At 50.7% G+C, this 435,700-nt stretch overlaps 2 protein-coding genes and 2 long non-coding RNA genes across 6 annotated transcripts; 2 read left to right on the forward strand and 2 right to left on the reverse strand.

Annotated features, from left to right (window-relative positions):
• Positions 1 to 21,133: 21,133 nt before the first annotated feature.
• On the reverse strand, positions 21,134 to 357,948 carry DSCAML1 (DS cell adhesion molecule like 1). 3 transcript variants are annotated; one of them, XM_048827440.2, is made up of 33 exons: positions 357,739 to 357,942; positions 347,741 to 348,058; positions 340,233 to 340,379; positions 181,493 to 181,639; positions 177,000 to 177,278; positions 174,269 to 174,544; positions 172,716 to 173,012; positions 168,728 to 169,000; positions 162,565 to 162,843; positions 162,097 to 162,216; positions 160,879 to 161,055; positions 140,052 to 140,251; positions 139,030 to 139,126; positions 137,620 to 137,748; positions 134,474 to 134,641; positions 133,018 to 133,088; positions 130,879 to 131,119; positions 121,959 to 122,105; positions 121,088 to 121,243; positions 65,982 to 66,121; positions 57,912 to 58,065; positions 57,364 to 57,481; positions 56,877 to 57,040; positions 55,722 to 55,820; positions 47,935 to 48,123; positions 45,986 to 46,273; positions 42,512 to 42,667; positions 40,616 to 40,646; positions 36,519 to 36,637; positions 35,515 to 35,667; positions 33,227 to 33,421; positions 23,967 to 24,278; positions 21,134 to 21,981 (listed from the first exon to the last, which is right to left on the reverse strand). In XM_048827440.2, exons 1-33 carry the CDS (start codon positions 357,779 to 357,781, stop codon positions 21,545 to 21,547), a joined length of 6,120 nt encoding a protein of 2,039 aa, XP_048683397.1. In that variant the 5' UTR covers positions 357,782 to 357,942; the 3' UTR covers positions 21,134 to 21,544. The 3 variants fall into 3 exon arrangements, with proteins under 3 accessions (XP_048683397.1, XP_048683398.1, XP_048683399.1); XM_048827441.2 differs by lacking the exons at positions 21,134 to 21,981; positions 23,967 to 24,278; positions 33,227 to 33,421; ... (4 more) ...; positions 45,986 to 46,273; positions 47,935 to 48,123 and adding an exon at positions 49,716 to 55,242 and having other exon boundaries at positions 357,739 to 357,947; XM_048827442.2 differs by lacking the exons at positions 21,134 to 21,981; positions 23,967 to 24,278; positions 33,227 to 33,421; ... (20 more) ...; positions 162,097 to 162,216; positions 162,565 to 162,843 and having other exon boundaries at positions 168,826 to 169,000; positions 172,723 to 173,012; positions 357,739 to 357,948.
• On the forward strand, positions 29,364 to 34,346 carry LOC142069778 (uncharacterized). The gene is made up of 2 exons (XR_012665733.1): positions 29,364 to 29,917; positions 33,150 to 34,346. It is a non-coding gene; the product is annotated as an uncharacterized LOC142069778 (long non-coding RNA).
• Positions 357,949 to 381,367: 23,419 nt separating the features above from the next.
• FXYD6 (FXYD domain containing ion transport regulator 6) lies at positions 381,368 to 433,175 on the reverse strand. The gene is made up of 14 exons (XM_048827162.2): positions 432,915 to 433,175; positions 431,537 to 431,631; positions 412,649 to 412,684; positions 405,975 to 406,037; positions 402,688 to 402,726; positions 402,442 to 402,516; positions 401,721 to 401,757; positions 400,692 to 400,741; positions 388,340 to 388,441; positions 385,391 to 385,429; positions 384,622 to 384,696; positions 382,509 to 382,545; positions 382,322 to 382,352; positions 381,368 to 381,580 (listed from the first exon to the last, which is right to left on the reverse strand). Exons 2-13 carry the CDS (start codon positions 431,604 to 431,606, stop codon positions 382,328 to 382,330), a joined length of 648 nt encoding a protein of 215 aa, XP_048683119.1. The 5' UTR covers positions 431,607 to 431,631; positions 432,915 to 433,175; the 3' UTR covers positions 381,368 to 381,580; positions 382,322 to 382,327.
• On the forward strand, positions 397,541 to 398,101 carry LOC142069777 (uncharacterized). Its single transcript, XR_012665732.1, has 2 exons — positions 397,541 to 397,713; positions 397,901 to 398,101. It is a non-coding gene; the product is annotated as an uncharacterized LOC142069777 (long non-coding RNA).
• Positions 433,176 to 435,700: the final 2,525 nt, after the last annotated feature.

Below are 435,700 nucleotides of genomic sequence, written 5' to 3' on the forward strand. Positions count from 1 at the left end.
GCTCTGCACTGGTGCCGTATGTGCTGGACAAGCCCCGGCAATTAGACGAGCGAAAGGACAGCAAACAATTACTCTGGCAGGAGGAGAACGAGCGCTAAGCTCATTAAGGGGTTGGGAGGTCATCTGCCCTGTTGCAGCCGGAGAAGGGGACATTTCAGTTGCTGGTGACATTGTGACAATCGGGACTCTGTCTCGGGAAATTTTTCTGTTTCCCTTAGGTGGGGGGAGCCCATTGTAGAGTCCGACCATGCTGGCCACGCTGATGACTGCGCTGTTTTTCATGGTGAGAGCGTTTGGACAGGTGAGTCCAGGCTGGGCTTTTGGGCTTGCTTGGTGTAATGAGGTTTTATTTCTAGGGAGCTTGTTATTCTGTTAATTCAGTGTGTGTGGCTATATTATGGACACTGGGAACTAGTTGGGGACTCTGGTTCTTGTTGGCTCGGAACTACCCCAGCCTCTGGCAACCAGCGGAGCCTCCTGCCAGCCACGGCTGACCCCGGAATGGTGGGGTTCGTGGCCAGGGTTTCTAAAGCAGATGGCACTGGCTGTGAAGCACAGAGCTGGTGCTGTCTGGGACACGCTGCACGCTTGGGGACGCCCGCTATTCCCTAGGCTCCATTAATCTCTCTCAATGAAACGTATGGGTGTTTTCCCCCCTTTTTCAAATTCCAGTGGTGTGGCTGGAGAGAACATGATGTACGGGAAGGTCGTAGAAAGCAGCTGCGGGATCCTCTCCAGCGCAGTGGCTTAAGGCACCAAAGCAAGTCTTCCACGGTGTTGGCTTAAAGTGGATTTGGGTGTTTATCATCCCTTGTGATGGCTCTGCCAAGCAGTGCTGTCCTTTTTCACTGGGGCACACACTGGAGCCAGTGTGAGTCCTGGGCTATGTGCTGGAGATGGCTGCTGCTGCTTCTGCAAATCTGAATAATGGGGACAGAGCTCATGGGGCTGAGGGGAAGACTGCCGATTCCCACCCTTCCCTTGTCCGGGGCTATGGCTCTGCCTCGTGTGGGGTCCCCCAGCTCAAATCTGTGTTATCTACTTTGCAGTCAAGCTTCTCAGCTGCCCTCTGGTGAGGGGAACCAGCGGAGGCTGAAAATACACTAATTTCTCTTCCCTCAGACTGTGTCAATTTCCAAGCCCGTTATGTAATTATTGGACCTACTGACTCTTTTTAAGGAAACACCGCTACTGGGGGAGGAGGAAATCTAGCTGCACTGACCCTACGTCCCTCTTCTGTAGACCCTTCTCTAGCACCAGCCATCCATGGATCTCCAAGTGCTTTTCAAATGTTAATGAATTCAGCCTTGTGATGCCCCGAGGAGGCAGGTGTTGTCCCTATGGTGGGCAAAGGGAAGGGAAGTGACTTTCCCAAGGCCATGCACGGAGCTACTGGCAGACAAGCTCCCTCTCCATGTATTGTGAGCTGTCCAGGAGCGACCCCAGAGGAGATAAAGGGGGCAGGAGCGCTCTCTGCATTTTCCCCTTTGAGAGCGTTTCCTGTGAGCAGACTACGCCTGGCAAGAAGCTCCCGCCACTTCTGCCATCCCCACCCGTGGGCCTTGCGGAACGTCCCGATGCCACATGGCAAACCTCAGCCATCCCGCTGAGCTGTGAATGTGAGCCTGTGGCACTGGGCTTGCTGTCGAGCCCCCATCTTCTCCTCGTAAGCTGCTGCCTGTGACCTCGTAACCATCTCCCCAGCAGCCGATTGTGATGTCACAAAGGGAAGATTGTGTCCGAACCAGGGCATGGGCATAAGCAGCAGGCACAAGGGTTTGCAAACGTTAAGGCCTCGCAAATAGGTTTGGGGATCTTAACCTAATCCCAAATGGGCCACAAAACTGCCCCCTGGCCCTGGGCTGGCATCTGAATAACACCTGGCATCTGCACTGCTGCGTTCCTTCATGTTACGAATTGTACTGTAAAGGTAACTGTCTTCTTGCTCGTCCTACTTCTCCAGGCCCCCTCCGCAAGTTGCTGAGCCTGCATCACTGCCGTATCTAACTAGCCAGAGAAAGGAAGGCCCAGTGGTCAAAGTGCTAGCCTGGGGCTTGGGGTCCGTTCCCTGCTCTGCCCCAGACTTCTTGTGTGAGCGTGGGAAAGTCCCTTAGTCTCCCTGGGCCTCAGTTCCCATGTGTACAGTGGGGTACTGGCCCTGCCCGCCCCCAGGCATGTGGCAAGGATGTCACAGGACCTAAGGGAGATGAAGGAGCTGCGCACACAGGAGAGCACGGTGCAAACATAAGCACTGGCTCTTGCTAGTCTCCCTGGAAGCGGGCAGCAGGTCTGTGTACAGATGAGTCTCTCTCTCTCTAACCTGCATTGCCTTTCTCCACAACCTAGCTCAGAACCAGCCTGTTCCATGAGGAGCCGCTGCCCTATCTCGTGTACCAGCCCCTGCCATGGCAGGTCCAGTATGTGACCCAGAGCCGCCGGGACAGTGGGGTACGTGTCGCTCTCCTTGTCTCCTTTTGTAGTCATCGGCGCTTTAGACTGGGAGGGGCCAACTGCCCACAGCTAGAGGCATGGCAGCGTGATGCTGCATGGCCACAAGCCAAGCAGCCCAGTACCTGAGGGTGGGCTCGTGTGCAGTGTCTCGTGAGAGGGATGTGGCCGTGTTGCCAAGTGGGTAGGGCACTGGAGTAGGTGTTGAAAGACTCCTGCTACTGACCTGCTGGGTGTCTTTGGGCCACTCACGCCCCCTCCTGTGCCTCCGTTTCCCCTCTCACCCTGTGTCTGTTTTGTCTGTGTCGATTGTCAGCTCCAGGGGGCAGGGACTGTCTCTCATGATGTCTCTGTGCAGAGCCCACCGGGATGGGCTCCTGATCTGGAATGCTGTGTCCAGTTCTGGAGCCCACCGTCTGAGAAGGATGCTGATAAACTGAAGAGGGTTCGGGAAGAGCCACAGGAAGGATTAGAAAACCTGCCTGATAGCGATAGACTCAAGGAGCTCAATCGGATTAGCTTCACAAAGAGAGGTTAAAGGGTGACCAGAGGGCAGTTTGTCCGTATCTCCATGGGGAATATATATATGATAATGGGCTCTTCAGTCTAGCAGAGGAAAGTGGAACACAATCCAAAGGCTGAAAGTTGAAGCTAGGCAGATTCAGAATGGAAATACAACGTGCATTTTTAACAGTGAGAGTAATTAACCATTGGACAATTTCCCAAGGGCAAAGGTGGATTCTCTGTCTCTGACCATTTTAAAATCACGACTGAATGCTTTACTAAAAGATCTGCTCTGGGAATTATTTGGGGGAAGTTCCCTGGCCTGTGCTAAACAGGAGGTCAGCCTAGATGGTCACAATGGGCCCTTCTGGGCTTGGAGCCTATGGGATGTTGAATCTTAGAGGACCCTCCATGCATTGCCACAACACACAATGATAGGAAGTCCAGTCATGCAGGCTAGCTGGGCCCAGTGTTGCAAATCCAGCGGTCGCTCTGTGTTTCCTCATCGGTGCTGCAGACCCAGAACAATGACTAGTTCCCTCCTGTTTGGTTAGTGAGGAAATGCCCGGCACTTCTAACCTGCTCAGACCTTTCCTGGAGCACAGCTGGGGAGTCGCCTCCATGCTCTTTTATTATCTGTAGCCAGTCGTCTGTGTGTTTCTGGGTAGCGAGCCATGAGACAGGGCGAGCCGGGGATGTTCAGCAGCCAAAGAACAGAATTGTATCTTGACAGTGCTGGCCAATGCCACTTGCAGCATCCCTGCTAGTGCAGGCGCAGGAAGGGAAATGTGGGTCTCAGGAGGCAAAGGCCAGGCTTTGAATTGTTAGTGAACGTACACCTTAACACACAGCTGTGACTCTGGAGAACCGGCCCCGGGTCACTCCCCATATCTCCTGGCTCCACTGACACAAGCAGGTGCCTGTTCCTCTTAGCCCTGCAGGGTAGTGAGCTGGAATTCCTTGCTCCGTCTCCAGCCAACTGGTTCAGCGTTCCAGCTGCAGACTCTGCATTGCTGCTGCTAACACAGTGATTAGTAGAACTTATTACTGAGTTGTGGTAGTGCCTAGGGACCCCAACCCAGGCCATGGTTCCGTTGTGCAAGGCGCTGTACAAGTAGAGAACCGAGGCGCTCTCTTCCCTAAAGAGTTTACAGTCTAAATAGACCTGGCAGACAGGGCAGTGGAAAATATAGAACATAAAGGCCAAGTGACCCAAGTGAGAGTTTGCAAACCCCATCTTAATGCTACGATTTATTTATTTTATTTTTGGGATAGGGTTTTGTTGGGAAGGGTTTAGCGAGACAGAGGCAAGGAAGGCAGAGGGGACATTTGAGGGAGGGTGTTTAAGGACCGAGAAGAAGGCAAACCTGTATGGGACAGAGAGAATCCAGCTGGCGGTCAGGTCCTAGGGGAATTTGCGGAGGTGAAACCATCTGTGAACTTTCAGACTGAACAGTGTGGGTCTGGACTCTTGGAGAGAATAAAAGTGGAACTCCACAAAAGAGCCGTTTGAGGGAGGTGTGTGAATGTATGTGATAGGGAATAATTCAGGTGAAGACGTGAACATAATTCTCTGCCTCTGCCTGGAGAAGGAAAAAATGCAAGAGCACAATAACCCAACAGTGACTCAAGCTACACAGCAAGAGGGTCCCTGCTTACAAGCTACATCCAACCCCACTTCCTTCTGAGGGGCCGTCTCCAACCAACTTTATCCAATCCCAGCTGACGAGTCTTTTGAACTTGGCGACACAACGTGGTCCAGAAAAGTAGTGACCTCACGCAGTAATTGGAGTTTTCCCAAACTCCATGCACTTTCCCTTTCCCTCCCTCAATTCCTTGTCCTTCATAGAAATGTGGGGCTGGAAGGGACCTCGAGAGGTCATGTAGTCCAGGCCCCCGCACGGTACAGCTAGACCATCCCTGACAGGTGTTTGTCCAGCCTGTTCTTAAAAACCTCCAATGATGGGGATTCCGCGTCCTGCCTTGGAAGCCTGTGCCAGAGCTTAATTAGCCTTAGAGTTAGAAAGGGTTTTCCTAATATTTAACCTAAATCTCCCTTGCTGCAGATTAAGCCCATTACTTCTACCTTCAGTGGAGATGGAGATCAACTGATCCCCGTCCTCCTTAGAACAGCCCTTACCCTGTTGGAAGACTGTTCTCAGGCCCCCCTCAGTCTTCCTTTCTCAAAACTAAACATGCCCCATTTTTTAACCTTTCTTCATAGGTCAGGTTTTCTAACCCTTTGATCACTTCTTCTGTTCTCTTCGAGACTCCAGTTTGTTCACATCCTTGTTAAAGTATGGAGCCCAGAACTGGACCCAGTACTCCAGCTGAGGCCTCACCAGCGCGGAGTAGAGTGGGACAGTTACCTCCCGTGTCTTAAATATGACGCTCCTGTTAACGCATCCTCATCGGCAAACATGCCGAGGGTACTAAGTACCGTTGTACCGGCCAGAATGACCACGGTTGATGGTGTTGCACCAGGTGTTGTGTAGTGAAGTTCCCAGGTCTGTCTCAATCCAGAAGATTCACAATCTGTGGGCTGGCCCTGCGGGATGTCGATGGAAAGCTTGAGAGCACGATGTGTGGGGGTGTTTCTGCTATCCTGGTGACATGGCTGAAGAGCTTCCAGTGCCGCTTTTGAGTAAACTGAGCAACTGAAGGAAGCCAGATCTTTGTGACTTTTTGCACAAAGTCAAACAACTTTATGCTCAGGATTTGGTGCTGCAGCACCTGTGCAGTGCCTCTAGCTGCTCCAAGTCTGCCTCTAAGAGGGTCCAGGTTTCCAGGTGGAAACTGGAACTAGGAGTGACCTTCCTGGAAGACAGTCGCCTTTCTCTCCTCCAGCCTCCACTACCTTTGGGCCTAGCACCATCCCCTCTCCCCTTACACTCTTCCTTGCCACTCCTGTGCAGAAATACTAGGGTAGGGCATGAAGTGGTTCTCAGTCCCCTGTAGCTAAAGAAGCAGATCTCCAGCTCCGCTCCATGGTCGCCCATGCCATGACTCCCCGGTGGCAGCACCGCACTCAAGGCTGCCTCTCTTCTCTCGCTGGCCAATGGACTTGGTGCTGCGTGCTCAGCCAGCGGCTGCTTTGAGCACAGATCGCTTCCATAATGGTTGTGACTGGCTAAGGTATTTAATAGTAGCTGAGCAGCTGCACCTTGGCTGAATATCCCAGACCTTGTGGAAGTCCAGGGCCCTTTCTGTAGGCCAAGGGACGGCAATAAACCATTGACCTCCATATTCCAGAGGCCTGGGAGAGTTCCCTCAGCAGCATCCTATTTGTTACTATTTTATTTGTTAGAACTAAGGATCTTCCATGCCTGAAATGTGAAAAATAACTAGTATTGGGGGACTACTTGGCCAGGTTTCCTGGACTCTAGGTTAGACAGCTGTGGAACGTCTGACTCTTGCATGTGGGATCAGGTGACCATGTTGGTAATGATACAAATGGGCATATTTTTATTTTTAATGAAAAAGCGGGGTGTGTTTGTTAATTAAATAATCTGCTCTAAACAAAGTCTGTGGGGGAGAGATTCTTTTTCTCCAAAGGGCGAAGAAGAGCATCACTAAAGGGACAGCGCCAGGTAGAAAGGTTTGGGGGGTTTTAAGTACGGCTCTTCCTTTGCATGGAAGCAGCCCCCTGCAGAACTTGCATCCTAGGCACTGCAGCATCCTGTTTTCAAAAACTTGATTTTTTTTTCTTTTTTTGTAACAGGAGCCTTTTCTGTAACTCTGCCGTCCAAGTGCTCTCACAAATATTAATTACTGGAAGCGTTACTCCATGGTGCCCGTCTACGGGGACCACTATACTATAGTCAGGGTCTCAGAGTCACTGTGAGCAATGGAGAGTTAAAAGCACATTGAAACCAGCCCTGCCTCCTTTTAGCTGCCTTGGCAGGGACCATCCTCACGGGCTCTTGTTGGGGTCAGGACTAACTCTCTCCCTATTTCCGTTTTGTTTATTTCCAGAAAGGTGAGAGCTCTCGGCACGGCAGCATCTACTCGCGGAAAGGTGAGTGCGCAGCATACCTCTGGCGTGAGGAGGAGGGATCGGGGACCCGCTGAGATGTTAACTGGAACAAGACTGGGTTTGTGGGAGGGATTCGCACCCCCGAGCAGCGCTGCTCCGACTCAGCAGAGCCGGCACACTCCATTTTTAATTAACTTTTAATCATTTCTGTGCTGATTAGAATGTACCGCCAGCCAGAGCATCTGGGAGTGTGTACAGGATCCCAGGCAGGATGGCGGCTGTATTAATTATAGCTGGCAGCATCAATAGCCAGACGCCCACCCCGTGTACCCTTTTGGAGCCTCGCTGCTCTGACCCACTGTCCAGCTGGTGCAGAGCTCTGTGCTGTGCAGCAGGTCTGTAATGTGCTTGTTTCTGCAAGCAAATCCCTCTCCTCCTGCAAACCCACCCAGCTGACTTTAGAATGGACAGAGGTGGGTGTCAGAAGGTCCCTCTTTCCCAGGGTCTCATCCTCTTCCCTCCTCGCCTGGCAGGAGCCACTTTGAAATGTCCTCAAATTCTGCTGCCTCTAATGAAGTCAAGTGCTCAGCAAATAGGATTTGTCCACATCTATTCTCAGCGCAGCTCAGGCTGTAATCGGATGAAGGCCGGCGCACTGCCACTCTCTGCAGCGGAGGCTGGAATGTGCCGCTGAGCTGTGTGCTGAGTCAAGGGGGATTGGAGGCTGCTGCTGAGGAGGACGGAGTGTCCTGTGCTGGACAGGAACTTTGGCAGGGAATCCAGTGTGGTGACTCCTCCGGTCTGGAGTCCCTGTGGGCCACTGAGCTGAATTCCAGCTTCTCATGGGCATCCTTCAGGAAAGCCACATGCAGCAGAGCAGACGATGCTTCTTGCCACGGTCGTGGGTGCCCTTTCCCTACCCCTTCCACAGCAGGATCTGGTGCTCAGCAGGTATGGGCCGTGTGGCTTTGTGCTCCTGACCAGATCATCAATGCTCCAGCGTGGAGCTGGAACAGAAGTTTTAGACGTGCTGCTGTGACTTGCAAGTGTTTTGGAGCCAGTGTCTCTTGCTGCTTTCTGGCAGGGGCCTTGACAAGCCATTGGGAACTTAGGGGCTTCATCGTTCAGCTCTTGTCTGAGCAGCTCCTGTTTTTCCAATGGCCAGCCCTTTGAAATCGAGATAGACTGTTAACATTTCCCAGTTGCTAACCCTCTAAGAAGCACTTCCAAGTGTGCCTTGTGGATGTCCGATTTTTTCCAAGGCTCTTTGGCATCTGCACAAGAAAGATGCACCGACTTAACTCAATCTGTTTAGAAACTTAGTTGGTTAAACCAGGCTAACGCCTGTCGGGTTAGCTCGTACAGATTCGACTGGGCTGCACTGACCTGAGTCTCTCCTAACTGCATTTCAGTGTCCATACAAAGGACTTGCACCCGTTTAATTAAATTTGTTTCTAAACTGGTTTTAGTTACATGGGTGCAAACGTTGTAGTTCAAATGAGGCCTAAGTAGCTAGCACCTCCCGTTGTCCCTCCTCTCCAGGCTGGTATCAGGTAGAATAGGACTCGCGTGTCTGAAAAAGGGCTACAGTGTAATGACATGGTCTGATGTAAGCACCTGAGCATTCTCACCTGTGTGAGCTGCCGGTCATCTCTGTCCCGAACGTCCAGCATAGTTACACAGATCACCAGGTCCCTGTGTGACTGCCATAAAATTAACATGTAACAATCCAGGATGCCATGCTCCATTCCATTCCATTCCAATCCTATTCCTGGCTCTCCACTGACTCCTCCTGTGGCCGTGGGTAAGTCACTTCCCCTCTGTGTGCCTCAGTTTCCTGCTCTGAAATGGAGCTGGTAATCCTGACCTACCTCCCAGGGTGTCATGCAGGGCAATTGATTCTTTGAAGGTGGAAAGTGCTATATCAGTGCTAAATGTTCTCCATAGTTCCGTATGGGGGCACTGTGACGGAAGAGGGGCAGTGTAGCCTTGTGGTCAGAGGTGCCAAGTGCAGGGATCCACACTTACCAACCAGGTGGTTTTTGCTGCATCTGTTTGTTGTTCTGTAGCCTGCAGTGATGGACAGTGAAAACCACAAAGGCCTAAGTGACTTTCACCCTAACAGGACTATTTTGGCTGCTTCCCAGCTGAGAACTGGACTTGTGGGGTTACAGCAATGCAGCGTTATCGATAGGGTCAGTATCTGCTCAGCCCCGCAGAGATCCTTTGGCTGGTGTATTTCTTTAAGAGCTGACAACAGTCCACACGGAGATGGGGCTTATTCCTGGTTTACTGCTGCATGTTCCCCGCACTTCCAACTGCCTCCATGGCCTCTGGCGTTCGATAGTGCCGAGAACAGGATTTATGGCAGATGGGGCCCGTTGTGAGCAGGCAGGCAGGAGCTGATTCCCAATGCGGGCTGTTTTATGTGTCTCTTACTTTGCAGTTTCTTTTAGGATGTGAATAAACATGGGTTCAGGTGACACAGCTGAGTTGATACAGCAGCATCTGGCACGGGGCTGTTGGAGCACCGCTAGGGGAGTGCTTAGCTGTGACACGTTGGCTTAAAAGAACGCTGCTGGGCTGCTTTGGTTCAGCTTCTGTTGAATTTCACAATACCTCCCTAATGCGACATTAAGCATCGGGCAGGGAGTGCTCCCATTTATCAGCATGAGCGGTTCTTTCCTGTACAGTGCCCTGCTTCCTTTTACTCTTCTCTGTGTGCGCCAGCAAGTGAGCATCCCGCTCTGTGATTAAACACGGGGAGGGCTTTGGGGAGCACAGCTGTCTAAATAGTGGGATTAGTGTTGGCAGAGAGCGAGGGAGGGTTCTCCCTTCTGTATCACTTGCCCGCTCCACCGCTTCTCTGACCTGGATGTTGTCCATACAGACCCGAGCTGAGTGGTTGTGTGCCATTTCTGGGGCCCTTGGGGGAACTGCACAGTGCATTTGGAACAAGTCTATGGTGTAGACGCCTGAAAAATAGGCAGAGAACGGCAAACTCATTGAACTTGTGGCCTGTGCTGAGAGCCTGGATTTTGTCCTTGGTAGCACCTGGCTATTTATTTTTAGTCAGTAATGAAAAAGGGTTTTTCCCCCCTTCTGGAGCAGGGACTTGGATGATGGCCTCTCTGTAGAATATATGGCAGACGGGCTGATTTGACCAAAGGACTCAAAGGCAGATTCTCCTCTGCTTACCCCAGTACCTGGGTGACAGCTGACAAGTCCTGCAGGCACGGCTCCAACCCCCAGCTACGATGGGTTCAAATGACCCCTCTCCATTGCTGGGCACAGCTAGCTTTGTGGCTTTCTTTCATTTCTACGTACAGGGTGCAGAAAAAACCAGGTCTCTTGCTAAAATGGGGCAAACCTCGAGGAGCTTTCTACCCCAGAGAGGGCAGGGTGCTCCCTGAGAGTTGTAGTGAGATCTTCATCCAGAGTGCGGGCTCTGTTTAGTGTGAGTAACAGGGTCTGCGCTCCTCTGTGCTCTGGAGGGATGTGAAACGTGCAGGACTGTGACTTTCTTGGGCACCTCGTCTCCTTCATGGCAACAATGGTTGCTTGGCCTCGTGTTCTGGGTTATCCCCCCCAGCCCAGGAAGTGGGGAGTACTTGGGGCGGCAACCAGTCTGGGATCTCTTGATCTCTGAGGCCCTCACCCAGGAAGTGACACAACTCGTGCAGTGTGTCAAGAGCTTCCCTGGGTTCCGCAGTCTCGGGGCGTGCAACCTTCCTGGCATAGCTGCGTTTTTCATCACGTGAAACAAACTCTCTAGGCCTGCTGAGTCCCTCGCCTTGGAAGTGCCCTGTACAACTCCATAGAGCCCAGGTGATTAATTACCAGATGCTGCATGGACTTGTGAAGCAGCTGTGTGTAATATAGCAAACAGGGCCTGCAAGGTTAGAATAGCACAGGGTACCCAGAACCTCGCCTAGTATCTCTGGGTTTAACTGCCCCTGGGAGTAACCTTCCCATCTCCTCTAGCTGCTGGAGGCGGGGGCGAGCTCTGTTGAGCGTGCTGGGTGTGTTACACCTTGGAAATCTAGTGGTTTAACATCGTTGCAGCAAAAGGATTCCCTCCCTTCCTCTGAGATGCAGGAGCAGCACAAAGCTGCTTGCAATGTAAGTGGTGATGTGGCTGTAGATGAGCAAGAGGGCTCTGAAGCCAGGCTCAGCCACTGGGGTACAAATACACCAAGCAAGACAGCGTTGCATAGCAGATGAGGGGTCTTGAATGCCAACTATTAATATGCTGCCTTGGTGGAGAGGCTGTGTGGCTCAGGGGCCTGGCAATAGGCTAGTCGCAGCCTGGCGCCTTGTTCAAATCCAGACTAGGTTGGTGGTGATTAGAAGCGATTACCTGGTGATGGCTGTTCCGTGGCCTGCATGTAAGGAGGTTTGTGGTTCTTGGTTCAGTCCAGTGAACAGTTCCTGGTGCTGCAGTAGGTGTAAGTGACCCCCTTGTGCTGGGCTCGGTGGAGATAAGAATGCCCATAGTGGGTCAGACCAGTGGTCCATCTTGCCTAGTATCCTGTCTTCTGACAGTGGCCGGTGCCAGATTCTTCAGAGGAAGCAAACAGAACTGGACAATTATCAAGTGATCGATCTCCTGTTGTGCAGTCCCAGCTTTTAATGGTGGAGATTTCGGGTTGCTCGGACAATGGGGTTTCATGCCTGGCCATCTTGGCTAATAGCTATTGATGGACTTATTCTCTATGAATGTATCTAGTTCTTTTTCTGAACCCAGTTATACCTTTGGCCTTCACAAAATCCCCTGGCAATGAGTTCCACAGGTTGACTGTGTGTTGTGTGAAGAAGTATTTCCTTCTGTTTGTTTTAAACCTGCTGCCTATTAATTTCATTGGGTGACCCCTGGTTCTTGTGTTATGTGCATAGGTAAATAACACGTCCCTCTTCACTTTCGCCCCCCAGTCATGATTTTCCAGACCTCTGTCAGTCATTTCACCCTTTCGTCAGCTCTTTTTTTTCTAAACCGAACAGTCCCAGTCTTTTTAATCTCTCTTCACACGGAAGCTGTTTCATACCCTTAGTCATTTTTGTTGCCCTTCCTTGTACTTTTCCCAATTTTAATATGTCTTTTATGAGATGGGGCGACCAGAACTGCACGCAGTATTTAAGGTGTGGGCATACCATGAATTTACAGAGTGGCATTATAATATTTTCTGTCTTATCTATCCCTTTCCTAATGCTATCTAACGTTCTGTTTGCTTTTTTGACTGCCGCTGCACACTGAGTGGATGTTTTCAGAGAACTATCCACAGTGACTCCAAGATCTTTCTTGAGTGGCAACAACTAATTTAGATCCCATCATTTTGTATGTATAGTTGGGATTATGTTTTCCATTACTTTTCAGTTATCTGCCATTTTGTTGCCCAGTGGAGTGAGATCCCTTTGTAACTCCTCAGAGTCGGCTTTGAACTTAACTGTCTTGAGTAATTTAGTATTGTCTGCAAATTTTACCACCTCGCTGTTTACCCCTTTTTCCAACTCCTTCATGAATATGTTGAACAGCACACGTCCCAGTACAAATCCTTGGGACAGCCCACTATTTGCCACTTGCCACTGTGAAAACTGATCGATCATTCCTACCCTTTGTATCCTGTCTTTGAACCAGTTACGGATCCAGGAGAGGACCTTCCCTCTTTTCCCACGACAGCTTACTTTGCTTAAGAGCCTTTGGTGTGAGACCTTGTCGGAGGCTTCCTGATGTGAAGAGAAGTGCTAAGGATTCAATGGGCCATGGAGGCCTTTGCTGTCTGATCTGTGGTTAAATAAGGGGTATGAGTCTCTCCAGGGTCATCGACCCAGCTACTCTCCCCAAGGCTAAATTCACAGTTAAAAAGAGAGAACTGGGGTTTCCTTCCAGTTGTGTTTAGTGCTGAGTTCCCTGAACGCTGGCCTCTGTGAGGAACTCCCACCGGAAGCAATTCCCATCCTTGTCGTCCATTCGGGACTCCCCAGCGCACTCTAACGAGACCACCTACGGGGTGGGGGAAGTGGGGATAGGTCTGGTTAAGAACCCTAGGTCAGCCCTGGTTGGGCAGGTTTTGTTCTGCAGAAATGTGGCAGCCTGTTTGTGTTAGCCTGGAGAGACGAGCAGCAGATTAAGGATGTCGTATGGATGGGTGGCAGATAAGAGCCCTGCATCCATTACTGTGCGGGAGCGGAGGCCTGTGAGTTGTCAGCATAAGCGGGGGCTTATGTAAGAGTGCAACAGAATTCCCAGCTCCGAGCTCTGCCCATCACTCGGGGGCAGGAGGCTGGAGCAAGTCTTGGCAATGGCCCACTAGAGCCTTTGGCCTTGAGGCTGCTCCGTTACGGTCGGTTCTGTTTGGCAGCGACTGACCATTGCCACCTGCGGTCAGTCTTGCAGGCCCCGGTGGACAAGCACCCACGTGCCAGAAGACCCCCTGGCTGATGGCACGAACTGGGTCCCGTGGTGGTGGTAAGGCAGAGGCTGGCCTGGGCCATGTACACTGAATTCCCACTCGTCCCTAGGAGTGGTCAGCGGTGATTTGCTGGCAGGGCTCTGCTGTCCCTGCCGTGTGGATCTAGAGCTCAGTCTGCAGGGCTGTTGCTGGCGCCTTTCACCAGCACGCGTTCAGACTGTTGGATTCATCGTGTTGCTTGCCTGTCTCCCCAGGTAACATGATTCCTGATTCGAGCAGCAAGAGCCAGTCCTTGTGTGACCCGACCGAGCGGGCTGCCGTCACGATCCAGACTCACTACAGGAAATACCAGCAGCACAAGCATGAGAAGAAATAGACGTGGCCGGGATCCCTGTCTTATGTGTTGGGTTGGTTTTCCTTGTGAACAAGAAGTTTTTCCGTCACTGTTGTGGTGGCTCCCTGAATCCACACTCGCCTGCTGTCTGCTCCCTTCTTCTTAGTGCTCCCTGTGTGCAGAGATTTAGAGACATGTCCGTGTTTGTCAGGGTGTCTACGTTGGCCCTCAGTTGCAAGCCTTGTGGCAAGCCCATCCCCGCATGCCATAGCCCCTGCCGGGGGTCTGGGCAGGCCGCAGGGAGAGCAAGTGTTTGACTGGGTGGGAATTGGAGTCCAGAGACTGACATGGAGCCCAGCTTTGAGACCTGCAGGCCCAAATCTCAGATTTGTGGGTGCTAACTGGGGCTCCAGCACTCTCACGCCACCTTCAGTGCTGGAGTGTCCAAGTGCCCATCGGTTGGATGTACGTTTTTGCACACGGCTCTTTTCCCATCTTTCTGGCCTCTTGCACCCAAGGAGGTGGGTGGGAGGGAGCAGAGGGGCCACATCTGGCATCTCTAAGTGTCTGGGCTTGTCTGAAATTGGCATAGGGCAGGACACCCCTCCCTCAGTGCAGTGCCGAGCTAGGTTCACTGTGGCATCTGGAATCAGAGTAGCAGCCGTGTTAGTCTGTATCCGCCAAAAGAAAAAGAGTACTAGTGGCACCTTAGATAATAGTTTCTAAGGTGCCACAAGTCCGCCTTCTTTTCCTTTTGTAGATCTGGAATGAATCCCTCCATGGTGAAGCTGAGCTCTTGGGCCAGCTCCACCGTCTGGCCATGTGACCGCGGTTGAGTGGGCAGGAGGCAGCAGTCCTATGTCCACATAGTAACTAACCCAGCGTGCCAGGGCATGTTTCTGCCTGCTCCAGAGCCCTCGTGGGAGCAGGTCTGTGTCCTGGAGCCGCAGCAGGGGCCAGTGCTGACTCTTAGAGAGCTAGGTACTTCTAGCAGGACAAAAGCTAGAGAGAGGGGCCAGGTTACTTGGGGGAAGGGGGAGCTGGCAGCAGGGGCTGTAGGGTTTGTGGTAAGCTGGGAGGGGTCGTGGGGTCACGGGAGTAGGTTGAGCAGCTGGGAGAGGCATAGAAAGGAGGTGCTTGCAAATGTGTGGATGCTGACCACCACCCCTGCAATTAACTTGATGCACGGTTGATGGATCTTCTCTGTCTCCTTTCTCCTGTCCCTTCTGATTTGTCACCCTAACCTAGTAGTCGTTCCCTCTGCTAATCGCTCCTGCCCGATGGGGCTAGTCACACCGCTGTCCTCTAGCTAGGCCACAGTTGTCCATGACATACGGCCAGGTAAGAGACCCACTGTTTGCCTGGAGGAGTTTACAGTGTCCTCGGCATTAGGCCAGAGCAGTGCACGCAATAGACTGGGGGGGATGTGGTGATGAGCTCTCACAGTTATATATGGCTAGTGGCATGTGCTTCCAGGAGGTGGGGGTGGAGTTGCTAAGTCAAGTCCCTGTCTCTCTGAGGGTTTTGTAAGAGGACTGTTTTTGAGGGGGGGGAGGGGGAATCTATGGGGAGCAGGGTAAAGGTGTCAAGCTCTGGGATGTGTATCTGCATTGGGTAACCCAGGAAGTGCAGTGAGAACGTCATTGAGGGGTCAGGATGGATTGGCTGGTTACATTAGAACAAACGTAAGGGAATTTTATACGCTGGTGCATTGCAACCCTCCAACAGCTGTACGTGGGAGAGACTTTGCCCTGGTGGGGTGGCGGGGTGCGGGGGGACCTATGAATCGTCTTGTGCACAAGAGATTGCTAGTGTTCAACTATATTGCTCTGGCCCCTTGAGAAGGGTTCTCAGCTGCCTCCTTGCTGTAGCTGACAGTGATTCTGTGCAGTACCCACAATGGACTCTGGCCCTTAAACCTCCTTGAGAGCGCCTGGTCCCGCATCTCTAGCCTGCCCCCCCCCCCCCGCCCCGTGCCCCCCGTTGCAGGCTGACCTAGCTCCCTCCCACATGGCCATGAATGCTGCTGCACCCCCAGCTGCGTGCTTGTTAATCAATGCTTGTAAAGTGCTTTAAATATGTAAAGCCCAATGTCAATGCTCAGTGAGGGGGTTACTGTCTCTGGGTTCTCTCCTCTCCCCAGTAGTTCTGCGCCCTCTTTTCCTGTATCTGCCTCTTGAACTCTGATCCCCTACGTACTCGTTCCAAGCCATGGCCTAGTGACAGCTTGTTGGCCCTCGATTATTGCACAGCTGGTTCCAGCTCTTCTGCGCAGAGGGTTGTTAAACAAGAGCCAGTGAAAGCCTCATAGTCCTTGTTGCTTGTATTGTGGAGGCACTGTGCCAGGATCAGGGCCTCTTGTACTGGGTGCGGCAGAGACACCAGGTAAAGGGGACACTGGCTTCACGTCCTTTTAAACTTTGATTTTTCACTCAATAGTTTCTTGCACCTCCCATGTTTTAGGGCAGGTGAAACAAATGGGAGTTAAAGGTTGGCCAGTTTGACTTGAATTCCTTTCGGCAACTTTCTCCTCCCCTGAAATGCTGGTTTGTAATTTCCTACAATGCTATGCCTGTTACAGCAACAACAAATGAGGCTGGACTAGGGCTGATCTATTTCCCCATCTTTCTGTAGTGGTGGAAATCGAGCCAGATTGGATAAAGCTGTGCAATAGCATGGCCTGTAGTTGCATGGGAAAGTACAGTGGAGAATTTGTGTTAGAATGTAGGATTGAGATTTGTACCAGCTACATGATAATAAAGAAGTGACAATCTAGTCTTCTGCCTTTCGTTATTTTGCCAACCCACTTGGTCAAACAGCAGAGAGTATTCTTGGCTCTTTCATTTGCGGTTCTGGGTTGAAATTTCAGACCTCAGAGGAACACGTGGTCACAGACTACAGCACTGTGCCGATGCCAGGGGTGTTTACAGGGCCCTCCCTTTAGGACTTGTGTCTCTGCCTTGTTTCAGACTGTTCAATCGTCGTAGAAATGTTTTTAAAGATTGTGAAATGTTAGTTTGCTTGTAAACATTCTTGCCTTGGTCTAATGGGGAGAACCAGAAGATGACTGGTCTCAGTGTAAAATCTAACCAGCACCCAGGCTGAAATGAATGTGATTTGAAGTATGATAATCCATTCTGATAACTGAGGGGCTTCTCAGTAAGGATCGGGCACAACCTTTTTGTCTCGCTGTAGCCCGTAGGGGCTGTGGGTGGTTCTTACAGAACTTGCTACTCGGCAAACATTGCCGTGGTGGCGGTCTACCAGGATGCGAAAACGTAACTTGTCCCGGTGGTTAGAGCATGGCACTGGTAGGCAGCAGGCCTGTAATCTGTGTCTTACCACATGCACCTGTGTTCATTTGTGCGCCCCCCCTGCCTCAGTTTCCCTACTTCTGTAAAGTGCTTTGAGATCAGTAAATAAAGCATAGACAAAGTGCTAGTCCTAAAAAGATGACTCTCAGCACAGTGAGGGGTATACGAAGAGCCTGTGGCTGCCGTCTTTCGATAACTCAGGGTGAAGACCAACCTGCTCAAACTCCTGGCGTTCGCTGATGGTGAACTTGGCTCCCTGCTGCTGCCGCTGTTAAAGGCAGAGGAGCTGGCAACTGCTGTGGGCATCTGTTTTTGGAAACCAGATATTTATCTATACCAGTTGGATGCATGGTCTGAGCACCCCTCCTATGGTACAGCAGAACTCAAACCCTTCACTGAGCAGCAAGAGAGCAAGTAGGGTGGGAAGGTGGCAGGCAGTGGGTTTGCAGGTGGAGAATGCTGCCCTGAGTGTCTCTGTAGAGCAGCAAAGTCAAACCCAACACCAGACTGGGTGGAGACGAGCGAGACATCCCTCCAGCCCCAAAACAGAAAAGGAAACAGCACCCACCACTTCTACAAAGCCGCTGCGCCATAGCCTCCTGCCTGCTCTTGGGCATGCTGCTAGAACTGTGCATTCAGTGACTGGAGAATTGCTGTTCCCATTCCCAGCAGGGTACAGAGGAGGAAATGGTATTTGCCTCCACTGCGTCAGCCCTTCTCTTTACAGACCTGGTGCTTCTGATGGTATTTCCAACTGAGGTGCTTGCTCTGGTATTTTCGTGAAGCCTGGCCTGCCCCCCCCTTGCTGGCAAGAACAGAGTTCCTGGGGGGAGCTGTGTGTTATGTTAGTACAGCCTTAGCTAGGACCCCCTTTTCTAACGAGGGATCAGCTTTCTTCTGGTCAGTGCTCTCCCTTCTTTATGGAGGGCAGCAATCCCGCACTGCCTCTGGAATCCCCTTAGTCTGACTTCTTGTGGACCGTCTCCCATTCTCCATCCACAGAATGAGCATTCCTTAGGTGGGCGTCTACCCTAGGGCTCTTTTGACCCACAGGGGCATCCCACAGACTTTTGCCCTGTGTCTGTCCCATCCTTCGTAGAGCACGCTGTGGCCTTTTCCCCAACCAGCACCTCACAGTCTGATGGTCTCTGCTCCCTGTTAGCTATTAAGTCCTCCGGCATCCACCTCCTCTCGGGCCCCCAACTGGGGGTTTGCTCCGTCTTTTCCTTTGGTTTGCCTTGTATAGGCCCCCTTTGCTCCTTCACCCCTTTCTCCAGCATTTCCCACCTGGGCTGCACGTTCTGGGTTCGTTGGTATTTGTCTAGGGTTTTTTCTCTGCCCTGGCATTTCCAATCTGGGCCTCACGTTTTTGGCTTGTGGGTCTGAGTCCTGTACTGACCCCTCTGTGTCTTACCATCCATTGAGGTTCCCTCCAGTGCGCGGCTCTTCATATCCTTAAAGGGAATGGGTTCCAATCAGTCCCCACAACCCCGGGATGGGGGGCCTCTACCTCCCGCACAACTCTATTGGGATGATGCCGCTGGAAAAGGCTTTCCTCCCCGTGTATACGCTCCATTCCTAGAGCACGTACCCGTCCCAAAACCACCGTGATGTAACCAGCCTGCTCTGCAAGAGTGGGTAACTGGCCTCTGAAGAAACAACCCGATCTCTGGTTGTCAGCCCACCCTTACCGGAACAGTTTTTACTCCCTTCTGAGAGCTTTCCATCACCCCAGTCTAGCCACAACGTTCCCCCAGACCACGTTTCATATATGAGCTGTCCCACTTGATGCCTTTTCCCCTGCGCTGCTAGCAGGTTATATCGTGTCTGACCAAGTGGCCTTCCTTTCTTCCTGTCTCACGCCTGCAGGTCATACTGCTTGTGTTGGACAAGCTGCTTTTCTTTGCAAATCTTGGAATGCTTCTTGGCCAATTTTGACGTTGCCTCCATTGTCTCTGGTTGGTGTCTCCAGACCCTCGTGGTCTCTGGAAGGCTCTGCGTAATATCACAGCATCCAGGACTGCTTCCACATCTTGCCTCAGCCAGCAGTTGGCCCAGTCAGTCCCAATCTGTGCAAATGCTCTGGGCCTTACCCCAGATGTCCACCTGGCTGCCCTATATTTTTGCCAGTATCTTTTGGCCGACACAAACCTACATGGTTCAATATAGCAGCATTTAACACCTCAGAGTTCTTGGCCTGCTCTTTGCTCAATGCCAGGTAAGCACTTGGGCTTCTCCCGACAGGTAAGGGCTAACGATATGCCCACAAACCTTTACCCCAGCTCACGCCAGCAGCAGTTCTTTTGAAAGTCAGTAGAAAGGCACTGGGATCCTCCCCGGGCCCAGCCCCCCTCCCCAGTGCAGGACTTGTCAGATTCTGTAATACCTGCTGTTGTACGTGGGTCTGTTCCTTCAGGAACTCCGGAAGTAAGTGCCTGCTGTTTCTTTGCCTGCCATCCCACTGGGGCTTGGTGCTCTGCCTGCCTTTTCTTTCCAGGTTTAGCCTCTCCTCACACAGGCTGCCTCTCAAGCTTTCCTGGCTCTGTCTGGCAGATGGATCCCGGCCAAGCCCCCACGTGTGAAGCGGCTCTCCCTTCTGCTCCTGCCAACCTGCTCCTCCTCTAGCCAAACCCAGTCCCCTGTGTGCTCGAAGCGGTTGGTGGGCGGCTCCCAAAGGGCTCTCTTTACAGCTGCTAGCAGCGCCCATCCCAAGGCAGAATTTAAAATACAGTTGCAATGTTGTACATAGGAACCAAGATCCATTGTTCTGTGTATAGAATTTAAACAAACAGTTAATCTATGTTTCAGAGCAAAACTGCCCTTGGAAAATTAGGTTCTACAGAATGTCCTTACACATTCAATAGATTTTAGTCTATGTAGAAAATGTCTCCCAATTAACTGTAGCTGGGATTTAAAAAAAAACCCAGCTCTTCTCCTGTACTGTAATGCTCTCAGGTCACCCACGCATCTTTTCTTTCTGATGAAGAACATGTTACGTTCGGCATCTCATTCACCGTGTAGCCAGCTGCGGGTCGAGAGAAAGGAAAGGGTTGCGAGAGTCCAACTCCTTACTCCGGAAGAGCAGCTGTGTCTGCGGGGAGAGCCGTGCACAGCACGGATATGGGGGCCAGAACAGCTCCGGACTTCACACGCTGCACCTCCTCCTCTAGCGTCAAATGAGAACTACAGCAGAACCTCAGAAGTGGAAGTTGTCGGTAACACTGACCAAGACGTTATGGACTTCAGCCTCTTCAGCAAGGCTTCTGACCCTTGGGAGCACCATGGCTCGGGGCTTTAGACCTGGGGGCAGCGCTGGGGCTCCAGCCCTGTGTGGGGCTCCCCACAGCTCCACTCCTGGTTTCAGCTGCGGGGGGCGGGAAGCTCTGGGGTTTGGGGCTTTGGCTATGGGGGGAGTGCTGGGGCTGAAACTGGCGCACCCCAAGTCTAGGCCCCTCCTGGGGGGCTGAAGCCCTGCCCCCCCCAGTTGAAGCCCTGAGTACCAGGGCTAAAGCCTCAAGGCAGTGAAGTATTTGCTCTGTGTGTGTCTTTGAGGTTCTCCTGGACCCAGTTTGGAGCCGTTCCTACATGGAATCCTCTTGAAGTCATAGGATGCTGCCCTGGCACATGCCCGTCCAGGACTGGGACCATAGCCAGGCTGCACAGCCTCCTACATATCTCGCAGCCTCCTTGCACCTCACTGCACTGCCACTGGTTTCTTCCTCAGTGAGTATGCCCAGCTGCCTCGGAGCCACTGGGGCACTGCCTCTGCCTGCAGACAGCCGACGTGCCTGCTCCCTGCCCTGCTGCGGGCTCACAGCTACTACCGAGAAGCAAGACAAAAGGTAGGCAAGAAAGCGTATGCCCTCGCAATTCCTAGCTGGCCTGACACTTGCCCTCTGGGGTGGGGGAGAGGCTCCTGCTGATCCGTGATGGATTGGCTTGTGTCTCTCCATTCCGTGCTTCCCTGCAGGCTTAGTGTCCTGGCTAAAGCTTTACAGCCATGGTTTTTAGGCAGACGTGCAAACTGCCACGAGCTACTGAAAAGCTAAGAGCACTAAACCCTTCTCTCAGCTGTTTGAGCTCTTCTCCCAACCCGGTCCACTCCTAGTGCAATCCTGAGGCTTGAATCAAATGGAAAACTCCAACATATAAACATAACTTTTATTGCACACGGCGCTGGGTTTTTTCATAGAAAAAGGTATTAACACATAAGCATTTGCAAATCAAAGCAACTCCTGTTGTTTTCAGAACAGTAAACAGCATGCAATGTCTTTGAGAATTTGCTTTTCAAAACCACCAATAATATCAGGGGGGAAAATTGCTGAGTCTCTTTGTGCTCCTTTCAAAACAATGTGAAATATAAGATCACATATATATATATATATATTTTAAATCTGTAACATCAAATTCTTTGTGCCCTGGCTTCTTTTTCAGTTCTGGAGAAGAAGAAAATAGTTTCATTTATACAAAAGAGTTCATTATGTACAAGAGCTTATTTTATTTCAATATAAATAATGCAGGAAACCAGCAGTTTCTTTTAAATTGGTTTTCTAGTTTCCTACACAAGAGTGTAGGATTTGGAGTACGCTCCAGCCCCTTGTTTTTGAGATCTCCCTATACCGGATGTGCTCATTTCTAGTAAAGAGTCTCTAGAGCCTCCCATCTTGGTGTGTGTGGGCATGCGTGGCTCAGCGCTGGCGGCAGGAGCGGGATCGGCGGCAGGAGCAGAAGCGGCAGGAGCAGAAGCGGAGTTTGCTGAGACAGGCATGGTGAGTGTTCTTTGAGGTAAAGTAGTTGTGGAGGAGCCTGGGTGTGGCAGGCCCAAAGGCTTGCTGCCTGGGTCTAGCGTCATATGCCTCGCTTGCGTGTGATAAGCCCTGGCTAGGTTTCGGATGGAGGCTTCCCTGGGTGGGACCACTGGACAAGGATCGTGGATGTCAGGCTTGCGGAAGAATGCTTCTGATTTCATGTACAAAGGAAGGTTGCAGTAATCGCCTGCAGGGAACAAAGACAGAGGTAAGGTGCTCGAAACGCCTAGCAGTTTCGCACAGAGTGCGGGAAGCAAGAGTCACGACTGACCCCCGCGTGTGCCTGACAACAAGCACCCGTTTGTCTTTCGCTCTTCACAGGTCTCCTCTTTCTACACAGGCACAAATGGTTTGTGGTGTGTGCTTTCACGCCAGGAACCTTGCTCTGCCTTTGCGCTTTTCTTATCAGGATCAGAGAGGAAAGATCCCTGTTCTTTATGTGCGTCACGATTTGATACTCTCCTCTCTGAGGATGATAAAGGACCCATGCTATAAAAAGAGGAAGTATCTAACGTATGGCTGCCCAGTAACGGTGAGGAGACCCTAAGGAAAAGTAGCGTTGTCAGGAGGAAAGCGAAGGTTGAGACCTGAGGGGCCTCTGCTGCTGAAATGCAACTGCAATAGTGATGGGGGAAGAAAGATGCTGGAGTTTAGTTTTGTTTGCTGGGACTGGAGTCCCGTTCCGCCCAGGGGCTTCGTGGCTGAGGTTCGAGAGGATCATTTCCTTCTCGCTTCCCCCAGCCCAGCAGCTGTCAGTGGAGGGGTGGAGAGAAGGAAACCCATGCCTCACGGGAACATCACTGCAAAGGCAGAAGAGGGGTCTAGGACAGTAGGTGACCCTTCCTGAGACGAAGTAATGTAAATGCAGGGGGCTCCTATACAGATCACAGCAGATTCAGGCCTGGTGAATGCTAACGGTGGAGTGATGGTTATAAGATTAGAGAATTCATTTCTGGGCCCGGGTTGGTATTATCTTGAGTTCAGCACCCGAAGGCATCCATAGCTCACTCACAAACAGGTAAAATGGAAAGCTGGCCACCATCTCTCAGCAACTTGGAATGGCACGAGCCCTAGAGGGAAAAGCGTTGCACAGAGCTAGCAAGGCAGCAACAGCGTCCATAGGATCCAAAGGTCAGTCCCTAAATGCACAAGATAAAGGGGAGAGTGCTGTCCTGGTGGGGGTGGGAAGCTAGTGGCTTATCTAGCCCAGCTCCCTGTGAATGCAGGGTTGAGTCCATCCACTAACAATTAATAAGACTCTGTGAGCTATCAATCGGGATAAACCTCTGGTGGTGAGATTCACCTGTGTCCCCACTCAGCCAAACCAAATCATTTACTCTTCTAGGGTCCAATTCTCCAAATATTTACGGATGGGGGAGTAATATCTGCAGAGTCCCCTTGAGCTCACAGAAGGTGGGGGATCGTGGGTGGCAGCGTTTGCAGGACTGAGCCCTTAACCTTGCCGCATCAGTGGACTGCTCCTTAGAATTTCAGGAGTGAGGACTGAAAGCAGCACCCAATGCATAACGCCACAAACAGTAAATTACCAGGGATCATCTGTGAATAATAATCCTTATAACAGACATGTAAGGCTAGTAGGGAGAAAGGAAAGTGGGCTTAGTGAGCATTGATCACAGCGTGAACCTGAAGGCTCTAAGGTAGCTGCTGGAAAGGATTATGTAGGTGTGCGCAAGCTAGAGGACAGCAACGGGGTCAGTGGCCCTTGACTCCTCTCGAGAGCAGAAGCTCTGTCTAGTTGTCATCCATGCTTCAGTTTGTCCTTAGAAGGGCCGAGAGCGTAGTGGGGTAAAACTGATACGACACGTTCTGTGGTAAGTAATCGCTTCCCTCTCCGAGCTCATGAGCCCTTAAAGCCTGGGAAATAGGGATCAAACTCTTGTGTAAAATAAGCCTTGTTTTTTGTTGTAGCTACCAAAAGAATCGTGGAACAAAAATGGAGGAGACAGTAGCAGCAAATTTAGGTGAGCGCTCACATTGCAGATGTGGCCAAACACAGCAGGGCTGCTTGAAGATGAATCCCGAGGAAGGCCGTGTGCGCGCTCTACGGGATGACAGTGCCGTACTGGGACCTCAGGGGCTGCAGTAGCCACGCTGCAGCCTCGCTCCTGCATGGGTGACGGGGGCGCTCTTAGCCAGCGAAAGGATACTTACTCTTGTTAGCTCTGTGAGGGATGGGCACCGCCACGTTCTTGCCTCTGTCGCTGTCCTGCGGCTTGGGCGGGGAGGCGGTGAACCTGCAGATGCCTGGCTCGGACGGGGTGCTCATGGAGGTCATGCTGTCTGCGTTCTCATTGGTCCCTGTGGTCATTTGGTCGGAAGAGCTATCTGAGATGAAGCACTCTGTGATCTCGAACTTGGCATGCTGCAATTGCTCCTCGAGCTTGGCGTGCTCATAGGCCCGTGCCAGCTCCTCGTAGGTGGATGAGGCGCTCTCCGTAGACACCATGCTGTTCCGCCCTTTGTCTGAAAACAAGGTAGGCAATCAGATCCGGGACGGGGAGGCACGGGTGTAGAATGCCGAGGGTACAGCTGTTTAAAATGGGCTGATTTTGACTAAATTTTCCTTTGAAACAACCATATTAAAATGAAGCAGTCTGCATTTTTTTCCAAACTTTATATTTTAATATAAAAACCCACACCACACGTTAAAATATTTGTGTAGGGTTTGTATGTATCCTTATTGGTGCATATGTTTTGTGTTAAAAACAAGTGTGTCAATTTGTGTATTGTATGTATGTTTCAAACTATGTGCTGTGTATTTATGTAACCAAACAAGAGACACGCATCTTTCTGCGTATTGTATACAGAAACAAAACGTCAAAATTCGATGTGGTGTTCTCTGTTAGCAAGCTTTTGCCTTGTGAGGGGCAAAGTCACTTAGTGGATGGGAATGTGTCCGTCAGTCACGCTGCCCACTGCTGCGTGCCCCAGCCACTAATGATACTGAGGCTGCAGAGCAGGGTGGATACAAATCTAATCTATGATTTCAAACAAACAGAATTGTTTGTTTGAGGGGAAAAACCTATCTAAAGAAAGAAAATTTTAGTTGAGTTAAGATACATTATAGCTCAAAGGTAGATAGATAGAGATCTATCTCATCATGGAATAGGGATTATAAATTCTAATTCTATAGTATGAGAATATATATTCATGTAATGTTTAAGAAAAGTGTTGTAGATCATAGATGAGGGACCCAATCTTATGGGGTTCCAGGGGCTTCCATATGGATTATTTAGGTTAATCTTTCTTATCTAATCTACCTGTGATGTTGACGACAATCTGTAACTGTGTCGATCACTGTTATATATTTGCAGCAAATATTGTCTAAAGGTTGTCGTGTAAGGGGTCTAGGTTATGCTGTGTGTATCTATCAATCAATCAGTTTTGTAGTTAAAGTTGGTTATGAATATTGGCTCTAGACTGTCTGTACTTCAACCTTATGCTCTGCTTCTGGGCGATACCCCAGACAAGTTGGTGTCAGCTCTGCCTAGCCTGCTGGATGGCCCCCTGAGGGCCATCAGCTATACAAGTGACCCATTGAGAGAAGGCAGATAGATATGCCTTGTGACTTGGCGAAGTATGCAGGGCCTTGCCCATGTGACTCCAAACTTGATTGTGCTGTAATTTCCCACAGTACGAACGAAGAGGCGTTCTTACACCTGGAAAAGACTATAAAAGGCCGATGCCTCATCTCCACCTTGTCTTCGATCCTGCTTCTTACCGCTGGAGGGACTTTGCTACAAATGGAAGCTCTACACAAAGGACGGATGACCCATCCCAGCTGTGGATAGACTCCAGAGACTTGATTTGAACTTGCAGTTTATTCTATCACAGCTACAAGCCTGAAGCAAGAACTTTGCCATTACTGTATGTAATTGATTCCATTTAACCAGTTGTAGCTCTCATCAATATCTTTTCCCTTTTCTAAATAGATCTTTAGATTCCAAAGGATCGGCAACAGCGTGGTTTGTGGGCGAGATCCGATTTGTATATTGACCTGGGTCTGGGGCTTGGTCCTTTGGGATCGAGAGAACCTCTTTTTGTTTACTGGGGTCTTAGTTTTCATAACCATCTGTCCCCATAATGAGTGGCACTGGTGGCGATACTGGGAAACTGGAGCGCCTAAGGAAATTGCTTGCGTGACCTGGGTTTTACCCCACTGGCTAACCACAAGTCTTGTCTGGTTGGTTGGTTTGGTTTGCCTTAGAGGTGGCAAAACCCCAGCCTTTGGCTCTAACTGACTTGCTTGAAGCAATTTGTTCTGAATTGGCACTCTCAGTTGGGTCCTGCCAGAACCAGCATTGGTGCACTATGCGACGGGGCTCTGTCTAGAAGATACCATCAGGGATGCTTAGTTTTGCAGTTCTCAAACTGTAGATTTGTGCCTCCAGAGATAATCTGCTTGTGCACAAAGAAATAGAGGGGAGAAAAAAATGACAGACCTCAACTCTATCATCCCTCTGCAAATTGGTGTACACAGAGTCAATCCCTAACCTCTCTCAGAAAGTTCAATTAACAGCAGATTGTTGAGGGTGGAATAGATCTGGACAAAGAGAAGGGAGGGATGGGCAGCAGAAGCAACAGTTACGCTATTCGGGCAGCATAGTCTGGAAGTGTTGAGGTCTTTCTGAGTGTAGTCTTCACTGATTTGAGATCTACTGTACCATCCTCTCGCTAGAAGGGAAAACCTGCAATGCCGGGAGACTGTAAGAGAGATTCAGTTTGGGGTTATTGTAATGAAGTTCCTCTACCTGTGGACAAGACAGGCGTGTATGTGAAATGCAAGGCCTGCTTGCCTCACTGAAACAACATCACAAGAAGAGGGCCTCATCCTCCCTGATTGAACTAGCCTCATTATCCCTAGCCTGATTCTTGCTTGAATAGTTATACCTGCCTGTGGAAAGGTCCACTACACGCATCCGACGAAGTGGGTATTGACCCACGGAAGCTCATGCTCCAATGAGTCTGTTAGTCTATAAGGTGCCACCGGACTCTTTGCCGCTCTCCTGAGAAGTGTTTCTTCTGAGGCAGAAGCTGTGTTGAAGATGATGAAAGGAACATGCAGGATCTTCAGGTTGGTCAACTTTTCTCTTTCATATTTCTTTTGTAAGGACTGCCTGTCTTCCTTCTGGACTATTCTTGAATTCTTGTGTTTGAGCAAACAATATAGTTATGCTAAAGGTGAAATTGTAAAAAGAAGATCTGTCTAGTTCAGTGGTTTGTTGCCTAAAATGATTGATAGTACCAGAAAGTAGTACTGAGTGTCAGTGAATGCAGTGACTAACACTAAGTGATAAGCTATTACCAGCAGGACAGTGGGGTGGGAGGAGGTATTGTTTCATGATCTCTGTGTGTATATAATGTCTGCTGCAGTTTCCACGGTATGCATCCGATGAAGTGAGCTGTAGCTCACGAAAGCTCATGCTCAAATAAATCGGTTAGTCTCTATGGTGCCACAAGTCCTCCTTTTCTTTTTGCGAATACAGGCTAACACGGCTGTTACTGTGAAACCTGTCACTAAATGATTATGATGATAATTAATAAAGAACTGCATTGACTTATGTTGGTGAGGAGAATCTGTTAACATCCAGGATTCTGAAGCCTATCCACCTTTGAGATCACCATCATTTCCTATTGTGTCAGAGTTGTCTGCCAATGGTAGTGGTTCAGCCAGATCATACGTGTCACATAGCCACAGTATATCCTGTGTAGCAAAAGGCAAGGATTTTCAATGGTCCAGAAGCAACCATAGATAAGTTTGTGAGAAGACTCTGCAGATCACAAAAAGAGGTAGGTAAGCGATGAAACCAATTGTCCGGGTTGGTTATGCCACAAACTCTCCTTTCTGTAGGATTGAGAACTCACACTTTGTTAACATGGTTCAGTCAGTAAGAGAGACTGGGATACGGTCTGTGGAAAAGAGCAGATGTTGCAAGCAAATTGCTGGATACTGTGTCTGAAAGAGAAAGCGATCAGTGTGCGAAAGGTCTAGAGGGTGAAATTGATTTTAGTTATAAGCTGGGGACGCATCAAGTAGAAGTAACGGAGGAGGAGAGGGACCTTGGAGTATTGGTTGACCACAGGATGACTATGAGCCGCCAATGTGATATGGCCGTGAAAAAAGCTAATGCGGTCTTGGGATGCATCAGGCGAGGTATTTCCAGTCGAGATAAGGAGGTGTTAGTACCGTTATCCAAGGCACCGGTGAGACCTCACCTGGAATACTGTGTGCAGTTCTGGTCTCCCATGTTTAAGAAGGATGAATTCAACCTGGAACAGGTACAGAGAAGGGCTACTAGGATGATCCGAGGAATGGAAAACCTGTCTTACGAGAGGAGACTCAAGGAGCTTGGCTCGTTTAGCCTAACCAAAAGAAGGCTGAGGGGAGATAGGATTGCTCTCTATAAATACATCAGAGGGATAAATACCGGAGAGGGAGAGGGAGAGGAATTATTTAAGCTCTGTACCAACGTGGACACAAGAACAAATGGATATAAACTGGTCATCGGGAAGTTTAGACTAGAAATTAGACGAAGGTTTGTAACCCTCAGAGGAATGACGTTTTGGAATAGCCTTCCAAGGGAAGCAGTGGGGGCCAAAGATCTATCTGGCTTTAAGATTAAACTCGATAAGTTTATGGAGGAGATGGTACGATGGGATAACATGGTTTTGGTAATTAACTATTCATGGTAAATATGGCCTGGGGTGGGATCTGAGTTACCCAGGAAAGAATTTTCTGTAGTATCTGGCTGGTGAATCTTGCCCACATGCTCTGGGTTTAGCCGATCGCCATATTTGGGGTCGGGAAGGAATTTTCCTCCAGGGCAGATTGGAAGAGGCCCTGGGGGTTTTTCGCCTTCCTCTGTAGCATGGGGCACGGGTCACTTGCTGGAGGATTCTCTGCTCCTTGAAGTCTTTAAACCACGATTTGAGGACTTCAGTAGCTCAGACATTGGTGAGAGGTTTTTTGCAGGAGTGGGTGGGTGAGATTCTGTGGCCTGCGTTGTGCAGGAGGTCGGACTAGATGATCATAATGGTCCCTTCTGACCTAAATATCTATGAATCTATGATGGGTGGAGCAATGGCCACAATGATCCTATTGTATTTGCTTGTGTGACAATGGAAGTGGGGAATGTCTTCCTTACAGAGGCTTTGGGAAATGCCCACAAAGCAGCATACTTCCAAGTAGCAGCAATGAAAGCGGTCTCACACTGTGCAAAACGGTCAAATGGCTAGTATGCAGCTTGGTCACAGATGCTGCTGCAACCGTATCTGCGATTGGAAGAGTCCCAAGCTAACAACATGTGGTTGTAGTGCTTGGTTGATGCACTTCCTAGCCAAAGGCTGGAGTGTTGTATTGGGAGGGAGGGAGGGTCTCCAGGTGAAGGAGGAGTGATTGATGATGTGGCCTTGGGGAAAGTGTGTATCTGTGTGTGTGGGGGGGGGGGGGGGTGCCTGCAGCTTGGCTGACAGGTGCCGTGGGCTCAGATTGATTGTTTGGGGGGTGTGAATGCTGAGCCTAGTGGTGTGGTGGGCAAGGCTGTGCGCAATAAGCCTGTTAGCACCCACCAATCCCTGCTCAGGGGGTGGGGCCAGCAGGACTCTAAGAAGCTGGCCCCTAAGCGACCAGAGGAGCGTGCGAACAGGGATGGCTAACAGGGGAGTTTCGCAAGGGAGTTTAGCTGGGGAGGTGGAGGGGGCCAGAGCCCTCCAGGCCCACTGCAGCCAAGGGATGGGGTGCTTTGCCCCAGGACACCTGCTGCAAACAGCAGGCAGGCCCACTGCCTCTGTCATCTCCCAGAAGGAAGGTGAGTGAGCAATCAATCAGTCAGCTGCTGGGCCACATCGGCCATATCACCCAACTGGAAGAGGAGGTTCAAGGGCTGAAGAACCCAGGACCAAGCCTGCACTGCCAAAGAGAACATGAAGATCCCCTGGACGGACCGACATCAGGATACACTCCAGCAGGCACAACCTTCTGAAGAGGCAGAGCAGGCTGCCTAGCAGGGACAGAACAACAGTGACGACAATTGGCAGCATGTGACTTCCAGAAGCAGACAGACCAAGAGCAAAGCATCTCTGCACCAGCACTGCACATACAGGTGAGCACCCAGTTTCATGTTCTCTCCCCAGGTCCTGATGCTGAGACAGCTGAGGGAAGGGAGCAGGAGACTCCACCAATCAGAAGGGATGGGGGTTTCACAACCACCACGCCCAAGAGGAGGCAGCAGGTGAGGATGGTCAGGGACTCCCTCCTAAGGGAGACTGAGTCATCTATCTATCTGCCATCCCATCCAGGAAAGCCAAGAACTGTGCTTTGGAGACAGTCATCTCATCTCCCACAGTCTTCTGGCCAGCAAGTTAGAGGTATGGGCTGGAGGAATGGACTAAAAGATGCAAAGAAAGCCAGCTAGATCCTCAGGCTCAACAGGGAGTGATCAATGGCTCCATGTCTAGTTGACAGAGCGCCCCAAGGGTCGGTCCAGTGGCCAGTTTTGTTCAACAAACATCTTCAGTAATGATCTAGAGGGTTGCACCCTCAGCAAGTTTGCAGGCGTGGCAGATACACTGGAGGGTGCAGATAGCATACAGAGGGACCTAGACAAATTGGAGGAGTGGGCCAAAAAGACATCTGATGACATTCAACAAGGACAAGTGCAGAGTCTGGCACTGCTACACACTAGGCAGCAGTTCTGCAGAAAAGGACCTGGGGTGACAGTGGACGAGAAGCTGGATATGAGTCAGCAGTGTGCCCTCGTTGCCGAGAAGGCCAATGGCATTTTGGGCTGTATAAGTAGGGGCATTGCCAGCAGATCGAGGGACGCGATCGTTCCCCTCTCTTCGACATTGGTGAGGCCTCATCTGGAGTCCTGTGTCCAGGTTTGGGCCCCACACTACAAGAAGGATGCGGATAAATGGGAGAGAGTCCAGCAGAGGGCAACACAAATGATTAGGGGACTGGAACGCATGACTTCTGAGGAGAGGCTGAGGGAGCTGGGATTGTTTAGTCTGCGGAAGAGAAGAAGGAGGGGGGATTTGATAGCTGCTTTCAACTACCTGAGAGGGGGTTCCAAAGAGGATGGTTCTAGACTATTCTCAGTGGTAGAAGAGGACAGACCAAGGAGTAATGGTCTCAAGTTGCAGTGGGGGAGGTTTAGGTTGGATATTAGGAAAAGCTTTTTCACTAAGAGGGTGGTGAAACACTGGAATGCGTTACCTAGGGAGGTGGTGGAATCTCCTTCCTTAGAAGTTTTTAAGGTCAGGCTTGACAAAGCCCTGGCGGGGGTGATTTAGTTAGGGATCAGGTCCTGCTTTGAGCAGGGGCTTGGACTAGATGGGGTTCCTTCCAACCCTGATAGTCTATGATTCCCTCAGCCTCTCCTCATAAGTCATGCGTTCCAGTCCCCTAGTCATTTGTGTTGCCCTCCGCTGGACTCTCTCCCATTTATCCACATCCTTCTTGAAGTGTGGGGCCCAAGACTCCAGATGAGGCCTCCCCCAAAGGGAACTGCAGTTGTTTGTTTAGTCTGCAGAAGACAAGAATGAAGGGGGATTTGATAGCTGCTTTCAACTACCCAAAAGGGGGTGGATCTAGATTGTTCTCCATGGTAGCAGACAACAGAATGAGGAGTAATGGTCTCAAGTTGCAGTGGCAGAGGTTTAAGGCTCATAGTAGGAATTACTCTTTCACTAGGAATTTAGTGGTGGAATCTCCTTCCTTCAAGGTTTTTAAGGCCTGGCTGGGATGATTTAGTTGGGGGTTGGACTAGATGCCCTCCCAACCCTGATAGTTTACGATTCTAAGTGGCAAAATACTTCAGTAACAACCCCTTAGCTTGGTTCCTCCCACTCTTTTCAGAGCAGGTGCTGCGAACTCCACCACAAGATGTGCAGTGGAAGTCACTCAGTAGTGGACTGTTTGTTTGGAGCACTGGCCTAATCACATGACAGTTTGTGAGCAAAATCCTGACTGACAAACACAGATGATGGCACCCTCCCAGCCAAAAGCAGGCATCAGAGAAATGTGGCAGACGCTGAGTGCCCTGGAGCTATTTCTGTAGCCTTGAACAAAATGCAGGGAAATTAAATAAATACGTAAATACCTGTTTTCATTTGGAAGGAACTGAGTGAGATCTTAAAAAGAGAAATATGAAATGACAGAGTTAAGTTTCAAGCATTAGAAACCCAAATGGGACAAGCACGATCTCCAGCTCCTTTTCTTGCTAATAGTTTCAGTACCACAGTCAAACCCAAACTGCTGAGGAGGAGGAGTTGGCTATGACATGGACATCCAGCAATCAATCAGCCCTCCAATAATAATAAACTTCAGAGCTAAGTGTGAACCATTCAAACAATAGGTTTGCTGCTGAGGTTTTACAGAAAGTCACGTAAGCAAACACTTGGATTCAGAGACTGTGGAAGAAAGTGATCATCTCACTTAGCAGTAGCTTCTTCTGCCAGTGTAGAAAGAATAGTTCCTTCCTTTCGACCAATCCGTTCCAAACTGAGAAATCGTTTGGGAGCCAAAAAAGCAGGTTCGTCTTTGTCAGATTATGAACAAACAGGAAAATGAAGGTGAAGACGATCAAGTTAGTTAGCTGCAGAAGCCAATATCTTAAGTAAGTTTCTCATGTTGACCTGCCTGACAGTCAATTTAAATATCTGGAGTGCGAGTTTGTTGAACTAAAGAAAGCCAGAAAATTAACTAACTATTTATTTGAGCTTACTGTCATTTAACTATATGCTTGTTTTGCTACATTATTATATGGTTGGTTGGTTGGTTGTTTGCTGTTAAATAAATAAAATATTTAAATGTCTGATGTTGCTGATGTTCTCCTCCTCATACAGCATGGAAAGAAAACCCTCCAAATATTAATGATTAACCGATTGAACGGGAGATAGATCTTTCTGAAGTCATTCAGACGTAAACTGCTTCAATTACCTTTGGTAAATGAAATAACCAATCAATCATTCGTTTTCTGAGATAGATAGATAGCTGTAAAACTCATCTGAACAGTTTTCAAAATAAATCACTTTACAGTGTGTATCTTCTAAAAATGAAAACTACATTGATCTCTGAAGAACATGAATTCAGGTTAGACCAAGAATGCACTTTTATGTAGAAATCCATGATTAAATCAAGTCTTGAAATCAAATCCACCCCACTGCAGAGTATGCGCTGCCTGGACTCTGAAGAAAATGGCAGGGGGCTTTCTGGGGATACCCTGGGCCATTTCCTGCTGGAGACATGGTAGAGGGTGGCTGAGGCAGAAGCTGCTCCCAGGAGCGAGTGAGGGGGTAGCTGAGCCTCTGGTTTTTCTCTTACTCTCCTAGGTGTACCAGCTGCCTGGCCTTTCCCTGGGGCAGTGGTGATCGCCGCCACCACCGCATTCCCCATCCTGCTGACTCACCCGTGTCCTGAGACAAACTGGCGCTGTAGCTGTCACTCTCTGTGACCGTAATTCCATGCTGGGATCCCACGGTCCTCCAGTCAGATGTAAGAGTACGTGCAGGAGTAGATGCCTGGCATTTGGTGAGAGTCCATTGGCTGGAGTACCTGTTCCGGGTGCTGTGGGCGGATTTCACGCTCTTCCGGGAAACTGGGTCTGAAGCACGAAAGTTACACAACACGGTCAGGTTTGTCCTCTGAGAAAGATGTGCTCTCACGAGGCAAACAAACACAGAGCCTTCCCGCGACCCACCGCTCTGCAGATGGGCATGTGTGTCTACAGCTAGACACGGGCAAACGCAGATGTCTGTCTGTGTATATTGCTCGGCGTCTGTCCACCGACAGACGCTTGTGCCTGTCGGCTACCAGCCCTGACCCATATGGGGTACTAAGGGGTAACTAACTCATCAGCTAGAAAAAGTTGATGGCTGGCACATATGTCGTGGTCATCACCAGCGTGGATGTTTAAACGTTCTCATTGGGCATCCAATCTGTAAAAATCAAAAAAAGAGCCATAACTGGTGGAAAATTGGCAGAAAGCTTCCAAATGCAATTGATAATGCAACCAAGTACTCAAACTAGTACTTTGGAAAACGCTTCGCTCCAGGTGATATGAGATGTGCTTTTTTGTCTTCCATTAGAGCAAGAGTCTGTACTCACCTGGATCACATGGTACAAACATCAAAATATTTGTCATTATTTGTAGAATGGACTGATTTGAGAAACTCTCTGTCTGTCTGTTTTTACAAAGTTATACAGATATTTAGAGTCCCTGCCTCCTCATTATAAAGCATACATTGTCGGGGTTATCTGCTCAGTGGGAGACAGAAGAAGAAGAAGATAATTACAGTGGTACCATGTATGCTTTAGCCTTACTTATCCCTAATCCATGTACGCTATTTACATAACGGTCATAACTCTTAGCAGAAGGTCTTGTGTGCATAACAAAATATGACCATGTACTCTTATGTAATCCCTACATGTCACTATGAGCTACTGAATGTCTAATGTAACACCCCTTTGAGCTAGATGGAGTGCCAGTAATTTGCAAATAGTTGAAACATTTTCACTCCCCCGTAGAATCTGTCTGATGTTTGCTCAAGGCGCTCGTCCCTGTCTCAGTCACATGCAGCATTTGTTGTACAGGTGCTCTCACAGCCACCCTGCACAACGGGGAGGGTGGCTTCCTGGAGCAGGTGACAGCACCAGGCTTATAAATGACAGGGTGCAGTTAGGTTACCGACACACACCACGGCTGGTATTTCACACTTGTTCTTGGATGGGAAGAAATCGCTTTTCTTTGGCGGGAAAATGAGCCATATTCACGTAGAACATATCACTGTGGCCTCCCCTGATGTGACCCACCCAAAGCTCCAACGCCCCGTAATCCAAGCAGTATTAGATTTTCGCTTTCGTTCTATGCAGCTATGCTTCCTCTATGCAGAGGAAGACGACAGCTGCCAACAGCCACCTGGGAGGGACACACGGGCTGCAGTAGCATTTTTGTTTAGAGCGCTTTGCACATTTTCGTTTAAAGTTCACAGACCGTGTGTCATGTATGCTAGTAGGCGGCCGTGGGTCCCATGCATGGGGCAAGTTTGGGGTGATGGCAAAGGGGCTCCTGAGGTACAACTCGCTTCCTCTGCTGCCATCTGACTGGTTTAAAATTAAAGTGCTCTAAAATGCAAACAAAACACAGGCCGTTTGGCTTGGGATGCCTGATGAAGACACAGAACAGAGTCTGGGGTACAATTCGAGGGTATAGAGTCTCCCTATTATTCCAACAATAAGGCAACCTACCTCAGGAACCTCAGCACCGCTTTAGCTGGAGCTTGAACTGAGAATGAGTGCTCAGTATGGGGCCCCATGCACAGATCTCTGGGGTGCAATGATGAGCCCCCAAAGCCACACAGCAACTGAGGTGCCCAAGTCCCACTTTTAGGCACCACTGCGATGCCCCAAACCTGTAGGTGCCTAAACTCACGTGGCACCTAAGTTTGTGCTCAAATAGTTCTCTAGGTGACTGTGAGCACATCGATTGCTGCCCCTCTCTCTCATGCCTGAGCCCCAGCAGGATTCTCAAAGCCTGGGCACCTAGGCATGGCCCTGGTAGGCATGCTCAGAAGTGGCCTAACTCCACTCGAGTTGGTTACACCACACAGCTTGATGGCTGGGGCACTCAGCCAGCTGACAGCCTGCATCAGTTGCCTCTCGAGGAAAGGGATCTGCCACACAGCCTCAAGTACTTACTGGTACCGGGTCGAATGTCAGACATGTCGATCAAGGGTCCAGTGTTCTGTATCAGAGCTGGATGATGCAAGGATACCCCAGTGCAGAAGCTCTGAGGATTCACAGCTTGGCTGAACTCGGTGTCTGTCACTGGTATTGTAGCTTTATCATCCCCTGCAAGGAGAAGAGTTTGGGGACTGAGCTCAGACAGCTTCACCGAAGCATCTGTTGCAAGTCACCAGCATCACCAGCCCATGCTGCCCTGACCCACTTGACAGTAGCTCCTTGCCTGACCGATCGATCTCTGGCTTCGCTGCTTGGGGGATCTCCCTCACCCTCCTCCACCCGTGTCAGGCTCAATACAAGCAAAAAAGCTGGGGCTTTACACAGCTCCTCCTGTGCGGTATGGGTGCAGCACGCAGGGCCAGGGAAGTGGCACTTCTTTCTTCCTTCCTGGGCACGAAAGTGGGGCAGGGCACAGGGGACTCTCAGCTTCCAACCCAGTTCCCCCCAGAACTGGAATGTGAGAATGATCCCAAGCAATATTGGCAACTTGGCTGAAAATGGAATAAATGCGAGGGGCAGAAAGATGGGGGCGGGAAGACCCCCCAGTCCTAAGGGAAACTACGTGCCCTGGCCAAGATGGGCTCTTGGCATGGGGAGCTGGCATTCAGAAGCCAGGGCAGGCAGATATCTACCTGAGAATAGTATTTCCCTGGCCAGAAATGTGGCAGGGGGAAGATTCTCTTCCCCTAGGGCCCTTCTGTGGGTTCCCTCAAAGTACGGTCATACCTGTCCCATGTCACAGCACTTCTGCTCATACACCAGAGATGAGGGCAGCTGCAGCGAGTGTGTCCCAGCATGCAACACTCCAACTGGGCCCAGCCAGGAGCCTGTGGGACTATCGGTAAGGTGCAGCCGTGGCCTCAGCAGGGAAGCGGAGGGGGAAGGAGGGTTTGCTCAGCGATCCTTTAAACTGCAATAAGGCAAAGTGCCATTAGATCTGAGGCAAGAGCCCCACTCACCCAGCTGCTTGATGCCCTCCTTATCCTCAATGAGCAGCTGGACACGAGGAATGTCGATATGCAGCCGGGGACCCTGGGGGGGACCTTTCACTGGTGTGTCAAAGCTCCGGTTATTCTTGCTGCAGAGAAAAGAGAAGCCAATGAATACAGCAGAGTCTCCACTTCACTGACGCCGTACCACCGACCAGGTCTATGACCCCTTTCTTCCTGCTGGGGGGGGAGGGAGAAACAAAAGGGCTGTGGGTGAAGAACAAGTCGTCACCCCATCACATCCCGATGCCCGCCACGTATTGGAAATCGCTCTGCCATGCTTTGAAAGTCAAGCAGAAAGCGACGCACCAGACCTGCTGCCGTCACGGGGAGATATTCAGCGTTACAAAGTCCCAAATTAGTGAGTAAAATGGCGTCTTTGCTGTGCTCCATTATGACAGGGATCCAATCCCTGCAGCGCTGTGTGCACGCGCTACCCCAAACGAGCAGGCAGGACCGTGAGGCGAGGCGAGCAGCCGCAGCCTGCACACAGTGCTGGGCCTTGGCGCCCGTCAGGGCACCACGTCTATCCCCTCTTCTTCAGGGCAGCCTCCCACCTGCAGGGTATGATCCCAGACTCCCAGTGAGGGATTCAAAGACCCCCGTCTGGTGCAGAGCATCACAGGGCCATTTCTCACGCAACATTCATCTGCTGTCAGAACAGGGGGGCCAGCAGTAGCTTTGAGAACAGTCACTGGCTACGCCTGCTTTCAAGCAGCATTAGAAAGGGAAGCTTGGAAGTGACACCCCCCTGAGCGCTGTGGGTCTGTCTACACTGCAAGTGGGAGGTGTGACTGCGGCATATGTAGAGACACGCCGAGGGTGCACTCTGGTGCCATGACCGTGGAAGGAAAAGGCCTAGGTAGAGACCGTCGAATCGTGGACGTCAACGAATGGCTACGCAGGTGGTGTAGGAGAGAAGGCTTTGGATTCTTTGACTATGGGACGGTGTTCCAAGAAAGAGGAGTGCTGGGCAGAGACGGGCTCCACCTAACAAAGAGAGGGAAGAGCATCTTCGCAAGCAGGCTGGCTAACCTAGTGAGGAGGGCTTTAAACTAGGTTCACCGGGGGAAGGAGACCAAAGCCCTGAGGTAAGTGGGGAAGTGAGATACCGGGAGGAAGCACAGGCAGGAGACCGTGAGAGGGGAGGGCTTCCGCCTCATACTAAGAAAGCAAGACAAACAGCAAGTTATCTCAAGTGCCTATACACAAATGCAAGAAGCCTGGGAAACAAGCAGGGAGAACTGGAAGTCCTGGCACAGTCAAGGAATTATGATGTGATTGGAACAACAGAGACTTGGTGGGATAACTCACATGACTGGAGTACTGTCATGGAAGGATATAAACTGTTCCAGAAGGACAGGCAGGGCAGAAAAGGTGGGGGTGTTGCATTGTATGTAAGGGAGCAGTAGGACTGCTCAGAGCTCCGGTATGAAACTGCAGAAAAACCTGAGAATCTCTGGATTAAGTTTAAAAGCGTGAGCAACAAGGGTGATGTCGTGGTGGGAGTCTGCTATAGACCACCGGACCAGGGGGATGAGGTGGACGAGGCTTTCTTCCGGCAACTCGCAGAAGTTACTAGATTGCGGGCCCTGGTTCTCATGGGAGACTTCAATCACCCTGTTATCTGCTGGGAGAGCAATACAGCGGTGCACAGACAATCCAGGAAGTTTTTGGGAAGTGTAGGGGACAATTTCCTGGTGCAAGTGCTGGAGGAACCAACTAGGGGCAGAGCTTTTCTTGACCTGCTGCTCACAAACCGGGAAGAATTAGTAGGGGAAGCAAAAGTGGATGGGAACCTGGGAGGCAGTGACCATGAGATGGTCGAGTTCAGGACCCTGACACAAGGAAGAAAGGAGAGCAGCCGAATACAGACCCTGGACTTCAGAAAAGCAGACTTTGACTCCCTCAGGGAACTGATGGGCAAGATCCCCTGGGAGAATAACAGGAGGGGGAAAGGAGTCCAGGAGAGCTGGCTGTACTTGGAAGAATCCTTATTGAGGTTACAGGGACAAACCATCCCGATGTGTAGAAAGAATAGTCAATATGGCAGGCGACCGGCTTGGCTTCACAGTGAAATCCTTGCTGATCTTTAACACGAAAAGGAAGCTTACAAGGAGTGAAAGATTGGACAAATGACCAGGGAAGAGTATAAAAATATTGCTCGGGAATGCAGGAGTGAAATCAGGAAGGCCAAATCACACCTGGAGGTGCAGCTAGCAAGAGATGTTAAGAGTAACAAGGAGGGTTTCTTCAGGTATGTTAGCAACAAGAAGAAAGTCAAGGGAAGCGTGGGCCCCTTACTGAATGCGGGAGGCAACCTAGTGACGGAGGATGTGGAAAAAGCTAATGTACTCAATGCTTTTTTTGCCTCTGTCTTCACGAACAAGGTCAGCTCCCAGACTGCCGCGCTGGGCAGCACAGCATGGGGAGGAGGTGACCAGCCCTCTGTGGAGAAAAGTGGTTCGGGACTATTTAGAAAAGCTGGACGAGCATAAGCCTATGGGGCCGGATGCGCTGCATCCGAGAGTGCTAAAGGAGTTGGCGGATGTGATTGCGGAGCCATTGGCCATTATCTTTGAAAACTCATGGCGATCGGGGGACGTCCCGGGCGACTGGAAAAAGGCTAACGTGTAGTGCCCATCTTTAAAAAAGGGAAGGAGGAGGGTCCTGGGAACTACAGGCCGGTCAGCCTCACCTCAGTCCCTGGAAAAATCATGGAGCAGGTCCTCAAGGAATCAATTCTGAAGCACTTAGAGGAGAGGAAAGGGATCAGGAACAGTCAGCATGGATTCACCAAGGGCAAGTCATGCCTGACTAATCTAATTGCTTTCTATGACGAGATAACTGGCTCTGTGGATGAGGGGAAAGCGGTGATGTGGTGTTCCTTGACTTTTGACACGGTCTCCCACAGTATTCTTGTCAGCAAGTTAAAGAAGTATGGGCTGGATGAATGGACTATAAGGTAGATAGAAAGTTGGGCTAGATTGTCGGGCTCGACAGGTAGCGATCAATGGCTCCATGTCTAGTTGGCAGCCGGTATCGAGCGGAGTGCCCCAAGGGTCGGTCTTGGGGCCGGTTTTGTTCAATATTTTCATAAATGATCTGGAGGATGGTGTGGACTGCACCCTCAGCAAGTTTGCAGATGACACTAAACTGGGAGGAGAGGTAGATACGCTGGAGGGTAGGGATAGGATACAGAGGGCCCTAGACAAATTAGAGGATTGGGCCAAAAGAAATCTGATGAGGTTCAACAACGACAAGTGCAGAGTCCTGCACTTGGGACGGAAGAATCCCATGCACTGCTACAGACTAGGGACCGAACGGCTAGGCAGCAGTTCTGCGGAAAAGGACCTAGGGGTTACAGTGGACGAGCAGCTGGATATGAGTCAACGGTGTGCCCTTGTTGCCGAGAAGGCCAATGGCATTTTGGGACGTATAAGTAGGGGCATTGCCAGCAGATCGAGGGACGCGATCGTTCCCCTCTATTCGACATTGGTGAGGCCTCATCTGGAGGACTGTGTCCAAGTTTGGGCCCCACACTACAAGAAGGATGTGGACAAATTGGAAAACGTCCAGCGGAGGGCAACAAAGGAGAGGCTGAGGGAACTGGGGTTGTTCAGTCTGCGGAAGAGAAGAATGAGGGGGGATTTGATAGCTGCTTTCAACTACCCGAAAGGGGGTTCCAAAGAGGATGGATCTAGACTGTTCTCCATGGTAGCGGATGACAGACCAAGGAGTAATGGTCTCAAGTTGCAGTGGGGGAGGTTTAGGTTGGATATTAGGAAAAACTTTTTCACTAGGAGGGTAGTGAAACACTGGAATGCCTTACCTAGGGAGGTGGTGGAATCTCCTTCCTTAGAAGTTTTTAAGGTCAGGCTTGACAAAGCCCTGGCGGGGGTGATTTAGTTGGGGATTGGTCCTGCTTTGAGCAGGGGGTTGGACTAGATGATCTCCCGAGGTCCCTTCCAACCCTGATATTCTATGATTCTATTCTATGATTCTGTGACCTACACCAGCAAGCGAGACAGGTTCTTACACTGGGAAACAAGGCACTGCTCACCCACCTTATTAGCATTTCTGCCAAGCTCTTTGCATCTGCAATACAAAAGAGAGAGATGTTTGTAAGAGAGACACAAAAAGGACGGAAGATAGACTCTGTTCCCCACTGCAAACTGATGCATGGGTTGGAGCGTGTCTCTGCAAGCAGGCAAGTTTCTAGAACAGCCTTCTGTGTGATGTGCTAGGTGGGAGGGTACATGACCTGCACACAGACACGGTCAACATTAACTGTAGTGTAAGGTGTGCACAATCACAGTACCCTGCCATCAAACTATATCCAATTACTATAATAGGCACAGTTATTTTTTAAGTACCCGAGCAAACTAGTTTTCTATTAAAAAAAAAAAAATCCTTCCAGTCAATGAAGCTCTTGGCCTCACCCACCCATCCAAAATTCAGCCTTGTTCAGCACATGCTTAAAGAGCAATACAATCCAACGCCCAAGAAAGCCTCCAGGATCTAAACTAAGATCTACACTGAAATGGATGAGCACAGAATTGAGAGATGCAAAAACTCATGGGGGCACTTTGTCTGCCTACTTCTCCCACACACAGCACCTTCATGGCAGAGCAGCTTACAGATTCTTCTGTCAGATACCATCTCCCCTGCCTGTGCAGGACTGTTGCCCATACTTCGTGCTTGCCGCTAGGAATCTGCGGTCTCCTATTAACTGTTGCAACGTGTTTAATCCATGTTAACTGAACCCCCCTCTCAAAGTTTTCTGTTTCATTAAGCATCTGTCTATGCTTTGGGGACTGGGTAGGGAAAGAGACAAGGAAACCTGCCCAAAGATGTGAAAGTGCAGGCTGGACTTTGTAGGGAGATAGCTCCCCCAACTCCCTCTCCTGCCCTGCCATATGCTGAGCTGCAGATGTAAGTTACAAAGACCAGTTGGGAACACAGCTGACCATGGTCAAACCCTCTAAAGCCCAAAGGTGTTTAATGGCATACACCACCTTTGACGGTTGCAGTTAAAGAACTGCAGGGACTGCCTTCCAGGAAAACTCCAGCGAGACCTCTAATGCTCGTTAGTGTAAGCTAATCACCTCCCAACAAACCCACCCAAAATAGCAACAAAGCTCATGCAACTACCATGAGGCTTCGTGAGCCTACCTTGTTCACGCTGCCTAGATCCCTTCCTGCCGACCTGCTAGGGCTCTGCTACTCGCTTCAGGGCAGACTCTCATTCTATGTCTGTTCAGTGCGTAGCGCAGTGGGGCGCGGAATGCACGACAGTCAGAGAAATGATGGCCAAGATAGTCCACAGTGACTAGTGATCTGGGAGGGGTCTCCCAAAAGCGCTGAGCACCCCTTCTGAGAACGACGCCTCTTCGTGATGTCTGCAGCGAAGGCCCCAGAATCACGAGTCACACAGAAAGACCTCAGCCTACATATTTAACTGAATAAAAAAAGGAACTTCCCGATCACTTCCTATGAACGCTTGCCTGGGTTCAGTCCCTCGGGGAAGAGAGCAGAGCCTGCGTCTCATGGAGATCCTGCTGCTGAACGTTCCTTCCCCCCACTCACAATACAGAAGCCGTCTGTCAGAATTTGCTTGCCCCTTGGGAATCGGACCGCGTGACTCTTGTTCTATCGTTTCTAGACAGTGGGGCACCCTCTGTAAGTTGTTGGCCTGAGCAGCGTTAAATTAACCCGGAGGAGGAACTAGTCTTTTCAGGTGTATGGTGTAACTCACAGGTTCCCAACATGCTTTCCAGCGGCAAGCCTGAATCTCCCTGCCCTGCCCAATGCAATCAATACGCAGCCTCCTGACCAGCTGGTATTTAATCTGTGCATCTAATGACGGAGGAGACAGACTCACTCAGAAGTCTGGGGTGGCTGCAGTTTTCCTCTATGGCAGGTGAAGCTAAACCCACCACCCCACAGGAGGCCGGGCTCACCTCTCAATCTCTTCAGACGCTTCTCCTTCCTCTTCTTGCGGATGATGAAGAGCAGGGCCACCCCGAGCGTAGCCAGGATCACAGGGCAGGCAATGGTGAAAAGCTTCTTCACGTCATCCCCCTCCCCCTGAGCAGATTTGATTGGGGGTATGGTACCTAGGACAGAGCCACACACACACACGAGGCAGTAAGACAACACACCCATGTCAGACCTCAGCTCGGGGACCTGAGCAGAGCCCAGGCCAGGCCCGGCTGACAGGGGAGGGCTGCGGACAACAGCTTCCTCCCAACTGCAAAGCAGCTCCAGAGGGATGTCGGGGTGGGGGCAGGGGGAGAGGTCTGGGACACCCAGATAAATGTGTGCGCTCGCTCTCTCGCTGCTTCCAGCAAGCCTGGGAACCCAAGAGACAAGCTGGCCTCATGGTACCTGCAGCCGAGGCTGGCGGTTTAAGTGTGTTTAGATGAGGGTGTTTCTGGCTCACTTGTGCAGACTCACCCGGCATCTGCACTGCAGTGGGAGGCGTGACACAGCTCATGGCAGCGTACCTACACTAGCGTTCATCGAGCTAGCATGGCCACTGACCCCAGCATTGGCTGTACAGACCTGGGTGCGCACTCAGCTTGGCGGCCCCTGCTGCTGCATCTTCACTCCTATTTTTAGCCACTGTAGCTAGATTCAAGCTTTGGCAGGTGAACCTACCGCGCTGGGTGCCTCTCCTCCAGCTGCAGCACAGACCTACCCTCAGAGCTGGGCCGTTGGGGGCTCACCCCATCCAAGCTACAGAGATTCACCCAATCCTTCTTGCAGTTGGTCATGGGAACCCACGCTAAGCACACGCATAATACATGAGAGCATGTGCAACTGCAAGTCCCGCACATGGCAGCTAAGAGGTATCCTGGCCTCAGCCACCTCCTCCCCTGCCAGGATTCACGTTCCTAATGCACAGCCACGTGAATCCTGGCAGGGGAGGAGGTGGCTGATCTGACCCACCGCAGAGTTTATCTGGCACGGAGTCACTGCCGCAGCCACCGACCCTGGTAACCTCCTAAGGACACCAGCGCGTGGAGGGTGGGGATGCGAGGCCACTGGGATGCATTGTTGCTCCCCTGAGAAGACTGCTTGCAAATCTCATTTCCCTGCTGGGTGGTGTGGCCTTTGCAGAAGGGGGAGTGGGGGCGGGGCAGGGCAAACAGTATTCCTCAGATGTTCTTGTCAACTGCTGGAAATGGCCCACCTTGATTATCACTACAAAAGGTCCCCCCCACCCCCCCCCCCGCCTCCCCGCTCTCCTGCTGGTAATAGCTCACCTTAAGTGATCCCTCTGGTTACAGCGTGTATGGTAACACCCATTGTTTCATGTTTTGTGTGTATATAAATCTCCCCCCTGTATTTTCCACGGTATGCATCCGCTGAGGTGAGCTGTAGCTCACGGAAGCTTATGCTCAAATAAATTTGTTAGTCTCTAAGGTGCCACAAGTCCTCCTTTAGTATTCAGTAGGTAACGGGTACACCTGCCCTGTGTCATCTCCATCTGCCTCTCAGTCCACTGATAAAAACGAGGCACTTGCAGTCTCCCTGGATAACGAACATGTGACCAGGCTCTGAGTAGAAGCATCTGTCATAAGAACACACCAGCCCTACCACAACTCTGGCCCCAGACTCCCTGCTGACAGCTGGCCCTGCCTGGCTCGGGGGCTGCTCAGGAAGGGGCCAGCACAGATCTCTGGCCTCTTTGTACAATTGGAAGAAACCCACCTGCCCCCTGAGCTGCCCTTGTGGAAGGTGAAGAAACAAAGCAGATGTGACTTTAGAGGGGTTTGCTTTATGGCTAGAACACCCCCCCCCCCCCCCCGCAGGCTGAATACTAAGGGGCCGAGCATCTAATGGTTACAGCAAGGGACTAGAAACCAGAACTCCAGGGTTCATTTCCTGGTCTTGCTACTGACTCCCTCACTGTGCAAGTCAGACCCCTGCTCTGTGCCTCAGTTTCCCTATGTGTATAACACAGATAGTGATACTGACCCCTGCAATCTTTGCAGGGAGTGGGGGAGGCAGGGGAGGACAGGAACCAAAGCGGGGGAGCAGCAGGGATGATAGCTGGTTCTCCAGTGGCAATTACTGAGACATTTCTCAATGTTCTTTGGACAATAAGGGAGGAGGCATGAGAAGAGCTGGGGTATCCGTCCAGTTCTCGGGTGTCTGCATCACAAAACCAAGACCACTGCAGCCGGCCCTGACGGCAGACAGCCTGCGCAGGGAGCCAAGGACTGAAGGGGTGATGGGGTATGTCTACACAGCACACGGGGAGGCAGACAGACGCTCGCTGTGCTCGAGCTAGTGCTGTGAAAACAGCAGGGGAGCTGCCTGTGTCTGCGCCCCGGGGTCAGGCAGGATTGCACTGGGATGGCTCGCCTGCATCGACATGGCCACACTGCTATTTTTCACATGCTACTTCAAGCACAGCAACCGCCTGTCTGTCTACCTGGGCCAGACGCAGGCTCGCAGCGACAGCGTAGAGGTGCCCGTGGAGAAAGGACAGCACGCTGCTCATTAAATCCACCTTTCCAGGAGGGAGGAGCCTAGGCCCTGGATGGGAGAGGAGGAATGGCTGCTGCAGCACGGCCGTGCATGGTCAGGCCCCAGCCGGCACAGACTCTGCAGAGATGGCGCTGGGTCACAAATGATCAGGCTGTGGGTGTGTTTAAAACCCGACCCCTGAGCTGGGATAGCCAGGAGCCAAAGCTAACGTGTACGAAGTAATAAAGCAGGAGAAAGACCTGGAGAAGTCTCTGGCTAGGACAGGCCTGTGGTGAGCTAGGAAGACACTTAGCAGGGAGTCTCCAGCATACGCTCTCTGTGGTTTGGAGAGCTGGCTTTCTCCTGTACTCCTCTCCCCATCAGCCTAATCTAGTTCAGAGCGTGCTGGTAGCCGTGTCACTCCCAGGATAGTAGAAAGACCGGTGTCTGTCTTTTACCGGACCAGCTTCTGCTGGAGAGAGGCGAGCTACACAGAGGCCTGAAGAAGAGCTCTGTGCAGCTTGTCTCTCTAACCCACTTTAGGCAAATCTCACTGCTCGTGCTCCCCTCCCAGCTCTGGGCCAGGCGCCAGAGCCCCACGTGATCCCGGCTGCGGGGAGCTGTGGGCAGAGGAGGCCGAGGGGCAGGAGCATGCATGGAGAGCTGGCATGGAGGGCCTGGCTAGGAAGTGAGGAAGGTGGGCTGGGGAGCACTTCAGAAGCAGCGAATTTTGGGTGCTGCAGCTGCCTGGCATTCAGCTGAGTGGCTCAGCAGGGCCACAGGCAGCAGCAAAATGCTGAGCACGAGAGACAGCCCCTTAACGCAACACCGCCGGTGCCCCGTGCAACCTGACGCTGGCGCGGGAATCCTACGACTGGCCCGCCCCACATCCCCCGGCCCCCTAAGCACGCTGTGCCCCACGGCTATCCCCCGCCCCACGCTGGGTCAGCTCTTACTGCCGTCGTAGTCCAGCGTGGCGAACTGGGTGGTCTCGTTACCGCAGCCGGCGCTGTTGCAGGCCTTCATCCGGAGCTCGTACCAGGTGGCCTCGCGCAGCTCCGTCAGGAAGACCTCGTTGGAGTTGTTGGTCTTGAGGCTCTGCCAGACCCAGTTGCCCTTGGGCCGGTACTCCAGGACAATGGCCACGATGGGGCAGCCCCCGCTGCTCCAGCCCTGCAGGTTCAGCCTGGCGTGCGTAGAATTAAGGTGGGTGAAGAGGTGCTGGTCCTTGCTGAAGGAGGGCTCTGTGGAAAAGGACATGGCATGAGGGCCTGGGAGGGGGCAGCTCTTACAGGACAAGCTTCCCATCTGCCCCCCACGTGGCCTCCACTCACTCAGCCCAGCCGTCAATGGGAGCTGGCTCTTACCCCGTCCCCATCCTGCCGGCGACACTCAGCGCGCTCAATCCCCTCCGACCCAGCGACTACCCGGCAGCCACATTTCGTGCTGCAAAGCGGAGCGGGTGACGGAGCTCCCAAGCACAAAGCCGCCTGTCCAGCGGCTGGTAAATGCCCAGCGGCTGGTAAATGCCCAGCGGCTGGTAAATGCCCAGCGGCTGGTAAATGCCCAGCGGCTGGTAAATGCCCAGCGGCTGGTAAATGCCCAGCGGCTGGTAAATGCCCAGCAAGTGAGACGCAGCAAAGGGCCCCTCCCGCCGCATTTCCCAGGCAGAGGCCTTGCTGCTCCTGCCGTGGTTTTATGGCTGGGTTGCTGGCAATAGGGTTTGGTAAGTGAACTGGAGGAGCAGAGCCCGGGTCTCTGTAATACACGACTGCTGAGGTCACTGTCCGGGCAGCGAGGGGAAACAATTCTACTTCTGGTCACAGCCAGTTGCGACAGCATCTTAGCTAACTGACTGAGGGCAGTGGAGTTCTTTTACCGTCGGTCACAGCCAGAAATAAGCTCGTACATATAAGGCCAGGGCCAACTTTTAACAGGACTCTCGTCAAGGATGTGAGGCCAATAAACTGACCTCCTGCACCTTGCACCACACGTTACAGAATACGAGTCTAAACACCTCCTCGGAGTTTCTCATTTCAGCAAAGAAAAGGACAGACGGTCGCACAGAGGAGTCAATTGGTGGCCCCTGCAGCAACCTTACAAAACCAAATGACCCAGCAACAACGGACGAGGGCAGGAGTTTTCCTGCTTCTCCTGCTCTGCCCACCAGTCTACCTTGCTTGATCCTTGCAAGAAGGCAGCGCTGGCCTTACTGGACCCTCTCTGGACACCTAACCATGGGCCAAGCACCATGCACGCCCCCCCAGGATCATGCTGCTGTCACTCCTCATGGTGTTCCCAAAACTGCATCTCAGCAAACTGCACTGGAGCAAACTGGGGGAGAAGGCAGGGTGCGTGGCAGTGTGACAGGAGGATGGGGAGGGGTTAAAGCATCGACACCTGACCCCACAATGGGTAGGTCAAATGGAAAATCTGAAAGGGAAAAGAAATGCAGCTGGTGAATCTCTGCACCGGGCTTGTGAGGCCCCTGGCCGTGCTAGGGGCTGGGCAGTGGCACGGAACAGTGCAGAGCAAGTTGCCTCAGGACCTTTCCTCGCTGGGCTGGGGGAGGCCCTGGTGAGTGCGTGCCAGGGTACCAGCTGGTGCAGGATGCCCTGGGAATGGCCAGCAGCTCTGGAAGAACATCGTCCAGGACAGAAGCAAAAGGGAAGCCCTCCGCCTTTCCCTAGTGACAAGCTAGAACCAGCTTGTCAAGCCCTGTGTCCTTATTCTGCCTCCAGCAGCAGCCCATAGTGCTGTGCTGAATGAGGGGCAGTCTACTTCCTCCCCGCCCCAGCCCCTCCCTCCCCAGGAGCTAATGGATGCATTAAAGAGGGGAACCAGCGCAGGTGGCCCGAGACGTACAGACGAATTCCGAGTGGCTGGCCGGCCCCTGCTGGTTTACCTCTGCCATGTGTCTTGGCCTCGATGATCTCACTGATCCGGCCAGCCCCCACGCTGTTCTTAGCTGCCAGCTTCACCTTGTACCACGTGCCGCACTTGAGGCTGTCCAGCTTGAACGAGCGCTCGGTGGAGCTGATGAACACGTCCTTCCACTCCTCGCTGTTGTCCACCGAGTACTGCAGCACAAAGCCTGTGGGGGAGAGGGGCAGGGGCTGTTAGCACTCAAGATCTAGAGGCAGTTGGGGAGAAGGGGACAGAGCACAACCTCCTCTCCAAGGGGGAAGGACTGGTCAAAGAAGCCCTGGCTGTGCAGGTCTATTGTGCTCTGAATCTGTGCATCCAAGCAAGCAGGCCTCAATCCCGCCCGTCTGAAGGTAGGTGACTCTCAGCCCCATTGTACAGATGGATACACTGAGGCAGGGCTGGCTGAGGAGCCAGATTTGCAGCGTCTTTAGGTAACGCTGTGGAAGGTGTTGCATTAACTGCCTGTGCAAAGTACAAGGTTAGCCACTTTAACGTGCAGTTACCCAGCCTGCCCAGGCACTGCCAGCGGGCGTATGGTTCAGGTTTGTATGCTTCACGTGCTCCAAATTCACAGGAAAATCTGGTTCTAAGTTACTTGCCCAATATTGCACAGCCAGTCAGCAGCAGAGTCCTCCAGAGAACCCACAAGTCCAGAGCCCTAGCCCACTGTTTTAGACTAAGGGTATGTCTACACGGCAGTTTCAACTCAGGCTTGAGCCTAACCCTGCTTCCATCTACACACAAATCACGCTAACTCAGACCCCAGGACCCCACAGGGACGGAGGGTCAAAGCCTGAGTCAAGCCGAGACCCTGGGTTCAAGCCTTATTGCTTTGCAGTGTAGATGCAGCCTCCCCATGACTCGTGTTCTGGGAATCCACCAAAAGTATCCCACAATCCCACAGGGCGACTTTCTGTGTCCTCTGGATGGTCAAGTTTTGTGGACAGTCAAGTTTTCCCACATTGCACCACGAACAAAGGGATAGAGTGGCCACATTCTGGAAGGGCGCTAGGAAGTCTGGGATATGGGTGGTTGGACTTGGGCCTGCATAATGCAGTGCAGATCCTGGAATCCCAGGTTCGGTCCCAGGGTTCAACAATTCCTAGCCTGGGGTTACAAATGAGTGTAGACACTCAAGCCCTAGGTTAACAAACCCAGGGTCTGCTAACTTGAGTTCTGCTGCAGAGGGCTTACCTTACAGGGTAGACCGATCCTACAAGCTCCCTACTCCTTGGTTTGGGCTCAGAGCAGACAATTGTAAAGTGCAACCCACCCCTGCCGCCAGGTGGTACTCTGCAGTTCCAGGAGCTGAAGCAGCCAGATGAACAGACTCCAAAAAGGCAGGGGGAAAATAATCTTTATGCATCTATAACGAATGCAGAGGAGAACAATTCCCACAGCTCCCTCTTTGCCTCCCCCCAATTCAGAGTGACACAGCCCTGGGATTGCATGAGGCTGCTAGCAGTGGGAGCCTGATACACAGCAGGAACCCAGATCAAAGCAGCTCAACACCAGCCATGCGTAAGGGCCCGCCTGCATAATACTAAAAGCTGACCAGCCTGGGCAGCCGAGGGCACCAGCACGGCTGCAGTCTGGGTACTGCTCCGCCCCACCAGTGCGTGTGTGGGGAGGGACTGCGCTAATGGCTCCCCCCCGGCCACGCATCTCCAGACCCATCCCGGGGGAAGAGGGGTTCATTAAATCCCCAGCAGGAGGCTCTGAAAGGACAGCGGTGGAAGGCAAAGGCCTCTGCCAGATTCTGCTGCCGGCCCTGCCAAGGTGCCCGTCTCGAGGGCAGAGTGGGGAGCGCCATCTCTGTGACTGTCCTCGGGCAGTCCGTGCTGATTGCAAGGGCGTTTTCAGTGGGGCCAGATCCCAGCTGGGACCTTGCCAGACCCCTTGCACACCGCCCCCCGAGGCACCTTCTGAGGGGAGCTCTCAGCCACCAACTCGCAGTTTCTCATCCCAAATAAAATCAGGCCGGTGTTAGCCACCGCTCCGCCCCTGCCCCCCCCTTTGCCAAACCAGCAGCCATGCAGCGCTAGGGGGGAGCGTGACCCCGCAGACTAACCCCAGAACACTGCACTCCACAGCCTCTCCTACCCCCCTCCGGGCCAGGCCTGGAAGGAGCCCTGATTTACAATTTAAATCCAGCTCTGCCTCCCCGCACATTAAACATGTCTTCCTGCCTAATTTCATACATATGAATGGGGATGGAAATGGAGCCCTCTTTTCTTAGAGTATTAAAATGGAGCTGGAACGAGGGGGGAGATTTCCCCCCCCTTTATTATTGATATTAGCGCCGGGGTTTGAAGCTGGCTCGCTTGGCGGCTACAGAGTCTGTGGGCAGGAAAATCCACCTCTCTCAGCCAGCACCAAATCCCTCCACAGACATGCGGGTGCGTTGGGGCATCTGCCGTCTGGATCGGTTTGTGGGGAGAAAGCTACTGACCCCACAGCTGTCTGAGCAGGATACTGGGGAAAAGGCAGGAGAAGGGAGTTTCCAGATTAAAAGGCATGGAGCCAAAGCCTGCACTGGAATATACAGGTCATGGACTCTGCAGCCCGTCACAGTCACAGTTCTCCAGCCGCCCAGCTCTGGCCCAGTGGGACTGTGGCCAACTAGGAATGTTGAACGCACACACACACACGCCCCCTCCACCCTGCAATTCCCGTCATGGTGCAGGACCCAGTTTCAGCACAGCTGTGGGGACTGGAGGTGGGGGAGATGGGGCCTGATCCATGGTCTGGAATGACACTAGAGGTTTGGGCCTTTCCAGGGTCCAAAACCAATATGAAAATGTGGTCTGCTCCCACGTGTCCTGTGAGCTGAACCACGCCAGGGCTGCCATGTTGCAAGTGGGTCCCCCACAACCCAGTGAGAGACCTGTGGCGTGGAGGGCCCCCGGCCAAAAGGAGGCAGGGAACTTCAGCACTGTTTCCTTAGGTGAGGGGGCGGTGTGAAGACTGGATGGGGGGAGAAGGGATTCTCAAATGTCAGAGCCAGCACTGAGCTGCCATGCTGGAGATACAGCTTCAGATTCCACCCCCTGCCTCCAGCTCTCCTTGGGCCACAGTGGGAGGGCAATGCCAGAGGACAGAAACAACCACAGCTCTTGAGGATAATGGGCTTCCTGTCCCATGTTCCCCAGTGGGTTGTGGGGCAGGGCTGGGATACAGAGATCACTCAGTACAAAGCAAGGTGCACAGTTCTGGTGCAAGGCGAGGCATAACACTGCCCTATCACCCACCCCCAGCATGCCTGCAGCTTTCCTTGGGGTCTGCTGCCCCCTCCCCCACAGGGTTCACAGTCTGTACACAGCATCCCCTTTGGGCCCTAGCCTCTGCCCCTCGGTCCTCCCAACCCTGATCGCTCTCCAAACCACCGCCTTGGGGAAGGCGCATGCCCGCACCTGGTCTGGCCCCTTCAGCAGATGCCTCTGCCGCGCACTAGCAATTCTGGGGACTCCCATGGCTCCGGTCTCCCCGGCTCTTTCAAGCATCCTGCCTTTCGATCTCGCTCCCTGAGGCACGGAGCGTCCTACCTGGCACCATCAATAGCATTTTCACCAATTACTTGTTTCCGCATCAGAGTTCGGTGAGTGGGGAATGTGATTGATTGGAGCGAGGCTATAAAAGGAAAGCCAGAATTAACTGGCTCCCTTGGGAAGCTGCTAGGAAGTTGCTTCTGTCATTGAATGCTGCCTCCTTTCACATGATTAAGAGTATTAGGAAACACACCGGGGCCTAGATGAATAAACCTGTTACACTCCCATCAACAACATGTCTCAAAATGGCTCTCGGGGCTTTATTGGGGACTGAGGCAGGCTCGTATACACACAAAGAAGCAGTTGTTACACTTCAGTGAGGTGATTATTATTCTGAGCCGATCCCCTTGCAATCCCAGAAAACGCACAACAAAGAATCACCTGTCAAATGCCTAACGCATAATCTATTCCAGCAAGGCTCAAAGGCCTCACTTCCATAGGTGTGTCACGCAAGATTCCCAAACAAATGACTTGCTCACACACACACACACACACACTACTGCTGCTTTAACTGTAGGCTTCTCTACACAGAGAAATTGCCCTGTCTAGCTATAGTGGAATAATGACACTGTTACAGTTTGAGCCAGCATAACCCTGTAGTTTAGAACAGAGTGTCCCGTGCACACAAGCCCTGTGTTATGATTCTGTTTACACACAGAGCAAACACACATTCCCAGTCTGAAGGATTTATTTCAGAGTTGGAGAACTACAAAACGAGATTAACACACGTCCCTAAGAGAGAGAGCACAGTGTCGTTCTCTCCTCTGATAGTCTGCACTGAACTGAATGCTTAGGGTGACCAGACAGCAAATGTAAAAAATCGGGACGGGGGTGGAAGGGGTAATAGGATCCTATATAAGAAAACGACCCAAAAATCAGGACTGTCCCTATAAAAATCGAGACATCTGGTCACCCTATGAACGCTAAATGTCTGCCAGTCTCTGCAGATTTTAAGATGTGATGCAGAGAAACCTCCAGGCTCGCTTTGCAAAGTGCCTGAGTGGGTGCTCTTATTTCTGCATCCTCTGATAACAGTCGGTGTGTGCAGGAGTCATTGGTTTAGGGACTACATTCAGCTTGGTCACCATTATGTAGGGTGCAGTAGCAAAGCGGAGACCCACCTATGGGGTGCCTCCTGCTGGTCATCTTGGAATTAGCTCTTTTCCAGCTTCAGAGCACCCTCTGCTGGCCAGTGTCTCGCCTGCCTCAGGCCCCATGTCCCTCCCGGACCCTGGTGCCCCTTTACCTCAGGGTTCTGCCCCAGCAGTGCCCCCACTCTCTGGGTCTCCTCTCCCAGGAGAGCCCCCAATCCTCTAAACCCACCTTGCCTCAGTGGCTACTGCCAGTCATGATCTAACCCCTGCTCACTGGGGCAGCCTGCAGCCTGTAATGGTCACTCATCACTGGCAATGGCGGGGGAGGAGGAGGGAGGACCAGCTGCCTCTGCCTATTCCCAGGCTGCACTTCTGTAGCCCCAGTACCTTCTTTAGGCCTTGCACAAGGCCTGCAGCCTGGGGTGTTACCAGGCTGGAGCTCCCCAGCTCCTCTTGCCTTTCCCCAAGCACCGCTCTACCTCAGGTGCCCTGCTCAGCTCCTCCCAGGCAGCCAGGCCCTTCTCTCTCCAGAGCGAGAGACTCCTCTGCCTTCTGGCTCACAGCCCTTTTATCAGGGCCAGCTGGGCCCTGATTGGCATGGCCCCAGCTGTGGCTGCTTCCCTAATCAGCCTACCTTGGCTGCTTTTAACCCCTGTTCTCCAGGAGTGGGGCAGGACACAAATTCTTGGGACCCAAGGTGGGGTATTTCAGATCACATTCATTTCATAGGCAGGGACTGAAATGCTGTTTGGTTGCTCAACGGGAGCTCTTTGATGTTACAATGGAGCCAAGTATCTTAATGAGTAAAACCTATAACTCCCAGGATGGACTGCAGATTCCTAGGGCTCAATGAACTTCGTGCATGGCTACTGTAGTTCTCTCTAATGGGAATCTGACATGTGGCTATTGGATTCCCGCCTTAGGAACTTTTGTCTCAGTTACTTTGGGGAGAGAACCTACGGACAAAGGAACATTTGCTGTGTCAGGTAATGCAGGACTGTGCTTGACTTCACAGATGTTTTCACGGTGATCTAAGATGTTGAATTTATAGCTGAATGATCGTATACAGGACCGATACATATAATACACACACTCATCTCAACTAAACACAGTACACAGTTACAGTTGTTGTTAGACACTCAAAAGAGCGAGGAAAGTCAAAAGGTGGCAGCTGGTGTACCTGACGCATCATGAGTATAGGGTTCACGTCACTGTCTTCCTGCAATGAGGAAGACTTACTGTTGCCGTGGGATTCATAACTTGGAATGTCTTGACTTTTTTTATATATGCAAATCTCAACCTTCGTGTTGCACTGACAGGTTTATTTATTTTTGCATTTACTTCGCTCATTCTTAAACAAAAATAGAACAGGAAGAGAGGCCCACGTTTGTGCAAATGTGCGTCATGAGCCAAATGAACGAATATTCAAATGAACGTAGTAATGTTCAATTGGACACTCTCAGACGCCTGTGTGATTTGACTGTCGGACAATATTTGATCTCAACGCCCATTTCACACCAGACTTCCGTCCTGCCACTTCCAGACCAGCTCCATCAGATGGCGCTGTCTCCCCCTGCAAAGCCAACACCAAGGAGCTTTGCAGAGGGAAGAGCCCGGGACAGGGGATTTCATCAAGCTGTGCACTCCTGTTCCAAAGGCTCACGCCACGATTCGCCAGGACAAGACACCTGGCCTTTAGTTATTTATTCACTTTTTATATGCAGCATGTTTTTAATATTTCTAATCCAATTATAACCAAATGTATCAACAGAGTCCGCTGAAGTGAAAGGCTGCTGGCTGGGGAGATTTGCTTGTAATTACTTTCATGCTTTTAAATTAATTGTAAGTGAGGTTTCCATTCCCCCCCCACCCCCAGTCTGCAGCTGTTTCAACATATAATTCATTAGATGAATCAGAGCAGAAAGGAGGCTTTGGAAAGCCAGGAAATTCCTAGAGCTCTCTAGCCGTCCAAGATCTGCTGGGAAGGGTAGAGGGAGGCAGGAGATGAGCCCTAGTCACTCAGGGTCCAAGCTTCGTAGACACCAGGTAGCTACAAGACATCTCCCAGGCAGCCAGAAATAGCAATTAGCAGCTTGGCTTTTGCAAGCCACTTCAGTCCCAGGATCTTGTAAAAACACGTAACAAGCCAATTAATTGAGACTTGCAGCCCCCCTGCAAGGTTGGGAAGCATCACTCTTACAGATGGGGAAAGCAAGGCACACAGACTAAATAATTTACTCACCCAGCAGGTCAGTGGCAGAGCTGGAAGTAAAAGCCAGGAGTCCTCCTGGCTCCCAGTTCTTAGCCCTAAGCCATAGACTAACGTTCCTTCTCAGAGCCAGGAACAGAACGAGTCCTGACTCGCCGTTCCCATCCTCTAACCACTAGACTACATTCACCTCCTGAAGTTGGGTGTAGAACCAGGAGTCCTGACCCTCGATTCTCAGCTCCAAGAGTGGACCATGCGCTCTTCCCAAACTGAACCAAGCTTCTGCCTACCGCCAAACATGGCCTTTTTACATCTCTGCTGCAAACTGAGGAACTCTGGGCTTTGTGTCAGGGCATGGCAGTGTGAATGACATGGCATCTCCAGCCTTCTTCTCGAGCAGCAACTGACCACCATGGGAGCCACGCAAGGATCTCCTTCAAAATAAGGATGCATGCCATTGCACCTTCTGTGACAAACTCATCATTCATCCTCAGAAGGCCAGTCAGGATCTCCAGAAGCTAAGCCCTAATGTGCTAGCATCTGCACCTTCAAAGCCACGAGGCCTTCCCTCTTTGAGGCTATGTGCCTCCACCTGGCTTTGCTGCCCCAGGGGCGAAGCAGACCCAGCTACTCACACATGGCAGTCCCCCCCGGCCCCTCCCAGAAAATTTAGCAATATCAAGCTCAGACACAGGATCTGCCATCTCCCCAGCCCCTTCCTGAGAAGGGCATGCAGAATCCCCAGAATTTATGCCACTGCCTCTCCTCCCTTGGCCTCGGCTGTGGAGCACAAGCCGTGCAGAGCAGAAAGAGGGAATCTCAGCACCTTAAACCTGGGCTCTCAATATCACAGCCCTACAGCTGTCCAGCCACACAGAGCTCATGATGCTCTCCAGTCCCTTCCCCTTCTCACCTCTGATGGAGCTGCCGCCGTTGTCCCCAGGAATCCAGGCCAACGTGATGGATGAAGCTGAGGTTTTAGATACAGTCAAGCGTGGCTGGTCTGGGGGAACTAGATCAAACAGCATAAAGTCACTGAGCCCATTTCACACTGGAATCAGAGCCAGGCATCTGCACCTTTATAGGGTTAATTTCAAATACAAGCCCCGTGCCCATGGATGACCTTTGAGCACTGAGCCCCGTGTGCCCAGGGATGGCCCTCTATCCTTTCATCTAGTTGGGAAGAAACATGCAGCTTCATCACAGTGTGGAGAAAAATCTAATGTTTGGATCTTTGAGGTACAGATTTTGGGGGCAGTTTACAAGGTGTTCAGCAAAACCTAACATGGAGGCAAATTTTTGCATGAGAGTTTTTTTAATTCAATGTTTCGGACACCCCCTAGCAACCCAGACAGCAGCCATGGTTTAATGCACAAGACCTGAGAGTAAGACTGTCCTGAAACAGAACACAAAATAATCCTGTCTCACCTCCCTGCTCCAGAGTGAGTGAAAAGTGAAGTGTAACACAACAGCATCACTAGCAACAGGTCAACTGGACCCCACCCTCCCAGTGCACACAACTTCATGGCTTCATTAGCATCGACGTAGGGAGGGAAATGCCGGCGGCTCTCACAGAGGCATCACACTGATGTAACTCCATCGACACCAGGGCGGCTCAGATGGACGGATGCACCAGGCTAGGTGAGACCAGAACCAGCGCATAGCTACATTGCTGGTGTGTGCACTTTCACGGGGCGAAGCGGTGTTTGGATGGGCTTGCGGAAAACAATTCTCAGGCCCAGTGACCAAACTCATTTAATTGTAAAACAAAACTTGACTCGTGACAAAGTGTGATTGGCTTCGGGCAACGGTAGTTCATATAAAAGGGAGGGCTGCCCAATCGGGGACCAAACACCCGCACGTAACTTAAGTGGCCGATCGCCGAGCTCCAACAACGAATCCCGAGCTCTGATGAGCTGAACGAACAACTCCAGAGGCCGAGATGCGTCTACAGAAAATCTCTGTCCAGCCATTTCCAGAAACAAGCAGATTCGTAATGATGGGCCAAGTGGACAAAGGCAGCGCATGGCCGAGCATGCCAGGCTGGGTGTCCTGGCACAGCCCTTACCTTGCACCAGCAGGTTAATGATGATGGTATCAAAGCCCCATGCGTTGGTAGCAGTGCAGGTGTAATACCCAGAATCCTCGGCTTTCACCGAGCGCAAGACCAGCGTGCCGTTGGCCTGGATTAGCCGGTGTCCGTCCACTGCCACTGGGATGGCAGAATCCTCGCTGCAAGGAATGAGAAATGCCAGCAGCTTATCAGTGTAAATCCCTACTCGTGCCTCCCAGCAGCAAGAAGCTCCCAGCGCCTACGGATGGGGCTCCAGAGCGTGTTGCCCCAGGAGCCCAAGAGCCGCCCAGATGGCGTGTAGCGCTGCCTGGCTGCTCTTCCATTCCACAGGCCAACGGCCAGGCAGTGCCCCCAAACAAAAGGTCAGCTTCTCCAGGGAACAAGGACCTCTGGAGCTTTTCCCCTTTGCCACCTCTCTGCCACAGGGATCAGGGCTCCTCCCGAGAGGCTGCACGGCGGGGAAAAGGTAGGCTTTAGTCACCTGTCCTTTGTCCATTTAATGGCAGGGGCCGGCTCCCCAACTGAATTGCATGGCAGCCTCACATCCTTCATCCACGGAGTGGTGACGGTGCCGCCAAAGGAGATGATCTTGGCTGGGGCTGTGGGGAGAAGGGAATGTCAGTCTGGCTGGACGAGCCACGCACACAGAGCCTGCCTATCCCACCAGTGCAGAGCCCACTCTGCTGCACTGGGAGCTGAGATTCACCACTTTTGTTGATGACGCAGAACCTGCTCCGAGTGGATTAGCCAGATGGATTAGCCGGCGCTTCGTGAGGTGCTGGCTATGGCGAGTCCTGGAGACAAGGGGCCGACCCAGAGCCAGCACCAGGGCACATGTCAAACCCGAGCCTGAATCCAGACGTGCCTGAATCCCCCGCCTCTACACTGAGCCAAACCTAAATGCCAGATGACCTCCCCCACCCCACCCAGGACTCTGTTACCCAGAGAGAGACCCAGCTCCCCTCCAATCAGCCCCACTGCCCCCATCCCATCTATCCACCCCACCCCACCCCACCGGCCCTGACGCACCTTTCCCAGCAGGCTCAATGGTGACCTTTTCACTGATGTTGCCACGTCCCGCCGAGGTCACGGCCGCCACCCACAACATGTACTGCTGCCCGCGGTTGAGATGGGCGATGCGGTAGAAGAGTTGCTCGGGGCTGGTCTCGTACTCGCTGGGGGCCTGGCAGGGGAAGGAGGGGATGCAGCTGGTTAACCAGGACAAGGTGAACCCCCTTTCATGCACCTCTTCCTGCCCAGGCTTTGATGCAGCCACCAACCCCGCCCCACCCCCAGTACAGCCATACTAGTCATAACAACAGTCTGGGCACCCTAACCCCTGCTCGGACTAGTCCTGACTTTAAGGGACCCCCCCAGATTATCCTTGTGCGACGGCCACCATCTCGGCTGACCCCAGGATCAGACAGGGACCCGCAGAGCTGAACGCTGGAGCTTTTGCTAATGAGCACAGACTCCATGGCTGGGGCGGAGCAAGCCACAGGGATTGGGCACAGGGGGACGACCTGTAATACACCTACATTTAGGGACTGGGCAGGCAGGCCCTCCAGGGAGGGCTATTTGCCAGGGAAGTTTCCCAAAAAAGTGGTGGACGCCCCAGCACTTGGGGTATTTTTATCTAGAGTAAGCAAATTGTTATATGTTATTATTTATTACAGTGTCTTCACTATCTTTGAAGGGAAAGCCACATGTGGTGGGGACAAGGGGTTTGGAGTGTGGGAGGTGGCCCAGGTTAGGGCAGAGGGTGGGGTGTGGGGTCTGGCTGGGGATGAGGCGTTTGCGGTGTGGGAGGGACTCAGGGCTAGGGCAGAGTGTCAGGATGTGGGGGTGAGGGCTGCGGGGTGGGGCCGGGGATGAGGGGTTCAGGAGGGGGCTCAGAGCTGGGGCAGAGGGTTGGAATGTGGCGGGGGGGGTGAGGGGCTTGGCTGGGGCTGCGGGCTCTGAGGTGGGGGCAAGGATGAGGAGTTTGGGGTGCAGGCAGGCTGCCCTGGGGCTGGGGCCAGAGAACTCCCCCCAGCCCTCTCCCTGCCAGCTGCAGCAGCTAGCTCCGGGGAAGGGGCCTCTCTCCCCCCTGCTGGCAGCAGGGAGCTCTGGGGCCGGGGGAGAGACCCACAGCAGCCCTGCAAGCCCCAACTTGCTCCTCCTTCCCCCAACCTTTATCCTCTTCAGGTCCCTGCTGCGTGGCTATTTATAGGGAACTTAGCGCACGTTGGGTCGATGGGAGCCGCCACTGGCTTGCGGCCTTGCAGTGCAGAACCCTGATTTATGACCTGAATTATCGCAGCAAATGGACCATGACCCCATTGTACTAGGCGCTGCATGCACAGGGAATAAAGAGACAGACCCTGCCCCAGTCTATGCATTCTCTAACAACTCCTGGCTAACGTCCCATGGAAGGGACGGCCCCAAATCCCTGCCTTTGCATCTCCTCTGAACAACCCGGGGAGAGCAACACTTGCTTCTCCAGCCCCATGGCGTACCCAATCAACCCTGTAGCTCAGCTCGCAGCACACCTGCTGGGGCTGGGGGGCGGTGCCCTGACAGGTGTCCCCCTTACCTCGCGCTCCGATGGGCTGGGAGCACGGGTTGTTGGGAGCAGGGCAGCAGCTGCTGCTGCTCCTGAGGACTTCCAATAAAAGTCAACATTCAGTGGTCCAGTGCCTCTTCCTGCTGTCTGCGAATGTCCCCAAGGAGGGAGGATTATCGCAGGCAGGCGGGCGAGACACAGGAAGGTGGGTGTGGTCGAGCTCTGGAAACACACCAGGCCTCTCGCTGGTATATTTCAAAAGGCTCATGATTTTTATGTAAAGGGAAGCTAGCAAAATCTGCAACCCCCCCCCTTCATCCCCTTCCTCTGCCGAGGATCCATCGGCCCAAGGAGGCACAAGGTTAGAGATGAGAGAGCCACCCCCCCGCTCTCACAATCGCTGGAGAGGCCGGGTAGCACTCAGAGCGGCTCTCTCTCTTTGTGTTGGTTTGCTTGGCTCTAGTTTCTGAAAGCTAATCCAGCTCCATTTGGCATTTCTCAATGCCAGTGTAAACTGGCTGGTGTCGTCATTTCTCCAGAGAGCCCAGTTCTGAGCTTCAGGAACAGATGGCAGCATCGGTGTGATGTGTTCCAGCGATATCACGCTTCCGAGGGCCCACGATCCCTCCTGCTGATCTACAGCACGAGCAGGATAGGATGGGAGGGCAGGAACCCATGACGGCTCGATGAACCCCCCTCCTCCCCCCAGCAATTTGCTTTGTGGCTGCTCAGTGTGAAACATGCAACAAAACATTCGCCTCATCCAGCCCAAAATTCAATATCAAAAATACTGACCCCATGTTATGGCTCCCCCCACCTCCCACAGACAATTCTTCGTCACCCTCTCACTTGCTGTACTGCATAGGGCCCTTCCTCACTCCCCTCTTTGCAGAGCATGCAAAAATCCTGGAGCCAAGAGACAGGTTTATTTCAAATAAATAAATGGATAAAATCACCCCACCCCCAAACCCACTCCACTCACATAACCAGCTGCCCCAGTGCAACCATAATTGTCTCACTTGCATTTAGGACTAGCCCTGCTCCTGCGCAGATTTCTGGCACATTGTTTGTGGGCTCAGTTGCCCTTTGGACATCAAACAGACCAGAGAAGAAAAGCTGAGTGCCAAGCCAGGTTTCCAGTTGTTCTCTCCCACGCAACAGACCGACAGAAAGGAAACCAGCAGAGCAACATAGCAACCACGGGGCTCGCTGTTGCACATGAGAACCGTTTGGCAACAGCAACTTCCAGGAGCTTGCACTAAGGAACTGAGGGCAACCTGGGGCAAGAGACATTCCTGATATTATGGGATGGGAGGAGGAGATAAAAGATGGGGAGTTGATCTCGTTACCCGTTCGTTATGAGTAGCCATACTATGGTGCACCTAGCAGCTCCTACCGAGATCAGGGCCCATTCTGCTAGGTTCTGAACAAACATAGAGTAAGAGGGAATCACTGCCCCAAAGAGCTTATAGTCTAAATAGACAAGACAGACAAAGGGTGGGAGTGGGACGGACACAGTGACAGAGCTGGTATTAGAAATCAAGGCTCCTGACTCTCAGAGCAGTGCCTTATCTACCGGACCACACGTCTCCCTCTCTAGTGCTTCCTGAGGGAGGGCTCAGAGAACAGCAGAATCACTTTTGTAGGCAGCCCCTGGCATAAAGGATGCATGAGCCACAAGAAGGGTGGTAAACTATGGCTGGACTAGGGGTAACAGAGATCCTTGATGAGGAGCCTCATGGAGTGCAGCGGCTGTTATCCTGTGCTCAGACAAGGCAGCCAGCACGTTACAGCCGCTGCTCCCAGCAGTGATAACAGGGAGAATTCACAGGAAATCTGGCATGCAGAGGCTCTAAGAGATCTATGGCCCCATGCAGTGTTAGTCTTGGCCACCAATGAACCCCCAGGATCTAACACTCAGGCCCTCCGCTTCTCCAAAACCACATGCCTCTGACACTGGAGCTAAACAACAATCTCTGGCTTTTACATCACTAGGGACGTTTCTCCCATTGGTGGGTGAGCCAGGTGAGGGCAGGAGCGCGCGCACACACACACACACACACACACACAGAGCACATGACCAAGTGCAATGGATATGAAAGCCATTGACTCTGGGGCAGTGAACCTGCTCCAGAAAAGACCCCTAATGAACAGGGACTGGCAGAGACTTCCTGAAACCAGAGGGGGCTGAATGCCAAGCTGGGATAAAAGGCACCTTCCAGGGCCATTGCTCCTCACCGTCATGCCACCATAGGGACATGGAAACGCGGCGCCCCCAACTGTCAAACAACCGGAAGCTATCCACCCAGCCCATCATCAATGTGTCGTTTGTCTGGTATCCCAGTCACAATGGAAGGGATGGGCTGTGCGGGAGAGGGAATTCAACAACTAATTTTCTAGTCTATAGGATGGATGTTTTGTTTATATATACATACACACGTATAGACCCATATACGTAAAAACACTTACGTGTGCATGTGTATAAACACACACACTATTCATTCCATAGAATAGAGACTTAATCGTGTATACACATATTTACATGAATGTGTGTGTGTATACACATACATAGTCACATAATATATATATAGATATGTATGTTACAATATATGTAAATATATCCATTAAATAGATATACAGATATAAATATTATATTGTATGCATAATTTTTTTTTAACCAAATGACAGTTTTGACATTATGCCAAGAAAACAATATCAGATCCCAGCGGTTTTACCAGTTGCTTTGATGAAAAGATTATGTTGCCCTGGAAACCACAGGCTCAGATATTGAAATGAATTTGAGAAGGAGCTTTTGATAAGCACTAGTTTGCAGACCTCCTGTCAACCTCTCCCCTCATGAAGACGGGATGGGACCCTGTTTAATTTTTATTTTAATTTTGGCCGGCTGCTGGTAAGAGAAACGTCTTGTAAATTTGCCCTTTTGAAATCCGTGCAGGGACAAGGAGTGGGATGAGTGGTGGAAGATAATAAACAGCTAGCGAGATTATGATCCAATGCAAATTGTACACACGTTTGTTTGCACAATCCCCTCTGTAACAGGAGTGTGAGGACCTGCACCATGTGTGGAGCCGAATCAAATCGACCTTCATCCACACCACTTGGCTCTATTATTTATATTTTTTCCAGGCCAATTAATCCCTCTCCCCTGCTCGATGTAGAGCAACACCCAGTTCTGGGTCCTGCTGCTGTGAATCCCGCTCCAGCAGGAGCGGCCGCTTTGTTTCATATCCTTTGCTTTTCCTTCCCCTTCCCCCTCCCCCGGCAAAGTAGAAATGGCATCAGTCTAGAAACCAGTCTACACCTGCCCCATGGAAATGGGGACATGAACCCTCACCTTCTCTTAGGAGTTGGCAGAAGATCAACTGCCACAACTGGACCCAGCCTGGGTGCTGGCAGGGGCTAAAGGGGCCTAACTGGGCATGTGATTGCAATGCAATATAAAAGCCTGAAGCCTCGGCGAGCTGGGGCTGGTACATCAAGGAGCAGGAATTGCCACTCTGTGCCCGAACCCCCATACTGCAGAGCACCCAGAACCAGAGAGTGACCAACAGAGGAGATTCAGAGCAGAACAACAACAGTTCAGGGACAGAGGGAGCCCACAAAGAGAGAGAGGGGAAGTGCCAAGGCCAAAGTGTCCAGGGCTCAGGGCCTAAACTCTAGCACCTGAATAAAAGCAGCCTGAGGTCCTGACAGGATGCAGCGCCCTGATTCTACTAGCTGCACGGCACCTGGACAAGCCAGGCCACTGACATCTAGGCACTGGTTTTGAGGCTCCCAAATTCAAACCATTTACTTAAGGCTGGGAGTTCCCAAGGGAGGCAGGCGCCCAGCCAGTGCCTATTGAAATCTTATGGGATTTGGACACCAATTCTCCTCGGCTCCTTTGGGAATCCCAGCTGGAGTGTATCCCCATGACAGAGTTTGGCTAAAATACAGCAAGGGGTGCACAGGAGAGCTGTGCCCACAGAGTGATACCTCCCTTAATGGAGAGCAGGGCAGACGAAGATCATCTGCCTAGTAGAGCAGGGTCTTCTGAAAGGTGCAGGAGACCCCCCTCCTCTATGCACCATGGGATACTCCTGTGTAGTGCTCCAGGGGCTTGTCTACTTGGGGAGTTATTCCTGATTCACTCCCTGTGTGGATTCTCTTATTCTGGAATAAGAGTGCTCACACAAGCGGTTAATCAGGAATAGCTAGTCTGCTTTAAACTCACACTTCCAGGTGTACACAAACCCTAAGACAGGGAGGATGGCTAGTTTAGGAGACTTCCTGTACAGGCTTCCTTTTGTGTGAAGAGGGTGGAACGTTGGGAGGAAGAGGAGCGGGTGTAACTAGGAGCAAGGGATGAAGCTGAGCAAAGGAAATTTTGGATCATGTCTCAATGCCTCCCAGCAGGGAGAGTGACCAGCCTATAAAACAGTGTCCCCTAGGGAAGTTCCCAGGTCTTAGATACCAAGAGAGAGGATGGAGAAACCAACGGCCCACACATAGCGAGAACCAACCTGCACTGACCCAGTAGGATGGACCCAATGGGACCAGCTGGGCTATCTCCTCCGATTTCTGAGGTAGGTATCGAGTTGTTTTGCTTTCAGTGGGATATTTTCACGCTGCCTGACACGGCCTCCCTTACACACACCTGCCGCTGGAACATCACTCAGATATTTACTTCAGAGAGGTTTGTAAACAACAGAACATGAAAATCTATAAAACATGAATCCACTAAGCAGCTTGTTTTAGACTGAGTCGGGCATGGTAGATGAAGTGGAAGTGTCTGCAGGTAGCATAGACCCCGGGGGGATTGATACCAGACGCAAGGAGCCTGAATCTTCCACAGGCCAGGCTCCTTGGAAATGTCAGGGCGGATGTACGGGGGCAGGGCAGGTTCCTCCATTTTCCCCTTACACTAGAAGTGACCCGGGATCCCAGCTCAGTTCTTTAAAGGTTCCCCCTCTCAGTCCTGGAGTTGGTCTATTTCTTTTAAACTTGATGCTACTAGTTTAAGAGAAGCCCCCTCTACCCACGTGGCACATCTCCCTGCCTGGCCTGCAGGCAGGGAGCTGTGTGATGGAAGATGAAGGGCAGCCGTAACTAACAGTTTGGGCTTCTCCCCTCTAGAAGTAGGAATTCAAGTTAGTTCACGTTCAGGAAGGGGCTGGAGGTGAGTGACTTCTGTAGGGGGAGGGAGTCCTTTCGCTCTGCCCATTTCAGAATAATTAGCAGCCTGTGGAGCAGAGAGTCAGAACTAGGGTAACAGGGGCTGGTGGGGGTCAGGGCTCTGGGGCATCAGCAGAGCTTGGGACGGGAGAGAACAGTGTTCCCTGGAATAACGGGGATGCTGCAGGTCCGGGCTGACAGGCAGCTGACGCGACCCTTGTCTGCTGTGTGCCTGGCTCTCCACTCAGCCTCACAGTCTTACTGAAGACTAGCACTCACCCCCCAAATGTGTGCGCTCTCTTGCACTCTCTCACACACACGCTGGCCTCTTTCCTTCTGCCCTCAAGTTTCCTGCAAGAAGACAAGGGCTCCTAGCAAGCTCTAAACCCAAGAAATGCTGTTGCACTGGACACCAGGGCCTGTTTGTTGAAAGCGTCACCCAAGTAGAACCACCAAACGACTGCTTCCATTCTGGAGAATCCCCCAGGGTCAGATAAACCCCCCGTCCAGAAACTGTGCCACAGGAACAGCGTTGCTCTCAGTCTCCCAGGAGGGGCTCTGTGCCTGCAGGCTGCAAGGACGGGGGGACCAGATCCTGTGACTTGGTTGCTTTTTAAAAGCACAAGCGATCCCTGACAGCAGTGCTGCGTCTACACCCATAAACCACTGACACCACAGCAATAGATGTACAAGTGGAGGGGTGTCTAAGACAGAAACCATCTGTGGTGCACTCAGAACATCCACCCTTGCAAGAGAAATACACTAATCCATCGTAAAAACAACTGATTAGCTTTCATACGCAGGGCAGTGGGCTTCTGCTATCACTGCTAAGAGGTGCCTTTAGATTAAGAGCATCAGGAATGCATAGGGCCAGATGAGCCAGAGGCAATAAATGCACAATGCTAGACAAATGTTACGTCCCCTTCTACGGGATAACAGCCCACGACTCCTATCTGCTAACAGTTACTTGTTTCAGTCGAGTGGCAGGGACGTGTGCCCTGGGTTTGACTCTGGTGGGGCACGTTGTTAAACAAACAGGGGGTGACAGTTAGGAGTATAAGACGACACCCAGGCTTTCCCACCTTTGACCCATTTCCATTTGACCCATTAGCTCATGTAGCTGAGGGCCCCCCCTGCGAGTGCCTTCTGACCCCTTGAGCACGGAGCTGAATGTTTCCCAGCTCCCTCCTACGGCAAGCCAAGTGTGCCTGTTGGCCCAAGGCGGCTCTGCTAGCTGGGGGTGCATATTGAGGGTGGGGGGCCAGGGTGTTTTCATGCATGCCCTCCAGGGGTGCATGAGGTCTCCACTGAGCAGAAAGGGTAATTCTTCATTGCCAACCACCCACCTTATCACCCAAGCTCCTTTGTGTCCTACTTACTGGCTGTCCGGACCCGGGGCTGGAGCAGAAGATAGTATACTTCCGGATGATCCCATTTGGCTTAGTTGGGGGAAGCCAGGACACGACCACGCTGCTGGCAGAAGACGGGACAGCTTTTATCCCAGCGGGAGGGCCTGGAACTGAGCGAGAGACAATTCATTTTAGACCCAGCAGCTTCAGCAAAGCCGGCTAGATCTGCCACGACCTCCCGAGCAGGGCACGGATTCTTCCTCCCCGTGAGGGGAAAGGCCAGACCACTCTTCCTGCACACCCAGCGTCTGCAGGCATTCACATCATTTGAGGTCTTCTTCTAAGAGGAATTCCATAACCAGGAACGCCACAATTCTAGAAGGAGTCAACCCTGCAAGTCAACCTGGCTTGGTGTTGGATGCAAATGCTATTTTGGCACAGGACCACTTTTGGTGCACAGAATGGAGGAAAGCTATTCTGGAGGCTGCATGCAGGGTATGCCGCTGCCGCAGGGCTGAGCCTTTCACCCTCCCATCCCAGGGAGGGCAGATGCTGAGTCAGCCCAAGGGGCAAAGGAAGCAAATCCAGTGGTGGACAATCCGTCCTACCTTTCATTTTGGGTTCAGAGCTTGGCTGGGGAAGTGAGAAGCACCTGGGCTGGGGCTTTCACAGAACCATAGAAATGTGGGACCTTGATAGGTCATCTAGTCCTTCCCCTGTGCTGAGGCAGGACCAAGGAAACTCAGACCATCCCTGACAGGTGCTTGTCTGACCTGTTCTTAAAAACCTTCAATGATGGGGATTCCACAACCTCCCTTGGGAGCCTGTTCCAGAGCTTAACTAGCCTTAGAGTTAGAAAGGTTTTCCTAATATCTTACCTATATCTCCCTTGCTGCAGATTAAGCCCATTATTTCTTGCCCTGCTTTCAGTGGACATGGAGAACAACTGATCCCTGCCCTCTTTGGAACAGAGGAACTTAGCACCTTTGAAGACTGTTCTCAGGTCCCACCTCAGGCTTCTTTGCTCAAGTCTAAACATGCCCCGTTTTTTTTAAACTTTCCTCAGAGGTCAGGTTTTCTAAACATTTTATCGTCTTTGTTGCTCTCCTCTCTTCCATGCCAGCGTTCAGCCCAGACCAAGACTCAAGCCCCTAAATGGTAGGTTTAGTTCAAACACATTGTTACTGCTGGTGCCCTCCTGCAGCACAAGAGCACAGGTGGCATCTGGGCTGTGATGCCCGACAGTTTTGCTGTCTAACATTGTGGGGATTCTAAGGCCTCATGTTAAAATCTACTTCCGAGGGGGGATCACTGCTGCCCACAACGCACCATCGTGCTATGTCTTGACTTGTGCTCATTTCTACCACCCCGTGCAGCCGAAATACCCATGAAATACAGGCTGTACATTGTGGCCCCACAAAGCCCTGCCTCCCACCCCGGCACCATGCAATGCAAGGACACTTTATTCTGCCGGACGCCTATCATACCAGGATCTCAAAGCACTTTCTAAACATCAACTAGCCCCCCTCACACACTGGTAATGCTAGATGCCTATCCTGGTTTTGCAGAGGGCCCCATGGCCAGGAGCAGGGACAGCAGAGGCTGCCCAATCCTGCGCCCCTCCCTGCAGATTTTCGTCTGTAGGATTGAGGGTCCACTCATGTATGGGCATCAACCTGTCAGGAGACCACATCTAACAGCGTCGCCACATCTAACGGAGGGCAGCACCTGCCTCTTGCCAAGCCGGAGGCAGGAGGGTTAATTCCAGCTCACACTCATATTTAGAAGCCGTGATTGGCTTTTAATGTCTGTCTCCTTAATCCACTAACATGCCCGACTGGCTTATCCTTACGCTACCCTAATGTGCCTTCCCAGCATCTGGTGCTTTCCAAAGACAGGCAGCTGAGGGGCTCAGGGCCCCTGTCTCCTATTCCCAGCCCAAGGACAGCACAGAGCCAGGAAAACACTCAAACTCGTTAATGGAATTAAAGTAGGCCAGGCAGACAGTGTAAATATTTAAATAACCAGAGCTTTTTAAAAAAGTGTTTATTTCACCAAGTGCTGATGGGTTTGGCAGCAGGAGGCCGGGCTTGGGTTATTTTTACTGCACTGACTGTTTCTTCTGCTTCCAAATGTCCTCCACAACCCAAAGCACAGACCTCTCCACACCCCACTCAACTGCCCTGTGTAGGGGGGACGACTCTGGCACATGCTGGTATGGAAATGAGCTGGAAAAATAATGATCCAACCTCTGCACCCCACTCTTCCTAAAGGCCTAAATATCCATCCCCAGGAATTCACACTCTGCTCACTCCTGTGGTGTCTGAGCTCACCCCAGACTGGCTGACATTGGGGATGATCCTGCTGCACAGCCAGCCCCCCCAGCCCTCTTGCAAGGATGCTGCCTTGTGGGATAGCTCCATACAGGGAGTTCCCAGAGAGTGCCAGCTGATCATCTCATTCCACTCCCAGAGCCATGGTGCAAAGGGGCTGCACTGCGCCGGGGGCTGATGCCAGCAAGGGCACGTACAGAAAGCAGAAACTTTGGATGCAAGAGTCGTTCGTCCCTGGTCGGGATTGATCCTCTTCTGGGCCTGGGGACTTCAAAGAACCATCACAGTGGCTCCATCTCCCGAGAGACAGGAGCTCCCCACACACACACTCCCTAACTCCCCACGTCCCTTGGGGTGGAGGGTGTTGGTACCCATCCTACCCCCAACCCCCAGCCAGGTGGAGCGAACCGTAGTTCTATCCTAGAACAGCTGCGGTAGGCCCTGCTCTAGCCCCTGACCCCCACAGCAAGTGGATCAGAATTCTCCCCATATAACACAGGAGGAAACTGAGGCCCAGAGAGATGAGATCTGCTGGATGCTCACAGCGAAACTTTTCCCTCCCCAGAGGCACTTGCTATCACCATCTCCCTCACACCCCCAGCTGGCAAAGCTCTCCCATGTTAATGCTGGAGACAGTGATTCCTGGCTCTCTGGCTCCTCTCCCATTTCCAAAGCTCCTTCTCTTCTCCCCGTGCCATCTGCTCACCTGGTTCTTATAACTCAAGGGCCCCTCTGCAGCGGGAAGCCCACGTGGCTATTAAGCCTGTTTCCTTTACGTCTCAGCTTCCTCAGACACGCCCCCAGCGCAGGGGCCATCTCTTGACACAGGACTGCACGGTGCCACACATTCTCACAGCACTGGACCACACCCGGATCCCTCCACTTGAGTCCCACATACCTCCTGAGAGCAGGGACAAACCAAAGGCCTCTGGAAAAGAGACGACTATGGGAGGATATGACAGAGGTTTTTTAAATCATGCTGGATGTAGAAAAAGTAAATAAGGAAGTGTTATTTACTCCTTCTCATAACACAAGAACTAGGGGTCACCAAATGAAATTAATAGGCAGCAGGTTTAAAACAAACACAAGGAAGTATTTTTTCACGCAACGCACAGTCAGCCTGTGGAATTCTTTGCTAGGGAATGTTGTGAAGGCCTAATTCCTCCTCTGCCTTGGTGGGTCCTGCGCTTTCTGGCGGATTTGCTCGCCTCAGAGCTTCACGGCAGGCCGCAGTTTGGCTGCTTTTGCTAGAGACTCAAACCTGTCATTCACTCAGCTAACCTCATCATTAGCCAGCATGGGGGAAACAGAGAACAATCCCCGCAGTCTCTGTGGCCCACCTAGTGGGTCGGGGACAGGCCAGATCCCTTTCCAAATTAGACCTTCCCTTCTGGTGTTGCTCACAGCCCAGGTCAACTCCTCCTGTGTCGGGTCAGGGGATGGGGGGGACCCGGGCCCGCCCTCTACACCAGGCTCCAGCCCGGGGCCCTTTGGATTGCAGCTGTCTACAGTGTCTCCTGTATCAGCTGCATGACAGCTAACAACTCCCTGGGCTACATCCCCATGGCCTCCTCCCAACACCTTCTTAATTCTCACTGCAGGATCTTCCTCCTGAAGCCTGATCACACTTGTACTCCTCACTCCTCCAGCAGCCCGCCTTCTCACTCCTTGCACTCCTGCCACTAAGTGATGGGAGGTCCTTTTTAAACCAGGTGTCCTGATTAGCCTGCCTGCCATAATTGATTCTAGTATGTTCTTAATTGGCTCCAGGTGTCTTAATTAGCTCGCCTGTCTTAATTGGTTCTAGCAGGTTCCTGATTGCTCTAGCACAGCCCCTGTTCTGGTCACTCAGGGAACAGAAAACTATTCATCCAGTGGCCAGCATATTTGCCTTCTGCCAGACTCCTGTACCCCACTGGTCTGGGTCTGTCACACAGGGTTAAAAAAAGAGCTAGATAAATTCATGGAGGATAGGTCCATCAATGGCTATTAGCCAGGGTGGGCAGGGATGGTGTCCCTAGCCTCTGTTTGCCAGAAGCTTTGAATGGGCAACAGGGGATGGGTCACTTGATGACAACCTGTTCCGTTCATTCCCTCTGGGACACCTGGCATTAGCCGCTGTCGGAAGACAGGATCCTGGGCTAGATAGACCTTTGCTCTCTGACCCGGTATGGCCGTTCTTATATTCATGGTCCCTGCCCAGCAGCCTGGGTAGCACAGCTGCAGATAGCTATGCCCAGCATACAGCAGTGTGCCCTTTACCCATCTCTGGGAGATTTGCACCTCGCTCTGCCATTGCCTGAATGTGCTGCAGACTGGGGGCCTCTTGCAGGGCAGAGAATGCACTGCCTCTGCCCTGGTGCAATCTAGCCTAGCTGGCTCCCCTTCCTTCGAGGGGGAGGAGGACTGGTCATCAGGCTGAGCAGGGCTGACTTTGTCAGCTCCTTGGAATTAGGTGCCTGGATTAAAGAGCACTAGATCAGCGTAATAAGTAGAAAAACATATGCTTGTCCAAAAAGCCCCTGACAGATTGCAGCCTGCAGTGGTCTAAAGATGTACGGAGCAACTTGGCACCACATCAGCCAGTAAACTGATTGCCCACTGAGCTGAAAATACAGACGTATCAACTGCAATAAGGACCATGCAGAAACAGCAACAAAAGTCCGGTTTTTGATAACACAACACTGGCAAGTGCACTGCCAACGTCGCCCAGCGTCCCTGGGCTTACCCCACCAGGCCCAGAGCTGCAGCTTCTGCTGTATTTTTACAGCACCTTTTATCCCAAAATGCGTTCCAACCCGACACAAAGAGCACCTCTGAAATGCAGCCGCATCTGGGGGTCAGGGTGACAGCTGACTGGCTAAGCAGCAGATTGTAGAACAGTGAAGGTTGGGGGAAGGGATATTTCTCTAAGGACTTCCAAGGCAGATCCCATCCTCTTGCAGAAAGAGCAGCAGGACCTGCCAGAGATCGTCTTTAAGGACTCACCCTGAAGCCCCACACAGAATACTGTACACTGTGTGGAGCTCAGCTTCTCCAGTGACCTGCCACCAGTGGCGGGCTCACTGGAAATAGCGACAGCAGGGAGATTAGAGGCCTTCATAGAGTGAAGGGCTGGGCCCATGCTTTCATTTACCCAAGAGTCCTGGAGAGTTCACACCAGGTGGTCCAGTCCCCACAGTCATCCCCTCCTGCACTCCAAGGCTCTCAGCATGGCAGTGAGGATCATATGCATACAAAAGAGCCAGGCCTGGGCAAAGCAGCTAACTTTGGGCCGATTCCTGCTCCAGCTGGATTCAACAGTAAAGCTCCTATTGGTTTCAATTGGCAGCAGGATCAGACCCTGTGGATTCCCGTCCCACACACACACTCAGGATCTTTCTCCGCTAACAATCTTTAGCCAGAATCTGCTCCTGCCCATGTTTTTAGGCTAGAAATGTCTCCTACAACAGCACTTTAATGTACACTAACGTAGGAAACTGCACTGCCTGGCTTCCTGCCCCTCAGTCACCCAGGCCCTAATATTCAGAGCTGAGCTACATTGTCAAATATATTGATTTCAGTTACAACACAGAATACAAAGTGTACAGTGCTCACTTTATATTACTTTTGATTACAAATATTTGCACTGTAAACAGATAAAGAAAAGCAACTATTTTTCAATTCACCTCATACAAGTACTGTGGTGCAATTTCTTTATCGTGAAAGTGCAACTTACAAATGTAGAATTTTTTTTTCACATAACTGCACAAAACAATGTAAAATTTTAGAGCCTACAAGTCAAAGCATGAAAGGGCATGCGAACGTTTAGTGCATCTGGCATGTAAATACCTTGCAACACCAGCTACAACAGTGTCATCTGAACGCCAGTTCTCACTTTCAGATGACATTGTAAATAAAAAGCAGGCAGCATTATCATCCGTAAATGTAAACAAACTTGTTTGTCTAGTGTTTCGCTGAACAAGAAGTAGGACTGAGTGGACTGAAATTAATCTAGTTAATTTGTTTGGCATTAATCGTGTGCGTTAACTGAGATTAATTGACAGCCCGAGTGCTAAGCATTGCACATGATCTGGTCCAAGAAGTGAATGTAGCTGAGCAATATCCCCAGCAATGCAATCCCTTTCCAAAAGGGGAAGTACACAAACAGGAGGCTAGTTAGCTGGCAGCAAAAAGGATCAGTGACAGGGTGAAGTGCCTGCAAACTGCATGGAAATTCTTTAAAAGGTTCATGAGTGTTGGGCTGGGTGGGAGGGCGAGCAAGCGAGCCGCTGGAGGGCAGTGATTCAGCCTGCCTCTGCTTCATCTCAGTTGGCCGGGAGTGGCCGGGAGGTGGGTCCAGCTGACTGGGTAGGAGGCGCTGGGCGGGAAAGCCCAGAGGTGGATCGAGCACACAGCACAGGAGATGCTGTGTGGGAAACTCACTGAGGTGGCTGGCGCAGACCGGATAGGAGGAGTTGGGCGGGAAAGCCCTGAAGTGGGTCGAGCTCACAGCATAGGAGGTACTGGGTAGAAAATCACTGAGGCGCTTGCGCTGACTGGACAGGAGATGTTGGGAGGGAAAATCACGGAGGTGCTCGTGCTCACTGGGTAGAAGGCGCTGGGGGCGGGAAGCCCTGAGGTGTGTCGAGCGCACAGCACAGGAGGTGCTGGGGGGGAATATCACTGAAGGTGGCTGGCGCTGACTGGGCAGGAGGCGCCAGGCGGGAAAGCCCAGAGGTGGGTTTTGCTGACTGGGCAGGAGGTGTTGGGAGGGAAAGTCACTGAAGCAGCTCGTGCTGACTGGGTAGGAGGAGTTGGGCGGGAAAGCCCAGAGGTGGGTTGAGCTCACAGCACAGAAGGCGCTGGGCAGGAAAATGACTCAGGCAGCTCGTGCTGACTGGACAGGAGGTGTTGGGAGGGAAAAGTCACGGAGATGCTCGTGCTGACTGGGTAGGAGGAGTTGGGCGGGAAAGCCCAGAGGTGGGTTGAGCTCACAGCACAGAAGGCGCTGGGTGGGAATATCACTGGAGGCGGCTCGCGCTGACTGCGTAGGAGGAGTTGAGAGGGAAATTCACTGACGCAGCTTGTCCTGACTGGGTAGGAAGAGTCATGGAGGTGGGTTTCACTGACTGGGCACGAGGCGCTGGGCGGGAAAATCACTGTGGCGGGTCGCGCTGACTGGGTAGGAGGTGTTGGGCAGGAAAATCACAGAGGAGGCTGGTGCTGACTGGGCAGGAGGTGTTGGGAGGGAAGCCCAGGGGTGGGTCGAGCTCACAGCACTGGAGGTGCTGGGCGGGAATATCACTGAGGCGCTCGCGCTGACTAGGCAGGAAGAATTGGGCGGGAAAGCCCTGAGATGGGTTTCGCTGACTGGGTAGGAGGTGTTGGGAGGAAAATCACCGAGATGGCTCGCGCTGACTGGGTAGGAGGCGTTGGGCGGGAAAGCCCTGAGGTGGGTTGAGCGCACAGCACAGGAGGTACTGGGCGGGAAAATCTCTGAGGCAGTTCGCGCTGACTGGGCAGGCGGTGTTGGGAGGGAAAATCACTGGAAGTGGCTGGTGCTGACTGGGCAGGAGGCGCTGGGCAGGAAAGCCCAGAGATGGGTTTCACCGATTGGGCAGGAGGTGCTGGGCAGGAAAATCAATGAAATGGCACACGCTGACTGGGCAGGAGGTGCTGGGCGGGAAAATCACTGGAGGTTGCTCACGCTGACGGGGCAGGATGTGTTGGGAGGGAAAAGTCACTGAGGTGCTCGTGCTCACTGGGCAGGAGGTGCTGGGCGGGAATATCACTGGAGGTGGCTCGCACGGACTGGGTAGGAGGTGTTGGGAGAGAAAAATCACTGAGGCAGTGGGCACTGACTGGGCAGGAGGCGCCGGGTGGGAAAGCCCAGAGGTGGATTTCACTGACTGGGCAGGAGGAGTTGGGAGGGAAAATTACCGAGACGGCTCACGCTGACTGGGAAGGAGGAGTTGGGAGGGAAAGCCAAGAAGTGGGTTTTTCTGATTGGGCAGGAGGCGCTGGGCAGGAATATCATCGGAGGCGGCTCTCGCTCTCTGGGTAGGAGGCGTTGGGCGGGAAAGCCCTGAGGTGGGTCGAGTGCACAGCACAGGAAGTGCTGAGCGGGAAAATCTCTGAGGCAGTTCGCGCTGACTGGGCAGGCAGTGTTGGCAGGGAAAATCACTGGAAGTGGCTGGTGCTGACTGGGCAGGAGATGTTGGGAGGGAAATTCCACAGGTGGGTTTCGCAGGCTGGGTAGGAGGAGTTGGGAGGGAAATTCGCTGACGCAGCTCGCGCTGACTGGGTAGGAGGTGTTGGGCGAGTAAATCACCGAGATGGCTTACGTTGACTGGGCAGGAGGTGTTGGGAGGGAAAATCACTGAGCCGCTGGTGCTCACTGGGTAGGAGGTGTTGGGTGGGAAAAGTCTCTGAGGTGGTTGGTGCTGACAGGACAGGAGGCGCCAGGCGGGAAAGCCCAGAGGTTGGTTTTGCTGATTGGGCAGGAGGTGTTGGGAGGGAAAATCACTGAGGAGGCTCATGCTGACTGGGTAGGAGGTGTTTTGGGCAGAAACCAAAAGGTGGGTTTCGCTGACTGGGTAGGAGCTGTTGGGAGGGAAAAGTCAGGGAGGTGGGTTTCACTGACTGGGCACGAGGCGCTGGGCGGGAAAATCACTGTGGCGGGTCGCGCTGACTGGGTAGGAGGTGTTGGGCAGGAAAATCACAGAGGAGGCTGGTGCTGACTGAGCAGGAGGTGTTGGGAGGGAAGCCCAGAGGTGGGTCGAGCTCACAGCACAGAAGGCGCTGGGCAGGAAAATGACTGAGGCAGCTCGTGCTGACTGGGCAGGAGGTGTTGGGAGGGAAAATCACTGGAGGTGGCTGGTGCTGACTGGGCAGGAGGCGCTGGGCAGGAAAATCAATGAAATGGCACACGCTGACTGGGCAGGAGGTGCTGGGCGGGAAAATCACTGGAGGTTGCTCACGCTGACGGGGCAGGATGTGTTGGGAGGGAAAAGTCACTGAGGTGCTCGTGCTCACTGGGCAGGAGGTGCTGGGTGGGAATATCACTGGAGGCGGCTCGTGCTGTCTGGGTAGGAGGAGTTGGGAGGGAAAAATCACTGAGGTGGTGGGCACTGACTGGGCAGGAGGCGCTGGGTGGGAAAGCCCAGAGGTGGATATCACTGACTGGGCAGGAGGAGCTGGGAGGGAAAATTACCGAGACGGCTCACGCTGACTGGGAAGGAGGAGTTGGGAGGGAAAGCCAAGAAGTGGAATTTTTTTGATCGGGCACGAGGTGCTGGGCAGGAATATCATCGGAGGCAGCTCTCGCTCTCTGGGTAGGAGGAGTTGGGCGGGAAAGCCCTGAGGTGGGTCGAGCTCACAGCACAGAAGGCGCTGGGCAGGAAAATGACTGAAGCAGCTCATGCTGACTGGGTAGGAGGTTTTGGGAGGGAAAAGCCCAGAGGTGGCTCGCACTGACTGGGTAGGAGGCGCTGGGTGGGAATGCTCAGAGGTGGGTCGTGCTCACAGCACAGGAGATGCTGGGAGGGAATATCATTGGAGGCAGATAGTGCTGACTGGGTAGGAGATGTTGGGCAAGTAAATCACCGAGACTACTTAAGCTGACTGGGCAGAAGGTGTTGGGTGGGAAAATCACTGAGGTGGCTGGTGCTGACTGGTCAGGAGGTGCCAGGCGGGAAAGCCCAGAGGTGGGTTTTCCTGATTGGGCAGGAGGCGCTGGGAGGGAAAATCACCGAGGCAGCTCACGCTGACTGGACAGGAGGTGTTGGGCCGGAAAGCCCAGAGGTAGGTTGAGCTCACAGCACTGGAGGTGCTGGGCAGAATAATGACTGGGCAGGAGATGCAGGGTGGCAAAGCCCACTGGTGGTTCCCGCTGATTGCTCAGGAGCGTTCAGTGGGAAAACCAAAGAGATAGCTCACAGTGACAGCAAAGAACGTGCTGGGTCACAAACAACAGAACCCGGCACCAAGGCCTGAGCAGAAGGTGCTGGGTGGGTAAAACTGTAGATGATGCCCTAACTGGGAAGGGACACGGGGAAGAAAGAGGAACAGGGTCTTTGACAGATATGACAAAAAGTACTGGGAAGGAAATTCCAAAAGCAGCGTGCCCTCACGAGACCAATGGCCCTAGGGAACAACTCTGTGTGCAGGCTTCAGCTAACCGGGAACAGACGCTAAGAAGGAAGCCTAAGGAGTTTGTGCAGATGAGGAAAAAGGTGCTGAGTTCTGTTGCAAGCTCTCCTGCTCTCTGCCAGAGATTGGTGCAGAAAACTAGGAATTAGGTAATATCCAGCAGGGGCGATTACCTTGCCAATGTACCTTGTAATCATGCCGTCTACTGAGCCACAAATAAGCTGCTTCACCTCTTTTTCTAGCAACTCAACGCACAAAATGGACAAGCACCAAAGAAACTGCAGGGAAAGGGACGAAAAAGCCACGGCGAAACGCTGCACGCACTGCACCCCTGTACCGAGGGCTCGGGATCGACACTTCTCTGCACAGGTTTAATCCCCCTTCAGGTGCCAGCTAAAGGGACCTCCCTGTAAACAGGGATCAAGGTCCATTCCTTGCCAACCAAAATGCTTTATGGGTCTCCCTTCCAAAGCTGAGGCTGAGCGACCCCCCTTTAAGAAGGGTTGAGGTCCCTGTGGCTTTGAGCTCCTTAGGACCTAGCCTTTAAAATGCCCTGTGCCATTGACCTCTCCCTGTAAGAAGAGTGCAGGTCTCCCCTTTCCGGCTTGCCTTGGGCCGTTGGCACTTGCTGGGCAACGAGACCACCCTCTACCGAGGGAACGGAGGTCTCTCCTTTTCAGCGCTTTTCGCTCTGGCCCGTCACAATGCCCCTGGCTTAAGGACCACCCTGTAAGCAGGGTTCGGGTCCCCTTTGCCATGCTAATTAAGCCACAGGTCCCTTGGACACGCCAGGTCAAATGACCGCCCTGTAACCGGGGGGCAAGGTCTTAATCCTCTGACGCTTAAACTAGGGGAGCCTTTTTGTGCCTCTGGCAGAGCGACCCCCCTTTAAAAAGGGTTGAGGTCTCTGTGGCTTTGAGCTCCTTAGCACCTAGCCTTTAAAATGCCCTGTGTGCCATTGACCTCTCCCTGTAAGAAGGGTGCAGGTCTCCCCTTTCCAGCTTGCCTTGGCCCGTTGGCACTTGCTGGGCAACGAGACCACCCTCTACCGAGGGAACGGAGGTCTCTCCTTTTCAGCGCTTTTCGCTCTGGCCCGTCGCAATTCCCCTGGCATAAGGACCACCCTGTAAGCAGGGTTCGGGTCCCCTTTGCCATGCTAATTAAGCCACAGGTCCCTTGGACACGCCAGGTCAAATGACCGCCCTGTAACCGGGGGGCAAGGTCTTAATCCTCTCACGCTTAAACTAGGGGAGCCTTCTTGTGCCTCTGGCTGAGCGACCCCCCTTTAAGAAGGGTTGAGGTTCTGTTTCGGTCACTCACAGTAAATTCCCCCAGAATGATTTCTACTTGGCTTTTTTGAGATTTGAAGTGAAATCTTACTCGTGACTTATCCCGGGCGGACGGAACATGGTGTGGCGAAGGGCCAGCTGTAAGGGGATGGTGGAGGCCGTGGAAAATTCGCCCCTTTTCTCAAAAAAGCCAAGAGATCGCCCCACAGGTCACAAAGGCTGGAAATGAACAGGTGAGGTGGGGGGCTCCTTTCAGACCCTCACTTCCGAGTAACCCTTCCGCAATTCCTTTTGCCCTGCCCAATTTACACTGCTCAACCAACCTCAACTGTGACCCTTTTGTTTTCTTGTGCACAAGAAAGACACTGTCGGACTGATGAGGGTTACCTGTCGAGGTTCGGACAGCTCCCTAAGTTGTGTCCGAATTCCAGGCCTTGTGTCTCTTTGGTCATCGACAGAGGATATTCCTAGGGCTATGTTTGAAGGGATTGATGTGGCTGTCCTTTCTGAAATGTGGTGATGCTCGGGTCTTGTAGGTAGAGGTGGTGGTATTCAGAGCCGGCACGTGGGTGCACCTAACCCTATTAACAGGGCTGCGTCACAAGTAAGAGGTGTCTTTTCTGGTCAAGGTTAGGGGGCACAAAGTTGTAATTTTCTTGGTGGGGTAGGAAGGTAAGTCGGGAAGGGAGGGAGGATTGATTGGAAAGGGGAGACTCAGCAGGACCCCTCCCTTACCTGTTCATTTCCAGATCTTTTGACATTGGCGACTTTCCTTTCCCCCCCTTGTTTAAAGGAGGAGTATTTTCCTAAAGAAAGGCAGGATCGCCCTGTAATCAGGGTTCAGGTCTGTTTCCCTTTTCTCCTCTCTGCATTGGCCCTCTTAATGCCAAGCTCTAAAGTGAGCTCCCTCTAACTAGGGTGTGGGTCTTTCCCTGCCTTTCACAAGAGAACACGGCCATTTGGAAGGTAGTTACAGAAACCAGCCTCTTGAGAGGGTTCCGGGTTTGTCCCACTAGCTGTGCCGTGCCCTCCTCACTCATGCACTCAGCCAAGTCAAAGCCAGCGTACTCTGCATCCACCTGGACCTCCCTTCTGCTGCAAGCTCTCCTGCTCTCTGCCAGAGATCGGTGCCGAAAACTAGGAATTAGGGTAATTTCCAGCAGGGGCGACTACCTTGCCAATTTAATGGGAATGGACCTTGTAATCGTGCCGTCTACTGAGCCACACCTAAGCCGCTTCACCTCCCTCTTTCTTTCTCTCTCGTTCTAGCAACTCAACGCACAAAATGGACAAGACGACACAAGCACCATAGAAACTGCAGGGAAAGGGACGAAAAAGCCACGGCGAAACGCTGCACGCACTGCACCCCTGTACCGAGGGCTCGGGATCGACACTTCTCCACACAGGTTTAATCCCCCTTCAGGTGCCAGCTAAAGGGACCTCCCTGTAAACAGGGATCAAGGTCCATTCCTTGCCAACCAAAATGCTTTATGGGTCTCCCTTCCAAAGCTGAGGCTGAGCGACCCCCCTTTAAGAAGGGTTGAGGTCCCTGTGGCTTTGAGCTCCTTAGGACCTAGCCTTTAAAATGCCCTGTGCCATTGACCTCTCCCTGTAAGAAGGGTGCAGGTCTCCCCTTTCCGGCTTGCCTTGGGCCGTTGGCACTTGCTGGGCAACGAGACCACCCTCTACCGAGGGAACGGAGGTCTCTCCTTTTCAGCGCTTTTCGCTCTGGTCCGTCACAATGCCCCTGGCTTAAGGACCACCCTGTAAGCAGGGTTCGGGTCCCCTTTGCCATGCTAATTAAGCCACAGGTCCCTTGGAAACGCCAGGTCAAATGACCACCCTGTAACCGGGGGGCAAGGTCTTAATCCTCTGACGCTTAAACTAGGGGAGCCTTTTTGTGCCTCTGGCAGAGCGACCCCTCTTTAAAAAGGGTTGAGGTCTCTGTGGCTTTGAGCTCCTTAGCACCTAGCCTTTAAAATGCCCTGTGTGCCATTGACCTCTCCCTGTAAGAAGGGTGCAGGTCTCCCCTTTCCAGCTTGCCTTGGCCCGTTGGCACTTGCTGGGCAACGAGACCACCCTCTACCGAGGGAACGGAGGTCTCTCCTTTTCAGCGCTTTTCGCTCTGGCCCGTCACAATGCCCCTGGCTTAAGGACCACCCTGTAAGCAGGGTTCGGGTCCCCTTTGCCATGCTAATTAAGCCACAGGTCCCTTGGACACGCCAGGTCAAATGACCGCCCTGTAACCGGGGGGCAAGGTCTTAATCCTCTGACGCTTAAACTAGGGGAGCCTTCTTGTGCCTCTGGCTGAGCGACCCCCCTTTAAGAAGGGTTGAGGTTCTGTTTCGGTCACTCACAGTAAATTCCCCCAGAATGATGATTTCTACTTGGCTTTTTTGAGATTTGAAGTGAAATCTTACTCGTGACTTATCCCGGGCGGACGGAACATGGTGTGGCGAAGGGCCGGCTGTAAGGGGATGGTGGAGGCCGTGGAAAATTCGCCCCTTTTCTCAAAAAAGCCAAGAGATCGCCCCACAGGTCACAAAGGCTGGAAATGAACAGGTGAGGTGGGGGGCTCCTTTCAGACCCTCACTTCCGAGTAACCCTTCCGCAATTCCTTTTGCCCTGCCCAATTTACACTGCTCAACCAACCTCAACTGTGACCCTTTTGTTTTCTTGTGCACAAGAAAGACACTGTCGGACTGATGAGGGTTACCTGTCGAGGTTCGGACAGCTCCCTAAGTTGTGTCCGAATTCCAGGCCTTGTGTCTCTTTGGTGATCGACAGAGGATATTCCTAGGGCTATGTTTGAAGGGATTGATGTGGCTGTCCTTTCTGAAATGTGGTGATGCTCGGGTCTTGTAGGTAGAGGTGGTGGTATTCAGAGCCGGCACGTGGGTGCACCTAACCCTATTAACAGGGCTGCGTCACAAGTAAGAGGTGTCTTTTCTGGTCAAGGTTAGGGGGCACAAAGTTGTAATTTTCTTGGTGGGGTAGGAAGGTAAGTCGGGAAGGGAGGGAGGATTGATTGGAAAGGGGAGACTCAGCAGGACCCCTCCCTTACCTGTTCATTTCCAGATCTTTTGACATTGGCGACTTTCCTTTCCCCCCCTTGTTTAAAGGAGGAGTATTTTCCTAAAGAAAGGCAGGATCGCCCTGTAATCAGGGTTCAGGTCTGTTTCCCTTTTCTCCTCTCTGCATTGGCCCTCTTAATGCCAAGCTCTAAAGTGAGCTCCCTCTAACTAGGGTGTGGGTCTTTCCCTGCCTTTCACAAGAGAACACGGCCATTTGGAAGGTAGTTACAGAAACCAGCCTCTTGAGAGGGTTCCGGGTTTGTCCCACTAGCTGTGCCGTGCCCTCCTCACTCATGCACTCAGCCAAGTCAAAGCCAGCGTACTCTGCATCCACCTGGACCTCCCTTCTGCTGCAAGCTCTCCTGCTCTCTGCCAGAGATCGGTGCCGAAAACTAGGAATTAGGGTAATTTCCAGCAGGGGCGACTACCTTGCCAATTTAATGGGAATGGACCTTGTAATCGTGCCGTCTACTGAGCCACACCTAAGCCGCTTCACCTCCCTCTTTCTTTCTCTCTCGTTCTAGCAACTCAACGCACAAAATGGACAAGACGACACAAGCACCATAGAAACTGCAGGGAAAGGGACGAAAAAGCCACGGCGAAACGCTGCACGCACTGCACCCCTGTACCGAGGGCTCGGGATCGACACTTCTCCACACAGGTTTAATCCCCCTTCAGGTGCCAGCTAAAGGGACCTCCCTGTAAACAGGGATCAAGGTCCATTCCTTGCCAACCAAAATGCTTTATGGGTCTCCCTTCCAAAGCTGAGGCTGAGCGACCCCCCTTTAAGAAGGGTTGAGGTCCCTGTGGCTTTGAGCTCCTTAGGACCTAGCCTTTAAAATGCCCTGTGCCATTGACCTCTCCCTGTAAGAAGGGTGCAGGTCTCCCCTTTCCAGCTTGCCTTGGCCCGTTGGCACTTGCTGGGCAACGAGACCACCCTCTACCGAGGGAACGGAGGTCTCTCCTTTTCAGCGCTTTTCGCTCTGGCCCGTCACAATGCCCCTGGCTTAAGGACCACCCTGTAAGCAGGGTTCGGGTCCCCTTTGCCATGCTAATTAAGCCACAGGTCCCTTGGACACGCCAGGTCAAATGACCGCCCTGTAACCGGGGGGCAAGGTCTTAATCCTCTGACGCTTAAACTAGGGGAGCCTTCTTGTGCCTCTGGCTGAGCGACCCCCCTTTAAGAAGGGTTGAGGTCTCTGTGGCTTTGAACTCTTTAGCACCTAGCCTTTAAAATGCCCTGTGTGCCATTGACCTCTCCCTGTAAGAAGGGTGCAGGTCACCCCTTTCCAGCTTGCCTTGGCCCGTTGGCACTTGCTGGGCAACGAGACCACCCTCTACCGAGGGAACGGAGGTCTCTCCTTTTCAGCGCTTTTCGCTCTGGCCCGTCGCAATGCCCCTGGCATAAGGACCACCCTGTAAGCAGGGTTCGGGTCCCCTTTGCCATGCTAATTAAGCCACAGGTCCCTTGGACACGCCAGGTCAAATGACCGCCCTGTAACCGGGGGGCAAGGTCTTAATCCTCTCACGCTTAAACTAGGGGAGCCTTCTTGTGCCTCTGGCTGAGCGACCCCCCTTTAAGAAGGGTTGAGGTTCTGTTTCGGTCACTCACAGTAAATTCCCCCAGAATGATTTCTACTTGGCTTTTTTGAGATTTGAAGTGAAATCTTACTCGTGACTTATCCCGGGTGGACGGAACATGGTGTGGCGAAGGGCCGGCTGTAAGGGGATGGTGGAGGCCGTGGAAAATTCGCCCCTTTTCTCAAAAAAGCCAAGAGATCGCCCCACAGGTCACAAAGGCTGGAAATGAACAGGTGAGGTGGGGGGCTCCTTTCAGACCCTCACTTCCGAGTAACCCTTCCGCAATTCCTTTTGCCCTGCCCAATTTACACTGCTCAACCAACCTCAACTGTGACCCTTTTGTTTTCTTGTGCACAAGAAAGACACTGTCGGACTGATGAGGGTTACCTGTCGAGGTTCGGACAGCTCCCTAAGTTGTGTCCGAATTCCAGGCCTTGTGTCTCTTTGGTCATCGACAGAGGATATTCCTAGGGCTATGTTTGAAGGGATTGATGTGGCTGTCCTTTCTGAAATGTGGTGATGCTCGGGTCTTGTAGGTAGAGGTGGTGGTATTCAGAGCCGGCACGTGGGTGCACCTAACCCTATTAACAGGGCTGCGTCACAAGTAAGAGGTGTCTTTTCTGGTCAAGGTTAGGGGGCACAAAGTTGTAATTTTCTTGGTGGGGTAGGAAGGTAAGTCGGGAAGGGAGGGAGGATTGATTGGAAAGGGGAGACTCAGCAGGACCCCTCCCTTACCTGTTCATTTCCAGATCTTTTGACATTGGCGACTTTCCTTTCCCCCCCTTGTTTAAAGGAGGAGTATTTTCCTAAAGAAAGGCAGGATCGCCCTGTAATCAGGGTTCAGGTCTGTTTCCCTTTTCTCCTCTCTGCATTGGCCCTCTTAATGCCAAGCTCTAAAGTGAGCTCCCTCTAACTAGGGTGTGGGTCTTTCCCTGCCTTTCACAAGAGAACACGGCCATTTGGAAGGTAGTTACAGAAACCAGCCTCTTGAGAGGGTTCCGGGTTTGTCCCACTAGCTGTGCCGTGCCCTCCTCACTCATGCACTCAGCCAAGTCAAAGCCAGCGTACTCTGCATCCACCTGGACCTCCCTTCTGCTGCAAGCTCTCCTGCTCTCTGCCAGAGATCGGTGCCGAAAACTAGGAATTAGGGTAATTTCCAGCAGGGGCGACTACCTTGCCAATTTAATGGGAATGGACCTTGTAATCGTGCCGTCTACTGAGCCACACCTAAGCCGCTTCACCTCCCTCTTTCTTTCTCTCTCGTTCTAGCAACTCAACGCACAAAATGGACAAGACGACACAAGCACCATAGAAACTGCAGGGAAAGGGACGAAAAAGCCACGGCGAAACGCTGCACGCACTGCACCCCTGTACCGAGGGCTCGGGATCGACACTTCTCCACACAGGTTTAATCCCCCTTCAGGTGCCAGCTAAAGGGACCTCCCTGTAAACAGGGATCAAGGTCCATTCCTTGCCAACCAAAATGCTTTATGGGTCTCCCTTCCAAAGCTGAGGCTGAGCGACCCCCCTTTAAGAAGGGTTGAGGTCCCTGTGGCTTTGAGCTCCTTAGGACCTAGCCTTTAAAATGCCCTGTGCCATTGACCTCTCCCTGTAAGAAGGGTGCAGGTCTCCTCTTTCCGGCTTGCCTTGGGCCGTTGGCACTTGCTGGGCAACGAGACCACCCTCTACCGAGGGAACGGAGGTCTCTCCTTTTCAGCGCTTTTCGCTCTGGCCCGTCACAATGCCCCTGGCTTAAGGACCACCCTGTAAGCAGGGTTCGGGTCCCCTTTGCCATGCTAATTAAGCCACAGGTCCCTTGGAAACGCCAGGTCAAATGACCACCCTGTAACCGGGGGGCAAGGTCTTAATCCTCTGACGCTTAAACTAGGGGAGCCTTTTTGTGCCTCTGGCAGAGCGACCCCTCTTTAAAAAGGGTTGAGGTCTCTGTGGCTTTGAGCTCCTTAGCACCTAGCCTTTAAAATGCCCTGTGTGCCATTGACCTCTCCCTGTAAGAAGGGTGCAGGTCTCCCCTTTCCAGCTTGCCTTGGCCCGTTGGCACTTGCTGGGCAACGAGACCACCCTCTACCGAGGGAACGGAGGTCTCTCCTTTTCAGCGCTTTTCGCTCTGGCCCGTCACAATGCCCCTGGCTTAAGGACCACCCTGTAAGCAGGGTTCGGGTCCCCTTTGCCATGCTAATTAAGCCACAGGTCCCTTGGACACGCCAGGTCAAATGACCGCCCTGTAACCGGGGGGCAAGGTCTTAATCCTCTGACGCTTAAACTAGGGGAGCCTTTTTGTGCCTCTGGCTGAGCGACCCCCCTTTAAGAAGGGTTGAGGTTCTGTTTCGGTCACTCACAGTAAATTCCCCCAGAATGATGATTTCTACTTGGCTTTTTTGAGATTTGAAGTGAAATCTTACTCGTGACTTATCCCGGGCGGACGGAACATGGTGTGGCGAAGGGCCGGCTGTAAGGGGATGGTGGAGGCCGTGGAAAATTCGCCCCTTTTCTCAAAAAAGCCAAGAGATCGCCCCACAGGTCACAAAGGCTGGAAATGAACAGGTGAGGTGGGGGGCTCCTTTCAGACCCTCACTTCCGAGTAACCCTTCCGCAATTCCTTTTGCCCTGCCCAATTTACACTGCTCAACCAACCTCAACTGTGACCCTTTTGTTTTCTTGTGCACAAGAAAGACACTGTCGGACTGATGAGGGTTACCTGTCGAGGTTCGGACAGCTCCCTAAGTTGTGTCCGAATTCCAGGCCTTGTGTCTCTTTGGTCATCGACAGAGGATATTCCTAGGGCTATGTTTGAAGGGATTGATGTGGCTGTCCTTTCTGAAATGTGGTGATGCTCGGGTCTTGTAGGTAGAGGTGGTGGTATTCAGAGCCGGCACGTGGGTGCACCTAACCCTATTAACAGGGCTGCGTCACAAGTAAGAGGTGTCTTTTCTGGTCAAGGTTAGGGGGCACAAAGTTGTAATTTTCTTGGTGGGGTAGGAAGGTAAGTCGGGAAGGGAGGGAGGATTGATTGGAAAGGGGAGACTCAGCAGGACCCCTCCCTTACCTGTTCATTTCCAGATCTTTTGACATTGGCGACTTTCCTTTCCCCCCCTTGTTTAAAGGAGGAGTATTTTCCTAAAGAAAGGCAGGATCGCCCTGTAATCAGGGTTCAGGTCTGTTTCCCTTTTCTCCTCTCTGCATTGGCCCTCTTAATGCCAAGCTCTAAAGTGAGCTCCCTCTAACTAGGGTGTGGGTCTTTCCCTGCCTTTCACAAGAGAACACGGCCATTTGGAAGGTAGTTACAGAAACCAGCCTCTTGAGAGGGTTCCGGGTTTGTCCCACTAGCTGTGCCGTGCCCTCCTCACTCATGCACTCAGCCAAGTCAAAGCCAGCGTACTCTGCATCCACCTGGACCTCCCTTCTGCTGCAAGCTCTCCTGCTCTCTGCCAGAGATCGGTGCCGAAAACTAGGAATTAGGGTAATTTCCAGCAGGGGCGACTACCTTGCCAATTTAATGGGAATGGACCTTGTAATCGTGCCGTCTACTGAGCCACACCTAAGCCGCTTCACCTCCCTCTTTCTTTCTCTCTCGTTCTAGCAACTCAACGCACAAAATGGACAAGACGACACAAGCACCATAGAAACTGCAGGGAAAGGGACGAAAAAGCCACGGCGAAACGCTGCACGCACTGCACCCCTGTACCGAGGGCTCGGGATCGACACTTCTCCACACAGGTTTAATCCCCCTTCAGGTGCCAGCTAAAGGGACCTCCCTGTAAACAGGGATCAAGGTCCATTCCTTGCCAACCAAAATGCTTTATGGGTCTCCCTTCCAAAGCTGAGGCTGAGCGACCCCCCTTTAAGAAGGGTTGAGGTCCCTGTGGCTTTGAGCTCCTTAGGACCTAGCCTTTAAAATGCCCTGTGCCATTGACCTCTCCCTGTAAGAAGGGTGCAGGTCTCCCCTTTCCGGCTTGCCTTGGGCCGTTGGCACTTGCTGGGCAACGAGACCACCCTCTACCGAGGGAACGGAGGTCTCTCCTTTTCAGCGCTTTTCGCTCTGGCCCGTCGCAATGCCCCTGGCTTAAGGACCACCCTGTAAGCAGGGTTCGGGTCCCCTTTGCCATGCTAATTAAGCCACAGGTCCCTTGGACACGCCAGGTCAAATGACCGCCCTGTAACCGGGGGGCAAGGTCTTAATCCTCTGACGCTTAAACTAGGGGAGCCTTTTTGTGCCTCTGGCTGAGCGACCCCCCTTTAAGAAGGGTTGAGGTTCTGTTTCGGTCACTCACAGTAAATTCCCCCAGAATGATTTCTACTTGGCTTTTTTGAGATTTGAAGTGAAATCTTACTCGTGACTTATCCCGGGCGGATGGAACATGGTGTGGCGAAGGGCCGGCTGTAAGGGGATGGTGGAGGCCGTGGAAAATTCGCCCCTTTTCTCAAAAAAGCCAAGAGATCGCCCCACAGGTCACAAAGGCTGGAAATGAACAGGTGAGGTGGGGGGCTCCTTTCAGACCCTCACTTCCGAGTAACCCTTCCGCAATTCCTTTTGCCCTGCCCAATTTACACTGCTCAACCAACCTCAACTGTGACCCTTTTGTTTTCTTGTGCACAAGAAAGACACTGTCGGACTGATGAGGGTTACCTGTCGAGGTTCGGACAGCTCCCTAAGTTGTGTCCGAATTCCAGGCCTTGTGTCTCTTTGGTGATCGACAGAGGATATTCCTAGGGCTATGTTTGAAGGGATTGATGTGGCTGTCCTTTCTGAAATGTGGTGATGCTCGGGTCTTGTAGGTAGAGGTGGTGGTATTCAGAGCCGGCACGTGGGTGCACCTAACCCTATTAACAGGGCTGCGTCACAAGTAAGAGGTGTCTTTTCTGGTCAAGGTTAGGGGGCACAAAGTTGTAATTTTCTTGGTGGGGTAGGAAGGTAAGTCGGGAAGGGAGGGAGGATTGATTGGAAAGGGGAGACTCAGCAGGACCCCTCCCTTACCTGTTCATTTCCAGATCTTTTGACATTGGCGACTTTCCTTTCCCCCCCTTGTTTAAAGGAGGAGTATTTTCCTAAAGAAAGGCAGGATCGCCCTGTAATCAGGGTTCAGGTCTGTTTCCCTTTTCTCCTCTCTGCATTGGCCCTCTTAATGCCAAGCTCTAAAGTGAGCTCCCTCTAACTAGGGTGTGGGTCTTTCCCTGCCTTTCACAAGAGAACACGGCCATTTGGAAGGTAGTTACAGAAACCAGCCTCTTGAGAGGGTTCCGGGTTTGTCCCACTAGCTGTGCCGTGCCCTCCTCACTCATGCACTCAGCCAAGTCAAAGCCAGCGTACTCTGCATCCACCTGGACCTCCCTTCTGCTGCAAGCTCTCCTGCTCTCTGCCAGAGATCGGTGCCGAAAACTAGGAATTAGGGTAATTTCCAGCAGGGGCGACTACCTTGCCAATTTAATGGGAATGGACCTTGTAATCGTGCCGTCTACTGAGCCACACCTAAGCCGCTTCACCTCCCTCTTTCTTTCTCTCTCGTTCTAGCAACTCAACGCACAAAATGGACAAGACGACACAAGCACCATAGAAACTGCAGGGAAAGGGACGAAAAAGCCACGGCGAAACGCTGCACGCACTGCACCCCTGTACCGAGGGCTCGGGATCGACACTTCTCCACACAGGTTTAATCCCCCTTCAGGTGCCAGCTAAAGGGACCTCCCTGTAAACAGGGATCAAGGTCCATTCCTTGCCAACCAAAATGCTTTATGGGTCTCCCTTCCAAAGCTGAGGCTGAGCGACCCCCCTTTAAGAAGGGTTGAGGTCCCTGTGGCTTTGAGCTCCTTAGGACCTAGCCTTTAAAATGCCCTGTGCCATTGACCTCTCCCTGTAAGAAGGGTGCAGGTCTCCCCTTTCCGGCTTGCCTTGGGCCGTTGGCACTTGCTGGGCAACGAGACCACCCTCTACCGAGGGAACGGAGGTCTCTCCTTTTCAGCGCTTTTCGCTCTGGCCCGTCGCAATGCCCCTGGCTTAAGGACCACCCTGTAAGCAGGGTTCGGGTCCCCTTTGCCATGCTAATTAAGCCACAGGTCCCTTGGACACGCCAGGTCAAATGACCGCCCTGTAACCGGGGGGCAAGGTCTTAATCCTCTGATGCTTAAACTAGGGGAGCCTTTTTGTGCCTCTGGCTGAGCGACCCCCCTTTAAGAAGGGTTGAGGTTCTGTTTCGGTCACTCACAGTAAATTCCCCCAGAATGATTTCTACTTGGCTTTTTTGAGATTTGAAGTGAAATCTTACTCGTGACTTATCCCGGGCGGACGGAACATGGTGTGGCGAAGGGCCGGCTGTAAGGGGATGGTGGAGGCCGTGGAAAATTCGCCCCTTTTCTCAAAAAAGCCAAGAGATCGCCCCACAGGTCACAAAGGCTGGAAATGAACAGGTGAGGTGGGGGGCTCCTTTCAGACCCTCACTTCCGAGTAACCCTTCCGCAATTCCTTTTGCCCTGCCCAATTTACACTGCTCAACCAACCTCAACTGTGACCCTTTTGTTTTCTTGTGCACAAGAAAGACACTGTCGGACTGATGAGGGTTACCTGTCGAGGTTCGGACAGCTCCCTAAGTTGTGTCCGAATTCCAGGCCTTGTGTCTCTTTGGTGATCGACAGAGGATATTCCTAGGGCTATGTTTGAAGGGATTGATGTGGCTGTCCTTTCTGAAATGTGGTGATGCTCGGGTCTTGTAGGTAGAGGTGGTGGTATTCAGAGCCGGCACGTGGGTGCACCTAACCCTATTAACAGGGCTGCGTCACAAGTAAGAGGTGTCTTTTCTGGTCAAGGTTAGGGGGCACAAAGTTGTAATTTTCTTGGTGGGGTAGGAAGGTAAGTCGGGAAGGGAGGGAGGATTGATTGGAAAGGGGAGACTCAGCAGGACCCCTCCCTTACCTGTTCATTTCCAGATCTTTTGACATTGGCGACTTTCCTTTCCCCCCCTTGTTTAAAGGAGGAGTATTTTCCTAAAGAAAGGCAGGATCGCCCTGTAATCAGGGTTCAGGTCTGTTTCCCTTTTCTCCTCTCTGCATTGGCCCTCTTAATGCCAAGCTCTAAAGTGAGCTCCCTCTAACTAGGGTGTGGGTCTTTCCCTGCCTTTCACAAGAGAACACGGCCATTTGGAAGGTAGTTACAGAAACCAGCCTCTTGAGAGGGTTCCGGGTTTGTCCCACTAGCTGTGCCGTGCCCTCCTCACTCATGCACTCAGCCAAGTCAAAGCCAGCGTACTCTGCATCCACCTGGACCTCCCTTCTGCTGCAAGCTCTCCTGCTCTCTGCCAGAGATCGGTGCCGAAAACTAGGAATTAGGGTAATTTCCAGCAGGGGCGACTACCTTGCCAATTTAATGGGAATGGACCTTGTAATCGTGCCGTCTACTGAGCCACACCTAAGCCGCTTCACCTCCCTCTTTCTTTCTCTCTCGTTCTAGCAACTCAACGCACAAAATGGACAAGACGACACAAGCACCAAAGAAACTGCAGGGAAAGGGACGAAAAAGCCACGGCGAAACGCTGCACGCACTGCACCCCTGTACCGAGGGCTCGGGATCGACACTTCTCCACACAGGTTTAATCCCCCTTCAGGTGCCAGCTAAAGGGACCTCCCTGTAAACAGGGATCAAGGTCCATTCCTTGCCAACCAAAATGCTTTATGGGTCTCCCTTCCAAAGCTGAGGCTGAGCGACCCCCCTTTAAGAAGGGTTGAGGTCCCTGTGGCTTTGAGCTCCTTAGGACCTAGCCTTTAAAATGCCCTGTGCCATTGACCTCTCCCTGTAAGAAGGGTGCAGGTCTCCCCTTTCCGGCTTGCCTTGGGCCGTTGGCACTTGCTGGGCAACGAGACCACCCTCTACCGAGGGAACGGAGGTCTCTCCTTTTCAGCGCTTTTCGCTCTGGCCCGTCACAATGCCCCTGGCTTAAGGACCACCCTGTAAGCAGGGTTCGGGTCCCCTTTGCCATGCTAATTAAGCCACAGGTCCCTTGGACACGCCAGGTCAAATGACCACCCTGTAACCGGGGGGCAAGGTCTTAATCCTCTGACGCTTAAACTAGGGGAGCCTTTTTGTGCCTCTGGCAGAGCGACCCCTCTTTAAAAAGGGTTGAGGTCTCTGTGGCTTTGAGCTCCTTAGCACCTAGCCTTTAAAATGCCCTGTGTGCCATTGACCTCTCCCTGTAAGAAGGGTGCAGGTCTCCCCTTTCCAGCTTGCCTTGGCCCGTTGGCACTTGCTGGGCAACGAGACCACCCTCTACCGAGGGAACGGAGGTCTCTCCTTTTCAGCGCTTTTCGCTCTGGCCCGTCACAATGCCCCTGGCTTAAGGACCACCCTGTAAGCAGGGTTCGGGTCCCCTTTGCCATGCTAATTAAGCCACAGGTCCCTTGGACACGCCAGGTCAAATGACCGCCCTGTAACCGGGGGGCAAGGTCTTAATCCTCTGATGCTTAAACTAGGGGAGCCTTTTTGTGCCTCTGGCTGAGCGACCCCCCTTTAAGAAGGGTTGAGGTTCTGTTTCGGTCACTCACAGTAAATTCCCCCAGAATGATTTCTACTTGGCTTTTTTGAGATTTGAAGTGAAATCTTACTCGTGACTTATCCCGGGCGGACGGAACATGGTGTGGCGAAGGGCCGGCTGTAAGGGGATGGTGGAGGCCGTGGAAAATTCGCCCCTTTTCTCAAAAAAGCCAAGAGATCGCCCCACAGGTCACAAAGGCTGGAAATGAACAGGTGAGGTGGGGGGCTCCTTTCAGACCCTCACTTCCGAGTAACCCTTCCGCAATTCCTTTTGCCCTGCCCAATTTACACTGCTCAACCAACCTCAACTGTGACCCTTTTGTTTTCTTGTGCACAAGAAAGACACTGTCGGACTGATGAGGGTTACCTGTCGAGGTTCGGACAGCTCCCTAAGTTGTGTCCGAATTCCAGGCCTTGTGTCTCTTTGGTGATCGACAGAGGATATTCCTAGGGCTATGTTTGAAGGGATTGATGTGGCTGTCCTTTCTGAAATGTGGTGATGCTCGGGTCTTGTAGGTAGAGGTGGTGGTATTCAGAGCCGGCACGTGGGTGCACCTAACCCTATTAACAGGGCTGCGTCACAAGTAAGAGGTGTCTTTTCTGGTCAAGGTTAGGGGGCACAAAGTTGTAATTTTCTTGGTGGGGTAGGAAGGTAAGTCGGGAAGGGAGGGAGGATTGATTGGAAAGGGGAGACTCAGCAGGACCCCTCCCTTACCTGTTCATTTCCAGATCTTTTGACATTGGCGACTTTCCTTTCCCCCCCTTGTTTAAAGGAGGAGTATTTTCCTAAAGAAAGGCAGGATCGCCCTGTAATCAGGGTTCAGGTCTGTTTCCCTTTTCTCCTCTCTGCATTGGCCCTCTTAATGCCAAGCTCTAAAGTGAGCTCCCTCTAACTAGGGTGTGGGTCTTTCCCTGCCTTTCACAAGAGAACACGGCCATTTGGAAGGTAGTTACAGAAACCAGCCTCTTGAGAGGGTTCCGGGTTTGTCCCACTAGCTGTGCCGTGCCCTCCTCACTCATGCACTCAGCCAAGTCAAAGCCAGCGTACTCTGCATCCACCTGGACCTCCCTTCTGCTGCAAGCTCTCCTGCTCTCTGCCAGAGATCGGTGCCGAAAACTAGGAATTAGGGTAATTTCCAGCAGGGGCGACTACCTTGCCAATTTAATGGGAATGGACCTTGTAATCGTGCCGTCTACTGAGCCACACCTAAGCCGCTTCACCTCCCTCTTTCTTTCTCTCTCGTTCTAGCAACTCAACGCACAAAATGGACAAGACGACACAAGCACCAAAGAAACTGCAGGGAAAGGGACGAAAAAGCCACGGCGAAACGCTGCACGCACTGCACCCCTGTACCGAGGGCTCGGGATCGACACTTCTCCACACAGGTTTAATCCCCCTTCAGGTGCCAGCTAAAGGGACCTCCCTGTAAACAGGGATCAAGGTCCATTCCTTGCCAACCAAAATGCTTTATGGGTCTCCCTTCCAAAGCTGAGGCTGAGCGACCCCCCTTTAAGAAGGGTTGAGGTCCCTGTGGCTTTGAGCTCCTTAGGACCTAGCCTTTAAAATGCCCTGTGCCATTGACCTCTCCCTGTAAGAAGGGTGCAGGTCTCCCCTTTCCGGCTTGCCTTGGGCCGTTGGCACTTGCTGGGCAACGAGACCACCCTCTACCGAGGGAACGGAGGTCTCTCCTTTTCAGCGCTTTTCGCTCTGGCCCGTCACAATGCCCCTGGCTTAAGGACCACCCTGTAAGCAGGGTTCGGGTCCCCTTTGCCATGCTAATTAAGCCACAGGTCCCTTGGAAACGCCAGGTCAAATGACCACCCTGTAACCGGGGGGCAAGGTCTTAATCCTCTGACGCTTAAACTAGGGGAGCCTTTTTGTGCCTCTGGCAGAGCGACCCCTCTTTAAAAAGGGTTGAGGTCTCTGTGGCTTTGAGCTCCTTAGCACCTAGCCTTTAAAATGCCCTGTGTGCCATTGACCTCTCCCTGTAAGAAGGGTGCAGGTCTCCCCTTTCCAGCTTGCCTTGGCCCGTTGGCACTTGCTGGGCAACGAGACCACCCTCTACCGAGGGAACGGAGGTCTCTCCTTTTCAGCGCTTTTCGCTCTGGCCCGTCACAATGCCCCTGGCTTAAGGACCACCCTGTAAGCAGGGTTCGGGTCCCCTTTGCCATGCTAATTAAGCCACAGGTCCCTTGGACACGCCAGGTCAAATGACCGCCCTGTAACCGGGGGGCAAGGTCTTAATCCTCTGACGCTTAAACTAGGGGAGCCTTTTTGTGCCTCTGGCTGAGCGACCCCCCTTTAAGAAGGGTTGAGGTTCTGTTTCGGTCACTCACAGTAAATTCCCCCAGAATGATGATTTCTACTTGGCTTTTTTGAGATTTGAAGTGAAATCTTACTCGTGACTTATCCCGGGCGGACGGAACATGGTGTGGCGAAGGGCCGGCTGTAAGGGGATGGTGGAGGCCGTGGAAAATTCGCCCCTTTTCTCAAAAAAGCCAAGAGATCGCCCCACAGGTCACAAAGGCTGAAAATGAACAGGTGAGGTGGGGGGCTCCTTTCAGACCCTCACTTCCGAGTAACCCTTCCGCAATTCCTTTTGCCCTGCCCAATTTACACTGCTCAACCAACCTCAACTGTGACCCTTTTGTTTTCTTGTGCACAAGAAAGACACTGTCGGACTGATGAGGGTTACCTGTCGAGGTTCGGACAGCTCCCTAAGTTGTGTCCGAATTCCAGGCCTTGTGTCTCTTTGGTGATCGACAGAGGATATTCCTAGGGCTATGTTTGAAGGGATTGATGTGGCTGTCCTTTCTGAAATGTGGTGATGCTCGGGTCTTGTAGGTAGAGGTGGTGGTATTCAGAGCCGGCACGTGGGTGCACCTAACCCTATTAACAGGGCTGCGTCACAAGTAAGAGGTGTCTTTTCTGGTCAAGGTTAGGGGGCACAAAGTTGTAATTTTCTTGGTGGGGTAGGAAGGTAAGTCGGGAAGGGAGGGAGGATTGATTGGAAAGGGGAGACTCAGCAGGACCCCTCCCTTACCTGTTCATTTCCAGATCTTTTGACATTGGCGACTTTCCTTTCCCCCCCTTGTTTAAAGGAGGAGTATTTTCCTAAAGAAAGGCAGGATCGCCCTGTAATCAGGGTTCAGGTCTGTTTCCCTTTTCTCCTCTCTGCATTGGCCCTCTTAATGCCAAGCTCTAAAGTGAGCTCCCTCTAACTAGGGTGTGGGTCTTTCCCTGCCTTTCACAAGAGAACACGGCCATTTGGAAGGTAGTTATAGAAACCAGCCTCTTGAGAGGGTTCCGGGTTTGTCCCACTAGCTGTGCCGTGCCCTCCTCACTCATGCACTCAGCCAAGTCAAAGCCAGCGTACTCTGCATCCACCTGGACCTCCCTTCTGCTGCAAGCTCTCCTGCTCTCTGCCAGAGATCGGTGCCGAAAACTAGGAATTAGGGTAATTTCCAGCAGGGGCGACTACCTTGCCAATTTAATGGGAATGGACCTTGTAATCGTGCCGTCTACTGAGCCACACCTAAGCCGCTTCACCTCCCTCTTTCTTTCTCTCTCGTTCTAGCAACTCAACGCACAAAATGGACAAGACGACACAAGCACCAAAGAAACTGCAGGGAAAGGGACGAAAAAGCCACGGCGAAACGCTGCACGCACTGCACCCCTGTACCGAGGGCTCGGGATCGACACTTCTCCACACAGGTTTAATCCCCCTTCAGGTGCCAGCTAAAGGGACCTCCCTGTAAACAGGGATCAAGGTCCATTCCTTGCCAACCAAAATGCTTTATGGGTCTCCCTTCCAAAGCTGAGGCTGAGCGACCCCCCTTTAAGAAGGGTTGAGGTCCCTGTGGCTTTGAGCTCCTTAGGACCTAGCCTTTAAAATGCCCTGTGCCATTGACCTCTCCCTGTAAGAAGGGTGCAGGTCTCCCCTTTCCGGCTTGCCTTGGGCCGTTGGCACTTGCTGGGCAACGAGACCACCCTCTACCGAGGGAACGGAGGTCTCTCCTTTTCAGCGCTTTTCGCTCTGGCCCGTCACAATGCCCCTGGCTTAAGGACCACCCTGTAAGCAGGGTTCGGGTCCCCTTTGCCATGCTAATTAAGCCACAGGTCCCTTGGAAACGCCAGGTCAAATGACCACCCTGTAACCGGGGGGCAAGGTCTTAATCCTCTGACGCTTAAACTAGGGGAGCCTTTTTGTGCCTCTGGCAGAGCGACCCCTCTTTAAAAAGGGTTGAGGTCTCTGTGGCTTTGAGCTCCTTAGCACCTAGCCTTTAAAATGCCCTGTGTGCCATTGACCTCTCCCTGTAAGAAGGGTGCAGGTCTCCCCTTTCCAGCTTGCCTTGGCCCGTTGGCACTTGCTGGGCAACGAGACCACCCTCTACCGAGGGAACGGAGGTCTCTCCTTTTCAGCGCTTTTCGCTCTGGCCCGTCACAATGCCCCTGGCTTAAGGACCACCCTGTAAGCAGGGTTCGGGTCCCCTTTGCCATGCTAATTAAGCCACAGGTCCCTTGGACACGCCAGGTCAAATGACCGCCCTGTAACCGGGGGGCAAGGTCTTAATCCTCTGACGCTTAAACTAGGGGAGCCTTTTTGTGCCTCTGGCTGAGCGACCCCCCTTTAAGAAGGGTTGAGGTTCTGTTTCGGTCACTCACAGTAAATTCCCCCAGAATGATGATTTCTACTTGGCTTTTTTGAGATTTGAAGTGAAATCTTACTCGTGACTTATCCCGGGCGGACGGAACATGGTGTGGTGAAGGGCCGGCTGTAAGGGGATGGTGGAGGCCGTGGAAAATTCGCCCCTTTTCTCAAAAAAGCCAAGAGATCGCCCCACAGGTCACAAAGGCTGGAAATGAACAGGTGAGGTGGGGGGCTCCTTTCAGACCCTCACTTCCGAGTAACCCTTCCGCAATTCCTTTTGCCCTGCCCAATTTACACTGCTCAACCAACCTCAACTGTGACCCTTTTGTTTTCTTGTGCACAAGAAAGACACTGTCGGACTGATGAGGGTTACCTGTCGAGGTTCGGACAGCTCCCTAAGTTGTGTCCGAATTCCAGGCCTTGTGTCTCTTTGGTGATCGACAGAGGATATTCCTAGGGCTATGTTTGAAGGGATTGATGTGGCTGTCCTTTCTGAAATGTGGTGATGCTCGGGTCTTGTAGGTAGAGGTGGTGGTATTCAGAGCCGGCACGTGGGTGCACCTAACCCTATTAACAGGGCTGCGTCACAAGTAAGAGGTGTCTTTTCTGGTCAAGGTTAGGGGGCACAAAGTTGTAATTTTCTTGGTGGGGTAGGAAGGTAAGTCGGGAAGGGAGGGAGGATTGATTGGAAAGGGGAGACTCAGCAGGACCCCTCCCTTACCTGTTCATTTCCAGATCTTTTGACATTGGCGACTTTCCTTTCCCCCCCTTGTTTAAAGGAGGAGTATTTTCCTAAAGAAAGGCAGGATCGCCCTGTAATCAGGGTTCAGGTCTGTTTCCCTTTTCTCCTCTCTGCATTGGCCCTCTTAATGCCAAGCTCTAAAGTGAGCTCCCTCTAACTAGGGTGTGGGTCTTTCCCTGCCTTTCACAAGAGAACACGGCCATTTGGAAGGTAGTTACAGAAACCAGCCTCTTGAGAGGGTTCCGGGTTTGTCCCACTAGCTGTGCCGTGCCCTCCTCACTCATGCACTCAGCCAAGTCAAAGCCAGCGTACTCTGCATCCACCTGGACCTCCCTTCTGCTGCAAGCTCTCCTGCTCTCTGCCAGAGATCGGTGCCGAAAACTAGGAATTAGGGTAATTTCCAGCAGGGGCGACTACCTTGCCAATTTAATGGGAATGGACCTTGTAATCGTGCCGTCTACTGAGCCACACCTAAGCCGCTTCACCTCCCTCTTTCTTTCTCTCTCGTTCTAGCAACTCAACGCACAAAATGGACAAGACGACACAAGCACCATAGAAACTGCAGGGAAAGGGACGAAAAAGCCACGGCGAAACGCTGCACGCACTGCACCCCTGTACCGAGGGCTCGGGATCGACACTTCTCCACACAGGTTTAATCCCCCTTCAGGTGCCAGCTAAAGGGACCTCCCTGTAAACAGGGATCAAGGTCCATTCCTTGCCAACCAAAATGCTTTATGGGTCTCCCTTCCAAAGCTGAGGCTGAGCGACCCCCCTTTAAGAAGGGTTGAGGTCCCTGTGGCTTTGAGCTCCTTAGGACCTAGCCTTTAAAATGCCCTGTGCCATTGACCTCTCCCTGTAAGAAGGGTGCAGGTCTCCCCTTTCCGGCTTGCCTTGGGCCGTTGGCACTTGCTGGGCAACGAGACCACCCTCTACCGAGGGAACGGAGGTCTCTCCTTTTCAGCGCTTTTCGCTCTGGCCCGTCACAATGCCCCTGGCTTAAGGACCACCCTGTAAGCAGGGTTCGGGTCCCCTTTGCCATGCTAATTAAGCCACAGGTCCCTTGGACACGCCAGGTCAAATGACCACCCTGTAACCGGGGGGCAAGGTCTTAATCCTCTGACGCTTAAACTAGGGGAGCCTTTTTGTGCCTCTGGCAGAGCGACCCCTCTTTAAAAAGGGTTGAGGTCTCTGTGGCTTTGAGCTCCTTAGCACCTAGCCTTTAAAATGCCCTGTGTGCCATTGACCTCTCCCTGTAAGAAGGGTGCAGGTCTCCCCTTTCCAGCTTGCCTTGGCCCGTTGGCACTTGCTGGGCAACGAGACCACCCTCTACCGAGGGAACGGAGGTCTCTCCTTTTCAGCGCTTTTCGCTCTGGCCCGTCACAATGCCCCTGGCTTAAGGACCACCCTGTAAGCAGGGTTCGGGTCCCCTTTGCCATGCTAATTAAGCCACAGGTCCCTTGGACACGCCAGGTCAAATGACCGCCCTGTAACCGGGGGGCAAGGTCTTAATCCTCTGATGCTTAAACTAGGGGAGCCTTTTTGTGCCTCTGGCTGAGCGACCCCCCTTTAAGAAGGGTTGAGGTTCTGTTTCGGTCACTCACAGTAAATTCCCCCAGAATGATTTCTACTTGGCTTTTTTGAGATTTGAAGTGAAATCTTACTCGTGACTTATCCCGGGCGGACGGAACATGGTGTGGCGAAGGGCCGGCTGTAAGGGGATGGTGGAGGCCGTGGAAAATTCGCCCCTTTTCTCAAAAAAGCCAAGAGATCGCCCCACAGGTCACAAAGGCTGGAAATGAACAGGTGAGGTGGGGGGCTCCTTTCAGACCCTCACTTCCGAGTAACCCTTCCGCAATTCCTTTTGCCCTGCCCAATTTACACTGCTCAACCAACCTCAACTGTGACCCTTTTGTTTTCTTGTGCACAAGAAAGACACTGTCGGACTGATGAGGGTTACCTGTCGAGGTTCGGACAGCTCCCTAAGTTGTGTCCGAATTCCAGGCCTTGTGTCTCTTTGGTGATCGACAGAGGATATTCCTAGGGCTATGTTTGAAGGGATTGATGTGGCTGTCCTTTCTGAAATGTGGTGATGCTCGGGTCTTGTAGGTAGAGGTGGTGGTATTCAGAGCCGGCACGTGGGTGCACCTAACCCTATTAACAGGGCTGCGTCACAAGTAAGAGGTGTCTTTTCTGGTCAAGGTTAGGGGGCACAAAGTTGTAATTTTCTTGGTGGGGTAGGAAGGTAAGTCGGGAAGGGAGGGAGGATTGATTGGAAAGGGGAGACTCAGCAGGACCCCTCCCTTACCTGTTCATTTCCAGATCTTTTGACATTGGCGACTTTCCTTTCCCCCCCTTGTTTAAAGGAGGAGTATTTTCCTAAAGAAAGGCAGGATCGCCCTGTAATCAGGGTTCAGGTCTGTTTCCCTTTTCTCCTCTCTGCATTGGCCCTCTTAATGCCAAGCTCTAAAGTGAGCTCCCTCTAACTAGGGTGTGGGTCTTTCCCTGCCTTTCACAAGAGAACACGGCCATTTGGAAGGTAGTTACAGAAACCAGCCTCTTGAGAGGGTTCCGGGTTTGTCCCACTAGCTGTGCCGTGCCCTCCTCACTCATGCACTCAGCCAAGTCAAAGCCAGCGTACTCTGCATCCACCTGGACCTCCCTTCTGCTGCAAGCTCTCCTGCTCTCTGCCAGAGATCGGTGCCGAAAACTAGGAATTAGGGTAATTTCCAGCAGGGGCGACTACCTTGCCAATTTAATGGGAATGGACCTTGTAATCGTGCCGTCTACTGAGCCACACCTAAGCCGCTTCACCTCCCTCTTTCTTTCTCTCTCGTTCTAGCAACTCAACGCACAAAATGGACAAGACGACACAAGCACCAAAGAAACTGCAGGGAAAGGGACGAAAAAGCCACGGCGAAACGCTGCACGCACTGCACCCCTGTACCGAGGGCTCGGGATCGACACTTCTCCACACAGGTTTAATCCCCCTTCAGGTGCCAGCTAAAGGGACCTCCCTGTAAACAGGGATCAAGGTCCATTCCTTGCCAACCAAAATGCTTTATGGGTCTCCCTTCCAAAGCTGAGGCTGAGCGACCCCCCTTTAAGAAGGGTTGAGGTCCCTGTGGCTTTGAGCTCCTTAGGACCTAGCCTTTAAAATGCCCTGTGCCATTGACCTCTCCCTGTAAGAAGGGTGCAGGTCTCCCCTTTCCGGCTTGCCTTGGGCCGTTGGCACTTGCTGGGCAACGAGACCACCCTCTACCGAGGGAACGGAGGTCTCTCCTTTTCAGCGCTTTTCGCTCTGGCCCGTCACAATGCCCCTGGCTTAAGGACCACCCTGTAAGCAGGGTTCGGGTCCCCTTTGCCATGCTAATTAAGCCACAGGTCCCTTGGAAACGCCAGGTCAAATGACCACCCTGTAACCGGGGGGCAAGGTCTTAATCCTCTGACGCTTAAACTAGGGGAGCCTTTTTGTGCCTCTGGCAGAGCGACCCCTCTTTAAAAAGGGTTGAGGTCTCTGTGGCTTTGAGCTCCTTAGCACCTAGCCTTTAAAATGCCCTGTGTGCCATTGACCTCTCCCTGTAAGAAGGGTGCAGGTCTCCCCTTTCCAGCTTGCCTTGGCCCGTTGGCACTTGCTGGGCAACGAGACCACCCTCTACCGAGGGAACGGAGGTCTCTCCTTTTCAGCGCTTTTCGCTCTGGCCCGTCACAATGCCCCTGGCTTAAGGACCACCCTGTAAGCAGGGTTCGGGTCCCCTTTGCCATGCTAATTAAGCCACAGGTCCCTTGGACACGCCAGGTCAAATGACCGCCCTGTAACCGGGGGGCAAGGTCTTAATCCTCTGACGCTTAAACTAGGGGAGCCTTTTTGTGCCTCTGGCTGAGCGACCCCCCTTTAAGAAGGGTTGAGGTTCTGTTTCGGTCACTCACAGTAAATTCCCCCAGAATGATGATTTCTACTTGGCTTTTTTGAGATTTGAAGTGAAATCTTACTCGTGACTTATCCCGGGCGGACGGAACATGGTGTGGCGAAGGGCCGGCTGTAAGGGGATGGTGGAGGCCGTGGAAAATTCGCCCCTTTTCTCAAAAAAGCCAAGAGATCGCCCCACAGGTCACAAAGGCTGAAAATGAACAGGTGAGGTGGGGGGCTCCTTTCAGACCCTCACTTCCGAGTAACCCTTCCGCAATTCCTTTTGCCCTGCCCAATTTACACTGCTCAACCAACCTCAACTGTGACCCTTTTGTTTTCTTGTGCACAAGAAAGACACTGTCGGACTGATGAGGGTTACCTGTCGAGGTTCGGACAGCTCCCTAAGTTGTGTCCGAATTCCAGGCCTTGTGTCTCTTTGGTGATCGACAGAGGATATTCCTAGGGCTATGTTTGAAGGGATTGATGTGGCTGTCCTTTCTGAAATGTGGTGATGCTCGGGTCTTGTAGGTAGAGGTGGTGGTATTCAGAGCCGGCACGTGGGTGCACCTAACCCTATTAACAGGGCTGCGTCACAAGTAAGAGGTGTCTTTTCTGGTCAAGGTTAGGGGGCACAAAGTTGTAATTTTCTTGGTGGGGTAGGAAGGTAAGTCGGGAAGGGAGGGAGGATTGATTGGAAAGGGGAGACTCAGCAGGACCCCTCCCTTACCTGTTCATTTCCAGATCTTTTGACATTGGCGACTTTCCTTTCCCCCCCTTGTTTAAAGGAGGAGTATTTTCCTAAAGAAAGGCAGGATCGCCCTGTAATCAGGGTTCAGGTCTGTTTCCCTTTTCTCCTCTCTGCATTGGCCCTCTTAATGCCAAGCTCTAAAGTGAGCTCCCTCTAACTAGGGTGTGGGTCTTTCCCTGCCTTTCACAAGAGAACACGGCCATTTGGAAGGTAGTTATAGAAACCAGCCTCTTGAGAGGGTTCCGGGTTTGTCCCACTAGCTGTGCCGTGCCCTCCTCACTCATGCACTCAGCCAAGTCAAAGCCAGCGTACTCTGCATCCACCTGGACCTCCCTTCTGCTGCAAGCTCTCCTGCTCTCTGCCAGAGATCGGTGCCGAAAACTAGGAATTAGGGTAATTTCCAGCAGGGGCGACTACCTTGCCAATTTAATGGGAATGGACCTTGTAATCGTGCCGTCTACTGAGCCACACCTAAGCCGCTTCACCTCCCTCTTTCTTTCTCTCTCGTTCTAGCAACTCAACGCACAAAATGGACAAGACGACACAAGCACCATAGAAACTGCAGGGAAAGGGACGAAAAAGCCACGGCGAAACGCTGCACGCACTGCACCCCTGTACCGAGGGCTCGGGATCGACACTTCTCCACACAGGTTTAATCCCCCTTCAGGTGCCAGCTAAAGGGACCTCCCTGTAAACAGGGATCAAGGTCCATTCCTTGCCAACCAAAATGCTTTATGGGTCTCCCTTCCAAAGCTGAGGCTGAGCGACCCCCCTTTAAGAAGGGTTGAGGTCCCTGTGGCTTTGAGCTCCTTAGGACCTAGCCTTTAAAATGCCCTGTGCCATTGACCTCTCCCTGTAAGAAGGGTGCAGGTCTCCCCTTTCCGGCTTGCCTTGGGCCGTTGGCACTTGCTGGGCAACGAGACCACCCTCTACCGAGGGAACGGAGGTCTCTCCTTTTCAGCGCTTTTCGCTCTGGCCCGTCACAATGCCCCTGGCTTAAGGACCACCCTGTAAGCAGGGTTCGGGTCCCCTTTGCCATGCTAATTAAGCCACAGGTCCCTTGGACACGCCAGGTCAAATGACCACCCTGTAACCGGGGGGCAAGGTCTTAATCCTCTGACGCTTAAACTAGGGGAGCCTTTTTGTGCCTCTGGCAGAGCGACCCCTCTTTAAAAAGGGTTGAGGTCTCTGTGGCTTTGAGCTCCTTAGCACCTAGCCTTTAAAATGCCCTGTGTGCCATTGACCTCTCCCTGTAAGAAGGGTGCAGGTCTCCCCTTTCCAGCTTGCCTTGGCCCGTTGGCACTTGCTGGGCAACGAGACCACCCTCTACCGAGGGAACGGAGGTCTCTCCTTTTCAGCGCTTTTCGCTCTGGCCCGTCACAATGCCCCTGGCTTAAGGACCACCCTGTAAGCAGGGTTCGGGTCCCCTTTGCCATGCTAATTAAGCCACAGGTCCCTTGGACACGCCAGGTCAAATGACCGCCCTGTAACCGGGGGGCAAGGTCTTAATCCTCTGATGCTTAAACTAGGGGAGCCTTTTTGTGCCTCTGGCTGAGCGACCCCCCTTTAAGAAGGGTTGAGGTTCTGTTTCGGTCACTCACAGTAAATTCCCCCAGAATGATTTCTACTTGGCTTTTTTGAGATTTGAAGTGAAATCTTACTCGTGACTTATCCCGGGCGGACGGAACATGGTGTGGCGAAGGGCCGGCTGTAAGGGGATGGTGGAGGCCGTGGAAAATTCGCCCCTTTTCTCAAAAAAGCCAAGAGATCGCCCCACAGGTCACAAAGGCTGGAAATGAACAGGTGAGGTGGGGGGCTCCTTTCAGACCCTCACTTCCGAGTAACCCTTCCGCAATTCCTTTTGCCCTGCCCAATTTACACTGCTCAACCAACCTCAACTGTGACCCTTTTGTTTTCTTGTGCACAAGAAAGACACTGTCGGACTGATGAGGGTTACCTGTCGAGGTTCGGACAGCTCCCTAAGTTGTGTCCGAATTCCAGGCCTTGTGTCTCTTTGGTGATCGACAGAGGATATTCCTAGGGCTATGTTTGAAGGGATTGATGTGGCTGTCCTTTCTGAAATGTGGTGATGCTCGGGTCTTGTAGGTAGAGGTGGTGGTATTCAGAGCCGGCACGTGGGTGCACCTAACCCTATTAACAGGGCTGCGTCACAAGTAAGAGGTGTCTTTTCTGGTCAAGGTTAGGGGGCACAAAGTTGTAATTTTCTTGGTGGGGTAGGAAGGTAAGTCGGGAAGGGAGGGAGGATTGATTGGAAAGGGGAGACTCAGCAGGACCCCTCCCTTACCTGTTCATTTCCAGATCTTTTGACATTGGCGACTTTCCTTTCCCCCCCTTGTTTAAAGGAGGAGTATTTTCCTAAAGAAAGGCAGGATCGCCCTGTAATCAGGGTTCAGGTCTGTTTCCCTTTTCTCCTCTCTGCATTGGCCCTCTTAATGCCAAGCTCTAAAGTGAGCTCCCTCTAACTAGGGTGTGGGTCTTTCCCTGCCTTTCACAAGAGAACACGGCCATTTGGAAGGTAGTTACAGAAACCAGCCTCTTGAGAGGGTTCCGGGTTTGTCCCACTAGCTGTGCCGTGCCCTCCTCACTCATGCACTCAGCCAAGTCAAAGCCAGCGTACTCTGCATCCACCTGGACCTCCCTTCTGCTGCAAGCTCTCCTGCTCTCTGCCAGAGATCGGTGCCGAAAACTAGGAATTAGGGTAATTTCCAGCAGGGGCGACTACCTTGCCAATTTAATGGGAATGGACCTTGTAATCGTGCCGTCTACTGAGCCACACCTAAGCCGCTTCACCTCCCTCTTTCTTTCTCTCTCGTTCTAGCAACTCAACGCACAAAATGGACAAGACGACACAAGCACCAAAGAAACTGCAGGGAAAGGGACGAAAAAGCCACGGCGAAACGCTGCACGCACTGCACCCCTGTACCGAGGGCTCGGGATCGACACTTCTCCACACAGGTTTAATCCCCCTTCAGGTGCCAGCTAAAGGGACCTCCCTGTAAACAGGGATCAAGGTCCATTCCTTGCCAACCAAAATGCTTTATGGGTCTCCCTTCCAAAGCTGAGGCTGAGCGACCCCCCTTTAAGAAGGGTTGAGGTCCCTGTGGCTTTGAGCTCCTTAGGACCTAGCCTTTAAAATGCCCTGTGCCATTGACCTCTCCCTGTAAGAAGGGTGCAGGTCTCCCCTTTCCGGCTTGCCTTGGGCCGTTGGCACTTGCTGGGCAACGAGACCACCCTCTACCGAGGGAACGGAGGTCTCTCCTTTTCAGCGCTTTTCGCTCTGGCCCGTCACAATGCCCCTGGCTTAAGGACCACCCTGTAAGCAGGGTTCGGGTCCCCTTTGCCATGCTAATTAAGCCACAGGTCCCTTGGAAACGCCAGGTCAAATGACCACCCTGTAACCGGGGGGCAAGGTCTTAATCCTCTGACGCTTAAACTAGGGGAGCCTTTTTGTGCCTCTGGCAGAGCGACCCCTCTTTAAAAAGGGTTGAGGTCTCTGTGGCTTTGAGCTCCTTAGCACCTAGCCTTTAAAATGCCCTGTGTGCCATTGACCTCTCCCTGTAAGAAGGGTGCAGGTCTCCCCTTTCCAGCTTGCCTTGGCCCGTTGGCACTTGCTGGGCAACGAGACCACCCTCTACCGAGGGAACGGAGGTCTCTCCTTTTCAGCGCTTTTCGCTCTGGCCCGTCACAATGCCCCTGGCTTAAGGACCACCCTGTAAGCAGGGTTCGGGTCCCCTTTGCCATGCTAATTAAGCCACAGGTCCCTTGGACACGCCAGGTCAAATGACCGCCCTGTAACTGGGGGGCAAGGTCTTAATCCTCTGACGCTTAAACTAGGGGAGCCTTTTTGTGCCTCTGGCTGAGCGACCCCCCTTTAAGAAGGGTTGAGGTTCTGTTTCGGTCACTCACAGTAAATTCCCCCAGAATGATGATTTCTACTTGGCTTTTTTGAGATTTGAAGTGAAATCTTACTCGTGACTTATCCCGGGCGGACGGAACATGGTGTGGTGAAGGGCCGGCTGTAAGGGGATGGTGGAGGCCGTGGAAAATTCGCCCCTTTTCTCAAAAAAGCCAAGAGATCGCCCCACAGGTCACAAAGGCTGGAAATGAACAGGTGAGGTGGGGGGCTCCTTTCAGACCCTCACTTCCGAGTAACCCTTCCGCAATTCCTTTTGCCCTGCCCATTTACACTGCTCAACCAACCTCAACTGTGACCCTTTTGTTTTCTTGTGCACAAGAAAGACACTGTCGGACTGATGAGGGTTACCTGTCGAGGTTCGGACAGCTCCCTAAGTTGTGTCCGAATTCCAGGCCTTGTGTCTCTTTGGTGATCGACAGAGGATATTCCTAGGGCTATGTTTGAAGGGATTGATGTGGCTGTCCTTTCTGAAATGTGGTGATGCTCGGGTCTTGTAGGTAGAGGTGGTGGTATTCAGAGCCGGCACGTGGGTGCACCTAACCCTATTAACAGGGCTGCGTCACAAGTAAGAGGTGTCTTTTCTGGTCAAGGTTAGGGGGCACAAAGTTGTAATTTTCTTGGTGGGGTAGGAAGGTAAGTCGGGAAGGGAGGGAGGATTGATTGGAAAGGGGAGACTCAGCAGGACCCCTCCCTTACCTGTTCATTTCCAGATCTTTTGACATTGGCGACTTTCCTTTCCCCCCCTTGTTTAAAGGAGGAGTATTTTCCTAAAGAAAGGCAGGATCGCCCTGTAATCAGGGTTCAGGTCTGTTTCCCTTTTCTCCTCTCTGCATTGGCCCTCTTAATGCCAAGCTCTAAAGTGAGCTCCCTCTAACTAGGGTGTGGGTCTTTCCCTGCCTTTCACAAGAGAACACGGCCATTTGGAAGGTAGTTATAGAAACCAGCCTCTTGAGAGGGTTCCGGGTTTGTCCCACTAGCTGTGCCGTGCCCTCCTCACTCATGCACTCAGCCAAGTCAAAGCCAGCGTACTCTGCATCCACCTGGACCTCCCTTCTGCTGCAAGCTCTCCTGCTCTCTGCCAGAGATCGGTGCCGAAAACTAGGAATTAGGGTAATTTCCAGCAGGGGCGACTACCTTGCCAATTTAATGGGAATGGACCTTGTAATCGTGCCGTCTACTGAGCCACACCTAAGCCGCTTCACCTCCCTCTTTCTTTCTCTCTCGTTCTAGCAACTCAACGCACAAAATGGACAAGACGACACAAGCACCAAAGAAACTGCAGGGAAAGGGACGAAAAAGCCACGGCGAAACGCTGCACGCACTGCACCCCTGTACCGAGGGCTCGGGATCGACACTTCTCCACACAGGTTTAATCCCCCTTCAGGTGCCAGCTAAAGGGACCTCCCTGTAAACAGGGATCAAGGTCCATTCCTTGCCAACCAAAATGCTTTATGGGTCTCCCTTCCAAAGCTGAGGCTGAGCGACCCCCCTTTAAGAAGGGTTGAGGTCCCTGTGGCTTTGAGCTCCTTAGGACCTAGCCTTTAAAATGCCCTGTGCCATTGACCTCTCCCTGTAAGAAGGGTGCAGGTCTCCCCTTTCCGGCTTGCCTTGGGCCGTTGGCACTTGCTGGGCAACGAGACCACCCTCTACCGAGGGAACGGAGGTCTCTCCTTTTCAGCGCTTTTCGCTCTGGCCCGTCACAATGCCCCTGGCTTAAGGACCACCCTGTAAGCAGGGTTCGGGTCCCCTTTGCCATGCTAATTAAGCCACAGGTCCCTTGGAAACGCCAGGTCAAATGACCACCCTGTAACCGGGGGGCAAGGTCTTAATCCTCTGACGCTTAAACTAGGGGAGCCTTTTTGTGCCTCTGGCAGAGCGACCCCTCTTTAAAAAGGGTTGAGGTCTCTGTGGCTTTGAGCTCCTTAGCACCTAGCCTTTAAAATGCCCTGTGTGCCATTGACCTCTCCCTGTAAGAAGGGTGCAGGTCTCCCCTTTCCAGCTTGCCTTGGCCCGTTGGCACTTGCTGGGCAACGAGACCACCCTCTACCGAGGGAACGGAGGTCTCTCCTTTTCAGCGCTTTTCGCTCTGGCCCGTCACAATGCCCCTGGCTTAAGGACCACCCTGTAAGCAGGGTTCGGGTCCCCTTTGCCATGCTAATTAAGCCACAGGTCCCTTGGACACGCCAGGTCAAATGACCGCCCTGTAACCGGGGGGCAAGGTCTTAATCCTCTGACGCTTAAACTAGGGGAGCCTTCTTGTGCCTCTGGCTGAGCGACCCCCCTTTAAGAAGGGTTGAGGTTCTGTTTCGGTCACTCACAGTAAATTCCCCCAGAATGATTTCTACTTGGCTTTTTTGAGATTTGAAGTGAAATCTTACTCGTGACTTATCCCGGGCGGACGGAACATGGTGTGGCGAAGGGCCGGATGTAAGGGGATGGTGGAGGCCGTGGAAAATTCGCCCCTTTTCTCAAAAAAGCCAAGAGATCGCCCCACAGGTCACAAAGGCTGGAAATGAACAGGTGAGGTGGGGGGCTCCTTTCAGACCCTCACTTCCGAGTAACCCTTCCGCAATTCCTTTTGCCCTGCCCAATTTACACTGCTCAACCAACCTCAACTGTGACCCTTTTGTTTTCTTGTGCACAAGAAAGACACTGTCGGACTGATGAGGGTTACCTGTCGAGGTTCGGACAGCTCCCTAAGTTGTGTCCGAATTCCAGGCCTTGTGTCTCTTTGGTGATCGACAGAGGATATTCCTAGGGCTATGTTTGAAGGGATTGATGTGGCTGTCCTTTCTGAAATGTGGTGATGCTCGGGTCTTGTAGGTAGAGGTGGTGGTATTCAGAGCCGGCACGTGGGTGCACCTAACCCTATTAACAGGGCTGCGTCACAAGTAAGAGGTGTCTTTTCTGGTCAAGGTTAGGGGGCACAAAGTTGTAATTTTCTTGGTGGGGTAGGAAGGTAAGTCGGGAAGGGAGGGAGGATTGATTGGAAAGGGGAGACTCAGCAGGACCCCTCCCTTACCTGTTCATTTCCAGATCTTTTGACATTGGCGACTTTCCTTTCCCCCCCTTGTTTAAAGGAGGAGTATTTTCCTAAAGAAAGGCAGGATCGCCCTGTAATCAGGGTTCAGGTCTGTTTCCCTTTTCTCCTCTCTGCATTGGCCCTCTTAATGCCAAGCTCTAAAGTGAGCTCCCTCTAACTAGGGTGTGGGTCTTTCCCTGCCTTTCACAAGAGAACACGGCCATTTGGAAGGTAGTTATAGAAACCAGCCTCTTGAGAGGGTTCCGGGTTTGTCCCACTAGCTGTGCCGTGCCCTCCTCACTCATGCACTCAGCCAAGTCAAAGCCAGCGTACTCTGCATCCACCTGGACCTCCCTTCTGCTGCAAGCTCTCCTGCTCTCTGCCAGAGATCGGTGCCGAAAACTAGGAATTAGGGTAATTTCCAGCAGGGGCGACTACCTTGCCAATTTAATGGGAATGGACCTTGTAATCGTGCCGTCTACTGAGCCACACCTAAGCCGCTTCACCTCCCTCTTTCTTTCTCTCTCGTTCTAGCAACTCAACGCACAAAATGGACAAGACGACACAAGCACCAAAGAAACTGCAGGGAAAGGGACGAAAAAGCCACGGCGAAACGCTGCACGCACTGCACCCCTGTACCGAGGGCTCGGGATCGACACTTCTCCACACAGGTTTAATCCCCCTTCAGGTGCCAGCTAAAGGGACCTCCCTGTAAACAGGGTAAATTCCTTGCCAACCAAAATGCTTTATGGGTCTCCCTTCCAAAGCTGAGGCTGAGCGACCCCCCTTTAAGAAGGGTTGAGGTCCCTGTGGCTTTGAGCTCCTTAGGACCTAGCCTTTAAAATGCCCTGTGCCATTGACCTCTCCCTGTAAGAAGGGTGCAGGTCTCCCCTTTCCGGCTTGCCTTGGGCCGTTGGCACTTGCTGGGCAACGAGACCACCCTCTACCGAGGGAACGGAGGTCTCTCCTTTTCAGCGCTTTTCGCTCTGGCCCGTCACAATGCCCCTGGCTTAAGGACCACCCTGTAAGCAGGGTTCGGGTCCCCTTTGCCATGCTAATTAAGCCACAGGTCCCTTGGAAACGCCAGGTCAAATGACCACCCTGTAACCGGGGGGCAAGGTCTTAATCCTCTGACGCTTAAACTAGGGGAGCCTTTTTGTGCCTCTGGCAGAGCGACCCCTCTTTAAAAAGGGTTGAGGTCTCTGTGGCTTTGAGCTCCTTAGCACCTAGCCTTTAAAATGCCCTGTGTGCCATTGACCTCTCCCTGTAAGAAGGGTGCAGGTCTCCCCTTTCCAGCTTGCCTTGGCCCGTTGGCACTTGCTGGGCAACGAGACCACCCTCTACCGAGGGAACGGAGGTCTCTCCTTTTCAGCGCTTTTCGCTCTGGCCCGTCACAATGCCCCTGGCTTAAGGACCACCCTGTAAGCAGGGTTCGGGTCCCCTTTGCCATGCTAATTAAGCCACAGGTCCCTTGGACACGCCAGGTCAAATGACCGCCCTGTAACCGGGGGGCAAGGTCTTAATCCTCTGACGCTTAAACTAGGGGAGCCTTTTTGTGCCTCTGGCTGAGCGACCCCCCTTTAAGAAGGGTTGAGGTTCTGTTTCGGTCACTCACAGTAAATTCCCCCAGAATGATTTCTACTTGGCTTTTTTGAGATTTGAAGTGAAATCTTACTCGTGACTTATCCCGGGCGGACGGAACATGGTGTGGCGAAGGGCCGGCTGTAAGGGGATGGTGGAGGCCGTGGAAAATTCGCCCCTTTTCTCAAAAAAGCCAAGAGATCGCCCCACAGGTCACAAAGGCTGAAAATGAACAGGTGAGGTGGGGGGCTCCTTTCAGACCCTCACTTCCGAGTAACCCTTCCGCAATTCCTTTTGCCCTGCCCAATTTACACTGCTCAACCAACCTCAACTGTGACCCTTTTGTTTTCTTGTGCACAAGAAAGACACTGTCGGACTGATGAGGGTTACCTGTCGAGGTTCGGACAGCTCCCTAAGTTGTGTCCGAATTCCAGGCCTTGTGTCTCTTTGGTGATCGACAGAGGATATTCCTAGGCTATGTTTGAAGGGATTGATGTGGCTGTCCTTTCTGAAATGTGGTGATGCTCGGGTCTTGTAGGTAGAGGTGGTGGTATTCAGAGCCGGCACGTGGGTGCACCTAACCCTATTAACAGGGCTGCGTCACAAGTAAGAGGTGTCTTTTCTGGTCAAGGTTAGGGGGCACAAAGTTGTAATTTTCTTGGTGGGGTAGGAAGGTAAGTCGGGAAGGGAGGGAGGATTGATTGGAAAGGGGAGACTCAGCAGGACCCCTCCCTTACCTGTTCATTTCCAGATCTTTTGACATTGGCGACTTTCCTTTCCCCCCCTTGTTTAAAGGAGGAGTATTTTCCTAAAGAAAGGCAGGATCGCCCTGTAATCAGGGTTCAGGTCTGTTTCCCTTTTCTCCTCTCTGCATTGGCCCTCTTAATGCCAAGCTCTAAAGTGAGCTCCCTCTAACTAGGGTGTGGGTCTTTCCCTGCCTTTCACAAGAGAACACGGCCATTTGGAAGGTAGTTACAGAAACCAGCCTCTTGAGAGGGTTCCGGGTTTGTCCCACTAGCTGTGCCGTGCCCTCCTCACTCATGCACTCAGCCAAGTCAAAGCCAGCGTACTCTGCATCCACCTGGACCTCCCTTCTGCTGCAAGCTCTCCTGCTCTCTGCCAGAGATCGGTGCCGAAAACTAGGAATTAGGGTAATTTCCAGCAGGGGCGACTACCTTGCCAATTTAATGGGAATGGACCTTGTAATCGTGCCGTCTACTGAGCCACACCTAAGCCGCTTCACCTCCCTCTTTCTTTCTCTCTCGTTCTAGCAACTCAACGCACAAAATGGACAAGACGACACAAGCACCAAAGAAACTGCAGGGAAAGGGACGAAAAAGCCACGGCGAAACGCTGCACGCACTGCACCCCTGTACCGAGGGCTCGGGATCGACACTTCTCCACACAGGTTTAATCCCCCTTCAGGTGCCAGCTAAAGGGACCTCCCTGTAAACAGGGATCAAGGTCCATTCCTTGCCAACCAAAATGCTTTATGGGTCTCCCTTCCAAAGCTGAGGCTGAGCGACCCCCCTTTAAGAAGGGTTGAGGTCCCTGTGGCTTTGAGCTCCTTAGGACCTAGCCTTTAAAATGCCCTGTGCCATTGACCTCTCCCTGTAAGAAGGGTGCAGGTCTCCCCTTTCCGGCTTGCCTTGGGCCGTTGGCACTTGCTGGGCAACGAGACCACCCTCTACCGAGGGAACGGAGGTCTCTCCTTTTCAGCGCTTTTCGCTCTGGCCCGTCACAATGCCCCTGGCTTAAGGACCACCCTGTAAGCAGGGTTCGGGTCCCCTTTGCCATGCTAATTAAGCCACAGGTCCCTTGGAAACGCCAGGTCAAATGACCACCCTGTAACCGGGGGGCAAGGTCTTAATCCTCTGACGCTTAAACTAGGGGAGCCTTTTTGTGCCTCTGGCAGAGCGACCCCTCTTTAAAAAGGGTTGAGGTCTCTGTGGCTTTGAGCTCCTTAGCACCTAGCCTTTAAAATGCCCTGTGTGCCATTGACCTCTCCCTGTAAGAAGGGTGCAGGTCTCCCCTTTCCAGCTTGCCTTGGCCCGTTGGCACTTGCTGGGCAACGAGACCACCCTCTACCGAGGGAACGGAGGTCTCTCCTTTTCAGCGCTTTTCGCTCTGGCCCGTCACAATGCCCCTGGCTTAAGGACCACCCTGTAAGCAGGGTTCGGGTCCCCTTTGCCATGCTAATTAAGCCACAGGTCCCTTGGACACGCCAGGTCAAATGACCGCCCTGTAACCGGGGGGCAAGGTCTTAATCCTCTGACGCTTAAACTAGGGGAGCCTTCTTGTGCCTCTGGCTGAGCGACCCCCCTTTAAGAAGGGTTGAGGTTCTGTTTCGGTCACTCACAGTAAATTCCCCCAGAATGATGATTTCTACTTGGCTTTTTTGAGATTTGAAGTGAAATCTTACTCGTGACTTATCCCGGGCGGACGGAACATGGTGTGGCGAAGGGCCGGCTGTAAGGGGATGGTGGAGGCCGTGGAAAATTCGCCCCTTTTCTCAAAAAAGCCAAGAGATCGCCCCACAGGTCACAAAGGCTGGAAATGAACAGGTGAGGTGGGGGGCTCCTTTCAGACCCTCACTTCCGAGTAACCCTTCCGCAATTCCTTTTGCCCTGCCCAATTTACACTGCTCAACCAACCTCAACTGTGACCCTTTTGTTTTCTTGTGCACAAGAAAGACACTGTCGGACTGATGAGGGTTACCTGTCGAGGTTCGGACAGCTCCCTAAGTTGTGTCCGAATTCCAGGCCTTGTGTCTCTTTGGTGATCGACAGAGGATATTCCTAGGGCTATGTTTGAAGGGATTGATGTGGCTGTCCTTTCTGAAATGTGGTGATGCTCGGGTCTTGTAGGTAGAGGTGGTGGTATTCAGAGCCGGCACGTGGGTGCACCTAACCCTATTAACAGGGCTGCGTCACAAGTAAGAGGTGTCTTTTCTGGTCAAGGTTAGGGGGCACAAAGTTGTAATTTTCTTGGTGGGGTAGGAAGGTAAGTCGGGAAGGGAGGGAGGATTGATTGGAAAGGGGAGACTCAGCAGGACCCCTCCCTTACCTGTTCATTTCCAGATCTTTTGACATTGGCGACTTTCCTTTCCCCCCCTTGTTTAAAGGAGGAGTATTTTCCTAAAGAAAGGCAGGATCGCCCTGTAATCAGGGTTCAGGTCTGTTTCCCTTTTCTCCTCTCTGCATTGGCCCTCTTAATGCCAAGCTCTAAAGTGAGCTCCCTCTAACTAGGGTGTGGGTCTTTCCCTGCCTTTCACAAGAGAACACGGCCATTTGGAAGGTAGTTACAGAAACCAGCCTCTTGAGAGGGTTCCGGGTTTGTCCCACTAGCTGTGCCGTGCCCTCCTCACTCATGCACTCAGCCAAGTCAAAGCCAGCGTACTCTGCATCCACCTGGACCTCCCTTCTGCTGCAAGCTCTCCTGCTCTCTGCCAGAGATCGGTGCCGAAAACTAGGAATTAGGGTAATTTCCAGCAGGGGCGACTACCTTGCCAATTTAATGGGAATGGACCTTGTAATCGTGCCGTCTACTGAGCCACACCTAAGCCGCTTCACCTCCCTCTTTCTTTCTCTCTCGTTCTAGCAACTCAACGCACAAAATGGACAAGACGACACAAGCACCAAAGAAACTGCAGGGAAAGGGACGAAAAAGCCACGGCGAAACGCTGCACGCACTGCACCCCTGTACCGAGGGCTCGGGATCGACACTTCTCCACACAGGTTTAATCCCCCTTCAGGTGCCAGCTAAAGGGACCTCCCTGTAAACAGGGATCAAGGTCCATTCCTTGCCAACCAAAATGCTTTATGGGTCTCCCTTCCAAAGCTGAGGCTGAGCGACCCCCCTTTAAGAAGGGTTGAGGTCCCTGTGGCTTTGAGCTCCTTAGGACCTAGCCTTTAAAATGCCCTGTGCCATTGACCTCTCCCTGTAAGAAGGGTGCAGGTCTCCCCTTTCCGGCTTGCCTTGGGCCGTTGGCACTTGCTGGGCAACGAGACCACCCTCTACCGAGGGAACGGAGGTCTCTCCTTTTCAGCGCTTTTCGCTCTGGCCCGTCACAATGCCCCTGGCTTAAGGACCACCCTGTAAGCAGGGTTCGGGTCCCCTTTGCCATGCTAATTAAGCCACAGGTCCCTTGGAAACGCCAGGTCAAATGACCACCCTGTAACCGGGGGGCAAGGTCTTAATCCTCTGACGCTTAAACTAGGGGAGCCTTTTTGTGCCTCTGGCAGAGCGACCCCTCTTTAAAAAGGGTTGAGGTCTCTGTGGCTTTGAGCTCCTTAGCACCTAGCCTTTAAAATGCCCTGTGTGCCATTGACCTCTCCCTGTAAGAAGGGTGCAGGTCTCCCCTTTCCAGCTTGCCTTGGCCCGTTGGCACTTGCTGGGCAACGAGACCACCCTCTACCGAGGGAACGGAGGTCTCTCCTTTTCAGCGCTTTTCGCTCTGGCCCGTCACAATGCCCCTGGCTTAAGGACCACCCTGTAAGCAGGGTTCGGGTCCCCTTTGCCATGCTAATTAAGCCACAGGTCCCTTGGACACGCCAGGTCAAATGACCGCCCTGTAACCGGGGGGCAAGGTCTTAATCCTCTGACGCTTAAACTAGGGGAGCCTTCTTGTGCCTCTGGCTGAGCGACCCCCCTTTAAGAAGGGTTGAGGTTCTGTTTCGGTCACTCACAGTAAATTCCCCCAGAATGATTTCTACTTGGCTTTTTTGAGATTTGAAGTGAAATCTTACTCGTGACTTATCCCGGGCGGACGGAACATGGTGTGGCGAAGGGCCGGCTGTAAGGGGATGGTGGAGGCCGTGGAAAATTCACCCCTTTTCTCAAAAAAGCCAAGAGATCGCCCCACAGGTCACAAAGGCTGGAAATGAACAGGTGAGGTGGGGGGCTCCTTTCAGACCCTCACTTCCGAGTAACCCTTCCGCAATTCCTTTTGCCCTGCCCAATTTACACTGCTCAACCAACCTCAACTGTGACCCTTTTGTTTTCTTGTGCACAAGAAAGACACTGTCGGACTGATGAGGGTTACCTGTCGAGGTTCGGACAGCTCCCTAAGTTGTGTCCGAATTCCAGGCCTTGTGTCTCTTTGGTGATCGACAGAGGATATTCCTAGGGCTATGTTTGAAGGGATTGATGTGGCTGTCCTTTCTGAAATGTGGTGATGCTCGGGTCTTGTAGGTAGAGGTGGTGGTATTCAGAGCCGGCACGTGGGTGCACCTAACCCTATTAACAGGGCTGCGTCACAAGTAAGAGGTGTCTTTTCTGGTCAAGGTTAGGGGGCACAAAGTTGTAATTTTCTTGGTGGGGTAGGAAGGTAAGTCGGGAAGGGAGGGAGGATTGATTGGAAAGGGGAGACTCAGCAGGACCCCTCCCTTACCTGTTCATTTCCAGATCTTTTGACATTGGCGACTTTCCTTTCCCCCCCTTGTTTAAAGGAGGAGTATTTTCCTAAAGAAAGGCAGGATCGCCCTGTAATCAGGGTTCAGGTCTGTTTCCCTTTTCTCCTCTCTGCATTGGCCCTCTTAATGCCAAGCTCTAAAGTGAGCTCCCTCTAACTAGGGTGTGGGTCTTTCCCTGCCTTTCACAAGAGAACACGGCCATTTGGAAGGTAGTTACAGAAACCAGCCTCTTGAGAGGGTTTCGGGTTTGTCCCACTAGCTGTGCCGTGCCCTCCTCACTCATGCACTCAGCCAAGTCAAAGCCAGCGTACTCTGCATCCACCTGGACCTCCCTTCTGCTGCAAGCTCTCCTGCTCTCTGCCAGAGATCGGTGCCGAAAACTAGGAATTAGGGTAATTTCCAGCAGGGGCGACTACCTTGCCAATTTAATGGGAATGGACCTTGTAATCGTGCCGTCTACTGAGCCACACCTAAGCCGCTTCACCTCCCTCTTTCTTTCTCTCTCGTTCTAGCAACTCAACGCACAAAATGGACAAGACGACACAAGCACCAAAGAAACTGCAGGGAAAGGGACGAAAAAGCCACGGCGAAACGCTGCACGCACTGCACCCCTGTACCGAGGGCTCGGGATCGACACTTCTCCACACAGGTTTAATCCCCCTTCAGGTGCCAGCTAAAGGGACCTCCCTGTAAACAGGGATCAAGGTCCATTCCTTGCCAACCAAAATGCTTTATGGGTCTCCCTTCCAAAGCTGAGGCTGAGCGACCCCCCTTTAAGAAGGGTTGAGGTCCCTGTGGCTTTGAGCTCCTTAGGACCTAGCCTTTAAAATGCCCTGTGCCATTGACCTCTCCCTGTAAGAAGGGTGCAGGTCTCCCCTTTCCGGCTTGCCTTGGGCCGTTGGCACTTGCTGGGCAACGAGACCACCCTCTACCGAGGGAACGGAGGTCTCTCCTTTTCAGCGCTTTTCGCTCTGGCCCGTCACAATGCCCCTGGCTTAAGGACCACCCTGTAAGCAGGGTTCGGGTCCCCTTTGCCATGCTAATTAAGCCACAGGTCCCTTGGAAACGCCAGGTCAAATGACCACCCTGTAACCGGGGGGCAAGGTCTTAATCCTCTGACGCTTAAACTAGGGGAGCCTTTTTGTGCCTCTGGCAGAGCGACCCCTCTTTAAAAAGGGTTGAGGTCTCTGTGGCTTTGAGCTCCTTAGCACCTAGCCTTTAAAATGCCCTGTGTGCCATTGACCTCTCCCTGTAAGAAGGGTGCAGGTCTCCCCTTTCCAGCTTGCCTTGGCCCGTTGGCACTTGCTGGGCAACGAGACCACCCTCTACCGAGGGAACGGAGGTCTCTCCTTTTCAGCGCTTTTCGCTCTGGCCCGTCACAATGCCCCTGGCTTAAGGACCACCCTGTAAGCAGGGTTCGGGTCCCCTTTGCCATGCTAATTAAGCCACAGGTCCCTTGGACACGCCAGGTCAAATGACCGCCCTGTAACCGGGGGGCAAGGTCTTAATCCTCTGACGCTTAAACTAGGGGAGCCTTCTTGTGCCTCTGGCTGAGCGACCCCCCTTTAAGAAGGGTTGAGGTTCTGTTTCGGTCACTCACAGTAAATTCCCCCAGAATGATGATTTCTACTTGGCTTTTTTGAGATTTGAAGTGAAATCTTACTCGTGACTTATCCCGGGCGGACGGAACATGGTGTGGCGAAGGGCCGGCTGTAAGGGGATGGTGGAGGCCGTGGAAAATTCACCCCTTTTCTCAAAAAAGCCAAGAGATCGCCCCACAGGTCACAAAGGCTGGAAATGAACAGGTGAGGTGGGGGGCTCCTTTCAGACCCTCACTTCCGAGTAACCCTTCCGCAATTCCTTTTGCCCTGCCCAATTTACACTGCTCAACCAACCTCAACTGTGACCCTTTTGTTTTCTTGTGCACAAGAAAGACACTGTCGGACTGATGAGGGTTACCTGTCGAGGTTCGGACAGCTCCCTAAGTTGTGTCCGAATTCCAGGCCTTGTGTCTCTTTGGTGATCGACAGAGGATATTCCTAGGGCTATGTTTGAAGGGATTGATGTGGCTGTCCTTTCTGAAATGTGGTGATGCTCGGGTCTTGTAGGTAGAGGTGGTGGTATTCAGAGCCGGCACGTGGGTGCACCTAACCCTATTAACAGGGCTGCGTCACAAGTAAGAGGTGTCTTTTCTGGTCAAGGTTAGGGGGCACAAAGTTGTAATTTTCTTGGTGGGGTAGGAAGGTAAGTCGGGAAGGGAGGGAGGATTGATTGGAAAGGGGAGACTCAGCAGGACCCCTCCCTTACCTGTTCATTTCCAGATCTTTTGACATTGGCGACTTTCCTTTCCCCCCCTTGTTTAAAGGAGGAGTATTTTCCTAAAGAAAGGCAGGATCGCCCTGTAATCAGGGTTCAGGTCTGTTTCCCTTTTCTCCTCTCTGCATTGGCCCTCTTAATGCCAAGCTCTAAAGTGAGCTCCCTCTAACTAGGGTGTGGGTCTTTCTCTGCCTTTCACAAGAGAACACGGCCATTTGGAAGGTAGTTGTAGAAACCAGCCTCTTGCGAAGGTGCAGGGTGTTTGGGGCGGCACAATTCTAGCGGCGGCATTCCTGCCACCCTTTTTTTTTTTGTTGCTTTTGTTGTTTTTGCTTGGGCAGTTGTGCTCTCCGATTTTGGGGCGGCAAAAAACCTACAGCCTACTCTGCGCGTAGTCACTAAGCAGTGGCTAGCGGAAGAAGTCATTCTGGGGTAAGGAAGTGCTTCAGTCTCACAGCATCGTCTAAATGAGCGATATTTGCCTGGCATGTGACGGCAGCGAGGCAGGCACTGAGTGGGGACGAGCTGAGGAGGTGGCAGGAACTCCACCCAGCACCCGTCCTGGAGCCAAGGGGAGCAGGCAGGCCAGCCAGCAAGTCTGGGATTCTGGGCATCCCGTCTCTACTGGCCCAGAAGATAATGGAGTCGTTTCCCACACTGAAGACAAAGCAGCTTGCATTTTGCCTCAAGACCGTGAAGAAGCAGCTATGTTGCAAGGAGACGGGCTGGGGCAAGGCTCTCTCCGTCAGTTGCAGGGATGGAAAAATTCCTGTAAATCTAGGGCCAAACTCTCATCTCACTCATCCAGTGTAAAGCTGCAGTCACTCTACTGACTTTCTGGGAGGAAATGGAAGAGCGCTGTGCGCTTTTTCCACACAGCTTTCACTGCTTTGAGAGGCGGCTTGCCCCTTCAGCCCAACAGCTGTAGAAGATCAGTGGCTCCTCAATGCACATGCCCATGGATTCTCTGCCTCCATGTGCTCCCCTCACTCCAAGCCCTGCTTCTGCCCTGCACCCTGCGTTGACCGTGCCCTGCTCCCAGTCTTGTTCCAGTCCTGTCGTAGCCTTGCTCCTGCCTTGGAATCAGCCCTGCTTCTGTCTTCCCTGCCCCCAGGTTACTTGGTTCTCATCCTTGGCTCTGATTCCTGGCTCCAATTCTGTTTTGATCCTTGGCTCTGGCATTTGGACTCTGACTACTCGCCCTGACTGCCTACAACCCAGTCTCCCAACGGTCGCATAACTGGATGTTATCAGCCATGCCACTGTCTGATCTTTTCTGAATCCCAGTGGGCTTGTGGCCTCTAGGATACCTTGTGGCAAGGAGTTTGACATGTTCATCTTGCAATGTGCAAAAAAGTGTTTCCATTTATTGATTTTAAATTTCTTCCTTTTCCGTTTTATCAAATGCCCTGTTGCTCTTGTACTTGGAAAAAGGGTGAACAGAAGTGCTTGATTTACCATCTCTAACCCATTCATTATTATGTACATCTCTACCATTTCTCCTCTCTAAACTGAGCAGCTCCTCATCTGATCATGTATTGTCTCATAGAGAGGTTTACTCTGATTTCTAGCTATTTTCGTTGCCCATCTCTCAAACCTTTCTGTCTGCAATCTGTGCACTGTGAGACAATGTGACTTGAACAGGACACAGTACTCCATAGGCAAACCACTGATTCCTAAGACATTTTTTTCAGTATTATCTTCTACCCATTTCTTATGCATTCATACATTCTGTCTTTCTTTTCCTATTCAGATTCAGGGGTGGGTGTGTACATGCTTCTTTAAACACACACATGGGGTTTTGGTACTTGGTGTATGTACTCACCCGGGAGGGGGCACGCCCTCTCTCTGACAGAGGTGGGCTCACACAGCACTAACCAGACTCACCTGTAAGGCTTGCTCTGCTGGGATGGAGGAAGCTCAAAAAGGAAAGGCTACAGGATCAGCAAAGGAAGACCATCACTGACCTTACTGCCCCGAGAGTGCATGGAACCGGTATAAGATGGGGATGATGAAAAGGAGGAGCTGGAGGCAGTCCCTAACTCTGAGCACAGACCCTACGACCCACAGAGAAACTGAACCCTAAGGGGTGACCAAAAGCCTGCCTAAGTTACTGGCGACCTTTGCCTTTTTCTTTTCCTCTGATTCTCGCCTGCTCAGGGGAAGGAGAAGGGAGAAGACCTGTTTTTATTTGGAGAACGCTTCATATACCACAGCCAGAAGGATTATGTAAGCAGCTCCAGTCCATCTGCTGGGGCCAGGGGTGTCCCACCCACCACCCCATACACACACACCCTCCTGCACCACCCCATACATCCCCCCCTCGACACGCCCCGTACTGTAAACATGCCAAATCTCTACTCCATTCAAAGTCCGCCAGGGAATGAGCTCAGCTTTCTGCAACTGGGACTGTGTGTCGCTTCTTAACATGAGAAGAAGGGGGAGAAGCAAAATATCAGCCGAAATTCCTGCCTAATCCTTTGTGAGCCCTAATTTGTCTTCCTTTTTGATTCTGTGGTCTAGGAAACATCTTGGCTGTTTTATTCATTGCTAATGACTCATTCACAGCTGAATCTTCTTAATTCTAATTAACACGTGACTCGTGTATCAGCCAGGGTAAAGGGAACACACACAAATGCTTAAATTCGTAACCTCCCCCGATTTTCTCTGGTAGCAGCAGTGGATGTGGTGAGCCAAGCCTCTGAGGTGAGAAGAGCAAGCTTGGCTACATCTCTTGGAGGGAGGGATTGTTATATAAAGTATCTAAAACTCAGACCCAACCGCACCTCTCGGGTTGCAGTTCCCTTATGAAGAGCACAGGAAGGTATCGACTGCCCAGAGGTAGGAAATGCACAGGGACCCCAAACAACACAACCAGGATGTAATCAGCTGTCCGCAGGGCTGTCCCCAGCCAGAAAAGAGGATGCCAATCCCACTGAGGCCCAGTGCAGTTGGAAGGGACAGACACCAAACCTAGCTGTCAACTCCCTATCCTGCGCCCGAGTCTTTCTGCTTGACGCCCCAGCTATCCAGCCCGCTCTCAGCATGCGAGCTCGGAGGGACAGACTGGCTAAGAGCTGTGGACAAGTCGATTAAGGCATCGGAACCAAACCCCTGAAAGGAACTAAGAGCAGAGGGAGAGAGAGTGAGCCAGGAGAGCCCCATGTGTACCTGCCTGCACTCCTCCAGAGGACTCCAGCCCAGTGCTTACGCCCTCATGGCATCTCACTGGAGGATCCCGGCACATCACTGTACTTGGGAGGGTGGGGGAAATGAGTTACATGGGCTTCTCATATCCTTCCCTCAGACTGGCCCCAGCCAGCCACCAGCAAGAACGTTCCCAGCTCAGCCTTAGAGACCCCACTGGCTTGGCGCAGTCGTGGGGCCAGCATCCTATTCCATGCTGGCCAGAGGGCTGACACAAGGCGGGGTGCAGGGGAGGGGGCTCCAGAGCAGCAGACACTAGGCTAGCAAGCGTCATCTAGGGCTGTGCTCTGCAAGGGGGGAAGACAGGAGCTGGGGCCCTCCCTGACTGTGTCTGGCTGAGTCAGCATTTGTGCAGGGGCACTGGCTGGAGCCACGGGTGAGGGCAGCCATTTCCTGAGGCTCCTCAGTTAAACAGGAGCTTAACGGTCCTGTTCAATATCATCTTCCTCCTGTCACCCCCTGCTATCTCCTTCCAGCACCTCAGGCATGCCATGCCCCAGCTAAACCAGAACCCCATCCCCACCCGGGCCATGCCCTGGCTGCCCCAGAGTCCCCGTCCCTGCTGTATCAGCAACTTCTTGCCCTCCCCCGACCTGTGACACCCTCTCCTGCCCTGCTCCAGGCCATGCTGGGCAGCAGGGGCACATCATGCTCGAGCATGACTTACTGTCCTCCTTGGTCTGGATGTAGAGCACGCTGCTGCGGACACCATCGCCGGCCTGTGTGTACGCCAGAACCTGGACACTGTAGTTGGTGAACTTCTCCATTCCGCGCAACTCCACTCGCTCCCGCGTGGTGGTGATGTTCTGCATCTCCCCCCACTCTGCAGAGGAAACACGACAAGGGGATCAGCCTGGGGCCCAGATCCAGCCTGCTCCCCAGGCAACCTTGGCAGGACTAGATTCTCTGCTCCCGCTCACCCTCCCATTGCAGGACATTGGGCCATGCACTTCCAGGTGTCTCAACCAGGCATCAAGATCACTCATTGCTTTCAGGCCAGGCAGAGACACAGGGACAGTAAAGCCAGCTGCATTACAACCCAGATTTCCAGCTCATTTCTGCAGAGCTATTCCTTCAGCTTCTGGGCCCGGCTTCTGACCTTCTCTGTGACCAAGCTGGGTAGATTCCCAGCCTTCCTCCCCCATGGCTCCATGGCCTACCAACGCACAGGGGCCTTGAGAGCAAGTGTGGGGATGGGCTCCATTGCTCCGCTCTACAAGCACGGGATCCAACTGACATGTTAGCTCAGGTGTCAAGTGACATCCTGGCTCTTTATGGACATGTCCACAGTCACAGAAAGAACTGAGCAATGCAGCAGGCTTGGCAGCGGACTGCAATAGCAGGGGGCCTTGAAGGTCAGGTGCTAAGTGGAGCTACAGCTGTGTGTGTAGTGAGGCAGGGGACATGGTTGGGACTCGCATAGTTCCAGCCTCCATTATGGCAGATCTAGCTAGGGATCTCAAATTCGTGTAACATTTTAGAATAAGGAGAGTAAGAAACAGAAAGCAAAAAAAAGTGAATCCCATCCGAGCCCTCACCTCCATCCATATAGAGAGACCAGAAGATCACCCTGTACCCCTTGAGCACGCCATTCAGGGTACTGCGCGGGGGCTCCGACCAGGAGATCACAGCCACATCTGATGTGATGGATAATGCCCTCACGTTCTCCGGGGGCTGGCTGGGAACTGATGGAAGAGTCCATGGAGAGAGAGAGAGAGAGAGAGAGAGAATGAATCAGTGAGGGAGGATGCAAAGCTGTATGAGCAGAGCATCGGTAATGCTCTCACCATCTGTCTGTTCAGGTAGATTAGTCCTCACAGCATCTATTCTTTGGGTTTGGCTCCCCGCTGCATTTGTCAGCAATGAGCAGGTAAGAATTTCAGACTCGCAGATTCACCATCTCAGAGCATGTGAGAAGCCAGACCACAATGGGGTGCTACATGTAGTTGGATCCCATCTGGACTGGGTCACAATTTCCCAATGAAAAAACCATTCCCATCAGAAAATGTGGGCTCATCAAAACCGAAATGTTCCCACAGGAAAAATGATGATTTCAAAGAAACGTTTCAATTTTTGCCTTGTGTAACGTTTTGTTTTGACTCGAAATGTCATTTTAATGTCATGCTGAAACCACATATTTTATTTCAAATCAACATTTCAAAGTGAAGAATGACGCTGTGCAATATCAGAGCACTTGACTTTGATTGGAAGAGAGGGAATGCGTCACTTGGACATTTGCAAATCAACCCTTTTCAGAACTTACCAAAGTTCTGTGAATCTTTTTGATATTTTGAGACAAAAACTAAAGTTGAAATATTGGAATTTCCCAGGGGCTGGAACTTCTGCTTTCCACTGAGCTCTAATCCCAGCCTTTCTGGGCAGCTTGGCCAGGACCTCTCACTGCCGTGGCAGCTGCCCACCCACCAGAGAGGGCTCCATTCTGCAGCAAAGCTTGGATTGAGAGTGATGTTAGCAGCAGCCCAAATGTGGGTTAGAACATGCAAAACCAAATCACTGGCAGGCAGCACTGGAGTAAGGGAGCCCAGCAGAAAGGTTCTTCGCTAAAGGGTGGATGGCATCTAGCCTGTGGCATGAGTAGGGTAATACAGCATACATTTACACTGCAGCTGGAGAGGTGTGATTCCCTGTGAAGGCAAACAGATTCGCAATAGCTCATCTCGAGCTAGTGTGCAGAAAATAGCGGTGTGGGTGGTGTGGCACAGATGGGGGCTTGGGCTGACCACCCGAGCTCAGATCCAGGGGTCAGGCAGGTTTGGACTTGGGTGGCTCACCCAATCCACCACCAGTGCTGCAAATTCCATGCTGCTATTTTTAGTGTGCTAGCTCGAATCTGTCTGCCGTTACTGGGAATGATAGCTCCCAGCTGCAGTGCAGACAAACCCACAGGGCTCCCACCAGTCTTGACGCTAAAGCCCTGGTTCAAGAATGCCCTGGAAGTGAAATTAACCAAATGAAGGATGAGTTTGCAGCACAGGGTCTTGTAAACTGAGCAGACCTGCTGCTGTCTACTGAGATTGCATCAAAATAAAGTGGAAAATAACATACGTGAGACTGAGCTTGCGACAGGAAAGGTGGACTTACATAGAACACAGTTTCAAAATTTAGGGTTAGGGCTGGGGTTGGCGAGTGGCAGATTTGGGGTTGGGTGGAGAAGGGGGACCATAGGCTTGGCATAGGGGTGGGACCAGCTTGGGCACTTCTACAGGCTGGCTGCTTAACACAGGTGCTACCCCTAACCAAGCAGCCAGGTTCCAGACATCCTCCTTTGTCCAGCAAAGGGAACTCACTGCCTCAGGGTGTCAGAGAACACAGGCGGCAGGCATGACACAGAGGTGTCAATCCTGCTGGGGACCATCCACTAAGGCTTTTGCAGGGACTCAGAACCATCAGCCCAGTGGGGTCATGGCTACACAGCATCGCCACCCCGGGAGCTAGCGATGCAGGTGCTGAGCTGCCTTCTGGGTGGCCTCCCAAGGGTCTACCCTTCCATCTCCGGCTTCAAGCTGCTGAGCCATTCAGCAGGGCTGAGGAGGGCACAGCACTATGGGGAGGGGGGTTCAGTCTGACCAGCCCCGAATTCTCTCTGCTTTTGAAGTCGAGGCTCAAAACTACAGAAGGGGCCTGGCATTGGGTAAACAGAGTGGGAAGAACCACCAGTGCTTTGTCCATATTGCTTAGTATTAATCACCCAGGGGGAAGGCACGGCATGTGCCACACCCATGCCAGTCGTTTCACATCTCCGCTGCCTCTGCTCTCATGAAGTCCTGCCCCTACCTGCACATTGCCCCCTGCCATCTCCAGCTCTTCTCTTGACTCCTGACAAAGTGGATTGTCAAGCGGACCTGTGAAATACCCCCAGACACAGGGCCAAAGGAGCTTTTGTTTTCCCAGGGAACTCTCGTCTGACTCTTGAGAAGTTACATAATCCCACTCCAGGACTGGAGTATGACTGCTCAGAGCTCCGGTACGAAACTGCAGAAAAACCTGAGTGTCTCTGGATTAAGTTTAGAAGTGTGTGCAACAAGAGTGATGTAGTGGTGGGAGTCTGCTATAGACCACCGGACCAGGGGGATGAGGTAGATGAGGCTTTCTTCCGGCAGCTCACGGAAGCTACTGGATCGCATGCCCTGATTCTCATGGGTGACTTTAATTTTCCTGATATCTGCTGGGAGAGCAATACAGCGGTGCATAGACAATCCAGGAAGTTTTTGGAAAGCGTAGGGGACAATTTCCTGGCGCAAGTGCTCGAGGAGCCAACTAGGGGGGGCGCTTTTCTTGACCTGCTGCTCACAAACCGGGTAGAATTAGTGGGGGAAGCAAAAGTGGATGGGAATCTGGGGGGCAGTGACCATGAGTTGGTTGAGTTCAGGATCCTGACACAGGGAAGAAAGGTAAGCAGCACGATACGGACCCTGGACTTCAGGAAAGCAGACTTCGACTCCCTCAGGGAACGGATGGCCAGGATCCCCTGGGGGACTAACTTGAAGGGGAAAGGAGTCCAGGAGAGCTGGCTGTATTTCAAGGAATCCCTGTTGAGGTTACAGGGACAAACCATCCCGATGAGTCGAAAGAATAGTAAATATGGCAGGCGACCAGCTTGGCTTAATGGTGAAATCTTAGCGGATCTTAAACATAAAAAAGAAGCTTACAAGAAGTGGAAGGTTGGACATATGACCAGGGAAGAGTATAAAAATATTGCTAGGGCATGTAGGAATGTTATCAGGAGGGCCAAATCGCACCTGGAGCTGCAGCTAGCCAGAGATGTCAAGAGTAACAAGAAGGGTTTCTTCAGGTATGTTGGCAACAAGAAGAAAGCCAAGGAATGTGTGGGCCCCTTACTGAATGAGGGAGGCAAACTAGTGACAGAGGATGTGGAAAAAGCTAATGTACTCAATGCTTTTTTTGCCTCTGTTTTCACTAACAAGGTCAGCTCCCAGACTGCTACGCTGGGCATCACAAAATGGGGAAGAGATGGCCAGCCCTCTGTGGAGATAGAGGTGGTTAGGGACTTTTTAGAAAAGCTGGACGTGCACAAGTCCATGGGGCCGGACGAGTTGCATCCGAGAGTGCTGAAGGAACTGGCGGCTGTGATTGCAGAGCCATTGGCCATTATCTTTGAAAACTCGTGGCGAACCGGGGAAGTCCCGGATGACTGGAAAAAGGCTAATGTAGTGCCAATCTTTAAAAAAGGGAAGAAGGAGGATCCTGGGAACTACAGGCCAGTCAGCCTCACTTCAGTCCCTGGAAAAATCATGGAGCAGGTCCTCAAAGAATCAATCCTGAAGCACTTGCATGAGAGGAAAGTGATCAGGAACAGCCAGCATGGATTCACCAAGGGAAGGTCATGCCTGACTAATCTAATCGCCTTCTATGATGAGATTACTGGTTCTGTGGATGAAGGGAAAGCAATGGATGTATTGTTTCTTGACTTTAGCAAAGCTTTTGACACGGTCTCCCACAGTATTCTTGTCAGCAAGTTAAGGAAGTATGGGCTGGATGAATGCACTACAAGGTGGGTAGAAAGCTGGCTAGATTGTCGGGCTCAACGGGTAGTGATCAATGGCTCCATGTCTAGTTGGCAGCCGATATCAAGTGGAGTGCCCCAAGGGTCGGTCCTGGGGCCGGTTTTGTTCAATATCTTCATAAATGATCTGGAGGATGGTGTGGATTGCACTCTCAGCAAATTTGTGGATGATACTAAACTGGGAGGAGTGGTAGATACGCTGGAGGGGAGGGATAGGATACAGAAGGACCTAGACAAATTGGAGGATTGGGCCAAAAGAAATCTGATGAGTTTCAATAAGGATAAGTGCAGGGTCCTGCACTTAGGACGGAAGAACCCAATGCACAGCTACAGACTAGGGACCGAATGGCTAGGCAGCAGTTCTGCGGAAAAGAACCTAGGGGTGACAGTGGACGAGAAGCTGGATATGAGTCAGCAGTGTGCCCTTGTTGCCAAGAAGGCCAATGGCATTTTGGGATGTATAAGTAGGGGCATAGCGAGCAGATCGAGGGACGTGATCGTCCCCCTCTATTCGACATTAGTGAGGCCTCATCTGGAGTACTGTGTCCAGTTTTGGGCCCCACACTTCAAGAAGGATGTGGATAAATTGGAGAGAGTCCAGCGAAGGGCAACAAAAATGATTAGGGGTCTGGAACATATGAGTTATGAGGAGAGGCTGAGGGAGCTGGGATTGTTTAGCCTGCAGAAGAGAAGAATGAGGGGGGATTTGATAGCTGTTTTCAACTACCTGAAAGGGGGTTCCAAAGAGGATGGCTCTAGACTGTTCTCAATGGTATCAGATGACAGAACGAGGAGTAATGGTCTCAAGTTACAGTGGGGGAGGTTTAGATTGGATATTAGGAAAAACTTTTTCACTATGAGGGTGGTGAAACACTGGAATGCGTTACCTAGGGAGGTGGTAGAATCTCCTTCCTTAGAGGTTTTTAAGGTCAGGCTTGACAAAGCCCTGGCTGGGATGATTTAACTGGGAATTGGTCCTGCTTTGAGCAGGGGGTTGGACTAGATGACCTTCTGGGGTCCCTTCCAACCCTTATATTCTATGATTCTATGATTCTATGACTGTGGCCTCTGCTCAGCTACGAGTCAAAACCACACCCGCTTTCCCAGGTGCTGTTGTGGATGGCAGCATTTGAAACACACCTGGCACAGAGGGGACCCGAGCAGGGCTGGGACCTCTGCGTGCTACCAGAACACAAGCAGTGCTGCAGAACCAGTAGGGTGCCCAAGGTCAGCGCTTTGTGAAGGACAGCCTAGAAATGTGTTGCTCTGCAGCAGCAACTGGCCACACACCTACCCACCAGGGAGATGCAGAACTGACCCAGTCCCAGAAGTTTTGCCTCAACATTCAGTCCACCAAAACCTCTTTGCCAGCACAATTGGGTGAAACTTCACAGCTTCCTCAAAACCAACTAGAGCCCCGTAATCCAGGAAACAGGAAGGAGGTCTATACTGCACTTAGAACAAAGGGAAAAAACGGGAGAGCTAGCTGGATGCAAGGTAATTAGATCCCATTGCCCCATAAGAGGTAACTCTAATTTTTATGAGCATTTAAATGATAATACATCATCCTAACGATCCTCTTTGAAAATGATTATTGTTTCATATTACTTAGGTGTAAAAATATAAGCACCATGTAATTAGGGACTGAGTGTAATAAACTAATACAGAGAGTCCGTTTGAACAAAATGAAGGCAATATAATTATGGAAAAGACACTATTGCTAAAACAGGGGCCCTTGAATACCCCAGGAGGAGTGCTAATAGAGCCAGGAAATGATCATGCTTTGACAGGCTAATGAGAGCCTTAATTAAGTATGAAAAACTGCTGAGCAAATGCAGTGTGAAACTTTTTTTTTTTTGTTTTTAAAATGACTCCGAAGCCAACCATGATCTCTCCCCAATGGAAACATCTAAGGCACTTTGTAAAACAACCCAGCAAGGAGCAGGTAGAGCAGCTGCCAGAGCTCACAGGCTGGGCCCCCTCCAGCTGCTACCTGCAGCTTCCAGGGCACGTTCAGTCACTCAAAAAGGCTGGAGGCTGAGCAGGTGCCTGGCAGGGCAGCACAGGCTGGGGCAGCCCCAAATACCCCATAAGGCCTACACTTACATAGCACCTTTCAGACAGAGACCTGGTAGCCCCTGACACTGGTGGGCAAGGACTGCTAGTCCCACTTTACTGACATGGCAACTCCGGTACAGAGAGGTTACATGACTTGTTCCAGGTCACACAGCAAGTCGCTAACGGAGCCAGGCACAGAACCTCACCTCCCCACTGCGGCACTGGGGTGCCCATGCCCCCTTGCTCCCAGAAGGAATTTATAAAGCTCTCCTATTGTTTGGGCAGAGGCAGTGTGTCTCGTGGTGAGAACAAGGGTGCATCGACCAGGGCTCTATTCCCAACTCTGCCAATAGCAAACTGTGTGTGATCCTGAACAAGTCACTCAACCTCTGTGCCAGAGCTCACCTGTCAGCCAAATGGGCATAATACCTACCTACTTAGCAAGGCTGTTATGAAGCTTAATTAACACCCCCGAACTGCTCTGAGCTCTTCAGAGGACAAGTGCCACCAGACATGCAGGGAAGGACTGCAGTGCATGTGATTGTGTTTCATGCACCACCTGCCAGCAAGACCCTCCATGCTAAGCTCTTTCTTTTAAAAATAGAACCTTCTTCTGTTTAATTCCCCCCCCCCCGCCCCAGCCTTTTGCTTCCTTGTGATTGTCATTTAAGTGCTCCCTGCCTCAGCCTGACAGAGGGAAGATAGGAGCTGCTAGCAAAACAGGAATCGTGCCATGAGCATGAAAGAGGAGATGCAGCCATGAAATTTTAAACACAAGATGAAATAAATGCCAGCCTGAAGGACAAACTCAGAGCACAGAGCTGTGGGCCTGGGGCTGCTGAAGAGGGGGCCCCAGTCACCTCTGATACTCAGACACACTGTCTTTGTGTCTCAACTCATTTGCATGAGCTGGAAGTAAGTATTAATCATAATAAAGGAACCGATTTATTTTCTTAAGAGCTAGTCCCCTGAATTCAGATGGCTGTTTTTGCAGCATTCAGCCTTACGCGCATGGCTGTTAGCGTTTTCCAGGCTTCGAAGTTTGCTTAATAGAAAATTACTCCAATTCAGCTGGAGTCTGGTCTGCGGCGGCCATTCAAACAGGATGCCAGATTCACGTGCCACCACCTGGCACGGCTTCAGCCCCTCCCCTTCAAGGGCCTCGGCACATTCTGCAGATATTAGCACTGCTACAACAAGATGAGCAGCATCAACCCATTCCACAGCCCGGGAGGCTACATCACAGAGGCTATGGGTCAGATTTTCCCAAGTGGGCTCTCATTTTGGGTTCCTAGCGTTAGACATACGGAGCCTGATTTTGAGAGGTGGTGAACACTCACCATGCCAGCTGAAGTTGATTGGAGCTGTGGGTGTGCAGTACCCCTGACAATCAGGCCTTTTGTGTGTCAAGCTAGGAACCCAGAATCATAGCCCACTTTGGAAAATCTGACCCAGATTTGAGGCACCCAAAATTTGGCCCTATCTGACCCAGTGAAACACAAGGGAGATAGATGCACAACTTTCCTGGGCCCCTTTGCAAATCCCAGCTGACGTGACTTACCCAAGATCACGCAGAAACCAGGAGTTCTGAGTCCAGGGTCCTGCTGAGACCACTAGACCACAACCTCCCTCTGCAGGGCAAGTGGGATGGGGAAAGGGTTTGACCCAGTTTAAGTGACTAATGTTCTTTGCCAGGTACCAATGCTCTTTAGAGGGCACAGACAGATATTTAAATGCATCAGCTCCTAGGCTCTATCAAAGATGGTCATGGGGTGGGGAATTTGCTCCTTTCCTGCTACTCTCAGATCTCTCTGCTGCTGGAGATTCGGCTGATATAGGAGGAGGATCTGCAACTGCATCACTCTCAGCAGAGTAAGCAGATTCTTTCCATGAAGTGTCATGCACCTCAGAAATGAGACACTGAGGGAAGGTACAGAGGCTTTCCCGATCCTGGGTTTGAATGACTGGGGCAGGAAACGCCATTTTCCCGCTATGTAGGTAGTTTGAAATACACCAGACTGGCAGGGACTCTGCCAATAATGGCCGGTAATATTGAATCAGATAATAGCTCCTGCAGGATCAGTGAGCTCTCCATTCACTTAAGAATGATCAGGGATGTGTAAATCCACCCTGACGTCCCTTTAATTAGGCTACAAATCCAGTGTAATTTGGGTCCCCGCACACTGACTCAGGTCTTTTTGTTCTTGGGAAAATTTTTATATATATATAAATTTATATATTTATATATATATATATAAATAAAAATCATGTGATCTAATGAAAGCCAGCCTCCCTGTCCATCAGGCAGAGAACAAATCACAGATACTCTGCTCCTCACCAGAGGGGGCAGAGCCCAAAAGCGTTTTCTGTGCTGACCACGGATGAGAAGTGGGCAGAGGGGTCAGGCAGCTGTAAATTGCTTTCTGCAGGACACTCAGGAAATCACCAAGATGTTATTCCCATAGAGGGAAGGGCTGACAGACGGTGACAGAATGAGAGGCGGAGACACTGCTGCCCACCTGCTATATACACTCCAGGGCCTTGCCTCTGCTGAGTTTCAGCCATGGGTGACCAGCTCCCTGGACAGGACAGACAGTCCAGAGTTGCTAGTTGTACCATCGCTGTTTGCTATGCTTGTAAGCAGGGTCTAAATCATGGTCTACACTAGGGGTTTGCATGATGCTAGACATATGGTGCAAATCCCCCGTGTCGACAAGGCCTACCCCACCTCAGATTTTGGCTGCTGCTGCCACAGACTAATCAGGCTGCATCAGAGACCTGGAGAACAAAGCTGGAGGCCCTTCCAGATGGCTCTGTGCTCTTGTCTGTATTCCCGGGCACCTTGGTATGCTTACCATCCTCGAGCGTGGTGGCATTGATCTCGCTGGAGGAGGGCCCCGTCCCCGCACGGTTGAACGCCTGCACCACGACCCCATACTGTGCAAACTTCTTCAGGTTGTCCAAGGTGTAGACCTCACTGTCCCCCGTAGCCTTCATCTCCACAATGCTGTATTGCCCGTTGCTGCCGGGGCTGTTTTCCCGGTAGCCGATCTGGTAGCCACGGATCACCCCATTCTGGAGTTCCTTCTTTGGGGCCTGCAGAAGCGAGGATACAAATGGAACAGGGTCACAGGATGGGCAGCATCCACCCCATCTCATCAGCCCGTCAGCACTCCCCCAGCACTGTCGGAGACAACACGCAGCAAAATGGGAGGTCTTAGTGACCTGAAGCAGCGTGCCCATGTGCACTGAGCATAAGGCGAGGGGCCAGGAATGACCAGGTTCTAATCCCAGCTCTGCTCAGAGCTGGAGTGAATACTTAATGTGCTTTATTCACGCCTGGGGCTGATCCTAGCAACCCCCACTCACAAGGGGAGAGAGGCTGTGAGACTGTCTCAGAATGTGTATGGTGCTTTGGAAATAGAAATTGCTATTTAAGTCCCAGGTGTTTTATTAGTTGTCTACAAAGCCCTTTGCAACTCAGCTCTCCCCATCTCTCCTGCCCAGCCAGGGCAGGTCTTCTATTGTTCCCTAGGTCCATGCTGGACTAGGATGAAGAGCAGACTCTCTGAGCTGTGGGGAAGGGCTTCTTACTCCCACTCTGATACTCTTTAGGGCACACTTGGGCACATTCATCTGAACTGCCCATCCTGGCTCTTTGGGCCCCTTCCTAGTTTGCATTTCTTTGCTGTTTGTGTGTAATCTCATTCTGCATCCTTGGTGCCAGGAGACACTGCTACTTTGGAATAGCGAGTGGCTCATCTTGCAGGCTACAAGGTTTTGCTCCTGGGCTCTATCCTTTGGTTTTCAGTCTGACCAGATCTTTGTTGGTTGATTTTTTAAAATACTCCTGCATTTTGGCTTCTACGAGGTAGAGCTCAGATGCTGATAATCAAATAGTAACAAAACCAGAGCCATTCAGAGCCTGGCAGAGGGGCTGATAACTGGATGCTGATTGACTGATGAGGAAGTAACAATTTACAACACCTGGTCAGGGCTAGGACTCAAGTCGGATGATCTGATGGGGGGGGGGGGGGAGGGAAGGGGCTGACAGCCTTAAAAATGCACAAAGCCAGGTTTAAATCAATTTTAACAATATTTCTCTGAAGCATTAAGAAATCAATAGGGCTGATTGCAAATTTATGTTATAAAGACAGAGCAATCCATCTAGCTGAAATACTCTTAAAACCAAGTGACTTATCTTTCAAGTGAATCTTATTTTTCATTAATCTGTTTTTCAATGATAAAGGGGAGGGGAGGAATTGAAGATGGAGCCCTAAATTTATTGACTTGCTGGTTCATTCTGAAGTCCTAACTTTATAATCTATTTTATTTTTCATTATGTGGCTTCTGAAAAATAAATCTGATTCTAAATTTTATTGATCTCTACACAAGCATTCTGTAGCCAAGTGTCTTGATTTTTACATATTTATCCTCTCCCCCCTGCATGGATATCCTGTAAGATAATAAGCATCTTATAAAACATGATTAGGAAGGGCCTCGTGTGATGGAACTGGGGTACATATCTAGCCCTGAAGTTTTCATTCTGTCTAGTGAATTTTACTTTGGCCTGGGCATCCTGGTGAAAGGTGATGATCCAAGACATTCTGAGCCACAAGAGCAGGGCTGCTGTTTAGGATTGTGATCCTAGATATTCTTGCCCCTAAAACCGGCTTCCTTACATCACTGCCATAATGAAACAACTATCTCGTTTAGCACATCTCTAGTGCATTTTCATCTAACAGTCTCAAAGCACTTTATGATCACTGACTGATTAAGCCTCCTTGTGAAATATGTGAACATTATATTTCCATTTCAGATGGGGAAACTGAGGCACAGAGAAATGAAGTGACTTGCCCAAGGCACCCAATGTGACATCCAGGGTGCTGTGCAGTCAATGGGCCTGCCTCCATATATCACCGACATTAGGGGTATCACCACGCCAACACAACTCCACACATAGCAACCCCCCTGTCTTGCCCCAAACAATGTACCTTCCAGGTGACCTGGATGCTCTGCGATGTCATTGGCTGCAAAGTGACATCCATTGGGGGCCCATCCGGAGCTGTGGTTAAACAAATCAAACGGAGTCATGTTTACAAGCTGCAGAGAAAGGAGTCCCTTGCAGCAAAACTCACTTTAAAGAAATTCTGCAGTGGGGCAAACATCACAGCGAAAAACCAACAACAGAGGGCTAGAGAAAAATAAATGCCCTTGGGTACTACCACCTGTGTCCCTCCCGCCTTCTCTATTATTGAAATAAACTGTGCCTTAAATGAAGGTTTTTTCATCCTTCCCAGATCAGCTCTCTTATTTCCCACTGACTCATGCAGCACTGCTGAGTGCATGGGGACGGTTAAAGCGATGAATGCAGCCATTCTAGAGAGAGGACAACATGCAGAGAGAGTGCTTGCTCTATCTCAGACTTAGAGAACGTTATCCAACACGCCTGCTGTCTCGCTCCTGCGATACACGTTTGGCTGGGCCCACATGCAGGTCCTAGCCAGAGAGGAAATCAATCCCCTTGTGAGTGTCTGAGGAGAGGACTTGGTTCCTCACAGGGTTTCGCACACACAGGGAAATGAGCAAAGGTGAAACACACGCATATAAAAACAGCTATGCTTTAACAGCACAGATTTCATGCTCTGCCCAGAAATCTCTCTAAAAACTTCAGCTGAGGAATCTTGGATCCCAGAGGCTCACAGGCCAGTAAGTACACACATGTGCATTCCTGCACATCAACAGACTTGTGTGAGGGTCAAACTCCTGCTAAATCTCAACAGGTGCTGCAGGGAACATGCAGAACTTGAGCGTGACTAGCTGAGCTAGCTGCCCAGGCTGGAAGGTTTGCTTCTGACAGAGACGGAGCAAACGGCACCGTTAACTGTCGGCTCGTGTGTAGTGCCCTAACTGTGCGCTGAAGTTAACAACAAAGGGGGAGGCCTGAGCAGCTCATTTCCCAAATCCTGTGGCATGCGGTAGTATGGACACAGGCCAGGACAAGGGGCAGTCCCCTTCAGCTCCCTTATTTCTGAATCGCTTGGTCAGGACCATGGAAAGCTCCCTACTCTGCATTGCCAATAGGAAGAATGTGCTCAGCACCAAGGCCAGTTCCTGTGGCCTGGGCACAACTCACCCTGGTTGCCTATTAATTGGTGCAGTGAAAGCCAGAGGGACCTGCTGTCACAGGCAGTGCAGTGATCCACTCCTGCTTGCGCACGGCCACTCCCACACACAAAGCCTCGGGCTTTTCCCATCCAGCACCACAGGCTCAATGCTGCAATCCAGCTTAATTTGTCCCTCTTGGTAACTCCCTCTCCCCATCACCTCCCCGAACAAATGCTGCTGCTCAGACTCAGCACACAGAGTGGGGGGAAAGGCCTGTGTAGCCAGAGAAAGGAGTGCAGGAGGCTTGCACCCGGCAGAGGAAAATGCATGAGCGAGAAGCACCTGCTTCCTCGGTGCTGATGGTGAGCTCCTTGCTCGGCTCACTGCGCCCAATCTTGTTGAAGGAGTACATGCGGATGCTGTACACGGAGGCTGGGTGCAGGTCCACTATATTAGCCTGGTTAATGGTGGGAGAGATGTTGCGGGTAGATTGCTTAAAATCCCAGGAATCTGGAAAAAAAATAACAGTGAAAGAAGACAGCGATCCTATGAAGAGTCCTGGAGTTAATGGCTCTGCAGAGGCTCTGTCAGCCCCACAGGCTAGAATACCAGTTCATTTTGGTAGGACCCCAATAACACAATGCCCCAGAACTTGTGTCTGCCTGTCTCACACACCACCACATCTTCCTGTCTCATGACTCCCTTCCCACTGAGCCACTAACATGCCAACTCCTCAGCGCCTGGACACATTTATGCCACCCACACAGGGCAGAGCAGCTGGAACCTACTGTAAACAGCAGGGAGTGCTGAAGATGGAGAAGGAGCAGTGCTTGGTAATGCCAGGACATGCATTAACCTGCTGCCAAGAGCGTGCTGACTCACAGCTGTGGGTTGCTGAAGTGTGGAGCCGATGGCTTATACAGTTCCCTCTTTTAGGACCCAGTTCACCAAATCACTGAGCACTTCCCTCCCCACTGGCCTCCCAGGGAGCTGAGGCTCTTCAGTGCCTCCAGGAATTGCTCAGTATTCTGCAAGATCGAGCCCTTAATGCCTAAAATTATCCTGAGGAGGAGCTGGAGCAGTACATGAGTGAAGTGTTTGGGGCTCTGTGTTTGGCCTGGGTTTAACTCATCTGGAAGCAAAATAGACACAGACAAATTTTAATGAGGTGAGCACGAGTTGGTATATTTCCTTGTCATATCTGATTGTTCAGAAAATCGTCAGCAGCTCATCTCCTGTAGAGACATTGTTGAAAAGTGACAGACTCTAGTGGAGGTGTGGGAAAGAGGCAGAATCTTAGGCTTCCAAAAGAAGGTACCTGAAATACCACTAGAAGATTAGGAATCTACATCTTCCGACCAAACTACATATAGACGTTGGATTCATGCCAGGCAGAGGCACCAACATGAACTGGGAAGCTCAGCTGAAGAAATTAACAAAACTCCTGGTTTCTCCGGGCAGCACTGCTCACTACAGGACATTGACCCAGGCTGGATTACAGCAAGGGGGCCGAAATGGGATCTCTGGTAGCAAAGGGCATTTCCTAGCCATGTGTCCCAGGCAATGGGCCCTGCAGAGGAATTTCCAGGTCAATTCGACCCAATGTTCTGCAAGGTGCTGTGACGTCTCTGAAAAGTGCCTATTTCCATCAGCTCAGACAGCTAGGCTGAGGATGACTATTTTATTGTTTACTTATGGCCTTTGTTTATCTGGCTCCCATGTTTCAAGATGCCAGGATTTTCCCTCCTTGCTTTTGTATAACTCCAGGTTTGGCTGTTTGTAAATACTGCCTCTTTTAATATTCCCTTTCAAACGCTCCCATCTAACATGAATTAACATATTTCATTAATGCTGCTCTCTCCTTTCTTCATCAAAGGGACTGGGATGCAGAATATTCCCTTTATACACCATGCAAGAATGCGCAGACGAGGCCTGCATCCCCTCCCTTCCCTGGGATGGCCCCACCTGTCCTCAGGAGGCAGAGGAAGTGACAGTAGGAGTCCCAGAAGGAGATCCCTCTCCCCGAGAGAGACTGGGGTGGGGGGACAGAACCGAGCACCCTCCCTGCCACTGCTTAGCATGCGGGGCTGGAGCCAGCCCCAGCTCTCTCAGTGGCAGGGTGCACCAGGGGCCACACTCCTTCCCCCCACACTAATGAGCCTGTGTGTCTCTGTGCAGCATCAGCGGTTAGGACGTGAAAAGATCCAACTGGCCAGCGAGCTCCATAGACACTAAGGCCCAAAGGGACCATGATGAGCATCCACGCTGATCTCCAACACTGCACTGGCCAGAGACCCTCAAACAGGGATTCCCGCATTCAGCCCAGAACCCCTGGCTGAGCTAGAGTATCTCTGAGAACGAGCTCCACTCCCGATTTCAGCACTCCATGCGAAGGCGGATCCGCCCTTCCCCCGGGGATGCTATTCCAATGACTAATTACCCTCGCTGTTAAAAATGGGAGCCTTATGTTACTTATCTAGTCCCTCTCCCTACCGCAGGGTTTTCCTTCTGTGGATCTGGAACTACTGCATTAATCGTTACTACGGCAATGAATGCAGTCTTTATAAACGAGAGCAGCCACTCAGAAAGAGAACAAGCTAAGACTCAATTCTACAAGGCGCTAAGCACCCTGGAGTCTCACAGCAATCAGTAGGAGCTGAGGGAGCTTAGAACTTTGTAGGCGTGGGCTATAAAATGCCCCTTTCAGAGCATGTACTGATTTGCAAAGTCACAATAAGATCAGCCTCCAGCTTGCTGCGCTGGGAACAGAAGGCTCTACACAGAACTTAATTCTGTTCCACTATTACAGCAGGAAACAGAAAAACTACCCTGGTAATTCCCAGCAGTTCGGGTCTCACTGGCAGTACCAAGTAGAGCTGGGGGGCAGGAGGGGCGTGGAACAGGTTTCCCATTCCATGAACAATTTTGAGATTTTGAAAAAAAAAAATTCTGCCCAGAATTGACCAAAAAAATCAAAATATAACAAATATTTGCAAACCAACCCCCCCTCCAAAAAAGGGTTAGGTGGGGCCAATCACAATGTTTTGCTTTGATCATTTCATTTTGATTTTGACTATTTTTTTTTACTATAATTTGCTGAAAGTTTGAAACGAAAAGTAAGTTTGAACCAGAAAACCAGAATTCTTCACAAAAATGTCAAAATTTAATGTTTCAACAACTTCAGAACATTTTTCCTCAGAAACTTTTTGAGTTGAAAAATTTGTTGTAACCAACCGTTTCCTGCCAAAAGCTTTGGTTCTGACAAATCAGCTTTTTCTGACAAAAACCGTGGTGTTGAACGATTCCCTCCTAGCTCTAATTATAAATTCTTCCTCAAGCATAGTACACTTGATCTCTTATGTTGACACACAGACTATTGTCTTCTTCCACTGTTTTAGATTTGTATCTATGGATAACAATTCCAGAGAAGCACGTTTGTTTCAGTCTAGATTATACGTACATAGTGGGGGGGAAATGCAATCACCTACCAGATTTATTCTTGTATTCAATATCAAACCCAGTGATGATGCTGTTTCCATCAAATCTCTGAGTCCAACGCAAGTTCATGCTTCGGGCTTTCACCTCGCGAATTTCCAGCTCTGGCGGGTCAGGAGGCTCTTAGAGAGAAAAAGTTGAGGCCAAGTGAATAAACCATTCCCAAAAATATGAAAACGATTTCACCCCTGATGGTGACATTCTTCCCTTCCCGCACAGAGGAAGCAAGTTGGATAGTTACTTCCTTTTGTTTGGGCCTTAAAATACAAGTCGGCTCCTGCAACGGATTTCAGGGCAGAAGATCTTGCAGTCACCATTTAGGTGACAATTTGGTTGATGATGCTGAAGGCAGACCAGACCTAGCTCCCTCTCCTGTAGCTGTATCGGTTGTGCAGGCTTCACACACATTAAGCCTGGTTTGTACAAAGTGAGCGGGTCTGACTCAAAGACACATGGGTAAGTGGCATTTGGAGTAAGAAGCAGCCCTCTTTGTGCCCTCTCTTTCCTGCATGCACTGCACATGATCTCGTATGTGGCACCTTTTCTGCGACATGCTTTCGCAGGCCATTACTTAGGAAAGCACTTGCACATGCGTTAAACACGGGCTTAAGTTCCTCTAAATGGGACTTGAGCACATGATTAAATGCTTGCTTGAACAGGCATGATCTCTTCTTCCCTGTGGGGTCAAAGATTCCTAGGCTATAAAGCCACAAGGGACCACAGTGAGCATCTAGTCTGACCTCCTGCAAAGCACAGGCCATAGGACTTCTGCTATTGACTCCTATTTGAACTAGAGCAGATCTTTTAGAAAAACATCTAAACTTAATTTAAAATTTTCCAGTGACAAAGAATCCATCCCAGGTGACCCAGGTTCCTCTCAGGTGTCCAGTTTCTCTTTAAGAAAGAGGTGGACAAATTGGAGAGAGTCTCCAGGAGAGCAACAGACATGATGAAAGGTTTAGAAAACCTGAGCTATGAGGAAAGGTTAAAAAACTGGGGATGTTTGGCCTTGAGCAAAAAAGACAACTGAGGAGGGGGACCTGAGAACAGTCTTCCAGTACACTAAGGGCTGTTCTAAAGAAGGCGGGGATTAGTTGTTCTTCATGTCCACTGAAGGCAGGACAAGGAGAAATGGGCTTAATCTGCAGCCAGGGAGATTTAGGTGAGATATTAGGAAAAACCATCTAACTCTAAGGCTAGTTAAGCTCTGGACCGGCTTCCAAGGCAGAGTGTGGAATCCCTGGCACTGGAGCTTTTTAAGAACAGGTCAGACAAACACTTGTCAGGGATGGTCTAGGTTTACCTGGTACTACCTTAGCTCAGAGGAAGGACTAGATGGCCTCCCCCGGTCCCTTCCAGACTTACATTTCTATGATTCTACCTAGCAGGTGGAAAACAAGTACCTTGGACAGTGAGCTGGATCAATCCTCTATCTTCACCGTAAGAATTGATCGCATGGCAGGAGAAGAAGACGGAGTCCCCCCGGTCGGCTGGTTTAAGCTATGGATATGCAAGGGGAGAAAATGAGGCCATTTCAGAATTTCGCTGCCGTTGTGACAGTGAGGGCACAATGTGCCTTAATGCGGGAGATGTGCTTGTTATTCGCACAACGCTCTAACTGTACAGCTGGTGACAGACACTAAACAGAAAACACATGGGCCCAGTTCTCCCCTCTGTTACGCTAACGGTGCAGCTACCCAAGTGCCCTCCATCCGTGCCTTACGGAGCCTGCACCCTAAAGCAAGGTCTCTCTTCCCACCCCAAACTGAGGCCAGTGTCTAGATTCCTTTTCTCCCCTCTGCTCTTCTGCAGTCTCTTCAGAGCAGCAACATCCACACGAGGCACATTTCTGAACTTACGTTTTAGTGGATTCAAGTGCTGGCAAAATGAGCTTGCCAATCTCTAACACCACTCAATGAAAGCTCAGCCCTAGGTCCGGAGAGAAGGACCCGAGCTACTTCTTCAGGTGTGACAATTGTGCCACCCAGGCTCCCGGCAGCCAGGACTGAGGAGCTCACACACATGAGCGGGCTGGAAAGTTTCCATCTTTGGATGAATCGAGGGAAAAAGATTCATTCATTGGAAATTTTCCCTTTCTCACAAACCCAATAATCATCTTTCGAGGGTTTTTTCCCCCCTTCAATTAAACTGAAAAATTTCTCATAAGAAATTAAAACAATTTCCCAATTTCCCTGGCTAAGGGGGAAGATGCTTTTTACAGAGAAGCCTGAGTAATGCCAGGCACTTGCAGCCAAACTGCTCTCAGGCCGTTCCCGGCACAGACAGGTCATGGGAGCAGCAAATGGAAAGAGGAGGGTGACCCCTTGTTATCAGAAATGTAACCAACCCCATGGGGGTGTGAAATGCACCCACCGCTCCACTCATGGACCTCAGTGCTGGCACATCTCACCCAGAGCTCTCTCACCTTGAGCGTTGAAATGACCTCGTCACCGTTATCCTTGGTGGTAATGGCATATCTCATGTTGCGGTCGGGGTCGATGACGGTGTCGCCTTTCTCCCAGCGAATGATGATTGGCCGCTCCCCTCGGGCTGTGCAATTCAGCTCCTTCATCTGGCCCTTGATCGCAATGGTGGTGTTGGGGTGGGAAGTGATCATGGCTGGGACTGAGAGGAGGGGGAGAAATGAGTGCAGTAGCAGAGGCTTCAGAGACACGTGCTAAGGTGTGAGGCAGAACAGACCCTGGGGAACTTAGCAACTGCACTGTCCTGACGCTCACATCTACAGCAAATCGACCTGGCCAAGGCTAAACTGGCGGCCTTCAGAGCAGACTTGCTGCAGAGCACTAAGGTCAGCAATCCTCCAGCCACCAGCCATGACCCCCTGCTGCCTGCCAAAGGCTGCAATACTTGTCCCAGAGAGTCGTCATTCACCCACAGCCCAGCACGTCAGAGCCAAGTGCCGGGGTCCCCAGGAGCTGCTGTGCCCACAAGAGGGGGGATTACTGTTCAGTTAGCCTGGGAGCTCTGTGGCCAGAGAGGGCACAGGCCGTGGGGCTCCAAGGCTGAAATGAGCCAGGAACAGGTCTGCACTCTGTCGTTGGCTTCACCATCCCTGTGCCCTGGACAGCAGCAGCTGATGTGGCTGGAGCCGCCAGCCCCATAGGAGCCAGCAATAATCAGATACCTAATGACCATTGCTCTCCAGCTCTAGTAACTGGCCAGGCATTAAAGAGGGGCTGTGAGGAAGGGTGGTCCAGTGGGCAGGGCGGTGGATGGGACTCAAGAGATCTGGGTTCACCTCCCAGCTGAGCTACAGATGTTGACATCTCATCTCTCCAGCTGTACAAGGGTGAGAATACTGTCCTGCCTCTGTGGGGAGTCGCGAGGATAAAACCCATTCCCCACGGCAAGGCCCTTGGACACTAGGGCTCTGGGGGCCACGAAAGGACCTGGCTAACTGCAGTACTCAGCTAGCTGTCCTTACTCTGTACTGTGTGCCCACTAAAAGTTAGCCAGAACACAACGTGTTACGTGCGTGGCCAAACAGATTCCAGCCGTGCTCCACGGGGTGAAAAGCTAGAGAATTAGGAGCTGTTAGTGAACATACACTTCTGTATTAACCGACACAGTGAGGAACTTCCTTACTAGTCACAACAAACCACCACCACCACCAAGGCGCATTTAATTGTTTTTAAGCACATTCAAACCCGTCTGAGATTTCCCTCGTGCTGGGGATGCGCTGAGACACACAGGGGTTAATGTCCACTGCTGCACTTGGAGAATTAAAGACAATTCTTCAATCCCCAGGCACGTGGGTAGGGCGCACCCAACTCCCTGCTCAGCACGCTCAAAGTTTATCCCACAAACGGGATCAGTGAGGTGGCCGAATGCAGTTTATCAGCTGCAGATACAGCCAATAGGCCACGCAGTCAGAAACAGAATAGTTTTGTTGCATTATACAGCTCAGGATCATAAAATAATGAAGCAGATAAATTTTATAATGCATAGCATTACACCAGCATATACAATAAAATGTGAAAGACAAATAACTAGGTGCAAGTTATAATGAAGAGAAAGCCTCCAGTCTGAGACACACAACTATGAATTATTGACTAAGGTTTTACACTCTCAAGGATGTGAGGAGGAATATTTTTCCATCAAAAATTTGCATAATTCACTCCTATAAACCTGGGCAGAATATAGAGTACGATTTTACATCAACAAGTCAGGCTTTGCATTGCAGATGCCAGAGATTTTTTTATATCCATACGGAATATTAACATAAAATACAATAAAAAGAAAGGCATTCACTTCCTAGCGCCTCTTTCCCAGCTAAAAGGAGCAGCTCTTGACCGACTCCAACAAAGGAACAGACTGAGTCAGTAACTACGGCTTGGCTCAGCTGACATTTCCTACAATACACAGGTTTAGCGGTCACACGGGGGTCAGCTGCCCCATCCTTTCACCCGCCTCACGCAAGTTACCTGAAAAAGGTTACCTGGGAAAGCTGACAGCCCCAGTATGCCCTGGCACAGGCTGGAGCGAACCCATTTACTGGTGGGTGTCATTCAAGCTTTGAGGGCCAACTATCACGTTTCTGACCATCACTGGACAACAACAATGCTTTCCTGGGGCTTGGAGATGTACGAGTTGGCCAGGACAGGTCTTGGCCTTGGTTCCCACCCGCCTCGCACAGCCCTGATTTCCTTTCAGCCTGAAGGGAAGACTGGAGAAGGGGTGGAGTCTCCTTGCTCCGAGATGTGCCAGCAAAGATGGCGACTGGGCATTACAGCTCTTGTGATATGGTGGACACTGCGCTGTTGGAAGCCGAGCCAACACCAACACCATACACAACAGGCTGCCAGGCAGCTGAAAGAAGGCTGTCCTGACCCTTTAGGACTCGCACAACCCTGCTCACTCCTGTTCCCATCTCCTTGTGTCTTCCTCCCTGCTCCATAGCTAATCATTGTAACTGCCCATCCTCCAGCCATCTCTGCGCCTTTTGCCTCGCACACCTCTCAGCCAGGAGCGCACCCCCACCCTGACCCAGCCATCTGGACCACAATATTCCTCTCTGCTCCAAGTCCACTTTGGCACGTCCTCTCCCAGGCAGCTCCTAGGTCTCCCACGCAAAGAAGGGAGAACAGTTTCATGCAAGCTCAGATTGCAAGCTCCCCCTGGCAGGGACCCTGTGCTCCTAGGTCACTGCAAACCATCTAACTTGCAGCCGGTGCAGTAACAATAGCTAAACAGTAAAGTCCCAGTGGAGGACAAGGACCTAAAAATTCAGAGGCATGCTGGAAAGAAAATGCCGGCAAGATTTCTCTTATACTGTAGTCTCCTGAACTCCTAGTGCCACCTTCCCCTGCCCCAAAAATAACCAAGGAGAGAGCAAAAAATAAGCCTGCAGGTTATAAACCAGCTTTTGTGTTCGACAAAGGTCACTGCTATAAAAGAAAACAGGGAAGCTGTGTGGCATTGTAGAGAGAAGACAAGCTTCCGAAAGAAAGGCCAGCTTTGGCCAGCGAGCACCCTAAAACAGTGATGAGTTGTCCCTGACCCCACGGAGGGCGACCAGGTGGGAATCATCAGAGAAGCAAACAAAGGTCCCTGCAATTCCAAGTGCCTGCACAGCATCCCCCCTCTGGAGACACATGGGGCTTCCAGTCCTTCCTGCTGACAAGAAGTGAGGGGGAGCAGGCAGTGTCTCTTGAGAACTCCCAACCCAGCAGCAGAGCAAAGCTGTTGGGATATACAGATACATACACACACACACAGTGATTCATATATCCATATAATATGTTATAGGTCATTGAGGCCTGGTATGAATGACGCATGCTTGACATGGATATGTGCATTGCAAGTTGGCAACCGAAGCAAGAACTTAAGGTCAAGAACTATTAGAACTATTTGTGGAAAAACAATCTTGTTATGTTCTGAGAAAAATATAGAGAATCAGCAGAAAAGGAAACAACACCAGCTGGACTGATATAAAATTGTGTCAGAAATGGAGGAGATGGCATGCCTTGGATCATGGCGGCCCGCCCAGGATTGTCTCTGGAATTGTGTGGGTGGAAGGCCTAGTAAACAAAGGCAAAAAACCGATGACATGATGGAATGGACTATAAATGGATGCCTATGATTTCAGCAAATCAGAGTCGTTTATTGATCCAGAGCCCCGTGTGGATATAAATGTGGTTTTCACTGGCTCCCCACATCTTATGATCAGAAGGAATCTCGACTGGCCATTAGGACCATTCTGACCTTTGGACTCTGGTATAGTATGTTTGGAGTGTGACTGTGGAGTGAGTAAGGTTTGTTTTGTAATCAACAGCATTTAGAATATTATATACCAACACTGTGTCCGGTATCTGCCAGCTCCCAATCCTGCAGGGAGACCTCTATTGCGGATCTAACAAGGGAACCCAGCCTCTGGGAGAAACGAGTTGTCTGCACTAATACTGGGAAGGGGAAGCCAGCCAGCTCCTTGGCAATAACCTGGAAAACAGGGGCCTCAGCCCGGCCCCTCTGGGCATCTGCACACTGCTGGGGGGGGGCCACTCAGTCCCTGCCCTTCCACTGGCCTGGCCTGCTTCCAGCACCTCAGAATCTTTTCTTTATAGTCTTGATCAGGCACAGAACTATGAATGCAAATCTGCATGGGAGTCCAGCTCGCTGGCCTGTGTCCTTTGTATATTTAACACTTGCTGGATATTGCAATTGGCTACAGAAAGTGATGGCCATCTCAGAGACTGAACAATAAAGTGGAACTGCTGGCAGGCCTCCCACTATGATAACGCCTTCCCAATAAAGAGCCTTTGAGAATACTTAGGGTCCAGTTAATAAAATACACTCAGCCCTGCCACACTCCAGGTGCTTGTGCACCCGCAGCTGGTGCCCAGGTTCCATTCACAGCACAAGAGAATCAGGATACTGTCAATACTAAATAAAAGTTTTGCCTCTCTTGAGCGTCTTCCATCCAGCGGGCTTTGCACACTGCCCTGCAGCCACTGCCATGGCACCCATGCAAGGGAGGGTTACACTCCCATTTCACTGAGGAGGAAACACTCATCCAGGGAGGCTCAGTGACTGGGCCTGGGTCACGTGATGAGCCAAGGGCAGACCTGGACAGTGAACCCCCCTTCTCCTGACTCTCAGCCTGATGCCCGACTCTCCAGACCACATTCCAATTGCAGTAAAAGTACAAGAATCCCAGCTGAGGAAACGTACTGACCAATCAGCCCCAGTTGCGTGCAGTCCCCCCACCCAACATTGTCATGTGCTAGGATAGCTCCTACCCAACGTGTCCCTTCCTGCTGTGAGGGATGGCACGACTGTAGTAAACATCATTCATCCATCTCGCAAGCACAAACACACACCGCAGAGCCCCGGACACAGACTGAGCCTGCAGTTAATCCAGCTTTAGGAAAATAAATTTGGCTTTCACTAAAAAAGTCATTATTTATCCAGCAAGGGAGGAAGGCTGCAGCTTCACAGTCCCCAGAGCGGTATATACCATGCAGGAAAAACAGGCTTGGGGGGGTGGGGGAGGGCTGGGTAAGCAGGAAAAAAACGGTAATGCATAAACAAACAGCACTGCTGAGTCCCGCAGTAATATATGATAATGACAATCCGCAAAGGCAACACACACTGTTCTAATGGGACACAAGAGAGTTTAATGAGCTACGACTTCTCGGCTTTCTATGGCAATGTAATTCAATTAACAGCTACAGAAACCTTTCCTCTCTGGCTGCGTGTGCTAGTGGGGTGTGGAGCAGACAAAGCAGATTTGGGGGAATGGGCACGGAGGGGCGGGGACTGTTTCTGACGGCTGGCAAGGACGTCTCTGCCTTGTGACAAGTCTTCAAAGCACCCTGTAAAAACTCCGCTCCCGAGGGGAGCTGTGGCCACATAAAACTTTACACATGAATGACATGAGTCTTGCAGTGTGGCTCCAATGGCGATGGCAGACAAAACGCTGGGGGGCAGCAGGAGGGGAGGAGGGATGGCAAGAAACTGAGGAAGGGGAGGACTCTTCCCAAGCACCAGGGAGCATGTGAGTCACCGCGGGACACAGAAGCCAAGCAGGGGGGCACAGGAGAGCGCTCAGAGACTGGTGCAAGAGCTCTCCTCCCTGGGTCGCTGCTCCATACCTTGGGAGGGCTGCCAGCCCCCTAGTGCAGTTAGCTGCTGGCTGTGTGGCGACTGGAGAAAGGGAAAAGGGTCATGGCAGGTGTGTGTTACGTGGGGGAGGGCGGATGGCCGGACTAGTGACTAAAGCACAGGGCTGAGAGGCTGCAGTCTGACACTGATATCCTGTGTGACCTTGGGCGGGTGACTTCCCCCCTCTGTGCTCCAGGTTCCCTGTCCGTGAAAGGGGGACAGCAGCACCTCCCTGCCTCCCGGGACCTTGGGAACGGCGCCGAGATCCTGGAATTTGAGGGGCTACAGAAGTGCAAAGCACTGTAACAAATCTGTAGCCACCTTGGGCTTCCTGTTTGTCACAATGCTGCATGCCAGGCCAAAGGGAACTTCACAGCCCCACTAGAAACAGAACCTGCTGCCACAGCTCTCGGGCTAAAGGAGAATCTCTTAGCAGCACAGGCCCCATGACACACAACTGGGCAGTTCTGATTCCATCCAATCCACAGCACTGGTGTGTTCACACTCTAGTCAGTACATTTATGTAAACTAGTCTGGTCATTACATGTGGTGAGTCTGGATTTCTTTGTGCAGAGGGGCTCAATGTGGTGTCATATTTCATGCTTCATTCCAGCAGGTGCTAGTCACCAGCCTCACCCAGCTGTGAGGTGGGTCACTCAGTGACAACGGTCACTCCCAAGTCCTGCTTGGGCCCCTGCCTCCATTGCATCCATCCTTCCAGAAACAGCCCAATTGCCCCTGGAGTCACAGTCCTCTCAGGAGGTGGGCAGATAGCCCAGCTGCAATGGAGACAGATGTTAATCACTGGCCATTGCAGAAGCCCCATTACCCTCTTCTGAACGGAGTTAGTATCTCCCTCTAGTAGCTGCGGTTCACAGAGGTATGAATCCTAGCATCGGCGCAGCTAATGAGGCTCAAGGGGTAGAGGGCTGTGTTTGGAGCGGGAGGTCTGGGTTCCAGCTGGCCACACCACGTGTGGATTGTGTAGCTGATAAACATAGGTCTTCCAAGAGCCCAGAGGAGAAAAGATTAGGGGTGGATGAGTTCCCTGCACCCACTGAGCTCAAACCACCCTGAACCAGTGAGATGGGGCATAGGAGAGGGAGACTCTTGGATCTCAAGGCAGCCTTCACCCCACAAAGCTTCCAGTGACTCAGTGACTGCTGTCCTGTGGATTAGGCAGCATGAGCCCGGTGCTGAGATGAGCTGCCCCTAAAGCGTGTCTCTTCTCCAAAATGAAGCAACTGGAAAAGACTTAACAGTTGCACAACAGAGCGAGGCAAAGCCAGGGCCATCCTGAAAGGGGTTAACGGCCAAGGCGCTACCTGCTGCAGACAGGTGACCTTTAGAGAGAGGACAGAGATTCCGGTGGTTACTGGTGCTTGCGTTGGTTACGCTGCTCCTCTGGGGACTGCTGTGCTGCACTCAGCCTTCTGGCACATCTCTGCGCAGACACACACTCCCGGGTGGCCCCATGGTTCAGTTAACGGGAAGACTCAAAAGAGCAAGCGCAGAGAGAGACACACCCACCGAGCAGCCCCAGGAACAATCTAAGTGCACAGCTGCCTCCGCCTCTGCCCATCCACAGCCCATCATGGCAGCGCTGGCCTTTTGTTTCTAACAGAACTTTGCAGCCATCAGCTGACCTGCCCAGACCTCGCTCATCACGCTGATGGCCTCATGGCCCAGCCAGCCTCCACCAGCTTCCCTAGCAGCTGCCCCTGCAGAAAAAAGGGGTCAAGAGTTTAAAAGGACTTTTAAAGAATAGGCACCAGGCACCGAAGGATCTGGCACACAACTGAGCTTTCAGATTTCCCCTTCAGGGCGCTGCTTGTGTGCGCTAAATGCCAGGGGAGCAGTAAGAACATACAGCCCTGTGCACAGAGCAGAGATGAGCCTGGAACCACACACCCAAAACTTTGTGGGAGAAGGGGGGTCCATGAATCCCATGAGCAGCCTCCACCTCTGGACTGGCACCCTGGACGCAGCTCATTAGGAAGCAGCGGCCACGTCCAAACCTCCGTCTGGCCTCGGGGTGTTGGTCCACCTCTTTACAAATAACCCCAAACTTCAGGCTGTTTGCAATTCAGATCCAGGTTGCACAGCCCGAACAGAGGAGGGGAAAGGCTGCGCATTTGGTTGGCAGGGGCTGGTGCAAACTGTTTCTCCACTGCCTGCCGTGGAGGCTGTTCACAGCATGCCAAACACCAGTGCTCCCTGCGTGCCCAGCTGCTGAGCCCTAACCGAGTTATCACACACACTTTCCTGTCTCCTGCAGGCCCGCTCCCCCTCCCCAGGCAGAATGTGGCCACCCCGGAATTCCGGTCTCTACAAATCCAAAATTGGTTCTACAGAAAAGTGACCAACCAGCAAAACCACCAGAGCCAGTCTCTGGGCAGGATGGGGGGGGGGGGGGCCAAAGGGGGCATGGGAAAGGCTGCTCTGCAGCTGAGCAATTAGCCCATTTCCCTGAGAGCAGCGGGCTCAGAGGGCAGCTCTGTTGCAAGCTTTGCTTCGCTGACATGCACTTATTGATGTTTGATTAAAAGCAGCACAGTGGATGTAAACATATCAACTTCTCAGCGCTGCCGGGTTCCCGGGAGAGCAGCGTGCTGCCCGGAGAGGGGAAAGCAGCAAAAGCAACACCACGTACATTTTACATTCTAATTTCCCACAGCCTGGATTGGCGCTCCGAGGATCAAACAGGGAGCTAAAGGATTTCCCGCTGCACCAAATCTCCTTGAGCTGGGCTAGGGCTAGGGCTGTGCACCCTCTTCAAGAGACCTTTCTCTCTCTCGCTCCCCTGCCTTCTCACCGGTTTGGGCCTCTTTCCAGGATGACGAGCCCCCTAGGGAAGGAGAAAGCCAATCTAACCAATGAAGTGCTGCACCATTCCCAGGGGACGGAGAGCGGGGCAGAGAGCGAGCTGAGGGGAGAAAATCAATTTCAGAAACTAGACAGTTGTCAAGACAAGGTGTCACCTGTTCCGGCTTGTGAAATGGCTCCACAGAGGCTCCCGCCACTGAGTGGGGCTTGGCCGCCTGGCAGATGCTTTACATTTTAATTCAACAGTAACGGAAATGCAGCCACCAGCAGACCAGCTCAAACTCCTGCTCAGGGAGGAGACGGGATGAAGAGACTAGAGCATGGCAGGTGAGGGGGAGTCAGGACTCCTGGGTTCTATTCCCACCTCTGGGAGGGAGAGTGGTTGTAGGGATGAGAGCAGGGGTGCAGGGAGCCAGGATGCCTGGGCTCTATTCCTAGCTCTAGAAAGGACTATGGGCTACTGGTCAGAAAGGGAGAGTCCGGTCTCTGCCCCTGACTTGCTGCGAGACTCTGGGAGAGTTAGTGGACTCTTTTTACCCGCTCTATGGACAGGAAAACTGACATTTATCCCATTCCAGGGGGAGCGGTGAGGCTTAGTTAACATACGCTTGCCAAGTGCCCTGAGTTCCTGGCCTGGATGGATGGGCCATGGAAGGACAAAGTATTGTTAGAGGACACATCGCTCACCCAGGGGCTCACCCTCTCGACTCACCCCTCCTGAACATACTCCAGCCAAGGATTCACAGCCTCGCTCACTGTGTGGCCCTGTGACTCACTCTGGTGAGGTAGCAGCCCACCATGTTCAGACTGTTTACACACGATACCGTGCTAGACTGAAGCCCCTGATTAGCAACAGAGCCAAACCAGCAGGCCAGGGCAAGCTTCCCCCAGGCTGCACTCTTCCGAGAGGCCAGCTCAGGAGGCCAGAGGGGAGTGATCAAACCCCATGACCCCCTCCATCTATCAACCTTGTTCCTGAGGCACCAGCTAGAGAACAAGGGGCAATGTGTCTACCCTGCCTGCTGGGAACCAGACTGACACCCCACAAATTCAAGACAGGTGGAAGGGAAAAACCCCCAGGGAGTGAAGGAAAAAAGTCACACTTTAAAGACTCTGCACCACGCAAAGCAGCACAGGGGTCATGCTGCAGCAAAGCTAACCCCATGCTTCCACAAGTCATGAGCCATGCCACAATATCACGAGACTAGCTTAAAAATAGTGAGATTCAAAATATAATAAATGGTCGGGTTTCTTTGCCTTCTGGTGTCTGAGTCTTTAGGATGCATTTGGGTCACATTTTCAGGCTATTTGCTACAAACAGGAAGGCTAGAAATTAACTTTTTATTTTAAAGGAAAGTGGAAATTCTCCTCTCATCACAGGACTCCAGGACCTGGGGCTTTAGAAAACACGGATTACTGCAGGACTCATGATAAAGACGTGAGAATTGGCGATAAAATAAAAGTGACACACCCGCACGCACCCTCTCCCACCACATACCTTGGAATTTTCCCTATTTCATTCCAACTTCAAACCCGACAGGGCACCTGTTCTGGATGCTCACTGAGCTGGAGCCAGGAGGGAAACTGGCTTACGCCAGACACTGGAGTAGGACCAAATGCTTCCACTCAAGCTAATTAAATCATCGCATCTGTGCAAGGTTTGCTGCACCACGGCTTCAGGAATTCCCCTGGCAGGGGCGCAGCCAGGGAAGGGGAGGAAGAGTTCTGACACAGCTTCTGGCTGTTACTGCCTCTCTCTCGGCCTTTTCTGGGGATGGCTGGGAAGCTCCTGATGGAGGAAACCCTGGAAGTGTCCACCTCTTTATGGAAGCTGGATACCGTGGCACAGAGGCTCGTCACTGGACACACTGGGACCTGTTACCGCCCAGAGTACAGAGCCCTGGGCATGCGCGGCTGCGGTAGAGGCGTGTGGGACGGGTGTGCCCAGGGGAACAGCTCCAGGTTGGACTCACATTTCCAGCATTAAGTCACTGGACATCCTGACTAATAATAGTCCATGTGTCTACAGCCCCTTCCAGCCAAGGATCTCACAGCAGGGGAACTTTTCTCTGGTTACGGGTCCTACAGGGACCCAGCATGCAGCTGGGGACACTGTGGTTCAGAGGTGAAATGGCACCCAAGGTCACATGACGAGGCACGGCTGGGAGTGGAACCCAGGAGTCCTGACTGCCAGCTCCTAGCTCTGATGGCAAGGCCACACCCTGGGGGAACTGGGGGTGCACAAAGCATCATTCAGATCTCCCACCCTGCCGTGGCTTCCCTAACCTCTCCTTGCAATATGAATTGGGGACATGGGGCATCAGTGCCTCTGTGCCACAGGAATGGAGTCCCATGGCCTTCAGGCTGCAGAGGGTTGCTCTTTACAGCCAGGCTCTACCAGTCTCAGAAGGAAAAGTTCAGACAAGCAGCATCCCTTCCCCTCTGCGGCTGGAACGTTAATAACCCTTCTCGTGCAAGGTCTCTTGCCCTGGTCTCTCTCTGTTAATAATTTCCTCTCTCTCTGCCTACATGGTTTTGACAAGTGGCTGAGATTCCAGCTGAGTGTCCACCGTGGCATGGGCTGCGCTGAGGTCCCTGGGGGGAGAGGAGCTGCGAAGACAGTGGGGAGAGAGGCCCGAGAATCCACTCCACTGGCCTGATTCACCTGCAAGGCTCTTTTCCTGAGGCGTCACGCAGACTCCATGGGCAGATGTTTCCTACTGCACCAGTTCTCTCCTTCACAGCGGTGTGCTGCCCAGCCCGGGTTGTGCAGTGATGCCCCCATCTGGTCTGAGCTGTCCGGGGTTTGCTCCGCTCCCAGATCGCAGGCTCAAAGGAACCCACAGGCTCAAAGCAAAATCAACACTTCTCATGAATTTGACTGGAGACAGGAAGAGAACTCACCCTTGCCTGTGGGTACGTCTGCACTGCAATTAGACACTCAGGGTTGGCCCATGCCCGCTGACTTGGCCTTACAGAGCTTGGGCTGGTGGAGACGTTCGGGCTCAGGCTAGAGCCCAGAGCAAGGACCCTGCGAAGTGGGAGGGTCCCAGAGCTCAGGCTGCAGCCCGAGCTGGTATGTCTGCACGGCCCTGAAACAGCCCCACAGCCTGAGCCTGAGTCAGCGGGCACGGGCCGGCTGTGGGTGTCTGATTGCTGTGCAGACACAGCCTGAGGCCACATCAGCATCCAGCTCCACCCCCACCCCAGACCTGCATGTCATGGCTCTGGCCCCATCATCACATCAGTCCCCATTGTGGATTCTGAGCTGCTTGCAACTTGTTGTATTTCGGCTTGTGGCAAGGCTGAGGAATGCCAGCACACCTGTGTGCAGGGCACTTGGTGAAGGATTGAGGTGTGAGAGAGAGGAGGGAAAGCACAGAGAGGCCATAGGCACGGTGAGGCCGGCACGGCCCAGCACCACTGGGGTGGGGTAAGTGTAACGCAGCAGCCAGTCGAGCCAGCTGAGGACCCCCTTGCCCCTTATGACTTTCCGGTGACGTAGTGTGCGGTAGTCGTGTCAGGGCAGGTGCGGGAAGGGCATCGAGAGGCGTCTGCACAAAGGTCTCAAGTCAAATCCTCTCCAGCTCACCTGCTTTCCCAGCAAAGCCCCGGACGCCCCTGCCGACAGCCAGCCTGGCAGCAGCCACAGAGAGGCGGAGACAGGTGAGCAGGAGGACAGCATCCAAAACTCACCAGCCATGAGGGAGTCAGATGCCATCCCGTGACACAAATGATAAACTGGACAGACGGACAAGCCTGGGATCTAGCAGGGTGGCCCTCCCCTGGTAGGAAGGGTCTAAGGCCCGATGTACAATGCTGTCGTACTCAAGGCACTCCTGAAACATCATGGCAAGAGAGAGCTCTTCCTTGTGCGGGAGGTGCCGGCACAGAAGGGTTTCTACCTTGGTGTCTCAATTTGTCAGAGATGCTGGGCACCCGCTGAAACCACTGGGAGCTGTGTATGCTCAGCACCTTTGAAAAATCAGCCCCTGTATCTATGCACCATTCGCTTCCACCACGGCACGGTCAGGAGGGCAGCCGACACGGCGGCAGAACGTGCATTGTAGGGTCGCTGTTTTTAAAGGTTTCCTTTGGGAACTATTTTTCTGGCAGTTACTAACATTCCCCCCCACCCCTCCTCACCTCCTCCCTCCAAATCACAAGCCAGAACAGCCACCTCCTCCCCAAACAGCATTTCCTTCTCTTGTTCCGCCTTTGTGTCCCTCTTTCTTGTTAACAAGACACAAACAAGAGACTGATCCCATCTGGTGGGCAGAGATAAGATTGCTCCAAAGGGAATTGTCAATGCGCTGTGCGTTCTGCCATCCTGAGCCCAGGCCGGGGGTAAGGAAAGCAGCACCATGCTGGAGTGACAATCGAATGAAAAGGACAACAAAGAATGATCCTTTTTTTTTTTTTTTTTTTTTTTTAAAAGAGCTGGCTCTGTGATGTTAATTTGATTGCACCCATTTCGGCTTCTTGTCTACACTGATTAGCTGAGTTTCACCTGAAGCATGAGATTAATTCAAATTGCATGGAAGCAATCAGTTATGCTCTTGGAGTACTGACAGCGAACCTCCAAATACATCCCAGCTTGGTGCCTCTGCTGGGCCTGCTGGCAGGGAGCATGCATGTGCCAGAGCGGGGGCACGCGCATTCCGCGTGCGTGTGCACACCATCTCCCAACTCCATCTTAGAGCCTTGACCATGCAAGGTGCTGTGCTGAGCACCCTCCAGCACCATGGACTTTCAAAGGGAGCTGAAGATGCTCAGCATCTCGAACGAGGAGCTCAGTACCCAGCAAGAGCCACACCTAGAGTTTCCACAATGTCTCCCAGCGCCGGTGAGAAGGGGTTTCCAAGTGACTGTATAAAGGATGACTCTCCCTTTTGCTGCATGCTTTCAATCCTGTCCTAGCTCCCTAGTCCCTAGGGAAGGTCTGTGAATATCTCTAAACCACTACACAGGCTGGGACAGACTGGCTGCCTGACAGCCACGCGCTGGTCAGGAGAGGCTCAGGTACCCAAACAACTGGAGTGCAGCGCATCGACACAGCTCACGTCAGAATTGTGCCCTGCTACCGCTTTTAACGGTTGCTCTCCTGAGCACTACTTTTAAAGGGACAAAACATATGGAAATAGTCCCATGCTGGGAATTTGCTAATAGAGATGAAAGCAGCTGGTTGGATTGTTAACCTCCCCTGCAGCATTTGCAAGCTGCAGGCCAGTTGCCACACCATTGCTCACACTGAGGAGTATCGTCCTCCAAAGGAGCCCCATCGCCTTCGGCCTTCCTCACAGGGGACAGGACAACTCAGAGTCAGGACATTATAATCTGCACTCAAGCACTGCACGAAGGCCAGGGAGAAAACTGACGGATTTCTGCTCGCTGTCCAGCTAAGACAGAGCGCTGAAACGTAGAAAAAGCATTACAGGTGAAATGCAAATCTGATTCTTAAAACTCCTGGAATTTTACACAAGGAAGCGTTTGTTTGTTTGAAATCGTTATTTTAAACTTGACAGCATCACCTTAAATTTCCCTCCAATGCACACGGAGCAAAAATGCTCTTTAGAAAACCCTGCATGTAAATTCACTATGTTATTATCACACACTTACAGCCTAGAGACTAGCCAAGCGTGGGCCCCATTGTGCAGGGGCTGTACAGACACTCCCTGGCCTAAAGAGCGACAAAAATAGGTATTTCAGCAGGTGCAGGACCAGGGGAACGTGAGACCAGCAAGTGTGCAGGCACCGAGGGTGCTGCTCCTCCCCGAGAGCGCGGCTGGCCTATTTGCTAACAGTCCAGGCTTTGATGAAGCCGTCGATAAAATTATGCTTTTATCTTACAAAGTCTGAAAATCCATAGTCCAAAAAGCAGCACGACAGATCAAAACTTCCGTTCCCACCTCTTGTCATCTCTCCTGCCCCCACTCACTCTGCTGAGGCATGTCCAAGAGATTGGGGAACTAAATTTGACCCCTGCCCTGTGGGCTTTTTAAGAACGTCTGCTATCATGCTCTGCAAGCTCAGCCAAAGAGGGAAGCTGTTTCAGATGCTTTCCCACTTCTCTGTAAATGCTATAGACATCCTGATTGTTGGCCTATTATCCAGACACTTGATCATCTCTCCAAAGGAAAGGTGATGGCCCTCTGAAATCTTCAATATTGTACTCATGTCATTGTCAAACCAGCTGACAGGGAATGGGGCTGGGGGGAGGGAGGATAGGTAGCAAAGGTGGAGAAAGCAGCAACTGCTGGAAAATGAGCTCAAGCCACTGGAGGGGGACTAGGGCAGGGTCTGGCAGCCCCTGAAGGCCACCCCCCCTCACTCCAAAATGTGTCTTGCGAACAGCAACCCGAGCTGTCCCGCAGCACTGTTGGTTTTCACGCCTGCTGCCGTGTTTTCTGCACACACAAAGCATGTCCCTTTAAGTCTCTGCACCTTTTATTTCAGATTAGCGGGAACAAAAATGAACAGATGCAACATCTCCCCAAGAGAGCACAGTGTGTGACTTGCTCTGCTGCAGCAGCCATCTTGAAGCAGAAGTCTGTGTCCGAAAATGGAGGCCCTCCAAGCTGATGGGCAGGCTGCGTTCCTCAGGAAGGTAATGGGACAGCTGCCTTAACAGCTGCACTGCTGCACACTCCGGGAGAGAGCTCCAAGGCATGGCCCATACAGAATGACAGACACAGCTTTCTCAACCTGCTCCTTATCTCCCCTCAGTTTACAAAGAGCTCCTTGAACCTGGCTAGCATCCACCCTGCAGCAGAGACGGGACTATCGGAGATCACTCCTGGGCTGGCGGGGAGAGAATGCACCTGGCCTTTGCACTGCAGACACAGAAACAACGGTACAGGAGCAGCCCCAAATCATCCCCAGGGGAGACGCCACATCTCTTAAGCGCCGTGCATTTGCATCGGACCGGATGCTCAGCGGATGCAAACTAGCATAGCTCCATCACATCCACATGCATGGACTTTCCACCCGCTAAGGATCAGGCCCTCCCTCTCGACACCCAGCATGGTGCATAACTGTGTTCATGCCCCTTTGATCCCCTCACCGGCACTCTGCTCACTGAGCCTTCCCCCAGGATTACTTCTCACATTCCAAATACCTGAGCAACTTTTAACACCTGCCTTTCCCCCTTAAATAAACTCAGCCTGCTACAAAAAAACATTTCCCCGAAAACGTGAAACTTCCTTGCCAAAATCACGCTGGCTCAGGACAGGTGCTCTCCGGAGCAGGATCAATGACTAGGTTTAGGGCATAGGGAATAAAATAGATCAGTACAGTAACTCCGCACTTAAAGTCGTCCTGGTTCTGTTCGTTGCTGATCAATTAGGGAACACGCTCCTTTAAAGTTGTGCAATGCTCCCTTATAACTCATTTGGCAGCCACCTGCTTTGTCCACTGTTTGCAGGAAGAGCAGCCCGTTGCAGCGAGCTGGTGGGGGCTTGGAACCAGGGTGGACCGGCAGCCCCCCATCAGCTCCCCGCACCCCTAAGTTCCCTGTGCAGCAGCCACCCAGCAGGCTACCAATTGCCCCCAGTTCAGCTGTCCCTCCCCCCACTGCCGTGTGCTGCTCCTGCCCTCTGCCTTGGAGCTGCTCCCGGGAGCCTCCTGCTTGCTGTGCGGGGGAGTGGGGAAGAGGGGGGCTAATGTTAGGGTGTTCCCCTCCCCCTACTGCTGCCCCCCGCTAACCCCTCTCCATATAGAGCAGGGAAGGACAGGACAGGGCTCAGGAAGGAGCTGCTGTCTCAACTTCCCCGATTTTTTTTTTTAAAGGCAATGTACTTAGAGTCCGGTCAGCGTACTTAAAGGGGCAACGCACATCTCTCTCTCTCTCTCCCCCACACACAGGGTGTGTGTCTCTGTCTGCCAGGCTGTCTCCCCTCCCTCCGTTGGTGCTGCCTTGCGGAGTGTGAGGCTACATTAACAACAGTGTGTTAACCCTGGAGGGCTCAGCCGAGTGCTAGTTCATTATTGAGCAGTAAGGCATTCCCTGGGAAATATCCCACCCTCTTCCACCCTCTAACTTCACCACCTCAACCAAGTTTCACAATCATCATTGCTGTGTATAATATTAAATTGTTTGCTTAAAACCTATACTCTGTGTGTGTGTGTGTGTGTGTGTATATTTATAGTTTTTTTGTCTGGTGAAAAGAATTTCTCTGGAACCCAACCCCCCTATTTATATTAATTCTTATTGGGAAATTGGATTTGCTTAACATCGTTTCGCTTCAAGTCACATTTTTCAGGAACTTAACTACAATGTTAAGCGAGGAGTTACAGTACTGAATTTGCACTTCCAGAGGGAAAACCCCAAGGTTTAAGAGCCTCTCATGTCTCAAATCAACCCAAGAGAGACTCACCGACTCTCATGATCTGAACAGAACAGCTGTCTCCCCCCCATACCTCCCTCGCCCCGCCCACTCGGTGTCTCTGTGGAAAGAACCACACCAACATTAACAACAGTTACTTGGGATCCTTACACAAAAGCGTCTACAAACCCCAAGGGACTTTACTAACCATAAATCATGCCAAACCATCTCTGTGATGCCTGCAGCATTATCCCCATCTAACAGGTGGGGAAACAGAGACTGGACCAGGGTCACAGAGCAAGCCAGAGGCTGAGCGGAGACAAGCACCCAAGAGTCCTGACCACAAGACAATACTCCTTCATGAGCACACATATGTTCCGTACCGCAGTCTGGGAGCCAACACACAGCCCCGTACTACCTTCTGCCCACTGGTGTGCTCTCACGACTCTCACCCAGTGTTTGTTAAAGGCAGGAAAGAAGGGTGGAGAAATGGCAACCCAAGGGGCTAAACTTCCAAGGAGGATAGAACCAATACAGACTAACACAGCGGTTACTCTGAAACCTGTCATTATGCAAGGCACTGCATTTAGCCGTATGGAGTGGAAATCTATCAACTTAGTCTCTAAGGTGCCACAAGTACTCCTTTTCTTTTTGCGAATACAGACTAACACGGCTGTTACTCTAGAACCAGAGCTGTTTTCTTCACTTGCCACCTGACAAAAGCAGCAGTTCAATCTTTGTGGGGCTGGTGGGTTTGCAGAACCCCAAGCCACACCCATAAATCCCTACATGGGATATTCTCTCTCCATTCTGGTGATCAACACAGTGCCCATCACTGCAGTATCTGGGCACATGGCACATAGAACAGAACCTTCCCCACATATAAGAAGCCTCTAGACCCTTCCCAGCAATGTGGCTTTAAAAGGCCAGTCCCCGTCTCTCTTCCGCACACAAGCACATTTTGTTTGGACTCTGATTAACTTTCATTTGACTCCATCCACAGCGACCTGCCTTTAAATGAAAGCTCGCACCGATCTCACTTTAATTGGCCTGACATTTCTCTAAACAAAATTAAAAAAATGAAACAAAACAAAGAACCTTTATAACGTTTAATTGGCTGTGGCGCTTTGTCTACCTATTCAGTCGAGCCTTTTCAAAGGCTGCAGAGGTCTCCGAGAAATGTAAAAGCACATGCATAATAAGGTTATGTGCTATTCAAGTCAGCAAGCAACCTGTCCTGGGATGCAATTACACAAGGCAGTGGGGACGAGGCGACAGTTCAAACTCTGGATAGTTCTGCACATTCACTCTGGATTAATCGTCCATGCTTTGTACCTGCATCTTATTGAAGTATTTTGTTTGAAATGGCTCTTTTCAATTCATCAATCCACAAGAGAAATTAACACATGTGAGGGGAGGGAGGGAAAGACCTTGGCGAAGGGGCAACCAGAGCCAATCTGTTTGTTTCATTTTTGTGACCAATTTCTAATGTTTGAGTCCTGACTGGGAACTGATAAGTGTCGGGTGCAGGGATTTGGGAGTGTCAAGCTAGGGAGGCCAGCCCCAGCTGGAGTCGGGGTGGCTGTGTGGCCCAGGCTGGGGCAGACTCACTCATGCTTATTTTGTTACGAAAATCTTTGTGCAAACAAATACAAATAGGAGACCCTGGGTGCAGTAAGCATCAGGTGCTGACTGGCCCCATTTAAAGCTAGTGGAAATAATCCCCCAACTCCTACCAAACCTGAACATAGCCATTTTCAGCATGCTGGCAGACAGCCTCAACATGTGGGACGGGTTGGGCCTGGACCAGTCAGAGGGTCTAAAACCTCTGTTCAGCCCCTGCCAGTCCCCAAATATGCCACCATGAGGGTCTGATCCTATGAACCCTTATGAACAGGAGTAACTTTACTCACTTGAGTAGTCCCATTGAAGTAAATGAGACATGCACAGATCTACTCACATGTATTTTCTGAATTGAGGCTTTATAACCAACCAGCTGGGGGAAGATGCATCTTAAATAATAAAATCACAAAGAGACAGATCCTGAAGTCCTCACTCGGGCAAAGCTCCCACTGACTCCACTAAGAGCTGTGTAAGAGGAAAGCATGGGCCATTAAGGGTTAGCCTGTCCAGAGTGCCTTTCTCCCAGTGGATCTCAAAGCCCTTTACTTGTGTTAATTAGCTTACCAAAGCCAGGAAGGGTTCAGCACTGGAATGGAAGAGGACAGCAACGCTACACTCTTTAAAAGCAGGAAGCACCAACCTGTGAAATTTGGTGAATAAATAGCTCAAAGAGCTCACTGCAGCCCTGAGTGATACTGTTTCACAGCCTGGTAATAAAGCCCTGAACATCTGACGCTCTGTAACGGAGCCATGACATGATCTTAACTCGAGTGACATGAATGAACCACCGCAGTAATGAGCACAGTTGGGATAGTTTGCTGCTTCTTTCAGATTTAAGCTCTTGCAACAACCGAACTAAATAAAAAGGAGCTGGAGATTATCTATTCCACTGATTGCAGCGAGAGAGGAATCCAATACTGCGCGCAGTGTGAACAAGGTGTCTAACACCACTAACAGGCCCATATGCAGGGAGTTAGCAAAGCTATTTCCCTTCCTCTTTTCCCCTTGGATGATGTAGATTGATTGCCCAGTTTTATTAAGGACAAAGTGTTTTTTGATAGGGTAAGGGAAGCAGCTCCCCGGGGGATAGGAATCAATCCCTCTTTCAGCTCTCTCTGCATTGATTGCCAGGAATTCGCGTGCTGGCCTGCCGAGGCGGGAAGGGCTTTGCGTGCGATAAAGTATCTCCAAATATAAAAGGAGGGAGCTATCAGATGGCACTGCACTGAGCTGGCTGAGACACACCACTCCAGCGAGGAGAGCTTGGCCCGCAGCCAGCACGCAGGGGCTGAGCTACGCAGCACCAGGTAGCAATACATAGGATTGAAAATGACCATGAGTCGTCTTTAGTACCCAGGTGTTTTGGAACTTTACCCTCCACCTGGCCCCGGGGATTTGATTTAAGACCTAGCTGGGGCATGAGGCAGTGGGGGAGACACAGGCCCAGAGACCCAGGGGACATAAACCCACCTAGACACTGCATTTGTTACTCCCCTCTGCTTGCCAACACCTGCAGCACACAAGGTGCTGTACAGACAGGAGACAAGGCACCCCCTGCCCTGGAGGGCTTAAAATCTAAGCAAATTTGACCCCCAAAACCAGACGGTGAGATGCAATCCTGGCAGCCCATAAAGGGTCCCATTCACCCCCGCAGAACACCACTGATTCCCTCACCAAGGGCAACTGTCCCAATGAATTTACACTCTGCAGCATAATCACTCCCATGATGGCCCTGGGATCTCTCTGTACCAACCATTCAGCTCTCTGGGTGCCCCTGCTCGGGGGGGGGGGGGGGAGTTCCCCCTGGGGAGAGCTGATCAAACACATTTGAAATTTCAATGACTTTCTTTGTCAAAATTTCCCACAACTGGAAGAGTTTTCTGTGAAAATCGAATAACCTGACAGACAACCTCCAAGGCCAGCGTACATGCCATGTCCCACAGGGAAGCAGCAGGAGCCATAGTCTGTGCATTCCATGAAGACCCTCTAGCCGGTTTCCCCAGCTCACTAGGTTTTACCACACACCCCTCTCCAATGCCTGGTGTCTTTGTTCTCTCTCTCTGGTGTTTCCGGGGACTCTGCAGTCCAATTTCCTGAGCTCACTGGCACCCCAGCCGCATCCCAACCCCCAGCACGCCATGTGGCTCCACAAGTAACTGACCCTGTCCCTTCCCCACAAACGCACATTTGCTCTCTCCCTCCAAACAGCGCAGGCCACCATGTCGAACACTGAGTCTGTTCCCTGCTTCCTCTCTTCTTTCCTCTCTGCATCCCATTTGCTGGGTGACTCCTCCCCTCTGCCCCCAGCTGCTTCTCCCCTGCTCTCCCCACCTCGGACTCGCTTGAGCTACTTACTCTTGACAGTGAGGAACATGGACTTGCTGATATCCGTCCCCACACCGTTGCTGGCCTGGCAAAGGTAATAGCCAATGTCCTCCTCCAGCACATGACGAATAAGCAGCGAGCTGTTGGGAAGGATTTGAATGCGGCCCGTGAGGGGCACAGGATGGTACTGCTGCGGGTTCCCGCTTCCTAGGAGGAGACACAAAGAAACAATCCTGAGAGGACACAGCTAAGGCAGAGGTGGTTTAGGGGCGCCTGAGGCTGCTATTGTCTGTTGCTTTTAAATGTCCCCCAGATTCCTAACGCCTCCCTCTCAGCCTGCCCTGACCTCCCTCTACCCAGAGGAGTTCAAGAGAAAAGACAGCCGCCATTCCTGGGAGAGTCCCATAGAAAGCGTGAGCTCCTGGCTGGGTCTGCACACTCAGCTACCTGCCGCGCACAGGGCTCAGAACCTGGCTCGCACCAGCGTCCAAATGGCAAGCAGATAAAAGATGTAGGTCATCAGCAAAAGTGGCACCAGACTGGCTTCACCTCCCTCCACAGCACAGAAGAAGGGGAAAACAGCCATGCCTGCTGGGGAGAGGGAGAGACTTAAATGTGTCAAGCTTCACAATGGCACCCCCAGAACGGCACCCAAGCGCTAGCACGTCAGCAGCAGCTGCGGTAGAGGAGTGAACTTCCGGGCCGGACAGGCTGAAAAGCCCCAGGCCAGGTCTGGTTACAAGACGCTGACCTGCGCTGGGATTTTACAAACAGCAGAGCTCTCTCCCATGCGCCCTTGCGGATGGGCCCAGAGGGCGGAGCAGCATCTGGAGCATGCTGTGCCAGAGAGAAGGAGGGGCTGCAGCCCATGAGGGCCAGTGGAGAAGAGGTTTGCTATCTCCTTTCTAAAATGCCTGGCCAGTCTCCTCAGCTCTCCTCTGGAACGGGCTCAGAGGCTGGTGCAAGGAGGAACACACACATGCAGTCACTAGCAGTGCGGGTGGGATCCGAGTGAGCTATAATCCCAGCGGAGCAATATCACATACTGTCTAGCACCGCCTTGCTAAGGCAACTACCAGATCGTGACTAGCATGGAGGAGAGCCCCTGTAAGGGAGAGGGGCGGCCACGGCTGCCATGGGCCTTTTCACCCCTCAAGCACGTCCTTCGCCCAGGCAGAGCAGCTGCCACGAACGGGCCATTCCCCGAGCCAGCCATCACATGCGTGAGACATGGTCGCTCACACCTACCTTTTGCATGCTTCCACATGACCTTGGGAGGGGGATACCCATCCACAGAGCAGTTCAACACCCCCACTTTGCCATAGATGCCATCCTGGTTGTTGGGCTGGACCACGAAACGAGGCGGCACTGGGGAAAGTTAAAGAACAGCACGGTCACCATGGCTCTTGGCGGGCTCATCCCGCTGATTCAGCAGCACAGGCCTCCTGCCCGCACTGCTGCAGTCTCACCAGTGCGGTCCCGGTCCCGCTGCCTCATTTCCAACCCCACCTGCAGCGCTCTCTTCTCTCCCATCCACGCCTCTGAACGTCTCTCCTCCTGCCATGCTCTACCTCCGTCTCGCTCACCCCCAAAGAGGGCACAGGCTGCTTTGGATTGCAAGCGCCCAAACCACAGAGAGGACGCCGGTCTTGGCTCAGAGGACAGGACGACGAGCGCCCAGCCACGCCCGCCCCCTGGGGCTGCCCAGGCTCTCACCTCGCACGATCAGCTGCCGCTCGCGGCTGACGGTGGCGGCAGCGTTGCTGGCGATGCACGTGTAGTTGCCGTTGTGCTTGAGGGAGACGCTGGAGATCTGCAGGGAGCTCATGAACTCTTTGCTCTCGATAGTGACCCCCGAGCCAGAGATGATCACCTGCCCATCCTTCCGCCAAGTGATGCGGATGGGCATGTCCCCCGAGGAGACCACGCAGGGGATGTAGAGGAGCTGGCCAATCGAGGCCGGTGGGAACTCAAAGGGCTGGATCAGGGGAGGGACTGGCAAGGCAAGGAGCAAAACAGTGAGGAGCCTGGTTTGGAAGAAGGACCCAGAATCATTTAAAAATTAAGCCTGAAGTCACTGGGGCAAATTCAGCCCTGGGGGGTGTAGACCCAACTCCTATGGCTTCCAAGGAGCCGCTGCGCCCACTCACACTGTGGGGAACTGAACCCAGCACCCTCCTTGTGGCCACACAGTGTTCCCTGTGGCCCCACTAACAGAGGGTGTTATCAGTACCATTATGCTGACCCACTGTGTCACACCAGGGCAATTTAACATGCCTTTAAGGGGGCACCTGGCCACAAGTTGAGTGGCTCTGTGCAATGAGTGATGTTGTGTCTCATGGCGACATCTGTGACACAAATCTACTGTCACATCAGCCAAGATGGCCCTCACTGCTGGAAACACGGAGGTTTTTATTCCAACACTTAACGCTCTCAGCGGAGCCCTCTGTGGTGCTCTGGGAGCAGGTAAGGGCCGGAGAACCTCTCTCCCATGGGACTAGGCTGCTCTGTTAGCTCAGCTGCAGAGGAATGACTCAAGAAGCTGGAGCCACGGAGCCAGCAGTGCCTGTTTTCCATAATTAATGAATAATTAACTGTGTATGCTCTGCAGTCTATTGCAGAGGGGAGGAGGGCTGGGGTATCCGTGCACTGCTCTCTCCCAACACACCTCACAGGCCTCTTTAAACACCAACAAAACAACACAGCCCCAGCAAGAATTCGGCAGAAGAACCTCCCATGTTCTAACTCTCCTTGACGACAGCCGGCTCTTGAAGGGTTTTCTATATTCTGCATTAACTTCTTGATGTTGGGACAACGACAAATTCTTCTCTCTCTGGAGCGCCCGTGTGTTCAGCAAGAGCACACCCTAGCTATGGCAGCTCAGGAAAGCTCACAAGTGCACGAGTCCTTTTACTCCACAGACCTGGGTTTCAGAGCCTGGTAATTCACAAGTGGAGTAAGTGCATGTGTGGGTCTCACCCCAGACTCCTCGTCATTTTAGCACAGTGGTGCCAGAGCCCCCGGGTTGGAATGAACTGGGCCGGGGAGTGCAGTTCAGGCCTGAAGCGACGCAGCAGGGCTAGGAGAGTCACTGAACTGGGTCACATGGCAGTGTTCAGGGTTTCCTTCACAGAGAAAGCTTGTCTAAGTGTAAGCCCAGTCCAGACTTGGCTCTGAGTATCGCTATTTAAATCATGAGCACCAAATCCACACAAAACTAGGTTAAAAGGAGATAGAGGTTTCATCTGCTGCCTGGAATAGTGAGCACAGCTGTTAGAGTGGATCCTAGGGGGGAGGATGCTCTGACAGTGCTGTCAGAGGAGACAAAGAGACCACTAAGGAGAAGAGGTCCCAATGGTGACAGCTGATGGCTTCCATAGCTGTAAGAAACAGGACGGGTTCAGGGCTCCATGTCTCCCAGAAACTGCAAGAACTTGGATGAGCAACAAGGCTGGGCCACGAAAGAGACAGGGATTCTAAACTAAATAGCACTAATGAAATCTGAGCAGGATTTTGGGGCTGGAATGCAAAACTGTTGGAACCTAAAACTGACACTCCATGGAGAGCGTGGAGATCATTGCACTCCAAGAGACTACAGCCAAAACAGATTTTAATGTAACTGCTGACACAGAATGGGGAGGACACGGGGGTGGGGAATTTCCATCACTCCAAGTGGAAGGACTCTCTCATGCTCACCTCCTCTGGATCACAAGAAGCTGCTGACCTCAGGGGGGCACTAAGACATTGTCACTTGGGCGGAGACAAGCTGAGCTGAACCCACTGCTTTTCATTTTCCAATTGTTTCCCAAGGTTGTCTTGTCTCTCTTCTTTTCTAGTATGCCCCTAATTAGCACAATATAGGGCCCATTCACTCACCCCTGGACTGGGCTGCATGCAGAGGGTCCATCTCCTCAGCCCTTGCCCTGAGGTGAGAGGGTTACATTTGTAATCAGGACTTTGGATCAGCGCCCCTTTGGCTCCCTCTCCACTAAAGCAGGGATCAAGCCCCCCAGCTCAGGGAGACAGACTTGCAGTAGCCGGGCTCCAGTTAGCGAGCTGAAAATAGCAGTGTGGACGTTCTGGCTTGGGCTGGAGCTGGGGTTCTGACGCCTACAGTGTCCATCTCAGCCCAAGCCAGAACGTCCACACTGCTATTTTCAGCTCGCTAACTGGAGCCCTGCCAGCGCAAGTCTGTCTGCCTGAGGTGGGAGGCTCATTCCCAGCTACAGTGTAGACACACCCTAAGTTTCAGCCCAGTCTAGGCAGCACTACTGACAGAACAGGATCCCGGGGCGATGAGCCCTGGTCCCACACCCTCAGCTTGGCCTGGAGGTCAGTATGAGGTGATGCTGTAGGAACATGGGTAACGCAGCCGTCCCCCAAACCATTACTGCTCCCCACTCCACTGCATGCCCCCTAGTCATACCACTGCAGGGAGCAGCCAGAGAAAGCAGCTCAAAGTCCTTCCTGTCCCAAGCAATTCCCCATTCATGCCGCTCCTGGGGAGAGCTCTATGCTGAGCACACCCACAGCATCAGCTCAAAAGTGACTAGCCCCCAAAGAGGGAAAAGCAGCCGGAGACTTAAAAACAGGACTAAGATTTAAAAAAACTAGCATAACACACTAGGCACAGGTGCAAGGGGTGCTGTAAAGCTTGTATCATCACTTGCTTCGGAAGACTTGCATAACTCACTTGTGGCACGTAATGTGGTCACCCGGCAACTGTGGCAATAAAAGCTTTTCAGCATTCCATGCCATCGCACAGTCTCTATGTACATACCATTATATTTATTTACTCCGGTCTTTGGAGCAGCTCGGATTGTATTCCAGGGCATTTTCAATTTTTTTCCATGGGTCTTTTATCTGATGGCCAATAAATATATAAATAAATAAACGACATCTAAATTCTGGTATAAATTCTAACCAGCCGTGCTGCAGATGAAATAAACCTGTCTCCCTTCCAATCGGAATGGCCCTGTCAGCCAGACCAGAGAACATTTAAATCAGCTCAACTTTCTACAACTGCCACCAACTGCTGATCAAGACAGTAAATCCAGGCTCAGAAGGGTTTGCATATCAATGGGAGCCCAGAATATGCGGGTCTGCAGCTCATCTTCAGCAGACTTACATTCTCGAATGGCACCTTCTCGAGATTGAGAAGAGTTGAATTATGTTATGTTTCATGCGCACACACCCACGTAGGCCCGCTCTCTCACACACACACACATATTGAAATAAAGAAAAATTGCACTGCTCACGAACAAAAACGTAACACTGCCTCATGCAGCGGGAGAAGGGAGAGGTGGGAAAGGCTTATGGGCCAACGAAGGGCTGTCCCCGCTGAAATTTTTTCCTAGTGCTTTGGCCAACATAGTTCTCAAAGTGTCTCAGGGGAGGAGACTCCTGCCGCCTGCCGTTGCAGGCTGAGTTCTTTTGCTGGGAGGCTCCGTTCCTCGATGCAGCCACATGTTGGGGAGACACCCAGGGCATTCTCCGCTGCAGTCTCCAGGTACTCCCTGTATGCCCACCCCTTTCGCACCAAAACTCCATGCCAGTTTTTGGACATTTTGTCCCGAGCTTTAGCACCTGCACTAGACTATGCAGGTGTCTAGGACATTGTTATCCCTGAGTGAAGAAGGAGAGATTTAGGGTTTGGTGCAAACTCAGGATTTCACATGGTTTCTCAGAAAGCATGATGGTTTCAGTCCAAGTTTGGCTTTGTTTACTGTAAACCTGTACTGACAATCCACAAGGGTCAGCTCTCCCCACAGGAGCCCAATGAGTTTTGTAAAACTCAAACCAGCAATAAAATCTCAGATGAACTGTAGTATGACGTGTAAGGTACAGAAGGGATTCGTGACAAGAAGAAGAAGAAATGCAAATGTCCTCTCCCTCTTCCCAGCTCTCCTACTACTCATTTCACACAAACATCAAGGGCTCCCAAACATAGGGACAACAAGTGTCTTATTGCCACACTCCCAAACTGTCCACCCTGAGCCTACCGCACAAGGAACTCACCCAAGGTATCCTCACTTGGAATCCCCCTGAACTCTGCGTGACCAGTTGCCAGGATGCCTGGCCACACATTAACTTTAGTGCACTAGCAAGTGCTGCTGAATGCACTGTGTCCTCTTGAGAGCTTGTGTTCATAGAATATCAGGGTTGGAAGGGACCTCAGGAGATCATCTAGTCCAACCCCCTGCTCAAAGCAGGACCAATCCCCAATTTTTGCCCCAGATCCCTAAATGGCCCCCTCAAGGATTGAACTCACACCCCTGGGTTTAGCAGGCCAATGCTCAAACCAGGGGTGGTGGCTTCCAAAATAAAAAAGCTCCTGCCAACAAAGATACCCAGCGCAGTTACCAACCCTGTAGGGCTCCCGATGACAGAGAAGGCCTTTCTGAAGATCTCTGATGCATGCCATCTACAGAACACAGCTTCCTCCATGTTCCTTTTGCAAAGCCTTGGAGGAGAGTACGAGCTAATCAAGTGGCAGAATTCATAATCAGCATGGATGCATGCTCCTGCTAACCCAATTCCAAATGAGGCTATGAAGGATGGGGCATCAGAACAAAACCCACTGCAGAACTCAAGGGCATTCCAGAAATACTCGGCTCCGCGAGACGGAGAGAAAGAACTGCCCTTTTTCTCCCCTGCTGTGGCCGTGTTTGTCGAAATGATTTACTGCACCCACCGAGCTGGCGACAGGCTGAGGAGCCCCGACAACCCTGAGGATGGAAGATACTGTAGCATCACACGCTCATAACACAATCTCAGCAAGTCACTGGAATGGAATGCATCAGATTCAATTCATTAGGACTGATAGCTCCCTGAATGGGGCTGAATAATTGATGGGCTGTAGAAGCTTTTAAGATGTTCTGTCCGCTCGGAAGACTGAGTGTATTATTTTTTTAAAAGCTAACACACACAGCAAAACCTCAATGAAGGTGATCTGAGCAAAGGTTAGATGTTTTAATACTTTGTGTTTACACTGTAAATTCTTGCTCCATTGCACGTAATGGGAAATGGATACACTCTGGAGAGGGGCAGCAGAGGGAGCGGCAGGTCCAGGCAGTTATTCAGCAGTAACTGAACTAATTCACTGGGGCTTCAGCAGCTAACCCAGAGCAATGGGAATTGATCTTGGACCCATGTAACGTTTGCAATGCAAGGCCACCGTCTGGCCGAAGAGCCCAGGGTGTGTCCAATGGAGCGAGACGCGTCCCTGCTTGGCTTATCCATCTTCATCCCACAGCAGCAACTTGCTCACAATTATTCGAGTGCAACCTCTGCTCTGCCTGGGCCCGCAAATGTGCGACCCATGGTAAAGTTGTTGTCCACGTGCAACTGAGCACTGGGAGCTATTGGTGCCCCGGGGCTGTGGGTGGGAGGCAGACTAGTCAGTGCAGCCGAAACGCCCAGAAGAGCATGGAAGGGGAGAGGTGCCTCATGCAGCACCAGTCAAGATTGCCTGGGACAGGCAATTGGCAAAGGTTTCTGCAACAAACATCTGCAGGCAAGAGAACGGGGATTTTCCAGCAGCGTTCCTGACGGTTACCCTTTCTCCCCTCCCCACAGCTGGGCTCCCCCAGACCAAATGAGGCTGAGGTGACTGTGCTCTTCAGTTACGACTCACCTACGTCCCTCTTGGTAAAACCCAGGCATGGTGGGATAGCTCTGACTTTGGTGTGCGTGCGTGAAAGAGAGAGAGAAAATGCCAAAAGGACAATGCTGAAATCAGCCAGCTGGGCTGCTGAAAGTCCCTGAAAGTCCCCTGCAACTAACACATGAGAGACTCCAAGAACTGGCAGGACACCAGGGTAGGAGAGCGAGTCCCCTGCTAAAGCCAGGGGCCGCTTTAGCACGCCCATCCTCCTACCTTTCACGGTAACATGGACGCTCTGGCTGATAGAGAGCTGCGGCTGGATCAGGACGCTGCAGAGATACTCCCCTTCATCCATGCCCTTCTGCACATCCATCAGCTTAAGGGTCCCGTTCTCAAAGACCACCTGGCGGTGGTTATCTGGCAGCAGCAAGGCATCCTTGTACCACTTGATGGAATAGTATGGATACCCGATCACCCTGCAGTTGATGAAGGTATCCCTACCCGCCACTGCTGTTATATTCTTCATGGCTCGGATACTCGGGGGACCTACATTGTGGGAAGGAGGAAAGAGGCAGGCTAGGTTAATTCCGAAGAGCAATTTGTTTGCACACAGATCTGTTGCTATTTCAGAGCACATTTCATAGGCAAGATAAAGACTTAGGGTTTGCTCACGTTTGGGAGGGGGGAGGCAACAGCTCAAATATGGGTGAGCTCCCCACATCCTGCACGCACTCAGAAATTGCAGAGCCAGCTTTTGACAAACTTTGGCCTCAGAGTCACTTGTGCACAAAGGGTGGGATATTCCAAAGCGCTACCGCAGCGCAGGAGAACGTGCCCCCACTGAAAGTCGCTGGGCCGTGTGCTCCAGAACCACTTAGGTGCTTTTTAAAATCACAGCCAAATTGTGTGGGTGTCACTTCCACGCTCAGCTGTGAAAGTTCTGTCCACGGGGCACTCTCTGCATACCTCTGAAAGCACCCCCGGTAATGCTAGGGACAGCGCGGCTTTGCTGACGAGGCTGTATGTTTCTGTGCTGCTTCCCTAAGCTCCATTCAGCTTCTAACACACTCACAGCTGCCCTGCATGTCTCTTTAAAAAGGAACATGCCAGGTGCAGGACCTCACACCGCCAATCTCAACTGCAAACTATTTTACCTCCACTTTAAAATCAGCCTGCCTGAGCCTCCAGCAAGGGATCCATGTTTTGCTGAAAAGGCACTGTTTAGCAGTTTCTCTCTGGCTTTCAGGCTGGTTTATGGATCAGGAGAACAACACTTGAGTATTTCAACACCATGTGTCTTAGATCAACAATCATATTTTTCTCCTGGTTGTCTGCTGTTGCCTAAATGAAACAGCAAACTAATACTCCACCTACAGTGTAAAGATCAACTATATCTTGGATCCCAGCCTGAGGCGAACCGCAGAACTCCGAGTTAATCAGGTATGCAGGACACTCTTACTGAAGATGCATTTCCTTGGCATGTAAAACAAACGCATTCAAAAGCAGTTTGCTGCTTTCACTTTTTAATGCTTTTCCTATCTCTCCTACCCACTCTCTCCAAAAGTTACTGAGAAGGGATTTCACAATTGGGGGAGTTTTTTCTGGAATCTCTGAAAATAAGATGAAATTGGGCCTTGAGGGAGGCAGAAGTGGGGGAAGGTGCTTTGGTGATGTTTTCAGCTGCCTCAGGTTCTGTAAAGCCACCACTTCTAATGCTCCAAAGCAGTTGGGAAATAATATAAAAAATGGATTTAAAAACGCTCTTTCTGCCAGCCCTCACTCTGGGGTGTCGATGGGATACAACTTCAAAAACAGAGAGTCCATCAGAAAAGAAAACACCCAGCAAAGAAAAAAGCATCTTATAAGAAGCATCAGCCACAAAGTTCTCCCCTGAGCACTGAAGGGGAAAAGGGCTGCACACCCCCAGACAGTTCTGGGAGTGTAGTGGAAACAGTCCAGGCAAACCTAGAGCTACCAACCCTTCCTGCCTCTATCTTGAATCAAATTCAGCACTGGTAGCTTCAGACCCAGCTAACTCACATAAGGAGGCCATTACTCAAGAACACACACCCATGCATGATACTGGCCGTGGAACACTGGCTTCTTACCAGCAGAAAAGAAAGGGTGTGGGTGGGTGTGTAAAAGTGGGAGTAAATTTGACAGAGGACTTGGAAAAGTTTTAAAAACTTGCTCCTGATGAACAGCCCCTTGGCCCTGTCAGAGAGATGTGCATGTACCCAGACTAAGGAACCCTGCATTCTAATCTAGGGATCTGTCGTTAAAGAACAAAAAAAAGTTCAACAACAAACTTTGCTAGTGGTTCCCATTGCTAAGCGATGAACTTGCTGCAGATTTAGTGATCAATGGCAGCCAAAGCCCAGCTTCACTGGACTTCCAGACAAACACCATCACAAACCGGAGACACAGATGAACACGGCCATTCAAACTTGCTTCTGGTAGATAAAATAATGTTATTTTTGGCTTTGTCTAGTTCATACCTATACAATCGGAAGCTTTAACTGTTAACGGTCACCGGCTAATACTGTACCTTGTGTCTTAGAATTTTGCCCACCAGAAGTCCCTGTAATGCAAAGAACAGCATGCTCCAACCATAACAAGAGGAATGATTAACAGCACAATGGATTTTAGCAGACAAAGAAAATACAGCTATGACAAATCAAAGAGAAAATTCAGCTCATTTGTCATGATTTAACAAATTGGCTCGCCATCGGGTTTAATCACACTCCAATGCCTAGGGGCAGTTAGTGCTGGGAAGGAAGGACAGAGTCAGAGTTATGAGGTGGACAGGTCAGAGGTGAGGCAGGGCCCCAAGGCACTGTGCAGTTAAAACAAGTAGGGAAAAGTTAGGCTGAGGCCTTGCGGGGCACATTCCCGCTGCCCATCACAACTGCTCACCCTCTGGGATCAGCTGGAGCCACTCTCTGGGGGAACAGACATATTTACCAGCTGCACTTTGATCAACAGGAGGAGAGCAGAGTGGGTGCGTGCACTAGCTCTCATCTCCAGGGAGCTGGACTCCAAATCCTCCCAGGGCTGTAGTGGGAATTAAATTGGCGGCTCCTCCCAAAGGCAACGGTTGGTGAAGTTGGCAATATCTGCTCAGAAACCAATGACTGGTGTTGCTGGGGGTGCTGCAGAGGACACTGCAGGTTAGGCCCAAGATGCATTAGGTTTAAAAGGGAGGAGAAGAGGGATTTCTCCCCACTGCCCAGATTGAAATAGTAGGAGGTGGAGCAGATCAGGGCTGAGTTACACTGGCAAAGCTGGGGCCGTGGGGCAGGCCTGGAATGGGGGATGCTGCAGGTCAGAACTGCTGTGCATTGGCAGGGCGGGGCATATGATGCTTATAGTCTTCCTAACTTCTGGCAGCAAAATCCTTCACTCTGATGAGCGTTAGCTTCTCCCACAACATTTGCAGAAAAAGAAATGGAAGGGACATGCAGCTTTAAGGTGGAAATTGCAATGAACTTCGCTGGCATGTGACAACCACCAGCTTTGGGGGGATCTGGATCTGCAGTTTGCCCCAATGTAGCCCTGGAACATAACCCCTGAGGAGCAGGGAACCACATGGCACTGAGATGCAGGGGCTTTCCTCAGTCAGCACCTCTGCAGCACGGTGACCCTGACAACTCCCAAGGAATAGTGCGGAGCCACTCTCCGAGAGCTGGATCACGAGACATGGCTCTGCTTTACAAACTGAGATGTTTGCCTCAATATGCTACAAAATGTTTCGAATGGGACAGCCGGCCACCTCGGGATGGCTAGCCAGTGCCAGACCGGGGCCCATCCAGCCCAGTCTCCTGTCTCCAACAGCAGCCAGCACCAGATGCTTCAGAGGAGGGTGCAACCCATTCCCCACTGCTGAAGCTTGGCTTCGGGAGAGCAGCATGGGGGTTCACCACACTCCTCATGGATTTTAATCCTCTAACATAGCTGTAGATGTCCACAATAGCCACATAAACACCCGATTCTTCTGGGATTCCTGCTAAGATTTTGGCCTCAATATAATCTTGTGGCAATGAGTTCCGTAGGCTCCCCACGTCCTGCCTCACTTGATGAACCACAGGGAAGGTTTGTTCGATCAAGTGCATGCTGATGATTTGAAGCAACTTTAAAAGTACAGCAAGGGCAGTGGGGGAGCTGGGTGGAACGGCACAGAAGAAGAGAGATTCTACCAAAAAACAGAACAGAACAAAGCCCAGTATGAGTCCTATGCTGATATTTAAAAGTAGACAGGCACCTCTTACGTTTATTCGCGCTTGGTATTCGGCGCTGCCCACCGAGTTCCGCGCGGCACACCGGTACACCCCTCCGTCCTTGATCTGCGGGCTGGTCACGTTCATGTGGCTCACAGTGGTGCCGTCTGACATGGTGTACTGATTGGTGCGGTGCCCGTTGTCCCTCTGGATGGGCTCATCGTCCAGGGCCCAGGTGATGGTGGGTGGGGGAGCGCCTTTGGCAGCACACATCAGGGAGAACTGCTCGCCCGGGTTGACCACTTTCTCGCTGAAGGAGGAGACGATCCGGGGGGTCCCATCTAGGAGAGACACCCGGTGAGGGGCATGTTAGGGCTTCAGGCTGGGGCTCTCGCAAGCAGCTGCATTTAGGCACAAGCTTGACGGCGGGTTTTAAACACGACTTAGACTGTCAGTTCTCTGGGGGCAGGGGCATCCTGTTCTGTTTGTCCAGCGCCCAGCACAATGGGTTTCTGGTCCAGGGCTGTGGCTCCTAGTGCTTCCGCGACACAGATAAACAACAACAACGTACCTGACACGCCATGCTCCCTGGCCAGGGCCCCACCATGCCCAGCCTGCATGCCCCAGGGAGGAGGGCTGCGGCTTTCAGAGGGCTGGTGAGAACCAGGGGGACATTGGCTTAGTAGCATTTTTCAGATGAGACATAAAAGGGAGCATGAGAGGGGCAGGGACACAGGGCTCATCCTGCACCCTGGCACATGCACTCGAGGGAACGACACTGCTTGGGAGGCAGAGGAGGGAGGATGCCTTTGGGGGGGATGGGCCCATACCCAAGGCCAGGGCACCACAATGAGCCCCATCTGGGCAGCTCCTCCTTTCCCCATCTAGTTACTGTCGCTTATTTTGCTTTCTTGGTACAGACCCTTCCTGCAGAGGACAGGGCCCAGCTGTGGTTCTCTCCCTGCAGTTACTGCAGCAGGTTACACTAAAGTCCTGGCCACCTGTTATCAAAAGCACCCTAGGACCTTCACTAAGGGAGAGCAACTTCCTGACCACACCGTGTCTGATAACTACATTCTGCCTCACCCAGCTCCTCCTGCAGACGGGAATTCTTCTTCCCTTCCTTTCCTTTCCTGAAATACCGGGTAGTGTTGCTAGGTGCTGTTAAATAACTGTTGGTTCCGCCCCAGAGATGGCTGCATTTCAGTATAGGGTTGACCCCTACAACGCAGGGGCATTGCATGGCGTAGTTCAGTGAATTGTTGCGAAGCACCTTGGGAGTGTCCACGCACTTGGGCAAAGCACGGGGAGCACTTGGCATCGCAGAATCTCACTTCCAGGAGCAGAAATGGGCAAACCTTGCAGCTGTGTGTGGACACAGCTCTGGAGCCCACTGGCCAGTACACACACGCCTGGACACAGGCCAGGAAGCAGGGGAGTAGGGTCTAATTCAGGGGCAACAGTCTCCTCTCCTAGCGATGCTGTAAATCTCCCCTGCACTTGTTCTGCACACAGAGCTTCCATGGGTGGCAAAGGATGCTGGAGAGACCATCTAATGACTCCCCTCCTCACCGTCACGCCCAAGAAGCCGACTCACCCTCCAGCGCAATGATGGAGAAGTCTTGCGCCGTTTGGGCTTTCCGGGTGGCGAAACACTGGTAGGCCCCAGAGTGGCTCTTCTGCGCGGCAGTGATGAGGAGGGTCTCGTTGCTAATCCCCCGGATGGAGATGTAGTCGTCCAGCACCACCAGGTCTGTGTTGCGGTACCAGCGGAGGGCGTACTCCGGCGAGCCGCTGAGGGCGCAGGAGAGGATGACTGTGCTGCCAATGCCCGTCTTCAGCTTCTTTGGCGTGAGGCTCACGTGCAGAGGGTCTGTGCACGACAGGGTGAGAGGCAAAAGAAAAAACACTCAGGGCTCATGGCCTGGGGAAAGGATCTAGCGATCTCTCTCTCGGCACAGGAGGTGGAGGGCCCCAGGGGAACCCGACTGCACCAGCTGAGTTGCACCAGGGCGGAATCTGGCCCATCACACTGAGTGGCAGCGAGGTCTCCCTTCTACTCCCTGGGCTGCAGCAGGAGGATACCAGCAAGCTGCTGTCGGGAACGCTGCAAGTGACCTGCCGCAGTGAGCACAGCAAGGCCTTGGCTTCACTAGGAATCAGGTGTGTTTTCAACAGGCGCTGGTGAGCACACGCTCAAATCCTAGTGTAGACAAGGCAATTTGTATTCGAACGTGTGTTTGCTGGCTGGGGTCAGGAGTCTGCCTCGACCAGCCAACTCCTGGGAAGGGCGGACCAGCTGGAGGCCCAGACCCTGCTCTTAAGCCTTTCCAGCAGCCGCTGAGTCAAGAGCAAGTGTTGATTTGGTGAGGGGAAAGGGGGCCTGCTGGAATCAGGAGCCTTACACAAAACCTACCCCTGATGGGGGCTAGATGGGGGGGGGGTTAGTGCAACTGCACCCAGCACTGCCAAGAGAAACCATCACAGAGCAGGGGGTAGGGCAAGGCTGGCGTGGCAGCTGGCACCAGCGAGGCTGGGAGATGGAGCACTCCTTGCACAGTGCACTCCGTGAGTCCCTTGATTAACGTGGTCTCTCTCCCGGGGAAGTATTAGCCTGACTGCACATGAAATGTCATTGCACAATAAGCCAGGTGTGTCCCTGACCTTCCTCAGAGTCTCCAGCAAGGGCCCCTCATCTTAATGTCACCCCCACACACGCTCCTCTGCGTGGTGCGGGCAACATGCCCAACAGCCAGGAGCGTGGAGGGCCAGGCAGTGCCTCCCCTGTGGATCGTTTTTTCGCTCTGACTTCACAGGAGCTGGTGTGAAGAGGCTGGCTGCGTTTGGAAGCAGACATCATGGCGGGCTGACGTGTTAGGTGTGACAGGCCTGCTTTGAGCAGAGACTTCCCTGGAGCTGCTCACTGAGCATGCTGCTGCGTTGGGTGGAGCCTCCCCTTCCGATCCAGCCCCATGCACGCCCGCCTGGGCATGTCGGGATTTTAGCCCCTCCACAAACACGCAGAACATGCTGAGCGTCGCTGCGGGAGCTGGGGCAAACATGCCCCCCATCCCCAGGGGCATGCTGCACATCTGGGTTACTGGGGACCAAGGAGATCCCCAGGAACAAAGCCTGCAATAAATATATGTCCTCCCCAGACAGAATTTACTGTTTGGCTGGAGTTTATTAAACATAAAATCAAACAAAACACAACATGCAGGCCCCTAATATAAAACTAACACTAATAACCCAACCAGTCACACAACGTAGCGCTCTGGTTTTCCACCAGTCCCGGTCTGTTCTCTCCATTAAAATGGTAAATCTGGGGATCTCTGAGATATTTTGCTGTGATATAAATAAACAAACTTCTTTCAAATGCTCTGCGCTCTACGTGTAACAAGGCACTGTGCTCTGGCACGCAGCACAGGGATATCCCCGAGCCTTCAATGTACCAGGCACTGTACGATGGCCGGGGCCAAGAAGGCGATTTCATTTTGATCACCCATCCACCTCATGCAATTCTGGAACAGGGACCAGCAATAGCCAGGCTAGAATCCCTCAGAACCACCTGCCCCATGCAAACGAACAGCCCTGGGATGACCTCAGGCATGTCTCCAGATTCCTGGCCAGAACTTTGGAACAACCCAAGAGGGGGCTGCCCCCAGACAATCCACCCCAGGTTAACAGAGGGCCAAGGAGTGCCGGGCCAGGACTTTGGGAGGTTAGAGAGGATGCCCCCCACTATGGCATGATCAATGAAATCCAGAGCTGCGCACCTCACTATTGCTAATGTTTAAGGAGAAGACAGTAAAATGGGCCATAACTTTAACACACAGAACATAACCGAGGGCATATAAAACCCATGCAGGCCAAGGCATCAGGGCAACAAGCCTGACATGCAAGGGAGAAGAGAAATCAAAACTCGGTTGCAGCACTGGGCTATCCGGCAGCAGTCACGATTCCCCTTTAACACCCACTGTGGCTGACTGTTCAGGCTCTGGGGAGTAGGTCCAGGTAGGCCCTTTCTGATCTGAGCAAAGATGGGCCTGAACCATGGACCTCAGATCCAGACTGGAATCCCACTTGACCCAAAGTCTGGAAGGGGGAGGGGTGGGATCCACCCTCTTGGCCCACGCCCAGCTCCAATATTAATAAAATGAGATGAACAGAAACCAGGCTTACTGTCTCTGAAGAGATGGATGGATCCTTTCTAGAGATGTGCCCACCTCCCATTCCCCAGATGAGCCCACTGCCCCAACCCCCATTCCCCAGATGTGCAATGGAGCGACCCATAATTTTACATTCTCCGTTGTTTGGTCGGCTCTCACCTATGACTGTGAGGGTCCCGGTGACTTCGGCTGATCCGAAGGTGTTTGTGACCTCACAGATGTACGTCCCACTGTCCTCCACACGCAGGTCACTGATTGTCAGTCCTGTGATGCGCTTGGTCCACCTGCTGTCTGCAGGGAGTGGGCGCCCATCCTTGATCCACCGGATGGCTGGGTTCGGGTACCCGGAGGCAATGCACGGAAGCTCCACCAGTTGGCCTGCCTTTACCTCCCTGGACTGAAAGCCATCTAGGATGGTAGGGATGGATTCTGCTGGGTCTAAGAGCAGAGAGAAAACAAACTGCTCAGAAGAAGATATGGAGCAAAGGCCGACACACCCTTTCTTCAGCCTGCACCATCTGGCTGGTGCATTACGTGGGGGCAGAGGACAAACTAGAGCATTTGGTTATAAACACTGGGGACCCAGGAGGACAGGGATACCGGGGAAGGCCTGTGCTTAGTGACCTGGGGGCAGCCACAACCACAGAACTCAGCTACAAACTATCCAGACATAGGCACTCGATAGGCCCACGGCATGGCCAGGAATGGGACAGCCAGCTGCGGCCCTGGGTCCAGAATGAACACATGCTGCTGCTTTCGGGCTGGCCAGTGCAACGCACCCAGCCTACAATCTCAGTCGGGGCCCTGCCAATTGCAGCACGGCTTTCATGAATACATGAGGTAGGGACAGGTGTGGGCAGGTGGGGACCTAGCATGTGCTCAGCAAGCAGGGTGACCGGCCTAGGGTGGGGCAGTACCTGGGCTGACCTCCCCTCTCCCCCCGGCCCTTCCCAGGAAGGCTGGGAGACACTCTCACTATGAGAGGGTGAGATAAATACAGCACAGTAGGAACTATGCAAGGGGACCTAACTGGTGCAAAAGACACAAATTCAGTGGTATATTTCAAAATTTACAAGGACAGGGGCCCATCAGGCGGCCAGGAGGGGAGAAAATTAATCACCGAGTCTCAGGCATGAAATTCAATTCCAGGGGAAAGACATCGTTTTCATTGCTCCCATGCTGCAGTAAAACGCCATGGCATGGAAATACCAGCCATGGCCAGCACGGGGCCAAGCCAGATTGAGCGCCTCCGCCCCAAAACAGAACACACCCCAGCCTGGGAGAGGACAGCGCAAAGCCCAGGAGGGGTGAGTGGAGGGGTCCTGTCCATATGAGAGGACTATATGAAGCCTGGTGATGGGGTCTTGTCTTCAGGAGAGGACAGCGCAAAGCCCAGGGAAGGGGCGGTTCCTGTCCATGCCCTTCAGCTGGGGACACATACCAGTAAGGGGTCTGAACGTCTGGTCTGCCCAGCTGCTAACTCTGGCACAACATGCCACGCTCCCTGCTGCTAACCCAGCTCCACCTCCTCCCCCGGGCCTGCCTCCTCATGGGCAGATGTTGCCAACAGGTGCCACTGGACCCTGCCCTTCAGACAGCTCCTTCGCTCAATAGCCATGGGGCAGCAAGGTGGTAGCTCTTGGATACGAAACGACAGTGCACAGGTCCTCACTGAGAGGTGCACTGGGGAAGTACAGGGCGTTAGCGAATATTATTTAACCCACGCAACCCCACTGTGGGGTAGCTACGTATTATCCCTCCTCTACTGATGGGGCCTGGAGATAAGTGACGTGCCCATGGTCACACAGCGAGTCAGTGCCAGAACCTAGGAGCCCTGGCTTCCATTCTCCCTCTGCCCCTCTGCTCACCACGAGCCCACACTGCACAGCCAGGGCACGGCCATCAACCAGGTAACACAGGAGCCAAAACCGACACAAACAAGGCCAAGAAACGTGGTCGAGAACTAGGGACTCAAAGCTGATTGGTGCAAGGGGTGATCTGAATTCAAGCCGAGCGAAGTCCCTCCCGATTAGAGTAACTTGGGCAGGCAGGGGCGCCTGGAGCTCCCCGCAACACCTGGCAATGCAGACTGTGCTTTCTGCTGCAGTATCACTTGCATCTTCATCACATCGCATCGGGCTGCTCACATACCGGCCTGTCACATCACATCACATCACAGCCCGGTGTCATGCTGCGTGGCTTCCCAGGCTACCCAACTGGCAGCTGTACTTCACTTCCAGGTTTTGGGGAGGGGGGGTGGAATGGGGCGGGGCGAGGCTGGAAGACAAGTGGGCAATTCAATCGGCAGATGAGCTAACTTGGATGAAAGGCGGCTTGCGGCTGCATCTGGTTCTGCACGGAGAGCTGCCACTCGAGTGATCCCTCTCTGGCCAGCCAGACCCTGCACCTCTTCCCATACCTCCTGATGATGGACCAGGAATGCAGGGGGGTGTCTGTGCCTTGGTCAGGGAGCTGACTCCCAATCTCATTAACCGCCACAAAATCGCCTCCAGCACCACTCTGCCCTGTGTCACTCTGCGGAGAGTCAGTGGACAGCAGGGAAAGGGGAGGACAATTGCTGAAGTGTGCCAAAGGCCAGGGTCAACCGTCCTGACGCAGCTCAGGCCGGGGGCTCCAATCCTGACCTGTCACCCCCCAAAAACCTTCTTAAGCCCTGGGATCCCCACATGCACCTCTGCCTAGGTACTTCAGTCCTGACCTCCAGCGGCTCCTGCTTTCCTGGCCTGCCCCCAACACCCCACACATACACACAGCACAGCCCACGCCCCTCAGTGCTCATCTGCAGTACCCCCTGCACTTAATTCCCGCCGCGGGTCCCCACACCAGCCCTGCCGACGCCCTTCAGACCCGAACACTCGTACCCCTACAGTGCCAGCCCTGGACTCCCCCACAGCCAGTTCTGTCAATGCCCTTCAGACCGGAACGCTCGCACCCCCTGCAATTGCCACCCTGTGAAGAAACTGCCATGGTCATTTCTGCCAAGTGGAAAAATGCTCAGGAAGGAGTGGGCTGGAATCACCACTCATGTGTGCTTATGACCTTGGTGGCATTTGAACAGAAGTCCATGGAGGTGAACGGCCAGTGCATTAACTTGCTGTACTACCAAGAGCCTCTCTAAGAACTCTATAATGTCCAGATCATAATTAATATATAGAGGGAGTTAAGTCCATTATATTGCTAAGAAAATGGAAGTCAATGTAAATAAATGATCTGCTACCTTTTGAGGGCAAGAGCCGTAAATTATTACACGGTAAGAGCTCCTTCCAGCAGACTGGAGCCCAGCACGGGTCCTGGCAGCTTGGCCAGGGCACAGCGCCTGGGTTTTAGATCTACCCCATACAGATCCAAGTGGGTCCCATGTCAGGCTCTGTGACGGGGTGCTGGGCAAGAATTGCTGACTCGGCCCTCTGTCACGCCAGCACCCATTAAAGGAAGTAACGTGGAGCTGGCTAGAGAAAACCTGCACCTAACTGGTGAATGGGAGGCAGCTGTTCACCCTATTAGCCGGGAGGAAGGAAGCCAGGTGCGGGAGCGGAAGCAGAGCAATAGCTCTTCCCTCCCAGGGGCAGACACCAGAACCCAAGCTGGGTTGGCAGGAGCACAGCCCGTAAACCAATGACACCAGTGGTTACTGAACCCCAGGGTTTCCGAGCAACCCTGTTGGCACAGAAGGGGCAGGAACCAAGAGGGCCCTGCAGCACCCTGCCACAGGCTCCTGTCTGCAGAGTCACACAAGGAGCAATCAAACGGGACCCGAGCCAAGCCCCTCCGTGGGGCAACTTGTGCTGGCTTCTTCTCGTCAAGAGCTAGCACTCCTGGGGATGAACAGAAGGATAAAATGTTCCCATCTCCAGCACTTCTCCACCCCTCGCCCCATCCAGGCTTTCACTCATCCTCATTCTCTCTGTGCTGCCACCGTCTCCACACCCACAGAAAAAGCAAATAAACTGCTCCCCACCCAGGTAATACAAAGGCCGTTGTCTGCTGACTGGAGGAAACAGAGAGAGAACCATGGCCAAGATTTCCCAAAGTGCCTAGTGACTCCACTCATCACAATGCAGAGTAAACCTGCGGAACTCATTGCCAGGGGATGCTGTGAAGGCCAAAAGTATAACTAGATTTTAAAAAAAGAATTAGATAAGTTCATGGAGGATAGGTCCATCAATGGCTATTAGCCAAGATGGTCAGGGATGCAACTCCATGCTCTGGGTGTCATGAGAATCTGAGTGCCAGCAGCTGGGACTGGACAACAGGGGATGGATCACTTGATGCTTACCTGTTCCGTTCATTCCCTCCGACACACCTGGGATTGGCCACTGTTGAAGGAAAGGATGCTGGGCTAGATGGACCATTGGTCTGGCCCAACATGGCCATTCTCAATTTGAGATGCCAGAAAGGGTGGGTGCTCAGCACCATCTGAAAATCTAGCCCCTTTCAAGGCGCTCATGCTGGACTTCCCAGTCATATTAGAACCTCCTGGGCTGTCCTTTTATGTGGATATACTTTACCATTTTGGGAGACTTCTGATATCATGGTGACAGGAGCCAGATAAGAAGATTAAAGACACAGACTTGCACACACAGATTGACGGCTGAGTTCTGCTGGCTGCAGGTTCCGATCCAGAGACTTACCTGACACAGAGAGCCTAGCCCCATTGCTCTGGCGTGTCTCTCCACTGTACTTGTGCTTGGTGATACACCTGTAGGTGGACAAGGCATCTTCCTTCTGCACGTCCGATATGTACAAACCTCCATAAAAAGTAATAAAAAACCTATTTTCTGGAGACACAAGCAGAAGAGAGGGAAAAGTCCGGTTATTTCTCCGTGTTTGACCAAACTAAACATATTGCATCACCAGGCAGTAAGACGCAGCCCAGGGATGGGGTGAGCGAATGCCTGCTCTGCAGAGAAGCATGCACTCGTGTACATACTGAACCCCAACCACTGGGCTCTCTCACTGAAGATACCATAAAATAAGGGAACTCCCACAGGAAGTTGCATAAAGTTATGGAAAGGAACAAGGTCAAAGCTGAATTCAAGGGGGAAAATTGTTCCTTCACTTGCCCTGCTGCCTCTCGGGAGCTGCACAACGGCTAGCACAGGATGAGAGCCCGCTGTGGTCAATGCAGCATCTGGGCAGCCCAGACAAACCAAGGGTCGGACTCCTCCCTTAGCTCAGGGACCGCAGTTTTAAATGGGGATCTAAAATCAGGAAAGGAGAGCACTGCAGCATATGTTCAGATCAGAGACACATGCAGACGGAAAGCCGGATGTGCAGATACCATTCTGCATGTGGATGAATCTGCCTGAGAATGCAAACCTGGGGTCGGGGTGCCCCAATAAGTGGACCGTGACATTCCATAGGAATGGTGTTCGGCGCCCATTTTAGAACTTATTTGTTGGTCACAATCTTCAAGTTAACTTAAAATATACCCCTCATCTGATTGAATGTGCTCCCAATATAAAAGCTCAACAAGAGTAAGCAGTGGTGCTGGCTGGCTGCCGAAATGCACTGGACAGACAGAATTTAAGGCTGCACTCTCAGCTCCGGCACTGGCCTCACTTCTGGGTCTAATCATACTCCATTTTACTACGGGCAAACTAGTACGTCTCTGCAGTACCCCTACTCAGGCCCAATTAACGTGCGGAAAGGGACCAGAGACCCTGGGCCTGGGAGGAGAGTGAGAGGTGGTTCCATGGTGGCTTGTTAAAGAAGGCAGGGCCAGGCGAGAGGCAAGCTTGCAACTCCAAACTCAGACCGTGCTGCAGCGTGCCATGCTGCAATGTGGCAATTAAAAGGGAATCCATACTGCCAAGTCAATAATTAGCTGAACTTACTTAGAAGCTTGCGAAAACAAATAGGATCTTAAGTTGATACTTGAACACCAGGGGGAAGATTCCAGAGGACAGCAGGTAACAAGCAGCATAAACCAAGCCAGCTGGAATGGTGAGAGAGTCCACAAGGAGACATTCCCGCACTGAAGCACAAAAGTAAGGCCTCTCTGTCCATGCCTCAGGCTAGTGCACAGGTGAATAAGGAGTCATTAGCCCACTTATTAACCTGGTCCCCACTTTATAATTCACCATGAATATTAATACATACTAATGAGCAAATGCCCATGCTGTGGAAGAACTTAGCAGCAGCATGCAAAAGAAGGCAAGCAAATGGCTTTGGAAAGAGGCTAAAGTTGGCTTTCCCCGTTGGAAAGCACACTGCATCCTGCTCTAACGGTGCTCACAATTCCTAACGGTTAGATAGAGCCTTTCACCCCCAAAGAGCACAAAAAGATTGGGCCCACCACTGCAATGCAGCCACCTCTGAAGTGGGACATGGCAGCTGTTCACTAGCAGCACAGCGCTGCCCCATAGCACCACTGCACAAGCATGGAGAATGTTGGTAGAATGTAATTTCCTGAGTCTGATTTTGGCTATGAAAATGAGCAGCGCCATGGGAATCTTCTGTGACCAGAGATGGGCGGTGTGACATTACTGATATAATCTGTAACTGTCCAGATCACTGTCGCGACCACTGTTCTATATTTGCAGCAAATATTGTCTAAAGGCTGTCGTGTAAGGGGTCTATGGAGAGGTTATGGTTTGCTGGTTATGATTATGCTGTCTATATGTGTGTATCATTTTTGTAGTTGAAGTTATGAATATTGGCTCTATACTGTCTATTTCAAACTTATGCTGTACTTTTGGGCGACACCCCAGACAAGTTGGTGTCAGCTCTGCCTAGCCTGCTGGATGGCCCATTAAGGACCATCAGCTACACACCTGACCCATTGAGAGAAGACGGATACACCTTGTGACTCAGCCAGGCATGCAGGAACCTGCCTATGGACAGAACTCTGAGGTGTTTCCAGGCCATGTGATGGACAGCTTGTCCTTGGGACAAAGAAAGCAGAGACCACATGGCAAGAGACTATAAAAACCTGCTGCAGCTCCTCCATCTTGTCTTCCATCCTGCTTCTGACCTCTGGAGGGACTTTGCTACGAGTGGAAGCTCTACACAAAGGACTGATGACCCATCCCAGCTGTTGATTTGGACCTGCAGTTTATTCTATCACTGCTACAAGCCTGAACCAAGAACTTTGCCGTCACTGTATGTCATTGATTCTATTTCACCAGTTCTAGCTCTCATCTCTATCTTTTTTCTTTTATGAATAAACCTTTAGATTTTAGATTCTAAAGGACTGGCAACAGCGTGATTTGTGGGTAAGATCTGATTTGTATATTGATCTGGGTCTGGGGCTTGGTCCGCTGGGATCGAGAGAACCTCTTTTCTTTCACTGGGGTATTGGTTTTCATAACCATTCATCCCCATAACGAGTGGCACTGGTGGGGATACTGGGAAACTGGAGCATCTAAGGGAATTGCTTGTGTGACTTGTGGTTAGCCAGTGGAGTAAAACCAAAAGTCTTCTCTGTTTGGCTGGTTTGGTTTGCCTTGGTGTGCAGCGAAACCCCAGCCTTGGGCTATAACTGCCCTGCTTGAAGTGATTTGTCCTGACTTGGTGCTCTCCGTTGGGTCCCGCCAGAACCAGCCTTGTTACAGGCAGAACCCCAGTTTTCTCTCTCCTCTGAAAGATGGCTCGTCCATCAGCACAGCACCCCCTAGCCACAGACCTGGGAACAGGTTCGATACCCATTGAACCGCCAGCACCTAGGATGAGGCCTCGCTTGAGAATCAGCTTCCACCGTTTGGAAGTGGCCTGGACAGTTCTGTACTCAGGCAAAGGAAAGAGCATCTTTTATGCTCACAATGGAAGTAGAGATCTTCTAAAGTGAGGGGGCCAGAAATCTGAAACCAGTCTGGCACAAACTCACAACCCACTCCCTGATCCTTCCTGACACCCCTGATCCTTCCTGATGTCCCCCCATCCCCCTCCACCCAGCAACGCTCACAGGCTAGTCCAAAGACCGCCCTCAGAGGAGGCTTCCTACCATGTAGCATATCAGCAGCAAACCACGACACAAGGCAGAGTAATGGTCAGCCCCAACTCCAGCCGGCACATTCCCATCTCAGTATAAGAACGGCCTTACTGGGTCAGACCAAGGGTCCAGCTAGCCCAGTATCCTGTCTTCTGACAGTGGCCAGTGCCCCAGAGGGAATGAACAGAACAGGTCATCATCAAATGATCCATCCCCTGTCACTCATACCCAGCTTCTGGCAAACAGAGGCTAGGGACATTCCTGCCCATCCTGGCTAATAGCCACTCATGGACCTATACGCCATGAATTTATCTAGCTGTATATCAGCCAGATATTCATTTATCCTACTCTAATTGTAGTAAGAGCAAGTTCTGTGTCAGGGATTCTTAACAGAGAGAAAAATAGTGACTTCAATAAACAATTAACATTCATCTAACTTAACAGAATGCCTAAATAAACACAGAGACTGGAAAGCCACATGCAAAAATGTCTTTAAGGCCCAGTAACTCAATGTCCGGCCCTGGAGCCAAAAGGAGACCTGACAAGGAATCAAAATGATCAATGAATGAGTTGTTTGCACACTCTGGTTTGCAAAACCTGGGAGGGGAGGGGAGGAGAAGGAAGGGAGAGAGAAGAGATATTTCTATCTCCGTGTTTACAAGGAGGGGCTAGATGCTCATTAGCCAAAATCTGCATGTGTTGTTTTGTCTCTGTGTTATGACATGGCAAAGTCAATGCCGCAGCACACACATAATTGCAGAGCAGTCACAGCTCTGAGCTGTCAATCTGAAGTATCAAGGGATTAATACAGAGATCCAGAAAAGAAAAGAAGAAAGAAAAACCCCACCGGTGCAATTGCAATAAAATGCAAATAGATCATTAATGTTTCATCTCTCAGCAAACCAGTAAGCCCAGAATATTGGCTGTACTGGAATTTTAAGCAAGGGGGGAGGCTGTTTCTATGGCAACGAGCGGTCGCTGCATCTTGCAAACTGCTGCTCTACAACCCTGACTGTCCTCATTCCTCCCCCCCCCCCAACATTTTTTGGTGCATATTTAATTGCGGTACCATTTTCAGAACGCCGTGTTACTCCTCAGGAAACAAAGGCTTCCCGAGCTGGAGCGACCCGCAGCGCAAGAGAGGGAGAGCAGACAGCAGCAGTAGGATGTTCAAACCTCTGGAGGGACCTTCTGCAACATCAGTTCTGCATGTTTGATGAGAATCAAATTATGGCCTGCTGTGGGGGAAATGGATGAGGGACCTGCTGAGCCCACACAATGGAGAGCGAAGAAAAGCCCAGGGAGACCAGAGGCGGGTGGGGAATAACCCCTACCATGAAATGAATACAAATAAAGCCCTGACACCTATTTACACTTGGCCTCCCTGCCATCAGGTCTGAAAATGGCCTCCATACGTTTATAAGAACCCTCCCTGCCAGCCATGCAAAAGCGCTGGCTCCCCAGGGTGCGGGAGCAAGCCAGAAAGCCGGCCACAGGAGTTCAGCCTGCTAGAGGCAAGGTGGACAGGGAGCAAAGCCGGGTGGGAGTGCTGTGAGGGCAAATGGACTTAACCCATGTGCTGGGCCAGAAAATACACATATGGCTCCACCTCAAGCCATTGGACTCCAGCGGGGAAGCTTGCCTCGGACAAGGGACAGCAGCTCAGCTAGTTGAAGAGGCTGCTTGTACTCTCCATACATGGAAGAAGGCAGGGAGCCAGCAAGGGGAGCTGGGATATGTGCCTCTCCAGCCGACCAGACCCTGGTCCCAGCTGGGGGGAGTAGCTTCAATGGAAGCCCAGAGGCACCGGTACATAAAAAGAGCACTCTGCCGGCTCACTCTGAGCTTCGTGAGCACTCACCAGCCCTGACTCAACTCCCCAATCCCTGGGTGCCAGGTAAAACCCGGAGCAAACTCACTGGGGTGGTGGGAATGTTTCCTGAGCTACTCCAAACGCCTGATCCAGGGGCACGTTCCCTGAACGCCAACAGAATCACCATTGGCAGGATGGTCTGTGGAGGTAGGCAGAGCAGGCAAACAGATCTCCTATTTATCCCAGCCTGCTGCCTGGAGTCACTCTATGACAGTGGCATCACGCCTGGCAGCCTGGCACTGAGCTCAATACAAGAGATCAACACCCGAAAATCAGGCCATTCAGAACAAAGGGCCCATGGACCATTAGCACCACGTTGATGCTTCTCATGTGCTTAAGGAAGGCAAAATGCCCAGCATTCTCCATAGACCCAACTGCAAAGAGCACAGCGAGTCCTTCACTCCTCTTGGTCTGCATCACGTGGGAACTGCTCAGAATTGGACAGAAACATTCTGCGAGAGAGAGAGGGAGAGACAGACACCCCTGGGACTCCCTAATAAGCCAGCCCTCTCTGCGGAACAGGACTGCCTGGACCACGGCACATCCTGTCCACACCTGGAACTCTGCTGGTCACTAGCATGTGCCACATTGCCAACCCAAGGGCCGAAGTATAATGAGTCACGACCCCCAAATCCAAGAGAGTTTAAAAAATAAACATTCTTTCTCTTTCCCTTCTATCCTTTGAGCTGTCAGGGGTCACCTTTTCAAGTTTTTCCTTGCAACCATGAGGACTGGAAACTTATTTTCCTCAGTGAAAGCTGAGATTCTCCCATATTCACATGACTGCAGAAGCTGGGGCTCTAAGAAAAAAACCCACCAAATATTGTGAGACTCACTATCAAGTGACAATAACTGGCCTGTGGCTCTGCCTGGATCTACAGGTTGAGTTCTGTATGAACTGAGTTATGTACAAGCTGTTCTCAAGTCTGTAGGGATTCCATGACCAGGGTATCAGGGAGGGAAGAGCTTCATCTCTGAAAGTAAGTGCAAGATGGGAAACAATTACCTGCATACACAGTACCCTGCAGGCCATCCTTCCCATGGGCACTCCCCAGGAATGGGGAGCATGGGTTCTATGAATGTTCCATCATTTATCTTCACAGCAACAAGAGTGTTTAGATGTTAAACCCTTCTGGGTGTGCAGTAGATTCGTCCATTTTAATACTGTTCAAAGGTTGATCCTCTTGAGTGAAGACAAAACCCCTCTGCACTGGAAGTAACGAGCACCTTGCCCATTGCAATGCACAATTTTAAAGACACCGTGACATTAAATTTAGGGTCTACAGAACCTGATGGCGTCTCTTCAATTTTTAAAAAAGGGGCAAATAACTTTGTCTAAGAGAATTACACTGGTTGGCGGGAAAGATGTGGGTGATAACTGATGTGAACCTCTCCAACGGACACCTCCCCAAAGTGACTTATTCCAGCTCCTCTAGCGAGATTAACACCGATGGTTGTGGAATAAAGTCAAATCTTTCTGCCTGCCAGGAGGTGGGAAAGGTTTCCAGGAAGCAGAGGATTAAGTGTGTCTGTGGCCAGACTGAAGCTGCATTGTTTTAACCGCTCTCAGAGCTAGACACAACTACCAGCCTCTGCAAATAACCTTCCAAAAATCCCACTACCAATGGGATGGTTGGGGGGGAAGGGGACTCTGGCATCTCTTACTCCTCCATCCTCCCTCTCTTGTGTTCCCGCATCACAAAAGGTGGATCCAATGCATCACGCTCCCCGCAGGACATGAGAGTAGAAAACAGGGACACAGCAACTCAAGCAAGGTTTAAAAAGCCAAATCTGGGGAAGGAGGCAGCCACTTCAGACTTGCCTTGACCAAGTCCCTTCCCTGCTCTGTGCCTCAGGTTTCTCCTCTGTCCAAAGGAACCGGCTTCACCCTCCGAGGGATGCTGCAGGGAGCTAGCTGATGTTTGCCAGGTGGTACAGCGAAGGGCTACTCTTGTTATTTCACACCCATCTGATAACTGGCTTCAGCTCCCTGCCTGGCATATATGGGTTTGGCCATTTGGCTCATGGTGTCATGGCCAGCCAGTGCTGAGTGGGGGGAGCGTGACTACAGTCTGGCTGTGCATTGGGTGACTTGTCTTGGGATCAGATTATCTAGACAGAGACAGGAGCATCTTGGTGAGCAGGCGAGTGGATCGCAGAGGAGTCTCCATGCATGGCCATGTTTTGGTAGGCTATTAGGAAAGTATCTCAACTCCAAAAAGCACATACAAGCCTGGGGCATTGCCAAAGCCCATTTCCAGACCCAGAAGCTTGTAATGGCCAAGAAACCACAGTATCCGCCCCAGGGGCCTTCCAATTTCAAGTGAAAAATTACAATCGATACAGGTTACCAGTTCCTGCTCTATCCAATATAGATTTATAAAAACAGTGGGGTCAGGGCTGCAGGAAAGAGCACATTGTATAGTTCATAAGACTAATGAGATAACTTTCCCTTGATACTCTGGGACCAATATTTCCTTACGCATTCTGTTTTAACTGCTGGGGAATCAATAGGTGCCAGCGTTTAAGAATTAGCTGTAGTTTGAGCATATGCATCCCACGGCATCCTGGACAGTCAGTGATTGTTGGGAGCTATTTCTGGCCACGGTTAAAGTAACGAATATATCCCTGGAGCGAAGACAGGGAGGGAGGCAGGGAAGCCCCGAAGACGAAGCCTGTGATTTTCAGTGTACCTCTGCTTTCCTATCCTGCCTTTCAACGTAGATGTCATTTGGGGAAGGACAGGGAGTCTGTGTTCTCCAGCTCAGCAGTAATGGAAAATCTCTGCCACCTGGCATCCAAGCACGGGTGTTATTTTCTAGGCCTGCTGCCCGGACCATGTTACCCCTCTGTCTCAGTCTATCAACACCCCTTCAGCTACTTCCCTTGAGATCCTACACAATCCAGATGCCAAGAAGCCCTCCCCTCCAAGTCAGCAACTGGGGCTTTGCACAGCCACTGTAATTAGAAGGCTGACCTGCTGGTCGGTAGCTTTGCACACACCTAAACTAGAGCTAGGCTAGATTAGACAGAGATTAAGGATCCATCCATCCATCCAATGGATGTTAAATAGAAGCCATTGATTAATCCAAATGCAAATGTAATAAGCACTGCAAGATATACGACAGATGTATTTACATGTTTCCCTGCATACATAATCCCAGAAGGGTTGTAAGGCAGTGGCAGGTTTCCTACCCCTTTCAAAGGCGACATATTTCTCCTGTGTGGCTGTACAAGGCTGAGTAGCACAGAGCAGCCAAAAGCCCATACAGAACACATCCACCTTCAAGTTTCATGGGCAGCTGCGAAATAACTGATTCTAGCTCAGTAAGTGGGTCACGCTTTGTACCCAAGACTCCCTGTCCTCCTCTATCCGGGAAGAGCAAGGCTTAGCTTGAAAGAGAATAACATGCCCTAGAAACGTCATCTTGCCTCCACAGTGGCTTTGGGAGTCTGAGGTCTAGGTGCATCTCTCACCCCTGCCTGAAGGGGCCATCTCCTGGGAGTGAGAGGGTAGTTCAGTCTGCAGGGCCCTGGGGTACACAGTGTGTATACTATAGAGATACGAGACAGACACCGGGAAAGCGAGCTACCCACTCCGAGCAGCAGGTGGCCAGCCCAGAGCAGGGAAGAGGCATATTGACGGCATGTAGCAGGGGAAGTTTGCACAGCCGGTGCCCCCCCTTACAGTGGGGAGAAGAGGATCTCCAGTGGGGACTTTCACCAGGACTCAACTGACCTGTGCACATTTAAACACTTACCTGACTTGTACTGAGCGAGAGAACTTCCTCCATGTGAAAGGGGAGGCTACGCCTGGAGACCAGGGTTGTAGGATTGCCAACGTATGACTGGCGCCCGTCTCAAGCCAGCCCAGTGCTCTGCTCTCTGCTCCCTGCTCCACCATGCAGTTTCTGCCCGCACAACCTAAGGCTCCAATTAAGAATTCCGCTGCGGTTCCATAGTGCTTTTATGTGCTCACATTTTAACTTTAGTCTGAAAGGGACCATTCCAGGAAGTGATTTTAAACAGTAAAAAGAGGGCCGCAACATCTGAATGATCCACTTTTGCTCTGAAGAGCCTTGGCTGGGATTTGAATAACTTGTGCATATTAAGTAGCCAGAATACACACAGGCAGCAGGTAGGGTCTCTGGGGATGGGGTGCCTTACAGAGCCAGGGCATTGGCCTCCCTGTGCAAAGCCCGAGAGAAGCCTGCACGGGAGGCTTGCTTACAGAGCTGCCTCAGACAGCTGAGCAGCAAGGCAATGTAGACCTCACTGAAGACCGAAATAGAATCCCTTGCCACACACGTGCCGAGCCGCTGACCTCCCAGTGACTGAGTGAGGAGGCAGAAATGCTCCAGAAATTAACACCCCCAACACCACGCGGGATCCAGCTGCTGTGCTAGGTGGGATTCCCGTGTTCTCGACCCCTGAACAACAGGAGGGAAGGGTGCTGACATCTCACAGGGCTAGGGGCATTTGGAAAAACTGGTCCTCTCTCAACCAGCGGCAGCACGTGACACTGAATAGATGCTGAGCCAGAGAGGAAAAAAATAAAACAGGAGGGATGAAAATTGGGGAGTCATGAAAGGCTTTTCTCTTTCTGTCCTTGATCTCTTTTATAGGCACATCTCTATCTTCCCCTGTAACAGGATTAACACTCATCTCTCATTCTCCTAGTGCAACAAGATTTTATTTCTAATTATGCTGTAATAAAACTGGGAGCACTCCCAGGGTTTCCTCCAAATGACTTGTAGACACTCTGCAAGATTGGATCCCACTCAGCTCCATTGTAAAGCATCTCCCTGACATTCATTAGACATGCATGAAGGGGACGTTTTAAGAATGGAATTGCATTTAAATGGATTTTCTGAGCGAGGAGAATGACACCAAAGAAGAGAAAAAGGAAGGGAGGAGGTTTTGAAAACAGGACATAACTGTTCCGGGGAGTGAAAATAGAACTGCCCGACTCCGAGCCCTTTCCAATCACAGTGCCCCTGTCGTTCGGTGGCACCCGCTGGAGGCCCACCTACGCCCAAAGTGCTACAACAGAAATGGCGACCCCCTTGAAAGAGAAATGCAGATTTTATCCTGCAGATAAAATCGCTAGCAAGCCAGCCATGGGTGCTGTGCTGCACAGAGGGCCCAGACACTGCTGGCTGTGTGATTGCCCCCACAACTGCCAGCCCCTGAAATTCTCACCTACTGGGCACGCAGTGGGATGCATGCGCTGCTGGGGGCGGGGGTCAGCTCAGGTCACTGCAGAACAAGGGAAGCTGCTGAGGGAAAAGACTACATAGGTGCCAACTCCTCCCAGCCAAGGCAGGACAGTTCCCTGCAGCACATCCTCGAGCGCTTCGTGCTGCTTAGCTCTGCCATGTCCTAGCTGATGAGCCTTCCCCCTGCCTCTCCCCTTGGCAGACTAGTCCACAGCCAAGTAAGACTCACTGTCCAGATACTCAGCCTTAATTTGCCCTTCTTTAATTTTTCCATAGACTGTAAAGCCATGAGGGACCACTGTGCACTGCACAGGCCCCAGGACGTCCCTGGTTGAACGACAGCATACCTTTTTGAAAAACACCAATCATGATTTCAAAATTGCCAGTAATGGAGAATCCTCTATGACCCTGGGTCAGTTGTTCCAATGGCTAATTACTCACATTGAAAAATGTCCACCTTATTTTCAGTCTGAATTGGCCTAGTTTCCGCTTCCAGCCATTGGATCTTCGGGTCTAGCGGAACAGGTGTAACAAGAGCCCATTATTAAATACATGTGTCGCATGCAGGTACTTACACATTGTGTTCAAGCCACCGTGTAACCTTCTCTTTGCTAAACTGAACAGATTGAGCTCCTTGAGTCTCTCACTATAGGGCATGTTTCCTAATCCTTTAATTATTGTCGTGGTTCTTCTCTGAACCTCCTCCAATCATCAACATCCTTCTTGAATTGAGGACACCAAACCTGGACACACATTCCTGTAGCAGCCAATCCCAAATACAGGGGTTATATTACCTCCCTACTTGATATTATCTTGTTTATGCATCCCAAGAGCGCATTAGCCCTTTTGGCCACAGCATCACACTGGGAGCTCAAGTTCAGCTGATTATCCACCAAGACCCCCAAGTCACTGCCTCCCAGGATAGAGTCCCCCATCCTGTAAGTATGGCCTGCGTTCTTTATTCTTGGATGTATATACACACACATTTACATCTAGCTGAACTAAAAGGCATACTGTTTCTTTGTGCCCAATTACCAAGTGATTCAGATTGCTCTAAATCAGTGACTTGTCCTCTTCACTATTTACCACTCTCCAATTTTTGTGCCATCTGCAAACCGTATCAGTGATGATTTTATGTTTTCTTCCAGGTCATTGATAAAAACATTAAAAGGCGTAGGGCCAAGAACTGATCCCTGCAGGACCCAACTAGAAACATACCCATTCAATGCTTGCCTGTTTGCAGTTACATTTTGAGACCTATCAATGAGCCGGCTTTTAAACGGTTAAATGGGTGCCATGTTCCTTTTGTATTGTTTTACCAGGACTCCGAGTTAGACTCTGTGCAAGCGCCTACCTGCTACTTCTATTGCTACAGCCCCCAAAATGTAGTCCAGGCACTGCCCAAAGGCAGAGCAAGTCTCTGCCCCAAAGCGTTTACAAACAATAATTCTGCTCTATCCTCATTTACGCCCATAGAGCTGCTCTGTTACCTCATTTGCTATCTAGGAACCAGACCACACAGGCTTAGCTCTTCTAGTCTTGCTAGGCTTCTAAAGGCGGGGCCATACGTGTTTTAACGTGAGAACTGCCAGCCACCAACACGCTGCAGCTGAGTGTTAGAACTCGAGTTTGACTGTGTAGGACGAATGCCATGCCCTGCTCAAGGCTGGGTCTGCATTGCTCTGGTTTGAATGTCAGCCGTTCAGTAAATCCTGCCCTCTTTTTACACCTTCCACCTGTTTTTGGCCTGTCATCTCCCAGCGTTAAAGAGCTCTCCTTGGACTACCGCTCCCCACCTATTATTCATAGAATCATAGAGTATCAGGGTTGGAAGGGACCTCAGGAGGTCATCTAGTCCAACCCCCTGCTCAAAGCAGAACCAATCCCCAATTAAATCATCCCAGCCAGGGCTTTGTCAAGCCTGACCTTAAAAACTTCTAAGGGAGGAGATTCCACCACCTCCCTAGGTAACGCATTCCAGTGCTTCACCACCCTCCCAGTGAAAAAGCTTTTCCTAATATCCAACCTAAACCTCCCCCACTGCAACTTGAGACCATTACTCCTTGTCCTGTCCTCTTCTACCACTGAGAATAGTCTAGAACCATCCTCTTTGGAACCCCCTCTCAGGTAGTTGAAAGCAGCTATCAAATCCCCCCTCATTCTTCTCTTCTGCAGACTAAACAATCCCAGTTCCCTCAGCCTCTCCTCATAACTCATGTGTTCCAGACCCCTAATCATTTTTGTTGCCCTTCACTGGACTCTCTCCAATTTATCCACATCCTTCTTGTAGTGCGGGGCCCAAAACTGGACACAGGACTCCAGATGAGGCCTCACCAATGTCGAATAGAGGGGGACGATCACGTCCCTCGATCTGCTCGCTATGCCCCTACTTATACATCCCAAAATGCCATTGGCCTTCTTGGCAACAAGGGCACACTGCTGACTCATATCCAGCTTCTCATCCACTGTAACCCCTAAGTCCTTTTCCGCAGAACTGCTGCCGAGCCATTCGGTCCCTAGTCTGTAGCTGTGCTATTGCCAAAGGCCCTTTTATTCCTTGTGCTTTGCAACACTTCCTTCTCCCCGCAAGCAACCCCTAATTAGCATTGCCTTCCAGCCAGCCCCAGACTCACAGGAACTCTTCCTCCCATGAAATGGCTCTGGGTAGTGAAAAGTTGAGCTCATTCACAAGACGGATGCTATTTCACACACCTCTCACCTGAAGAGAGAGACTTTCTGCCTCTCGTGTGATTGATCCCCAAAGCTGTCTCTAAATCCACTTAATATGATCTCAGGTTTCACCTCATCTGATGCGCGTGAGGTTTAACACATCTACCTCTGCCCTTTAATAGATGGCAATAATTACTCATCATTTGCAAATGCTCTGTTCTTCCTTAATGTCCCTATTACAGGAAGTCTCTTCTTTCAGCATCCAGGGCCCACTGTACAGGGCCCTGCATTAGCGTGCGCCCCCTCCCCCCGCCCCCAAAGAACTCTGTGCTTAGGCCATGCCAGCTCTTGGTCTCCACAGCAATTGTGTACATTGGCAGGGTCTTACTGCCCGATACTATAGCCCTGCCAGGCCCTATGCTTGCTACTGAGAACCAGAGAATACAGATTTATTTTGTGGATGCTAATCCCCTAACAAATCCCATTCCATGCATTTCAGAACTGCAGCTCAGCAGTGGGTGCTTTTCCAGTGAATTGGCTCTTTGGGGTTTAAAAAAGAACTGCAGGATCCCATCTAGCATTAAAAATGCCACATTCCCCCAAGCCTCCAGGTTTGGTTTCGGTTTTGATCACTGCATTTAAGCCTAGGAGAGCCAACAGAGCTGCAATGTCTTCTTCTCTACCAACAGCTGTAAAAAAAGAGTTAAAGAACCGTCCCTGCTGTGCCAGCTGCCATCTGCCACATCTCCACTCCTGCACCAAACACAGCTCCGCACCCTGCATTCAAATAAAGCAAGCTGAGGAACCACCACAGGGGCTCTTAGTCCAAAGCAATATCCCCTTTTTTTGCAAAGCAATTATTGCCAGGTCAATTTAACCTCAGCTGCAGGTGGCGCTCTCCCTCTCGTGTCACGCCAGAGGCATTTGGAAATGTTTTCCGTCTGAAAGCTCACACTGGGTGTCCAGCTTTTGCAGGTCAGAACAGATGTTAGTCAGCACAGGAACACGGGGTTTACCAGACTGGATCAGACCCATGGTCCATCTGACTTGGTCTCCTGTCTCCATCCGTGCCCAGCACCAGCTGCTACAGAGAAAGGTGGAAGAAACCCCAGAAAGGGCACTTATGGAAAAATCCTCCCCCAGAGCAAAGTTTCTTTCTAACCCCTGTCAGTCGGTGGTTGGCTTAGGTCCTGAAGCATAAAAGTTTATAGCCCTGGTACATTTCTATCTTATCTTATGCAACTGGGGGATCTGCTTAGCCATATAAATGTCTAATATATTTATATATATATAAATATTATATACGTTTCTTTAATATATTTTTGAATCCTGCTGAGCTTAATGCTATGCTGTGGCTAGGAGTTCCACCAATTACTTCTACATCGTTTTAAAGATTTATTTCCACTGACTTGTTGGAAACATTCGGCTTTTCAGCTTCATTGGAGGATTGCTAGCGATTGGGAAACTGGGCAGTTTTTACAAACAAGTGTCCTGCAAATATTTGTTCAGGTTTTCAAACAAATTGGCCAGGCCTGTCTGTTGACCCCTTTCAGCATTCACCTTCAACGAGAAGACCGGCAAACAAGTTCTGCAGCTGGAACATCCCTGAAAGGAGCAATTTTTTCATGCAGAGCTTGGAAAATATTTGTTGAAAGAAATACTGACTTTGTAAAATCAACTATTCACATCCCAAACCCTATCCCAAGAGTTCTGGAAAGTGAGGCATTACAATAGAGCTTATGTGCCCTGTCAAAACTCAACACCAACCAACCAAATGACATGGCTTGTACACCAAATTGCCACCAGCAGTTGCTTGGATACAAGCCACATTTCAAGAATTAGTCACCAAAAGTATGGCAAGTAATTGCAAATAAAACTAGAAGAAACTAATCTGTTCATGGACACTCAATGAATATAAAGAAGAAAAATTAATTGAATAAATTATTCACTTTAAAAAGGACACTGTCAGGTTAACAATCATTTTGAAAAACACAAATTTCCTGCGCTAAATTACAAATATTCCTGTAAATGTTTACAGGCAAAAGGCTATCCAGTGTCCTCATCTCTTCCCCATTAATGCAGTTTGTTTACTTTTTGCCCCTCTCAGAAACACTCTTTCGTGCATGATCAGCTGGAGGTTTTAATGCAGCAGCAAAACGCTGCACCGTGAGCACTGCAAACATGGCATCTTTACATCGTTACGCAAATAATTTTGCATGGATTTTTTTAATTTAAATCAAAACCATTGCTATTGGTCTTCTGCTTTTTAAAAGCTTTTTTTCTCAACATCTACCTTTTGATCTAAATTCAACCCCAAAGCCCCTATTTAAAATGATCTTTGAGGAAATTCCTCAGGCATTTTTCCCCAAGTTTCTTTATGTTTAGCTCCCAGTTGTGGGTGAGCGTGACCAAAAACTGGACCCACCTTTACAGGTACGTGCTCATTACTCACTAAAACTGGTATTAACAGAGACCTCTTTTTAATGACTTCCTTGGGGGCCATGTCTTCTGCCGGTTATAAAGAATTATTAAATTAAGGGTAATTATTTATCATGGGGCCAATTTCTGCTCTCATTTTCACGGGGGTAAATCCAGAGTTATGCTACAGAAATCAGTGGGTTTACACTGGTAAATGACAGCAAAATTTGGTCCATAAGGTTTTAATGCATCTGTCTACACAGCTTTCTATAAAAGAGACAGTGCTATCAGAAGAGCGGGTGCCTTCTAATACAAGACAGAGTATTTTTGAGACGTTTTATTTATATGCAGAACTTACTTTGGGAAAGATGTCACTATCACGAAAACAAACTACCTCCTAGCCTCCCCACCACCCAGCCCAGCTGCCTCCTCCATGCCTGGGTGCCAGACTTGTCCCCTGCAGCTCACAGGGGACAGGGCTGCAGTGTAGGAGGCAGCTTGTGGACTGAGGGGTGCGGCAGATTTCAAGAGACGAGGCTTCTCAGGGAAAGAGTTAATGGGGGTTTCATGTAAATTAGCCATAACGACAGCATGGCACCTGCAGCTGCAGAGTGCACCATTCTGGCAGATCAGCATTCACACTATCACAGGACGAGCAGGAATTAATCTCCCCGAGGTGGTCCACAGACGCCTAATACCAGCAGAAAATTACAGAACAGGATGAGGAACATTACAAAATGAATAGGAGGGGACTAGAGATTTCCATGGCTAATCCTGTTAACGAGACAATTTCTTATCAAACTCATTATGTGCTAGAGAGAGAAGGGGGAGCAGGGAGGAAAGCCAACTGGGGGGCAGGAGAGGGAAGAAAGCGGATGCCTTCCTGACTGTGAATTATAAATGGTAAGTGACGGACGTGGAATTTTTGTGAGCCGCAGTAACAGAGTCTGCTCCGCAGGGTATAGCCACAGGCCTGCGCAGGCGGCAGGGACGGACACCACCATTTGAGTCACATGCCTCATTTCTCATTTGCAAAGCTCAGGAACTCAGACAGGGAAGCACTTTCTCCCCAGGCAGTCTCCAGAATGCACATAGTGCCCTAGGGAGCAGGGGACCCATCTTAGGGTTGGCCAGCCCTCCGGGATTGTCACAAGATGAAACCTCCAGGACTACCTCCAACCAAAACTGGCAATCCTAGCCCAGCTTGAGGCCAAGGAGGGGTCCAGCTACAGGCCAGTGGGGATCAGGGGACCCAGTTCCAGGGACTGGGGCACAGCTCCGACCCAAGGAGCGACCCAGTTCTGCTCCAACAGGAACTCAGGGAGTCAGCTCAGGATCAGTGGGGACCAGGGAACCCAGGTCATGGTCAATGGGGCACCAGAGGACCCACTCAGCCCCAGGGGGACAAGAGGACCAACAGGAGTGGGGGAGCCAGGTCCAAGCCAACAAGACACTCACCTCTGGGCCCATGGGGCCAGGGATGACATTTTCAGAATCACCTACAGAAGACAGGCACCAAGGCAAGTTTTCCCGTTTTCCAAGTGGCATCGGGGTCTTGGCTAATGGAAGCCAATGGAATCAGGCTCCCTGGTGCCTAAAGTGATCCTGAGAACGGCCTTCAGTCTCTTGGGACCATGCGACCCCTGGATCCCACTGGGCCTCAATGGGGGCTGTGCTCGTCTCCCTCCCTGTCTAGCTCCTTGAGGCCCTGTGGGAAATCCCACCCTCAAAGCGGTGACAGGTTTTTCAGCCCATCCCCCAAGATATTCCTAGCAAACTGTGGGGCATGGCCCAACCCCAGGGCTGGCTGTTGGCTTCAGGCAGTGGCTGAGGGCTGCCTTTGTTCTCAGTGAGATGGACAGGGTCCCTAGGGTAGTGACTGGAATCCCTTAGCAAAGGGGGAGCTGGCGGAGGATGCAGCTGGATTCATGGCAGGAATTCAACTCTGCCTGCCTCTCACCCTGACACCTCGGCCAACCCATGCTCTCAGGGAAGCGACACCGCCATACATCCTGCCAGGGCTGACTGGAGCTCTGCTCTGCTGCAGCTCCCATGCCTCCACCCTCCCAAAAACCCTTCTCCGGCATTGCTGCCCCAAGAAGTGGGCTCCAAGGAGAGTACAGCACTGTCCAGCGTCTCCTCACTGCAGATCCGCCACCCGTGGGAATGCGCGAGGGAAGAGGGGAATCTTGCATTGTGCACGAAGATGGCAAGGGTAGAACATGTCTAGATTTCCTGTGGGAGGCGTTGGGACAGCTAGAGAGGAGGCTCATGCACCAGCTCCCTCAGGCATAGCCCTGGCTCCCAAAGCTGCCACACAGGAACCCAGGGCTGGGCATAGAAGCCCACGTTCTCCAAGCTCATCTGTGAGCATCCACATTGCATGGACAGGCACACCCCGCACCCATGCCCAGCAATGCCCTGACGCTGCAGCTGGGGAGGGTGGAGCCCAGGGTTCTGATCACCTTGCTTGGTGTGGTCACTCTAGGGCTTGACTCACAATGTACTGTAGGAGAACTTGTCTCTCCATCCCACACCACTGGTCCAGAAGTGCTCTTAGCCCACCAGCACATCCAGCTGAGGATTCTCTACGTCTGCACGCCCCTGCTACCAGAGACCGGTCCCACCACCCCAGTAAGAGCATCGCAGCCCAGCTCCTCAAACTTAGTTAGGCTCCTAACTCCCATGGAAACCAATGGAAGTTAGGCACCCACATACCTTTGAAGATCCAGGCTTTGATGCTTATCACTAGGGGCCTGGAGCCACCGCGCCTGGGCACACAGGGGTGCTTTGTATGCCCACAGCCAAGGGGTGCCGGGTGCTACCAATGACGGAGTATGAAGTAATGTAACTATCCCATGCTAATTAATTTTGGGAGCCAGCGCAGCTTAGACACGGCTGCATTACACTGCTGTGCTTTGCTTTGCTGTGTGTTGCAACTGATGCAGTAGCGTTGCTGGGCCATGGAATTCCGTCTTTATGAACATCATAAAACCTGCTAATGTAACAGGCCTGTTCTCGGCTGCAACCCAAGCACGACTGGAAACATACATTGCAATAACACATACAAAACCATGCAGGCAGGCCAGTTGTCATCAAGAAGCACAACACAACAAAACAAAACAGAGTGTGGCATCCACCACCAAAAACAACGTGGGAAACCGGCACGCTCAGTAGAGTGTCACTGGTCCAGGAACTGCCCCCGTGCCACCATTCTCTCCTCGAGCTGGGCTGCTTTGGATCTCCCACAGCACCCTGCCCGCCCACCTCCCTCTCTCCCCAGAACTTCAGCTCTTCATCAGGCTCCCCCACGATGCCCAGACGCATTTCAGCCACTTCTTTTCCTTTTCCCTTGTCGGGTGAGCATCTGCTGCCCAGGGTTCTGATTCCTTGTCTCTGCCAACAGAGACGGAAGGACCTACCAAAGAAGTCAAAAAGCACATTACCATTTGTCTGGGACCGGGGAAATACCACCATTTTTAGGGGCTGTGATATTTATAGCATCTGGGTTTTGGTTTGTTCAGAAGCTCCAGCAAGCCCAGACACATGCTCTGGGCAGAACTATATATTTCACTCATTCTAAAATCTCCCCACAATTTGTACCCGTGGTTGGGGGCTGGGAGTTCCTACGAAGGGCCCCATTACCAGCTTCAGTTTAACCTCCTTTGAGGCAGGACAAGCCTTGGAAGGTGTACATTGGAGTCGCTCTCTGGCCATGGTGCGTTGTCCAGGCTGTCCATGCAGGTCAGTGTTGATCATACAGGGACTCAGGAAACGCAATACTTCCATGGCACCCACTGGGATGGATACTCCCAGCCCAGGACATTTCAGCAATACCAGGAGGGTGTTCTGGTGCAGGCGAGTTACAAACAGAGCAGTGCACGCTGAAAATGAATTCGTGCTTGGTAAGGCTAACCCCCGACCCCCTCTAAGCCAAGATGCGCACGTCTAGTAAAACGTGAATGCTAGCTGCTTGTTTTAATTTTTGCCCTGGATTGAAATCCATCTCAGCTGCCACGTGGTGGGGTGGGGTGGGGAGCCATGGAGACAGCCTCGCTTCAGCCCTCAGCAGAAGCAAAATAACCCCCAGCTTGCAATACTAATTGTATTGGACGTAGCCTGGAAACTCCTCCCGTTTTTAATAGGTATAATATAAAGAGGCAATTGCAACATACCAGGCTCCAGCTCCAGCTCTGCCTCTGTGGGCTGCTCCCCATGGCCATCCCCAAACCATTCCTCCAAATCTTGGCCCAGGAGGTCTGCTGGCTGATCTGAGGCCAGCGGCAGCACTATGGGCTGTTCGGGGGGCTGTTCTGGTCACTCCAGGCTCTCCTCTGGTGATGTCCGTGTCCCCGCTGCCTCTGGGGTTAGAAGCATATTGCCCCAGCTCACGAGATGGTCACGCAGGGCTCTGCGGGGCATGGTTCTCAGCACCCCAGCATTGCCTCAGTTTTCGAATAAGCTGGTCTTGGCTGTGTTTAAAACTGAGCAGTCTGCACGGAAACGAAGGGTTAAACACCAAGCGGCTGCATTAAGCCAAGTGCCTGCTCCCAGTTCAGGGGAGGTGAGTGGGAAATTGTGTGATGGAAAGGGTGCGACGTGCAGACACAGCTCTCCCAACACTAGCCTGCTGACACAAGCTGCAGCTAAATCCTCACTGCAAAGTGGGGGAGCCTGACCATGCCCTACAGCGGAACCCAGGCTTGTGCCCGTTCCCCGGGATGAGCGCCTTGGCCCATGTTCTGAGGGGATGCAGGCGCATGGCAGAGAGCTGCCTGTGTCGACAGCAGTGGGGAGTGGGCGTAAGCCAGCTCAGAGCCTGGGCACACAATGTAGTGTGGACGTACCCAGTTTGTCATACGATCCTATCTGCCAGGGTAGGCTCCAGAACACCGAGGGAACTCCATGAAACAGTGCAGCCCTCACTCATTGAAGGCTTTTATCCTGGCTATTGAGATTCAGCTGCAACATGAGTGTTTACTACACAGCCTGGGGAGGGCAGGGGCTGGGTGTGCGCAGCAGGAAGGATTGCGTTGGCAGAAACATGCATGCCCAATGCCTCCCCTACCTGTAAGTACTACCAGCACCTCAACTTCCTGGCGGCTAATTGCACCCATAATTTTTCTTTTTAAAGTATTTGCACCCCAACGAGAGTTAAATATTACAAGAATGACATTTACCAAAAATAGTGCCTTATGCTTCCCATTTATCACTAGCTATCTCCCAGCTCACAGCTTTAACATGTGCAGATTATGACAGACATAAAAAAAATACACACAGAGGTAAGACTCATTTCAAAATAATTTTTCCAGGGTGTTTTTAACCTTCTATAACAACAAACTTCATTTTCCAGGCAGAAGCAAAAGTAATTGTTTCACAGCAAAAATTTGATATCCATTTGCGGTTGTGAAAGTGAGACAGAATCTGCAGGTCTATTTTTACAGGGGTGGAGGTACAGGGAAATCATCGCTCACCAGAGTCCACCAAGAGGGGAAAATCACTTAGGGTTTCAGCGCATCTCTGCAAAGGCAGCTTGTCCCCATCTGCACAGACCATCTCTCAGCTGTGCCCATCTGGGGGTTTCCACAGTTAATGGCTTTCTCCTGTTTAGATATGCAAGAGCGAGGCTGGCATGACAAACCCCCATTGCTGATCATGCTTTGTTATTCCCGAAAAATTACAGCCGTATACACACCCATTTCCCCACTAGCTCTCTCCGCACTCTGTCCATAAAATGGACCAGGAATCCCACTGTAACTCTCCCCCTACCCACACACACACACACACACACACAGTTTAAAAATTCAGAAAGCAGTTACTTAAAAAATGTGGAACTAGTCAAATTTCATGCTAATGAGAAGAAAATCCAGATCAAGGATTGTGCAAAAATTTGCATCTCAAAGCTGAAAACAGGAAGTCACTGAGAAAGGAAAATCCACCACTGAGTTGGTAACATTTATGGCCATAATTAGGCTAATGCTGCCTCTGTTCTGTCAGCTCATTTTCATCAGCCCCAGGGTAACAGGGGAAAACAGTCTTCTGCATAACCCTTTCTGCAACAGAGACTTAACCCACTGTGCTGGCATCCAGCTCCTCACAACCCAGAGAGCGTGGCTGCCATCCCAGACCCATACCGTCGAACAAGGCAAGGAATTGCCACAATAAACGTAGAATCATGGAGACAGGGTAGGGGAAGGGGCAAAACATGTCTGCAATATTTCATATTGTTGAACTGTCTCTGGTTATTTTGGGGGATATACTAAAAATGAAGGGTTTCCCTTCTATATTTAGCTATTCTCTGGTGCAGAGACTGGTTTATAACTAAGGATGTGACAGTTGGGTGGAATTGGGAAGCTGAACTAAAAATCATAACAGTGCTATGCCAAATTCAGTGCCAAACAACCGGGCAGTGGTCCTAACACCTAAAATGTGCTTAAGTCCTTTACTGTCCAGGAAAGCACATTTAATTTCTTTCCTGAACAGGGACCAGTGTTTGCAAAAGATACCTGGATCTGGAGAGCTCTCTCAGTGTTGTCAGCAGGGTAGACAGGCTGCAAGTGCATGCAGGAATATGCATCAGCTGACGCTGGGAAGGCAACTTCTCTCTTCATGCGTTAGGCCCTTACTGAACAGCAATTATGCATGTGATCAATGACAGTGAAACTCAAGTCCACGGTCCAGTTGACTTAGCACCATATTTTGTCCATTTTTTCATATGCAACCTTTAAATAGCAAATGACTAAATTGCACCAAGATTACCACTGTCAAAAAAATGGGAAAATGGCTGCCCAAAAATGGTTTCCATTTTGCAGGGTTCTAAATGGGCAAAATTTCCAAAATATTTTCTATTGTTTTGAAATGTTTCACTTGATTAAAAAGAAAAACAACAAGTTTTTACTAAGTGAAAAATGTCTGCACATTTTTTTGTTTTTGAAAAAAGGCCTTTTTTGGTCAAAAACTTTGGTATGATTTTTTTAAACAATTAAATAGAAATGGAAAGGGCTTAATGGAGGTTTCCTTTTAAAAAAACAACAGTTATTGCATAGTCCCTTGACAGACGTGTCAGCAGCCTCAACGTGTGTCAGGAAGAGAATGATAAACATACAGGGGGAAAGTTACCATTTGCAACAATACTGCCCACGCATGTCCCCATCCAAGTCAGCAGGAGTGTTACCATCAGTTCTAGCATCTGGAGAACATGTGGATTTTCCCCCTCTGTATACTGTCCAATCGTTATTTAGGCATTTTAATGAAATCTCAGTAATTATAATGCTGAACTATCGAAGAGCAAAGAAAAAACGCTAATAGAGTGGAGAAATAACCCCAATCAAGTTATTGGAAATGCAAATCTCGTCTTAAATGCCATCCAACTCATAAGAGATTTTTGCAAAAAGAAAAGGAGTACTTGTGGCTCCGATGAAGTGAGCTGTAGCTCACGAAAGCTTATACTCAAATAAATTGGTTAGTCTCTAAGGTGCCACAAGTACTCCTTTTCTTTTTGCGAATACAGACTAACACGGCTGCTACTCTGAAATAAGAGATTTTTGATTACCTTTAACAGTACGAAGAGACACATTAGAATTATTATTAAACAGCCAAACAGCACAATGCAACTTTGAAAGCCATATTTGAGGTAGAAGATTTTGCTGAACAGAGCACAAAATGTTTGTGGTTAGTGCTGTCAAGTTTCCCTTGCTGAGTGTTGGTTAAAAGCATTTGGGAGTGACATGCTTTTAGCATAATGGAGGCCATGGTAACCTGGTGTTCACACTAAGGCAGTGAATGATCTCCCAGCCCGTTAGAGTTTTGCAACAAGCCATTCTAGTTGTAGAGAGGGAAGTTGTCCTATGAATGTTTTATATTCGATAATCCGGGTCTATTTCTACAGAGTAAAGAATTTAGATATTTGGATAGTAAGAACATGAGTTACATAATGAGCAATAAGAAAAGGAGTACTTGTGGCACCTTAGAGACTAACCAATTTATTTGAGCACGAGCTTTCGTGAGCTACAGCTCACTTCATCGGATGCATACTGTGGAAACTGCAGAAGACTTTATATACACACAGAGAACATGAAACAATACCTCCTCCCACCCCACTGTCCTGCTGGTAATAGCTTATCTAAAGTGATCATCAAGTTGGGCCATTTCCAGCACAAATCCAGGTTCTCTCACTCTCCACCCCCCCACACACAAACTCACTCTCCTGCTGGTAATAGCCCATCCAAAGTGACAACTCTCTACACAATGTGCATGATAATCAAGGTGGGCCATTTCCTGCACAAATCCAGGTTCTCTCACCCCCTCACCCCCCTCCAAAAAACACACACACACAAACTCACTCTCCTGCTGGTAATAGCTCATCCAAAGTGACCGCTCTCCCTACAATGTGCATGGTAATCAAGGTGGGCCATGTCCAGCACAAATCCAGGCTCTCACCCCCCTCCCCTTTTTTTCCCCCTGGGACACACACACACACACACACACACACACACACACACACACAAACTCACTCTCCTGCTGCCAATAGGTCATCCAAACTGACCACTCTCCAAGTTTAAATCCAAGTTTAACCAGAATGTCTGGGGGGGTGGGGGGGAGGAAAAAACAAGGGGAAATAGGCTACCTTGCATAATGACTTAGCCACTCCCAGTCTCTATTTAAGCCTAAATTAATAGTATCCAATTTGCAAATGAATTCCAATTCAGCAGTTTCTCGCTGGAGTCTGGATTTGAAGTTTGTTTGTTTTAAGATAGTGACCTTCATGTCTGTAATCGCGTGACCAGAGAGATTGAAGTGTTCTCCGACTGGTTTATGAATGTGATAATTCTTGACATCTGATTTGTGTCCATTTATTCTTTTACGTAGAGACTGTCTGGTTTGACCAATGTACATGGCAGAGGGGCATTGCTGGCACATGATGGCATAGATCACATTGGTGGATGTGCAGGTGAACGAGCCTCTGATAGTGTGGCTGATGTTATTAGGCCCTGTGATGGTGTCCCCTGAATAGATATGTGGACACAGTTGGCAACAGGCTTTGTTGCAAGGATAAGTTCCTGGGTTAGTGGTTCTGTTGTGTGGTATGTGGTTGTTGGTGAGTATTTGCTTCAGGTTGCAGGGCTGTCTGTAGGCAAGAACTGGCCTGTCTCCCAAGATTTTTGAGTGTGTTGGGTCATCCTTTAGGATAGGTTGTAGATCCTTAATAATGCGCTGGAGGGGTTTTAGTTGGGGGCTGAAGGTGACATCTAGTGGCGTTCTGTTATTTTCTTTGTTAGGCCTGTCCTGTAGTAGGTGACTTCTGGGAACTCTTCTGGCTCTATCAATCTGTTTCTTCACTTCCGCAGGTGGGTATTGTAGTTGTAAGAATGCTTAATAGAGATCTTGTAGGTGTTTGTCTCTGTCTGAGGGGTTGGAGCAAATGCGGTTGTATCGCAGAGCTTGGCTGTAGACGATGGATCATGTGGTGTGGTCAGGGTGAAAGCTGGAGGCATGTAGGTAGGAATAGTGGTCAGTAGGTTTCCGGTATAGGGTGGTGTTTATGTGACCATTGTTTATTAGCACTGTAGTGTCCAGGAAGTGGATCTCTTGTGTGGACTGGACCAGGCTGAGGTATCATGCACATTGTAGGGAGAGTGGTCACTTTGGATGAGCTATTACCAGCAGGAGAGTGAGTTTGTGTGTGTGTTTTTTGGAGGGGGGTGAGAGAACCTGGATTTGTGCAGGAAATGGCCCAACTTGATTATCATGTACATTGTGTAGAGAGTTGTCACTTTGGATGGGCTATTACCAGCAGGAGAGTGAGTTTGTGTGTGGGGGGGTGGAGGGTGAGAAAACCTGGATTTGTGCTGGAAATGGCCCAACTTGATGATCACTTTAGATAAGCTATTACCAGCAGGACAGTGGGGTGGGAGGAGGTATTGTTTCATGTTCTCTGTGTGTATATAAAGTCTGCTGCAGTTTCCACGGTATGCATCCGATGAAGTGAGCTGTAGCTCACGAAAGCTCATGCTCAAATAAATTGGTTAGTCTCTGAGGTGCCACAAGTACTCCTTTTCTTTTTGCAAATACAGACTAACACGGCTGTTACTCTGAAACCTGTCATAATGAGCAATCTAAGCAGTGGTTTGGCGCTGATCTGAACAGCGACTACCTATTAGAGAGAAAAACTAGGGGAAATAAAAGAGGAAGACAACAAGGAAGGGTGGGGGGGGGGAAATAAAGAACATGAACAAGAAAAACAGGATGACAGAACGCTTGCTCCACAGCCCTTGGCTAAATTATAAACCAGTTTACTGAAGTGGAAAGACGCAGCGAGCTGGGAAGGAATATGTGGAAACCATCTGCAGATTTTAAAATAATCTATTTTATGATCACTCTGAAACATATTCTTTTGTGGAAACCAGAGAAGAATTATTTGTTTGTAGCAAACAGTTTAGGAAAAATTACTAGAAACATTCAGGGATTTCCCCCTATTTGAGATGAAAGTACAGAGTCTAAATATGTCCTCCCTTATGTTAATAATAGTCATCGTCCTCTTTAAATTAGTTTTGTGTACCCTCAAAGCTTAAAAAAATTGTTACAATTCCAGGACTCTGAAATCCAGGACAGACCTATTTCTGCATTGAGTTAACAAGCATTTTTTGCTGACAGATGTCTTCCTATGTACAGTAAATATAGGTCGTCTTTCCCTAACCAGAGAACTGCATATTTTAATTAACCAGGCCACTAGCAGCATCTGTAATGATTTTTGCAGCTTGCTATGTAAATCACCCCTTGATCAGATATAGGAAAAACAAATGTAGGTGGAAAGAGTACCATCACCACTCCTCAGCTAACTTCCTGGCTCGAGCTACAGCTTTCCATGCAATCCCTACGATACAACTATGCTCATTATTTCACGCTCTAAAATCTGTCTAACAAGACAAAAGGGGTGCAGAGTCACCCTTCCCTTCACGCTAAATATAACCAATAGTCTCTCTACCCATCAGCAGGAACCCAAGCCACCCCCACCTCCCTCAAGCCCCAGCATTATAGATCACAGCCAAGGGGGGTTATTAAGCTTTGTAAACTAAAACCTCAATCCCCATTGTGAGCCGCTCCCAGATTAAATGACTTGAGGCTCCGAGGGCCCCTGACAAACAAGATAATGATATTCATGCTGCAGTATGATGAAGTCTCACTGAATCAGTCGGCAGAGGGCTACGGAGCAGAGGCTGCGGTGGCTAAAGTCCAGCTAGAGCAATACGGGGCACCCTGGGTGCGTAACCTTGCTAACGTGTTCTCCAACATGACAGAAAGCTTTCGCTCTCACCACACTTTGTAAGCCTTTTTCAACTCTTCTTCTGGGAGTGCTACCGTCAGGGGAGCACCCGACTTGGAGCGAATCCTGGGTGAGGGCTCTGATTCATTGCCACATTTTTATGAAAGGTAACTCCGCTGTCTCACTCTCTCACTCCCACTGCCCCCAAACGTTGTATATTTTAGTCCCCTTGACCATGTGCTGGGTTCCCCTATATGCACATGAGAAAGCAAGGGAGAAGCACAGACCAGCGAGAGGACTAGCGTGCACTGTCATGGATTGAACAAAGCAGTCACTGACGCAGATCATCAGCACACAACGAATTCCCCTATGACCTGCACAGGGAGTCGCCAAGACTAAGGGTGCTGTGCTGGCAGGCCAGCGAGGTCCTGCCTGGCCGCGCTTGCTCATAACCCTATAACACTGTGCACGAGGAGAAGCACTAGCCCCAGCATGCCAGCTGTTCCAGCCAGGCTAGCAACACTCTGTTTTCCTAAATGCCTCTGCAGTTTTATAAATGGATACAATATCCTTCTTCACTTCTTGTCCATGCTGTGCACTACTGAAGAGCTGCAGCATTCCACCTCAGAGGTGGCTGCATTTTAATGGTGGATGAAGGGTTATGCCTGTGTGTCATTTAAATTTATTTACACTTATTCAAAGAACTTTATCATCATTCAGAAAACACGCGCCAGGCTGGAAAAGTGAAAAAAGTAAAATTCAGCATCCTCAACGCACATTTAAACCGACTTTCCTGGACGTTGTGCTCAGCTGCTCTCAAAATCTACCCAATTTTCTTTAGGTGCCTAAATATGGATTTAGGAGCCTAACTTTAGGCATCCACATTTAAGACATTTTTTACTTTACTTTATTCTGCACATAATCAAGTGGCTTTCACAAGCATCGGAGCAGTGTGCGCAACCCAGACCACAAAACCGCAACTGGGGCTAAGGAGGACACTTCACCAGCACAATGGAAAGGGTTTGTAGATGGAATTTTGAATTGGTGCACTGAACCAGCCGCGTGTCCCACCAGCAGGAGAATTGTCCCCTGCTCAGAAACCAGCTGGGTCTTAGAATCAGCAAAACGAATGGATGAGATCACTTTAAAACTCAACTACATCCATGGAATTCAAATCTCCCAGGGAAACGGCATCCCAAAGGGAAGGAAATCGCTCAAGGCAAAAATCACCCCCATTTGGGACAGGAAGTGCAGAGTGCTGTGTCCATTTGAAACTACGGGGGAACAATGGTGTAAACACAGGAAGCCTGTTTAAAAAATTTCCCAAGATGGCTTCTAAAGTCACCTGTTTCCTGAAGACAGGCTAAACTAGGCTGGTACTAAATGAAACCCTGGAACTCGAGGATGGCCATGGTGGAGCCCACGCATATGGCCCGGATCTACCTGCAAGTTGTATTTGTTACAGGGAGAAACAGCAGAAACTTAAACATGATATTGTAAGCAGCTCTATCCACAGAGCCCAAAACTTTATCTTGGGGATCCTTATAACAAGAACTTCTCTGTACTGAGAGGAAGTCTAGCTGCCAAAAGTTTAATTCGACAAAAACGGAAGTCTGCAGAACTGAAAATCATTGCCCAATGTAAAGCTTAATTGATCTAGCTCAAGTGGAGAAGATCATGTTTCGATCCAATGCGGAAAACAGAACACAAAAGAAACCTGCTCTGGCCATCTGAAACTCAGAATTAAAATTGGATAATACTGTGCAACAGTTTGCTACCAAGCCTCCCTCTCTCTCTTACACACACACACACATACTTTTTGTACCCCCTACATTCCCTCTCTCTCACTTACCCTGGGAAAAATAATTGAACAAACTTCAAAACAGAGAAGAAAAACTTCTTCCTGGCTCATCATCCCTGGAAAAGCAAAGTAGTTCTCTGTGTTTCACCCTGGACCCAGCACACATTTTTATTAACAAAACTTGTGCACAAAGAACAAGTGTTTAAAGAAAAGCAAAGACAGGCACCCACAGAAATAAGAAACACATAGCCTGAGTTTGCAACAACCTGGCTTTGTGCAGGCAAATGCCTGTTTGCACAGGCACTCGCATACATATACACCCATTGCTCCTTATTTGGAAATCTGGCCAATAGAATTTACACTCCTGCTTACAGCTGAGCCACAACCTTCATGGGAGCTGCTTTGTGTCCCTCTCATAGCTCTCTTCCCCTCACAACCACTCAGCTGTGGTAACCTGTCACTTTTGGAGCCTGTGGTTTGCCAGACAGCCCCACCCTTTGACCATCAGTGCTCTGGGGAGACCAAAGACTAGAAGAGCAGAGGTGTCAGACGGAGGGACAAGGGGGAGAAAGCACAGCCAATCAGCTTTCTGAGCACTACAATTCACTATCAATAATGAAGATGATAGATTACAACTCCTTGCACAAATCAGTAAAGCCATCTGTTTTCTTCACAGTCAGGTTGTCACAAAAGCCATGGGTTGTTTGCTTTGGTTTTAAGAAGCTATGAGCATTTGATACGCCTACAATGTTCTAATATTTTCTCACACAGAGGAATCAGGGTGCAATGCGCTTTAAAAGGAGGAAAAACAAGCCTCAAAATTGCACTGGGCTTTGGTCTCCCAATGGTTAAATTAGAGGGGGCTGTCAACAGCTGATCCAGGAATTAGATAAACAAGAGCATCTTTTGCATATGCAGGGTCTCTAATGAGATCAGTGCAGCAGGCACTGGGTTCCTGTCAGGCACGTGATCTGCTGCATCTTATCAATAATTATTAAGACAAGAGCAACGTGTGTTGACCTAGTTAGAGGTTTAAGAATATAAATAAATAAGGCTGCTTCACTTAATGATACCATGGTTAATGTAATGGAGAGAGGGGGCAGACTACACTGGCCTGTTTGGATGTTAAAAAGATTCTGATCGTTTCCTGAAACTTGAGGCACTGTGCCAGGAAAATGTACTAGGGACTGGAACCAGCTCGTGACACTGCCTTCCAGCCTCAGGTGAGCTACTTTGGGAGCATAGTGTGGAGGGAGTTGGAGAGGAGATGTAATGTACAACCTTCCCAACCCCACCCAAAAGGAAGGAGTGGAGGGGAAGCAGGAAGGAACTGTCTTGCTTTCAGTCTCTTCCCCAAACAAATGGCACAGACACACACCTAATCAGGAGCACATCCAACAGAGTAACATGCTTATAAATACTTCCCACCAAATCGGTACATTAACCGGGCCGTCAAACAGTTCCCAGAAGGAGATATTGCGGCACACAAGTGAGCGTGGACAGCGATAGTACCGAAGAGTGGGATCGTATTTATAAGGTACTTCTATTTTTCTTTTTAAGACTCAGATTTGAAGGCCAGCAGGGACCTCTGTGATCATCCAGTCTGACCTTCTGCACCACGTGGGCCAAAGGCCAGGGATCCATCCATGAGGGCTTCACGGATTAACATCTGTAGCCAACATTCTCTTCACCATGGAGAGCGCATCACGGCCTTGTCAGCTAGGTGACTGAGAATATCATGACTCTCCTCCATGCTCCTTGTGGTCTCTCTTGTCCTAGTTATATCCCGCCTTTGGCGCGTCGTTGGCCAATGAGGAAGTATTCTGTTGATGTGATGATTCTGTTGTGCATTTCGTTGGCTTCCAGTGGAGTTTTGTAAAACACTGAATGCTCTACTCCTGCTCATGCAGTTGAATTTAGCTTTTCATAAGATGATTTTTTTCCCCTCCCCCTCCGGACTTTGCCTCTGGACCATAAATTACCATCGCTCCCAGCACAACCATCTCCCTCACAGACAATCTAAACACGAACAGACGTCTCGTACGTGAACTAATAATACAGGAGTAAGTGGCTCCTGAGCAATAATCCCTACTGAAGAGTTCCCTTGTACGATGCACAAGGACGAGAGGATAGCTATCAGGGCTGGTTTAGGATGATTGTCTGTGTATTTAGCTGTCTGGCACAAGGTAACATCTCTTTAGAAAAGAAACGCACTTCAAGGCTGCCCTCTGTGTTTCTGCATGATTGGCCACAAGTATTCGAGTATTGCAGGATTGCTTAATCCATTTCAGCTGGAGGGACCCTCTTTTCTGATAAGGATGGAGTTGCAGAAGCAGCTCCACTATGAGAATTGCTTGAAGCCAAGTGGTTCTGGTGACCAAAATGCTAACAAAGCAACCCCCTACCCTCGGCACTATCAATATATTACAGGTTGATATGCAGGGAGAATGTCAAGTGGTTGAAGCGGGAGACCGGGCTCCTTTCCCTCAGTTCACACAGATGTTCTTCCTGGCTGTATATTTGCCTCTCTCACACACACACTGGTAATGTTTACTTAATTACATATTTTTCAAGGGCCTTCAGGTACCCTGAGGAAAGGCCACCCCTTGTTTGAGGCGGAATTGCAATGTAGACTAAAAATTAAACAGGGACCATGAACGCTCCTCGTGCTAGGCAGAGACCTGCCTCTTAGCAGGGCCCCCACAGTACGACCCCTGTCTTGCTCTCCTTTCTCCTCCCCATCACCCGCCAAGATTGCAACCCAAAGCTGCTGGCATTTCCCCGTTTCCATACGTCCTCAGTGCTCCAAGAACAATGTTTATACCTGGACTCTTCTGTGTCCAGCACTTTATGGCAGTTCATTTGGGGTTTCTATTTTGAGGAAGTGCACAGACTCCTGGAGACACAGGGTTGGTTTGCTGTCACAATAGCAGACACACGACGCCCCCATGCTCTGATTATGCTCCTCTGAGTTCAAGGGTGTTTCGGTTCCTGCGAGTAAGGACCTGCTAATTTGTCACTGACTCAGAAAGTGGGATCTACAACATCACACTTACCCCCGAAATCCTCCCAACACAAGCACACGATCATGGTGTCCCAATGATGCCCAAAGTTTGCCTTATTACAGGAGGTATACCAGATCTCTCCATTGGTTTAAATGAACACTTAAAGTATCTCAAGGGATATCCCACCATTCCAGACAAAGCAAGGTCAGCCCTACACTCATTCTATGTAAGCGAACAACGCATGGCCACTGTGGCTTCTCAGAAAGACCAGTCATTGGTCTATACCACTAAACTATCATCGGAGTCTCCAATCATGCCCTGCCCTGCTGAGATAGATTTCAGGGAGAGCCCATGGTACATCTCGGAGAGATCCAGCTGTAGAGAAGGGAGCACATGAGATCTCTAGGCTAGTGCTAAAGATAAGACAGCCAGGAGAGCAGCAAGGCGTGAGTGTACCAGCTGGTGGGATTTTACCTTTATTTTTTGTGCTGCACATGGAAAGCAAGTTTCTAAAGCTAGGCCCAGCCTGGAGCCTCGATCCCAAATCCCTTTAAACTTCAGGGTATGGGGAAGGATGCTTTGATTCCCAGGATCCAAACCTGCTCCTGTGAGTTTCTGGCTGCAGGTTGGCTCCCATTCCCCCCAGGAGGTGAATTTTCATGGGAGTAGCCATCCTCCGGCAGGCCTGTCCCCAGACAGCAGGAGTCTCATAGCATTGGTGAACCTGAAACCCCACACAGTCAGAGTGGCCCTTGAACACCATCCAAGCACTGGTCTCTGGGGCCCATCTCTGCCCTGGGGCAGCCACCCAGATCACCTGGAATCTCCGACAAAGTCTTTGTTGGATGATGCCCAATATCAAACATCACAGGGACCACGTCCTGGAAGGTGCAGAGAGCAAGCAACACCTGTGGGGCTCCACAGTGGTGTAGGTTCCCACTGCTTCTCCAGAACTGGTCCATTTCTTCATGGCCGGGCCCTAGGAGACCTCCCCACCCCTCTCCTCACCAGCTGCGGGTGCTCTCTATTCCCCTCCCCCAATGCCAGGGCTCGACATTCCAAAAAAAGTCTTTCAAAACCAAGGGAGTACAAATAATTCAGTTGTTATCACTGCTATTTAAGCATGGTGGCCCACCATCCCGCACACTGCGCGTACATTCCTCTATGGTCCTTCTGAAGTATGGGCTACACAGCAGTGACTAGACGTTGACACTGAGTGGGAAGGAATCTGATGTCACCAAGGAGGGTGTCGTCATTCAAAACCATCAATGAGTGTCATTTAACCACAGTGCGCACAAAAGGGGAGGAAAATTCAAAAAGCAGCCCTTAGAAAATGGTGCATAGATCATTACACACAGTGGCCATCACAAGCTAGGATCAAGGGTGTCTCTACACTGAAATCACAGGTGTGATTCCAGTATGTGTAGACATGCCCAAGCTAGCTTGGATCGAGTCAGCACAAATACCATTGTAGCTACGGTCACAGAGGCTCAGCGGAGCACATACCCATCGGTTTCAGTCACTTCCTGTGCTACTGTGGCTGCCCGGCTATTAGACTCCCGCTAGCTCAACGGGGGCTAATGCAAGCCCAATGCACCCGAGCTGGAATGACATCCCTCGCTCAGCGTGTCAACGTAGCCTAAAAGGTGTGTGTTAGTACTCGCCAGCTAACTCACGCGAGCATCACACCTTGAATCCCAGCTAGACAAAGTTGCATTTGGGATCGCAAACCATGAGGCCTAGGGAATGTCTGTTCAATCGATAGGCTGGGTAGGAATTGGGAAGTATCCGCCCCCCCCCTTTCCATGCATTAGCCATTGCAAGAGGTTCCCAGCTCCCAACTTTGGGGATGAATTTCCTTTCGCTCTTGGTGCATTCCCTGGGGAAGCACCAGCTCGCTATGGTCTGCAGGCCAGTGTGGCATCAAGCACGGACAGCCCCCTGCACGGAAGGGGCAGGCTGCACACCGGCATGTGTCCATGCAGCAGAACACCTGGTTCCTGGGAGTCATGAGGTTCACCTGAAGATGTGTTACAGGAGCACCTCCAGGCGCCAACCGGGGCTCCACTGTGCTGGGTGCTCCACACACACCAGAAAGGCAGCCCCTGTCCCAAGGAACCGACCATCTGAATGGATCGGAAAGGCCAGATCTCAGCTGGGGCCAGACTGAGTCCCCTCCGTTCTAATGCCCAAACCGGGGCAAATGTCTGCAGAACAACACAGCAAGGGCCTGGGGTGTCCTGCCAGTTACAGTCCATTTCTACTTCTGCCATCTGACCTGTATGGAGGTGAGACCAGGGGCTCAGACAATGCGGGAGACAACTCCAAATCCTTCAACTGCTGGTTCCTGTTGCCTCCTGGTAGCACGCAGCTATTTATCGGTTCCTATTCCATTGTCATTAAATGGGATAAGCTAGGGTAAACCTCAAACTGGGGCTTGGCCAATAACCAACAAATGTTATTCAAAGATGTTCATAAAAATGTTGCAATGTCCATGCATATTCATGAATATTCACTGATTACTCACGCCCCTCTAGGAGCCAGGTGAATAAGGAGACAAAAAATTGAATAATGTATTCAAAAACTCACTGAGAAATTAACTGAATTGATTATTCCAGCAGCTCTGCTTAGCCTACTGAGCAGCTGCCAGTACTTGGTACATTATATGACAACATATATTTACATACAGCCTTCCATCCTACAGCACTTCAAACACCGTTTGCCTCCCCCCCCACCCCACCCCCACCCTCCCCACTCTCATGTTGCCCACCACTGAAATGCAGCTGTTGTTTAACATCACACAGCAACACTACCCAACCTTGAACACACCCTGCCATGTGCGCAAGGCTGGCTGTATGGTCTGAGACACACCCAGCTCTCTGCAAGGAATGGTCAGGAGGTATTTCCTTCTCCAGCAGTCTCTCTACCAGGTAGGAGAACCAGGCCATGACTTGCCAAGGCAGCCTGAGACAGTCACTTGGACAACCCATCTTTCAGGCCAACAGCGGCTAAGTGGAAATTCAACCTACAACAGCGGGTAAGTGGAAATTCACCGAAACAGGATTGGGTCACTCCATGTATACAAGACACACCCAGCTCTAGTGCATCACCTGCCATTTGGCACTTCCATGCACAAGTAGCACAAACATCAACCAACACTGCTGCTTTGGAGCTCTTGATGCCAGCAAAGATACAGACACACACCCCCATCTTCAAAGGCAGGACCTTAGCCACACTCAGAATGTTTCCACCGGACAGCCCAGCTAATCCCTAACAAACCAACCCAGGAGAGCAGCTCCCCTGCCCTGTGAAGAGTTTGGCCCAAAGAAGCCCTTCAAAGGAAACTAACATCTCTGCAGACATATCCCAAGCAAAGGAATTCGAAAGGTTCAGTGTAGCCAGTTTCCTGGAGGATGAACCAGGTGCTCTCTGCTCTGGCCCTGTGCTTCACCCCATGCACAGACAATCCCAGGGGTTCTTTTAAGAGAGCACTTTGCATGGCTCACGCTCCCAGCCACCTCTCAGCAACGAGATTTTTCAAAGGCTCCTCACCACTCACAACAGGCAAAGGGACATGACGAAGAAGTAGTATTAAAGTTTTCTCTTCAGGCTTCTTTCATGACAGCAGCAGAGCACCCGCAAAACGTTAACGGTACAGTAGAGGGACCCACGTACACGCTCTCAGGGGAAACAGCCTTAAGAACTCTGCAGTGAAGCCCATGGTAAAAGCAGCTCAGCTCCCCTGCAGACATAACGTAGGTGTCTTCTCTTTACTGACTTCATCTTGATCCCAGCACCAAGACAGGAGCTGGCCAGAGTCAGCGGATCCACATTCAAATTCCACTTCTTAGTGACAGAGCATGCTCTGGATCACCTAGATTTATTATTGTTTCACCAATTTTTAAGTACGAGTGGAAAGAGCTTTGCTAAAAGGGCTGCCACTGAAGTAACCTGCTTCCTTCACTGCGGTGTTACTTTTGAATCACAGAATCAGAGAAGTAGGGATCTGTAAGGGACCTTGACGGGTCATCAAGTCCAGCTCCCTTGACTATCCCTGACAGGTGTTTATCCAACCTGTTCTTAAAAACCCTCCAGCGACTGGGATTCCACAACCTGCCTTGGGAGCCTGGTCCAGAGCTTAACTCCCCCTAGAGAGTTAGACATTTTCCTAATATCTAACCTAAATCTCTCTTGCTGCAGATTAAGGCCATTATTTCCTGTCCTGCTTTCAGTGGAGGTGGAAAGCAGTTTATCACTCTCATCTTTATAACCGTCCTTAACTTGTTTGAAGACTATTATCAGCCCCTCCCCCACTTCTTTTATCGCCCAGCTTTTTTAACCTCTCTCAGAGATCAGGTTTTCAAAACTTTTTAGCATTTTAGTCGCCCTACTGTAGACTCTCTAGAATTTGTCCACATCTTCCTTAAAGTGTGACACCCAAAACTGGCCACAGTTCTCCAGTAGAGGCCTCACCAGTGCCAAACAGAACAGGACAATTACCTCCTCCTGCGTCTTATATTTGACACTCCTGTTAATATACCCCGGAATGAGATTAGCCTTTTTTACAACCGCACCACACTGTTGGCTCATGTTCAATTTGCAATCCACTAGACCTCCCAGATCTTTTCAGCTTCACGACCACCTAGTCAGTTGTTCCCTATTTCGTAGTTGTGCATTGGATTTCGCCTTAAGCATAGTATTTTGCACTTGCCTTTACTGAATTTCATCTTGTTGATGTCAAACCATTTCTCTAATTTGTCAAGGTCATTTTGAACTCTAATCCTGCCCCGCAAAGTACTCGCAGCCCCTCCCAGCATGGGGACATTTTCAAATGGTGATTGTTATTTAACATTTGCATTGTGGGAGCACCTAGAGACCTCAGTCAGGGCCCCAGCGTGTGAGGTGCTATACAAACACATAACAGGGTCCCTGCCTCACAGAGCTGATCATCTAAGTAGATCGCTCTAAGCATGAGAGTCAGTAATAGGATAGGAAGTGGGATGCTCCTGAGTAAATTACAACCTATATCACCATGCCGCAACAGCGTCCCCTGAATTTCAGCAGGGGTGGTAGAAGCATACCCATCCTGAATGGTGTGTGGCAGTTGATACACTGACATGACTTGACCCTGCCTTAAAAGTGCCTTTTCTGCACTGGTTCTTCGGAGAATTATAATTCTTTTCAAATGCAGAACAGTATTTAGTTGGATAAAAGTATTTTATTCAATTTTTTTAAAAAGCTCACCGTCACTGGTGCAAAAACAGTCCCTCACCCCCCCACTCCCACGTCTTGCTGAGGGACAACAACATTCACTCAAGGTTTCCAAGCCTACCCATCCAGCCATGTTTCCTCACCAGGTTTCGTACCAATCAAAAACTGCCCCAGCAGATCCCACACGTGCTCACGCTATGTCGTGGCTGCATGGAACCCGTGTTTTCCTCCTAACCAGACCGTATCAGTCACAAACATGGAGGAGTCTCCCCAACCTCTCTTCAGGCAAGGGTCCGAACTCCTACTGGAACTTCCTTGAGAAGAACAATTGGCTGCTCTGACCTTGCCCCATACAGAAATGCTCTCACCATGTAGCTGGTCTCATTCTCATCTCATCCACTCTCAGGATTCATCTGTAAAGTTTCCGCATCTCTTCCCTCAAAACCTTTACTGTACTAGATTCTCAGATGCCCAGCCATCCCTCTTGCATTGATCCGGGAGCTCCCTTTACCTTACCTTACCAAACCTTTCATCAGCTTTATCACCCTAGCACAGAGGCGCATCAGCAGAACAGAGAGTAATTCGGCCTGCCCAGTTTCTCTAAAAAATAAGATGCTTTTGGCTCCTTGGTGTTCCACATAAGCCCAGCTAGTCCTTGCTCTCTGCAGAAGTGCTAATTACCATGGCATTTCCAGAAGGCAAGAATAATTAAAGCACCGACTCTTTCCTCTAGAGAGGGAGCAGAGACCTCGAGCAGCCTAGACAGGGAAAGAAAATTGGGGATGATCTTCCCTGCCTCTTGATTGTTCTTAAGAATTAATCCTACCAGCAGGGCAGGGCATACTACAGCATAGGCACCATGGAAGGCTTACAGTGTCTGCCAACACAAACACAAAGGGAAGAAGAAGAATTAAACGAGGAAGCTGTCATCCTTCCCTCTTGACACTTGTCAAAGCGTGTGTGTGTGTGTGTGTGTGTGTGGCGGGGGGAGGAGGGGGAGCTAGAAACCTCTAATTTTATTAGGAAAGGCACCGATCACAGAAGAGCTGAGAGTTCCTCTCCAGAACCATTTCACCAAGCGACATTTTTCCCCCTTCATACACTAATTATTTTAAAATGTATATACGATAAGTGAACAATCCACCATGGTCATGTTAAAGAGCATCACAAACTGTTGACATTCAGATCAAAAGACGCCCCGTAAGCATCACAATGGAGAATGGGCGTTTCTGCGGTGGGGTGGCAAGCGAGGAACTGACATCCAGGGACAGTGACAGAAGGTACCAAGACCAGGTTTTCTCAGCCCACGCTTAACATTAGTTGAATGGTAGTTTACAGTTGGATTTTCAAAAGCATCGAAAGGAGCTAGGGCCCCCAAATTACAGCTGGGTGAAAAAAAATTTTAAACAAAGGCTTTTGGGTTTTTTTTGTTTGTTTGTTTGTTTTTGGCAAAACCTGCAGATCCAGATACATCAATATGCCTCATGAGTTCATGGCAGTTCCCCCAAATGTTTCATTAAAAAAGAAAACTCTGGAAAAAATAGCAACATTTCATTTTGACATTTTCATAATGAAACATTGAGATTTTTCTGTTTGAAGTGACTTTTCATTTCAAAGTTTCCTCTAATATTTTTAATCAGAAATGTTTTAAAATGGTCACAATAGAAGCAAAAAGTTTCAGTGTATGTTGAAACAAAACCTTTAGTTTGACCCAAAATAATTTTTGTTCTCAATTTTTCAGACTTGGTAGATATCAGAAAAATCCATTATTCGCTCAGCTCTCCTCCCAGTTCCCATGGACTAGCAGTGGGAGCTGGCGCCTAAATCCAGCCAGTGCTTTTGGAAATTCCACTTTATATTATTAGATCATCACACAGTCAGCTCCTTTCTCCCTCCATTCCTGCACCAGATTCCTGCTACGCGGTATGTTCCCAGTGGAGAGGCCAGAGAACATGTCCCAGGTGCAGGAGTTGTATCATCAAGGCAACAAGGCCCATCACAGTGATTCAGCCAGAGGCGGCAAGGAGAGGCTTGTAGGCCACCAAGATTTCTATTCATGATGGGTCCGAAGCAAGGGCAAATCTGAACCCAAATATTAGCTTCTATGTACAGCCAAAACACATGCATCTTCTGGAGAGCAATGCCCACTGTGCATAGCATAATCATATGTACACGAGGTGCCGACAGAATGAAAGACAGCACCAAGCAAGGAGCTATAATGAAGTTACGCACAGAGCGGCTTTGGTGACAGCCTTGGAATGGGATAAACATAATAGGAGAGGTTACGCAGTAACCATACAAGCCTTGATTGCCAAGTGACAGGTTTGTTCAGTAACAGCCCCCAGTTAGCTGCAGCTTTATAATGAAAGCTACAGAGGACAGCAATTACATTTCATAAAGCCCGGGCATCTAAAGATGCACAGCACACGCATGTGGGCACACACCAAGAGAAAGGCAAGGTAACTGTGCTCAGACACATCCCGTCTCTCCAGATGCTTCAGGAAGTACTCTGACTGTAAACCTTTGAACACACCCCCTTCTGATGCCCAACGTGGACTTTAGGACAACCAGGTAAGATAGAGCCCCCAATCAAAGAGAGCCCCAGCTTCACGCCTGGACCCAAGAACTCAGTGCTATGTAGATTTCCTCACGGGCAGACAGCATGCTCAGAGCTGCCTATCCCACCCTCAGATCTCTATGTCGGGGCTGAAGGAGGAGCCCAGAAACCCAGCACAGGACACTAGTATGCAGCCACACTGACAGCCACCAACACTACAGATAACCCAGATTTTACAAGTCTTTAACTGTGTGGTCAGAGGGGCTTGGATAGAGCTGGGCAAAGAATGGATTTTGCGATTTGTTGACATTTCTGAAAAATCTGGGAGAAAATTCATTCTGGGTTCATCCAAAACCACTTTTTCAAAATTTTTAACAACTAGAAACAAAAAAAACCCAGTGTATTTAAATTTTGAGTGGGTTTATGGCATTTTTTGTAATTTTTAAATAAAATTGAAGGAAGTTTTGAAACAAAACATCAACTTAACCCTCTAAAAATCAAAATGTTTCAACTTTGGGGTTTTTTTCCTCCCAATCCCCAGCGCAAACAATTTGGTGAGATTTGGAAAAGGAAAGATTTTGGGGTTGCTGAATCTGCATTTTTGCCCAAAAGAGTTTCAGTCAAAACTGGTCACACCCTGCTGTAATCCTGAAAGTGATATGCTGTGGTTCTGCAACAAGTTATTGAGCCTGATGATGGGATCACTGGGAGAAATTCTATGCCCTGTTCTAGGCAGAAGTTCAGACTAGATCAGTGGTTCCCAAACTTGTTTCGTGGCTTGTTCAGGGTAAGCCCCTGGTGGGCCGCTCAACGCTTTGTTTACCTGGAGCGTCCGCGGGTATGGCGACTCGCAGCTCCCAGTGTTCCCGACCAATGGAAGCTCCGGGAAGCGGTGGCCCAACCTGTACCGCTCAAACAAAAGCTTCCTTCACTGCGGTGCGACAAAGCGTCTTGCGGCCCACCAGGGGCTTACCCTGAACAAGCCACGAGCCAAGTTTGGGAACCACTGGACTAGGTGATCACAGTGATGATCCCTCTGGCCTTAAAATCTGTGAAAATGAATTGTGGTTTCAAAGGAAGTTTTGCAAAAGGAACCAACTCTCGATCTGGATAAGAAGGGGATTCAAACAGCATTCGGGATACAGAAAAGCAAGGTGATTTTTCTTTTATTGCCCCAAAAGGGGAAAAGCTCCAATTATGGCAAATATTCGCCAGCTAAATTAAAATACAATATTAAGTTCTTTGCACTACTCCCGCCCTCCTGTTCCAAATCTTTCCATCTCTCACTCTTCTTGGAGCCTTCATGCACAGAACGCCTGCTGTCTGCTCCATCATCGAGTCTTCTTCTCTCTTTAAATCCCCACTTATTTGGAGCTGGATCCTGTATTGTGCTGAACGCTCTGGCTCCAACCCAGGAAAGCACTTTTACACAGGAATAGTTCCCCTGATGACAAAGGGTTAACTTTCAGCGTGCGCTTATGTGTTGGTTTGGAGACAACATGGCCAGTACCTTGCAGGACCGAGCCCTGCGGAGGCCTCACAATTACAACTGAACCAGGTACCTGAGCAGGTAGCAAAGGGAGTAAACCACCACGTTTGGGTCAGTATCAGGATCTCCTGAGGGCCAGGGGTTGGACTGATCCAAAAACATTGGGAAAAAAGGCCCAAAAAGGTTGGCATTATTTCCATTTCACTGATTTTCTGTACAGCCATTATTTTTGCATCCATTCTTGTTGAAGTGGTTATTATTTGCGTTAAATATTTTTTTAAATCCCACCCTTAGAATGATCTGACCCATGTGGTGAGATTTCAGAATCTTTTTAATTTTCAATTTAAAAAAAAATTCAGAAAAAAAAAATCACAGAAGTGTTTGCAAAAAAAAAATGGTGTTTTAATTTTGAAAATGGGGGGGTGGGGAGGGAGGGCATTTTTCAGAGCAAAACATTTTGTTTGAAAAACTGAAAGGGGCCAGTGGGGAATCTTCTGATGTAGGGTTTGGCCCAAGCCTTCTCTCTTGCACTGCCCTGGAGCCACCCATGGGAGGTTTCAGCTGCCAGCCTACAAGCTGTAGTAAGTCCAGGGACACTACTCTCATTATAGTCATGCCACATGCGACTAGAACTCAACCCTCCTGCCCCAGAAGCACAGGCCCTGTTCAGCTAATGGAGCATTTCCACTGTCTGCTTGCAATACAGGGCCTACGAGACATGTCTGAGCAGGGAGAGGGCCTGATGCTGCTGGCACAGTAACCCATTCCATGCACAACGAACATGCCTGCACAGCACTGTCTGTTCGTAATTTGGATGGTCAGATATTTGACAGGTTTCAGAGTAGCAGCCGTGTATGTTCCATTCTATGCATCCGATGAAGTGGGCTGTAGCCCACGAAAGCTTATGCTCTAATAAATTTGTTAGTCTCTAAGGTGCCACAAGTATTCCTGTTCTTTTTTCAGATATTTGAGGCAGGGACCTCATCTGTCCCTGTGACCACACGACACTTAACACAAGTGTCGCTGCTCAGACAGAACGGAAACCAAAAGGCCATGCTCCAGAAAAGCCTCCAGCGCTGACTAGTGACCCCTTCCGCCCGTAGCCGATGGAAGCATGGGGAACCGTGTGATACAGCACAGGTTAGGGTCAGGAGACCCAGGCGCCATCTGGACAGATGACAAGATTCTTATTTATACATATGCATGCCCATGCACATGTACACACACACACGGGGAAGGCTGCAGAGGAGAACAGCTGCAAATGAATTCAGCATCAATTATTCTAAAATATTTATGTTAATATGGGGGAAGGGGTTTGGCAGCTGAATTCATCTCAAGTTCTGTTAATTTCAAGCATCAGAATGTGACCGAGCAAGATGACAGCATCTGACATCCGAGTAACACATCCGTGAGCCTGGAAAAGGGACAATTTTTAAAAAGGAGACAGACTGCTACATATTAAAATACTGTGGACAGGGCTTTATGCTGCCATTGCAGTCTGCTTCAGAGACTGTTGCTGGGCCATGGTGAATTAAAACCAGAGCAGATTATTTCATTTTTAAGCAAATTCCATCTCCTCTTCATCCTGGCGATAAAGCAGGCTCTCTGGGAGCAGTGTGCCTCCCCAATAAACCCATATCAAAATGCATTTTCATTAATATAAATTGTTTGCAGTAGAAAAATTAATTCTGCAAATGGTTCTCATACATGACAAATTATACAGGCAGTGCAAAGACTAGACTACGCGCTACATTCATAATAAAAATCTCTGCATTTTCTTTAATGCAATAGGTTTTCCGGGTAAAATGTCTGGTTTTATTAATAAATAAAAAGGGGATCGAATTTGCAATGTTTAAAAAGATCTTCAGAGTTAAAAGGCTTGAGCCGGTCATGCTCCTGCTATTGAACTGCGGCCAGTTTCTGTAATAATTCAGCTCTGACACACATTCATTATGATGCCTCCTAATAACAATAATAATATTTAGCACTTAACTTCACTAGGAGCGCTCTCCAGACACTAATTAATCCACCCAATAGCCCCATGTGACAGGGGAGGGACTAGCAGCCCCATTGTTACTGATGGGGAAAAGAGAAATTTGCCAGTCATATTTTCAGAATTACCTCTTGACTTGGAGGGTGCAACTTGAGATACTTGGGGCCTGCTTTTTCAGAGGTGCTGAGCACCCACTGGGATCTGCCGATGCTCAGCACCTCTGAAAATCCGGCCCTGCTGGTCGGGGTCTCAACATAGGCTCTCAAAAATGGTGGCACCCAACATTAGAAGCTGCTGTTCAACATGCAGCGCGAAGTGACCCACCTGGGGCCACCCAGCAAGTCAGCCCGTACACAAAATAAATATGATGCTATTCAACAGTAACGAGCCAAGAACCACTGCTGCAAACGACACTGTGTAACTGGTGGGCTCAGAACTCAGGGGCTGTTAGCTCGTGGCCTGTCTACGCGGTGCTATGAAGGGCCAACGGGGCAAGCACAGGTCCCAGTGAAGGTCTATTCCACAGAAGTGAAAATTGCACACTTGGCTCATCACTGCTGGGTGCGAATGGCTGCGCCCTACCAGGGCTGATTAAAAATGGACCGTGCCATCTGGAAACACACCGGTCAGAAATATGGTCTGAATGGTGGAGAAGTAATAGAGCGAGATGCTCACCATAGGCTACCCCAGTATTAAAAAAACAAGTGAAAAAATTAAGTTCTCCCCTCAAAATTTCTCCTCTACTTCTGAATCTTGTCCTCTGTCTCCATTACCAGTACCCAGTCATGAGCTTCTGTCTACTGAATGAGGAGTGATATATAATTGATGAAATCACAATGTGATACAGCCTCAGAATCATCGTCTGCTAGAAGACATCTGTTCAGCACAGAGAATTCACTCAGCTACTGTCACAATGCATTTACTGTACTGTATCAGAGACTTACTGAATATGCTGAAATCAGGCAAGCCAAGATCTGTAATATTATATGTCTCAGGATGTAGAGAGCCAGGAACACAAGCATTTGTTTTAGATATTTATGTCTCTACTACTGCTCTCTTGCCTTCCATGCCCTGCATTTCTTCAGACTTATTTCCATAAATTTCCTTCAGCTTTCTGACGGATTTCTCATATGAGCAATAACACACGCTTCCAACTTCCCTCTCTTCATATCACTTTTCTTGCAAGAAGGCTTCAGGGATTGGATTGAAAAGAAGGGAGCAGAGAGCATTTCACGGAAGCAAGAAGCCAAAGACTAGTGCAGCTTGCTTTGACTGTCCTAAGAAATTTCCTCTCCAGGTATTTCATGTGCTCCCTGACCTTCCCGCACCATCTCTGTTGGCCTCCCTTGTTCGTGCACTCTGAAAGGCTCATCTTGGAGCCAAATGCTCAAGCGTTACAGGAAGATATGACTGCTACAAAGCAGACTGGGTTTGGGGAGTGTTGGTGGGTCACTGTCTCAAGATGGCAATATAACCGTGATCCTTCTCTGCATGATACACATGATGGTTGCACATCTCTATAGAAATATCAAATGCTTGTGCTACTGTGTTGACACACCAGGCTGGCTAAAGAGCTCATCAGAACCAAGCTCCGCTGGAGTTCTTTTCTGAGCAATCACGGCCTGATTTTCATAGGTGCTGAGCAGCTGCAGCTCCCCCCAACGTCATGGTTTGCACTCAGATCAGATCCATGGCATCCTGTTGACAGCAAGTGGCCCTTTCTCTGCTACACATTTCAAACAACACTGCAAATGCCTTTGGTAGAGCACTGTCACAGACAGGCCGAAGTCACTCCTACCCGAGTTGTCACATATGTGCTGCTGACCTTTCCTGCATAATTATATCTCTGAAAATCCAGACTAAATGAGACCCTGGTCCAGTGCTTGGGACAAAGAAGGAATCATGCCATGCAGCTTTAATAGTCCTGCGGATATCACCTCTGGCTCTCATTACTGGGGACTTCTCTGGGAACCACGCAGGGAAGAGGCAGCATGGCACTGCCGTCTGACGCATCAGAAAATGAAGAGTGATCAAGGGTTTTGTGTCACCTCTTAATTACCTATTCTGGGTACCTTAAGATGGAAGACATGCCTGTCACGGTAACAAAGGATTCGAGATGAGTTCTGTATTCAAAATATTTGCACTAATTATCAGAGATCCCCTTTGAAAAGTGCTTTGAGGGAAGAATGGCACTTCACAGTGAGGCTCAGCATTGCCTTGGCTACACACACACACACACAGTCTGCAGGCCTGGGGTCACCATCGTGGTGTCAAGTACTATTCTGGACCACCTCATGGCACTCTGCATTATGTCCCTATTTACTGCTTGAGTGTAACCTGTGTGCCTAACTATTCTTGCACTAAATCTAACACATATACCACTAAGTCACCCCTTTTCTTCAGCAAACATTTAATCTGACTGGACAGGAACAAAACCATGTAGATACAAATGGGCCAAGAAGAAAATAGCAGGTTTCAGGTTCCTTGAGAAAGCATATGGGAGTAGGAGACTTATTAATAAATCCTCTTTTGTTCCGTATAGTCTGTGATAAATAGGCACACTCAGCATCAATAACTGCAAACATCCTTGGGAAAGAGATATACACACAAACCCATCGTACCACTGAAAGCAGAGGACTGGATTCAATTTCAGTTTTGAAGGCTAATTTCACAGCCCTAAACAAAATTATCTGAAAGGGCTCCTGCCACCACATGCACAATAAATGTAAGGTTATAGCCACTAAAATGGGACAATGTCTCCCAAGAGTTGCAATATCTTAAGCTAAAGGAGGGGAAGAATAGACCCATTCAAGACTCTGCCTTTGGAAAAATAATCTCTTATTAAAAATAATGCTCTTACTGGGAAGCACAATACTTTGGAAATTTTAGAGCCTTGAAGATAAGTCAAGCTTTCCCTGCTCCCTCTACAGCAGTAAGTACATTTCCAAAAGATTTAAACATTGCTGAGCCCTTAACTTGGGGGGAGAGGGAAGAGGGAGCAATGGCAAAGAACATTCCTAACGGCAAAGATAGGAGAAATGCTGCCTTTTTTAATTAATTATTATTGCATTAGATTGATCATCACTGAAATGAAATAATGAACAGCTACCACCTCCTAATTCATTGCCTGGGGAAACCAGTTTCACTCCACTTTTGTACGACAAGAGCACCATAGTTTGGAGAAACAAGTTATATTTTAAGAGGAGTCCATTCCATTGTGAACAAATAGTAAGCTAGTGTAATGAACATGTACTTAATGCTTGAAAAAGCCCAGCTCCATGCTCAGAATGCAAATGAAACTCTAGGCTCCTGGGTTGATTAATTTAACAAGCAATAAAAAGGGGGGTGGAGCTAAAAGCTGGGGATCAACTCACTTGGCATTTACAAGTCTTGCATGTTAGTATCTCTCTTCCTGGTGTGTGTTGGGAGGGGGTTGGAGGGTTTGGGGGGCGGTTGCACAGAATGGTTACTGTGATGAGCCACCACATAAGGTACGATATAAATTTTTATTATTGTTGCTGGGTATTACTTGGGGAACGCCACCGTTCTGCACGGAGGTTTTCAGACACAGCATAATTACATTCTGTAGGTTTGCAAATAATGACATAACCCAGTCACCTTACTGTGGGTATGATTTATTGCAAATAACAAAATGTTATTATATGGAAATTAGTCTCCACACAACAGCAGACTGGAGGGGATAGCTCTGTAGTCAATTTAATCACCAAAGTAGCAATCAGCTGCTTTTCAGGACCAGGGACAGCACAAAAGCAAAAAAAAAAAAAACCCCTCAGCAACAATCTGGAAAGCCAAACGGGGGGCCCCTTAAACCATTCACAGACTAAAAGGGTGGAACAAGAGGCACATCACATGGCCAAGGCTATACTCAGGCTAGAGAAAAACATTCGGTCCAGGACAGGCCTTCCCCATTGGATGGGCGGTCCCAATATTCCGATTTCCATGGCCGTTGTGTAGTCTCTTAACGTCTTCATTTGCTCAGAGCACACGTGCTTCAGGCCGCATGGGATCCAGCTCTCCCCACCAGACCCCTCCTTCGGCCCCAAGTGCTGTGGCATTCTCACTCTGGGGGGCCAGGGTAGCCACGCTGTGGAACATTCATCAGCCCTGGCCCCCTCAGCCACCTGCTGCCTTACCGCTAACCCGGCAGAGGGAGCCTTTATCTAGTTACACCGAACCCCCCCACAAGCTTCCCAAATCCTGCCTTGCCCTGCACGGTGGAACTTCACCCACAATCACTGTGCGCTGGCCCGCAGTGAAACAAAGGGCCAAGACTTACCCACAGAGGTCCTAAAGTTTGTCCTGGAAAAGGGCTTTGGGATGGGCGGAGGGGGACAGGGGGACTATTTCTTCTGTGAGATTCACATGCAGCACAGCCCCTTCACGGGGACTCCACTTACTGCCAGCAGGTTATTAAGATAATTTGATTTTCCTGGGCAGGGAGGGCAGGGGGAAAAGGCAGGTGCAGCTGGTGAATTTGTGTGACCGTGAAATTAAACACATTTCCTGCATGCTGGGACAAAGCTGCCATAATTTTATGGGGAGCAGGGGGGTCTAAAGGTCCCAGGATACGACTGGGTCCAGGCACAATGGAGTTTAAACCCAGCTATGTTCCTACTTCCGTCCAAGGCCTAGTGCAAGCCACTTCACCCCTCTGTACTAGATCCCTCATGTGGATTGACCTCCCCTTGCTGCACTGTGAGAGTTAGGTGCCATGCCAGATGCTCTGAAGATTAAAAACCCTCAATCAACGTAATGTTTGTGCTCCTCCCAGCTCCCACTTGTGATTCACTTGCAGCCCCCTGGCCTACTGCAACACAGGCCTCATTCCGAGCACATCACCCCAAGCATCACTCCAGACCGTGGGGAATGCTCTGATATGGACCAACGGCCCCTGGATGCCACAATCACAAGACAACATATAAAGCAGGCTAGGTTCTGAGTCCAGGTATGGAAAGAGTGCATTGAAATCAACTGTGCTATCAACCCTCTTGGCCTTCGGAAGATTCATTTTAAAAACAAAAGTAAAACATCCCACCCCTCTGCAGAGATGCAAGTACACACACACACACCCCTCTCTTGTTTGCTATCATTGGCCAATTGTGAATTTGAAAGCCATTTTTTTCTTAAGGATGTGCCATGGAGCATGCTCCATTAGGGAGACTCAAACATGTATTAGGTCTTTAAACACAAAAGACAGTGTGTATTACTCATGTTTAAACTGACTAAAAGGCACCGTGAGTGCCAGAGAAAGCTATTTTAACAGCAGCTTTGTCATGGGATCCCCCCCCCCCTTTTTTCCCTCCACATTAATTCTCTGCTCTATAATCATGTTTCTACAGGCTTTCACTTGAAGTACTAGGCGTTTGAAAGGATAAAGTGCATTAAGAGTTTTAACACTGCAGAAGATAGCACTCTGACATTTTAATAACACTAATGCAGTGGAATTTGCAGAATTATCACTGTAATGTGTATTTCAGCACCATTTCCTTCCTTAGCACAAGTTTTCTATGCCATTAAATACCACTGCCTTTCCCTCACTTTCAGCCATGGGAATCACCCTTTTATCAACATCTGCACACCTGAGACCCATGCAGGCTTACCACCACCTTGCACAGAGACATCCCAGGGATTCATTACTGCTCTTACAAGAGGCTTGCTCACCCTCCCCTTTAATAAAGCTAGAGTTCTCATTTGCAGTTCTGATCTTGGAAGCAAAAAAACCCCACAACTCCACAGTGTAGAAACTAAGGCTCTTCCTCTCACACTTTTTTTGTACCCGCAAAAAACCAAGTGGTGCTAAATGTTATCATTTCCCATGTCTTGTCTTGCAGGATCATTCCTCAAGTATTGCTTACACGAATATGAATCTGTGTTTAGCACTACCTGAGATCATATCTTACTCGGCTTGCATCAAAGCAGAAATTCAACATAAGCCAGCACAGTTTAGCCACCGTGTAAATCAATAGGATAAGATGCATTTTAGAGGATGCCATGAGGTATAGACAAATGCCAAGGATTCATTTAAAAACAAAGAGAAACACTGCTGTTCACAGGAATAGAGTGGAAAGAAATATATGTAAACCAGCTCTGCTGAAGCAACAGCAGGAGCGTGCCAAATAGTACTATGGACAGGCTCATCTGTTTGCATGTAAAGCAATATCAAACTCTGGAGTCCATTGAATAGGACGGGCAGCCTTTCATATCTACAGCAGGACACTACTTTAGATTAGTATCTCACACACCATCCCTTACCACAGTTCAGAGCTACCAGCCTCAGCATTTCATTCTGCACCACTCTTCTCTGGCTCAGATTCTCTGATCCTTTATGCTTTCCTGCCAGGCCCCTTCTTTGGGACAGAGGCCCATTTAAACCAAAATAAATAAGAAAGTTGACATGAGTGATGAGGTGAAAAAGAGATTAAGATCCAGTGACAAAAGTACTTTGGGAGCTAACAGGAGCTGGCCGAACAGGTAGCAAAGTTCTCTGGGGATCGCATACAGCATCCAACAGAGCCCTAATCCATAGCTCCCTTGTGCCTTCCACCTCCTCATCCTTCCCCAGCCCCTCCCTCTCATGGCTGAGTAAGGTAGTTAAAGCCCGAAGAGAGTTGAGAGGATTAGCTCAAATTTTGGCCAAAAATGTAGATTTTGATATACACACACAAAGATATAGTTAAAGGCAGATCAATAACAAAGCTTCTTTTGAAAGCCAACAGGAGTGTTTATTTTCTCTCTCTCTCTCTCTCTCACAGACACATGCACACAACACTCAGTGCCACTGACAAATGCCAATGAATTTTTTTTTAAATATCAACTGAAACAGTTTAATTTTGGTGACTAAATAAACATCCCCCTCAATGCTTGCAACTCAGCCACCACCACTCTGTGGTGATGCATGAAAACCTGAAAGTGAACCTGACTAGAAACTCAAGGCAGTCTGTATTTCATTGTGCAAACTCATATTCCAGAAATAAATAAGCCGCACAAACAGGAGTAATTGCGATTGTTTGATTTCATTCACGTTGAATAAATTTCAGGTAATACTGGCAAATTCTACTCACCCAAGGACAGTACTAATTATCTGTTGATGGGCAAGCAAAGTACTTTTTTTTTTTTAAAAAATCATCCGTCATCATCAAAGGATAAGAGAATGTTCTCCAGCCTGTGCTGGTAAATTTTCATGATACTTTCCCAAGTTCAGTTCAGTTAGTGAAATTTGTTTCTCAAATTATATTAGGTCAGATCCTCATTTTGGATAAATGGCTGTAGCTCACTGATGTCCCTTCCAACCCTTATATTCTATGATTCTATGATTCTATGTCAATGGAGCTAAGTCAATTTACAGAAGCTGAGAACCTGGCCCACTGCTTCTTAGAAATATGGCCCCACTAAGAATAAAGTAATCAGCATAAGAAAAATTTGGAGGCATTCTGTTTGAATACCATAGCAATGGGCACTATAGAAAGCCCTACAATAAATCAGATATTTTGTTTTAAAAACACTTATGCCAATTACCTCTCTTTAGTCAGAGCTGTATAAAATGCTGCAGAACTATACTCTGAGCTGTGCGCCCCCAAAACGTTGACAGATGAGTGTTTTTGATTCATAATGAAAGCACCATTATTAAAGTCAGCAAATTTCCCTCCGCGCCTGGTTCAGGATCCAGCAAGCCAAGTTGCACAGTTTGCTGTGGCCCAGGCAGCAAGAGCTCCCGGTCACGTGGGGAAGCCTCACGGCTGAGCTGTGATGCGTAAAAGGATTTACAGATGTAAAGCCACATCTCGATAACGCTTGGAATAAATCCCTGACATTCTTCACACAGCTCTGCACTAACAGGGTAGGCTCTACCAGAGTGGAAATGCCAGCGCCCCACTATCTATATGTTTCAATTCCCATTAACCATTTAATGGCTTTTCCATTGCCAAGGCAAAGCAGGTTTGTGGGCTTTTTCCTCCTCCTTTGCAGGCAGGATTCTGAATGGTGACAATTATTCTCCATTCAAGACCAGTCATTTGCATGCAATTCATTTGTGATGCAGAAAAGCTTGAACCTGTCATTATCATTTGGCATCAGCACCACACCATGAAAAGAGGCTGCTCAGAACATGCGCATAGCATTGCATCCTAGTGTCTTTAGCCTAGGCGACAATGACAATGAGAGAATTTTTCCCCTGAAAGACAGGACCTTAATTCTCTAATGAGCGAAATGGACACAGCTCTGCTCTGTGCTCTGAAGTCTTTTCTACAGAGGGCTTGAGGGGGAAGGAAGATTTGAGGACGAAGAGACTTTGCCCTGCTTATTGGCAGGAACTAGCCAAGCTTGCCAATATCAGCCCTGAGCATAGGGAAACACACCTGGTCCCACCCTCACTGCTGGAGTTTACTGAGTAAGCTTAACTCCTGACAAGTATTCAAAGCCACCATTTTGCTGCACTTTCGCAGAGTCTAACAGAAGACACATGCCACAAGCACCCTTGGGCACACTCTTGCATCCAGCACCTCCTCCGCCCACTCCCCAATAGTTATTCTCCACTTAGGGACTGAAGTAAAATCAAAGAAATTTTGGAGCACAGACTCCTGCAAAATGCTCACTTCCTGTGGCCACTGCGTTGCTCTGTAACAACAGCTGGCAGCAGGGACACAGCGCTTTTCCTCCCAGAATTCCCTCGCCCCTGCAATCCAGCTAGGGGGCATTTTAGAAATGGGAAACCTGTGGGGTAGACAAGTGACGTGACTTGCCCATGGTCACCATGAGCATGAAAGATCGCACAGCCAGGGATGGAGCCCAGGAGGTCCGGCTCACAAGCCGGGGCTCTAGCTGCTAGGAAATGCTTGCATGCATTTGTTCTGTACAAGCCATCCTCTGCATTTCTTGTTTCTGCTTGTACCATAAGGCTTACTATGGCAGGTAATGTGGATTTGACACACCAGGTGTCAAAGGAAATGCTCCCCCGCCTTCCAGCATCCATGCAGCTGGCTTGACTTTATGCTGGGTGCACCCGAATTTCAAACCTAACCTCTGAATTCTTCACACCATAGGAATGACCAGACTGGATCGGATCCAGGTCCACCTACTCCAGTATCCTGTCTCTAACTGTGACCAGAGCCAGATGCTTCACAGAGAGGGGCAAGAAACCCTAAAGCAGGCAGATGTGGGATAATCCCGAGTAGTTGGAAGTCACCTTAAGCCCTGAAGCATACATTAAAATATCTCTTCCAAAACCTATGTTAGCATAAAGTATCACAGCTCTGGGTATTCCTGTTATCCATATAAACACCCTGCACCTCTTTGAATCTTACTAATTTATGGGTCACGACATCCTGTGGCAAGAAGTTCCACGGTCCAGTTACTTTTTCACACAATATGTATCACTTTTGAATTTGCTACCTGTGTGTTTCACTGAATGTCCCCTTGTTCTCATGTTATGAGGCCTTCCCAAACAGATCTGGTTGTGCACATCATACCATCCTATCCGCAGGCCAATAACACCTGCCCCATCTTCCAACCACTGGCACGTTTGACAGCCTCGCAGCAAATTAGCTGGTACAACTGGGATTTTCAAAGGTGTTCATGTGAGTTAAGTGCTCAAGTCCTACTTTTCTTTCTAGCAAACCTCCCTCCTACCCCTCAGTGAACCCTCTGCTCACCAGGGAGAGGAGAAGCAGACACTGGTCGTCTTCCAGGGAGCACAGTCCACCAGGTGCTGGGATCTGCATGCTTTGCGGAGACGTGTGCTTTAGAAGCCCCAGGGACTGCACCACCCACTCGCTCACTGCGCAAGCGGCTTGGCTGCCCCAGAGTTCGGAAACAGCTCTCTCTCTATGTCCCCTCTCTGCGTTCTAATCAGTGCAAATCACAAGCAGCGTCTGTGTCCAAAGCAGAGAGGCTGTGGCCAAGGGCAGGGCCTCAAATCTGTGCTGCTTAGTTCTTCTGCCTGCAGAATTCCCCAATTGATTTTGCTCATTAAACATTTAAAACCACAGACCCGGACACCGAATGTGTCTCATTAGCACACGGCCAGCAGAGCTCGTGTCAATCCTCCCCGGTCTGGTCATCGCTATCTATGGTCTAGCCCCACTCTCCTGGCCAGGAAGCAGAGTGGGGAAAGGTGTAACAACATGGGGGCGCGCCATCCAGCAAGAAGGGTTTATCTGTGCAGGTCACCAGCATGGGGGGCTCAGTGATCTGGGCATGATGGCTCCCATCCGAGTCCCCCCTGTACGTCCCCACACACAAAGACACATTGACTGACAAATAAACTGATGCCAGAAGGGACCATCATGATCATCTAGTCTGATCCCCTGCACACTGCAGGCCACAGAACCTCACCCTCCCACCCACTCCTGCAATAGGCCCAGAACCTCTGGCTGAGTTACTCAGATCTTGATTTCAATACTTCAAGTTACAAAGACTCCACCGTCTACTCTCGTTCAAGCCAGCAAGTGACCCATGACCCACGCTGCAGAGGAAGGCGACGCCCAACCCAGGGTCTCTGCCAGTCTGATGGGGGAAAATTCCTTCCTGACCCCAAATATAGTCATCAGTTAGACCCTGAGCATGTGGGCAAGACCCAGCAGCCAGACACCTGGGAAAGAATTCTCTGGACTAACTCAAAGTACCTCCCCATCTAGTGTCCCATCGCCGGCCATTGGAGATATTTGCTACCATAGGCCACATGCCATTGTTGGCAACTTCGTCATATCATCTCCTCCTACCAAGCTCAGGCTTGAAGCCAGTTAGGTTTTTTGCCCCCACTACTCCTCTGGGATGGCTGTCCTCTGACAGGTAGAAACCTTCATCCAGTTGTAAGCCTAAACTTGCCGATGGTGAAGGTGACAAGCCACACATGTGGCCTTGCGATGCTTCTCATGGTATCAGGGTTAGGGCCACACAAATATCTCAGCGAGAGCTCTAAACCCACCCCCAAATCAGGACTTTCCCTTTGCACCCATACAGCCAGCTCAGCCCATCTTACTGGCCCCTCCCCCAGTGCCCCCACCACATCCCGAGGGCTCCCCACATCTTACCATTACTGTCCCCAGGGTAGCACTTGTAGCCTTTCTTCAGGTCCTTCCCACTTTGGGGAGCCAGCTGAAAACAATTTGGGGCCTTTAAAGGTGAAGCATCACCAATGACCACTGGTTCCCAGTTTGAATACACCCTTCCCCAGAAGAAGGCAGAGAGCACCCGTCCTATGACCCCTTTTCATTCCAACTTGGAGTAGAAACTAACCTCGAAATACCAATATTCACACAGGATGAAAACGCTGTTTTCCAAACCTCCCTCTCTCTGCCCAGCCCAGAACTCCAGCTGAAGGGGAACCAGCGGAGGTGGTTTCAGTGCTGGTTCCTCCGGAGTCCAGTTTGTGTTACCAGCAGGGTTCGTTCAGCATTGTGTTACACCACACAGTAACCCTCATACGTACCCATGTAAAGGAGCATCTCAGACAGGCTATCGCTACACAGCTCAGCAATGTGGTTTGCCAGTCATCCCGAAGAGCCAAGAGGGTGAGAGCATGGTATAGACAGCCATTCTGTGAGCCACCACACCCCAAAGGATACTCACAGCCATAGGAGCTGGCCCAGGCACACCTACTTCCCAATATCCTTAACATCTCTCTCTCTCTCTCGCTCTGTGGTTATTAATGCCCTCTCCGGTGGGCACGGGCACCTGCCCTGCGTGGTGCTCTCTGGGAGATTGCTAGTGATACCCAGGTGTGTCTGTTTAGCAGCAATGCACGGAGCAGTTTGTGAGCCATCTTGATCAGGCCACCATTGCAAGAAGGAAACCTGTTCAAAATGGATAGGACTAGCCTCAACATGGACTTTCACTGATCTCAAGTGATTTCCTGTTTGATTTGATCATAAATCCTGCCTGGTTTTCCTCTGCAGCTGCAGGCATGCAGCTTTGGGTTACACTTTTTGCCAAGCATACGTTCAGAGAGGGTTACGAAATGTTGTTTTAGTACCTGGTTAATCTTTTTTTATAGGTTATTACAGAGTACAGCGGGTTAACAGGTTGCTTATAACCATCTATAAGGCCTTCTACTACTGTGTTTATAGCCATCTATTGTACATACTACTCAGGCTTATAATCACTTAGTAATGCTTTGTGAACAGTCTGCACGAAGGGTGACGCAGACCCCTCTTCTCACCCATTGTGAAGAGAGCCGCCATGGACCAATAAGTGCAGAATTGACCATTCCACCAGTTGCCATCAAACTTCCCTCCTCGTTCGCGTGGGACGAAGTTCCCAGCATGGCCAGAGAGACACAGCATGCTCGTGGCAGCCACGGGGTACAGCTGGGAGAGACCAAGCAGCCCAGCTAGCCCCAGTCCCCTGCCAATGCAGGAGTGTCCCAATCCTATAGTGCATCGTACAGTCTAGTTACGATGGCCCAAGCGACAGGGCTCCCCCCACCCCAAGGCACTTTTTCAGACATGGCACAGAGAACTCAGAGGGAAGATCTGCTCTAGCTCAAGCAGGAATTCGTTCAGGGAAGTCCGATGCCCTGTGCTCTCAGGAGCTCAGGCTAGATGACCACGATGGTTCCTTCTAGCCTTAGAATTAAGACAGTTGGGGCGGCAGTTCATGGCAAAAGGCCAGCCCCATGTCTCTGTTCTCCTGTTGCTGGTACAACAGGCTGCACTTGGGTTTATGGAACTGGTTCTAACCCACAGGCTCCGGTCTGGGAATTCAAACACCAGCCCTCTCTCCCACCCCCCATTCCTTAAGCTGTGTCTGCTATAAATATGCCCCCCCAGGTGAATGGGGTTCACAGAACCAGCATGCTGGCCTTGCAGGGGGTATGGCATGGAGAGAGGAAACACTTCTCATTCCTTGGGCTGGCGGAAAGGCAGAGGCCTTAGGAAAGGGCAGTACTGTCCAGTGCTCTCTGGCACCCATCACCAAAGGCCTGGTGGACACCTGCCTGTCTGAGCAATGCCCAGAGCACTGTCTTTGGGAGGAGGGCAGGAGAGGGGGTGACATCCTGCGTAGGGAGGTGAGGGAAAGTCTACAGAGCCTCACTGCAGTCACTGGCTTTGGGAAGCGAAGATTTCACTCACCTTCCCCATCTCCTGGCTGGGGATAAGTAACAAGACGAGCTGCTTCAAATGGATTTGAAGAAAGAATCTTCAGCGAAGTTTCTTTACCTACTTTCAAATGGTATTATTTCCATTCCAGATCCCAGGTAATACAGTCAGACAAGTCCAGCATGTCTCATGACTTCGGAGGGATTCTATTTTCATTCTCGAATGCAGCCTCATCCTATCAATCTCTGATAGACACACACTCCCTACGCACGCACGGCAGCCCCCGCTTTCAAATCAATTTCAGATTCAAAAGGTTGATTTGCTTGAAAAATGAAGCTGCCCTTCACAGAGGTAATAAAGAGATCAATACTAGTTACATTGACTTTTCTTCCCCCTTTGTCATGATCCATCTGCACTCCCTGCATCCACTCAGAATTCCAAGAGGGGGCTGAGCCACACCACACTCAGACTCACGACCCTTCCCGTGGAACATGTATGGTACCCACCCCTGGGCAGGCAAAAGAAGGTGGCAGGGGGAAACGGGAGAGAAAAGGGCAGGTATTATTTATAATGCATCATTAATTTGGTGAACAAAGCCTCATGTAAGGTATCCGTGAGCCCATCGCAGTCCCTTTGAATCAATGTATTTCCAGCTGTCCAAATTTGTTAGAATTTTGCCAGTAAATTATCATTTAAACTATTGATTGCTCATGTTCCTCAATGTTCAAGAGAACTTGGTTAGTTGCGGTTGGTCAGATAAAGTCACATGGTATTGTGTCTGTTCCCTGATTTCACAAGCCCCTGGGACTGATTCCACAGAGGGTGTATATAAAGTTTGGGTTCCGCAAGCGTTCGCCCACGTGGCTGGAATCTGCTTTGCAAACACTTGTGGGAAATGAACCCACAAGGGATGCAGATATGGACAGAGAAATTAGAACTTGCAAACAACTTTCACGGAGCACGTTTGCAGCGTGTGCCCGCTGCAGTAGCTCCTCCCCAAGGCCTTCATGGAAAACGTGGCACATTAGAAATAGAACCAGTCAAAAAAAATCCATTCTAACATCTTTGAGAAGACCAGCTTTTCAACCAAAATGCAAATTTTTGTGGAAAGTTTTTCATTTTTCAAATGAAAAAACAGTGTACAATTTTGTGGTTGTGGGGTTCCCCCTTCTGCCTCCTTTTTTCTCTCCTCTCTTCCCCCACCTCCCGCAGTATTTTTCCTCCACTGGAAAAGGAGTGAAAGCAACAAGGAGAGAAGAGGGGAAAAGACCCTTAAAACTTTTGAAGAAAAAGGAAATTTTTTCATTTGATTTGAAATTTCTAAGTTTTTGACCAGCTCTAATCATCAGCCTCCTCCTTCCCCATACATCCACCTGCCCAAAGGAATCCAGTTAGCTCTTCCCTGAGATGATATTTCAGAAACAGCGAGTAATAAAAAGCAGACCACAGAGTTAATAAACATTCACTGTCGCCTGGTTATTGGAAGAGTCATTTCATAACATGATGACATCTACCTGGAATAGCAGGTCACAAGGGTAAGCCAGCCCCCCACGCCCGCCTACACACACACACACACACACACACACACACCCCAAAATGTCACTAGTGCAAGAGCCATGCCTCTCTACAAAATTAACTGTAGCACCCACCCTGGATTGTTATTAAATAATAGGAGCCCAAAGGACACTAGACATTTCACTGATGGGGAAACTGGGGCAAGGAGGGGGGGAAAATGACCAGTCCCCAAAGCTGCACAGGCAGCTAGAGTCAGGAATAAAACCCAGGTGCCCGAATAGTTGCAAGCACCCGACTACGACTGAAAGAAAAGAGCTGCATGTAGAGACTGGAGGAGATTAACAACCCCGCGCGGGGTGGGGGGAGGGAACTGTCCCTGCTCCAAGCTCTCCATGTTATTTCTAGGTTCTTCTCTTTTCAGTTTTAATTTCACGCCCTGGTAGAAGAGGCCAAAAGCAAATGACATGAGCTTCCGAGCTGACAGTGTTTGCAGACCCAGGTAAGTCCACCGGGCGTATGGCACTTTAGTATCACACACGGGCTCGTTAAACATGAGTAACACAGGCCTTGCCTAGCGTATTTCTCATCCAAGTACCAGACACCCTGGGACAGGAATCACTCAAGCAAAGCCAGCTAGCACTGTAACCCCAAATGTCTCTCACTAACAGCTGCTGCGGATGAATGGCATTTCCCAGAGCCCCCCGCCGCCCGAGAGGGACAGATGAGCGCAGGTGTGAGACAGGCCTGTCTGGTGACATTTGATTAACCTTGGTGCCAATGTCGCCTGGGAGGAAACCAGCCACGTTTAATGGCAGGAGACGATTGGAAAGGGGTTGTGGTTTGTGCTGCTGGTTCGCACAGATACAGCTGGAAGTGTCCCTTGCGTTCAGCTCCGAGACGCTGCCTGCTATGCGAGGCGCCGTTCAGATGTGGCACACCACCACTTCTTGTGCTGAGCCTGGGGGGCAATCATGACCTCTCAACCTGCACTCCTGGATTTTTAATGGTTACCACTGCATCCCCCTTCCAACTGCACGTCCTTTACCCAGTTACAGAGCTTGCGTTCGGAGCAACCCACAAGCCAGCGAAGGCAAGGTAAGGAGAGCTGGTGCACTCAGCCCCAGCGCAGAGGGCAGGGGAGCCCCGAGTACCAGATTTTACTCTATTGCACAAACCTCACCAAGCGGGTCAGAAGGAAGGAAGGAGTTTGGCCAGCTAGTGAACCCCGGTTATCCCTTGGAGCAGACGGGGAAGCGCAGCACCGCCGTGCCCATCCCGGCGTACACGCTGCATGTACCATCCCCGTTCTGCTGGCTGATATATCCAGGGCATCTCGCAGTGCTCTCGTTGCTGGCCTTTTGCCACCCCAGCATGACGGGGAGCATGGACGTGCCTGGCTCTGCACAGACCCAGTGGTGAGCTACAGTCTGGCATCACCTTATTTGTGTTCTAACTGTTGTGGGTGCCGCTGATGAGTGCCCAGTGGAGTTGCTGTGTTAGGGAACGCATGCAGCTGGGCTGTTGCTCAACACACTGGGTGGAGCGCTCCAGCTGGTGCCTTTGAGCCCAGAGCCTAGGATTAGTAACTGAGTCCTGGGCAGGTTTATTCCCCCACCCCTCCCATCTACAGGTATTTTAGCAATAAACAGACAATAAAATGCAAGGACCTGACTGCAAATCCCAAAGGTCAGTTTCTAACACACACTAATTAAATACGCTCCAGATCGGATTCTTTCCCCCACCATTTCCTGGTACAGAATCCTTAAGACAAAGAGAAGGTTAAGGGGCGACCTGGTTACAGTCTGTAAGTACCTACATGGGGAATAAATATTTGATAATGGGCTCTTCAGTCTAGCAGAGGAAGGTAGAACATGATCCAGTGGCTGGAAGTTGAAATTAGACCAGTTCAGACTGGAAATATGGCACATTTTTAACATTGGAACAACTTACCAAGGGTCATGGTGGATTCTCCAGCACTGGCAATTTTGCAATACAGACTGGATCTTCTAAAAACCGATCTACTCTAGGAACAATTCTGGGCCAGTCTCTGGCCTGTGCTGTACAGGAGGTCAGACTAGAGAATCATGACATCTCTTCTAGCCTTGCAATCTGTGACAACGGGACCGGAGCACCCCCCGAGCTCAGGTGTTCCACTCCAGGGTTCTGCGCCTGGCCCTAGTCTATGGGGTAGAAGGAGACCTCGCAGCCCACACCCTCTCACAGTAACAATTCCAGGTTCATCCTGGAGCCAGTGGACAGACAGCCTGTGGCTGCTCCCTGACCACCAAGAGCCGTGCAACTGCAAGGTCTCAGCAGGCAGGATGCCAACCCATGTTTCCTGACCAGCATAGCCAGGTGTCCTCTGGGAGTCCCGCTCGCCTAGCTCATCCCAGCTAATCCTGCCCGGATGCCTCTGCCCTGGGTTTATTCACAGCTGTAACGCAGATCTCAAAATGAAAAACCAAGCCCTGGCGACACTGGTCAGGCAAACTGCAGGGAAGCACTGGAGTGGTTTAACCGTGCGGGAGATTAACGGCGGAGGGAACTGGCGGATTCTCCAAATCCAGACTGGCTGCCTTTCTGGAGGATGCTTCAGTCGGACGCGTTACTGGCTCCTTACGGGGTAGCTGAGTGTTTAATGGCTTGTGCTGTGCAGATTAGATCACAGTGGTCCCTTCTGGCCTTAACCTCCATGAAACTATGAACGAGTTTAACTAGCACCAATGTTTGCGGACAGCTCACTGTTACCTGCCACATGCCAACACCATCTCCCAAAGCCCAAGTCTCCAGTTGCAAAGGGAGGGTCTCTTGCCAATCCAGATCTGGGAAACCCACTTAGTGACTATTTACTTGGCATGGCTAGGTTGTTCCCTACTGAATCACCAGCACCGCTGGCTGTGGAAACCGGGTCTTCCTTGAAAGGTTTCCCATCCAAGTACTGAGCAAAGCCCATCAGAAACCACTGATTCCACCTCCCACTCCCAGCAAAGAAATTCCCAATGTAGCTGTTGTTCCCACTGCATTTGTAAAGAGTTCGCCATGCTACATTTCCCTCACCCTCCGTCCACTGGCTGTTGCACCAGCCACAGTGGAAACTCAACGGGCTGGAAGCAGGTTTCACTCTTCCCAGACTCTGCAACTGGATCTGGTGTGATACGTGATGCAATACCAATCAGTGATATGATACCGGATTACAGTGCCCAATTCATTTTGTATGCACTCTAATTAGCGTCTGGGATTACAGCACTGTTACTCCACGAAAAACAGCAAAGAAGCAGCTTGGAAAAGCTCTATACATGCATGAAGGCAGAGACAGAGCAGCTCCACCCACGATTTTATTAAATAACTTCTGTGGGTAAGAGTTGGACCACAGAACAGGGCCATTGGATGGACAGTTAACACCCTGGATACAAACTGTGGCACCAGACCCCAAGGTACAGCATGAGATAGGAGGAAGCTCTGGTTGGCTGCAGCTACCAACTTTGGGAGTGACAGAAAGGCAGCGCTTTCTCATGGCTTGAATCAGGGCTGTGAGCCAGAGGATCCGGCCTTGGCCCCTATCTGTGCCATTAACAGTGTGTCATCCCCAGATGCTTATTGTTCAAAACCAGGCAATTTTTCATACAATTTCAGTCTACTTTGTGTCTCACTCCTTGAGATCCAGAAGTGGAGTCAGGCCCTTCACGCAGGACCGGCAGCCACGCCACATGGAATAGTTTCTCTTCTCAGATTGTAAGCATTACCCTCAGCCAATCAGGTTTCTCATTCAGCTGGGTAAGCCACTGTTCACTGTGTATTACAAATCCCCTTCGCGGTGCAAACCCAGGAGTATGAGTGTTACAGCTCCCACAGCGCAAACAGTGTTTCATGCTTTCCCCTCTGAGGGTCCCCACGCCCAGGCACAGCCGAGATGGTGGTCAGCACAACAGCTCACGGTAAGTGAGCTACACGTTCGTTTGGGTGAGCATTCAGTCATGCAAGCTCAAAACCCCCTTTCCATGACCATTCCTGCTAGTGAGCCTCAATCACCAATGCTCATAGGAAGCGAGCACAAGACTTTCAGACATGGGGAAAGTCAACTTGTTTAAACATTCGAACAAGTGTTCGTGGAATTATTATTATTGCAATATTCTCCCAGCTCTGCAAAGCACTTGGAGATCCCTGGACGGGTGGTGCTGGTTTTTGCTGGAGGTTCACAGAGTGCAGGCCACTTCCAAGTGCCGTGTCAATTGTCTTCCACTCTGTCTTGGTAGAAAAAATTACTGCTCACTCTATACCCAGAGGATCAGATTCTCATTTACACTGAGCCCACGTACATGACTCCAGCAGCGTAACGAGGCCTGGACACAAAATTAACATCTGCTTTAAGTGATTTTCACCTTGCCAGAGTGGGGTAAGGGCCCTATGGCATAAACGAGAGTCTGGGCCCCATGTTAAAAATAATAAATCTCCAAAGCATTTTAAGGAGTGAAAAAATGTATCACTAATTTGCCACATTGCACATCAGCATGGCTTGCTCATGAGTCTATTCCCTGCAAACATACTGCACTGTGCGATGCCTGCAAATATTTTTTTTAAGTTAATAACTTTTAATTGGATGAGTTTATAGAATCGTGTGATCAATTAACTATAATTACATTTAAAACACTTAAAATTCCAGGATGTGCCACAAACACTGAATTATTAAGCTCTAATATATAACACCCTCTATTGTACATTCAGATTACATTAAGGGTCTGTTGGAAGGAATGTTTTCCTGATTTCAGGAGTGCGGTTCTGCTCTGTTTATCTGAGATTACGTCAGACATCAGGTAGATGCATTTTAGCAGCAGCAGTCTCTGCATCTCCGTGAGCAACACACCACTCATGTGTTACACATTTGCCTGATGGACAAACAGGTGTGCAGGCATGCACACCAACCAGATGACTGGTTTAGCAAGTGTGCAAGGTGAGGCCACCGGCTGCCGGGCTACACAGGAACAAGCCTAATGACCCAGTGCATGGGATTCTCATTTTTCACACATATACATGTGCACATCTGCTAGCACACTGTATTGCTTCATGGTCTCTGTGTATATAATGTCTTTTGCAGTTTCCACAGTATGCATCCGATGAAGTGAGCTGTAGCTCACGAAAGCTTATGCTCAAATAAATTGGTTAGTCTCTAAGGTGCCACAAGTACTCCTTTTCTTTTTGCGAATACAGACTAACATGGCTGTTACTCTGACACACTGCAGTGCCATACACACATTTATTTGGCCCCCAAAGTGTACTTGGAATGTCTCATGTAAGACATGGGCCCTACGCCAAAGAAATTACAATCTTATAAAAAGGGAAAACAAAAATGGGAGCAGGGGAAAGAGGAGACAAATTGTAACTGAAGGCCACCCCATTGCTTTGGCAACTCATCTGTGCATCTTATTGGTTTGGTCCAAGGTTTTAGAGGGTTTAAAATGTATTTTCTGCATTTTACAATGTTATACCTGTAAAATCCTCCCCCCACGTCCCTGTCTTATCACCACAAAATGATGCTAGAGAATCCATGTTCCCTGCTCATTGCAGCAGCATCCCGATTAAACAGCAGAGTCAAATCATGGACTGCAGTTGGTTTGTGATTGGTGCAGGTTTGGAAAGCACCATTAGCTTGGACTTCTGCGCAATGGATATACACTAGAAATGGGAGTGCAATCCCAAAGGGGAACTGGGTCAGCACTTATTCCATTTTAATCACCGGGTGCCAATGTCAATTATTGGCACGGTCTGAGTAACAGGTTCAGCATTTTATTGCAGCGTCTTTAATAATGCAGGACTCATGATACTTCACACTAAAACATCAAGTCACCTCTGCGTGGCCAGGGTAACTGGAGAACTGTCCCCCCGTACTATCCTTTCGTGTTCTAGCTAAGGGATCTTGTGCAGATCTTGTGCAAAGCCCTGGCTGGGATGATTTAACTGGGAATTGGTCCTGCTTCGAGCAGGGGGTTGGACTAGATGACCTTCTGGGGTCCCTTCCAACCCTGATATTCTATGATTCTATGCAGGGGCCTATCTGTTCTGGCACACATGCTTGTAGCCAGGACTGCCAAAGCAGGCCCACACATAGCTCTACAAACCCCCTGCATTTCTGGCATGGCTTTTCAATGCAGCAGAACATGGCCCTGGGGGAGGGGCCATACCCCCCGGGCATTGAGCACCCTATGGGAAGCTTTGGATCTCTTTTTTAAAAAATCCAGGCGTGATTTAAACATTTCCAGTGATGGAGACTCCAACGCAGCCCTTGGGATGCTGATAAGTCGTCCCCCTAAAATCACTTTTAAAATCATGACAGTGTTTCCATCAATGGTAGGTTTTTGATAAAACCCGTAGAACTTTATTGGACTTTAAACCCAAACTAAATGTCAATGGGAAGCACCAGTGGACTTCAAGGCTCCAGTCCAGATCACCTTGTTCAGCATCCAGTTGACTCCAGGGGAACGCTCATATGCGCTGGCTCTCCGATGAAAGAGCACTCAGCATCCCTTTGTTCCCCTCCCCACCCCAACCCCCGGCCCAAGGATTCTCCCAGAGCGGAGGGGTTGGTGAAATTAGCGTATTTCATGCAGGCAGTGACCCTACCCTTGCACATGCTCTGTACAAAGACAAGCTCCAAGACCCGCTCCGTTATACTTCTGAAGGGCAAATTATGCCACGAGTCTCCTCCTACAGTTCTTTCTAAAAGAGATTTGATTCAGCAAATATTCACCTTGCGTGGGGAACAGCTATTTGACTGTTTCATTGGGGGGAAAATAAATGTGTTTCCAGCACTGTTTAAAGTTTGTGTTACACTTAAATCCTCATTCCCACGCATGCCTGGAATTTTCACCGCAAGCCACGAATCAGAAACAATTGCAGAATGCAAATAATACATCAAGGAGCCCCATCGGCTAATGGCAAACGCAAAGGGGATATTGCAGCGTAATGCCCAAGTGACGCCAGCCACAAGTCCCCATAACTCATTTGCCCTCTGTGGAGAAATGGACACCAGGGAAGAACCCCGACTTGGGAAGAGGTACAATGCTGGCAGACTCCAAGCTGGATTCATCCCTACCAACTCTGGCAACTCATCTCACCCACACTGGATCAGTAAATCTAGTGATCCCCACTGTGCTGACACACAGACCCGGTTATTCCAGTTCTAGACCCTCACACGGCTCTGCTGATGTCCCTCAATTCCGATCTACCCCACCTGGGACCATGTCTTACCTACAGCTCTGCCAACACCCCTCTGTTCCAACCTGCAGCCCTCGTGCTATTCACTCCCCATCGGAGACTCTCCCTCAACTTTTTATCCACGGTGCTCTGCAGACAGTGGGGTGGATTAACAAGATGAAAGTTGGTTCAACACACTAAAGCCAAAACTTGTTTAATTATGACTGGCAATCTAACCCCAGCTCAGGCGCTTTGAGTGGAAGGCCCCACCCACCTGCCCGCACTTCAGACTGGGGCAGAACCTTCTTGTGCTTTAACTTGGGTTTGCAAACCCAAGTCACTCTGGTGAGAATGGTCCCCGGAAGGAAAGTGCATCACATAGGCCCCTTCACCTGGCTTAATTCAGTGTGCAGCATGCTGAAACACCAGAAACCAGCCCAGCATGGCCTGATCAGAGAAAAGGGGCCATTTTAGAGCCACAAAGATTTTGGGGCAGCAAAGCAAAAGCAGCATAATGTGTCCCATTTTGGTCTGGGCATTCGCTGCTGGCCTGTGCATCAGGAAAGGCAAAGCACCTGCTCCGAAGAGGCAAGCTAGACAAGCTTCCATTGTGGTATGAAGGAAAATTCTAGGGGAAATAAGACCCCTGGTTATTCAGAACTGGAGAAGTATCTACTAAGCTTCAGGACTCTAGAGTGAAGCAAGCACTGTTTAATGGTAGGACCCCATAATGGCTTCCAATGAACCAGTGAGAGTCCCAGATTGCAGAAAACCTGGTTTTCCATTTGCATTTTCAGTCTCTGGCTTGGAGGGGATTTTCCTCCCATTTATCTGTTTCTTTCCCCTTCCCCCACATAACCCAAAGCAACTGGCCAAATGCACTGTGGATGGTTTTGCCTCTCCTTGCAGTATCTGGTTTGGATCAGTAGCAGAGGAAGGACACCAGGCTGAAAGTACCAGTGATTGGATCCAACCCTACATTCTTGCGACATGTTCTGCACACTCTGTGGGGTGACTGTTGGTACATTCCTGCTCCCAACTGCCAGCCATGCTGAGAAGTAGCTGTAGCTTCAAAGCTGACAAACCTTAAAGATGCTATAATTTACTGGAGAACTTTCCCCAGATTCAGATTATGTTTTTTCTTTAATTGTGGGGGAGCGGGAGAGAGTGGGCAATATATCTGGTCGCTGTCTTCATAGGAGAACAAACCAGCAGAGCTCACTCCAACTAGCGCCAGAGCTGCATTATCATGAGACAGAACAAATCTGGAAGGTCAGTGGCAAACACCAATAACTCCCTTCCCTGCGTCAGGCTGGTCCCTCCATTCTCCCTGTGGGAAAGTGGGAAGCTGCAAGGCGAAGTGCTGTTGCATAAGGCTGCTGCCCCTCACTTACGGCCCATGCCGCCACAGTCATGTTTAAACACACTAGTGCATGTATGTCTACCCAAACCGGGAATCGCACCTCCCACCCAGCTGCAGCGTAGACATACCGTAAAGGTGCTCGCCGATGGGCCTGTATCTAACGCTATGGCTTTCACTATAATTAAAGACAGGGCAAGGGAATAAAGCAAGGGAAGCAGGTTCTCGACATGTCATGGATTTCCCAGGCGACCTCGTGCAAGTGACTTCACTTCTCTGCATCTAACTGCAAAACAGGGACAATTATATTCACACATTAAAAGAGACACAAGGACGAGGCTGTACGTCCACGCCATTCTAGAATATCAGGTCCATTCTGAGCTAGCAGCCCAGAGCTACCTCCAGTTTTACACACACACACACCTTCTGATGAGAGGAGCAAAGCCACGTGCAGGGGAAGGTGTGGTAGGTGGTTTTGCATTCCACAGGCTCCTTCCTGCTGAGTGATTAGAGAGGAAAGTAAATCATTGTTTTCCACGTTCTCCACAGCTTATTAAGTACACGTTAACAGCTCCCTGCCTAAAAAAATTGGCCAGGCTTGTCAGTGGCGGTTTACCACAAGCCTTTACATTCAGACAGCACAGTATGACATTTATAGTGGGAAGTTTTATTCCAGTTCTAAATAACCTCTAATAGTGTAGGTCATTACACTAATTACAGAAGATAATTAATTTTCTAATTCTTGTTAGACTGCTGCATATTACAAGGAGAGCACAATTCATTATTTTTTTCATGCAATTCTGACCTCGCTTTCCCTCCTCTCCCCTAGCCCCAGGTCGCCTCAGGATTTTAACACTGGGACAAATTATTTATCAGCCATCGAGCAGTTGCAAAGACAGGGCAACTCGCAAGCTCCTCGCTTCCACCCTCTCCATTTAGACCTGGGATAAAATCAGCAAGCTTCCCAGTCACTCTCCATTCTTCTGCAGACACCGCAGAGTTCAGAGACGGGGGAGCCCTGCTAGGTCACCACTAGCCCCTCTCCCTGCCAAGGCCAGACTGGGCCCTAGCCCAGCACAATTGCATCTGTAACTTTAGCAGTCGGCCTCACGTGGTTGTACATGTCACCTTCCCTCTGTTCCACAGCCCAGATGACCTGGCTGTCGGGAACCTGTTGCTAATACTTGGCCTAAGCTTTTCCTCATTTCATCCTATTACTCCCTTAAATAATCCCTCCCCCCAGCCATGCTGTTTATACCCTCCAGGGAGTTGCAGCTCTGTCCTCACTTAGTTACTGAGCTCTGAATATCTAACTCAATCTCCACCTCTCCTAAGCCCGGTTTGTTGCTCTTCTTTGAATTGCTGCCAATTTGTCAGCCACTAAGGAGGCGCCCAGAACTGAAGGCAGTAGCCTGTGTGAGTCTGTCTGGATAAAAGAAAAGGAGTACTTGTGGCACCTTAGAGACTAACCAATTTATTTGAGCATAAGCTTTTGTGAGCTACTACTCTGAAACCTGTCTGGATAAAGGGTTTTGTATAGTGTCCATCACTGCCTGTGTCTAAGTGTCTCAGAGCCAGGTCGCTCCTGCTTCCTCATCCAAGCCTCTACACGTGCCGCACCAAACCGGCCCGAGCCTCTCATGCCACGTAGCAGAGTGCACTGGGATCTAGCCGCTGTTCACTGTCACTCCTGGGTCTCTTTCAGCTTCCTCCTTCCCGCTACAAGCCCAGACCTGGGATTTTCATTTTCCCCAGTCAGGTCTCATCTTGTTCATTTTCTCCCCACAGTTCGAGTCTCTCCTGGTCCCTTTGTACCATACTTTGGACCTCCCAGGTGTTTGCAACCCCTCCCAGGTTAGCTATCTTCTGTCAATCTCATTAGTGCAGAGTTTGCTCCTTTCTATAGATTTCTAATGCAAATGTTAAGGATGGCCACAGCCAACAGTGACCCCTCCAGGGGCCCACTGGACCTCTCAGCCCAGATACCCCTCCCTTTCCATACAGCTCCAGTCCACTTCCAGCCTATGCAGCACTGAGTTCTTATCAGAGATTCAGTCTGAGCTTTTGCAGTGCATGGAGCGTCCCCTCCTTCTGGGCTCCCTCAACCCTCCTGCGCTGTAAATCTCACCCCACAGTGGCACCAAGTAAGAGTCCTAGAGCAGCACAGGATTTTCGGCTGGGTTGGGTGCACTCTGCCAAAAAAATCCCTAAACTCACCACTTTGAAAACGTCGCCTCCAAGAGGCCAACCCGCTGGCGACTTTTCCCGTGCAGCAGATTGGGGATGCAGCAATCGTTACAAAACCCAGCCTGCAAGTAAGAACATCTGCAGGGTCTTATCACTCCACAGGGCTATGCACCCAGGCACCTCTCAGACAGGTGGCAGAGTAAAGACAACCTGGCACTCAGCAGCTCTCAGAATTTCATCGTCTTCTCCCCATCCACAACCTTAAAGACCCCCTCCCCCACTTTGCACTCCTGGCACTCCACACTCACCCCAAGATCTCTCAGTGCTTTATAGCGGTTGGGTGGTGTTCCTAGTCACCACTGTGCCATGCCCACACTCATGCAGCATGCTAGGAATCGCTCCCAGGACTAACTCCTAGCCCCCCAGCTCTAACCACTAGTCACTCCCACCACGTGGAATGCATTACCAGCTCCAAGCAATCCTGAGCTTTGGAAGCTCTCTCCTTTTAGGACAGTGGCAATTCACACACTTGGCAAAGCTGTTTTCCAGGAGGAAAAGGAAGTCTGATGGGCAGAAGCAGACAGGTGTCTGAGTGCTATGCTGCCTTCAGTAATTCTGCTTTTGCTAGGTGCATGAATCTACTGCCCCGGGGCTGGTTTTATTGCTGTAATTTCTCAGGAATGGATATGCAGCCGACAGGAGGGGTTGCCAACCTTTCCAGGCAAACTCTGCCAGCTTAGCGGGCTAAGAACTTCGCTATAGAACCCTCTGCCTGCTGCCTCAGGCCCACAGTGGGACACAGGCTGTGCCCAATGCCAATCTCAAAGCAGGACGGCAGAGTGGAGCACCAGGCCCTGGGGCAGGGCCATGGAAAGCAGAACTCCTGGGGACGTGATCACCATTTCTTTAACAGAACAAGAGTGGCTGAACAGCAGCCGCTTCCACTGACATCGCTGACCCACATCCTGCTACAGACTGGGGAGCTCAGCATCTCTGACGGGCCACCTTAGGGATTTAGGAGGTTGACTTTAGGCCCCTCAAAGGCTTTGGCCTGGAGACTTTACTTTTGTTCTTCCTTGTCTTGGTGCTGCCCTCAGCAGCCGTTTGGCTGCTCCTTGTGCAGGGAGGAATATTGCACACATCAATGGCACTAAGTTAAGTAATGCACTTTGGTCATGACTGCAGCCTGGCTCCTTCCAGTCCCAGCACCAGCCTGGGAGCAAAGACATCCTGCCTCCCCACAGGCAAAATCTCTGCAGTAGGTGTTCCTCTGACTTCCTGCCTAGTGTCCTCCGCCCCTGGATTGGCTCTCTGGGAGGCTCTCTCTTTCAGTATTGTACCTGTCAGCTGTGACCACTCTAGCCCATGCTGGGAAGCTGTGCAAAGGCCTGTCTGCCGGCTACATTTGTGATGCTTGCACCGTACAATGGACAGAGAATTCCACTTGACAAGAGCTGGGGTGAGAAACCCAGACTAAAATCGCATGTGAAAGAGGAGCTGGAAGGTGACATGCTCAAGTTTTATTTGAGTCTGCATTGGGCCTGGACAGTTATGGGGACCTTGCGCTGTCATTATAAGCACAGCCAGAACTCACAAGGGTTTCCCTTCCTTCCACTCCTGACAGAGCTGGAGTAGGGAGCCTAAGGCATCACACTCAGATGGTAGAAACCTACTGTGCTCAGAGAGAAGGGAGTAGCTGGAGGTTCATGGTGGAGGGCAGGACTGAGCAGAGATAGTGGGTGGAACAGGAAAGCAGAGGAAAAGGGGGATGGCTTTAGAAGGACCAGGCACCACACATGAGCCGCTTCCCATTCTTTACTCAGGGTTTTTTTCATTGCCTTCAAATCTTGTAATTCTTGCAGAATTCCTTTTTTGCAGGGTTAAACAGGAGGAAGTGTTTATTCCCAGCCAAGTGAACGCTGACAACCCGCCCCAGCGGGAAGAGAGAACGCCAGAGCTCAACTCCCTCTCACTTGGAGCTGGAAGCAGCCTGGCTCTATATCCATACTGTAAATCTGGGTATCAGACAGGTTTTAGTGGTAATCAATCGTAATAACACACATGTATCTCCAACTTGGTAAGTGGAATATTATGCTTTAAGTCCAACTGCCATTGGAAATGGCAGACAGATGGGGACTAACAAGGCAGTTCAGTCTATTTCTCCCTCACAGTTGTGCATTGCTGCTGTGAAACACCCCTGCTAACAGTGTTCTGCTCCACTGACGGGTTTCCATTCCACTGCATGCCTCCTCTCTTGCCCCCCACCCACTTTCTCTCAAGAATGCCAATCCTTTATTCAGAAGATCCACATCTTATTAAATCCTGCCACAAGGAACATGAGCTAACCTGACTTTCGGAGGTGTTCTATACCCACAGCTCCCCACCCCGCCAAAGGGCTTATGTATCTGGGGAAGAGGGAAAAGAGACAGGCCGACCTCCAAGCATACTAACATGAGCTTCAACTTACTCCCTTAACAATACAAGGGGACACTTGATCAAATTAATAAGCTGCATATTTAAAACTAACAAAGGGAACATTATTTTTACCCAATTGATATTTAACCTGTGGAACTCACTGCCACAAGAATTCAGAGGCCAAAAGCTTAGCCAGGACTCAGAGGATTGGACATTTTTCTAAATACAAATACCTACTGTTATATCCCCAATGAATATTTATCCTAAGGGATATAAACCCTCTTTCTTTAAAGCATGAGCCAAGCACTAACTGATGAGGGTTAGGAAGAAGTGTCCTCTGTGGACAAGTTATGCCACATTTTCCACTACGGGGTTTCTTTCATCTTTCTCTCAAGGATTTGGCTACTGTCAGAAGCGAGATAATGGCTTAGATGGACCCACTGGTCCAATGTGACTTGGCAACTGCTGTGCGCCTGTAACATACTTGTACAAACCTATACACACATCAGCATTGATAGCCAGCCTCTCTGTAACAACACCATCCCTTGCGTGATGTGAGACTGACACACCCTGGCTGGAGCCATAACACGGCCCCCTGACTCGCAGGAGGTCAGCGATCCTCAGCTGCCTGGAACAGACAGAATGTCTCAGAGCGCCGGGTCACAACCGCCGCCTTCCGACCGGCAGTTAGCCAGAAGCAGGATGCAGAAGCAGGAAGAGTGCAATTCCCTTGGCAGGCCGTTGGGACACCAGGCAGGCTCCTCCTTTTGGGAGGGCTTGAAGCAATCAGAGGGGCATTCTGGAGAGAGGAGTGGAAAATGCAGGTGTTCGAATGTGCCTGCATTTGTTCTTCCCACAAGCTCCCAGCAGGACAAAAACAAAAGGTGATCACATGAGCAATCAGCAATAATGAAGGATTTGTGCTGGTTTAACATGGCCCCTTATATCAGGAAGAGAAGAGAAGCTGGTCTGACTTGAGGGGCTACCACTTCAGAGCAAAAGCAGGCGTGTGTGGCAGGTACAACGCTCTCAGCTCATTCGTGGGTGGCCCAGTGCTGAGAGGTGACTGTTTGCAACTTAGCGGCCCCCAATCTGCAATCACTTGGGGAGTGGTAAGGCACACGCGTGCGATTGCACACACACGCACACACAAACAAAAAGATGGTCCCTGCTCCAAAGAGCACGTGACCGATGCAAGAGATGCACAACTCCCAGAGAAATCCCCAGACCTGGCTTCTCAGCCCTGTGCAGGGTCAGACCCTTGAATTAATTTTCAGTCTTGAAACACAAGTCAATATGCTGAGGTTTAAACCACCCTGACGACCGTAGAACATGTTGCTCTGAAGAAAAAGCTTTCATCTGGATGTTAACGCAAATCCCGAAGAGTATGAGAGAGCCAGCTTGACCCCACACAAAGGGCAATGGCTTAAGGTGAAAAAATACACAAAACTCTGTCACTCCACAAGACATTGCAGCAGCTTTGAAAATGCCAGCACAGTCAATTGGGTTGTGAAAACACCCCCTCCAGTCTGAGAGAAAAGCGACCTCATCTCAAACACAGCAAGGGTGAGTGAAGAAGGCACTGTTGAGGTATTGGGCACACTGCAGAAAGGCACGTATTTGCTCTTTCTTAACAACCTTTGGAGAATGGGAAAGTCAAGTCTGTTTCAGACACAGGAGTTTTTAGCAAGGCACCTTAAAAGCCAGCCTGATTTTCGGAGATGCTGACCATCCACAGCTCCAGATGCAGCCAATAGGAGCTGCTGGGTGCTCAGCACCTTTGGTGAAAAAACAAAACAAAACAAAAAAAAACCAGGTGTTTTGCTTCAATTTCGGAATACAGATTAAAGCCCCTAAATGTGGGCCCCTAAGCATGACCATACTGACCTGTCCCCTCCCCTCTTTGATTTGGACAATCTACTGTATGATACTTGAGTTGGGGTTTGTGCTAGGCTGACAGGATTTTATTTGTTTGTTTAAACAAAGATTTTTTGAGGGAAAACCCTCAGGGAATGATGGACTTTGCAAACAGCAGCAGGAGGTAGATGAACTTAGGATGCTATTTGGAGCCTATCTGAATGAACAGATCAGCAGCAGAATGCACAGCTCCTTGACTGGTGTCTTTCACACACACCTTTCACATCAATCAACTGTTTGGCTGTGTGTTTGTTTTTTATCTTATACACACATTGCTTCCCCCCTCCACTTCCCACTGGCTTCCCATGGACAGCCCCCTGCATAGCCAAAATCAAAGCCAAATTCAAGAATGCAGCAAAGACAAGGACCCCACGTGCCAGAACACTCTGCACATTTGTTTGGCTTTAACAGATCTTCAGATTATGCCTCTGCTAGGCTAACGTCCTTGGAGACAGTTTCAGTCTCTGTCCCAAAAAGCCCAACAACAAACCATCAGTTCTGGGCACTGGAATCCTGAGCTTGTTTCCAGCAGGCCTGGCTACGCTGCTGGTATTTCCGGGACATGGTGCCCACTGGGTTATACAACCCACCCTCTGCTTAGCCACCTACATGCAATAGTTTATCTACGAACCTCTCTGCATACAAAGAGCTCTTTCCCCCGTTCACTGCCCCCATTAAAAGGCAGAAATAGCCTTTTGTCACAGAGCGCACAATGGCGCAGCTTGGAACACTCACAGCATCCACCCCGTTGCTTGGGGAAGCGCAGCCATTTCAGGAAGAAAAAGTGGCTGGAAGGCAGCAGGCCTCTGTTAGTTTATTTTTTAAGTCTGAGAATCCCGGGGAATGTTCTCCCCCAGACGGGTGTGTGTGTAAATTTTACAGGCAATGCTACTTGAGATTTATTGCAGCACATTAGTGGTAGAACAAGCAAAACAAAGAGTAACCAGTGTGCTCTGTGGCTGTTTGTATGTCAGTAGTTAGCATCTAGACAAGAAGCCAATAGATAGGGCTCAGGATTGCATAGCACAGTTCCTGAGCTCCGTAGGACCAGTAACACCTGCTGTGCTCTGCGTGAACCTCTTGATATCAGCTCTTAATGTCAAGCAGGATCATTGTTGTCTGTTTACTGGAGCCCACTGGTGATGCTCATTACTGTTCACCACAAGAGCGAACAAATGTCATGGTGCAAGGAGCCAGCAGCCCCATCAGACAGTTACTGGCTTGCAGCCATTGCTACCCCTCAGCCCTGCCGAGCTGAAGGAGATACGCTACACTGCATCCGGGAGTATGGTTCCCAGCACACGGACTCAGAGGCGCTAGTTCTGATCAAGCTATGCACTAAAAACAGCAGCATGGCCACGGAAGCAGAGGTGGGGCTCGGACTAACCCCCGGAGTCGAATCCTCCCCAGCCTTCTGAGTACGTCCTAAAGCAAGTAACCTGAGCGACGGCCCACGCGGCTGCAGCCACACTCTATTGCTAGCGTTCTAGTTCAATCCAAGTGAGCGTGTCCATCTGCCCACGCTGGGAAGTGCCCTCCAGCTGCTGTGTAGACATGCTCACCCCGTGGGGTTATCTTGGTTTGGCAAAACAGAGCTAGTCGATTGCCTGGCCCAGTCAGGGCTAGCAGCAGCCATGGTTTTCTACCCCATTCAGGCATCCACAAGGAGCTGAGCACACAGCACATCACTTCCTGCTTCACAGCAAGGCACGAAGGGAAGACACTTGGACGCTTTCCTTCCCAGTTACACCAGCCCAGCAGAGCAGATGGGCTCCAGGGACCAGGCCCAGAGGACCAAGCCTGTCACGTCCAGGTCACTAGTCCAATTCAGGTGGCCCAGAGTGGGTCCCATGTGGTGTCTATTTGGTTAGATGAACCAGTGACCCCAGCCCTGCCTCCTAGCACCAGGCATAAGCACAGCAAAGCCACCTGGGTCCGCCACTGATGGGCATGTTTGCCGACTGCCTTGGGAGAAAGAACAAACCTTAAAATGGGCATCGAAGGCCAGACCCCCTCAGCCTGAGAGCAGACCCTGCCAGGGAAGGGCGAAAGCGCTGTGCCCTCCAGAGGCTGTTCCGGGGCTCACCTAGGCTGTCAGTCCAGCACCTGTCACTCAATGAAATACAATATAAAAATACAATCAAGTGCACCGGTAAACAGCGGGTGGCCCTCAGCACAGGCCAGCTCCGTCCGGGAGAGCGCATGGCCAAAGCTCCCCCTTGCACCATGTTCAAACCACAGCTGTATGGAACGTCACGCTTGGTGGAGCCTCCCAGTGCTGCTCTGCCTAGCAGCCCCCGCACAGCAAGAGCCAACGACAAGTGCCCCCTAAACAGTGTTCTTCTGCCACCATGCACAAGGCAAACCCCTGTCAGAGCATTTAGCTGCTCCTGAATTGTACAAGTGTTTCCCTACAGCACATGAAAACGTCAACGTAAAGGCCAGATTTAAAGGGAGAGCATTTAAAATGGAAGCCCCCTTCCCCCATTCTGAAAGGAGAAGCCCGGAGTGCTTTAAAAACTGGGTTAAAATGGCTCTGCTCTACCTATCTTATCTTCTTTGCACTAAAAGCCCTGCAAGAGTGGCAGGTTTTCCCGCAGAATGTTCATGTCTAATCCCCTTTTGTTAGCGGATACCGACATTGCAATACAAACCTCGTCCAGGCGATTTAGGGGGGATTACACGCCCGCAATCCTATAGCATGTGGGAGAAAAATGTTTCCTCAAATCAAATTTTACACAAACCAGTATTTGAAAATAATCAAAGCACAAATCCCTGCCATGGACTGAAAGGGAAGGGGGATGCGGGGGGGGGGGGGGGGGGGCGGTCATTTCTACAGCCAAGCAAGCTGTGTCATTTGAAAAGGCCTGGCCCGGTCTGCGAACAATTTCATCGATTAACACAAGGCCTGCAACCTCACCATGCCTGATCCACACCTTCAATTTAAGCCACGTTAAGGTTGTGGTACAACTTGACCCCAAAACACGAAAAGGAACTTCATCCGAGACTGACCCCATTGCGTTTAGCTCTCATGGCGCGTACAGGATAGGAGAAGGGGAAAATACAGTGGCAGTTCGCTCTGCTGTTGGGATCTGTGAGCCTTCCCATTGTTACGGGTTTCCTGGTAGTGCCTAGAGATCAGTTTCCCACTGTGTCATGGGCAGAACACACCAAGCGAGAGAGAATCCCTCCCTTGAAAAGCTGCCAAACTAACCAGCAAACAGAGGCAAAGGGAGAGGAGGGGCTCACTTTCCCCTTTCAAGGACAGGGAGCTGGGGCACAGGGAGACTAAGTGATAGACCCGGTCACATGGGAAGGTCATGGCAGAGTCAGGAAGTGAACCCAGGAATTAGGGTTGCCAATTTTGGTTGGACATATTCCTGGAGATTTAATCACACGACAATCTTTAACTAAAGATTCATCTTTAATTCTTGGAGACGCCAGGCGAATCCTGGAGGGTTGGCAACTCTAACTCAGGTCCCAGTCTTGGGCTTTAACCACAAGGCTGCACTTCCTCTTTACTCCTCCCTTGCAAGGAAACTTCAGCTACCTGTTAACGAACCTGCATGAGGGGGTCTGACTAGCGCCAACGAGTTCAGATGGAGACGAAGGGAAGCACCACAGACGCGAAGCTCCCTTAGATCGTAAGCGGGCTGCTCCCAAGGGAAGCAGCAGAGGCCGATTCACCATCAGGTGTGTCCTGCACACGCAGCGGGGACCCCTCGCGCTGGCAAAGGGATGCTCCAGGTTGCCTTGAAGGGCTCTTCCCTCTCTGGAGGCCCTGTTACAGTCTCTTCTGTATCGCAGGGCAGCTTAGATTGCAGACAACAGCCAGTTGGTTCTCACGCTCCGCACCAAACCGTCAACACTTAACCTTCAGTCTAAAGCCCCTTTCAAAGTCTCTGTTGCCCATCGGTCCCTGGGCTTGGTGGTGATTTCTCCAAACAAACTCACTCGGGTTGGTCTGAGTGGCCCCGTGCTTTGTGCGCAGCCCAACACGTACCCCTGCATCAGCACCAATTTCAGACCAACAGGCCAAGGCACTGGCAAACAAGCCTACGCCTCTTATTTTATAGGAGCAAGCAGAACCCTTGGAAAGGCACAGCATGCTGCATATCGCCCTGCCACAAGGAGCAATTTAGGCTGAACACCAGGGATGTGCAGTAACCGCCCCTCCCCCCTGACATCAATAGCACCTCTGAAGATCAGGCCATTTTCCTTTTGCAGGCTGAGCGTGCTCAAGCAGGAAGGGTTGTGTGGTCTGGGCTGAGTCCCCTGCCAGGATAGGGCTACGGCTATGGAGGAAGAGATTAATTACACTACTTGCCATTTGCCGTCTTCCCCATGGTACGGGGAACTTCCCAGCACAGAGGCAGACACAAACAGCCCCTAGCAGCAGCATGAGCCCAGAATGGAAGTGCCATGAAGTGTTCACAGCGTCGTTCAATATATAGAAAATCAAATCGGTTTAGATCAGCTACATCCAGCAGGATAAGATTACACATTCCCAAAAAACTAATGCTGCATCTTAAATCCCTGCTCTGCTGCTGCTAAACGCTCCCTACCAAACTGTACTCTGCAGTAGGAAATCATGCTATTTGTCCGGAGCAGACGCACATAATGAAGTACAGAGTAATTAACCAGGGGCAAACTCACGATGCCGCCAGGGCAGAAAACCCAAGTTTCATTGTCGTACAATTTCCTTATCTCCCCCAGGGAAAAGAAATATGTATGTATATGTTTTATTGGCTGAATTAAATTTCTCTCTCAAATTTGGTTTTAGTGTCTACACCTCATGCTTTGATGCTGGAATGTACATTACAGAGCTAAGGGTGTGAGATGGAAATTGTATATATTGCCCATTTCCTGACATGCCCCAAAATACCCCATCGATACTAAAGAATCTTTACCCAAATTGAAAAGCCAATTAGCCTGGATCACCGTGGGGAGCTAACTTTCATAGAATCAGAGAATATCAGGGTTGGAAGGGACCTCAGGAGGTCATCTAGTCCAACCCCCTGCTCAAAGCAGGACCAAATCCCCAATTTTTGCCCCAGATCCCTAAATGGCCCCCACAAGCCTGGGATTAGCAGGCCAATTGCTCAAACCACTGAGCTATCCCTCCCCCACAAACTTCGGCCAAATACATGTGAGACACACAGTGCAGGCCATTCTCTATGTGAAGCGTCAGTCTTCAGATTGCGGAGAATGCAATGGTATTCTCACCCATCATCCTACATGACCCATGTGATGCTCTCCCGCCGACAGAGGAGGTGGAGTCATTATGCAGGGAGCTCTCCCGTCGGCGGGGCTTTACACTCTCCCGTCGGAGTGTTACATCAGCTCTGAGCGCAGCTGCCTGAGAGCTGATATCACACTCAGTGTAGACTTACCCTTAGATTCCCTCAGAGAAACCCACTCTCTCGCCACGACGACTACTTCACCAGCGTTTAGTGAGCGTGCATCCACAGCCATCAGCTCAGACATGGATTCTCACCTGGGGGCTACGACCTGTGGGGGGGTCATGTACAGGTCTAACGATGCCACAACTACCCTCACTTTCTTTAGGGCAGGGGGAGTCTATCTTTTGTCAAAGTCCAAATTTCTTGCTAAAGGTATAGTCAAGTTCCAGACCAGAGAAAGTACAAAACCAGCAATAATGATAAGTAAATAAAAAGATTTCATGCTCTGTTCAAAAGCGCCTGGCGGTCCACACTGGGCCTGCGGCCCACCAATTGACTACCCCTGCTTGAGGGCCAGAGAGGAGGCAGGTCCCAGCAGGTTTCCTGTTGTATCATGGGTCAGGATATGACCAAAGTTGAAAAGCACCAAGCTAGAGACATGGGCAGAGGTGGGGGGATGAGTGGCTCTGTGCTGCTCTTGGGCAGCTGCATTGAAGAGCAGGCATGGTGGGAGAACCCCGCTTTGGGGAGGGCTTGGGGGAGCTTTTAATCCGTTCAGAAACTGATTTTTTTTAATATATTAAAAGCGGGGCCTAGCAGCCACTTGTTCAAATCCTGAGGAACACAGCGCCCCTTGCGCTGCACAGTCCATGGGCCTCCCCCCCGCCCCCTCGGAGAGGATGCAAAGCCCCCGAACTGCTAGCCCTTTATGTGGCTAAGTGGGGGTTGCATTGTGTGTGTTTAGCTCTGCTTCCCAGATGAAATATTGCTGATGCCGGTTCTGTAATATATATGTCACAGATACAACCTCATTTTATTGATCTCTCGTAGCTGCTGGGATCTCCGTGGTGGAATTAATATGTCTGCATCTCTGCAAAAAAAAAGAAAAGGTAAAGCCCATCTGACAGTTTCAATTAAGGGAGCGTGAAAAGCGATTTGCGTAAGAGACTCCGGCTTTGTGGGGAGAGAGGAGGGCAGCCTGAAGGCAGCATGTCTGTACACTCGCATCTGGGTAAGTGAAGTGATCTGCTACAGGAAGTGATGGAGGACAGACTGATGCCTTCTCTAAAGCTGTCTCTGGCTGATGAACCCCTCAGCCTGCCTCCCTTTGTCCGCCAGCTGCCCAGACAAGCACACGATCTGACAGACAAGGATAAGCTCTCTGGATACTGCTTACTGTGGCTGGGCTTACCATGGAACAGAGCGAGAGGGGAAGCAGCAGAGGTGACCAGAGGAGCAAGGGGAGAGTGCACACGAGGGAGGGAGCCAAGAAACAGGGATGGACGGGGACAACTGCTAAGTGAGTTACAGCCAAATGGAGCAACAGCAAAGAGAGATGCAAATATTCCTGTGAAGAGCCCAAAGCTCCCAGTGGGAATTTGCAAGAGGCCATCACACCCCGCCCCCCAAGTACCCCTCTGCTACAGAGAGGGGCCCAGGGGAGACTGCCCTATGATTACAGAAGCTTTGATGTAAATGAGAACACCCTGCCCTTCTGAAGCACCTTCACCCAGGGAACTCAAAGCACTTTGCAAAAGGAGCGGGGCTAGCCCCATCTCACAGGTGGGACAAGCAGGGCACAGAGAAGGGAAATGAGCTGCCCCAGGTGTGTCTGCTGGGACCCCGCTCTTGTGGAGTCAAATGCTTCCAGGCCTCCCCAGAAGGAACCGACTCCTCCATCTCACCCACCTTCCTATTGTATTTTCTTAAAAAGCATTCACTAAAAAAACACCTTGGTTTAAGAAATAAAGTTCAGGGCCTGGGGCATTATCTGGGGTTATGGACCAGCTGGAAATTGCTGATGGTGCATGAACAGGACCAGGGACTGGGAATCAGAGACCTGGGTTCTATTCCCAACTCTGCCAATGACTCTCTGGGTGACCTTTAGGGGAGTCACTTGTCCTCCCTCTCCCACACCATCTCCATGTGTAACACAGAACATAGGGTCTGTCCAGCTGGATCGGACCAGCAGCCCATCTGGATTGGTATCTGGTCTGACAGTGACCGTTTCCAGGTGCTTCAGAGGCGCGTACAATAACCCACTAGTGGATAATTGGGGAATAACCTGCCCAGACAAAGGCGGGCAGGTAGGGTGACAATACTCCGTCCCCATTGTGCATGACTGAAGTGCGTGGATAAGAAGGGCTGTAACAGTATAAGTGCAAAGCAGTAGCACCAACCCCACCTCCCAGCCTCGCCCCACCATCCCCTTTGCCACGCAGAGCTGGCTATTCCTGTGGTATGCAGACAGTGACAAAAAATCATTGTCAAGCATCTGAATGTGTGTAAAGTGCAACACAGTCTCAGCTGGCACACAGAGGGCAGACACCAGGAACTCACTCCACTTACGCTAAGGCTGACCGTCTCTCTTTCAAAGTCTCCTCTGCTGCAGAGTCAGGAGAAGGAACGGACCCGAGGTACTTCAAGTTTCACAGTCAGTGGCCTGGAGACCAAATCTGCCAGCCTGGCCCCCAGATCACCAGGCTGTTCTCATTCCGATGCACAATTCTCGGAGAATCTCTTTCAGATCCCCTCCCCGAAGCCCAGCAGCTCCATGCTGCCTAGAAGCCAGAACTTGCCCCCCACAGCAATGCAATTATTCACTCACACATTATAGCAACGAGGTTCACTGCACTGTGGTACCCACCCAGTTCAGACTCTGAGTACGTGCCTGGCTGGTCAATTCCATATCATCTGAGGCCCATGCAGCACCAAGCTCACCGTTCATGCTCAGGGAACCAGCTCATGAGTAACTCAAATGGCCTGTTATCTTGTTCCAAATCATATAACCATACAAATGTTGGGCTGGGAGGCATCTCAAAAAGATCCTCTAGCTCAGACCCCCTTGCTGTGGCAGGATCAAGGAAACCTAGACCATCCCTGACAGGTGTTTGTCCAACCTGTTCTTAAAATCCTCCAGTGATGGGGATTCCACAACTCCCCTGGAAGCCTAGTCCAGAGCTTAACTATCCTTGGCATTAAAAAGTTTTTCCTAATATCTAAACTACCCTTGCTGCAGATTGAGCCCATCACTTCTTGTCCCATCTTTAATGGACATGGAGAATAAATTATCACTGTCCTTTTTGTAATGGCTCTTAACATGCAAGAGGTGAGAGTGCAGAAGTCTGGAATTTTAACAGTCACTTCTCTCTCTATAGCAAATAAAATCAAGGCACCTGGTTATCTCTGGGGAAGCTGGAGGAAAAAGGAGGAGACTCCCAGGCAGTATGACTGGTGGGACAGGTGTTTTCAGGCCAGGCTGAGCAACATGGAGAATGCTCATTAAGGGCTGGCTGTCGGGACACCTAAGATAGGCACGTGGCACATTCCATCCATGGCCTGCTAGGATCCCATTTGACCCGCTCCATGACACTGGGAACTCCTGGGGAAGCTTGGTCAGCTGCGTAGAGACAGTTGTTCACACAGAACAGAAAGAGAAGCGTAGGGGGAGAGACAGAACCATTCGAATGGACCCTTACCTGTGAATCCTGCTATCTTCCCAGTTCCCCCAACCTCCATGCACCAACCATAGGTACCAATGCCCAGACTCAACGTGCCAGTCGGACCATGGATTCCAACCCAGCTGGTATTCTGCGGCTTACGAACACAGGCCTGGCTCTGAACACCGTTGTGCAGTGACAGCAAGAAGCAGCTGAGATCAAACGACACCTTTCTGCCAAGCAGCCCTAGATCTTGACATCTGGGGTCTAGAAAAAGGGGGGCAGTTGAGTGGAAAGCTGGTGACTCCCAAATCAGCTTCTCCAGCGGCATGGACGAGCCCAGAGCCGCTGGCATCAGAGCAGGCGGCAAGACGCAGGAAGAGGGAAGAGTGGGTATTTGAGGGGACATGGGGTTATAGGGGAACTGTCTTTTCTTCTGACTCAATCATTAGATGTTACTACCGGTACATGTTGTGCAGCTGCCCAAGACCTCTGGGATCAAACATGTCCGATACAGTAAACAAGATTTAAAACGTCAGAAAATCCCCCAAAACAGCTGACATCTTTACTGGAAACCCCCAGGTCAGTTCTCTCCCTTGCCTTGCACCACCAGGCAGTAGAAATTCTCTCTCATTCTAGTCCCAATAACATGACTATATTACATGGACTCGCCCAGTGCGGGCACATCCTTCAGGAAGAGCCCTGGTGATTTAAAATGGAAGGAAACCAAGAGGGTTCTATAGGAATTATTCTACCAGTCTATAGAATTGGATAGACAGTGAGAAAGTTTCTATAGGATTTTTGGCAGCCTATAGAATTCTATAGCAGGGATGGAAACCTCAGTAGCCTATAGAAAGGCACGTTTTCTCTATTCCATTGTATAAGCTTTTTCCACAGGGAGAAGTCCGTCTGACACTCCCCTGCCCCCACTTCTCATTAGCCTCCAGACGGTGGAGTTCTACTCGGCCTGACACCAAACTAAATGCATGAGGATGCTGTAAGCCTGCAGCTCGATTCTTCCCTCCTCACCCCGGAGGCGCGTTTCAGAAAGAGGGTGGGGAGAAGGGGCTTTAAAAGTGCAGCATCTGTCAAGCAGAAGTACAACCATGTCCACGCTCTCCACGCCTGGAGAGCTCTTCAAAGTTCGTGCCTTCTGTCACCCATATCAGAAGGCCCTGTCTCATCATCTCACCTTTTTTTTAACTCCATCTTTGAATAAAAGCAGCACAGATGTCCTCTCCTCAAAGCAGCCTTCAGGAAAAGAGCTGAGGGGAGGCAGGCCAGCCAGGACAGGGCACAGGAAGGTGCGCATCACTCTGCAAACTTCGGAAATTACCGCTCAGCCACTGCTCAAGTTGGCAGTTGCAGCAAGATGGGAAGCCCCATGCATCAGCAAGGGCTGTTCAACGCAGTCAATGCAGAAAAGGGTCTTGCATAAAAACTCCCCTTCTCTCCACCCCCCAAGTCCTGAGTGACAGCTTTCACATCTGAAGTTAGAGCCAAGAAATGCAGAGGTGTCCTGGAGGTGCAGTGAGGTAGAAAGAAAGCCTCCGTTGCAGATTTCAGTGGGGCCAGAACAGCACACATTAGCTGCGCCCCAACAGATGCTGAGAGAGCAAGGAGCCAGGCCTCTGCATTTAGCAGGGAAGCTGGTTTTAAATGCAGCTCATTCTTGTTTGGAGGACCTGTTTACCCAGAAAGGCATGCCAGCTACATGACAGGAAGTCTGAGATCAGAGACCGAACTGGAATCAAATGTATGCAGGGCCCAGTGGGAGTCAGGAGGCCCAAACTCAAGAACTTCAAAATATGTATTAATCATAATGGCAATCACATCATACGTCTCATTCACCCCCCCACCCGCTCTCTCTCAGGTGCCTTCCATCGGTGTCTCTAGGATCCACAGATTACAAAGTTTTTTACTAAGGTGAGTGTTATCCATGTATGACAGCTCAGGAAACGGGCAGCAAGAGTCAAGGGACGTGCTCACAGCCAGTCAGCTAGCGCCCAAGCTAGAAATAGGGCAGGAAGGTTCGGTGCACAAGATGTTGCTGCCTACAGCACCGGTATGCTAATAGAGAGCTTGTTCCTGGCAGACAAACTTACAGCAAAACTGCATTTCTGTGGGTCAAATTCTGCTCTAGCTGCCTCTGCTGCAAAATCACCCACTTCAGCCTGTTGTGACAATTGTGCCTACAAATTTACCCAGACTGTGTGCTCAGCTGTAAAACGTATGCCACGGTCCACAGGATGTCACCATCTCCTACAACAACCAAGATTGCTGGGAAAAGGCATGATAGGGAGACAGGACAGCTGAAACAGTCTAAACCCAAAGGCCAAGTTGATATGAGTCAAGGACTGTGTTGAAATTATGCTAGTTAAAAACAGGAGATATGGAACGGGACATTAATGAACCAAAATTAGTATTTTGGATATTAGGCCTAATTGGTGGACAAAATAACCAAACCAGGGGATGATTCCCTCCATCCCTCCTCCCTTTTTGGAGCCTTCAAAGAAAGATTTTGTGGGGAAGAACACAGAACAAAAGAACAGACCAAGGCTCCAGGAGTGAGCTTCACCATCAGGGCTACCACGCCCAGTGTTTCCAGGACCTTGCACCTTCATCATCCTGACCCGAGAGGTGTCCTGACCAGACCAGCTTGAGAGAGAGAGGACACTGCCACCCCACCAGCTCCAGCTGAACCCCACACTCCACCTGGGATAACAATTACCACCATCTTTGGTACCATCCACGAGACAGTCACACAAGGGGACTTTTCCTTGGACCACCAGAAGCAATGACCTCTCAACTAACTTCTGCTCTTCTCCCCATAAAGACTGGTCTTCCATTGTTACCAAATCAGACTGTCAACAGGAGCAGGGGCGGAAAACGCTCTACAGCTACAGAGACAGGGAACAAGGGATGTTGTTCAAGTGAAAGCCTTATTTAATACTTTGCATTTCAAAGGCTTTAACTGGTTTCCCATTGTTTCTGTATCTTTAATTAACAGTTAAAAGGATGGTTAATAGTGGGTTTGCCATGGGACTAAGCAGGCTGAGGTCTCAGTGTACCAAGCCCAGGACCTTGTTTAACGCTGTTTAATGTTGGGCATTGACTAAGTTAACACCTTTAGCCCATGCATTCCATTTAAATTAATACAACACGTCTCCTTAGCTATTTCTAGCAAACCAGTTTATTTGACCCCTTTTCTTCCTCCTATAGTTCACACAAAAAGCTCCCATGACTTTTAGAAAAGAACAAGCAACTAACCCGTCCCCCAAGGTTCCTCTGCGCTTCCGAACTCTGCATCCAAGGAGACGACTGAACTGATCGGGGGAAAAGGACCAAAGCATACATGTCATGCAGCAGTGAGCTAAAAGCATCAAGGGAGAGGGGAGGAATAAGCAGCCCGTGCAAACCGTTCCCCACTCCGCTATCCTCTGTGCTTCTGCCTTCATACGCTGCCTCTGGGCATTCTAGCAGCCCGCAGACTTGGTCCAATCAAGCAACCTGGAAGAACCACAGCATCACAGACATCCCTAGAAAGAGCGTGCATTCTGACAGAGCCCTTCTGCTTTTTGGAAACCCTCAAAGCAAGCTCCTGCAGCGTGTTGTTTTCAAAGAACCCCTCCCTGATACACTGCACTTTTATACATAGCTATCTGAACATAAATCCTTGATTGTACCTTTTACTTTCTGGTCTGTTTGTTGCTGTTTCCTCCCCAGCCTCCATAAGCTAATACACCTGAATGGCTGTGTGTGCGCGCTATCATCCAAGCTGCTAGGGCATGTGATTCCTTTCCCTACCGAGACAGCTATGACTGGCCAAGCACCAGTTTCAGTTGCTGAATCTGGACTTCCTCCATTTGTGGATGCTGAAGTTCCCACGCTGGTTTAGGTGTGAGATTCTCAGCTTTAGGGCAAAATTAAAAGCCATGCACAAAGATAAATCAATTCAGATTTTGTTTGTTACAACACCTAAGTATATATCCAACCAAATCCAGGGTCTCCAGACGACCTGCTGTCTGAGAACTTGGCTTATCCTCACCAAGACCCACATCAACACAAGAACATCTGTGAACACCGATTTATGGGAAAAGCAAATCCCCCTTATAATCCTCTCACCCATTAAACGCTGGGCTGGTTGGCTTCAAGCAAAGCCACTAACTCCTCAGAAGAGCTTATGGGCAGCAAAGCTCACTAAAGCAGGACTCTGGGGGAGGGCATGCAGAGGGCTGGGAGAAGGTGGAGCAAACATCTGCTCTCAGAGTGAAAAACAGCCTTTGAGAGCCAACATTCCTCCCCATTGTTCAATACAGCCTTCACCTATGACACAGACTTAAACCAACTCCCACTTTGACAGCATCTCAATAACACTTCAGACAGGGCTGGGTCTGTTTAAAACAGGGATCCCAATGGCAAGCCACCAGTCCTGCAAGAAAGAGGAACATGCTTCATTGAGCACGGACATCCCTGTTCTTAGGGCAGGGCGCTTTCTGATCTCAGGGAAATGCACATGGACACTCCTGCCAGGTAATAACTCACCACCACACTCTGACATCACTCTGCTTCTTGTTTGCATCTTACAAGTTAGCATGGCAAAGATGGACAGTGGATCCCCCATGGTCCATAGGCAGCCAATGTAGCGGAGCGATCACAAGGAAGCCTTGCCATTGGCTGAGCCAAGAGGGTTGGACCAGAGTCCCGGCCACACATTTTAATGGCCAAAAGCAATGGTTGGCTGGCCTCAACAAGGTCTCCGTATTGGAGAAATGGGAGTGGATAGAAGTATGCAGCAGAGGCGGGAACAACAGTCCTCTGCAAACAGGGTGGTTTTGACCTCAAGTTTAACAGATCACAAAAGCAGAGCCTCACTTGACCAGATGTTGGGGGTTTGTGCCCTTAAGCCCATCATAAGCACTACTGCCAGAGCGTTCAAGCAATGCCAGGAAGCGCTGAGCGGGCAGCGCGGGGAGACGCCGGTAAGAGGAGGACAGCCGGTGTCATAATGGGGAGGTGCTGTGGGTCCCAGCCGGAGTGCGTTTTCCTAGCTACATAAAATGCCAAGCCAGGGCGCTTTGGGATGAGGGAAATGCCATGAGCAGAACCAGGCCTCAGGTTCCTGGGGTTAGTTTTTATTGTGCCACATAGCCAATGAAAAATAAACACAAATACAAGGGGAGAGATTTGTCTCTTCTCAGGTTTGCCAAATACTTCCACTCTCAGCTCTACCTGGGTTTCTGCACAACCTAAAGGGGAAACCCAGTAACCTCAATGTCTTCGTAGCCTTATTTCAAACCAGGGCTCTGAATTATCCTGCATTCGCTACATAGAGCGCCCCCAGGCTTTTCTAATGACCATATCATCAGTCACATTTATGCAATATTTATTTTTTCTCTCAGGGAAGGGATGATTATTAAATACTGACATGACAGTAGCACCCAAAGTCCCCAATCAAGACTGGCTACCAAATGTGTTGAGTGCTGTAAAAACAGAAAGATGTCAACTGCCCTGAATTGCTTACAGTCTAGACACAAGTGCCATAGGAAGGTTGTGTAATGAGAGAAACAACCAAATTCTATGCACACGTGCTCACGCACACCATTTGATACATGACTTATAATTTTTTAGAAATGCAGATGTTTGTAAATGCCAGCTAACCCCATCTGTCCTTCGCAATGTCGTTAGTATGAAAGAATACATAGCTCTGTGTACTATGTACACTCAGCAGCATTTTGCTTTCCAATACCAAAATAGCCAGCACAGTACACCTCCCATGTCTGGGAACTCCCTTTCAAAATATTTTATTGCATTAATATTTCATTTTAAAAGATAGAAAATTATAAAAAATAAAAATGATGACTTTTCTTCAGCTACTGCAGTATAGAATGGTGCAGTATTGCCCACACTTGTGATTTTATTGTGGGTAGGAATATTTGATGCTTTTCTTAAAGGGCCCAGCTTCTAGAGTCACGAGATTATGTGAGAATCTCAGTTTGCTCGCCTTTTCTTTTTTTAAATCGGTTTCTAGCCCTCAAGGAACAGCATGAACATGGGACCCTATCAACTCAGAAAACAGAAGGCAAAGACAAAACATTTCCCCCCAAAATCCCATTATCTTTAATGCAATCATTTTCGTAGGGCTTGACTCATTTTTGAACACTTGGGGTTAATAATACTGCTCTTGGGGTGGGGAAGTTAGCTTCAGTCTGCAGTTATCCAAGTAGCCTCCCCGCGCCCCCCTCCCCCCCCAACACACAGAGCCCTGTCCTCTGGGCAATATTTTACCTAGTTATTGTGCTCCAAGGCTGTCCCACCCCCTCTCAAAACAGGGCAGCTGAGGGACACCTTATCTCAATACTACTGAAACAATACTGTACAAAGAAGCTTTCCACAGTGTGGCTCTTCCCATGGGTTGAACTGCCTTCATTAGCAGCAGGGGAGTATCCAAAATACAGATAGGTGAGCACACTCCAAGGTACAGAGCGCATAAGTGAGGCAAGCACTGGATTTCAGCACCAAGGGGAAATGGAAGGAAGTTTTTGCTTCCCTAATCGCACAGGGACATCAGAGCAAATCAACTGCAGCCTTTTATTTTTTGGTGATATTGCTGGTAAAGGGCGATCGTCGTAGAAGGACAAACCCACACAAGGCTGCAGCAGCACACAGTGAGTGCCTGGAAGACCCAGGAGATGCAGGGAAGGATTTGCATTAAACGCAAACACTGTCACTATACAAACACCTTCCGTCCCTCAGCCAGCGAAAGAAGACTGGAGGCTATTCAGCTTCATTAGCATTAACAGGTGCCCTGTTCGTATTGCCATAGAGAAGCACAAAGAGGCCACCTCAGTATGTCTGAATCATTTCGGTCACTAGTGGACAGGAGACGGCTCTTGCAATTCAAGAATGGGAAGGGAAGAGCCCATGAGGCCACAACTGTCTCTGTATTAAGATGTGGCCTATGCACCATGGAAAGGTTTGAGAATCTCTGCTCCACCTCACTCAAGATACACCAGATGGCCAGGACAGCGGCGAAAGGAAGAGCAACCAGGAGCCTGCAAGGAGGACAATGGAATGAAAGGGTTCATGCCTCAGCTTCTAACGGCACGAGATAGAGAGAATCATTCAAGGTGGCATAAACTGGGACTTACTATAAACTGGTACCTTTTAAAATAGACACGGCAAGGGACTGCCTTATACCACATTTCCACCGTGCCCAACAAAATAGGGCCCAGATCCCAAATGAAAACTCTGGGTGTTACCAAGGTACAACAGCAACAGAGAATTTCACGATGCTTCTCTCTCTCTCGCCCCCCTAACCCAAGGGATAAACATTAAGGCAAGACATTTAGACTGCAGTTAGCTATTGGGAGTAAACACCCTAATGGTGAGAGCTATCCCACCAACATTACCTGAAACATTCTGGGCTTGATTTCCAGAAGTGCAAAACCCATAGTGATTTCACCTGGAGCATAACAGCCCCGTCATGTATCATCAGCAAGGTCTAAGCCCAGAACCATCTGCACTAAAGCACAAACCTCTTCTACCTACACTAAAGGAATACCTCTGCTAGATGTTAGCAGCAGTAGGCTGTTATCTTCCATGTAGACCAGCCACTAACAGGGGACAAACACAGACACTTTGCAAGTGTGTTACATCTGCATATTTGAGAATCCGGCTCTTAAAAACCCACACGGCAGGGTACAAAGCCTGCACTGATCAGAGAGATGACATACCAGACATCTAAGTACAATTAGATTTCAATTCAGTTACCTTTATTACAAAGCCAATTTCATACAGGCTTTTTCTGCTTACAACAAAACAGGCGCCTTCCTCTGCTTTCTGCCTTCTTCCACCCACCTCCTCCACCTGCCCTTCACACAACTACCCTCACAAGAGCTGGAGTGGTAGTGATGGGAGCCGGTGCTCTCCCTCTGAACGGAGCCGTGTGTGTCAGCCCAGCATAAAAGGGGCCGTGTGTCTCTGAAAAGGACAGTCCTGCTCTCAGTGGCAGCACCATCACTTACTTCACAGCACGGCAAAGTGCCCTGATTTCAATTGATTTACTCAGTTTCAACAGTTTAATCTCCTCTTCCCTTGCAGCAGAGCTGCTTTCCTTCAACTCCCTGGTGCGAAGCTTTCTGTATTGGACTGAAAAAAAGGGAAAAAGGGAAAAAACACAGAACACACACACACACACACGCCTTCTGGCAAAACCCAGAGCACCACTTACACAACATCTTTCCCCACTCCATTATTTATAGCACAACTGAAACATTTATTCCTACACTGCGCTCGCTACCAAGAGCGTCCGTGTTTGTGCTGAGCTGTAACAAGCGCTGTGAAGCTCGATTGGGAGCCTGTCCCTTCAAATCCCAACACCGACTGTCTGAAGCAAAACAGTGCTTTGTGGAAAACAGCACAACGCACGGAGGGGGTGGCGGGGGGGAAGCAACTGGACCAGAAGCATGGTTGTCACAAATTATGACTGCTACACACCACTAGAGAACCCAATACACAACACAGTCATTGCATCCAACACAAGTCATCATACTAGCTCCACAAACCAGAGGGGATGACTTGATGGACTAAGTATTAGCTATGAAATCGTGATATGCTCCTTAGAACTACTGATCAATCCCTAGCAGAGTCAACTTAGCCTTTTGTCCTTCCAAGGTACACACACACATTCCACAAGGTTTGCCAAAAGGGGATCTTTAAGGAGACCTTACACACCCTAGATCCCATCCAACTTGTGGGAGCCTTAGCCCCCCATGCCACTTCTCCCAAGATGATAGTTTACCACCGGTGTCCTGGACTGAAATATTTCTTCCCCATGGATGTTGTGAGCCATGTCATCTGCCCTTCTCTTTCCTACAGGTGGTTGCATTTCAGTAGCAAGGATGTCAGCATAGGGCCTAATTCTCAGAGGTGCTTACAGGCTGACTTCAAGGGGAGTTGTGCTCAGCACCTCTGTATATCAGTTCGAGAGGGGAAGTGGAAAAGCAAAATGTTACAATGCAGCATTGTACTTCCAGTCTGGCAGGTTGGGTGTCTGGTTTATTCTGGCTCTGATGCTGGTGCTCCCATTGCCTTTTCTCCTCTAGTTTTTGGTGCAAACAGGATGAAACAACAGGAAAGGAGTGTTGGAACACTCAGCAATATCTTGAACAAGACGACTCCATAATCAATCAGTAAGCAACATGCTGGAATTTATATTAATTACACTTCTAAGGACTGTCTCCCCTCCCATCTGCACTGCCTCTGTCCTCCATCAGGCTTAAAGACATCACAGCACCATAAAATCACTTTCCCAGCACAGGGCTGATTCTCAATCCGGGCTGACATTCCAGCCTTGAAGCTGGAGGAATCAGAGTGAAGAAGTTCAAATCTAAAAATAGCCAGTCTCCTGGCCCCTCCAACGTTTGCACTAATACAAGGAGGAGTTCATGCACATTAGGGAAATCATCCTTTAGGTCCCATCACAGCAGTAAGACCTCACATTCAGCTTTGGCACACAGAAATCCAGGCTTGAGATTTCCACAGGGTGCTTACAGAATAGGAGTTCCTGAACCCACGTGTATATTTTGGGTCCCTTCCCTCCCCTCCAACCTGAAATTTACAGCAGGAACCCGGAAGTTCTTGTCACCCAATATATCCTATGAACATTATTCCTCCAGGACCCACTCCTGCCAGGTGCTGAATTCACACAGCGGAGCCAGCAGACGAATCAGGCCCTAGCAATCAGTAGTTGTGCAGCACTCTCCTAGCTGCTGGAGGAGTGCTTAATGAGACTATTAGGGCTACCATTATTTTCCCCCTTGACAGCTGTCACTTTCCACAGACTGGAAGCAAACAACAAACAAACCCGCACACACCTGCCAGGTTGTTAGATGTACCAGTTCAGCCTAACAAACTGATTCCATCTACTACCCAAAACCCTACATCCTCAATGCTAATGGGAAGCAGGGACCATTGTCTGCTTAAGAGAAGTGGGTTTACATGTGTAGTAGTTTGTAGGTAAGATGTTTGCTGTTTTGCAAGCCAAAAACAAAATTCTCAACAGGGGCTCTCACCTCATGAGGAACCTTGTGTGTCTAGTGCCCCGCTACAAGCTAATTTGTACAGCCGGGAAATAAAGGGGATGGGCAGCAGCTCCTTAACTAGAGGCCCAAGAGCACTTCTGCAATTTCATAAATAAAGCCACCATTTACGGGACCCTCAATCACTGACCAAAATATCTGAACAGCAGCTGCTCTGGTGGCAGGATAAAGTAATAACCGGTGGATTATGTTCAGAATGTAGTTTAACTGTCTCAAAGTCACGTCAGGCAAATCAATAGCAGTTAATCAATAGATTGATCCATCATTTGCTACCAGTAATTAAATTGCAAGGAGGTACAAATCCGATTACATATATCTTTAGTCACAGCCAGCGTGGGGTCTCTGATGAGCTAGATGGATTTAAAAGGGTGTAATCCTTCATTCCTTGCATTTCAAATAGCCCCATATAGAGCTTCACAGCTGGGTTTGCCCTGGGGGCAGACAGGCAGGGTTGGTTTTAGAAAAGCACAGACTATTGGCCAGCTCAGTGCTTTGGTCTAGAAGAGGGTAGCTCTACCGTCACTTTGCCAGCAAGCCAGCACAACAGCTAGGGCTGCCTGCCCTTCAGGAAGGAACCTTGACCTTCACAGAAGGCCCTGGAGACAGGCACCAAAGAAGCCCCCCCACCAATGAGCAAGGCACCTGAGATGGGAAACAAGATCCTTCCTTCCCATCTGGGACCCAGCCAGGGGCTACCAGTGCTGCCACCAAAGCCACTGGGGCCTGCCAGACCCAAGGCAACACTCACCAATGGTCGGGCAACGGGCAACATTCTCGGGGTTTCGCTGGTTTAATTGGATCTGTCATCTAACAGTCTAATTCGATTGGATGAAAATACTGAAAACAGGTCCTGGTCTGCAGTGCGAATTAGCCCGATCAGCCCTGAGTGGCTACTTGATTGTTCAGCTCACTGGCACCAGCTGTGCGTGTGTGCAATCAGCCCTTAATAACCATTACACTCCGTTCGCTACAGCTGCCCAGGAAACCAGCAATTCATCTGCAAGCCTTTCACATGGCCCAGAAACTCAAGGAAAAGGGGTGGTGGGTAAGGCTTGTGGTTGGCTGGCTTGTTCTGTTTGTTTTTTATACACTAAGAGGTAAATTAAACCTAAGAGTGAACAAATAAACGCAACAGAAACAAGAATGCAGCCTATACTAATTTTCACTAGCTTGAAGGGACACCAAATAAAAAAAACCTGTTATTTAAAAGAACATCCCTCATGCTGAGACTTTTGCACCATTAACATCAATTGCTACCTTCAACTTCTAATGAGAAAATAGTCACTTTCACTTCTGTGCAGAGTCCATTTCACTTTCTGGTTCTCGAGTGCATGCACATTGCAGTGTCTGCTTTGCAAAGGGGGATCATGGCCAAGCTCGTCCGCTGACCCACTCTGCTGGTCAGTGTTGGGATGCTGCTGGCAGAAGCGAATAGGTGTGTGTTGGCTCACAGTTGCAGGAGAGTTCTGTTCTCAGAGCACTAGAGAAAGAACCCCTAGGAGCAGCCATGCCTAAGGCGGAAGCTTTGACGGGAATTTACTCTATTGTTAACCTTGCCAAGCCCCAAGAAAGAGCGTGTGACTCTCTGCAGTGTGTGAAGAGGCCCCTTGCTCAACGATGTTTAAATCCAAACTGAAAGCTTTTGTGTTAATGCATTGCCTTTTTTAATTTATAGAAACAACTTTGTTCATCTCTGGGTCTTTAAACAAAGCACCAAGAAATTCTAGATTTCAAAAGCAAAACACCTGAAGAATCGCCTCCTCCGCCACTGATCTCCCAACACTTGGTCAAAAGAAAAGGAGGACTTGTGGCACCTTAGAGACTAACCAATTTATTTGAGCATGAGCTTTCGTGAGCTACAGCTCACTTCATCGGATGCATACCGTGGAAACTGCAGCAGACATTATATACACACAGAGATCATGAAACAATACCTCCTCCCACCCCACTGTCCTGCTGGTAATAGCTTATCTAAAGTGATCATCAAGGTGGGCCATTTCCAGCACAAATCCAGGCTCTCTCACCCCCCCCACCCACACAAACTCACTCTCCTGCTGGTAATAGCTCATCCAAACTGACCACTCTCCAAGTTTAAATCCAAGTTTAACCAGAATGTCTTGGGGGGGGGGGTAGGAAAAAACAAGGGGAAATAGGCTACCTTGCATAATGACTTAGCCACTCCCAGTCTCTATTTAAGCCTAAATTAATAGTATCCAATTTGCAAATGAATTCCAATTCAGCAGTTTCTCGCTGGAGTCTGGATTTGAAGTTTTTTTGTTTTAAGATAGCGACCTTCATGTCTGTGATTGCGTGATCAGAGAGATTGAAGTGTTCTCCGACTGGTTTATGAATGTTATAATTCTTGACATCTGATTTGTGTCCATTTATTCTTTTACGTAGAGACTGTCCAGTTTGACCAATGTACATGGCAGAGGGGCATTGCTGGCACATAATGGCATATATCACATTGGTGGATGTGCAGGTGAACGAGCCTCTGATAGTGTGGCTGATGTTATTAGGCCCTGTGATGGTGTCCCCTGAACAGATATGTGGGCACAGTTGGCAACGGGCTTTGTTGCAAGGATAAGTTCCTGGGTTAGTGGTTCTGTTGTGTGGTATGTGGTTGTTGGTGAGTATTTGCTTCAGGTTGGGGGGCTGTCTGTAGGCAAGGACTGGCCTATCTCCCGAGATTTGTGAGTGTGTTGGGTCATCCTTCAGGATAGTTGTAGATCCTTAATAATGCGTTGGAGGGGTTTTAGTTGGGGGCTGAAGGTGACGGCTAGTGGCGTTCTGTTATTTTCTTTGTTAGGCCTGTCCTGTAGTAGGTGACTTCTGGGAACTCTTCTGGGAACACCTGGTCAGGCTTCCATGAGCCCTTATGTATTTAGAACGGAGGAACCTGTGGGGCGCCTTTCATTGGAGGATTTAAGAAAGCCCCGCAACACACCTGTAAAGGTACACAGGGCACCTTTCCACTCCATGGAAATGTGGGTCCCTCTGGGGTGGAACACAGCTGCTGTTTAACAGTACACAGAAACACTATACTACATTGCAAGGGGATGAATTAAACAAACCTGAAAATTTGCACGGGCATAGATGAGAGCTTTGCCTAGATAAGGGCTTTGTGCCCATATTAGCAGCTACGATTCCTTTTTTATCCCTTCAGTTGGATTAAAACTATAACTTGGTCATTTTTAAATTAAAGTTCATTCTTCAAGGGAGGAAATCTCCCGGACAGAGAGAGAAGTGAGGACAAGCCACACAGGTGGCCAGCTCTCTGGAACAGAGGCCATTTTTTGGGGATGTGGGGGATAGGCACATGAAAAGCTCCTGGTTCCCAGTTCATGGCTGGGCTGGGGATACATATAAATAACAATGTGCGGTTTATCCCCTCAGCCTGTCAGGCAGGAAGTCAGGAAGAGGCAGAACACAGGTCTATAAAAAGGATTATCTCCCTCCGCTAACAAATATTTGCTAACCAGGGAAGAGATCTCCTGCATCCACCAGATGAGAGATAAATGTTCAGTGCCATGTGCACATTTAATCAACGCCCTGGTGGCTTCATACATTTTATGGTGACCAAAGGTTATATGATCGGTTTACGGCTCAATCACCCAGCCCATTCAATCAAACCGGGCCTGGCATGTCAGGAGCCCTCATAATCTCACTCTTTACAAGCAGCAGCGTTGCAGAGGGGAGCTGTGCACTTCTGCCAGTGCAGTGACAAACTATAAAATACCCAAGTCTTGATCTAGAACCAAATTGTGTGTGACCCTACCACTAACGTGCAGACCCCAAAATGCAACCCCTCCCCCACAGTGCGTGTGTGAAATCTGGATCCAACCCATGCCACTCACCTCATCTCAGTTCAAACGTTATTGTAAGGTACATGTAGCGCAATAGGTCCCAGCCCCACTATTCTGCGTGGTGTCACCTCCTGGCCCAAAGAGCAGGCCTTACGGCAGGTGCACAAAGCCCAGCTGCTCTGGCTTGGAGGGAGTCCCATGAACATTTCCTTCAGCTTTGACTGAGACAGGTTCCCACCCACCTTTGGCTTTGGTTTCCAACAACTCAGACAGACTCCAGCTACCGCATTCGTGCATCTAAACCAAAGTCTAAACAGGCCGAGATGTACTGGAAGAGCACAAGAGAAAGCTAGAGCTGGGAGAGTCAGGTTGAAGACAACAACTGTAACAAACCCGTGGCTGCCTAGGACTCCATGCTTGTCACTAGGCTGCACGGAGCGCTGGGGAGGTGGAAAAGACGTTCGAGCCTCCTACTTTGAAAGCACAGGCCCCAAGTCCAGAAGCTGAAGGACAAATAGCTGTTTGCTTTTAGCAGGTCCGGGCCGATGAAGCAGAGTTGACACGCTCCAATTCCATCCACCTGCAAGCAACAGTGCATGCAAAAATGCATGAATGCTCACCTGCCCGAAATGGCTGGTTCATTACAACACACCTGCATTTTACTGAATCTGGGAGAACATCAGCTGATTCACAAACAACACAGCGCAGGGGTGTCATGAGGCAGGAAGTACAAGTATTTACATCTTTAGGATGCAATTAGCCAGTGGCAAGGGAAGGATCTGTCAGGCTGCGGTGTGGTTTCCTCCTTTCCCTTTTCTCCTTTTCCTGTTCTCTGTTGAATCTCGAAGTACTGAGATCCTCAACACAAAGTCCTTTGCCACTGTGGTCAGTCAAGAGCTTGGGTTTCCCATGAGTGTGTGTCAATACTGCACATCTTCATGTTGGCTTTGAGGATGTCTTTGAAGCGCTTTCCAAATTCCATTGTTCGATTTTGCCCATAGTAAGGTGACTGCTCTGGATGCAGTTATCCAGGTGAGGAGAGGTGAGGCAGACTATGTTCAGGGCACCTTTTCTAGCCTCGCTCCCGATGCAGAGTGACCAGAGGGGATCCTAAAAAGGGCTGCTCAGGCGCGGTTGCTGCTGCCGAGTTGCACTCCTACCTCTCTCCAAATGCAAAATATGACCATCTGCCAGCCCCCACCTGCGTGCCAGTCTGTGACTAGGAGCTTCCTGTCATCACTGTCCTGTTCCGGTCCCCACTCAGCGGTCACCATAGGGAGTGGACAGGGATATGGGAGACATGTGTGAGAGAATTCTTTTAACATGGAGACACCATTGCCCACCAGTGTCCACACTGGGTGACAGGACAACGACTGGACACCTTCATCCTGCTGCAGCCTTTATCTGCCTTCCCAGTCACTGAGAGACTTTGTCTCTTCATTGGCCTGCTCTGCTGTTGAGGACATGGAGGCAGAGGGGGGCGGGTTGGATTGCTGTTTGTCTGGAACCTCACCTTTGACCTGGCCTCCTTGGGTGACCTCCCAGGAGTGCGAGACTCCCTGCAGCATTGCTCTCAGGATCATGGGAATACTCAAATTACTTCAACGCTTCCAGGTCACAATCCACTGGGAAATGTCTCCCCCAGTCGTGAAAAGATCCCTGGATTGACCTTGTTAGCCAGCCACGGATCCAGCAGCGATAACAGGCTATCATTCTACGGAAGGCAATCTGCCTTGAACTGCGAGCTGTCACCTACAAGTCAGTGGGAAGCACCAAATCAGCGGCTGGGTCTCTGCCGATGCCCACCAGGCTGACAGCAAAGAGCAATGTGGTCTCCCTCACCCTCCTATGGTAACTATCAATCCGGACCCTTCACACAAGATAAAAAAATAAAAATAAAAAAAAATCAGACAATAAGGATGGGAAGAGGAGCTGGAGGACTTTAAATGAAAGCAGAGAAACCTCAAGGCAAAAATTGTTAGCAAAGTGCTGTGAGGCTTTAGGAATTACTGCCTAAGCCAGCTGGGAAGTGCGCATATTGACTCAGACGCGAGCCTTTAATAAGGCAGCTAAGAGCATTGCTTTTACATTCATCCCCCCTACTCAATGCACATGCACAGGACAAGTTAATGCTCCAGTGCTCTCCGGTTCAATAGTGGGATTACCAGCCCTGGTAGCCCCGGCACACGCCGGCTCTTTGTTTCTCTTTTGTTCCTTGGTGTCAGGTCGGAGCAGTTCTTCCCTCCCCTTGTTCTTCATCCTGCTTTGCTGTGTAGATCAGATAAGCACCTTGGGGCCGCCTCCATCGCTCTGGCTCCACAAGACCTTCCCTCGTTCCAGCAAAGTCAATGGAAAGGATTAAATATTTTCACTGTTCCCGACAGGTGCATTCAGCCAGCGTCGGGGGGGAAGGGGGCATCTCTTGAGTGACTGAAAATCAGACATGCTGCAGGGAATAACCCTGTCCGGGCAGGTGAGGGCTTGGGGAACCAGCAGGGGTGGGGCCTAGATAGACCTTCTCTGTCCCTTATTCCCAGCTACCTGCCTTAGGACCCCACCTCACCCAGGGAGCACTTGGCCAGAAAGAGCTGTTTATTCTCCAGCACGTGCCAACAAGGAGCAAACAATCCCCAGGCATGTGTGGCCAAACCCACAGTGCTGAAGATACAAGTCTTGCTCACACTGATGTAAATCTGTATTAATTCCCCTGAAGCCAGCTGAGTCAGACAGGTGCACAGCTTGTGGGGTCTGGCACCCCCTGCACCAGCCAGCCTTCTCCAGGCCGGCTGAGCATGGCCCGAGCCCTGGGACTGCAGTGTGCCGACCATGGCAGAGTCGCCATGGCCTGAACGCTGTGTCGGCCAACACGCCTGTTCTCCTGCGCGCCACTTCCACGGGCCATTCCCGGAGTCCCTGCACACTGCGCGTGCAGCTCTTTTGTTTGGAGGAATGCACATGGTCATTCACAATCAGATACTGAACACATTCATTTAAAATCCTCACTTTTCCCAGACTACTTCTCCCGCATTAAACAGTTACTTTATTCCCTCCTAGTGTAACATTGTGGAAACAGATCCATGCTCGTTTTCAGGGAAGGACACGCTGTCCCCACATTTATTAAGGAAATCAAGGAGAAGGAAAGCCTGGTAGGAACATTTAATGAAGTGGTACACAGGAAGAGAGAGACAAGTACTGAAAGTCTCAGGGCTGTATTCAGTTCCGACCATCTGTGCGCCTCCATTTCCCCATCTGCAAAGTGGGAATAATGAAACTGGCCTCCTTTGCAAAGTGCCTTGAGACTGACTAATGAAGAGAGCTAGATATCATCAGACAGTCTAAGCACCTAGGTTTGCATCTAGCTCACTTTATCTGCTAAAAAAACCAATCAGGCCGCAACAAGCAGCGACGTCTGCAGGACACCTGCATGGAGACCAGGCCGAAGAGCAGGAGAGTTAGGGCTGTTCGAACACGCTGGGAGCAAGGCATCTTTGGGAAAGAAAACTGCACCTTTGAGTCCTTCCTTTTCATCGTTTAACAATGAAACCCTGCACATTTAAGTCACTAACTATTCAACTGAATGGGAGAGGGGAGGATAAGCACAATTAATATTTGCTTTCGAGTAACACCTATAGTCTCCAATTGCGATAAAGGTCCCACTGTGCTCGGCACTGTTCAGACCCATTGGGGGCAGCAGCAGTCTCTCCCCAAGTAGAGTAGACAGTCTCTCGAAGTAGACTAGACAGACACAGTGGCAGAGGCCACAGAGGGAAAGTGACTTGCCTGAGGTCACACAGCCAGTTAGTGGCAGAGCAGAGACCAGAACCCAGGCTTCAGGAGCCCCCGTATAGGGGCCCCCCAAGCCACAATCCTGCCTGAGCCTCCAGCAGAGACCGCTCACTCTAACATGCTCTATGTGGGAAGGCCCTGCTGAGCGAATGCAAACTAACCTGGTTTCAGATGCTGATTTCAGTGCTCCACAACCTTCCCATGACTGGATTACACAAAAAGCCAGAGAACACACAGAAGCATTTAAGTACTGAAAACCCACCACAACATCTTGGGGAAAACACAGGAAGAAGCCAGGCATTCTGTCCATCTGGGTTTGCACAGCTGGCTGTGAACTCAGCATGGAGCCTGCACTTCTGTCCTGTTTCTTTGCTGTTTTTCAAAATGGAGAATTTCACAATGGTGGGCTCCAGGCTGCCAGCCCAGGTCCCTTTGACCAACAGAAAGTCGCTAAAATTTAAACAGACATGCACAAAATAAAGTACAACCTACCAAAGCCTCTCATTAAAGAAAAGGCATATAAATGCCAAGCTCCCTGTGTAGCTCCCATGGTGTCCAGCCTAGGAGTGGCTAGGTTCCAACCCTCCCCACAGATGTTTAATTTATGTCCTGCGCTACCCACTAACCTCCCATGGAACTGCGCCGTGTCAACAAGATTGAGAGACTCTGAAACCAGCATGGAACGGCAGCAATTGCATTAGAGCCCCGTGTGTTGAAGGCTGCTGCCCTCTCCCCGCATTCCCAGAGACCACCAGGGATGGGGCAAGTTGGGGGAGTCACTCCCACATGAAGCATGAAGGTTCGATAATGGGGGGCAGGAGGGGCCCGAACAACAGGCTGCTGGAGCCAGCTCCTTCCTTCATCTCTGAGAGGAGGAGAGGCTGTTCTGGATGTTCTCTTCTTGTTGATTGATGTGTGCTCTAAGAGACTGTATCCTTCCTGTAGTCCAGCTAATTCAGCCATGGTGAGTCAGGTCAGACCCCCCCCCTCACCCAGCTCACACCATCTCAGGTCAGAGGAGCGTTTGTATTTCTCCTGCCAATCTGTGTCCCACTTCCCCAGGGAGCCTCCTGCACACCCATCCTCATGAACTCCTGGCGCTGTCTTACCTCCAGCCATCCCCACCCACAGGAACTGGAGCCTCTGCAAGTTCACATGGTTAGCTTGAATGCTTCCCTTTCCCATCTACCTGTCATCAGCTGCTCAGGCGAGCCCGCTTCCCAAAAGCAAACATGACAGGAGTCCTTAGCCTGCCTGTCTCTACCCAGAAAAGAGGAAGCTACTTATCTGAGCTCTTCCCCTTTCCACCTCCCCTGCCACGTTAATGCTTAACCAGGTTGGAAAGGAGAAGCTCCCAGAGAAAGAAAGAAAGAAAGAAAGAAAGAAACCAACCAATCTCCCTTCCCCCGCACCCTCCCCCACACACTATACAGACTCCGGCTAGGTAACCCAGGTGCTGGGGTAGAGAATCATAGGAACCAGAGGAGGAAACCCATCTAGTCCCCTTCCCCTTGGACAAGTTGTTAAACCAACATCCATCTATTGGGGGCCTTTCCGATGCTGACAAACCTGAGGCTCAAAAGCCGAGTGGCAACAGCAGCTCACCACTCGTGCAGCATCAGGCTGCTCAGGGGGGTATTTAACAAATCACCTCCTCCATGGGGCACGGGGGGAGGGTGAGTGAGCGTGGAGGAAGGAGGGCACATCTGGGTTAAGACCACCACTGGGAAGGAGGAAAGGAGGAAAGTTTCAATGTTCCAAGCAATGTGTCCCCCCCAAAATGAAGGGGCCCGGGGTGCCTCAGAGGGGCTCAGATGTGCCCAGCCCCCCTGGGGCTTGCTCTCACGCCATTGCAAGCGCCTGATCAGGTGAAGCGGAGTTAAGCTTTCTTTGGAAAAAACAGTCGTGTGTTTTTTTACTGAAACTATTGCACTGGGCAAAGCACCCAGCAGCCATTGGCCAGAGCCAGGACTCCAGGCTCCAAGACTGCATTGGTATAAAGCAACGACGGAGCGATGCACCTGGACTAGGCCGCTCTATACACGCCGGGGGTGGAGCTGGGATCACCGGGGAGCACGTCCCTCGAGAAGTTCAGTTTAGCACTGCCGGTGACGCTGCTGCCTTTCTCCAGCTACTAGCAAGGAGTAGGGAGGGGGTCAGGATGGCAGGGACAGGAAGGGAAACAGGATGGAAAGAGGAGGGAGAGAGGATATTGGATGGCTCAGGGCATGGGACAGCCCAGCCCAGGACAGTAGTGGCCAAAACGCCATTACATTTGCCAGCCACGCCCCAACCCAGGCGTGTCCTTCTCACCACAGTCACCCCGCGTGCTGCACTTGGGAGCGATGTCAAGGACGGAGTGGGTCAGAGACCGCACCCCTATCTCACCCTCCCAGGGGGCCTCTCGAGGCAGGGTTAAGAAACATTAGTGGGGAAAGAGGACCAGGGGCAGGGGGAGATGCTGCTGCTGGCTGAGCTGCAGCCCAGACCAACAGAATGAGGTGCAACTTGCCATCGGATCCCTTCTCCCATCCCAGGCTTGCCACTCGTCTGAATCCGTATCCTGGACGGACAAGGCCCCCTTGCGCATAGGCCGGGGGAAGCACCACGACTGGCACCAGGGTGCTGAGCTGGGGAATGAATAGCAGGCAGAGAGCACACGCTGGCTTGGCAGCTCTCTCACACCTCTGGGGGCCCCGTATTAGACACTGGTACACATGGATGTGTCTGAACCCCAGCCTTCAATCCATACCCTGCAATAATCCCACCCCTCTGGCTTCTCTAGTATCAACGCTCTCCCTTCTGCACGGCTTCATGGCCCCTGAAAATCCCCTGTTGGAGAACTGGGGGGAAAGAGCATGGCAGTGCAGGAAAGAGATGCTCAGATGCTGCCAAACTGAGGATCATACACCTGGGATAGTCCTTTCCTGAGCTACTGCATTGTCTCCGAGAGTAACTGGATCTGGAAACACGCTGGGAAGGGTAATTGAAAATGAGCAAATTCATTGCACAGAACATTGAGATGGCCTGCAGCGCATCCGGCTCCCTATTATTAAACAACACAGAGCCCACACTTAGGGACTGCAGTACCTTCCTAGCTTAACTGACAGTGCACCGGGAGCATTAATGTACTCCGGCCTGCGCGCTTGTCTGGAAGAAGCCTCCTCCTGCTCCCTGCCAGCACTTTGCTGATGTCAGGGGTGTGTGCCGAGAACCCTTGACATTGATCTGGGGGCTGCAGTGTGGCTCCGCTCACTAGCTCATTTGCAGCAATCTGTCTGACAGAGCCGCTGGGCTTTAGCGGTACGCAGGCTTGGTTTGAGGTCACGGAAGCTCCTTTCAGCCTGACTTCCCCATAGAAAACCCCAGTGCCTTAGCTGTAGCTGGGGGAGGGAAGGGGGAATAACTAAAGCAAAAATTGCCACTGTGGCAATTCAGGCGGGTGGGATTCAGGGTTGGCCACTATTTTTCCTACCCCAAAAGTCTGAAGTATTGTCAGTGTTGATGCCAATGGCCAGTCCAGGCCAGCTCCTGCCATGCAATTTTCTATTACCACACGCTGCCGCCTTTCTTGAAACTTAACTAGAAGCATCCTGGATCCGCCTACAAGCCTGAGACACATGCAGGGAGCAGGCCTCTGAAATGCGTTAGCTGGTAAACCCTGGGAAGACCCCTCCTCGTCCTCCCTGTTTCCAGGTCTTGTTCTTACTGACTTGGCGGGTTTTTTGCACCAATTTCTGCAGCTGGGTTGGTGGCACTTGCTAGCGAAACCCTGTCTCTGTCTACAGCATGAACGCTGGCACTGCTGGCTTCCCCGACCCCTGTGACCATCCCTCAACCCTGCCGGGAAAGGACAGTGTCTAGGGACGAGATGACAATGGAGTCTCCCTGGCGCAAATGGCTGCTTTGCTGAGAATGCCAGCAAGGGGGACAGTGCCCACTGCACTGAGACACCCCGTCCCCCTCGCAGGTCCTTGGGGCGCTCTAAGCCTGTGCAACTGAGCAGTGCTGGGGCCAGGGCAGGAGGTGATGGAAAACCTCCCATTTCTGTTGCATGCACATTCGTTTCCCAAGCAGGAGCAACACTGGCAGCAGCCAGAAGGTGCAGTTACAATACCGCCCAGACGTGCCTGCTCACAAAGGGAGCTGGGGGGTGGCGTCCTGGGACCGACTGGCTGTGCCTGGCTCATACTCGCCTGCCCCTGCTGTCAGGATGACCTTTGGGTCTCGTCCAGCGCAATGTTCTCCAGCGTGCTGCCCCGGCCCCCAGCTGGTCTGGGCTATAATCATTTCAGCCCCATCAGAATAAGAAAAGAACATCTCCTTCCAGTTCTGGAGTGGACCTGTCGGGGTGTGAGGGCAACCCAGTCCAACCAGCCACCTACAGAGTCCAAGGGCTCCAAGATTCTGCCTTTGGCTCATATCTAGCTCATACATTCACAAGCTGGGTTATCAGCCTCTCACCTGAACTGGACAGCAGCTTAGGAAAGACAAAGGCATTACATTCCCCATCTGCGCCACTGTGATGAACAAGTACTGAGAGACCCCACTGGGCACTCAAGGGGGAGTGCATTCAGTTTGAGTGATTAAAAGCCCCTCCACCACCACGAGACACTGGATAGGACATACAAGAGTCCCCGTGAACTGCAAGTAAGCTGTAAAAAATCCCCAGGGTCCCTGGGTTTTATTTCCCGTTTTAGAGATGGGCAAAGTGACTTGTTTATGGTCTCACAGTGAGTCAGCAGCAAAGCCAAAACCAGAAGTCAAGAGAGCGCTTAACAAGCCCCCTGTTCTGCACACCGAGGTGAGCTCAACAGCCACCTCCAGCATATTACAAAGGAGCTGGCACTTGCCATGGGTTTCTCTTTGGAGGTTTGATTCCTACACTACCTTGCTGAGTCTTTGAACAACTCTGTGATGGGCAGAGACAGGAAATCATCTCCCCAGACACGAACTCCATCTAATGAGATCTGGAGAGGGGATGGGAGGGGATGACAGGAGGCGGAGGGGGACATTGTGCAGCCACATTTATTGCTGAGCCCTTAAGCTTTGCGTAGCTCATGCTGTCTATGTGCATCTCCATCCTGGAGTATCTGTGCTTCACCATGGAGGGAGCGTGGAAGTAAATATCAAGCACTATGGGGATGCCTGAGCTACTGTCCAGGCTTCTGATTGCTTCCTGATCGGTCCCCATCCCCACAGGGAGAAAGAATAGCGGGGCTCTCCCTCCCCCGCTGCATGGAAAATGGGATGTGACACATTGCTCTGGTAAGCAGGGCAGGGCTCTGGGGCTCTCCCCTGCACTCCCCAGGGGTCACCTGATAAGCTAGGGGATGGCTTACATGTCCAAGATGCAGGTTAGAGATAACTCAGCTCCCAGGTTTAAATTCCAGCACCTGATTCCACCCAGGTGTGGAGTTTGCTTTAAGATTCTCTCTTCTTTCAGGGCTGGCTTATTTTTATCTTCACCATTCACCTCTTTTCCAGTCCCTCTCCCATCCTCCTTCCCACCAACAGGCTCTTTCCTGTCTCTCCTCCCCGCCAGTCCTCTCTGCTCCCCCATTCTCTTCCCCCACCATCCCTCACCCAGCTTTGGCCTCCTGGCCCCTTCTCCTCCTTCATTCCCCCACCCGGCTGCTGGCTGAGGCAGAGGAGGGCACTAGGGGAATGCAAGATGCTTCATTCAAAAGAAGGTAAGAATTCTGCCCATGACAGCTATCGGTCCTAACGTCGTGCACAGACCAAGGTCCCACGGGGGGCAGGGAAAGGAACCCAGCGCTCCAGCCTGGGTGTCCTACCCACAGGGCCTGCTCTCGGGCAAGCAGCTGTATACCACTATGAAACCCAGCACAACAGCCCTCTCCAGACACCAGCTGGGGGCTTCCTGCAGGAACACCCCCACTGCCATGCAAGGGCTCACTGGTTCTCGCTGGGCAGCCAACCGGGGCCCAGCAAGGGAAGCACTGCGTACCACAGTCCTTAATGGCAGTAACCCTCCCCCAGGCCCGTTGCAGCATCGCCTGCCGCTGCCAAGGACATCCCAGACAAAATAATATTAATAAAAGAAATGAGAGAGGAACGGAATCCGCAGCACGAGTGGGGGGAGGAGCGACAGGCAGCATATGTGAAGATAATGACCCAGAGCGTTGGATCTGTAAAACCGCTACAGCGGCACAAACAAAAGGCAGAGGAAAGGGATGTAGTTAATGATTCCCATGATCCATGAAGGAGGGGCCCCGGGAAGGCCCTTCGGCCTCCCACATGCTCGCTGTCAGCTCCACACAGGCCAGGACGCTGATGCTCCCACTCACTTCACCACGGCCAGAACCCCTTGTTTTGCCGGTCCACGCAGCCAGAGATGGCGAGGGCACAGCTTCCAGCAGCGCTCAGTGCAGGAGCACCAGTGCGTCGGACAAGCCAGGCACAGGAGAAGACAGACAGGAAAGGGGCTCGCAGAGCATCCCCCCAGAGTCACCCCAAGCACCATGCTGCCCTCCCCTCACCACACCCAGGCCCTGTGCTCAGCAGTGCTCACGAACAGTCTGGGAGCCCCGGCAGTGGGAGAGCTACAGGCAGGGTCCAGAACACCCCTCCAGGGGAGGGCTGAGAGAGGGGCGGAGGGACTCCCGAATGACAGTGCCATGGGGCACAGGTCTGCTGCTCCTCCCCGTCCCAAATCTCCACAGAGCCCCGGGGACGGGGGGTCTATCTATGGAGCTGGGTGGTGACAGAGGAACTCTGACTCCGTATCCCCTTCCACACTAGCTGGGGTACATCTGTGCGCAAAGGGGACCTGTCACACACATCCAGCCAGGGTGCTGCAGCAGCTTCCCCCAGGTCCCTCATTCCCTGCTGCCCGCCCCACGTTTAGGGGGGGCTCCGTGGCCTTCCAAGGCAGTGAAACGAAGAGGGGGACTCTCCCATAGCTCCAGTTCCTCCGTGCCCTGCAATGTTCTCAGGGAGCCCTGAATGGCTCCGGATCACCACATGCCAGCAGTGAGTGCCTCTACCATCCATGGGCTTTGCGGCTGAGCTTGTGATGTGGACAATCAATTTCACACACAAGGCCACCCTTCCTCCAGCAGGGCACAGAACCGCAGATAGCCCCCTCCACAGCATCTGACTTCTGCGTGGCTGGAATGAAGCTGACCCCATGCAAAAAGCATGCAGCTGCTATGTGACCCATGGATCCTCAGACCCGGGGCCAACCTGCTCCTTCCCCGAGCCTCCCACGTCTGATGTGCATGGCAGGGTTCAGAGTCCCTCCTCTTTCACCCACCACGCACGCAGAACAGCCATGGTGCATTTGCAGCAGGAGAGTTTAACCCACAGTGAGCACAGCAGCAGGTGGCTACCCCATTTCACCCACCCAGGCCCGAAATCTGGCCTAAGTGCTGCAGATTATATGCAGGCAAAGCTCCCTGAATAAGGGCCACATGCGACCAGCAGAATTGGGCCCCTGGTCTTGAATCATGAAGAGATGAGAAGTCAGGTGGTTGTACATACCATATTGCCCACACCAACAAAACCCAGAGCCTTCCACAAAATGGAAAAGGAATTACTCCCTTAGCTGGTAGCTGTAGTAGGCTCTTATCTCATATATGGGCCAGCCCACACAAGAAGGCAAAGCGTCTTTAGCCAGCACCTTACCCAAGTATCGAAGAAGAGGGGGCTTTTGCTGTGAGAAACGTTTTAGTTCCTATTTCAGGTGATGGATTCACTGCGAGCAAATGCAGAGGCTTGCACTGTGGATGGCAATTCTGCAGCGACACTGAAATACAACGGTGGGAAGTCCCCTACTGTTCCCTGCGTAGCATTTAATCTTAATAACATTTTATCTTGGATGACAAGCCTGTGTAATGTGGTTTAAAAGCCATGACTACACTGACACCGTAAGAGGCAGGGGGAAAAAAAGGCTCTTTCCTCCCGTCTAATACATTTGCTAAGGTCACAACTTTAAAACCTCTTACAGTATCTTACTCGCCAAGCTGGGAGGCTGCTTTGTAGAGCAGCTCAGAGAGAACAGCAGGAGGCTCAAAACTTCCTCCTCCCTTCAATTCAGTCTTTCAGCTGTAAAGAGCTTTTTTTATTTTATTCTACCCAAGAGCATGAAAGCACTTTATGCAGTAAGTGGAGGCTTTGAAGGGGTGAGTGCGGCAGACACGCTGTAGTAGCCAGAGACCAGAGGCAGCGCTAACAATGGTGGGGAAGGTTTGAATGCTGACAGTCCTGTAGACCAAGGCCCCCTCTCAATCCCCACAGGACCATCTGCCTGCCATAGTCTGGGACTCGGGAGACCAGGAGTCAATCCCTGCTCTGCCAGGTTCCCTGAGACACTTGGGGCACGTCACCGTCTCTGGGACTGCACAGTGGGGCTCAGGGAACTTCCCTGCCCCCAGGGTGCTGTGACACAAATGGGGCCAGAGAAGTCAGCTTCCTCCACCGGGTACAGCTCCTCCACCCTGTCATGTCCAGTTCCTCCAGTCCAGCCTCCACAGCCCATTCCCATTACTCGGCAGAGATGGCCATTTCACAGGACTGACAGGCATGTCTATGAAGCTGCCAGCTGACCCATAGGAACTGGGCTGAGACACACACCCACAAACTCATTTCACATGAAGTCAGTCACATCAGATGGCACGAATCTTCCACTCACCACCAACTGGAACTGAACCAGTGACCTAAAGTGAAGAGCTTCAGACCCCAGAGCTAACCAATCCCCTCAGCCATCCAGACCTTCCCAGCGCAGAGAATTTTATGGTCTAGTTCAGGGGGAATCTCAAACAATTACATTTTCATAAATAATAATGCAATAACTTATAAAAATGAATATGTTTGTGCCACACACTGAAACATGCAAAGGCAGGTTATAAGCTGCATAAATATTTTATGAACTTATTTTGCCTTGCCCTTAATGGCAAAGGATGAATTTTAATCTTTTTGGAGGAAAAACTATCACCACGCTCACACTTCTGCAACAAAACCTTATGTAACCCTTTAAGTGCTGCTTTACTCTCAACTCTCACTCTCCCTCCTTGCTCCATGCACCCCATGTCCAGCTGCAATCAAGCCCATGTTCGGATAGGAGGCGAGCTGGCTGTGGGGTTGATAGGTATTCCCTGTTAGAGCAAGGGAAGAAGGATCAGGATTCCTGGATTCTATCCCCAGCTCTGTCACTGCAGGCTACAAGAAATGTAGATGAAAAATTTGTACCCATACTCAACTTACGTTACGCCCCTAAGTAGAACTAATCAACTTTGTTACAACCAAAAACTGGAATTTTCTTCTCATTTTCAATACCCAGGATATTTTTCCACCCTTCATCCAAAAAATAAAAAAAAGTCAACATTTCCCCATGAAAAAAATTATCTACATGTTTTTGCCCAACCCTATTCCTAATCCCTCCCTGTGGCCCTTGAGTCTGGGAAAGGCAGAAGCAGTCCCAGAATCCTTTGGGAAGATTCGCACGAGGCCCAGAGCATCCACAGCACCTCGAGGACAAAGCGGAGCCTTCCCCACATGGGCCCGATACTCAGCCAGCTCTGCTCCACCACGATGGACAGCTGGGCTCCAATTCGCAGTGCTAATCCATTATTTACACCCTCCATTGCTGAATATTGATGCTAAAAGCCGTTTCCCAGCTTGCCCCTCACGCGCGTTTCAGATTAGTTCTTTGCGCCACAGAGAACCCGGTTTAGAGGTGCCATTAGGTTCCAATACCCCAGCCCCACACCCATCCATTAGGCCCTATCCACAGGCCCTCCCCCACATACAGACACAACTGCTGCATTCCTGTGCCCCATGCAAGAGGGAACAGGGGGGAGTGCGGCACGAGGGGCTTATGGAATTACAGTGGTCAGCTGGTTTAAGTTCCCTGGAAGCGGAGAGCTGAGCCGGTAGCATAAGTCACACTACCCCTGAATCAAGGGCTTGCAGGGAGCACAGGGGCACTCCTAGCGTATGGTGTAAAATACTACTGAGCCCCTCCCCCAACTGGCATTTTGACTTCCCCCCAGTACGAACCATGTCTGGAGTCCCCACAGCTCTTCCTGGAACAGTCAGTCCCCCACCCCTCGCCTTTCTCCCTCAGGAAAGTTATTCACCTGAGTGGCCAGAGGCATGCAAGCCACGGTGAGGTCCTGCTCAGACCCGAGAGCTGCTGCTGACAGAGAGAGCACGCAGCCACTGCCAAGCAGGGGGGACCGCCCAGTGGCAGGACCCCTCTCGTCACTGGATGTAGGGCAGCTGCTGAGACATGCGACATGTTTTCACCACGCACCTCCAATCGTCTCAGCATCAGTCCAAGCCCAGAGTCGACAGGCAATTAAGGAAGCCTGGACTAACAAGAGCAGGAGACCATCAAATGCCAGGCTGGCGGCCGTGACTATTTCAGGCTTGAGTTTACACCTTTTGGCTTCAGGGCATGGAGATCACACTAAAAGTACAAGGGCCACCTTCCCAAAGGGTAAGAGAGGGAGGCTAAGGGGCTGAAATGAAAAAATACACCCTGGGTCTGACTCCACTTCTGTCCCCTGAACTAAAATAAAAGCAGCGCACGTCAGAAGGGGCCTTTGGCAAACTGGCCTGAACCTCAAATACACATGTGCAATAAATAAAACTGACGATTCCAGATAAACGGTTTCCCCTAAGAGGACTCAGCCTTATTGTCTCCAGTCATTTCTACTGATGTGGCCCAAATACGTGAACGAGAAACCTCTTGAGTATCTCTCATTTCCCTAAATTTAACATTCCTCTCAGCAATTCAGGCTGGTAACAACATGAGCGAGAGCATATGGCCCTCTGTTCAGTGTCAGCCAAAAACCAATATGAAGGAAGGACGGAAGGAAGGGCACGTGCACACGCACCCACGCACCCCCACACGCACACCCACCCTCTCTGCATACAACAGACGATGTTCCTGACTGCACAGAGCAGCCCATTTGATTTCGTAACAGAGGGTTATGCCGGAGCATGCTGATTTCATTTCCCCTCTTTTTAGCTGGGTGTCCAAATGCAGAAAGTTATGACAGTTTTTCAAAAACTCTGCAAACAATGGGGTTGTTTTAAGAAAATGAAAATAAACGTTCTCCCACCTCTGTTTACAAGAGCTTCTTACAGACACAGAATGGAAACCTGCCCTGCCACTGTGCATCACCCCCCACTACTGCAGGGTGCTCAAGAATTCAGAGGGCTGGGGAGGAAAAGTAAAGAGTTAGACCATTTTAGAGACAGATAAAAAGAAACACAGGTCAAATCGGGAGCCTCCTGCCCCAACCAGTTAAATAGCCTCAGCATCTTGGCTTCCGTTCCCGCTCACCTTCCTGGCACCCCAGAGAATCTTTGGCTATGCAGAACAGCTTGCATTGTCTGCGCATGTCAGGCCCACAGAGTGATCTCAGTGCCAGGGTCTGAACCCAGGACCCATCACCACCAGAAGACATGCTTCCACCGCTTCAGCTGAAGGAGACATTAGCTGACGGCTATAGTAGGCTCTTATCCTCCGTGCAGACCAGCCCCTGGGCGGAGACAGTGCACACCAAGCTGGCACATTACGATCATGCTGTCAGCTGGGGGCTCTGGGGGCCACCTTAATACAAACAATGGCTGAGAGAGCCAACGATAACAGTTCCATAAATAATCAGGAGCTACAAACACACACGCTGCCCCCCAGCCCCTCTGGACAAAACCAAACCCCCACTTTGCCCTCCATTCATTTCTAAAAACCATGTTCCAAACAAACTGAACAGCCAAGGCAACTGCCTTACAGCCCAGCATCCACAACACCACACCCACGGTCTGAGCATTGCTTTGGCAGAGAAATCAGCGTAATAACCAACTCCTGATCAGAGCCAATTAGTTCACTGATCATCCCAGCGTCCCCTGGCAAACGGTTGATGGGTGCTATATGGCCACAGTAAATAGCCCACTTGTTCTCTGTGCACTGAAATTCTCCCCTGCGAGAACAACAATGCAAAGGGTTAAAACACGCCAGCCAAAGTGCTCAAACACAGCCGCCCTGATGGCACATCAATACATGCATACCACAGACACAGAGTGAGCAATAAATGTCACCACATCAGTTCATCTCATGCATCACTCCTAGCCACAGAGAATCCTGCAGAAGGAGTGTCAATGACCTGCCCATCACACCACAGCTGTGTTATTTGTCCACGCACAGTCCTTCCTCATTTAACACACCAGTAGCGATAAAGTGATTGCCCAGAAAGGAGAGAGAAGAGGAAAGAAGAGCACCATCTATACTCTTCCTCCCCTGAGCACTAGTGCATGGGGGCATTGCGTGTGCAGTTTTGTGCGTGCGCCCATGTGTATTTTCTCCCCCTCAAGTAGTGTCTCAAGGTGCAATTGAACGATTTACATTACCTGTAAATCCAGGGCTTTCTGTGAGCCAATGCTCGGAGTTTGACATGACCAACCCTTAATGCACACCGCCCCACACAGGAACTCGGCAGATGCTTGCACTCAAGCATGCAAGGGGAAGAATGCCACTGCCAACTCTGCAAGAGCAAGCTTAAATGCTACGTGATTAAATAAATAATATGTTTACAGCGTGAAAGAGGAATGAGGACACACAGGGAACTTTTAATGCAGCGACGGCACACAGAATCCATGTATGAGCCTCCAAAGGGGAAGGGGAAAAACAATGTTTATTGGTCTCTCTTGTCCCCTGGTCACTCATCACCAGCTGGGGGGGCACTTTCTGCACAGGTCCAGCCTGAATGTTTGTCTACCTGGAGCTTGCTGACCTACTGCTACTTGTGTCCCTTCCAGGCAAATATTGTTGATGCTGGAGTGACACTATGCACCTCGATCTTATCCTTAAAATATCCCGTTCACGTGACCCCACACAGTGACCATCAAGCTAGGTTTGTTTACTATCATTTTCCTGGCAAGATGGACATTCTCTGTTGTCTTCTATTGGGGAACAGGACAAGAAGAGTTCCCTGCTTGAGAACTCCAACTACTCCCAACGACGCCTTCGCAGGTCAGACTAACCAGGGTCGCAAGGTCAGTGGGAATCCAGAGAGTTGCCACCTTCTAAATTTTGTGTTCAGAGTCCAATTCATTCTCTCTCCTCAGTGCTACAGCCCCAAGGAAGCAATGGGATGGCTATTAGCACCCAACACGGCATGGGCCAATCCTTCTCAAAAAATCAGCCTCACTCCCCTGGAAAATCTGGATGGATGCAGCAAAGCACAAGGAAGCAGTGCCGAGGAAGTTGATCTGCTCTGCAGCAGACAGAGCTCAAGAACAAGGGGTGGTTGTTTTAATGGGAACTCGGCAGAGCTAGGAGCCAAAGTAATGCAGCTTATTGAGTAACCCAGAATAGCCATGTAAAGAGCCCGCGCCAGCCCCTTCTACGGAAAATGCCAATTCCTTTCATGAGGCTGACAGAGGAACAAAAAGTTTGAGGAAAGGAGATCAAGTCACTGCAAATCAAGTGTGAACAGCCAGGCCAACTTCTACACAGGCAGCTACATCTGTGGGACAGGCTTTAGGTCAGATGCCAGAATGACACCAGGTCACGAATGTACAGAATTAGTGAGGTATCTAAGGTCATCATAAAAATAATTATCTAGTCCCCTTTATCCTAGAATCAGAGCTCCTCCTAACCTGTTAAATATTTATCCTCAACACTCCTGAGAGGCAGGGCGGGACAGCTACCCCCATTTTACAGTTGGGGAACTGAGGCAGAGAGAGACTAAACAACTTGCCAAGGACATACAGAAAGTTTGTGGCAGAGCAGGGATTTGAACCTAGATTCCCCAAGTCCTAGGCTGGTGCCCAGAGCACTGGACCATCCTTCCTAATTGCACATAAATCCTCCTCCCCTACACAGAATGATTTTGTGGCAACTGCTTGAGTAGCAGGAAAAATACTGAAAGTTAAGATTTTAATTCACTTTTAACCCTTATTTAGCACTAGAACAAACAATAAAATGATGAGGTTCATTACAAACCTAAATGAACGATTATTATAATTGGCAGCTGTTGCCTACGCCTCAATACCACAGGGGTGGGACGGGAGGTTGACAAGTGCCCAAGACTAGGCTAGCCCTTTCTGCAGCAGGGGAATGGCTCCAGAAAACTCATCTACAGATCATTGCTTTGATTTCTCAGACTTTTTCTTTTATTTTACGTTTCTGTTTATCGCATTGATATCTCATCTTGCCAGTTCATCTTGGTTAATTGTTAAGGTTCCTTCCCAGCTCGCAGAGATGCCTCTGCTTATCATAAAAATCTCTGTCGCAATTTCAGATTAATTAAAAGCTGTAAATTGCAGTCAGCCGCAATAACTCACATCCCCACCCTTCCAAAAAAGGGAATGAAAAGAACTTTAAAGCATCTTATTTCTATAGCTCAGCCCCATGCCAGAGACATTTCATTCAGCCTGCAGCCATGTCACTTGTGATAACTAACTGGATCACAATCAGGACAATCGCAGCACATGTGCGTGGGGAAGTGCTTTTCTGGGAGCTCCCGGGGAAAAAAGTTGCGTTCAAAAATCTTTGAGTCAGCCCCAACTAGTGCTCCAGCACTTCACAGCCTGTCCAGCCGGAGTCCGACAGCCAGGGCCCTTCTATCAGTCAGGGCTTCCCTTCCGCCAGAGAGCACAGCCTTCTTCATTTGAAAAGGAAACCAGGATACAGACAGCCAGCAGAAATTATACAGAGAAAGGTTATTAGCCAAGATCCAAAGCCCCAGTCTCAGTGGGATACCTAGGACGGATTCTGAAGGGCAGCCCCATGTTCAGCTGGGCCAATTTAAGCTGTGGTCTGGAATCTGCAGTTGTGCCAATGTAAAGGTGACACACACCAATGTGATCATTCCTCTTCCCCTACAGGAATAGCTATACCAACGTATCACCCCCGACACTGGCACAATGGTGTCCACATTAGGGGCGTTCGCTACATTGGCCTCCATGTCAGCGACTGTGCGACCAGCTCACCTCGCTAAGAGCTGCCCTTTCCACACCGCAGCAGCTGGCTCAGGTTTTCCTTGTACCATCTCCATTCTCCTCTCCCCTTTTGCTTTGTGCGTGGATTAAATGAGACGGGGAAGTGGTGCTCAATTCTTTTGCTCCTGTTTCCTGCAGCCTGCAATGCATTTCTTGGTCAGGGGTTAGGAATTTAAACATTCAATAGCAGGGAACATGACAGTGAACTGACAGACCTGAATTTTCTGCTCCTGGTGACACTCAGCTAAAACACATGCATAGAAGTCAGTCAGCGCCACAAAGGTGCTTATTTGCCAACCCAGCACCTATCACTCAGGCCTGGGAGTCAATCTAAAACCAAATTTACTCCTGCTGATTGCAAGATTGGGGACCAGCCATTTGCTTTAGTTCATCATAAAACTGCTTGCATTAGCCTCTTGCTATCCAGCACGAACCCGCCCACGAACCGCTACAGGATACATTGGTTTCCCCACCAGACACTGAAGGGATGAGATATTCCTGCATCATCCAGTAATGACCAAAACCTAGTGTGTGTGGAGAAGGGGAATGCTAGGATGTGTCCCTTCAGCAGCAAGGCAGAGAGAACTCTGTGCAGACACCCTCTAGCTACCTCTCTCCATCAGGAAAATGGATCATTTATTCCTACCCTCTGTTTCCTATCTTTTAACCAGTTACTGATCCAGGAGACAACTTTCCCTCTTATCCCATGACTGCTTACTTTCCTTAAGAGTTTTGAGCAAGGGACTTTGTCAAAGGTTTTCTGAAAGTCCAAGTATACTGCATCAACTGGATCACCCTTGTTCACATTTGCTGACCCCCTCAATTCTAAGCAATTGGTGAGGCATGATTTCCCTTGACAAAAGCCATCTCGACTCTTCCCTCAACATATCATGTTCACCTCATTGTCTGATAAGTCTGCATGAAACTATAATAAAGAACAATTTATGTGATACTGAAGTTAGGCTTACAGGCCTGTAATTGCTAGTATCGCCTCTGGAGCCTTTTTAAAAATTGGCATAATGTTAGCTATCCTCCAGTCATCTGGTACAGAGACTGATTTAAGCAATAGGTTACATACCACAGTTGTTAATTCTGCGATTTCATATTTGAGTTCCTTCAGAACTCGGGTGAGGTACTACAGTTTAATTTATCTATTTGTTCCAAAACCTTCTCTACTGGCACCTCAATCTGGGACAATTCCTCAGATCTGTCACCTAAAAAGAATGGCTCAGGTGTGGGAATCTCCCTCACATCCTCTGCAGTGAAGGCTGACGCCAATAATTCATTTAGCTTCTCTGCAACAGCCTGATCTTCTCATAGGCCTCCTTTAGCTTCATTGGCCCCACTGATTGTTTGGCAGTCTTCCTGTGTCTGATGTTTTGGGGTTTTTTTTAATTGCTCTTGGTCTGTCTTTTGCTAGTTGCTCTTCTAATTCTCTTTTGGCCTGCCTAATTATACTTTTATACTTGACGTGCCAGAGTTAATGCTCCTTTTTATTTTCCACATGTGATTTGATTTCCAGTTTTTAAAAAGACGTCTTTTTGTCTCCAACAGCGTCTTTTGCTCTGTTGGTTAGCCATGGTGGCATTTTTTGGTCCTCTTGCTGTTTTGTATTTTTTCCCCCTTAAATGAGATGCACTTCAAGGAAGAGCTTACACTGCCTTCAGTCCACCATGTAAGTGACTTAGGGTCATCAAAAAGCAGAGCAGCAATTGCCCACATCATGCAAATCTATGCTCTACACACTTCACATATACCGGGGAAAAGCAAATGCACTGAGCAGAGATACCCACTGCTGCCATTGCCACAGAAAATAAAGATGGGAGAAGTGACAAGCTTCCTCCTGGGCAGGTGTCATGGTATAGCTGCAGCGTATTCCCTGGAAGAATGGGACAGGACTTAAATTGGAAGATTTCTGTGGGGCGGACAGGGAGGGAAGAGTGTCAGAGCAGAATGAACGGGCTGGAGTGAAAGATCCAGGATGATGGACATTTACACCCAATCTCTCCCAGTGTCCCGTGTTCTGGACAAGCTCATGCCCACGTTTCATTTAGTGGAGGGGAGAAAGAAAATGAAAATGTGGGATTGTGTGGTTAAGGCTGGGAGTGCAGGGACAGGGATTCTGCTCTCAACTCTCTCACCAGCTCTATTATGTGACCTTGGGCAAGTCTTTGCCTGTTTCCCCATCTGGAAAATGGGCCCATAGCTCCTGCCTGGCACGGCTGTTAAGAGGGATAATGTAGTGTGAGTTACTGGGAGGTGCCTTAGAAGAGTGAGGTATCTGCAGAATACTCAAAACAAAAATAAGAAGTGAAGCAAGGGCACAAACTCCAATGCCAGGGATATTTCCTGTTCGGAGTATGCAGAAAGTTATGGTAACTGCGGACAAAAGGGGATTTGAATTTTTAAATGGTCATCACTGAAGATGTCTAAAAGCCCTTGAAACTTCCAGTTACCCTGTGTCACAGGTGGTTCAATCCTTGCACACCTGTAAGATAAACCCGAGAAAGGAAGAATAAGCTTCACCCCTCCTGTGACACTCCCTACCGCCACAAAAAGTTCCCTTCCCCAGACTGTGAAATAAAATAATGCCCCCTCCTTCAGCTCAGGAAAGCTGCGCCCATCCTCCTCTGCCAGTTGGCTGTGAAGATTAAGATTCATTTCAAATGAAGTTTTCATTATTTTCTACTCTCCTCCTTCATTCCCAAACTCATTTCCATTACAAAAAAATTAAACAAAAGCCGCTTTTTGAATCTCCACTCATTACTCCCATTACATTTGTTAACATCATTATCTTCAGCCGAAGATGGCAACTATTATCAAATGTTGCAGAGCTTTTGTAGACCTCTCGCTATATTACTCAGGAAAATTGCTTTAATGCGTATGCTTTTAGAGGTTTAAAAAAAAAAAAAAAAAAAAAACCAGCCATGGCATTAGAAGCCATAAAATGCTGCACTTTTTTAATCTCCCCGATAATACATGTATTTTCCCCTTTACATTGAAATATAAATATATTTGGTATGCAGGGCATAAAAGCTTCTGGGGGACATTTACGAGCGGATGATTCCCGCTAGCTGACCCCCAACTCACTAGTAGCCACTCTCTACAATTCCTCTCATCTCCAAAACCCCCTTCTTTTTGGTAGAAGTATTAAAGTATTTGGTTGGATTCAGAGGAAGAAAACTCTGTTCTTTTGGGGGAGCGGAGGGGTGCTTTTCCTCCAGATTTCAGCAAAATAGATTTTGTTCTCACCGATTTAAACTGGAAAGCAGATAAAGTGCTAATAGTTCCTGTAGTAGCAGCTGCTGAATTTCTGCATTCAGAAGGGAAAGCGCCAATCTCTCTGAAGGCAATGGCACAGCTTGAAAAGGCTGGTGCAGGGCGAGGGAGGTGGGGAAGGATTACAGAGCCAGCCTGAAAAGCCATGGGTTACTCTGAACAATACCGTGCGGGGCGGGGGTTACCGTGCGGGGCGGGGGTTTACTGAGGGCCGGTTGTCTTTAGAGAGAAAAGCAGTGAGCATCGCTGGGACGGAGGATGTTCACCTGCTTTTGACTTTTTTAAAAACAGGGATGGACATTTATTAAAATATTAAAACCCTGCAATTCCAAACTCTTCCTACTGCCCTTATGGGAGGAGAACTGGCAAGCTCCCTGGGGCTCCATTTAAAGCCCTTGAAATCAGCAACAGCCTAGTCTACCCGGTTCTGTTTCGCCCACACAGAGAAGGCTGGAATTTTCAAAGGTGCTCAGGCACTCGACGCCCATCAGTCACTGGGACTTGTGCTCCTAAGTCACTGGGGTGAGCGCCTCACTCCCTTGGTTCCTTTTGCAAAGCCCAGCAGGGCTTTCGCACCTGGCTCACTCTTTCAGAGCAAGGAGCGGAGCGGAGCAAACACAGCTCTGGACTCAGACACCGCAAGGGTAGAACACGAGGCACAACGTTCCCCACTCACCCGAAACACAGACTACACAACAGTAGTGTAACACAAACACAAACGAAACACAAACAGCTGCCTCTCAGCGGCAGGTGGGGGGACTCGCCTGCCTTTAAAATGGGCCCGGGTACAGAGCGCAGGGCACAGCCTCCTACAGACAGCACTATACTCACACTGTCCCTTGACCCCGCCAGGATCATTCCCGGCAGCCTTTTCTCCTCCTATGCTCTGTCCAGGCTAGTTTTAAAGTATCCCCAGCTATGGGACATGCCCCCGGCCCTGAGGAAGACTATGGCCTAGGCTAACAGCCTATGTTTCCTGTTACTCCTTTCCATCCTGCTCCACCTCACTGTCCCTCTCACATTCCACACTTTGTGCTCAATGCCACTGCAGCCAGAGCTCGGGAACCCTGCTGCCGGGAAACAAGCATGGGCTAGCAGACAAGACATCAGAGTAGGAACCAAGAGAGACTGGTTCTGTTCCCAGCTCTGCCACTGACCTGCTGCATCCCCTTGGCCAAATCCTTTAAGTGCCCCTATTTCCTCTCCCCATCATAGAATATCAGGGTTGGAAGGGACCTCAGGAGGTCATCTAGGCCAATCCCCAACTAAATCATCCCAGCCAGGACCAATCCCCAACTAAATCAACCCCCCTTTTGTCTTGTCTGCTTAGATTTTACGCACCCCCTCTTCACTGGAGCTGGAGATGGAATTTCCAGCTCAGACACACATACCCGCACTGGCTCTGGTCAAGCTAAAAAGCGAAGAGTCGCCATGGCACTGCAATCCGTCCTGAGTGTCTGCCCTGAGTCTCCGATGGGATCATACTTGGATGGCTAGTTCGTCCCGCTGCTTGAGCCATCCAGCTCCTCTCTGGCTTTAGCTCTCGAGCTTGATCAGAGCTGGTGCCCATATGTCTGCTTGACCTAGCACGTATCGCTCTGGCTCCGGCACAGACGTGGCCTAAGATGCATAGCCTAGCGAGGCCCCAGATCTTGGTTGCAGCCTCTCCACACATGATTTGCCAAACAATTTGTCAGAGAAGAGCCCAACATGGTTTAGGGGAGTAAGCAAAGGGAAGTATCACAGCGGATTACTCTAGAAAGCTTGGCCCCCGAGCGGCTCAGCCACACAGTTCAGGAAGGTCCATTATCTCTACAGGTGTCTCACGTCTTGGTTAACAATCCCCTGGGTCTAATCACAGCGCACACATCTGCTGGTCTCCATGCAGCTTGCTCTCAACCCACAAAGATAACCTTCAGTGCACTGAGAACATCCTTCCTCAGCCCAGCCATCAGGAGGGAGACTAAAATAGAGAGCAGGATAGAGATCTGTGGAAACTCACCAGAATTAGGAGATGGAACTCTCAGTATTGCAAACGGGAAGCAGGGGACAGTGGTGATGGCGGGAGGTGGGGGGGCTTCTAACTTTGTTCTAACAACGAATCATGTTTCTCTGTGACCACCCTTAAAACACAGGCCTCCAAACGCAGTTGCCTGGAAGCACAAAGAAAGCTGAAATCGACACAGCGAAGGTGGCAAATAGGAAGGCACAGTGTGAACCACTGGGATAGGGAGATACCTCTGTCACCTGGGGGCAGGACCAGAGCAACACACTAAAATTAATCAGTCAAAAAGCTTTAGGGAGCCTGCTCACGCTCACAGCAATTAGGCAACTGCAATAGATGGGCACACTCAGCCCCACAGGCAGTGCTGTGGATCTGCACGGGGGCTCACGAGGGTGAATTCCTGTCTGCAGAGCACTTTGAGATCCCAGGAAGAGGGCTAGAAAAAGGAAGGGGGCTCAGAGTTTTCTTCCAACCTGGTTATGTGGAATGTGTCATGCCACTCTTCTCGCTCATCTCCTGGTCTCTGGCCCGGAAGTGCCCACATCTGGAGGGTTTATTTTAAAACAGATGCAACAAGAAGACTATGAAATCCCTATGCCCCAACCCCTCGGATCAGAGAGATCCTGCCTGTCACGCTCACCGGCCTCACGCGCCGCCAACCACAAGAGAGACGTCACTTGTGTACAAGAGAAGGGATGTAGGGGAGCTCATACGGGTGGCTGCAGCGTCCACGGGTGGGGGAGGAGACTCAGGCCTAGTCTCTACTGTGAGCATGTTTTGAAGCTGGTGCAAACCCATGTGGATGCTCCTAAATCAGCACAAGCCAGTGTTAAATCGATTTACAAGTGCCCACACAGGGATTCACACCCATTTCATCAAATCTAACTAAAATCCTTGTTTAAATAAAGTGGTGCAACCCATTACATAGACGGGGCCTTAACCTTCCCTGCCAAGGGCTGGACTGACTCCAGGCAAGTTCACAAGAAGCTGGAAGTGGCTCTTTGTTTTGCAAGTGGCACTCAGAGATTTGTCTTCCTTCGCCTCTAAAAGTCAAACCCAGAACTGGTCTGAATCAACATGGAAACCAACCCTTGCATTCTAGTTTCAGGAACCCTGATGAACTGGCCGTTGCCTTATGCTGCACCAGACACGTCCGTTTGACCAAGGTGTGTGAGAGAGAAACAGCAAAGTGTTTGGGTCCAGGAGGAAAGCCCCACTCCCCACCCTGAAAGCCATGGGTTCCTGCAACGGCGTGAGTGGATTTGCAGTGGCTATAAAAGGAGGTCAGGGATTGACCGGGTTTAATGGATCAATTAAACAAAAACACACACAACGAATATAAAAATTTACCATCTGTCACCTGTTCAGTTGTGCCCCATGCAGAGCTGTGACAACGCCAGCTCAGTCCATTCATCTCGCATCCCAACAAGGTTAAAACGGCCACTCAACCCCTTCCTTCGGGGAGCTGGCAGATCCTCAAGCCGCCCCAGAGCAGGAGGGACAGACGCTGGGGGAGCACTGGGGCCACCAGCACACCGAGTGCCCAGCATTCCCTGGACATAGGCAGGAAACGTGAAGGCTGGAGAATATTACATCTGGAGGAGCTATCGCTAAGAAGAGTGGCCCCATCTGCTCTGCATGCAAGTTAAGGAACCCACAGGCCCCCTGACCCCATCGGCACCATCCCCACCACTCTGCTGCTTGAAGTGCACGTAGTCAGCATATTCCACCCCGGGGGCAGCTGCATTTCAGTGGGAGTCTAGGCTGGAAAATGCTTTAGGATTTTTGGGAATGCAAGGGGCCCTATAAGACACTGCAGAAAGAAACCATCTGTAGACAGTTAAGTGTGCGGGGGGGCTCGATGAAACAACATTTTTGAACCCGTATTCTTGCCTCATGTTTCCTAAATGGCAGATTTCCTTCCTAAGGAAGGGGACCTTGAACCAGAGTCTGTGTCTGAGAGAGAGAGATGCGCACGCAACGTAGAATCGCTGTGTACCTCTGGGGAGATAGAGCCAGTTCATTACAGAATAATGAAGCCTCAGTGGATTTCACAGCATGCGTTGGAGTGAACTGGATTGGTCCGTTTATGTTAGGACAATCCTAGCTGTAGAATAAATAACAATAATAGCAAACTTACAAGACAGACAACATGGAGGTGCTAACCTCTGCCAGAAAGGAATAAATTAAAAAACACAGCTCTCCTGAAACATAGGCCAAGTAAGGCTCTGCGACAGCACATCAAGAGACATCAAAGTGACCTGCTTTAACCATGCCCAGGATATAAATTCATGATTGGTCACACAGCCCAGGAGACACAGCAAATAGATTTAAATTGCTTTATTTTCCATCAGGCTTTTGGTGTAGATTTATGCTGTCCAAACAATTAGGGCTTTATCTCCATCACACAGCAGCATTAGCTGTAATTCATTGTGTTTCACTGTTGTTTCATAAATATTATATATATTTATTGAAAGGGGAAAATCCAGCCATTCAAATCTCGGAGGAAATCAGCCCAATAAGACACTCCCTTGCCAGGATGATGAAGGCAGAGGCATTTGGTTAAATCTGTTACTGACGACAACAAATCATCTCCATAGAGGTCTCTGGCATTTGGTAACAGTTGCCATATCACGGTCAATAGGGGGGAAAAAAGGGGTGCCTTTTTGGCAGCTGGTGGGGAGAAAAATCAGAGAGATCTATTCAAATAAAGAGTGCAGAGCTTGGTAGGAGAGGAAAGAGCCAAGAACCACAGAGGACATGCATCTGGAAGGACTGAGCCAAGTCCAATGAGATCCATCGAATGGGCCCGCCACAAACAGAACTGAGATTGCCGCCTGTAAAGGATTTTAATACAACTTTAATTCCCTGGGTGCAAAGCCTCTCCCTTGCACTGATTCCCTGTGCACCCATGGCCAGGTCTCTTCCCCCCTTTGACACTGTTTGCCCCGCAGTAAACAAAGACGATCTCTCCCTTGCAAGAGAACTACGAGGTTTAAAACCTTTACAAGCTGCTTTGAGTACCCCAGATGAAAAGCACTCTAGTTCTGCCAGGCCCCTACAGAAGGGCGAGCTCCGCCTTTTGCTTGGTGTTCCCAAAGCCAGGCTGGGGGAGCTCCCATACTTCATCCCCAGTCATGAGAAAAATTGCTGACCAGTGAGAACAGCAAGATGCCTCTAGGTCTAAACTCTCTGGAAAATGAGAACAAGCTGCCACTGCCCAATTCCTACCACGCCACTCCCGCTCCGCACCCTAAAGAGCCAAATGAAGGTATGCGAGAGACTCAAGCTGAGGTGGAGTTAAAAGGACTGTTGTCCATTCTGTATTTAACAGGCACTTCACCACCATTTCTAACTCATTTGATGCTAAGAGGCGTTCCCCTCACAGCTCTGGGTGGCTGCCAGACTGACGTGAAGATGTCACCAATGAGTTTCAGAAGCTCCTTCTAGCGTAACACCAAGACTCTTTACCCTCCACCCCTTTAACAGGGAAACCAGCAGCAGGGCTTCTAGCAAGCGGTTCGCACCCACACAGCAGGAATGACGGCACGGTTACTGCCGCCAGCATTGAACGCATCAGAGGAAGAAGATTCTACTCCAATCCTTGCCTGAGCAGGGTGGAATCCCCACATAGCCAACATAATACAGTGCAACTGGTCTGAGCAAAAAGACCAAGATGCCGTGGTATCGTATCTCCACATAGAATCGCTAGATATTGCGGGACACGTCACGCTGGAATTCCACTGGGGAAGATCATGGCGAGTACTATGAAATGAACTGCTGACACCTGTGAGTGAGTGTGCATGATGCATGTATGGTATGCCATATCTATAGCTCTTGTTCAAACAATGGGCCAGGCTAGGATATCTGATTATACCCTAGTAACGCTTGTGTGATGCTACCCATCTATGGAATCAGGCCAAAAGGCGGAGTGACTTTACCTGCAGAGGTCAGTAATAATCTCCCCGTAGTGAGCGACTCGGAGGGTTGTTTTGCTATTAGATAAAGGAAACGATGCAGGTGAACGAGGAACAACAGAGATACAGGCACAATGCCATAGAGAGACAATCCAAGAGCAGCTACGGCACCGAGGGTGATTATCTGTATTTATAGAATTATATGGAGGGACCGTATGCTCTTTGTGGCAGCGAACATGCCTTGATTTGTAAAGTGTCCTGGAAGTTTGCAGCACTTTATATCAAACGAGTTTCTAACTATATCTGCACAGAACGAGAATGGGCATGGCTTAAAAACAAAGATTGCAGACAAGCCCAAGAAAACAAGGCAAGTCACAGTTCAAGACGAAATCTCAATCCAGGGGCGTGGACACTTAACAAGGTGAATAAAGGTGTAAGACCCAGGGACACACATATGAAACCCACTCCAGATGCCTTATCAACGGCCTTCATGTGTTCCACACATTCTCGGGAAAGCAGTTGCCATATGTCTGAGGGTTAACGTTTTAATGACCGCTTCCCCTCCAGGCACAGCTAGGGCAGACATCTAAACACAACAATATACATCAATTGTTAATACACTAGGGGAATAGGGGAAATCAATACAATATTTTTATAAAGGCTCAGATTGCAGCAAAGCTGCCCCTGTATGCAAAACAGGGGGGAAGGGATCAATAGGATATCAGTTTTCTGCGTTATTGCAAAGGCAGGAGTGAAAGGCTTTTGCAGGTGCAGGAGACTTGTTCATCAATTTCTTCATTTCAAGCAAATACTTTGTGCTGCTGAGAGAGTAGAAATTCATGACACAGGAGGGAAGGTACTGAAGGGGCTGCAGGTTAGTAGTTGGGGAAGGGAGTTCTCTACGTGCCTGAGACACCCTGGGCAAATTACCGCTCACTTCTGCACCTCCACACCTGTAGAGCAGGGCGCATGGTTTAATTCACCCCACACAAGCATGGAGTGAGATTTAATCAACTGATGTTTCTGAACGTCTCCCCGAGATTCCATGACCAAAAAGGCTACAGGAGTGTACGTATTCATACCCACACCCCTCTCGGATTAGCTACCCTCCTTTGCCTTCCACTCAGAAATCCTGCCAACTCTAGAGCACAGGTCAGAGTTCAACCTTCCACTGCGCTCAAACCACATGTGGGGCCCCTGCAGATTTCAGTGGAACGTCAGCACTTTAGGACATAGATGGGGTTGGACAGAATGTTAACAACCAAAACCGTGTCTTTCACCACATCCGGCAGAGCGCTGAGTGCTCTGCCAGCAGCCAGGAGAATGGCTCGGCTCCATCCACCCTACACCTCACTTCCCCACCTGGCAGGTCACTCCCCGGCCCACTCTGGCACCGCTCCGAGGGGCTCCATCCCACCCAACTGTGCACGCAGGCAGAACACGTGCCAAGGAAATGTCCTGGTTCCACCACCAGTGCCACTTTGTGCTTTGTCCGTCTCTTTATTTTATTGACTAAACAATGAACCAGGGAAGCTCCACTGGGACAGAATCACATTGGCGGGAGAGCCGACAGCAAGCCACAGACACACACACCATGCAACGGAGCAGTCCCAAGTCACAGGAAGTTTGCCTAGCAGATTCAAAGAAAGAAGAGATCCCCCTGGCCCCCTTCGTTGCTCACTACTCCGCAGATACAGACTCCAGGAGAGCTGCAGGGACTGGCACATGCTGCAATCTGCTGGTTTGGTTCCATGAGGTTTAAGATGTGCCCACAGGAAAGCGAAGCTGGATAGCTCTGGAGTCTGGAGACAAGCCGTGGATCCTTGCAGTCTTCAGGTCCACCAGTTCAAATCCAGGCCTCATCTGCTGTGGCAGGAGGAGGAGTCAGGGCAAAAATAATTAAAATAAAAAGTAAGGGCAAGACATCCAATACACTGTCTAGGCAGAGGAGAAGGGACAATATGGATGCTCCAGAAGTGCCAGGTTTTGCGTCTGTGATGTAACTAACCCAGCTGGTACCCACTCAACTGGCTTCTGTGCTGTTGGTCAAGGCGTAACCCGGACAGTTTCTTTCATTTTACGGATTCGCTCACTCTGTGCGTAAGACAGTTTCTTGGCATCCTTGGGACTTCGCCACAAACTCTTATATTGTCTATTGTACCACAGCACCACAGACCCCTAGTTCTGGGCCAGGACCCCATTGGGCTGGGTGCTGGACACACCAATTCACTCAAGAGATGAAAGTCACCCGCTTCTAAGGGAAGAGGAGGAAGAAGGTGGGCGCAGGGCATGAAAGGTCCCCTACTCTAAGTCGTGCTGCATTCAGGGCAGCTAGCCTCTGGACACACAGGAAACCCTCAATGATCATAGACAGAGCCCAAGTTTCAGGGACCGAATCATACGGACAGACATATGCATGTGGGGCCCTTAGCGAAGGCATCCAGAGACTGCTACAAAACAAGCAAATTAAAGCTCCTCTCTTCCAGCCGTATTTACATCCTCATTTCCACCATCCTGGCCCTTTCCCGTCACACACAGCTCAGCCAGGACCCCTCAACTCCGAGTTCTTGCTGCTGCAGTTGGATTGCAGAGTCAGGGCAATAACCAGCCACAGGCAAAGCTGCCAGAGATTTGGATTGGACCTTGTGCAGCACCCAACCTTTCTGCAAACCTCCTGAGACTCTGCAGTGCTCAAGCCTACAGGGTCTCCCACAACACACTCATACTGCGCCTCCTCCCAGAGCAGGCTAGACTATCAACGGGCATTTCATAGAATCATAGAATATCAGGGTTGGAAGGGACCTCAGGAGATCATCTAGTCCAACCCCCTGCTCAAAGCAGGACCAATCCCCAATTAAATCATCCCAGCCAGGGCTTTGTCAAGCCTGACCTTAAAAACTTCTAAGGAAGGAGATTCCACCACCTCCCCAGGTAACGCATTCCAGTGTTTCACCACCCTCCTAGTGAAAAAGTTTTTCCTAATATCCAATCTAAACCTCCCCCACTGCAACTTGAGACCATTACTCCTTGTCCTGTCCTCCTCTACCACTGAGAATAGTCTAGAACCATCCTCTTTGGAACCACCTCTCAGGTAGTTGAAAGCAGCTATCAAATCCCCCCTCATTCTTCTCTTCTGCAGACTAAACAATCCCAGTTCCCTCAGCCTCTCCTCATAAGTCATGTGTTCCAGACCCCTAATCATTTGTTGGCCTTCGCTGGACTCTCTCCAATTTGTCCACATCCTTCTTGTAGTGTGGGGCCCAAAACTGGACACAGGACTCCAGATGAGGCCTCACCAATGTCGAATAGAGGGGGACAATCACGTCCCTCGATCTGCTCGCTATGCCCCTACTTATACATCCCAAAATGCCATTGGCCTTCTTGGCAACAAGGGCACACTGCTGACTCATATCCAGCTTCTCGTCCACTGTCACCCCTAGGTTCTTTTCCGCAGAACTGCTGCCTAGCCATTCGGCCCCTAGTCTGTAGCTGTGCATGGGGTTGTTCCGTCCTAAGTGCAGGACCCTGCACTTATCCTTATTGAACCTCATCAGATTTCTTTTGGCCCAATCCTCCAATTTGTCTAGGTCCCTCTGTATCCTATCCCTGCCCTCCAGTGTATCTACCACTCCTCCCAGTTTAGTATCAGCCGCAAATTTGCTGAGAGTGCAATCCACACCATCCTCCAGATCATTTATGAAGATATTGAACAAAACCGGCCCCAGGACCGACCCCTAGGGCACTCCACTTGACACCGGCTGCCAACTAGACATGGAGCCATTGATCACTACCCTTTGAGCCCGACAATCTAGCCAACTTTCTACCCACCTTATAGTGCATTCATCCAGCCCATACTTCTTTAACTTGCTGACAAGAATACTGAATACATTTCTACACGTCCAGGCCCAACCCCAACACAAATGCAAAGACAGGCAGTACGCTGAGGCTAGGAGAGGCAGAACCAGATGTCAACCCTCCAAGAAGATTCCGTTCTAGTTTGTAGGATTTATTATTACTCCACCGAATAGCACCATCTCACGGCTCTCCCAGCTCCCAGGTTCGGCGGCTGATCATTCTTTGTTTGTACCGCAGTAGCACCCAGGGCCTCCCAAACAAGATGGTGCTGTGCAGCTATGCAGGCAGATTTAGCACACAGTTCCTCCTCACCCACCCTTACTAGTCACTATTGTAATTAAGCCAGATTATTTTTTCACATGGTCAAAGGGTTCACTCTCTGTGAGCAGCAGCACCTCCTGCTGGCCATCCTGGGGGTTAGCACTGCCCACTTGCACTCTCCCTCTGGTGTGGTGGTCTCCCATCTTGTCTCACTCTGCTGCCCCACTCACTCCCAGGATGCAGCTTCCTCTCTGGGGCTCGGCCCTCTGGTCAGGTCACTAAAGTCCTCCCCTTGTGGGAAATTCACAGTCTTTCCAGACTGGCTGTCTGGTGTCTCCAATGCTCTTTGCCACTCCCCAGGGGCTGGCAGGGGAACCCAGGCCCGCCCTCAACACTGGGTTCCAGCCCAGAGACCCTGTAACAAGCAGACACAGCCCCTGTATAGTCCTACCTCTTGCTACTGTTTTCTTGGGCTTCCCCCTACTTATCTGGCTTCTCCCGCTCTGGGTTTGCCAGCCTCCAACTCCCTCCACTCAGGGAGCGACTGACACCTACTTCCCTGCAGCCTTCCGCAGAAGCAGCAGTCCCCTCTCCGCAGCCAGCTACCTGCCTGTTCCTGCACAGGTGAGCCTGTCCTTAATTAGCTGCCTCCAGCCTAAGTCTCCTCTGCTTGCAGCCTAATTAGCTGCTTGGGCCCACCTGGCCTAGTTCAGCTCTTGCAGGGAGAACACCCCCATGACACACATGCAGAGCAGATATGTTTCTAGGTAAACTCCACTTGTAGGAGGATCTCCAGGCCTCATTTTCATCCCAGTCCCTCCCTCCCACCCCCATGATTTCAGTTTTCTGTTTGTGCTTTTTCCCCAAACACTCACCAACAAATCCTTTAACACCACAACACACACAAGACTTATTCCCATGTGACTACCATAGTTATTTCACTTGAATTCACATGGAAAGGTCCACAACACTTTCTGCTCTGTGTCACCTAACACATGAACTGGGGTCACCCAATGTAATTAATGGACAGCAGATTTCTCCGTCACACACACACACAGTCAAGCTGCAGAATTCATTGCCAGCTGATGCTGTGAAGGCCAAAAGTATAACTAGGTTAAAAAAAGAATCAGACAAGCTCATGGAGAATAGGTCCATTAATGGCTATTAGCCCAGACTGGCAGAGAAGCAACCCTATGCTCCGGGTGTCCCTGTCCTGCCAAAAATACAAGATACTGGGCTAAGATGGACCATTGGTCTGACCCAGTACAGCCATGCTTATGTTCACTTGGCCACATGCCCTGAACTAGAAAAATGGGCAAACAACATGCAACCGCTCATTGCTGAAAAATCCACCCTAGCTGCTTGTTATGTTACAGCCTACTCTAATTACATTAGGAAGACAACGGAGAAATTCCCAGTGTGTGTTAGAGCTCACAAATGTACAAGTAGAACTTCTTGTGTCCACCTAGATAGATTTCTCTCTCTCTCTCTCACACATTGTGTGTGTATGTGTATACACACACACACATATATACACACATACACATACACACACACAACATTGTGAATAAAAATGTTAAAATGCCACAGCTTGGAAAGCTTAGAAGGGGAAGATAGAAGCACCACAACTGCTTGCATTCACTGCTGTGTTAATTTTTACAATTATTACTACACCACTTAGCACATGATGCTGGGAAGAGCACAGTAGAATGCAAACAAAAACAGACGTGAGATTCAAATCAAATGGACATTGCGTTAAATGACACAACAAGCAATTCCAGCGGTGTCACCACTTTTCACAGCCTCCAGCAGAACTTTGCTCCAACATGAGATGGGGATTTCAGACAGAGGTAGCTCCAAGTGATCAGAGTCAGCCTGGAACAAGGTCACAGGACCTGGTGGATGCAAAGCAATAACCAGCATGAAACTTCAAATTTCAGCCACTGTCAGAATTCCCCCACCCACTTCTTGCTACTGTTGGGGGGAGCTGAATACCTGTGTTTCTCCAGAAACTAGCAGCATGAGTCTCATTGCTATGGACTCAGATACGGTCAGTCCAGTTCTTCCAGAAACCCACCTAATACAAAGACTGGAATCTGCAGGGCCTTGGGATAGGTTCTCTAATTCAAGCAGCAAGAGAGGACCCCATCTCTTTGGAGGTGCCAAAAAATATTGTCTAAACTTGGTTCCATTTAGTTTTTGGACCTCACAATCCTGACAGAAGATTTTGCCCTGTAGGCTGCTGAAGGATGAGCCCACATAGGGATATTCAACCTGCCCCAAAGTTGGAAGGGCAAATACACAAAGAGCAGCTAAATATAGTTTTAGTCTGAGTGATTTACCTCACAGTAAGAGAAGCAGAAAGCCACAAGACAAAAACCCTTTCCCCATGGAGAACAGTGTATTTTTCCTCTGAAACATGCCTGAGCAGCTGAGAACAAAATGGCTGCTGTCTTCTAGCTCACGTGGAGTTGTAAGAAATGTAAAGGCACAAGACACAAACCAAAGAAACCGCAGTGTCATAGCTGCAGCTGCCAGGTACAGAAGCCCTAAGGTCATGTGGGCACAGGATGGTCTTCCCACACCCACACCCCCCTACCCTGATGCTGTATCACCATAGCCCTGAACACCAGCAAAGCCATGACATGACACCTGGGAAAACCAGCACCTCTACTTCTGGTTTCAGTGTGGGCCGGCCCAGGGGGGTCTCCCGCACTAGTGAACAGTATTTATTTTGCCTCTCTAAACTTGCACGTATGGAAATAGTGTTCCCTGTAGCAACTGAATACACCATTTGAGAAAGGGCCCCAAGAATAGGAGCAGAAAACTATGCAAGTTCCAAACCATGAGCATCAAGATGCCTGCTCTCAGTTCTACTGCACTTCACTAGCACCTTAGGTCCAAGGATTTCGCACAGCACAGCCCTCAGGGGAAAGGTCACACTTTACACCAAGAGGAACAGAGGCACAGGTATGGAGAGGGTAAACGATTCACCCAAAGCCATGCAGTGAATTAGTGGGGCGGGGGGGGGGGTGGAGGATCAGAAATACAGCCCCGAAGTCATGACCCCAAGGTCTCTGTTTCAAGCACTAGCCAATACTCTTCCTTTACACAGGAGGCTTTTCTGACCTAATTCACAGAGGTTTCATGGCTGAAACATAGGGCACAATAAAAATGCAACCAAATATTAATAAGGCTCAACAACTCCAACAGATCTGCACCAAGTGCTTCTTTTCAAACATTTTGTTCTTTACAATACCGTGACACTGACTAACCTTTCCTGGTGTGGTATTTATTTCACTTGCCTTGAAACGGGAACGGCAGGCACTTGGGTAAATGGATTGAAAAGTTGTCTAGTTGCTCTGAAGCTTGTGTAAGTCGTTCTCTATCCTCTGTAGAAATGCTCTTCTATAAACTGCCTCCACATGCTCGCAGCACATGCTGCTGTGGCTCGTGCTACCAAGGGACTGTTTTCCCTCCCCCATGGGGGGGGAGCACACCACATCTCAGGCCCCAGTAGAGCATCAAGGCACGAGGCCCTTACGACAGGAGGCCATCAGATCCGGCACCTGACACCTGCAAATACACCTTGCTCTCTTACGAGAGCCACCAAGAGACTTAGCCACACGGTCCCCGTTACAACTCTGGCCAGTCAGCGGCACTTTCCTTAACAAGGTAATTCATGTAAAGGCCTCTGCCCATGTGCACTCTGGTTCTCAGCACAGTCACACCTCATCTGTTCCTCTCACCACTCCATTTTCTATTGCAATTTACCTTACAAATGGCACTGGGAGTTTGTTGTTTTAAACAGGTTCCTCTTCCTTTTTATCAGGGATTCAGTCAGTGCCTTCGGGGCCTTCCTGGATGGGTTTGCTCTACAGTCCTCCAAACAGACGTCCTTGAAAAGCTTCTTCTCAGTGGAGGCCACATTAACATGCGCTCCCTGGGGTGGGAGCGATCCAGCCCAAGGTAAAGCCAGAGCTCTCTCTGGGCCACTCTGCAGGGGACATGGGTTGCTGCCAAACATCCTCACCCTGATCCACAGGATAGGGAGAAGATTTGACCCCAAACCGCAGGCTCTAGGGCATCTACCACAAGTACTTCCCAGCTCCACTCGTTCCTCTAGGATCCCATCCCTTTAAGGGGCATTTCCCCAGCACAGAGAAGACTAACCAGCACAAAGGCACTCTCAGGGCAGCATAAGTGTCTCCACATGGGGAGCTAGCGCGGAATAGCTGCTCTGCTTTAAATTAACATCCTAGTGATTTTGCACCAGCCCTCCCGTCAACCCAGCACTGTCTCCGCCGGTTTGGTGGCTTTCCTGAACGCCGTAGTTACACCGACACAAATCTCCGGTGAAGACCAAGCCTAAGGGTTCACCCGGGGAACTATTCTGCAATTCTCGGCTCTTTCCACATAGAAAGATTGCACTTAAATTGCACATCCTTCAACCCCAACTCGGCCCTTCCCTCTGCTACCTCGGACCAGAGAGTCTGGGGCAGGCAGCTTCTGCAGAAGTGACTCCACAGGGAGAGGTTCCTCTGCCCCAGGAGATGTGGGCTGACAAGGGAGAAGCCAGTAACTCAGTATTAATAGCAATAACCACATTCAAGTTTGGCTCCTTTATTTTCTTGCTAGAGCCCCTTTTATCCATCTTCATCCAGAGCAAGCCGAGTACTAGGGATGTCTCCGGCAAGAGAAGTCTCCTGTACTGCAAGCCTGATTTGCATGACTGAGCCCAGCACAGCAAGCGCAAACCCAATTCTCTTTAAAAATTGCATGGAGGAAACGCAGGAGCATCGAGAGATGGGGAAGGATACACAAACACACAGGGGGCGTGGGCAGAGGGGAAATCAGGTGAATCAGTGTGTTACATGTTGGAAATAACAGGTGCAACTCAGCAAGGATTGATTGTTTCAGAGCTGCTCTCAGTGGAAAGCAACAGCACAGAGAACGGAGGCTCCAGAATGGAATATTAAACACTGCGGAAATAAAACGTATTGCTCAGGAGACACTGTAACAAGGCTGAAACCCAGCATGGTGCAGCCTTCAAATGAAATGGAGATGAGATTCAAATGAACTGCTCTCTCAAGGGAATTTCTGGCTATTTAAAAACACAGTGTAAAAGAGATCCTTCCTGGCCTCGCCTGGCATGACCACATCGTGCTGCCAAGCCCTGGGAGCCCACTGCAGGACACATGCAGAGAGAGATCCAGTCCAAGCTCTGTCCCTCCCCAGGGCAGCAGCTGCCACTCAGCTCCATGTGGACACAAATCCTGTTCCAGCTCTGCCCTTTATCCCAAATGAACTAGCGGAGTGAGGGAGCCCCCATCTGACACCAGAGCAGACTACAGGAGCTCACTGGTAAATCCCAGACAGGCATTCTGCTCCCCTTTGAATTAGATTCTGCTACTAGAGTGCTAGCCAGAAATTATCTTACTTTCCCCTCTGTCCACATTTATTTCCTCCTTTGTTCTAATGGAGCAAGATTCAGATGAGAAGTTGAACACAAGACTGCTGGATAGCAAAGAGGGCAACTCTGCCCTGGGTTATATTCACGCTCCTCTCCTCCCCCACAGCAAATATTCTTCAGTATGCACAGCTGATCCACACCCATGTGACTCTCCAACACCCTTCCCTTGGTTTCTCCCTCTCCCCTCCTTGCCGCTGCTCTGCAAACGTTGGTGAAGCGGCAAAGACATTTACTGGCTGAAGTGAGCTGTAGCTCACGAAAGCTCATGCTCAAATAAATTGGTTAGTCTCTAAGGTGCCACAAGTCCTCCTTTTCTTTTTGCGAATACAGACTAAGACGGCTGTTACTCTGAAATAGGTCTAGCTGTTTGTCCCGTACCCACCAATTTGTTTCGCAATGGCCATAACTTAAAGGCCATTTGTTCACCCGGAAGTCTTCATCTGAGGAAGGTGCCAGAGATGGATCATGCCCCATAGCCCAGTGTTTCCAGGTTGGGAGGTGGAACACAGGAGGAGAGCTCTCAAATATGAAAAAAGCCACTGGAAAAAATATCAGGACCGAGCTTTGAGCACAGATATTTCTGATCAAACTGTGCCATTAGAAATAGCAGTGCGGCTAGCACCCAAGATTGCACTGCGAGTCACATGATAGTTGGTGTTCTTCTTAAAGCCCCAGCTCCTAGAGTTACGTGACTGCCTGGGAACCTCAGACTTTCATTAAAAAATTCTAGTGCTGGTTGGGATGAAAAGCTTGAGCATGCGACCCAAATGCGACCCCAGGCCCAGGAGGCAAAGAACAAGAGCCCGCATTCACTTGTTTAATTTGTGATTTTCAGGCCAATTCGAGATTTTTTAGCACTTGGGGTTGGCACCACAAATTTGCACTCCTGACCTTCCACTGGTTCCCCATGGGCAAATCATCCCCTCTCCTCCTGGAGCTGGAGCTGCCAGTGGTTCTGGGTTCAGAAAAGCTCTGAGCATGTTCTAGTAACACTTGGAGACAACTACACCTGGCTCTTACCCCTCTCACCCACCCCCTGAACCCTTTTCATTCTCCGACACAACCAGCTTGGTGAAACCACATCTGGCCACATTACTTGCATTCCCCCACCCGGCTCACTGTTCTCAAAGCAGAGTTGGCTGGTCAGATTGTTTAACTCCTTAATGACTAAGATCCAATATTCTGCCCAGTCTGCTTCATTGCAATCAATATATTAAACAAGAAGTGGGGGGGCGGGGAGCAGCGGAAGAGTACTTCAAGTTGTGCAAAGTGGTTCAGCAAAGCCCTGGTTTCGCATTAGCTTAGCTTAGCTCAGTGACCTTACCAAGAACGGTCCATCAGCCAAGGTTTGGTTCATCTCTAACCCAGGCAACGGCTCACACTCCTCGGGAACGGAGCACTGAGTCTGGGCCATGCGTTTGGCAGGTGGGTTCCGCTGGGCAAGTTCTTCAGTGCCTAGGTTCTTTGCACCAAGCTCTAATTTTTTAGCATGGCTACACCTTGGCAATAAACATCGCGTAGACACACGTGCCTGCGGTGCAGACCAGAGCCGGTCGATCTTTTATTTTATTTTTTTTATGATAAAGTATTTTCATTGAAAAATGTTTTTTGTAGAAATGTTTCAGCAAACTTGTATTCAGGTTTTCTTAGGAAAACGAAAAAGCATTTCAGGGTTTTTTGTTAACAAAAACCCCAACATTTTTGGTGGGGAAAATCTCTTTTCCCAACCAGCACTAATGGAGAGGACATGCCACCATGAGGGCATAAATGAGAGATGGTGAAAACTTGAGCCTTTTACCCAATGCCTTCTGAGCTTTCGTAGCTTGGCTGGAAGGAACCTGGATCTGAAAAAAACCCAACTTGGTTTTGCAAAGCCAAGACAAGTTCATCTGCCCAGGTCCAACTCAAACTAAACCAAGCTGAGCAGAGCTCTGTTTGGCAGAATGTTTTTCATGGTCCATGTTTTGTTTTAGCCACTCTCTTCTCACTGCGCCCCCGAGCTCATACACGTTTTCATAGAATTATTTGGGCCATGTAAATCTAAATAATCTCTCCAAAAACAAGCCCAAGCTGAGGAAGGGAAAACAGACCCCTTCTTAAAATAAATAAAATATTGAAATAAGGGAATGTGTGTAACAAACCAAGACTGGATTAAGTCAGGGCAGGTGTGGGGGTCCCATGCCAACTCTCATACTTTTATTGATTATTTTCCCTCCAACTCCCAGCTCATGGAGTCACGTGAATATAGGAAAATGTCAGCTTTGACTTAAAAATAAAAGTAAGTTTCCAACCCTCCTGGCTGAAGAGAGCTTGGGGGGGAAAAAAGAAACACCAGAAGGCTTCAGACACCAAAGAAAATTAACCAAACTTTTGTGAACATTTGGGGTGTGGGGCTTTTTTTTTATTATTATTTTTGCCTTTTTTTTTTTTTTTTTTAAGGCATCTCAGGATTTTTGGGACCTGACTCAGGATTTTTGGACAGTTGGGATTGGCAACATTGCCCTTTGTGAAAAATCTGTCACACTTTATAGTAAGGTTTCCTTTATATAAGGCTGCTAATAGATGTTTAATAAATGGATGAATCAATTTTTAAGAGTCCAACAGGCCAAAAGATTGTTTGCAACAGGAGTTCATAACCACCATTGACAAGTACCACTCATATTTATAAACACTTCTAACAGGCAATATTGTCATGCACGTAGGCGCCTGAGTGTCATTGACTTTCAATGAGATTTAGGGCCCTAAGTCACTTGTGAAAATGGGACCTGGACTTCCAAGTCACTTAGGAGCCTTTGAAGATTTTACCCAGCACCTGTAAATCATTTATTAGCCTTTTATAAATGAATCCTAAATATCAAGTGTGACCACAAGCAGACTGTAAAGAATCAGTATCAATCTAGCATCTAGAAGTCGGAGGCTCCAGTTCAGCAGGGAGCACCAGTGGGGCAGGGGTCTGTAGGATCGACGCCAACCACAACTAATCATCGGTGCTGGAACTAAGGGTGCTGCTGCACCGCCTGGCTTGAAGTGGTTTCCATTAGATACAGGGTTTACAGTTTGGTTCAATGGCTCTCAGCACCCCCACTATACAAATTGTTTCTGCCCCCCTGCAACTAATACAGCAGATTAGGGCACAAAACCAACACCCTGATACTCAAAAGGTGCAGAGACCCCATTGAATGCAGGGCACGTTAGGGAGAAAGGAGGGGAAAGACAGAAAGCACTTGAACACTGGAAGCTCTTTGGGGCAGGGCCTTTCATGTGTCATGTGCCTGTACAGCGACCAACACAATAGGGCCCAATCTTGCTGTGAGTCCTTTGTGCCATACCACAATAGAAGTGTTACATGATAATCGGGGAGCCCATTTCTAGCATGACAGCTTCGAGGCTTCATGCCTTACAAAATGGAACTCTGAGAAGGTTGGTATATTTGTAGAACTCACGCATGACTAAATCATGAGGAACAATCAGATCTTTTTCCAGATTCGGCAAACATCAGTATAATAAAAAAAATTAATTATATGCTTGAAAACATGCACCAGAGCAATGCCCTGTATTTTCTCCTAATTGTTCTCTAAGCCTTACAGAGCCACATTTAAATAAAAATGAAGCAGTTATTTAGACTGCAATTAAAGACGGAGCAATTTATTTTTAAAAATAGGAATATCGTCAGCTGGTGCCAAGAAGAAGAAAAAGCCAAGGGGTATAAAGACCGCACTCACGGCAAGCCTGATGGATATGAAGGAATGCCACAAAGAACAGAAGCCTAAGACCTCTCACAAAGTCAATCACAGACCTGCCCAGCTACTCCTTAGCTGCTTTCAAATCCAGGGCGCTGAACTTTAAACACGCTCCTGGAGCTTATTGCCAAGAGTGCATGCACACTTCTGTACCCGTTCACACCCCACTCTGGGAGTGGGCAAGAAATTTAACGTGCATGCTTTGGGAAGCACAGCCCTGCATGGTCTAGATTTGGTCACACCTTGCACACTTCCCCGATGATTTACTGAATAAAACCAGACACCACAAGGGCACAGCCCTGCGGCTCAATATCGTGCTGGTGAATGGTGCTGGGCTGGCCGCTCTAGAGACTGATGCACAATTTGTTGCCAGCACAAGCAGTGGCAATAGAAGCTCCCTCTTATAGCACTAGCCTAAGCTGGAAGGACTAGCTCTAACCGGGCGGAGGGCAGTTCAGCCTTGGCTTCACTGCTGGAGGATGCCAGATGCGGGGAAAAGACCATGACGAGAGACTGAGTTTTGCATCTGGACACACCCACCAGAACACACCAACCAGCCATCAAAAAGGAACAGCTCTTGGTCTCTAGCTCTGGATTTGAGCCGACCGTTTCCAATCTCCAGAGATGCGTATAGGGAGAAGAGAGTTTGGTTCTTGGACTACGGGTGGTTTAATCCTTTCCCTTCTGACCTCAGCTCAGCTGGTTCACATCACTTCCTAACTGAGCGAAGCCAACAAGGTCTCAGTTTCTCAGCTTGTATTTGGTAGCATTATGAATACAGCTCAATAGACTATTGAGTAGTGAGGATGTATCTCCCTCCCCTCCATGTGCCTAATGCCACGTCCACAGGTCCCCTCGCCAGTTTAAGAAGTCCAATCCAACTAAGCAAGTTGGAAGCCCAGTGTCTCTATTGGGTTTCCTTCACAGAAGGACAAGACAGAGAGAAGAACATCCCTTCAGATAAAAACACGGCCACTGTTGCTCTGTTGGAAGGGGGGTCAGGGGGCGAAGTAACAAAAAACCCCTCTCTTTTCATAAAAGACTGAAGAATTTATAAGCCTGCAGCCGTTCACATCTGTCTCCTCACACAGAATGAAAGAGGCTTTGAAAACCAGAGGAGAGGAAATAAAGCAGAGGCTGTGCTGGGAAGCTGGCATCTCTGCCGCTGCCACGGTCACCCGAATAGAAATAACGACCGCAATTGTTCCTGCACCCATGGTGGGAGGAGGGGTGTACCCACCCCACCCCCCACACATACACCCCCACACCCACCCACACACCGACACTAGCAGAGTGCAGCAACCCCATCGCCCACGCACATCCCCGCTAGAAGCTAGAGACACGATTTGTCCAGTTCCATTTCAAGCACATGTTACCATCTCTGTTGAATGCATCAGAGAGGACTGGATAAAGCAGGTGGCATTAGCTCAGCACCATCTCAGTTCCCCTCCATCTAGCTCCGAGTCCTCCTCTCTATATCGACCGGTAAGTCCCAAGCAGCACCTGACTTGAGCTCACAGAAGCACGGTTTGAAACTATTTTTGGCCTAGTGAGTTTGCAGGTTATTCATTGATTTTTTTGCCACCACAGAACGTTAGTAATTGTTGCTGCTGAGTCAACTAAGTTTCCCATTCCTGGAGGGGAGCAGAGGAGGGCTCTCTAATGAAGCCCTGAGTTCAGGCAAGCTCACGGATCCCTTCCGCAGGGCCAACGCCACTCCTGATGGAGCACTCAGGCGGTGAGGAAGGAGGTAGCGGAGACTTGATTTCATGTGATCCACTTAAAAATGATATGCAAGACAAAGCAAGAGAGACTCAGACGCGGTGAAAGCTACAAATGTGCCTGTACGCAGCTGATGAGCCCAAACCTCACTTCCCCAATGTGTAGATTTGTACTGGTTGGGTTTTTGGGAAAAGAGGAGACTAAGGGGGGGGATATGATAGAGGTCTATAAAATCATGAGTGGTGTGGAGAAAGTGAATAAGGAAAAGTTATTTACTTGTTCCCATAATATAAGAACTCGGGGCCACCAAATGCAATTAATGGGTAGCAGGTTTAAAACAAATAAAAGGAAGTTCTTCTTCGCTCAGCACACAGTCAACCTGTGGAACTCCTTGCCTGAGGAGGTTGTGAAGGCTAGGCCTATAACAGGGTTTAAAACAGAACTGGATAAATTCATGGACGTTCAGTCCATTAATGGCTATTGCGTAAGGAATGGTGTCCCTAGCCTCTGTTTGTCAGAGGGTGGAGATAGATGGTAGGAGAGAGATCATTACCTGTTAGGTTCACTCCCTCTGGGGCACCTGGCATTGGCCACTGTCGGCAGACAGGATACTGGGCTGGATGGACCTTTGGTCTGACCCAGGATGGCTGCTCTTATGTTCTTTCCAAGCCTATGCCCACCTCACACCAGAGTGCCATCAGCATCCTTCTCGGCCAGCTGAGGAGACAGGACAATTCACTGCCCTTGCCAGAGGCTTAACTCCCCTCTCCCTCCCAGACACAGGCCTCACACGCTAAGGGCCAAGTCCATTAGCACGGCAGCTTGGACTGTTGTTACGCGTCCACAAAGCAAGCCCAGCGCTCAGGCTGCAGGATCGTCCAGCTTACCCTGCACCGGCACTACATGTCTTGTCCATCTCTCTCATCCTGAAGTGTGAGAAACAAAGACAAAGCCATTATCTAGTGCCAAATGCACCCTGAACCACCACCCCCACCCCTTTCCATTCCAATGGCACCCGAAGGCCCCGGCAAAGATGGGGCTCATTGCGCTGCCTCCTGCACAAACCCAGATTGTCCCTGCTCCAAAGAGCTTACAGTCTAAAGACAAGAGCAGAGGAAGGGTAGGGGACAGTCTAATCCAAGCTGTGATTTGTTCCAGGTCTTGTGTGGATCCAAGACCTTAGAGATCCTTCTCTCAAAAGACTCCAGGTCCTCTGTAGCAGAAGCATTTTTTAAAAAGCCAAAGCAAATCGACACCCCTTCCCTCTGTCCCCAATCAACACTTGCAGCTTAACGAAGCCCCATGCCCTCTGTGCCCAGTTTCACAGCCAATAACCAGCAGCAACACCTTTGAGTTCTGAGATGCGCACGCACGTTTCATTCAACAGTTCCGCTGGGATGCTAGCTGGACACAAACCTTGTCTCAGAAGCAGGCTTCTGACTGAGACATTTGTAGCCAGGATGCCCCATACACGAGTCTAGGAGCCATTGAGCTGCCCTAAGAAAGCCCAGATACATACACAGAGTAAGGGCAGGGGAGTGGTGTGTGCAAGGGGTTAATTAGGCAGGGTGCACACTCAGCCTGAGTGCTCTGTCCCTTTACATCTCACACAACTCTGAAAAGATGATGGAGGAAAAATCCTCAATGAATTACCAAGGCTTAACGAAGGGGAATCCTGTAAGTCACATGCTTGTACAGCAATGGATCTCTGCTCATTGTGGGGTGAGCTATAAAGCACCTCACCAGTGACACAAATCCTGTTGCCTAAGGGACCAGACAAGGGCACCAAATGGACAACTGAATGGTCCAGTTAAGAGTCTGGAGGGGGGGTCTCTAAACCCATTGGCTTCAAATACCAGCACAGCGACTTAGCATCCCTTTGCTTTGCTCGAGTCCCCCTCTGGCTGACCAGGAACTCTCTCCAAACAACCTGCGCTCCAGTGGGATGCATGAAGGGATAGCATGAGAACTGCATTATCTTCCGCTCTCTCCTCTGGACTCTCCCTTTTTTTCCATGCTCCAGGCTCTGGAGACAAGAATTTTTATGCAGCCTGTCTCCAATCCTCTGACATGCTGCTCTTTCAGGATCTGGCTCCTCACAGCCTTCGGGGCGGCGGGGGTCAGAAATCCGCCTCAAGCCGGCAGTGGGAGCCCACCTCACAACAGCAATAGGCTAAGTGCCATTTTTGCCTAGCTTACTGGTACAGAACATAGACATGGAAGGCCATGTAATTTATGCAAGTGCAGCTGTAATTTATGTAAATATTCCCGTCCCTCTAGTCACCTTTCAGAGTAACAGCCGTGTTAGTCTGTATTCGCAAAAAGAAAAGGAGTACTTGTGGCACCTTAGAGACTAACCAATTTATTTGAGCATAAGCTTTCGTGAGCTACAGCTCACTTCATCGGATGCATACCGTGGAAACTGCAGCAGACTTTATATATACACAGAGAATATGAAACAATACCTCCTCCCACCCCACTGTCCTGCTGGTAATAGCTTATCTAAAGTGATCATCAGGTGGGCCATTTCCAGCACAAATCCAGGTTCTCACCCTCCACCCCCCCACACAAATTCACTCCCCTGCTGGTGCTAGCCCATCCAAAGTGACAACTCTTTACATAATCAAGTCGGGCTATTTCCTGCACAAATCCAGGTTTTCTCACATCCCCCCCACCCCCATACACACACACAAACTCACTCTCCTGCTGGTAATAGCTCATCCAAACTGACCACTCTCCAAGTTTAAATCCAAGTTAAACCAGAACATCTGGGGGGGGGGGGGGTTAGGAAAAAACAAGAGGAAGCAGGCTACCTTGCATAATGACTTAGCCACTCCCAGTCTCTATTTAAGCCTAAATTAATAGTATCCAATTTGCAAATGAATTCCAATTCAGCAGTTTCTCGCTGGAGTCTGGATTTGAAGTTTGTTTGTTTTAAGATAACGACCTTCATGTCTGTGATTGCGTGACCAGAGAGATTGAAGTGTTCTCCGACTGGTTTATGAATGTGATAATTCTTGACATCTGATTTGTGTCATTTATTCTTTTACGTAGAGACTGTCCAGTTTGACCAATGTACATGGCAGAGGGGCATTGCTGGCACATGATGGCATAGATCACATTGGTGGATGTGCAGGTGAACGAGCCTCTGATAGTGTGGCTGATGTTATTAGGCCCTGTGATGGTGTCCCCTGAATAGATATGTGGGCACAATTGGCAACGGGCTTTGTTGCAAGGATAAGTTCCTGGGTTAGTGGTTCTGTTGTTTGGTATGTCCTTGCCTACAATCTCCCAAGACTTGTGAGAGTGTTGGGTCATCCTTTAGGATAGGTTGTAGATCCTTAATAATGGCCACTAGCGGTCACCTTCAGCCCCCAACTAAAACCCCTCCAACGCATTATTAAGGATCTACAACCTATCCTGAAGGACGAACCATCACTCTCACAAATCTTGGGAGACAGGCCAGTCCTTGCCTACAGACAGCCCCGCAACCTGAAGCAAATACTCACCAACAACCACATACCAAACAACAGAACCACTAACCCAGGAACTTATCCTTGCAACAAAGCCCGTTGCCAATTGTGCCCACATATCTATTCAGGGGACACCATCACAGGGCCTAATAACATCAGCCACACTATCAGAGGCTCGTTCACCTGCACATCCACCAATGTGATATATGCCATCATGTGCCAGCAATGCCCCTCTGCCATGTATATTGGTCAAACTGGACAGTCTCTACGTAAAAGAATAAATGGACACAAATCAGATGTCAAGAATTATCACATTCATAAACCAGTCGGAGAACACTTCAATCTCTCTGGTCACGCAATCACAGACATGAAGGTCGCTATCTTAAAACAAACAAACTTCAAATCCAGACTCCAGCGAGAAACTGCTGAATTGGAATTCATTTGCAAATTGGATACTATTAATTTAGGCTTAAATAGAGACTGGGAGTGGCTAAGTCATTATGCAAGGTAGCCTGCTTCCTCTTGTTTTTTCCTACCCCCCCCCCCAGATGTTCTGGTTTAACTTGGATTTAAACTTGGAGAGTGGTCAGTTTGGATGAGCTATTACCAGCAGGACAGTGGGGTGGGAGGAGGTATTGTTTCATATTCTCTGTGTATATATAAAGTCTGCTGCAGTTTCCACGGTATGCATCCGATGAAGTGAGCTGTAGCTCACGAAAGCTCATGCTCAAATAAATTGGTTAGTCTCTAAGGTGCCACAAGTACTCCTTTTCTAGTCACCTTGTCTCCCCTCCCAAGAGATGGGTTTGTACATAGGTTATTCACACCGCTGTTTGTAGTAAGGTAGGGCCAGAGACTCCAGTCAAGGACCAGGGGGCCCATCGTATGAGCCCAGGGGTGGGCATACTTTTTGGCCCGAGGGCCACAACGGGTTTGCAAAACTGTATGGAGGTCCAGGTATGGAAGGCTGTGCCACCCCAAACAGCCTGGCCCCTATCCACCCACTCCCACTTCCCACGCCCTGATTACCCCCCTCAGAATCCCCACCACTACCCCCAGGACTCCACCCCTTATCCAACCCCCCCTGCTCCCTGTCCCCTGCCTGCCCCAACCCCTATCCACACCCACACCCCCTGACAGGCCACCCAGGGACTCCCACACCTATCCAACCCACCCTGCTCCCCGTCTTCTGACTGCCCCGCCCCATCCAACCACCCCCTGCTCCCTGTCCCCTGACTGCCATCTGGGACTCCCTGCCCCCATCCAACCACCTCCTCCCCCCCGCTCCCTGCCCCCTTACCATGCCGCTAAGAGCAGCAGGAGCTCGCAGCCCCGCTGCCGCGCTGCCTGGCAGAAGCGGAGGGCCAGAGCGCTGGCGGCAAGGCGAGGTGAGGCTGCGGGGGAGAGGGGACAGCAGAGGAGGGGAGGGGGTCCACTGCTGTTTGCTTGCATGGGTCCTGATCCCCGATTGGAGCCCAGAGGCACTAGATACCAAAATAGAATAGTAAATGTGATCCACCCGGTCAGCTAGCTTCCCATCTCCCTGCCAGGGCAGGCGTACAACCAAGCTTTGCTTTGTGCCCACTTGGAAGGTGCTTTTGAGCATGCCCCTGAATTCACAGAATATCAGGGTTGGAAGGGACCTCAGGAGGTCATCTAGTCCAACCCCCTGCTCAAAGCAGGACCAATCTCCAACTAAATCATCCCAGCCAGGGCTTTGTCAAGCCTGACCTTAAAGACTTCTAAGGAAGGAGATTCCACCACCTCCCCAGGTAACGCATTCCAGTGTTTCGCCACCCTCCTAGTGAAAAAGTTTTTCCTAATATCCAACCTAAACCTCCCCCACTGCAACTTGAGACCATTACTCCTTGTCCTGTCCTCCTCTACCACTGAGAATAGTCTATAATCATCCTCTTTGGAACCACCTCTCAGGTAGTTGAAAGCAGCTATCAAATCCCCCCTCGTTCTTCTCTTCCGCAGACTAAACAATCCCAGTTCCCTCAGCCTCTCCTCATAAGTCATGTGTTCCAGACCCCTAATCATTTTTGTTGCTCTCCGCTGGACTCTTTCAAATTTTTCCACATCCTTCTTGCAGTGTGGGACCCAAAACTGGACACAGTACTCCAGATGATGCCTCACCAATGTCGAAGAGAGGGGAACGATCACTGGCAATGCCCCTACATATACATCCCAGAATGCCACTGGCCTTCTTGGCAACAAGGGCACACTGGCATTCAGTCTGTTCTGCTTAACTTTGAAATTCGCTGCACTAAAAATGCAGATGTTTGTGTACAACTGTGAGATTACATGGAACCTCTTTAGCAAGAAGACAGGATTAACGCAATCTCTAGGAGATATTAGGAACTTCAAAGGACTTTTGGGGACAATACCTGGGAATTGGGTTTCCTAGGGAATGTTTGGGGTGAGGAGAATGCAAGTTGGTCCCTGCCCCAAAGAGCTGACAATCTGGTGTGTTGTGTTTGTACAGTGCCTAGCACAGGGGGTCCTGGTCCATGACTAGGAATCCTAGGCACTGCAATGCAAACAGCAAACATTTCCCCTCCTCTCCGATACTCACAGCCTTGCCTTGCCACCCCTGAACTCAGAGGATTAATCCCAAGCCTATAGCAGCCAGGCAGATCTAGGGACACTTCCTTCGTGGCAAGACACATTAAATTAGTGTCATGCTAGGTGGGCTTAGGCATCAGGCAGAGAGATTTACAGCCCCACACTTCAGCCATCTTGGGACCCCCCTCTTCAAGCACCATGTCCCCATTCCCTACTGCAGGACTCGGCAGGCAATGAAAGATTTACACTCGAGATACGAAAGGAGTTGGCAGCTCCAGGAGTGGATACTCCTCAGTATTTCACATGAACGGAGGCAGGAGAGGATGAGGGTCATCATACCATCCCATAGTGACTTCCTAAGGCAGCAAAAAACCCCAGTATACACCTCGTGTGCAATACTGAGCATAGGCTGAAGAATGCCTCGACCGCATGGAAAACCTCGCCGTCAGTGGTCCTCCTTCCTTTCCCTTCTGGACAGGCAGCTACAGGGCCCTAGAACCAGTTCTAGTCCTTACTCCCCTGCCCCCTGGATGGGTCTCAGACATACAGCAGGGGCAGAAGGCCTCTGTAACCCACTTTGATATTCAAACAAATACCACAAGCCACAATGTTTTGAGTGTGAAAACAGAATAACTCGGTCCCCTGTTGACACGTCAGAAACGGGGGCTTCAGAAAGTCAGGACTGTTCCAACCAGCCTATGAGCTGCTGAAGGAGCTGTGAGGATTCCTTCAAGGCCTTGCCCGAATGAAGAGGGGAAGGTTTTGGTTTCAAAGATCAGGCAGCTCTGAAGCACCATCCTGCAAACAGGTTTCACAGACGTGCATGGAGAGAGCTCACCACAGTGGTTTCCCTGGTCTGGCTGTACACCGCCTGAAGCGATGCCACCCCAGGCACTCTTTATATCCTGCCTGATCTCTGAGGCTTTGGCTGCTGTTCCAGGGGTGCATCTGGAAGAGACAGGACCCTTCTCTGTGCTGCTCACATGCATTTTATGTCCATATTTTAGTCCTGTCTCTGGGCGTGTGCAGTTGCCTCCAACATGACTCTGCATTATCAAGGCTATAATGAGTCCTGCTAAAATGGATTTGCTGGAATAATTATATTCCAAAAAAAATCTGCAAGAAATTGCTCTCTCTTATTAAAGGGCAGGAGCATCAAACGTTTGTGCCCCATTATTTGCAGTCACACTGTCTGTGGCATCTGGTCCCTTTAAAACGTCTAACTCCAATCTGATCTGAATATATAAATCTGAATTATCACAGCAAACAGAGATGTGCTCACACCTTTTTTTTATCTGTTGCCATGGCGATTAGATAAAATTCACGCTAACTCTCTGGGGAAGGATGGAATTATTTCAGACAGAATCTCACCCCACTTGGTGAGAACGCCTGGAGCGACTTCCCTCAGTAACAGGTCTGGGCACATGTCTCACTCTGGGAGGGCGGAGCGGGGGAGGACAGGACACCTGTCGAGACACCAAGGGGACACCGGATGATTTTAAGATTGCACTAGGATTGGTAGGGATCGATACCCCCAAAACATCCCAATGCAAGTTCAACTACAAGCCAGATAATTCCAATCGGACACTAAATATAAATTATTAGTAATTCTTTGCACGTCTATCATACCTTCCATCTCAAAGCGGTCCTCATACATCAAACCGTGAGCAAGACAAGCTTGATCTTCACATCACAGATGGGGAGAATGGAGGCAAAAAGAAGCTAAGTGATGCAGGCCCAAATCTCGCACCGATTTACACATGCCAGTCTCCTTGACACCAGTGGCCAAGTAAAGTCCAGCATGTGCGTAAGTCTTTGCAGAATTGAGGTCTCACGTAGCAAGTCAGTGGCAAAATGGACGTGTTCTATTTCACCAGCCCCGGGGCCAGTATGGAATGTGCGCACCCAGCAGCTGTCTACACTGGCAGGAGCGTGTAGGGTACATGTAGCGACACGCCGCAATGGAAAGCGGGCTGTGTCCATGTTGCAGTGTGGAGCTACATGAGATTGTGAGTGGCTCTGGCAAAGGGGAGGCAGCTGGGAAAGGCTCTGGCAGTAGGACACGGTCCTGCTAAAAACAGATGGGGGAAGCCCCGTTTAGGGGTGTGGAGAGCTGTGTAGGGTCTATGCGCCCAAAGGTTTGACATAGCTGTACTCTACTTGCCTCCCCATTTGCACGGCTGTTTAGGCCTGTTCCAGCCGGGGATGCAGTGTCTGTACACTACAGGCTGCTTGACGTGTAGACAACCAAAGGTTCCATTACCCCAGAGGGGAAGGGGAAGACACTTTATAGAGAGAGGTTCTTGCTTAGTTGCCCAAACAATACAGTCACAGTCAAAGGGAAGTTTCCAAAGAGACAGGCACTGCAGTAAGACTGAACAGAACCAGGATCAGGTGATCAGTAGCATCAGGCACAATGCACAGAATGATTTGCATTTACTTACCCATTGTCTCACCATCGTGACTTTAACAGCACTAAGCAACTTTAATAGCTGTATTTTAAGAGGTCATGAGTTTTAAATGAAAAATATCACAGCAGGGGCAAGCCCCGCCAGCTCACAGCTGCAGCGGAATTCAGCACACAAGCTGAATTCAAGCGCTCACAGGCCGTCCTCCCATGCCTGCGAGGGCTGCATGGGAACCAACTGCTCCACGAGCATCAGGAGAAGACAGGCCAACGTGGCACAAGCCTGGACTCCAGGAGAGAAAGGGATAATCTGCAGACAGGTCAGGCTGGCGTCCCTGACACCACAGGGGACCCACCATCCCAACCCAGAGCCTCTCCCTGCCCAAAAGATGCTTATCACCACCACACTGCTCACATGCGCTATCCCTTTCCTGTCTCTGCGACTACTGGAGTGCAAGCTCTTGGGGGCAGGGGCTCTCTGCTGCTTGTTCTGAACAGCAGCTCTGAAGCCCTCTTCTCAGCCGGTCCCTAGGCTCTACCGGCAGGATGGTTGACACCACGCACCATCGCTGCTTCAGGAAGTGGAGGAGGTCACAGTCGCAGCAGCTGAGGAGTGGGTGGAGTCCTTCCCAATATGGCATTTCCTGCTGTACCAGGAATATCACAGAAAGGAGAAAAACACCACGTCAAGGGATGCAGCAATGGAAGCCAATCATTGCTGCTGTGGAAGTACTGACCTTTCACTCAAACCATTCCCCTGGCTGCCCCCTGCACCCCTCCATCCCACAGCACCTGCTGTCCAGACCAGCTCCCTGGTATCCCTCCCAGGGTCGGCTGGAAATCGCATGTCCCTGTTGCTGACACATCTCCATTGGTCTCATTCGCTCCATAAAGCATTGGTCAACAGAGATGGCATTCAAGGCACTAAATACAAAGGTCTTCATGCCTCTCTCTAGGTAGGGCTGTGGCTCTCATCCCTACACTATCAGAGCTCAGGACCAGAACCAGCACCAAACTTCTCCACCTTGTACCAAGTGCGAAGAGCTAGGGCAGTTTGCATTCTGCACAACTCAGTGAGAGAAAGAGGCCGTGATGTCCCAGAGATCCAGGTGGGCCCCACCTCTGAATTTAGAGCGGACTGCACCATGACTTACGGAGCTGAGTCCACGTCATCCCAAAAGGAAGGGAACAAATCTCATAACTCAGCTACATGCAGAAAAATTAAAGATGCATGAAAGCCAGCAATGACAACTCATCTGCTCAGCTCAGTTCATTGACAGGCCTAGAAGGAGCAGCCCTGTATTTCCAGTACCTCCTGGTAAAGGTGGCAAACAGCAGCCACAGAGGCACCTCTCTGTAAAGCATTTAAGAGGTAGGACTAGTTATTAAGATGGGGGAGAGGGGAGGGGCATGCAGAACTGTCAGCCTCAGATCTACTTTTCTTTTAAAACTAGTCCAATATCAGGGCCTGATCCTGGGAGGGGCTGAGCGCCTTCAGTTCCCATTTATTTCATGAGGCATGAAGGGCGGCCCACATGGTGCTGAGTATCCCCAATTCCAGCAGACATCGAACCCTCCAATTTCAAATGGGCTGCCTTCCCACTATGGATAAACCCTCCCTTGGCTTTCGAAAACATCAGCAGGATCGGGAAGGGATTCAGCCGTCAATCAACCCCAGGGCTTGAGAACCTTGCCAGGCCCTTCAAGGTTTCAGCTTCAGCCTCTCCTCTTGCACACATGGGCTTGCGGGCAGCTAACCAACGGCCGCTGCATGCTCAGCCGGCAAGGCACACTCACCAGCCAGGCAGCAGCCTGCCCAATGTGGATTCTGTATGCACAGAAATGGTGCCCGACCTTATCAAGTGCATGTTGAAAAATGGGGGTGGGGGGGTGCGCACGAAACAAAACAAGATTGCTCGAGGCTGGCACTCCCCCTGCCCAGGGAGCAGGGGGTCCCAATGCCCACCCCACACCAGCACTCTGAACCCTTTCCAGATTTCTCTGTGTAATGGAAACTTGGTAGGTTCCAGCCACAAGTGATGCACAAACTCACTGGCCTCCTCAGGTGACCACCTAGGAAGAGGCAGGTAATACAAATGCATTGTTCTTCGTTCTGACAAATTCCAAACCACAGGCTGCCCACTAAAGGGGAGGCGGTTGCAATGGTTAGAATTACACCAGCCAGGGTTATTTTGTATTCAAGCAAAAACAAACAGAAGATAGCAGCTGGTAAATACACCCTGTAAGTTATCTCCTATCCCCACCCCAACAAAGATAAACACACAAACAAGGATTGCCTTTCACCTCCTATTGCAGTGTTTATTCTGTCCCGGCTTCCAGCTTTCTCCAATAACACGAGATTGATGTTCTCTGAAAGAGAGCCTATTGATAAAGGACAATGCTTAATTATCTAGGTTCTGGTTATTCTGTGCCTTAGATCATCTTTCTGTGCTGCCCTCTGTTTTGCAGTGCATGCATATTGTTTGGGGAGGAGCAGATGAATAGCACCTGCTTGCCACTAGTCGCTGAGCTGAGCTATAATGCAAATGCTAGTTTCATTTCCAATACAGCTGAATATAAAGGGACATGCTGGAGGAACATTAGACCCATAAATACTACGGGTGTTTTTAATTTTCGGTAGCCTCATGCTGTGTCTCTAGACTCTCATTACACTTTGAGACAGATTAAAATGGAATTTTAATATAGTTACATTTACTTCCAATATTAGAGAGAAAACAGAGCATGTGACAGATGTTCCAAGGTGCAACAGACGAAAGATTAAAACACACATGATAAAAGTGGGCATATTTAACCATTAAAATGCCATGTCAATTTTGTTTCCTACGTGGCCACAAAAAACAATGCTAAGAGGAGTTTAAGAAGATTTCTAGAACCCCACACACATGCCAAACATAGGAGATTGAGGGGAAGGGGGTCAGAAATGGGCTGCTTAGATCAAATTAAATCCCAGCTCTACAACACCGCAGATAGAGTTGGTCAAAAATTTTCAAAATTAACAACTGACAAAAATTCTCATTGAGATTTTTATTAAAAATAGATGAAGTTTTTGCAACAAACTTGCATTCCGTGTCGGGACCAGCTCTAGCTTCAGTTTTTGATGTTGTAAAGTCAGGATTTTGTTGACATCTAATGAGTTGCCAGGATATTGGAGCACAACAATTCTAAAGCAGCTTCAGTTGCTCTCACCAGAGACTTGATTCCAAGAGAAATAAAATCAAAGGATACGATCCATATTTAAAAACAAATTAAAATTTGTACTTACTTCCTAGACTTCTCAGTATGATCCAATCTAGAATTGTTGGGTGTTTTTCTCCTTTAAAAAATACCTCACTCAGTTCTCAAACTGAAATTTTACTGCGCAAGAGTTTCCACACATCAGTTCTCCTCCCTCTCTCTGCAGAAGAGAGAAACCCGGGGGGGGAGGAGGGGGGAGGTCCTGCTCAGTTGCAGTTCCCCCTTCCAAAAAACCCCATAAGATTTGTTGATAGCAACAGAGTTCAAAATCACAGCCTTGGTGTGAAGTGCAATCTTATACGTGGTCCACTGTTCTGTAAGCACTGTTGGTTTATTCTGAATAACTGCTACCCTACATTAAATGCCAAACTCAGTGAGTGGTGCTGCATGTTTGCTAGGAGGTTGAGAACTAAAGGCAAGATTGATTTTGATGTGAGCACCAGCAAAGCAAATGGGTTTTTGAAAACCCTATAATTTCTCTGCAACCCTTGACTTCACTAAACACACATTTTTACACTACAGCACAGTTAGGTAGGCATTAAACAAAAATGAGGTAGACTAATGATGATTTATGTGCAGGATAACCTTTTATAAAGAATTTATCTTTGATTTCAGGGTAAGTTACAGTGTTGCCAAGTTAACCAAATAACGCAGCTCACTAGGAAAAGAAAAAAAAGAAAGCCAGAAAGCCATTGCAGCAGCAGGATACAGATATCAAGCATTTTTCTGCAATTGTTTTAAAATATCTTCTGAAATACACGCAGTAGGTGCTCCTGAAGAGCGATGCTTGTTGGGAACTAACCAGAACAAGTCAGGCAGAGGCACCCGTTGCAAATGAAACAGTTCTGTGCAGTTAAGAACAAGAGCAGCTGGCTATGAAACGTGCCACGAGCCTCAAGTTCTGCCTATTGCATTTGATTAAAATGACTTGGAATAGCCATAAAGACAAAAGGTTAAACCCAAAAGACACATTACCCAGCATTAAAAGGGACACTTCCCCCCCCCCCCAAAAACACCACGTAAATATCCTTTTCTAGGCACTGCCTGCACCCCTCTATATCAGTGGTGACCTTCGATATCATTAGTCGAGTTGCACGGCATGTAAGAGCCGCTAGCTAGCACCCCATGGTGGCGGCAAGACAGAAGTGGGGTCTGCTGTCCTCAGACAGCACAGGCCTCTACCTCCTGAGCTACAGGAAAATCTTCATTAGCTGCTGCAAATACAGGGTCTAGGACAGTTCAGCAGCTCCGGTTCTGTCTGGCAGAGGGTAGAAGAAAGCATAAGCACTCGCCCACTCATTATGCCAGAGGTTCTCAAACTGTGGCCCATGGACCACCAGTGGTCCACGAGCTCCATTCAGGTGGTCTGCGGATAGTTCCTTCTAAGATGCACACCTGGGTGGCCACACACGAGAGAATGAAGGGCCACCCACCTAATCAGTGGAGCCACACAGGCGGGGCTCCACTAATTAGGTGCCTGGACCCTGGAGAAGAAGCACATGTAAGGTGAGGTGGTGGCCTGGGGGGCAATAGGAAGTAGGGGGAAGGGAGCAGTGAGGTGAAAAGAGGGGTGGGGGGAATTTGGGATATGCAGGGCTGCAGCGGCCAGAGAAAGAGGCGACTTTCCCCAGCTCCAGGGCTGCAGCTGCCGGGGAGAGACAACCCTCCTTCCCAGCCCCAGCTCGGGGGCTGCCGCAGCGGGGGAGAGAGGGCACATCCATCGCATTAGAAAGGCAAAACTACTGAGATGAAAATATGTGTTGTGTGCTTTTACTTGTAGAACAAAAAAAGAAAATTATTATTAAGGGTTTTTTTATATAGCGCTTTTATCCAAAGCGCTTTACAATAGTTAGTTAATGGTACAAACAACATTTGGAAAGATCATTAAGCGGTCCGCAGAGACCCTCAGCAATTTTCAAGTGGTCCGCAGGACAAAAAAAAGGTTTGAAAACCACTGCATTATGCTAAGGAAGAAACTGAACACAGATTTAAATGCCCAGGTCAGCTGATGCAGTGAAGTTAGATAGGAGCCTCAAACTCTGTGCCCCGCCAGAAGTCAGTGGGTCACACCCTCCAGTCCAGATCCAACTGTAGAGCCTCTGTAGAAATTTCAACATTTGGACACAAAACCACTGAAATGCAGCAGTTTGGCCAAGTTTTTACCATGGGAATGTGTCTATTTGAGCATAAAATGGAAAAACAAAAAACCCGAACTCCATGAGGTGCAAAGCCCCCTGGAGCCTAACCCAAAGGAAGCATTTCCACAAGCAAGATCTGCCGCTCGTGCCCCAAAAGGGACCCAGCCCCACCACAAGCACAAAACAAACTGGGGCAGGAGAGCCCCAGCGGTTAGTACCGCTGCAAAGGGAAACGCCCATGGGCAATTTGGTTCGGTCGCGTCAGGGGGCATCCTGTTCTCTTGCACCCACCCTGCTGCCCGTAGTTGCTCGGGATGTTCCCTTTTTCATTATTAACATGCAGAAGAAGCAAAGGAAGGAGCCAAGGGGAGTTCAACACCACAGGTCACCACCTCAGATGGCCGCGAAGCCCAAAGGCAGAACAAGCCAAGTGCAGACACTGCCGCCGGCTGCAGCACTGAACTCAGAACAGGCGGAATTTTAGGTCAGAGAGGACAGTTATTTTTAGAGATGGGGCCAAACTGCCCCATTCCCCCTTCCCATTCTGAGCTGGGGAGCGATAGACATGGGCATGCAACCCCAGACAGCTGGAGTCTCGTAAGGGTCGCCATTCTGGTGACTCTGCCACCATTCTGGTCTCCCGATGTTGGTGCTGTTTCGTTTGAACACTGGGGCCTGCTCTGGCTTCATGCTCAGACCCCCACACCAAGCCCTAAGCCCAACACTCCTCTTCAGCCCACCAGTAGCTATCCGAAGTTTCCAGTTACATGGCTCTAGCCAGGGACCCAAAGCAAAGCAGCAGCAGGTGGGCTGTTAAGAGGAAGCTATCTGTGCTTGAGAGAGGAGGGAAATAAATAAACTAACTCTTTCCAACCCTCCTACTAGTTATATGCTCCCTGACACGTTATGTGTGTTGTGAGCCCTGGAAAGCAGAGCTGGTCAGAAAGTCAGAATTTTTCCAGTTTTCAAACAATTTTCCAAAGGGGGAAAAAACGGGAATTTTTACAGAAGCAGACACTTCCCATTAAAACGCTTATTTCTCGTACATGCAATTTTCCCATCAAAACTTGTTTTGACCAGACCGAGTGGAGATTTAGGACTTGGCCTATCCTGCTGGTCCCCTGAAACACACCAAGAACAGGAGCAAGTCTCTATCAGTCACACACAGACATACCTTCCCTGCAGGCCAAAGGAACGTTTTGGAGGACAGCTGCAAGCCGCAACAGTAGGTGGTACAGGCTCATGGTAACACATACACCAGGTTATACAGCTAGCCTCATGTTACTGTTTAGATATACTTTTTAAAGCAGTTGTCCTTCCACAGATCTTTTCTTCTTAAAGGACGACTTTAGGAGAGCACGGCAGTGACGTATTTGTAGGTTTGTTTGACCTGCAGTTCACACCCCAGATTTTTTGGCAGAAAATGGCTTTGATGTTTCAGAACCAATTTTGGTTCGTTGGTTGGTTGGTTTTAATTAGCCACACAGAATGCAACAGGAACCCTCCCTCAATTGTCCATTCCCCCCGCTGCCATTAAGAACCCCCCCGCCTTCTACACACACACCGAGGATGGAATCAAAGCATCACAAGAAGTCAAAAACAAAGACCCTGTTTTTGTAGACATGAATCCAGTCTTACCTCTAACACCAGAGCAAATTTAAAAATTAGCTTTGGGCAGATGCAATATTTGTAATCCAACAGCAAATATGTTTGCTAGTGTTGACTCTACATATAAATTGTCTCTATATTCTGTCTTTAGGGTAATTATTGCTTTAAAATGTTAAAATCGTTCTACTTTAATTACATCACCATATTTAAAAATCCAGCACAACTGCAAAACTTAAGTACCAGCCCGGCTTAAAACTGTGCAAGTGCAGGATGTCAAGTCAACAAACTGAAGTGCCGAAGAAACTGGTTGTGCTCTGTAAAGGAGGTCCAAGTTCAAGCCTGCAGACTGAACTGCTCTGCTCCATCTACCCAACGGAGCAAATAACGCCAGGGGAGCTGCAGAACAAGCTTTTCCTCCACCAGCCCCGACCCAGACCTGGAGCTATGCATGGACAAGACTCTTCTCCTGGATGCATTCTAGTTCTGGAGTCTTTGCTAAGAGGGCCAGCTGAGTTAGACAGTTGGGTGACAGAAACACTCGCATCATTCCAGCTCCTAGCAGGACCTTGTCCTCTGACCGGACCCTGACAAGCCACCAGATGATAACTATCACTCACTGCGCTGGATCTGCGCTGGTAACTACAGAGGGAAGTTTAACTGAAACTAGTTAATTTGACGTTCCTTCGCTCTAGTGCGGCCCTGAAGGTATAAATGGAGCGCGAGAGATTTGCAAGGAAAGATTATTCAGATCTAGTTACTTGTGATACATACTAGCATTTATAGGGGAGAACGGGAAAAGCTTGTACCTGAAGAGGGTGGGCTACAAACCAGCGTGAAAGGGTTTGCTGTTTAGGGCCCATTGACACAAGAGCCCCAGCTGCGCCAGGGTCCCTGCTCCATTGGGAAGCCTAGTTAGGAGCTAGACACATTGCCAAACCATAGACAGTTCAGTCCCATCTACATTACAGAAACAGAACCATGCTGCTACAGGGCCTTGCAGCTCTGCTGCACTTGTAAGGTTGGTAGGAGTTTCGCTATGATGCGAACACTGGTCCATAAGACGTCTGCATGTTCCTGCAACAGGGACAGCCGTAGCGCACCACAGTCCCAGCTGGAACATCTTCCAGGAAGAGGTGCTAGATAAGGCTAGATCTGAAACCCTCATCCAACCTCTTTGGGAAAGTCCAATTTGCTTTATTGTTTACAGAAAGTAGCTTAAGAAATCTTGGACGAACAGTTGGTGTGTAAGTCATTGTCCACATGGCACTGCTGCATGGGGCGATTCCACTTTGCAGGGATCTTTAAGAGCAGAGTTTTCACCACAGTTACAGGCAATGGAAAGCAGCATTAGAATCCACCGGGTAGCATTTATGGGAAGCAACGGGATTAATGCACCAGTTAATGGCAGTACTGCAAGCCAGCAAGAAGCCAGAATGCAGAATATTAATGCAACAGGATTATACTAGGCTGGCATGCACGTGCATTAGTGCTGTGGGGCCAATCCTCAACTGGCATAAATCAGCAGCTATTTACATCAACGGAGGGTCTCCCCTATAATCTAACCTCCCATAGGTCCCACTTACATTAAAGAAATGCACCGCACTCCAACAGCATTGATGTATACACACAGCTCAACCCCCTAATCAGCCCAGACCAAAGCGGGGCTTACACCACCTCAGTATAATCCAGTCACTCCCCAAAACGAGAAACACTGCTGTCTGACTTCCACCACTTCCCTCCCAGTCCCCATGATCTTAGAAGCTTTATCGAAATTTCCCATTGACTGAAAACAGGGTAAACATCACAATGAAGATTTTTGTGAAAAATTCATGGTTTTTTGGATATTGAGTGTGTAAAAATATTGACCTCCACCTGCCAGCTCCTGTCCCTTGTATCAATAATCTGATACAGGGCCACCACATTGAACAGCACTCCTTGGGCTGGGTCTGCTGGCTGGAGTCAATGGAATCCCCACTGGAAAGCCAGCTGCCCTCCCAGGAGATGGGACGCAGGAGTGGGGGGTGAAGAAGATAATGCACAGAGGTTTAAAATGCATCTCCCCAGGCCAGTTTGGCTGAATCTAACCCTCAGAGTAACCACATGCCACTCAACAAGTGAGCTCTTAACGGAAACATTCCTTCTGAGGGTGGTTCAGCCTATCAGCTCGCAGGCGGAGCCAGCGCCTGCTCTTACGAGGAACGACGTCAGGTTTGCACACGAGGCTCAACTGGTGGCATCCCGAGCGTGCGGGGTGCGAACCACTTTACCAACACCTCGAGCTGGACTGCCAAGCAGCAAAACGCTCAGCCCCTTCGCAACATCACAGCTACAGCAACCCTGAGCTCCCGAGGGTTGCTAGGATTTACTGACCTGTGAGCAAATATCAAACACAGCGCACTCACTTTGGGCAAAATCCTTTAATTCTTTCCGGATCCCCCAGGGGAACCGGTATTGATGGCTTTACTACTAGCTTACTAGCCAGCGCTGCCAGGAATACCGTCTCCGAGCAGAGAGCCAGAAGGTCATCCCGGTACAGAGGGACGTCCACACGGACCTCTTCAGCCACCCGTTCCGCCTGGGACCCTCCTCACCATCACCAGGCTCTGAGATTCAAGGTCGCCCACCTAACAGTAACCATGCCAAGGCCTCGGTGACATTCAGAATTTCCTCTTACGCTTCCGCAGTGAAAGCGCCAGCAGGAGTGCGAGAGGGCCAGTGGTGAACCCCCATGTCTCAGGCCTTCTGCAAACAGGGTTAGATGTGACACTCAGACCAACGGCCGTATTGGGTCAGACCAAAGGTCCATGCAGCCCAGGATCCGGTCTTCCAACAGTGGACAGTGCCCAGTGCCTCAGAGGGAATGAGCAGACAGGTAATCCTCAAGTGATCCATCCCCTGTCGCCATCCCCAGGTTCTGGCAAACAGAGGCTCGGGTCACCATCCCAGCACTAGGAGCCCCCCAGAGCCCAGCCTATACCCACCACGAGTGCTGGGTGCCACCGTGCCACTCACTGGGGGAGCCGAACCTACGGGAGCAGCAGGGATACGTTCTGCTAAACAACCAACGAAGCTCAGGATAGGTGGCAGCTTGAAACATACCCAGTGGCGAACGCTCGGCTCACCGCAGCCCTTTGCGCATCGCCCAGTGACTTCTGCCCTCCAACATCTCACTGCAAATGCTGCGCTGTCAATCCAAGAGCCAGCTACAAAACAAGAGCATTAGCCAACGAAGCAAAGCAGCAATTGTTTCTGTGCGCAATTTGCTCACAAATCAACGAGCACTTCATACAGCCTTGTGTTCTCCTGCTCAAACAACAATATGCTCACTAAAAAGGTCACCGTGGGGGGAGGGGGCACTAGCCTCCTCTTCCAGGTAACTTCCCATGCCACCCCCTGACAATTCCCCAGGGCTTCTCAAGGGAAATGGGCACGATCTGGATCAGAGCTGGGCAAACAACAGATTTTTCAGTGGCAACTCCGGGTCAAACTAAAGGGTTTCTGCAGCGCAGGACATTTCGTTCCACTGTCACACATTTTTAATGCTTCTCGGGGAGTTTTAAATACACTTAAAAGGGACATTTTAAAATGATGTCACTACGAACCAAAAACACCAAGACATTTGGTTTTGAAAATGTCAAAACAAAATATTTCTATTTCTTCAGAATTGTTTGTTTCCAGTCAAAACAATCCGGTGAACTAGACCCGAATTTGTGAAATGTTTTGATGCTGCCAAATCTGCACGTTTTTGCCCAAAAAGTCGTCATAATAGTAGCTGTGCACGAAGCGCTGAGCCCGGCTGCAGGGCTGATGAGTTTGCCGAGTGCACCCTTTCCAGAGGGTCACACGAGGGCTGGCACAACCCAGGCGCGTGGGCCCACCCACAGAAAACTCCTCCGCTAATGAGAATCAGGCCAAGCACCGAGGAGCAGAAAGCGCTAGTCACCACACCTGCCTCTTTCCACTGCTCACCGAGATGGACCCAAAACCCAGTGCCCTCAGTGCCAGGGAAATTTGGATCCTAACCTCCCAGCAGGCCCTTATCACTGCAGTGGGTCACACCAAAACTCTGGGTCCGAACACCCCAGAACCTGGGCCTGGACTCATTCTGCACCTGCCTTCAGCAGTGCCTGGCATTTCTCCATAGAGGCTTTAACTCTGCTCCGCAATGAACCAATCCCGCACGGAGCAGAGCGCCTCCTACTAGGCTTTTGGGAAGTCAGGGGTGCTCAGCACCTCGCAGAATTGGCCCCAGGAGCTGGATTCCTCAGCACCAGGTGCCACAGGAGCATGGCCTCTGTGATCAAAAACTAGCTAAGCAAAACTTTCCCCAAGCTGCAGCAGCCACCGGCCCGGACCCCACGAGCAGGGATGTCGGCACCAGCCACCTGCCAGGCTACATGGGCTGGCAGCACACGGTCTCTGCACCATCACCTCCCCAGAGGCAGACCAGAGTGAATTACTCCTCTATGGCGTTTCCTTGCTCACAAGCCTTAATGGACAGCAACGGTAGCATTAACTGGAATGCTGCCTGGGCGCAATACCAGCCTGTGAGGGCCACAGGGGAAGGCAGGGAGCACATGGGCCACGGACATCTGTGCTGGCAGGAGTTAAGGGGTGTTTGAGTGGAAGGGTTGTAAAGAGTCATGAGAGAGCCTTTATTTACTCTTGTCACGCCCCACTCCCGGCAGGAATACATGGAGATGGAGGGCATAGGGTGCCTCTGCCTGACTCCCCGCTGTCACGTACGCCTCCAGGTTGGCAAGGTCACCAGTGGGTGGGAGAACCCAAAAGACACGTACATATTGTCACACTTCAGTTTTATGCACCTAGGAACTTCAAAGCACACACTGCAAACCTGGCAAATACGACAGGCACCACGTCGCACAGTCAAACACCGCTCATTTCCACTGTCAATCCAGCCCACAGGCTCGGCTTTCGTACCAAGATGATTCATCAGCAAACCCCCCTTGCTTTTGGGGCCCAGGGACAGAGAAAAACCAAAGAGCTCTGTGTACAACAATTCATGCACATGGCAATGCAGTTAGTATTTGCTGGGAGAATGGAGGGTCCCCCTCCTGCTCCTCTTACCTGGGATGATAGAAACAGTATCTTTCTCCCAGGACACAACGCTAACGTATTCCTGCACTGAAGAAGGGATGAGGCACTTGAAGACAGCCACGTTTCCACGCATTGACCTTTGATCCTCCACCCGGACGGTGTAAGGTTCCCTGAAAACTGCAGAGAGAAAAGCAGATGATCACACAATGATCAACGCACCAATGCCAAGTTGCACCGGGCACAAACACATTAATTTAAACAGTTCCCAAAGATTATTTTTTGTCCAACATTTTGAGCAGCTCCAGCGTTTGCCGCAAGGAATTAAGCTGGAGAGAGAGAGCAAATTCACATGTGTCTGGGGGTCTCAACATCCCATGTGCTCACGGGGCCCAAACAGAAGAGAAATGCCAAGAAGTGTCGTTTTCTGGGAACGGCTCTGAAGTGGGGCATTTAAATGACTGCGTTGGCCAGTAAGGAGATGAAACACCAACCCACACCTCTCGGTACAACCCGCAGCGGGACGTATCAACAGACTATAGCACAGCAACAGCGGTCACTTCCTCCCGTGCCACCACGCCACTGCAAGCAGCACAGCCCTTGCAATCCCTTCACTGCAACAAATCACATCCCAGGTGCACCTCCTCCCAGGGACTCGCAGCCCCCAGCCTCTTCCCTCCACCACCCCGCTGCTGTCCAGTCATGGGAAGAGCCCTCCTGGGGTGGGAAACACCCTCGCTGCAGGGCAGAGCAGCACTTCCCAGCACCCCTCCCCACCACGTGGGGGTTCTGTGCCAGCCCATCAGGGCACAGGGCAGCATTTGGGGAGGGGGAAATGGCTCTTCTCTAGCACCAGAGCGCGGCAGGGACTGGCAGATTCCCACAGCAATAGTGCACGTTTCACACTTCTAGCGAGTGTGGAGCCGACAATCCCTGCTCTCTCTGGGCAAATTCCTCTGAAGGGACCCTCCTTCCTGCCGTGCCTGGGTTCCCATTTGCAGTGGCCGTGGGTGCCCAGAGCTCTCTAGATGCAGGCAGCACCTCAGTGGGGCAGGCCTTCCACAAGGCAGGGAAGAATAATTTCTCCTCTTGCCGAAATGCAGCTGGGTCTGGGCAGCCGTTGAGCGTGCATCAGCATTGCTCAGCACTAGGGCACAGGGAGGGAGGTAGAAAACGATACCCTGTTGAAATTGAAGGGAGGAGGAACGCAATTCCGCAAAGTGGGGTCTGCCCAGGGCACTAGGGCAGACAGCCCTTCCCCTTGCAGGGTGACCCGGCAACACCCACAGCCTGCCCTGGCAGCTCTTCAGCGTTCTCTCTCTTGGGAAATATCGAGGGATTATCCAGACTGGCAGCAGCCCTAATGAACTCTACGAAGCACTTGGTCAGTTTGCTTGATCGGCTGAACATCCCAAGGTCTCTTTGGTAAGGAGACACGTCAGTGCAACCAATCAGGAGCGCAGGCAGACAAACGAAGAATCGTTAAAGTTTAAATATTTTCCATTTAAAATAAGCCTAGCACGTGGGTGCATAATCTTGTCATGACAACATGCCTGCCCCAAAGGACATTGGTTTCTCATTCATCACCACCTTGGAGAGGGGGAGAGAGAGAGAGAGATCGATCACTGGGTCATCTGCGGCTCCCTCACTGGCCAGAACAGCAACAATCCACGGCATGTTTCAACAGCCATGGGGGAGTTGCTTCCAGCAGTCAACGCATCTGTTGGCAGGTGCAGACTGGGCCTCCTCTGAATAGGCCCAAGGAGTATTTAATAAGTAAAACAGAAAGTGATGCTGCTTCTGCCTGCTATTCCTCCCCTCTAAGTGCCCAGCTTTCAGACTTCACGCCTTCACTGCAAGAGCTCAAGACAGAAAACTGCTCACAGGCTGGAGGCAAATGGCAGCCCATCCCTCAGGAAGCCCAGGTGAAACTTGCCAGCAGGCTCCTCACAACAGCAGTCTGGTGCAGGAGGTGCTGAACTGCACTGAAGTAATAGGTGACGAGCTGGCCCAACCTGAGCAGTTCCTGAGAAGACCGCCTGTCAGCAGAGAACACACCTTCAGAGAACAGCTCCAGGGCACCAGCTGGCTTGACAAGCCGCCCTCACATGAACGGTGCGGGGCGGAGAGGGGGCTACAGTTCAGACAATCTTCCCTCTCACCGTACATATGTGCGCAATGCTCTGCAGGTCCATAGGAGGATATGCTCTCTGCCCCCAGGAGATCCCATGCCAAGCAGACTACAGACAAACATAGCAGATGACCGGGGTCTGGGGGAAGGCAGAGGGCTGGTGGAGGCAGGCCCAACAGGACACATGGATTGCTCTGCAGCAGAGAGCAGCTCAAGGAAGCAAAGTGGATTGGTTTGCAGGAGCCTCGTCAGTTACACAGGAGGGGCTTCCTTACTCCTTCCTAGATGGTTAAAGGAGAGAAGTGTCCCTTCTGCTCACCTAGCTGGTCCTCCTGCTTTAGCAGAGACATAGAACCTTGCACTGGAATCTCTGTATCAAACCCTTCACTTCTGCCTGAGCTAGACTGGACCTTTTAAACCCCAGCCAATCATGATTTAAAGACTAAGTGCTGGAGACTCTAGCCCACCCCTGGGTAAGTTGTTCCAAGGGTTAAAAGTTGTACCTTATTTCTAGTCTGAACTTGTCTAGTCTCAGCTTGCAGCCATTAGATTGTGTTGTCTCTGTCTGCTAGATTAAAGAGCTGTTTTCTATCAGAAATCTCTGCCCCGTGTACTTGTAAAACTGTGATCAACTCACCTTATCCCTTCTCTTGGGGAAACTAAAAACAGACTGAGCGTCGCAAGACTCTCACTAGAAGGCAGGTTATACAGACCTCGAATCATTCCCGGTGCCTCTTCTCTAAATTCTTAAAGTTTTCAACTTTACATTTCAGTTTATTGTGTGTTTGTTGTTTTACGTGGTTTAAATGGCCTTTTTCAGGGTTTGCCATTACAAGGCTACAGAAGAAGAGTGTTTGGAGACAGGATTTCAGTGACAAGAGGATAATTGATTAGCATACAGGAAGCAGGTGGGAACAGAAGCACACTCATGAGAAATAGTAAAAATCCCAACTTCCAAGTGTTTCCAACTATCCTAAAGCCAAACTCATTCTAATGGCCATGGACTGAGCTGACCCAGTGACATCCCAAGGAATCCTGTGAGGAGGTCCCATGGATACGTACTGAATGAGAAGGGGTGGCACAGGAATGAACTACCAGCCAGGCCTAGCAGCTGAAAGCCTATTCAGGCTTGCAATGCCCACCTTCAAACGAGATGAAAGCCACAGCACTGTATAGCAGCAGCCTGCAGTCACTCCATGAGGTTCAGTAAGTCTAGTATTTAGAACAGGGAGCTGGAGTCAAGACTCCTGGGCTCCAGCCCTGCCACGGACTCACTGTATCACCCTGGGCATGTCACCTCACCTCAGTGTCTAGAGGGAGGCAACAGGAACCCTGGCCTGCAGGGCCAGATAGCTGTGACCAGAGATCAATTTTCACCTCTAGAAACCTCCTAGGGAAAAACAACAAAATTGAATCTGCCACTCCCAGCATTTGCTTCCCGTGAACACCCTGGCACAGCTGGCCCCTGGCGAGAGTGTCTTCAAAAACAGCACATTTTAAGTCATTACTAGAGAGTTGGAAGGGGTTTTTTTGAGGGGGCGCGGTTAAACAGGAAAAGGACGTTGGACTCCAGATTTGAGTATTCACTCTGGAATCCTGACTGCAAGTGTGTTGCTCATCCAGCTGGAGAGCAGAACCAGGACCTTGTGGCCACCATGCCTGATGAAAACTAAGCAACACAGCTGGAATGCTGGATACCCTCAAAAAGCTGGGAGAGGGGGTCCTGCAGCAGGGAGATCAGCCGTGAGGCAGCTGCCAGCGGAGTTCTGCCAGCTGCTCTTCTTCTCAGGCACCCACCCGTCTTGGCTGTTGGGAAAGCATCAGTTACAAGAGCACCCTCTGCCTACTTCCCCTCTGCCTGCTTCATGCCAGCTAACAGAGCCCACCGCCTGGTTCCACAGCCTCACGTGGCCCACACTGGTTCCATCCCTGCCGGGAGCACTTTCACAGCATGGCCTCCTGGACAGAGCATTGACTGTGATTAAGGAGACCTGGATGCCACTGGCAGACTGGGTGACCTTGGGCAAGCCACTGCACTTCTGTGCCTCAGTTTCCCCATCTGTCAAATAGGGATGACGACTCCTTTGTAGGACGGATGAGAAGTTGTATAGAAGTGCCAGGTGTTGGTTGTATGCGATGTAGCTGTAGCTGTGTCAGTCCCAGGATGTTAGAGACACAAGGTGGGTGAGGGAATAGAAGTTGGTCCAACAACAGATATTACCTCACCCACCTTGTGTCTCTAGGTATTATTACTACGTATTAGTAATAAGCTAATTAGTAATTAGCAACAGTTAAACTTCCACTCCGATGGGAAGCTCAGCCTCCACCGGAGCGGGGCTGACCCGAGCTGCAACATGTCACACGTCTCACAAACAACATGTATTTACATTCCCCTCCCTTAAACATACACCCCAGCTTATTGCTCACTCCCCTCTGCTTTGGTTTATAGCTTAACTGCTAATGCTGGTAAATAATTCACTCCCTGGGCAGGAGGGGGTTTCATGCCAGTTTACTTTGCAGTATAATGAATTAAAATAAAAAACACCCTTTAGTCTGCTCGGCTGTGTTCTCTGTGCGAGCCCTGTTTTTAATAGGTTACATAATGAAGTCATTCCTGGGCTATTAGCCCTCCTCAGCCTGGTCAATAATTTACTATAATCACTTTGGAAAGCAGCACTTGGCTATATTCCTCTTCCTTTTGTTTTCTTAGAAGTCTTGGGGTGGTTGAGCTGGAGCCTGCATTGCAGATATAGGGTCTTAGGAAGGGGGGTTAATGAGGCAGGGGGGTTCCCCCCTTGTGGGGACCTGCTGAAGGACTGGGCAATTATGCAAGACTATCCAGGAGTTACTATAAAATTGATGCTAACAGATGTTTGGGAACGGAGATAAATCCTCATGCTGCAAAGCTGGAGTCCATCTCTGACTATGGATGAGACCTTCACAGGGCAGATTATCCCACATTTGCTAGCTACTGCATCGTTTCTTGCACCTTCCTCTGAAACATCTGGCTCTGGCCACTAGTCCATCTAGTCCAGCATCTGGTCTCCACAACAGGCCTGATGCAGTCTGGCAATTCCAGATCTCAGTGGTATGAATGACCGGTTGTTGAAGAGAAGACACCCCTGGCTTTCTCCATTCCTCCCTAGCCGTGGAAACCAAGCCTGCTGTCCTGCTACTTCAATGGCTGAGACACACGTCTGGTTAGCAAATCATTTTGGCCTGTTATGGTGCTGGATGTGAACAGCCATAGAATCACAGAACCATAGGGGGCTAGCAGGGATGGCGAGGGTCATATAGTCTAACCCCGCCAAGATACAAGATTTCTGTACCCACATCCCACCTCCAGAAGGGGTCAAAGATCGCAGTGAATAAAGCATCCCCTCTTGTTCCACTGCAGGCAGGTCACAGTCCCTGGAAGATAATGGGATTTATGCCCTTCTTGAAGAAAAAGTCACTTTTGCATCTACTCTTCCAAATCTACCTACCTGCAATGTCATCACTAGAACCACGACCTACTGTTGTAGCTGGCTGGGCTGTACCCACACAACACCGCTCTGGAAAAGCCCCATGACCATTCCCCACCTGCCTTGCTCTGGGGAAGTTTTCTCAGGTGGATGGACCTGAGGCGTTTGTCCCCGTGGGACATGGCAGGGCCTGGCTCTCCTAATATTTGAAGGGGCTTGGCCTTTGCCAGACAGCGATTAGTCCTGGAGATCCATGCTCTCTTGTTACTATCAGCTTCCCCCAGAGTCATCCCCAGTGTGCAGCACTAGGATGGCCCTCAGCTCTCTTTCCCGCTAATCACTCTGCAGAGCTCTCCCTACCAGCAAGTGGCCTAAATTATTGTTTGTTCTTGGCTTGGGTAGGATGCAGTTTTTGAAACATTATTGACACTCCGCCTCCTGTTTATCCAACACCCTGCCCTCATATCTACTATCTGTCTGTGATGATATCAATCGATCCTCTTGCAATAGACTATTACAGTCCCAGTTCCACGGCCTTGCCAGAAAAGCGTCTCCAACACGCAAAACCACGTGGCAGCTGCATTTTAGCCTACATGTTCACAGGCTCCACAGGGCACAATTCCTGTGGGAGCGACAATAACATCCCCATACGGTATTCATCATGTCAGGAAGGCTCACTCGGTAAAACTCACCTCCAGGCCCAGAGGTCACAGGTTCAAGTTTCACCCCAGGCTGTCTGCTCTGCTCTGCTCTCTGGCACAATACTTAGGGAGAAAAGTTAAACGCTTAATAGGAGACTAAACCCTTGTGCTTTCCATGGGCCACGTCCAAGCTACAGAGCCCACACAATACATTCTTGGAACAGTCTGTTTTCTTGAGAGACAGGTAAGTATCATCACCCTCATATCACAGATGGGACGCAAGGCAGGAAAAATTAAGTGATTTGCCCAGGGTCATGCAGAGAATTAGCAGCAGAGATAGGACTAGAACCTTGGTCTCCTGTGCCGAAGCCACAGGACTCTGCAGTCTCTATCCCATTTCTTGGAAATGGTGCAAGACAATACCCAAGCACCCTGGCAAATAAACAGACTAACATCCACGGCTGAGTGTGAGCTAATGCTGAGCCCAGAGGCTGCCGCCTTTGCCTGCACTATTGGAACCTTTAGAGCGAAGGGCGCAAGGCAGACGCAATACAAAAAGGTACCAGGTAAAAATGAAGTTACTGTCTATCCTGGTTGCTGGCACACAAGGCAGTGCCCAGTTTGGGCCCTTGCTATTACCTGCTCTCTCTGCAGAGGCTCGTGCTCAGGTGGCAAAAGGTGCTATATACTGTTCTAAACCCATTATCTGAAGATGCAGGCAGAAGGCCCCCGGAGCTCACTGCTGGCCACTGCGCTGCCTCCGGGCCTGATCCTGTGAATGGTTATTCCCATTCACACACTGACTTGTGCGCATCGGCCCGCTGGAGGCTGGGGCACTCCACCCAAAGCCTTGGCAGGAGCAGGCCCTACATTTACAGCTCACTCTCAGCTAGGACTTCCTCGGGTCTCCTTCCAAGCTCAGGAACAGCCACGCTTGGCTACCCAGAGGCTCTCCAAGTGCCATGAGGCTCAGCGAACACACGTCTGCACAGCATGCTTTGCAGGGGACAGCATTCATTCACTTGGAGGTGAAGTAACTTGCCCATGGCCACGCAGAGTTAACAGCAGAACCAGGAATAGGACGCAAGCACCCCGAGTTCCAGCCCTAATCACCAGCGAGCCCTGATGCCACCCTCTTTAGTGGTTAATTGATGAAGTGAGCTCACTGTATCAGCCACTTTAGGCAATTCCATGGCACTGGAGAGAATCAGTTGGGACACACAAATGGGCTCATCATTGTCACAAACACAGAACACCAGCACCCCACCAACACCTCCAAGACCCGGCCCCCGCCCATGACCCTACCTGCTTTAACACGGATATTGGGACTCCTGATTTTGCCCGCTGAGTTCTCCGCGGTACAGAAGTAGTCATTGTCGTGGATAAAGCTATTGAAGGCTGATGGCGAGAAGGGGTAGAGCTGCAAAGTCCCATTGGCATGGACATGCCGGATGTGCGGTACATCATAGATGTCGTCCCCTGTGGCGAGGTACCAGCGAAGGGCGGCGCTGGGTGACCCTGCTGCGGGGCAGGAGATCACCACCCCGACTGTGCTGGAGAAGGTCACCTGCTGGATGGAGTCGTTCACAAAGTAGAGACTGGTTCCAACATCTTCAGTGTGTGCTGTGGAGAGACCAGAGCCAACAGCAGAGAGTTACTGCAAATATCCAACTCCTCTTGCCTGCAGAGCAACGGCTTCCCAATGACATGCCCTGGGAGCCCTCCTCAGGCAGCGGCAAACAGCCCCAAACAGAGCGGGCAAATCGGTGTATGAACACAGGGGCCAGGTACTTCCCACCTCTCCTAGCTACCTAGGTCACTGCTCTCCTCAGCAGCTGCGCCAGGGCTGAGGGGATGCCTTGGAAACCCCAGCCCTTTCACAGGACAGCTATTTCCCACAATTGTTAGGACGCCTACGACTAATACAAGCTACATTTCCCAGGATGCCCTCGTGTGAGCCTCCCCACAGGTAAGTCACCTGTCTGCTCCCTCCCCTGGGCCAGCTGAATTAGGGAGCGAAGAGGCAGCCATGAACCATCGGACACCTCCTGAGACGTCTCCTCAGACAACAGGCCCCAGAAACAGCCAGGCCGAATTCTAAAGCGTGGGGATGGTTCTGTGACAGGAAGCTGTGTGAGAGAAGCGGGGCTTTGCCAGTCTCCCCCTCCAAAAAGAGGGGGCAAGGGAGCAGCTCTTCACAGCTGGGTCTCCCAAACTGCAGCCAAGGTCTGGAAGTGGAGGAAAGCCTCCCTCAACCTTCCTCCTCCTCCAGTGCAAGGCAGAAAGGCCTTTCCCTCCCAGCTCCTCCACTCCGACTCCTTCCCACTGACACCTCACACCTGGAAGGGGAGGGGACAAGTTTGCCGTCAAGGTGCCAAGTGGCTTAGAGCCGATTTTTTAACTGCGCTACTTTTACGTAGGCAAAAGGACGCTAATATAGAAAGCAGCGATCGGTGTTTGAGTATTAATAGCTCTAGCGGAGAGCACAATCCCTCTGCTTGTGCTACAGCAGGGCCACAAGCAAATAACTACTCTACCGCTGGCTTGGAATGCGTCACAGGGGACCTTTCGTCACCTCAACTTCTTCAACTTTGGGGGGAGGGAGAAGAGGGGGAGAAGGGAAAAGAGTCTCATCTGTATTAATATTCTTAGCTTAGCTTTTAGCTGCCCCTCCAGGGAGAATGCTTCATGACTGCTCATTTGAGGAAAGGCTATTAACCCGTTATTGGCCAGAACAATTAACATCACAAAGCCGTGATGAGACCATCAGCACCCGCCTCCTCTGAAAAAATAATAACATTTGTGTTTTCGTCAGGACGGGTGTTTGGAACCACGATCCTTGCCCGGGGTAAGTGTCACGTCGCCAGCTGGCTCAGGCTTTCCTGAGCTGAGGGGGAAGGCAAACATTGGAATGTTGTTATTTTACTTTACATAACGGAATCTTTAACGGGCAGGTCTCCCTCTCAGTGACAATAATAATAATGGAACGACACTTCTGTGGAGTTGCTTTGATAAATTCTATAGAAGATAGATTATGGCACTTGACTTAGGTATTCTTGTTGTATAGAGATGGGGAAACTGAGGCACAGTGAAGCAAATTGCCCAAGGGGTCTTAGTGCATCAAAGGGAAACCCAGGAAGGGAAGAACCCAGGAGTCCTGGCTCTGGTCTTCTGCTGTAACCACCAGAACATGCTCTCTCGTTGAGCTGGGAATACAATCAAGGAGCCCTCTACTCTACCCACTGAACAATTCCCCCTCTTATTTAATCCTTGCAGAGATGGAAATATAATCTCAGTCTCTCTCCGCCCATTAAACAGCCGATTTCTTGTTCCTCTCCACGTTTCGAGCGGGAACATCAACCACGACAACAAAATTTCCTCTCTCAAACTACCCAGAGTCCTACTGTCCCACGTCGAGGATGCGGCAGCCGGTTTTGTGGCTACAAACTGGCAGGTATCAACGATAAATTGATTGGGAACGTTACTGCTGATTAAACAACAGATTTACAGGTAAAGAAAAGAAGCTTCAGGCCCCCTCCCGTACAGTCACAGCTAACGAGCCTAGGCACAGACAGAAATGGACAAAGACATTTATTTATTTTTTCTTATTGGGCTGACAAATGCTGGGAGACTCATGACAAAGACGGGGTAAGACAATCAACAGCTGATCCTCGGATGGCCTTTGAAAAGCTACTTGGGCTGTCCGTGGCACAGTGCCACTAACCAATCACATTGGGGCAGCTAATCTCTTTGGAGCAGTGGCCATCTTTTTGTCCTGTGGCAGGGCAGAGTCGAGAACATTGGGCCCTAGTCTATGACTGGAAAAGAGCAATCCAAATATAAATAATGTCTTAAGGCTCGTTTGTTGTGATGAATCAGCACTTCTGCCGTTCAGAACGTCTTGACACTCATCCTGCCCATACACGAGAGCAAAATATGTCTTTACGATCCGATGAAGGAAAACAAGCAGAGAGAAAGCATTCATGTGCTACCCATCGTGGTAACATTTTGCATGTTCCCTGAAACGCAAGATGGCATGGAGACTGCTCTACCTTTAAAGGCAAGAGTGCACAAAAAATAGAACATCCTTTCTACTGTGTAGCCATGTGTGTCATGTAAGGACCTAGAACCATGAAGATTCTGAAGCGGTCTGCAACTCTGGTCCATGCCAGTGTCCGTCTCCCACTTCATCCAGCCCCGCACCTCACAGCCCCTCCTGGAATCCTAGAGGTGCCTTTTTGCTGTGTGTAAGAAGAGGGGGGATTCTAGTAACTCCTTCACATCCCGTCCCTTTTCTCAGCACCCCTCATTGCACTATTGCTGGAGGCCTCTCCACTAGTCCCAATGAGAATTCCACTTGCTCTGCCCAAGAGCAGGCAGAATTGACAGCGCCGACCCCCAAGTGAGTATCCCTGCTCTAGTGGAAGCCACAATTTGCAGGACACGTTGCCAGCTGTATGATGCAATGATCAGATATCATCCTGCTAGAGAACAATTTTCTCTGCAGACATCACCCTTGCATGCTAGATACACAGAGTGGGTGGGGGGAGGAATGGAAAAATACCTCATAAATAACAAGAGAAATTCAGATTACCAGCAAAGCTTTTTCAGGTCAAAGGGGAAAATGGATTTTTAATAGAAAATGGAAGTTATGGGATTGGTAGTAGTTATGTGACAGACGCATAGAGTTAAATCCATATAATCTCCTTTACCATTTAACATTGAGCACCATCCTAATCCCATGTTTCATAAAACTGTCTCCAAATCACAGAGAGATTAAAAATTTAGAAATAGCACTGCAATATTTTTAAACCAGAAATCGCTGCTGGCATCTGGTCACATGCGTTGACCCTAACCTAAATATCGAGGACATTAATTTATACAGACCTCAAACGCTGGGATGGGCGTGGTGAAAATGGAGCAGTTTCTTATGGAGAGACAATATGTCACTGGCAGGGGCATTGTATTGAGTGCTGGAGTCCTGAACTCTGCTGGATGAGAGCTGCACAGTGGACTAATACGTAGATGGACCATGCCTCGCCAGCACTGAGGAGTATATATTTTGAGTTATCACAGTGCAATCTTCTTAAATCATAGTAAATTACAACCTAGGGTATTGAAATATTAATACCTCCATCTCAGCTGGGAAAAGTGAGTCATTTTGTTATCATCCCTTCGTAATATTTACTAGTCTTGTTCGCTGGACTCTTCAAACTGCAGTATCTTTAGAAGCAGAGCCACTCTCAGCACCGCAGAAAGATGCGTTAGATGAAAAGCACTCATTTACTCTAATGAGAAGCCAAGGCAGAGTGACCATAAATTCATCCCAACCCTACCACTGAACCACCTGAAGTCCTGCGCAACAAACCTTGCAAGCTGAAGTTTTCAGCATGTGTATTCCTCTAAAAAGGTGCAGTTTTAAAAGCTTAATGCAGAGTATATGCGGCTAAACTGGGAGGAGAGGTAGATACGCTGGAGGGTAGGGATAGGATACAGAGGGACCTAGACAAATTAGAGGATTGGGCCAAAAGAAATCTGATGAGGTTCAACAAGGACAAGTGCAGAGTCCTGCACTTAGGACGGAAGAATCCCATGCACCGCTACAGACTAGGGACCGAATGGCTCGGCAGCAGTTCTGCGGAAAAGGACCTAGGGGTTACAGTGGACGAGAAGCTGGATATGAGTCAACAGTGTGCCCTTGCTGCCAAGAAGGCCAATGGCATTTTGGAATGTATATGTAGGGACATTGCCAGCAGATGGAGGGATGCGATCGTTCCCCTCTATTCGACATTGGTGAGGCCTCATCTGGAGTCCTGTGTCCAGTTTTGGGCCCCACACTACAAGAAGGATGTGGAAAAATTTGAAAGAGTCCAGCGGAGAGCAACAAAAATGATTAGGGGACTGGAACGCATGACTCATGAGGAGAGGCTGAGGGAACTGGGATTGTTTAGTCTGCGGAAGAGAAGAACGAGGGGGGATTTGATAGCTGCTTTCAACTACCCGAAAGGGGTTCCAAGGAGGATGGATCTAGACTGTTCTCAGTGGTAGCTGATGACAGAACAAGGAGTAATGGTCTCAAGTTGCCATGGGGCAGGTTTAGGTTGGATATTAGGAAAACTTTTTTACTAGGAGGGTGGTGAAACACTGGAATGCGTTACCTAGGGAAGTGGTGGAATCTCCTTCCTTAGAAGTTTTTAAGGTCAGGCTTGACAAAGCCCTGGCTGGGATGATTTAGTTGGGGATTGTCCGGCTTTGAGCAGGGGGTTGGACTAGATGACCTCCTGAGGTCCCTTCCAACCCTGATATTCTATAATTCTATGATTCAGGCCCAAGGCGTGGGTTTTTCCCACTATACATGACCCAAGAGCTCAGAGAAGTGGTGATCACTAACCATTTACACAACACCTTTCCTCCCAAGGCACTTCACACAAGCCACGCACTTCTGCATACTGCAGCGCAGCCAGCTCTAAGATGAGATGTACACAGCAGCATTAAGTAGAGGTTTAGGACAGAAAGTGAAAGAATATGGAGTCCAAGTCACAATGCAAGAGGAATTTAGTGGGTAACGTGCAATGACTCCAAATGCACATAGAGTTGCCATCCTACCCTTTCGCAGGATAGTATAGAAACATTATCCACAAGTGGTCAGGACACCCCAGCATCACAACGTCCTCTGTCACACTGAGGCCCTGTGCGCTTGTTAAGAGGGCAGAGCACCACCCACTGAACCCCAAATCCTAGTCCCAGTTGCACCTAGAGGTGAGATCTGATGCTGGGCTCACAGCCCAAATCAGCACGAAGGCAGAGCAGACTCAATTCCCATCTTCCAGAGAGCTGAAAAGTCACAGTCTCTGCAGCCTTTGCTGCAGGTGCCATTTGTACACACCCAAACCAGACAGAGCACGTACACCAAGTTCTGATAAAACAAGCACACCCTAAATCCCTGCACAGAAAACACAACAACGACATGCACATTACCTGGTGCCCTACCTCTGCAAGGCAAACCTAACCAAAAGAGGAGCTTGAAATGCAATCCTCCACCTCCTCCCTCTACACTGGCACCAGCCTTTCATCTGTGGAGACCTGATTTCAAGTTCTGCTTATGTCACATATGCAGCAACTCTGGCAAGTTTCATCGGAGTCTCCACTGGACATTTGGTAACATCACTGAGCCAATGCACATTTCAGGACCATGTCAAGTGTCCAATCAAGGGAGGCTCAGGACTGGACTAAGGTCCGGACTATGGTACATCTGAGGAGCGTGCACATCAGCTGCTAAGCTCTGTCCTGAGCCAGCAGGCCATGACTTTCATTAGCCCTAAGCCTGCCAGCACACTTTTACAAGCTGAGGTCAATTTCCCTCACACAATTTCAAGGTACATAAAATTTTGGGCCTTAACTAGCCACCCTGTAAATGCACCAGCAGAGTACTTCCAAGTCTCCTGAAATAACCAAATACATTTGTGCTTCATTCTCTCCTAGGAAGTTGCATGTAACAGCCTGCCTATTCCGGAGTCTGCTGAATTCACATTATCTAACATACAGCTCAAAATTCACACACTTTCATGTCAGGAGAATTCTTTCCACAAAGACACCTCCAATTTGATTCTCACAGTGAACTCAGCAGCTGGTTCAAACGAGGCAGGTGCACCTCAGTGCCACATGGGCAGAAAGGAGGGCACCACATTGGACACATATAGTGTCTTGTGGGTGCTCAAAGCATGGCCAGTGGATTCCTAAATTCACAACCCACTGCCAATATATGCAAGCTGGGTGAGGACAAAGGCTCTGAGCACGGGCAAACTGACAAGCAGTGATTGTTATTCCCTTCTGAAGAACACAAGTACCAGAAAATGTTAGGGTTGCGTGTGTTAATTCTTCATTTAAGGCACATATAGCTTTACACATGAGCAAGGCGTAGAGGCTGCTCTCTTAACAAGTTGCCATCATGGCCCTGGTGTCGTAAAATAACAACACTGGGCACTGCCAGGACTTCAGTACTGCAAGCTCTTCCTCTGTGGATTTCATGGATTCCACGTTTCATTTCCAAGATAAATGAGCACCGTACCACACTGGGGGGCAGAGGGGGAGAGATTAAAAAATGCAAGCAACATATTTCACTGCTTCTCATATTTGAACACAGCATACACAAAATGCCAGCATCACAAATCAGCAGGCAGAGAACTCCAGCAAAATCATACAGCGAGATTATTCCCCCAGTTTATCAAGATTTTGACTCTTTGCTCCTCCTGATCATACTGCTTCCTATTTACATCGCCCTCCCTCCCCTTGTTATGGCTGCTCTTTAATTTGTGTAATCAACCACCAAGCCTGCTTTCGTGAAACTCCTCGCTTGCTAACCGCCTATTTTATTTTATAAGCTAAAAAAAAAAAAAAAAGCAAGCAGCTACAGTCTATTGAGAGATTTCTAAAGTTTACTAGGATCAAATGTTTATTTGCTTTTTGTTTCTAATTGAGCTCTTGTTCTACAGCAGAAATGTATTAAATGGTTGTGCTTTGATACCTAGAAATATTAAGTAGCTGAAAGGTTTATCATGCATTAAGCAATTCAATTTTTTATCCTATTATAATGAAACTTCCACTGTATTACTGTCCTCTCTCTGGAATTGTTCCACTTTAACACTTTCAGCACAGAGACTCTTCAAAATAAAATCTCTCTTGAACTGAAAAGAGACAAAAAATAATGAGGCCATAAGGTATAGTGCTAATGGAGGGTTTTAATTTGCTCTTCTCAGAAGAGAGAGCTCGGTAGCAGAGACTCTTTTCTGGGAGGCTGGGGCTGAAAATGAGCTGTGTTGGATTTATTATTTTCGATGTTGGGAGAGAAAGATCATTTTAGTTCCTTGGATGGTTATTTGTTTTGGTTTTTCCTTTTTACACAGGAAACATGCAAAGATATGCAAAGCAGACGCTTCCATGTTCAGTACAGCAGCTCCTAAAAGCATGTCTAACAATAGCAATTTTGTCTAAAGCTCCCAAACACAGATTTATTCCAGCTGTAATAAGACTATTTCATATTTAATAATTGATTAAATAATTGACTGTCACAACCACTCAGAATACACCATTAAACCTCCGCAAATATTTTAATTATATTAACATTAAAATAAAAGGGTATTTAATATACAATAATCATATTTTAGGCTGCAGCCCACTACCAATTTGTTTCCTTCACTACCTTTTTCCTAAGATTGCCTCTTGCTGTTTTCAGATGATGAAAGTGATTATTAAAGAAAATGTTTTGTAAACTGAAAGTGGCTCCTTTTCCATAACATGGACGTTTCTGTTATTACATTCATGGACCAGATAATAAAAAGGTAATGGACTACAAAAATCCCTGCAGAATCAGAATAGGGTCACTTTTTTAGCTAACCCCAATCAAATATTATTACAAATGGACTGTAATTTAGCTACCAATGTTACGTGCGGATGTCTTTCCTCTTAGACTGCATCTATCGTTGGGGACCTCAGTTTAGAGCGCCTGGCATACCCATTGGGATGATGCTAACAATTCCCCATTTACAATTAATCCAGTGTGGTGGCTCCTTGACAGCAATTTTTTGCCCCAATCCGAGGGATCAGAGCAGTGGGTTACACTGAATGTAGCATTCCGAGAGGAGAGGATGCGATTTGAAAGCATCCCCGGATTGAGTTTGTTTTGAGGGATTGGCATATTGCCGTACACCGTCTCCGAGAAGTAAGGACAGCGGAACAGAGCTTTTTAAAAGTACTCCTACGAGCTTCAGCCTTTGAAATCTTGCCTGCACAAAGAGACGCTGGGTAGGTAGAGAAAACATGTTAATATCCATGTACTTAAGGCGCTTCTGTGGGGCTGGAGAGCTGTGCGGGGAATGGGTCTTTATCAGGGCTCCCCCCGCCACGGCAGGGATCTCAGCGGCTGCAGAGAGTTAAGGTCGCTAATTATCAGGTCGGCTCCCGCGGCAGGGGTCCGCTGCCCCCCTTAAAACGCCTCCACAAGCAAACTCCGCGAGCTGGGGCTCCTGGGCTTTTATTTTGTCCTTCACACAGAAGTAGCGGCGTCTCCTCCACTCCGAATCGAAAGCCCAGGTCCACGTTAATGGGCCCAGCGGCAGCTGGCTCCAGCCGGAGGCGGCGCCCCCACCCCTTGCCACCCCCTGCCTTCTCCCGGGGAAGGAGGATGCAGGGCGGGGGTGCAAAGAGGCGGAAGGGAGCGGGCAGGGGCCCCATGCCCGGGGGTGCACCCCGCAATGTGCACCCCAGCTGCGGGTTTCAAACACCCCTCCTCCGCCCAACAACGGGTAGACGTCTCGAGGGGACGAAGCAACGACCCCCCTCAGTTGAGACCCTTCCCCGCGATCAGCAGGGGCGTCTTTACAAATGCAGCGCTACCAGCTACCCTCCCCCCGCCCCACACACCCCCTGCAGCCCCGGGCTCAGCATCCTTTCCGGACAGGCTAGGCTGGGCTGAGCGCTGCCTGCTCCAGCCCCACGGACCCGTTCCTAGCCCGGAAAAGCGGGGGGTGCCCCCGCCCCGGAATCAGGTGCATTGCAGCCGGAGCTGCAGGTCTGGGCTTGCCCGTCACCTGGACCTCGATTAGCCCCATGGCAACCTGAGCCCAGAGGGGCCCCGGGCGTGCAGAACCAGCCAGCCCCGTGGGTACTTCAGCTGGCGAGGCGTGTCCTGCCCCCCGCCCAACGTCCTGCTCTTTGCAATTACACCGTCACAACCATTAATTGTTGAATTAATAATCCAGGTCGTTGCAGCAGGGCTGGGAGCTGCCCCTCTCCCGGGAGGGCAGGGCAGGCTCAGAAACAGCTCCGCATCCGCGGGGGGGATGCGGGGGGGAAGACTTACAGATCCGCTTCGTGAGAGCCCGAAACTCCGAGCCCCCAGGGGAGCTGCCGGCCCCGGCATCAGCCTGGCACCTGCCCCGCTCACCCCCCGGCTGACAGGCGGGCCGAGCCGAGCCGAGCCGAGCCGGGCCGGGGGCGGCTCCTGAGCCCGAGGGGCAGCAGAGCAAGCGGCTGGGGGGCTGCTGCCCGGACCCCCTGCCGGCCGTGGGCACCGCTCGGCGCAGGTGGGGACAGGGCTTGGGCTGCAGCCCGACTGGTCGGAGCGGTGCGCTGGGCGCAGACACGCCTCTGCCCGGCCCGGGCCAGCCCGTCCCCTCATCGCCTTGGGCCGGAGCGCACCGCGGGGCCCGTCACTTGTTAACAAAGATCGCAGAAGGCGCAGGACTAGAGCCCGCTGGCCAAAGAGTCACACCCCCGCGTAGCCCCCGCCCCAGGACGGGACATACCTTTCTGCAAAGAGTACAGCAGGAAAAAAGTTACCAGCCACATGCCATAAAGAGCACCTATTTTCTCTGGGATGCAGTGCAATTCCTTGCCGTGCCGTGCCCCCAACGTGCCGTGATCCTGCCTTTCCCAGGACTCTCCAGGTTCAGATGCTCACAGCTGAGCTCCCAGCAGCTCCTCCTTCCCCTTCTCCCCAGCTAGTGTCATCCGGAGGGTGGGCAGGGCTGCCTGTGCACTCCCCGCCCACGCTCGGCATGCGCTGGGGGGAGCAGCCCGGCCCTTTGCAGTTGCCAATTGGTACAGTGTGGGGAGAGATTATCTATTTTATCTGAACAGTGGGGGGACATTTTCCAGATTCAATCTCTCTGCACCAGGGGACGTGATCATGTATAAAAGCTTGTCATTTGCATACACACAATAGAGCTCCTTTAATAAAGGAGAAGACACTCCTCTCCCTGGCTCTAATTGTGCAGACCAGCCTTTCACCAGCGCACAGGGAGACACCTGCTTGCACATGCACAGGGTTTGGTAACTGGACAAACAGATTCTGCACACACATTCATCCTTCCCCACCCAAGCCCTGGGAGCACTCCAAAATGCACCTGCACCTTTGAAGAGGTAGCTCCTAAGATGGCCCCTGCCTTGCCTAGGACTGCCAGCACCTATAAAGTTAAACAGGCACAGAAGGCTACAGAATCAGGGCCTAGACATATGGGCACAGTGAGAGGCAAGATACAGATTGTTGTGGGAATGGTGGTTGTGCCCCACAAAAGTAAGTCGGTTTTGCACTTAAGTAGAGTGATTCAGAACAAACAGTTCTAGCTCTCTCTCTAAAGTGTGTGTGTGTATATATACACACACACACACACTTCTGTTTATTCATCCCTGGAAGCTGCATTCATATCAATAGCGTTGCCTGTTTGTAGTCCATTCTGCTCACCTTGTCTCCCATGTAGGCTGTAACAAGCTTTGCCTACAGCTGTCACTGTTGCGCAGCTGCGGGGGGCAAACTCAACTCCCCCAGTACAAAAAGGCACTGCCCCTACTGTTTGCACTTCAAGTAAACTCTTCTTCAACTTGTTACCAGTACAGGGCCTAGGACAAACAGATCCCATTCCCGCCAACAGATGGCCAAGTTCAACCCTACTGGGCAACTGGCCTATTTACAGCACTGTTCATAGAAAGGGTTGGAAGGGACCTCAGGAGGTCATCTAGTCCAACCCCCTGCTCAAAGCAGGGCCAGTCCCCAACTAAATCATCCCAGCCAGGGCTTTGTCAAACCTGACCTTAAAAACTTCTAAGGAAGGAGATTCCATCACTCCTGTTGAACTAGGAGCACTGTTGAACTGAGAAGGCAAGAGCTAGTTGGATATTTTTTTTCTCCCTAAAAACAGAAAAAGGGTTTTTCACTCAAAAAAAAAAAAAACCCAACAGCTTTCATGGGGAAATGGTTGAAGTTTTTCAGTTTGACGTTTTTCAGTTTGACAAAAAAATTAAAAGTTTTCAGGTTGGGATTTTCAAAGAAAAATTTTAGGGTTTTCACTGAAGACCTGAAATTTTTCATGAGAAATTTAAAAAAAAAAAAAACCAAAAGAACAAAAACACCTAGATTCTCATGAAAATGATTTGGCATTTTTTGACCAGCTCTAGTTCCTACTAATTCTTAACGTTTCTAGAGCTCTTTGTACATGCCAGAAAGCCACTAGCAAGATAACTCCACACAGTGCTCCTAGGAGGCAGGTAAGCATTATGCTCACCGAACAGCTGGGGAAGACAGAGACACTATGAGGTGACATGACATAAGACCACCCAATAAGTCAGCAACACCAGAACTCCAGGATTCCTGGTCCCGTATCCCCTGGGAGCCACAGCCTGCACTCTCCTTTCCCTCCCCATTTTGGAGCATCCAGTTTGGTAGCATCTATCTTCCCAAAGGGTCTGTCCCCCCCAGCACTCATGGAGTCTGGGAGAACAGCTGTTTGCACCTTCACTGAGCCTCTTGTCTGCAGATCTCAAAGCACACTGCAGACGTGAGCAGCCCTTCTAGCCAAGCATGGCACTAGAGGTGCTCTCTGCCTCCATTTTTCAGCATTTGCTGCCTCTCCTGAGGGCTCAGCCCTCCAGCTAGGTCACTCTGATTTCAACCCTCTTCCAAGCAATAAGAGTCCAAACAAAACATTTCTTCAGCCCACTCTGCAGGCTGGCCTCCCAGGCCCACCTGTAAGCCTCAGCCCAGCTCCCCTGCTGTTCTCCTAGAACCCTTCCACTGGAACCCACCTTGCTCCTTGGGGGCCTGCTGCTGCCAAACTGAATTCTCAGCCCTTTGATGATGCCCAGGTGTTTCAAACTGTCACTTGACCCCAGTTAGCCCTGCCTCCTTTTGCTGGGAGGCAGCTAATTATGGAACAGGTGGGTCTGCTTGAAGTCGGCTGGTTAGCCACAGGCCTCCTGGCCCTTAAAGGGGCAGACCAGCCTGTTACAGACTTGAAATAATCCTTGCCCATCTTTGCAAAGTACTGCGAGCTCTGGCCATAAGAGGGGCTCTGTGAGTGCAGTGTGCCCCCGACCCCCTTCCGGGGAGGCAGACTGGTAAAGACTGCCCTCATTGTATAGAAAAGGACTTTCAGGCACAGTGTAGTACCTGCCCACGGTCACACAGCAAGCCAGTGGTAGTACCCGGAATAGGGCCCAGGAGTCCTGGTTGCCTATCCCATCCTCCAGCTGCTAGAGAAAACAGTCCTTCATCAGTCTGGGCAAACTTGAGAAATGGTCCGAAGTAAATGGGATGAAATTCAACAAAGACAAATGCAAAGTACTCCACTTAGGAAGGAACAATCAGCTGCACACATACAAAATGGGAAATGACTGCCTAGGAAGGAGCACGGAGGAAAGGGATCTGAGGGTCGTGGTGGATCACAAGCTAAACATCAGTCAACAGTGTAACACTGTTGCAAAAAAAAACAAACAAACAAACAAACAGTGAACATCATTCTGGGATGTATTAGCAGGAGCATTGTAAGCAAGACAGGGGAAGTAATTCTTCTGTTCTACTCCACGCTGATTAGGCCTCAACTGGAGTATTGCGTCCAGTTTTGGGTGCCACATATGAGGAAAGATGTGGACAAATTGGTGAAAGTCCGGAGAAGAGCAACAGAAATGATTAACAGTCTAGAAAACGTGACCTAGGGGAAGTTTGAAAAAAATTGGGTTTGTTTAGTCTAGAGAAGAGAAGACTGAGAGGGGACATGGTAACAGTTTTCAAGTACATAAAAGGTTGTTACAAGGAGGAGGGAGAAGAATTGTTCTTCTTAACCTCGGAGGATAGGACAAGAAGCAATGGGTTTAAATTGCAGCAAGGGAGGTTTAGGCTGAACATTTGGAAAAACTTCCTAATTGTCAGGGTGGTTAAGCCCTGGAATAAATTGCCTAGGGAGGTTGTGGAATCTCCATCCTTGGAGGTTATTAAGAGCAGTTTAGACAAACACCTGTCAGGGATGGTCTAGATAATACTTAGTCCTGCCATGAATGCAGGGGACTGGACTAGATGACCTCTCGAGGTCCCTCCCAGTCCTACGATTGTATGAGTCTATGATCCCACCTATTCCTTTCCTTTTCCTTTACTCCATCACTGTGTGTCATTGTTTTCCTTTCAGCCCCTCAGCTGAAACGGTGGGTTCTCATCCTAGCCTGAGCCTACAGAAGTAGGCTGGAAGTCTTGCAAGAACAGGTTCACATGCAAGATTAATCATCCTTCTGCTTCTGCTCCCAGCCAGCAATGCCACAAGGACAGCCTCTCTCTGCCATCCCAATCCAGCCAAGTGGAAGAAGCACATTACGGAACATCGGACCCTCTGGACAGGTTGTTCAGTAACTAGGCTGAAGCCCAGCGGGGAGGGATTCTGTCTCAGGGAGACAGCGTTACCTAGTGGTCAAGGGGCAGGACACCTGGCTTCTATTCACTGCTCTGCCATTGGCTTGCTGGGCACATCTCTTCCCCTCAGCCTCCCTATTCGCAAAATGGGTTTAACAACCCTGATCCAGGCTCTGTGGGGGTCAATGGTAGTTTTACCATTGGTTTCAATGGGGTCAGGATTTTACCCTCTGCAAACCAGGCGTTATCCAACCTCCAGCCTGCTCCCCCATCCCTCTGGTGAACCAGCCCATTTCCTCCCCCAAACCCCTCACTGAGGCAAGAGTGGGAGCCTCCTACCCCGACGCATGCTGGCTGCCTGCCCTCATTCCCGGCTGGCAGCTGTTACAAAGAGGGCAGCCAAGGGAAGGCTGACAGCGGGAATCTGCTGGCCATCCAACCTGCAACAACAGCTCCCTCTTCTGTGTAGGAACACGGCTTCAGGTGCGAACACGGCTTCAGGTGCAGCTGTGGTACTCCTACCCCAAGCACCCAAGGAGACCGGGGCGCGTGGGCTGGGAGGCGCAGGAGACAGCGCTGTCGGGAGGGAGGCACGTTGGCAGCGTGGTCGGGGCCTTGGAGATATCCATTCGCAGCGCATGATGCGGGGGAGCAAACACTGCTCCATGTTTAGCTTCCCTTGCTGTTCAGCATCGCTGGTAAGTTCCCTGGTCACTCCCACCCAGGCAGCAGGGCTAGAAAGGTATTAAACAGCATCCCTCCCCGCAGGGCAAAAGTACCTCTGCTGGCCAGTGTGAAAGCAGCCAGAGAGATGGCAGAGAAACAGCTGGCAGCTGGGCAAGTTGGGTGACAGGCACAAGCCTGTGCTCTCGACAGCTCTGGTCCAGCCTTTCAGCTGGCTGGTACCTTTCATGGAAGCCCCACTGTTCCTCCCATTGATCGTTCAGAGGAGGCTGTTCAGCTTCCACCCTCCCTGCACTCAGACACACGCTACGCTACGGGCCCTCTGGCTTCTGCTCGCTACATCTTGGAGCTGGCTCCTGCCAAGCCAGCGCCTGGGTGCTCTGCCGGAGTTCACACCCCACACACATTGGTGCAAATGGGTTTTACTAGTCTAGATATTCTTGGAGCTTGCCCATTGGGATACTCATGGGAAGTGTTTTTAAAATTCCTTTCTGCAAGCGTTCAAACCGGACAGCTGGTATTACCCCATCAGGGACCTAGAATGACACCTCGGGGTTTTATACAGCTGTGCGCTGACAAAGTTGAAAGTCATCCAATACATGATTTGTTCAGGTCTAATCCACACTTTTGGTAGCACATATGAGGCTCCGTGAAAGTGAGACAGTAAAAGTGCAACACGGGAAAAGTGTGCGTCACAGCCTTCCTCTAGTGACTGGTCCACTAGCAGGTAGCAGCCTATCACTGACAGTAGCGAATGGAGTTATTCTTTTAGTGGTGGAGGTCTGTGTTGCTGTTTTGAAGGTCCCTGGTTCGTATCTCACTGATGACACTGGGGGGAGGAATTACTGCAAAAACTCATCTCTTCATTGCTCATTTTGGACCCAAATGTATTTCTATCCCTCAGAGCCCTGAGACACTCTCCATTTTCTCACTGCAAATGATTTCCCTCTGGATCGTGCAGCCAGTACAAACAACATTTCACACCACTCGCTTGAGCACAATGTATGCTATTTCGAACCCAGGGGTGTAATTTTCAGACTAGGGCCCAGCCGAGGACTCAATGGCTCAGACTGGCCTGATGAAAGGCTCAGACACTGAGCCTGACAGTCAGCAGTGAGTGGCTGAAAGTTGTTGCAGCCTGATGGACGCTGGGTGGTCTGTTTGCAGGGGTCTCACTCCAGTCGCCAATCACAGCCACGGCCTCTGCCCCAGGGGCTGCTAGCAGCCCAGTGCCAACACCAACGGCAGAATGGCCCTTGGTAACTAAAGTTTCTCACGGCACGCTTGAGGCAGGCTAGCGGGACAGCTTGCCTTGCTGTTGCCCATGAGTCTGCGGATAAGCAGAGTCTCTCCATTTCCCTTTTCCCCCAGCATCAGCCTCCCTTGGAAATGTGTTCTAGTGCAAGGAGAGCAAACGGCATCTGTGCCCACCAGGGCGGGTCTCTGGAAAAGGTCTGCCAGCCCCAGTCCATCGGCTTGGGCCAGAAGCACCCAGGCACATGGGCGTAGTTTGGAGGAGGGGGAAAGGGAGGATGTTGCCCGCCAAAACTGCAAGCCTCAGGCAGGCCCTGAATTTGTTGTTCCCCTCCTCCCCCATGCGTGGCCCTTTTGGCCTGACCAGAGCTGCCTCCCCAAATATAGAAGTCAAACTGCACCTATGCCCTGGTGCCAAGTGAGCAGCTTTCCCAGTGGCCAAAGAGAGCAGCCCAGCAATCCAGAGGCAGCCCCCACATTTACCCTCACCAGCCTTTGTTCCAAGGCCAATAACAGTCTGACACATCCCCGGACAATAAACCCTCAAAGAGGCACTGTTAATTACGATAAGAGGAATACGTTCCCCTCCTTGCTCGCAGACACTCTCAAAGCACTTCACTGCCATTATCGACATTAGCCTCACCACACCCTGGGGAGGTAGCAGAGAGATAAGGGACTTCCCACAGGCTAGGCAGCAAGTCAGTGTCAGAGTTGGGACTAGATCCCAGCCCCTGCTGTACCCACTAGACAGTGCCTTGGAACCATCTATTGGGATTAAAAAAGGCTCCACTTAGCTGAAAGTGGAACAAGCACACTAGGGCAGGAAGCTTCACCCCAGAGCTGCTCCATTGTTAAGGGTCAGGCAAGTTTGAATCCAAACCAGAGCAGAGAGGGGCAGTGCGCATGGACTTAAACTTGTTATGTTTCACAGCAAACAAGTTAGATGAAAACACAGAATACTCTTGGTGGAAGGGTGGGACATAATACTACTTGATTGCTTAGAATTCAGAACAATAGCAGACGAGAACCCCAAAACAGAGAGAGACAAAGCAGGATGCTCCCTAAAGCAGGGACTCAATCCACCTACACCTTACTGTTGGCTGCAAATGGCTCGCAGCTAGGCCCAGCTCACACACTTCCCCAGAATCCCCTCACCTGAAAGCAGGACCAGGAAAAATTCCTGAAATTGAAAGTGACTGCTCCCAATACACCATAAAATGGAAAGTCTCGGCAGGCTGTGTAACTTGCCAGAGTACGGAACTTTCACTCAACTCTGAGTGGTCCAAAAGGCACAATTGTATTCCCATTGCCCAATTTCCCCAACCCCTCCAGGGCACCAAACGCCACACTGAGCTCAAGTCCCCCTATGGTTTCCATTATTAGATAGCACTCCCCAGCCCAGCCTGCAGTGCAGCAAGGCTGTGTGCTGATCACGCCTTGCGTTGTGGGTGCCCAGGTGGCACCCTCCTAGACATGCAGAGCCCAGGTTGTTTTCTGCAGGGCATGTGGAGATAAGCTGGGGGCATTAGGAGATGATGCAACATTGAGAGACCGGGGCTGTGAGCCTAAATCCAGCCCAACCACTGACCTGCTGTGGGACCTTGGGACAGCACCTTCTCTTCTGTCTCCCTTTCCCCCTCTGCACAGCGGGGTGAGGAGACTTCTCCCCTTTGGGAGAGTCCTTTCCAGGCCACAGCATGGTGTGCAGGAATCGCCAGTCTGCCCCAGCCACAACAAACAGAAAGCAGCAGGAGGGACTCAGAGCCCTGACAGCAGGGGAGGAGAGACATACAGCCTGCAGCAGCTTGTAACTAAATGGCCATTAGAGGGCTGCAACTACCTGCCGGCCTCTGCCAGATTTAAAGGCCAGCTCTTAGGGAAGTGTGCTGGGGAGAAAACTCCTATGAGCGGGCTAATCTGTAATCATCGGGAGCTAGGCTCCTAAGGGGCTGTGGAGATCTGGGCCTTAGTCTCTCTCTACCCCAGCTTCCTATCTGTAAAATGGGGATAATTGCACTGCCCTGTGAAGGTAAATCCGTTAAAGCTTGTGAGACACTCAGATGGGGGCCAGGTAAGTGCCAAAGATACACAGACTTCAGCGAGGCTCAGTGTGGGTGCAGCAGTCCATCTACCCCTGGTGGGCTGTAGAACTGGATCCTAAATGAGCACCTCCTGCCATGTTCCACCCCAGAAATGGCTGGTTTTCAGTAGGGGGTAAAGTGAGCCATCCCTATAGCTTGTCAAGTGCTTGGTGTCTCTTCAGGGTAAAGTTGGAGACCAGACCTGGAAATTCAGCTCGCTGTGCAAATGGACTAGAATATCTGGAGTTCAAGGAAACGTGCTCTTTAAATAAACTTGATACATTGGTGCATTGTGTGGTGAGCACAGGCAGCTCAGTGAGGGGCCAAGCCCTGGGCTCTGGCGCGGAGGAAAGGACAGGTGCTCTCAGGCTGGGACCATTCATCCCCTTGGCTCAGAATGCTCCGTGTGGCTCCTCACTCACAGGCCCAAGGAAATCTTTCCAGGAAATAAGCTTGTTTCATGCCTCCCCCTAGTGTTTGTTGAGCACCACAGCGAAGAGAAGAGCCTGGACCAAACTATGCACAGTACTCCTATGCAGTTTAGCTGTAGCTGTGTCGGCCCCAGGAGATTAGAGAGGCAAGCGGAGTGAGGCTGTATCTTGTATATAAAAGATAAAAAATATTCCCTCACCCACCTGCTCTCTCTATACACAATCCTGTCATGCAACAAACAAAGGCCTGGGAGATCTCAGAGCTTCCATCAGTCGTGATTCAGCAATGCCTGAAAGAGAACACACTGGTCTGTGGATGTCCCCAAATCATCCCTAAAGAGCTCATAGCAATGGGCTCTGCATTTGGGGTGTCAATTTCCTTTACGGTGATACACAGGCTGCTCCTAGGCGGGGTATCTTGTTCCAGTAACAGGCAGGTGTCCAGGACCCAGTTCTGCACTTAGCCATATATATGGCTTTTTAAGCAGGTCTGTGCCAGGGACTTTCCGCTTTGCAGCATGCAAAGAACATCTACAACATCCAGCTCGGCTCCGCGAGGGGTTTGGCCACTGGCGCACGTGCACATACAATACAACTGTGCTTTTCATAGCCTCCCATCCCAAAAGCTGTACAACGACAACAAGTACACAACAGCCGAGAGGAAGAGCATGAAGATACACAGACAAGGGGGAAGAATTTGTAGGGCTTCTTCTGAGATTTGAACTGTGAAGGCAAGTCAAAGAGACAGAGATCTGGAGCCGACTGTCCCAGAGCTCAGCCCCCACCATGCACCTTCTAAAAGCAGGCCACCTATTAAGGTGCCTAAATGAGGGCTAAAGGTGGGATTTTCTAACATGCCTATGATTTAGGAGCACAACTCCCAGGGACTTTCAACAAGATCTGTGCTCCTGAATCACTTAGGCACGTTTGAACCCCCCCGCCCGAGCTCTTTGGAAAAATCTGGTCCCGACTGCAGTTGCTGGCCACAGGCAGAAGACTCGTTCTGACAATGACTGGAGTGCATGGAGGTGCAGCCAGCCGTAGGCTGAATGCAGTAGGGAGAGAGGGTTGGTGAGTTACTCTGCTGTTCCACCAGGGCCAAATTCCATGAGCAAGGCTAGAGCAAATGCAAATGGTGGCATGAGGATCCTTCATTTGTGAAGGAGCTTCCAGTCCCCAAGGGACACATCCACTGCTCAGGCTACGTAGCTAAGACTGGAGACAGGAGATCCAGGTCTCCCAGGTGCAGAATACACACTGCTCACACTCCATCCTTCTCTCCGAGGCACGTCCCTGGGGCTTCAGCATTCTTTGCTGCTCATGGGAACCCCTTGGCTGCAGTAGGGGAAGGCATCCATCTTAGGTGCAATCAGTTATTGTGTAATAACTGCTGTGGGGCATGTGTAATGTGGAACTAAGGACTGAAAGGTTATTTGCTTTGGGCAATGGGACAATTTATTACCTTGCTGTGCTGCTTTAATGGCAGCCCCCTTGTTACTGATTGATGTGGGGGCATTCAGGGAGCCAGACAAAGGGAGAACGAAGCATGCGCCTGGCTCCTCACCAGCCTGGCCTCAGCTCCTCTGCATTGTCAAGTGTTTCTCTTGGGCTGCATTCATCACCGTTTATTGCTCTGCTATTTTAACTAATCAGAAGACATTTTGTGTTGACGTTTCTCTGTGAAACTCCTGGGCCAAGTGCAGCCCCTGTGGAGTCCCTGAGATAGAGTCAATGGAGTTACCCTGCGGATTTGACTGGTCAAGGGAAGCTTAGGCCTTTATGAAAGCAAAGGATGAGGGATAGCATGGCCTAGAGCCAGGCACAGCGCAGGCAGGGCTGGAAAGCGTCCCTCACTGCAGCTCTGCTCATTCTCCTCCAGCCTCACCCTTGGTGCCTGTGGAGGTCTGCAGATCTTCATGCAGCCCAGAACGCACTTTCCTCTTCCAGTCTGAGCCATCACCCTCAAACAGCGACCAGCCGGCATGTCAAGCAGGGAGGTGCTTTGTGCTGTTGTCATGACCTAGAATTTCTTCTGCTGCTTGGGATTTTGGTCGTTTTTGAATAGTTCTACTGTGCCTCTTCAGGGCAAGACCATGTTATATATTAGTTTATGCCCAAAATTTAGGGTTTGTAAAATACATAGATACGTGCATACATATGTACTACAGCTCTGTACGGAGGGGGAGTGGATTTTACACCTATATTAAATATTTTACAAACCTTATGTGCTTACCCTGATATATTACAAAACATAGTAGGTATAGAGAGAAGTTCATAATTTTTTAAAAGTTTCAATTAAATCATTTTAATTTATTATTTTTTTCTGTCTCTCTTGGAGCTAGTGCAGGTTAACCCAGAAAAAGCAAGTGATTAGAAGCAAAAGTCTAGCTATTATTTCTTTGAGTTCTGATTTGCTAAGGTGGTGTTAGTAACACAAGAAAGGTCATTTCTAAAGGCAAGAAGCCAAATCCTGAAGTCTTGTCTCAATTTTCAATAAATCCTGTCAGGCAAAACTCAATGAGAATTTTAGTTCATTGTGGGCTCAAGGATTTGGCTCAGTAATTTTTGCATCCTGAGTCTCTGCCTAGTATTTGATTTCCTTGCTTTCCATCTGCAGAATGAGGATAACCCTGGGTATTTCTTGCACTTCTGTTTCCAATGTCAAGAGTTCCTATAGAAAAGCACCTCAGAGTTTTATAAAAATCACAACTGAGCCCAAGTTAAACCCAAGCCTTTATTCACTCTGATCTCCCCTGGAAAATAATTTGTCCCATGCCCCATGGCTCTGTCCCCAGGTCAGTCAGAGGCAGACAAAGTCAAGCAATGGCAGCAGGAGCTGCATTAGATTCCACAAAAAGCGGAGAGGTGCCTTTAAGATCCTCCCAGAGGAGAAAGATACTCCAGTTGTCCAAGGGGTATTATTTACCCAATCTCCTTTATGTCACAGGGAAGATTTAGATTGAGAAGATTAATGGCTCAGGGGAGTGCGAGAGAAATCCCAAGGGACTGCTTGGTATTGAAAACAAAAAGTTTCCTTTCCCCACAAGGTTAAAATACAACTGAAAATTGACCTGTGTGTGTCATTGGCCCAGTGCTAACCAAGGGGCTTTAGGGGCTTCCACATCTCAAAGGTTTGGCTGTTTATTCAGGATTATATCCCCAACTGCCTCAGCTAAGGGGCAGCAGGATCCTGGGTGCAGCAGAAGGGCCTCCAGGGAACTGATAGCAAGGGAGGGCCCGAGAGCAGGGGTGGGGAGGAGAGTGCCTGGCAAGGATCTCTCCTGCCATTTTACAGGATCTTACACCTCTACCTCACACATCTTTCCTTTCTCCCTCTCACTCTGTCCCTCAGTGTCTTTCACTTCCTTTTTCTCATATTCCCCCTCTAAATCTAAATCCTCCTTTCCTCTGTCTCTCTTATCTCCCTTTCTCTCATTCTCCTCACCCTGCCCCCGGCCCTCTCTCTCTCTCTTTGCTCCTCTCTCTCATGTTCCTGCAGGATCCCTGCAGACATCTGTGCCTTTTCCCCTTGCTATTCCTAGTGCTCCCCTTGTTTCCCTGGGGGAGGTTTCCCCATGCACCGTGCTGGCCAGAGGGCATTAGAAAACCCTCTGGCATTGGCCCATGAGCTGTGGCTCCCATCCAAGTAGGTGGGTCCACTCAAGACGTTTCCCTGATAATTGTGTGATTGACAAAAAGTTAACAGTAAAATGATACAGCAGCCAAAAGTGCAGGCCTGACTCCATCTGTACTGTGAGCTGGTCCCCTGAGCACAGTCCCTCTGCCACAAAGGAAGTTAGAGCAACCTGAGGGTTGCTCTAGGCTCTGTGCACTCTGGCCACACGCTTTCCCCACCTTGCTCCCTAGGTCAGGGGCTGCAGGATGGCTGCCAAAGGTGCCAGCTATACCTACTCTACACCTGCTGGGGGCCAGCCCAGCTGGGGAGATGGGCTCCGTTCTCACTCCCTTTGGCCTGCTGAAGCAGCATGAAGGGGACGGAGCGTGGCCCAGAACTGACCTCTGGTCTGTGGCTTCAGAACTGCTGTCCCGGAGATCTGCAGTCAGAATTGAGCTCCGGAACAAGCTCTGGAGCTGCATGCACCAGAGAGGAACAAGCGGAGCCTGTGGGAGCTGCTGTCATGCCAGGGAGTGGAGAGTTCTTGGCTACGCTCCCCAAGGAGCATGAATAAATAAACGTTGTAGGCTCCCGGTGCTGGAAACCATGGAGTTATCCTTGTCAGTACCTCTGACAGCAGCCATGATCATTTATTTATTTATGGATAATTAGGGCAGCAGCTTCATTATGCTGCACAGAAGCATTTATGTACCAGTGTCAAAGCCAAGGCAGCATGCAGGGGCCTTGAGATCTGCCGTGCTGGGGAGGCTCCAGGAGCACTCAGCCTGGGGCTGCTGCTCGCACTATGGTTGTGTTGTGATCGCTTACCCCAGCCTGGGCAGCGCTAGAGCAGGCAGCTGGGAGGCTGCTTGTGTGGAGAAGGCCTGTAGCGGGCTAGGATCTTGTTAACAGTCTGGAGAAGGATAGCCCAGCCCTAGAGTTCTAACCCCAACAAACCCCCCTCAATCACGCCCATTCTCTGGCCAGTTCTGTAGGGTTTAGAGCAATGTCTATAGGTCCCGGGGAGTGGGGTTAGACCCTATTCAGTTCTACAGGGCTCTCCCAACAGGACACCACTTGGGTTCTAGTCCTGACTTAACCGGGTGACCTTGACCAAGCACCTTCACCTCCCTGTCCCCAGCTGGAGCTAGACGGGCTGCTCCTTGCTCACTGGGAGGCTGGCTTGATTATGGCCTGTAAAGCCCTCTCTCGCTCCTGAGCCGGAAGGTGACACGAGGGGTTGTTCTAATCTCAGCGGCTTGTCGCTCAGACGCTCTGTCACAGGCGGGAGTTGGGGGCAGATGGGTTCTCCTTGGTGGGTAGGGAATCCCCTCCATGTGGGGGGGGGGGGGAAGAAGAAGCGCTGCCTTGGGTGCCAGGACAGAGCAGAAGGTGCTGGCAGCCGGTATGCTCCTGCCCAGGGAGGCCTGCATTCCCTGGCCCCTCGCCTTGGACTTTGCAGCTTAGGGCAGGATTCCCGTGGCCCTGTCTTGAAGGGCTTAGTTAGGCTTCTCCCAGTTTAACTCTAATAATAGCCTGCCTTGGAGTTTAACCTCTGCCCCCAGCCAACTGCTCACCAGTAGATTCCAGCTCACAGCCTTCAGGTGCTGGCAGCTGGGTCTGCCCCCTGCCCTGAACCCAGAAGAGGCCCCCTAAGTGCTCCTGTGCCCCCTTTTCCATGGGGTTGGCTCAGAGGCTGCTGGGCCATTTGCACAAAGTGCAGAATAATGCTATTAATGCCATCTGGTGCCCAGACAGATCTCCTGCTTAGGAAATCCAGACATGGCTTTTTGTGCCTGTTAATCTGTTCACTTCCAGCCACGGGGGACTCAGGGAATGGGCTGTTCCCATCTGTGTGACCCTCTCCACTAACATGCATGAGGGATGAGGAGCTGACAAGGTGCCAATGGAAACAAGGCAGATGCCCTAGTGTGGGCCATGGAGGCTGCTGTGCTGGCCCTTCAGGAACACACGGGGGGGCTTAGGGATGGTGGGAAGATTATGGGAAAAATTGAGCATTTGACCCAAGGTCTGACTGGAGTAACTGCACTGTAATCCCCACCCCATAACCCTCTCCCTGGCGTTCTGTCATCCCAGCACCCGTCTCCTCTCCCCTTCACCCGCCCCCCATGCACACCATGAGCAGAATGGCATGGGAGGTACCTGAATGTGCTGAAATAGCTGGGCCCCCCAGTGAGACAGCCCTGGCATCCGGGTGGGTTTGCAGCCATGCCATGGCCCAGGGTTCATCTCACACCCCTGCTCTTTCCCTTGGGTCCCACACGCAAGTGGTCAGTGAAATGAGACATGAACAAGGGACCAAAACAATCTGCTGTCTGGAAAAGGGCCCTGGGCTAGCATTATCCCCACACAGGGATGCACTATCAGGGTCTGGGGTTAATGGGCCACTTCACCTTGAATGGTCCCTTCAAAGGTGTTTACTTCCGCTAAACATTCAGTGTCACCCTGTATTTAGCTGTGACACTCCGAGTACCTTTTGCAGACCTAAGGGAGAGTTCTCAGGCTGGAAAGCTCATCTCTCCCCCAAAGCTTGTGTCTCCCGCTCCCCCACCCACCCCCAACAGATATTACCTCCTGTACCTGCTCTCTAGGAGCCAGGGTGTTAGTTCAGGCCCCAAATTTAGCTCCTTTGAAATCTCCACCCTCACCCTACTGTACATTTTCTAGCTCAGGCCCTTCTCCAGCCAAATCCTCCTTTGCTTGGCCTCCAGGCCTGGCAGTCTTAGGAGGAATCTCACTGCCCTGAGCTCAGGATGCATTCAGGGGACACGTCATAAATATAAAGGGAAGGGTAAACACCTTTAAATCCCTCCTGGCCAGAGGAAAAACCCTCTCACCTGAAAGGGTTAAGAAGTTAGGATAACCTCGCTGGCATCTGACCACAATGACCAATGAGGAGACAAGATACTTTCAAAGCTGGAGGAGGGAGAGAAACAAAGGTTCGCTCTGTCTGTGTGATGCTTTTGCTGGGGGCAGAACAGGAATGGAGTCTTAGAACTTAGTAAGTAATCTAGTTAGATATGCGTTAGATTCTGTTTTGTTTAAATGGCTGATAAAATAAGCTGTGCTGAACGGAATGTATATTCCTGTTTTTTGTGTCTTTTTGTAACTTAAGGTTTTGCCTCGAGGGATTCTCTGTTTTGAATCTGATCACCCTGTAAGGTATTTACGATCCTGATTTTACAGAGGTGATTCTTTTACTTTTTCTTCCATTAAAATTCTTCTTTTAAGAACCTGATTGCTTTTTCATTGTTCTTAAGATCCAAGGGTTTGGGTCGGTGTTCACCTATGCAAATTGGTGAGGATTTTTATCAAGCCTTCCCCAGGAAAGGAGATGTAGGGTTTGGGGAGGATTTTGGGGGGAAAGACATCTCCAAGCGGGCTCTTTCCCGGTTCTGTATTTGTTAGACGCTTGGTGGTGGCAGCAATAAAGTCCAAGGGCAAAAGGTAAAATAGTTTGTACCTTGGGGAAGTTTTAACCTAAGCTGGTAAAAATAAGCTTAGGGAGTTTTCATGCAGGTCCCCACATCTGTATCTTAGAGTTCAGAGTGGGGAAGGAACCTTGACAGGACATAACATTTCTTCTCCTGCGTATCTGGAGTGCGCGGGCTTCTCCCCCTTAGCTGGAGTGGTTTGAGCTGGACTGGAGCTCTCAACACCCTACAGCACCCCCCATGAGTGACTGAGCCAGTCTGACTTAAGAGTCACATTCCAGGGGATTTTAAAATGAGCAAGATTTAAAGGGGCTCTACCACCACATGCCAAACACCCCTGGGAGCATCCCATGGGCCTTCACCTCTGTCTGATGGCATGGTCCCCAGCCATGGCCAATAGACAGGGCCTCAGCTTAGCATGGCAGCAGTGACGGGCTGCTGGAGAATTGGCATACTGGATGGCAGTGATCCCAGTAGCCCTGTCTATTCTGTATAGATTGTATTAGCCAATATGCTTAATTATTTACTCAGGTGCTCCCAAGGTGGCATGTCACAACCTTGTCGAGATCTCTTAATTAGCAGATCATGGACTCAGTTCTCCTGTGATGCTATGATTTAACTAGGCCATTGGGTGGATGGCACATGCCAAAAATCCATGTGGAAAAACAGCACCTGCCTGAGGAGTGGGATGTGTTACAGCTGAAACCTCTCCGATGTTCCTGTCTTAAGAAGACATCGCCCAAGGGGTTAAAGCCCATGTCAAACCATCCCTGAAAAGGTTGTTACACAGAGCAGGGAGAAAGTTTGCTCTTGTTCATCTCAGAGGATAGGACAAGAGGAAATGAGCTTAAATTGCAGCAAGGGCTGTTTAGGTTGGACACTAGGAAAAACTTCTTGTCAGGGTGGTGAAGCATGGGAACAAACTACCCAGGGAGGTTGTGGAATCTGTCATGGGAGGTTTTTCAGAGCAGGTTAGACAAACCTGTCAGGGCTGGTCTAGATAATACTGAGTTAGATGAGGTCTCATGGTCCCTTCCAGTTCGACACTTCTGGGACTGTATGAAAGGCTGAACTTTTAATACAAAGCTGGTGTTGCTTAGACCAGAGATAAAAATGGTACTTCAGCTTCACCCTATCACTTCTTTCAGACTCTCTCAAGTCTCTGCACTGGAGAAATGAATTTGGGTTTTTGCAAACAGGAGAGTGACAGGCTGCATTTGTGTAGCCAAAATTAACACCGTGCACCTCCCTCAAGGCCTTACAGAAAGTGACTCTCCCCCCCGCCCACCCCTGCTTTCCTCCAGCTAGAGCATGAACATTTAAGGGAGGCAGCATGAATGGAGAGGATTTCAGAAAGGACAGCGACCTGGTGGGCTGCTGAATAGGACCCCACAGCCTGCAATCCTGTTTAGAGTGGGGAAAGAGGAATAGCTGCAATCCTGCTGCAGGGCCAAGCACAGGGGTACTTCAGAAAGCAGCAGTCCTCTTGTACCCAACCTGTGGGATGTCAGTGGAAAAGCAAGGTGTGTGGGGGGGGGGGGGGGTGGCGGAGTAGATGGATGGGAAAACAGGAGCTCCTGTTACTGTGTGGGGAAGAATTCCCTGCTGCAACTCATTGAGCACTAGTTTATACTCTGGTAATCTGAAGCGATGAAGCAAATACCTAGCCACTGAAATAACTAAAACGCTCAGATGGGGAGAGATTTAAAATATAAATGGGTGACAGGCACCACTAACAGGACCTAACAGGGCCTTACAAACTGTACTAGCCTATGCACTGCACAGTAGCACATAGAATCATAGAATATCAGGGTTGGAAGGGGCCTCAGGAGGTCATCTAGTCCAACCCCCTGCGCAAAGCAGGGCCAATCCCCAATTTTTTCCCCAGATCCCTAAATGGCCCCCTCAAGGATTGAACTCACAACCCTGGGTTTAGCAGGCCAATGCTCAAACCACTGAGCTATCCCTTGTTTGTATAAATTGTAACACTGCCAAAAATATACATCAATGGCTAAAAGGCCATTGAAAATATTACAGCATATCAGTTCTTTAAAGCTACTCCGTGATAGTGAGTTACAGCACAGTCATGTCTGCCTGGCCCTCAGTGAAATTACAGTGAGGCACTTTATTCCCATCCTCCCGGAATGCTGATTGCTGTTGGTGCAATGTGCATTTGTACAGAGTCTCTCTTAAAGCTTCTGTGTCTGTGCTTATTAATAAGCCCCTTAGATTATAAACCTGAAAAGATTTTAAACATCTACATTTTCTTTTCACCGTGAACCCTTTTTCAGTCTCACTATCTGAGCTGAATCTATTGCAAAAATTAACCAAGTCAGTTTCACTTTTGCTGACAGTCAGCTTTCATTGTAGGGCTCTCCTGTTTTAGCAACATGCTGCAATGTTTGAGTTTCAAACCTTCCAGAGGAAATGTTTGAATCTAAACAAAAGCCATCTTTCAAGGGGATTTAAAACAGAAAGCATAACAATATTTCTAGTGATCTTGAGTTCTGTAATATTTATACCATATTGCTGTGAAACTCTGGAACATGAACTTGACAGTGCTCCTGAGAGAGAAACAGTTTTAACATGCAACTCAACTTGCATAATAATAATGCTACAGCCAGAACCTATACATGCAAACAGAGTTGGACACGAGATGGCAGTAACAGCACATCTGTGTTTATCCAGGCCCTTATCCCATGCCTAGCTGTGTTGCTGGGGAGCCTTCCAGATGGGCTGAAGTGGGATAAGAAAGATGAACCAGCCATAGGTTCACGTAGGGATGAGCTGACCAAGGGATGGACCCAGAATCACTCCTTGGGTTTCACACTCCACGCCAGGGTCTTATCCCTCCATCGCCATCCTGCTGTTCCTTCCAGCAGTGAGGCATGCGTTCCTGCTGCAGCATACCTGCATCCTTGGCCTTACCCTGAGCTGTGGCTGTGTCCCATAATTACTCCAGGCATTTTTCTGTGACGCCCCTTGGGAGTGCAAGGCCCCATACAGACTAGCTACCCCCCAGAGGATCTCAAGTGCCTCTACATTAATTGCTGGTTTGCTTTCTTCCTGCCAGGGGTTTTAATTAGGGCTGTCGATTAATCGCAGTTAACTCACGCGATTAACTCAAAAAAATTAATAGTGATTAATCACACTAACAATAGAATACCAATTGAAATAAATATTTTGGATGTTCCTACATTTTCAAATATATCAAATTACAACACAGAATACAAAGTGTACAGTACTCACTTTATATTTATTTTTGATGACATATTTGCACCATAAAAATAGTATAAGATGAACTGAAAAACAAGTACTGTAGGGCAATCTCCATCATGAAAGTGCAACTTATTGTAGTTTTTTGTGCTACATAACTGCACTCAAAAACAAAACAATGTAAAACTTTAGCACTTACAAGTCCACTCAGACCTACTTCTTGTTCAGCCAATCGCTAAAAGAAACAAGTTGGTTTACATTTATGGGAGACAATGCTGCCCGCCTTCTTAATTACCGTGTCACCTGAAAGTGAGACCAGGCGTTCGCTTGGCACTGTTCTAGCTGGTGTCACAAGATATTTACGTGTCAGATGCGCTAAAGATTCATATGCTTCTTCATGCATCGGCCACCATTCCAGAGGACCTACTTCCATGCTGCTGATGCTTGTTAAAAAAAATAATGCGTTAATTACATTTGAGACTGAACTCCTTGGGGGAGAACTGTTTGTCTCCTACTCTGTTTTACCTGCATTTCAGCAATATATTTCATGTTATAGCAGTCTTGGATGATGACCCAGCACATGTTGTTCATTTTAAGAACATTTGCACTGCAAATTTGACAAAAATGTAAAGATGATACCAATGTGAAATTTCTAAAGATAGCTACAGCACTCGACCTAAGATTTAAGAATCTGAAGTGCCTTCCAAAATCTGAGAGGGATGAGGGGTGGAGCATGCTTTCAGACGTCATAAAAGAGCAACACTTTGATGCGGAAACTATAGAACTCGAACCAGCAAAAAAGAAAATCAACCTTCTGCTGGTGGCATCTGACTCAGATGATGCAGATGCACATGCGTCGGTCCGCACTGCTTTGGATCATTATTGAGCGAAGCCCATCATCGGCATGGACGTATGGTGACTGAAGCATCAAGAGACATGAATCTTTAGTGCATCTGGCACGTAAATATCTTGCAACACCATCTACAACAATGCCATGCAAATGCCTGTTCTCACTTTCAGGTGACACTGTAAACAAGTAGTAGTCAGCATTATCTTCCACAAATGTAAATAAACTTGTTTGTCTGAGTGACTGGCTGAACAAGTAGCAGGATTGATTGGACTTTTAGAATTATGTACAAAAATAATCTGCGTTCAAAAACAACAATGTAAAACTTTAGAGTTTGTACATTTGTACATTCGTACATTCAATTTTCATGATAAAGAGATTGCACTACAGTACTTATATTAGGTGAATTGAAAAATACTCTCTCTTTTGTTTTACAGTGCAAATATTTGTAATAAAAATATGAAGTGAGCACTGTACACTTTGTATTCTGTGTTGTAATTTCAATTACAATATTTGAAAATGTAGAAAACATCCAAATATGTAAATAAATGGCACACGATCAAAAGATTAATTTTTCATCTCCCCAGCCCTAGTTTTAATGCCTCCAAACAGAATAAAATAAATGAGCTCATTAATTACTAACCAATTCTCAGCACAAGGCTTAGGAAACAGTGCACTGTTCACGTCCTGCACCTGGTGGTCAGGGGCACAAAGAGACCACCCCAGCTCTACTGGGGGCAACCGCTCAGTATCTAGACGGCTGTGTTTCCAGAGACGTGCAAGTGTGGGGATTCCCAGGTAACCCAGAGCTTGGATTACACCAGCTGGACAGTAGATGTTGTCCCTGTTGGTCCAGCCAAGCCCACACAATGTATGTGCCACTTTTACATGCCACTAAATATCAGATTGCACAGGCTATGGGAACTCCTCTCCAGACTCCCTCCAAAAGGATCAATGACTCTCCAGCCAGGTAGGGTGCTTTCCCTGCAAGCTGCATAGCCCTTGCTAAATATACCCCAGCTCACCATGTCCCTAGGAGCCCAGCTCCAGCAGCCTCATGGGACTTTCTTCTTCTCCCATAGGAATATCCCACTGAGCCACACATTCCAGGGAAGAGAACAAAGTGCTCATCCCCAAGATATCACAGGGATTGTAAGCATGTGGGCGTGCATGGCCATCCCCCCTGTCAATCTCCTAGGGCAGCCACACCTCTCCACTATCACACTTAAACAAGGGGGAATTTAGCTATCTCTAGGACTCAACCCCTCAGCCCAGGCAGGACACCAGATAGTCTGCAGATCTTAGCTCAGCAGACAGGAGACCAACACAGGCCTCCCAGCCTAAGGTGGGGAGGCTACCACCCCAGGTGGCAGGAGGACCCAGGCCCACCCAACTCCCTGGGTCCCACTCCAGGCAGTGGCAAAGTGTCCCACCACTGGGTCAGCAGGGATCTACCCACAACACACTGACCTGTCTTTAGGCAGCAACACAGCCTGACTACCATCAGCTGTCCCTGAGCTACTTCCTCCCCTCCCCTCCAGCTGTACCTGAGTCCTAGGGTCATCCTCCACCTCCCCAGGATACACAGCCAGGGGCAATCCCAGCTCAGCATCAGCCAGGTCTAGCAGCTCTGGAGAATCCTCAGGGCAGTAGAAGTCCTCTGCAGGCACCTACACCAGCAGCAGGGAAAACACAGCCATCTCCCTTGACAGCTCCAGCCCAACTGGGGCGCAGGGCCTGCCTTTTATACTTCCCATCCCTGCCCCGCCCCTCTGCTCCATGGGTGTGGCCTTCCTGGTTCCACCCACCAGGGGGCATCTGGCGGGCCCTCGCTGTCAATCTCCAAGGGCAGCCATGCCTCTTTGCTACAGGGGCCAGGGCAGGCATCCCTCCCCACTCCTGCCTGGCTTCTGGAGGCCGCTTGATTTGCTGCCCTGAACCTAGCTGTGCAGACCCTGTCTTTGCCTGGTCTGGTTTCCCTCCCCATGACCAAGTGGAGGCATTGTGTTCAAAGACACTGCGCCAGAATGGTGAGGGCAGGAGGGCGCAGCAGAGAATGCACCTGCAGTGTGAGAGTCAGGGGAGCCCAGAGAGAGAGGGACCAACATGGGGTTTTAGATTATTCACCCCTTTCTTAAAAATGGGACATTTCCCATCTGCATCAGAAGGGCAGATCAGTTGGCTTCAAAAGGGGGGATGGATGCAAAAATCCAGGGTGTGTTTATGCACAGGACAGGGGCACCATTCATTCCCTCTAAGAAGCCTGTGATTCCCCCGCAGAAATAAAAATAGACAGGACCAGCATAGGGGTGGGTGACCACCCCGGGTGGAAACATCAGTGCTTAATTTGTGCCGGGGATTGCTGGGGCTGAGGCATGACACCTCTCGGCTCGGCAGTCCATAGCCCTGGCACCTGTGGGCTCCCAGCCAGCAGCCGCTGCTCTCCAGCTGGCAGAGGCAAGAGGCAAGGAGAGGGGCGGGAGAGGGGTGCAAGGTCACAGAAGGCAGCTTGGTGCAATGGGGCAGGGGAGGTAGCAGGCCTGGGGGTGGGGAGCCCAGGGAGGCAGCAGCAGACAGCGGCAGTGGGGGGATGGACGTGGGGGCCAGGGTGATGGATGGGGAGGCAGCGGGGGCCAGGGGCACGATTATCCTTTAGGCCAGCCCTGAATATCCCTCTCTGCCTGATGAAGAGAAGGGATGTGAGGAGGAATCTCCTACTGCCCGGGCGATGGGCCACAGAAATTGGGGGCAAGGGGCTCCCTCACGCTTGCCTGGTGAAGTTGTTCTACTTGGCTTAACTATTCTTTGAGCCAATGGCAAAACAAGCCTCTGGCAGCAGGCTGGTGGTTAGGCTGCAGGCCTGGAGCGTGGGAGACGATAGTTCAGATCTCCCCCTTGGGCTGCTGTAAAGGAGTTTGAAGTGAGAGCTCCTGGGCGTTGTGCTCAGGGTGTTGCCTCTTGAAGCTGTTCCAATTGAATTAACTATTCTTTGGGCTGGGCCAGCGCCAGGACTCCCTCTGCAGACCCAGGGTTAGGCTATGGCAGGTTCAAATCCCCTGCTGAGAAGCAGTTTGAAGAGGGCTCTCCTGCAGCCTGGGTGTGCGCTTTGAGGGATAGTGCTGAGTGAGGGGTTCCCTCACTCTCGCCTTCTGAAGTTTCACTTGATTTAAGTGTCCTTCAGGCCACGCCAAAAGCCAGAGTCACTCTATAGTCTGGTGGTTAGGGTGCTTGCTTGGGCTGTAGGAGAGGCTGGCTCAACTTCCTGCTGCCTGGTCAGCAGGGGTTTCTACAGGGATTTTCTGCCTTCCTACTGATTGCCCTTTGGGGTGTGACATCCTTTCCCCCTCCCTTTCTCAGGAGGCCATTGTCCTCTGGGGACAGGGAGGGGATTTGGACAGGGCTTGCCCACCTCTGACTCTCCCTGGGAGGTGGGAGTCCCCAGTTCACACCCCTCAGCAGAGAAGGGGAGTGACCTGGGGTCCACACAGCCTGAGTGTGTATCCTAGCCACTGGGGACAAAAGAGTGATTTGGGTCTTTTGTATGGCCCCCAATTACTCATTAATTAAACCAGCATGAGTTCCTCTGTATAGTCCACAGCTGATTTATAAGGGCCTGCACCGCAGGCACCAAATCCCCTTTACTGAGGCAGAGGCGGGATTTGAACCAGAGTCACTCACATCCCAGAGAAGTGCTCTAACCCCCAAACCCGAGAGGCAAGTTTTAGCCCAGTTATTATGTAGTTAGAGTGGACCAGCACCAATAGAAAAGACTGAGGGAGCCCCAGGTCAGAATATGTCCCAGTCCAGCACTTAGACCCTTCACTTGCGAGGTTAGAGAGCAATGGTCAAATCCCATCTCAACCAGCAGCTCACTGATCTGGGGGGAGGTACCCAAACCACTGGGCGACTGGGACTGCCCCAATTATCATTTAATGAAGGTGGACCAGCTTCAACAGGAAAGTCTGAGGGAGTGCCCAGCTCAGAATACCTCCCCCTCTGGCACTTAGGCCATTCACTTAAAAGGTTAAAGTTCAAACCCCTTTTGCTTATGGGGATGGAGGGGGAGGAATTTTACCTGCTGGGTTTGTGTTCAGAATTGTCTGATGTTTCTGGACAGAAAAAGAAACTGATACAGGGCAGAGAAACCGGCTGACTCAAACCCACCTTGGTACAAGCTTTAACCCTCTCTCAGCAGGAGCTTTATTGAGGCAAAGAAGTACTGAACCGATTTTACAAAGGAAAGCCATGAAAAGGATTTGTATAGAGGTGCAGGGCTGAGAGGGTTAATGTCTCCGGTGCAAGGGGCTTGGCTCCTGGAGAGAATTCCCTCGACTCCGACTCCGACAGAGCACTGGGCAGGAAGCCTCTTTCCAGACAGTCCAGGCAGCTCTGGAATTGGAAAGAAAAAATACAACGGGTTAAATCAGCCGGGAAGTAGAGACCTGCAGACCAGTTCTCAGCTCAGTGCTGCGCCCTCTGCTGGTGCACACAGCACTCCTCTTGCACAAACACACCCTGCAGACACACACCCCACAGTGGGGATAGGCCACACCTACCGGGCAATCCCATTCTCAGCCCCTTGAGCCATCTGATTGGCTGAGAAATTTTCGTCCCAGCGTGCCGCTGCACTGTGTGGATGTCAATGCTGTTTCCTCACATTGGATCAGACCCAAAAGGTTTGTGCCACCTGGATCCTTTCCCCCGCACCCCACCCCACGTCCTGGCCTCTCACAAACTGCTCTACAGACACAGCCCGCACAGTGTGTAGAGCCCAGCCCCAGCCCTTCCCTCGGGTCTGGCTTTACCTAAGCAATAAATACATGCATAAAGCTCAGACTCAGACATTCTCCACAGGCTGGGAAGCTCCTAGGACTCCTCTCTCTAGGATGCTCAGTCCACACCCTAGATCCTCTGCCTCCCAGAGAATTCCTCCCATCTCCCTTATGTCCTGGTGGGGTACTGAGCCTCCTGCCCCAGGGAGTCAGCAGAGCCCACTGAACCCTTTCCTAGCAGGATGGACACGTGTTAACGGTGCGGTGCATCTGGCATCACCACCAGCCTGATACACCACACAGCCCACCTATCCACGCTGCCTCCCACTCCCCACTGCTCTCCCTCTGTTCCACGTACCTGCAGCTACAGCTCATCATCGTCACCTTGTCTAAGGAAACAGAAGGAAAAGAGAGAGAAAGTAGCATCAGCCTGAACCAAAGCAGCCAAGGGGAAAGTGAATGTCCCCGGCCCTTGAACATCTACAGACTCTCACTAAAGAGAAGACGTGGGCTGACTGACTTGGACAATTTAAAATGACACCAACCTCCTTCTTTTCTTTGCTCCGCAGCGGAATCGCCGACCTGGAAACAAGAGATAGAGTCTGAGGCCTCCTACGCTTTGGCTGATGCTGCCCCTCCCCAACCCAGTGCTCCCTGGCCCCATCTCGGTGCTCCCTGGCCAACACACCCCCTCATTGCTCTCAGTCTCCCACCCCACCTTCTGCTGCTCCTGCCTCTTTGATGCAATAATCCTGCTGCCCCTGTGGGACAATGAGCCCCTCCCCTGCAGCCTCTGCCTTCTCAGCTCCGCGTGGCCTCTGCAGCCATCGTGTAGGGACCAAGGCCACTGTGGTGGGAACTCTAGGCACAGCCCTGGTTCAACAAGCACCAGAGTCTGGCTTGGGATCCCCAAAGCTGTGGGGCTGGCCGCCCCAGGGCAGTGGGGATGGGGGCAGGGTCAGATCCGTGCCCGTCTCTGGACTGACCCCCAGCTTTGTTTTTTGAGCCACCGGGTCTTGGTTTAGTCCCGTAGTTATTTTCCTCCTTGTTTGACTCCAATGTTGGGCAGCCGCCTGCCCCTGCCCAGCCGGGAGGGAGGTGCACTCTGGGAACGTGCTCTGGGCTCTCCCCCACCGGCCTGTGCGTGCCAATGGGACACGTCAGCCTCCTTGAGCTCTCTGAACAAACGCCCTGTTCAGCCAAACGCTCCCACAAGGCCCAGCCAGGCTCGGACACCAGCTGGGAGAGCCTGGGCTGGGAGCTGCCCTGAGCACAGCAATGAAGAGCAGCCGAGCGTCTGGCACCCACATGGAATACGCTGTTATTCCCATCTGCAGAGTGTGCAGCATTTGGGGTTAGTGGGTGAGACTCATAGCGTGGGTTATTAAAGAGCCCATGGCACTTTGCACAGAGGCCGGGATGCTGACCCAGTCTTTCTGGCCAACTCCACCCCAGGTCGTTCCATTCTGCATCTCTTGCTAAACTGCTGCTGCAGTTTCAAGTGCATACAGTTTTCTCCTTCCCTTTCTTCCCTATAGCGCTGTGCACTGTTACTGTGTTTCATCCCAGAGCTGGCTGCCTGTCAGCCGTGGGCAAAGTGTCCCCTGGGTATATGTGGCTAGGTTTGCAAAACAGCCCAGCATGCTGGGTCACCAGTGAGTCTGCAGGAGCGGAGCATTTTGGAAAACCTGATTTCTGCCTCTAGAAATGTCAGATATTGTTGCTTCCAATTTTAATTGGTGACCTTTTCACCCTGAGCCTTAAAGCTGGCAGGAAAATGCAAAATTGCTTCTGCAAATATTTGCATAATCTCCTCCCCACCCCACCCCCATTTTCTGTCGGACTCTTGCCTTGATGGAAATTTTCCTACCAGCTTCTACTAAAGATTAACTCGCACCCAAATCTGCATCTAAGTTCTGAACCAGGTACCCAGCCTCTGGCCCCCACCTCAGAGGGGCCTCCTGCAGGGAGAACAAAGAAGAGGGGAGATATGAGAGATAGAAGCCATTGTTCTCACTGATGTCCAAGCCCAGGGCGCAGGGAGGGCAGGGGAGGCCAGGTTAAACATTTCAGGGAAAAAGAAAAGGAGTACTTGTGGCACCTTAGAGACTAACCAATTTATTTGAGCATGAGCTTTCGTGAGCTACAGCTCATTTCGTCGGATGCATACTGTATGCAGCATGAAGTGCTCACGAAAGCTCATGCTCAAATAAATTGGTTAGTCTCTAAGGTGCCACAAGTACTCCTTTTCTTTTTGCGAATACAGACTAACACGGCTGTTACTCTGAAACCTGTCATTTCAGGGAAAGTTAAGTTCTAAGCGTAGCTGACAAATGGAACTGCCCTTGCTGGGGTCCTTCAGGCCCTAGGCCTCTAGCCCCCTCAGCCATGCGATGGTTTAAGGATAATGGACCTCATCCTGCCACAAAGCAGGGGCATGTTAGCAGGCCCTTCCGACCCCGCCGTCTGTGACGCACACTGAGGCAGGGCTCTGCTTGCCTGTATCTGTGCACACAGCACGGACACACCCTCCCCTCCCTTCCCCTGAACGAGGCAGCCATGTGCAGCATAGCTGGGGGGCAGAGAAGAGCCCCCACGTGACCCCGGCCTTTGGGCTTGCGGGAGACCAGTCTGCAGCCCCCCAGTAGTGACACTTACTGAGGATGATGAGGAGTCCGACCACAAAAGCCACCACGGCGAAGATCAGCCCCCCATTCCGAATGGTCTCGTAATCTCGGAACGAGAGAGAGACACCTGTTAGCCTGGCGGAGCAAAGGGAGCCGGGCCGGGGTGGGGAGAGTCGCATCTCACCGAGCTCTGAAGCTCTTGGGTGAGCAAGAGTTATCATCTGCCGCTGGGGTGGCCCGTGCCTTCACTGCAGCTCCAGAGCCAATGGCAGCTGGGCTTGGGTCACAGCCTTATCGCAGCGCCTTGAGGGGCTTTGTTCTGATTCCCAGTGCCACGCAGCTTGGTGTCAGGCCCCCCCTGTGACACACGTGTGACAGGTCTGCGTGCCACCAAAGGCATCCCACGCAGCTACCCACAGGCTCACCGAGCTGCGCGACTGGCTACAGGATGGTTACTGGGGCTGGCACTGCCTAGAGATCCATGGGCTAACCATGGGGTAGAAGGGTGACCTGGGGGCTAAGGTTCATGTCAAGATCTGGGCTCGATCCTTGGCCCATCCCAGACCTGTGTGACCTGTGTGACCAGGGGTGAGCCACTGAATCTGCTTCAGCTCCCTGCCAGCACCCAGGGGCCAAAAGCACTCCCCCTCAGTCCTATTGATAGGGTAATGATGTGGGGCAGGGGCCATCTCTTCCACCGTGTTTGGAGCACAGGGGGACTCGAACCACTGGACAAAGAACTACAGACCAAAGGCCGGGGCAGCCGGGTCCTCGTGGGACGGTGCAGAGACGAGTCTTACCATAGGTGAACTTGTCAGGCACCTGCTCGGGGACGATCTCTGGAAAAAGAGGGAGCAGTTCGGTGAGGAGCCAATGGGGTGGGGTCCCAAAGCTGCTGGTTTATCGTAGCTCCTTGACACGAGGGAGCTGCTATGGATCGGGCTCCCCGCACCCCAGACTCCGGGCCTAGCTGCCCCAGGGAGGGCAGGTCTCCTGAACAGTGCCCAGGGCTCCACGGGAGAGCTGGCAAAACAGCTGATGCGTCCCTGCCCATGGCCGCCAAGAAGAGCCTTCGGGGCAAGCCAGCACAGTGATCCCAGGCTACAGCAGCCACACTCTGACTGGCTGACGGTGAAGCCCTGTGGGATCTTGTGGGGCTGCTGGCAGTGGAGACTGGGAATGCCGGGGATAGATCCTAACCTAGCCCACAAAACCAGCTCCCAGTGGCTTCCACAGCGACCATTACACACCTGTCCCCAGTGCCAGAGAGTCTGCAAGTCCCGTGTACCTCCCCGCCCTCTGCCCACCTGCCCAAGGTCAATGTGGGTGCGATTCATTTTCAACAGCATGTTTCTAAATCTACCCTTCAGCTTAGACCTGAAGACCCTTCCCCCGCAACCTCCCCTTATTCCAGCCCTCTCTTCCCCCAACCCCACCTTATTCCAGCCCTTTCTCTCTTGAACATCTGTGCCAATGCACTTCCTCTCTGACCCACAGGCCCTCCCTGCTAGTCCCGTCTTTGGTCTCCCAAACTGATCTGCCGATGCAGCTCTGGTCCAACCTGCACCAGGGCCTGCTATCCTGGTCCTGGCCTCCCATAGCTCCGCCAAAGGACCACAGTCCTAACCTATAATCATGCTGTGTGAGCCAAACTTTCGCTCTACGTATAACTGCTTGCTGGCCCTAAATAGTACCTTCACCAGGGCCACATAAATACCTAGGGATCAGCTGAGAGTGGCAGGCTTGGGCACTCCGATCAGGGCACACAGCACTCATGCCCAGGGCCAGGCGATCCTGAGCACGACCTCTGGAGACTCTTCCATGCTGGGATTTCACAGCCAGTCTAGGGAGGGCTCCACTTCACAGGCTAGTGCTACTGGCACGTGTATAGCCCCAAAGCTCTGCAAGCCTACAGTCCCAGATCACCAAAACCTGCTCTGAACAGACAGATTGTAACTGCTGCTGCTGCTTGCCAGGCACCTGCACAGCCCAGCACCCAGTGCGCCAGGAGCAGCATCTTTGGGGAGTCTTAAAACCTAGCAGGATCCCTGGTCCCCAGAGAGAGCTCTGTGAAGGGAACAGGTCGTGAGGGCAATGGAGAGTGGAGCGAGGGTGGAGTAAGGACACGGTTGATTTCACAGGCTACATAACACAAAGGTCTCCCTTGGGGCGCATGATTGGCTTTCCAAAGAGTCCTCAGCAAACTCCTATGTTTTACAGACCATTTTTTCCATCACGGGAAGCAGCTAGAGATAGGTTGGATTCCAGGTCCCTGGGATTGGGGGGGCAGGGGAATTGGTTTCCAGAATCAAACTTCCTGGGTGGATCCAAACACCCCTAAAACTTTGGGCAAGTTCCAATCTCGACCGTGTCTAAAGCAATGTGTTCAGGAGGAGGAGGAAAAGGTTAACCTGGGTAGAGTAACGTTACACAGCTGCAATCAGTCACTGGCACATTCAATATTCACCTTCTAACCTGCCTTTCCAACTCAATTATTTCTCAACACGCGCGGAGCACTGGGTAGAAAACAGCCGATAACTCAGACTCTTATTCATCTGCCTGCCATCACCTTGCCTTTTACAGTGCTGGCTTTGTTTGTAGGTGGGGTGGGTGGGCCTTGTTACTCACTGCCTATTTCAAACAGGGCACATGGGGGTTGGGGGAATAAGACAGAAAAGAGGGATAAAAAGGAAAGCGCAAGAATTGTCACAGATTCAAATCTCCATTTTAACCATGGGCAGATTTACTGCTTAGCCTGTGTCCCCCTGAATGGCTCCAGGGTGTCTGGGGACTGTGGAACAAACTCCTCCTAAGGAACCTGTGTTTGCACAAGTCAGCCACCATTTGTGGGTGTTACATCACCGACACCCCGGTTTCACACAGTGCCCGCTTGTAATCTGAGGCGGCCAGCAATTCCCACTCCCTTTGGTGAAATGGCAGGGCAGAAGCTGGCCTCCTGACTCCTCAATACCACAGCACAAATGCCCCAGGCTGGAACTACGGGTTTCTGCTCAGACGGGTCACACAATAATACACTGCGCCGACCCCTCCTTCTGTCCCCTGGCAGCTTTTCTCTGCTCGAGGTCCCCTTCCCTTGCCACAGAGTCCTACGGTGAGAACAACTGCGAAGGGAAAATCCCTCTACAAAAATACTGACCCTTCCTAGAACTAGTACTCCCTCTGCTGAGGGGAGAGCTCTTGGGGTATTTGGGTATCTCTCCTGAATCCTTCGAAGGTTTCCCCAGCTCAGCCTCTGGGCACAGCCCTCTTTTCTTGTGAGAGGATGAGATCACTCCAAGCACTAGGATAAGGCATCTAAAAGCATCAGCCAAAAACTTTACACCTGAGAGCCTAATGGCCGGCTCCTGATCCCTTGTGAAGCTCCACCCAGAGAGCAGCCTGGCTTCCCGAGGCACTGAGCATCCTCAGGCCAGTGGGGCAGGAGCAGCCTGTGCTCAGCACCTTTGACAATCAAACCACTCTGCTGATTTAGACGTCTAACTGGGCTTTAGGCCCCCACATCTCAGAGCATTGGGAACACTTCCCTGCTAAAGAGCCATTCAGGTCTGTCTGTCTGCACAAGCATAGAGTGCTGTCTGCCTGCCACGCCTGCCAGCAAAACCTGAACTCCAGTTGCAGAGAGGGTAAATGAATGGCAGCGTGCTCCCAGGTACAGCCCGGCAGAGTGCAGCCTGCCTCTGACAGGAGCAAGTTTGTCCCTGGGAGCTGAAGAGCAGCGAGACCCTTACCGTCAGCCATCTTCCCAGTGAGCCGTCCAGCGGTGCCTTGGCCTGGGCGCGTGCACCACCGGGAAAGCATATTAATAGGGGGCGGGTGGACAAACGCCATTAAACATTAACGGCCTCGGTATAATGTTTATCCCAGTCACAAGGTGAGGCACATGGCCCAGACCCAGGTTTTGGAAACATCAGACACCTTGAGGGGCAAAGGAAAGAACAAACCCCTGCAACCAGCTCTCTCCAGTTCACACGAAGCGCAGGGGCTGAGCCGGACGCACCCTCAGCCTCTGTTTGAAAGGCCAGTGGGAGTGTCATGGAGTTCAGCGAGGGGCATCTCAGCTCTGACAGGCCCAGCAGGGTGAGGGGAAGGGCTAATAACTAATTAGGGCACTTTTCATTCTCCAGGGGCTTGGCAGACCTTCCTACTCAGCCCCCACAAGCTCTGCCTGCTGTGTCCTGTCATTATCCCCATGTTATGGGGGGAAACTGAGGCGCAGAGCGGGAAAGGGACTTGGCCGAGGTCACCCAGTGAGTCAGTGGCAGACCTATGGGATTTCCTGGCTCCGGCCCTTGGCTCTGATCTCTTGATCATGTTTCTTGGCTGGCTACTGGCTAGCAAAGTAGGAGGGGAAGGGGAATCCTACCCCACCACCACTCTGGCAGCTTGGTGGGGAGAGAGGGGTCCTACTAAGGCCAAGCCAGAGTTCAGCATTGCTTGGACCTCCTGCAGGCCCAATGTCTAAGTTGCTGATGGGGCAGCCTGCCCCAATCCCAGTCCTTCGGAAGAGATACAGTGGAACCTTAGAGTTATGAACACCAGAAAGTTGCAAACTGACCAGTTAGCCACACACCTCAAGTGGAACCGGAAGTACACAATCAGGCAGCAACAGAGACCAACAACAAAAAAAGAGAAGTGAATACAGTACAATAGCGTGTTAAACATAAACTACTAAAAAATTTAAGGGAAAGCAGCATTTTCCTTCTGCATAGTAAAGTTTCAAAGCTGTATTAAGTCAATGTTCAGTTCTAAACTTTTGAAAGAACAATGATAATGTTTTGTTGAGAGTGACAAACGTTTCAGAGTTACGAACAACCTCCATTCCTGGGGTGTTGTAACTCTGAGGTTCTACTGTAATCAACACATGTCTCAGCAAAGGCAGCATCCTGCACCCAGGGTAGCAGGCAGTCCAGTCCAGTCCATGCCATTGGTTTTGCCAATGCTGTCTGCATACACAAATCGCTTTGTCCCCTGTCCTCCTCCCCCAGGTCTGTAAACCTCCCACCTCTGCAGCAGCCAGAGGCTAAGTGCTGAGCGGTCTGTTAAGTGCAGTTTGTTCTGTTCTGGCAATGAGTGACCAACAAGTCACGCAGCCCATTGGATTACTGTTATGGTGCTTACAAAGTGGAACCTGCCCCAGGGAGTTCTCTCTGACCCAGATTCCCAGAGCCTACAGGGAACACACTCCGACACCACAGTGCTGGGCAGCAAAATAAGAACCTCGCTAGCTGAATAGCCTGACAAACACCATCCCAGGTCAGCTCTGAGAATCTAATCAGTTCTGACTACAGCCTCAGTGATATCAAGGTCTTGTATTAAAACCCTGGCCCTGAGGAACTGCTCCGGGGGTGCGTTTCAGAATGTTTGTCTTTGTTATGAAATGGCTCCCCTTCATGCTTTTCATAAGCAAGAAGCAACAGTTGTAATATTCAGGGCTGGGAGGACAGCATGCCTTTGTCTGTCTGTCTGTCTGTGGATTTATGCCAGGTGCTGATCAGCACAATGTCTGAGTGCCAGGGTTACAGGCTATTTACTGACACCAGGTCTATTGTTTGTCCCTTTAAAGCAGCCCAAGGTATCACCCCTGGAATTCGGATCTTAGCATCATTGACTGGAGACAGTCTCAAATCAAGCCCAAATGTTGGGGTACTGGAAATCTGAATCCTACTTCTGTGGCTTGCATCAACCTCAGTCACTGTTCTGGCCCTGTAGCACCCACGCCCTCTCTGACCCGGCTCACTCACACTCTGGGTGCAAGAATCTCCCCCTCTGCAGCAGCCCCTGTGATGCAGCCTCCCTGTTCTCACTGCCACATGCACACACTCGCTTTCTGTTTTCAACGCTCATTTCAGACCACATCTCTCCTCTGGCCCAGACCTCATACTCCTTCTCCCCCGACCCCATCCCCCACTTTCTGACTTTGCAACCTGTTTAACTCTGAGACACATCTGGGATTGCAGTTTTTAGGAAAGGGGCTGTGCAAGAGAAAACTGAGATGTATTGAACCCAGATTCTTATGGCACAGCTTCAATAGTGCAAAGTGGCTGGCTCGCCACACACACACACACTTCTGAAAATCTCTGGTTATTGTTAAAATTGCTGCAGAAAATGGGGCCATTGAAAGGTGACTTGGAAGGATTCCCTCCTCCTAGCACAAAACTGATTTTATTGCCTGTCATTAGTCAGGAGACACAGTCAGCTCCCTCCTGGCGCCTCACCAGTTGAGCACAGGCATTGTTTGCTGTTTGCACTGGCCACTCACAGGGCTGTAGCAAATGGGCACTAAACCACAGCTGAGCAGCAGGGGCAGCTTCCCACGGTTTCTTTTACTACAAGCTTCCAGGGGAGGAACCCTGCCTCCCTGGCTGACATTAGCACAAAGCTAGCGCAGAGGTTCTACAGATCTCACACACACACACACACAAGCTCCAAATTTTGCAGCTTGAACTCAGCTCGGAAAGGGCACAGTCCTCCTCCTTGTGACTAAAGCGATGTCTACACTGCACACCTTACAGCGGAACAGCTGTGCCTCTGCAACCAGGCTGCTCTAAGGCACGCAGCATCGCCGCTCTTTGTCAGCAGGAGGTAACTCGACAAAATACAACCACCCCCAACGAGGGGCAGTAGCTTTGTCGTCAGGAGAGCGTCTCCCACCAACAAAGCGCTGTCCACACTGTTTTTTCACACCCCTGACCGACAAAAGTTTTACTGATGAAAGTGCAGACATAGAAAGTTGAAAGTGAATTCAAAAGGAACATGACATCTTACAGAGCTCCCCAGCCTGGCGAAGCAGCAGCCAGAGGGTGCAGCAGAGACAAGGCAAGGGCAGATTAAGGCAGACCAGGGCCAGGAGCCAGCAAATCCTCCGGCTCTTCTTCAGGCTTCTCCCAGCCCAAACACTCCCAGCCCCGATTCTTCCTTCCACATTCCCGTCACAGGCTCAGCAATGCTGCCCTGCCTCAAACTGATGGCTCAGTTCAGGATCCCCTGGGGCCCAGAAACCCCTGGAGTAAACAGCAAACCCCTGGTTTCATTGCAGCACAATCAGGCCCCATAGCTGCCCTAGTGCACAGGCTGCAGGATCTACCCACCAGCTGAAAGCACGCGCCACTACTCCAGAGCTAGCCCCACACCGTTGCTCAGTGCTCAGGGACGTCTTGACAGGTGCAATACACCCCATTCCATGCATGCTCTGTCGGCTGCCTGCACTGTGGGAAACTGGGGTTCTGCTGGTTGGTCAGTGGTGACCTTGCCCTGTGCCCCAAAAAGCAGACAGACAAATATTCCCGTCATTAGCCAGTACTTACAGTCTGAGCCATAGGGTCACATCACAGCTCTCCACGGACATCCAGGGCACAGAAGGGTGACTCCAGCGGAGTTTCTGCTAACGACGGGTTGGGGCAATAAACACTTTGCCGGTACATGGCTGGGGGACCTTTTCCTCCATCACTTCCATCTGGCTGTGGGTTCACGCAGATTGTTAAACCCTGGGTTCAGTGAGCATGTCTGGCTTTGCACAGCAGAGCGTGGCCCTTTGGCTTTCTCTCCTAGTCACCCCTCCACTCAGCCAGGATAGTGCCTGAGGCTTTGGGGGTTTAACCATTTCCTGACAGAGGAGCTGGCTAGAAGTTGAGACATTTGGAGACAGAACACGACCTCTGTCCATTGGAATTTACCGACGCCAGACCAAGCCATCCCTGGGTTTCTGCACCGCCTGTCTTGGCTCGTGTCTGGCCCTGCACGCAGCACTGGAGAGCTACGGGACGGGAGGTGGCTTTTCAGTCCTCTCCATAGTCACATTCACCCTGTAGCTGGCTCTAAGATTCACCAGGAATCCTAAAAAAACCCAGCATTCCTCTCTGTTCTCATCTGCCTTTGTCGTTCTAAAGTTTAGGAGCGGGCGTGGGTTTATTCCCCCTCTTTCTTGTATTATCACCTATGCAGAAAGGAGTAACCACTTCCAGGCTGGTCTGATCCTTCCCCAGACAGGCCGGAGGTGGTCCTGTGCTGTGGATCAAGCCGCTAGCCTGTTGAGATGGGCCTGGGAGCGCCCTGTTCTGGAGACCCATCCCACAGCCTAAGTGTCCCTTTGATTTTGCTGTAGATAGCCCAGTAAAGGAAGGAAAGTGCCATACAGCAGAATCTCTCGCCCCTTGCCCCACGGGCTGCTGCAGGAGGGAAGCACACTGGAGGTGGATCTGAGGCCCCTGGAAAACCTGCTGCAGTTGCAGCTGAGTGAAGATCAGTTGAAGGGACAGAGGTGGCTGCAGAGATACTCAGCTCTGCCATGTGGAGCCCTTTTGGTACTCTGCACACCGGCGAGTCTCAAAGCGCTTTACCAAAGTAGCGCAGGGAATGATGCGATTCGCCCAACACCGCACGGCAGGCCAGCAGCAGACTTGGGAATAGAACCCAGGAGTCCTGACTCCCAGTCCTGTGGTCTAACCACAGACAAGCCCCACACACGGCCTTTGCCCGTACAAAAGCCGCAAGCATCTCCAGGCTGAGGCTGTCATACCGAACTGAGCCGTGCGTCCTTCGGAACGACGACGTGCGCAGAACAGTAGCTCCCTGGCGTTGGAGAATGTCCTCTCTCTCCACTGGGAGTTGGGAGTCCCCCCAGGCTCAAGTCCGGGGAGCCTGCTGGATGCAAGGCTGCCATTCCCTACTGCCTTTCAGAGAGGCAGCAGCTTTATGCAAGAGGTTCCGAGGCCCTTGAAAATGCCCTGGGACCTTTAGATGGCCCAGCATCTAGCTGTGCCTGTGGCAAGAGCATACGCAGTGTTGCCTTCGTCACGCCAGGTCAGGTGCAGCTCACTTTTCTCACCCAACTCGTGAGCATGAGGAAAACTCGTCCAAACTCAGACGTACCCAGCAGATGAAGCTGCAGGTCCAACCTAACAGCCCAGCTGCAGGACGAAATTAGCTTCAATTATGCTTTGGTTCCAGCAAGAAGTCAATGCACGCCCAGTCAGCACGCAATGCGGTGTTAAGCGGAAAGGTTGGCTGCCGGGTGGCCTTCGCCAGCGAGTCCTGACTTAGGGGAGATCCACAGCAGAGCAAACACAGTAACTCACCGCCTGGAATCCACCCGCTCCCGAGCGGCAGGTGCACCAGCTACGCTGCACCGAGCTGTCCCCAAGCCTTGCTCACGCCATGCCGGCTCTGTCTCCAACCACTGCAATTTGCTTCAAGGGAAACTTCCAAGTGGCCTCTGCATGTTGTAAAAAAGGCCTGCCCCAGGGGCGCTGTTTTCTTAAGCATTTTCAAGACTGCTGGAGCAGCGAAGCACAAAAGTCTTGGAGACCCTGAAGTGAAAACAAAACTTTCCAGAAACAGTGCGTGATCTTTCCTGCCCAGTGGGTGACCTTGTAGTGCCGATCTGCTAAGGAGAGAGCCATGAAACCAAAGGGAATTTACCAGGGTTTCTGCTTAGATGGAGGGTGACACTATTTCATCAAAGTAAAATAAGCCCGAGGGAAAACGTCTTTCATGGGTCTGGTGCTTTGAGGCAGTGGTGGGACCAACCCATGGTTCTGTCCCCATCTCCACCTCAGACCCAGCCACTGGCTTGCTCTGTGCCTCAGTTTACCCCAGGATAACAGGGTCTGCCTCCTGGAGAGCTGGTTGGCTTCATTCATGGCATGTTGGCTGGGAGCATAGAAACCTAAAGCCAATATTCAACAGTTAAAAGGCGTCTTTCTTGGAGCCGCCTCTGTCCCTTGGGAGACAAGGAAGTCCCTACCCATCCTCCCCTCCCGAGCAGCAGGAACCAGTGGGACGCTACCAGAAGCTCGTCACACACCTGGAAATCTAGCTTTTCTATTAAAATAAGCAGAATTTTGATTTTGCCATAAGACTCATGGGGGGGTCTCAGAAACTTCTGGGCATTAAACTACATCCAGCTTCTGCGTGAAGAGGGCAGGGCCTCCGCTGACGGCGGGCAGAAATAAATAGCTTCCTGCCCTGGCACCGTCTGAGCCAGCCCCCAGAGCAGACACAGACACACTGTACTGTCTGGGAGCCTCGTGACTGACACAGCTCTACCCCCCATGAGCTGCTGGGGCCAGCCTGCAACGGAAACATCCTGCAGAGAGACGCTGCCAAGGGCTAGCAAAATCCACTGCCAGGGAGCCAGGGGCAGCCCTTAGGAACACTGGCTCCTTATCCCAATGCTTGTGGGGGAGTGGGGGGGGCATGTGACTTGAGCTGAGTTAACTCCAAGTCTTCCAGAGCCAGGGCAGAGACCAGGTGGAGGTAATAGCTTTTATTGGCCCAATTCCTGTTGGTAAGAGAGACAAACTTTCGAGCTGCAGAGAGCTCTTCGACAGGGTGCACCCACTGCTAACCTCTAGCCTTCACAGTCGGTTATACTACCCTCCGCAGCATGCAGAGACCTCCCCCCACGTGCGCCTGCACCATCCCCATCCTCTGCTGACTGCGCCGCCTCCCCATGCCCGCCAGGATTTAAGTCAAAATCACCCCCTTGTCTTTGCTGCTCCGCCCGGCCAAGCTGGGCTCAGCCCAGAGCAATGCGAGCAGCAGAACGGCCATCCTGCAGGAAATCCCAACAATTAAAAAATGAAACAAACATTTGGCCCAAATTGGGGTGAGAAGTTGACATACTGAAATTACCTCAGAACGAAAAGTTCCAAAATACTTTGATTCCGAAACGGGTACATGATTCAGCGCTCCTGAGCAAAACCTTTCCCTTTGGTTAGTGGAACTGACTCCAAGCGTTTCACTTCGAATCAGTTCAACGGTAAATTGCATTTCCCTGTGGTGGTGCACTGCCTCAAGGGAGTGCCCGATACCCTTATTTTGGACAACCTATATCTCCCATGATGCACCATGCTGCTTGGGCAGGGGAAGATTGCACTGCATCCTGGGAAGCTGTAGCTGTGAACTTGAATGATTGTAAAAGAGTAATCGTATTTATTATTTGTATTGTGATATCACCTCTGAGCCCCAGTCACGGACCAGCACCCCATTGCGCTAGGTACTGTGCAAACACAGAACAAAAAGGCAGTGCATGCCCCAAACCCCTTACCAGCTGGGTCTGCTAACCACCGGCCTTCGCTTCCATTCAGGAAAGAGGATTTGGTCCTCCCCTTAGACATCCCGGCATTATGGTGCAAAACAGTTAGAGAATCACTGAGATAGAAATGATATTTATTCCTTGTTTTCCCCATAGATTCTGGGTCACAACACAGAATACAACAGTCCATTATCACGGCAGCAAGGTTTTTGCTGATTTAAAATAAAAACACGACAGTTGGTTTTATTTTACAACATTCAAGATTTTGCCATTTTCTACATATATGATTTTAATTTTTTTTTATACTGACTGCACACTACAGACACTGAAGTTACTCTGAACACAGAACTCATGGTGTACGTACAGCTAACACTCGGGGGGCGGGGGGGGACTGGGAGGGGTTTTGCTTGTTTGCTTGTTTGAATCAGTAGAATGCCACCAAGAAAAAAAGAACATTTTACTGCCTGCTACAGGTTGGACGAAGAAAAGAGTCTGGAGGTGCACAACATGCATTCACTCTGCCTCACACTGCGGGACAGGAGATGCTTCCCATCTCACACACCACTGGAGGAAAACAAAATACTGTGTCCTGAAGTCATGGATCCCAAACAAACCTTCCTTCTGCTCACCAAATCTTCCTGGAGTGGATCTGGACCTACACTGATGTTCTGAAATCTTCATCTCCCTTGAATTTAATTTTATTTCTTTCCCCTTGTTTTATCTCAGGTTGGGTTTGTGCATCTGCCTGGCAAGTGCAGGGAATCTTACGAGGTAACCTGACCACATGAGTTTGCCCCTTGTAATGCATAAGTCACCAGGAAAGACGACAGGACTGGGACATATTCCTGGGTAATCAGAGGTTTGGATAAGTGACCAGACTTTGGGAAGTTTTGGGGGGAAAATTCACCCTGTGCCCTGGGCCAGCACAGAGGCAGGCAACACTTACTCCTAGTTACACCTGGGATTGTTCAGTCTGCGGAAGAGAAGAATGAGGGGGGATTTGATAGCTGCTTTCAACTACCCGAAAGGGGGTTCCAAAGAGGATGGATCTAGACTGTTCTCAGTGGTAGCAGATGACAGAAAGAGGAGTAATGGTCTCAATTTGCAGTGGGGGAGATTTAGGTTGGATATTAGGAAAAACTTTTTCACTAGGATAGTGAAATCTCCTTCTTTAGAAGTTTTTAAGGTCAGGCTTGACAAAGCCCTGGCTGGGATGATTTAGTTGGGGACTGGTCCTGTTTTGAGCAGGGGGTTGGACTAAATGACCTCCTGAGGTCCCTTCCAACCCTGATATTCTATGATTCTATGAAGGCAGCATAAGAAATAAGTGGTGCATGGCCCACCTGCATGGGGGCAGCCTCCACCCTATCAGAGCTGCCCTCTGAGCCCTGGAGGGTCACCCAGCACCATTCTGGGCTCTGTTTTCTCTGCAGAGGCAGAGGGGAGTGTTGTACAGCAAGTGGGTTATGGAATTACACATGACATTAATGCCAAGGACTCAACCCCCTGTACCCCACCACAGGGCACTGGAAAGGAATTAACAAAGGTGTGGCCACTCAAGGTAAAGAGCTGCTGCGTTTACTCTCCTGCAGTGCTCCATGGATCCCTTTGCTGGTTTAGACAAAAAAGAACTGGCCCTTTAACAGAGACAATGTCTGAGAGGAGACCTGTTTAGTCCTCAGAGACAGTCTGACCTCCTCCCCCACCGAGGGAGTCACACAGAATGGGAGGCGGGGAGCAGGATTACTAGCTGCACCGCCAGCTTTCCCGCATAGTGTCACTGTGCTGGGGCATTTCACAGAGATCACATTTAAAATAACATCTCCGGGGAGGAGGGGGGGAGGCGATTTTAGCTGTGAGCTCAGAGAGGAGGGTGCTGCAGCGACAAGCCACATGCTGCAGAGAGCTCTCCGGGGTTTGAACTGGCAGGAAGGTGCGGTCTGAGAAATAAAAGCATCTGGCTTTTCTGCTTTCTCCTCACCAGCCAGGGCCCCTGGGGCCGTGCTCCGGGGGCACATGAAGGTTATTGCTGATGCTGCAAAACGCAACTGCAATCTGCTCCCCAAGGTTTCAGAGGAACAGCCGTGTTAGTCTGTATTCGCAAAAAGAAAAGGAGTACTTGTGGCACCTTAGAGACTAACCAATTTATTTGAGCATGAGCTTTCGTGAGCTACAGCTCACTTAAGCTCATGCTCAAATAAATTGGTTAGTCTCTAAGGTGCCACAAGTACTCCTTTTCTTTTTGCTCCCCAAGGGTCTCTTCCAGCCCTACCGTGTTGTATTTTATCTGCAGATTCAGTTTCACCAAAACAAAACTGAAGTGATTCCTGAAGCCCCGTCTAAACTAAACAGAAACTGCATCACAAGAACAAGAACCTGCTGCGTGCAATGCTTGGAGCGTGCACTGTCTGTGTTGCACGTGTGCACACCCCAGCCATCCACAGCACAAGCACTGGCTGCATCAACTGGCTGCCACAACTGGGACGAGGCCTTGAGCTGAGCTCTGGCACCACTGGCCGCGGGCTTCTCACGAGAGCCACAGGTGCAGAGCCTGGGCCAGGATTCAGATTTCAAACTCCCCAAAGCCCAGGAGGGAGTCTGGGCCTGGGCTCTGGGTTTGGCCACCTGAGAACTCTGGATGTGAGTTCAGATTCAGACCCCCCACCCCTTCGTCAAACATGCAGAGTCTAGAGCCAGGGGGTTGGTTTGGACCCATCTCCAGTTCTAACAGACTTCCTGCCTCGCCAAGAGAATAAAACACAATCAGCCCAGATGTGAAAATAATACCCCCTTCCAACCCCCTTCCCATTCCCACCCTCCTCCCTTCCTCAGTTAGCAGTGTGGTGTATGAGCCATGTTCCTAGGTCTGAGAGGCAGCCACCCAAACCCCCCCTCGCCTCCCCCCCAGAAAGGATGAAGAACCACACCCCCAACGTGGTGCCAAGCGAAGTGCCATGGGGAGCACATCCTGACAATCTCACACAGCCGCGCACCACTCAACAGCACTCGAAAAATGAAGAGAAACTTACTAATACGACATCGTCAACAGCTAGCCTTAGAGGTGATGGTCGTTATACATGAACGTTACACATTACAGTGTAGGCAGACAGTATGGCGTGTGGAGTTTAGTTAGGTTTTTATACAGAGAACCAGTATTAAAGTACAGTGGGTAACACAGACACAGCTTCTTTGCATCTCCTCAGGAGGACCTGTTGCTGTCATTCTTGCTTTCTTGCAGGTCGCTTGCATTTGTGGTCCAAGTGTCTGTCCTTAGGTCTCTGATCTGTGAGAAGGGAGGACAATGAGTCAGTCTGGCTCCTGCTACTCAACCCCTCATCAGGGAAGAAAACAGAGGAGACACTAAGAAAAAGCCAGAAAAAGGCAGATTCCACTTGCTTTGTCTGGCAAAGATTAACTAGAAGCAGGTGCTTGTTCACTGCAGCAGACACTTCTGGGACCCAAATTTACATTTTCTTTTTAAAATATCCTGTATTTTGGTGCCACATTTTCACATCTGCACTTATGCAATCCGAGAACAGACACAATGGCATTGACCTGCCTGACCAGTTCCCGCTACCCAACAGAGCACGACAGTGAACACTCTCAGACAAGGGTTCGCAATCTACCCATCACTTTAAGAAAATGTCATTGCAACAAAAACATTCAAGGAAAACTCCATCTGTGAGCAGGGAGTCCCTGAGCAGAGACAGAGGGGAAATGAATCTGTGCTTCGCGAATTCACTCAGCTCTACATAGAATCAGTAGGAAATACAGATGGAGCCGCAAGCAGCACGCACAACAGGACACCAGCAGGTGGAAGCAAGGAAATGTAAGCCAAGTTACTGGGGTAAGTGCCTGGTTTTGCAGGGTTTGTAATGTCTTAAGAGAGCCCAAGGACCCATCCTGGTATTTGAGGTTCCATCCCAAATTAACCAACTGGAACTCAACCTCCAAATAAACAGCCCGAGCAGAAGGGCCACAGATCTTAACAACAGGGCTCCTAGAGTCATGAATGCTAAGCACCCACTTTGCCAGAGGCACAAAGCACCTTTCCCTGGTAGCAAAGCACCACCTTAAGTGTAACTGATCCACCAAGCCGCGTTCAGAGAGTACAGTGAAAACCCAAAATCTCCAGAAAGACCATGCCTCTAAGGTGGGTTATAAAGTAGGAGGAGCATCAGTAATGTAGAGCTCCTAGAGAAGGGAAACTCCCCAGCTAGCCATCCTGTACCCAGTGGCCTTACGGCTTGCATGGTGTTGAGGACACAGGTCAGGAAGGGACAGAGACATGAAGACCAGGGAGCACTGGCTTGAGGAATGTAAAGTGTCAGCCCTGCCCGGGCAGCACAGAGGCAGGTTACACAGACAATCCGACGCGCCGCTGCGCTCCGCACAGATCGCACGTGTGTGGCTTTATCGTTCACAAATCGCACTGCCGCAAACCAGCCCGGATCTGAGTGACAACAGGACGCCTGACTCCCAGCCCCAGGGCCAGATCTTGAGGGCCACGTCGGGCCCTGTTTGGCTCTCACGCCCATCAGTCTCACCTTCGGTAGATTCACACACAGGCATGGGAGACCAGAATCAGGCCCTTGGGTTTTTCTGCAGGTGTCACATGGGGACTTTATCTGAGTACAGGCCTCAGGGACCGGATCCTGGAATGGATCCGATACTGCAGCACAACCGAGTAACATGTAAACCCCCCGATTTGTGCTGGGGTCCTGTGCTCCCTGCTCGGAACAAACTGCACCCCCTACCCCACGCTATCCTTGCTAACATCGAGCGAGGCTCTGACCTCAGCCCTGTGTGCAGCTGCCATTCACCCTGTCCGGCACGGAGAAGCAGCACATACAAAAAGCTGGGTGTGGCTCACCTGATGGCTCTAGTTCAGTTCTCTGCCTTTTGCGCCCCTGTTGCTGCAAAGAAAATGGCAAAACGTCTTTAAAAGTTCAACCAAGAGGCCTCAGCCACCTGCCCAGCAAGCAGCCAGGGGCCATCTTTCGATGAAACACAACATGTGTGCAGCAAGGGAACCAGGTTCTTACCGTTTGAGGCAATCAAGTTCTCCGCTTGAGCCTCCTCATCCCCAGGTGCTCTGCAACGAGAGATGCACAGTGAGAACTGCGAGGCGCCACCCCTTGCCAGTGCACAGAGCAGGAGTTTGGACACCGCTAACAGTGCATGATGCTGGGAGGGGCTGAGCACAGAGACCAGGTGGGCTATGCCTGCTCAATGCCTGTCAGGTTAGGACCTCCGTTTTATGACCCAAATGCACCCCAGTGAAGAAGCGTGGACTCTCGTCCATAACCACCAAACCAAGAGCAAACCGACTCAGACCAGGGCGGGAGTTGGGGTGGGTGGGAGCCCCAGCAACTCAGAGATATGGGTACTACAGAGCAGCAGTCAGGGGTGGCTGTGAGCTCTCGGCGCACTGGGGAGGAGATGCTCTCAGTCTGTTGGAGGGAGGGAGGTGTGAGGGGAAAAGGATCCGTTGTACAGTGGCTGGCTCTCTTGGTTAGCCTAAGTTTGCACAAGCCTCTCTGGCCCTTGCAGGGCCCTATATGAAATAAAGCAGGCCCCCATCGAGCCCCCGGCACACCACTGCACCATCCTGCAATACGATGGCTGGTGGGGCCAGGGGACTGCATGCCGGGCTCCTGGATGTGCTACACATAGGCTACGACCTCCACGGAACTGGCAGGTTCCCTAGGAGAAAAGCAATCGGAACGTGCAAGGAAAAGCGTGTCCCAGTCGGGCGAGGCTGGCGAGGCCACTAGGACTCTCCTGATTGGCTAATAACTCGAGTCCTGGCCCTTGGGAAGTGCGCCCCAGACAGCTCGGCCCGCACTGGGGTAACCGCCCCAAGCAGACATCCTGCCCTTGCTACTCAAGAAACCTTGTGGCACTCCCTGCGCTTTGGCTGTGGAAGCAGTACGGAGCGTGGATCCTCATTTAGCGGGAACGTTCTAGCAGCTGCTATGTACCTAGGGATTTATTTATGGGTCAAGAGTCTAAAGAGCGTTCTGATTCCAGGCAGAAAGAGTCCACCGGCTAACCACCACTCGCACACGTACCTGGGCTTTTGGTTGAAGCTGCATCTGCACCTCCTGCCTGGAAGAGTAAGAGAACTCCATGAGCGTATGAGAGACACCCTCTCTTTGGAACAGGTTGCGGCCATTCACCCCAGGTGCTTCCCCAAGAACTTCACTACCCAGGAGCTCCCGAGCCCTCCGGCCATGGGTCCATGCTTCGCGGGCTGCGTTTGCAGGTACGCTATGGATCTGCAGCATTCCCCGCAGCCTTCCCGAGTCTCATGCAGCAGTGGTGAACGACAGGCAGGGGGATGCCGCAGAGCTCTTGCCTGTGGCGGAAAGGACCCAGAGCCACGCCACAGGTTAGAAAGTCACCTCCTGTGCTGTCTGAAACAGCACTCAAAACAAACGTTGAGGAGTCAGAGTGTGCAGCATCCCACTGGGGAAGGGGGGACAGGGGAAGAGGGTAGCCCCGCCAGTGAACTGAGAGGGGCATAAGGGCCCTTCAGCAGAAACATGGCCCTCAAAGCATGTTGGTTTTCCCATTTACACTAAGGTCCGTCTACACTGCAGCTGGCAGGGCTGTTTCCAGCTCGGGGAGATGTAAAGAAGCAGTGTGGCTGCAGCAGCCTGGGCTGTGGAATAGGCTGGCCACTGGAGCACAGTCCCGAGACCCGAGGTACGTCCCTGGGCAGCCAGTTCTTAGCCATGAGGTTCTTCCCTCCATCTCACTGGGCCACTGACTCAGCCCTCACCAACTTACTGAGTATAAGGAGAATTCCAACAGAAAACAAGACCACGGCAAACACCAAACCGCCGATCCTCAAACTCTGGTAATCTAGGGGGGAAAAAGGCAAGGGAAGTTTTCATTTCCAAGTGGGCTGCAGTGTTCAGACAAACATGGTCAGGTCTCACACATGCGTGCACACACACAGTCCTGTTAGCGCCACGAGGGTATATACTGTGCACACTCATCCATGCGCATACCACTAAGGACTCTGATGCTCACCATAGTTGAAAGGATCTTTTTCCTTCTCTTGATTGGCTGCTGGAAACAAAACAGACAAAAAGTTTGTGAATATGAGCACTGTGATTACAAGCACTGTACCAAATCCCTCTAGGCATGCAAGGTTTAACTTGCATTGAATTACTACTTGTGCTATTGTAGAGCTGAGGACTCTCCATCAGGGATTAGGGCCCCATTGTGCAGGGTGCTGGACAAACACACAAGGAGACGGTCCCTGCCCTGGTGAGCTACAGGCTAAGTGTAAGGTGAGAGACTTGTCTGCATGTGTCCAGGTAGGACCCTAAAATCTAGGCTGGGAACATATGTGAATAAGAGGGTCCAAGATTGGGATGAGTTGCTACTATATTTGCTGTTTGCTTACAGGGAGGTACCCCAAGAATCAACTGGCTTCTCCCCTTTTGATCTCCTATACAGAAGGAATGTGAGGGGACCCCTAGATCTCATCAGAGATGCCTGGGAAGGGGACATGGAGGTAGAGGGAGAGCCAGTACCTGAGTACGTACAAAGGTTCAGAAAAAGAGTTAAAAAAGACATGATGGGTCTAACCTCACAAACGAACGGCACGGTATGATAAACATACTTGGAAACACTCTTTTGAAATAGGAGACTGGGTGTTAGTCCTAAGCCCAGCAACAAAATACAAAATGCAAAAAATCTGGGCAGGACCTTTTGAGGTGACAGAGGTGAAAGAAGATACAGACCATGGGAAAAAGCCTCATGGGAATGCTGTCCCACAGCTGGTGCATGTAAACAGATTTACAGCCTATCACAGAAGGGGAGCCATGGTAAACATGATCTGCTGTGCAGAAGGGGAAACTGAGGCACGCCACCTCATTGATTTGACGGCTGAATGCCAAACTGACTCGGTCTCTGGAAAGCATCAATATCTGCAATGCGTTAACACCAGCTGAAAAGGCAGCGGTGTTGTCCGTGCTGCAAGAGCACAAAGAAGTGTTTTCTACCAAGCCAGGGAAGGCACACTTGCTCACCCACAAAATTGTTACAGAAGAACCAAAGCCACCTCCCAGCAGACCCTACAGGGCCCCTGGCAAGGTGCAAGAGCAAATTCGTGCAGAAGCACAAAGCATGTTATACCTGGGAGTAATTAAAGAGTCTGATAGTTCTTGGCATCACTTGTGGTCTTAGGCCCTACAAAAGACAACACTGTAAGGTTATGTGTTGATTACAGAAAACTCAGTGCTGTCACCATACCAGATGCTTATCCTATGCCTAGAATTGATGATATGCTGGGTATCTTAAGCAAAGCTAAATATCTCAGCTCTTTCGATTTGGTTAACAGAAACTGGAAGATTCCTTTAGATGAGGATGCACAGAAAAAATCTGCTTTCATGACTGATATGGGTCTCTGTGGGGTCACAACATTAGCATTTGGGTTAATTAATGCAGGAGCCACCTTTCAGAGGCTGCTCAACCAAGCGTTAAACAGTTTGCAGGACTCTGAAAGAGCCCGTGTGGATGATACAGCAGTGTTTAGCAACACCGGGGCTGATCACAAAACACACCTAACTGTAAAAGCCTCTAGGTGTAAAACTTGACCAGCCGGAGTTCCTTATTTGGCACACTGGGTAGGGGAGATCAAAATATCCCCGGATCTCTTCAAAGTTGAAGCCATAGTGAATTGGCCTATGCCCCAAACAAAGAAGCAGGTCCAATCTTTCATAGGTCTGGTATTATAAGCTGTGACAGAAGGTGTGTGTGTGGGTTCAGTGACCTCATGTCTGCAATCACAAATCCACGTAAAAAGACAAAGCCTAATGAAGTTGTATGCACAAAGGCATGTCAAGAGGGGGTTGATAAGATGAAGAAAATCTTGTCTGAAAAGCCTGTTCTAGCTAGCTCAGATTTTGACAAGTTTGAACTGTGCATGGATGCATCAGATCCTGGTTTAGGGGCTGTATTAAGGCAGTCTGGGAAGAACAACAAGAAACATCCCCATTGCTTTCTTAAGTAAGAAATTGACACCCACTGAACAAAACTATTCTATCATAAAGAATGTTATGCCATTGTGTGGGCAGTAAAGCAGTTACAGCCCTATCTTGTCAACAGAAAGTTCAGGGTATTAATAGATCATTCTCCATTCATCTGGCTGCACAAAATTAAAGCCTCAAACACCAAGCTTCTGCATTGGAGTCTTACGCTATGTGAATTTGATATGGAAATTGTGCATATCAAGGGAAAAGAAAATATGGTGGCAGATGCCCTATTCAGGAGAGAGGGCCCCAACCTGTTGCCTCCAGGTCAGCCAGTGGCTCCCAGGCTGTAGCTTTCTCTGGGGGGAGGTGTGACAGAACGCACCCCTATATTCACACCCTAGACACACTGTAATAATCGGTGTACAAGGCATGCCTTCTGAGGGATCATCTGAAAATGCATAACTTGCTGATCTGTAATATCATGGCAAAACGTATGGAGCAATGTCATGTGTGAAGTCATGAACATAAGCTAAAGCCATGACTGAAGCATGTTTCCCAGATAAGTCTGGGGAGGGGCTAAACCAGTTTCTCAAAGACAAAGGGAAGTGGACAACCCAGCCAGGTGTCAACAAAGCAAATGGGCCATCCCCTATCAAGCAGCCATTCTTTGGCAAGAAAGAGGCGGCAGGGAGACGGCGGCATGGCTTAGCTGTGCCAAGTAGACACTCACCATTTTCAGGAGTGTTTGTGCTCCGTGTGGCTTGCACTGCCCACGCTACCGTGGGGACACAACTCTCTATTGGTGCTAGTTCCCATCGAGCTACTGCGAGCGAGCTGGGGAAACACATCCCAAGCTCCCAGCATTGATGTGGCCACAGTCAGACACCCTGAGGCCAATTGCTCACATGCAAGGCAGCGTGAGTGGGTGCAGGCAGAAGGTGGAGGAAGCTGTAGGGTAAAGCAGGGTGGATACGGACAGGTTCTCATGGACTCCTGCTAAGTGCTTTTCTCAGTGGCTGTGTTACCCGAGCTTATGGCCCCATGTTCCCACTCAGACTGTGTACGGCTGGCCAAACAGGTGTCCCTGAAGCTGGACCAGTGCCCTCCCTTAGCAGCTCCCCTGATGTTTGTTTGCTGTGAGTGAGTTATATTTTTAAAAGTCCTGATGCTTCCTCCACCCATCAGTTGTGCCCCTGCCAGCTCCAAGCCCGGGGGGTACACAGGCCAGCACCCCGATCTGGATGCATAACTGCTTTTGTCTGCCTGGGTCCCAGAGGCCTTTGGCTGTGCCCCTTCCCCCTCCAGAGTGCAAGGTATGTGGTTCTTGATACCTACCGTCCGCTACGACCACAGGCACCAGCAGAGAGCACAGAAAGATCAGCGCTGTTTCCATGGCCACTAGAACAGAGAGGAGGACAGGAGTTACTCTTTGCAATAGGCAGGACAAAAGCAGCAGAGCAAAGGAGCGAGGAAGGGAGCAAGGGGGCTGCCTTAGGTGCATCAGACTCACTCCAGCAGATCAGACAGTAGCTGTGCCTGGACCAGGACACTGGATCCAACAGCTCTGGAACGTCAGGAGAAGTTCAGAACCAGAATCCAACTCCATCGCTTGGGTTCAGCCCATCAAGTTCCATACCCTGGCTCCAGCAGCAGCCAGTGTTTGATGCTGCGCAGGGATGGCAGCGCACCAGGCTAACAGTGCAATCATGTCTGTGTAGAGGAACTACTCCTTCCTGACCCCTGCAGGGAACCAGCTTGCACCCTGAAGCCTGACAACTAATGACCCTCAACTACTAATAGTTTACCTCAAAGAATTATTCACCCTCTTTTAAAGCCCAGCTGCAGCGTTACACTTCCGGCAGGCCGGCTGCGAGGCACCATCCGCTTTCCCAAAGAACTGGAAGGCCGGCATCATGCTTGCTGTTAAAGGTGTCAAGTGTTGGCCTAGTGGGTGAGTAACCTGGAGCCACGCCTGGTACTTGGCCCCTTGTTCTCCAGACTGGCCGGAGCTGGGACCCCATTTGGGCATGGGCGGGAGGTGACTTTGGTTTCCAATACCAGTTAGGGGAGAGCTGAAAGAGCCATACTCAGATGGACTCCCAGCTTGGACGGATGGTGGCCATTGCATGGTCCCCTTTGAGGATCAGGGCTGGGGGCAGCAGGCACCAGGGACTGATGGAGGAAAGTTGTTGCCCTTACACTGTATATCATCAAACACAAGACCCCATTTTGCCCACCCTGAGCCCTCCTCCCCATCATGGTTCCCAGGCTCCCCACCCTTTTCTCCATGTACTGGAGCCAGTTTCTACCTCAGCAGTGAGCTAGACTCCGGCCTGCACAGACTAGCTACAAACAGGCAGAGGGGCCTGCTCTACAGGGGCACCTCCACCCCTAGCCCTAAGGCTGTGGGGCTCAGCCCAGAAAAGGGTCTCTGGCACCCTTGGCACCTTCGCTGTGGTCCTGGCTTGGCCGCCTTAAGTGGAGCGAGCAGCCTGCTGCAGGTTGCGGGGTTACTGGTCGCGAGGGCCATTGCTGCTCCAAGGTCACTTCACGCTGTGGGGGCCTTGCTGGCTCCCACCATCGCTGCCAGGTTCAGCACTGTGCTCTTCACCAGAGCATGTTTTAATGGGCCCCATTAGCATAGTAACTGCTGCCCATTCCTGCAGACAACGCTGCCCTGTCCTCGGCTCGGGAGCGACGGAGCCGGCCCTGTGCGCCCCAATAGTAATCGCTGCCCGTTCCTGCAGACAGCGCTGCCCTGTCCTCGGCTCGGGAGCGACGGAGCCGGCCCTGTGCGCCCCAGTAGTGACTGCTGCCCGTTCCTGCAGATAACGCTGCCCTGTCCTTGGCTCGGGAGCGACGGAGCCGGCCCTCTGCGCCCCAACATGCTAATCAGTTTTGAATGTCAGCATCCCACCTCCCCAACCCCTGGGAAAACCCAGCAAGGTCACCGCTTGGCTGGCAGCCCTCTAGCCTCTGCTGGTGCCCGCCCTGAAAACCAACAGTAACGCAACAGGCCACACTTATCCAAGCACGTCACAGGACTGACTCACTCCAGTGTCGCACCCAGGAATCGGAGTCCCACTTCCAGGCTCTAACTAGGAAGATGAATGACCACTGCTGCCCTCACCTGGGCCAACTAAGCACGGCTCTTGCCTGCAGGTGAACTAAAAAGCCCTCTGATAGAAATAACAAGCAGAGATACAAGAAACCGAACAACTGCTGGGAGTGCAGCAGCGGCCAGGAAAGCGAGCCTGAGACACGGCCCCTGGGTCGTCTGTCTCCGCTCCCCAACCATCTCTGACTTATCGCTGCTAACTTCTCCTCCTGTCGGCCGAGCAAGAGCAACATGGTTACAGGAGTGTGAGCCCTGCTGGCTCTTGCATCTTTGGCGAATCACAGCGAAGGTGCCAGCTGCACAGACCACACCCAGCTCTTGGGACAACTTCAGAGAGACAGTCTGAACAGCAAGGGTAACTAACCAGTGGGACAGGCTGCCGAGGGACATGGGGGATTCTCTGTCCCCTGGAGTTCGGGAATCAGGATTTGATGTCTTTCTGGAAGTGAGACGCTCTAGCTCAGCCAGAACTCTGGGCAGGATGCAGGAATCACAGGAGAGGTTTCTCTTGGCCTGTGCTGTGCAGGATGTCAGACTAGATGGTCACCACGGTCCCTTCTAGCCTTGAATCCATGGACCTGTGAGCAGAACTGGCCGGGAAAGGATTTTTTCCTTCTGAAATTTCCGACACAAACAAAAATGTTTTCTTTTTTTTTTTGCAAGTTTTTCTTTGAAATTTTCTTGTGTGTGTGTGGGGGGGGGGAGTTTTGATTCGCCCCTCCTCCCCCTGATTTTTCATCAAAAGAATGCACGTTTTTCATTCCCATTCCCATTCGGTTGAAAAAGCCACTTCCAATCGAAAGAACATTTTGACAGAAACTGTCTGACCAGCTCCACCAATGAGGCGTCAGACAAACCCGGAAAGCCCCCCTCCGATCAAGGGCACAGGCCAGGCACTCTGGGGTTTGTTTTAGCCTCTGCGGTGAGGCTCTCACTAAAGCCAACACAGGCACATGACTGATGCAGCAGGACAATGACACAGGCAGCTCCAGGGCTAGCCACAGCAAGGACCAGCAGCCTTGTCGTGTTCGGTCTGTCTGGAACAGCCGCCATCTACATTTAGCCCGGAGGAGCCCTGAGTCCCGTCCCAGGCATGCTGCGGGGAGCTGTAATAGCTTCTCTGAGCTGCTAGAATAGGGGACTTGCTGCTGGCACCATGGCAGTGAGAAGCTGTCAGCTCCTAGTTCAAAGACCTCCCTGGGGATTCTTCATCCCAGGCACAAGGTACTCCCACCAGGGAGATACAGCTGCTGCTATCAGTCTGCAATTTGCCTGCACAGAACTGCACTCCGCTAAAGGGCGCCAGGCTCCAGGCTGGACTGTGAGAGGCTGGGCAAGGCTGCGGAGAATGGCACAGCGAGACAGACCCGACACCGCAGTGGGTTCCCCTGGACTGGGAGGAAAATGCAAACTCTCCCTCCCTGAGGGACGCTTACCCCACCCCACCCCAGGAATGCAGGGAAATGAGACAGGGTCGGCTGTGGTGCAAGCACACCCAGGCACAAGGAAATCCCGCTGGACACACCACACCAGAGATGAGGGGTCTGCCTCGTTCCTATGCTAATCTCATTGGATGTCACTGCTTCCCAAGATGAAATGGCCCTTCTCCAGCTGTGGATTGTGTCACCAGGCAGCCTAGATGACCCTGGGGTGTCTCCATGGCTCACTGCACAGGAGACTGCAGCAAGAGTCCTGTTTGGCTTGCAAAGTTTCCCACTGTAGATCAGTCCCAAAAGGGAAAAGGAGGAAGTACCCACCAGAGCCCCCATTCCCTACCGCAGAGCCTGGCACACAAAGGCCTGTCTCAAAGCACAGAGAAGTCACGGTCAGTCTCAATGGGCCCTAGACAGACAGCTGATCTGTAACTATGGAAAACCTTTGCTGGGCAGCTGAGATCAGCTGTGCTGAGATGGGGACTGTAGCAAATTCCCTTCTTTGCACCTGATGTAGACATTTGGGGAACATATGAACCCCCCAACTCACTTCACAGAGAGCCCCAAACAGCCATCGGATGGGAAGAGCACCTTGGCTGGGTTTGAGGTTCCACACTCCTGAGCTGCTGTTTATTTGACTGGTTTGGAAGAGGGGGATTAATCTGGCTGAGAGCCCTGAACTAGCTTATCCACAGAGTCACAGCCAGCACGCTGCTACACAAGAGAAGCAACAATCGCCAATCACCGCTGTGAGGTGCGTGGATTTAAATGGAGCACTTTGCAGTGCCCAGAGATGCTTAAGTTGCCTGTTAACTTTCACTGAGCACATGGGGAATGGCAGGAGGCCCTCTCCACTGCTTCCATCTGGGGAGGAGACATAGCTGTTCCCTTTCCTGAGGCAGTGGATGCCTCCTGCCAGAGCGACCTGGCTCTGATGCTTTGCAGATGGAGGCTCCATCCAGGGAGGATGAGCTCAAAGGCTCAGGAAAAGAGAGTTTGCTTTGACACTGCAGCCTGCCAGCAGCTCTCTCTCTCTCTCGGGTCCGTCTGCTTGTTTATCCGCTTTGCTGCTGGCCAACAGTTGCAAGTGCTCCGGAGCGATACCAATGTACTGCTCTTCTGCCCAGCCGGAGGTGGGAGCCTCGCTAGCGAGGGAGGCTCACCCATAATCAAATGGCTCCAAAAAGCAGCCGCAGCGCCTCTGAAGGGCCAGAGCCCGACTCCCACAGTCAGCTGACGACTGTTCCATGGAGGGACAGAACGGGGGGAGTGGGAAGAAACCACTTGCTCGGACTGTGATGCACCATCAAAAGAACAACCCTACAGGCTGTCAGAGGGACACGCACTCCCCAGTCAGACTATGCCTCTTTCCCACTGTCGCTGCTCACTCCCCACTGTCTGCAGAGTCCTCTCTCCTCCTGACCCCACTTGTTCTCACTTGGTGGCCCTGGTTTCCCCAGCTGCCCGCTGTGACAAGCGACATGGCTGCCTTTGCTAGCAAATGAAACCCAGTAAGTGCCGTGTGGCGCGTGCGAGAAATGGGCCTCCCAGCCATCGAACTCAGGGTGGGTACCAAAGCCAGGCCAGGCCAGCTGTGCTGGCAGGTCTGACGGGTGCAGGAGGCCTGCGTGACACGAGCGTGGTGGGTTTCAGTTCAGCAAATGCCCACACCACTAAAAGCACCATGGCTTTGTCCCCAGGTTGTCAGTCTCGGCCAGGGAGTGAGTGGGCTCCAGGGACTGAACTCTTCTCCCCTCTCAGGAGTCACGCCTCCAGGACAGCGTGATGAGGCACTGCCCAGCACCTGCCCCGTGGATAAACAAAGGGCGCTGGTCTCCAGGGACGTCAGTCTGGCACCTTTACATTTGCATGAGTTTTGTTTCAACACTGCTCTTGGTTGTGAACTTTAGAATTAACTCTCCGTGGTACACAGCACCTAGCCATGGGGAACATCACCAGTGTGTGAGTACACCAGCGGTGCACCCGCAGCACTGGGGTCAGGGTTTGTTAGAGAATTGCTGCTGAAGGGTCACACCAAATGGATCTGTAGAGGCTACAAACTAGCCCCTCTCACTTCCTCTTTGTTAATTTCAGGTGCTGACTGTTGCAGAGCTATAAACAAAATATCATTAGAGGGCAGAGTCCTTTCCACATCAGTCTCGGCCAGCTGAATTTGCAGCGGGCGAGTGTTAGACCCAAAATCCATACACCAACCAAACACAACCACAAGGGGAAAAAAATAGCCACCACAAAGGCCCTTAGAATCCATGTCACTGTACCGTGTCTTTCTGGAGATGCAACAAACACACCTGGGCCCTCGTGCCTGGCAGGATGAAGGCACTAAAAGTCCTCCCAAGCCTCGTATGCCATTACCATGAATTTCTCTCTTCAAGTTGCCACTAAGAGAATTTCCATGGGGAAGTCACGGAGCATCGCTGAGCTCGTTGCAAACTGCTGAGAGGATGAAGCTTGGCAAAGAATCCATGCAAAACTTTCTCTCCGTTTCCTAGGATGCAGGGCACTCACACCAGAATCGTTCCACAGAACGCTCACGACACCTGTGTCCTGCGTGCACATCCACCAGGCGACGGGCGGGGGGGTGTTTGGGAAGGAGCCTGGTTCGGGGTCACCTGGTCTCCACAGGTAGGGCTAGCTCAACATGCTGCTGCCAGGCTTGCAGTCACAGGCACGGGGGTCTCAGCCCTCCTGGTACAGGAGGAAATGCAGGTATGATGTTACCTGCTCTGGCTCTGCATAGCATGGAGAGCGAGCTGCTTGGTGCTGAGAACCGAAGAGCTCTGGGTTGCTATAGCCGGTAGCTGCTGGCCTGTTCCTATCTCTTCGAGGAGCTCTCCATGCTCAGCCTGTCACGCTAGTTACCACCGTCTCCAAGGATGCACAGCCAGCCTGAGCTCTGCTCTGTATGCAGCCACAGGGAGCGGAGTTCTCCAGCCAGGGGGTCCCTGGTGCCCCTCTGGTGAGCCGGCAGTGCCCAGCAGCAGGAGGGCAGCGGGATGGGAGAAGGGATGGTTTATAACTGTGACAAGGCCGGATCCCGCCGGATCCCACCTCGGATCATTGGGAAGAATGCACAGGGCTGAAGGGAGCTGCCCGCTCAGGGACCGTCTACAAAGTCACCAGCTCAGAAACAAATCAGTCAGCGGGTGATGCCGCCTCGCTGCCCGGAGTGATGCTGGCCGGAGCTGGCGTCATGGCTGCAGAGCAGATGCAGCACTAGACTAGCCGGTGCACTCAGATGGGCAGCGCTGCTGGCCAGAGAGCCTGGCTTCTGAGCTTGTTGTTACTGTGCTAGGCAGGAGCTCAGACTAGACGGCCTAGTGCCCCTTCTGGCCTTAGAACCATTCATTATTTGGGTTGCTGTAGCACCTAGGAGCCCGGTCATGAGCCAGGACCCCACACCCAGAACAAAGACGGCCCCTGCAGGGCCTGCAGCTCACCTGTGGATGCCTGGTGAGTGGTGAACATGGATCCACCTGGAACAAAAAGGGACACAATGATGAAACTGCAAACGAATGAATCTTCTGCAGAGAGGTGGGTCCCTAGTGAACCTATGTAAAAATGAGCCATACCAGTAGACGTGCAGGGGAGACGGGCTTCACCATGCAGAGTCCCCCCACCAGATGCCTGTTCAGGGCCCCATGTGAAGTGAGTTTGTTGGCTCTCAATCCCATTGTGAGTGGCCAGGCATCCACATCAGAAAAATCACCACCACAATTAGCCCCAGAGTAGCAACCTGTGCCCAGAGGCCAGGTCTGCATGGGCCACAGCCCGCGACTAGATGGTTCCGATGGGTCACCGCGGACGCGCAGGAGGTCAATATACAGAGGAGGCGATTCGGCACCCTCCCCCAGCACCACACTCACCCGGAACGAACCGAGCAGGGAGGACTGAGAGGAGAATGTCATGGGGGAAGAATGAGCGCCTGCACTAAGCTCTGCAAGTCTCACATTGCTGGGGTCTCCTTCAGCTGCTTCCAAAACACTCTGGACAAGACACCCAGCTCCCTCCCCACTGGTGACCAGAGCCCCGGAGGAGCCTGCAGGTCTGCGTGCAGCTTTGGAAAAGGCTAGGAGCCCACCAGAACACAATGCTGCCTGAGGCTGCACTGGCTCTGTGACCCTCCTGCAGCCAGTGTGGGCAGTTCCTGGCTCTGTTTGCTGCCAGGGACCAGGCGGAGGGAGCAGGGACCCTGAGGACTGGTGTGGAAGGGCAAGATGTCTGCCTGTTCCATGAGGGGACACATCCCCCTGGCCCTCCAAAGGTTGACCCTCCCTGGCTCCGACCTCCTCTCAGCAACTCACTCGGCCGGCCACTGGGTGCCAACGCTGGGCTGCAAGGACATGCCAGGAAGGGCCTGGCTGCAGCGCTCCGCTCAAGTCTGGGCTGGTGCTGCGGGTTTCATCGCTGACTTAGAGGCAATTCATCTGGATTTAGATGGGACCCCAGCCATGGCACCATGAGTCCCTAGTGGCCGTATGGCAGTGCCCAAAGTGGGGGTGAGCCCACCTGACGTTACTCCCCCAGTAATGCTAGCCAGCAAGCCCCTGGAGTGGCCAGGCAGGACCTTCCAGTGCTGAGAATCAAACACTGGACCAGATGCAGCCCCATACGCATGACACAAGAGTCAAGCTTAGATGCCAGTGCTAATGCCCGTCTCCCCCTCTGGCCTCAGAGGAAGCCCTGCCCACAGACCAGCCCCCACCAGGGTGAGAGCCCTGCCAGCTGGGTTCCTAATCAGCGAGGAGAGGGAGGGAGTTTGTCGGAGCTAGGGAATAAAACCACATTTCAGACAACCTGGACGGGTCATCTCAGCACAAAAATCCCCATGCCCCTGCTGGCCAGGGCTGCATTCAGACATGCTGGACCTAGCGTGGCTATGAGGCCAGTGTGGAGAGGGGCCCAGCTTCGCCTTGCAAAGTGGGATGTATTACCCCCCTCACACACACACGCACACACGCTTCAGCGTTCGGCAGGGCCATCAATCTGCTTGCACAGCGCTTGCTGGCCTGCGTCTGGGTGTGGCACCCATGTTTGGAGCCGCCCATTGCTGTAGCTCGGCAAAGCACATCCGGATCAGGAGAGTCACTGCGCACTGCTCCAGCCCCCCAACACAGCAGGGCCTGTGAGACCGTCTCCACGCCCTTCCTCTGGGCACCGAGCACAGTCCGCCGTCCCCCCGCCCCTAGCCCCGTCGGACTATATTACCATACATGGTATAGCAGTGGCAGTAGCTGGGCTGGGCTGCGAGAGCTGCTCACATCGGGGGAAAGGAGACAGAGAGGCTCTGTGCAGTGCTGATACACACAGCTGGAACACAGCTGCCGCTGCTGGCCTGGAATAACGCAGACAAGAAAGGAGCCCTTTCCGAGCAGCAATTCAATTCCCTGGGTGACAGATGCAGAGAGATGCTGGTGTTGAGTGGCTCAGCCCTGACAAAGCCTTCCCCTGACTCAGGAGACTGAACCTCTGTCGAGCCAGAGCCGTGGTTACACCCCTTCCTTCCCACGACTGCCACGGCCTTGGAGAGACGTCTCCCCAGGGCTCCTTCTCCTGGCATTGCTGATGCCCCTCTGGCCAGAACAGCATCAGGGCTGCCCATGGCGGATCTGGGTCCTATTCTCCCTAAGTCTCATATTTCTCTCCTCTCTGCTCCCTCCCTGCCTCCTCCATCAAGGAGCAGCGTGCTCACTGGCAGGGCCATGGTGCTGCTTTGTACCCAGGAGCACAGTATCCGGACAGCTGAGCTGGGCACCAAGCCACAGCTCCCCAGATACAGGAGCATAAAGTGGCTTGCGTGGCTTGAGAGTCAATGATAACCTCACAGCCTCTTGCTGTCCCCGGCTTGCCATGGAGACGCTCCCTGGCCTGGCAACTGCATTCCCACCAGTCACCAGAATAGCATTCACGCAATGCATGCCCAGAAGGGCCAGCAAAGAGGCCTGTGCCCCTCCCCTGGCACTGCGGAGCACAAGCCATGTGCTTTCTGCCTAGCTCAGGCTGGAAGCGCTGACCCACCATGAGCATCCCTTTGATGTCACGTTGGTGTGACCAGTCACCACAGTTGGTCAGACGCCGAGATACACTCCCAGCCAGAAATGCCCCATCAGCACCCCCGTCAGACCTCCCACACCTAGAGCGGAGGGGTGTGCATTGCTAGAGAAAGTCGGGGGTACTCTTCTTCTCAGCAGAGGGAAGGGAACATTTGAATATTCTCTACCCGCAATAAATAGCTCCCAGTTGGAGGCACGCACACTCATCAGCCAAAATAGCTCCATGACTTAGCATGAGTCCCACTGAGGCTGGAGGCTTGTGACGTTCTATGGCTCCTACCAAGGTCACCAGACACCCTCAGGAAACGTCGTGGCATCTGCCACGAATGCCCACGTGAAACGTCTGTCGGTTCTTTAGCAGGATGGAAGGTGCTGGTGGCTCAGCCGTAAGTGGCAGAGCTGGGGGTGAAGGAGGGTGAAGTTATATCCCCTGAGAGCCATTTCATTTCTCCCTCTCTTTCACAGTTGGCTTCTGGGGGATTGCCCCTAAGCAGGAAATCATTCAGCCACCATAGGGAACTGATGAAACCTGCTCATTGAAATCCACCTGATAGGGGTTTGGTGTCAGGACACAAAGCCACCTGTCCAAGGCTCACTCGAGGCCTAACCCAAAGGGCTACCTTTGGGATCCACTAAATGCTGGCAGCCGTGGTGGATCCTTGCAACTCCCAACATGCAGCCTGCTGGGGTTTGCTGTCCCAGCTCCAGTTTGGGCCTCAAAGAGGGGAAAGGGATGCAGAGCAGTTACTGGAACCAAGAGACCAAACAAAACAAAGCCAGGGGGCAAAGAAAATAAGGCCAGGATCATCTCGGGTGGAACCTCACGATGTCAGTTACCCCAAGGTTAAGTTTGGCCCAGCGTATGTGTGTGTTTTAAAGCCAGAGGTCTCTCAGATCAAGCACCTCCATGGCTGCCCTAGCAGCTGGTGTCTCCTGGATACCAGACGAGGGGTCTGAGAAACAAGAGAGTGGATTTCAAACGAAGACAGACCAGGCAAATACCAGGACAAAACGAAGGGAAGGCAGCGAGTGCAGTGTACATAATGTAAGTAACCTGCAGGGAGCCACCACAGAATAACTCCTCAGCCAAAGCACTGAGCTCTTCTTCAAGGGGAACATATCGCTCACTCTGCATAATTTAGTTTGGGTAGAAACACTTCCCAGCCCTGCATGGATGTCAGCTCTTACGAGAGCCAGTGAGCGGGATGCTCTCCACCCGCACGGCCCCATCACCCTGCCCCTCACTCCCCCTAGATTCATCCTTTCCAAACAGAATTAGCTACATGCCATCACCTGGGCCTTCCTCAGCTATTTCGTGACCCAGCTGACCTCAGTGGGGACAGCTCCTTCCACTCACAAATCTCTCTCTTAGCTAAAAAAAGAAAACAACACCAGCCCTTAAAACGTCTGAGCCCTGTCCTGTGAGGTGCTGAGCTCTCTCATCTCCCAATGCAGCACAGAGGAGACAGGGACGGTCGGTATCAGGGAGCATTTTCAGAGTTTGTTTGCTGGCCATTGAGTCTCAGTCTTTAAGAATTTCATTTGTTAAGGCCCAATTCCACAAAGGATTGTGTGGAATCCCCCTGCAGCCAGCAGGACTCAGCCCAGGAAAGAGGGACGATCTGCTGGGATCCCACCACCTGTTAAGGGCCTTGGCTGGTCAGCGCCTCAGAGCAGGGACCTCAGGCGGATGTGAAAGGGCAGCAAAGTCAGCCTCCTGGTTTATCTCGGTGCTGTAAAAGCCCAGTGCGCACTGACGGAGTGATAGCCATTCTTCATAACAACCCACATCCCATCATGATCCGTCTCTTCCCTGCACAAAGACCGGGCCATTTTGTAATAAACACATTCTATCCAAACAGGCTTTGGTTTAATTTCCCTTCCCTGTAGCTCCCACTGCTGCTGTTCCCAGGCTCCGGGTTCATTACTTTCCACTGTGCAGCAAAACATGGGGATCAGTTGGTGCAGCATGCCCAGGCCGTTATCGTTATATGATGAGACACCTTCATTTCACGCAATTATTGGGTTAAAAAGACCACCAAGCCAGCCCAGCAGCTGATGATCCAGCAATGTGTGGCCTTGTTTTCTGTATGGGTGGTAAGTAAACAAAATACTTTAAAAATATCAAATACTGTTCTGAGAGTATCGTGGAAACTATCAAACTCAAACTGCACAGTGTGCATCGTGCAAAAGACACAATAGAGCACAACACACCATTTATTTCCATGAGTCAAAAGTCGAGCTGAATGAATGGTGTTAATTGAATCTGATGTTCTATTAATAATGCCATTGTTTGTAGAATAAATTATTTATCAGGTACATTTTTTGCATGATTTGACTCCCTCTGTCGATGGATCATGCTCACTGAAAGACACAGCCCGTCAATGATTTATTACGCATTGAATATATCATCTGACAAATACTACGGCTGAGACATACCCCAGAACCAGTGGGCCCAGTTCTCCACTTGGTCACGTCAGGGTTACACCAGCCTGACTCCACGGAAGTCCGTGCAGCCTGATTCTCATTTACACTGAGCCCACTCCACATCCTCTGGCACCAAAGCAGCCCGAGTACAAACAGATCTCAGGCGCTGGGGAGCTCACTGAGGCAGCAACTGCAGACTCGGACCCAGGCACCGCTGTGATATCAGGTGTCACTAACCCTATTACAGCCTGTCATCACACCGCTTGTCAGCCAAGCCCTGCCCACCCTCACAGCCCAAACGGTCCTGGGGTGCTCACTGCGCAGGACGCAGCAGGGACATGGGGAATGGGTTTTAACCAGCCGCTCCTTTGAGAGTCACATTACATCCTCGACTCCCGTCGTGGGATGGCCCTGCACAGTCACTCATACCCCACTGAGCCTCTGCCAATTCTTGGCGGGCGCCCACCACAGAGGGAGCCAATCACCACGCTAGGAGGTTCTCTGGGCGCCTCCAGCCACATCCCGCCCCCTTTAAGACCTCAACCCCCGCCCCCCAGCACTGCCATACAACACATTGCAAGGGGTCCCCCGGGTAGCATCCCAACCCCCGGTTTGCCTCTGCCCCCAGGGGCCTAGCACAATGCCCCCGTTATGTAAGGAGGAGCCCTCAGGATGCCCGCCATGGTACCTTTTAGGGCCTAAATCAGCTCGTTCCCGCACTGGGCACCTGCCAACATTTGCAACGACGACTCTCCCACAGGGCCAGACTGTGCCCTCCAGGAGGGGGAGAATCCCAGCCCGCCTGTTGCCCAGAACCCAACCCCTAGGATGTGCTGCAAGGAAGACAATAAAACCTGACCTGCCTCACCAATCCGGGGGTATGGGGAAAATTCCTTCCCAGCCCCAAAGTGGTGACTCCACCTAGATAATGGGCTGACTGCTGGAATCCAGCAAAAGGGACGTGGCCCTGAGCACAGGGCTCCTAACATGGCTCCAAATCTTGTGCCAAATCCTGCAAGGGCTCCCGCCCACCCAGAAATCCTATGTGAGCTGGAAATCTCATGGGATTTGGCCCATGCTGTCCTTTTTGCCCTCCTCCATTACCAGAGCCCCCAAACTCACCCTTGCTAGGCTCAAAGCCCCCCAAAGACTTCAATGCAACTGCCTGCATGACACAGGTAAGCAGGATTTGTACCCTTGCTTGTATATATGTATTTTGCTTTTTATGGAGGAAAATCATTCAGTCATGAATCTGTCATTATCTCATTTTGCTCTGGGCAAGCTACAAACAACAGTATCTAACAAGTAGAATTATCCCTCTAAATTCTCCTATGCTGGTATCTCATTAATGACCTAAAAATTGCTACAAGATAACACTTTCCATTTCACCAGCCTGTTAGCTCCACACTTGCAAAGTGACCAGCTTGTCTCATAAGGAACATTGTGCTACAACTTCCCACCCCGCCCTGCCTCTACTGTCTTTGCAAAAGGAGGAAAAAAAACACTTTTCAAACTTCAGCTGACAATGCTTAATGCGCGTAGATGTCTTCTCATCTCCGTGTGTGTGTGTTTATAGCAAGCCTATGGGAAAATGCTTTCTAATACTATAGAGGCAGTTGTATAAAGGGTTCTGCAGATGAATTAGCTCCTCTTGGGTACATGGAGAGCAAACCTCCAGCCTCCTGCTTGGATATTTGCATCTGGTGTCTCACCTCTAGCGGTTCTGGGACTGGCATAATGCTTTATACTGGAAGTACCTGTGAATTAATGCTAGCATTTCCTACACCTATTCAGAGACTTTCCCACTTAACAGCCCTAAATCTAACAGCACATCACCACCAACCTACGAGCCTCTCGCCAGAAGTCCCTGGCGCTTTTTCTATTTCAGGGATTTGCAATTTGCACCTGACCTCCTAATTTTCACCTTCCCCGGCACTACCGAGCAGGAGGGAGTGCTCAGCCCTGGTGCTGTCATTCCTCCCTTTCAGAAACCATTTGGGGCCCCGCTGTGATCCAGTTCGCTCCCCTGGAGTTACTCCAGGTTTGCACAGAGAGCACAGTCAGCTCCTCCGCTTGCCAAGGAACCAATTCCATTCTCCCACTAGCAGATACAGATGGGGAAGGGCTCAATGGGAGGAGCCAAAGAAACCAGGCTTATCCGCCTTCCGCAGAGAGAAATCGGAGAGTCATTATTTCGGACTATAAATAAGCCAGTGGCTCTCCAGGAATTGCTCTGATCCTGGCAGTTAGAAGGCAACGGGAGGCAAGCAACGGGCTCTTTTTGAGCATGGTTCCAGGAGCCCTTTAAAAAGGATAAATATGGAAGAGCACCTGAGCACAGAGCTCCGCCAGCACTAGGCAGCAAACTTAAAGAAAGCGGCCGAGACAGAAAAACTAACAGGCTCATACAGGAGGCTGCAGCCCGACCCCTTCGCTGACCCTGACACAGGACCTGCTATGGAGCCACATGGCTGGGCAGCCCCACCCCAGCATCTCTCTGTGCACACAACACAAATTCACATCGCTCCTGGCGCGACGCTTGCACCATGGCTGCCCCTGTGAACCAGGCTGACAGTTTTCTACTTGACCTTTTTAGAAGTCTGAAGTTTATCTTAAAAAAAAAATAATAACAACAACGCTGTGGCCTGAAATCCCACCCGGGCTCCATGCTGGATCCCTTCCCATCCTCCTGTGAGTCCCTCTCTAGGCTCCTGGCACCTTTCCATTACTCTCGCACACCCCTGCCTGCAGACAAGAGGAGCAAGTGTCTTCTCCCAGCACTCCCAAGGGGCTTATTTTGAATAGATGATGATTGACTGCTGATCGCTCAGCGTCTCGGGCCCAGCAGAGAGGTGACACGCCTGCTAACTCATGGTGGACGCACTACACAGAGGCTTTCCATGACACAGTCACTTTATAGTCAAGAGCAATTCAGCAGTGGGATAGCCACACCCCAGTTTGTCACAGATTAACCACATGCTATGGGCCTGGTTCTGCCCTGCCCCAGCCATTCACACCAGTGCAGAGCAGGCTCAAAACTCTAGCAAATCAGCAAGTTACAGGGTTGAGTCCCCAGGCTGCAGGCCAGTGACGCCATGGGTCCTATGTGCCCAGTTACACCACATACAGTTTTACTTACTTTCCTACCCACTAGCACGGGGCTGCCCTGTGAATCAGCTTCCGCTATAGCCATTACACAGACAGGCTATAGCTATATGGGCAGCAGAGGGTGGCATGGGGAATCAGGGAGCACATTCGTTCGGGGAGACACTGTTTAAATTCATGCCTCTCTGTGGTTCTGCTGAGCCAGTTACAGGTGAAATGAAAAAGGCCCTCAGTTCTCAGGAGACATCTCTTCAGGCTGAGTCCGACAGTCAGTATGCTGCAAGACAAGTGTCCCACATGGAAAACAAACAATATGGCCTTGTGATTCCTGCTACACAGTCAGTGATGTATGTCTGGGGGCATGTTTTGCAGCATAAGACAGCCCCATTGCTGGTAACAAAATGATTTGTAGAGAACAAAGCTCTGGGAAAGAGAATGACATGCTGGGTCACATTCTCTGAAGCAACCTCTACAATGATGCCAGATATTTTGCATATGCAAAGAGCTGCATGCAATTTTTTATGCTCATGTAATTGCATGCGAAGATCAGGCTGGTGTCTCACTTCAGGATCTGCACACTCAAACATAGTTTGCACACACACACACACACACAAGCTGTTGTGCACATAGAAACAGGTTTGGACAAAGACACATGGATACAAAACCACGAGTGCAATCTTTGAGGCCTCTTGGAAAATCTGTCTCATTGTGTCTAGTCCCTGAGATCCAGGGGACACTGAGCTCCAAGAAGATGCAAGTTGTTAGCAGCAGAGGGTGACGCAAATGCGACTGTTGATTTTTGCAAATCAAATGGCACCTCCCTTCCCTATCACTCACTTGCATAAGGAATGAGATTTTACTACCTTATGCTCCGAGATTTGGGCTTTGGTGTATCTTTGTGCACTGAGTTGATGACACCTGTTATATCCCAAGTGATTACAGCACACCAGATTTTGCATAGTAGCAACTGCATCCAGGTTAGGGTTGAAGGTGCTGGTGTGGGGAACATGTCCATATTCACACTGCTGATCCTTAAGAGTAGGGAGTAGGTAGGTACCCGCCAATCTTGCGGCAGGCCAGCATTGTGCTGAGGGCCTTGGCCAGGAAGCAAAGAAACGCTCCATCTGGTTTCACACGTGTTTTCTCATCCCATCTCTCACCACACGAGTAACGGAACTACAGGGCAGTACGTCCATGGAGACCCACGTCAGGAAGCTCTGGCAGGCAAAGACCACACAAGACTGAATGGCTGAAAGCTGATGCTAGACCAATTCAGACTAGAAATAAAGCACACGTTTTAGTAGGGTAATTAACCATGTGGACAACTTCCCGAGGGACGCAGGCATCACTTGAAGTCTTTAAATCGAGACTGGCTGTCTCTCCGGACGTTCCGTTCTCGCTCAGCCAGCAGCTCTGGGCCTGATGCAGGAATCCCTGGGGAGGTTCCCTGCCTGTGCTACGCAGGAGGTCAGACTGGATGATCATGGACCTTTCTGGCCTTACAGTCTACAAATCTATGCTGTGCATGGCAAGCCCAGGGGAAATCGCTCTGGTTTGTGATACTACCACCAGAGCCCTGAGATGGAGCCATGGAAACGGTCAGGTCCGTTTCCACCTGGTTTCTAACTCAAACCCACAACAGCTCCACTGACATTTCAACCTCCCCAGACCGTTCCAGTCAGAATTATGGCTTTAGCTGGTGAGGGAAAAGACCCGAGAGGAGCTAGGCAGAGTGGCAAGTAAGGATCAGTTATTTAATATGGAAATAAATAAATGACATAAATAAGAAAAGGAGTATTTGTGGCACCTTAGAGACTAACCAATTTATTTGAGCATAAGCTTTCGTGAGCTACAGCTCACTTCATCAGATGCACTTTCAACGAAACCTTATGCTCAAATAAATTGGTTAGTCTCTAAGGTGCCACAAGTACTTCTGTTCTTTTTGCAAATACAGACTAACACGGCTGTTACTCTGAAACCTGACATAAATAAGCAAGACGTGCCCATCACCATCCTGGTCACTTTGCTTGTATGTTGCATCCTTCCCCCCATCCCAATCTGTCTTTGTCTTTTTAGACTGCAAGCTCTCCAGGGCAGGGCTGTCTCTCCCTATCTCATTGTAGAGCACACCCAGCCCAATGGGGCCCCGATCCTGACTGGGGCATTGCCAGTAAGTAATATTAATAGGTGGAACCCAGGCAAAGCTAAGTGGTTTCTGCCCTTACACATAACGGCTTCAGGTGAGCCTGCCTGGCGCTTCAGTTTGTGGTTTGAATCCAAAACTGCAAATGAAATGTGGGGGCTGATGCAAGCCCAGGCCAGGGGGAACCAAGAGGTCAGACACTGAACTAAAACTGGGGGAGATCTCTGCAAGGGTGTAGGGGCACACACACCCCCTGGGCGAGCGAGTGCACCCACTTACACCAGCCTTAAGTTTGGTCCCAGTAGGTCCAATCACAGTCACAGTGTTGCTGCATTGTGATTTGTGCATTTGAAAGGCAACATGAGATTTTAATAAAAAACATCAATTAACCTCACACAGAAATTGCATCTTGGCCCTTCTGCAGCAAACCCTCTCGGACAAGAGGACACTTGATGAGATACTTTGAACTTGCAATTTGATCTGAAATTAAAAGTAGCTGGGGTGCAGGGAGGGGAGTTAAAGGATGGGACGAGGTCAGTAAAAGTAATTCATCCCTACAGAGCGCCCCTGCTTGCCCCGATTTACACCCACGTAACCGAGTGCAGAACAGTTGTCTTCTGCCACATGCACAGGCCAGCTCCGGGCCTGCGCACGCTGTGCTTGTGTTGGCTAAAACACCGCGGAGGTTGTGTCCAAGACTTGTGCTCTACAGCTTTGAGGCACAGCCTCCGGTAACTTGGCAGCTCTGGAGAAGGGGGCGTTCTCTTACGCACCGCGAGCAGCGAGGTTTTGCTACGCGCATTAAGGGCATGGCTCGCTCTCCGTTGCCCGGGGGGCCACCGAAGCCAGGAAAGAAAAAGAAAAAAAAGTTGTATAAGTCAGAGACGTTTTGCGTGGGTTTCCTTTTCCTCCTGCTTGCGGCAGTTCAGACTCGCTGCACTGCACCCGTCGAGGCCAGAGCCCAACTCCAGTTCTCACAACTACAGCAACAGCCCTAAGGGCAGCGGGCAGACCCAAAGCAGCAGTCTTCCCTACCCGAGAGGCCCCATCCCTTTAACTGCAGGCTGCGTGACAGTGCGGACTGTGGCTTTTGAGAGACTCCATGCCACAGGACTGCCGTGAGCAGCACATTATGAATGAATTTAGTTTACATATCGGTGACGGGCCAAATCCCAGAGGACGTACGGTCAGATTTTACTCAGTCCTGGCTCGGGCAAAGCTTCCACACACTGCATGTAAAGACTGAGAAAGGGCTTCTGAAACATTTTTTACTGAAGCAAACACTCCCCCAGGCTTGTGCAACAGGCACATACTGGATGAATACAGACATACATAAATATCTTCCCGCTTTGTCTGAACTCACCGCAGCCAGGAAGGAGGGCTTAGGGAAAGACCACATTGGTTTAAGCAGTGTACACTTTGTATTGCAACCCTAGGGAGCAGCCCAGCTCTGGTAACCTACACCAGTCTGGACTGGCTCTGACAAATGGGAAAACCTGTTTTCTAACATTTTTTGTGCCTCTTTTCTCCATTTGGTTCCTGGGGGGTTTTGCGCCAGAGTTCCATTTTTTTCATGACATTTAGCAAATTGGGTATTTTTCACATTGAAACATAATTTAAAATTTGATTTTTCGCACATGAAAAGTCATCTTCATACCGATTAAAGTGCAGAATTGTCATGGTTCTCACTAGAGAAAGAACAGGACCATTTTGGAGTGAAAAATGAGCCCATTTCTCCCTCAAATGAGTATGTTTGTGTGAAATGTCATAGGCTTTTCATAAAATCAGACAGACAGCTGTTTTTGTGAGACTGAAATAAAATGAGAAAAGCAAAAATGTCAACGGTTGTGCAAACATTTTCTACAGCCTGATTGCATTGCACTGCCTTTAGACTTTAGGCTAAGCTGGCCAAGCCATGGAGCTGTTATTTGCCTCTGGTACAGGCATCCCTACAGTAGGGCACTGTATAAATAATGAGTATAGCTGCGGAAGGAGTGTCTGAATTATCTCAGGAAGAACTGCCCCATCCATCACTGGGTTCTTCAAGCCAAACTGTAAGTTTAATAAACACCGTTTGTAAATGTTTTTCCCCTCAGTAACTCCAAATCTGTAACCATCAGATATTGCTAAAACACATACACACAAATCCCCACCAGTCAGGAAGGCAATGTAGTTCCCTCTGACTTTAATCAAAACATGTTTTTTCCCTGTTGTATTATAAATAGAGATCTAGACACATGGGAAAACTGAGCAGAGCTACACCAGATGGACGACATTCTCCTTTCCATCTCGCCTACAGCCAGCCACAATTTGCAAGAGAGCAGTAAAGCGTCATTCACTTTTCTCACTGTCATCATCATGGAAACAGCAGGCAAGAGATTTTGTGCCTGGACTGACAAATGCTTGTGACAATTTTGCAACCTGGGCTATACGCACACATTCATGTACACACAGGCACGCACCAGGATTCTGATGCCATCGCAATCAGTTAGCCACCAGAACACCTTGATATGCCAGTGCAGAGCCCTCTAATCCACAGTCACCTACGCAGTGCTTCTTGCTTTCTCCGACTATTCACTGGTTCCTTGTGGTAACAAGGTGGGAGATACGAGGGCACAAGGCCGCTGAGAGAGAAAATTCCTGAGCCAAGGCAGCCATGAGATCCCATTCTACAGACCCAGCCAATGGAGGGTGGAGGTGTTTCGTGGCTTGGGTGTGGGTGAAGTTTTGGTCCAGGGAGCAGAATATGGGGGTGCTTTGGGGGACAATATCTTACCGGAAACAAACCAGGGCACTCCGCAAATAGGGTCGAATCCAAAGCCCATTGGAGCTGATGGAAAGACTCTTGTTGACTTCAGTGGCATTTGCATCAGGCCCTTCCATTTGCAGTGAGACACTGCAGCCAGCATTTGTAAGGACCAGCTTCCCCTGTGCTCACCATGCCCAATCACCAGTAATCCTGACGACATTTTCATTCATTTAGCTATTTCCATGACACTCATTGCGATAGTGACTTCCCCCTAAAATCCCCAGGAGTGAAGATCCTGCCTGTTTCTCTGGAAGGGGTGAGAGAGTTTGTTTGCTTTGCTGTTAATATTAAATCATAGTAACTCACCCTTCTTCAGCATCTTTTGCCAAGGACTCCCAGGATACCCTGTAGGGCCAGTAAGTACCATTATCCCCATTTTACAGATGGGGAAAACTGAGACTCAGGGAGGTGAAGCGACTTGTCCTAATGTCACACATCATGTCAGTGGCAGAATCAGGAATAGGACCCTGGAGTCCTGGCTTCCAGTCCCTAGTTACTGTGACCAAGACAACACAGTCTCCCCGTGCTGTCTGCCCTGCTTTCAAAAAATCTCACACTCCCTTGCGACAGCATTCACCAAAGAAACAAGAGATTAACAGTGCTTGTTGGGTCATTACCATTACTCTCCTTTGCGTTGCAGTAGTGCCTACGGGCCTTAATCACACATCAGGCCACACTGTGTATGTTATCCAGCGCCACGCTAACACAGGGCCAGGAGCTGAGCTGCTGAAGTAAAGCTTGGCCATCTGGTGAACAAATCGTTGGCCAAACAGGGGGGCCTCGTTTATTGGGCCCCACTTGAATTTTCTTCAAATCTGACATTTGCAGGAGCCCCTCCCCTTGGTGCAGTGCAGGGCCCTGGCCAGCTACGTAGGGACCTACCACCCTCCAGCCTGGGCAGCCTTGCTTTCACCCTGGCTTTAGAGCAGGAGGCACCAATGCACAGTAACCACCGCTGGCTGTTTACTTGGCAGAGGCCTGGCTCCCTCAACATGCTGAACCACACAGTCACCAGGCCTGGAATTTATCCGCTCTCAAACTCGGCCCCCAGCTCACAAAGCAACAGGGTGTGGAAGGATGCACGTGGCCTTGTGAGCGGTACTGGACTGGGACTCAGGAGATCTGGGTTCGATTCCTGCCCTTAACCCGCTGGGTGACCTTGCACAAGTCACAGTCTTCTCTGCGCCTCTCTCCCAACTGTAAAATAGGGATAACAGTCCTGCCTTTGTAAGAGCTTTAGAGCAGGGGTTGTCTACATAGCGCATAGGGCCCAGGGGCCCTGATCTCAGCTGGGGCTTCTGGGTGTTGCCATAACCCAAGTGATAAATACACTGTTAATGTTTTCAGTGGCATTGTTGACACGTGTCACTCCATGCGATGCACGTAGGCTCGGGCTGGCTCTCAGAGAAGGACTAGCTGCCTGTACAGGTAAACCTCCAGTTCCCAGTCACCCTTCATCTCTCAGGGAGAGGACAGCACTAGCGAGAGGTTATCTCCACGCTGCACAATCTTCCCCAGCCGGAGGGGAAATCACTACTTAGCATCTGCTAGCAGATGCTGTGTGGCAGCAGAGGGCTAATGGGGAGCAGGAGGGGAGGACATGTGTTATGTCTGCAATGTCCTTCCTGCAGCTCAGCTGTTCATGGCCACCTAGCAATGGGGCTCTCATCCCAGCACATGGCATGGGAGCCATCATCTGCACCAATGCAAAGTCAGGGCAGAGCACATGTAAACGCTGCCTACATGGGACAGCAGCCAGAATTCACACACACACGCTACCCCACCTCTCACACAGCCACACCCAAGGCAGGCAGATATTTTCAACTTTATGATCACGGGGTCACTGCGCTCTCTGTACCTCTAACCTACATGCCACCCTCAGAACCGCCCTATACAGAACATAATGAAAGTCATGAATCTCTCTCCCCATTTCCTTGTTTCTCTTCAAAAATCCCCCCTTGTAATTTTTCATTCTCCTCATATTACTGAGGTGGGGAGGGTGAAAGCCAGACAGACAAACACAATCTCTTCTGCAGGTTGATCAGCCCCTCAACAACACTGAAAACTCCTCAAGAACAAGATGGGTGATTTGTAAGAGACTTGAAAAAAAATTTAAATGCTTATTTTTAATTGTTTCAAATAGATCAGCCCATCAAGTCTCAGCCATCAGAATTAACGCTGGGCAGTCGCCTTCTTCCTTCAAGTGTCCTCGGGACATCTCCCAAAACTCAGACCGAGTTAAAATCTCCAATTTCCCTGCAAAGCCCCAGAGCCCTTGACAGGTCTGTTCAGTTGCCTGAAGGAAGTACGAGTGTACGTGTAAGAATGGACATTTGCAGCTATGCGTATAATGTGCTCTTCTGCCATTTCACGTCAGCATCAATTTGGCTTCTCATGCAATTGTTGTTATTATGTCTCTTGTTCCTACATGATAGATTTCCAGCCTACACCCTTGTAACATGCAAGACTTTCCAGGTCTGTGCTGATTCATATGCTGGTAGGATGGGAGACACAAGACAGCTTTTGCTAAGATTAATTTGTCACTTGCAGGCTTGGGATCTCTGCCAAAAGCAGAAGATGCTCAAAGGAATCCTAGTGCTTTTCAGGAGACCCGGGGATCCAAACCTCAATCCAGGCTTCCACTGAGTGATCTAATCTCAGATGCCACCAAAAGGCCAGAAGCCACATGGATCACTCGTGATTAGGGTCAATCAAGAACAATGAGATCACAAGAATGATCACAGATCACACTCGACAAAATTACGAGGCTCTGTTCCTCCTCCCCTGGCCCTAAGCCCTTTCCTTTACTAATAAGATCACACAAAACAAGTCTTCTGCAGGTTTTTTCCCTGGCTCCAGGCAGTCATGTCTTAACACATCAAGGAATGGTTGCCAAATCAGTTTGGAGGTATTTGTCTTGGCCCTCAGTCCTCAGCTCGTCAACATGACGTGCATCTCATAACATAGAACCTGGCAGATCGAAAACAGCCAAGCTAGTCCTTTCTCTGAGGAGTATCTCAAATGGGATTATCGCTGCGCTAACGGCAGGCTGCGTGGAGCAAGCCAGGCTGGGAACTAACAGCGTCCGCTGTGAGGGAGGTGAGCGGGACAAATAAAAGCCTCTCGACGAAGCCAAACCAATACATTGTACAGTTTGCTGCTGGGAATGGAGATTCTGTTTAGGTTTTTTTCATAAACGTTCCCTCTATTCATTTGTTCAACACCTACTGAGACCACTGTAATGACTATCTTATGCAAATACACCCATCGCTCCTCAGCTGAAGGAGGAGGAATCCCTGTACAGGGAACTGCTCCCCATGCACCCAACCCCCATGCATCCAGACCCACACATACTCAGACCCTCCCGCCGAGCCTCACCCTCCACACTCAGAAACACCCCCCCTGCCGATGAGCCCCACTCCCCCTGCACCTGGACCACTCCAACAAGCCACCCACACCCAGACTCCCACCCAACCGAGCCCCAACCAGCTGCACATGGATCCCCACCCCACTCCCCCAGCATCTGGACCCCCCACTGAGTCCTCCACACCCAGCCAAGCTCTAACCCCCCCCACACCCAGACCCTCCCACCCACTGATTCCCAACCACCTTCATGTGAACCTGCTGCACAGTCCCATTACTGTTGCACCCAGAACCCCCAAACAAGCCCCTGTGCATCCAGATCTCCCCCCACACCCAAACCCCTCACTGAGCCGCCTGCACCCAGATTGCGCCACACAGAACCCTCTCAACCAACACCTGGATCCCCCCACATTAACACCCTCCGGACTTGGATCCTGCCTTGCACCTGGCACGGAGCAGCAGGGCCCTGGAATGTTTCTGGGGCAGGTCAGGTCCTTGCGCTGTGTCAGAGATGGGTGCAGCCTCACTGCTGAGTCCGTGTCCTGGTGGGAGCTGCACAGTGATCTCCCATCTCTGTTCATCCAGTGGCCTGTGGTCCCCAATGCCATGGTGGATCCTCCACATTTATTTGACAAATACAATTTGCAGAATTTTACAGAATTTTAAAATACTGTGCACAGAATTTTTATTTTTTGGCACAGAATGCCCTCGGGAGTAGCACTTTGCACCCCAGCCTGAGCAAGTGCCAGGACCAGTCCTTGGATAATTTGCAATTATGGAAAGAAACACCTCGAGGGCAAACATGTGAGAGGAACAGATTTAAGTTTCTACTTTGACATATTTAAGAACATAAGAACAGCCATACTGGGTCAGACCAATGGCCCATGTAGCCCAGCAGCCAATGCCAGGTGCTTCAGAGGGAATGAACAGAACAGGTAATCATCAAGTTATCCGTCGCCTGTCGCCCATTCCCAGCTTTTGGAAAACAGAGCCTAGGGACACTTCAGAGCATGGTTTTGCATCCCTGCCCATCCTGGCTAATAGTCATTGATGGACTTATCCCCCATGAAAGTTGTCCCCACTACAGAAGTTTAAACTACTGACAAATTCACATCTATGTGCGATATTTTATCCAGGCCGGCATGTGTCAAGCAATCACATGTAAATAAAACGTAAAAGTAAAACAAAAATCTCATAGCAACAAGATGGCAACCAACTCACCCCACATCAGTCAGACTCCTCAGAGAGTCTACAGAGGACATTGTAACACGAATGTTGTTTTATACATTTCCCCTCAGCCTGGAATTAGCAACTACTGTCCTTGGTTTGCAGCGTCTAGAACAGCTCTGGATCTAAAATGTTATCTGTCATTCCGCAGCTGCTGTTCCCCTGCTGCTCGACTCAAAGCCACACAGTATTTCTGCAGAAACATTTTCCATATGGGAAAAGGAATTTAATTCTCGGGAGTTTCCCTCTGTTTAATAAGGTTTTCTTTTTGTTTTCAACACAGAGTTAGGTGCTAGTGAAAACAACCTACAGGAGTAGAAATTTCATGTCGTGTTGAGAACGGGGGCACAATGACACCTCAAAACAACATTGAAATGGTGCAAGGGAAGCTAACAAAAGTCACAATCCTTATGCAGCTTTGAAAACATTTCTTCAGAGGCTGCTCTTTCACGTTGTAAAGCTTATACAGACCCAGATATGCCACCTGTCACTGCCCCTCCTGCAAATCACTCCTTCCGGATCTGAACTCTATTGGATGGATTCAGAGATACAATTTTCAGGACTCTTTAATTAAAGATGTAGCTAGAGATAGATAGGGCCTCCCTTTTCCTCTGTGGGATAAAGTGTTTGATTTGTTTATATTACTGCAGCTTCATTAAAATATTTAATAACATAAGAAAATGTATTTCAAAACATTTTGATATACACAACTAGATGCTCCTTTGCTCTTCTCCAAATCCACGGGCATTACAACACCCAATTAGACAAGGGGGACTTTTTTTTTTAAAATCAGATTAAAAGGACTGCTTTCCAGATGTGGCTGTGCGTATGGGAAGGTGTGTGTGAGTGGAAGTGAGGGTGTGTAAGTGATGTCTGTGACTGTGAGAAGAGGTGTGTGCACGTGTGAGGCTGTCTGTGCATATGTCTGGATGAGTATGCAAGATGTGGGTGTGTGTGTGAGAGACTGTGCAAGACGGTGCCTGTGTTTGTGAGAGTGACTGTGTGTGCATGCTCGTATGAGTGCGTGGAAGCGGATCACACTGTACGTGTGCACTAGAGGATGCCTGTGAGACTATCCACCTAGCACTGATATCTTTAAGGTATCTCTGCCCTTGGATTGTACGGGTGTCCACACGCTTGTGTGGCTGCCTGTGAAAGAGGGGAGAAGGGGAGCAGGCAAGACAAGAGCATCCTTCCATACCAGGCAGGGATAACTGGTATCCAGGCAACCATGTGAGAGAGGGGGAATCGTGGTACCAGGGAGTTGGCATGGAAACGACAAGGCAGGTCACGTGCCTGGAATGGAAGGACTCACAATGAAAAGAAGAGACAGAGACATGTGCACACGCAGCGCCAACAAGTAGCTGGGTGGGCGGCAGCCAGGGGGACGCACCGTGAACAATGGGGCTCCAGCAGGCTGCCTGCTCCAAGCACCCGGCGCCCTCCTGTGCCAGCCCAGGCCAAGCTGCCGACAAAGCATTGCCCTGCAGACAAGGGGGGCAGCAGGAGGGATGCACGCCTCCCAGGCATGCCCCCCAACTCCCAACCAGGGGTAGGGGGCACAATGCATGCCCCCCATGCCTCCCAAAGGGGGAACTGGAGCTCTGCCCACTGGGGGCAGGGGTGAATCCCTGGTGGGAGGGAGCATGGGGGGCTAATCTGCAGGCTGGACGGGGGGGGGGGCTAGGGAGGGGCAGGCTGCCTGCTGGGGGCAGGAGCTGTAAATGGGGGGGGGGCTGCGGGGAAGTGGGGGCCGGGGTGTTGGGGCAGGACACATGGCCAGCAGGGCCCTGGCTGCTCCTAGTTAACTCCCAGGTCACGTCGCCGGCAGCCGGACCGCGCCAGCCAGCCGCCTCCCCGCCACTTGTAAACAGCCGCGGCTCCAGAGTTTGCTTGACAATCCGCCATGGGGGGCTGGGTCCCGGACCAGCTGCCCCCCGGGACAGACAGACCATGGTGGGCGGGGGAGACCCCGATGGGGGCGGGGGGCTTGCTTACATGTAAGCTAAAATACCAGCCAGGGGAGATGGGTTTGGACTGACCCCGCCCAGCGGGCTCCGGAACCGGGTCTGGAACCGGGGGGGGGCTCCCCACCCCCGCCCAGCGGGCTCTGGAACCGGGTCTGGAACCGGGGGGGGCTGCCCAGCGGGCTCTGGAACCGGGTCTGGAACCGGGGGGGGGCTCCCCACCCCCGCCCAGCGGGCTCCGGAACCCGGGGGGGCTCCCCACTTAGAATCCCCAGGAACCCTCCTCCCCCCCACCAGCCCCCCGAACGCGGCGCCCTGGGGGTGGCGGCTCGGACCCCCCCGCTGGCTTTAGGGCTCAGCCCATGAACGGGGGCGCAGAGCCCGGCGCCCCCAGCTCCCTGCGCGGCCCCCGCCCCGAGGTCTGGGCGTGCGGCGCCTTCTCCAGGCAAAAACCCCACTGCCGGCCCCGCCGCCGCCGGCCGGCTCCCGAAGCACCGGGCCGGAGAACAGCAGCGAACCGGGGGACGCGCGGGCGGAGCCGTCCCAGCTCCCGCCCCATCGCCGGGCGCCCAGAACCCGCGGGGAAACTTCCCCGGGCTCCCCGCCCTTTACCTCCAGTCCCCGACCGAATCCGGGGCGGGACCGTGGGGGGCTCCGCTGCTGCCGCCTCTCCCGTGAGCAGAAGCCCCCGGGCCGGAGCCCTGCGTGTGCGCGGGGCGGGAGAGAGCCGGGCTGGGCGAGCGGCTCACATGGGGAGCCAGGCTGCCTCGGCGTCAGCTGCCGAATGGCTCCTCGCTGGCTGCAAACACGCAGCCCCCGGCCCCCCCTGGCTGGGTGTACCCCGGGCACGTGCGCGTTTGTCAGCCTGGGAGCGAGGGAGGGCTGGAAGGGGAAGGCGGATCAAAGGGGCATTCGCAAGGAGGGGTGGGAGGAATTTGCAATAATCTGTTGCTTGGCGCTGGGGGGGGAGGGGGAGGGTGAGCGAGGGAGAAGGGAGGAAACAAGAAAAGAAGGAAACATTGATTCCCCCCCCCCCCCAACTAGGAAAAAAGTGACCGGAGCCGGAGGAGGGAGGAGGGAGCTAACCACAGGCCCTACAGTTATGGGGAAGCTCCAGAGTGTGATTCTGAGATGCCCTTGGCAGAGTGGGTGGCTTGTTACACACCCTGCAGCCGCTCCTTCGTTCCCCTCTTTAAAACCAATGTAGCAGCAGCGTTCAGAAACCAGACCCTGAACGGAGGGAACGTGCCGCTGCCCGGGCCGCTTCTGTGCGCCTCACGCAAGGCTGCTCCGGCGCTGGGAGACTGTGGGGGGGGAGATACTCTGGAGAGCAAAGCAGTCGAGCCCCTCCTCCGGAAAAGAGAAGGATCATTTCACAGGGACCGGAATGGAAAACAACGGCCTTCAGCCCTGTTGCAGCCCTGCAGCCTCTCCTGGGTTCCTAGGCGGGCCCTGGGCTGTCTGTGTAATCCTCTGGTGACAGCGGTGTGTGAAAGGAAGTGTAAGAACAGCGACCAGTGCAGCCCGTGGTGTGCCCAGGTAACTCCACTGACCTCCACGCACCACCCAGGCACAGTCCACATGAAACTCGGTGAAGTCAGTGAATTAAAAAACTAAGGCGAGACTGTGACGAAGTGGGCCTGTTCTTAATGTTTCCTCCGAATATTGTGGGGGTGCCTCAGTTTCCCCTATGCAGTTCTTAAGTATCTAGGGGGTGGGGTAAGGGTGTATGATCATTGCAGAGCCCTAGAGGGCAGGTGTGTGCAGGGGTCTGGACACAGAGAATGGCCGACACCCTGTTTCCTGGCAACTGATGGCCTGGGCCCTTCCCCCCCTGCAAGGTGAGAGCTGAAGGGTTGGAGAACAAAGGAATCAGGTGACCACCTGGCCCAGGAAAGGAACAAAGCCCAGAGGAGGAGGGGCGGGAGGGAGTTTCAGTTGGGGGCTGGCTGGGACATGGAGTGAAGGGCAGATGGGGTTGTCTGGCTCACTGCCCCCCAAAATGGACCCAGCTGAGGGGTCCCGTTCTCTGCACCTGCAAGCTCTGTTTTAGACCATGTTCCTGTCGTCTAATAAACCTTCCGTTTTACTGGCTGGCTGAGAGTCACGTCTGACTGCGGAGTTGGGGTGCCGGACCCTCTGGCTTCCCCAGGACCCCGCCTGAGCGGACTGGCTGTGGGAAGCACACGGAGGGGCAGAGGATGCTGAATGCTCCGAGGTCAGACCCAGGAAGGTGGAAGCTGCGTGAGCTGTGTGTCCTGAAGACAGGCTGCTCACAGAAAGGCGACTGCCCCAGAGTCCTGACTGGCTTCATGGGGAGCAGTTCCAGAGCATCACCCAGGGACTCCGTGACAACTGGTGGCAGCGGTGGGATGTACTGTACCCCGTGGACGGCGCTTCCTGCAGTAAGTGACTGGGGAGCAGTAACACGCAGGGGGATTGACGAGGACCAGATGTGCTGAAGGCTCAGAGAGGAGCGGTTTCGGGGGGCGGTTAACCCCTGGGAGTGTGTGACCAGCGAGAAGGACTGTGCAGTAATGGGGTCCCCCTGGGGACTGCAGTGAGCAGTCTCAGGGGCGGAGGAGCCTGCAGCTTGGCCCGGGGAGAGAGAAGGACTTTTGCAGTAACAGGGTTCCCCTGGGGATTGCAGCGAGCAGTCCAAGGGGCGGAGGAGTCTGCAGCTCGACCCTGGCAAAGAGGTGGTGACCTTGAGAAGGGCTGGCACACTAGGGGTTCTCCCTGGAAACCGTGGGGAGCTGAGAACACACGGGCCTGTGAGTCCACAACAACTTGGGAAGAGCGGAGTGACGGCCTGTCACTGTCTCCTTAAGAAGGACATTGTAACCCTGTGCAGAGAGAGAGGGTTGACTTTGGAAAGTTCACCAAAGCAGAGTTAATCGTGCAGCTGGAGGAGGATGACCGCTCTAAGGAACAGATTCCTGACCCCAACTGGGGCTATAGCAGGATCTGGGAGCAGCTGGAGTGGGAGCCAGGCATCCCCAAGACTCCTGTCCCCGACCAGACGAGGGTCTTCACGATCGGGTTCCCCATCGGGGGATCGAGACGGACGGGATTGGAGCTGAGTCCGAGAGAGCAAGAGGACCGTGGGAGACAGCAAGAGCCCGAGAAAGAGCTGCAGAAGCAGCAGCAGCATGAACTGGCGGTGGGGGAGCGGAGAGGCCTAGGGGACCTCCCCAGGGTGAGTGGGGATAGACCCTGGGGGGCCAGTTCCACAGGGAACCTCGAGACTAAATTGCTGCCCCTAGTTAAGGAGGGGGGGTGTGTGGATGCCCACCTCACTGCCTTTGAGCAGGCTGGCGATTTGAACCAGGGGGACCCTGCGGAAAAGCCCCGGTGTCTAGCTCCCTTGCTGGGTCCCAAGGCCACAGACTCCATCA

Source organism: Caretta caretta, chromosome 22 (genome assembly GCF_965140235.1).
Source record: "Caretta caretta isolate rCarCar2 chromosome 22, rCarCar1.hap1, whole genome shotgun sequence".
Classification (NCBI taxonomy): Eukaryota; Metazoa; Chordata; order Testudines; family Cheloniidae; genus Caretta; species Caretta caretta.

Coding starts and splice junctions, on each gene's coding strand:
- DSCAML1 (XM_048827440.2), bottom strand. CDS start 357,781: ATGTGGCTGGTAACTTTTTTCCTGCTGTACTCTTTGCAGAAAG. Junction 181,640..340,232: donor TACTGTTTCTATCATCCCAG/GTAAGAGGAGCA, acceptor TTGTGTCTCCAG/AAAATAGGTTTTTTATTACT. Junction 58,066..65,981: donor GCCCCGGGTCCGGACAGCCA/GTAAGTAGGACA, acceptor TTCCCCTGCCAG/GCCCCCAGCGAGTACGAGAC.
- FXYD6 (XM_048827162.2), bottom strand. CDS start 431,606: ATGCCAACTCCCTGGTACCACGATTCCCCCTCTCTCACATGGTTGCCT. Junction 402,727..405,974: donor GCCTGTGGTCGTAGCGGACG/GTAGGTATCAAG, acceptor TTTTGTTTCCAG/CAGCCAATCAAGAGAAGGAA. Junction 388,442..400,691: donor GAACTTGATTGCCTCAAACG/GTAAGAACCTGG, acceptor GCCGTTAATGTT/TAATGGCGTTTGTCCACCCG.